The 566,444-nt window shown below is 48.7% G+C and overlaps 7 protein-coding genes, 3 long non-coding RNA genes and 2 pseudogenes across 17 annotated transcripts; 7 read left to right on the top strand and 5 right to left on the bottom strand.

Moving 5' to 3' along the window:
• The first annotated feature begins 52,097 nt into the window (after positions 1 to 52,097).
• SLC9A8 (solute carrier family 9 member A8) lies at positions 52,098 to 111,612 on the top strand. Its single transcript, XM_019726103.3, has 16 exons — positions 52,098 to 52,243; positions 54,110 to 54,288; positions 59,858 to 59,938; positions 67,762 to 67,820; positions 72,890 to 72,973; positions 76,651 to 76,752; positions 77,825 to 77,859; positions 83,021 to 83,164; positions 88,100 to 88,238; positions 89,689 to 89,794; positions 97,684 to 97,800; positions 100,038 to 100,120; positions 102,630 to 102,741; positions 106,107 to 106,327; positions 110,312 to 110,458; positions 111,363 to 111,612. The coding sequence occupies exons 1-16, from the start codon at positions 52,218 to 52,220 to the stop codon at positions 111,468 to 111,470; spliced, it is 1,743 nt and encodes a 580-aa protein (XP_019581662.1). The 5' UTR covers positions 52,098 to 52,217; the 3' UTR covers positions 111,471 to 111,612.
• A 9,859-nt stretch (positions 111,613 to 121,471) lies between these two features.
• On the top strand, positions 121,472 to 123,278 carry LOC141568061 (interferon lambda-1 pseudogene; annotated as a pseudogene).
• Positions 123,279 to 124,299: 1,021 nt separating this feature from the next.
• Positions 124,300 to 134,489, bottom strand: SPATA2 (spermatogenesis associated 2). Its single transcript, XM_019726102.3, has 3 exons — positions 134,335 to 134,489; positions 128,580 to 129,021; positions 124,300 to 127,645 (listed from the first exon to the last, which is right to left on the bottom strand). The coding sequence occupies exons 2-3, from the start codon at positions 128,913 to 128,915 to the stop codon at positions 126,419 to 126,421; spliced, it is 1,563 nt and encodes a 520-aa protein (XP_019581661.3). The 5' UTR covers positions 128,916 to 129,021; positions 134,335 to 134,489; the 3' UTR covers positions 124,300 to 126,418.
• Positions 134,490 to 146,516: 12,027 nt separating this feature from the next.
• RNF114 (ring finger protein 114) lies at positions 146,517 to 161,751 on the top strand. The gene is made up of 6 exons (XM_019726101.3): positions 146,517 to 146,695; positions 150,358 to 150,508; positions 152,515 to 152,621; positions 152,976 to 153,090; positions 158,616 to 158,723; positions 159,951 to 161,751. The coding sequence occupies exons 1-6, from the start codon at positions 146,556 to 146,558 to the stop codon at positions 160,014 to 160,016; spliced, it is 687 nt and encodes a 228-aa protein (XP_019581660.1). The 5' UTR covers positions 146,517 to 146,555; the 3' UTR covers positions 160,017 to 161,751.
• A 14,424-nt stretch (positions 161,752 to 176,175) lies between these two features.
• SNAI1 (snail family transcriptional repressor 1) lies at positions 176,176 to 182,280 on the top strand. Its single transcript, XM_019726100.3, has 3 exons — positions 176,176 to 176,345; positions 176,987 to 177,514; positions 181,266 to 182,280. The coding sequence occupies exons 1-3, from the start codon at positions 176,264 to 176,266 to the stop codon at positions 181,448 to 181,450; spliced, it is 795 nt and encodes a 264-aa protein (XP_019581659.1). The 5' UTR covers positions 176,176 to 176,263; the 3' UTR covers positions 181,451 to 182,280.
• Positions 182,281 to 238,470: 56,190 nt separating this feature from the next.
• On the bottom strand, positions 238,471 to 263,813 carry UBE2V1 (ubiquitin conjugating enzyme E2 V1). Of its 2 annotated transcripts, none has more exons than XM_019726097.3 (4): positions 263,689 to 263,813; positions 250,575 to 250,723; positions 241,245 to 241,370; positions 238,471 to 240,037 (listed from the first exon to the last, which is right to left on the bottom strand). In XM_019726097.3, the coding sequence occupies exons 1-4, from the start codon at positions 263,708 to 263,710 to the stop codon at positions 239,891 to 239,893; spliced, it is 444 nt and encodes a 147-aa protein (XP_019581656.1). In that variant the 5' UTR covers positions 263,711 to 263,813; the 3' UTR covers positions 238,471 to 239,890. The 2 variants fall into 2 exon arrangements, with proteins under 2 accessions (XP_019581656.1, XP_019581657.1); XM_019726098.3 differs by lacking the exon at positions 263,689 to 263,813 and adding an exon at positions 250,798 to 250,938.
• Positions 263,814 to 266,230: 2,417 nt separating this feature from the next.
• On the top strand, positions 266,231 to 275,128 carry LOC109444593 (uncharacterized). Of its 2 annotated transcripts, XR_002136899.3 has the most exons (4): positions 266,231 to 266,347; positions 267,027 to 267,255; positions 270,065 to 270,124; positions 275,017 to 275,128. It is a non-coding gene; the product is annotated as an uncharacterized LOC109444593 (long non-coding RNA). The 2 variants fall into 2 exon arrangements; XR_002136898.3 differs by lacking the exon at positions 275,017 to 275,128 and having other exon boundaries at positions 266,233 to 266,347; positions 270,065 to 271,531.
• On the bottom strand, positions 272,030 to 295,993 carry PEDS1 (plasmanylethanolamine desaturase 1). The gene is made up of 6 exons (XM_019726096.3): positions 295,751 to 295,993; positions 287,645 to 287,764; positions 278,067 to 278,158; positions 276,706 to 276,850; positions 275,123 to 275,335; positions 272,030 to 273,091 (listed from the first exon to the last, which is right to left on the bottom strand). Exons 1-6 carry the CDS (start codon positions 295,872 to 295,874, stop codon positions 272,970 to 272,972), a joined length of 816 nt encoding a protein of 271 aa, XP_019581655.3. The 5' UTR covers positions 295,875 to 295,993; the 3' UTR covers positions 272,030 to 272,969.
• Positions 295,994 to 296,130: 137 nt separating this feature from the next.
• On the top strand, positions 296,131 to 508,536 carry LOC109444591 (uncharacterized). Of its 6 annotated transcripts, XR_012491265.2 has the most exons (13): positions 296,131 to 296,605; positions 299,600 to 299,683; positions 355,346 to 355,979; positions 365,128 to 365,246; positions 441,930 to 442,012; positions 443,993 to 444,104; positions 494,784 to 494,985; positions 496,190 to 496,253; positions 499,692 to 500,335; positions 502,469 to 502,560; positions 504,861 to 504,926; positions 505,255 to 505,399; positions 506,810 to 508,536. It is a non-coding gene; the product is annotated as an uncharacterized LOC109444591 (long non-coding RNA). The 6 variants fall into 6 exon arrangements; XR_012491268.2 differs by lacking the exons at positions 296,131 to 296,605; positions 299,600 to 299,683; positions 355,346 to 355,979; ... (2 more) ...; positions 443,993 to 444,104; positions 505,255 to 505,399 and adding an exon at positions 453,066 to 456,339; XR_002136893.3 differs by lacking the exons at positions 296,131 to 296,605; positions 299,600 to 299,683; positions 355,346 to 355,979; ... (2 more) ...; positions 443,993 to 444,104; positions 505,255 to 505,399 and adding an exon at positions 493,628 to 493,949.
• CEBPB (CCAAT enhancer binding protein beta) lies at positions 318,993 to 321,140 on the top strand. Its single transcript, XM_019726095.3, has one exon. It carries the CDS (start codon positions 319,474 to 319,476, stop codon positions 320,515 to 320,517), a length of 1,044 nt encoding a protein of 347 aa, XP_019581654.1. The 5' UTR covers positions 318,993 to 319,473; the 3' UTR covers positions 320,518 to 321,140.
• Positions 357,131 to 357,224, bottom strand: LOC141568415 (U2 spliceosomal RNA; annotated as a pseudogene).
• On the bottom strand, positions 369,772 to 378,082 carry LOC141568218 (uncharacterized). Its single transcript, XR_012491270.2, has 3 exons — positions 377,786 to 378,082; positions 376,382 to 376,521; positions 369,772 to 370,968 (listed from the first exon to the last, which is right to left on the bottom strand). It is a non-coding gene; the product is annotated as an uncharacterized LOC141568218 (long non-coding RNA).
• Positions 508,537 to 566,444: the final 57,908 nt, after the last annotated feature.

Below are 566,444 nucleotides of genomic sequence, written 5' to 3'. Positions count from 1 at the left end.
AAAAAGATCTGGCCCCTCTGGTTGACACGACATGGGCTCCAGTTAGGAAGGGGGTGGTGGCGATCTAGTCAACTCAAAACAACAAATGTCCTCTACAATTGGATTCCCTCCCCATCCACCTCTCCCCTCGCCTAGGTGGGCAAGGAATTCCTCTGTTCCCCTGTGAAAAGAGATGGGGAGGCCTTCCCACATCTGGACTATATACCGATCGCCAATCTCTACTCATGTCCCGTCTAGAATAACAAGGAATTGAAAAAGATCAGTTATTATTACTATTATTATTATTATTATTTAGGTTGGTGCAAAAGTAATTGCAGTTTAAAAGGTTTAAAGTATTGCAAAAACCGCAATTACTTTTGCACCAAACTATTATTATTATTTTAAAGTTTTAATTAATTTATTTATGTAAAGTGTTTGTTTTTGATCGGTTATTATTTTAATGGAGGAAAATAAAGATGCCAGGGGTCCCTACCTCAAATTCCTCCCGCCAAACCCCCTTTTCATCTCCAAGTTAGGTTCCCAACTCACTCGAGCCTGTATTCATTCATTCTTTCATTTAATCATTTGCTCTTCAGTTCCTCAGTTGAACAAGCTCACTACACTCTGATCTCTGCTCAAAGGGTATCCCTTCTAAGAGACCTCTCCTCTGAAATATCTTCTTTTTTCCCACCCCACAACTCTCTATCCTTTTACCCAGGTTTACGTTTCTTCAGAGCACTTTTCGTCCTGATATATTATACATGTACGTGTTTCTTTGTCCATTTTCTGTCTCCCACATCAGAATTTAAGTTCATGAGGTCAGGGATTTTGTTGCATTCTCTGCTGTGTCTTTGCATCTCGCACCGTGCCTGGTACCCCGCAGATGCTCAATAATTGTTAAAGGAATGCCAAAACAATAGCAGGTGTGCACTGAACACATGCGGTGTATCGGCGAGTACACAGTTGACAAAGTGGAGGTTCTCACAGCCCATTGACAGGTCTGATGGGAAAGTGAGTAATCTGGTACAATGCGATGAGGGCAGGACTCGTGTGGCAGATAGTCAGGGAAGGCATCCAGTGAGATTCTAAATGGCCTTTGAAGGGGAGGTGAGACAGGCTTGCTCAAGGGCAGCACGAGGAGGCCAGCCTGGCTGGAGCAGCAGGTCCCTCCAAGAAAGAGGAAAAGGGGGTGGGGGGTGAAACCAGAGGGGCCTAACCCTGTGGTTCAGTAATGGCCCTGGTATCAGAAAGATCTGGTGAGTAATCAGTCCTGCCTCTTCCTTGCCCTCACTCTGTAATCTTGGCAAGGCATTTCATCTCTCTGAGCCTCCATTTCCACATCTGTAAAATGGGGCTACTACAGTTCCTTCTTCCTAGAGTTGCTGTGAGGACATGAGATAGTGTCCATAATGTCTGCCATGTAACAAGCACTCAATCAATGGGAGCTGTCACTCTTCTTACACTTGTTCCTATGAGACGTAGGGAGCCCTTAAAGATTTTAGAGGAAGGAGTAGCCTAAAGAAAGGGAGGTCCCTGGAGAAATGCCATGAGAGCACAAGTTGAGCCTTGTATATTTGTCAACACCCAATTACAAGCTTGCCCAAGTCAAACATAAAGAAAAAGATCCATAGCCTAAAGTAAAAAGTCACAGTGACACTGTGTCATCCCCACCCATTCAAACTCTACTGGAGAAGGTTCCAAGCACCCACCCTAAGGAAGCCATTGCACAATTCACAAACACTAATCACCGGTACAGTGATAATGTCACAGAGCAATGACTATCTCAGTTCAAACTCCCAGAGGCAGTGAGATTGTTAACAGGTGCATAACTACCCTCCTGGTCCCACGAGCCTTGGCATGGAGTGCTTCTAGTGCCAGGAATGCCAGCTGACTGAGCACTGGCAGTGAGGTTGACCCCGTAACCTCCAGCCCGGCAGTGGTCAATCTACCCCTTTCAGAGGAAAGTGTGACTCGGAGCAGAAGTAACAAGCATCACTTCTATCCAGTAGTTTCAACAGCCAGCACATTCTTTTCCACTCTTTTTTCTACCACAATAACCATTAATTTTCCGCAGAGCAGCTGCCCCACCTCTGGATGGATGCCAGAGTCAAGAGGAAACTCCCCCAACGCCATCTGATGAACATTTGTATGAGCAAGAACTGAAACTGTATTTTAAGCCTCTGAGATATAGGGGCTGTTTGTTACTATAGCATAACCTGTTTTTTCCCAACTGATCATGAACATACTCTTCTGCAACTTGCTTTCTCTTGACATTGTTTTTATAAGATGCATCCACAATGAAACACATAGCTTGAATTTATTCATTTTTCACTGCTGTGTAGTATTTCATCATATAATTAGGCCACACTTTTTAAATTCCTTTTTCCTGATGATGTCTATTTTGGTTATAGCCAATATTTTGCTATTACTGGTCCATAGAGCCTTAGCCACAATTCAAAATCTAAAAAATCTGAAATCTACACGTCTTTTCATAATTTATTTGACAGCGACCCTTGACCTGACTTGACCTGAACTTCTTTAGTGGCAAAACTGGACCTCAGGAGACAGAAAGCTATCTGTAATCTTTATCACATTTAATATGCATATGCTCCACTGAGGAAATATTTAGATTTTTGCTTACAAGACAATCCATCCCTCTCGAGGAGTAGTATATAAATATTCAATATATGTACCATATTACCTTTCAAAATTCTGAGATTTTCTAAAGTTCAAAACACATCTGGCCCCTAGGGGTTTGGATAAAGGGATGGCGGCCCAGTACAAACACTGCTGCAATAAACATGTTTTCCCAAGATGGCCTCAACAATATTTCCCATCTTCATGGTCTTCTAGAAGTTTCTTTAATTCCCCTCCCTTTAAATCTGTGTGATACAGTGAATCACTCGTAACCAATAAAAAGAAGCCGAAATGACACTGCACAACTTCTGAGGTAATGCAGCTTCTGCCGTGTTGGTTGACTTTTAGCCACCGTGCTGTGAGGAAGCTCCAGCAGAGGTCAAGGGTCCCAGCAGAGGTCCCAGCTGACAGCCAGCATCAATATCCAGACGTGTGAGAGAACAAACCTTTAGCTATTCCAGCCTCCAACTGTGAAGTCATCCTCAACCTTCAAGCCTCCCCAGCTAAAGCTCCAGAGAAGCTGTCCCCATTGTGACCTTTCCAAATCCAGGAGCTTAAGGAAATGTTATTATTTATACCACCAAGTTTGGGGTGCTTTGTGACACAGCAATAGCAACTGTAACAGCACCCCTCTGTCTGTGCCCTCTGCATCAGAGCAAAAGTTTCTCCAGAGCACAGACATGCAAGAATGGATTTGATGAGCAGTAAAATATGCACATCTCCTGCTTAACTATTGACAAGTTGTTCTCCAAAATGGGTGTATCAATTTACACTCCCTGCTGCAGTCAATGAGGGCGCCCATGACTTCCTGCCTCACCCATGGTTGCTATGACCAGACTTTTCCAGGGCTCTGTCCCTCAGCCCCTCTGAAGAGAGAGTAAAATACGAGGAACTGGTATAAAAGAGCAAGACTTGGCCCACGGGTTGTACTTTGCTCACCCTGCACTAAAGAACGAGTCTTTATTTTATCAAGTATTTCCTACAGATTATTGAGCTTAGTAAAATCAATCAGTACCTTGATTTTTGCTTTGTTTGGAAAAATTAGTATTACAAGCCACCAACCCTTCAGTTCGTTCTATTTACTGCCTGCACTATATTAAGCGTCCTAGAACATAATTTTCATCGTTCCTCTTCTACTTCCAAAAAATTGGGTGACTCCCTACAGCTTATAGAACAAAACCTACCTTCATTTGAGCTTTAAGACCTTCCACGACCTGGCCATGATCCGTCGCAGCTCTTACTTCTCTCCAACATGTAAATAGGGATGTAGAATAAACATTTCAAGTTGTATAGTGGTTAGTGACATTCCATGATTCTACAGAGAAGAAGGGGGTTCAGCTAACACTCCTGGAATCTGTACAGATGATGAAGCTCTGTAGACATTCCATAATGATAAACAAAGAGGCTCTGCAAACATTTAATGATTCTGAATACCTGAGAATGTTCCTAGAAAACAGTTCATAATTCTATATACAGGAAAAAATGGTTGCTCAAACACCTCAAAATTCTATACACAGGGAGTGCCCTGTAAATGTTTTATGATTTTATACCTAGGAGGAGACATTACAAATAGTACAGAATTCTGTCTATCTATAGATAGAAAAGGCTGTGTAGCTCTCCCTTGATTTCCCAATGTGCTGTGCGAACAGTTGGTGGTCGTTCAGAGGGCTCTGCAAACAATTAATGAGTCCACTCAGAGGAGGGTTCATTTCCCTGATTCCATCTAAAACAGGGTGCTCTGTAAAGAGTCTGTGGTACTAAACATAGGAAACTCTGCATGCAGTTAATGAGGCTAGAGATAGGGAGTTCTGTAAATATTCCTTGATTTACACAGAGGAGGGGGCAGAGCAAACAGGCCATGACAGTAGACACAAGGTGGTATTCCACAAATAGCTCCTGAGTTTATATGTAGGAGAGAATTCAGAACACATTCCAAGATTTTACACAGATGAAGGGGGTCTAGCAAATACTCCTTGACTCTGCCAAGAAGACAAAGAATCTCTACAAATATCCCTCACTGGTACATACAGGAGGAGGATTTGGAAGCAGTTCATGATTTAATACCCAGGAAGGTACTCGGCAAGTGCTTGGATATTCTGTGGGGTGTAGGGGGGTTGGCAAAGCTGGTCTTATGAAGGTAAGCTGGGGATGGAGTGGCAGTATTATCAATGGACTCCACACGCCAGAGCCAAGAGCCTCCAAATATTTCAAGTGCACATAGAGATGTTTGAGACCTAAAAAAAATATTCACTCCAAAATATAAAATGTAACCTGCAAAAAGTGAAAGTAATCAACGTTTAATTAAAACGACTACAAATATAATATTAGGTCAACTGCCCCTGAACTCACATGATTATATTGAATTGTATTTACTAGGCCAAGGGGGTAGATTTTGTTATGCTTGATAGGATGTGGATTGGGCCTTTAAAAAAAAGGAACAATGCCAGAGGTCCAGGAAGATCCTAAAATGGCCTTAGATGGGGAAGTTGCTGGACAGTTTCCCTGGGGAGGTCAGAGGACTCCTGTTTCCAAGCCACCTGCTGCTCCTGTTCAGCCAGCTCCTGAACGGAACGTTGACATTAGGAAGCTGAGCTCAGTTCATTCACTGCAGGGATGAGAAAACATTCCAATTCCCAAGAGACGGACAGGGCTCCAAATATCATCCACAGATTGGAGGGAAGGCCGCCCATGTCGGCAACAGGGAAAGCCAATTAGCCAAGCACATTAGTTGCAGCAGGTGTCTGGAGGAATCAGATATTGTCATGGTCTCAGGAAGGAAAAACAGCTGTTTCTGCTTCTCCCCCTCTCTCCCTCTATGCGTCCCCTGACTCCCAGGGGAGGGCTTTGAGCCAGCAGCATTACTTTGAGCAGAGTAATGGGGCCCAGAGACAGGAGCTGTGGCCACAGCTAAGCCCCAGGGCCACTGGCAGGAATGAGGAGTGTTGATCAAAGGCAGTGAGAGAAACTCTGAGTCTAGGGTCTTCACATCCAGGAACCCAGCCATAATCCATCAACCCACATACAGCAAATGTAAGATTGCTCTGAGCTAGAGGCCACAGGATGACAGAGGTTATAACTATGTTTCTCAATTTTCTTAACCCATACCCCATTTCAATGAACATAAAAGCATCTGCATCTTCTTTGGCACCATTTCAGATTTCAAAACGTTTGTTTTCTTCAGAAACTCTAAAATGATTAAAGAAACATATAGAAGAATATCTTGATGACCTTGGAGAGAAAGGAATTTCCTAAACCAGGCACAAAAAGCACAAACTATAAAGGAAAAGATTAACACATTGGACTGCATCTAAATTTAATATTCCTGTCTGACAAAAGACCCCACAAAAGGAAAAAACAAGTGACAAGCCAGGAGAAGATATTCACACCAATATCACAAAGGAATTATATCCAGAATTTATAAAGAACTCTCATAGATTAATAAGAAAAAACAATGACAATCATCCCTATGAAAAAGGACTGAAGGATTTGAAAAGGCATTTCCATGAGAAGAGAAAACCCAAAGGGTCCATAAACACATGAAAAGAAGCCCAGTCTCAGGATTAATTAGGGAAACACAAATTAAGACCAGAATCAGATGCTGTTTTACATCCAGACATTGACAGAAATCCTGCTTCTAGATGTGTGCTCCAAAAAAATTCTGGCAAGGGAGCATAAAGAATTGTTCACAGGGGTGTTCACTGCAGCATTGAGTATAACAGTGAAAAATTACAAGCCACCTAAATGTCATTATTAGGGGAGCAGGCTAATAAACTGTGGTTTCATCAGTCACATGATGTCATACTATGCAGCAGTTAAAATGAATGAATGATCGCTTCTTTTGTATCAATAGTAATGTGAGAAAGCAGCTGCAGCATGAGACACACAGGAGGCTAATATTTGGCTGTATCATGCAACATGAACAATGAAACTGTAAGAAAATATAAAAGAAGACTTTCTAACGATGATTCAAAGTCCAGAAGCCATGAAAGAAAAGATGGATAAATTAGACTACATTTCAAAATACTTTATAGCAAAGAGAGAACTACCATGTGCAAAGTCAAAACATAAATGACAAACTAGGGAAAAATTCTTGTAACTCATGCCACAAAGAACTACTCTCCCTCATTGTAAGAGCTCTTAGACACAGATAAGAAAAATGGACAACAACCCAATAGAAAAATGAACAAAGGATGTAAACAAACAGTTCATAGAGAAGGAAATTCAAAGGGCTGTTAAACATATGAAAAGCTGCTCAGCCTCTCTCATTCTAAGAAGCGCAAGTGAAAACTACAGGAACCAACATGTTCCATCCATCTATCATATTGACAAAGTTCCAGAAGCTTGAGAACACGCTGGGTGATAAGAGTTTGAGGCAATAGACACCTCCATGATTCCTGGAGGGGTATAAATTGCCCCAACCTCTCTGGAAGCAATTTGGCAAAATCTATCAGAATGACATACATATACCTTTTTGATCCATTTCTGGGAATTTGTCCTACAAATAACCTTGCATATGTGTGAGGTGACATTTGTATGAAATTATTTATTGAAAGCATGGGTCATAAGAGCAAAAAAAAATTTTAACTAAGGAAATAAATTATGACCCATCAAATGGCAGAATACTACGCAGCAATAAAACAAGTGGTGAAACTCATACCTATGGACGTAGAAAAGTCGCTAAGACACATTGTTATGTGAAAAAGCAAATGGTAGTACCCTGTTTCCCCCGAAATAAGACCTAGCTGGACAATCAGCTCTAATGCGTCTTTTGGAGCAAAAATTAATTTAAGACCCAGTATTATAACATAATTTATAATATAACATATTATATTATAAAGACCTTATATTAATTTTTGCTCCAAAAGATGCATTAGAGCTGATGGTCCAGGTAGGTCTTATTTTTGGGGAAACATGGTATCTGTTTTGTACAAAAACAGTCAGAGAACAGGAATGTGTATTTGTATTTGCTTATGTATGCAAAAACAAACTCTAAATGAACACACATGGAAATAAAACAGTAGTTACCTGTTACAGGGGGACGGAACCACGTGAATGATTACTCATTTAGGGATTAAATGTGAAAAAAATGAAAAAGCACACATATACATACACATACAAATCAGTTCATGCTTCTTCATACTTTAAAAGTCCGAGAGCTGCCCTCTGAAATCACAATAAAACTCAGTACTTCACTGAGGTCTAAAGTCTGGCATGATTAGGTACTAGCCTTCCTTTGCAACCCCATCTTGGTACACTATGCTTACCTTTCTTCACCTCTCTGTCTATATATAGATACATGCTCATAGAGTTGAGTGACTCAAAAAACAAAAGGTATCAAAAAATTGGAACCTTCATACACTGCTGGTGGGATTGTAAAATGGGGCCGCCACTTGGGAAAACAGTCTGGCAGTTCCTCAAACAGTTAAATATAGAGCAACCATGTGACCCAGAAGTTTCACTCCTAGGTATATATATACTCAAGAGAATTGAAAATATGTGTACACACAAAAATTTGTACGTGACTGATCATAGCAGCATCAGTCATGAGAGCCAAAGAGTGACAACCTTAAATGAATATTACTAAGTGAAAGAAGCCTATCTGAAGGGGCTGCATGCTGTTTCATTCCATTTATGTGAAATTCTGGAAAAGACAAAACCATGGTGACAATATAAAGATCAGTGGTTGCCAGGTGTGGGGGTGGAAGGAAAGATGAACAGGCAGAGCTCAGAGGATTTTTAGCGAAACACTCTGAAATATATTATAATGATGGATACATGTCATTATACTTCTGTTCAAGCCCGTAGAATGCAGGTACAACCCTGAGGTACACTATAGATTTTGGGTAATAATGATGTAGTCATATAGGTTCATCCTTGGTAAAAAATGTACCCTTCTGGTGAGTGACGTTGATAACAGAAGAGGTTGTGCATGTGTGGAGGCGAGGACTAGGGGGGAAATTGCTATATTTCTCTCTCAATTTTGTTGTAAACCTAACATTTCTCTAAATACACACACAAGAAGGAAAGAAGTCATTTTTTTAGAAATCACTGGATGAGTTAGAGATAGAGTTGAGACTGAAGGTCACCCGTGGCCAAACGAGATAGCCAGCTGTGACCAGCAAAGCATCCCCTGGAAAGACGGAGTGGGCTGGGAAAAGCAAATCCAGATGTGTCCTTCTTTTGCTCAGAACTCTTCCATAACTCCCTATTGCCCTCAAGAGAAAAATCCAGATATCCTCACAGGTGTGCTGGGTCTACACAAACTGGTCTCTGTCCAGCTCGCTCACATCTCACCATTTTCCACTCAGTTTCTTTTCTCAGGAACATGACCTCACTGGTTTTCTTTACGTCCCTTGAATGAGCCATTCGCATTCTCTCTCTCTCTCTCTCTCTCTCTCTCTCTCTCTCTCTCTCTCTCTCTCTCTCTCTCCTTTTCTCTGAAACCTTCCCCTCCCTTCCCTGCTCTCTGAGGCTAACACACATACACACACCCTGCTTGGCTCAGCTCTGACCTCACCTCCACCAGGAAGCTTCAGTTCATGAGGTGACAGCTCACATAGGCACCGAGAGGAGGTGCCAAGTTGGAGCAGCTGGGAGAGGGGCTGTGGCTGGAGGGGAGGGAGAGGGAGCAGGAGGAGTGAGATCAGAGATAAAGGGGGCGGTGACCATCACAGAAGGCCCTGTGGAGGAGAGTCAGGGTTTTACAATGAATGAGCTGGGAGCCACGGGAGGTTTTTGGTCTGACTGGAGATTCTTTTGGTTTCTGGGGAGTGGCTGGCTAGGGCAGAAGCAAGACGACAGATCAGAATTAATTCCCACTTAGTCTACGCACCCGGAACACATGCATGGACGGCTTTAAATAAGCAAAAAGCCTTTATTTCTTGTGTTTATGGTATAGTTGACTGTGAACAGCAGGCGCTGAGGCATGGTGGTGAGACTGATGGCCCTGGAGGTTGGCCTCTGGGTTGACGCCCAGCCTCTCCACCTCGTAATCTGATGGCATTTAGTTTGTTGGAACCTCAGTTTTTTTCATCTGTAAAATGGGACTGACAAATGTACAGAACTCCATAGAATTGTCATAAGGATTAAATGAATTAATCCTGAAACAACGTCAGTGCTCAATAAATATTAGCTATTATTACACAATGTCTGTCTGTACTACTATAACGGGAATTCCTCAGAAATTCTGTGTTGGTTTAACCTGGGTGCACAGAGAGCCCTCAGGCAAAGTTGGCTGGAAATTCAAGCTTCTGCTGACTATGGGAGGTCTCTCCACCTCCTCTCCTCCCCCTGCTCACCCCTTCCTCTTGGTTTGTTGTGATTCTCGCAACAGGTTCCTGTAGAGTCTCTTTACATGTTGACACCTCGAAAGGGCCCCAATGATCTGTGGTCTTCCTGGACAGGTGGAGAGACTCATGGAAGCATCCAACCCCAGGATGGAGGGTCCCATGGGGCCTCAGAGACCTTGTCTAATGCACACCGAAATAAAGAAATGGGGGGCCAGAAAGGTTAAGGCACAGGGCACACGAGTTAGGGACAGAACCAAGGCAAGAATCCAGGTTTCCTCTCTCCAGGGCTGAGGTACTTCTGTTTCCTTCTATGAAAGTTTAATGACACAAGTAAGGCAGTCTCCTCATTAAAAAAAAAAATTCAGGTAAATGTAAAAAATGTCTTTCATGATCACCTTGTGCCATCTACCAACATGCTTTATCCACGTCCTCTGCTCTGTTTTTCACCAAAGCACCCATGTCCACTTCACATATAACCCACTGGGAGGAAAGCTCCAAAAGGGCAGAGATTGGAGTCTATTGTGGTCCCAGGGTAAGGACAGTGCCTGGAACAGAGTAAGAGCTCAGTACATATCTGTTAAAAGAACAAATGATATCCTGCGATCCTCTCCCCCCTCCATGCAAAGGTCATTGCTTTTATCGATTTGGTTTTTTTACCCATCTGGACCAGCACCATTCAATAGAAAGTTCTGCAGTGATGGAGATATGCTGTACCTGCTTTGTCCAATCCACTCCCTACTAGGACACTTGAAGAGTGGCTGATGTCACTGAGGAGCTGAATTTTAAATTTTATCTCATTTAATTAATTTACATTTAAATGTGGCTAGGAACAACCTTATCAGATGGTGCTGTTCTAGACTTTTTTCCTGTGTATTTACATATGTATATTACTCATAGACAGTTTTGTATTTTTGTTTTACATAAATTTTCATGTTCTGTATATATTTCAGCTTCTTCCTTTTCTTTTCACCGAAGAGTATATTTTGGAAATCTTTTTACATCAGGCCAGAGAGATCTGCCTCGTTCTTTATAACTGCTGTGCGGAATTCCATAGTGTGTGTATACCATAATTTGGTTAGCCATTCCCTGTTGAGAAATATTTAGGTGGTTTTCAATCTGCTAGTATTAAAAATCATGCTGCAATGAATACCACTGTTCATATTTCCTTGGGCACTTATACAACCTGTTCTCTTTGGTGATTATCAATAGTAATATTTATAATTATAATCATAATTACTTGCACTTATTGAAGCTTTATTATGTGCCAGGCATTATACTAAGCCCTTTATGTGTATTAAATGATTTAATTGCCATTACAGTCTAATAAGGGTGGTCTTATTAATATGTCCATTGTGTGGATGCAGAAACTGAGGCACAGAGAGATTCAGTAATTTGCCTAAAGTCGCGCAGCCAGTAAGTGGCAGAATCAGGATTTGAACTCAGGCAGTTGTCTTCAGAGTCACGAGTCCAATTTCAGTTTTCCTAGGGTCAAGGGATTGTGCCAGTGTACACACAGACGTGGGTCCTTCATCCACAGGGCTGAACTGCCACCCTCGGGATCTCTTTTCAGGGCTGAGATCCAGGGTGCCTCGATCTAGGGTAAGACACCCATCCCTGGAAACTTTGGGGCTGGGCCAAGCTGCCATTTGGGTCTACGTTGGCAGCAGCAAACTCCTACTGACATGCCCTCTATCTTGCCCTCCCCCTTATAGGTCCCATGTCTTCCTCCCTGGCTGGGGGTGCGCTCAGAGCGGTGTGGAGATGACAGCAAGAGAGGGAGAGGGAGAGCAGCAGGCAGACTTATGCAACCCAATGGAAAGTGATACAGGTGGACTCGCTGATTGGAAACAAACCGAAAAGGAGTCAGGCGGAGCTTCCTGGAATCCAGGTCTAGGAGCTGCCAAAAATGGGCCTCCTCTCTTAGGAACAATTGAATGTCACTGGGGTAACCGAACACTGCTGGCGAGAGAGGCCTCCTGCCCACAGCCTCACAGAGTGGCCTGTGTGAGTTAGGCTGAGCTCCAGAGGAAAAAAGGGCCTGGCAAGGTGCCGTGTGAGGCCATCTGAGGAGACACTGCAGTCTCTCACGTTGGACCAACCTCTGCCGTAACAGGGCTGATGGGCCATAGGCTGGGGGATTCCCAGGCGCAGAGACAGCTAGTGAAGAGGACTCTTGCCCAACGGCCAGGCCCCGCACTCAGGAGTCAGGATACCTGGGTTCCAAGACAAGCTTTTCCTGCTGTGTGACCCTGGGTGTGGCGTAACTTCTCAGTCTTCTCATTAGAAAGAGAATAAAAATGGAATTAGTACAAAAACATTATAGGGCCGGCCCCCCCGGTGGCTCAGGCGGTTAGAGCTCCGTGCTCCTAACTCCGAAGGCTGCTGGTTCGATTCCCACATGGGCCAGTGGGCTCTCAACCACAAGGTTGCCAGTTCAATTCCTCGAGTCCCGCAAGAGATGGTGGGCTCTGCCCCCTGCAACTAAGATTGAACACGGCACCTTGAGCTGAGCTGCCTCCCGGATGGCTCAGTTGATGGTTGGAGCGCGGGCTCTCAACCACAAGGTTGCCAGTTCAATTCCTCGACTCCCGTAAGGGATGGTGGGCAGCGCCCCCTGCAACTAAAATTGAACACGGCACCTTGAGCTGAGCTGCCGCTGAGCTCCTGGATGGCTCAGATGGTTGGAGCCTGTCCTCTCAACCACAAGGTTGCCGGTTCGACTCCCGCAAGGGATGGTGGGCTGTGCCCCCTGCAACTAGCAACGGCAACTGGACCTAGAGCTGAGCTGCGCCCTCCACAACTAAGACTGAAAGAACAACAACTTGAAGCTGAACAGAACCCTCCACAACTAAGACTGAAAGGACAACAATTTGACCATTGTTCCCCAATAAAGTCCTGTTCCCCTTCCCCCAATAAAAATCTTAAAAAAAAAAAAACAAACAAACAAAAAAAAACATTATAAGAATCAAAAAAGACAGGAGTCCACAAACCTTTCAGGTAAAGAGCCACTTAGTAACTATCTTAGGCTTTGTGAGCCATATGGTCTCTGTCACAATGACTTCACTCTGCCATTGTGGGCCAAAGCAGCCACAGGCAATAAGAAAACAAATCGACGTGGCTGTGTGCCAATAAAACGTTATTTTTGTATACTGAAATCTGAATTTCATATAATTTTCACGTATCACCAAAAATTGTTCTTCGATTTTTTGAAAACCATTTACAAACGTAAAAAACAATCTTAGCTCAAAGGCCATACAAAAAACGTGCTGTCCACCCAAAGGACCCAGCGTTGGTGTGCAAGCAGCCCTTCAATTTATATTCAATTGTAAATATGTCACTGGAGAAATAAAATATAAATCTCCCATTAAAAACAAAAACAAAACAAAGAGGCAGTGGGCTTAGTACAGTTTAGCACAGCATCTGCTGCCTATATGAACTCTAAAACACTAGCAATTATCGTATTGAAAGGAACTCACAGAATTTATAAAAGGTAGGTACGAGTGAGCCTATAAGACTTCAGCCGGTAAAATAATAATAGCTAACATTTACTAAGTCCTTGCTTTGGGCCAGGTCCCATCCGAAGCACTTTATTTGTATATATGTGTTAATTGATCACAATAATCCCATTCGCAAGCTCATTTTATAGATGAGGAAAGAAAAGGCAAACCAAGGTTAAATAAACAGCAAGGCTAGGACCCTCACCCAGAGGACCTAGTTCCAGAGCCCACATTTACTACCACTCATGTGATAGTTGTAAGAACTTTATGTTTTAACTCATTTAATTTTCCCAAGAATTCTGTGTGGTGAGGACTATTATTATACCCATTTTACAGAAGAGGAAAGTGAAGCTCACAGCAGTCAAGTAAATTGACTAAGAGCATATAGTTAGTAAATGTCAGAGTCAGGACTTGAACTCAAGACAGTCTGATTCCAGAGCCTATGACCTTCACCATTACCCTGTTTTATATGTATAAATAGATAGATATAGACATAGACATAGAGATAAATATATAGAGATCTATATCTGTATAGATAAATAGAGAGTTATATATATAGCATTTCCTGGCACAATTTATCATATCATACTTTATCTAATCTCCAATTCAGGGGCATTTAGGTTGTCTGCAGTTTTTCACTCTCCATGTTGCAAAGCACGTCTTCAGTTTCTTAGGATAAACACCTAGACCTGGAATTTGCAGGTCAAAGAGCATAAACTTGGGCACTTTGGATGCACCTCATTTAGGCAGATGAGTGTGTTCTTATTGCTGAGCAGAGCAGGTGGTGGTTAAAGGCCAGGCTTTGAAGTCATAGAGATCAGGCTTCCAATCCCAGCTCAACTATTTACTAGGTGGATAATTTGGGGCAAGTCACTTCACCAGTTTGGGCCTCAGTTTCCACATCTGTACAGCCCTGCTGTCATTGACCCTCAGCTCACTTCTGGCTGATTATAATACCTTCTTCCTAGGACAGCTGTGATGATTAAAATTGTAATCACCTGATGAGTGGGACGTCCCACTTCCCATTTTCCTCAGACAAGTTCTCAGAAGAGAAAGTCAGGAAAAGGAAGTAAGAGCAAAAACCTACAGACTTATTGGGAACTAAGCAGAAACGTGGTCATCAGAATAGAGAGGCTCAATCCTTAATCCTAGTCCAAGATCTTTAGATCGTAAGTGACAAAACCCATTCAAACTACGTCAAGTGAAAAGGGGGATCTCACTGTGAGGAGTATTAGTGAGGAGCATAATTAATAGAAACCCAATTAAAATTAATTTAAACAAAAAAAGAAGTCAATTGGCTCTCTTATTGAGAAGATGAGCTTCAAGTGTCAGCTTCAAGCACAGCTGGATACAAGGGTTAAAATGATGCCCCAGGGACATTCCCTCCATTTCAACAGTGAGCATCTCCTGGGGATGAAATGGCGCCAGTGGTTCCAGCCCTCTCAGCAACTACAGGGCCAAGAGATTCTGTCTTCTCACTGCTATCAATGAAACATCCCAGAATGGAGTCCCATTGGTTCTAACTGGGCCACTTATCCATTTCTAACCCAATCACTTACCACCCTCAGGGGATAAAATGCTGTGATTGGGCCAGCGTAGAACCAAGTGGAGATGGAATCAGCTTCGCTGAACACCAGAAACCGAAAGTAGGAGAGAGGTAATTCCCCTAGGAAATCAAGGTGCTATTTCTGGAAGAAGGGGGAATCGAGACCTGAAAAGCAAAACCAATAGGTGTCCACTGTACCACCCAGCTATCTTTACATGAGAACTGCTGTTATGTCAAACATGAGGGCAGAAAGTGCAGTGGCTTCAGGCATTTCTGGAATTAGCACCTGAAAAGCCACCAGGACTTGTGGCATCCATATTCTGTGTCCCTTTTTCACTCTGTTCACAGATTCCTTCATCTCTGCTTTCTCTCTCTCTCTCTCTCTCTCTCTCTCTCTCTCTCTCTCTCTCTCTCTCTCTCTCTTTCTCTCTCTCTCTCCTTCCCCAAGCCCATGACCAAACATGGCCATCTTCCAGCACCTGAAAGCACCAACCATTCCTTTAAGCAACAGGCCACAGAAATCAGTACGTCATCATAATCCCAAATTCTCAGCAGAAATGATCTGATTGGCTCATTCAGTCAGGTGCCCATCTTTATCCAATCAACTTTGGGTGGAGGGCAGGGTCATGTAGTTGTAAGCATAACTTCCTGGGACGCCCACACCTGTTTCACATACAGGACAGACACCACATAATGGGTCCATGACGCTCTCCAGATGTATGATGTTATCTGCAAAGTGACTGACATCAAGTCACGGAAACTGTGTAGGCAGCCAAGAATATGTTTCTTGAGGATAGGACCGATCCTTGCCTTTGGGGAAGGGCTGAGGCTGCTTGGATGGGCCAGGGGACCCAGTTGGATGGGCCAGGGGACCCAGGAGCAAGAGAGCCTGTTTCTGCATGGGAGCTACAAGAGCACCTACAGGAAAGAATAATCACGATAATAATATAAAGTGGTGCTAATAGTAATCCTTACTCAGTGCTATTACAAGGCATCACTCTAGATATTTTAACTGCATAATGCTTTTAATCCTCACAGTGATACAATGAGGTAGGTACTTATTATCTTCACTTACAGAATATTTGTGGAACAAATGAGCATTAACTGATCATTTACTTCATTTATTCATTCATTTCGCACTCACTCTCTGAACAAATATTTAATGAACACTGACTGTATGCCAGATGTGTGTGTCTGGATGTTGGAATCACAGTGGAGAGCAAAAATGGTCCTTCCCTCGTGAAGGCTATAGTCATATGTTGAAGGATTTTAAGGACAGATAGCCATTAATTAGGCAAAGGGGGGAGGGAAAAGCATTCCAGGCAGAGGGAACAGCACGTGCTAAGGCCTGTAGGGGGAGGGAGTGTGCGAAGCAGTAGCGATGCAGGTAGACTCAGGGTGAGCCAGGTAGACAGAACCCAGTATTTACATCTACTGACTCACTGAACCCTTATGACAATCTTGTGAGATAGTTACTGGTTTTAATGTCATTTGGCAGATGAGGTAACTGAGGCACAAAGAAGGTAAGTAACTTGCCCAAGAACACATAGGTACATCAGCAGTGGTGGAACTGGGGTTATAACCCAGGCGTCTCTGACCGGAATCTCAAGCAGCTCTAATAACCCTTAAGGAAGAAAAGGTAGGAAAATTCATCCATTTTGGGCCGGTGTGTCATCTGGGGGCATTCTGGGACTATTTTCACTTGTAACTGCAGCCATAGGCTTTGTGGTTTCCATAACAGAGGGAAGAAGAATGCACACACCCTTTCCCAGCCACAGACAGGAATGGCTTCAGGCAGTTATTGATATTCAGCCACAGAAGATGCCACAATGAGACATACGGAGCAGCCAGACCAGGGAGAGGCAGGCGGGAAGACGAGCACTTATCCTGGAAGAACTCATTTCCCTTTCCAGCTCCATTAAGAGTCTGTTAGAATAGAAGGAGCTTGGACCCTGAGGCCCGGCCAATCTCATTTCAAAGGGCGGCTCTCTCACCCACTCGCCGTGTGACCTTAGGCAAGTTACATCTGAGCCTTGATTTCCTTGTGCAAGCAGAGTACACGTACCCAGAAAAAGTAAGTCTCTCAGTATCTGTCCCACCCCCATCCCACTACTCCCCGTCTCTCCATCCTCGGAACACATGCCCGATAGATAGATGGATGGATGGATGGATGGATGGATGGATGGATGGATGGATGGATGGATAGAGATTGATGTACACCTATATATAAAATATATATGTATATATTGTATCTGTTGGAATGCTTATGGCTACAAATACCAAAGAAACAGAAACAAAAAACCCCACAACCTGCAAATGTATGATTTACTTAAGAAGTCTGAAGGTAATAAATGCCTGTCTCATGTGTCCAACTGTTACTTACTGATGACAAATAGACATCTCAAACTTAACATGATTAAAACTGAACTTTTGATTCCTGACCCCCAGAACCTATCTCTCCCTTACTGAACACTTTGTTGCTCAAGCCCAAAAGCTCATTAGAATCACTCTCGATTTCTCTCTTAAACTCACTTTTTACATCCACTCCATCACCCAGTCCTGTCCTGCTTTCTTTAAATCTAGAAGTAGCTCTACTGTGAAGAGAATGAAGCAAGAGTTCGGGGGCCCTCCATGGCCCATGTCCACCAAGTCATGTGATAACATGACTATAACAGCCAAAGTGAGGTATTTTAACTGCAATCACCACAATCATCAACTCCCTTGTACTCCCTGCCCTGGCTGGCATCAGGTGGCATTGAGCCAGGGGCATTTCTGGGGAACAGCTAAGGAGAATCTGGATTGAGGAATCCGTTCAATTTGGGTTTAGCGGATATGATCATGGCGCTTACAATCTCTTCTCTGCACAGTGAAGGTACTGCTTGCTGTCCTGGCATGGGAGTGGCTTCCAGGATACTCACTGCCCTCACTACTGACTCTCTCAATCCTGAGACACAAAGGTGCAGGGCCAGAGGTCATAGAGCCATGGAGGCCAGAGCAGACAGAGGGAAAGAACCTGGATTCTTGATAATATCATCACTTCCTTCCATGAACCAACGTTGAAACTGTTCTTCATCGAGACGCCTTCTAAGTAAATCATACATTTGTACATTGGGTATTGTTTTTTACTTGCAGCCCAAAGCATCTCAACAGATACAACAGATGCTTATATACTATGTCTAAGTTCACCTGGATGGAGATATGCAGCATGGTCATGGTGAAGGTCTCTGGGGAGGCAAACGAGGCAGTGGGAAGGGGATGAGAGGGAGACTTTGTCTGGACATTTTTCTTTTGCTTGAATTTTGTTTACCTTGGATTGGCTTTCACCATTTCAAAAACTAGGGAGCAAAACTTCAAAAGTCAGTGGAACAATTGAGTTTTACATTTCTTCAAAGTGCATGAAATTAATAAATTTAATCTGGCCAGCCTGGAGAAGGCTGCATTTTATAACACCCCTCCTGGAGATTTACGGAGCACCATGGAAGATTAAAGGCTCTGAAAAGTCCTGCAGTAAAGGAAATTATTATTATTTTTTAAATTTCCGTCCAAAATGCCTAACCACTGCACTGTACATCTGAAACTAAAATAAAACAATATTGACTTGCAACTATAAATATATAGTCACGGGATATAAAGTACAGCACAGAGAATGTAGTCAGTTTTTTCATAGCTAGGTAAAGTGTCAGATGGTTGGCAGACTTGTTGGGGTGATCACTTTTTGAAGTGTGTAAATGTCTAATCAGTATGTTGTTTTGTACACTTGAAACTAATAAAAGAAAAATTTCCCCCCAAACAGAAGCTCTGGAATCAGTTTGTCTGGGTTCACATCTTTCTTCCACCTCTAAGCGAGGTGGCCCTGGGCAAAGTGTATAATGATTCTAAACCTCGGTTACCTCTTCAATACAATGTCGGCGCCCTGGGCACAGCCAGGCTAGACACTGGGCAGCCCTGGAGGGGCACAGCTTTAAGGAAGAACTTGCCGTTCTCCTGTGAAGAGTGCAGTTGGCTGACAGCCTCCATCTATCGTATCTTTGGGCTCTGTCTCAAATTTTAAGCCAAGGTCATGGTCTTACTGAGTAGCCCCCAGCCAATGACTGAGTCCAGTGGAGACCTAGGGGCTGGCTATTTCTGCCCAAGTTGGGGCTCCTGTCACCAACAGTCTTTGCTCTGGAGCTCCCCACTGAGTTGATCAAGACTTTGTCAGATCTGCACTCCAGCCTGAGGCTCCCTTGATCAATTTGGCTTCCTCCAATATTAGTCACAAGTATAACACTCTTCCCACCCCTTATGCACCTCCACACTTCTAACTCAGTTTTATCTTCTGCTTCCCGGAAGATCTGAAACTGCCTTTTGCTACCCACAGCCATTCCCACCCCACCTCCACATCTCCCCAGCCCAAAGGACTTTGATTTTGAGCTCAGCTAAGGGGTAGAAATCCCTTGAGCTTTGGAAGGTGGGTTGCTCTCCAGCCCCAGCAGATAAATCATGATCCATCTTAAGTGAGAGCAGTCATTCCATTTCCCTTCAGCAATGATTGGTCTGGGCTGGGCACATGATCCAGCTCTTAGCCAGCGAAAGCTCAGGGGAAATCCAGGGATTCACTTTATTAATAAGACAGAGCTTCAGGAGGTGAAGCCTTTTGCTCCTGCCCTTCCTTCCTGCTTTGATCAATGTCCTGTGATCACAGGAGGAGGGGCACTGCAGCAGCTGTTGCACGTCATGAGTCTGAAGCCAAAACCCAGTGGCTGGAGATGACAGAGCAGAAAGATGAGAAGAGCCCGGGTCCTTGAACGCCATCAAACCACTGCAACAACTTCGGAGCTGCCAACTTCCAGACTTTTTTTGTTCCCATGGACGTATGTGGCCTTTTCCTGGAAGGGAGACATTTAGAAAATTCTCCCATCTCCAAATTGCCAACACCTAAGTATGACACCTCTCCCTTGCTTCAAATCCTTCCATGGCTCCCCATTGCTCTTAGGACAGAGTTCAAACTCCTTGTTATAATGACCTGCAATCTGGCCCCTTGGCATCACCCCAGCCAGATGGAACTACTTTTAGTTCTTTAGTACCCTATCTCACCTCCAGACTTTCGCATGTGCTGCTTCCTCTCCTCTCCTCGTCCCTCATTTCATCTGCCTCTTTCTTCCTTCTTCAGGTCTCAGCTCAAATGTTGTCTCCTCCAGGAAGCTTTCCTTGATTTCTAGACTGGATTCAGTAAACCCTTGGGTCTTCCATTGTACCTATTCTTCCCTCTATTAAAACACCTATCAAACTAGATTATAATTGTCTGTTTTCATGACTGGCAGACTTGTCCTTGCTCTCCACTATTCCACTTCCCGCTCTTTTTTTATAACCACTGGCCCAGCTGACTAAAAGCCGCCTTGGGCCCCTGACCAGTTGTTTGTTTATAGCCTCACAGAGGCCACTGTTTCCTATAGATCTCTCTATGAACTCCCTTTTGCAGTTTAATTTCTGTAGCTGGACACAGTTTTTCTCAATCTGACCTGTTATTCTTCTCTGATCTTCCAAGTCCTCTTCCATGCCTCCATATCCCCTCTTCTCCAATAATAAATCCCTTACCATATAGGATAGTCACTCATAGTGACGCTGCTCCCCTGACTGAGACTCAGTCCAGGGACAGACATCAGCTTTGGGGATAGAATCTGATCCAGGACTCCATCCAGAGAATTCAACCCTCCGGTCCCCAGTGATTTGGGTCAAGCACAGGCACGTGACCCAGTCCTAGCCAATGAGAGCCCGCCCCAGGATTTTTGCTGGAACAATTGGAAAGCAGAAGCAATCTTTCCACTGGTGCTGCTGAGCTGGTTGTTTGGAAGCCTGAAGCAGCTGGCTATCTATCACAAAGTGGAATGGGCCTGCCTGAGAATGAAGCCAACAGAGAGGAAAGCAGGGTGAAGAAAGGGAGAGGCACAGACTTCATGGGACATCAACTGAGCGCCTCCTTCCAGCAGAGCCTAAAGCTAAACCTATCTCTGAACTTTTTATTTTTGTACTTCAAGTCAGTACGAGTTGGGTTTCTGGACTTTCTAGTTGAAAGTATCCTGGCTACTGTAGGTGAACAATAAATATCTGTTGAATGAATGAATGAATCCCAAACTGGCAGTGGCTGTTTACTTCTATTATTACTTCCTTTTATTTATTATTTTTTTCTTTTAGAATTAACAAAAAAAGGGAAAGAATTTAAAGGGTTGATGTCACACCATTCTTTGTATTGTGATAAAATCTCACACCCTCCATAAAGTGCTTCCTTTAAGTGAAAAACTGTGTTTATATAGGAAAAAAACATAGTATATATAGGGTTTGGTATTATGTGAGGTTTCAGGCATTCACTGGGGGTCTTGGAACATATCCCCCGTGGATAAGGGGAGACTACACTACCTGGCAGGGTGCAGGCAGGGAGCTACTGGTTGCCATCTTGTCAAGTGGAGACTGAGAACGGAGCCAACTCCCTGAAGAGCAAAGCCAAGAGATGGAAAGAGACTGCCTGGCAACCTCATTTGGATTCATGGATCTAGTCAGGCCTATAGCCTGAACTCTTCAATGATTTAAGTCAGTTTGCTTATTTTTTCAAATACTTAAGTCAATAAATTTCCTTTTTTGCATAAGCCAGTTTCAAATGGGTTTTCTGTCATTTACAAATAAAAGAATCCTAAGTTTCTCAACCTTTAAAGAAGCTGGTTTGAAAGGCAAATCCCCAGGTCTGGTACCCAAAGATTGTGACTGAGTCACCTGGGCTCCTCCAGGAACTTGTTTCTCCAGGTCCATCAGTATAAGTGGTCTTGCCCACCCCAATCTGAGGCTCTATGACCTTGGGAAAGGAGTGCCTGTTAATTCTGTCTCGGGATGAAAGAAGCCCTAGACCTTGCCATCACAAAGTCACCTGCTTGGCAAAGACTAAGGGAAATACCTTTCATTCTTTCTTAATGACTAGGGAGTTGAGGAAATGAAAGCAGTTCATTTTTCAATTGGATTGTTCCTCCACATTATACTTTGGTAACTCTCCTTACCCCACAGTGTTGCCAAAGCAACTTGAAACACTCTGGTAAGAACTGTTTCCTAGCCAAACCCAGGGATTGCAAACCTTGTGGCCTTCAGGGGCCAGGTCGGGAGGCCATAGGGGGTAGTCCTGCCTGTAGGAAACAGGAGAGCTCAGGGCGTCCCAGCCTAATAAATGACATTTAAAATTATTTATACACTGTCCTGGAACCAGGGATGCACAGAAAGCCATCAGGATCTGATTTTTTTTTTCCAATCTCAGCACTGCTGTCCTCTGAGGTGGCTTCATTCTCAGAGATTGTAAGCCCCAAGCCAACATACTAAGAGCTTAGGAACCATAGCAGAAAAAGACTCTCTTTCTCAATTGTTCCAGCGGAAATCCAGGAAGAAGCTGTCATTGGCCTGACTTGGGGTCACATGATAGTTCCTGAACCAGTCACTGTAGCTAAAAAGGTATTGTGATGTAATTGGTCAGACCTGAGTCATGTGCCCATCCCTGGAATTGGGGGGCAGGTCTGTCCCACTTTAACCATATAGAAAGAGACCCAGGAATGGGAAAGATAGTTTCATCTGTTAGCTTGGGCTCCCCCAGAAACAGACCCCAAGACAAGGACTTGAGGTGCAAGTAGAATATTTGGGAGGTGATCCCAGGTAGCCCCATTAGAAGATTGACAGAATGAGACATGAAAAGGAAGGCAGTGAATGAGGATGTATAATCGAGCAAGTTATCACTGCGGGCAATTGGAACTTAATCTCATGGGGGAACTCTGGGAGCCAGTGAAAAACACGCACCTTAGTTATCCCATCTGAGGGTTGGGCGCACTGTGGGAGTTATTTACCAACTCCTGTCAGTTGTTGTCTGAGAGCTGCTCTGAGAATTGTTAGTTGCCTAGAACTTCCATCATGCAAGAGTTAATTGGTCCCTGGTAACCTAAGAAAGTCCTCAGACAAAGAGATAAGTTGGGCCAGCATGCACTGGAGGTTAGGACAATGGCCGGGGCAGTAATAGCATATGCTACATTCTCCAAAGGAAAATTGGAGTGCTGTAATCAGAAGAAGGCACTGATATTAGGCAGACCAAAAATCAGATGTTCATCTAAGGAGCCAACTGGTTGGCCCACTCAATCTCTGAGTCCATCAACCAAGCATTGGCAGAGTAGCATACAGAGACCTGAGCTGGAATTTTGTGTGGACATTTCTAGCTTTCTAACTTTGGGCTAGTCGCTTGTCCTCTCCAAGCTTTGGTTTCCTCACCTGTAGGATGGGGATACTAACTCTCCTCTGCCGTGGGTGTTGTGAGGATTAAATGGACAAAGGGTGTCATGCATCTGGTACACAGTAGGAGCTCAATAAACAGTAGCTGATTGTGGCAGACACTGCCAGTTACCCCACCCCACCCCAATCCATTTTCTTCTTCTTCATGGGTAATAGAAAGCCCAAGCTTAGTTGGGCAAACGGGCACCTGGAATAAAGACTATATTTCCCAGCCTCTATTGACATTAAGTGTGACCATGTGACTATGGTCTGACCAATGGGATTGCTGGGCCCAGCCAGTTCGCTTCTCCCAGTGGGTCACACACAAAGATTCTGGCACCACTGCCACTCTCCCCACCACCCTTGCACAGAACAGTGGAGCTCTTTCTAGCCCTCCAACCTTCTACACACACAAAACACATACACACACACACACACACACACACACACACACACACACACGTTTTCCTGGACTGGGGAAGGCATTTATGTCATGGGCAACTTTGTGCTCAAGGCAATAGAAAAGTCTCCTAGACCTCCACCCTCCTTAGAGCCCATGACCCGTTAATACCTTTAACCTAAATGTTTCAATCTCAGCACAGATAATTCTCTGTAGGGGAGCCCATCCTGTGCACTGTAGGATATTTAGCAGCATCCCTGGCCTCTACTCATAAGATAACAGTAACACCCCCCCTTTCACCCCCACCCCCACCCCCAGTTACAACAACTGAAAATGTCTCTAGACATTGCCACATGTCCTCTGGGGAACAAAAATCATCCCCTGTTGGGAACCATTGTTAAGCCATACTACAAACCACCAAGGTTGGTAATATCGTTTCTCAGATGAGGAAACGTGGGCTTATGGACATTGGAGGACTTGCCCAGATGGTAAAGGGCAAAATCAGAGATCAGAAGTAATCTCCCAAACCAGTGACTCCCAAATTCTCCAGCTGATAAAATCCAATAGGGCCCTTGTTAAGCCTCATCCCAGACCCACTGCATCTGAACCTTTAAGGAAGGGACCAGCGGTTCTGTATTTCCCACAAGAGAACTTCCCACACCCCAGCAATTCTCAGTATTTCACAGCCCACATCCTCTGTCCTTACTGGTTTTCCCCTCTTATGTAATAATTCATAGCTATTCCAAACGGGATGAAATGGGTGAGCAAATTGAGTTAATAAAGTAATTCTCCCTCACTGAGCGCTTATGAAAAGAACAAGGGTATCCTCACACTGACAGTTAAGTCAGCAGTATTCATCTAAGAATTGTTACTCTAACTCCTGCTAGATATTGGGCCCTTTAGCTGGGTTATTTTTAAGGCCCTTAGCAAACATTGGAATGTAAGAATGATTCCCATTTTAAAGAAGAAACTGTGGCACAAAGAGAATAAATGACTTGCCCAAACCACATAGAAAGTGAGAAGAGTGTTGTTCCACACCTAAACCCATTACTGACTGGCAAGTAGATGTTTTAGACTATATAAGGGGTGTGTATGTGCGTGTGTATGTGCGTGTGTGTGTGTGTATACTCATTTGGACATAGAAACACTGGGGTTGGGGAGAGGCCCAGCCTTTCCCTTAAACACATGGCCATCAAATGCACACCAGCACCCCTCTTAGTTGAGGTTCTGTAAGCAAGAAAGAGGAGGCAGGCCACTTATTAGATAGACAATGACTAGTGTTTGCTACATACCTCCCTCATGTAATAGATGGGAGAGGTCCTACAGCAAGTTAATTGGCAGGACTGGACCTTGAGCCCACGGTCTGGGCTAGTAGACTCTCCACACTGTCTGTTACAACTGGGGACTGTGTGTTTGTTGGAGGCTGTTTCTTGAGAGACAGTAAACAGCCACCGGCCACACACCCACACAGGAGCTTCCCCCATGACTCACCAACCTACTCCCTGGGGAGTCTACACAGAACCCCCCTGCTTGAAGAACAGGAGGTGACACTGGTCACCAGCGGACTCATTGTCCAAGCAAAACCCTGTAAGTCATTCTCCGAGGCTCTAGGGAAAAAGGAGTCACAGAGAGGGACTCATCCCAGAAGGAAATAAAACCATGGCCCAAGGCCCAGGCTTTCAGGGAAGCCAGCTGGCTCTCTGAGGGGAATGGGAGATGGGGGGAGGGGGTCCCCTTGAACTCAGGTCTCTCTGGATGAAATTGTTTTCTTATTCAATCATTCATTCAATTATTTATAGTTATGACTTTTATTTCTTCATTTAACAAATATTTACTGGGAGGGACAAAGCAACTCACTTTCAACTATATACTTTTGAATTGTTAACATTCATTATTACAAAGAGTATGTGCTGCTTTAGTTAAGCTTTGTTTTAAATTAATGTTTTATAATGACTGATCTATAAGCACTTTTTTCCTGTAACCACCATGATGTGAAGTAACTTACACCATGCTTGCATGGGTGATATCTTTCCAGACTTTTTTGGTGCATTTCTATATAGACCCATAGAAGAGTTATACAATGGTTTTGTGTGTATTTGCATACTTGTCATCATGAACTCATTTGTAAGTTTTTTAAAAGCAGTTAAAATTTGAATTTATTGAGGTTATTATGTTCCAGGGATGGCTAGGTGCTAGAGATACAGCAGTACACACAATACCATTGCTCCTTGAGTTTAATGAGAGATGTGACCAAACAAAGAGATCATTACAATACAGTCTAATAACTGCAATGAAAATAGAGGAAAAGGGGCTGTGTGAGAGCCCACAAAGAGTACCCACCCCAGCCCAGTGTGTGAGTGGGGTTGGGAAGTATTAGTCAGGAATATTTAGGTTGTAAGTGACAGAATACCCACCAAACTAGTCAAATAAACAAAGAAGGGTAGGGGGATTATTTGGTTTATCAGAAAGCAGGATGGAAAACTGCCTCCAGACACGACTGAATCCAGGGGCTCAAATAATGTAAAAAAATCTATATCTCTGTCTCCTCTTTTTCTTTTTTCTTTTTGTCTCTATATGAAGTACTATGACTCTTCTGTAAAACTTATGTATCTCAGTCTATAATTCAGATATGCTGGAAATTAAAATTTTAATTTCCATATCTCAAATTATTTTCTGACTCCAAGCCCTCATTCCACCAGGCTGACAGCACATGAAATCTTAAACTTCCAGGAACCCACCTCCTGTTGGAATAGTGTGACGGGGTGTTTGCTTGTGCCAATGCATTGGGGAGGTAGGGAGAGGACCCAGCTCTTGAACATTGGTCCTCACAGTTTTCCACTGGGATATCTGTCACTCCTTTCTGCTTGATCCTTAAGAGGCTGCTGTCCCGGTGTCATACTTTGGGGCAAGGAAATCCTTTCTGGGGCTACCTCTGGCCCCAATTCCCCTACCTACTATGTAGTCTCTCTTCTTGGGGAAACACTTCTCCAACTGGAGAGTCAGGCCCAGGTTCCCCCTCCTCTTAGAACCCATCCGTCCTACAGAATCCTCCTGTCTCCTCTTTTTCATCTCTCTCTTTCTCTCTATCTTTCAGCTCTGCTTTCCTCTGTTTTGGAATTACTTTCAGGCACGCTCTTTGCATTTTGTGGCAAAGATGGCCAGCAGCAACTCCAAACTCGCTTTGTTCTTGTAACTGACAACTCCAGTGGAAAGGGAGATCTCCTTTCCCAACAATTCCAACAAAAATCCCAGGAACGAGTCTCATTGGTCTCTCTGGAATGACATTCCTATCCAGGAACCAATTACTATGGCCAAGGGGATGGAATATGCTGATTTGCTAGGCTCAGCCTTGGCGCCAGGGGCCCATCTTTGAACCCCATTGACAAGAGTGGGAGGGAGTGGTTCCCCAAAGAAAAACAGATGCTGTTTTCTGGTCCAGAGGAAATAAATGTTGCACAGGCAAGATAAAAGATCCCCACTGCAGAAAGCTTCCTGGAGAAGTCGATCTCTAAGCTGAAAACTCAAGGATGAACTGGACTAAGCCAGATGACAAGGAGAAAAGGAGTAGAAAGGGTGCTCCTGGCAGAGGGAATAGCATGTACAAAGGTCTGGAAAGCATTGTTTGTTCCAGAAAATGCAAGTGATTTACTCAGATTGAGGGAAACTGGAGGAGGAGGGAGAAGAAGCGATGAGGTCAGAAAGACCAGATGCCTTTAAGGAACTGCGATTATATCCAGCCCCTCCCACTCCTCTCCCTACCTCCCCACCCCCCTCCCATTCCCTGGGGACCATGGCGCATCATGGGGTTTTCACACTCTCCTGCTTTAAGCTTGGCACAGCTTCTCTATCTCAGCGAATGTGTCATTCATCAGCAGATCATTCATCAGTCACACCACGGATCCACACCGTGGGTTCCCAAATGTCAACTAATCATCACAGGTTTGACCACCAATCTCCCAGTGTTTCATAAGGCAAAAGAATTCCAGCTTGAAAATCCAGGGAACATTAATCTATGGGATGCAGCCGGGTGTATACCACACTAACGTTCAGGCAAGTTTTTTTCGATTGGAAAGAGGAGAATCACAGTATAACTAGAGGACACCTTTTGTTGAGCGTGTCCTCTCTCTAGGAGCTAAGTCTCCTTTCATCCTCAGAAGAATCCTATGAGGGAAATGCTTTTCCTATATCCCCATTTCACAGAGGAGACCCAGAACTCGAGAATTGCCCCAAATCTCACAAGCATGATCTCTCTTTTTCTTTTCTTTAAATATTTCTGTGGGAGAGGGGATACCTCTAGTCAATTAAGAGATCTATGTAACAGTACAGAGGTCTTTTATTTTTTTTTTACACCTATCCTGCCATGAATTCATAGGGAATTTGGGTTCCAGTAGCTCAGGCTTATTTCCATTGGTCTCACAAAATGTGCTTCTCTGGTTGGAGCAGATGGGCACTTCAGTTGAACCCAGGCAACTTTCTCTGTGGCTTCCTTCCTTTTTTGATCGCTTTCCTTCATGCATTTCAGGAAGTTATCTCGGCTCTTCAAGTGCTTCATATTCTCATACAAACATTCATTCTCTTGACAAGAATCTTGCCCTTAACAAGTTTGTTTACGATAATGCCAGCCACACGCTGGGTAACACTGTATAGACTCTTCCCGTTTTGCCATGGTGACATTGGTGGGGCATTCCTTTTTGAACAGTGCCATTCCCTTCATGTCTACAATATCCCCGATGCATGCTCTCTTTTTAATCCTCACAAGAGTGCATCCCAATTTCAGATATGGGAAAACTAAGGTCCAGAGAGTTAAAATAACTTGCCAGAGTCATGCAACAAAAACAAGATTGGGGGAGTCTCATACATGGCTGGTGGAATTGTAGAGGTGCATCCGCTTTAGAAAACAGTTGGGCAGTTCCTCAAAAAGTTAAACATAGTTACCATATCACCCAGCAATTCCACTCCCAGGTATATACCCCCAAATGGAAAACATATGTCCACACAAAAATCCGCACACTACATTTACCTCAGCGTTATTGATTATAGCCAAACATGGAAACAACCCAAATGTTCAACAACTGCTGGATGGATAAATTAAATGTGGTCTATCCATACAATGAAATCTTATTCAGCAATAAAAAGGAATGAATTAGTGATACATGTTACAACATGGATGAACCCTGAAAACATGCTAAGTGAAAGGAAGACCCAAAGGAAAACACATTATATGATCATATTTATACGAAGCATCTGGAATAGGCAAATCTATAGAGATGGAAAGTAGATTAGTGGTTGCCTAGGGATGAGAGGAAGGGGGTTTTGGGGTACGTGGATAGTGGATAATAATGGATATGAGGCTTCTTTTAAGGGTGATAAAAATGTTCTAAAATTGATCGTAGAGATGGCCCACGACTCTGGATATATGAAAAAACATTAAATTGAATACCTTAAATGGGTGAATTATATGATACGTGTATTATATCTCAATAGAGCTGTTAAAGAAAAAAGTTTTTTAAAAAAGTAAGGGGATGGTCTGTGACCGTGACCTAAACTACAACCAGTGTTTGAACATCTACTCTTTGTATGTGCTTAACTGATCTGAGCCAAAAAAAAAAAAAAGGGAGGAGGGGGCAGAATATATTAGCTCATATAAAGGAAAAGCCTACCGGCGTTGCAGGCATGGCTGGATCCAGGAGCTCAGTCGTGCTTGGTCTCTCAGCTCACATTTGCTTATGCTGACTTCTCTCTTAAGCAGATGACAAAGATGGCCTCAGTAGCTCTTACCATCCAGCCACTCTAAAGAGTACTTTCTTCTGCATGATTTTAGTAGAGGTTTGAGGGAGGGTTCTCATTGACCTGGCTGGGGTCATCTTTGAATTAATCACTGTAGCCAGGACAACCTGTGGCTCTGATGGGCCAGGACTGGGTAACATGACCCACCCTAGAGCCAGCGAGGGAGGTCAGCGCCACCCAAAGCACGTGTTCTGAAGTGGGGGCAGGTGGCTCTATCTCCAAAGGAAAATTGGGCTTCTGGGCAGGTTCGAGCCACAGGTGCAGATAGTATTGGGGATCATGAACCCATTGCCCAGGTTTGACTCCTGCTTCCTCCAGGTGCCAACTCTGAGGCCTTGGCAAAGTACTTAACCTTTCCATGCCTCAATGTCTTCACCTATAAAACGGAGATGGTAATAGTGTGTCCCTCATAGGATTATTTTAAGGCTTAAATGAGATAGCTTTAGTGAAAGACTTAGAAAGACAGAAGAAGCATTCATTATATTACCTAATATCACACAGGTGCTATATAGAGCCATCGCTAGTTACCCTTGTCACTTTTGGGATGGCAGGAAAACAGACAACAAACATTAGCGATTGCTGGTCAAAAGGGAGTTTTGGAGGCAACTGCGAGGCAAGGGGTAAAGAAAGCCCTGGGACTTCTTGAGTGACTGGATCAGGCCCACCCAAGGTGCCTCTATTTCCCCAGCGGGGCGTCTGGCCTGTGTTTTAACTGCTCAGCCCCATCAGACTTGGAGCTCCCTCTTTGACTCTGAGTGGTCACAAGCTCTGATGTTCATGCACTTTTAGGAAAAGAATACTGAACTATAAATGTGAAATAGGTAAGCAAATGAGTGTTTGTTGACAAAGAAAATAATAACTCATCTCAAATTATTGGACACTTAGAGAGTCAGGATTCTTTCTTCTGAGACCTCTTTAGGCAATTTACATGGAAATCGCTTCCGGATTGTAACCTGGCTGCCCCTCACTCATCCTGGAACATTCTAGAACTCCTAACATGTGCCAATACTGGTAAGTCATGGCAAATCTGCTGTTGGGCCCAATAAAGATTTTCAATAAACATCTGTTGGATGACTGTTTGGTCAAATAGTTACACCCCAGATTAGTCTTCACAATGGATGACCCACACCGACACAGCTAAGAGCCTGAGGCTTTTTGGTTTTTCCTTTAGATAATGAAGAAGGTTTTGAGAAATCTCCTCTCTTTAAGGGCAAAGATCTTTCCCAGCTGACTTTGAGGCCTCTGAAGTGAGACTGACCTGGGTTAATTGCTGGTTCTGGGTTCTGCCTTGGGCAAGTCACCTCCCTTCTCCAAGCCTCAGTTTCCTCCTCCATGCTGTGGGCGTAGAGAGAAATAAATGAGAATCGTCTCAAACACGTAAGTGGCTTCACACAGTGCCTACGATATGTGTCTAATAAATTAACTTTTGTTGTTTTTCAGTGTTTACTTATTTATTTGACTTCCAAAAAGAACAAGCGTGAAAAGGTTAATCTCCCTCCCTCTTTCTTTCCTCACCCACTTCCCCTCCCCAGATGTAACCACAGTTTGCAAAATAGTTTCAAATTTGTAGAAACATTGCAAGAATAATTCCGAGAATTCCAGAATACCCTTTACCCAGATTCACCAATTTTTAATATTTTGCCATGTTTGTTTTATCATCCTCTCTTTCATGTGAATATATTTATTCATTATTATTAATATTTATGTTTCTGAATCATTTGAGAATAAGTTGCATACATCACTTGTCCCTTGATATTTCAGCATGTATTTCCTAAGAACAGGATATTTGGTGTAACGATACCACAGTTACCAGATTCAGGAGATTTACCTTGATACACTAATTTACCATCTATATCCTAATTTTGTAAATTGTTGCTGTAATGTCCTTTACAACACTTTCTCCCTCGTACAGGGTACAACTCAAGGCCATGTTTTTCATTTAGTTATTATGTCTCTTTAGTTGTCTTTCATCTGGAATGATTCCTCAGCTTTTCTTTGTCTTTTATGACACTAACATTTTTGAAAAATACACGTCAGTTATTTCACAGAATGTTCTTTATTTGGGGTTTGTCTGTTTAACATTGCTGTGTAACAAGTTATTCCGAATCCCAATAGGACAGGAATTCAGAAAGGGCCTACTGGAGAAGACATACCCACTTACATCTGGGGCATCAGCTATGACATAAAACTCAAAGGCTATGGTTGAAGTCATCTGAAGGCCCATTCACTCATGTATCTGGTAGTTGATCCTGGCTACTGGATGGGACTTGGCTAGGAGTGTTGGTCTGCAGGCACACACAGGACCTCTTCACATATCTTCACAATACGGTAGCTGGTATGGAAGGGTGAGAGAGAGAGAGAGACAGAGAGAGAGAGAGAGAGAGGAGGAAGCCATATTGCCTTTTATGACCTAGCCTTGGAGGTCATGCTGTGGCACGTCCATTGCATTCTATGAGTTGAGGAAGTTATAATGTTCTGCCCAGTTTCAAGGACAGGGGACTCTACCTCTGGGCAAGGCATGTCAATGTCACTTCATAAGAAAAGCATTTACAGTGGGATACATACTGGTCTGACCATCTTTGGAAGATACCATCTGCCCCATTTGGATTTAGGTTCTGCATCCCTGGCTGAAATATGACTTCAGTAATGTATATTTCTCAGGGTATGATATTTGGAGAAAGAAGACGTTCGTCTGCGCTGCCTTGGTGATGCCGATTTTGACCTCATGGTGAAGGTATAGTTCTCCTTGAAAGAAACAAGTACTCTGCTGGGGGCATATGAAGACCAATGAAATATTTTGTTCCTTCTAAATTTCTTTGAGCCCTTAAATTTAGCATTCATCGATGATTTTTGCCAGAACCAATCTATGATGTTTTTAAAATATTATGTATATTTTTATTTACATAAATATACACATTTCTGCACTTTGGATTTGTTTGGCTTGTTTTTTAGTAAAAATTTATCTTGGCACGCATTCTACTTCCGTGCAATCTTTTCCAAGGGTAGCTATTATTTTAATGATGGTGGGTCAATATTATTTTAATGATGGTTGCTCCTGCTCAGTCTCCTTTGTTGTTTTCTCTTCATCTCTCTGACCTTGACCGTGTTGGATGTGCCTCGCTGCTCTTTCCTCAGACATCTTTACCCATCCAGTTTCCTGGCTTGAAATACCATTTAAACACTGACATCCCAGATGTATACTTTAGCCCAGATCTCTGTCCTGAACTTGAGGATCAGATCTCCACCTGCCTCTTCCACATCTACACTTAGATACCTAACAGCCATCTCAAAACAAACATGCCCAGAATCCAACTCCGGACCTTCTCACCCAGCCTGGCCTATTGCAGCCCTCCCCACCTTAGGTAATGTCTCCTTCATCCTTCTATTTGCACGGGCCTAAAATCTGAGCACGCTCCTGGATTCTGCTCTGCCTCTCAACCCTATGCCCCCATCCAATCTATCGGCAATCTTTTAGACACCACCTTTAAAATTCATGCAGAACAGACACTTCACTGACACCATCCTGGGCCATGCCATTATCATCTCTCATCTGGATTATTGCAGCAGCCTCCTCACTGGTCTTCTGGCTTCCATCTTTTTTCTCAACAACTTGTTCTCAAACCAGCCGCCTAAGTTAAGACAGAACCAGAGCACGTCCCTTCTGGGAGGCCGGATGGCTCAGTTGGTTAGAGCGTGAGCTCTCAGCAGCTAGGTTGCCGGTTCGATTCCCACATGGGACGGTGGGCTGCACCCTGCAACTAAAGATTGAAAATGGTGACTGGACTTGGAGCTGGGCTGTGCCCTTCACAGCTAGATTGAAGGACAACAACTTGGAGTTGATGGGCCCTGGAGAGGCATGCTGTTCTCCGATATTCCCTGGTGGATCACATCACTTCTTTGCTTCGAATCCCTCCAGTGGCTCCCATCTTACTAGGAGTAGAAGCCAAACTCCGCACCCTGGCCCACAGGACCTGCAGGGTCTTGTTCCCTGCAACTTCTCCGACCTCAGCTCCTCACTCTCCTCTGGTTGGAACGTTCTTGCCTCACATGGCCCACTCCCTGTTCTTCTTCAAGTCTTTACTTAAATAAATGTCACCTTCTCAGGGAGGCATTGTCTGAACACTGTTAACATGTTCAGACTCCAGAAAAGTCTTATGCTCCATATTCCCATCTCTGCTTAATTTTTCTCCATAGCACTCCTCACCATCTAACATACAGTATATTTGCTATATTTCCTTGTTTATTTACTGTCCATCTCCCTCCACTAATAAGTCAGCTCCAGGAGAGCAGGGACCATGTCTGTGTTCTATATAGAAGCATCTCCAGTACCTAGCACAGTGTCTGGTAGATGCTCAATTAATATTTATTGCATACATGAAGGAATGAATGAACGAATGAATGAATGAATGAATGAATGAAGTATCTTTGTATTAACCAGGAACCTCACCTAGAACTACATCCCATAGTGGGTGTCAAAAAATGTTTGAATTGACGAAATAAAGAATGAACAACACCAACCCCACTCGTGAGATCAATGATATCAGGCCTCTGTTCTTGGTGACTTATTGACATTTCCCTGCCTAAACCAGTCTCTCCCACAGTCCAGGAGCTGATTACATGGGCAGTCAGGCTGGCTGGCACCAGACTGGACCCGGATATGGTAATCAGGTCACATCACAGGGGGAAGGAAAATTCTGTGGGCACCACACTGTACCCTGATGTGGTAATCAGACCATATCACAGTGGGAAGGGGAATTTTGTGGGTGCCAAGTCCAACATTTAGAGGGGAAGCAGCCCTCTATACCCTGAGCTGAAACAGGAACTGTGGTGGCTGGCAAGGAAGGATGCCTTCATTTATGTCCCTCAGGCCCTTAGCCCCTACTTGTTTCCAATAAACCACAGATAGTTTTTGGAGGAAACTTTCTATTGAAGTATAGCATACATGCAGAAAAATGCACACACAAGTGACAGCTCGGTACATTTTCACAAAGGCCCCTTCTAGTCTCTGTTACCGCCTTCAATGGTAACCATTACCTTGATTCCCCTACCAATGATTATTTTTCTCTGGTTTTGAACTTGATGTAATGGCATCATACAGTACTAATTCTTTCATGTATGACTTCTTTCCCCAAAATTATGTTTGCAGCAACAGCCTTTTGACCCTGCCTCTTCCTCCACAAGTTCAAAGTGGGAACAGGAACTTAAAAATAACTTACTTTGCTTGGCTGGTTTCAACGTGTCAGCCATTTCTTGGAGTCTCAAAACTGCTTAGTGGGCTGGAGCTGTTATTACTCGCATTTCACAGATGAGGGGACTTCAGGCACAGAGAGGTTAAGTAAATTGCCCAGCTAGGAAGTAGAAGATTTTTTATTTGAACCCAGGTCTGTCTGTGCCCTGAGCTCATGTTCTTACCCACCATGCACATTTCTTATCAATAAAATGACCATTTATTAAGCTCCCCTTTGGGCTGGACATTGTTCTTGAGCTTTATGTTTATTGTTCTATTTGTTTTTCCCAGTCCATGCATGAATAATATACCTTTATCCCTGCTTGACAGATGACTCAGAGAGGTTAAGTAATTTATACGAGGTCACACAGCCTAGGAAGGCATGAAATAAAGATTTATTGATTCCAAAGTCTAGTGTAGGGTGGTATCAGTACCCAGCATTTATGTGTATTTTTCAAATATACCTACAGGGTTTTTCAAAGAAAAGGCAACAACAATATCAGTCATCTTTTGTAGAGCTACTTTGAGTCAGATGCTTTGGGCAAAGATTACAAATGATCCCCCCAATATCTGTCCCTGCCTCCTCTCTCCTAGTAAGAAAACACCTGATTTTTAGCTGGATACACAGTTTCCCACAGCTTTACCGCATATCCCAGGATCCTTTGCAGCACGCTGGAGCCACGTGACTAAGTTATAGGCAGTGGAAAGCTCTTCTCCAACATATCCCCAGGCCCCACTTCTGGGTCCTACCCTTCACAAAGAATCGGCAATGCTCTTCCCTTCACTGTTCCCTTCCTGCTGGCTGAAATAACAGACATGGCATTGTTGGGGAGCTATCCTGGAACATGCAGACAAGGATGCTTCTCTAGGGATAGAGGAGCCAGCATGGCATGGCTCCACAGGCTGGAGTCCTGGGCTCTTTCCACCTTGCTATTCCTCTATTCCTAGACAATGGAGTGTGGGGGGGTATACCCTCCCCTAGGAACAGCCCTTAACCAGTGACTCACAGGAGTTGATGGATAAATATCCCTACTCTCTTGTCCCTTGGGTGGACAATTCTAATGTGTGTTTTACCCTGTGTACTGGAGTTCCATGATGGATTTGAGCCTCAGTTTCCCAAAGTGATGACCTACTCAGTAACTCACCTTCTATTGGCTTCTTTCCCTTCCCTGTCTCACTTCCAGCTTCCCCCTTCAGTGCTTCCTGGGAAGCATTCTTTGAAAACATTTGCCTCATAAGTGTATTTTCCCAACCTCTTTTTCAGCTGACAAGCAGTGCGGACACTGACCTACTGGTGTGCATAGCAGAAAGGGCCCCCATAAGAGAAACCCCCCTGGCTGGCCCTGCGACGGCTCAGGGATCCACCCTACCTGCTCCCTCTTTCTCACACATCAACCTTTCCCTGAACCCATTCATTCCAAGGCTCCAGCCAGCTCCCCTGCTTGCCCCATGAGATAACCCTACTTCCTGCCTCAGACTCTTTTATCTGCAAGGCCTCCGCGTTCTGTCCTGCCAGTGATAAGACATTCCACGTCATCTTCCTGTCCTTGACATTTGAAAGAACAGTACCCATCCAGGTCCTATAACGTTACTTCTTGAGTATAAAAACAGTGGGAATAGGAAAGTTACTAAGAGAGCACCATTCATTCATTCATTCATTCATTCAACAAACATTCATTAAGTGCTTGGGCAAGGCATTCTAAATTGCAGACAATAGAATCAACTAAAGCCAGATCAAGAAGAAAGGGATTTATTAAAGGTATTAGGCAGTACTCCAGATTGCTAAACAATCACAAACAGTGCCGGCAGGAGCATCAAAGACAGGACAAATATCCACTTTCAATGTTAAACTGTTCCAACAGAAACATCTCTGCTGCTTCTGCCCCTGCTGCTCAGACTTAGAAAGCTAAGGACTGGCTGTAGAATTCCCCTGCTATTCCTTAGAAGGACCACATACCTTCACCACTGTGTTTGCCAGAAGATGCCACCACTTGGAATCCCACAGCTTGTTTTTGCCTCCAAGGCTTACCAGGGAAACCTAGGCCACGTGTCACTCTTGCTGCACAGATGTCTCGGAAATGTGTGTTTTTACACTTTCTAGACTTTATAGTACTGGAAGCCACATTAGAGGGGTTGGGGACAGGGTAGGTTTGTCTGCAATGCCTGCCATAGGCCCACAACAATGATAAAGTCAGAAAAATTCCCTGCTTTCCAAGAGCTAACAATTGAGAGGGGGAGACCAATACTAAAGAAGTATTTCCGAAGGTCCCATATTCTTATGGAGCTCCTGTAAGTACATACGTAATAAATTTGGTTATTTTCTCCTGTAATCTATTAAAGCAGGAGGAGGGAAGGAGAAGAAGCAATTTCAGGAGGGATAACCATTACTTACGGGAAATTTTAGAAAGCCATAGAACATAGATCTGGAAGACTTGACTCATTCCAACAGGGCCTCCTGTAAGAAATGTCATTGTACATGATTTGTGAAGGTGTTTAGAGGCTAACCAGGTAAAAGAAGAGCAAGGGGGAGCAGCATTTCAGGGAAAATATCATGTGCAAAGGCCCAGTGGCAGGGAAAATGAGGGTTGTGGGAAGAATTAAAAGAAAGCCTATTGACTAGAGGACAGAGAACAAGGGGAAATGGGAAGGAGAATGGGGGAAGGGAAGGAAAAAGACCATGACCTTGTAGTCCATGTTGAGCAGTTCAAACTGTCTCCCAAGGGCAATGGTAAGCCACCAAAGATTTATGAACAGGGCAGTGACATAATAACAACTGCTGATATTTATTGAGCACTTATTCAGTGCCAGACCTTTTTCTAAGCCTTTTAACATGTATCATTTAGTATATATTTGCAACAATCCTATAAGTTAGGTTCTATAGACCATGAGCAATTTTCTCAGATTCTCTCTGCTTCAGTGTCCACATACACACAATGGACCATAACGGAGCCTACCACAAAGGGTTATTATGAGGATTATAAGGAGTGTTTGACACATGGGAAACTCTATGCATGTGTTAGCTTTTGCAAGAATTATTCCCATCTTACAAATGAAAAGGTTGAATCCCAGAGAGATTAATCAACTTGCCTGACGTCACACAGCTAATAAGCAATAGAATAGATAAAAGAGGGATGAGGAGAGGAGGCGGGTTGGTGAGCAGGGAGAAGCCACATCTTTATCCTAGAAGCAATGGGCAACATGAACTACCTGTTGGGACATATATGGTCAGCCTCTGTTCTTTTTGGTCAGTGCCTGGGTTATGCCAGTTGCTAAATATTTCAATATTTTCCCTGTCATTAATATATACCAGGGGTGCCCCAAAAATGTATACACATGACTTGTGTTCATCTTTTGTTATGGGTATATATTGAGTAGTACAATTTTAATACAGTTTTTTCCTTTCTTAAAATGTGTATACATTTTTTGGGCACCCTCTGTGTATATCATTTTTTTATGGTTTTAACATTTACACAAATGATGTCATGCTAAGAATTTACTTCTGAAAGTTTCTCTCCTCACACAACATTATATTTTTAAGACTTATTTACATCTAGTTTATTCATTTTTACTGCTCACTGGTATTCCTTTATGGGAACATGTCACAGTTTATTTACCCATTCTCCTGCTGATGCTGAGTAGGTTTCACTTTTGGCCCATTATGGGCGAAGCAACCACACCCATCCTTGCACATGCGAACTGGGGTTGCTGGTCACAGGGTGGTTGCATTTCAATTGCCAACAGCGGTGTATGAGAGTTCCCATTTCCCCACTTCCTCACCAATAATAATACCACCATTACATATGGAATTAATTATGTGCCAGGCACCTTCCTCAATGTTTAACGTGAAATAACTCACATTACCCTCCAAGATACTTTGAGGTAAAGACAATTATCATCCCCATTTGACAGGTAGACAAATGGAGGCACAGAGAGGTGAAGCAACTGGCCCCAAATCACTCAGCTAGGAATACTAGAGCATGGTATTAACCTAGAGAGGCTGCTTCCAGAGCCCGAGGTATTAACCCCTCTTCTATACTTTTGCATTTTCTGATTATCACATTGTTGTCAGTCCATGGCTGCAAAACTTCTCTAAGTGTTTGAACTCGCATTGCCTGCTTTGGAGGGACCTTATGGAACTTTCCATCCATTTGTTGGCCAGTCAGGTGTACTTTTTGGAAGAATGCTTTTTTACTGCCTTCACTGCCCCTGAATTTCTGATCTCCAAAGCAAATGTTCCTGGAGGCCAGAACTCTGGGCAGGGCCTGGCACAAGGTGGGCACTTGGTGAAAATGTACTGACCTGAATTGGAAAGTGTCCCTCACCTTCCCTCCCTTCCAGAAACCTGATGTCGATTAATGAAACTTCTGCTTATATTACTGGCCCATCACCTGTGCGCTGGGCACAGGAGCAGCTCTCTGGCCCCAAACCCATTTCCTCCGATGTGGAAATCTAACTCTATCTCACTGACCTCCTCTCCCTCAAATCCCGCACCCCCCCTTGTTTCTCGTGAACCCCATTGGCCATCCTTCTGTCCCTTTAGTCAGCCAACCTCACTCCCTGCTCAGGGCCTTTGAATGTGCTGTTCCCACTGCCTGGAACACTCTTCCCATGGCAGCTCCATCTCATCCTTCAGGCCTCAGCTCAAATGCCACCTCCTCCGAGACGCTTTCCTGACTACCTTATTCAGATGAAGCAGGCACGAAGAGTTGAGTATAATTGCCAATACAGCTGGAGTATTGGTAATATTTTTGAATCATGTTATCTTATTATATGCCTATATTTCCATTTTGTTCTAAAACGGTGATGTATTTCCTTCATGACTTTTTTTTTATTGAAATTTAAAATTAATTAAGAGCCAATCCTAAGAGAGAACAAATGGGTTTCTGGGGCTCTATTTCCCAATCCTCCTGGCTCAACACTTCAGCAGCGTTGAAATAAGGTTCTGATATTTTGCAACCTCCAGGAATTCTTTGCTCCCCATCTTTACTCCCCCCGTCTCCTTCCACCTGGCCATTGTCTGTCCTTGGCTATGAATCATAAACCTGAAAGCAGTCCTCAGATCCAAAAGCTTCTCTGCTAAACAGCCTCCCCTCCCCTATGGGTATTTGTGGTCTGCAAAATGGGCATAATAAAAGCACTTACTTCGCAGGGTAATTATAAGGATTCAATGTCATGGTACTTAAAAAGCATCAAGCAGAAGGAAGGTTACTACTGTGTGGGAACCATATAGTGTGATGAGTTTGGAATCAGACAAACGCTGGATCGAACCCCTGCTCACAGTGTGACCTTAGGCAACTCACTTGATATCTCTGAGCCTATTTCCCCATCTGTGACATAAAGATTTTATAAATCCATACTGAGTCCATTAGAATGCCTTTTGCTAGAAAGAAGCAGCTAATAAAACTCAAACTGGCTTAACTGGAACAGGCTATCCTGCCTCCCCTAACAGGACAGTGGTAGATCTAGCAGCCTAATGATATCTTCAAGGACCCTGCCTGGTTCTTTCCATTTCTGTTCTGCAGTCTACAGTGTTGGTTTCATCCTGAGGCTGGTTCTCCTCGTGATGGTGGAATGACTGCCAAGAGCTATCAGGGCTAGAGGTATCCTCTTTCATGTCCAAGAGGAAAATAGGGTTGCTTTCATACCCTCTCCTGGAAGAGTGAGGAGGAACTTTCCTGGCAAAAGTCTCCTCACTTCTCATTGGCCAGATTTGTGTCACATGTGCTTTCCTGAACCAATCTCTGGCAAGGGGATGCAATTCCTATGACTGGCTTAGACCAATTTGGTCCCAGGCCAATGGTTGTGCTGGAATGGATGTCAAGGAATCAACTACACAGTAAACTTGCCTTGAAGGGTGGCAGGGGGAATGAAATGAGATCATGCTTGCAACGTTTAGCAATAGTAGGTGCTCAACAAATAGTAGTTCTTATTACTGTAATTTTCAACATCATCACCGTTATTTGCGGGTTTTAGCATCAGACAGACGTCTGGTCTTACAAAAGTTCCTGACCTTCAATTCTACTCTATACAATGGAAATAAGTGTACCTATCCTGTGTCATTGTTGGGTGTCAAATAGTTAATGTTCAACCTGTGCTTATCATGTTTTTGTTTTTGTTGTTGTTTTGCCTTGTAGCAGCAATTTAGTGACCTCTCCCTCTCCTCAGTAGATGTGGTTCAAGTGAGGGAGACTCTCCCTTCTGGACCCAGGAGAGGATGCATTATCCTCACCTCAATTTCCGTGTCACTCAGAACAATGTGATTGGTTCCTGGAAAGCCTGTGATCTGAACTGGATCAATGACAGGCATCTCTAGAACTTTACTGGTCTTCCCAGGGAAAGGGGTACTCTCTGCTCTCTAAGATTGCTGAGCTGGAAGGACAGAAGCTGGGAGCTGCGGGAGACCATGTTGGTCACCTTGGGAAGAGCCTATCTGAGTGAGAAGCCAACAGAAGGGAAAGCAGAAATGGGAGCTGGAGAGAGGCAGAGACCTTTGACACTGTTGAGTTCTTGGATCCAGCCACGCCTGATCCAGTTGTACCACTGGACTTTTCCTTATGTGACTCAATTCTCCTTTAGACTCGTTTGAGTTTCTGTTACTTCCAGTGATGAGTTTGGAGTCCAGCCTAGTCTGACTGAGGTGGGGAATCAGAAAAGGATATCAGGTCCATGCCTGCCCAAATCAGCTTGGTGATTCGAGAATTTTGCCCAGGTCAATGCATAGAATAGAACTCCAGAAGTATCTATAGCTAAAAGTGCGAATAGTCTGGTGATTATCCCTCCAGACTTTTTCTCCATGTTTATAATAAACAGACAGATACACACACATAATGGAAATTTTTACAAAAATGGAACCACACTGTCCATTTTCAGTTCAAATGTCACCTCCTCAGAGAGGCCTTTTATTGAGCACCGCAGCTATGTAGCTCTGCCTCCATCCCATCTGTTGCATCGTAACAGTTTTCATTATCTAGATTAACTTATTTTGTTTTCTTGTGTCTCTTCTTCCAGAATGTCCGCTCTCTGAAGGCAGGGGTTTTTCTCTGCTTTCCCATTGCTGTGTCCCCAGTTCCCTGAACAGAATGGCTAAGTATTCAACACCTATTGTTTTGAATAAATATTGTTCTGTAGTTGGTTTATTTTAACTGAGCGGTGTCATCACAAACATCTTTCCAGGGTAGTAGATATGAATCTGCCTCTATCTTTGAGATGAATGCATGGAATTCTATTGGTTGGATGGGCCATGTTTGCTTCCCAAACCCTGTTGAATGACTGTGGGTGAAATAAAGAGCCAAATGAGCCCCAGCCTGGGTGAGTCAGGACCTTACTTCCTGCACCATAGTGTAGGGCAGGGGGAGGAGAACCCACCCAGCCTTTAACAGGCTCTTCCTGATTCACAGGGAAAGGACTTGAGCAAACACGGCTGACGTTGTGTTCTAGCATGAATTTCCCAGGCAAAAACAGTCCTCAAACACACAAAGGTGAGGACAGGCAAACAATGCATTGAGCACAGAGAGTTATTTTACTAGAGTCCCACCCCCAAATGGACTTAACTTAATTTTTCTTTTTCTAATTACAAAAGGAGTATTGGCTTATTATTATAAATTTTTTTCAGACAATACAGAAAAGCATGAAGAGCGTGAAACAGTCATAATTTTAGAGCATTTTATAAATTATCTCATAGATTTTTCAATGCACAGACATTGATTTAAACCCTAACGTATATTTGTGCTATATTTTTTTAAGTTTACCTTTTTTTTTTAAATTGGAGAATATTGGGGAACAGTGTATTTTTCCAGGGCCCAACAGCTCCAAGTTGTTGTCCTTCAATCTAGTTGTGGAGGGCGCAGCTCACTGGCCCACGTGGGAATTGAACCGGCAACCTTGTTGTTCAGAGCTCACGCTCTAATATTTGTGCTATTATTTTATTTAACAGTAATAGCTAAGGTTTATTGAATACTTACAATGCATATGCTAGTTGCTCTCTGTGTATTAATTCATTTTATCTTCACAGTAGTTCTGTGTGATAAGCACTATTATTAACCTCCTTTTATAGACAGGGAACGTGAGACACAGAGAGGTTAAGTGATTTAGCCAAGATCACACAGCTATAGGTGGACAAGCTAGGATTCAGACACAAATAGACTGGCTTCAAGGCCCATGACCTTAACCACTACAGTACATTGCCAAGGCAGAGCACAGGCCTTTCCCTATCTCAATGTATATAGATATGAGTCATCATTTTCAATGTTTGCAGTTATTCTTGTATTAATGAATAACTGGGATTTTTCTAATTTTCCCCTATTCAGAAACAGAGAGGAACTTCCCTTTTGGTCTTTATGTGAGATGAGGAAACTGGTTAGATGCCACCATAACTAGTATTTCTTACCCAATCAATAAAGGGGCTCAGCACCACTGGGAACCAGTTACCCCATTATGCACCCATATATTGTCTGGGAGAGTTACTTTGAGAAACATCTGTACTTATCACAGCCTGTCATGGTTCTAAGACTTCATGAATACTATTTCATTTATCCAAAAATAATACTCTGAAATACATATTGAGAGGACTGAGGCACAGGGAAAGTAACTTGCCCGAAATGACAGAGCTAGTAAGTGGCAGTGCTGGGATTCAAACCCTGGCAATTTGGCTGCAGTGTCTAATTTCTTAACTCCTATTCTCATGAGCGTCTCTGTCTGCCCGTTGGCCCAAGTGAGCCAGCCAGCACTGGGGGTCTCAAAGCAAGCCTGCCTTCAGCTGACTGAAGGCAGCAAGGTGAATTATTTTTTTTTTCTTTTAAACTACTTCCAGCTCAGAGTTCTTAGGTCCTAAGTCCTTGCAGACTCTTCTGTGCGCTACGCTCCAGGTCTCACAGATTGAAGTCAAGATGGCAGCCTGTCTGCATCCTCCTCCGGAAGCTCTGGGAAGAATCCACTCTCAGGCTCATTCAGGTTGTTGTAGGGCTGAGGTCCTGACTGACTTCCTTGTTGGTGGTAGAGGCTATTCTCTCTGCAACTAGAGGCCTCCCACATTCCTTGTCCCATAGCCCCTTCCACTGTTTAAGGTGATTATCTTAACTGTCCCACAGATTTGTCTTGAATTTGTCCCAAATGAACAGGAAAACCCCTTAGAAACAGGTGCTCAATGGGGCTTTTCTTTTGTTTCAATTCTGGTGTAAGGTGTCCTTTTCTAGAGAAAGCTAGATCATGTCTGCTGGGCCAGGAAAGGGGAGACTTCCCTAAACCAGCCCACTAACCTTAGCCCATCACCCACTTAGGACTTGAAGATTACTGAGGAGAAGATGGAGGCTTGAAAGAGTTTCCTTGAAGGGGGTATTAGTGTTACTGTGTACCTAGCACATAATAAGTGCTTAATCCACATGTAATGACTTATATTGCACACTGTTATAGGTAGGAGAGCTCCTGAGAGTCTCAAGGGGATAATAGATATTAAGGAAGTAAATTTTTAAAAGAAACAGAATGTTACTGTGTTTCCCCGAAAATAAGACCTAGCCAGACAATCAGCTCTAATGCGTTTTTTGGAGCAAAAATTAATATAAGACCCGGTATTATATTACATAAGACTGGGTCTTATATTATAGTAAAATAAGACCGGGTCTTATATTAATTTTTGCTCCAAAAGACGCATTAGAGCTGATTGTCTGGTCTTATTTTCGGGGAAACATGGTATGCTAACTGAAAGAAGCCAGACACAAAATGCCAAACATATGATTCCATTTATATGAAATGTTCAGAATAGGCAAATCCATAGAGACAGAAAGTAGATAAGTGATTGCCAGGGGATGGGGGAGGGGAGAACCACTGCTAACAGGTACAGGGTTTCTTGTTGGGGTGATGGAAATGTTTGAGACTTAGATGGTGGTGATTGTTGTCCAACATAATAAATATTCTAAAAGCCATTGAATTGTACACTTTCAAATGGTAGAGTTTACGTTATATGAATTACATCTCAATAATAATTTAAAAAACATTTTAAAAGAGAAAAAAAACAGGAAAATTTCACATGGTGATATGTGCAATGAGGACAAAAAGTAAAATGTTGGAAGAGGTAGTAACTGATTGGGGCAAGTGAGCAGGGTGGTTCCTGATGGCTCCTCTGAGGAAGTGGACATTTGTGATGGGACCCAAATTATGGCTGGGAGGCAGCTATATAAACATCTAGGAAAAGGAAGATGAAGGATCAGTACCTGCAAAGGTCCTGAGGTGGGGCCATTTTCGGAGAGCTTCCGCACTGCGGGACCGGACCATTTCCATGTGCCACTGCGCCGGGCTCCAAGCTCCATAAAGACAGAGGACCTCATCCTCATGTGTCCCTTCATCTGGGTGTTGCCAATGAGAAGCTGTAAAGTGCTTCCTGTAAGCGAAAAGAACATTTAAAATGACATGTGTGGCTTGCTTTGCATTTCTATGGGATGGCCCTTCTAGGACCCCTCCAGGTATAAGTATCCAGGAAGAACTTATTTATGGAAAACAAAAGACACACCCCAGTACTGATGTCAGCATGCTTAGTCCATTTCTCATTATACCTGGTACATGGTGCCTCTCTGGACACTTGGCATGTGACATGACGTCTATACTGTCCAAAGGACGTGCTGGGAGATGGAGGGCTCAGTGCTCATATCTATGATTTTCAAGCATCCACGGATCCATGTAAGGATTTGTTCAATGAAATTATTGACTAAAATGTGGGAGAGAATAAAAAGATCCTAAGGTGGGGACAACCTTGACATGTTTACAGAGCAGATAAGGGAGTGGAACTGGAGCCCAGGGAATTCGGGTACAGTGGAAAAGGTACAAGAGAAGGTCAGAGACCCCTGCCGGGACAGGCAGCAAACCCAAGTGGGCCCTGCAGAGCACTCTGAGGAGTTGAGGATTCGTTCACGTTCAAATGAGGAGCCACGGGATGCTTTTGAGCAAGAGAGTAACATGAGCTGATGAATGCTTAAAAAGGACGGCTTGGACGGCCATGCAAAGTAAACAGCAAGTAAGAGTAGAAGCAGGAAACGTAAGTAAAGCCCTTTCACACTCTGCCTATCATGAGGGACACTCAGTAACTGCCAGTCACCTTTCATCAACTAAAAATATGCCAGCTTGTCATACTTATTTAAAAACAGGAGGTCAAGGCCATGGCTATTTGATATTTCTATCTTTGACAGTGCCTCACCTTCCTATTCTATGAGTCACTAAGCTGTCAAGTCTTCCTTCCCCTCCCCACCCTTCCCGTCCCTTCACCTTTGTATCCTTCCCACTGTCCCCATGTGGAGACCTGGTAACAGACGGAAACACGAGTTTCCAGGGGGCCCCTGGACATATCTTTTTTCTTTTTCCCTTTAAAAAATATCATATTTTTTCTCATTCCTTGTCGTATATTATTTTCAGGGGGAAAAAATAAAATATAACAAATTAAAAAAAAATACCTGTGATCCACAATCCAGAGAGCTATTATCAAAACAACATTTTAATATGTTTTTCCTGTCCTTTTCTTTTCTTTTCTTTTCTTTTTGGTTTTAGATTTTATTTATATCAAAGTTATGCATGCACATAAATTGAAAAGTCAAATTTCCTAAAAACAGAAATTCCCCACTTCACTCCCTTCTCCCATTTCCTCCTCCCCAAAACAACTTTAACTTTTTAGCTGATTTCTTAAATATATATATTTATTTCCATGTCTCTAAATAACATGCTTCTATTTCCATGTTTAAAATTTCCAGTTTTCAGTGTAATCTGCTTTCCCACTGTAAGATATTTAGGGTTCTTCTCACTTTGTTTCCCTACGCTTGGCCCCAGCTCATATACACACCCTTCCCATCCCTCCAACCTCTCAATATAATTTTGGTTAGATCAATATTTACTATTTACATAATTGGGACTATGTAAATGCCATTCAAAGCTCAGCTCCGTGGTAAACTATGTTGTCCTTTGCTTTCCTGCACAGCTTTTTAGTTTTCCTTGAGTTAATAATAATTGTCTTGTTGTCTTCCTCCGCCCTAAGCAGACCTAATTTTGCTATCAATATTTGTTATCAGTTCAACTCCAAACTTTTTGCCCGTGGTCCAAGTGGCCTCTCAACAACTTTCAATGTAAGCAAAATTGTATTCATTTGCCATTTTGAAGAAATCCCCCTGGAGTCTTCAGACTGGCTGGAATCTTGACTGGTTACCCCCTCTGGTGCACAGCTGTCATCTGGATTTCCCGTCACCATCATCTGGGGATTCCATTTGCTCCTATCGTGTACTGGGTTCTGTTTCCTGTATGTGGTGTAAAGCAGGTCACCATTGTGGGCCGCTGGAGCTTAATCCCACTGGGGAGCTCTGGGAAACTTTTTAGAACATGCCCCTCAGAGTTGTCCCAACCAAGGGGCGAGGCAATGGGGGTATTTATCCTCCAACTCCTGTCAGTCATTGGTTGAGGGTTGTTCTGGGAGCATGAGCTCCCCAGCACAGCTGGTTCATTCTGTGCTGAGAGAAAGCACTTAGGCCGCAGTAGGACCCTCCAAGAGGTTATGAACAGACACCAACAGAGTCTGCTATGGGAGTGGAGAGCCAAAGAGAAATTCAGATTCTCAGGCCCCAGCCCGAGAGCCAGCGGGTCTGTGATAAGATTGCAATCTATTTTTTCATAAACTCTCTCTGATGGACCTGTTGCATCTGACTCCACTGAATTCTACAAACCCAGAGTTTTCGATTCTGTCTTGTGATTTTAGTGTCTGTTACATGCTAAGTAACCAGGACCAGATGAAAACATTTACATCCATAGGCATTAAAAAAAAAATTTAAGCCCAACTCTCCCCCTACATGTAAATCCGTATGAAACAATACTAAATGGTAAAAATAAATGACGGGGAGGCCAACACAGAACTTATGTTTCCCATGATGGGGTAGGCAGAAAAATGGCCCCCAAAGATGTCTATGTGCTAATCCCTAAACCCTGTGAATATGTTCTATCACATGACAAGGGGGAATTAAGGTTGCTAATCAGTTAACCTTGAGATGGGGACATCATTCTAGAATATCCAGGTAGGCTCAATGTAATCACGATGCTCCTTATTAAGGAAAGAAGAAAGCAGGAGTGTCATAGACAAGATGTGATGACCAAAACAGAGGTTGAAGTCGGCCTTGAAGAGAAGATGGGACCACACGCCATGGAATGTGGGTGCCTCTAGAAGCTGAAAAAGGCACGAAAACAGATTTTTCCCTAGAGCTTTCAGGAGGAACAGATGCAACCCTACTGACACCTTGATTTTAGCGCCATGACTCTTCTAACTTATAGACCTGTAAGATAAAAATCTGCATTGTTTTAGGCCAATGCTTTGCAATAAACATTGTAATATATTTCTCCTGTTTGTTCTGCTTCTCTGATTGAACCCTGACTGGTATACCTGGTGACCACTTTGATTCCCTTTAAAAACATATATGAAATATCCGATCCGTTAAAAAAAGCTGTTTTGTTGACAGCGTCAGCATTTTCTAAGCGCTGAGAAAAGAGTGATGAATAAGACATCAAGTTTCCACAGCTGTAAAATTGGGCTACTCAGAGTGCCTTATGGGGTTTTTATAAATAATTAAGTAAATGACAGAGCGTAATGTGGTTGGAATAATGCCTGGTAAAGAGTAAGTGTTCAAGAAACGTTAGAAGAGATAAAGGACGGAATAAAGACAGGAAAGAGACAAGCGCTCTGCTTTCAGGGAGCTTATATCCTACTGGGGAAAATGGATGATAAACTTAGGAAGGAAGGAAAGGAGCATAGGACGGAAGGAAGAAGGAAAAAGTATCTGATAATGATAAGTACTTCAGAAACACTTATTTTAAGACTTTAGACTAGAGGTCAGCTCCCCATGGTGGGCCAAACCCAGCCTGCCACCTGCTTTTATATGGCCCCTAGCTAGGAATGGTTTCCACATTTTTAAATGGTTGAGGGGAAAAATCAAAAGAATATTTCGTGACATGTGAAAATGATAAGAAATTCAAATTTCAATATCCATAAAGTTTTATTGCAACATAGCCGTGCCTATCTAAATCATCTCTGGTGGCTTTCGCACTGTAACAGCAGAGTGGAGTTGTTGCGACAGCAACCAGACTAAAATATTTACTGGCTCTTTACAGAAAAGTTTGCCAACCTCTGCTTTAGGCTGAGCGGTCAGGGAGTGCCTCTCTGAGGAGGTGACATTTAAGCTGAGACCTGAATGGCAAGATTGGGGGTAGGAGGGCAGAGAGAACAGAGAACAAAGGCAGAGCTTTCTCGTTAATCCTATAACAGCCTTCCAAAGGCTTCTGTCAAAACTATGATGGGGCACTGAGACTCTGAAGGTGCTGTGGGGGTCTCAGAGTCACAGCGCCCACAGGTCCTGAGTTGGGGTAGGGAGCCAGGACTGCCTGGCAGCAGAGCCTGCTGTGCCCTGTGCCAGTCCCTTCTCAGCTTGACAGGGCACAGGAGCCCAGGAACTGCATGTCAAACAGCTTTATTTGTCTTCCTGGGGGCAATGACCATGGACTTTACATTCATTCCCAAGAATAGGTGAGAAGGACTTGGTATTTACCAGTTGACCTGACAGCAGGTGTTCTGCAGCCTCCTGGTTGGCAGTAGGCTCATGATTGCCACAAAGCATGGATCTGGACCTGATAACAGGCAAGGGCAGTGAGTGGGACGGGAGATAAAATGCAGCAGCCATCGCTGAATTCAGGGCCCTGCTTTCATCCTGACTGGCCCACAGCCTGCACCCTGATGCAAGGGGCCTTCCCCCAGCCCATGAGGGCCCTGACTCCAGCTCGGTGGGGTTTTCTGGGGCTGCAAGAAAAGAGGCAGCCTCGAGCCCTCAGTCAATAAGTGTGGCTCAGACAGAGCCCAGCTCTCAATCCTCCTGGGCCAGTTCATTTTCGCCAGGCTGTCTGTACTAAGGGAGAAGAGGCTGTTGGTCCTATTTTAGAGCCAGAGAAATTAAGGCAGTGGAGAGCAAAAGGGGGTACGAGTTAAAAACACAGACTCTGTGCCTGAATCCCAGCCTCAACATGTGCCGGCTGCGTGACTTCAGGCAAGTGGTTGACTTCTCTGGGCTTCAGTTTATGGATTAGGATAGTTATCTGCCTCAAAGAAATGTAAGGAATTCAGGCAACAATAGCCCAGCACCACACCCACAGAAGGACTCGATAAACCCTGGCTGATCTTAAGCACATCCTCTGTTAGCTTTGACAACGGTCCTGAGAGGTCTTGCAGTGGCAGAGGACACTGGGTTTGAGCCAGACAGAGCTCTTCTCTGCCCAGGGCCAAAAGCTTGACGTCATCCTTCATTCCTCTCTTTTACATGCCACAGTCCAACAGCAAACCCTGCCTTCAACATGCACCCAGAGTTCAACCATGCCTGCTGTCTCCATGGTATCACCTTAATCCAAACGGCCATCAGTTTTTATTGGACAGGCTTCCCAGCTGGTCTGTGGGCTTCTCTCCTTGCCCCCCCCCTCCCCGCCCCACCCCAACGCTCCACAAGCAGCCAAAAGAGTCCTAATGAAAGTCAGGTCGTAGCACTTTTCAAAACCCTTCTGTTTCCTAACATATCTAGAGTTAACTAACGTCTTTATTTATTCAGTGATCATTTATTAGTGAGTACCTACTATGTGCCAGGTGCTGTTCTAGGCAATGGAGGTAAAACAGACAAAAATTTCTACATTCTGCAAGTTTACAGTCTCTTGGAGGGAGAACAATAAACAAATATGTAAGTAAAACATACTCATACAATACATTAGATATTACAAAGAAAAATAACTCAGGGAAAGGGAGGGAACATAGATTTTAAACAAGGAAGGGAAGGTGTCATGTAGGGTGTCATGCGGGGTCTCTAGTCCCGCTCCCCGCACAAGAACGCAGGATATGGTGAGGTCAAAAGGGACACCCACGGAGCCATAGATAGGGGAGTCATACCATTATATTCTCACTGGCGGCTGGGTAGGAGACACAGGAAGAAAGAGCCACACGATCCGCAATTCGCCGTCTGCTTCTCTGCCAACCAACCCCACTTACTAACTGCAATTCACGTTTGCTAGCTTAGCCATGGCAGTTACATCAGTGGCTAATGGCTAACCGGTAACAGCTGATGGCCAACTAGTCACAGCTGATGGCCATCTACTACCCGAGCCAGCACCTTTCCACGTGAGGCCGAGAGCCTGGAAACTGCTCTGTGGGACTCTGTCCCCACAGAAGGTGTAATGGCAGAGGTAAGGGTTAAACAAAAAGCCCGAAAGTGGGAAAGCTGGGAGCCAAAGAGCAGCCTAAGAGCTGAGTAAGTCATGCGCTGCTTATTGACTGAAATACAGTTTGAGAAATGCATCCTTAGGCGATTTCATCACTGTTCAAACATCACAGAGTGGGCTTACACGAGCCGAAATGGTATAGCGTGTTACACACCTAGGCTACATGGTATGTATACCACTGTCATACGTGAGGTCTATCATTGACTGAAATGTCATTACGCAGCACATGACTATATTCTAGACAAAAGGATCAGCAAGCGCAGAGGTGGCAGCGTTCTCAGTGTGTTTCAGGCACACCGAGAAAGCCCCTGTGACCATAGTGGAAAGGGTGAGAGGGAACCCACCTCGGAGAGGTGAAGGGGGAAGGCCTAAGTCCTGTAGGTTCTCCAAGTTTTTTTCCTCTGATCAAGTTTGGAAGCCAACGGAGATTTTCAGCAGAGGAGTGACCAGAGTTTTAAAGGATCATGGGGGCCGCTGTGTGGAAGACCATAGGAACAATGGCAGGGTCACAGAGACCGTTTAGACAGCTTTATAGCTGTTATGAGATATGATGACTTGGACCAGGAAGGAGGTAGCAGCAGAGGTAGTGTCAAATCCAACGGCCCTACAATAGGGTGCCAACCCTCCTGACGGGGTCCCTACTGCTTCAACCTCACCTTGTTCCTTCCTGTAACCCCAACTCCACAGACCACTGCAAGGCACATATAGGCATCTAATGAGTATTTCTTGACTCAATGAACAAATTCATCAATGACACATCACTACAGTATCAGCACCTATTTTAACGATAGGCACATAATCAGAACTCAGTAAATGTTTACAGCTAGAATACCGCAGAGTCCTGCCAAGCCCAGGTGGTCAGTCCTCTTTACAGCTGAGGAAAATGGAGGCTCAGACTTGGGAAGTGTACCCATGGGGTCCTTCTGCTCATTGAAGCTTGAAACTTCCTTCCCAGCGCTCAGCATGGTGAAGTACTGGGCACTGGGTGGAGAGCACTTGCTCTCAGGGTGACTCTCAGGGACCTCACAGAGCTTCCCTCAAAACATCCCCGCCCTATCGTGGGGAAAAGCCGAAACCTCGTGGGGCCAGAGGGTAAAGAGGCCCTGGATCGACTCTTGTCTTTAAATGCCTGGGAAGGTCATGCCGTGGGCCTCCTGGCCCCCCCCTCAGGCTATAGAGTCGAAGGGACAGAAGGGCCATCCGCGAGGCCGAGGCCCCGCCCCCTCTCGTAGACCGACTCGCGCCTCCAGCGGAAGCCGGAAGCAAGAACGGGCGGGCCCTGCTAGCCCCGCGGCTCCCAGCTCGGTGGTCTTGGAGGCTCCGCAGGATGGGGGAGAAGATGGCGGAAGAGGAGTGAGTGGGCTTTTCCAGGGCTGCGGAGGCGGCAGGGCTGGGCCCCGGCGGGTGACAGCTAGCGCCTCAGGCCGCCCTCGGCCCAGGAAGGCGGAGCTCCGTGTGCCGGTTGGCCAGGACTGACCGTGCCGGCGCCTGCGAGGAGGGCGGGAGGGACGGGCCTGGGCGCATCCCCGCGCTGCGGCTTTCTTGAGGTCGGACCCTCGGGCTCGCGATCGGCCGCCCGGCGCAGGCCTAGAAAGCAGTCTTGCGGAAACCGCAACCCAAATTTCACTTTCCTGGTTTTCGGTCATCTGATGATTACGGGGCGTTCCAACGCCTCCTCCAGGAAGCCCCCCACCCCTACTTAGCCAGTCGCTTCCTCCACTGTAACGATCATTTTTCGCATCTGTCTCCTCCACTGAGTTTCATTCATTCATCAGCTATTGGGCATCTACTCTATTTTAGACCCTGGGCACATAGTAGTGAAGGAGGCAGGTGAGGAGCAGCCCCCTGGGAACTTCCATTCTAGGGGGAAAAGTAGACCATAAATAGACAAGGTGATGTCAGTGTTCGCAAGGAAATGAAACAGTGTTAGAGGGTGGGGGGAGGGGTGTCTACTCAGAAGAAATGATGTGCGGGCTGCAACTTTAGGGTTAAGAGAGGCAATAGCAAGTGCAAGAGATCAGAAGCAAGAAGGGGCTTAATGCGTTTGAGGGACGGAAGGGCAGGATGGCTGGAGTGTAGAGAGCAAGGGAGCTGGGCGTAGGAGATGAGATGAGGTGGGGTGTCTGTATCCCCCAGGTACTTCTGGGGAAGCATCTCTCTTAGTCTATTTCCATACCGACTGGCCATAGTCTGTTGCATGTTATAGATGCCCTATCTGTATTTGTGGAATGAGTATGTAAAAATTAACAAGGAAGGTGGTTGAAATTTGACTCCCTCACCTAACAACTTTTCAGATACCTCTCTTGGCGAGGTGGTCATTTCATTCAGTCACCTTATTTATTGAGCATCTGCTCTGTCCCACACGCTAAACTGGGCCTCACAGCACAAAGCAAAAGAGGTGGTAGGGGACCAGTGATTTCAAGTTTGGTCTCAAAGCTCGATTCTGCCAGATTCACTGAGACATTGGCCAAGTTTTGCAACGTGTCTGAGTTTCTGTTGTTCATGGGTATAAAAGGGAAAGTAAGAGTGTCCACCTCAGACATGTTATGCCTATTAAGCAAGAGGTTTTATGTGCCCTGGCCCCTGGAATGAAGCAGTTCTCAATAAACATTAGCTGTTACAGTCAATTACAATGATTATTACATCAATATTGCACTAGTGTTCAATCCCAACACAATGTGAGGAACATAAGCGGTGGGGTGGAGTCGGGCACTGCAGAGGAGGTTACCCTTGAGCCTTCTGAAATCAGAAGGATTTTGTAGAGTAGGGCATTCCAACCAGATCAATAATTGGGCAAAGTCGGGTGGTTTCTTCAACATGTGGATGTAATCCAAGGCAAAGAATGTAAACTGGAGAAATAAAGGCGCCGGGAATGTTGGACATTGGAAGTGATGAGACTCCAGTTTGTCTCCATTTAAACCCCCCACGACACGCCAAAGAGCAGGCATCATTGGTTTCTACAGTGGCCCTGATTCCCCCCCCCCCCCCCCCCCCCCCCGTTCCGTCCTCTTAAATGGCTGTGTTCAGAACACCTGAGGGCACTGGTACCACCCTGCGGCAGCAGGCAGAAAGGTTTTACATCCGTTTCTCTCCAAGGCCTGCCTGTTGGTTGCAAGACCTGTAACTTCCATAAAGCCAGGTTCTCTTTCTGACTTTGTGTGTTGATACTTAGGGGCCCTTTTTCCTGTATTTAATTCTGCTTTTTATGTCCCCCAACAGGTTCCCCAACACAACTCACGAAGGTTTCAATGTCACCCTCCACACTACCCTGGTTGTCACTACAAAACTGGTGCTCCCGACCCCTGCCAAGCCCATCCTCCCTGTGCAGACAGGGGAGCAGGCTCAGCAGGAAGAACAGTCAAGTGGCATGACCATTTTCTTCAGCCTCCTCGTCCTAGGTGAATGCAGAAACGCCATCGTCTGCCATCTTGAGTGTCTGTGTGCTGTGTGCTTATCCCCGTGTAAACGACCATTCACTTTGTCAAGTCCTCCATTTGGGGTTTCACTTCAGACACTGAGGGACAGTGATCAGTTCATAACATTATATAACAGGGTACTCCTTTTTCTTCATAAAATCATAGAGCTTAGGAATTCTGAAGAGTCCTTTATATCATATCTTAGATGTCCTTTGAAAGAGAGAATTAAAGAACTTTTGACCTAGAAAGAAACTCAAACATCTAATTTAGTGGATTTCAAACTCTGTGCGTGTGCGTGTGTGTGTTGGTAGCAGACGGGAGGGGGAGTCAAATGGGAGGACATCTGACTGACTAGAGCAGCATTTTGTCTCATCTATTAAGCTTCCATATAAATTTTTATTGAAATGTTTTTGCAGCTCAGCAAAAGATCAGACACCCTTGCCCTAGCACACTGCTGTTTACCTCTGTCATTCCATTAATGATGGTCATGACTTTTGCCAAGTCTGTATACCACCAGTGCTGATATTTACTTATGTAATATTTTCCTTTAAACAGATTCACTCTCTCAAACTTACAATCTCATTTGGTTCAACCTGTAGCAGGGGAGGAAATTTAGGCCCCAAGAAGTTAAGCGATTGATATACCTGGGATTTGGGAGCCTAATATCCAGTTTACCAGACATCAATCAAGAAGTTTAGATAAAAGGCAATAACTTCAGTGCCTCCCAGACACTGTAGACAGTAGACAACTGTGTTAAACAATTAAGTCCAGTTGAAACTGCACAAGCACTTTGGATTAACTGCACTTTGGAGTAAGTGCGCACAAGCACTTTTGATTACGGGAGAAGTAGCTCAGAATTTGACTCAAGTCCAAACTCTTGTTTGAAAAGTGAATTTGGCACGTTTATCTTTAATGATACTCTTCTTTAATGATACTCAGTCATATTTCAAGTTAAGTCTTAGAAGAGTGGATGGTGCAACTGGATTGAAAGATGCAGAGTATTTCTCTATTAGGACTGTTTTTGGAGGGAAAGTGTCACTTTCACATTTATATTCAGACTCTGTTAAATAGTCAAATAATTGTAATAATGTAATTTTATTTAAAGCCCTAGAACTCATCCTTGTTTCATAGATTTTAAAAAAAATACAAACTACTATGTCTGGCTTCTTTCACTTAACATCATATGTTCTGAGTTCATCCACTTTGTAGCATGTTAGAATCGTATTCCTTTGTGTGGCTGAATATTCCATTGGACATACCACATATTTATCCATTCATCAGTTGATGGACATTTGTGTTGTTTCCACCTTTTGGCTATTGTAAGTAGCGTAGCTATGAACATTTGTGTACACGTTTTTGTGTAGATGTGTTTTTATTTCTCCTGGATATATATGTAGGCGTACAATTGCTGGGTTAAATGGGTACCCTGTGTAACTATCTCAGGAACTGCCAAACTTTTCCACAGAGGCTGCACCATTTTACATTCCCACCAGCCTTGCTCAAGTGTACAATGTCCCATATAGATTTAATATGCCCAGGTAATTTTTTACCCTGTAAATGTAGTTAAAAATCTATTTCTAGGGGATTACTTCAACAATCAAGGATTCTTGTTTTCTTTTGTTATAGTAGTTGAATAAAAGGAAGAAAAGCAGTTCTTTTTTTGATCAAGAAATTTTTAGTTCTTTAATCCTAAAGGAGTACTATTAGTCTGTTTACATTGTCGTCAGCTTCATATGTTAGAGAATATAAAAGGCAGGCCTGGAAAAAACTTTTGTAATCACTCTTTTCATGGGAGGGTAAAAAGCATAAATAAGACTTTCAAAGTAATTTTCAGGGTGTGGAGCACTTAAGATTGTTTTGTGCCAGAGACCACAAAACAGGTTTTTATAATGTGCTTTTCCATCCAGGCCAAATCCTGCCTAGTGTTAATACATGTTTGGGGCCAGAAAGGACTGAACTGTATTTAATAGTGCTGTATATTTCTCTTGGATTGTCTTCTCTTCAAACAGATCATAAACCTAGACTCTAGGGTCCCACTAATGTCAGATGGGTTCCATTTTCACCCAATCAGACTCTTGGCAGTTTATGAGTTGGTATCTCTACTTTTTAGGTGTAGGTCAAACGTGTTAGCATAATGGAATGCTTCTTTTTAAGTAAATTTGAAGGCATTTTCTCCTCTTGTATGTCATCAAGATACTATATTTCTTGTATATTTAGTCCTGATTAGATGTAAATCTGATGAAGTACTGTTACCTATGACTCATAGGTAACTTGCTAACTCACTAAGTACATGAACTCTAGTGAACTGAGGGAAATGAGTCCAGAGTTTATTCTAGACTTCAGAAACTACCAACGTGGAACACCTTTGCCACTTTTGTCACTTTTGTGTCCCATAAGCCTACGGAAGGATTACATTGTGTTCCTCCTTGTTGCGAAGGGAGACCAAAACTCTTACCTTTGATTTTTAGAGGCTTGAAAACAGTTGACTTTACTTAACCCTTGCTGATCTGACTGCAGAAACAATAGTGAGTCACTGTTATTAACTTGCACTAGAGTCAGCAATTAGCATCATTTGGCACATACATTTTATGGGTCATTAACTTTATTGGAGTTATTTAAAGTTGGCATGTCTGTTTTAATATAGTTTCCATAATTATTACTTTAGGCATGAAAAACTGGAAGCACGTTACCTTGTGGTATGCATACCCTCCATACCACATAAAAGTTTTTGTCCCTTCTTGCTCTGTTTTTTTCCAAGTGTACTTGAAAACATGTACTTGTGTTTGTATGTATACATTTGTACATTCATAAGCACATGTGCATGTACAGGCACATGTAGTTTGGAGGTTGTTTGTTGTAAAATACATGGGGACATATAGCTTACTTTTTCATCTCACCGAATGTCTTGGAGATCTTTCCATATTAGTGTTTTTTATCTACCTCATCCTTTTTTTTTTCGTTTTACAGGATGTATGTGTGGTGAAATAATCATAACATAAAATTTACCACTTTAAAGTGTACAATTCATTGGCATTTAGTACATTCACAGTGTTGTGCAACCATCACCATTATCTCGTCCCCAAACATTTTCATCTGCAGAAGGAAACCCAGTACCCCTTCAAAGCAGTCACTCCCCACCAGTCTCTGCTAAACACAGTTCTTTCTGTCTCTAGGAATTTGCCTACTCAGAATATGTCATACAAATAGAGTCATACAGTATATGATCTTTATGTCAGCTTCTTTCACTTAGCGTCGTGTCTTCAGGGTTCATCCATGCTATAGCATGTGTTAGAATTCTATTCCTTTGGATGACTGAATAATGTTCCATTGTGTGGATAGACCACATTATGTTTATCCACTCATCAGGTGAAGGACATTTGTGTTGTTTCGGCCTTTTGACTATTGTTAAGTTGTGTTGCTATGAACATTTGTGTACATGTTTTTGTGTGGCTATGTTTTTAGTTCTCCTGGATGTATACATAGGAGTGCAGTTGCTGGGTTAAATGAGTACTTTGTGTAACTTTCTCAAGAACTGCCAAACTTGTCTACGGAGGCTGTACCATTTTACATTCCCACCAGCCATGCCCAAGGGTTGCAGTATCTTTACATCCTTACCAACACTTCCTTTCCATTTTGTTTTGTTTTTTAATTATAGCCATCGTATGGGTGTGAAGTTATATCTCATTGTAATTTTGATTTGCATTTTTCTAATGACTAATGATGTTGAGCATCTTTTCATGTGCTTATTAGTCATTTATATATCTTTGGAGAAATGCCTATTCAGGTCTTTTGCTCATTTTTAAATTGTGTTGTTTTTCTTCTTGTTGTTGAGTTATAAGAGTTCTTTACATATTCTGGACACTAGACCCTTATCAGATACATGACTTTCAAATATTTTCTCCTATTCTGTCGGCTGTTTTTTTTCTGTCCTGATTCTTTTTAATGGCAGAAGACCATTCCCTGAGCCCTATATTTAGCTCTCTCTGTTGCTAGACAGTTTTCCCCTTTACTCTAAAAGGTGCAAATAGTTGTTTGATTTATGAGAATGAAGTTTTTAAATTAATTCTTTCATCCAGCTTGGTGCAAAGAAAGAGCAGAAACTGATTCCACTCCCTAATCTATCATCTATCTACTTACGTGCTTGTGTGCCTGCCTTTTTAGACAGTGGGCATGCTCGTTGGTCAAGCAGTGGAACGTTTTTCTTGCTCTTAGCATTTAATATAGGATTTCTCTTGCTAGGTTAAATATTTATAATAAAATAACACCACAGATTGATAGTTTAAGCACAGAATGAAAGGAGGACAAAATGTCTATAACTGTTTCCTTTCTCTGGACACCTGGTTCTTTTTGGTGGGACTAAAGATATCTAATTTGTCAATGCAGGCTCCGAGGGTGGCCAGTTAACAGCGATGCAGATTGTTTAAACATTTCTTTTTATAAAAAAAAAAAAAAAAATCAAAATTATTTTTAGTATTATTGAGATAATGCTGTGATTGATGAGATGGTATACCTCGTAGGTGCCTAATAAAAGAAAGAGACATGCACAGTAACACTTGGGCCATGAAATTAGATTTTGGAATTAATGTGAAAGTATATTTATATATTTTTTTTCGGTTCAGAAATACTCCTTTCAAATAGTTTGACATCCCTTTGTTTCCAGTCTTTCATGACAACACCTCTGTGGGGAAAGTCAGATGTTATTTCGGTGACTGAGGCATGAAGGCAGCCGGGAGGGAGGTCCGGGGGGAGGGGGAGGCCTGCTTAAGGGCACAGGATTGGAATCTGGCTCCATCCTCACAGTACCTACCAGTGATGTGACTTCTAAGCTTCAGTTTTCTCATCTAGAATCAGAGGACATAATGGTAATAGCTAGTTAAGAAGGGTGTTGGGGGTCAGATGAGACAGCATTTGGAAGTGCTGGCTGCCGTGGCTGGCTCCTGGGGAGCCCTCAGCCAGTGGGAGCTCAGTACCCAGCTGGAAAATAGTTCTTTAGGGGTCTGACGTTCGTGGTCATACCAAACCAAAGTATTTACTTTGTTCTGTTCATAGAAGACCCTCACTTTCTTCAATGCTAAAAGAGAGCCAGTTGCATGGTGGCACAATACTTTGTGTCAACATATTCTGTTGCAGTTATACATACAAGCAAGTGATTGATTTCACTGACTCTCCTCACCGTTGATTTAGTTTTCCAGTTGATGATTACTTAAAAAAAAAGTCGAGGACCATTTCTCAGCATCAGGGAAATTTGAATAATTTTAAATGGTTGTATAAGGTTTAACAACTTAGAAAAAAATTAGATATCTGATGCTCTTTCAGCAACCACTGAAAAATGAAGTAGTTCAGGCATGTAAGGAAGTGTGGAGAAAATGTTATAAACACTGTGGGTCTACCTCCACGTTAAGAAATAAGAGATTGAAAATACCACTGAAGCTTACTGTGTCATTGACAGTTGTCCATTTCCTTGGCAGCCCTCCAGAAGTCACCATTGCCTTCCACTAGTGTTTATCATTTTAAAATGTGCTGTTTTAACAATGTCTTCTTTTTCCCACAGCTATCTGCATCATATTGGTGCATTTACTGATCCGCTACAGATTACATTTCTTGCCAGAGAGCGTTGCTGTTGTTTCTCTAGGTAAGTGCTTAATGGTGACTCTATGATAAAAGCAGTAGCACTAACAGCAATAACTTTTTTTTTTTCAGTGCCTCCCTATTGCCAGGAACCACAAGAAATGTGGTACATACCTGATCTCATTTAACCCTCACTGCAACCTGCCATGAGGGTGTTATGATCCCATTTTACAGATGAGGGCACTGACTCAGAGAGGGGTGATGACCTCATAAAGGTCACATAGAAGCCACTCTATGCAGCTCAAAGGCCTTTTCTACTTCTAGAACTACCCTCGGGGCAAACTGACCTGTGATACTGGGCTATGCTGACATCCAGCTGAACTAAGTCAAGCAACTGACACTTTATTCATAAAGTCACTGAATTTTACAGCCAAAAGGGGCTCTCACTTCAGTGTCAGAGTCAGATCTGAAGTCTTCACGGAGCTTTCTATTCCACCTCATACTTCTCTTGTTTCCTGTGGCAATTAACTCTTAAGATAATTAGCCTCTATTTAGAGGGAATGAATCAGTGTAATAACAGGTGTGAACTCACATTGCAAGTTCCTTGAAGTGGTTAGTGAAGGAAGAAGCAGAGGCCTTATTTTTTAGTTAAGTGTTAAGATCAAGACGAAAATATGGGTGGGGATGCTTAAGGCAGAGTAAATAAGGTTTTCCCAAGGTCAGCGAAAGCTTTCATCAGCTCATTATATTGCACTTTCTTTTACGAGTTTCCATTTGCCTACCAATGATGTCTCATTTTTCCTTATCACCATCGATGCTGCATAAGTTAATTTTCTTTGCCTTGTAGCTCCTGTTTAGTATATTTGGTAATTCTTTTACAATATAGCTGTGGTTTAGGTTAGCTTTGGAAATGACTGCTCAGGCTCAGTTCATTCTCCTTCCCCTGTCACCACCTGCGTCCCTTCTACTCTGGTTCAGCCCCTCGCATGTGGTCCCTGGACAGCACAGTACTCCTGTGTGCCAGGCTCTGGCCTATGAGCTTTCACATTGAAGCCTCATGACCCCTGGGTGACACTGTATTTTAAGGAAGACACACCACTAGATAGCACTGATCTTCAGTTAAGAGTGGGAAACCAGTTTCACCCAAAGGGTTCCTGTTCTTTATCTAGCAGGCTCTTCAGCTGCGCGTAGGGGCAGATTCTGATAACCTTAAACTAACAAGATAGGCTTAGAGCTCTGAAAATGGAAGGGCCATTCATTAACATTCCTTTCCTGATATTAAGCCTGTTGAAAATAACCTACATAGCTAATACCTGTTATCCTGGGGCATTCATAAAAGACTTTAAAAAAATCATTCTAAGGAATTTACAGTTTTCCAGTCAGTTTTCATAGTGTCGTAAGAATAAGAACAATAGTTAGTGTATATTTAGGTATTGTGCACATGGAAATTAAAATGATGGTACTGTCACTTGGTTTGGAATGTCAGGTTCTTCCCTGTCTCTTGAATATATAGGTAACTGAGGTGAATGACCACCAGTGCTTGTATTAAGACTTCACCACAGACATTGTTGGTTACCTACCCAAGAGCCATTTCCTCCCATGTTCTTAGAAAATAGAACCCTTATTTTGCCACAGTGTGCTCTAGGAAGTTGGGCCCTTCCAAGTCAAGACTGGTTCTTCACCGTCATGATAATTCCATTCTCCTTTGCCAAAGATTGGTTGAGAGGAGTCGAGGCAGCAAGGCAGTGCAAAATCCAGTTCTGTCCAGGGAGACCAAAGGGAAGTATGCTTGGCGGTGAGTTTGGGAACATTTTTTCCTCTCTGATAAAAAGAGTAATTTTCCCTTCCTTTGATGCTGTTGTATGGAGGATGTGATGCCTGGAGCACTGGCAGCCATCTTGTGATAGTGGCTCAAAGACAAAAGCCAGAATGCTAAGAATTGCCAAAGGGATATAGATGGGAAAGCCAAGATTCTTGACTACATTTTTGTTTCCTTGAATTGAAAGCTCTGAAGCTACCTATCTCAGAGCTGCCTGTTATATGAGATAATAAACATCTGTTGTTTATGCCATTTTTAGTCAGATGTTCTTTTACTTGCAACTAAAAACATCTGAACTGATACAGGGCTTTTTCTATTCAAGGGACAAAATCAATTGAAATTGACGCACAGAAAATGAATTGGTGGAGGTGGACTTGCACACCCATTGGCTCAGAGAACCAAAAACACTGCGGGTGGTGCTTGCTTCACACTTTGCTGGAGGGCGTCTCCTGGACTCAGTTTTTCTCCATTTCTCAACAGTGCTTCTCTTTGTTTTGGCTTCGCTCTCAGGCAGGCTTTCTTCATGAGTAAGCCTTGATAGCTCCAGGCTTCCTATCTTTACAGTAGCAATCTGTACTACTTGGGATTGGGAGAGGTGGCCTCTTCTCCCTGGTTCCACCGGAACTTGTAGGCTAACTCTGACTATGTGGCCACCCCAGAACGGGGCATGGGTGGAATGGTGTTGGGGGTCAGCCAATGCTCTCCATCCACAAGGTTCATTGCTTCACTGACGCTGCAGAAATGACTGTGGCCTATACAACCAGGTCTTGGGAGGGGGGATGGAAAGTAAGTCTTGCTTTCAATAATTATTTGCTAACTCAGGTGATTGGAACACTAAGAGCATTTCCAGGGAGAATGCGGGGGTCCAGAAAGTAGTTTTTATTATATTAGAGGACATTTGGTTGGAATTTAGAAAAGCTGACAAAGCTATCAAAATAGTTCAGTATTCCATAAAGCTATGTAAATTGAAGGAGAACTTTTCTCCTCCTGGAGCAAAGTGTAACAAAATATTGAGATATCCATTATTTCAAGAATTTCTAACTTTTGTGCCAAATAAAAAAGAATCCAGATGAACCTGCCAGAGAAAATGGGGTTTTCATTCTTTCAGGGATAAATTTTCCTAGCCTACCTCTTCCAGCCAGAAGTTACTTTTTAGTCTGCAGTCATTTAGAAACATTATTGGCCTTTTGTGTGATAGTTAAGCAGAATTCCTAAGAAATTGTTGGTACAGAAAAGGACTATGCACTGTAAAGCACATTTTCTGCCTTCTATTTTATTGTATTTTCAAATGAATCTTGAGACTTTTTTCATTCTTTATAAAAACATAACTGTCAATATAAAGTTCTAAAGATATTTCCTTGGCCCTTGTTCAGAGCTTTCCATACTTTGTGAAATTCTGTAGTTTGAATCCTTTTTAAATAATAAATGTTTTGCACAGTTAAACAGCTATGTATAAAACGAAAAATCCTTTTCACTGACAGCTTCAACTATTTTTATCATGCTTCATTCTCTTCCAAACCATTTGTAGACATATACAGATTAGATGACTTGGTTTCAGTTTATATCATTTTTGTGTTCTTTCCATGTATTAAATTTACCTATTTATTTTCATTGGCCATATAGTGCTGATTCACACTGTTTATATATTTTAGGCTGAAATTTATAAGAAAAGAAAATGAAGTGATTGTATTGCCCACTATCCTCTGTTGTATCTAACAAAAAACAGGAGTAGATTTTTTTTTCCCCCCACAATCGTACTTTATTTTAGAGCAAGGAAAGACCAGAATGGGGTTAAGTAAGGGCTGGAAATTTGACTTTCCAAATGCTAAGGTTTAGCCTGAATATTTCTGATAGTTAAAAAAACCGCATTTTAACTTACAACTAGATTTGATTGGATCATTGAGTAAATAGGATACACAAAAGTGCCCCCTCTGCCATAACCTTCTTAACTACGTTTGAGCTTTTGGTTATATTAATTCATTCTTGTTTTGACTAAAGGATATATATATTTTTTTGTATAGTGCTTTTTTTGTCAATGGGGGTTTTGAGTGGAAACTGATGACAAATCACTCAGTTCCTGAGTTATTATTGACTAAAGATAATTCTGGAAAAAGAAGATACAGTAATTATATTCTAATTGTACTTAAGTTCTAAAAAAAATTTTACAGAAAGCTTCAAGGAAGACTCCTAACTTTAACTGTAACAGCTTTCATTATGTGTTAGACTATTAGAGTCTAACGCTGATGCGGCTTAAAATGTCCCATGGGTAACTCTCCCTGAATCTTCGGTGTTTTGATTTATTAGAGAAGAAGCAGGCATACACATGTTGGTATTAGAGTAGCTGTCTTGGAGACCGGGCCAAAAGTGGTTGTCAAATTGACAAAATGATTGCATTAGACTCTAAGGATTTTCCAGGCTGTCACATTTCAAGGAAGAGTGCTAGCACAGACTTTTAGCCTCCACGTTTCTGGAAATACGGATCAGAGGTGACAATTTATTCTTGGAGCGTCTTGTTGCTGTTTTGCTGCCGTTAGCTCACTGTGCTCTGTGTGTAATAGCTTCCTGCTTTTCCCTGGAGTCTTGCTTTGACTTGCCTAGTTTTATGGTCACCTTCTCTTGGCTCAGCATTTTGTTATCTTTAAGCTGTATTTTATCCTTAAATCCTCCAGATATGCCAGAATAGTGAGGTAGTCTAAATTTTAAAAGATAAAAGGTTGTTAAAGAATTGCATTCTGAAGCTTACTGCATTTGGGCTGATTCCTATAAATTTCCCCTTTCACCACATAAATGTTCTCTGCGGAGTCCTGGGGAATATCATTCCTCTGAAAAAGTAACTACTTTAAAAACAAAACATATATACAGCCTTTCCCCCAGAAAAACAAACAGACAACCCTGAGGTACTGATTCAACCTTACTGGCAGGTCTTCTTTTAGTCTCTTTGGAGTAGTATCTACTTTAAGTGTACAAGTAGCAGAAACCAAGGACTGGATTTTCAAAATTACCTTATTATAGTATAACTTGATTCTATAATTACAGCTGACAAAACACGCTAACAATATTTTAAATAATTTTCAAAAAAATCATTTGGGTCTGCCGGGTGGCTCAGGCAGTTGGAGCGCCGAGCTCCTAACGCGGAGGTCTTCTGTTCGATTCCCATATGGGCCAGTGAGCTGCACCCTCTACAGCTAAGATTGTGAACAATGGCTCTCCCTGGAGCTGGGCTACCGTGGGCCACTGTGTGCTTGCCAGAGCACCATCGTGAGCGACCGTGGGGCACAAGGCTCATAATACAGGCATGTCTAGTCCTACACAACTAGACCAAGAAACAGCAGCTTGAACTGGAGTGGGGGGGAGGCAGAAAAAGGGGGGAGAAATCATTTTTTTAAATTTTACTATAAGACCGGGTATAATATAATATAATACCAGCTCTTATATTAATTTTTGCTCCAAAAGACACATTAGAGCTGATTGTCTGACTAGGTCTTATTTTCAGGGAAACAGGGTAGTAAAATGTATATATCAATTTAATTTTAATCTCACTTTTTTACAATCTCTGTTTTTTGTGTGTATTTAAAAATGTATTAATACGGTAGCACTTTTTTATAAGAAGAAAAATACATTTGTATCTTGAAGGGTCATGCTCAAATTCTTTTTACTGATAGGCATATGCAAAATTGTATCGAGGGCATTATTTCAGTCTGGTGGCCAGTTGTGTAGTGTAAATTAATTTCTCCTAATGTTGAACCTCAATCTCACAGGTATAGAAGGGGGGCGGCCCGTTAGCTCAGTTAGTTAGAGCGCGGTGCTCTTAACAAGGTTTCCGGTTCAATTCCCACATAGGCCACTGTGAGCTGCGCCCTCCACAACTAGATTGAAATAACTGCTTGACTTGGAGCTGATGGGTCCTGGAAAAACACACTTAAATAAATAAAAGTTTAAAAAAAAAAAAAAAGGTATAAGAGTAGTTTGCCAATTTAATGCTGCACCATAGTTTACTCCTAGGACATCTCAAAAGGATTACTCAAATAATAATAGTAATAGTAGTAATAATAATGTCACATCATATTTTACAAAGCTTTCTAGGGCCTCATAAATAATAATTACTGATTTTCAAATGTAGCTGCTTCATATGTAATTATCAGTGTTAATCATGGTGTTAAAGTCTGGTATACATTTACAAGGGGAAAGAGTTGAGGTTTTAGTAGAGCAGAAAACCACTAGCTCTAAAAACGAAACACGAAACCATGCAAAGAACTTCAACTTTCCTTGTAAATCAGGAATAATTACTAAATGCAGATCGACTACAAAGTATAATTTCTTGCCCACCCTATTGGCAGAAATGTCAAAGTCCAGTGATTATCAGGGTTGGTGAGGATGTGGGGATTGCTTTGGGGTAAAGTGGTAGAGCCACTTTGGAGGACCGTTTGGCAACATTTTCAGGGATAAAAATGCTCATACCATTCACTGTCTCTGGATCTGCCTTCGGGAAACACAAAGAGGCATGCACAGGCTTGTTCATTGCAGCGCGACTGTTAACAGCAACCAGTTGGAGACAGCCGTCATTGAGGGGATAGTGAACAGAACTGTGACTGTAAAAAAATTAAAATATAATTCTCATACCATAAACTTCACAATTCAAAGTATACAATTCTCTGCTTTTCATTTATATTCACAGGGTTGTGCACCTACCACCACTATCTAATTTCAGAACATTTTCATCACTCCAAAAAGAAACCCCATACCTGCTAGCTATCACCCCCAAAGCCCTACTTCTCAGCCCTGGGCAACTATTTCTCTATAGATTTGGGTCTCTGTACATTTGCCCGGCCTGGGTATTTCATATAAATGGATCATAAACGATGTCTGGCTTCTTTCACTTGGCATGTTTTCAAGAATTATCCACATTGCAGCATGTATCAGTGTTTCATTTCTTTATATTTCCGGATAATATTCCATTGTGTGGATACACCACATTTTGTTCATCCATCAGTTGATGCACGTTTGGGTTGTTCCCACTTTTGGGCTATTATGAACATCCATGTACAATAATCTATAACAGTTGAAATAGTATAGAGGTTTATAAAGTTTAAATTACCTCCTCTCTTCACCTCAAGCCCTTCCTTCCCCATGGCAGTTAGGGTTATGCTGATAAACTTCTATGTTCTAGTATTGTCTCATCGCCCTGCCCGAGAAGATGTGTTTCTTCAGCGTTCTATTGTGGGGGGTGGGGGGACAAAGCTCCTTCCTCTGCAGGGGAAAAGGGCATCTTGTCCTATGTGTCTGTGATCGTGGTCTTCAGGCTAGCTTTGTGTTACCCCTACCAGAGACTCTGATTTAGTAGGTCTGGAGTTCTGCTCTGGTGTCTTTATTTTATATAAAGCTCCCCTGACAATTCTGATGAGCCACGGGGTTCAGAATCATTTATCTAGTAAGTAACAGAGCAATCATAAATTGTCCCCATGATGCTTCTTTGAGAATTATTTTTGGTAGGTTCTTTATGAGAGAGTAATGAGCCTGTCAGCTTTATGGAAACATGCCTGAACTTAGATGGTCTGTTTTGTTCCAGGAATTTCATAGCATTTTTATTTTAGGTTATTTTCAGCAGTGGGGTTTTAATCTCTAACTAAATACTCTGCATAGAGCTGCCATCTGAGTCTAAGAAAGTGATCTTGGATTCTTTTTGAAAATGGGAGGAATAAGGGGCAAACTCAGCTTGTTAGCTTTCACCCGTTTTTCACCTTGAAAATGGGTAGATGGAGCAAAAATGGCAGGTGTTAAATCTTCTGTGTCAGGCAGACTATCCTCGGGCCTTATTTTGAAGAGCTTTTTCTTCCCCCCAGATTTTTGTAGACTTCATTATAGTATGTTCACCTGAGATGCAAGTGAGAAACCTTTGTGACTCAAAACTTCATACTAATTTCCATTCTTATGTTTTCAGACATAAAACTTACAGAAATCCTTAAAAACTATTTAGAGACACAATAATATTCAGTTTCTCTAGAATTATAAGCCTGCATAATCTTTCTCATACCTTAAATTTATGTTAAACTTTAAATTTTCTCTTCTAGGTATTCTCATGGGAGCAGTTATAAAAATTATAGAGTTTAAAAAACTGGCAAATTGGAAGGTAGGTTTACCCAACGCTTTATTTTTTAACATAATTACAATTGTTATTGGTTATTCTTAATTTTAGTAACACTGATAGTTACGGTGGCTTTCTTATCAGTGAAGTTTATATTATACCAGTAAATTTTTTAGCATTCTATTAGATTAGCGTTGATATCTTTATATCTGAGTTGTTAAAAACATAAATCTCACACTGTTTCTAATTAACATGGGAGCAGCACTCAATGTTATAGTTTGTTATTTATGCACATTTTTATAATCTTAGGGAAAGGCTCTAATTAGCATTAAACAGTAAACAATGTTTATTGCTTCCAATTCCGTTCTGACAGCTGAGAATAATAAAACATGTTTGTCCAGCACTGTAGAGCTTACAGAATGCTTTGTAAACTATTGTTCCTAGTGTCCTCCTGATATCTATGGGAGGTAAATTGGGCACTATTATCATCATTCCAGTTTTACAGATGAAGAGACTGATGCTCAGAGAAGTAGGGGCATGTCCAATGTCACAGAACGAGAAAGTGGCTTAGTTGAGTCATGTGTTCAGACCCTCTGGCCCTGTGTGTTCTGTGTTTCCTCTGCCGCACCATGCTGTCCTCAGTTTGTGGATGTCCATACCTTGTGTCTGCACAATGGTCATTAGACATGAGCATCGTCCTGTGGTATAAGGACTAACGGAAACTTGAATTTCAACTTAAACGTGAGCATCCATGTGGAGTAGCGAGATTAACAAGTATGTTATAAAATTGACTTCGTGGGGGAAATAAGGTCCATTTCAAAATACAAAAGAATTATATGCTTAAAATTGATCACATTTGAACCCCTCCTACTTTGATGCAGCTTCTAGATGCTAGGATTAATTTACCTGTTAAACTATAGAGTGTAAAATTTGCAAAACAAGCCTTATACTCTGACCTAAAATACAATTTGAAACTGTTATAAATAGTATTCAGGAAATATTGTATGTACTAAAATTCTCAAATGTATGCTCGGCTCCTAATATTATAGAATCCCCTCAGCTGGGGCTGGGCTCATTGTGAATGGCGACTCGGCCTTCCTGCAACTTGTTAAATGTAACCATCCTCACTGTGACACATCCTAGGGTGTGGGTACAGACTGGATCCCTTTCTCGACTCCTAGGCTGGTTATAGCTTGATGGGTAGACAGTGCACCTAACGTATTTTGTTTGATTTGATTTAAAATAATGATCAAAATTGGACTCGATTTAAAAACACTTCAAACTATTAGTTTGATTTTAAAATATTATTAGGAGAACTGACTCTGGGTGGTGAACACACAATGGGATTTATAGATGATGTAATACAAAATTATACACCTGAAATCTATGTAATTTTACTAACAATTGTCACCCCAATAAATTTAAATAAATAAATAAATAATATAAAATTCTGGAAATTGTATATAAAAGTCTGATCATCTAGCTTCTCTTAAAAAAAAACAGACGCTCTCAACACCAGGCCCTCATTCTGCCCAGCAGAGATCAGAAGGGCTGAGCAGCAGCTGCTCCCCTGGTAACGCTGTTCCAGGAATTGCACAGCTTTTGAGTTGGTGACCTTTGCCCTGAATAATAAGAGTGGGGGGGAAGGAGGAGGGGACGGACAGGTTATCTCTCTCACTTTTAGCTTTACATGCTTCAGTATTACTGAATCTGTTTTTCAACACGTTTCTTTTCAAGTTAAAATGGTAATACATTTAATAGTACAGACAAGTGAACCAAAGTTGGATGATGTAGGTGCCTGAAGAACCTTCCAGGTAACCAGTGCTTGATCTCAGAAGGGCCAGTTTTCTAGGCGGGGATAGTGGGGGCACGCCTCTGGGAGGAACAGGTGTGTGTGGGAAACGGAAGTGAGAAGCAGGACACCTGTTTGGAAACCAGGTACCGCTGGGAGCAACTAGAGATAAGAAAAACAAGGAGCTTGGGTTTTCTCTCCATGGTGTTCTCTTTTCAGATTGTCTCACTGGGCCTGCCTTCTACCTGTATTGTCATATGCTTAATATATTTCTTTCAGTCAACTTGCTTTTTTATTTACATACATTTTTGTAGCAATTTTTTAAAAACAGCTTTTATTGTGGTAAAATATGCAACAAAATTTACCATTTTAGCCATTTGGAAGTGTATAATTCAGTGGCATTAAATACATTTGCAATGGTGCATAATCATCCCCACTATCTAGTCCAGAATTTTTTCATCATCCCAAATAGAAACTCTACCCATTAAACCACTCCCCATCCCCCTCTCCCTACTTTCTATTCTTGTAGTATTTTCTATTTTTTTAGTGGCCCTGTTCTACTTTCTGTCTTTATGAATTTACCTATTCTAGGTACCTCATATAAGTGAAATCGTATAGTATTTGGCCTTTTGTGTCTGGCTCTCTTTACTTAGCTTGTTGATTTTTAAGGTTCATCCATGTTGTGGCATGTATCAGAATTTCCTTTCTTTTTATGGCTGAATAATATTCCATTGCAGTTCTGTACCACGCTTTGTTTATCATTCATCTGTCCATAGGCTGTTGGGTTGTTTCCACCTTTTGGCTGTTGCTATGAACATTGTTATACTATATATACATTTATTTTAAAGGAAACACCATAATACGGTTTTAAGTGGGAAACCAGTATTGTTTTTATAAATAAATACGACAAAAACAAAGTAATACCTGTTAAGACAGAGGGATTATAATGGTGGCACGAAATCTTCTATTTTGAGGTTTGACTCTGGTACAATTTGATTTAACAAGTGTAATTTAGCTTGGGACTTTTTGAAAGCTTTTTTTCTTTCTTTCCTTTGCTTTCTTTCCGCGGCCTCCTGCCCACCAACTGTTAATGATTCTGCTTCCTACACATTTACTCTGCAGACCAGTTTTAAGGTTTCTATTTACTTCAGCCCAGTGCTGGCCCTGTGACTTGCGAAAGGCTTTGCATCTGTGTGGGATCCACTCCTGACTCCAACTTAAAATTACATACCATGTGCACCTCCCCCCACCCCAAATGACAAAGCCGAACTCACTAGAAAATTCCACTACAGGCTTAAGAAATTTACATCCTGACTAGAAAATATAAAACTCAAGATGAAACAAAGACTCGGGAGCAGTCGTTTCCAGCAGACTCTGCCCAGCCCACTCTCCCCTTACTTTAATAAATCTTCTGTGTTTCTATCTGACTCGTGAATTCCTTCACGTCTGGCAAGCAAACAGCCACAACAGTACCTATGCCTGCTGAAGCCTCTGAGGTCAAGCCTGTTCTCTGTCAAAAAGGGAGATCAGCACATTGGAGAGAGGCTGTGCCCACGGTGGCACCAACCTGAGGTGTCTTTGACTTAATTGGGATTGAAAAAGAATCAAAAGGGGCTGACTTTCTCGATCTGCAGGGTCAGCGGTACTGGACGCACCCTGCTCAAGTACCACCTAAAATCCTTCAGACTGTTTTGGGGGAGATGTTGCCAAAAGGAACCAGGCTTTTCTCTAACGCTATTCACTGTAAGGTGTTGTATGCATTTCCTGTGGCTGCTATAACAAGTTAACCACAAACTGAGTGGCTTAAAACAACAGAGGTTTATTCTCTCATAGTTCCAGAGGCTAGAAATCTGAAATCAAGGTGTTGGCAGAGCCACAATCCCTCTAAGGAGTGAATCCAGGCTCTCTTCCAGCTTCTGGTGGTCCCAGGCCTGCCTTGGCTGTGGCAGCGTGAGTCCTATCTCTGCCTCAGTCCATCTTCACGTGGCCCACTTCTGTGTCTGTGTGTCCTTTTTTCTCTTATAAGGACACAGTGATTGGGTTTGTGACCCACCCTAATCCAGTATGATCTCATCTGGATTCTTCCCTTAATTACACCTGCAAATACCCAATTTCCAAATGAAGTCACATTCTGTGGTGCCAGGTGGACATGAAGTGGGGCTGGAGGACATGGCCACCCACTGCAGATGGGCTCTCCTCTTTCCCAGGGGATGTTTGGTTTCTGAAACTCCCAAGGACTTGATGCAGTGGCTCCACTGCACAGATCCTGAGACTTGGTTGTCCCTCGAAACACAAGGGATCGGCCCATTTCTTTTCACATGGTCCCAATCTGAGTCATGAGCTGGTTGTACAGGCAGTTATTTTAAGACTTAATAAGGCATTTTCAGAAGTCATCATTTGCTTCTATTTTGAGCCTTTTTTGAACGTTATTTTAGGCTTTATGGTTAACAGCTGTACATTTGTAAGAATACATTTAGTCATTCTTTTGAATAGGGATTTTGACAAGAAATCAGACTGTCAAGATTGTGGCATGGAAATTTTCATATGAAAAAAGGGCCTGATTTTGCAGTATTTAATAGACTGTGTATTACATGTAGTCATTTTGAGCTTGAAGACCAATATGTATTCTTCCCAATCCACCAACAATTATAGAGATATGTTAATATAGAAAATGAATATATTATTTCATCCTCCAAAAAATGGCCATATTCTAGAAATACCTCTCATAATCATACTTAATATTTGAATCTGAAAGCATGCCAAGGGGTTCACTTTATAGTCATGTCCCCAGTTGTAAGGGCATCAGGTGGGGACTCGTTTATCACAGATTTAAGAAAATGGCAGAGTTATCTGACAGGCAAAGCAAAGGCAGGACTGTTTTAAACGTGTAGGGTTTACTCTTCCTCTAAGTGGCTTGTTTTAGGGCTTCCTGTTACATTTATCCTGCAGGATTCCAATTTGTGCACTTGCTTTTGAAAGTGTTTTATTTGAATTAAAATGCTTTCTTTTAAGATTACTTTTCTTTCCTTAGTAAAGAATAAAAAGCATACTACTGTGTGTTTGGAAGCAGTTCCTTCTGCTATTTCTTTTGCTTGTCACCTTTTAAAATTACTTGTCCTACATCCACGTTTTGTTTTTTTGGGCGTTTTTGTTTGTTATATCTCTCCTCCTTCTTGGTTTTATTATCAGGTAGTTATTTACACATCGTATGTTTCCCTGGGCCAGGCCCTAAGAGAAGAATTATTTTGGCTCTTCATTGATGGATTTATTTCTTAATTACACAAACTCCATGTCTCTTGAAATACCCATTTTATATTTACAGGAAGAAGAAATGTTTCGTCCGAATATGTTTTTCCTCCTGTTGCTCCCGCCTATTATATTTGAGTCGGGATATTCATTACACAAGGTAAGACTCAGGCACACGTGAGTGCTTTTGGTCTGGCTGGCTTCCCATGTTGGTAAGGTGAGTTCCTTAAAAGCTGGATGTTAGCTTTGCAGTGGTGGCTGTGTGAGAATGGCCATCCTGGGCGTGCAGGGTAGAGGCTGGACCGGACTGCCTGACTTGTGGAGGGGAGCAAACATGGGCTGCTTTCTGGTTCCAGGCAGAGCGGTTTATTAAGTTCGTGTTTTCCATAGAAGTATACTTTGCCTAGGAAGATGGCCAAAGTGATTTTAAGTGGTACACAGACAACGTATGGTCACTTTTCTTGTTGGACACAGGCTTGGACACAGGCTGACACATGTTAAGAGGACAGACTGTGTCCTGGTTTGACAAGGACACGTGCCCCAGGCCTTTTGATTTCTCTCAGCTCACCCTGTGGGGCCTTTCTCCATCCTTAGGGGTCTCCCCTCTCAGGGCCCTGCCCTCGGCCTCCGCTCCCAGCTGATATTCCCCTTTCCCCCCAGTCTCCCTCTCTTTCCACACTTTCCCTGGCTCAGCTTCACCTTACCAAGCGGGGGCCCCACCCATGCACCCAGTTTTCCAGTTCCTTCTGGCCCATTCACCTAGTCCCACAATTGTTCCACCCATTCTTGGCTCCCCGGCTCCACCCAGAAGAGCGACACCACAGGCTCCTGCCCAGTTCCCTGCTTTGCCTTGTCATTTCTGATGTGTCCTCCAGCTTCCAGCGGGACTCTTTCTGCCTGAGCGGGAGCCACTTTTGTCTGTGTGCATGTGAGTTCCTTGCCTGTTAGCTTTCTTTAAATATAAAGGTACTTAAGTTTTCAAATACAAAGATGATTCAACTTACATTAAAATGTTAGTAATACAAAAGTTATTTTGTGAATGTGATTAAAAAATTGTGATGTTGGGAGGGACTAAGGTTTGGCCTACTCTTGGAGAGAGGAGAGCCTGGACTTCGGAGCTGGAGACCTACATCTAATCATGTGCTGCCCCCTACGGTTCCTTTTAGGTAGAGTAGAAATTAAAAACAACAAAAAAACCCAAAAACCCTACCTCTCAGGTTGCCTTGACATTTACACCAGATGAAAGAATATATGAAAAGCACTACCCACCACATTAAATGAATGGTAGGGCTTCTTGTTATTAATAATATCTATTATTAGTAAGATTAATATGACTCGTAGTATTATGAACAATAACATTAAACTTGAGAGTTAAATTTGTCAAGAGAGTTTTCGTTGGAACATACAAATTAAATCTTTAATTTTTCACCTGTGTTCTGAAACAAAAATATTCTAAGAAGTTCAGTCCAGGTTTTTTAAAAAGTTGTTATTTTATTGTGCATCTATCCAAAGAAAATGTGAAAAAGAAGTTTAATGTAAAAAAAGAAAGAAAGAAAATTCCCAAGTTTTATAAACCATTACTGACATCAGGTAATTGTTTAAAAGAAAACAAGCAAGAAGGAATTGAAGGTCAGTGTCTTTCACTGTTTCATTTCTTTCATTTTGTAAATAAATCTTAAAAGGACTATAAGCAGATTACAAAAGTATTTCAAAACAATGATTTGATTTGACTTAAAAATCACACACTTTGCTTATTATGTTAGAGCATTATTTCTAATTTTTTGAAGGGAGGAGAAATAAATTTGTTCAAAATTTGGGAAAAATAATAGTTTCATAGAAAAACATTTTTTTTGAAGATGGCTTTCCAGCAGAAAACATGACAATTTATATGAAAGGGACGAATGTGAATTGGAAATGCGAATTCAGAGACGGTTTCCACTTCCTACCCTCCCCCAAAGAAGATAGGAAGTCACTCTTTGAATGTTTTATTTTAATATTGCGGTATTTGCTAACATAAATTTAGACTTGAAATAAAAATTTCAGTTGATATGCATTAGGTAGGCAGGTACTGGCTCATCTCATACAAAGAATAAAACATTAATTACGTCCAAGAGAAAGAGATAAATTTGTTTTATGTAGCAAAGGGAAGTCTTTATGGTATGTGGTAACGTGAATTGGGGTAAATTTTCAATATCCAGATTACTATTAACCAACTACGTACATACATTTCACCAGAATTAGCACCCTACAAACAAGCCAAGACTTAGTTTAATCTGTTCTTAAATAACAAAATAAAGCAGCTTTTTGCAAAGAAAAACTCATAGATGAAAGCCTTTTGTTTAGGAAAAACAAATCATTGTGTTTACCTTTAGTTCTTTTAAAGTTCTTCCGAGCACAAGATTGATGTGTCAAACAAAGTAATTGGATGTCAGATTATGGGCAGCCAAGTCAAAATTGCAGTGAAGGAAGCAAAGAAACTTCCTGAAGGAGGTAGGATTAAGGGGGCTGTCAGAGTGGAGCTGAGGACACCCTTTTGAAGTGAGCTTTAAAGTGACAGTTCCTGGTGTCCATGGATTGACAATTTTTGAGTGAAATGATGGGATTCTTTGTCCACACTCACAGTCAAGGGTCAAGTTTCCCTGGTGTTATTGCTAAGTGGAGTCCACAGGATTCTAATAAATAGCCCATTTTCTTAATGTTATGGAAATTTGAAAAATGTTACCCTGCTACTTGGACTCAAATATTTTCTCTTAAATGCTGTAGAGTGTAGATGGAAATATATTTTATCTGTCATATTTATATTTGATGATGATACAAATAGAGTGAAATAAAATTGTTTAAAAGGCCTGGACAGCAAAAAGGAGTTTCTGATAACATAACCTACTGTCTTGACACTCTATGTAGTAATGCATCTTTTCTTAATTAAATGAAAGATTGTAATGTACAAACCTTGGATTTTGATCAGACATGAAACACAGTTAGTTCCTTTGGTAACTATTCATTGGCCATCTTGCGTCTGAGAGACACTATGTCAGCAACATTGTACAAAAAAGCAGATGTGGCCATTGCCTGCATTGAGCCTGCAGCCTAGTGAGAAAGAGACATCAGTTACATAAGTAAATGTAAAATTTCAGCCATGTCAGGTGCTACCGTGAGAGGGTCATTGTGCATTGAGAGAACAGAATAGGATCTGACCTGGCTAAGGGATCAAAGAAGGCTTCCCTTAGGAAGAGGCAAAATGTCCTGAAATCTGAAGATGATTAGAGATAAACAAGCAAAGAGGAAGGAAGAGTGGTCCAGGGAGCACGACGTGTTTGAAGAACAAAAAGCCACCAGTGTGACCGGCATCCAGAGAACAATGGGGAGGTTAGAGGACTTCACAGGAGTCAAACTATGCAGGCTTTGGCTGGGTTTTAGCTATATTTTGAGGAGAAGTGGAGTCAGAGTGAAAGCAGCACAATGAGATTTGACTTTTGCAAAGATCATTCTGGAAGCCCTTGAAGAGTGGAAGTCAAGGGGCCAGGAATGGCTGAGACTTGTTAGAAGCCATTGCAGTGGTCCTGAGCCGAGATGGTGGCAGCTTGGGCAGGGGCGCTGGAGACGGTGATAGAGAGTAAGGAGACGGGAGTGACATGGGAAAGGTAAAAGCACAGGACCAGGCTCAGTATTAGGTGTGGGGTGAGGAAAGACTCCCCAATTTTCCAGCTTGCAAGCAGGGTGGGCGATGGTGCCCCTCACAGAATCAAGCATGTGAGGTGGGCCAGGTTGGGGGTCTGCGCCTTCACCGACTGGACCAGCTTTTCTAATCATTTCTCTCATTTCTGCTCTTTCAAACAGGGTAACTTCTTTCAAAATATTGGTTCCATCACCTTGTTTGCTGTTTTTGGTACAGCAATTTCCGCTTTTGTAGTAGGTGGAGGAATTTATTTTCTGGGTCAGGTAAGAAAAACATCTTGGAAAAACTTTGAAAATTTACATTTTAGAGTTAGTACAGGGAAGTGGGGTAGTGACATCTCATGGGGAAATCCAGACTCATAGGAGGCACAACGGAGTCATGCTGAAACCGCTGCTAAGTGTCCTCAAAGAACTTTAATGTCTGGAATTGAGTGAATCTTTTCCATAATCCCCAAAGGTAACTGTTCTTATTTGCAAACCAATATTGTCTTAAGTTTGAATATTTGAAAATAAAGCAGAATAAATACCATAAAGATCTTCAAATTATAGCAATATCAATTGTATTGTCAGATAGACTGAATCAGGATTAAATGCTGTTTTTTAAATAAAAATTTGCATTTTAAAAATCAAAGATGATTCTGAATGTGTTCACTCAATTCTAACTCGTCCACCTGTAGACTTATGTATTATACTCTGGATTTTCCACCATTGCTAAACCAACTCCCAGTGTCATCATTTGGGTGTTCTGTACTTTGGGTTCAAATTATTTGAATTCATTGAAAGCAGACCCTCCTAAGAAGATAATACCTGTAGTTTTGCACTATACACAGCTATGCATGTCACAGTTCTTTTCCTTTCGGTCAGTAGCAGAAAGTTTGCCTGCCCCAGTTCTGTAAAGTTTGAGGTTCAGGCATCTGGGTGATGGGTGGATTTCTTATGTGTGTCAGATGTGTTTGCTTCTTTTGATGGCTGTAGGCTAAAGCCCATTCCATCTGATTTTCACCTTTACTGCTATTTTATGGCACCAGAATAAATCTGTCTGTCATCCAACTTTCTTCATTGCTCAACTTCTAGTACCAAATGAGGATAACCTGTAGAGAAGAAAACTGTAGTCAATTTGGCTTGAAAAATGTAGCATTCTTTCCCCTACTTTTGTTGGATGACGGTCGAATGCATGTTTAATCTTAGGAGTTTCGTTTATTTTTCAAGTGGTTTGAAGAGTGAAGATTAATGTCCTTATTAGTTTGTGATAAAGCACTAATGGACATTTTAATCTTCTTGGCTGTTCTCCAGGGGGTTTTTTTGTGTCTGTGTGTTTGTGTGTTTTATTTTACAGGCTGATGTAATCTCTAAACTCAACATGACAGACAGGTAAATCTTTCATATTGTAACACCCATGTGACCTTTTTGAGACCGGGGAAAGTATTCTCCACATTAATTCCTGGGTGTGGTGCTTCTCTATTCTTCCTCTCTTTTTGTTTTACTGATGATTTCTGCTGTAGAATCTATTCTGAATTAATTTATGTCTCTGAAGTGAATCAAAAGTAGACTGAGGAGTTTTGAAGCTCTCTAGTCAGAGCATTGCTGATTGAAACGATTAATTTAGTTTAAGCTTTGGAGGGAGTAACTCTGGAGAGTTAACTGCCCCCTGTACACAAGACACTGCACTATTGTTCTTTTCTTATGAAAAATCATCTTCAACTGATTTCTAAGTCTTTTCAGTGGCCACAATGAAAAGTTGTCTTGATAGGCTAGGGATGGAGGGGGGAGTGAGGTGTGAATCTTTACTCTGGAATTCACATGGCGGGGGAGTGGGGGGGGGCGGGCAGACAGGGCCAAGGGCTCTACTGCCGGTGTCCTCCTCAGTCTAAAGCTACTCCAGTGAGCTCTGAGCTGCTGCCTCGGCGCCCAGTCCAGGAATATCTGTGATCTGCTTAGCAAGAAGCACCCTGAGCAGCTGTCTCTCAGAAGGTACCAGATGGAGTGCTGAGAAAGTGCACTAGCAGTGTGCAGCTGGTTTCCCCTCTCTGAGGAGTCCAGCGAGGATGCAGCCCTGCCCTGAGTTTCTTCACCCACAGTCGGCGCTGTCCTGTGATAGGGCTGGGAAGTGGGGCCCCTCCACGCCGGCCCGCCAGAGCTTTCAGCCTTTACAGCCACTTGGGGACCAGAATCTCGGAGTCCTGTTCATGGGAAATGTGCCTGCGATAACATTAAGTCCCATCTCATTTTTCTCCCAGGGACATCAATTTCAGAGCTTTCGTTATAAGATAGTTTGGATATATGAACAAGTCACAAAAGTCACATTCCTATTCCATAAGGTGCTGGAAATAAAACAGAACTGATGCCCTGCATTTTGTAGGTATTTTGCAAGTGAAGAGAAGTGCCCAAAACTCGTTCGAAGTAAAGGAAGATATCACAGCATTCAGCTCTTCATCCTATTTTGGGGCAACTGGGTAGAGATACAGAAAGTGCATGATACATTGGGAAATTGAACTGAACTGGTGGTTGGGATGTTCGGAGGGAGGGGTAAGAAAACTGTCCCAGACAAGCAGAATAAGAGCCGGTAGAGTTTCTTTCTCCATGTGCAGACACTTCCTTTCCTGTTGGAAATTGACTGTCCCACAAATGGGGAGTGCTCTGGGGAAACTTAGCCAGCAGTCCCCAACCCACACAGCTGCAGGGCCTGGCAGGGCACTTCCCAGAGGGACGCTGGCCAGATGTGTGTGTAGAGGTGGTGACGGGCAAATGGGAGAGCACACCCCACTTCTCAGCTCCACCTACTGATTACCATTGTGGGCCCAGAATTACCAGATATTTAAACAAATTTTTTTCAAAAGATGCCAGGTTTCTAGATTTTCAATAGGGGATTTTCCGGTTTTCAAATGTTGGCAATTTATTCAGTTTTTCAAAACACCATGCAGGTCGAACGTGAGACCCACAGACCTCAGCACTATAGAAAACATGAGAAAATAACTTCATGGCACAGAAGAGTTTATCGTAGTGATGTTTCTGCTGGAGGGATATTTTACTCATAGATACACCCTGAAGTTTTTCACCGTCCTATGCTGTTTCCTTGTTTTCTTGATGTTGCTATCCTTTGAGATGATGAAAGAAAGAAAACACATTTTTAAGTTAAACATCTAGCTTCTGGCCTTTTTAAAAACTAGGTCATGAAGTTGTGAAGTGGAGCGATTGAGGGACCGGTGAAATGACCCCTTAGCTTCACACCTCTTGAGGACTCAGGAAGTTCGTATTCTAGCTTTTTCATTGTCACTATCCGAAATGCTTTGCCCCAATTTAGATTCGTAACCAAAGCTAAATGTGTGCTATGATTTATGCAAAGCATTTCCCCCACCTTTTTATTATGAAAATTTCAGACGCACAGAAAAGGTGAAGAAGCACTGTCCAGTGGGCACCCGTGTGACCCCCACCTAGAGTCTACAAGCACCATTGCACTCGATTTGCTTTAAAACATGTCTTTCCATTTGTCCATCCTCTAACCACTCATCAGTCCATCTTCCGGTTCCTGCTCTCTCATTTCCAGTTCCGGATGCCACAGGCACTATGACAAACAATATCAGCCAGCCCTCTTTCAGTGCAACTGAAACCCAGTGCAAACTAGCTTTGAGAAGAAAGATGTTTGTTGGTTCATAGAGCAAAAGTGTCCCCAGAGTGATGGCATCTGTCATGACATCCTCCGGCGCCCACAGCGTCTTGAATCGCTCCTCTCCTCTCGGTCTCAGCTCTTCCCTGGGTGACTTCATCCTAGAGCACACTTGCCCCATGTGGGCTCATGTCACCCTCACTTCAGCCGTCCCCGTCTAAAGGTGCCAACCTAATTCCCCCACCTGGTAAAATGCCTAGTAATGGCCCTCAATGACCAAGCTTGGGTCCCCTGCCCACTCCTAGAGAGCTCCATGCAACCGCATGGATGGAGAGTAGGGGGGTGGCTCCCCAAAGGAAAATTGGGGTGCTGTTACCAAAACCAGGGCCCATGGATGTTGAGCAGGGAAGACGGTGGCTGTCCGCTCTGCTGCACTGTACTGGGCAGTGGAGGTGGGGACCAGCTGAGCCCAACAAACACACAACCACCAGAGGCTCCCAAGTCTGTGCCCCACCCACCCCCCTCCTTCCCTCTCCCTCCCCCTTTTAGACATTCTTCTTCCTTCAAGGCCCCTGTGATGTTGCTGTGGGTGATGAGAGTGGCAGTAAAAGAAGAGAAGGAGAGGCAGGAAACTCTGGGTCTGAGTTGCAGCGCAAGGGCCCCAAGGTCATCTGCCAACAAAACAGGGCCTCCCAGGTTGGCGTTGTTTGGTGGCATTACCTTTCCCTCCCTCCCTCCTTCCTTCCTTCCTTCCGTCCCTCCTACCTGCCTTCCACAGATATCTCTGGGCCATGCTCAGTACAGGTCCTGGGAATATACCCATGACCACGACACAGTGCCCACCTGCCCCAGGCACCCACAGTGAGGATGAGAGGCAAGTAAAGTCACAGCTCATAATGCATGTGACAACCTCTGTGAGGACAGGGAAAGTCTGGGGATTGGAGTCTGAGCTGAGATCTTCTTGTGGGTCTGGTCCTCAGCTTGGAATCTGGAGACTCTCCTTGAGGCAAGCAGGCTGTCCTGCATGAACTCATATTAATCAAACTCGCAGGGAGCTGTCATGGAAACCAGAAAGCCAGACTATTGATTTCCGAAGAGAACTGACCACTGGCAAGGCAGCCAAGCCTCTCCTCCTGCCAGCACTTCTCTCCTGAGCCCGGAGTCCAGTGACCATCAGGCTGCTGGTGACAGTGGAGTGGACAGAGCACACCTGTCCCCAGGCTGAGCTCTCCCTCTTCCCTCTCAGACTGCAAACTGGTGAGGGTGGGAAGCAGAGGTGGAGAGTCTCTGGCTTATGTCTCTTCTGTAGGGCTGTCCCCTCACTCAGGGCTGTCCCGTTGGTGCTCCGTGTTTTGTATTGTGTTGTAGAAGGGGGCAGACCTAACCATTCTGCTGATGTGGAAAGAAGGCAGTGCCAGGCATAGCTTTGTGGAGGAATAGAAGGCTTGCAAGAACACTGAGGTAAAAGAAAGACAAACAGGCTGAGAGCCCAAATCGTCCTGACTCCTCAGGCCCACAGAACCCCCAGGGTGATCTGGTGCCACCTCCCTCACCAACTCTGCCATCTCCGTCCACTCACCCTCACTGCGCAACTGCCATGCTCACCTTTTACTCTCAGGCAACCAGGCTGGTTCCCACCTCAGAGAGAGCTTGCTGTTCCCACAGCCCCCAGATCTTGGCTGGCCACCTGCTTCTTATCATGTAGTTCCTTGTTCAGATGAGTGCCATCTCTGCAGAGAGCTTTCCTGACCTCCCAATCGAAGTGCTTCCCCGCCCCGACCCCCGACAGGTTACTCTTTCTGTCATCACCCTGGTTTCCGATGTAGCATGTCCCATTTTCTGACTTTGTCTCAGTCTCTGGATAGTGCTATATCCAGTGTCATGGTTAGGAGCACCGACTCTGAACCAGAAGGCCTGGGTTTGAATCCTGGCTCTGCCACTTGTTAGCTGTCTGACCTTGGACAAGTCATTTAACCTCACGGTCCCTCAGTTTTCTCCTATGTAATCGGGGCAATAATAATGCCATCTCATACCATTTCTGTGTGGGTTATTGAGTTATTGTGTGTAAAGTACTTAGAATAGTGCCTGGGATATGCAAAGTGCCTCATAAATGTTTGCTGTTATCATTAACCTCAGTGCCTGGAACATATTTGGCCATTAATACCCTGTTTCCCCGAAAATAAGACCTAGCCAGACCATCAGCTCTAATGGGTATTTTGGAGCAAAAATTAATATAAGACCCAGTCTTATATTATGTTAGATAAGACCGGGTTTTATATTAATTTTTGCTCCAAAAGACGCATTAGAACTGATGGTCCAGCTAGGTCTTATTTTCGGGGAAACACGGTACATATTTGTTGGCGGTCATTAGACCTTCATGGTCACTGTCGGTGAGAGTCAGTGGCCTCGTGGGAGGCAGCACTGGGGTTGGTGTCTGCCAACCAAATCGCCCATCCCCTGAGCACACTGGAGCTGCTGCTGGCTTTGGCACTTTCTTAGATGTTACAAATCTGAGTGGAGGCTGGGGTTGGTCACAGATGGTGGCAAGGGGCAAAGCGGAGGTCAGACCCAGGAGCCCATGAGTCATTTGGGGGCGGCCCTGAGCCATCATGGTTCCAACTGCTTTAACCAAAAGGCTGGGAAGTCCAGTGCATTTAAGCAAAAGTCTTGCATCCCTCACTGGTCCAAGTCTTGATACTAACTGGAAACCAGGCCATTCCTAACAAACCCTTTTAGAGTGGGCCCTTCACGGTTCCACCCAGTGTCAATTCGCAGCTATTGTAAGTGGAAAAAACACACCATTTCCTGTAGTTACTTCAGCTACAGTGTGTACTGTTATATCAACTGCAGTTGTGGGCTTTAATGTTTTAAATGTGGACCAAGTGACAGGCATTACAGACCTTCCCCTTCCTCTTCCCTTCTTTACAGTTTTGCATTTGGCTCCCTAATTTCCGCTGTTGATCCAGTTGCGACTATTGCTATTTTCAATGCCCTTCATGTGGACCCCGTGCTCAACATGCTGGTTTTTGGAGAGAGTATTCTTAATGATGCAGTCTCCATTGTCCTGACCAAGTAAGTGCCCTTTCTGCAAGGCATGGAGCTAAAGGCCCTTGGAACGAAGGGACTGGTATTGCCATGCAGCTGTGTGTACGGTTGCCTGTCCTCTGGGTGATGGTTCAGCCACTTCTCCATCTTTCTGTTCTCAACAAGTGTTGACGTGCACAGGCCCGGTGTGGTTAGGAGAGGAGAGCTCACCTTTTATGACGTCCCTTTCAGCAGTGGTTTTGAGCCCAGCTTCTCATCAGCATCACTGGGGGTGCTTATTAAATGTAGCGTTCCCAGGCCCACCCCCCCCCAGAGCTTCTGACTCAGTTGGTCTGGGGTGAGTCCCAAGAACTTCGCTGTTTAATAAGTTCCTCAGATGGTGATAGAGCAGCCCGTTAAGGGATCAGTGTTTGGCCGCATTGCCACAGACACTCAGGCCCTACTCTCCCACTTAGGAGCTGTTACATGTCACCTCCCTTTTCACAGCTGTAAAGGGCGGTAATGATACTAATAGGGATCCCATCTAAGGATGCTGTTGGGTGAAAACTACGTCAGGACTGCTCATCGTTTTCAAATGCTCATTGGTATGACTGCCCTTGTTGATAGGATCTGAGAAATTAAAGATGAATCATAAAATGTCAAGAAGTGTTTGGGAAAAGGAAATGAATTTGAGATAATCTCAAATGTGTTTATCTGATGCAGGGCTGTTTCTTTGAACTCTGCATTTTGTGGTCTTCATTCCATGTATGCGCAGGAAACCCAAACAGTTTCGTAAAAAAAAAAAAAAAAACAGAGAAGGCACCAACAGTCAAAGCAATTAGACAAAGGAGCCCTGGACAGTGTATCAGACATGAGCCAAGAGACTTTTAGGGGCCAGTCAGTGTTCTGTTAGAGAAGAGAATTTCCATGATCTGAATACTGACTTGTTTCCTTTGTCGAAGGGTTCCTTACTAAGCATGATACTGTGGCAGGTAATATTTTTTTTAAAGCTTTATAATAGACTACATTTGGAATTCTTACATTGGACTAAAACGATGTTTTATAGTACAAACAGCCCAAGTTTGGGAGTCAAGCTGACCTGGTGATGCCACTCGTAGCTGCGTGACCCTGGTGAGCTTCTCTCTCTGAGCCCCAGGTTTCTCAACAGTTGAGTGAGAGTGAGAGTGCCTCAGCCTAGGATTGGATTTGAGATTGAATAGTTAGGTATGGTACGATGTGAAAAACATCGAACATCAAATAATGTGAGACCCTTTCCTCTTCTCCTGCCCCCAGTATGGTTTCGCTGTTTGCCCGGTTTTTATCCTACTTTTGCAGGAAGAACTAAACCAAAGGTTGCCTAATTGCAGTAGGTACTCGGCCGACCTGAACAAAACAAACTTTAAAATATTTTTGTTATCCTAAAAGTAATACATATATTCTTTATAGGAATTTAGAAAATATACAAGCAAAAATGAAAGAAAAATTACATGCATTGTTACTACCCAAAGATTATTACAGTTAACAATTGGTAAGAGTATACATACATTTTATTTAGATAGGCTTATATCCCATATACTGTATTGTAGTTTTTCCATTGAACCGAGTTGATAAAATAATCTTCTATAACATCATTTTACTGGTTACAGATTATTTCTTTCTATGGATTTACTACGACCTATTTAACCCATCCCCTGTTACTAGCCTTTTCACATTTCTCTTTGCAAAAATTTTGATAGCTTTTTAGGAAATTATCATACATCATGCTATACGATCTTTAAAAAAATCTGGTGGCGATATTTATTTTTAAATTTAAGATCTACTCTGAAAGCTTCTTAGCTTTCTGGTTTTGACTTTTATCTCATATACTGGCTGCGTGTATTAAACATTTGTGATAAAGAATTTTGCCCAAATAGGAGGTGACATCATGAGTTATTTTTATACATTAGGAGCTAAACTCAATTACTTTGTCTCTAATTTATTTTGTTTTTAAAAATCTGTCAGAAGTAGGACTTTGAGCTTTTCCAGGTCTTTTTGCCACAAAAAAGGCCAAAGATTAGGAGATATTTTCTTTTTAAAATGAAAAATGATGGAAACATTATAAGTAGCCAAGGTTCTTCCTGGAAAAGTGCTCTCGAAGGCCAAGATCGTCTCTGATGACAGTTTCCAAACCTGGATCTGTGGACCACATGCGTATATAGTTTCCAGCCTCCACCTCCTCCACGACTGGGACACAGGCTGGGCTAGGAGTCACCGACCGAAGCCATGTCCAGCCTCACTGACTTTCCAGACCCTCTCTGGGCTAGTCATCCACCATCAGCATGTGATGAGGGCCCTCTTTGTGCCAGACACTGCTCTGGGGCCAACTGGCCTTGACAAACTCAATCCAAGGTGGGAAAAAGAGAGACAGAGGTGAACACTGGTGCTAGGGGGAAGCAGTCCCTCTGAAGGATTCAAGTGAGGCTTCTTGGATGAGCTGTCTTGGGAGCATGGTAGGCATTTTCAGGTAAAAGAGACGGAGCAAGGGGTCACGGTAGACCTGCCTATTCATTTATTTATTTATTTTTGCATTGCAGGAGGGAGCTGTTGTCAGTTTTCCTTGGTTACAAGGGAGAATCACGTCTTGTTTTTAAGGGTGTACTTCATAAATGAGCGTTTTCAAAGTGATCTGACACATTTATCTTTGCAGTTGAATATAGGAATAAATTACCCCTTTTTTAATGTGTTCACTTTCATAAGTGCCAGAAAGCTAAGTATCTTCTGTTTCTTCATTAACTTTAAATTATTTTTAGCTTTGATTTGTTACTATGACAATTTATTCTTAAGATAATTGCTGTAGAGGCGACCTTTTGTTCTCTCCAGCTATAGCTCACGCTCATGAAATGGATCCTGAAACAGCATCGTCTTCTATTCTTTAAGGTGTGAGAAACATGACCTGAAAAAATAAAATATAGAAAGTCACCAGGCCAGAAAGAATCCAGATTCTACTTTCATTTATCTTGAATTCAAAAACTATTGGCCTCAGCCTTCTCTGCATAAAAGAAAGCAGTGACACCAGCCAGTGAACCAGCCAAGGGAGCAGTACGGGGTGGGGTCATGGACACCATGCACCTGGTCCATAGATCCATTTGGGAACTGTAGGTGAGCTTAGCCTTCAAAAGCACTTTCCCAGGAAGAACCCTTGATGGATCCCAGCATTCCCTGAGGTGGGATGTTAACCTGTGATCTAGGAAAGAAAGGGAATGGGGGAGATTGCACATTCAGGTGAGTTTGGAAAGCAGTTGTGTGCCAAAAGTTAGATTGCTTTTTTGCAGGACTTCTCCGAACCTTTGCTGTGTGACATGGAGCCGTGACTCACCATGAAAGGCTTCCTGGGGTTATTGGAAATGCTGATTACTGAAGCTGAATATTACTACTGACAATTCTTTGTTTAGTTTACTGATTCAGCAAAAATGTATTGAGCATCTTTTGTGTGCTAGGCTCTGCCTCAGGCCCTGGACATATGGCCGTGAACAGGATGGACTCAGGCTTGCTCCTCGTGAAATGATTCATTAGTTTTCACATGCTGTGTAGGAGAAGTCAGGCACCAGGAGAGCCTGTAAAAGGGCTGTGTGAGGGGTCACAGCAGGTATCCCTGAGGAAATGACACTGACCCTGGATTCTGAGAAACAAACCCAGAAGTTAGCTGGGGCCAGGGAGGAGGTGCCAGTGATAATGGGGCCCACCCCAATGTGGAGGAGACGGGATGGAGAGGAATGGCAGGAGAGTAGTTAGGTCATGCTAAGAAGACTGGGCTTCTTCCTACAAAGCAGGAAACTTGATGGGTTCTGAACAGGCCAGTAACCTGGTCAGATGTGTATTATAACGGGATCATTCAGGCCACTGAGTGGAGAACAGGTTGGTCCCTAGGAAGACGAGGATGTACGTAGAGAGAGCAGTGCGACTTAAGCCATGGGACAGAGGAGCTAGGGGAAGGAGGGAAAGAAGCGGACCGATTTGAGAGAGCGTCTGAAGGGAGAATCTGCAGAAGGATAAATAATGAGAATAACTCCATTTTAATGGTATAATGGTTTTCCCTTGGGGGATAAAACTAGCAATTGAATTTAATGGCTTCTGATGTTTCACTTTGTTCTGTAGCAGTGGAAGGAAAGTTCTTTCAAGTACTTCCTTCTAATGCCTCCGAAGTCCACCCTCTCAGCCTGCACCTAATGGCCTTTCTTCTTTAGGTGGCTCCATTCTAATCTGACTTCATGCCATAGCCTCACTTTCAAGTTGTATCACAGGATCTCCCCATCCTGGAAACACTCCCTATGCCCCCCCAGGGCCTTCAGGATGCAATACCAACTTTTTAACAGTGGGCTCATCAAAAGCCTTTCACAGGTCCCGCCCTACTGCCTGCTGCTCTGGCCTACCTCCTCCCCACAGCCCCTCCCGCCACGTTCCTGTGTTTTGTCCATACTAACCTGTGTAGTTGAATGCTTCCAGAATGTACTCGTATTCTTGGGCTCCCTGCCTCTGCACATGCTGTTCCCTCTGCACATGCCGTTCCCTCTGCACATGCCGTTCCCTCTGCACATGCCGTTCCCTCTGCACATGCTGTTCCCTCTGCACATGCTGTTCCCTCTGCTTTCCCTCATTTCTTCACCTGCTTAATTCTTCTTCATCTTACATCTAAACCCAGCCCTTATGTCATGGAGAACCTCCTTGAGCCCCACCTCAGATTAAGAGGTCCACGCTGTGTTTCCACAGCCCTCTGCCCTTACCCCAGGTGGTCATTCGTGCCCATCTCATCTCTGAACCCCCAGAAATGAACACAGTGCCTACAACAAAGTAGGTGAACAATAAATGTTTGACTCGATGAATGATGGAATGAACAAATGAATGAATGAGAGGATAAGCAAGACATAAGTTTTGAGTTCTAAGTTAATTTCTAATAACTTTGTCTATAACATTTTCACTTCTTTCTGTTTTTCTTTTATTTCCTAGCACAGCTGAAGGTTTAACAAGAAAAAATATGTCAGATGTCAGTGGGTGGCAAACATTTTTACAAGCCCTTGGCTACTTCCTCAAAATGTTCTTTGGCTCAGCAGCGCTCGGCACTCTCACTGGCTTAATCTCTGCATTAATATCCTTTTCATATGATGAACACACATGGCTGAGAAGATTGTTCTTAATTCCATCCATCTCTAGCCATTTTCTCCAGTTCCTTAAGGGGGCCAATTTTAATCTAAGATTGTGTTTGATGGAGAATTTTTATGCTTAGTTTTGGTTTGAGGAGCACTTTAATTTAAACTCAAGGATTTTAAAATTTAACGTGAAATTTAGGATGTCACTTTTCAAAATTTTAAAAAACACGGTTGGATATCAGATCTGATTTGGGGGCTTTTTAGTTCCCAAAGTATGATAACTGCATTCAGATGATTTTCATTTTCCGCTGTCTCACTTTTCACATTCAAAATTGGAAATTAATTTCCTTTGAAAAATGTCAAATTGAGAAAATCTGAAAGTGTTTATCTGCAAGGACCAGAAAAGAGCCTTTCAGAGTGAGCTCCATCTAAGTAATTTGCACTGATTTTCTTACTTAACAACCCATAAGCTTTCCCAGCCAGAAAAGGAAAGAGGCTTGTTAAGGCCGATGACACTTTCATTGCTGTAGAAAATTCGTCACGTTCATAACAGAAATAGGCACCAGGCCATTTCTGTGTGAGCCTAAGCCTGCGTCTCAGGGAGATGGCCACCTGGCCCTCCTCCACGAGCAGTGTGTTTAACAGATGGCCAGAAAAGCCTCTTTTGCTTGTGACAAGCATGTTTGTCCACCATGCTGTTGAATTCTCCCTTCAGTTCCTTTGTCCAGAAGTCTAAAGGCTCTGCTGAGTTGGTTGACAGCTTCTCATATTGTACCAATAAACAGAATGGAAAAGAAGAGAAAACTTTTCCCAGTTCAGTATTTTCCTCCATATTTATCTTTCTCTTAAAAGGGGCAGTGGGAGCATCTGCTGTGATGAAGCCAAGTACAAGGGTGCCATGAGCTCCAGCACAGGTGTGTAGACAACACTGGAATATCTAGAAGGCTCTCCTCTTCCAGGGGCATCAATTTAGAAATCTCCAGGAATAGGAAAGAAGGCCTTTAAGTGGGGCATTGGACCCCAGAGTTCTGGAAAGCCCATTGGTTAATCTCGTCGGATGTTGCAGGGGGAGGTAAACAAGTGACAAGGCCTGGAAGGGACCTGGCAACGTGGGCTGGCCGCAGCTTTGCCCTCCACCGCCCTGGCACACGCCCAGCCCTCCACGTCAGCATTTTTGTGAGTTGACTTAGGTTGATTTTAATTTTCCCCACCATTTGTCTCAGGAATTGACATTTCTTCATTTTGTCAGATTTCCTTTCTTCAAACAACAGTCTCCCTGCAAAGAAGAAAAATGCACGATGACAGATTTTCACTTGCTACTTTGGGAGGTTCCAAAATCTTTTGTACCCATCGTTTACCGTACATATTTACAAGGCAGCGGTTTTGTGACTTCTCTAGATCTTCCATCAACTGTCCCTTGATTCTTTTTCCTTGACAACTGCCATTTACGTGCTCAAGCACGTCGACCTGAGGAAGACGCCTTCCTTGGAGTTCGGCATGATGATCATCTTTGCGTATCTGCCTTATGGGCTCGCAGAAGGAATCTCACTCTCTGGTAAGTGAAGCAGAGCATTGAAATGCGGGGGTGATGGCACGTTGTCCTGCCCGTCATGTGAGAGAGCTCATGGCAGTGAGTCACTGTCAATCACAAGAGGCAGTCACAGCTCAGAAGAGCTTAAACAAGAAAGGTTATCTGCTGGTTCCCTACGGGAACATCTGGATTTAGACCTGGCCCGATCCCGGGGCTCGGTGTTGTCACGGTCACATTTTCTCTTTGCCGCCCAGCCTGTAGCAGAGATCACTTCCAGGATTGCCTCTTTCCCAGAACAAGGCCTCTGAAGGGCCTTCCCTCAAAGGACTGGGTCAGACTGCCAAGGACAGTTAATCCTCTGCCTCGTCTCTGGGCCCTGGAACCCATGGAGCTGTGCTCTGTCACTGTCATTTTCCTTTTCTAGAACGTCACATAACTGAAATCATGTAGTACGTATGTAGTCTTATGTGTCTCCTTTCTGTCAGCGCTCATAACGTTCTTGAGAGACATCCGTTTTTTGCAGGTATCCGTAGTTTATACATTCTTACTGTGCCACTTTTTTTTCCATTCACCATTTGAGGACATTAGGGGTTTTGCAGATTTGGGCTATGAATATTTGCACATATTTTCATTGATCTCAGATAAATACCTAGGAGTGAGGTTGCTGGGTCACATGGTAAGTATATATTTTACTTTATTAGAAACTGCCAAATGTTTTCCAAAGTGACTAGACCATTTTGGGTCCCCACCAGAATGTGTGAGGGAATTCTGGCCGCTTCACATCCTCACCAACACTTACTTTAATTTTAAAAAGTGAAACCATTTTGATAGGTGTGTGGCAATTGGATTTTCATGTGCCTTGCTGTGGTTCTCTTTATATTCTGCTTGGGGTTTGTCAAGCTTCTTGGGTTTATATAATATTATAGTTTATGTGAGTTTATAGTTTTCATCAAGTTCGGGAAATTTCTACCCGTTTCTTTAAATATTTTTTTCTGTTGTCCCTTCTCTTCTTCAGTTGGGACTCCAGTTACTTATGACAGACAACATGCTGTCATCCCATGATACACTTTGCCTTTTCTTTTTCCAATCTTTTTATTTTTTTTCTCTATGCTTTATTTTGGCTGGTTTCTATTGTTGTGTCTTCACGTTCACTGATCTTTTCTTCTGCCGTGCTCCACTGTTAATCCCATCCAGTATGTTTTTCATTTTAGATATTGTATTATTCATCTACAGAAGTTCCCTTTGGGTTATTTTTATATCTTCCATGTCCCTCCTTATCATGTTCGTGGTTGTCTTTACCTTCTTAAGCATATGGAGCATCTTTCTAACAGTTGTTTTAATGTCCTTTGTTTGCTAATTCCATCATCTCTGTCAATTCTACGTCCGTTTCTGTCAATTAATTTTCTTCTGTTTAGAAGTCATAACTTCCTGCTCTTTGCTTGCCTATTAATTTTTTATTGGATGCCAGTCATTGTGAACTTAATTATGTTGTTGAGTATTAGATTTTATTACATTCTTCATAGAGTTCTGGATTTTCTTTTGCCACATATCTAAGTTTCCTAGAACCAGTTTAATTCTTTGGAGGTTTCCCTTTATGCTTTGTCAGGGCAAGTCCAGAGTAGCACTAGGAACTAATGCACTGGCCTTCTGAGGGCTCTACCTCATGTCGCATGTATTACAAGGTCACTCCATTCTGGCCGGCAGGAATGCAGACTATTCCCAGCCTTGTGTCCGCTTTGGAAATTGCTCAGCCTGTTCCTTTTCTCTCCCCAGCCTCTTGGAATCTCCCCCAGGTGTGTGTAGATCAATATCAGTCCAAGATTCAAGGGGACTCGATAGTAGCTCTCCGAAGCTCTCTTTCTGTGCAGCTCCTTTCCGGTGTTCTAACTGCTTTGGCCTCCCCCAGCTCTCATCTGTCTCTTCTTCTCAGCAAGACTGAGACTGCTGGGCTCAGTTTGGGGTTCCCTTCCCTGAACCTCAGCCTCAGCCTGAAAACTGCATCCAGGCAGTAAGGTGGGCCAGGGTCTGGAGCAAGAGGGGTCACCTTATTTGTTTCCCTTCTATCAGGAATCATAGTTCTATCCTGCCTGGCTCCCAACATCAGATGACAGTTTTGTTTCATATCTTTTATCAGGTTCTCTAGTTGTTTTTGGCAGGACAGCAATTTGTGTAGCAATTGTTTCTTTATGGGCAAATGGAAGTCCCCGGTGGTTTTGTTTTGTTTTTCCCTTTCTTGTGCCTCCCCCCCAACACATACACACTCCAGTTCAAGCCGTTGTTTCTCAGTCTAGTTGTGTAGGACACAGCTCCCTGGCCCGTGCTGGTATTATGAGTCTTGTGCTCCCCTCCCCCGGCTGAGGCAGTCGGTCACCAGTCGTGGGTCAGCCTCTCACAGCAGCTCTCGCCGGCTGCCGGCCACTCACACTGGCTGCCGGCCACTCATGCTGCTTGCCGGCCGCTCATGGCAGCACACGGTAGCCCACGGCAGCACTCAGCAGCTAACGGCAGCTCACACCAACCTCCAGCTGCTGACGGCAGCCCACACCAACCTCCGGCTGCTGACGGCAGCCCAGCTCCAGGGAGAGCTATTGTTCACAATCTTAGCTGTAGAGGGCACAGCTCTCTGGCCCATGTGGGAATCGAACCTGCAACCTCAGCATTAGGAGCACGGCACGCCAACCACCTGAGCCACCAGGCCAGCCCCCTGGTGGTTTTTAATGACTCTGTTGAACAGAATTCTTCCCACAGATCACTTTCTGGAATGACATGTGGGTACTCCGTAAACAGATCTTGCCAAAGAGGAAGTGGAGAGGGCTCTGGCCATTTTCACTGGAGAAGTCTTTGTAAACATCAGGGTTTTGTTTGTTTTTAATCCCTAGCCAGTTCTCTTGGATAATTTCATCCCGGTATCTGCCATCAAGTTCCCTCTCTTATCTTGCTTGAATTTTGGCACTTCCATAAACATTACCTGTGAGTCATTTGGCTCTAGCCTAGCTATTTTTACCTCTGTTTTTCTAAATTGTTCCCCACCAATTTGAGCTGAACACTGAGTACCTGGTGGCAGAGATAGATGTTGTACATCCATTTGGAGCTTGTGGTTAAAACGTGGGAGTATTTTACTCGTCTTTTCTTCAGAGGCAATGTTTCCTGTTTGTAAGGGTTTCGTTTCCTGAGGGACCTCAGCCGTTCGTGCCAGTGAGGCCAAAACCAGCCCATGCCAGCCAGGAACACACGATCCAGCTCTGGTTGATGGGCTCAGCCCTGCCCACACTTTACCTTTGGGGTAGCTGTCACTCAGTGATTTCAGACAAGGGTAGGGTGGCCCTAGTGTGTTGTGAGGACCCTCCAAATCCTACCGTAAGAATATAAACGGGAACGGGAATACTCTCCTCTTTCCCTCTGTGCTCTGCTTTTCCTGACTGTCACAAGGACTGATAGTGAGAGGCACCTGTGACCAGCAAGCAGGACACTCTCTCCCTGTGAATCATCGACCTAACTCATGTGTTTAGAACACGGTGGCTAAGGACACCGGACAGACCTGGATTTCAGTGCCCGCTGCACCTCTCATTAGCTGAGTAACCTCGGACAGTGGACTTAACCCCTCTGAGCATCTACTTCCTCGTGTGATGAAAGCGCCACCCTAAGGCAAGGATGAAAGGGGGCAGCTCAAGTAAGAGTCCTGACAGAGGCGTCAGGGTGTCATTACTGGGGTGACCATACGTTTCCCCTTTCTGTCCCAACGTGGTAAATTAAGAACACCCCCTTTCACTCACAGAAGTGTCCTGGTTTCAACAGCAGATTAAATAGTCTCCCTAATTATTACTCAGAAGCGTTAGCTATTCTCAGAAACTTTGTCCTAATTCTATCAGTGTTAACTTTTTCTGTTGTTCATTCAGTGAGCCAGTTTTGAGGGCTCTTTTTGCCCTCTGACTCTAGAGTCAAAGATGGATGGACCCTCTCCGCCTGGCCAGCTGAGCCAACTCTGGGCTGAGGGAGGGGCATTGGGGCAGAGTGACACTCTGTCAAGATGGGTCACAGAGCATGGAACTTCTGGGGTTGAAGGATAAATTTGCAAAATTGATGAGGACATAATACCTTCTGTAAAATGTTGAGAACAGGTGGCCAAAGATAGAATGTATTGTGCAGCGCTGCCCGTGAGAGAAAAACTGGCAGCGTCTAAATGTTCATCAGTCATGGGGAAAGATGAAGGAAGTTTGGGTCCATTCTCACTGTGGGACACTATGCAGCCCCTTGAAAAATGAATTTGACCCATTTGTACTGCCATGGGAAGAACTCCCAAGATACATTGTTAAATTTTAAGAAAGTTGAAAACCCACTCATGCATCCATTCGGTAAATATTTATTAAATGCCCACCCTGTGCTGAGAACTGTCCTTGGTATCGGGGCTATAGGAGTAAACAAGACAAGGTCAGGTTCCTGACTGCAGAAGAAAGACAATAAGCAAGTAGGGAAACACATACCAGAATCTCAGGTAGTGAGAAGTGACATGAAGAAAAGAAATCAGAGTAACATGGTAGAGAGTGGCATAGGGGCAGAAGCATCACGAGATGGGGTGTCAGAAGGTCTCTTGGAAGAGGTAGCACTTAGCCAAGACCTTGGTGGTGAGCAGGAGCCAGTGTGGGAGGATCGGGGGTGGGGTATCTGGCAGTGGGAACAGCAGGTCCCAGGGAGGCATGAGGGAGCTTGGCACGCTCCAGGGAGACCCTGCAGGGGGCAGGGGTAGATGTGCAAGCATCCCGTCCCACAGGCCTCTAGGTCCAGAAGGAGTTGGAATTCTGTGATGCGTGCAAAGGCAAGTGTTGGAGGCCTTTTGAAAAATCGCTGTGCTGGTATGATATGCCATAGATCTAATATGATCCTGTTTATTACTTTTTCAAAATAGCTGAACTTCATAATGGCATGGGAACAGAACTGACAATCTGCACATCGAGCTGTTAATGGTCAATAGTAGTTACCTCTGGGCAGGCAGCGGGAATGGAGACTCTCCGGTTTTACTCTAGACCTGTGAGTCTGGATGCTTAGCAAAATGTGTTTACTATTGGATAATTGGCAAAGAAAACTGACGATGGTTTGACTCAGCCTTCAAGAAGTGCATTTGACCCCCAGTAAGATACGGAAGTTGTACTGGGAGTCCCTTTACACATCTGCCTTCCGGACCTGAATCCCTCACTCCTTTATTACGTTGAAAACCATGGATTTAGCGGAGACTAGAAATGGATTCTCTCCTTCCTCCCTTTCTTCTCTTCTTCTTTCCTCCCTTCCTTCCTTCTCTTCTCTCCTTCCTTCTTCCTTTCTTTCCTTCCTCCCTTCCAAGAGGCTGACCGTTTTGGTGCACTCTTATCTGCTTCCTTAAATGACTTTTCCTTCTGAAAGAGGTAAATGTGTCAGAAGTTCTTCCTTACAGGGCACTTTTATCTCTAGCAGTGAGCCTGTTTGCACTGTTTATCCTGTTAGTGTTTTTACAGCCTGTGTGGGTGGCAGCTGCTGTGGCTGAGGGTGGTCTGGGTGGTGGAGATGTCACCTTTGCTTAGGGAGGGCACATTGGGCAACACTTGAGCTGTCCCTCGGGCTCTGCACCCACTGCTGACCTTGACTCTTTCCTTTAGCACCAGAGCTCGAGCGATGCCCGGAACCCAGACTAGCCCAGGCGACAAGTGGTGGCTGGCTCCCCACACTTGCACTGGCCAGAGGCCCACTTTCATCGGGTCTGTTCAGTCCCCAGATTGGGCTTGTTTATCTGTACAAAAATTTTTGAATTAGTTGCCATTATTAAATTCAGCCCCAGATGGGATTTGTTTATACAGAAAATGTCTTAAACATTTGATTCAGTTGCCATCATTCAAAGTCAGGAGATTTCCCATAAGAAACAGATATCTGGCGTCTCTCAGAAAACCCGAAGGAAGCCTGGTCAGCACACGGCCCCATGCACAGGGCTGACGGCAGCCCTTTGTAGGTGGGCTTGTACCTTCTTCACCCACGTGCTGCTCACCGACTTCCTGTTTTCTGGTCCCTGAAGAGCTTGAGTTTCCTATCCCTGGCCAAGTGCACCAGACGAAACTGGCCAGCCAAACCCCCCACCCCACCCTGGGCCTGGCCCATTGGTGAAGAGCCTGAGGCAGGAAAGGTCCCTGGGGGCTGGCACTGGGTTCTATCTAATGTTCAGTCCTGAAGGAATTTCCGTATTCCACTGCCATCTGACTTCCCAGAGCCTGGCTTTCTGGAGCGGTTATTTAATGTCAGGACTCCCTGGACTGTGACAGCCGTCTCTGTGGGCAGGACAGCCATGTGGGTGGAAGGCCGTTCATGTCACAACTTAAGCCTGGCTCCAGCTCCTCTGGGGTACCATTTACTTCCAGCTAACAACTCCAGAGTCTCAGCCTTCCAGTGAATTGATAACTCTTCTCAACGCAGGCTAGTGAAACAAAGTCCTGTGAAAGCCCAGAAGCCAGCAACTTTCAGCCTGTGTGCTAAAGATCAACTCCATAAAAATGGAGGTGTCGTTCCGTGCCCTCCTCCTCCAGTCCCGATTGACTCCAGACCCAGGTTCTGGGGTCTCCCCTGCTGTTTCATTGCTTTGCCTTCTGATGGCTCAGTGCTCTGCCTGTTGTTGCAGGGTCAGGAAGGGTCAGTTCTCCAGGTGGTCACCTGCAGGAACAGACTGAGAAAAGCACCAGAGGTTTGAGTGTCATGTGTGTTTTGCATCTAGCGGAGCAGTGATGCTAAACCACGCTGGAGCGCCAGTCTTCTCAGTACTCCACAGGAGCAAGGAAACAAGTCTCCTGCCTGCTCCTTCCTTTCCCATCTTGTCGGGTGTGGCTTGTGGGCAGCATTCCTGGAACATCCCTGTCAAGCCTCCTTTGTAGGGCAAAAGGAAAGAGCAAAGGAATTTGCTATTTCCTAAGAGGGCTAGGAGCTAAAAGGTCCCAGCTACTGCTGTCACTCAGGCCAGGCAGGCAGCACAGAGGGTAGGATTTGCCTGTATCCTGTAGGGTATTATTTATACAGCAAGCTTAGCATTGAAATGTCTCCGATGCAATTCCATGATTTTCACCCTTTTATAAATGGAAAGTTGGCCAGTAATTCCTGTTTCTCCAAAGTGGCAGAAGCAAGTTAAAATTTCGCTTGTAAAGTTTGACTTGCAGTTCATATATTTTGGAAGCTTATTTGATGACTCTGTAAAAATCTCAGCTTCCTTACATGAAATAGAGACCCCAGACGGGGACACTGAGAGGAAACCCACGTAAAGTGCTTCAGGAGTGATTGGGGCAGTGGACAGACATTGAGACACAAATCTCAGTAAACAACAAGTTTCAGACTCTCATGGAGAGCTTTAAAAAAAGACATTACCTTTTTTTAATAACACATCTCTCTATATACGAGTAAGAGTAATTCGCAGTGATTATAGGGAAATTCAAAATTAAGGAAAAGTATAAAAAAAATCAAAATCCACCCAGATTCCCATACCCAGATTCTTACGCTCCCTCTCTGCCCCAGTTGTGTCTTAGCTGCCCCCCTGTAACCGTGGATGACAGTGGCAGCCCACAGCTGTCCTGTGATGGGTACTTCACATGGCATATCTTCATTGCCCTCCTAATAGTTCCATGAGTGGAACTATTAATTCCACTGTACAGATGACAAAACTGAGGCTTGAAGAGGGGAGGAAACTTGGCCCAAGGTCAGCCAGAGAGAAGGGGCCCTAAGCATCTCTCTGCAGCCTCCGGGAGGCCTCAGGTATTATTTTCTTCTCTGTTTTCTTTTCCTTTGTCCTAACACATCTCCTACTATAGGCCCCAAGCACTTGTCGGAAGTGGGCGATAGTATTTGTGTATCACGTGGCAGGTGCTTTTCTGCTCTGATCATGTCTGGGCGCGTTGCCCTTTGTCCCTCTCCAGGCATCATGGCCATCCTGTTCTCAGGCATCGTGATGTCCCACTACACACACCATAACCTGTCCCCGGTCACCCAGATCCTCATGCAACAGACCCTCCGGACTGTGGCCTTCTTGTGCGGTGAGTTGTGCCTCTGTGTGGTCCGCTGGGCTGATCGTTCTTCTTACCCTATTTGGGGAGGTGAAAGATTCCCTGGCTGAAGAGGCAGCAGAATTCCTCAGAGCCAGATACGGCGCTCCCTTATCTTTGTTTGTTTTCCAATTGGCTTTCCATAAAGTAAACCTCATCCCTAGCGAATGGAACATTTGACGCCTACAATTTAAGAACCAAAAATAATGAGAACTACTAATTATGAACATTTGAGACCCGTGCATTTTAATGTGACATTAAAGTGACATTTCCAAAACTGTGTTCTTTGGAACTGAGACTGATGGGGGTTAGATGAAACAAAGACTCCAGAGTCAAAAAAGAGTTTGGGAAATCCTGGGTAAAGAACGCTTAGCAAGTTTCTGAACTGCGAGACTTTTCAGTTAATGTACACTGTGAATTTCTGAGAGAGGAATATAGTTACAGAATTTCCGCAACTCGTCCACAAGGAGCACCTTTGTTCACATAACTGGGGGACGTTCTGCATTAGAGGTGTTATTGTTGGACTGGGGTACACCAGGATCACTGTTTCTGAGCCCTTGTTCCTGCCACACGCGGATGTATTCACATACCTCCTCCCTAGTTTCTCCCTGGAGTGAAGGAACCACCCTCACCCTGTCCGTTTGCACTGGTCCCCCAAGTGGCCGTGCCTGAGCTGTCATCCTCAGCACCTCCCTGGCATTTCGGTGGGGCTTGTCTCATTCTGAAGCCCGAGTCCCACACGGTCATGTCCTAGGAGGCAGGGGCAGGCCGTGCAGAGATTTCGTTCCTCGGATAAGGAGGCTCAGGTGCCGAGACGTCAAATGACTCACCCAGAGTTTCATGGCCCAGAAGTGAGTCTGGAAGCCAGGTCGGTCTGCTTCTGGTCCAGGGGATATTTTTTTTCTCAGCTCCCCTCTCCAAAAGTCATAGCTAAAGACTCTGACCCTGACTCTCGCAATTAAATAAATGTAAAGCAAAGTATCCATCAAATTCTAGTTTGTACCCATCAAATTGGTAAATCTTAAGTCTGACATCACCCACTTGTGGCATGGGTGTGTAGAAAACAGGTCCTGCTGATGGGCGTGTACGTTGATGCCACCTTTTTTGGAGAGACATTTGCAGCATCTGTCTGAATTTTAAAAGCACGTGCTCTTTGACCCACAATTCTACCATCAAGAATGTTGCCTATACGCAGGAACTTTTGTTCTGGTTTGCAGTGTCAGAAATAGAAACAGTCAAATAACCATTGACAGAGGATTCATTAAATTAACCATGACATACCCATATAATAGAATTTATGCTGCCAGAGAAAAGCATAACATAGATCTGAATGTGCTCTGAACAAGCTGATTTGGAAAGATCACAAAAATATTTATTGGGTCAGAAAAAAATTCAAGGGGGAGAAGGGTGCGTCTACTGTCCAGCTTGTGGACTGGTTTTAAAAATCATATACATTTGAAGAAAAAGCATTGCTGAAATGTTTTAAAACAGCCTCAGTTTTATGATGTTCAACTATTTTAAAATCCAGTCTTTGTCTCCATGGTTGTAGACTATTCAGGGGGGAGGGGGAAACATCAGAGTTGAAGCAAGGAGGCTAGTGCTAGAAATGTATAAGGTACTTCTCCTTGGGATACACAAACGACTGCCTGTACAGTGAGTGCAAATGTCAGACTCTCTGACTTGTGGAGTGGAGCTCAAAGCTGAAAATCTCTCTCTTCCTGTAAATCCTGCAGGGTGTAAGCCGTCTTCTAAACCTGAGGCGGCGTTTAATATGTGAAGTCAATCATTTGGCTTTGTCCGCTCCAGCAAGGAAGTGAACAAAGGGCCCTTTCACACTAGTCATGTGGCGTCTGCAGTCATTTGCTCTGAGTTTTTGCCACTTTGCCACAGTGGGAATCCTTGCTAATCACGGTGTTCAGCAAATGGCCTGATTCATGTATTTATCATCTTCCCGGGGTGGGAGAGTATTTACTTGCATAAGTATTTGACAGTTGACTCATTAAATTAGGAGATTTTGAATAGCAAGCACATGTTGCTTGTGTGATAGAAAAGAATAAGAAAATCAAAGTATACAAGTTTCACCCAGGTATTAGTTGCAGAATTTTCCAGAAAATAAGCAAAATGTTATATTGGATTCTGACTTATTTATGAATGTTTGCTTAATATTTTCGTACCGTATTGGAAGAAAATAGTTGGAGCTGAATAATCCATTCTTTGGTTTGTTTCAGAAACATGTGTGTTTGCATTTCTTGGCCTGTCCATTTTTAGTTTCCCTCACAAGTTTGAAATTTCCTTTGTCATCTGGTGCATAGTAAGTATTTTCCTTGTTTTTTATTTAATTACTTATTTGTAGAGCAATAACCACATGTTCTGGATTCAACTTTTTCAGAGTCAACAGCTACATAGACACTATTCTGTTTAAAGTTTCTTTTGTTAAAAAATCACAAACATACAATAAAGTTAAAAGAGATGGAATTAAGTAAATGAATATTCCGAAAAGAATTTGTGCAAGATTTTTAAATGGCCTTGAATGTTATGGTCTTCTTTTAAAAGTACAAGTTTTTTTTGTGAGGTGGTAAAAGCAGATTTCAGACTTAAATATGTAATTGAGCATAACCATGTGAAAACATTATGCGTGGAAAAAAGAAAATACGTAAAGAAAACACAGTCAAATATTGCTGGTGCGTTTAGAACTGGAGATAATTTCTGTTTTCTGGGTAATTTATAAGGCATTTGCTTACTTCGTACTGCTTTTGCTTCAGATATGTCCATTCATAAGCATGACCCTTATACACTTGTTTAAAGTAAAGATGTCCAGGCCCCTAACTCCCCTGGAGGTTGATCCAGGGAGTCAGCCCAGGTGGTTCTTACCAGCAAGAAGGTTTGGGAAACTGTTATAACTGGACTGCTGGTGGCAGTAGGAGACAAATTAAAATATACCTCTAAAAAAGGAAAATAAAAGAAAATCATTTGCAGTAGAATCAGATCCTCTTGGAAAATGGAGGGGGGTGGGGAAATGTTTATTTAAGAGAAAGGTCCAGCTCCTTCAGATACCTGATCAAAGTGACAGTTTAGGCATTTAGCCTGGTGTTCCCAGGTGACGCGTCTGTATTCCTCCCTATGCCCCTATTCCCTCAGTCGGAGCTCAGCTCCCATAGGCCCTCCTACTGGTTCATACTCCCCTAATTTGATCTTTTTGTTGCCCTTTTAGACTTGAAGACACTTCAGAAGTACACCTTATTGCTGTTGAAATCATAATTCACTGTCAGTTAACAGTTATTGCCAGCCCCACTTAGTAAAGCACAGCTATCGAGTGAGAGGCAACCTTTTTTTTTTGGCAGTCATCGACCATGTGCAAACCAGTGAGGCCTGCTGTTTGGCATATGGGGAAACTGAGGCCCAGAGACGCTAAGGAACCCTAAGGAAAAAGATGTTTCTCCTTGCAATCTCGGTGCTTCCACCTCTCAGTCAGCAAGAGCACGGTGCTTCTGTCACTGTTCTCTGTGTTCCAGACTCAGGTTTCAGGACAAGAGGGCAGCAGCAAGTCTTTTCAGAAAGTACAATAATCTTTAGTGTGGTCTCTGGGTAAAAGGGGCCACATTTGTTCACACCTGAAACACAAGTGTAGGAATGAAGATTGGATTCCAGTGGGCTGGGAAGAAAGGGAAAATAAGAAGACACCCTGGAGTGGTGCCTCGGTTTCCCCTGAGCAGGCTGGCCTGCTGTTCTTCAGATGGACTACCTTAGACTAGCTCAGTGGTCGAGGGCATGGTCTTTGGGGACTTAACCAGGTTTGAGACTTGGTTCCAGCACTTCCTGCCTGGGTCAACTGGACCAGTTGACCAGTCTCCTTTTCCTTGTCTCCAAAATGGAGACAGGAATACCTACTTCATAAGACCTGTGTAGGGCTCTAATTTTAACAAGATAATGCATATAAAATGCTTAGCACACAGTCTGGCATATAAATGTTAGATGATTGGGAGCCGTTATTAAGTTGGCATCCAAGGCACATCGTGCAAAGCTCACTCAATTCGTGCTGGTTCAAAGGATATACTTAGAGCCTACACAACGTACGTGTGTATATAACCTTTTCAAGTTAGTTATGGTGAGAATCAAGATGAAAAAAAAATGAAAGTAAATTAATAAGTAGCTCTAAGTATCCACTTAGATAAGATTTAAACTTTACGTAAAGCTGTATTCTGTTAAGAGCAACACGCCTGTGGAGCAGGTTAGGAACCAATAGTCACAGGAAGCGACTGGCCAGGCAGATACGTATGACCTGCTCTTAGACCCGACCTTCGCATTCCGTCTGCTCCAGGAGCAGCATTTCCGTGCACGGGCCGGCCCTCCTCAGACTTCCCTCCTTTCCCTGAGTGGGGCCCCCAAGGACAGGCAGGAACGCCTTGTCTGTCCCTCCAGGACTGTGGGAACGACGGTGCGGGTCTGTCCCACCGTGGAGCACCTCTGGAGGCGTTCGAGTGCCCTTAAATTAATCTCTGGGAACTTCTGCACAGCCTCTTGGCATTCAGTTTGTTCTGCTGTCATCACTAAAGCCATTGTTGATACCTTGTTAATCCTCTCTTCCTGACTACTGAGATGTCAGGTACAAAGCTTTGTCCTTTCCCAGACATAGAAAGCAGGCAGCGAGGGCACACACCCAGCCAGGTTTCTGACTAGCGTTGTGCTCTTCACACCCTTTATAACCAAGGGGAAAGCTGCAGGTATGATGGGTGTGTTGCCAAGTCTGTGTGAGCTTCCACAAGCTCCAACTTGAAGAACCAGAGGTTCCCGTCTAACACTGGGTTTGTTGCTATTAACAGGTGCTTGTACTGTTTGGCAGAGCGGTGAACATTTTCCCTCTTTCCTACCTCCTGAATTTCTTCCGTGATCATAAAATCACACCGAAGATGATGTTCATCATGTGGTTCAGTGGTAAGTCCAGTCTTGAATGAACAGTCGAGGGAAGATACCGCTTCCAAAGGCACGACACACCGTGTGGAGAGGGCATGTGGCAAGAGCCCTTGAAAACGAGCCTGCCTCCTCAGCCAAATAACACGGGCCCCATCTAACAGGCACCTGCTGTAATCCGGGCCCTGGGCGAGGCCATAACAGGCAGTCTCCCTCACCCCGGCACTGTGAAATGGGAAGTGCGTCTGCTCTACAGACAGGGCGCCCTGCTCAGGCTCACGGGCCAAGCTCTTGCTTGGGATCCCGTGACCACAGGAGGCAGAGCTAGGAGTTGCCTCCTTCCATCCCCTCTCTTCCTGATACACAGGGCAGCCCAGGGCAAGATGCCCATGTGCAGCTCTCACCTGTGTGCTTTCTAGGCTGGTGTAATTGGTACCATGGTTCCCCAAAAATAAGACCCAGCCGGATCGTCAGCTCTAATGCGTCTTTTGGAGCAAAAATTAATATAAGACCCGATCTTATGTTAGATAAGACCCGATATTATTATATTAAATTATATATCATATTATATTATACCTGGTCTTATATAAGATTCGGTATTATATTATAGTAAAATAAGACCGGGTCTTATATTAATTTTTGCTCCAAAAGAAGCATTAGAGCTGATGGCCCGGCTAGGTCTTATTTTCGGGAAAACACGGTAGGGGCTCAAAATAAAGAAGGTTAAACTCTAAACGTCTTTGTACTACAGGCTCGATTTGGATACTTTTTTTCATTCATTCACTACGTTCTGATAATTTATTGGAATATTTCACTTGCTAGTTAATCATCTTCCTCTACTTTTTAAAGGATGGAAATGATTTCATAAATCTTTGGCTCCTAAAGAACTGGATCCTTAGGCCTCTTTAAATTTATTTTTGAGCAATCCAGTTTTTTCTGCTTTCTTATTTAAATATTATAATTAAAATATTTTGTGTGTGGGTTGGACTTTAGCAACATGCTTTAATTTATAAGCTGTTTTCTATCCAATAGCATATCTGTCAATTTCTCAGATTTATTTTTCCAAAGACCTTGTTAAAAGATATACCTGTGTGTGAGAGAGATATGTATATATGTACGTATGTATATATAGTGATACAAACTTTTTTTCTCAATCTCTTTTTCCAGTGAGGAAAAAAAATTGTAAAGTAGTTGATCCAAGGTCTTGAAAATCTCAAGAAAATCTAAGAAACACATCAGATATTTTATACAGTTATATGAGATATTTGGGGAGGGGGGCCATGATAAGAAACCTCTATGGGGAAGTGGGGTGGTAGGAAGTGTTGGGGGAGTGAATTTTCACCAGTGAGGGCTGTTGGTCCCAGGCGTTCTCTCCCAGGCCATCCCGAGCCCTCTTTCCATTGATTTGCACCCTCTTTCCTAGGTCTTCAACCTCTGTCTCTACTGGCTCCTCCCATCATTATTTAAACAGTTGAAGAGTCTCCTCTTTCCCAAAAAAACCAACAATTTCAACCAAAGTCCAGCTTCCCCATCTCTTCCCGTCATCGCCAGACTTCTTTGAGTGGGCTGTCCTCACCCATTTTCTCCACTTCCCCAACTCATGTCCACGGGGCTGGATTTGGCCTTGCCCAGGTCACCAGTGACCTCCTGCAGCCAGACCTGGTGGGCACCAGTCAGGCCTTGTCCCACCCACCTCCTCAGCTTTCAGCTCCTTCCTCTCACCGACTGGCCTTCTGACTCAAACCTTCTTCCTCAATTCCTGGACCTCCAAATCATGCCGCTGGTTTGCCTCCTTTCCCTTCAGGGGCTCCTCAGGCTCACGTCCAGCTCCCCCTCCTTTTCTGACCCATAAATATTGGCTTCCTCAGGACTCGGCCCAGACCCACTTCTGCTCGTTTTCTCACCAGCTCACTCGTCATGTGGCCTCGCTCCCTCTAGTTCCCGAACTCCCAACACTGTTCCTCTGACCCAGGCCTTTCCTCTGAGAGCCAGACTCCTGTGTCTGAATCCTCCTTGGAGGTTGTGAAGACACTGCAGTCTCATTGTCTAGGACTGAACTTCCTTCCTGCTCACCCTGCTGCTTTGCCAGCGTGTGTATTATCACAGAGGTGTGACTCTTACTAAATGTTTGCTGTGTGCGCACGTTGTTCTGTGCCACGGTGTTTCATCCCTGGACCACCGACATGGCAAGCCTTGTTTCTCATCCCTCGTAACAGGTTGAGCGGTTGAGTTGAATCACTCACCCCAACCTGGGAGGCCCAGGGGAACGCAGGGGACCCCGAGGTGAACCCAGGAGCCAGACTGCAGGGCCCACATCAGACCATTGCACGGCACAGCCTCCTAGGACACCCCACCCACTGAAGGCCTGGGCATCCTGCATGCCCTGCTCTCCCCGGTCACCCCACTTTCTGCTGGCCCCTATGACCTGTTGCTGCCATTCCCCCATCTCTCTTAATTCTATGCTGCCCTCCTCCCCACTGTGTCCCCATCTTTGGTCAGGACTGCTGAGCAGCTGGACCCCATCGTGCTGTGAGGTCCCCACCTCCATGTCTGGGTCAGATCCAATGACTGTATGCTTTGCCCCACACTTCCTTCTTCCAGCACTTACCCCTCACAAATCCTTCTTGTTTGCTGTCCCCTCTTTACTGCTCTGGAAGCTCCTGTTCCCCATTATATGGCACCAGGCAAACCAGGAAGTGATTTAGAAGGAAAGTGCTGTTTCCAGCTCAGCCCATGACCCTCAGGACAGCATGACAAAGACCAAAACAGGAAGTAAGGGAGAGGCCAGGATGCCATTCCCAGCAGCCTCTGGCCACCACCAGAGCAGCCCTGAGCCTGTCAGCGCTGCCAGGAGCGCCACAGGGCGGGGCACTGGACAAACTGCATTCTGTGCTGTGTCCTGCAGAACCCTGTGGCGCTGGGAGGACACTTCATCCTCCCAATCTCGGTTCTGCATCTGTATGTTGTGGAGAGGGACAGGACCTGCTTTACAGGGTTTCCTGGGAGACCGAATGAGACTGTGCACACAGCACTAGCGCAGGGAGGGCTCGGCCTGCACTAGCTGTCAGATCTCTAAAATGTGAGCGCTGCGCTTCACACATCCTTGCGCGTCTACACACACATACACGCACGGCGCTTCTTCACAGCCTGGACAGGTCACCCCATTTGATCTGCTCAAACACCCCGTGAAGTGGGAACGGAGGTGAGCTGCTCTGCCGCCTGCTTTTCTCACACCCCAGGGCCTCACAGGGTGAGTTCACGCTCTCCAGTGGGGTCTAAGAATGTTCGACTGGCCATTATGCCGTCCCCAGGTCCCCAGAGAACCGGTCTGTGATGCCGCTGCCCCTCCCCCCTCCCTCCAGCTCTCACTCCCTTTGCTGTCCCCCCAGGCCTGCGGGGCGCCATCCCCTACGCCCTGAGCCTGCACCTGGACCTGGAGCCCATGGAGAAGCGGCAGCTCATAGGCACCACCACCATCGTCATCGTGCTGTTCACCATCCTGCTGCTGGGTGGCTGCACCATGCCCCTCATCCGCCTCATGGACATCGAGGACGCCAAGGCGCGGCGCCGGAACAAGAAGGACGTCAACCTCAGCAAGACAGAGAAGATGGTCAGTGCCCGTGGGCCCAGGGCTGGGCAGGGGGTTGTTCCCGCTGCCTGCCTGGAAATGGGGAAATGAGACGCGATGGGAGGCTGCTCAGCACCAACGCGCACACGCACGCACGCACAGGTCGTCCAGCCTGACGGAGGTTGAACCCAAGTTCTGAAACGTGGCTCTTTGGGGTGGGTTGTCTGACAGCTTCGTGGCCTGGTGAAGCCACAGAGGCCATGGAGGGGGACCTTGAACCTGTATCGAACGCACCCCGCAACGCTGCTCCCCTGCCAGTAACCAACCACCCCGTCAGGGCCTAGGACTGGAAGATTTCAAAGTCACATCATTCCCCGATGTTTACTGAAAGCCTCTCCTATTGGGGCCTGAGTGGGGGCAGGTGCTTATAGGGCTTTGAGGGCCATGAGACAGGTGCCCCCCACCAAGGATGGTGAGGGCATGGTTGGAGACTGGAGGTACCCAGGGCTCAGCTGCAGGGGCCTGAGGCCCCCATGTCTCTGCCTCCTCTGAGCCACCCTCCTGCCAGCAGTGCCCCTGCCAGTGGCCTGCCCCTCCCTGGTCCGCAGTGGTTTCCCTGCCCTGTGCCCTCTCCCAGGCCCCATGTGCTGAGCCAGACTCTCTGACAGGAGCAGAGGCTGCCCTGGTCTCTCATCCCACCTTCCTGCATCCCTCCCCCTCACAAACACACATTTCCAGAAATGCACATTTTTCTCGTTCCTTTATTCGAGACCGTCAGTAACTTTAATCAGTCATGGAAATCTTCAACCAGGGGACAGGGAAAGGGGTCGTGCCCACTCCTCACACTGGAAAGTCCAGGTCTGGGCAGACCTTGACCTCCAGGCCCTGTGCTGCTGGAAAGAGACCTTAGATGACCTCAGGCTGGGCTGGTTCAAATTTCCTCACTCAGGCAGCCCTTTTCCTTCTCCTCCCCACCCCCAACTTTGTCTGTTTTAATGAAAGCTCTAGTATAGATTCTCAAACCTTTCAGTGGGTGTTAGAATCGGTGAAGGGCTCCAGGATCCTACAGATCTGGGGTGGGACTAGAATTTGCATTGCTAACAAGTTGCCAGGTGCTCATCTGGCAGCCACGCTTGTCGAACCAACCACACTGGGCTCTCGTAGAACCAAGATGTTTGGTCAAAAGAAGAATAGCTGTGTCATGCGGGAGACCCTGCTCGCTGTGCCATGTGTCGTGCAGGGCAGCCGGCGGGGTCTCTGCTCCCGCTTCCCACATAAGAACGCAGGATATGGTGAGGCCAAAAAGGAACACCCACGGAGCCATAAGTAGGGGAGTCATATCACTATATTCTCTCTGGCAGCATCGCCTCTCTACAACCCGCTCTTGTTAGCTCAGCCGCCATCTTCTTGCTAGCCCCCATTTTCTTGCTAGCGTAGCCACAGCAGTTATATTAGTGGCCAATTGCTCACTGGTTACAGCTGACGGCCAACTAGCCACAGCTGATGGCCATCCAATCACAGTTGATGGCCATTTACTACCTGAGCCAGCACCTTTCCATGTGAGGCCGGGAGCCTGGAAACTGCTTTCTGGGGCTCTGCCCCCACACTCCACCCCTACAGGCTCTCGCCTCACAATCTACGCAACAAGTGTCTTCGTGAGGGGCCCTGTGCGAGGAGCCTGGAGGTGAATGCAATATCCTGGACATAGCCAGGCACTCTGGGCACAGCCAGGGTTTCTCAGGGCACCACCAGTACTTCTGGGCATAGCCAGACTTGGGCTTCTTAGGGTACCACCAGTCTCCCCGGGCACAGCCAGGGCCTCTCAGGGCACTGCCACTCTCTGGGCTCAGCCAGACTTCCTGGACACAGCCAGGGCTCTTAGGGCACCGCCACTCTCTCTGGGCACAGCCAGTCTTCCCGGACACAGCCAGTGTTCTTAGGGCACTGCCACTCTCTCTGGACATAGCCAGACTTCCTGGACTCAGCCAGGGCTCTCAGGGCACTGCCACTTTCTCTGGGCCTCTCAGGGTACCATGCTGGAACAGCGGCTCACAGTCAAGGTGCTTACATATTCTCTATGGTGGCCGGTCAAGACACAAAAGCAAACATCCGCCAGTTCCACTACATGGTGGTATGTTCCCAAGCAAACAGTCAAGCGGTCCATTAAATTAGGGATGGAAGGCAATTCCCCATAGTCCATAGTCATTCGCCAGGGTTGTCCTGGGGGTGAGGAATGACCTTGACCTCATCCTCATCTCCCACGGAGGACTCAGGAAGCGTTTCCTCCTGGGACTACAAGTCCTGCATCTGGGCTGCCTCAGCAAGCACTTCCCAGCCCACAGGGCCACAACGACCTTAGCTTTCTCCGGCCTTTGCTGGTTGGGGAACCCTCCACATCTTCCCACCCCTCCACATCTTCCCACCCCTCTATGGGGGTCCAGCTCTCCGACAGCTACTCCTCCTGGTCTTCCTGTGACTGAGTGTTCATACACACAAACTACTCCACCACCCTTCAGGGAGCTTTGGCCGGCACTGTACCCTGCTTACGAAACTGAGCTTTTATATGTGTAAACTGCTCTAGTACATTCCGGAGGGTTTCGGCCGACACCACACCCTGCTCGCTGCACCATGTGTCGTGCGGGGCAGCCGGCGGGGTCTCAGCTCCCGCTCCCCACATAAGAACGCAGGATATGGTGAGGCCAAAAAGGAACACCCACAGAGCCATAAGTAAGGGAGTCATATCACTATATTCTCTCTGGCGGCATCTGCCTCTCTGCAACCCGCGCTTGCCAGCCCAGCCGCCATCTTCTTGCCAGCCCCCATTTTCTGCTAGCGTAGCCACAGCAGTTATATTAGTGGCCAATGGCTCACTGGTTACAGCTGACGGCCAACTAGCCACAGCTGATGGCCATCCAATCACAGTTGATGGCCATTTACTACCTAAGCCAGCACCTTTCTATGTGAGGCCGAGAGCCTGGAAACTGCCTTCTGGGGCTCTGTCCCCACAAGCTGCTATTTAGGGAATGTTTGCTGTGACACAAGCACTGTACTTGCACCCTCCTTGGACTGTCTCAGGTCGCCCTGATAGTCTGCAGGAAGCAGAGGCTCTTGTTATCCTCGTTTTGCAGATGTGAGCACTGAGGCACAGAGAAGCCAAACCACACGGCTGAGGTCACACAGATTCCAGAGCCTGTGCTCTTAACTGCTAAAGTTTCCATAAATGGTCCCCAAGGTGGGGCTTTTGGACCAGTCGTATCTCGGGAACTTGTTAGAAATGCAAGTCATTGAGCCCCCTCCCAGACCTGAATCAGGAACTGTGTGAGTGGGCCCAGCATTTTGTAGATTCACAAACCCTCCAAACCTGCGCCGCCCACAGGGGCTCCCAGGTGCAGGCTGCAGGGGCTGCTCTAGCAGAGCAACAAATGCTGCATTCAAATCCCGTATGGCCCTCTGTGCAGAGGCCTGGAGCTGGGCTGAGCAGGTCCAGTGAACCTGAGACGTATTTGCCGTCCAGACCTGCCCTGCCATGTGCAGTCATTCTCATCGTTCCTCTGGAGTTCCCACTGGGATTGTGTCCCTGTGTTTGTCTCTACCCTCCCTTCCCCTGTCCCTGGCACTGACCTGCATAGAAATGCAGGCAAAAACAACAACAAAAGGAGCCTCCTCGTTCAGCTTGCTGATAATGAGATGGCCTGGAACCGAAGCTCCCAATCCTTCGCCACATTAAAATCTGGAAGCTTACAAAGCAAGACCCAGCCCCAGCCCAGAACGTCCGATTTATTCACAATTCTGATACATTCCTGGGTATCCATCATGTTTTTACAAACCTTCCCTCCTCCTTATGGGTTCCCAGGAAGCCCTTTGCTGCCCACAGACACACTGCACGATTCCAAAGTGCAGCTGAGGGGGGCGGAACACTGGTGGCCAGAAGCGAAGGGCTGCTAGGTAGGCTGGGTGGTGTGGGGCCTTCCAGGAAGATGCCAGCCCAGCAGATGGACGACCCTCCTCTGCCTTCCTTCCCCGCAGGGCAACACCGTGGAGTCGGAGCACTTGTCCGAGCTCACTGAGGAGGAGTATGAGGCCCACTACATCAGGCGGCAGGATCTCAAAGGCTTCCTGTGGCTGGACGCCAAGTACCTGAACCCCTTCTTCACACGGCGGCTGACCCAGGAGGTGGGACACGGGCCCGGCCCTGGCCAGGGGTCCCTTGCCTTCCTCCCTCGGGGCCTGCAGTGGCCAAGAGTGCGGTGGGCACAGGGAGGGCCCACGTGCTGTGTGGGGAGGGGCAGCCAGGCCTCCTGCTCCTGCTGGCTCTCCGCCTCCCAGTCCCACAGGCTGGCATCTGCTGTTTTTCCTTTGCTGCCAGATTTAGTGCTGGTTTAATAATAGACTTGTTAACAGTTTGCTTTTCCTGAATGATAGACTCGGGACATTGATCAACTACTGAATCTGAGCTGAGGACGTTCAGACAGGGCAGGGCCCCAGGCAGTGGCCCAAGGCTCGGGCTCTTGTTCGCCCCTCCAGGCACTGCTGGCCCCTGGGGGACAGTACGTGGGGCACCCTCAAGGCCACCAGCTTGGGCCTGCTTTTCTGAAGTCATCCTGCCCCATGCAGGCTTTCGGGGTGGGGGTGGGTTCTGCCGGCTGCTGCCACCCCCCGCCCCTTGTTTCCAAGCCCAGTCCCTCCGTTGGCCGTCACCATGCTGTCAGTATGCGAGCTCTTACTATGAGCCAGACGCTGCACCAAATGTTTTTCATAATTGCTTCGGTTCATTCTCCCAACAATCCTGGCAGCAGATGCAGCTGTTACCGCATTTGACAGCTGGGGAGGCTGAGGCCCAGAGAGGTGAAGTGGCCTCCTGCCCCCTCTCCCCATTTCTGAGTAACACCTGTTAGCCCCACCCCCACAAAGAAGAATCCCAGCCCAGTCAGTCATTTACCGGCTTAAAGTTGCCTGTGGCCATGCCACCTGCCTCCCATCCCCCCACAAGGTACAAAGCAGCTCCCCATCGTGCCTCTCCCTGACGCTGACCCTGAGCCTGACCCACTGACAGGCCTTGGTTGTGTCTTTGTCCCAGGACCTCCACCACGGACGCATCCAGATGAAAACCCTCACCAACAAGTGGTATGAGGAGGTGCGCCAGGGCCCCTCTGGCTCTGAGGACGATGAGCAGGAGCTGCTGTGACCCAGCAGGGCCCTGCCATCGGCCCCCCCAGGGCTCCCAGGACGACACCCGCAAGGGCCCCCAGGGCGTGTGCATTTGGCTGCTCTTCAGGGAAGAAGAAAGCGGGGTGAAGCCAAGGCAGTCTTCTTAACCTGGAACTTCCTGGCCCGGGGCCAGCTGGCGTCTTCTGAAACATGTCCCTCCCCCTCCTCCTGGCCAGACCTCTGCAGACCGGAGGGACCACCTGTCCAGGTAAATGTTCCCTTACGATTCTGCAGTCCAGGCAAAGTCACCTGTCCAGCCGCTGTGCCTAACAGGAGAGCTCCTGCTGTGGAAGCTGTCGCGACTGGGTGTCCTGGGCGCTGCCTTCATAGCGACCCCAGGAGCGACACGCCGAGGCCAGGCCCTTCCCTACTGGAATGAGTGTCGACCAGCAGAGCGAGGAGCCAGCTGCCATTTTCCTCGTCATCAAGGTGCCTCCAGCCTCAGCAGCAGCCATTCTGACCTGAGTGGCAGGCCCAGAAATCTGGAAAACCTCACACTTACCCCCCTTTGTGATGTTGCTTGCACACCCTGAGAAAGAAAAACTGAGTGACTTTTCTCTTCTTTACCTCTGATTGGCACCTCGCAGGCTGTCCCACTGGGTGGCAGGCAGCTACTGCCCTTCTCTGGGAATACTGTGAATGTTTACACTGGTACTGACATGCGGACACAGGCCCTTCTTTCCAGCCCCACTGGAAGCTGCATCCCTGGGTCTTTTGGAGTAAATGAGCCTATTCTGCAGAGTCAGAGCGCCCTCTGGAGGGAAAAGCTAGAGGTACAGGGCTTATGCAGGCCAGCAACTGCTGTCTGAATTGTTTCAATTCATGCACTTGAACAAGTGGTGAGAGCCTAGCAGTCGCCTCCCTCTTCTTGATTCCCTACTCTCTGCCCTTGTTTGTCCAGATGCCCCTTTTCCTGGGCTCCGCGGGGGTCTGCCCACCATTTACGACTGATCTTTCCTCTTTCCCAGTACTCTACTGTTTTGGGTCCCATTTGTCCCCCATGTCAGGGTCCCAGCTCACCCAAACACTAAGGCAGGGGCCAGAGACTGCCCTCTCCCCAGGTCTCTCTCTCTCTCTCTCTCTCTCTCTCTCTCTCTCTCTCTCTCTCTCTCTCTCTCTCTCTCTCACACACACACACACACACACACACACACACACACCCTGCCCCTTCCCTGTGGGCCCAGCCCCTGGGCCATCTCAGGCTGAGGAGCTGCCAATCATGTCCAGATGGAAGGAGTTACTGCCTCACATCCACCCCCACCCCACCTTTAACAAGCCTTGTACCTGCTTGCCTTTGCCCATCTGTAGGCTGTTGGCAATTCCCACATGTGGCTCAGGGTCCCAGCTGGAGCTGGGGCTTGGCACTCTCTGGGTGGTTTCATTCATCGTGTGCATGTCCTCGGTTCTCAGTGGGGACCCTGGGCTGGCAGCAAGTACGAGTCCATCTCTTCTGCCTAGAGCAGCGTGGCTCTGGATGTTGGGACCTTCCGGGCCCCTGCCCTAATCCCTTCCCTTCCCCAGAAGTGTACGTGTAAGGCAGGCAGGCAGGAAGCACGTGCTTTCTTTTGTATGCATGAAAGTAAATTTGTACTTGATAGAACTAAAATATGATCATTTTTCTTTTTGTAATTTCCCACCCTAACTCCAAAATTTGAGCCAAACAGGATTCTTTCATTCCACCTGATATCCCCACTGGATGCATAATTCTGGTCTCTGTCATTTCCTATTTCCTTTTAGTGGAGAAGTAATAGATGTGGTCAAAGGCAGAGGGACCTTTGTCCACAGAAGGGGGCCAGGGGCGGGAAACTGAGACCAGATTGTTCTCTCATTCCCCAACTCACAAGTAATTTATTTTCTCTTCTAAAATTCAGGGTCTGATCTCAGAGGTGGAAGTTGCATTGCGAACTTAAGAGCTTACCAGAAAAAAAATTTTTTTGGCTATGAGTTCATAGAGTAAGCAATGAAAACAGGATCTTCTTGATTCAGACTGCCCCTTGTCACCAGGTTCCTCCTAACCACATTGAGCTGAGACCTGAAAATGACACTGTAATAGAGAAGCACGGGGAGGGTTTACTTACTAGAAGTTCCCCAAGGCTGGGCTATGGGGTGAGGGGACACCTTTCCTGGCCCCGGGCCTGGATCTCCCGAGGCTCTTCTGCCCCCTGCTGGCTGAGTGAGGGTTTAGCCTGGGAGAGCGTTCCCACAGAAATGGGGGTGACCCATGATCCTCAACCCTATTGCAAAAGGCAAACGCCCATACAGATCTACTTTGCTGGTGGTTTTTTTCAAATGTACCGTGTTTCCCGAAAAATAAGACCTAGCCGGACAATCAGCTCTAATGCATCTTTTGGAGCAAACATTAATATAAGACCCGGTCTTATTTTACTATAAGACCGGATCTCATCTAACATTATATAACATAAGACCGGGTCTTATATTAATGTTTGCTGATTGTCCAGCTAGGTCTTATTTTCGGGGAAACACGGTATTTGCCTGAGAATCAAAAATTGCTGCTATCTACCTTTACCGTACCTAATAATTCTATTATTTAGGGCAATAAATGTCTCGATTTTTGTAAATCCAGCGTAACTGTAACTTCTCACCTATTTACTGTCTGTTAGGTCTAGACCACAGGACAGGAGAGCTGTAGCAGGTAAAGAAGGTACTTTAGAGGTGAAGTCCGAACTCAGTGAGCCCCTGCAGAAGCTGGCCGGTTAGCCAGTGAATTCAGAAGATATACCTGTCTCGGGGAGCTGGGTGGCAGCAAGCCCCACACCCCAAGACTCCTGTAGCCCCTCCACAGTAGGCCCTACGATTCTGAACGTCTTAGAAGAAATCTCGTGCTTTCTGCAGCCCTGTCGTAGGATCCCTGGGAATAACCATACCCTGGGCTTGGGGTGTGAGGCCACACAGGGAAAGAAGCTGGCTTTTCCTAGGTCCCCAGGGATCAGGTTTGGGCTGGCCTGGGCCAGGGCCAGGCAGAAGGTCGTGGGGAACTCATTCAGCCCAGGGGCAGAACCGAACCCCTCCCACCCCCAGGCCAGCCACCTCTTTTCACAGTGGGAATGGCAGCCAGGCCCTGGTGGTAGTGAGGCCCAGGGGCAGCCCTCAAGTCGCCCGCGTCAGCCCAGGGAGGCGGATTGGCCTGCTGGTGCCTTGTGGGCAGTGGAATGCAGAAACATTGGTGAGTGGGGCTCGTCCTCTCCTTAGCACTCACGGCCAAGGTGCCATCAGCAAGCAGCCTGAGGTCTCAGTTCCACGTTCCCACGGTGCCCTCACATTTGGCACTGTCCTCAGCGGGGTGGCCACAGCCAGGATCCCACTTCTGCCTTGGTGGGAAGAGCGAGGGTGGGGCAGGGTGGTGGCCGGCTTCTCCTCAGCCAAGTCATGGCAGTCAGAGGTGCATGTGGCCTTAGAACTGGTCCCTCATTCAAGTACCGGAGGAATTTTAGCAGCAATGATCTGCCATTGATTAGAACTTCAAATGCAACGAGAGGTGCTCTGATCCTTCCCCCATCCCCTCCAGAATGCAGGCGTGCTTGTCCTGCTGGTTGGTGAGTAGGAAACCACATCTGAAACGCTCCTGATACAGCAGCCAGAATCATTAAGAAGCTCTTCTACCAGGAACCCACTCTCCAAAGCCCCAGGCCATGTGTCTGAAATGAAAACACCACAGTAAAGGCTTAAAGGGAATTAGTAGCCACACTCCCTTCCATTTAGGCTCCTGCCATTTCTCACCCAGATGGAGTTAGATATTCAGGGACTTCCACTGTCACTGGCCATATGACAAAAGAAGGAAGACTTTCTAACTTACCCTCGTCCACCCCTGTCCAGGCTGCTCGCATGAGCTGCCTGACGTCAGGCTGAGAAAGCTGAGTGCAGCCGCGGGGACCTCGTGGCCCTGTGATTAATCGCATGGGGATATGCGGGACCCCTGTGGGCCCGTCAGGCCGTGGAAGAGCCCAGGAATAGCTCACTTCTCACAGCCCCAGCCCTGCTCTGAGGAGCTGCGAGGTTCGTGACTGAACCAAAGGCTTTCATGTTTTCTCCAAATACAGCTGTGCAAAGCTTGATTCGTTCTCAAGGTGAATCAGAATCGTGTATTCTTTTAAGCAATTTTCTTTGTCAGAATGAAGGAATCTTTTTTTAAGTACTGCTTTTTTATTTGTTTTATGGACCATTCGGAAGGCCAGGCTTATTTTGTCCTCCCCCGAGTAAGCTGTGAGAGGCATTTGGCAGGGCTTGGTTCCTAAGAAATGATTTTCTGCTCTTGATGGGGCTTCAGATTGTGGAGGGGAAGATGGGTCAGAGATGGGGGACCCTCGGGGTTTTGGCATCAGCCTGGTCCTGGGGACAGAAGGGACTAAGAGCCCTCTGCACACACAGGCAGCTGTCAGATGATGCTCTGATGCAAATGGGGAAGAAAACAGGTCTTTGCTTACTGAAAAAGGGCCACAAGAATATAGTGGTTTATACTGTGGCAAAGTGAGCTGTACACGGCTACCTGCTGGCGGGAGGGCCAGCTGGTTCAAGCTTTTTGGAGGCCAACATGGGGACACCTATCAGAAGCCTGGAAATGGCCCACGTTTTGACACAGCAATTCTCCTCAAAGGACAAAACAAATGTGCACAAAAATTTGGCTCCAAAAATAGTCATCTTGACAATATCTGTAATGAGGAAAAATTGAAAATAATTTCTTTGCCCATCTCTAGTGGATTGGTAAGAAAAACAGAATATTTACCAGCAATTAAAGATTTAAGGATATGGAGATAAGTGTATTAGGCAGGCCTGCCTCTTGCCACCTTTAGAGAAAAAAAATTCTTATCCTCTCAAATGTTTGAGATTTCAAAATGACAAAAAGATGAATCAGAGTAGAAATCTTGTTTTTTGCATGCAGATAGCATTCCTCAAACACCCATAATCCCTGACGTGGCAGGCTGTGGGCTGCCCATCCAACCACCATTTCTACCCTGGGCCCTGGTGTCGTTGCTAAGGGTAACCACACGCATCGCATCACGGGGACAGGGGACCCACTCCCAGTCTGAGCCGCACCTGGTCATTCCACTCCCCTGGCCTGAGAATGACTGACAAATGGGCCTTTGACCCAGGTCTGGCAGGAGAACGGAGCAACGTCTTGAGGAATGTCTAGAACTGTTGCCTCACTCTCAGAAAGACACTGAAGGAAGGAAGCACCCCCTTCCATTGTCTGGCCTCTGCACCCATTATGTGAGGCTGTCCTAGTACCTGGACCTGCTGAAGCCTTCTTGAGATGAGGGAAGACCTCACCACATGCTAAGGATGGCAGAACAGAAGGGCAGAAGACCTGGAAGCTTTTTATGACACCGTCGCGCCGATGAATTAATCAGTCCTGGAACTGACCTCCCTCCAGATCTCATTACGTGACACAATATGTGTTCTTATTGTTTATGCCACTTCTGGTTGGGTTTTATGTTACTCACCACAAAAATAATCCTGATACAACTTCATGAAGTGAGACAAGCAGATTCCAAAACAACACATATAGCATTAGCCTGTAAAAATTAAAGCTGTGTTTACATATAAGAAAAAATCTGGAAGGCCAGGTGCCAAATTTTAACTTTGGTTTTGAGTGGAAGGATTATGGGTAACTTTAAAAATCTTGTTTGTGTATATTTATTTCTTTCATAAGAACATGTTATCTCTTTTCAAAATGTGATTACAAATGACACCAGAACTTGAGGAGCAACACATTAAATGGGGAGGTTTGAGGTGATGTTAAGAGCACTAGGGAAACGGCAAGTCTCATCATCCTCAGGTGAGAATCCAAACTGAAAGAATGACTTTGAAGAGCATCTGGCAATACCTAGTGGAGGTAAAGATGCCTGCCACCCTTCGACCCAGCAATTCCTCTCCTGGGCTTATGCCCTAGAGAGCAAGGCTGGCAGCCCCACCCTGCCCCCTGTTGTTGTGCTACCAGAGAGCTAAGAATGGTTTTGAACATTTTCAGATGATTGAGAAAAATTCAAAAGAAGACTTATGTTTCATGACGTGAAAATTACATGATATTCAACTGTCAATGTCCATAAATAAAGTTCTGAATTTTTAAATTAAAAAATTATGGAAATTTGTTTTCTCTCTTGTTATATAAGTACGTACTTTTTTTTTTTTTAATTCACTATCTAGCCATTTGCAGAAAAACTGGCCTGCCCTAGAGAAATTCTTACCCACTCATGCACCAGGCAGGAGACTCATACAAGATTATTTGTAATGACAAGGTGTTGAAAACAAGCTAAATAAATGATTGTAACTAGAATGGATAAACTGACCCAGTAACGCAGTGGAATACTATACAGCAGTGAGAATGGACGGATGAATTAATGAAACTGGAATGAACACATCAATGTGGCTAAATCTCAGATGTTGGGGGACGTGGGAAGAACAAGCTGCCGAAGAGTCCCGCATAGGAAGTACATAGAAAACCATGCAGAACAATGGGAAACTGGTGCTTAGGGATGCAGACAAATGGAATGAGTGTGAAGCAAGGCTGGAAAGGTCAACACCAGGACCACGGGCCCCTCTGGGGTAGGGGAGGGAAGGTGAGGAACTGCATGTGGACACACTCCACCCACCCACCCCGCTTCCCCAGTAGCCCTGATGTTTCATTTCCTAACGGAGCCACGGGCAGCCAGGAGTTCATCATATCTGCCAACTTGCAGCTGCTCCTTACGCGCTCGTAGCCTCGGCCTTCTCCCCGGCTCTGTGCTGAATAACAGACGCTCTCCAAGGACCATCCCAGGCCCATGACACCCTCATCTCAGGATTAGCTCTAGTCATGGGTGACAAAAGCAAAATTAGCAGTGGCTGCCCTGGAGTCCTTGAGAACCAGGAGTCTTAGCACGCGGGGGGGGGGGGGGGGGATAAATGAGGTTCAATGAAAATCCTGTGGTCCTGAATTTTAGTTTGAGGTATAAAGATGAATTTGTGATGTATTTTGTCTTGTTTTAAAATGTCAATCTGTTTTGCTTTGCCCATTGGAAACAGTGACCAACCTGGGGGCAGTGAGCTCCCTGAGCGCTCAGACGGTGGTGTCCAGGTGCCATTTCGCAGTGAAAGGACCCAGGTCTCTGGCTAAACATCTGATTCCGGACTTGGGCAGAACACATACAAACAAACCCGGAGCACCGTGTCATCCCAGAGAGTGAGGAAGCAAAGAGTTCAGGGTTATGTCAGAGATCTCAGGAGCCAGCTTGAAGAGGTTCCGACTGGCCAAAGACGGGACTTTGAACATCAGTAACAAGACTAATGCAATGGACTGAAACACGAAATATACGGAAATCAATGAGTTCAGAATGACACTTTTAAAAAATGAGTCATTCTTGGGGGAGTCTAAGATCGACTCATTATTCTAAATAAAAATAAAGGGAAAGAATTAAGCATTTATCCCGCCTTTCTTATACCACTGGTAGTCAAACAGTAGATGAGGGAAGTTTCTTTTTCTTTAACTTAAAAAATAATAATCATGGATTTATAGGAAGTTGCAAAAAATAGTACAGAAAGGTCCCATATACCTCGCACCCAGTTTCCCCAGGGGTAACACCTTGCACAATTACAGAACAGTATCACAACTAGGAAACTGACATGGGCACAATCCACCAACCTTGTTCTGACTGCACCAGTTTTACACACACTGTGTGTGTGTGTAAAACGCACGCATGCTTGTGTGCAGTTCTATGCAATTTTATCATACACCATCCCAGGAAAGTTTCTTTTTTTTCTAATTTTATTGGGGAGCAGTATGTTTCTCCAGAGCCCATCAGCTCCAAGTTGTTGTCCTTCAATCTAGTTGTGGAGGGCGCAGCTCAGCTCCAAGTCCAGTTGCCATTTTCCATCTTTAGTTGCAGGGGGCGCAGCCCACCACCCCATGGTGGGCTGAACCATCAACCTTGTTGTTAAGAACTCCTGCTCTAACCAACTGAGCCATCCGACTGCCCCACCGGCAGCTCAGCGGCAGCTCGTTGTCTTCAATGTAGTTGTGGAGGGCGCAGCTCACTGGCCCATGTGGGAATCGAATCGGCAACTCTGTTGTTCAAAGATGGCGCTCTAACCAACTGAGCCATCTGGCCGCCCCCAGGGAAGTTTCTTTTTATGGAAGTATTCCAGTTGCCAGAGAAGGAACACTAGAATTGGAATATCTCCATTTTGCAACTTCCAATGAAATAATGGAGCTAAGGACTCATAACAGCCTTAATGGCTGTTAATATCTCAAAGGGAGAGGATGCGATGAAGGAATACATCTGTGAAGTATTCTTACCCAAAAGACCAACCCCACATCCGAGCACACCTCAGAAGGCAACCACAAGTGACACACGTTAATAGACTGAAAGGCAGAAACCACGTGATCATCTCAATCAATTTAGAAAAAGCATTTAACAAAATTCAACACAGTTTCTTGATAAAAACACTCAACAAACTAGGAATAGAAAGAAATTAATACAATAAAGGCCACATGTGAAAATTTATGTGCCACAGCTCACATCATACTCAATGATGAAAGACAGAAAGCTTTTCCTAAGATCAGGAACAAGGCAAGGATGCCCACTCACCACTTCTATTCAACATGGGATTGGAAATCCTCGCCAGAGCAGTTAGGCAAGAAAAAGAAATAAAAGGCATCCAAATTGGAAAGAAAGAAAATTGTATCTGTTCCCAGATGGTATGATCTTATATGTAGAAAAGCCTAAAGATTACACACACACACACACACACACACACACACACACCCGTTAGAACTAAAAAATAAATTCAGCCAAGTTGCAGGATACTAAATCAATACACAAATATCATTTGCTTACTATACATGAACAATGAACAATCTGAAAAAATTATAAAAAATTCCATTTACAGGGTGGTGAACACTCAATGGGATTTATAGATGATGTAATACAGAACTGTACACCTGAAATCTATGTAATTTTACTAACAATTGTCACCCCAATAAAATTAAAAAATAAATTTAAAAAAAAATTCCATTTACAATAGCATCAAAAAGAATAAAATCCTAAGGAATAAACTTAACCAAGGAGGTGAGGCTTGTACACTGAAAACTACAAAACATTGCTAAAAGAAATTAAAGAAAAAAAACCAGAAAGACATCCCGTGTTCATGGGTTGGAAGACTTACTATTATTAAAATGCCCACACTACCCAAAGCAATCTATTGATTCAGTGCAATCCCTATCAAAATCCCATTGGCATTTATGCTGAATAGGAAAAAAAAATCCTAAAACTTACATAGGATCTCAAGGGACCCTGAACAGCCAAGACAATTTTGAAAAAGAAGAAAATGTTGGGGGCCTCACACTTTCTGATTTCAAAACACATTACATACAAAGCTACAGTAATCAAAATAGTGTGATATTGGCATAAAGACAGACATACAGACCAATGGAACACAACAGAGAGTCCAGAAATAAACCTTCGCATATATAGTCAAATGATCTTCAACGAGGGTGCCAAGGACAGACAGTGGGAAAAGGACAATCTCAACAAATGGTGTTGCGACAACTAGACATCCAAATGCAGAAGAATAAAGTCAGATTCTTACTTTACAGCAAATACAGTACTTAAAAGGGATTAAAGGCCTAAAACTATAAAACTCTAGAGGAAAACATAGGGAAAAGTTTCATGACATTGGACTTTGCAATAATTTCTTGGATATGACACCAGATGCACAAGTAACAAAAGCAAAAATAGACAAGTGGGACCACAACAAATTTAAAATCATTTGCACATCAGAGGGCAGCACCCCTGCCACTCAGGTAGCCCCACTGTGAGGGTCCTCCAGCCAGTTTCCCATGTCTCCAGCTGCCGCAGCCTCAGCCAGGAGGTCCCCACAGCCAGTGCAGGGGCTTCTCAGAAAGCAGGCCCTCCCATGAGGACTTTGGGTTTCTCATTCTTGGCACAGGTCCAAACTCACCTGGCCCCACCCATGCACGCCTTATCAGTCCCAGTGGAGATTCCAATTTCCATTCGCCTTTTGACTTCACACACATCTGTTGGGACTGAGCCACGTGGCCAGGGAAGCAGTTGAGCTTCGGCCATGGCTGCGCTTGGGTCCATGGTGCTGGGCTTGGCCAGAGCAGGTCCTATCCCCACTTCCAAGCCCACCATGACCAGGAGGGGCTGCCACTTCAGCAGGTACCAATCTCCTTCGCCACGGGAGCTGGAAGCCTTCAAGGCCAAGGTCACCTTGGAAGAGTGGCTGCCGCTGAAGAGCTGGAGCCGCAGCTCTCGCCTCTTCCTCAGAACCAGGGACCTGAGGCAGCTGCAGGTGTTGGGAGCGCCCTGGGGCGTTGGAGGCTGAGCTAGACGTGGCGGACTCGCCCCGGGGGTCGTCCTGAACTAGCCTTCACAGGCTGCTGCACCACCTCCCCTCCAAGCTCCAGGCCTGTGTCACGGCTCAGCCTGCAGCAGGCCCCGCCCCAGAGCCACCTCGGCCGCTGGCTGTGCCATCTCCAGCGGCCCCAAAGAAGGAGTCTCAAGGCCTCTGTCACTTTCAACCTCTCCCCCCTCCTCACATGGGACCTGAAATGTCTTGCCTGTGGAGACCTGCGCACCTGGACCCGCCCCCAGCCCAGCTGGGACCAGGACCTTATTTATGCACAGCCCCATCCCGGCCTGATTTCCTTTCACCCCTTATTTATACGAAGCTGCTGCCCTGACTCATACCAAAGAGATGCTTATTTTTCTACTTTTGTAAACAGTCAGGAATTGGAAAAAAAAAAAAGAAGAGCCAACTACCAATTTTCAGGAGGTTCAGAGAACAGAGAAATATGTTAAACAGCAGCAGGGCTGCAATAAGCAAAACGCAGGCTCTGGCAAACTGAAGGACAATCCAGTTTTTTCAACACATACATTCAAGGAAAGAGGAAGATGGGGCCCCTATACTCCCTAGGGACAGTCTACAGAGGAAGCCTGGCTTAAACACCTCCACAATTGCCATGTGGAGACCATATTAGGGCCCTGATGCAAACAAACTTTTTAAAATATGGATTTATAAGACAAATGGACATGGGGACCTTGACTGGATATTGGTCGCTAGAAAGGAATTGTTATGAAAATTTAGATGTGATAGTGGTATTGCGTTTTAAAAGTCCTTATCTTTTAGATACACGTACTGAAATAATCCCAAATGAAATAGATGTCTGGAGTTTCGCTTCAGAGGAATTTAGGAGTGGGGAAGTGGACGGATAGGCAGGAGGAAACCAGGCTGGTAACTGTCGAACCACTGGAGCTGGGTTCCATGTACGGGAAAGTCCGTTATATTCCTTTTGTAAATGCAAAGGCTTTAAAAAGGAGCAAATGGGAAAAACGTGGTTTAAGGAAGATAATAGCATCAGGGACCCAGCCCCTTCCAGCTACTGCCCCAGCCTCTTCTTCACTTGGTGTCTACCTCAGTGTCACATGGCTGCTCCATTCCAGCCAGCACAGCCACTCCAGCCAGGAGGATGGGGTGGGAAGAAGGGAAGGACTCGTCTTAGAAGCCACACAAAGCACTTTTTCCATCCCAGAGACCAGACATAGTCACATGACCACGCCTGGCTGCAGGAGAGGCTGAGAAAGGCAGTTTTTATTCAGGCTGTCTAAAAATCAGGGTTCCCATTACCCAGGGAGAAAGGGTAAGTGGAGATCGGGGTTCAATCCGGTGTCTACCACAACTCTCATCCCTCTGAGACTGGTACAGGCATGTGGGTGCCACAGATCGGCGCTTGGAGCTGGCAGCAGAGCTAATGGTCTACAGCTGGTAGGCCTGATGATGTTTAAATATGCTTGTCATTTACATATACAAATTAAGCAATCTGCTCCAAGTCTCCGCTCCGCTTTGGATGCAGAAGTGTCTGACTTCCTTTGATCTCCCAGGTGGGGTGTTCTCTAGGAAGCTGCTGTTCCCGGCAGCCAAGATGGCGGGTACCATTTCTTATGCTGTAGCTAAAACCAAACCCAGCATCTGGTCCTTGGTCTGGCCCGAGGCCTGGACATTTGTTCAGCCAGTGCATGAAATGGAGAAACCTGTTTTCAGTCTCTTCCCCAACAGCTAAGCCGCCTCGTGGGGGCCAGCCCAGCAGTGGTCAGCATCGTGGCCAGAGAGGCCCTGCTGGTCCATAAAGCGAGAATGTCCCAAACCACAGCTGCTCTTATGGGACCCTTACAATTTTTGCCATATGTTCTGCTGACTCAACCCTCATTTTAAAAAACACTTTAAATTGATTTTTAAAGAAATCTATCATTGCTGTAAACAGAAAAGCAGTATGGCCTGCCCTAAAAAGAAGGTAACTGAAAACCTAGCTAAGATTCTGCCAAAGCTGCTGAGCCTGACACCTGCTTTCTCTTTGTTAAAGACAAACTAGCTTTCAACTGACTTCCTTGGGGCATTGAAATGGATTGCAAGAATTGAAAATGCAATTAATTGTTTTCGTAACATCCTTCAATGTTATTTAATGCCTGTCAGTCACTACCAACAGCCATTTCTCCTGGAATGTGCAGTCCCACTGCTGGGACACAGGCTGAACTCTGTCTACCTGCTTCTCCAGCTGTACAATGGGGACCATAACCGTACCACCTTACAGGAGCACTGAGACTGTTACCTGAGCTTGTGCATGTCAAATTTCAGCATATAAAGTGCCTGGCTCACAGTGGAAGCACTCAAATGCTGGCTATTGTCAGTTTCATTGAGAAAATGTCATTAAGGAACTAAATATGACTTCAGGAAAAAAAAGTTTGAGCAAATCAAACTTCAAAGCAGGAAGGTGGACATAAAACCACAAACACTTTATTTAATAATGGAAGACACTTTATTATAATTTTTTAAATCATCTCTCAACATTTCAACTCTTGGTAGAAATCAAATGCAAAACATCTTCACTTTTAAATTAGCATATATTTATCTCAGTCACAGCAACCTCATACAGTACGATACACACCGAGGAGGAGCATGGTCAGAGCACTTCCTTTGCAGCCCATGACACGGTACTTCCTTGATGATACATACATTGGACTTTCTCTCCTAGGACGAGTCAGTCGTTCCTGCTTTCGTCCACTATGTATAGGTTACGTGGCATCACAGTTGGTTAAAAGGGTTACAATAGTGCTGGAGCGATCTGGAAACGGAAAGCTAGAAAACTAGAGCTCTCAGGAGGGACAGGCATTGACACTTCTGAAATGTGAAAAGGAAGAACATCAAAGATGAATGCCCAGAATGGGGTGGTCTCAGTAATAAAGTCAGTTGAAATTTAGCTTTACATACACGTTGGATATCTACAGGGATCTACTTGATATATAAAAAAAGAGCCATAGAAGATTTGAAAAACCTTAAAATCACTCAACTGAGTTGGAAGAACATCAGCAAACTCACAGTGGCCTCAGGATTCAGCTAGATTTCAGTTTGTTCAAGAGCTGAATACTTCCTTCCACCGACCAGAAAACCTGCCGCATGTAAATTCTTGTAACATTCTGTACATCACAAACACTTATGGCTAAAATATATTATTAGTTCACAAGGAAGCGGTTTTATTTTCAAACTCTTGCCCCACTCCTGCTCTGCACCCCAAAAGGAAAATCCAGGGCTCAGTCATTCACATGAGGAGTCATGAGGGCCTTCGGGTTTGGAAGCGCTTAGGCTCAGCTGAGAATCTCAGGCGACATCTGTCTGATGGGCACACGCCAACTCCTGCCCACCTTTAGTGCAAAAAGATCGCAAATGTTGCAGAGTCCCAGAAACAGGCGAAGAGAAGAGGACTGAGATGGGAATCCCGAACGAGTTTCCTTCTGAAACGAGACTCAAGAAGTTTGGAGTGCAAGGTTCACACTCGGCAAGTGGCAAAGACCGGGCTGTGGATCCACAGCTGAGGTTCCTGACTCGTCACGAGGTTTTCACAGTCTGCGGGTGCACAGACCTCTCGGGCCGCACTAACCCCCGAAGTGCACACTGGAGGTAGGTGTATATTTATTGTAGGGAAGACAGTGGCTCTCCACCAACGCAGATCCTCTGCCCCCACACTCTCCGCTCTACCCTCGGGCTGGGGCGAGTGGAGGCCATGACATGGGAGGGCACGAGCCCCTCCCCTGGAAGACTAAAGGACCCGGGGCATTTTTATAAATAGCTACATAATGTCTTTAACCACTTTGAAACACACAGCAAGTTGAATATTTATTTAAAAATAAATCTCAAAAATATCTATTTACAGTACAGTAAGAGGGGCGTGTGCAAACAACAGAAAGGGGGAAGTCAGACCTGCTGTGGAAGGTCCACACTTCAATGCACTGGGGCAAAGTTCACAAACAACATGGGCTGAACTGAGCTGTGGTGGCAACGGGATGACCTTCAGCTCATATTGGACTCAGTTCACCTGTGAAACCTAGAGAGCGGGGAACTCAGGGGCAGGGAGTCCAGGAAGGGGTCCTTGTATTTGGGGCGCGGGCAGCGAAGGGCTGAGCCACTGGAAGAGGCCCAGTGTGGCAGGAGGGCTCATTTCACAAGCCAACAGGCCTCAAGCTCGCCACCCCAGGTGGGCATGTGGAGGTGACCTGGAGGGCCCTTCCTAGTCCAAGGTGGCTTGGCGGTGGGAGGGGGACATGTCGCAAGAGTCCCAGAGCTGGAAATCCTCTTTTAAAATAACAAAAACCAACGGAAGAGGGAGTGGAGAGATTAGCAAAAATGAATCTGAACGGAAGTGCCACCGTCTCCCTTCTCAGGTGACAAAGCAGCCATCGGTTGAAATAACTGAGTCACTAAGTGAACTCCCACGTGGTGTGGCCGACCCACAATCCCCGGCAGCTACATGGTCAAGTGCAGGTTTCTGCTTCCCGGATGAACGCATGAACACTCTTCCCCGTGACACCAGCAAGGTCAGTGGTGTAGCCCTTGTAGCAGGGAGGTGCGAGGTCCGGTCTATCTGTACACCAGGTGGGGGTACTGGGCGGACTTGTAGTTCAGCTGGGTGTTGGGCATGAACTTGTGCAGCTCACTCTTTTTGCAGCAGGGGTCGTAATGATAGGCCATGAGGCAGGCATCGCAGGAAACTTTTGAACACTGGGTGCAGGTGTTGGTGGCACCTGGGCGATTACAGAAGCCACAGCGGGAGCTGGCTGTGCCGGAGGGCTTGGATTTTGAGTGGAGGTGCGCCAGCCGGTCGAGGCCCTGAGCGTGGCCTGCATACTTCTCCCTCAGAGCCGATCCTTGGGCCAGGCTGTCATGGGCGGGGGCCTTGCTGGGGAAGGCGCTGGCCTTGGAGGCCGGGGAACAGGCGAGCAGGCTGTCGCAGCGCTGGCAGATGGAGGAACTGCAGGACAGGCCGCAGTTTTGGCACTTGGATACGGCGGACTCTTTGGCGGGGGGTGAGCGCTTATGGTAGAGGGGGTGGGAATCGTTTCTGACCACCCACACATCCGGCCGCAGGGCATCCTGCCTCCGGTACGTGGCCCTGGGTTCCGAGTCTGTGTACAGATCCACGTCATCCTGAGTGGAGAAGTACGTGCCGCGCAGCAGGCCAAGGCCATTGCTGGGGGAGGAGGATGGAAGATCATCCGGGCTGCCATGGGGGGAGCTGGACATGGTCAGGAGCGAGGCGGACGGGCGGATGATCTCGTCCTTGAGGTCGTCCCCCACGTCTGCAGCCACAGGCTCCTTCCGCAGGCTCAACGAGGTCTTCAGGGGTGGCTTCCGGCTCTCCCAGTAGCTGTCGTAGGCGTCCACGGACCTCGAGGGCTTGGTCACGCGCGGCTTGTAGTAGTCCTTGGCTGCCCGCTCGCTGGCCGACTTCTGGAGAGCCACGCGGGCCATCGAGGCTGTGAGATGCTCGCGGCCCTCAGCCCGCCGCCGCAGGGCGTCCGAGCAGCCGCGCACGTCCTCGGCGCTGCTCTTGCGCTCGTTCACCACGTCCAGCTCAGAATAGCCCTTGTCCTTGACTTGTGAGTGGATTTCCAGCATCTGCTCACACTCCACCTTGGCCAGAAAGAGTTCAAAGGAGACCATCTTCACCTGGAGGGTCTCCACGAACTCTTTGAGCTTGTACGCAGTCCCCAACTCGGGCACGTAGCCCATGTAATTCAGGATGGTTCGGATGTCCTCTTCCAGTAACGTGGACTTGACGTAATAAACGAAGGGGCCCGTGTAGGTCTAGAAGGGGGAGGGGGGAGGGTCAGAAGAAGAGGCGGGACTGTCTGAGACACAAGAAAGGCTGCCTCAAAGCCCCGTACATCCAAGTCTGAGCGCGAGCGCGGGGAACCGCAGAAAGGGAACGGAATGATCTCAACAGCTTCTCACTACAGAAGGCAATAGCTCAGCTACTGGTGTGAGGGAAATGACACATCACTCCTCTCTTAAGCACAGGGAACAAAGCCATTAGCTTCCTATGTGGGGCGCAGCAGCTCTGCTCCCTACGGGGAGGAGGAGGGCAAACTCGATAAAGAAGGGATCGGATCAGAGGCTGGTGCCTGATGAGCACTGAGAATATTCCTTTCTGGTATTTCTACGAAGGTCTGAAGAAATATGTCAGACTTAAGAGCCTGGCTCGATGCGAACCCTCCTGAGCGATCACTGCCTTCAGAATGGTTCAGAATTCTCTCTCAAATCCAGCCTCCTCACTCCTCCTCTGTCTTATGCCCAGACATCTGTGGCAGCCTCCTAACTGCTCTCCCGCCCTACTCTTGTCCCTCTACAGTCTACCGCCTAAAGCAGCCAGAAGGATTCTCTTCACATGTGAATGGATCCCGGCACTGCCTCGCTTCCAGCCCACTTAGCACAAATCCATGTCCTCTAACCCGTTGCCAGGCCCTGCACCACCGGGGGGCTGCCTGCCTTTCCACCCTCCCAGTTGCAGATGTGAGCTGCCAGGGGCAGGGACCCAGCAAAGAGACGACATGGACAGGCAGGCAAGGTGGGGAGCCCTGGGGGTAACTGTGGTCATTATCCCACAGGCGGTGGGGAGCATGGGCGGGTGTGCGGGCAGGGAACGGATGAGATCAGACTCGCACGAGCCTTCCCGAGAGGGACCGGAAGGGGCAAGAAAGCAGAAGGGAGACCAATGTGGAGGCGCCTGCTTGGACCTTACCTTGATGCTTCTGAATTCCTTCTTCCATGGGTAGAGGAAGAGGTTGACGCCCACCGTCTCCAGCATGCTGAAGGCGCAGTGCAGAGCCCGCAGGCTGGAGGCGCTCAGCGTGCGCAGGGAGCTCTCCACCACCTCGTAGAACTGGAGCAGCCGGAAGCGGTAGAAGGGGTCCACCCTGTGCAGGCTGAGCAAGGTGGCGGCCGCCTCCCGCAGGTGCTCGTCACTGCCAGGCCGCTGCTTGCTGGGGGTGGTGTCCACTTTGCCCTCATGGAACTGCACATACTTCCGAAATAAGTCATCCTTGTATTTCGTATCCATTGAACTGGGCTTCCCCATCCAATCCAGGGACGGGGCTACCTTATCTCCTCCATGGCTTGTGGGTCAGAAGCAGGGCCATTGCTAAAAGCGCTGACATAATGCCCAGCTGGACCAGCGGAGTGCTCTGGAAGGGGGAGAGCAAGAAGCACATCATCCCTGGAAATGGTCCACACACCAGCTGTGGCTGCGAGGCCGAGCAGAACCCAGAACTGGCCTGAGGTGCGCGGGCACCTCCAGCCCGGGGCCCCGTTCTGCTCATTCATTCAACACATTTACTGAACGTGTACTACGTGCAAGGTCATGGTGGACACGAGACGGGTAAGGTCCCTGATGTTGTTGAGCTCGCAAGTGAAAAATATGGCTGGGGCACCTAACCTGCTTTTGTGGGGAGAAGCCCCGAGGCAGTGACGGTTACACCTGAAGGATGAGGAGTGTGCCAGGCGAAGAGGTGGGGCAAGGCTGTAACACGAGAGGCCTCAGCGGGGAGATAAGCACCGAGTGCTTACTACGCGCCAGGTGCTAACCGGACTAAAGCCTTCCTTCCTCTCGAACCCTAGGAGATAGGGACTGCTGTTATCCCCTCCTACAGATGTACAACTGAGACACAGAGACGGTAAGAAACTTGCCGAAGGTTACAGAATTCTTAAGAAGCTGAGATCAGAGCCCTGGCAGTCTGGCTCCAAAGTCCATGCCCTTCCCCACCACACCCTGCCTTCTGAAGGCAGGAAGGAGCTTGGCTGTGAACACAAAGCAGCCTGCGGGGTGGCTGAAGCCACGAGAGGAGGGGAGCGAGCAGAGATGAAGCGCAGTCGTGGCAGCATCCCGCCCCCAAGGCCTCAGAGAGCATGTTCACAAGGGTGAGGCACCTGCCTGAGGAATGCAAAGCCCGGGAAGAGGGACATGATGTACTTGTGGTTGGAAAGAGAGACCACGCTGGCTGCTGGCCCCTGGAGAGTGCTTTTATCCACCTCTGATGGGCTGCATTCCCCTTCGCCTTAAGAGCAGTTTACAGTTCCGTTGGGAGAAGATAGCAGGTTCCGAGCTGGGACACACAGGATTTATATACTCGCTGTCTGCTTGGCCACCCGTTACTAGGACATGTACAGATCCAGCGATATTCTGATGCCACGGTGCGGGCAGCGGGAGCCAACGGGATTCACGGAAGGACGTTACCAGGAGGGCAGGCAACAAAGCACAGGGGCGACACACCGATTGCGAAGCCAGGCTGCCTGCATCTCTGGGTTATTGGGGATAACTCACCTCTCTGGGCTTCAGTTTTCTCATCAGAAAATGGGGGTTAATAATAATAGTACCTAGTTGGTGGAAGATGGTATGCTATCAGCATGCAAAGCTCTTCACAGAGCGCTGGCTCAAAGGAAGCCCTTGATAGACAAGCAGCCATTCCTGGTGTCTGAAGATGCTACACCCACACCCACCATGCACTCTCAAGAAGGGAAGAAGAGAGCGGGACAAACATCTCTGACTGCACTTTCACTCGCCTGTCCTGACCACAGCTGCATGGCTGCAGGGACCCTGACCCCATTACTCAGTAAGGTAACCACAGCACGGGGACAGGGTATGTGCTTCCTAAGTGCCTGCTAACTGAGTGAAGCAGGCTCCTGCTGGCAGTGGGGGATGGCAAGGGACCGACACAGAAGCTGCAGAGGGATGGGATGGACCTGCGTGGTCCTTGAGCAGATGTGAGTTCAGCTCAGGAAGTCCTAAAGGCCTACAAGCCTGGCAACTATCATGAGGTCAATAAAACCATCCACATTTCAATGAGGCACGAAGGCTCGACATGGTCAGACCGCTGCTCACCTCATAGCAGTCTGTCCCTTCCCTCTAAGCGCCACCCACATGGACCCTTCTTTCTGTCTGCTCCTCAGACACGCCAAGCTCATTTCCATCTCAGGACCTTCGCACACGTTGTTCCTTTTGCATGTTCTTCCTCTGATTCTTCCCACTGCTGGCTCACCCCCCTTCAGGCCTCAGCCCAAATGCCAACCCTCAGCAGCCCTCCCTGACAGCCCCAGCCCAATAACTCCCACCTCCCCAGTCCCTCCCTAGCCAGTGATCCTGGGGTAATCACCATCTGAAACTATCACCATTATTAATTTACTGGCTTCCTCTCTTAGTCTGCCCCCCATTACGCAGTGAGCTCCACAAAGGCAAGGCTACATCTGTTTCGTTCACCATGATGCCTACCTACCACAGAGCCTGGCCCTTAGTAGGCACTTGATACAAGTGAAATGAATGATGCAAAGGATGTAAGCTTCACGACGCCACTCCTTTAGTTTCTCATTTAGCTCCCCCAAGAATCCTGGGCGATGTGTGTGTGTGTGTGTGTGTGTGTGAGAGAGAGAGAGAGAGAGAGAGAGAGAGAGAGAGAGAGAGAGAGAGAACAGAGGCTCCATGACATGACATGCTCTAAGTAGCTCAGGGTTAGTAAAAGGGGGATTCCAAGCCTGGCCTTGTGACTTGGCACCTGTGTTCCTCCCACCGCCCCACGATTCCCAGGTTCACAAGCATTTATGCACCACCTACCTTGTGCCAGGCCCCGGACAGGGTGCACCGGGGGGCATGGGGTGGGTAAGAGCGGTCGGGGACAGTTGAGAAGACATAACCCTTCCCTCAATTCTAGTTGAAAGAGCTTACTGTCTAGCATCAAAGGACATATGTTCTCTTAAAAAATAAAACCGTATTGCAGCCTGGGAGAAGACATCACTGTCCTTGCTAAGAAAAACCTAAATGCATTTACCACTTTGTATTTCTCTAAGCGAGGCTTCCATCCTGCCTCTGGCCCGCAAGGACTATTTTTTGATACACGTGAAAACAATTGACACAGAATGCCATCAAGCCTCCTAAACACTGCTGTGAGTTTGCTCCAAGGAAATCAGCCTCGAGCCCATGGAGGCTGACTTTTTTTTTTTTTTTTTAACAGAGTCAGCCACCCTCCAGCTCAGCGGCTGCCGCTCTGTAATCACACCACACTCCACATCCTTGTTTGTTGCTGGCAAACAATAAACAAGGGGAAGGGATCCAAACAGCCCCATTGGTGTCCAAAATCCTAAAGTCAAGGATGGGAAACCTATCCAAAAAGAATCTTAAGTCAATCTAGATAGGTGAGGAAAACGGTGAAAGAAAATGAATGCTAAAAAATAATTAAGGAAAGGAAAGAGAAGGAAACTAACAATTATTGAGGTCCTATGTGCTAAGCATTGGGCTTTCCATTTCAACTCCATCATCCCATTTAATCCTCACAACACTAAGAGAAAACCAAGGCTCGGTCGTTAACCTGCCCAACAGAGCTTCAAAGGGTCAGAACTGCAATTTGAACTTGGGTTGGCCGGCCCTGAGGCCTGTGCTTTTTCCCATTTATCTCACTCATTTATTGTTACAGTTACTACCATTCACAGAGGGATTAGTACTTTAGTACAGGGCCCTCCTTCTGCTGAGGCTCGATGAAAATCAATGAAATCAACACAACAGCCTCAAGGTTACAGAGGAAACTGAGGCTCAGACAAGTCCAAAGTCACAAGGTCAGGAAAAAGTGGATCTGAGATCTGAACCTTGGTCTGATGCCAAAACCCTGACTCAAGCTCTGGGCTGCGCTGCTTTTAAGCAAAGCTGCCCTGCTGTATCTGCTGGACAGCTCTACTCGAAAGGGCTCAGCTAAGCTAGGAGGCCTGGTGGCCCTGTGAGCAGAGTTAAGTTCCAGAAATTCCTGTAGTAGCAAAATTCACATTTTCCCACACAGAATGGGGCTGGAAGAGCCACAAAGCTCTATGATGTAAGCTCGAGGGCCAAGGAAAGAAGCTGGCCAGAGACCGGCCAGTGGTGAAGCAGCTGACATCATCCGTCCTGAATACATTTTCTGAGAATACAGGCTGCATTATAGCTGGTCATAGCTGGTGTCTTTTCGGAGCACAGAACCAGCAATTTATTCCCAGTACTCTGCAAGAATCCAAACACCCTCACTGCAAAAAAAAGCGTGCTTACAGGAGACCAGACAGCTCAGTGACAGAGCTGTTAATTTCTCCAAGCAGCCCAAGGACTGGGAAGCCAAGACGTGCCAGTCGGGCAGGAAAAAAATGGCACTGTGAACATTCCTAACGGAGTCAGGCAGGTGCCCAGAGCCAACAGGCCTGGTCAGCACTTCCTGCACCCACAATCTGGGCCCCCTTTCCAAAGCAAATCGATGAAGAGATAGATATTGCAGTCAGGGAGGGGGTGGCTTTTTAATAATTTTTTAAACACCTCAGAGGAAAGCTGTATCTGTTTAAAACCCCACTGAATGGAACTGAAATGATTCTGGGTAGCAAAGCATTGGCTTGGCTTTACCTCAGCTGGCCCATTCAAGCAGAAATGTTCCCCAAGCAGCATTTGAAGGCGCCCCCTCCCTGCACAGGCAGGAGCTATTTTGGTCCCAGCACTGCCCCAGTCCACAGGTTTACAGATCCCTGGTCTAGCTTCAGCGGGCTCCGAGTTCCTTCAGCCCCCAAACAGCAGCGGGGGGGGGGGGGGGGGGGGGAGCAATTCAGCCCCCTCCACCTCCGCTCCCCACTCCTTTGCACTCATTCCAAGCCCCAAGCTCCGGAGACACAATCAAGGCACCTTTCACTGACTGTGAAACACCAGAGGGTCCCCACACCCCAACCAGATTCCGGAGAAATTCAGAGATAGGCCTTCCAAACCTCTGAAAATAACCTCGGCGGTGCTGCAATTGGGCTTCCCTGGTGGCAGCTGCCTCTCCGAGGGGCTCTGAAGAAAGCAGTTTTCCCTCCCTGCGGGGGACAGGAGCTGGCGGCTATTCCCAGCCTGGTAATTCCTACAGCCTCCGAGGGCCACGTCAGTTGTGAAAAACACCCGAGACCCAAACTCGGGCACTCCCCACGGGTCTGTGAATGAATTAACAGAAGCTATCATTTACTGGACGTCTGCTGTAGGCCAGAGCTTGTACTTCACACGCATTCTCTCACTTCATCCCCACTACGGTCCTAGCAGCAGGTTCACTCCATGTAACTAATTAATTAGACAACTGAGGCTCAGACGATGAAATGACTTGTCCAAGGTCACACAGTGAGTACAAACCCAGGTCTGCCGCCAAAAGCTGGACTGGGGACCACTATGTGGTACCTGCCTCTCAATGGAATCGGGGTGCCCTCCTGCTTGGTTAGTCTCCGAAAAGGGGGTGTTCCTCCTGAGCTGCCCTGAACCACCTATAGCCGGTCCTAGATGTCTGCGAGGCAGTCCTTGGGGGAGTAGGGATCCAGAGGACAAGCTGGGACCCCGGGGCGCCGAAAATGCGAGCCCGCCAGTCCTCCCGGACGGCCGCGAGGAGACCCCGCTCCCCAGCCGCCGAGCCCCGCCGAGTCGGGTGCCCCCTCCACCCGGGGAAGCCCCAGAGGCCGTTTCGCCAGCGGCTGCCCACACTCACCTCGGCACTGCAGCGGAAGACGCCCCGGCTGAGGGTAGCAAGAAGGAGCCGAGCCGCGGCAGCCCCCAAAGCCGAGCCCGGCTGGGCTCCCCTGCTCCAGCCGGCTGTAGGGGACCGAGACCAGTACTCCCGAGCCAGCGGCGACCCGGAAACATTCGGACCGGAAGTGACGTCCGTCGGAGGCGGGCCCAAAAGGAGGCCGGGCCGCGGCTGCGCGCTGGGCCGAGAAAAAGCCGAGACCCAAGGGCAGCGGAGGAAGAAGCAGGAGGCCGAACAAACACAGAAGCCGCAGAATCCCACTTTGAGCATTAAAGGGACGCTGTCCGGGCTGGGGCTAGGACCCGGAAATAAAAGGGCCGGAAGTGACGCACGCCAACAGCCCCGGAATGGCAGCTAGCCGGGTTGTCATGGGAACCTGTCAGGAGTTGGGCGGTGGAGTCTCAGAACTGCTAGCACAGGTTGAGACACTCTGGGTCTCGAACTCCCGAACTTGGCCATCGTGGGGATGATCCCCGAGCTGCGCTTCCGACTGCGCCTGGGCAGGAGCTAACATTGAATCCCTCGCTACTTTTTTACAGGCGGAAATACCGAGGCTTAAAGAGAGCAAGAGATGCTCAGTATCTCAAGATTGAATCCAGCCTTGGGAGTACTGTTGATGTTACAGTTACAGGCTGTTGTTAAGAGTGGGGTCCCAGCTTGGCCTTTGCCACTTATTAGCTGCGTGACCTTGGGCAAGTTACTTAACTTCTCTGAGCCTCAGTTTTTTTCACCTGTAAAATGGAATAATAATGGTACCGCCTCCTGGGATTCGTATAAGAATTAAGTGAGTTTATATATGGATACCGCTTATTACAATAGTTGGCATATAGTAAAGATCTAAATACATTTTGCTTTTTAAATCTGGTTAAGTCCAAGGAAATGACCTCTCTGCCCTCAACTTCCTTAAATGGAAGTCGTGTTGCGGAAGACCAAGCCAAAATATTGCCTCTTCGCTTTGTGACTTTTCACATTGGCATCAATACTGGTGGCTTGTCACTTCACTTGGCTTTGTCTATACTCCCACCTATCGCGTTGCCCGTGAGCTCCCCGAGGCCTCGGTTTTTGTGGATCACCACTTACTGAATCCCTAATGCTTGCAAAGTCGACTGCTGAACATATTTGCTGTTTAACCATTCAGTCTATCTCTCTAACCTACCCCAGACATTTATTAAAGACTCAGAGCCCACTCCATGCCAAGTTCTCTTCCTCCAACATACTCTTGGCTCCCTAGACTTACCATACTTTTCTACCCTTCAAGCCTCTGTGCATTTGTATACTGTACCCTCGGTGTGAACGTCCTTCCCGCACCTCGTCCCTTCCTCGCTTTCTTGGTTTCCAGCCCCAGCTCAGCCCTCACATTCCTTTCGGAAGCTTTCTCTCATTTTTCCAGGCAAAGACCTGCCTTCCTCTGATTCCCCACAACACTGTCTTTCATAGTTTTATCTCAGCTCTTATTACAGTGGATTCTATATATATTTTTAAACCTGACACGCTGCCCACCGCCCCCCGAAGACCTGGAGCTCCTTATACATGTGTTTTCCCAGAGCTTTGAACCTATCTGTTCATGAGGTGCCTAATAGGTATTCTTTGATTATAGGATTGTCTCTCTCAGCCTTGGTGTCCCCAGCTAACGCTGGTGGGTCTTGTCTCAGGAGTCAATAACATAATACAAGAAGAAGTATTTGGGCAACCAGCAACCTGCTATTCAAACAGCAGCAATTGCTACAGTTATCTGTTGCTATCTGAGCATCCCTTAAGGTCTTTGTGTACATCAGCCTTTATCAGCTCACGTTTAAACTTCTCTCTTAATCACCTGCAAGGTGATGGTGTTTACAGGAATTCCAGCTAAGAAAACTGTCCCACCCAAACTCTCTGCCTTGGCAACAACTCAAAACTGTCCTTTGGAAACTGTTGCAAGACTGCATGAGACTGCTAATAAATCCCTCCAGCTCTGGGTCTGTGACAGACAAAAGGGAAACAGATTTTTAAAAGGCTTTACCAGTAGATAACCCTGGTCATTGAGACTTGGCAACATTTCATATCAGAAAAGACCCAAAGGCTCTGAAGAGAGCCATGTTTTTCATCTTTTAGACAGAGTTAGTGATGTGGAATCACAGGAGCATCCTTTTCAGATTTTATTACATAATGATTAACAGATTATATAACAGTCATGTGACAATGATTAGCTACCTCTACTTCCTAAGAGCTAACAACACAAACCATCTACCTACTTCTTTCTATTTTTTTAGGTTTTCCCTTTTTTTCTCAAATCACAAAAGTAACATGAATCCCAATAATACAGACATGAGTAGGACCAAAAAAAAAAAAGAAAAGAAAGGAAATAAAAAAAGAAAAGCAATCCTATGACCCAGCAATTTGATTTCTTGGAATCTACCAGAGAAACAAGCATAAGTGCACAGGAGATGCTGTTTATAATTCAAAACAAAAACCAGAAACTCTGTAAATGTCCATCAACAGGAGAAGGTGTATCCATACTAATGTATCACTTTAAAGGATTAAGTAAACCTATTTCACTCTTCAAGACATATGGTGAAATGAAACAAACAAAAAAGATATAACCTGAGGTGGAAAACAAAATGTCAACCAATACTATGTATTTTCTAAGGTTATGTATATAAAGTCAAGTGGGGACAATAATATACATACAGATCATTTGTTTTTTAAATCATTCCACAAATAAATATTATGTGATTTTTATTAATTTCTTTCCGTCTCTCCCAGAAGTCAGTAAGCTCCATAAGGATATAGCTGTATCTGTTTTGCTCACAATTATATCACTACTATCTGCCATGTATACACTACCCCACACACAACAGGAGGTTCAACAGTATTTGTTTCTGATGGACACTTTCACTGAATGCTAAATTTGATGTTAAATTTAAAGGGCATAACTGTGAGCAAGACAGACAGCCCTTGCCCTCAAGGAGTGTACAGACTCTTTATCAGAAAGAGAATATTAATAAAATAGGAGTAGAATGAACTAAAAACACTTAATTCAGAATAGAAGGTGGCAAATGTTATGAGAGGGGTATAGAGCGTAGAAAATGGAGAAGTGACCTCTGGCAGGGCAAACAGGGGACAGCCTCAAGTAGGAGGTTGCATTTGATCTGGGCTTTGAGAGAGTTGGACGTGTGCAGACCTCCAGCTTTCCTTCCAGCTAGAGGAAAGAAAGCCATCAAAAGCAAGGACTGGAAATTGAAACGCAACTGCCTCCAAGCATATGAAGTGGGCCTAACTAGGTACTAGAGTACTGCAGTCTATACTAGGTAGTACTTGTAGTAGTAATGTAGTCTAACATACTACCTGGCTTACAGTAGGCATTCAATAAATACTCTAGTGAGAAAACAAATATTGTTGAATCCCCCACCACGCTCCTGCTGATTGCTTTTAATTTCCCCACTGATTGTGATCAAATATCCAGGTTTCTGAAGAGGAGCTAGAAGTCCCGATTTTTAAGTGAGACTTCTTAATTATAAACACAATGGGTAAACATACTTCCTAGTTCCATCTGCTGAGAGAGCCTGGAAGAAATGACACCCTTCTAGCAACCAGCACCCAGCACCCAGATCTTGCTTTCTAAATACCATTCTCCACTAAAAAGAACCAAGTTTCTTTGGAGATATGACTGATTCTCAGGGCTCAGGCAGAGAAATGACAACGTGAGCCTGGAACATCTTCTCGAGCCAGAAAGTAAGGAAATGCCAAAAGAATGATGGGACATGTCAAGAGGACATAAAAGCCAGGTCGGAGGGGTTCCTATTGGCCGATCTGGGACAATTTGAATATCAAAATAAATAATGATAGTAACCGATTATAATACCTTCGTTGGGGGTGGGGGGAAAACCATGATCTCATACTTATACCGAACATAAAATAAAAACATAAAATCCTGTGTTTGCCAGAGGAAAGTGTCCAAGGGCTACCTGGTCTTGGGTGCCAGGTCTGACCCCTGCACTGAGGGTGAAATAGAAACCAGTAGTTCATCTGGTTAGAGATCTGAGTGCACGAGACGAGCTGGGAAATCAGGGTGATGGGCGATCAGCCCAGTCTCTGAGGCCCTGGAATGTCAGGCCAAGACTCTATTTGACCCTGTGAGAACCTGGCAGCTACTGAAGATATGTGAACAGGAAAGATGGTGATCACGGCCCGTGCTCTCCAAACCAGGTGTTTGGTCCTGTGCGATAACAAGGGATGCTGGGTAAGAAATCAGCTTTTAAGGTCCCTAGAAACATGGCACAGTGGAACAGAAACGATCCCGCAGCCAGTAAGCCTGGGTTCAAGTACCTGGTACAGCATTTAGTAGCCCTGGGAGTTGGGCAAGGCCCTCTAAGAGGCTGGGCTCTGGACTACCCAGAATGCCTGGGTTCAGCTCGGCTGAGGACTATTTATGACGTTGGGCAAAATGACCTAACCTCTCTGTGCTCCAGTTTCTTTATCTGTGAGATGAGAAAGATAACAGTAGCACCGACTTCCATGCAGGTAGTGAGATAGCCCCTGTGAGCATTCAGCATAGTAAGTACCCCTTAAGCCTTAGCTATTATTGTCCATCCTTTTTGATGGAATGCAATAGTACTAGAAAGAATGTTACCCAAGGCCTGGAAGGGAGTAAGCCGGCAACTAATGTTATCCTTGATTAGGATCATTGTTGTGCAACATGAATTTGCTGGGGGCTAAGAATTCTATCTGGTTCTCAAAGCTCAGCATTCATTCTGACCTCCCACTGGCGGAGGCAGGGCTGGGGGCAGTTAGTAACCCCAAAGAAGGCTAGTTTTCAAATGAAAACTGGCAGTCAGCCTTCTTCACAAAGCAGTAAGAAAGGCTTTTCCCCCTTAGTCTCTCAATATAAACACAACTGCCACTCCAAAGTGTTCCTGTCTGCCCTGGAAGCCACCCACAAGTCCAAAGGTAATCCGGCTAAGGGCTGTTTATCAGTAGAATCCACCCAGCCCAGCCCAGCTCCAAGGAGACACAGCTCATGGGGTTGGATGTTGAGATTCAGCCAGCGCCTCATCTGGATAATTCTAAATGGCTCCTGAAAACAGTAACCCGGGGGTTAGGAGCTCCTGGTGTGTATTGTACTGGTCTCTTAAAATATTGGTTTTTAAAGGACTGTTTGCTGGAACCCACCGTCTTTGTCCTTCCCTTGAAGCAGGCCAGGGAAAGCCACAAACAGGTTGTCTTTGTTACATAGCAATGTTATTTCAATGCAGGAAGGCAAAGTATGCTCTGAAGCCAAAAGGCCTGAGTTCAGATCCCACCTCTGCCACTTCCCAGCTGTGTGACTTTGGACAAGCTATCTAACTTCTCTGGGCCTCTGCTTCCTTATCAGTAAAGGATTAATAGGAGTAACTACCCCCAAGGATGATTGAGAGATTAAATGAGCTAATACATGGTGCCAGCGTAAAGTGAGTGTTCAACACAAGCCAGCTATGATTATTCTTGACTCAGACATGGGGCTTACCAGGCTGGGGTGTACAGTAGGCCTCAGATGGAGGGGGACATGATTGGGCTTGAGGTCGTTCTGGTCATTCCTGGGCACCTGGCATTTAGGTTGCTCAGAGTTGAATTTTATAACATTCAGAATATATATACAGCTTAACAATGAAAAGATAACTCAATTTAAAAATGGGCAAAGGACTTGAACAGACATTTCTCCAAAAAAGATAAACAAATGGCCAATAAGCACATGAAAAAATGCTGAACATCATGAGTCATTAAGGAAATGCATATCAAAAACACAAGGAGATACAACTTTATACCTACTAAGATGGCTACAATTTTTACAAAGGGAAAATTATAAGTGTTGACAAGGATGTAGAGAAATCAGAAACCATGTACATTGCTGGTGGGAATGTAAAATGGTACAACTGCTGTGGAGAAGAGTTTGGTGACTCCTTAAAAAGTTAAACATAGAATTACCATAGGAACTAGCAATTCTACACCTAGGTATCTACCCAAATAATTTTTAAAAAGGGGACCTAAACAGAACTTTGTATAGGAATGGTCATAGCAGCATTATTCACAATAGCCAAAAGGTGGAAACACCCAACTGCCCATCAACAGATGAATGGATACACAAAATGTGGTTTATCCATACAATGGAATATTAGTCATCCATAAAAAAGAGTGAAGTTTTCACACATGCTACAACATGGATGAACCTTGAAACCATTATGCTATGTGAAAGAAGCCAGACACAATAGGACAAATATTGTATGACTCTACTTACATGAAATGTCTATAATAGGCAAATTCAAAGAGACAGAAAGTAGATTAGAGGTTACCAGGACTGAGAAAGGGGAAAATGGAGAGTTATTGCTTAATAGGTACAGAGTTTCTGTTCAGGGTGATTAAAAAATCTGTTTGGAAACAGCGGTGATAATTGTACAACATTGTTAATGTAATTAATGCCACTGACACATATTTTTAAATGGTTAAAATGGCAAATTTTATGATTTTATATATATGTATATATCATAATAAATTTTTTTAAAGAAAACATATTATCCCTATATTATTTAATATTAAATATATTAAAATACATTTCAAAGAAAGAAAGACAAAAAGAAGGAAGGAAAGAAGGAAGGAAGGAAGGAAGGAAGGAAGGAAGGAAGGAAGGAAGGAAGGAATAAATTTGCTCGAGAATGAAATTTCACTGGGATGTTTAGTCTATCCACTTGAAGGCTGAGCTTCTCAACAAACTACTTAATTTATCATTGATTGATTGATTCATTTGCTCATTCAGTATTTATTGACATGTATGTGTCAGACACTGGAGCTGGGCAGCAATAAGATAAGATCCAAGCTCTGGGCATGCTTATGTGCTAAGGGCAAGAAGACAGTAAACAAGTGGACAAAAAAATGAACAAAATCACTGCAGATTTTGATACCAGCTGGGAAGGAAATAAGTCAGGTCATGCGATACAGCATGCTTGGAAGGTGATTTCAGATAGGTGCTTCAGGAAGTCCCCTCTAAAGAGGTGGCTAGTTACCTGAGACTTATAAAAAGCCGTGCAGATAACTAGGGGAGGCCAGGGAGAGGAAACAGTAGGTGCAAAGTCCCTGAGGCAGGAATGAACTTGGTGTGCTTGGGAAAGAGAAAAAAGGCCAGTGTGGCTGGTGTGGCTGGAGAACGGCATCAGAGGGGAGCAGGCATTATATCAAGGAGGGCCTGTAGAAGGATGAGGACAGAAGTAGGGAGGCCAGTGAGGAGGCTGCTGCAACAATCCAGGTGGCCACGAGGGTGGCTTGGAGTAGACCCTGGGCCTTGGTCCAGCAGCTGTGGCCTGGCCACTTGAACCACGTGGTGTGAGCCTGGGGCTCCACCTTCTCAGAATGAGCTGCAGACATGGAAGCCTTAATGGAGTTTCCCAAACGCAATCCACCAGCAGTGAACGTAGATCATTTGTGGACAGCCAATCTCCGTCCCCCTTCCTCTGATAATAGCATCTCAATTTGGCTTTGGGAAGCCACCACTGCCCATAGCTCCGTTGGCGATATCTCTGTAGTTTCTGTCAATCAAGACTCCCTAGTCCAAGGAATGGCCATATGGTTCAAGCTGAGCCAATCAGATACTTCTCTGGGAGTCTGAATATAGACCAGATTATTCAGAGACTGAAAAGAGTTAAAGCTAATTCCTCCAGTTAAGAATGCCCTGGTACCAGTCCCTCCCAAATCTAGAATTTTAGCTTTTTTTTTCCATTTTGCTAAAGTTTGCTGGGATCAGTTTCTGTCCTCTGCAAGTAAAGTATGCTGCTGGAAACAAAGATTGCAGCTATAGGCAATTAGAATAACTCCATGTTTTCCCAACATTACACTGCAAATAACTTATAGTTTTCCAAATAGGAAAATGTACATGCCAGCATATTATAAAACAGTGGTCTCCAGATTTTTTCAGTCAGTACAAAATCTGAATATTCACCTACAATATACATAATAATCACAGTGCTCATTTTTAATAGACCTTAAGAAACATGCACACACACCCAAAGATAAAAAGTATGGCCTATTGTACCCTTCAAAAATATTAAAGTCTTGAAAGATAAAGGGAGAGTAATGAATGGTTCCAGACTAAGAGTTTGAAGAGGCTTGATAACCAAATGCAATGTGCTGTCCTAGATGAGATCTTGAACTAGAAAAGAATGAATAATGAAAAATAAAGGCATTTATTTTTATTTAAATAAATATTATTGAGACAATTGGTAAAATATGAATAAAGTCTATAGATTAGGTAATACTGTTGTATCAATATTAACTTCTTTTTGGTAATTGTACAATGGTTTTGTAAGAGAATGTTTTTATTCTTAGGAGTACACACTGAAAGCAAAAGGCATGTCTACAACTTACTCTCAAATGTTTCAGGAAAAAAGCACATATATACATAAATATATGTGTATTTATACATAAATATACATCAATACATGTATTAATGCATATGTATTATGTGTGTGTGTGTATACATAGAGAGAGATGGAACAATAAAGCAAATGTGATAAATTGGGGTATCCAGTTGAGGGGGTCTCTGGGAGTTTTTAAAAATACTTTTGTAACTTTTCTGTAAATCTAAAATTATTTCAAAATAAATACTTACAAAAAGTATGTGCTAAGTATGAAATAATATTTTTTACTTCCTACAACTAAAAAATAAAGACAACCCAATAAAAAAATGAACAAAAGATTTGAACAGACACTTTCCAAAGGAAGGCATACAAATGGCCAATAAGCAAATGAACAAGTGTTCAACATCATTCATCATTATGAAAATGAAAACCACAAGATCCCACTACAAACCCCACAGAATGGCTAAAATCAAGATGGCTGACAACCAAACATTGGTAGGATGTGGAGCAACTCAGACCTGGTTAGAGGCAGTGGAAAATATTTGGAAAATGGTTTGGTTTAGCAGTTTCTAATAAATTTAAATATACACTTACCAAATGACCCAGCAATTCCACTTCTAAATGGATGCTTAGTTTTTAATATTGTGACGACTTCATTCTCATTAGCCAATGTCTCAAGTCACAAATACACATGCAGGGCAGCTTGTAGCTGATGATGGTGGATTTAAATGCCTATTTCAATCAGCCTTGATAATATTCATTTGGTTCTTGTTCTTGTCAGAATTTACTAGATCATCATTGTTTTTACCTCATTATGTGGCTGATTCTTGATATAATATAAACTGTAAAATGCTGTGTGAAAACAGTGAGCTGGTGGAGAAACTGATAAACTGAAATTTTCTGGAGGCAGCATTTTTATGCAGTCATCCTCCTATGTCTTGCCTGTTTACGTCCAGATCATGCACTGCCATATCCCCAACACCTATTAGTAGGATGCCTGGTACGTAGAAGTAACTGGTTGAATGAAAATTTACGTGCCAGTGTTACTCATGTTAAAACTCCTTGAAATCTGAGACTATGTCCTTTTTGATTTTTACTTCCAGACCCAGTAAGCCATAATGGGCAGGAGCTGTAAGCACTTAAGGAACTAAAAAGAATAAGAGAGGTGTTTGGTGTTTACCTTGGTGGGCCCCAGGAGTCTGTGAGATACTCGTTTGCCCCCTAGTGGTATAGATGGGAAGTCCTCCTGGCTCTTACCAGTTTGGCACCAGTTTGAAATCAAGATGAAATTATCTGCCCATAGATTAATAAGAGTAGTAATACATAATGTTGTAGTCTGCCTATTTTAGATAAGTGTAGTAATAATTTTCACATGTGACCTGTGGCTGAGAGATAGGACTCTGAGGATTATATGATTTGAGGCCTGTCTAATTCATCTCAACTGTTCTCCCACACTGTATCCCCCCACCCTGCAGAGGCCTGCCACATAGTAGGCCCACAGGGACTCTTTGTTGCCTGAATGAATGAGTCTCCCTTAACAGTAAAATTCAAGTTTGTGAAGACTTTGAACAGGACCAATTCCCCATTCCAGCCTCATATCAGAACCTCAAGAGGATCTTAGATGACGTGGGCAACCTGGGAGAGGCCGCCAAAAACTAAAGGAGAGGAAGAAACTATTGTGGGAAATATTTTCCACAAGAACATTAAGGGAAACCGAGAAGAAGAAAGGTTCATTCATTTGACACACATTATTAGGTTGATTGTTGAAAAACAGCAAGTATGAGTATGGGGAGAAGAGACGACTGACAATATATTTGCAAGCAAAGAAAGGTATAGTGGGGACACTGTCACTGGGAATGCCTCGGAAAGACAGAAAGGGATGGAGCACATTCAGTCTAGTCTCAGCACTGACGTGGGGAGGCATGGGTTGTGTAGCTAGTGGTTCTCAAAATATGCTTACCTGGTTCTACAACATCAGCCTCACCTAAAACCGGTTGGAAATTGGAATCCTCGGGCCACAGCCCAGTCCTACTGACATGCTGTATCAGGATGTGTGGGGGGCGGGGGGAGGCTCCAGCAGCCTTCCAGGCGACTTTCACGCACAGGCACCCTTAAGGGCACAGGTGCGAAAGCCAAACTGCATGTGGTGTTCAAATCCTGACTCTCATGTCCATCCACGTTAAAAGGTAATTTAACTTCTTTGTATTTCAAATTTGCACAGCTGTAAAATGGGGATAATAATAGATCCTAAGGCATAGGTTACTGCGAGGATTTATTCATGTAAAGGGCTTAGAATACTAAGCACCAAAAAACCCACATTCATTATGAATTATGTCAATCCTGTTCTCTTATCTCTGACAAAGTGTAAGCTCGTGGAAAGTTCCTTTCAAGAGCTCAAACTGGAGGCCCTCCGTGGATTTGAAGCCCAGGTCTGAGGCTCTCTTCCCACCACCACCCCTCACCCACATCCCCACCCCCACCTCCCCAGGGTCTGGCAGCAGCTACAGGGTCAACACAAAGGCTTATAAATACCGACAGCTACCTCTGCCCTCTGTCTGCCCTGGAAGGGAGAGAGGAGAGAGATCAGATGAATGGGTTCCTGGCATAGGAACAGGAAAAAGAAACAGTAAAGCGTAAGTAATCATAGGCCTCTTGGGCTGCTGCCTACCTGCCAAATTATTTTTTGGTGAAAAGATGCCCACGTGGATAGCTGAAAATAATCCTCCCGATGGCACCAGGTCAAGCAAAATCAATCCAGATGATTGGGAATAGGACAAAGAAGGCACAAATTTGCATTCAATTAACCTGGTTTAACACACGAGGTTTATTTGTCCCGTGTAGACTCCTTACTGTGAAGCCTTTGTGGCCTTTCAGGTGGAGGATTAATTGATCGGTAATTTTCCTGGTTAAGAAAACCACGCAGGGTTGTTAGCACAGCCTGCCTTCTAAAAAGATGTATTTTTTGTTAAATGGGCTGCATACAAGAGCTAACTGGGTGCAGTGGAAAGTGGAGGAAGTTAGGATTCAAAACATATGAGGTCTAGGCCTGCTCCTTTCCTGTGAGATTGAGGTTTAGTCTATCTCCTTAAGCCCCAGCTTCCTTGTTTACACAGAGCAGGAGCTGGATTCCATTGCCAGGAGACAGGCGAACACAATCTTAATGTTGACTCACGGAGGGAGACAGGCTTCCCATTACTTCTGCTTTCGTTAGCAAGTCTCAGTGTGGTGATAGCCTGTCTTCAACACCTGTCTAATAATGGCTAATTTCTCTTTTCAGCGTCAGCAGTATCCAGCATGAATGAATGATATTGTTTTCTTTCCATTGTATGTTTACAATTCCCTAATAGAAATAAGTGAAACTGATTTTCTATTTGTGGCTCAGGAGTGATATCAAATCTCCCTTTAAAATTTGTTTGCTTAAGTTTGAAGGAAGCCACTCGGTTTGAAGAGAAATATTAAGCAATAGTGCATAAGTAATATTAAGTAATAGTAATAATTTAAATTTAGAAAAGAGGCTGAAGCACAAAGCCCGTTCCAAATACTACCAGTCTCTGGATCTGGTTTCCACATTTTCCAGATTTCCGTCGGCCTCTTCCTCCCTCCCTCCTGTCAGAGGGGCCGAGAAGGCGTGACCCATCCACTAGCCCCGCCCCAGCCAGGCGTACGTTCCTTAATCCATGCCCCTAGCGGCCCGTGCTGCCTGTAAGCCCCGCCCTCTCTCCGCCCCGCGCCCCACCCCTCGCGTGCACCAGCGCGCCTCCTCGGCCCCGCCCCGTTGGGCTCCTCCTCGGCCGCCGTTGCGGGGCGCTCCGCGGCAGCAAGATGGCGGCGCAACAGCAGGACCGTGAGGGTGGTGCGCAGCTGGCAGGGCCCGCGGCTGAGGCGGACCCGCTGGGCCGCTATACGTGTCCCGTGTGTTTAGAGGTGTACGAGAAGCCGGTTCGGGTGCTCTGCGGACACGTGTAAGCGGCGAGCGGGGGCCTGGTTGGGGGGCGCCTGACTGGGAAGGGGAAGGGATCCGAGGGGCGAGGCCCCGTCAGGGAGCGTCTCGGGCGGGAGCTAGAGGACCGGCCTAACGGGGCTTCTCCAGGGGGCCCTCCCGGGCTCCTGAAGGCTCGTGAAAGTTGGCAGGGCGCTCTTGTCTCCCGTCCTGCTCTCTCCCAAGTATCCCGCCCTTCTGATGAGCGCCCACTGTGTTCCGGCCGCCTGTCAGCACCTTCCCACGAGCGATAGTGGAGTCGCACCGTGCTTGGGGTTAGGTAGGCTCTCCAGTCCGCTGTCCTCGAGAGCCCCAATTTCCCTTGAGTGGTGCGTACACCTCCCCTGAAGTAGATACATAAGGAGCCGTGTGTCCAACTCTGCCGAGTAATTCTAACGTGCACGAAAGTTGGAGAAACGCTGAACTAGACTAAAGGAACAAAAGGGAAGTCTTGACATAGATCGGAGCGGTCCGCCCTTAACTGTGACAGGGACTGAGAGTTGGCAGACAGGGATTGTCCGCGTTTCTCCTTCCGTGGGTACGAAGTGTGTTTCATGGTATTTGAAATCACGCCTTCATGGCCCGCGTGTTACTAATGGACGTTGTGAGGACAAAAGGAGTTGGGTGTCAGAATGTCAGTGTGGGTCCTGGGCTGGGAAAGGTGCTTGGAGGTGTTTTAGCTCCGTCAGACACAACACACCTACGTTGAAAGAACTGTAGAAAATGTGACCACCCGCTTCCTGCCGCTGAGAGTTGGCATTTCCTCCATGGCCTCCCTCAATGCTTGTCGAGGGCATCACCTTGGCATTGGTCTTAGGATCCCTTTACTGGTCAGTCTGCACACTAGGCACCGACTGGGCCTCCCAGGCATTCTTATTTCTACAGCAATCCTGCAGGGGAAGCGGGTGGGCAGCCATATTGCAGGTGAGAGTGCTGAGGCTCACCATGGTGTCTGACTCTTCCCAGATGGACTGCAGGCATCTGTTTGCCAGCCCAGCGAACAGCTGGCACCTGGCAAGGGCCCCCCAGCCACACTGAGTGCTTTTTGCTTCTTCAAGTACATGAAGCTCTTTCTCCCTGGCTGTTCTCCTTTGCAGTTCAGTTAGCCTGGAGCTCTTCCTGCCCATCTGCACCGCCCCCACCGCTACCCCACATCCTTTTCAGACTTCAAGTCCCAGTGTGTTACCTCCTCTATCACCGTCCTCATGTAAGTCACCTCCAGTTTCTTGCACGGAGCAAAACTGAAGGCTCATGAGGGCAGTGACCATGTCTGCTTTGCCCCTCTCCGTATCCCCAGGGCCCTGCACAGTGACCATCCATCTTCTTATATTACACAGACTGAAATATTTGTATACTCACTATGTGCCAGATTCTTGGGACATAGTAAGAAAGGTCATGCTGCCCTCAGTTCACGATGCATTGACTCGATGATAAGTACAGAGGGTGCCAAAAAAAATGTACACATGTTTTAAGAAAGGAAAAAGCTGTATTAAAATTGTAATACTCAACATATACTGATAACAAAAGATAGATAGACAAGTCATGTGTATACATTTTTTTGGCACCCCCGTAAGTACCAACAAATGTTTAGACTATTGAGAAAATTCATTGTGCAATTACTGTAAGGATCAAACCTGTGTGTGTTGAGGGGGGTGGTGATGGATGAATAAAGAGACTTGACCCAGTACAATTTACCAGCTGAACAGCGGCAAAATTTGAGATTTCCCTGAGCCAGGTGAACCTTTCCTGGATCAGAGGTCAAGGGGCAGTACTGGGATTCAAACTTTTCTATACTCATCATACTAGTTCCACATGTTTATCAGTTCAGTGTTGATTGACGACAGATGGATGCGCCTCACTGAGGGCAGCGCAAGTCTCCCTTAGCTCCAGCCACCTGCTTTTTGTCTGGGTGGGATGTTAGGTTTTTATAAAACTTTACTCCAAGCCCTGAATGACTATATCCTCCAGTCTGGTGGAATACAGCAGGAGAAGGGACTTTCCACATAGCGCTGTAACAAAGGTTAGAGCGTGTAGAAGGCTGAACTAGATAAAGGCCGATAAATAGGAAAGGGAAACTGAAAGCAGGCTATTTTGTTGGCCATCACTCAGGGCCCCAGAAGTCTTCCTTTCTGCCTTTCAGATCCCCCTCTGCTCTTGGTGTCATCTCAGTGTGAAACTCTGCAGCCAGCTCTGTGTGGCTCTCTCATAATTTTACGTCTCAGTTCAAAGGTTACTTGTTTAAAGAAATTTCCTGTGATCCACCACCCCAGCTGATCTCATTGCTTTGTTGTATTGCCTTCATATACTTAATCACTATCTGAAACTGACTGTGTTTTTCTCCACTCTGGAACATATGCATTATGAGGACAGGGACTTAGTTCCCTGTGCCCTCAGGTGAATAAGTAGACCCCTCACCTTCTTCCAGCCTGGTACAGAATTTTGCCTAGCAGCAGTCACACCTAGCTTAATGACAAAGGGGAAGAATATTCTCAGAGACAGTAAAAAGTTGTCACATGCACAGATTACATTTGATTATTTATATCCTGAGTTTTTCCTGGCTGATTCTGTTATCCTGCCTTAAATCTATCAGGTTGAGTGTGTAGCCAGGGTATTTTCATGCCTTATTACCCATTCTCTCTGTGTACTGTATCTCAGCATCACCACCTGCCTAGGCTTCAGGACAAAAACTTGGCCATCTTTGACTTTCCTTCTTGTCTTCAATAAGTTACCAGTCCTACTGATTCCACCTCTGAATCGTTTCCTGAATTCATTCTCTATTGCCTCATTCAGGCCTTTAGCCATCTGTGTGGTTTCTACTGCAATTCTCCTCTCATCTTTCCTCACCTGAAAAAAATGTACATGTTAGCTATATTTTAATAAAAATATTTTTAAAAAATTTAAAAACCAGCAACTCTCATCTGTGATAACCTCAGAATTATTTTTCTAAAACTTGGATTTGTTCTTGTTGATTGATGCTGTGCTTTAAACATCTGGGTCCCTACTGCTTATGAGGGAAAGTGTTAGGCTTTTATTTCCTCAGATTCATCATGAATGTTTAAGTCAAAGGGTCTGAAATATTCTTCTTTTGCCAGCTGAACTCTTTCTTTTAAGGCGCTTTCATAGGTACTGCCTCTGAAGTCTTCCCAGCCTGTCCTCGGGTCACAACTAGTTGCTCTTGTCTTTGTATTCCCATAGTGCTTTGCAATCACCTCTAATGATAGCAGCTCCTGTTTGTGGTGCATTTCATATGGCTAGACACTACTAAGGGTCTACTATACGTATTTCATGATTTCAACGCTCAGATGTGTGAGTACCGCTATCTCCACAGGAAAAACCGAGGTTCAGGGAACCCGACCAGGATCCCTCAGTGCTGGGGGCTGTTTGAAGACTGCGTCATAACACCTTTCACCATATATCATGGTAGTTTGCATTTGTTTCTGTTGTTGGACCTGTGTGTTCTTTGCAGGGTCCGTTCCCTCTCACCACCACCCCATCTTTCTGGTATAGGAGGACTCAATATCTGAATCAGGAGTAGGGAGCAAATTGTTTTGAATCCATTGTTCATTGATGTCTTTTTAAAACGATCCATTCCTGTTGTCTTGTCTCCACGATGCATGACTCGGTTCTCTGTATGTCTTGTTCTAGCTTTTGCTCTGCATGCCTGCAGGAATGTCTGAAGCCGAAGAAGCCTGTCTGTGGGGTGTGTCGTAGCCCTCTGGCACCTGGCGACCGAGCTGTGGAGCTCGAGCGGCAGATTGAGAACACAGAGACTTCTTGCCATGGCTGCCGTAAAAATGTATGTGGAAGTAAAACGAAAGCGAGACTTTGAGATGGGGTAAAACGTAGAGCTGTTGCCATGTTGTTTCGGAAGTTAGAGCATGACTAGGTGACTAATAGCACGTGTGCATGCTGGTTACCCGTGGCAATGGCTGGGCTGCTGCTTCATTTTGGTAACCTTGTTGAGTTTTTTTCCCAAGAGTTGGCGTAGTATATTACATATTTGAGCTTTGAAAGCCATAGGAATCATTTAGCCCAGTTTTTTCATATAAAAGACCCATTTTTCCAAAGCATGATGCACAATTTTAATTAGAATGTGATGACAGAATATTTTTTTATTTTGTAAAAAATATAAAATGGAATCAGTGACTTAAAAAAAATTACCTGCTGCAATGAGTTTGAGAGGAATTTTTAAAACCTATATCATTACAGATGTAAAATGTAATCAACTTTTTAGCACTTAACAGGGAGGACTCATATAAATGTCAATATGAAATCATTTGATTATAATAGCAATATCTAACACTTAAAATGCACCCATGCTCTTTTGTGTAGTTCAAATCAAGTATATGTATCTTAACATCTGTTATAACTGCAAAAGAAAAATACTATTGACTTATTTTCCAAGAGATATGTACACAGGCTTACTGATTTTTAAATCATTGTAATTTCGTTAGCTCCAGACAGGACAAAAATAAAAGGTAACGTAGGCTCGTTCTCCACTCCAGAGATTACCTCCCTAAAGTGGTTTAATTTAGAAAACTGCGAGACATTTTCTGCCCTTTGACAAACATGTAGGGTTTTTACAAAATAGGATCATACTGTAATATACATTATAACTTCTTTTCATTTAAAAAAAAGTTCTCCCTTAACAGCTTATTAGACAGCTTTGCTCATCAGTTTCATTGCTCACACCTCCGTGTGGATAGCCACAGAAGGGATATACCTGGCCGTGTCCTTCCTCTCAGAGTGACTTAGCACGGTGGTACACTGTGGGTACAGTTCTGAATGGGGCTGTTTCCCGTCCCTTTTCATTGGGAGCTCCCTGGTTGGCGGCTTGAAGTCAAGTTCTTTATCTGGAGGTTCAAACAGAAGTATCATGGTAAGCTGCAGCTCAAATAGTGAAGCTCTTTTTTTTCTTGCAGTTTCCTTTAACTTAGAAACTCAAGATACTGAAATAAAATTTCCTGTTAACCTTCATCATCTTCATGCATGCATGTGGATTTTTTTTTCTCTTTGCTTTTTTTTGTTTTGTTTTTTAATTTATTGGGGTGACAATTGCTAGTAAAATTACGTAGATTTCAGGTGTACAATTCTGTATTACATCATCTGTAAATCCCATTGTGTGTTCACTCTCTTTGCTTTTGATTTTCTCCATTTTAAAGATGAGTGATTGTATTGTATTATACCTCCAAAAATGTTTATCTTCCCTTTTCTTCTTCATTCCTAACATGCTCTTTTTTTTTTTTTTTTTTTTTAAAGAGCACCTGTCATGAAGCACTCTTCTCTGGGTTTTCTTTTCTCTTTCTATATTGCAAAGACTAGATTTTATAGGGCTAGTATTCAGATTTGGGGTGTTTTTTTTTTTTTTTAAAGATTTATCACAATCAAGTGATTCGTACTTTATCCCTTTTACTTAAATGATCACCTTTCTCTGCTGCACATAATAGAATGTGGTTCTTGACTTGCTATAAGGAGACGAATTTAAATGCTAGTGTGGAAAACTTTAAAAACGTCACTGGGTTTAGAGGCATCTGTGAGCAGAGAGCATATGGGGAATAAAGCAAACCTCTGGACAGTTAGTTTAGAGTGGAAGCAGATGTCCTGATTTGGTCAGGTAAAACATCAGCCTTGTTGCAGAAACCCTGCAACAAAGCAGGGGTTCAGCCCCAGCAACACAGCCAGGAGTCTAGTACGATGGTTTGCCGGGGTGGCAGAGGTCTAGTTGTCGTGTTGCCCTTGCTTTGGGACTATGTTGGTCCTGGACAAGGTCCTGACTCACTTGTGGCCTCTGATTCTTCCAAGTTCTTCCTATCCAAGATCCGGGCCCATGTGGCTACCTGTTCCAAATACCAGAATTACATCATGGAAGGTGTGAAAGCCACCACCAAGGATGCATCCCTTCAGCCAAGGTAAATGATTCAGTCACTCCCTGAGGTGGAGGTCATCTTTTACCACAAAGACACTGGACACTGCATGTTCGAGGATTTAGTGGGAAGAGTTTTGGAAAGTGGAAATATAATTGTCATGCTGGCTAAAGCTGATATAAGTATTTGTATGGGGGGAGGGGTGTGGAGGACTGTCTTTCAATATCAGCTGTGCTATTATTTTCACAACACTTGACCTGATTCAGAAGTGATCACCTCGGTCCCTGTCATAACACATTCAGTGAACTTTGCTCCTTTTTAGAGGATACAGTAGTTGAAGTTCTCTGGAAATGGACCCACAGAAGTTTTTTTTCTTTTTTCCTGCCTTTCATCTTCCAGGAATGTCCCAAACCGTTACACCTTTCCTTGCCCTTACTGTCCTGAGAAGAACTTTGATCAAGAAGGACTTGTGGAACACTGCAAGTTAGCCCATAGCACGGACACCAAATCTGTGGTAAGAGGAACTTTCTTTTTCCTACTTTTTGTGGGAAAAAAGTCAAAATTACAGGAGTAATACAGTGCACTCTTATATACCCTTCACCTAGACTCACAGATGAATAACATTTTACTTAATCATACTTTATATATACAAATTTTTCGTTGACCATTCGAGAATAAGTTATAGGTATTGTGACCCTTTGCCCCTAAATACTTTAGCATACATTGCCTACGAACAAGAATATTTTCTTACAAAACCGCATTTTTTTGTGTAATTATTTGTCATACTTAGGAACTGTAACACTGATACAAACTAATACCTAATGGGGAGTTCATGTTTAAATTTTGACAATTGTAATGTTCTTCATAGCAATCTTCCCCTGCCCTCAAATCCTGGATCTGTGTGCTAGATTTAGTTGTCATGTCTTTTTAGTCTCATCCTTTCTTTGTCTTTCATGACCTTGACATTTTGAAAGAGGACAGGCAAGTTGTTTTATAGAATGTCCTTCAATTTGGGCTCGTCTGCATCTTCATGATTGGATGCAGGGATGCTCCGTAAGTGATGTGTCCTCCAGGTGCCACAGGAGAGGTGATGTGATGTCTGTTGGTCCCACTGTTGGTGACATTAACTGTGAGCCCTTGGTGTCCACCGAGTTTTTCCTCCATAAGCTGCCATTTTCCTTTTGAGAGTAGCTTCATAGTTGTGGGGAAAGAGAATTGAAGATGAAATTATCAGGAAAGTGGTTATCAGTCCTTAGACATTTAAATATCACAGATTGACTCACCCAGGTAAGGGAATGGGTACTCACGATCTGCGCCTGGCATGGGTGGACCTGGAGGGTATTGTGCTGAGTGGATTGTCAGGCAGAGAAAGACAGATGCAATGTGATTTTGCTTATATGTGGAATCTGAACAACAAAACAAACAAAACAAACAAATTCATAGATACAGACTACATTTTGATGGTTGCCACGTGGAAGGGGGTTGAGGGTTGGGTGAAAAAGGGGAAAGGATTAAGAAGGACAAATTGATTGTTACAAAGTAGTTATGGGGATGTAGACTGTAGCATAAGGAATATAGTCAGTAATACTGTAATAGCTGTGGCATTAGATGGGTACTAGGTTTATCAGGGTGATAGATGGGAGGGGGTTGGGGGCAGGGTGGAAAAGGTGAAGGGATTAAGTAGTACACATTGGTAGTTACAAAATGGTCATGGGGATGTATAGTAAAGCATAGGGAATATAGTTAATAATATGGTAATAACAGTGTATAGTGCCAGGTGAGTACTAGACTAGTCAGGGGGATCACTTCTTATACAAATGTCTAACCACTATGCTGTACACCTGAAATTAATATAAAATAATATTGAATGTCAGCTGTAATTGAAAATTTTAAAAAGGGAGGAAAGGTGAAGGAGAATAAGAGGTTCAAATCTCCAGGTATAAAACAAGTGAGTCATGGGGATATAATGTACAGCACAGAGAATAACATAGTCAGTAATATGGTGATAGCTTGGTACGGTGTCAGATGGTTACTGGACTTCTCATGGTGATCACTTCTTTAGGTATATTGTGTACCCCTGAAACTAGTATAATATTGTATGTTAGCTATATTTTAATAAAAGTCTTTAAAAATACAAAAATATAAAAATATCACAGACTGACATGTAGTTTCTTTTTTTGAAAAAAGTTTAAATTTGGTCCATCTCAGCAGTGTTACCCTTCCCTCTTAATGTGATTGACAGACTAGGTCTTAATACAGCTTCCTCGATTGTTCTTTTTCAGTTTTCCCTTCTATCTCAGACTGCTTCTGTTGAACTATGTACCTGGTTTTATGGGCAGTCTTCAGCTCCATTGCTGTCAAAGGTGGTGCACGAACTGGAATATGTGAGCTTTTGCTGATTGATAGGATTCGGCCCCACAGCCTTCTTTTTTTCTCGATCGTAAATCTTAAGATCCAGCTGGCCTTTTCAAGAATATGTTAAATCTCCTCTTGACTTTATTGAACTCCTGGCCATGTCCAAATTCTGGTCAGTACATCCACTGTTGACACCGGGCTCCCTAGGCTCTTAGCGCTGTGCTGCAACAGATTCCACAGATGAACCCCCTCCATCTGCTTATCCCAGCTCCCCAAGCTAGGGAACTAGGCTGGCTTGGCCCATTGTGCACCCCATTTTCAGGCAGGCCTGGTTGTCGCGAGGCACACACCCTCTCTAGTGGCTCTTCTGGGCACTCCATATTAAGTTGCTGGCATGAACTGTCCCCATCCTTTCCACGGATAACACTGAATCCTGCTTTAACCAAGTTCAAAATACCAAGTCTGCGTTCCTTCCTTCTCTCTTTCTTCTTCTATCTCAGGAGCTCTCTAATCTCTCTCTCAGCTCACAGACTGGCAGCCTGTGGGATGTGTGTGGCCCGTACACATTTTGTTTTTCCTAATCTTTAAAATCAGGTTTCTCGATCTTGATACTCTGTATTTGAGAAATTAGAAGTCTGGCAAGAGTGGGCTGGCTTTGAGCAGTTGCTGCTCCTTCTAGGTAAGCTGGGCTTCTGCCCATCCTGCTTTGCCTACAAGCCTAGTTTCTGGGAGCACTTGAGTTTCCAACCCTTGTCCCTTGTAATTATCATTCCCTCTTGTGTTGAGGAAAAAGCTCCTTTCCAAGTCTGACTCTTCTCTACCTGTGTCCTCAGATCCAGGCAAAGGACCGAGACGAGGGGCTGGCACAGAGAAAGACTCCCTGCTCCTGAGGCTTCCCTGTCATGTTCTTCTGTCCCCTTGAGCTTTTCTATCTGCTCCTTACACTTATTTTCTTTCAGACATACCCAAGTCTTCCTGTCTAAATGGCGGGAGGGATATTTGATGCAGAGCTTTCTCTAGATTGCATTCAGTTTCTCTTTCTCCAGCCTGTGGGTTTTCAGCTGCTGCTGTCTCTTTCACACCTCTCTTTTACTTCCTCTAGAGTCTGGCTTCCACCCCTGCAAGCATCACATTCTCTGTGGTCCCAGCTGGCTTTGAGTCCTTGTTTTCTGTCAACTCTTTGCAATTTTAAAAATTCATTTCTTTGTATGTAGTCAATTCATTGTATAAAAAGTGATCTGTCAAATGTGTCTCTCCGGCCCCTTTCCTTAGCCCCTGGTTCCCTTCTACACCATCAGTTGCTCCCAGTACTTTTTTATATTCTTGTAATTCTATGTTTGCGTGTGATAGACACATTGTATTGCCACTTGCCATTTTAGTATAAGAGAAGTAAACCCAATATGAAAGTAAAACACCACACCATGGTGGCCTGCCAGCCTTTCAGGAGATTATTCTCAAATAAACGGCTTCATCATTTGACACTAATAGTCATGTTTCTAATGTTTTTATTCCATAGAGAACTGCAGAAGTTTTATAGGCAGATGCCAATCTGGAATAGTCATTGCACCTGCTGTTTTCCTTGCCTGTAATTCCTAAATAGCTGCTCAGTGCATATTCTTTGGCTGCACTACGCAAGATAAAACTCCCCAAAGCCAGGTTTTCAGCTTCTTCAAGACATTTTAGTTACGGTTCTTAATAACTAAGTACTAATTGAAAGAGCAAGTGTACACACACACACACACACCACCCACTTGCCCCACTACCCATTTTCCATTCTAAAATCAACCAAAGAAGCACAGCTAGTTTTGGTAATTATGAAAATTAAAACAGATGCTAAGTAAAATGACAGAGATACTTTACTTCATTTCCAGCCACTGTCTCCCCAGCACTCATTTTTAGAAGTGAATAAGTAAAGAAACCAGTGCGCCACCCAAGTTAGGTGGATTGCCCATGTCGTAGAGCTGCTTAGTGACAGAACCAGTATTGGCACCCTTGTTCTGGCCCTAGACCTTCACCACGTCAGAAAATGCCTCCTTAGAGTGCTCTTTGGCCTCAGCGTAGTCTGCGTATGTGGCAAAGCAAAACCCAGTGACGCAAAGGCGTTTCTGGCTTTTGAATGTCCTTATGAGATTCATGTACATACCCTTCTTTTGTCCCTCTTTTTATACAAATGACAGCACGTTGTATAGGCTGTAACCAATGTTTATGGCATCTGTTCCCTGTCAGTACGTGTAGATCTGTTCCTTTTATAATGAGCTTCACAGTTTTCTATTACTTGTCTGTACATTTAACTGGTCCCTTATAGGTGAATGTCAAGGTTAGTCCCAGACAATCAGGAAATTCTGATTAAGAATGGAATATTAAATGCTACTAAAGCATTATTGATTGATAAGTGGGAGAATGGTATTGTATTTATATAGGGAAATACCTATTTTGAGGACTGTACTGAAAATTAAGGGTAAAATGTTGTGTCTTATTTGAAAATGCTTCCTTTTTGTTGAATTAACTATGTGCCAAACTTAAATCTAGGTATTGGGGATAAGAGATGGTTCATCAAACTATTATCTACTTGTAGGTTTGAACTTCCTCATAATAAATTTTAAAAGGCTGCCATAAATTTTAACATATCTTTGCCATTGTTCATGTATGTCTGTAAAATAAAGTCTTAGGTATGGGTTGATTTTATTGAAGGTTAAGTACACTCATAATTTTGATCGATATTACTCTGTGGTTTCTGATACTGCAACCTAATGTCTCTCTTTTTCCCCTCCTTTGGCTTCCTCACATCCCTCTGATCATTTCTTCTCAGTTGAAGCCTCTCTTTCTGCAGCCCTCTGTTCTGTCTCCCTCTACAGAGCTCCTTAAGTGTCAGTACTTCAGCACTTCCCTTTGGAAGCCACTTCCTCCTCTGTCTCTAGTCCTAACCGTGCTCCAGCTCCAGCTGCCTGCCTAGCTCTTCCACTCAAGGAATCTTCCACCACTTCAGATTTCACCTCTTGCCAACCCCCTTTGTCACCGTTTCTTCCTTGTGCCTGGTAGCATTCCATCTCCAAGCCAGACCACTTAGGCCTGTGTCTCCCCCCACCCCAGCGTGTCTCTGCCCTTCTCTGAATTTTCCATTCTGACCACACTGATTGTCTGGCTCTGTGCCTGTTATGCTGCCTCTTGGCCCTTTCTCCTCGCTACTACTGCCCCTCTTCTGGAAATCCCTTCCATGTTCTCTTTGTCTTTCCAAATACTTTCTAATCTTCAAAGCCCAAATCAGCCTCTGTATGAGGGTGTTTCGACCTGAACCCCCTCTTCTGAGCATTTACTTTGTAAACATAGCACATAAGGCTTGGGCACATTGCTCGTCTGTCATTTCCTTGGTTTTCTTTGTGCCTTGGATCATTTCATGTGCTGGTTGGATGGCCATAGTCTAGGCCCCCACTGGGCTTATACATTGTTCTAGCCATAGTAGGAGGCAATAAACGGGTGGTATCACGGCTGAAGCCCTTACCCATTGCCACATGTCATTTGACTTGAGTATTTTCTGGGATGTGAATGGGCACATGAAGGAGTGGCCGGGCCTTGCATGGGGTGTCGGGAAAGCTATCCTAGAAGCAGGGAGGCCAGACACAGGCCCCACAGGACTGGCATCAGCTCAGACATCAGGTGCCTAAGACCATGCTTCTCTGTTGAAAGGTCTGTCCGATATGTGCCTCGATGCCCTGGGGAGACCCCAACTACCGCAGCGCCAACTTCATCGAGCACATCCAGCGCCGGCACCAGTTTTCTTACGACACTTTTGTGGTGAGTCTGAAGCCCGTGTTCTGATCCTGCCCCTGGGGGAACAACACTGCTACTTGCTTCTCTTACCCAGGGAACCATGGGCCTTATGTTGTTTTGTCACTGCCATGATGGGTTCCCTGGAACGGCAACTGTGCGGTCCGTACTCGTGAGCCAGGTGGCCAGAGCCTGCCTTGTGTGGCATTTAAGGAGATTACTGGCCAGTCACCTAGATGGTAACACTGACAGCTTGCTCCTGTTTTTTGTTTGTTGCCCATAGGAGCAAGCTGTCAGTGTCACCATCTAGGTGACTGGCCAGTAATCTCCTTAAAAAATGTTGCCCACTTTCTTTTTGTACGTGTAGTTTCCACCTATTACAGAATCTGGTTTGGGATTCTTAAGCTCAGATACCCGCGGGGACCTGGCGGGTAATGGAAATGGCCCTCTCAGGGGTGTGCAAGCTGGACAGTGTGGCTCCTGCTGATGGCTGTGGAAACACAGGCACAGCATGGCCCCCTCGTCTGCCCCAGCCCGAGGAGCTGGACATGCAGAGTCCCATATGCAGTGTTACTTACTTATAAAGTACGTCAGGTCAAGCAGAACACAGCCCCTGGCCACGCGTGGTCACTAGGTTGTGCCCTTCCCCGAGAGCTGAGTGCTTCTGCAGGGCACACTGTTACCTCAGCATCACAGTGACAGATACATTTGGCCATGTGCTTGGAATAAACCTTTCATTTACATGTAAGTGTCAGGTTAGAATTTTAGAGTAGCATTCAGTCTTAATGGCTGAATTCAGGACCTGACTCTTTCCTAAGTCGTCATGAAGAGTATTTATTCGTGGTCTAATAGCGTCTGAATCTCAGACTTGAAAATAAATGTCCTTTTTATTAATGCTGTAAAGATGAATCTAATGCCCAAGTAGAAAACTTGGCCTCATTGAATTAGAAATAGAAAGGCTGGTTTGACGTTTGAGCACGTGGTCTGTGCCAGGGCTGCTGGGTGCTCTCGTCCTCACAGTCCCCGTGTCAGGGAGCCATCGTTGTCATTATCAGGACGAGGCAGCCGAGGCACAGAGAGATTGAGCACTTTGCCCAGAGCTGCACAGCTGGCGTTGCCAACCGTGGAGCTGGGCTCTGGCCCCTGCAGCCCTGTCCAGATCTCGAGCCGTGGCAGGCTCTCCCGCTGCTCCTCCCGACAGCGAGGCTTTGCAGCTGTGCGCAGGTGCTGAGGCCGTGTCTGTGTCGCCCGCAGGACTACGACGTCGATGAAGAGGACATGATAAACCAAGTGCTGCAGCGCTCCATCCTTGACCAGTGAGCAGGGCCGCCCTGTCCGCCTCACGTTCCAGCGCTTCCTCCACAGGTTCCGTGTGAAACTTGTGACTCATACACCTTAATATACAACAGACCTGGAAGTGAGCCGTGGGATCCGGACAGGGTCACTTCGGATAGGGAAACAAGTCCCCAGAGCCCTCCTTTCCTTTGGGCTCTTCCCCTGCTGTCCACTCTGTTTGTCACCTGTTTTGTCCTTTATTGTTTCTCAGCCACTTTCTGAAGCATCTGCTTCCTCTTCTGGACGAGAACCCAGCTTCTCCACCTGTCCTGTGTCACACCTGTTCCTCCATCCCAGTGTTCGTCTCTCAGGTCCTCTGAGCCAGCCAGGACCTTTTGGGTCATGAATAGCACAAATGAGACCAGCGTCTCCTGTCCTTGTCCCTGAGGTGTGTGCGCTCCGGCAGAAGTGCCTCCGATCAGTGGCTGGGCTCCGCCTGTGCTGTGGGAGTTCTGTCAGCTGGTCCTTGGCAGCGGCGGCCAGAAACTGGTTACCTCCCCGGCAACCTTCCCAAAGCCCTGTTGGGCTGGCTCTCCTGGGTATAGTGTGGTCTGATGCCGGAAGATTGGATGAGCGATATTTTCCTGTCCCTCCTGCACACCCTTAGAAAACTGATGCGGTCTTAACTGCCTGCACGGTGCCTTTTGAAGATAAGGTGTAACCATATTTTTTAGTGGAAATAGTGTTTCTAGATTAGAAAAGTTAAACTGCATTTCTCCATAAGTCGGGAAGAGGGCCAGCTAAGAAAGACGGGACGGCCATAGTTTTTTGCTTCTGATTTTCAAACTAGTGAGGTATTTTCAGATGACTGGGTCAAGTTTACCCCTCTGTGTGGGAGGCTGCTTACATTCTTGTCCTTGAGGCACGAAAAGGAATCCTCAAGAAGGAAGCGGTTTGGGGGCCCCAGTGGATACCAGTCTGTTTATCCTTTATTTTGTTACTTAGATCAAACTGAGCATTGCTTTTCTATCAGAGAGAGAGGTGATAGGCAACCTAGTATCTCAGCCTGCTGCCTCTTCTGACAAGACACTGTTCAAAAGGCACGACACATCTATGAGCAGTTGTTAATGGGAACTACTGGAAACTTGCTTTGATAGCAGCTCAAGAAGCTTGAGGTTCAACATGTTTCACGATATTAATATTAACACAAGGCTAAGAGCTGGCAGTCTGATATGTAGGAGCAGAACCTGTGACCGACCAATGGGCACCTGGATTTAGGTTTGCTCTTTCGTGTCAAACTTCTCTCGTCTGAATATGGAAATATTTTCTGGCCGGTGACCGAAGTTGCAATTGACAGGGCTTTGGGTCTGTGCACTGCTGCTGTGGGCCTCTCCCGACCAGCCAGGGAGAACTGCAGAGCCCTCGTAACCAGCAAAGACAGGGCTCTTTGGGGCAAAATAATTTTTTTGAACGTGCTGTTGCTTGGGAGGGCCCCGATGTTAAGGTCAGCTTCTTCACTGTAATTTTTGGAAAAAAGTTCACTCAGACCTCCCTGAATTGAGATCATCTCGGCCTAAGTTTAAAGGGAAATCGAACAGAAACTTCATTTGCGGGAACTGACGAGAGCGTGCCCGTCTCACTGGTGGTATACCGAGAAACCAATTTCCTCATATTAAGTGCACTTCATGTATTTCTAATAAGATGACTTTCCAGAAAGTGAAATTTGTTATGTTCTGGCTTTTAAAAGGCAAAATATGAATAAATTTCATAATTTATCCAACTGGTAAGCTGCAGTGCCTGTTTCCATTAACCCCATTTGCTGAAGTCTGGGCCTAGGGAGCCTCTAGAAGCGCACGCGTGGCTTTTCTCAGTTCTTGTCTGTCACAGGTGAGTTGTACCTGGCTCTGATCTCAGCTCTGACACTTCACTAGCTGAGCCTCCCGGGGCCGGTCCTCTTTGGAAAGTGAACACAAGCCCCACTTCTCCCAGTTGGGGGAGCCGGTCAGGTGAGAGGTGACCATGCTTCATGAAGACACGTCTTCAGCTCCGTTCAGATGACTGAGCAGTAGCCCCAAGACATCAGAGTAGGGAGGTCTGCAAGTTCCGAGCTGAGGTCCTGGGTGTGTTTTAAGTTCGGCACTCTGCTGCTGGTTGTCTGACACCTGGCAAACACTTTCCCTTTCTGAACCTGTTTCCCTACAATAAAATGGCAATAATTTTCTGGCTTCTAGTTTCTTTATGAAGTAGGTATGTACTATTTATTAAATAGCTACCATTTATTAATCCCTTGTCAGTTTGTGATTATATATTGGATTAATGTGTGAATCCCCAGTGCCTAGCACAGTGCTGGCACATAATAGGTGCTTAGTAAACATATGCCAGAATATAAGGGAATCATCTTTCCAAGAAGGAAATAAGTTTTTTGGCCAAATTGAATGTAAGAGCTTTTACTATTACAGATGAAATACTCAAATGTTTCCTGATTTTTAATTACATATTTAGAACAAATGTAGAAACAGCTGGGTTAGCTGTCACTAAACCCAGCAGCACATGAGTCTTCCAGCTCCGTCTTCAAGGTATTTAGTGCCCTTGACCCTTCCCCCCTTTTAGAAACAGCTGTTTCTGTTGGCTTTCCTGTTGGAACACCATCCTGGTTTTTCTTCCTGTTTCTCCACCATATTCCTTTTCTATCCTTGGCAGCCGCCTCCTGGTTCCCTTCCCTTAGCTGTTGGAATTCTACTCTGTGTCTCTGGCAGACAACCACACACTCAGTGACCTGCTTTCATTACCACCCGTGTGCTGATGGGTCCACGCTCACAGTTACAGACCAGACACCTTTGTGGAGCTCCAGGCCCAGAGAGCCAGCTTCCTCACACACCTGTCTACTGCATGACGTCAAGGCATGTTAGATTCTGGTGACTCATGCTGAACTCATCCTCTGCCCTCTCACTACCCACCCCTCATGCTAGCTGAGGCTTTTTCCCCACAGGTAGTATCACCACCCTTCCATTTGCTCAAGAATTAACCTGAGCATCGTCTTGAACTCCTTTGTCCACCTCAACACCTCGTGTTACCAAATTGTATTGATCTTAGTTCCCATATAACACATTTGTGTTTTTTCACCATCCCAGTGCCACAGCATCTCAAAACCACCATAATCTCACCTGAATTACTGCCACAACTTTTCCTTTTGGTCTTTCTCCAGTGCTCTCTAGCTGACTTCCAATCCATCCTCCACCAAGCAGCCAGAAGGATTGGATCTTTTAAAACACTTCAGAGACTCTAGTTGCCTTCAGATGAAGTCCTAACCCCTCGCGTGGCCCTCCAGGCCGTGTGTGCCCTGTCCCCCATCTACCTCTCCAACCTTAACTCCTGACACTTCCACTGGAACCACCCAGGCTTTCCTGCACCTGGAGTGGGTCACCTCCCCACCTTTCCTCTGAAATGTTTGGTGGCTCCCCCCCATTTTTGCCCCCCAACTGCAGTTTGGATGTCTAATTCAGCATTTCACGTATGATGTTCCTGTAGAAGATTCCATCTACTTCTTGTATTAATCAGGACATGTATTAAACTCGTGTATAAATACCCCTGCTAGACTCTAAGTTCCCCGAGGTTAGGATGCTTGTTTACCTTTGTAACCCTATGCTCAATATTCAGGTTGCCAGATAAAATACATTCTCCCAGCTACATGTGAATTCAGACTGTGACTGACTTTTTAATATAAATATGGACCAAAAATTGTGTGGGAGTATAATTTGCCCAAGTCAGGAAGTGAAGGCCAGGAATATGCATACTAAAAAATCATTTGTTGTTTGTTTGAAAGTCACATTTAACTGGTCATCCTATATTTTTATTGGTTAGGTCTGGAAACTACTCCATGTCAATTAGCAGCTTAAGTGTTCTGAATATCTGTAGGTGCCAGACAACACACCTGATGAAATTATTTGTGCAGTTGTTTTAATGGCCGTCTCCCCCACTAAGAAGTTTACCTTCTGAGGACAAAGGCTATGTGTCTATCTGTGCACCACTGCCTTCCACACTTGGCCCCGAGTACACTCAATAAATACTCCTAGAACCGAAAGGGAACGAAAACGGGGACCTTGAACAATGGTACTTCCTTTCCGTGAGGAGCCCGGAATTAGGAGTCGATGCGGTGGTAAGGAGAGCCTGAAGTGGGCAGTGTCTACCCGAGGCTCTGGCTGGCCCCGCTGCCCGTCCCCGCGGGGAGGCGGCTTCTAAACCTGTAGTGCAGAAGCTGGGACTTGCTCGGCAGAGGGAGCAAGACTCAGGTGGGCCGGCAAGATGGCCGCTGCCAGGTGGCGACCTGACCTGCCCTGGTCCATCCTGGCCCCTGGATGCTCTTTTACTTCTATTCCTCTCTTATCCCCTGGCTTTCCGCAGTGTCTGCTGAATGTCCCATTTGAGGCTCAGCCGGGTGCTATGAATACAGGATTAACGACAATGCTGCTAATCCTTCTCATCCCTGGTTCCTGACTCACTGCCTGCCCTCAAATAATTTTAATTTAATCCTCCCTCCTTTAGCTTCTGAAGGTGATCAAAGCCAGGCAGGCAGTCAGATCACTCCGGAAAAGTCAATCTCATTGAATCCTCTTAACTAGCCCCGCAACTGGGACACTAATAGCATTCCCACTGCACAGATGAGGGAGTGGAGGCCAGAGATAGTAAGTAATTTGCCCAAGTGTTACAAGGTAGAGGTGTGATTAGACAGGCGTGTGGTCTCGGGCACGCAGCACAGTCCCCTATTCCCAGCATCCACACTGCTAGCTTGGACAAGTTACAAATGTTGTGCCTTGGTTTCCTCATTTGTAAAATGGGGTTAAGAAAAGTGTCTTCCTCATAGAGTTGTGGAAACCTAGTGAAATAATCCACGTAAAGCATTAGAACGTGGCCTGGCACAGAATAAGTGTTTAATAACTGTGAGCTACCAATGTCACTACTGTTTTTCTGTCTGTTCCTGAGACCCAAGGAGCTAGCCGCTGTCAATGTTTGGTGACTAAACACTACTATTAGGTGAAGTGTGTCCAAATTCATCCTGAAGACATGAATCTCCTGGGAGGCACTTGTTAAAAAACAGATTTTCAGACCCACCCTCACCCCTTGGAGATTCTGCTTGGTAGTTGCGGGTGGAGCCTAGGAATCTGTGTCTTTTAATAGAGACTCAGGTAAAACACATCCTTAGGCTAGTTCAGGAAATCCTTATATATGTAAGACAAGGTGTGTTACAACAAACCTGTTGTAGCTGGGGTGGGGCAGTGACACTGTGATGGTTAAAATCAGGTGGACAAGCTCAGGCCTTACAGGTTGCAAGACTTCAGTGATACCTTTCCCGATTCTAAAAATCATCTAGCACATGTATTTGGTCTCAAATGAGCTCCCTACCAATTATTTACAAAGCAACTTTGTAGTGGAGAAACCCAGCAGACACCTTCCCCACCAAGTGGTCCAAGGTAGCATCACGGGTAACGGGGCAAACCATGGGTGACTTGATGGGACTCGCTGAGGACGCAGCACCACTTCGCAGTTCCCAGCAGAAAGATGTCTACCGTGAGTCTAATCATAAGGAAACATCAGGCAAGTCATCCAAATCGAGGGACATCCCCAAAACAGCCCAACTCTTCCAAAAGGTCAAGGTCATATAAAAGGAGACAAGAGACATGGCAACTCCCTGCAATGCTGCAGGGTCCTGGATGGGGTCCCTGCTGGGTGGGTTTGCCATAAAGGAGGTTATCGAGACTGTTGCTGACATTTGAATGTGGACTGTGGAATAAGCAATAGCATTTTATCAATATTAGGTCTCCTGATTTTGACAATTATACCACAGATACATAAGAGAATATCCTCGTTCTTAAGAGATAATATGCATGGAAGAGTTTAAAAGGAAACGACGTGATGTCTCCAATTTACTCTTAAACGGTTCAGAAAAAAATAGTGTATGCCTATATAGAGAGAGATGTAGCTAGGAATAGGATAAAGAAAATACATACAATGTTAAACATTATAATGCTTATTGTTTTTTACAAAAATCACAAAAGGCAGTTAGGGCAGAAAACTATAAACAAGTGGAAACTGCTGCTCATCCCGCCCTACAGACAACCAGATGACCACTTCCGTCAATAGCAGGATACTTACATGTCCTTGGGTCACCGTAGTTTTGGTTGAAACTTAAAATGGGCGAATGAATGCTTTACTTCCTGCCTATAACCTGTGTTGTTCACTGTGGTATGTCCGTCAGCATCTGTCGTGTCAATGTGGTGTTATTTCTAATGGCTGCACGATTAGAAATGGCTGCTCCCGGTGAGGATGCATCAGTGGGTATTTAGGTTGTTTCCAGTTGGTTAGTGAGCATCTTTACAAATATATCTTTGCCCACTTATGTGAGTATTTTATATGGAGGGCTGTAGTCACATGGAGACAGAAATAGGGAGAGAGACAGAGACAGAGTCAGGCAGTGTCTGTGGAAACAGACATACCCAAGGAGAGATGGGGGGGGGGACGGGAGGGAGGGGGAGAAAGAAAGAGAGAGAGAGACAAGAGCAAGGCGGAGAGAGACTGGGAGAGAGAAGGCTTACTTCTATTCAGGGAGACTGAGAGGCAACTTGTCTGAGGCAGAGGCCCCAACCAACAGTCGGGACACAAAAATCCAGGCAAAGAAGTGACTAAGCGACTTAGGCTCACACCCTACAGATACAAGTGGAGATGAGGTCAGAGTCCTTTGTGTAAGGATTTTTGTGGGACTATTGTTCCTGAAAAGCAAAAGATGAGAAGTAACCTAATTACCCATCCATGGGGGACTGGTTATACATTGCGCTGGAAGAGCTGACAGAAGCCAGTCTCCAAGTAGGGCTGCCAGATTTAACAAATAAAATATAGCAGGCCCCGTTAAACTTGAATTTCAGATAATACGTCTGTCCCATGCAGCCTTATACTAAAAGCTTACTTGTTGTTTATCTGCAATTCTAATGTAATTGGGCATCTGTATTTTATCTGGCAATTCTACCACCAAGGTCAGTGAGGACAGCAATGTGAAGTCAGAATAGAGGCGCGTGTGTGCGTACGTGCCTGCGAGGAGGACTTCTGAGGTGGGTCTCCAGGTTCTAGCGGAGGGGAAGGGACTTATCCAGGGTCACACAACCACAGGTGGTAAGGCGAGGCTGGACCCCAGCTTTGTGCTCTGTAGTAATTTGTATATGCGTCTTAAAAGTGTTCATATATTCAATACAAATATGAAAAACAGACCACAAATTTCTAAACTCCATTTGAACGTTTCTGTTTCTAACACATACCAGCAGTCTCAAAAAGTCTAAAAGGTTTGGAGTTCTCTTGGTGACAGAGTGTCTGCCTTCCTGAAGGACTTTTACATCCCAGAACACTCCTCATGCCTGGGCTCCTTCGTCATGGTGGTTACCGGATACTGCTGCCTGGAAGGTCCTCTGATTTCCTTCCCCTCTCACCTTCCCATCCCTGTGACTTCAGCCTGGAGTCAGTCTGGATCTCAGGTCTCTGCCTCACCTTGTGCCCCTCACCTGTGAGCTCCACGGGAGTGGGGACCTGGCTGATTTATCACTATGGCCAGGGACGCTCCGCCACTTGCTCACTGTGACTTGGCATGTTAGCTCCTCACCTCTCTGGGCCTCAGAGATCAGTTTCCTTATCTGTAAAATGGGGCTGATAATCTGGCCTGCCATGCAGGGCTTGCTCTGGGGATCAAATGCGCCGATGTGACAGAGATGGGAAAGGGAGACAGTATCAGCATCTCTGATGTTTGAACTGAAACCAGCTCTGGAAATATCTGGGGAAGGTGGTCCTGGGCAGAGGGAACAGCAAGGATGAATGCACTGCTGTGGGAAAGAACCTGTGAGCAAGGGGAAGAGTAGAGGACATGAGCCCCAGGTGATGTGGTGTCCCGTGGGCCATGAGCAGACTTTGGATTTTATTTTGAGTCCGAAACTAAGAGCAAATTTGACTTAAGAAAACAGTTTGTTGACACTTTCCGCCTCTTGCTGTTGGCGCCCACACTCAGTGCTTCAGAGATGCACGGAAGGCTAGCGGTGTGGAAGGTGGGTGCGGGTGGGGGAGAGAGGAGGCCTCTGGGGCTTTTCCTGGAGACAGGTTCAGCCATCTGCCAGGAAGGTGGAGATAACAGGGTGCTATCAGTCCAGGCCCAGGGAGAGGCTGCCAAGGCCCAATTAGTGTGCAAGATAGTCTGAGAGATACTGTGTGTGAGCCCCTGGGGTAGATGCATGGAGATTAGCTGGGGAAGATGCACTCTGCGTCTTGGAGAGAACCCAGCGACCTGCCTCAGGCCTGGAGTGCCAGGGTGGACCTCCCAGTGTGATGCCGGGCGGCAGGTGCGGAGAGCCTGGCTTCAGGACCCCCTCAGCCCACACACATCCATCTACCACCCTCTAGGCCTTGGGCAACTTCCCTTTAACCAGGGTGATCACCCTGTCCTGGTTCCCAGAACCCCCTCAGTCCTGGGCAAACTGGGACCATTGGTCATGCCGCTTATTACCCAGTGGCTGGATGAAGAAACCGATTCTCAGCCGCCGCAGTGTCCTGGTTGACTTTTTTCATGAAAATGTATTGTACTTGAAATGACGACATATGCATCTGAAATAAAACAATCATACCCTTCAAAAAAGGTTTGGAGAAAAAGAAGTGTCCTTCCCACCCCTGTCTGCTGCCTTCCTCAGAAGGAACCAGATCCTTTCACAGTCTGGCCCTATACGGTGGATATTATCTTATTTATTTGCTTGTGTGCAAAATGCAGACTACTAGATATTTTGTTCCCTTGAAGTTTTTCACTTAAAAGTCTATCGGCTCATTCATCCATTCAGCTAATATTTATTGAGCACCTACTATAAACCAGTCCTGTTCTGGGAGCTTAGGTCACAGCAGTAAATGACACGGACACGTCCTGCCGAGGTGGAGCTGTCTAGAGCAGGGAGTGGGTATTTAGGTTTTGCAGGCCTCAATAGGGAGGAGAGTATATAGGTACATATGTAACAAGAAAAAAAAATTTCCACAATTTTCTGTTGACAAACTTCAAAATATAATAACATTTAAATGCAACTTTTTTTGGTAACAGGTCTACAAATGAAAAGAATGGAATCCTCTTTTGAAGATTAACATTTTGCTTTATTAGCGTTCCAAGTTAGTGTGTCCTAACCTCAAATCAATTGCAAACGTTCATCTGTAAAAGCCATTCCTTTGCTTGAGGGCCATGCAAAAACCTTAGGTCGGATTTGGCCTGCACGCTCTACTTTGGCAAACTCTGACCTGAAGAGCAATCAGCAAAATAGGTAAAACATACACTGTGTTAGACTGTGGTGAGTGCTGGAGAGAAAAATTAAACAGGGAGGGGTGATAAGGGATGAGCTGTGGGGTCATTTGGGGCAAGAGCATTTGGGAAAGGAAACATCAGACAGAATCCAAAGCTACTAAAGATGGATCATGCTCGGTGGGGTCCATTGTGGTTGGAGCCTCAGGGGCAAGGTAAGCCCAGAGGGGGCACAGGGGGCCAGATCCTGCAGGAGCCTTGTGGCCGTGGTGAAGACTGGCTTTTCCTGTGAGAGATGGGAGCGGTGGAGGATTTATGTGCACACAGACAGGATGCAACATTTTAACTGCAGCATAATATTCCATTGATTGGACTGTTATGTATTTCACAAGTCTTCCATGGTGGACAACTTTGCTACCCTATTAAAATTAGTAAGGTCAATACTTGCAAATAATATTTAAAAACATTTTAAGACACAGGAAAGGGCATATAGTGAAGATTCTCCCTCCCACCCCTGCCCAGTGGCCCCCAGATCCCCTCCTCAGAGACAACCGGTTTCTAATGTCTCCCTCCAGAAGTAGTTTCTATGTATCCCTCTTTCTGTGCCAGTGGTGTCACACTGTACACGCTGTTCTGCAATTTGCCTTTACCACCTGGTGTCATCATAGGATTCCACATCCATTACATACAGAGGGTGCCAAAAATATGTAGACACATTTTAAGAAAGGAAAACTGTATTAAAATTGTAACACTCAATATATACCGATAACAAAAGATGAATACAAGTCACGTTTGATTTCTGCAATCACAAGAGGTGCTCAGAGTGGTTCCCATCAGCATCCAAACACTTTTTTTTTAAACTTTTGTTTCTTTTCTTTTTTTAAATTTTTATTGGGGAATATTGGGGAACAGTGTGTTTCTCCAGGGCCCATCAGCTCCAAGTCGTCCTTCAATCTAGTTGTGGAGGGCGCAGGTCACTGGACCATGTGGGAATCGAACCAACAACCCTGTTATTCAGAACTTGTGCTCTAACCAACTGAGCCATCCAGCCACCCCAAACACTTCTGATTACAGCGAACTACTGCTTGAGCAACGTCGACCAAAGTGTCTACTTGTATACATTTTTTTGGGCACCTCTGGTATAGAGCTTTCTCATTTTTGACAGGTGGATAATATGACTGCACTGTAATGTCTTAACTGGTCCCCATGTTGACTTTGAGCCTGGCACGCAGCAAGTGCTCAGCAACTGGGAATGAAAGGGTTTGTACATCTTTTCTTGGAGCCCCCAGCTCTGGGCCACACCCAACAGACTTGGACCCCAAACTTCCCCTGAAAGCCATTGGTATCTTGGGATGGTGATTTTGCTTCACCAGGGGCCTGTTAGGTCAGGCCCAACGCTGAATCACTGTTTGTTTTCAGGCAAGCCTGAGACACTCAAAAGGTTTTGTTTTTTTAAAACAAGGATAAGAGAGGTGGTTGAGCCTTGACTCATTCAGTGAACGTCCCAAAGACAATGTCTTCTTCCCAGTCAGGATTAACTCTCTGACTCTGACTGATTCACTCAGCGATTGATGATCTAATCAGCAGGGGCCATTTAGCCTAATCTGCAAAGAGCTTTTAGCAATTAAGAAGTTCCTCAATTCAGCGACCAAAGGACACAAAAGGATAGTTCCGAACATGGAGAAACAAATGACTTTGGAGTATGTAAAAACTGCTCCACCCCTCTCATGTGAAATGCAAATTGTAACTAGGAGATCTCACTTTCCCTTATCAGATGGGCAAAGATAAAACAGTTAAGACAATACCCTGCCTCCACCATGTTTCAAGAAGGGGCCCTCACCTTCCCTCGGATGGAAATATAATGTAGCTTAACCTTTTCGGAGGACATTTCGCCAAATCTGTCAACATTTTATATAACATACCTTTGGCCTGGAGTGCAAAGATGTGTGTACAAGACATTCATTGAAATTGCCACCTTGTGGTAGTGAAAAATGGTAACCTAACCTAAATGCCCATCGTCAGTCCCCTTTGTTGGATAAATTCTGTGACTATGGTATAATCCACACAAGGAAAGTCTGCGGTCCTGCAAAAGATTAAGGGGGCTGTGTGTAATGATACGGAACAATTTTCAAGACATTGAATACTGTTACTTGGGAGGAAAACAAGAATTCTCCCATTTGTGTTATATAAAGAAGGGATGTACATACTAATACACAGATCTGGATGGAGGGAGACTTTGTTTTTTGGTTGGTTGGCTGTAAATTACATTTTTTAGTTAATGTTTTTACTTTTAGTTGGGTGTGGACACCTGTAGAAGATGCAGGGCTCTATTCAAATTTATCTTCCTCTCAGAGGCCTTTTCTGGTCACATTAGATATTACCAAACCTGCCCCCAGACAGTGTACCAGTTCTCACCCCCATTGAAGGCGTGTGTGCCCAGCCCTACGCAACAGCCCAGGGCGGTCGCAGGGAGCGCCTCCGCCAGCAGAGGGCTCCGGAGGACCGCGCCCGCGGGCCAGGGGCAGGGAGTGAGTCCCAGGGCGGCGGATCCACTGCAGCCCCGCGACAGAGGCCACCCATTTCCGGGACGACCTGTCGCCAAAGTATCACAGGTGTAGTCTCACCTTTCCCTGCCAGGCGGCCCAGAGAAGCGCCCCCGGGAACTGGTCCGCGATCCCTGGGCCTCGCCCAAAGCGGAAGGAGGGAGGGGGGTAAGGACCGGCCAGGAGGAGGGACGGCAATTCAATGAGAAAGGAGGGGACAGCCCAGATCCGTGAAGGCCCCTCCCTTGCCTCACACCCTCCGCTCCAGGGCCCAGGTGCCCGAAGACTGAAGGAAAACCGAAAGGCGGAGGCCCAGGCAATGGTGTTTTGAGCGCTAGCGGCCTCTGGACTCTACCTACCTATTCCGGCATCTCCAGGAGATAGGAGCCACCCGCCCTTTACGGTTCAGGAAACAGGCTCAGAGAGGCTGGGTAACTCACCCAAGGTGACCCAGGAGGAGGTAGAGCCGGTAATCGGTCATTCACCAAATACTGGATTGAGCCCCTGCTAAGTGCTTTTAAGAAAACGGAATACGGTAATGGGAGGGGGAAAAATGGTGTTGGGGGCAACGGGGCCCCTACTTTGGCTAGGGTGATCAGGTAGGTTCCCTTCAGGAGATGACTTAAATTTTGTTTTTTGTTAAATATATCATTCATACCCAAAGGTTTTAAATAGATTATGTGCAGTTTAAAGACCAATTATAAGGGTCTTTCTGTGCTTAAGAAATAACACGTCCCAGAACCCCAGAAGCTCCTCCTCCCCCAGCTAACCACGCTCCAAGAATTTTGTGTTAAACATTTTCTTGCTTTTCTTTATAGTTTTGCCACCTCCATATACCTCCCTAAACAATATAGGGTTTAGTTTGCCTGCTTTTAAACCTTGTGTAAATCCAACTAATCATATGCATTTGTCTGACTTGATTTCTTTGCTCAACATTTTTTTTTCTTTTAACTTTATTGAGGTATAATTGACAAATGCAACCGTGACATATTTAAAATGTACAATGTGATGGGTTTTTCTTTTGTTCTGCCACTAGTGCTTTCTTTTTTCTTTCTTTTTCTTAAATTTATTTTTTAGTTATAGTTGACATACAATATACCAGTTTCAGGTGTACAACATAGTGATCAGACATTTATATACCTTGCAAAGTGATCACCATACGTTGCTATTACATTGTTGACTATATTCCCTCTGCTGTACTATATTATATCATTGATTATATTTCCTGTGATGTAAGTCTCCCTGACTGTGTTTATAACTGGCAATTTGTACTTCTTAATCCCTTTCACCTTTCTCGCCCATTCTCCCACCCCCTCCTATCTGCAACCATCAGTTTGTTTTCTGTATCTGTGAGTTTGTTTCTGTTTTATTTTGTTTTTTCAGATTCCACATATAAGCGAAACCATATGGTATTTGTGTTTCTCTGTCTGACTTACTTCACTTAGCATAATACCGTCTAGGTTCATCCATGTTGTCACAAATGGCAAGATTTCGTTCTTTTTTATGGCTGAGTAATAGTCCATTGTACATAACTACCACATCTTCTCTATCTATTCGTCTATTGATGGACACCTAAGTTGCTTCCAGATGTTGGCTATTGTAAACATGATTATAGGTGTGCATATATCTTTCTGAATTAGTGTCTTCAATTTCTTTGCATAAGTACCCAGAAGTAGAATCGCTAGGTCATTGGTAGTTCTAGTTTTAATTTTTTGAGGCACCTCCATACTGTTTTCCATAGTGGCTACACCAATTTACGTTCCCATCAACAGTGTATGAAGGTTCCCTTTACTCCACATCCTCATCAACACTTGTTTGTAAGATTCTATTTTTGAGATTAATCATTGTTACTGCATGGAGTTGTGGTTCATTTTTATTGCGGTGTAGTGTTCCATGATTTGGATTGTACCAGTTTATTAATTCATTCTGTTGATAAGCATTCAGGTTGTTTCCAGTTTTTTGCTGTTAGGAACAAGGGTGCAATGAATATTCTCTCATTTCCTTGGGGTTTGGGGCTGGGCATCAGTTCTCAACTTTGGCTGCTCATTAGAATCTCCTGGGGAGTTTTAAAAAATGCTCATACTAGAACTTCCTCCCCCCCACACACACACACACATTAGACTGATTAAATCAGAACATCTGTGGGGATGGGGCCCAGGATTGGGCAGTCCAGGGCTGAGACCCCTGGGCTGCACATGGCCTGGGAATAGAATTGCTGGAAAGAGGAAAGTCACCTGTCATTAGCAGCTGATGCCAAACGTTTGCAAATTGGCTGTGTCCAGTGACTCCCACCAGCATGGGAAGACGGTCCTGCTGCCCTCACACCCTCATCGACACTTGATATTGACCACATTTTAACTTCCTGTCCTTCCGATGGGTGTCCAATGGTATCTCACTGTGGTTTTAATTTGCATTCCTCTTATTACTAATGAGACTGAGCATTGGTGAAGTCAGTGCTGAAATAAAAACTGCAAAGAGTCAGCCAGGTGAAGATGGGGGGAGGGGAGAGATTTAGGGGGCAGGGGAGAGATTTAGGGGGCAGGGAGGTGAACACCAGGTGCCACGGTCCTGTGCTAGGCCAGGGCTGGGATGTGAGGAACAGAAAGACTTGTGTGTGTGGTGGTGGTGGTGGGGGTGGGGGGGGATTACTGTGCATGGGAGGGGGGAGAGCGGCTTGAGACAAGGTCAGTAGAGGTGACACCAGGGCAGAAGGCTGTGGTGAGGACTTTGGCTTTTGCTCTGGGTGAGAAAAGAACATGGGAGGGTCTGAGCATTCTGGCTGCATGTGGAAAATCAGGATGGGAGCTACGTAGACATGGGAGGGGGTGTATTCTTCATAATGACTGCTTGTGGCCTGTCTCCCCTCCCCTCCCCTCTACTCATCAACTAAAACCTTACCCCGAAGGATGATTGTTTTGTTTACAGCTATTATCCCCAGCACCTAGTGACACAAACAAGCAATTAATTGTCCTTGCCCTCCTTATTCTAGGTGGCGAATGCAGGGACTTACAGGTCCCTTCACAGGTGGGTCCTTGCTTCACAGGTGGAACCAAGTTGCGTCCCCACCCCTCCCCCAGGCCTGGTAGGGCCCCTTCTGGAGTCAGTGGGCTCACAGAAGAGCTGGGGATGAGGGTACAGCTGTCCCTCCCCTGGGCCCACACCACATTGGATCAGTCAGTGCCCCGCGTGGAGCCCAGTGTTAGGTCCCTTAGACACAGGATTGATGACCCCCAGACAGGTGAGGACACCCGCGTCAGCCCCACCCTTCCCTACTACTTTCTCCCACCTGCCCAGAGTGATCTTTCTCAACAAAACCCTAAACAGAGCCCTCCACAGCAGAAAATCCTTCCTTAGCTCCCCAGTGTCCTTAGGGCAAAGTCCAAACTCCTCCAGGCCCTGGAGGCCCAGCAGATCTGAACCCTCCCAGACTGCCTACCCCACCCCCATCCCTGGGAGCTGCTCTCAGTGGCTCTGATGTAGGTACTGATTCTTACCTCGGGCCTTTCCCCTCAGTATTTCTTCACTTCCTCTGGGAAGCCGCCCTCGAGCCCCTGTCAGGTGAAACGCCTCTTGACTGTCACATCGTCCTGTGGCCTCAAAGCACACTTCCCTTTGCTTTATAATTTTCTACTTACTTCGTCTCCCCCACCAGACAGGGACCTAGTCTTCGGTAGAGACCCCGAGTGTTTTGTTCAGGGATGAATCCCCAGCTCCGGTAACAGTGTGTGGCACATAGTGGGCGCTCAGTAAACATTTGCTAAGTGAAGGAATGAATGCATTTTGCTAGATGATGCCAGATTGCTTTGCAAACAGGTTCTGGCATTTCATACTGCCAGCAGCCACGTAAGGTGTCCATTTCCTCGCATCCACCCCCGAAATGTGTATTGTCCCCTCGTCGATGCCACGCTCTTTGGGAGGCGGCAGCCCAGTGGAGGAGATTGCCGCCCTCTCCTCAGGCCTGAGGCGGAGGCGGAGGAGGTTTCGGAACGCCAGGTGCCCAGACCCGCAGCGCGTGGCGCCAGGGGGCGCCAGAGGCAGGCGACCCGGCAGCGCTGAGCTGGCGGGCGCGCAGGGTCCCGAATGGGGACCCGCCTCGCCTGGGGTTCCCTCCGCCCGGCGCCCCACCCCCGGTAGCTCAACGCCGGGCGGTCAGTGCAGCGCCCAGGGCCAGGCCTCCGAGCAACCCCCGCCGGGCATCCAGCGCCACGCGGCGCGAGCCCCGCCAGCCCCCGGAGCACCTGCTCAGGGCGTGGCCTCCGTCGAAGGCGCTCCTCGATTGGCACGGAGGTGACAAGGGGCGGGGCATCATTTGCCCACGCCCCTCACAGGGCTGGAGTATTTAAAGGAGTTGGCAGAGCGCCTCCACTCACAGCGCAGCGGCGCGGCCTCGCGGGTGAAGGACTTTGCGACCCCAACACGACTTGGCGACCCCGGCTGCTTCGGCCACCATGCCGCGCTCTTTCCTCGTTAGGAAGTCTGCCTGCTCCCGCCGGAGGCCCAACTACAGCGAGCTGCACGACTCTTCTCCAGGTGAGTAGACCGGTTGCAGGACCCCGGAGGGGATTGGGGGGACATGCGAAGGGGACACTTTAGGGAGAGGGACTTGGGGCAAAAAGCGAGTCAAAGGTGTGGGGAAATGTGAGGAGGGGTGTGAGGAGCCCGGGGCAGGTGGATCCGGGCGGTTGGGGGAGGGCTTTTAGAGGTTGGTGGTCTCGGTTTGAGGGCACTTCTTAGCCGCCGAGAGGCGGAGGAGCCCCGCAAGTGAGAAGTGAGAGAGGAAGGGCCCTTTTTGGGAGAGACGCCGGTCAGGGGCTGGAAAGAATCCGGAGTCAGCGGATTTGGGGAAGAGAGTGGTGCCTCTGAGCTGGTGTGATTGGGGACTTGGGGTGCTGGGGTATTAAACTGGAGACTTGGGGAATTCGGGAGAAATAACCCCCTTGGGTTGGCTGGAAAGGGGGGAGATCCTTCCTGTAAGATCTGGAGGCTGAGATAGGAGAACCAGGTGACCTAGGTGAGGAGAGGGCTCTTCAAGAGCAAAAACCTATTTGTTCGAGTCGTAATTATTTGATAATTGAGTGCCGGCTCCACTCAGCCCCTATCCCGCTTCAGGCTAATGTTTGTTGACTGACTGATCTAGTGCTTGATCCGCCCTTTTCTCTCTCTCCCGTCAGAGTTCACCTTCCAGCAGCCCTACGACCAGGCCCACCTGCTGGCGGCCATCCCACCTCCTGAGGTCCTCAACCCTACGGCCTCACTGCCCACACTCATCTGGGACTCTCTCCTGGCACCCCAAGCCCAGCCAATTGGCTGGGCCTCCCTTCTGTCCCAGGAGATCCCCAAGGCTGTGGAGCTGACCTCCCTGTCAGATGAGGACAGTGGGAAAGGTTCCCAGCCCCCCAGCCCACCCTCACCGGCTCCTTCGTCCTTCTCTTCCACCTCAGCCTCTTCCCTGGAGGCTGAGGGTTATGCTGCCTTCCCAGGCTTGGGCCCATTGCCCAAGCAGCTGGTTGGGCTCTCCGGGGCCAAGGACCCCCAGTCCCGCAAGGCCTTCAACTGCAAGTACTGCAACAAGGAATATATCAGCCTGGGTGCCCTCAAGATGCACATCCGAAGCCACACGCTGCCCTGCGTTTGTGGCACCTGTGGGAAGGCGTTCTCCAGGCCCTGGCTGCTACAGGGCCATGTCCGGACCCACACTGGTGAGTGTCCCTACAGGCTGGCTGCCCTTCTCACTGTCCCTACTGCCTTCTTTACCAGCTCTTGTGAGACTGAGCTTGCTGTTATTTTCAGATTATAGAAACTGAGTCTCCTGACTTTCAGCTCAAGAGTTCGGGGGCCTGGCTCCCTGAAATGTTTGGCAAAAACATTCATTCATCAGCTAAGCAGATGGGCTAAGTAGATAAACTTTACACGTCCCTCTGCAGTCTGTTTCTCAGCCAAATGGGTTGGAGCTGGATATGGGAAAGGTGCAACCAACACCTTGCTGTTGGAGCCAGGTGTGAAGGCCCTCCCTGCTCCACCCTCCCCCAGCCCACCCCCATTTCCATCCCAGCCAGACAGGATGTTGTTAGACCCCCCACCTGAATCCTGCTTTGAGAACTTCCTCAAACCTTGGGCTGATGATTCACTCTGAGCCTCAGTTTCCTCATCTGTAAATTGAGCATAAGAATACCTTGGGGGGTTTCTGTGTGGATTAATGAAAGAAAGCGTAGGGAATGCACCTGGGGTGGTGCTTGGTACATGATAAGTAAGCATGCGCAAAAATGGTAGTTGGTATTTGTCCTGCTTCCATTCTGTATAGCTTTTAGCAAGTGATTTAACCTCTTTGAGCCTCGAGATTATGACTGCATAATCATATAGGCCAGATTATGATAATGTTTTATGGGGTGGCTATCAAGATTTGGTGGCTTCTTAATCACTTTTTAATAAGTTACTATCGTGAGGGTTCTCGGATCTGCTCTCCCCACCCCCACTGTGGAGCACACAAACTCGATCCTATCATGCAGACCTGGGAACACCTTTGCTGGCAGAAAATACGATTATGTCTTGGTGTTTCAAAAACATGATACTAAATGTGTAGAAAATTGTGAAATGGAGCCGCCTCTGTCCTTTAACTTTCTGGAAATGGGTGAAAGGTAGTCACTTTTCAGAACTTGAATGGTAGAGCCTACCCGTATTTGGGGCTGCTTTTTGGAGAGACTGTTGTGGTCTCAAAGGTTCAAGGGTCATACTATCTGCTTTGGGGTCAATCTGGCGGGTTGGAGACTCAGTTCCGGCACTTCCTGGCCCAGTGGCTGACCTGAGCCATGAGGGTCAGTGGGGTGGTTTGGGAGTAATGCATTTTGCCAGCATTATTTGTGTCATTAATATTCCTACAAAGCGCATCCTCCCCAGCTTGCAGACCGCCATCCATTTCTCTTACTTTATACACAAATGGCCCTGATTTTAACATATAAAAAGTCCTACTGCCTGCTCTCTGTCCTGGGTGCCTACCCAGCTGATGAGGGCTGTATCTGCGGGGAGTTAGCCCTAGGGTGCCCCACTGGGCCCCCTTCTCTCCCCTTCAGGGGACATTATTTTAATGTAAAGGCATGGCTCAGACACAAAAAGCTTGTTGAAATGCACCATCACCATCCTCATTGACACCCATTGTGTCCCTTAATGGTGGCCCCAGTGGGTGGGGGCTGGCGGGTGGAGCAGGTGCACGGGGCAGCGGTGCCCAGCACCTGTTCTGGGGCGCAGCTGCTGGCCCACATCGTGTCAGGCCCCTTTAATCCGGGCAGTATCGCATGTACAGTGCCCCCCTTAGCGGCCTTTGTCCCCGCCGGCCTGGTGCCGATTTCACACTCGCCAGGAACACCATAAAGGCGTCTGGGGGGTGGGGGTTCCGTCGGGTGGAGGTCTGCGCCTCTGGCTTGCGCACAAACCTCCACCTCATCACATCTTACAAGGCCTCCTTCCCCCTTTGTTCAGGCTTCTGTCTAGTCATACGTAGCATGAAGGTGATGGTTCTTTGAGCACTTGCTGTGTGAAGTCAGTGTTCAGGGCTTCCTTCACCTGTGTAAGGCAGTAACTCCATCAACTACTTTAGGAGGGAGGTGCCATAATCCCCCCTTACAGATGAGGAAACTGAGGCACAGAGAAGGAAGTTACTTTCCCAAGTCACCGCTTATAAGGCTGGAGTCAGAACTTTACTTTGTTGGTCAAGGAAGGGAGGGAAGTGGCTTTCAGTGCCCCAGGGAATATAGGACTCCCTCCCATTTACCCCATCTGCTTACAGTAGCCTTTAGTTCACAAGGAAGGGAGTGTGGAAGAACTTCACTTAGACCTTGTAGAATGCAATAGTCAAACCCTTCAGGCCTGGTATGCAGAGGGAAGTCAATAATGGCGAGCAAACGACAGCCCTTCCCCAGTCCTCCAGCCAGGTAGCCCCCTCTCTGCCTCAGGAGACTGAGCCCTTGAATGGATGGGTCTGCCGTCAGCCTCAGGCATCTGGACTGCTGGACTCCTCCCTCAGTGCCCCAGGCACCCAAGAGACTGATGGGATTCATTCATTCCCTGCTATTCTTGAATTCCAACCCTGGGATTTAACCAGTGGGCCCTGGCCTCGGGCCGATCAGGGTGGCAGTGGGAGGAGAGAAGAATTGTATTTTTTGGAAGAGAATACTCAGGATTATAGACTAGTGCCTGGCACATAGTGGGAACTTGGTAAGTATTTGTTTAATGAGTTACTATTCTGAATTTTTTGGGGGGAAATACTGCACCCCCAAGAAAAAAACAAAACATGGCATTGTCCATGTTTTTGAACCGTGAACTATATCCTTGATTGGGGCAAGAATTGTGAAAAGTTGGTGAATGGGGTTATCTGGTGGTGATTAAAGGGTCAGGCTTCTCTGAGACCTTAAAAACAAAAAAACAAAACAGTCTTACAGACTTATTCATGGGACAAGCACTTATTGAGCACTTACTGTGTACCCAGCCCTGTGTGTAAGACTTCCCAAAACAGTCTTGGCCAGGCAGGTGGCGTGAGGGTCACAAGTGGGAAGGGGTTTTAAACAAGTCCTAAGGTAAAAGGTTTCTATGGCCTCTTGCGGGGTGTCCCAGGCCCTGGGCTGGAGGCTTGGAATGGATTCAGGGGAGGCCGCTGCCCTCATGGGACTCAGCCTGATTCAGGGGCAGACAAGGAGACTTGAAATTACCCTTAGTGTGATCAGTGTCGGTGGGGAAGCAGCCCAGAGCAGTGGCCAAACCTGCTGGGGTGGGGGGTAAGGGGTGGGGCCCAAGGAGGCCTTTAGGGCTGACTCTTAAGCTTTGACCCCAGATGAGATGAATCCAGGAGCGATAATAGGGAACACCCACCCCCAAAGTCCCCCTAACTTAGGCAGTCTGTGTAGTGGTTAAAATCAAGGACTCGAATCAGGCTGTTTGGTTCCTGCTGGGTGACCCTGCATATGCTGCTTAATTTCTCTGTGCCTCAGTTTCATTATATCTAAAGTGAGGCAAGTGTAGGATGAAACGAGGTAAGTGTACACCGCTTCTCACTGTCCCTGGCAGAAAGTAAGTGGTCAATAAATGAAGTCACCGTCAGTGTTGAGCACTTCCTGCCCGCACAGTGTAGGTGGTGAAGTGCTTTATTCTACCCTCTCTCAATTACCAACCCCTATGAGTGGGGGGAAGGACAGCCCCATTTTACAGAGGAGCAGATGGAGGCTCAGAGAAGGCAGATGATTTGTTCAAGGTCATGGTGACAAGTGGCAGAGCTCCCTAGTCAAATCCAGGCCTTTGGACACTGGATACGGCCTGGATTTTCTGTCATGGGACTCCTTCAGGGTTGAGGGTGAGCTGGGCTCTAAAAGGCTGGGGTAGGTGAGTAGGGACTTCAATAAATGTCAGCTGTTGTCCCAAGCGACTTAGCAGTCTCACTGACTCCCTCCTGCTTTCTCTCCCCAGGGGAGAAGCCCTTCTCCTGCTCCCACTGCAGCCGGGCCTTCGCAGACCGCTCCAACCTGCGGGCCCACCTCCAGACCCACTCAGACGTCAAGAAGTACCAGTGCAAAACGTGCTCCCGGACCTTCTCCCGCATGTCCCTGCTCCACAAACACCAAGAGTCAGGCTGCTCTGGGGGCCCCCGCTGACCCTCGGGGCTCCTACTGCTTCTCCAGACCCCCTGGAGTGGCCTCCCCTAACTCCAGAAAGAAGGACCCCCCACATCCTTCTCACCACCATGGAATTCCTTTCTGAGCTCCCCTTCTGACTGCGTTGGCCCCACAGGACTCTGAGGACCGTTTTCCAGTTCTCTCTGATCTGGGGACCTCGGTCGTCTCTGAAAGAGGCCTTTCGGTGGACATTTCTATGGACGGCTGATGGGAGGGTGGCTTGCAGTGGAGATCCCTTCTGGCAGCCACTGCTCCGAGCATTCTGGAGTTGGCCTTTCTGTGTGGGTTTGTGTATCCAAAGCTATTTGGATACAGCTGCTTTGAGCTACAGGACAAAGCTGACAGACTAATAGGAGGCTCCCACCCCACTCAGGGGACCCCACTCCTCCTCCCCAGAAACCCTCAGGCTGCCCCTCCAGGAGGTATAACTAACTGCAATAATCCACCCCCAGGGGCACCCACGGGGCCTGCAGGGGTCATCACTTGACGTGTCTAGACCCCAGCTATTTCAGCCTCCTGTTTGTCACGGTGGCACCTGTTTCATGGGCAATTTAACGTTTGAAAAGGGAATGTGAGTAATTGCTGTCACTTGTCCTGGGCCCAAGTAGGGTGCTTTGGCCCAACCAATGTGTCTCCCAGAACTATTTTCGGGGCCCGACAGGTGGGCCCAGGAAGAAGATGTTTACATTTTTTAAAGGTACACTGGTATTTATATTGCAAGCAACATTTTGTACTAAGGAAACGTTTTGTATAGTTATATGTACAGTTTATTGATATTCAATAAAGTGGTTAATTTATATATAAGAAAAGTCTCCTTGGTTTCCTAGAGGAGTGGGTATTTATTTCAAAGAGCCTTTAGGTGGGGGAGGGAGCAGGGATTCGTGGAGCTCAGATATTCCTGACACAGCCTTGAATCATGTCCTCTCGCCTGTGTGACTTTGGACTCCTGGATTTGACAGTCAGGGACCTTGTTTGTGCAAATGGGTTTTCCTCTGAGCCTCGTGTCCTGTGTGATGTGGAGGTTGGGAAACACCTGTGACCCGGGGGAACAGTCGGGTATGTGTGCAGGTTCCTTAACTCTCTCTGTGGCGGCCCTTGTTTATTCTCTCATTTTGAAGCTCACCAGACCCACAGGGTGAGAAGCTGGCTCCCTGGGTCTTATCAACTAGACAGGCTGGGGGCTTTGCCCAGCACTGCAAGACTTTTGGAGAAGGACTGGCTGCTGCTCCCAGATGAGGGAGTGGAATGCAATGAGCCAGAAGGGGACAGAGGATGTCCTTCCTGTTTCTAAGGGCACTGGGCCCCGCTCGGCCTCCCTGTCAGACCCACACCTCCGACTGGCCGCTGGGTACCAAATGGCCTTTGATGCAAGGAAATTGGCTGGCTGGAGCCAGGAGGGTGAGAAGCCAGGCCAAAGGGTAGGGGTCATTCAGCTTCCTGCTCCGAGGACAGGACAGGACGGGGAAGACAGTCGGCTTGCATCCCCGGCTGGGATAATTCACTCCTGGCTGGCTGGCTGTCATGGTGACCTCACCTCTGGGGCCCTCCTGGGGCCAGGAGAAAATGAGTGTCCTTTTCGAGCACAAAAGGTGCTGAAGGTGCCAGTTTCCTGCGGGGGAGCTGAGCAGGCGTGCAGGCGTCCCAGAGCTCCCAGAGCCCCGGAGTCAGGCTGGGGGTGGGGGGAGCTTCATGTTCCAAAGGAGAGATGATTCTTTCTTCTAAACAGGAAATGGTGACCCGCAGGCCGGGAGCAGCCCTTAATGACTTGCAGCTTTCCTCCCAAAAGGAAAAAAAAAAAAAAAGTTCTCTAACAATCGCCAAATTGTAGCGGGCCTCCCTGAAGGGAAGTTAGAGTTGTGGGGGATGCAGGGCTGAGCACCAATTTTCTGAAGGCCTACTGTGTCCCTCATCCCTGGGCTGCCACAGTAGGTGCTGCCATTGATGGCGAATGAATAAATGACTTCACCCCGAGGCGCTGGGCCTGGTGGAAACCCCCAGCTGGCATTTGAAATTGGGTCCACCAGGCTCTGATCATCTTGGAGCCAGGTATGCCTGGCTCCTGTCCCCAACTCAGGGTGCATGGAGCAAGGCTCTTCCCCGCTCGAACCCCAAGTTTCTGCCTCTCTAAAATGGGGTAACGATAGTGCCTTCCTCCCCACACTGTAAAGGGGCGTTCGTTCCACAGGTTTTGATGAGCTTGGTGTGTGCCAGGTCCTGTTCTAGGCCCTGGGGGCTACGGCAGTGGACAGACGGACAGCCCCACACTTACAGAACTTATGTTCTAGCTGGGGAGACAGAAAACAAACAAGTGATTAAATAAACAAGCCGCTTTCCTACAGTGAGGGTGCCAAGATGGAATTAAAGAAAGCACGTGCTGGAGAACCATGGGGTGGGGCTCCCTCAGATAAGGCCGGTGGAGAGCCGGAGAGCTCTCCGGGAAGGCTGACATTCCAGTGGAAACCTGAAGGAGGAGAAAGTTCCAGACCGAGGAGAGAGCAGCAAGTGCAAAGGCTTAGAGGCTGGGAAGAGCTGCCCCTCCCCACACCCCAAGAAAGACCAGGGGTGCTGGGGGCTGCAGAGGTAGGGTGGGATCGGTGAGCCCACCCGGATCCTGTAGAGCCTGTGAGGGTGGCAAGGAGGCAGGACTGTAGCCCAGCCCAGAGGGCAGCCACTGGGTAAGTGGGGGGCATAACGAGGCCTGCTTCCCTCTTATACAGATTCCCTGACTCCTGGAAGGTGGAATTAGAGGGTCAAGGGAGGAGAGAGCAGGACTGGAAGCCCAGCGGGCCCGGCCCAGGGTAGGGGAGGCCTTGGGGAAGACTGGATTTAAGAGGCACTGTGGCAGTTGTGCCAGCAGCTGTGCTGGGCACACCTGAGGGCTAGTGGGTCACAGTTATTTGATGTCATTAAAAGGGAACGTTGGACCCGGTGGGTCGGGTCGGTGTGGGGTAGAGGTGGCGTTACTAAGAATGAGGGCAGAACAGCCCCACCTGACATGGAAAAGCCACACTGTCAAGTGAAAAAAATAACATGCAGAACATACATGCCCCCTTTTGTGGGAAAAAGAGGGGCACAAATGAGTAATGTTATTCCTTCTCATTCTTGTTTATATTTGCCTATGGAAGCTGTAGAGGGCTTTACAAAATCTAATAAAAGCATTCTCTTTGGGGGGGGTTGTGTCTCGGAGGTGGAATGGGATGGATGGAGATGAGAAGGAGGGAACAGGGAGACCGTTTCTTATACTTTTTAAAAAAGCTTTTTTATTTTGAAATAATTTCAACCGGGCAAAAAAGTACAACAAACGGGAAACTTTCATTATTCAGATTCTTCAGAATGTTAACATTTTATCATGTTTGCATTTTCTCTCTCACACAGACTCATACGTATTATGTTTTTCAGAACCATTTGAGAGCAAGTTGTAGACATGATGCCCCTTTACCGCTAGATATTTGAGCTTGCCATGTTTAAGGACAGACATTCTCTCCTATAACCGTAGTTCATGGTCAAAACTAGGAAATGTAGCTCTAGTGCAATGTTATTGTCTACTCCACAGTCACAGTCAAGTTTCTCCAACTGTCCCAGTTACATCGGCCATAGCCTTTTAGGGAGTGGGGGAGGGGAGAGATCCAGGACCACAGGCTGCATTTACCTGTCCTGTCTCTTTACTTTTTCGTCCTGAGACAGCTTCTTTTTTTGGTCTTTTGTGACTTTGACATTTTGGAAGAGTTCCCCAAATTGGATTTTCCTGATGCTTCCTCATGATGAATTCGGGTTGTACGCTTTTGGCAGAACCTCAGAAATGTCACTGTGTCTTTCTTAGTACAAACTGTCAGGAGGCACAAGGAGGTCAGCTTGCCATTACTGGTGACGTCAACTTTGACCACTTGGTTAAGGTGATGTCTGCCAGCTTTCATGCGGATAAATTTCCTCTTTTTCCCCTTTTGTACTAAATCCATTATCTTGCGGGGAGACATTCCGAGACCATGTGAATATCCTGTTACTCCTCAAACTTCCACCCACGAGTTTTAGCCCTCACTGGTGATTTTTGCCTAAATCAATTATTACTATGGTGGTTGCCAAACGGTGATTTTCTAGCTCCATCAGTCCTTCTATTTTTACTGCTTGGCTTTCTGCTGTAGGGAAGAACTTCCCCTTCTCTGTCCTGGCAGAGCTGTGGGACGGGGAGCAGCAGGGTCTGGTGGGGCCATTATTATCTTCCCCTGGGCTTTTCTTTAAAATGAGTCCAGGAAATAAAGTGGCTGTAAAGCTGATCGCCATGCAAGTGTCCAGGCAGGCAGGTCTGGGGCCAGGGCCACCTCTGGGCACATCTGGGCCCCATTAGTGACTTGGCAGCTACTCCTGGGTGTCCCTTGAGCCGGGATGGGGGGGTACTCTGGCGGGCAGGGATCTGAGTTTTCCTTGCTCCTCTTTGCTTTCAAATGGTCAATTTCACACATATTAGGGGAATATTTTTTTCATTAAAAAATTAAAATATTAGATGTAAGGCTCAAGTAATGTGTGATCAGCACACTCTGTCTCAATGCCTTTACTGTCCCCAGTGTGATGTTGTGAAGAACTTAGTTTGTGTCTTTCTTTCTAGATTAAAGAAAGTAAATAGGGGTGGCCGGTTAGCTCAGGTGGTTAGAGCGTGGTGTTGGTAACACCAAGGTTTCTAGTTCGATCCCCGCATGCGCCACTGTGAGCTGTGCCCTCCTTAAAAAACAAAAACAAAGAAACAAAGAAAGTAAACATATATTTACATACACACATGGATCCAATTTTATTCCCAGGAAAAGCCAGAGTCCTCACCTCGGCCCACAGGCTTCTGTAGATCTGGCCCCATCACCTCTACCTCTTCCCCTCCTTCACATCTCTCACCCACACCAGCCACAGGGGGCCTTCTGCCGCCTCAGGGCCTTTGCACTTACAGCTCTCCTGCCAGGAAGACTCAGCCCCCAAAGAGCCACTTGGCCGGCTTCCCCATCATCCTTCTCCCCTTTGCATTCCAGTGCCCTCCCTCATGGTTTTTCTCCATAGCACTTGTCACACTCCGACAAACCATATATTTCACTGTTCACGGTTTCTCTGTTGACCGTCTCCCCCACCAGAACGTCAGCTTCATGCGGGTGGAAATTGTGTCTGCTTTATTCACTGCCTGGTCCCTGGTGCCTCATGTCTCGAATGTAGGAGGCGCACACTCCGTAAAACGCTGCTGAATGAATGATGAATGCATATATCTGTGCCCCTAGGAAACACAGCGTGCTCGCCACTTTTATGGAGCACTTTCTAGGAGGCGCTCAGCACTTTCGGGCATTGTGCTGAGCGGCTCATAGATTAACTCATTAAACCGTTACAACCGAGTCCAGAAAGAGCAAACCAAGACAAAAAGAGGTTAACTAACCTGTCCAGGGTCACACGGCAAGGAAGTGGCTGAGTTGGAATTTGAACCCTGGGTTCTTTTATTATTGTTGTCATTTTCTTCTTTCTACCTTTGGGGTGGATTTAATTAAAACTTTTAAAATTGAAGTAGAACAGTGTCTGTGTCTTTAACGACCGACTACACTCGCTCGCCTAGAATCTCACACATAGAGGGGCCCATTAACCAGTCTTCTAGAAATTCCACACATCCTTCTCCAGCCAGGTAGGTAGCCAAAGGTGTGTGTAGATACGGGGGTGGGGGATAGACCAAGCTGGTGCCTGGGTGAGGTGGGGATATCCTGTGTGGTCCCTGCAGGACAAGAGAGGCTTCCAGACCAGGAGCCCCATGAGGGCAGGACCACCCACCTGGCAAGACTCCCCTCCACACCCTTGGACCCACACGGGGCGCCCACAGTTGGTTGATATATTAGTTTCCTAGGGTTGCCATAAAAAATGACCACAAAATTGGGTGGCTTAAAACAACAGAAACTTACTCTCCCACAGTCTGAAATCTCGTGTTAGCAGGGCTGTGTTCTCTCCAAGGGCTCTTGGGGAGAGTCCTTCCTTGCTTCTTCCAGCTTCTGGTGGCTCCTGAGAATCCTGGCGTTCCTTGGTTTGTAGCCGCATGACTTCAATTTCTGCCTCCGTTTTCACAGGGCCTTCCTCCTGTCCTTATTTCTCGGTGTTCTTTCTTCTTATAAGGATACCAGTGATTGGATTAGGGCCCATCCTGACCCAATACGACCTCATCTTAATATCTACAAAGATCCCATTTCCAAGGAAGGTCACCTCAGCGGTGCTGGGGGTTGGGACTTGAACTTATCTTTCTGGGGGACACAATTCAATCCACTATAGGTGGCTACAGCCAAGGGTGTGGCAAGTCTTTCTCAGGCCCCAATGGATCCCAAACCCTGAGGGAGAGTCTGGAAGCCGGCCTGCAGGCTTAAGAAGAGCCCTGGGGAGTTGGATTTTGCCTCTGTGGTTCCTAGAGAGAGATGGCCAAAGGCTTCCCTGACCCCTGAACTCAGAACGTATAGCGTGAGTAGGTGCCAATGGGATGGACAAGAGCCAGCCAAGGTGGGAGAGGTCAGCTGGGATTGGGGCCAGGGCCATGCAAGTCTGGGCGGAAATTCTGGATTTATCTTGAGCACCCTGGGGAGCCATGGGAACGTTTGAGTGGAGGGAGGACATGAATGGATTTGTCCCTTGGGAAGATCCCTTGGGCAGCTGTGTGGGGAGCACCACCAGCAGCAGGGAGGCCCCTACCCTCTTGGTGGCAGATGAAGCAAAGGGAAGGGTAGAGTCAGAGATATTTGGGAATTTTAGCGACTCATGGATACTAGGAGTGAGGGAGGGGGAAAAACAATGCCTTGGCTGGATTTTTCAGCAACTGAGGGAGGTAAAGACCAGTGAGGTAAAGAACCATCAGACAGACAAATAATAATAAGAATATAACAGTTGACGTTTCATGAGGGTTTACTACCTGTTCTGCACAGATTGTCTGATTTAATCTTCACAACAATCCTAGGCAATGTAAGTATAAAAGGTTGTCCTACGATGGTGAAGAGCTCGGTTCTGGAGCCAGACTGCTCAGGCTTACATCTCTCCTCCACTGCCTACCTGCTGGGTAACCTACAGCAAAGTGGCTCAACCTTTCTGGGTCCATTTCCTCATCTGAAGAACAGCCCCTCCTTCCTGGGGTTGTTGTGAAGAGCAAACGAGTGAATACTTACCAATTGCTTGGCCTCAGGCCTTGCACAAAGTAAAGCCTCAGTAAATACTGGCTATTATTACACCCATTTCACAGATAGAGGAATCCAGGCTCCAGAAGGGTAGAGAACTTTCCCAAGGCCACACAGAGCGTAATCCTAATGTTTCTGGCTCTTTTTGTCTCCTTGCCCTTAGTGAAGTGTGGGGGACAGGGCCGGCCTGCTGACTACCAGGATGTAGTATCCTGTGTGCCCCCAGCCTTGCGTGGCCAGGTGACCAGGGCTCAGGGGAGCTGGAAGATTCTCCATGAAGGTGTCCACAACCTCTCTGTGGATATAAGCTGGAAAGGCCTCAGGTGTGGATAACCTGTGTTCCCAAACCCAAGTCTATTCAGCTGGTGCTATGGCCTGAAATAAACACTTCAGTGGAGGTTGAAAAGGCAGGAGCGAGGAAAAAGGAAGCCCACGTGTTACTCAGGGGAGTGCTTGGGGTGGGGATCACCCAAGGAAACCCATTTTTCCCCCAGGGAAATGACCTAGAGCTGGTCAAGGGCCTTTCCTAAGAAACTCCATCCTTTCTTTGTGGGTCCGAGTGCCACCAGTGCCTCACTCGCGACCCTGGATGAGTCCCTGCCCTCTCTCGGCCTCACTTTACACGTCAGTAAAACGTGTTCAACCTTTGACCCAATAATAAAATAAAAAGCACATAAACACATTCCCCCCAGCACTTCTCAGAAGAGCAGGACACCGTAAACTAACTCACGAGAAGACTGGATACGTTCCTTGGAGCCCTTGAGTATTCTGAGAACTTTGTAGCTATTATACGCGTAAATGTCCATCCATACAGTCTCGCAAAAACATATTGCGTATGTAGCACATGAGCAGAGAAAGAAAAAGATCTGGCACGTGACAAGCACGCCAAATATTTCTTGAATGAATGAATGAGTAATCAATGAACATCTGTTCGCAGGGAAGAAGAAGGGAGAAGAAAAGAAAAAAAGAAGGAGCTTATAAGATACTACGTCCCCACTGTTCACAGTGATTTTTTCTCCAGGGGCAGGATGAAGCACTGGTGAGGAGAGAGGCATTTTTCTATCATTTTTACCGTTCTGCTTCTGTATCATTGCTGCTTCCCCTCAGCGAGCCACTCTTGGTTTACAATCAATCAATAAATATTTTCAAAGATAAGCAAGATGTTCACGTGTTTACTTCTAAAGGTGCCCACATGTGCTGACTGGTGAAGGAAGCAGCTGGTAGAGCAGCCTGAGAAAGTCATATGGACCCATTTAGGTAAATTGTTACCTTCATTTTTATCCAGCTTTGCCCTCCCAGAGAGGAAAATGTGTGTCCCAGGGGTCTATGGTAGTTCTGTCTGGATGGCGGGGTAGCTGGGGTTTGATTTCTCTTCTTCATAAATCTCTGAATTTTCTATGATGAGCATGTATTTTTCTTTCTAAACACACACACACACAAAATGTGCAAGACTTGGCAATGATCCAGGGTGAGAAGTTACCTTTGGTAATCATGGTCACCCTGTCACTTCCTCGAAGGCTTCAAAGTGATGTCTGGGTGTCATTTGGTGCCCATCCTGGGCACTGCCCATGGGCTGAATTCATCCCTGGCTTCTGTGTCTATGGGCAGTGCATCCTCCAGCCCCAGTGGGTCTGCTATTCCCCGAGAGCGTGGATATTTGCCACACGGGGCTGTTTACTGCCTGTGAGCAGGTCAATCCGGTGAGTGAGTGAGGCAGAGGCTGAGCTCAGGAAGCGCAGGGGACTTTCCCAAGGACATGCAGCTATGAGGTAATTGGTGGCACCAACATTTTTTAACGTCTTTATTGAGATATAATTCACATACCGTACAATTCATCCATTTAAAGGGTACAATTCAGTGGTTTTTGGTATACGCACAAGGTTGTGCAACCATCCCTACTATCTAATTCCAGAACATGTCATCACTGGAAAAAAGAAACCCCGTGTCCAATAGCAGCCACTCCCCATTTCCTCCTCCCCTCACCCCTGGCAACCAGTAATCTGCTGTCTCTATGGATTGGCCTGTTCCGGACATTTCATACAAATATGGCATTATAGAAGTGGATCATACAAATCACCACGTGTCCTTTTTGTCTGGTTTCTTTCACTTAGCATACATTTTGAGGTTCATCCATGTCGGAGCATGTGTCGCACTTCATTCTTTTTCTGGCCCAGTAATATTCCATTGGTGGCTAGGCCACGTTTTGTGTATCCACTCATTGGCTGGTGGACCTTTGGGTTGTTCCCACTCTTGGGCTCTAATGCAGAGTGCCGGTGTGAGCATTCCTGGCCAGCTTTCATGTGGACCACACCGATGGATGCAAGAGTTCAATCTGCACTAATGCCATCCTTGCCAGCGTTTTGTTATTATTGGTTTTTATTTTCACTTTCAGCCAATGTAGTAGGTACGTGTGTAACAGTTTTTTCAAGATGTAATTGACATACAATAAACTGCCATAGATAAAATATAACTTTGATACGTTCTTACTTCTCTTGGGAAATAAAAGTGAAATGTTTGGGTCTCTGCTTAGGCACCAGGATATGAACCAGGCTCTGCCCTGCCCCGGGCCAGGCTGATTTCTGCTGGTGGAGCCGCTGTGAACAGAGGCTGGTGTGCCCCTGATGGGCCTCTGACTCTCCCATCCGGGTCTTTCTGGGCAGAGGGCAGGTCTGCGGCTCCACCTGTGAGCCCCTGCGACCGTAGCTCAGTCCTGTCTGCGTCCAGCACACGTGCTCCCAGCCTCTACTGCATTCCGGGCCTTGTTCCAGGCACTAGTGATGGGGCAGCAAACAGATAGCAGGTCCTTGTTCTCAGGGAGCTGACAGCCCAGCGAGGGGCGCCGTATTGCCTGGAAAGACTGCAGCAGGAGGGCATGCGCTTCGTCTGGGGTGTGGGCGGCATTCGGAGGATCCTTCCCAGAGACAGTGACGGAGCAGCAATTAGCCAGGCACAAAGAACTTGAGTGGGAGGAAGAAGTTGTAGGCAGAGGGAACAGCAAGTGCAAAGGCCCTGAGGTGGGAATATTCAAGGTGTGTTCAAGGAGTGGTGAGGGGTCAGTGTAGTTGGAGGGAGAGAGGTGGGATAGAGATGGGAGACGGGGTGGGAGAGGTGGGTAGATGCCAGGTGTTTGGATTTTATTCTCGCCATGGGAAGCCGCCAGGGGATTTAATGCGGAGGAGTGACTTCCCTCTGGCCGTGTGTGGGAAATAGACTAAGGGAACTGAAAGGAAGTGGGAGACAAGAGAGGAGGCACCTGCAGGCTGTGGCTTCCGCTGGAGAGTGGGTGAGAGGAGGATGGGTGGGAGAGGTCTCTGTGCCTGGGCTGGGAGGGGGGAGAGTGAACGAGGGAGGGGGAATGAGGCAGAGGAAGGATTCCAGCGCTCCTGGATGTGGGCTTGAGCCATGGAATGGTGGATGGTGGTAGCAGTGGAAAAAACTGGTTTTCGGGACAGGAGACAGCGAGGAAAATGAAGAAACATATTTCTTATAATTCTGTTCTCTCTGGACCCTCCCCCAGTCATCTCTACCAGCAACACCACCACCACTCCTTGCCCTGACCCACGTCTGTGTTGACCCCGGGCCTGGGACCTAACCTCTGACCCCTGGCCCCTAGCAACCAAACAGACAGACCCCTGGACTTTGCATACCCCTCCCTTCCACTCCCGCCCTGGCCCCACCACCTTCCCCACCAGAGCCTCCTCCACCAGACGATGGTGATCTCTGAGAGAGCGGGCACAGCACCTCATACAGCGCCTGGCGCATAGCAAGCACTCAATAAGTATTTGTTGAATTAATTAAAGAAAATTGTGGATGATCTTGATGGAGAATATGGTACTGGGGATCCATAGAGGAGCTTGGAGGAAGGGAAGGCCGAGTTCTCTCACTCACTCTGTCCCTCTTCACCCTGCCCTGTAGAAGGGCAGAGGCTCTCTGGGATCTTGGCTGAGGTGAAGCATCCAGCTCTAGAGCCCAAGAACGAAGGTTAGCACAACACCCTCGGGAGATGCTTCCGCTGTTACTATCACATGCCCAGTTTACAGACGAGACTGGAATCCCAGCAGGAGGAGGCATTTGCCCAAGGTGCCCCCACCCCAGGTGATAATAATGGCCAAGTGGAGACCTGAACCCAGACCTGCCTGACTGCATGGTCCTTATCTAAACTTTTGTCCTCAAAGAGCCTCTTCAGAAAAGTGAAAATAGAAATGTAGGGACCCAAAGGCTGGGGAAGAATTTCTCTAGGTAGAGGCAGGCCCTTCTAGAACATTTCAAGGGTAAATACAGACATATTAGCATCTGGGTTTGGTGGCTTCTGTGGAGGAGGCCTGAGGGGCTGGAGGGCAGGAGGAAGACAGATACCACATTTGTCTTTCAGAACTCTGGATTTTTTTTTTTCCTTTACCTTTTAATGAAAGTCTAACAACTGTACAGAGATGCATGCATCAGAAGTGTTCAGTTCGATGCCTGTTTTCTAAGTGAACCCATCCGTGGCACCAGCAGTCAGATGTAGAAACAGGAAATAGAACATTCCAGTCCCTCAGAAGCCAGCTTCTTTTGCTGAGAGGTGGGATTTACCCACATTGCTGAGCATACCGATACTGTGTTCCTTTTCAGTGCTGACTAATATTCCACTGGATGCAAACCCCACAGTTTATTCATTCAGCAGCTGATGGCTACTTGAGTCATTTCCAGTTTTTCTGCAATTATGAATAAAGCGGCTATAAGCATTCACAGGGTGATTTTTGTGTGAACGGAAGTTTTCATATCTTTTGGGTAAATACCTAAGGTGAGATTGTTGGGTTGTATAGTAAGTGTGTAAGTTGATAAAGAGAAAAAAAAAAAAACTGCCTAAGGTTTGTTTTTTAGAGCTGGGTGTGTGTTGCATCCCCACCAGAAATGTCTGACAGCGTTCCAGCTGCTCCATATCTTGAGCTTGGCATCCTTGGTGTTTATCGTAGCCATCCTAAGAGGTGAGTAGTGGTACTTCATTCTGTGTGTGTGTGTATGTGTGTGCACGTGTGTGGTTAACAGCTTTCTCAAGATGTAATTGACATACAATAAACTTCCATACGTGAAAGTCGAAAGTTGATAAGTTTTGACACATGTCTACACCTGTGACACTAGCACAATTATGATAGTGAAAATATTCATCAAAAGTTTCCTGTGCCTCTTCTATGTAATTCCCTCCCTCCTTCCTCTCTCCCCGTCTACCCATTTCCAGGCAACCAATGACCTGTTTTCTGTCGCAATTGACCAGTTTCCATTTTCTACAAATTATATCAGTGAAATCACATGGTCTGTTCTCTTTTTTGGTCTGGCTCCTTTCCCTCAGCATAATTATTTTGAGATGCATGCATTTTGCAGTGTGTATCAACAGTCCGTTCCTGCATGTGTTTTCATTTCTCTTGGGTAAATGTATAGGAGTGCAATTGCTGGATTGTATGATAAATTCACGCTTAACTTTTTAAGAAACTGTCAAAATTGTTTTCCAAAGTGGCTGCACCATTTTGCCTTCCCACAAGAGTGCACGCGAGTTCCAGTTCCTCCACGTTCTCACCAGCACTTGATGTGGCCAGTCTTTTAGATTTTAGCCATTCTATCGGACTTCAGTGGTATCTAATTGTGGTTTTCATTTCATTTCCCTAACAATGATGTTGAACATTTACAGTCCATGCACTTATTTACAGTCCATATATTTCCCCCCCCCATCTTCTGCCTGCTCCCCTGCCCCCACCCCACTCAGGTTCAAGTTGTTTCTCAGTCTAGTTGTGTGGGAAACAGCTCCCTGGCCCATGCTGGTATTATGAGCCTTGTGATCCCCCGGGGCTGAGGCAGTGCTCCTGGCAGCTCACACCCACCTCCGCTGCTCACGGCAGCCCAGCTCCAGGGAGAGCCATTGTTAACGGTCTTAACTGTAGAGGGCGCAGCTCACTGGCCCATGTGGGAATCGAACCAGCAACCTTGGTGTTAGGATCACAGCGCTCCAACCACCTGAGCCACCAGGCCAGGGCCAAACCCCAGTCCATATATCTTAATTAGTGAAGATATACAATATTCGAATCTTTTGTCCATTTTTAATTGACTTCTTATTATTGAACTTTGAGAGTTCTTTGTATGCTCTGTATACAAGTTCTTTATGAGCTATGTCTTTTGCAGATAGTTTCTCCCAGCCTGTGAGGATTTCTTTTCTGATCATCTCCTTTGCCCACTTGTCTACTGGGCTAGCCAGTGCTCTTTCCAATGTTTGAGGGGGCTTTGTGATTCTTCTGATCTTTAGTTTCTAGCTTCAGACCCTGCCTGTCCCAGCTCAGGAGGCTGAAGCTGAGGGTATGGAGCGAATGACATTGAGAATTCTTTTTCTGCCCTTTGCTGCCCCTCCCACAGCCTCAGTTTCCTCATTCATCTAATGGGGATAAGTAGGACCTCCCAGGCTGAAGAGACTTTTTACATGTAATACGCTGGAAACATTGGCTAGCAGTTTTATTACTACCATTTTCATCACTGTATGGGGTTTAGAGCGCAAGTGTTAGTGTCCAGAATCTCAGCTGCCTTGGGCAAGGGACTTTAATCTATGTCCCAGTTTCCCCATTCATAAAGTGGTTGATATGATGGTTGAATACATGAATGCATGTAAAACACTCCACACAGAGTAAAGGATGAAAGAAAGTTAGGCATTATTTCGATCGCATGCATCTTCACAGAGATGAGCCACCAGGAGGAATCCCACCACTAATGAGTGGGATGTGGGCATTGATCTGAAATTCTTCTTCCCTTCTGTCCCTGCCCTGCTGCCCTGGCCAGTCCCTGTGCTAAAAGATGGGAAATCAGACCTGGCCTTGCCCAAGTCAAAGGATCACGTCATTATGAATGCAAGAGGCCCTGGTTTAAATCCCAGCCTGACTGGCTACTGACCTGCTGAGGGACCATGGATAGGCCTCTTAACCTCTCTGATCCTTAATTTCGTCAGCTGGAAAAGGGGAATTATAGATTCCTGGACTGGCAGAGTGGTTGAAAGGAATGGAAAAAAATAATGCATGAAAGATTCCTGTAATAAATTATTAAGAAATGCTAGCTAAATATGCTTCTGCCTCAGGGCCTTTGCACATGCTGATTCTTCTGCCTGGAACCCCCTTCCTTTAGATGTCCGTATGACTCCAACCTTCAAAGAGACTATTCCTGACCATCCTATGGACCATTTCACACCCTCTTCACCCCTCTCACAGAGCCCCTCCCAACACCTTCACTACCCAGCCACCTCCTCTGCTTTATTTTTCCCCACAGCACTCACCACCCTCTGACACTTTATTTCAGGTGTTTATTTGCTCATGTCTGGCTCCCCCACTGGACTGCCAGGCCCAAGAGGCTAGAAAGTTTTGTGTTTTGTTCACTGACATATCCCAATCTCTAGAACAGTGCCTAGCACATAGTTGGTACTCCTTAGAGAAGCCTGAGCGTGCTTAGTCTTATTATATGACCCCACCCCCTCCTGTGTGACCGTGGACAATTTATTTCAACTCCCTGAGGCTGGTTTTCTCTCCTGCAGAACAGGGCTCAGAGAAGCCTTTCCCACACTGAGTTTGCAAGGAGGGAGGGTCTCATGGGACGAGCCATTCCGAAGCTCTCTTGGCACTTTTAGAAGGGCTCAATAAATGCCGGCTGGTGTTTTTGTTTTGTTTTTTTTTAAATGTATGTTTATGAATGTGGAATTCTCCAGGCTGCATCCCGGGAAGGGGGCCCTGTCTGCAAGGAGCAGGCCAGGCCCCGGCGGGTGCAGCCCCCCCCCTCGCAGGCCGGGCGCCCCTCCAGGCCGCCGGCCCCTCCCCCGCCGGCCCCCAGCGAGACGAATGCAGCACACGGCGGCCTTTATGGGGCCCGCAGACAGCGCGTCGCCAGGCTAACCCTGCGTGGAAAATTCGGAGGTGGAAGGCAAGGCGCCTTAATGAGGGGGCCGCCAGCAGCGGCGGCGGCCAGGGGCGGAGGGGGCTGCCGGAAACGTGAGCCCGGCTCTCGGGCTTCCACCCCCGCGCATTCCCAGCCCCTCCCCCCGCACCACCCGGCAGGTGGAAGCGCCCTGCAGCTCCGCCCTACTCTTTACTACCCCAGTTGTTACTCCCTTCCAGGAGCCTTGCTTCTCGTGCCTCCGCTTCCTCCTCTGTAAAATGGGCCCAACCTTCTTCGAGTGGGCAGGAGGATTAAATGGGTTGCTATGTTGCACTGGTGGCCAGCACGTGGGAAGCCGTGGACAAAGCGTCACCACAAGTTGAGGCTGAGATATTCAGGAGAGGTGGCACGTTCGGATTTCTGCGCTGTTTCCTACCACCTGTGGTGAGACCTGAGCCAGCATTCAAATCAGGGGTTCTGGAAAAGGTGGCCATCAGGTCAAGGTAATGGGCCCAGGACCTGGAGTCGACAGAGCTGAGTGACCCTAGGGCTGCCATGGTGAGGCTGCAGTCAGCCTAGGCGTCTCTCTGAACCCCAGTTCTCATGTGTCAAGTGGGCATGGGCCAGGCGCTGTGCCAAGTGCCAGGGGAAGAGCAGGAGCAAGACCACCAGCCTGTGGACTCCGGGGCTTCCACTCCAGAAGGGGCAACAGAGCGGTTCCCTTGAAAAAGGGAAACAAATAGTTACACAGGTGCTTATAAGCATATAATGAACACCCTGGGCCCCTGGGCTGGAAGGAGGGAGTGGGAGAGAGGAATAGGGAAGATGAACAGAGGAAGGGAGGCAGGTGACCCTGGAATAGGGTAGTTGGAGAGAGGGCAAGGTCCGGAAGGCCTGATTTCAGTCGGAGTCTAGGAAGGCAGAAAGCAGAGCTCAGGCAGCCAGACCTCAGACTTTGCTTTTTGCTCCATGTGGAACACTATTCCTTACTCCTGTGTCCCCACAGCTTTTTCCCTCATTTCCTCCAGCCTTCCTTCAAAGATCCCCTCCTTAGAGAGGCCTTCCCAGACCACCATCTAAATACACCCCCATCCTAGGCCTTTCTCTTGGCCTTCCGGCCCTGATTTATTTCTCTTTATTGTATTATATACCTTTTTGTTCCCTTGTTTCTCCTCGGCGTCCTCCACTTGCGTGTGAGCTGGATGAGGGTGAGGACTTTGCTCACAGCTGTAGCCTCTGCCCCCCCCTCCCCACCTGGCATACAGTAGGTGCTCAATAAATGCCTGAGGAATGAATGGACAGAGCCAAGCAGACGGGGGCAAAGAAAGTCTCCCCTTTCTTCATGGTGATTCCATTTCTGGGGGTGACTCGATTGTAGGGGACAGGTTTCTTCTCCTAAAGACAGGTAGATGAGGGTCAGGTGAAGAGAGACAGGACAGAGGGTTGGTTCCAGGACCCTGCAGAGGTAAGCTTGCTGTTATCCAGCTGCAGCAGCCCCAGCAGGGCAGGCAGACCTGGGACCTGGGATCTGGGAGCGTGCCCTACCTGTAACTGCCACTGGTGAGAAAACTCTCACATTGTAAATGCAGCTTGGCCCCCTTCTGGCTGGGACCACAGGCTGGATCCTCTCTGGGCTAGCCAGGGGGTTCCCAGGGTCCCCAGGCTGGGTGGTACGTATGGCGGGGCCTCCTAGACCTTGGGATCCTTTTCCTGGGGACAGGGCATGGGCCCTGGGTTTCCACAGACAGGTAGCATAAAGCTCAAGGATGAACTAGCCTGCCTGGGTTCAAATCCCAGCTCAGCCATTGAGAGCTGTGTGATCTTGGCCAAACTACCCAGCCTCACTGTGATCCTTACCACAAAAAGGCATAAAAATAGTAAAAGTGTGAAATAATGCAGTACCTGGGTTAGATCGGGGCTCATCTGCTTTTCTGCCATGGACGCCTCTTACGTTTATAAATGAAGATTAAAATTTATAAATTAAAGTGTATAAGATTAAAAGAAAAGCAATTAGATTGAACTAGATTTATTAAAATATTTAATAGCCAGATGTTTGATATGGTGACAGCTGTGCCTCTTTATTAACGCATTTAATGGCAAGATTTGGCAGTGGGCCTAATAACCAGGGTAGTTTTGAAGTTGAGAAGAGGATAAATGCATTTCTGTGACACTGTAGAGGAACCTGGAAATGCCTGTGATTTCTGAGTGGCAAAGCCACAGTCCAGCTACTGCTGCTGTGGTTCGTTTCCCACATCTGCCCGTAAGGGAAGGAAATGCCAAATTTCAGTTGGAGGTTAGTGAAATCAAGATGTACCTTTCTTTCCCAGTCCAAGTTCATGGGTCCCTGAATTCCACCAAGGGGCCCTGGGGGTAGTGGTGAGTGACGAGGTGTCTCTAGGGGTTGTCCAGGCACCCAGGAGCTCAGGTGAGTCCGTTGGAGACACCTCAGTGTTCTAGAGAGAACTTTGGAGGCAGAATCCCCCGGATCTGGGTCTGAATTCAGTAGGCTCTGAGTGACCTCAGGCTGTGGCTGCCTGTCTCCTGGGCCTCCTGGGCCTCCTGCTCTTAGACCCTAGGAGGCAATGAGGATGGGGCAGGACAGCAAGTGCCAGACTCTGATCATAAGGGGGCTGGGACCTGGAGAGCAGCTCCCAGGTTTGGGGGATGGAGGAGATGCAGGGATGGGAATGGGATTCTGAGAGAGGGGGCAACAATTTTGTGCCTGGTGGTCTCTCTGGGACCTGGGGCCATGTGTAGGTCACTGTTTTGTGTTTGTGTCATCTGGATGAGCACGTGTGTATCAGAGTGTCGGGGCTGAGGTGTGTGTGTGTATTTATGGGGGCACATGTTGGGAGGATATAAGTGTGTGTGTCAGTGGGTGGGCCAGTCCAGTGTGATTGTATGTGAATCTGTATTTGTGAGTGGGTATATTGGGGTTGTCCATCCTGAGAGTGGATTGGTGTGTGTATGTGTGTGTGTGTGTGTGTATGTGTCAGTGTTTGGTGGGGAGGGGTGCTCTGGTGTATGTTTGTGTGGGAGTTGGAGGTCTCTGGGGTGTGTCAATGAGTGAGGAGGGTCTCTGGTGTGAGTGTGAGAATGTGGGTGCATTTGGGGGCAGATGGGAGGGTGGATATTGTGTGTGTGCATGAGTGTGCGCACACATCAGTGTTGGTGGGGGTGTCCGGTGTGTGTCAGTGTGAGCGTGTGTGGCCCTGTCACCGCCAGCTCCAGGCCCAGCCACATAAACTTCACACCCCTGCGGGCGGGCTTGGGCGGCCCCGCGTCAGGCAATGGGAAGCAGATGGGGCCGGGATGGAGGCCATATGGGGTTGGGGGCGGGGGCGCATTCCTCCCTTAGAGCCGCCAGGAAGCCCCCTGCTTGCTGGCCCCCCATCAGGGTGGGAGCTGGAACTGACACAGTAACAAATGTCCCTCAGCCAGCGTGGAGCCAGGGGAGGCGGGGAGGCAGCCCCTGCCCCACAGGGGAGTGTGTGTGTGTGTGTGTGTGTGTGTGTGTGTGTGTGTGTGTGTGTATGTGATGGTGGGGGTGGTCCAGGAGATGCTGGCTGGGTGATGATGCTGCCCTGAGAAGCATAGATGACCCCAGGTCTGTGCAATCTTGGGCACCATACACACCCACTCTGTGCCTCAGTTTCCCCAGCAGGGTCACAGCAGGGTGGCTGTTCGGGATGGGATACTGGGAAGTTTGGGCCTACCCTATTTCCCAACTCGGGGTAGGACTCTAACTCCAGAAAGCCAGGCAGATACCAACAGCAAGAGCGAGAATAACAGTAATAGCCGCTCGCCTAGGTCGTGAGCAAGGCGTTGGATAGTGGTTAAGAGGTGGGCTCGGGAGCCACTGGCCCGGGTTCAAACCTCCTGCTCTGCCCCTTCCTGGCTGTGTGACTCCAGGCAAGTCACTTTTCTCTTTGCCTCAGTTTTTCTTCTGTAAAATGGTACTGATAACAGCACCTCCTTCCCGTCAGACGGTCACGAAGATTGACTTAATGTGGTTTAAGGGCTCACCACACAGCCAGTCCCAGACTGCAGGCCCAGCTTGGGGCCCCAGAGTTGTGTGGCACAGCTGTTCAGTAAGTGTTAGTTGTGAGCATTAGCTCAACGGGAACTTCTCAACAAACCCAGGGGGCAGCTCCTGGGCTTAGGGCCATTTTGCAAGTGAGACCCAGATAGCCAAAGCATTCAGCCCCCCCTGTGGTCAACAGGCTTCAGGGACAGAGCTAGGTTCAAACTCAAGCCTCCTGTCCCTAAAGCCCACTCTCCTGACGCTGTTTCAGAGGGCCTGGCTACCCACACCCTTGCCCCCTTGTCCTGGCCCCACTGGTGAGAGCCAGCCCTGCCTCTAAGACCCAAGTAGACTTAGGCAGCGCCAGATCCAGACCCTGGGTCCCCTCTCCCTGCTCTGTGACCTTAGGCAAGTGCCTGGACCTCTCAAAGCTTCAAGAGGTGTGGGGAGGGATAAGTGGAAATAGGTTTTGAGATGAGGGAGTGGATGCAACTGTTCTTCTCAGGGCAATTATCCTATAAACGGTCCCTATTACGTTTTTTCTACTGGAAGTTAATATCAGAAAGGGTCAGGGGTGGAGGGAGGGGCTCAGGAGCCGAGGCGGGCTCTGGGTGGCCTTTACTGGGTTGGTTCGCCCCCTCTAAACCTTCACAAAGGGATATTTTCCAAAGGGGAGTGTCAGGAAGCATAATAGGATCACGTAAATAAAGCAGCACATGCTAGGTGTTTCACATGTGTTAAGTCCAGCCTCTCTTGAAATTGCATCCCTTTAGGCCCCTATAGAAGACATTTGCTGGTTCCTACCTATTACCCACTCCCCTCCTCTGATCCTCAGTCCCAGGGGTTTGGGTGGAGCCAACTCCATCACTGGGGTGGAGCATGTGACCCAGGACTGACCAATGGGAGCACTACCTCCTCTCAGCCAGTCAGAGGCAGGCCCGGGATTTTGGCTGGACCAGGGAGAAATGAGGCACTTTCTTTCTGTTGCGGTTGCTGTTTGAGTGGAAGCCTGGATGTTGGGGTTCATCTTGCCTTAATGAGGAGGAGAACTTAAATGGGAGTGGAGCTAGCAAAAATAGAGAGAAAGTGATTCCTGATGATGAAATTTGAATACCTACGTGCAGTAATGCCTGGTACCATTATAGTTCCCACTCTGTGGGTGAGAAACTGAGGCCAAATCCATGGTCACACAGCTAGGAAGGGGCAGAGTGGGGATTTGAACCCAGGCCGACTGGCGCCAGTGGCTGTGCCCTGAACCTCTAGACTCCACAGCATCCTTTGGTGTAAATCCCTCCTTCTAGCCTGGAATCCTCTCACCCAGCCTGGTTTTTGAACTCAGCTATTTCTGAGCGTCCCAAGGGAGAATGTTTCCTGCCTTTGGCAGAAAAATCAGGGGAGAAATGAGAGCCCTGTGGTTTGGCCCTGAACTTAGTTTGGGCAAGCTTGAGACAGATGGGAATTTTTTTCTTTCTTTTTCTTTTAATTTTAAAATAAGCTTTATTTAGTTCTTTTTATATTTTATCTTTTTCTTTCTTTCTTTTCTTCTTCCCTCCCTCCCATCCTTCCTTCCTCCATCCCTCCCACCACCTTCCCTCCCTTCCTTCCTACCTTCCTTTTCCTCCCTTCTTCCCCTTCCTTCCTTCCTTCCTTCCTTCCTTCCTTCCTTCCTTCCTTCCTTCCTTCCTTCCTTCCTTCCTTCCTTCCTTCCTTCCTTCCTTCCTTCCTTCCTTCCTTCCTTCCCCCTCCCTCCTGTCTGAATAAAACATCGCTCCAGCTCACCTCACGCTGGGTTGTGGTCTCTCCTCTGCCTGGGTGACTCTATCTCAGCCCTGCTCCAGGCCTAGTTGGCTGCATTAGGCCCCAGTGCAGCCACCACTAGGGACATTTATTAAAGTGCAGACCCCAGGGCCCTGAGTAGACAGAGGCATATTTGCCCATCTGAGGTGGGGCTGGTGGAATGAACACCCATGGAGAGTCGGATGCAAGTGGTCCATGGGACACTGCATGAAGGTGTCCTTGTAGGGTCTTAAAGACCAAGGTTAAAAGTTGTTCTGGGAAGGGAGGCAGGGGCTGGGAGCTGGACCCCTCTAAGCTGGAATGGACTGAGGATGGGCCCCTCTCAGTCCTTTGGACATTTAGATTCAAGTTCCAAATCAACTAGCTTTTCACACTGAGCAGGTGCCATAACTTTTCCGAGACTCAGTTTACTCATCTGAGAAATGGAGATTAAAAAGAAAACTCCTCAATATATGTTGAGCTGTTAGTGTATACCAGGCTCTGTGCTTAGCACTTGACATAGAGAAATGTATTAAATCCTCACAACCTCAAGAAGTGGGTACTCGTATGATTAATTTTTCAGAAGCTAAAATTGAGGCTCAGAATGGTCGAGTTACTTGCCCAAGGTCAAACAGCTAGTGGGTGTCAGAGCTGGGACTTGAACCCAGGTGTGTAGCTCTAGCCCCTGTATAGAGTTTTAGCTTTGGTTCTTTCATTAACTGCTCTGTATCCAGTGCCAGGTCCATGGTAGGTCTCAATAAATACTAGTTGAATGAATAAATGGATTGATCGCTCATTCAAGGGAGTTGACTCAAATAGTAGGTGCTCTGTAATTGCTCATTCTCCTGAAATGTGGGCGATATCCTGTGGTAGACGGAGTCTTGGTCCTCTCTCCCTGCTTGGTATAGCAGGGATAGTAACAGTCTCACTGCAATAACGCGGGGACAGCACCTAGCACCACAGTACACACCCCATGGGCATTAGCCAGTTTGATAACTTCCTAGTCTCTTCTTCACTCTGGTTTTCTGGCGTGATCCTGTCTCCCTCACAGGCCAGACAGGGTGATGCCTGGTGCCAAGCGCACAATTGGTGCTCAGAGGAGAGGGCTAGATTCATGAACACCTCCTGTGTGGGGGGCTGTTTAAACACACATCATCTGACCCACTTTCCCTTACAGCCAACACACAGAAGGGCCTAGTGATTGGCCCTAATCAGACCCTCCATAGATGTTTGTTGAATGACTGAACGAAATACAGAACTGGCTGCACTGGCGGGGTGTGTCTGGCACATGCCGTGCCTGCCACCCACTGTCTGCCAGCTCTGAGCCAAGCCTGGGTTTCCACATCTGCTGGCACTGGCCGGAGGTAATCGGGCTTTGGGGGAGGCAGTTCCCGGCTGTCGAGCTGGGGACTTGTGGGAAGGCTGCCAGGAGGAGGAATTTCCTTCATGAAGTTAAACCCGGGCTGAGTAATTCCTCGTCGGGTCCTTGTCCAGCAGTGGCTAGGAGGGCAGGCGTGGGGCCGTGGGACTCACCAATTTTAGCTGAGTCTGGCGCTCTGCCAGCTTGTAGCTCTTAGGCCCCAGACTCTGCCCTGGGATGCGGGCAGTGTCCAGGAGATGCTACCATCAGCTTGGACAAGTCATATCGCCCTTCTGAGACTCAGTTTCCTCATTAGCACTTCATTGGCAGCTGTCCCAGCCTGGTGGGGCTGTTCTGAGATTCAGAGGGGTCATGTATGCCAAGTTGGGGCAGGTTTTATCGTGTGGAGGACAGAAGCTGCCTGGGGGTGCAGCTGGCTGGCTGGCCTCAGAAGCGACAGGCCCAGCGGGCCTCCGGTGAGTCACTTTCCTCTTCAATCCCCAGCTTTCCCCCAATGGCCGGAGCCTGAGATAGGAGTAAGGAAGTTCTCAGGGGCAGGAACTTTTGAACCACAGTGAGAAAACGATGATGATGATGATGATAATAATAATACCTTTACAAAGGGGCTTTCGATCACTCATTCATTTGTTCCTTCAGCTGATATATTTTAGCTCCAGTAACTCATTCAGTGAACATTACTGAACACTGATTTCATGCCAGGCTAAGGTTGCCAGCTTTAGCAAAAACAAAACCCCAAAACAAAACCCCAGTTTAACAAAATCAGTTAAACTGATTTCCAGATAAACAACAAATAGTTTTGTAATATAAGTATGTCCTGTGCAATATCTATTAGAGGAAGTATATCACGTGCAACCCCATGGCAGGTCCCTTTGCTCACACTGCCCCATTCCTTTCTCACACAGCCCTGTGAGGTGAGAATTATCATCCTTGTTTACCCGGGAGGAAACGGAGACTCAGAGAAGGGCATCCACCTGCCCAGAGCCTCAAGTGCCAGGTGGGGCCAGTAATGTGGGCAGTCTGAACCCCTGTTCACTTCCTGGATGGCAATTTTAGGAACACAGGGCTAGTTTGGCAGCTGCCTAAGCACTTGCCCCGCTGCCCCAGCTCTAACCTGTTGGGGGAAGTAGGTATGGGTCATCCAGGGCTGGAGGCTGGCACAGCCAGGACGTGGGCTGGGAAGCTGGGTGGGCATCGAGAGAGGGAGTCAGTTGGGGCTGTGGTCCCCAGAGCTCCCTTGGCCACATGGCTTCCCTGCCTGCCTCACGGTCCTTCGTCATCAAGCAAGGCCTAACTGACACCCCGGGTGAGGCCTGGGATGAGAGGGGCCCCTGGAGTCACCCCTCTCCCTCTTGCGTGTCCTTGGGGGAGTCTTGGCTTTCCTCTCTACAGAGAGACAGTCATTCATTCACTCATTTATTTATTTGTGCTTTACTTCCACAGATTTTTCTTGAACATCTACTATGTGCCAGGCACTGTTTGAGGCATGGAGCACAGGGGCAATACACTAGTACACAAGACAGACAAAAAGCCCTGCTCTCAAGCTAGTGGTCTAACGGGGAGACAGATGATAGACACATAAAGAAGATTTCAAGTGAGAAAAGTACGAGGATGGAAATAAAGCAGGGGTAGTGATGGAAAGTGACTGTGGGGGCCCCTGGAGATAGGGCAGTCTGGGAGGGCCTCCCTGAGGAGGTGATGTATGAGAAAAGACCCAAATGGTGAGAAGCAGCTGCTCCAGGACACATCTAGGGAAAGTGCTCCTTGCAAAGTGAACAGCAAGTGCAAAGGCCCCGGGGACAGAGCAAACTAGGTGACTGTGAGAGAAGGTGTGCTGGAACTCAGTTAAGGAAGGGAAACCTGGGGGTGCTGAGGTGGGGAGAGTGGATTATACAAGTCTCTGCAGATCACAGTTAGAGATCCTCTTGGCTCCACCCTTGCTTCATTCAGCCTTCTGCTCCCTGACTCACCGCCTCTGAACAGCCTTCTCTGGTGACTCCGGTTAAATTAGCACGTTTCATTCTTCCTCAAAACACTCATCGTTACATGGGATCATAATCTCTGTTTATTGGGTATATGGGGATGTACGGTTTTTCTTTCCCCACTATTACAATGTCAGCCAGGCAGAGTTACCCAGAGGTACCTGTTAGCTGTTATGTGCCACAGAAAATGGGGCCACAAGGAGCCGAGCATAGGTGCCACTGATGGATGGCAGGGGAAATATGTCCTGTGTTTTGTGGACTGTAGTTTTGACTCCACTTAAGCCACACAAGCCAAGTCTGGAAACCAAGCGCTGAGTACGATGAGAGTCTCCAGAAGTAATGATGATAATCAGGGCTAACTTTCACTGGATCCTTGCTGTACACCAGACACTGTGCTAAGCACTTTTTTTTCCCCTGTGGTAAATTACACATAGAATTTAACATTTTAACCATTTTAAAGTGTGCAATTCAGTGACATTTGGTGCATTCACAATGTTGCGCAACCATCACCACTACTATCGACTTCCAGAACATTTCCATCACGCCAAAAGGAAACTCTGCACTCACTGAACAGTCACTCCCCATCCCCCCTTCCCTCTAGCCTCTGGAAACCACTAACCTACTTTCTGTCTCTATGGATTTGCCTTCTCTGGACATTTCATACTAATGGAATCATACAATATGCGGCCTTTTGTGTCTGGCTTCTTTCACACGTTCCTCCATGTCATAGCATGTGTCAGGACTTCACTGCTTTTTATTGCCGAATAATAGTCTATTGTATGGATGTACCACATTTTGTTCATTCATTCATCAGGGGATGGACATTTGTTTCCACATTTTGTCTATTATGAATGGTGCTACTATGAACATTTGTGTACAAGTTTTTGTTCGAACATCTGTTTTCAATTCTTTTGAGTATATACCTCAGAGTGGAGTTGCTAGGTCATATGGTAATTCTATGTTTAATTTTTTGAGGAACTGCCAGCACTTTTTAAAGTGTCCATGATCTTGGGGAATTCTCCCAACAAGCTAATGAGGGAGGCTCTGCATTGCCCCCATTCAACAGATGAGGAAACTGAGGCTCAGAAAGTGAGACGATGTCACACTGGTAAGAAGTGATGAAATTGGGTCCATTGGATTCCAAACCTCCTTGAACCTAAGCTGAAATGGGAGAGAGGGGGCAGTGAGCACTAGGCTGCCTTCAGTCCATTCTTAGCCTCTCGACTTGCCGTCTATAGAGGAAGCTGAGGAAAGAGGTAAAAGCCAGTGTTTCTCTATTAGACTTGCTTGGAGTCTAATCTCCCTTGCTCCTTCATGGCTGTGTGACTTTGGGCAAACTGGTTCACCTCTCTGGGCCTCTAGTTCCACATGAAATGATGCTAAGGAGAGAATTCCATGAGATCCCATGCTCTAGGTTTGGGTGGGGCTGGGGCAGAAGGGAGTCACGGACTCCCAGAATCTCCTCTCCAGAAGGTCGTGGGGGGCAACAGAGCCCAGGGCTGGAAGGGGTGGACAGCCCAGCGGTGGAAGTGGCATCCGCCTCGAAGTCCCATGTCCACGCTGACACTGAATGTTTCAGATGGGAAAACAGCACAGAGTTTTCCAGAAATGCCTGGACACCACCTCATCAAAAAATGTAAGTAGCCTGGGTCCATTAATTCCCCAGAACCACACTGCATTTTAGGCCAGACGTAATAATAACTATGGCTTGTTAAGTGGGCTGGCTCCAGAGAATAAAATCTAACCTGGTCATGTAACTCTACCGGGAGGAACAGGGGGTGGGGGTGGGGGACTGGGGACTTTCACAGGTGAGCTTTCAGTGTGTGCACAGGGGTGGGGGGCCCCAAGCCTCTTTGCTGAACTCAGTACAAACTCAGGCTGGCAAAGTCGGAGAAGCACAGGAACATTTACTGAGCACTTGCTGTATGCACTGATTTATTCAACACGCAGAACAACCCTGGAAGGCAGTACTGTTACAAGCCGCGCAGTACAGATGGGGAGACTGAGTCTCAGAGCTGTGAAGACTCTTGCCCAGGGTTGAACAGCTAAGAAGTGGCTGAGCTGGGGTTTGAACCCAGGCAGTCAGGATCTGGATGGAGCCCATGCTCTGAGCCACCATGAGCCTTCCTCAGGGAAGGGTGGGAAAAATGTCCTTTCATGTTCTGCAAAATGAGGTGATGGTGTCCGGCTGAGGTCACTGGCTGGGGGCGGTTGCTGATGGAGGAAATGGGAGGCGGTAATGGCACCCCAGGAAGCACCCTGTGTCCCGTTTACTGGGTATGTTCCTTCCTGGACTCCTGTTTCTTGGTGAGTATGTGTGGCTTGAAGGGTTAGTTAGCTCTGGAGCTGCAGGGGGTGTTGGGATCTGAGGCCAGGTCGGCAGCCCAGTGTCCCTCCCTCCTACCTAGGAGGTGCCTGGGAAAACATGTGGTCTGTCTACACTGGTGAAGCCTCGGCTCCACCCAGCCTGCTGTCCTGGGCTTGCCAACGGGGCACAGCCACTGCCAGCACTGCATCCCCAGGGTTCCAGTGCTGCTCTGTTGACCTGAGCAAGTGTAACAGCCTCTCTGTGCCTCAGTTTCCTCCTCTGGAAAGTGAGGAGAACCGCCACACACGATTGGGAGTGTTATATGTTTGAAGTGGCTGCTCTTATTCCTGCGGCTGCCGCCAATAAGCATCCACGTGGAGTGTCTGCCCTGCCGAGGGGAGGACACCCCTGGCCCAAGCCCCTTGGACGTCAGGTGGGAGGGCCCTTGGTGTCCGCCAAGGCTGGCTCCTGCCTGGCCGCCCGGATGTGGTGGGAGGGAGGCCCTTAGCCAGCCAGACTCCTGAGTCACAGTTTCCCGTTGCTGCCAACACCAGGCGGGAAAAGGGGACGTGGGTGGAGGCGGGGGAGGGGAGGGAGCCTGGCGGGCGGAGTGGGTGGGGAGCTGAGATCCCAGTTGTGGCTGCTGTTGGTTGGGACAGACAGAAAACCATCTGTCAGATAGAGAGGGGGTCCTGGGGTATCAGAGTAGGGTCCTTGTACCTCCCGAGGTACAGGCAACAAGCTCAGTCCCCCCAGTTTCCTAATCCCTTCCTGCCTGCCCCTCGCATTCACACATACTGCACTCAGTTTCATGACCTTCTTTCTGTTTCTTGAGTTTGTGGATCAGGTTCCAGCCTCAGGGCCTTTGCACTTGCTATTCCTTCCGCCTCAAACATTTCAAGGGACTAGCTCTTTCTTCAACCTCAGGCTTCAGCTTACATGTCACCTCCTCAGAGGCTCTCCCTGAGCACCTGAGCTTTTAAAGTATCCTCTTCCCACTCCCCTCCCGATTCCTATAGCTCATCCATTCATCCATTTATCTGCCCAAAATATATTGAGAACCTACTGTGTGCCAGGCCTTGCTCTGGGCATGGGGGATAAAACAGTGACAAGGCAGACAACCTTCCTGCCCTCATGGAGCTGTCATTCTACCAAGGGAAACAGACAAGCACCAATGAGTATGTAGTACAGTGTTGTGATAATGAATTGAACACAGCTGAAGGAGTCAGGATGCTAGACGGGGTGGTCTCCATGACAGATGGGGGCTGAAGGAAGGTGTCTTTCAGGAAGTGATGCCAGACATCACTTGAAGGCAGTAGGGGAGGGGGCCATGTGAGTATCTGGGAAAAGAGGTTCAGGCAGAGGGAACAGTAAGTGTAAAGGTCCTGGGGCAGGAACATGGGTGGCCTATCAAGGAGCAGCAAGGAGGCCAGTGCGGCTGGAACAGAGTAAGTGAAGTGGGAAGAGTTCAGCGAGGGATGGGGGTAAGCAGATCAAGCCATGGTGAGGGTGAGGCTTTAGCTTTTGCTCTGAGTGAGGTAGGAGCTCCTCTAGGATCCTGAGCAGAGGGGTAACAGAGGTGGTGCGACGTGGTCAGATTCCAGGTATATTTAGGGGGAGAACCGACCCATCTAAGCAATGGATTGGGCTGAGGGCTGGGGAGAGGGAGGTGCCAGGGTGTCATGCGGGAGACCCTGCTCGCTGCACCATTTGTCATGCGAGGCGGCCTGCGGGGTCTCTGCTCCTGCTCCCCACATAATGCAGGACATGGTGAGGCCAAACAGGAACACCCACGGAGCCATAGATAGGGGGATCATACCACTATATTCTCCTGGCACTGGGTGGGAGACACACACCCAGTAGCAACCACATGATCCACAGTCCTCCATTCACTCCTCTACCTGCCAACCAACCAACCAATCAACGCAGCCCTGAAGTTACATCAGTAGCCAATTGGCTAACCGGTCACAGCTGATGGCCAACTAATCACAGCTGATGGTCATTCACTACCTGAGAGCACCTCTGCACACGAGGCTGAGATCCTGGAAACTGCTCTCTGGGACTCTGTCCCCACACAGGGTAATGCTCGGATTGGAATCAGGACCTCCCAACCTTCGAAGCAGACAAGTAGGGTCCCTCTACCTTGCCACTGCCTTGACATGAGGCCACAAGTGAATTGGGGCTCCCCAAATCAGGCTGGAATCTGTGTTCGGCAGGGGACAGCGTCTCATGGGTCCACCTTCTCTGGAGGCCCCTTGGTGGGGAAGACACCTTAGGTCTTTTCCTCCTGCATGACCAGGAGGCTAGCCAGGACCTCAGCCAGGGCCTCAGCCAGGGCCTCAGCCAGGGCCTCAGCCAGGGCCTCAGTCAGGGCCTCAGCCAGGTCTGGGAGGTAGCTGTTGGGGAGGGGGCTGGGCCCTGTCAGAGCCACGCTGGGGGCAGAGGAGAGGTGAAGTAGAAACCACTAGTGAGTAGAAGAAGCAGCCTGTGGCCAGCCCAGCATCTCCCCCTCCGTGTAGACTTACTGTCTCATCCTTCTGGCATGGTCCACCCCCCACCCCCACTAACATGATCAGGCCCATGGGATCCTCTCCAGAGCCATGACCAGTGACTCAGCAGGAATCGTCCCAGACAGGAGCCAGTACCCCGGTGCCCAGATCAGAAAACACCCCTGACCTGTTGGCCTGCACAGGAACAGGCACTAAGTGGGCGGAAGAGCCCTCTGACCAGGAGAGCTGGGCGGAGGCGGGATGGGAGGACCCCTAGTGCAAATGCATTCTCTCAGCCACCTGCCCCTGACGGTGCCTGTGGAGGCCTGGATCATAATTTTAGGAGGGCGTTCTTGGCTGTTCTGGCCAGTTCTGTTGACGGCTTGAGGGTCAGCCTGACTTAGCTGGGAGTTGGTTGTCATGGTGTATTATGTCCATTCCATTGTATTGTTTCCGGTATGTTGTGTGTTCCAGTCTGTTCTAGGGCCTTCCATTCCTTTCTATTCTGTTGTGTTTATTCATTCGACAGATATTTATTGAGCACCTACTATGTGCTAGACAGTGTTCTGGGTGCTGGAGTTACAACCTTGAATAAAGCGAGATCTCTGCCCCAGGAGTTCAGTGGAAAACTAGCAAGAAACAACAGCACAACACCAGGTAGTGGTGAGAGCTGTGAGAACAGTGGCAGCAGAAAACATCACAGACTGGAACTGAACCAGGAGGGGGCGGGCTATTTTCAGCCGTGGGATGGACTGGGGTCAGGCATGGCCTCGCTGGGAAGGTGACATTTGAACTGAGACCTGAAGGAGGTAAGGGAGGGAGCCACGCCGCTCTTTGAGTATCAGGAAGAGCAGTCCAGGCACGGAACAGTTAGTGCAAAGGCTCTGAGGCTGGAATGTGCCTGGTGTGTTTAAGGAACAACCAGGAGGGCAGTGTGGCTAGAGCAGGTAGCCAAGGGGCATAGCAGGAAAGATGGGGTGGCAGGACAAGTCCTTTATGCATTTTGAGGAATTTGAGGATTTCTGAGAATATTTTTGTCTTTTTCATCAGATTTAGCAGCAAAGCCCACCACCTGGGATACGTATGTGGCATTCTGGTCCAAACCTTCACTGAGTAGGGCCTGATCTTGCCAAACGCTCTTCCTGCTGTCTTCTTGAACTGAGCCAGCTGCAACGGGACCTGGGACTAGTGCATTCATTCCTTCATTCTTTCATTTGTGCATTCATTCATTCCACCAGCATTTACTGAGTTGGAATAGTGAGGAGCAAGACAGACACAGTCTCTGCCCACAGGGAGCACAGAAGTTAACAAGGGAAACCCAGATGGAGCAGCCCAGAAAGGACGGCACCGTTGCTGGGAATACTGACTGTCCTGGGGAGGGAGTTGACACCCGTTCCAACACAGTAGCACGTACCAAGGGTCCATTCCTTTTCTGAGCCTTTCCAGGAATTATGTCATTCATCCTCAACCACTGTTATTGAACCCATTTCACAGATGGGGAAATGGAAGCACAGGGAGGTAAAGGGCAGAACAGGCTTTGCTCCAGGGGGGCTGGTTCTGGCCCTGCCCTCTGGACCCATGGCACTGGGGCTGGTCATCAGGAGTGGAGAGATTGTCCTGTTCATCCTATTGTTAGGTGTGAACAATTTTTAATTGGTACATCATCACCTGGGCCAGGTGCTTCACTTCTCTGTGCCTCGGTCTCCTATCCCTGGCTGAGGACCATAGGTGTTAACAGATACCAAGCCCTTGGCTTTGCATCAAATAGTAAAAGTCACTCCGCTCCCTTTCTGGTGCCAGCCCTAGGCTCATTTTACAGATGAGAAAACTGGACCCAGAGAGGGTGAGGCCCTTGCCTGGGACCACGCAGCCAGCAAATGGCAGAGCCAAGATTTGAGTCCCCCGAAAGTCCTCTGTGCCCACAAACACACTCATGTACGTCTGCAAAATGTATGTGCCGGGCCCACAAATCCACCTGGGAGAAGCGCAGTGCTATGCACGCACTCACATACAGGGCCCTGGTTGGAGAACAGCTCAGGAGTCAGCAGAGCCTGGAAAAGTCAGAGGGGATGTCCCCTCCCAGCCAGGGGTTGCAAATTCTAGTGCCTCCTTGGACTGGTTTTGGGAGCCCCAAAATCCTTCCTCCCCTCACCCCTGCCTGCAGTTCCACCATTTGTTCTTCTTTCCCTGGGTTTAAGCAAAGGTCCAATGCCCCCAGTTCCTACAGATGCTAGGCAGGTACTTAAATGAGCAGAGTGTGGGGCAATAGGGCTTGGTGGGGACTGTGGTGGATGGGATTCATTGTTGTGCAGGAAATAGGCCCATTGCCATGGGAAAACGGGAAGTCTGGATGTGGATGGAAATCTGTGGGTACGGGATTCCAGTTGTCTCAAACCCTGTGGAGGCCAAAATGACTCTGTCCCTCTGGATGTGGCTTGGTCCGAGGGCCCCCCATTTGTGGTCTCTGCCTGACAGCTGAGGCCAGAGGCTGGGAATTTGCTGTGTGCCCTAGAGAAGTCCCAGGCCTCTGTGCATTCAGTTTCCCTATGGCCAGGCCTGGCGGAGGACAGCCAGGGTAAAGAGCTGGGACAGCCCTGGGGAGAGCCCGGACAGCAGGGGAGCCACTGTCCCGCCTGCAGAAGTCATTTCTCACTCCCACCTCCACCCCACCCATCTCCTGGCGTCTGCCAGGACCTTAATGGATAAAACATCCTGCCAGTGCCTAAGCCCTCCCCTCCGTTCTGAGACGGGTGCCAGCTCCAGAGGAGTGGCTCTGGACACACGTGGGTGGAGGGGCCCGTGTCAGAGTCGGCCCATGGAGTCCTAGAGTGAGGCAGGTCCTAGCAGGCCAGGGTCCTTATGGAAGGCTTCCTGGAGGCAGGGAGGGATGGAGCTGGAAGCAGCTCTGTGGCTGCTGGCCTGGGAGTCAGGACACTTGGGCTCAATCGAGAAGACCCCAAGGGCAGGGACTATGTCATCTTGGTCACTCTGTGCCCCGAGCTCCTAGATCAGAGCCTGGTACACAGTAGGCACCCAATAAATTTTTGTAAAACAAGAGTGCCTGCCATGCCTCACAAACACCAGGCAGTCTCACACCACGGGGGCTTTGCTCCCTCCGAGGCCCTTCCCCCGCTTCATGGCAGCTCCGCCTCCCTCCTCAGAGCACCCTGCCCGCAGCCCAAACTCACTCTCTAAATTTCCCTCTGTCTCATCACCCTTATCACACTGAGTTCCTTTTGCTTGTTTATTTTCTGTCTCCCCATTGGAAGGTCAGCCCCCCACCCCACCCCAGAGGGCCAGGGCGTCTGTCTCATTCTGCTCTATCCCCAGACCCAGGGATGGCAAATCCCTATCTGCTGATGGCGTGTTTTGAATGAATTGAGACCTGGTTAAATACCCGATGCATAGTATGTTTTTAGCTATAGTGACACTGATGGCCCAAGGAGGGACAAGTTAGAGGAATAGGAAAAACACACAAACTTGGGTTCCAGTCCTGCTTGCTGTGTGACCTTGGGCAAGTGCCCTGCCCTCTCTGTTTATGGGCCTCCATAGCCTCAGCTAAAATAAGACCACGGAGTGCCTCCAGGTTTGTTGGAAAGCCTAGCAAATTCTGTGAAGACAGGAACCAGCCCGCCTCCAGCAGGTGCTTGCATGCCCCCTGCCCCTGAGACCTGAGGTTCCCCAGCAGCTGGTGGGGGTGGGTGGGGAGGCTGCCGCCAATGGTGTCTGTGCAGATGGATGGAAAACTGCCGCCTGCTGCTCCCTCCCCAGGCCAGAGCAGGGTGCACCTGCCCCAGGTCACAGCACAGGCGGAGCCCAAGGAGTGGGGAGCGGGCATCCTGGGGTCTCTGAGAACAAACCATCCATTGTGGCCTTGTGGGTGCTGGGGGACTTTCAAGGCCTGAATGAGGGTGAGGAGGCAGGGGCAGGTGTGGGAGCAGGTGTCCACTGTCATCCTTCAGCATTGCCCCAGGGTGGAGGGAGTGCCCCCCACACATGCCCCAGAACTGGCCTGGCTGGTCGGACACCTGTCCCTTGCTGCTTCTTGTCAGGAGCCATCACAGGCATGAGCCAGGCCTGGGGTGAGAGGGATAGAGGGGGCTGGGAGTGTGGGGAGGTGGAGGTGGGAGGGGTCTAAGGGGGAGACGGGAAGTGGAGCAGAAAACGTGGGGTCTGGTGCAGTAGAACCTGGGATTGAATCTCCGCCCTGCTCCTTCAGGCTGGGGACACTGAGCAAGTCACCTCACTTCTCTGAGCCTCAGTTTCCTCATCCATAAAACGGGACTGAAATACCACTATGCATGTAGTATCTGTGCCTGTGAATTTTCCAGGCACATTTGAGGGGTGGAGGATGTGGGGGAGGGCTCTGAGAAATGCTTTGGGGCCTCAGGCTGCTCACAGCTCACTCCCCAAAACATTTTATCATTCTTTCACTCAAGAAACTTTTTTTTGGCTCTTATCATGTGCGAAAACCATGCTAGGCAGCTGGGGACACAGGAGTCAGTGGGACAGATGTGGGAAGAGGCAGAAAAGCCACAGGAGACAGAATGAAAAAGACAATTCCAGACAGTGATACGGGCAATGAAGAATTCAATTAAGGCTGTGCTAGAGGGTGACAAGTTGGGGGCTGTTTCAGGCAGGAAGGTCAGGGAGCCCTCTCTGAGGAGGTGACATGGAGTGACCTGGAGAAGCAGCAGCAGCAGCATGGTAGGAGCTGGGGCAGTGGGCGCCAGGCAGCAAGGTGGGACCAACATGCTCTGCATTTGTAGACAAGCAGCAAGGAGGCCCCTCCATGAGGGGATCTGGCACGAGGGGACCCTCTCACCCTGTTCCCAGGGGTGGAAGCAGAGGGCCAGGGCTTGGGCCAGGCTGGAGGAAATGGGGCCAAGACCCCGGCCGGCAGACTCTCCTGGGACTGCTAATATCCCGAGTGCCGGTGACGAGACACAGTCCTGGTAGCAGGGGGTGGGGCCCCGGACTCCATAAACAGCCATGGCTCGTAAAGCTGATCAAAGCTGAAGGCCTGTCCTAGCGCTGGCCACTTCCTGCAGGGCCCAGAGCCCCCCAGCCTGTGGGAAGGGGCCTCTCAGCCTCTTGGACTTGCTTTGGCGTCTCTCTGTGGCTAGGGGCAGGTCCCTGAGCCTGTCCAGGCCTCAGTTTCCCCACTTGTCTTGAAAGGGGAGGCTGACTGGAACCTTTGGACAGCCTGTTTCATTCTATGTCACTGAGAAAAGCATGGCCCCTGGAACCTCAGGTCTGGGGGTTCAAATCCCAGTGCTGCTCCTGTGAGACCTTAAGCAGTGACCACCCCCAGACTCTGTCCTCAGCTCTAAAATGGGGCTAATGATAGCATCTCTTCAACATCCTTAGACCATGGAGTTTTATTTCTATAACTTATAATTATAGCTTATTACTTATCTAATAATAACAGTAATGGTCCTCAGGCATCCTGGTAAGAAGCCATGTCCCAGGCAGCAGGATTGGCAGAGGTTTGTCGGGCCAAAGGCCAGGACTGGGGAGAGGGTCTGGGCCCCCTCACCTGCTCCTTCTGGGCGGGTCTGGGCAAGGAAAGGCCCCAGAGGTGAGGATTTCCAGGCCATGTGGAGGCTTACCTGGGCCACAACCCAAGTCCCCAGTAAAGCATTACTTCCCAGGCTTTGGGACCTCCTCGGGCCCTGCCTGGCTCCAGGACACTGAGGGTCCCATCGGCTCTCTCAGGCTCCATTTCTTCAGCTGCCGACAGGGATAAAAATCCAACTGAGGAAGATGTGAGGATGGAAACAGACCCAGGATCGTATCATGTCTCCCCACTTCCCTTGCCACCCTCCTAGTCCGTCTCCATCTTCTCTCATCTGGACCATGGCAGCACTTTCCTCCCCAGCTCCCTTCCTTTCGTCTCATTCCCCTACAGTCCACATTCAGCCAGAGAACTTAAGTCAGAACATGGCCCTCTTGCGTAGAACCCTCCGGGATTCCCACCTCACACAGAAAGCCCCCCTCACCCCACCCCCACCCACTGGCCCAACATGGCTTCCCCCATCTCCACCCTCCCCATCACTCTCACATCCGGCCTCACCACATAAAACTAGTACAGCCTGTGCTCGACTGCCTTTCCCAGCTCTGTCACCTTCCAACATACTGTATGAAACACCAATTCATCTTGTCTGTCTCCCCCCCCGACCGTGTCAGTTCCATGAGGGCAGAGTTTTTTTTCTTCTGTTTTGTTCCCAGCTGCATCCCCAGTTCCTAAAACAGTAGGTGCTTAATAAGTATTTGTGGACTGCATAAAAGGATCCTGAACCAGCTCCAGAGGCATGCACTATTGTTATTTTGATTTTATGAAGGAGGAAAGTGAAGTTGAATACGGTGCAAAGTTGATAAGTTGCCCAAGATCTCAGATAGCTGGGGAATAATAATAATAATAAATAGCTAAGACATATACAGCTCCTACTATGTGCCAGGCACTGTGCTGGGTGTTGAAATAGAAGAAGAAGAAAAAAGCCAGATACATAATAAATGCTTTGCATGGGATAACTCTTAGAATCCTCAGTGGGATTCTCTGTAGAGGGGACTGTCACGCCCATTTTACAGATGAGGAAACAAAGGCTCAGAGGGATTAAGGAACAGGTCTCTAACAATAACAGCAATAGCAACAGCCTCAGTTGCCTCAGCTGTGCTCTGGGCATCCGTACCACTCCTTTTATTACACTTCACAGCAACTTAGCGCCTGTTGTAAGGTGGAATAAGGGAGGTTGAGCTCATTTCCCAGGTCTTTCTACCCCAGGACATGCCTAGCACAGGGAGGTGGACAGGCTCATACAGAAGCCCATTGCACACTTGGTGGCTCAAAGCCAGAGGGCTCTCCCTGGTGCTTAGTTTCCTTAAGTCTCTTTAGGGTCTGGGGCCCATGCTGCCGACCAGCATGGAACTGGCAGGTGGCTTCCTTCCCATTCATACTTGGGATCCTGCTGTCTCTAGGGAGGGTCCAGAGAACTGGTGGCAACTCTGCTGTGTGACCTTGGGCAAGATGCTATGCCTCTCTGAGCTGCCAGGCACAATGGACTCCATGGAGTCATGCTGCTGAGAGGCTCTGGGCTGGGATCTGAAGCTGGGGTCTGGGGAGGGGCGAGGACTATGCATGGAAGGCCTGGCACCTGGGAGCACCTGCTTCCTGCCTGGAAGGACCAGGAGGAGGGAACAAAGCCACCTTCACCCCTGCCCCAGGTCTGTTTCTCCTTCTCACCCTGCCCCCCATTAGCACTGTGCAAGAGATGGGGTCCAGTCCACCTGGCCCACCCAACCCTATTCTGGCCGCCTTTCTCACTAAGAGACATGAATAACCAGGAGGCCACATTCTTCAGGCCTCACGTCATTTCACCTTCTGCTGCCACCTGCCCTGTGAGCCCTTCTCCTGTCACTCAGTCCTGCAATTTAGCCTGTGTCACAACTCTGCCTCTTTTACAGACTGGGACACTGAGGTATAGACAGGTAACTGGAGTGGTCCTGAATCCAAGGAAGCCAGGACGTCCTTCCCAGAGGGCCACAGGGATCTTTGTAAAGACCAGCCTTGCCCATCACGCCCTTGCTTGGAGTAATAATGGCCCAGTTGATGGAGCACAAATGGCGTGCACTGTCCCCATTTTACAGAAGGCAGAGCTGGGCTTCAGAGAGGGAGAGCCACCTGCCTGAGGTCACACAGCCAGGAGGGGACAGAGCTCTATTGGACCCAGAGCCTGTGCCTACAGAGGGGGAGCCTGAAGCCCCAAGAGTGGAAAGGCCTTGCCCAAGGTCACGTGGGTCCTGTTAGGGCCCAGATGCCCACCTAGGCTGGGCTAGTGCTGGAATCACTAGAATCCCAGGGGGAGCCTTCCCACGCTCTGGGGTGGGGAGTGGGGGCACTGCCTGGCATTTCCTGTTTGTTTGGGCAGGACCCAGGGCATGACCTCAGTTGAGAGATGAGGGGTGTGGGGGCAGAGCCCCAGAAAGCAGTTTCCAGGCTCTCGGCCTCACATAGAAAGGTGTTGGCTCAGGTAGTAAATGGCCATCAACTGTGATTAGATGGTCATCAGCTGTGGCTAGTTGGCCGTCAGCTGTAACCAGTGAGCCATTGGCCACTAATATAACTGCTGTGGCTACGCCAGCAGGAAAAAAATGGGGGCTAGCAAGAAGATGGTGGCTGGGCTGGCAAGCGCAGATTGCAGTTAGGATGGCTGGTTGCGGACAGTGTGGATCCAGCCTCCAGTGAGAGTATAGTGCCGCCAGCGAGAATATACTAGTATGACTCCCCTATCTATGGCTCCATGGGTGTTCCTTTTTGGCCTCACCATATCCTGCGTTCTTATGTGGGGAGCAGGAGCAGAGACCCCGCAGGCTGCCCTGCCTGAAAAATGGCGCTGCGAGCAGGGTCTCCCGCATGACAAGGGGACACTTCTCATGGCCCCTCCCTGCTCTCAGGAAATAACCCAGACCAAGGACCAGCACCCCCACCCCCACCCCAGGCTGGGAGTCAGCGTCCGAGGGTCCAGGCCTGCTCTCCCTTATTGTCTTCATCCTCGCTCTTGTCCCCCCACCCTATCCTAAAGTCTCTGCATCCTGGGGTGTCCCTATTCTTACCAGCCAACGATCGATTGGACTCAGTGGAAGTCCTAGGCCCTCAAGAGAGACTGAAGCCATGACCTTGGGCAATCACTTCCCCTTCTGAGTCTCAGTTCATTGTGAAGGTGAAATGAGAAATGACCGCTCAGGACTTGGGAACTCCACTGCCCTGAGGGAGGGAGTCGTCAAAGTCCTGCCACTGACCTGATGTGCAATTTCCCAGATGGGGAACTGAGGTGGTAGAGGTCAGGACACAGCCATTTCCTAGGAGGCAGCTAGGCAGGGCCAAGAAGGCACATTATTGTCCAGGACCCCGAGTTCAAATCCCAGCCCTGCCAGTCACTAGCTTGTGGCCTCAGGCAGGTCACTTTAGCTCTCTGAGGCTCACTTTTCTCTTGCAAAATGGGGAGAAAACTAAATTGATGGCAGGGCTTAATGAGCGAATTAAACATGTAAATCACTGATGGTGGAGCCTGGCACCCAGTAGGCCTTCAATTCATGGTAGGTCTTCTTCTCAGAGGGGGAGGCTATACTTGGCCATTTTGGCTTTTTCAGGGGATAAGGGCCTCCAGCTGGGAGGGTCAAATATCCAGCTGGGGTTGCTGGGAGAGTGAGGAGTGGTGGCTGACCCCACAGGTCTACGTAAACAAGACCCAGATCTCCTGCATCTTGACCCTCCTTGGGGCTGGCGTGATGGCCTCAGCTTCGTCCTGTGTATGATCTCGGGTACCTAGTCCTGAGGCCTTTCCTGCCTCCCCCCACCATGCTCACTCACGAGGGCTGTTTTCGAGCCATGCCAGCCCCCTTTCTGCTCCTCTGTTCTCCAAGCTCATTCCAGGCTCGCAGCCTTTGCATCTACAGGTTTCTCTCCCCAGATCACCGTTTCCTCGTATTTTTCCTTCTTGAACAGATATTTAGTTTCTATCATTAGAATCTAAAATAGGACCTAGAATATCTTAGGCATTTAATAAATATCTGTCCCATGAATACATGAATGGGTTTTGATTTTTGATCTAATATCTTTGTTTTTTAATAGAAACATCAACCCATTTACATTTATTGTTTAAATGGATATGTTTGCTCTCCGGTCATCCTGTATTCTGTTTCCTGTTGATTGACTGACTGACTGACAGAATGAATGAATGAATGAATGAATGAATGAATGAATGAATGAATGAAGCAGAGTAAATTCTAGGTTGCTGGGATGGGGCTTTTCCAAGCTGCTCTGAGCCACCCAAAGTAGGAAGAACATGAAATTGACCCCCGACCCCTCACTCCTACAATTCTTTGTTCCATAGACCTTGGTCTGCCAGGTGAGGATTTATCTCCGGTTTTTCTCAGGTGATTTTCATCCCTTCCCTCCCACCTCCACCTCCCCACAGGAAGGCCAGGTTTAAGATTCTGGTTCTGAAGCCAGACCTGCATTCCCATCCAGCTCTTGCGTTAACGGGCAGCGTGGCCTTGACTTACCTCCTCACCTTTATTTCCTCACTTGTAAAACGGGGGTCAGAGTATTGGCTTCCTACAGCAATGATTGTTGAAAAGATTAAATGAAATAACTTGGGTCGAAGGGCTTAGCACGTTGCCCGGCTCGGAGTAAGTGCTCAGTAAGCATTAGATTTTTATTGTTGTTGTATATCAGTTTCCCTCCATTGTAAATGAGGCTGCCTGTCATTTCCTTCTAGGTACCCCAGGATGCTACCTTAAAGTCTGGAGCTGTTCAATCTACCCTCTCGTCTCTCTCTCTCTCCCTGCTCCCCAGCCTCCAGGACGGCTCATTATTGAGGACTCAGAAGTCAGAGAAGCTCGACCTACGACTAAGAGGTGGAGAGAAGAGACAACACAAAAGTGTATGGAGCATTTCATTCCTTCCCTGTGGCCACAGCGGCCTTATTCCCACCACACAGATGAAGAAACTGAGACTCACTGACTATTTAATCCCTGAGCACTTACTATGTGCAGGCTGTGCTGGGCCCTCTCCCATAGGGCTTACAGCCTAGCAGGGGAGACGGTAAAAAGCCTCCCTAAAAGGCTCCCAGGGGCTCCCAGACAATTTTCCAGCATCCATGCATGGTGAAGGGGGGGAATCGCTCCCTTGTCACAAAGGGGAAACCAAGGCCAGAGCCGTGCATCCTGTGGGGAGCCAGAAGCTTCCGAGGGGTGTGGCAGCCTTCCTGTCTTTGCATCGGCTGCTGTCCTTGCCTGGAATATTCTTCCTCGGCCACTCAGTTCTTGTGCTGTGTTCCGGGCAATGCATGGGCGTCACTTCCTCAGGGACGCTTCCGGGCTGGAGGGCAAGGTCAGGCCCTGACACTCTTGCTCAGTGACCAAGGGTTTCCTCTTTATAATGTGTGTCCTCTCACTCCCATTGCTCTCCAAGTTTCCCGAGGAGATGCAGGCTTTGCCACCTTACCTGGCACGGAGGAGGCGCCCAGTCAATGAGACTGCTGGGCAGTGTGAAGGAGCTGCCCCTGAGTCACTTCCTGGGGGAAACACCCCCACCTCCCTGGAGGTCAGTCCCCTGCTGTAGGTGCACATAGCCCAGGAACCACTCTGCCCACCCTTTCTTCCGGAGCTTTGCATTGTGTGTGCTGACTGTTTTGTTGACCAGTGTCCTTTCTAGAACGTCAGTTCTGTGAGGACAGGGATCCTGTGTCGTTCCCAGCGCCTAGTTCAGTACCTGGCACAACAATAGCTGCCTAATAACTAAGTGTCTCTGGAAAGAAGAAAGGGAGGGATTGCAATTCATTTATCCAGTTTTTCATTTATTCATTCGGCAAATGCTTACTGAGTGCCAACTGTATGCTAGTTCCTGGATAGAGTAATGATGAACTCAGACATGGTTCTTGCCCTCAAGGTGCTGACTTTCTGGTCACTGCAAACAATTGTGACATTAGGCCATGCAAAGTACTATAAGGAAAGGTGTAGCTGGAGGGCTGGAGAAAGGACATCTGGACATCTCAGCTGGGCTGCCAGAAGGAGGGGTCAACGAGCAGAAGCAGGGGCAGGCCCTGGGATCCCCGCCTCCCCCCACCTCCAGCTGGCAGAGGCAGGGGCTGTCGTAACTGTGGGCAGCCCGGGTTGCCAAACGCCACCACAGCTGCGTCACTGAGAGCCAGGAGGGCTGGGAGGCTGGGGTGGGGGTAGGGGTGGGGGGGATGGGGAGGAGCCCCGAGTCAGACAGAGCTGGCTCAAAGGCCTGCCCACTGTTAGTCACTCTATGTAATGTGGCCACATGGCTACTTGCTGTGATAGACTATTTCTTACTTGCAAAAACAGTTGAGAACTGGTGCCTGAGTGTCCATGCTCCCATCTCTAAAAGAGAAGTAAAACATGGCAGAGACCCCTGTGCATCCCCCCTCCCTCTAGAGATGACTTCATCCTGAATTTGGCATCCATGACTCTTTTTTTCCTCCCCCCTTCTTCCGCCTCCCAACCCCCCACTCGGTTCAAGCCGTTGTTTCTCTGTCTAGTTGTGTAGGACACAGCTCCCTGGCCCAGGCTGGTATTATGAGACTTGCGCTTCCCCTGGGCTAAGGCAGTCGGTCACCAGTCGTCGGTCGGCCTCTCGCCGCTCACAGCAGCTCATCCGGTGCTCATGGTGGCACATGGCAGCCCCCGCCAACCTCTGGCTGCTCACGGCAGTCCAGCTCCAGGGAGAGCCATTGTTCACCATCTTAGCTGTAGAGGGCACAGCTCACTGGCCCATATGGGAATCGAACTTGGTGTTAGGAGCACGGCGCTCCAACCACCTGAGCCACGGGGCAGGCCCAGCATCCATGACTGTAATTTCATGTTACTTTCCTGGGTCTACCTTAGTGTGTCCCTCGGCAAGTCACATACCCTCTCTGGGCCTCAGTTTCCTCATCTGTAAGTTGGGGATGAAAACAGCCTCCCACCCCTAGAAGACTGATGAGAATTAAACGAGCTCATTTGTTAAAGTGCTTAGATGAGGGGCTGGTGCATAGTGAGGTTATTACTGTCATTGAAGACCCAGAACAGGGGGCAGACAGACATCATTTGTGTCAAGAATACAACTTTTTAAACAAGCTGTCATGGTCGTGCCAAGATTCACACCAGCAACTGGCTGGGAGTGGTGTCACTGACATGCCAAGGTGCTAATTCTGGTTCATTCCATTCCACTTCCTGTTGGGTTTACTTCTCCTGTCCGCTCCGAAAAACCAGGATCCAGCCTGGCTTGTGTTCTGCTGTCACCCCAGTTCCCAGCCCAGGGCCTAGAGATTCAGGATAGGTTTGTGGAGTGAATTAAGGGGGCTCCTCATCTGTGTGATGGGTCATGCAAGCCATAGGAATGAGAAAGGCCTGACACACACTAGGTACTTTATAGACTCTGTTTCCTCCTCTTTCAGCTCTACCTCCTTCCCCTTCTCCCTGCTGGGCTAGGCCTGGACCCCAGTGCCCTGAGTGGCTCCCCACTGACTCATTCATTCATTCATTCATTCATTCATTCATTCATTCATACATACATTCATGCATTCATTCCTACATGCATGCATTCAACACATTTTCTTGAGCACCTTCTGTGCTTCAGAGTCTGCTCTAGGCTCCAGAGATCCCAAAATGAATAAAACAGGAAAAATCTCTATCTTCCTGGAGCTGACATTCTATCAGGGGAAACAGCCATCTGACAACAGTGTGACCAAGCAAAGGCTCACTGGGGCCTGGGCAGGGGGGACCAGGAAGGCATCTGTCTAACCCAGTCTGGGGATTGGGGGAGACTGTGAGCTCAGACAGGAAGGATGAGAAGTGTCCCAGAGGGAGGGTGTCCCAGAGGGAGGAACCGGCCTGTGCAAAGGCCTGGGGGTGAGGTGAGCATGGCAATTTGGGGACCTACCTGTGGTTTGGCCTGGATGGAGGGCAGTGGTGGGGAGGGGTAAAACCTGGTCGTGAGGGCGATGTGGGTAAGCTGGGAGAGGCCTGGCTTGATTTAAATTTTACAAAGTTTGTTCCGGCTGCCACAAGGAGCCTGAACTGGAGGGGTAAGGCTGGAGGTGGGGAGACCAGAGGGAAGTTTGGAGTTCTGTCCACCCATCAGAGGAGAATGGCGGACAGGTGAGTGCAGACCAAGGAACTAAAAACTGGATGTGTGGGCTGAGCCTGGGTTTCCCTGGAAAAAGGCCCAGGGTGTGGTTGCTAAGGAGGCTTCCTCCCTCCTCCCAGGGGACTGGATCAGGCGTCAGCAGCACCTGTGCCACAGGACAGTGGTGTAGTGGCCCTTGGCCCTTGGAATGCTCACCCCTGTGAATGGCCAGGTCCTTCTGGGAATGGACACCCCTCTACCGTCTCAACCCTATGTGGTGTTACGTCCCATCAGGGTGTTCATGGCACGACTGGCTCAAGCCCAAGATGGAAACAACCCAATGGTGCATCTCTGAGGCCTCATCTGGGTCCACCCAGACAGCAGAATATTCTGGAGCCTGGGAGAGGCAGGAGGTACAGAGGTTCAGAGCAGAGACCTGAGAGCTTGGCGGCCTGGGCCTGAATATTCTGGCCCAGAATATTCTGCTGACTGGCTCTGCCAGTCACTGCTGTGTGGCAAGTGCCTCATTGCTCCATGCCTCAATTTTCCCATCTACAAAATGGGGATGATGAGACTAATAGTACCCCCTAATAGAATCACTTCACCCCATGATTAATGAATTAATCCATGTAAAGCACCTGGAACTGTGCTTTACACATAGTACATAGCACATAGTAAGACCTAGAGAAAACTTTGCTGCTGCTGCTATTACCATTATTAATATTATGATTATTAGCAGTAGTAGCAGAAATAGAGAGTAATCAACGGAGGAAAAAGGAAGGGGCAGGACGGAAGGTAAAGTGGCAGCCACCAGTAGAAAGAGGCGAGGAGAATCAGTAGATGCTGTGTGTGTAGGCTCATACCATCTCAGAAGGCGATCCAGGAAGCTGGCGACATGGGGTTCCCCTGGTGCGGGGAGCAGGCACCCCGGGGACATGTGGAGGGACACTGACTTTCACTCTAGACCCTTTCCACCCGTGCGCTGTCTCAGTTGTGTGGTGGGACGTGTTTCCCCTGTGCACTTGTATGTCTGTTCAAAACCAAACCTGCTAGAAAGCAACTCGGCAAGAAGTTTCCTTCGGGAAGGCCCCTGATCTCCGCCTCCGCCATCCCCTCCACCCCCGCATCCTGGCCTGTGTGTGGCCCAGTCTCGCCGCTGCTGCTGGTTTTTGGAGCTCTAGGCCTTGGAGCAGGTCCGAGCTGGAGTGCCCTGTAAGAAAGGGGGCTCCTTGGAGACCCCCACAGCGGCCTCGGCTCCGGGTGGCGCGGGGTGTGGGGGCTGTGGGGGTCCCAACCGACTGATGAGAACTCCAAATGCTCCCCAGCCTGGGCTGCTAATCGCTTCCAGATTGGCCGGGTCAGGGCCAGGGCCGCCGCCGCCTGGCTCCATAAACAGCCCGTCGCTCCAGATGGCGGCTGGCTCCAGCCTGGCGAGCAGGTTCACGGGGGACTGGGGGGGATGGCAGCAGGTGGAGGACCCCCACCCCGCCTCATTCAGGCAGGGAGGCCCTTGCTGCCGCTCATCCATGCCTCTCTGTCAGGGATACTAGGCCTGAAGGGGTTGTAGAGGTTGAACCCATTGCTCAGAGGAGAGAAACTGAGGCCCAGAAGGGGCAAGGGATGGTTCAAGGTTGGTGGTAGACAGAGATGTGAAGAGGGGGCTCCTGAGGGTTGACACTGGGTTTGCTTCAACTCTGTAGTCCAGCACACAGTGGGGCACAATAAGGACCCAAGGAAGGAAGGGAGGGAAGAAGGGAGACATTATTGCTTCTGGAGTTCAAATTTCAGCTCGGCTTTTACTCCTGGAGGGAATAAATTATTTTCACCCCTGAGCCTCAGTTTCTTCAGCTGTGAAATGGGGATGGCCGGAGTACAGACCCCCTAGGCTTGCTGGAAGAGTCAGCGATTTGGTTCCAGTGAACTGCTTGGGTGGCAGGCTGCGTGTGCTGCAGGTGCTCAGTTCTCTCTGTCCCTGCTGCTCCTTTGATTTCTTCTTGTCCTCCCCCCTTAGAGCACAGTGGCCTCCTCCAGGAAGCTGCCCTGACTTTGGCTCGAACCCCTCCCTTGTGCCCGGCACTGCGCCTTCCTGTGGCCTCTGTCATGGAGTCTCCCCAACACCACTGCACAACTGATACCTGTGCTATTGCCCTTCCGGCCAGTGAGGAAATGGAGGGTTAGGAGGTACCTGTGCCATTGCTCCCACCCCCTCACCCTTGCAAATGAAGAGACGGGGCGGGGGGGGGTCATGGAGGCAGCAGAATGTGCTGAGGTCTCACCACCAGGAAAAGGCAGAGCTGGTGTACACGAGAGCTGTGGCTCCTGGTCACACAGCACCTGGTCAGAAGGCAGGAGACCTGGCTGCTTCTCCAGCCCCCACCCACCAACCCGAGAGTCCACATCGTGGAACAGCAGGTGAAGATCCAGGCCTGCTGCTCCCAGGCTGGCCCTGGGTCATGATCCCCAGGGAAAGGGATGTAGAGCCTTGGCCTGACCACCTGCTCTGGTCCAGGCTGGACCTCATCTGCTCTCAGGGGTCCCGGCTGATCATCTCTTCCTGTTCAGCAGAGCAAGGATGCAGATTCTCAATGGCTGAGCCCGATTTTTCACCATCTTAACCTCCATGCCCAGCACAGGACACTCGTAGGACAGCTTTGTTGAGTGAGGGACTGAGTAGTCATAGTTTCAAGCCCTTATGGGCCAGGCACTGTTCTGAACAATTAATTTATGGTAACATCTTTACTATTCATATAACCTGCTGGGGAGCGACTATTATTATTCCAATTTTACAGATGAGGAAATAGAGGCTCACAGAGGTTGATTACCTTGCTCAAGGTCACACAGCTGGAGCTGGAATTTGAACCCAGGTCTTCTAGCTCCAGAGCTCACACTCTTAACCACATGTACCCACTCCCAGGGCAGCAGTGAGCCTGAAATGAATTTGGCAGCTGGTACATAGTAAGTGCTTTTCCACGGCCCCCCTCCACATCGCCCAGCGCCTGGATTCAGATTTAGGCCCAGCCTCGAGGTCAGCGGCCCGTTCTGCCCTGTGCTGAGAGGAATGTTCGTGGTGGCCTCGGCCTGGGTCCGAGAAGAAAGGCAGCCTTGTGGGCGAAAGGTGAGCCGCTGGGTGGGCGCGGGCGTGTTTACCCAGGGCCGGGCGTGTGGCTCGGGGTGGCGCCGCTGTCAGCCGCGCCGGCTGCCCCGGGCTTGTGCTGGCCTCCAGATGTGAGCTGGCTCCAGCCGGCCGGGCCCCCCCACCCCGTGCACAGAGGGGCTTTATCAAAAGCGGCTGTGAAGAGGCCCGGGAGGCCGCCTGGCTCCAGCCTGCTGGCTCCGAGCCCTGGGCCTGCAGAAGCCAGTGAGCCGCACTCGGGCTTTTGTGCCCAGGTCTTCATCTGCTCCACAGCCCAGCTCCTCTGTTCTCCTCAGGTCCTTTGGGGGCCCAGTCAAGGGGTACAGCCCCCTTTCCAGGAAACCGAAGCTCCAGGAGCAATCTGGGGGGGGTGACAGTGCAAAAAAAAGTCTTTTTAATTTATTTTTCTACATCCCTGATTGGGAAAGGTAACCCACGCAGGCAAAAAAGAGCAAAACGCAATAAAATTCCATGGGTGCTGAGTAGCCAAAGTGAAGACACTTGCACGAAGGGTAAATTGCAGATTCAGAATGGCGGTTCCTTTGAGCAGGGTAGAAAGTTAACTGGGAGGGTTCAAAGGGGCTCACTTCTCTCCATAACGATTTTCTTTGTTGGGTTGGAAGGTGGGGGTGTTATTCTTTATATTTTCTTTGTTGGTCTGAACTATTTTGTGTCAATAAGGCATAATAACTGGAGAAAATTTTTTAAAAAACTAAGACTTCCTCCTGCCGCTGACTCAGCCCTGCCTGTTAAAGAGTGTCTTCTGATACTTTCTAGGGACTATCTGAGCAGCCAAACACAAATCCACACCATTCTCTTTCCTATTTTGTTTTGTTTTACAAATAGTATCAAAATAATACACTTTTCAGCACCCGGCTGTTTTCACTTAACAATGCGGCCTCCTTCTTTTTCACAGCTGCATAGTATTCCACGGCATGAAGCCACCATGGCTTTTTATCCAGGCTCCCATTGGTGGACGTTTAGGTTGCTGCCTCTGTTCACTCCCACACACCACACTGAGGTGAACCCCCTTTGTATGTCTTCGGGGACTCAGGCAAGTGTTTTCTAGATGATTAACTCTTAGAAGTAGAACCACACGGTAGGCACATCAGCTTTTCTGAGAGCTATTGCTGATCTGTTCTCCCTGAATTTTGTGTCCTGTACTGTCCCAACCGCAAGGCAGCCATGCACAGGGAAACTAAGGCACAGAGAGAGTTGGCTGTTCTTACGGGTGAGTGAGAACAGCTTCACATGAGTCTCCTAAAAAATCAAGCCCCCAAACTCTCTTCTTTCTGATTGCAAAAGAGAACCATGTTCACTGCAGTCACTTGAGAGAAATTGCAGATTTAGAGAATAAAGCTTCCCCACTGCTCACTGCCCCCCCCCCACTACTAGCCTCTGTGTCTGGACTATCACAGTCCCCTTCTCACTGGTCTCCCCACTTCCAGACTCATTCCCTGACAGCCTCTCCTTATAGGCTCAAAGGGCAATTTTGCCCCCCAACCGCATTCCTGGGGACATGTGGCAATGTCTGGGGACATTTTAGGTTGTCACAACTGGCAGAGGGGTGTGCTCCTGCCATCTGGTGGGTGGGGTGCTGCTGTGCCCAGGATGGTCCCAACATCAATATTGCTGAGGCTGAGAACCTGATGTTAGTGTAGATGGCCAGTTAGTTCCGTTGGTTAGAGCCTGGTGCTGGTAGCACCAAGGTTGCCGGTTCGATCCCCGCATGGGTCACTGTGAGCTGCGCCCTCCTTAAAAAAAAAAAAAAAAAAAAATCTGAGGAGAACCTGATGTTAGACTCGAGTCGCGTCACAGCCGTTCCTGTGCTCAGACTTTCCACGGCTCCCACCGCATCCAGAGAACAGCCGACGTCCTCACATGGCCACAAGGCCCTGTAGGATGGGCTCCATTGCCTGCCCTCCCCCTGCCTCCAGCTCCAGCTACACCAGCTCCTCCCTTTCTTGGATGTGAAGGCAACCTCCCACCTCAGGCCTTTCCTCTGCTTTTCCCAAACATCTAACACTCCCTCCTCCTGTCCTGACCCTTTGTCAAATATTACCTCCTCCGGGAGGCCTCCCTGACCTCCCCCTATTGAATATCCACCACTCCCCGAGCACTGCTGCCTTCTTTCTCCCTGACATCTTACTGATCTGCCTGTCAGCCGACCCACCCAGAGCACAAGCTCCACGAGGGAGGGACAGGGCTGGCCTTATTCATGCTGTGCATATAACACAGCCCCTGGCACACAGTAGATGCTCAATTAATGCTAACCGATTGACCAGTGTCCCATCACCCCATCCCCATCCCAAGATTCTGATGTGTGGGCAGCAGCCAGGGACAGAAGACACAAGCCCATGGGCTGGCATTTCCCACATCAGGCAGTCTGCCTGGACCTCTCCCAGTGGCTATCTCAACACCCTTTTGGGACCACCTCACCCAGGTCCCGCCCTGACTATACAAGGGTTCCACTCACCAGGCACAGTAGCAAAGACTGAGGGACCCCATGGGCATCTTCCCAACTACTGCCAGCATTTATGGAGCACCGACTGTATGCCCCACTCTGAACTAGGCAGCATAGAGATTGTACCTCAGTGAATTCCTGGGGGCCAGGGGTAGTGACTTAATCTACTCCCTGCCCCAGGGCCTAGCACCAGCCAGGCATGTTGTGGGGATAGAGCCCCAGAAAGCAGTTTCCAGGCTCCCAGCCTCACATGGAAAGGTGCTGGCTTAGGTAGTAAATGGCCATCAACTGTGATTGGATGGCCATCAGCTGTGGCTAGTTGGCTGTCAGCTGTAACCAGTGAGCCATTGGCCGCTAATATAACTGCCGTGGCTACACTAGCAGAAAACGGGGGCTGGCAAGAAGATGGCGGCTGGGCTGGCAAGCGCGGGTTGTAGTTAGGATGGTGGGTTGCGGACAGTATGGATCCAGCCTCCAGTGAGACTATAGTGCTGCCAGCGAGACTATAGTAGTATGACTCCCCTACCTATGGCTCCGTGGGTGTTCCTCTTTGGCCTAGCCACATCCTGCGTTCTTATGTGGGGAGAGGGAGCAGAGACCCCGCAGGCTGCCCCGCATGACAAATGGCGCAGCGAGCAGGGTCTCCCGCACGATACATGTGTTCAAACATTTATGGAGTACCTACTGTGTACCAGTGACTCTACTGAGTGCATCTACCTGCCGAGAGAAGGAATTTCCAGACAAGGGGTTGTGGGAGAGGAGAAAGTCAGTGCACTCTTCTATCAATGTTTTTAATTGTTTTCTACAGAAAGTACTCTTTGTGTAAATTAATAGACATGAAGAATTCCCAAGTATGAAAAAATACAACTCTACCACCTACTGATGCTGGGAGGAAGCTCGGGGTGCTTGGGAACCCAGAGGGGGTGACTTTGGGCTCAGGGAGGCTTCCAGGTGGAGTTGCGTTCTGAGCTGAGGCCCAGGAGGCATGGGAGGGGACTCAGGGTAGGAGGAAGGGCCCAAGGAAGCCACCGAGCAGACCTGGGAAGGTGGCCAGGTGGGTGGGACGCTGATGCTCTGGCCTCCAGCCCAGCTGTGGTCCAGGTTTCTTGTGGTGTGTGTCCCCGAGTCTGGTGTTTCTTGATGGCACTTATTGTAGCATCGTTTCTGTAGGGACCCTTTTCTGTCTTTCCAGAACACCCCAGTCTTGTTCCCCACTCTGTCCCCGGAGCCTGGAACACACAGTAGGCACTTGTAGGAAGTGGAATAGTGTTCCCCCACATTCTTGTTCACCTGGAAGCTCAAAATGTGACCGTATTTGGCAATAGGGTCTTTGCAGATGTCACTAGTTAAGGATCTTGAGATGAGATCATACTGGATTGGGATGATCGGTCTCCTTATAAGGAGAGGACACAGAGACACACAGAGGGCCATGTGAAGACGGTGGGAGAGGCTGGGGTGCATGTACAAGCCAAGGGACACCGGAAACCCAGGAGCTGGAACAGGCAGGAAGGTTCTTTCTTTCCTAGAGTGTTCAGAGGGATAAGGCCCTGCTGACACCTTGCTTTCGGAATTCTCCAGAACTGTGGGAGACTACATTTCTCTTGTTTCAAACCACCAAGTGTTTGGCAATTAGTTACAGCCGCCACAGGAATCTCCTACAGATTTCGCTCATATCGACGAAGAAGTGAGCAAAGGAATAAGCCAAGAGCAGCTCAGCCTCAGTGGCCATGCAGGGCCGGTGGTCTGTGGCGAGGTGACTCCCTTCATCCTTTACGACTAGGTTTGCATTCTGGGGCACCTGTGGGGTCGGGGGAGCTGGAGGCGGTCCAGCCAGAGAGTGTGTGGGTATGAGGAGCTGTTGAGGTCTTTCGGCTGAGGTGACAAGGAAATCAAGTTCTGGAGACGGCACCCCTTCCTGTCCCCAGAAGCCCATGTCCACACCCAGGGCTGAGGTTCTGGGGACCTCACCCTCCCTGATACTGATGCCTTTCAGATATGCTGGAGCCAGTGCTTGTCCCCAAATCCTGATGCTCCTCAGAATGTCCACCCAAGTGATTCTCACTCTCCTCGGTTAGAGCCCAGAGCCGGGGCTGATGGGAGCGAAGTCCTTCACCTGTCTGCCCTTAGCCCTCTCACCGTGGCCTCTAGCGATCAAGAGGTGGCGGGACATGGGACAGAGCCAGAAACCTGTCTCTGTGCTGAGTGACTGGTGAGTGGCTGCTCCTCTCGGAGCCTCAGTTTCCCCATCTGTAATTAGAGGAAAGTCACCCGGCTTCACAGAAGCTGTTGTGGAGAGGGGATGAGATGAAGTTGGTCCCAGGCTGGTGGAGCCCGGGGCCCGTAGGTGTTCGCTAAGAAGAGTGGGCGCGGGGCCCTGCTCTCCTGGGACACAGCCCCGGACCCTAAAGTGGGGATCAGACTTTCCTGGCCTCAGATCCTGTCTAAGCCCCAACCCTGTCCTGTGGTGGCCTGTCCAGTGGCCCCATAACGCCACCCCACCTCCAAGGAGCTTGATATCTTCAGAAGGACCAATGCTTGGATTTCATGCCCATAAAATGCCTGAAATCAAAGCAGGCTTGCGACACAGACGGTTTTGAAGTTGGTCAGGGCAGGAGGGGGCGTGAAATTCCCAGTGGTCTTGGCCCCTCTCTGGGAAGCACCATAAAGCAGGGTGTCTGCGGCCCGGGCAGGAGGGCAATGGCCAGGTACAGGGCACCTGTCTTTTTAGCGATGATCTGAATCCCAACAAAGACTTAATTATGTCAAGTGTTAGAGAAGACAGTTGGGAAAACTCAACTGAAAACCCCCTTTACCTGATGTTAAAGGCAGTGAGGGGCCCAGTGGTGGGAGGGTGGGGACTTGGGCCCTCGAGCGAGGGTAGCAATCCCTGCTCTGCCATTTACTTACTGTGTGACATTGGGCAAGTTGTTCAACCTCTCTGTGCCTCATTTCCTCATCTGCCAAAGGGATGATAACAATTTCTCCCTCAAAGGGTTGCAGAGGTGACCAGAGTGACTTTATGTGACATGTTGCCCAGCCCCTGGGCATGGCTGGTGCTCAGCCACTGACACTGTTACTATTTTTCCTCAGGACACTCATTACATACTTGTCAAGTGAAAGACTCTGGAAGTGTGGATGCTGCTGTGACCCTGGGATTACTGGGGAACTCTAGAGATCACCCTGTAAACTGTAGAGTGCAGTATTCACTGGATGCCATAGCTGGGTCAGCATGTTCTCAGTTGGAGTTTGTGGGAAAGGGGCAGCGAGGGTTCTGGGTGTTTACAGACAGATTCCCAGAGCTGAGTGCTGATCAGGGGCCAGGGCAAGGGGGCTTTTGGGTCTGGCTTTAGGCCTCTGACCACAGTGTCAAGTTTGTGGAGCAAAAGGTCAAGAAGGCAGTGAGGACAGCAAGGCCGGAAGTGGCTGGCCCAGTCTTCTGGCCTGAATTATCTGGGAAGAAAAATAATCGCATTCCAAGGAACCCACGGCTTGGGCGTCAGAGCCACTGTGTGGGGGAAGGAGGTCAACGGGCAGGGGGCAGGGGGAGGGCTGGCCCAGGCAGGTGGTGGCCCCACCTGAGGTTCATCACCCACCAGATGCTCCCAAATTGTGATGGTTGGGGCAGCCAGGGTACAGCTCCTGAGGAGGGAGGACCACTGCTCTAGGCTGGGGTGCAGCTCAGGGACCCCCGGAGCTGGCTGAGTTTCCACCTCATGCCAGGCAGTGTCCATTGCCATCCCCCAGACCCTGGTGGGGGCAACCAGCCAACAGAGGGGGCTGCTGATACTACAAGCCATAGATTGAACCAGAAAGAGCTAGGATGGCCCCTCTAAGGATGCTCCTGAGGTGTGTCCTCTCTGTGCCACTTCTGACTAGATGTGCCAACTAGGCCACCTTTCAGGAGTTTCATTTCCTCCAGACTGGACTCCAGACCAGGACGAGGGTCGGGTGGGGGCTTCTGTAGCCCCCAGCTCACTACTCTCTTCTGAGGAAAAGCCTGATTTTCCTGGAACCTCCTGCCCAACCTGGCCCAGGGAAATCAGGTAGCATCAGCTCAGCTTCCCTTCCTCATCCCACGCCCTTGCACAAGCCACTTGGACCCTCAGCCAGTTTAGTTTCTAGGCCACAGACCAGGGGGCTCAGGCCAGATTGGGGGGATGTCTGGGACTGTGCAGGGACCTTGCCAGCCACAGGTGGGACTGGAAAGTCATTCCCAGCTGGGCTGGGGATGAGGCCAGAATGTGTGGGAGAGGCCTGGGATCAAGTTGATGAAATCAGGACAGCAGCAGCTGGACTCTAACAAATCCTGGGTTCATTTATTCATTCATTCAGTCTTCAGGTGTTGCCCTCCCTACCTTGTACCCAGCGCAGGGCCTGGCACAGCACATCCCTGTTCATTTATCCATCTGGTCACAGAATGCCTACTATGCATCATGCACTGTGGGCTTATAATGTGACATGTATCTTCCTACCCCAGGGCCTTTGCTCTTGCCATGCCCTTCACCTGGAACTGTCTACTTTGCCAGGTTCTGGGCATGGCAGAGCCTCCACACACTTGAAGTCACCTCCTCAGCGAGACGCGCCCCTGCCCAGCACTGCCCTCCCATCCTGTTCCCTTACTTGGGTATGTGCTTAATTCTTCAAACATGACTAGTCTATTCACCTTGACTATAGCCCATCTTCCTCATTCAAAGGTGAATTCCACGAAGGCAGGGTTTTTTGTTGGTTTTGTTCCTAGCACAGGTGTTAGCACGCAGCACTCAGTAAATGCTTGTTGAATGAGTGAATGACAAACCCAGGGATGGAAACTCCACTGGGAAACCTCAAGGATGGGGTTTGGCTCCTAACCCACCTGGAGGTGACCTGTAAACTGAGGCCTGAAGGAGGGAGACTGGGTGGGCAGGTGAAGAAAGGGTGTGGGGGGGCATGGTTTTGTCTCCAAATGCCTTCCTCAAGTGAGCATTAAAAGTAGATCAGGGCTGGCAACTGGTGATTTTAAAAAAGCCTGTACTCCATTGCCATTGTGAAAACAGATATTTTACTAAATCCCAATGTCTGGCTTCTCTCTTACAAAATCGAAAAATGGATGCGGACACTTAAAGTACAGCATAGGAAATATAGTCAATAATAATATTGTAATAACGATGAATGGTGTCAGATGGTCCTATCATACACTTTGTAAGGTATAGAAATGTCTGATCACAATGTTGTACACCTGAATCTAATATAATATTGTATGTCAAACTGTAATTAAAAAATAAATCTTAAAACAAGATCTGGCCATCCCTAGCTGGCATTTCAGAGGCAGATATGGTCAGTTCTACAGTTCACAGCAGCCCCCATCAGGCCCTTAAGACTGAGTTTTCCACCCCTGCAGGCAGAGGCCCCATGGAGTCGCTGTAGGCCCTCCCCCCGCCCACCTGAGCTGGCAACTTTGGCCACGCCCTTTCTGGGCCCCCGTAGGGAGGGCTGGTAGTGCGGGTGCACTAGGGGTAGAGCTCCTTCAGGTGTGTGTGGGGGGTTGCGCTTCCCCCTCCCAGGGTCTCCTGCAGGGTCCTCCTGCGCCAAATGCACACACCCAGATGCCTGAGAGCCCAGCTCAGAGCTGGTGCCTCCCAGCCTCGAGGCCACATCTGTTCCTTCATCCACACCCAGCCCTGGGAGCCTACTGGGGCCAGAGCAGTCGTCGCACCCGCCCGCAGCGCGCGGGCGCCCTCCGCTGGCCCATAGCGGACGCGCAGGCCCTGGCCAGAACCGGGAACCCCAACGCTGGGAGACCCGGGGAGTTGCACTTTCCTCTTCCTGGAACGGGGTAATAACAGTAGCTCACTAACGTTTACTGAGGGTCTGTATGTACCGAGGACTGTGAGAATCCCACTACACGTAAAACCTCAAGTTATCCTTACAATCCTGTGAAGTAGATACTGAAAGGCGCAGAGGAGTTAAGGACGTGCCCAACCAGCTGCGCTGGGAACCTGCGAAGTTGAGAGATAACCTCAAGATGTTACTTGTACTCACTCACTCGTGTATGTTTGTCTTTCCATCCACCAACCCACTCACAAACGTCACCTAGAATCGCCTCACTTCTTAGCCTGTCCACCTGTTTGTCCCTCCACCAACCAATGGCCCTCATGTCCACTCATCATTTAGGGTGTACATGGTGGAGGCAGCAGGAGGCCTCACAGGCCATTGGACGCTCCTCTTGTCACTGCTGATGGCCCGACAGGCCCCTGTGACCTGGGGAGGCAGGCCCAGTACCAGATCAGGGGAATAATTCCTTCGCTCATTTAACACATTCTGACTTTGTGCCAGACAGGGCTTTCGGCATTGGCACTGCAGGCACAGCAGTGAAAATGCCAGACAAGGCACCCACCTGCATGAGGCCCAATTCAGTGAGAGAAAAAGTAATAACTAAACCAATAAATCAGTTAGATATTAGGAACTGCCATGAACAAATCACAATCAGGTGATGGGGCCACGAAGGCTTCTTGGGAGGATAACGTGAGCTGCTCTCCGGTGGGTCATGGGGAGCCAGCCATACAGAGGGGAGGGTAGAGCATTCTAGGCCAAGGACAGTGCGGGGTGAGCTTCCCTTTGGCTATGTGTGGGGAATGGCTGCCCTCCTTCAGAATTTCCTCCTCTGCTGAATGAGGGGGAAACCCCCAATGCCACGTCCTGAGTCCTTCACAGGGTTCTGTGATGATGTAGTAATGTGGAGCAGGCACACCAATCAAAGGGGACATGATGTGACTGTCCACTTGCTCCCCAGGGGGAAGGCAAAAGGTCAAGGAGCCAAGCAGCGCTGCAGGCAGCCTACACTCAGCAAGCAGGGTCTGTGGTTTGACCCCCTATGTTGCTACATCGCAACTACAGGTAACAGTGCATCAGGGGTGCCCTCCCCCCACCTAAAGGGCCCAGGAACTTTCTCAGCAGAGACAACAGCTCAAGGGACCTGCCCTCACCCCAAGATCATGGTCAGAGATCGTGGGGTAGCGGAGACCTATCACTGGTTTGCTGTTGGTCAGAACGGGTGCCTTACCCCTTTGTCAGGTCACTATGGAGACCTCCCTGCATCCTTGCACCCCAAAGTTCTACACAGTGAAAGATAACAGTGGAAGTATTTTGTCAGGAGCAGACCTGCAGGAGCTGGGGACTGGGGTGGGAGCCAGGGAGGCCAGCTGGCAAAAGCAGCTCCTCGCACTGCTTCTTCTCTGCCGTTTATGCCTCAGTCCAGCCGTCAAGTCCACCAGCAACAATGAAGAGCAAAGCACACAACTGTGGGACACAACCAGATCACAGGTTCGAACGGTCGTCGAGAAAGCTCTGGCTGTTTCTGAAGCTCTAAACCCAGTTCCATGTAGTCCGCTAAGAATGTAAAAGGTCCACACTAGGATTTTAGACATAACTCCTTTCCTCTCTGCAGGTCACTCAGCAAAGAGCTGCCATGTTTAGATTTAGCCCTGAATTTGCTTTGGGGTTTTCCAGCAGAATTTTGAAATACTTTGAGCCTGCCTGTCCATTCTCCCTTGGGAGAGTTCACTGAGGGTGAAGAACCCACAAATTCCTGGCTCAATCACCTTTCAGGGGAGCTGAAAGGCTGCGATTCAGTCCGGAGGACACAGAGAGAGGACCGTTGGGCAAATTTCGGGCAGTGCTTTCTGGAGGGTGGCCTGTTAGGAACAACCTGGCCCTTTCCAGACAGCCAGGTTCTGACATCTGAGCTGGCCCCAACAGCCACAAGGGAATGACCTGGCTCCTGCCACAGGACACCAAGGGCGTTCCTGTTGGCGGTTGGGACCACAGCAGGAAGTTCAAATCCTGGTTAAAAACAACCAGACGTTTCCACCCCTCACAGTGGATGGTAGACAATTTGTCAAACATCAGATCAAGTCCTTTTCTGAGACGAGAAATACTTGTGAAAATCCCCCACCCCCTCTACTAAATCCAGCCAATAGCTTTTAGTGGAGACTTAATAGCTGGAGTCCCACAAAGCTACTTAAATTGAAGGATGCGCACCCCCAACCCCTCCACTACAATCTTTTAGGACAGGAATTGGCAAACTATGGGCCATGGGCCAAGTCTGCCCCACTGCCCATTTCTGTATGACCCCTCAGATGAAATATAATTTACAGATGAACATTTGCGATGGATTTAATAGGGAATACTAACTTTGTATCCCAATTAAGCAAAATGTTCTCCCCTAAAAAGAATTCCATCTTCTCATTGGTAGGCCTGTAACATTACCAAAAAATTGTACTCAATTATTATATTTTGAATTTCATCAGTAAAAAAATTTGTGGAAATTTGTTTTCTCGTTATATAAATACTTACATAGCATCTTCAGTTTTGCCTCTTGGCCCGCAGAGCCTAAATATTTACTAACTTAGACCCTTTGTGGAAAATGTTTGCCAAGCCCGGCATGTGGATTGTCAATTGGAATCCCAAAGCATCTAAAACATTAAATCCTGTTCCTAAGTTACATGCCAAGAGGAAGAAGAGCACAGCTTCTTAAATATTAACGCACACTTTTTATTATATTAAAATCAGGCAATGGTCTGACAATAAAAAGGCTGCTTATGGAATACTGTCATGTTAAATTTTACTTACAGGATGTTAAATCCTTAGAACTAAGGTTTTCCCCAGAAAAAGATTAATGGAAACATGAATAGCTTTTCAGACTTGATAGTTGCTGCTTCCAAAGGTGGTTTTACACAAACACTAAATTAGAACAAAACAAAACCAAAAACCAAAAAAAAAAAAAAAAAAAAACCTTTTGGAACACAATGAATTGCTTTTATTTCGGTATGCATCCACGTCTCAGCATTTAGTGGTCCTGAACAGAAAAGTGGAAAAACGCAGCCATTTGCCAGGAAGTCAAAGCCCGCCACTTTCGGGGATCTGCCGTGCACACCGCGCTCTTTCTTAATCCCTGCTGAGAACCGTGAGGAGCAGCAGCATCAAAACCAAAGTGTGCACCGAATTCAAGGTTCTTTTTGTTCCAGTTGTCAGATTCCAAACTAGACCCAAATGGATTGCAAAGGTGACCAAATGAGAGCCCTGTTTAAAACTTCAATTTTAAAAAGCAAAAGCAATTACAGGAAAAGAAAACAACTCATTCAGAGGGATCATGTGTGCTTACAAGTGTCTTCTGCGGCCTTTCTCCAAGCTTAACTACCAAGGACTTTGAGAGCTGGCAGGTCTGAGTAACCCTGCTGACTGTTCTTTTCACCTTATCAAAACCTGAGCTAAAAAAATGCCTCAGCTGATGATGACAGCAGAGGATGGCAGGGCTGAGGACCCAGTATTCATTTCCTAGGCTGGCGGAGAGCAAATGAATGTGGTTCCAAAACTAAACAAGAGAGGTCAGAGACTCTTTCCAACCTTACCTGATGGTGATGGCTTCTGGCCAAAGCAAGGGAGTGTCATAGGAAGTGTCGGGTGGTAACGGTGCAAAAAGGGACTTGAGGAGGCAGAGGAAGGAGAAAGCAGCACCCCTCGATATAAAGGTGGGGGGGAGAAGATATGGGGAAAGCCCTGAATTCCTCACCAAAGGCCAATTTCAGAGGGGAGCAGAAGGGGTTACAATCTATGCTTTGGCCAAGGGTGGTGGTAGAGATTGGGGAGAAGACGATGGCTTGGAGGGGAGGGCATCATTTAAGACTTAAAAAAAGAAACCACGGGTGCACACGAAGCATCCCCACACCCAGTAGTCCCACAGGCTGTGACCTGAAACCTTCACAGCTACTCTAACAAGCCACCCCAAGCGGGAGGGCTGCTGCAGGCAGGGAGGGAGGCAGGGGGAGGGGAAGGCGGAGAAGGCAGAGACCCTAGGCCATGTCATGAGCAGCAAGGTGATTGTGTGATGTGTCTTTTCACAGTTGAGTTAGACGTGCCCCACCGGTTACGATGGGAATCAATGTAAATATACTTTCTTGATCCCAGAAGTTCAACTATGTGGACAGTGGTTACACTTGACAGGATGATTCGTTATAGCACAACTTATATATTTCAAATGAACAAAAATTAGTATCATTTACAGTATCTTAAGATAAACAACTGCCTTTCAATGGGAGCTTCCTTTCCAGTACTTTGAGGTCTACAAGACGTAGCTAGAAAATTTACTACTGTGGAAAATGAAGACTGCTTAAATTGAATGGGGGCAGGGGGAGGGCCTGTGGTTTTTCTTTTTGATTAATTGCTGTAACACTGTCCTTCAGGTGGCTGAGGGAGTTTCATATTTTCTTTAGACATCATTAGGCGCCGAAGCTCTTGCAGGACAACTTTGATGCTATATGAATTCTGCCATTTTGCTAGCACTGATATGGCTCTTGGGTCCACCTATAAAAAGGCAAAAGAAAACCAGTTACTGTCAGGCTCTCAAACAAAAGAATAGCTGTACGCTGGAGTTAAGCTACACTCCACACTTGAGTACATTGCATTTTTCAAGTTGAACACGCTGATCACACAATATCTGCCGTGCAGAACACCTGCAAGATTCCCTCCCACCAGTTTTTCCCTTTTTGTGTTCCAAACCCTCACTGTTTGGGAGAAGGATATTATTGATAAATAAAGGCCCATTTAGAGAAATGGCCCCGACACTTGGTGAGAATAAACCCAACGGGCTCTAAAACAATGACCTGCTCCTGGGCCGGGGGCTGCCGCTGCTCACTGCCTGTCCTTTCTCGACTCTACACCCAGGTGGTGGATGATAAAGGGCAGTGGGAAGAGCAAGGTCCAGTGACAAGGACCTGCCTCAGAGTCATACTGTCCCCGGTGAGCGCAGCGTTCCCTAGAAGACATTTCCCAAAGCGTGGGCTGAGCTCTGGGTTCAGGGCTTGAGCTGGGACTCGGACATAACATTCAACACTGAACGCAGAGTCACGAGGCCCACCTCTTTTCAATGTTTTCCGAGTCTTCTGAATCTCTCAAAATAAAGGCTTAGCTCCCGTGATGCTAACATGTGTAACGTCCCTGTACATCTGCTGATCTCCCTTGGAACGCGAGAGCAGGCCTCAGAGGCTAAAGCCTTTGGCAAGCGACACGTGGAGGCAGACTCGATGCCCTTTGCTTTACTTTCATAGTATTTATTGTTGCCATCACTGCCTTCTAATGACAAGGGAGACTGGTTGCTGTTTATGGTAGTAAAAATAAGGTAACAAAGCAAGGCCGGTAAAGGAAACAAATATGAACCACTGGTCCACAAATAAGGGCCACGAGATAAAAGCGTGAGCCTGGAGAGATCTTTCACCTCTGTGCCTCAGTGTCCCCATTTCTACCTCCGGGGGGAATGTCATGAGGACTAGTGAACTCACACCTCAAAGTGACCAGCGCAGCGCTGGCCCAGAGTAAGTGCCGCATGTGTGATGGGTAAGTACGACTGGGAAACAGCCCTTCCCCCCAACTGCACATGTTCGTACTGCAAAATGTTTTACCATCCAATAACCAAGGAACAGATGGAATTAGGCCCAAAGTGACCCTAATGTTAAAGTACAAAGCACAAAGCGTTTCTGAACCCCAAGGAACAAGAGCAGAGAAAACAACTTACCACTCCATTAGAACTATTAACTCCATTCATATTAATTTTTGTTACAAATCTTACAAAGGGGGGTGCTTCTGGGTATTTAGGTCCACATTCTATTTTAAGGCTGTATATTCGGTTTTCATAAATTGTCTGGGGAAAAAAAGGTACAGAGATGACAGGCAATTAGAAACAAAGAGTTAAAATCAGCAGACCTTCCGAAACCCCATTACCCCTGACTGCAGAACTGGTCCATCTGCTTCCATTACACAAATCTACCTGTTATTTGGCAAGTCAGCCGTAACCAGTGCCTACACTAATGTCTGTGAATTCTGGCCTTGGGGGGAATGAAAAGAAGACAGACAATTTAGAATCACTGAAGTCTTAAGTTAGTAAGTCCAAACAGATGGACTTGGTTTATGTTAATTGCTCTACTTTGCAGCCCTGTCCTATGCTCTGGGGAATAGTGTATAAGAGAATGCCTTCTCTATTCTGGGAAGCCACACTAAATGTCTATTCATGCCAGCATCATTGGCCGATGCATTAAATGCCACTACATCCAAAGCACAGAACAGGCAACTCTTTAGAGAACTTCAAACTTAAGCAGAAGGTAGGGGTGGGGCGCAGACACACAGCTGCCTTCCTACGTCATCATCACTTTGGGGCCATGCAGGAGATCTCAACGGGCAGGTACTGACCCCCCAGCTGTCTTCAGGATGACCTGAGAGATTACTGGCACTTAGCATGTGAAGCAGGGGTCCCAGGAAGCCAGGCCTGCATAAAAATGGTCTTCTTCAAACACCAACTGTGCCTATGTCAGGAAACACTGGAAAAGTCCCATCGTCCAGGCCAAAGAACTTCTCACTGTAACTTCTACCCAACGAACAGCAAAATGTGCTGCCCTTGGCAGGCCGTTCCTTCTGCCTAGAGTGCCCTTCCCCACTTGAACTACTACTGTACAACCTTTAAGACCCCATTGAGACATCACCTAGTCAAACACCCCCCAGTTCAAATATCACACAGGGCAGAAGGCTAATCCACAGCTTTCTGGGCTGTATGAAATCACATCATTATCATTTGTGTCTGAAGACCACACCGTGGTGAAGTCTCCTTGTCAGACTGGCACCCTCGAATGCAGGGGCCACCCTCCTGTGGGTCCCTCTCCTAGGCACCGTGCCCCTTCCTCTGCATGCTGCGCAAGTAACTGCTCCATATGAACAGCGACATCTAGCGGTGTTTGGGGAAAATAAATTACAGAGAATGTGATTGAAACACTTGAAAACACTGTGTCTGAATAGTGGCCTGTCCCTAATAAAAAAAAACGGGAACGTACCTTAAGATTCAGAAGGCATCCATAATATACCCAGAGAAACCTTCCACATCCATTTAACAGAGACCCCAAACTATATGACAAAACCAAAACTCAGCTCTGGATTTTCACCTACCCTCAACCTGCTCCTCCTCCTTTTGGCTTCCCTTGTAAATATGGCACCATAACTAGCAGTTAAAAAGCAAAAACCTAGCAGCCAGCCACGATTCCCTTACCCCCTATCTTCCAATCATCAAAAAATCTCGGCTTCTACCTCCAAGAGATCCCACACCCATCCACTTTCCTCCACCACTGCACCCCATCTGACTCACCCAAGTCTGCTTTCTCTCTTGCTCCCCTACAATCTGTTCTCCACACAGCATCCTAACTGATGTTTTAAATGAGGAAACTGTCCCTGGTGGCTTAACCCCTCCAATGGCCTCCTAGTGACCTGAGAAAGAAGTCCAAGTTCCTGGATTGGACCCTGTGCACCTCTGCTTTCCTCTTCTTTTATTCTTCTCCCTCCCCATCCCAGCCCTCTGGCTTCCTTACTACTCTCTCCATCTTGGAGGTCCCTTCACCAGCTGGTTCTGCTGCATCCTGCAGCTCTTTGGCTCAAGTGAACTTTCCTTTCACAAGTCCCCCTGATTCCCCCACCCTCATCTGAACACTGACACCCAGTCTCCTGTCAGGCCTCCCTCACCAAACACAGAACAAGGAGGGCAGGGGCCTCAACAGAATTGGTCCTCAACTGTTTGTTGAATGAATGAATGCTGCCCTTCATGCTTCTATAAAACGAACACCTTGCTGCCATTCGGGTGATTCCTCAGAGAAAAAAAAATTCACTCACTAAACGTAACAAGCAGGAAGCAAACAGAGACGTGACTTCCATACAGATTTATGGAAAATATTATCAAAGTTCTATCCTTAGTGCCTGGCAGTCTCCATCAGCAGCTACACACTAAGCATCTGTTGACTGCATGGATCCCAAATTCATCTCTGGGTGTGTCTTGCATTCATGCTCAATCGTTTAGTCACAATTCAGACAGAATGTCTTACATAAAAAGCCCTTGGGGGCATGGGCTCAAGCTAAAATCACAGTCTTTTAAAATACTTGATACCACATTTTGGAGGCTCTGATGCACCAATAAATCCATCGGCCGGTATGTTTTGTGGCTTATCAGTATTGGTAAGTTTCACTGATGTCTATTAACAAAGCGTCAAAATGGTTAAGAAAGTGGGCAGCGTATTAATAGGATTCTGACTGTAACAGAGATTCAGCCTTAACATTGCTCTTGACACCATAAAGTCTAATTTAAAAACATCCGTGCTATGACTAACTTCCCAAAATGAAAAGAAAAAAGAAATACTGAATTCTGACCACTGATGTGGAACTGGCCATTCACTGGAACACAGTGAAAAATGCTTCAGTCAAGTGAACACAGAGACCCCTGAAGGGTCGTGAAAAAGCCCAAAGCAAGGCTTCTGTGGAAAACAGGGTTCTGGTTTCGCCTTTTGTTTGCAAGTGTGGCAGGGACCTGCTAATAAGGTTTCTTGGAAGAAAGGAAATGTGTCTGAAGGAGAATTGCTAGAACATGCTGTCTCTGTAAGGAACACAGCTCTTAAGATTCATTATTTGATCACGAAACAAACACTTTCCACACTGTTGATGTGGCAATATGATTGGCAGTGCCTATCAAAACGCGAGGCAGGCATGCTCAGACCAGCAAGACCATTTCGAGGAATCTCCTACAGACAGACTCACACTTGTGCACAAAAAGGTGAAGCATTGTCTGCAACAGCAAAAATAACTGTAAACAATCTAAATGTCTACCTGCAAGGGACTGATTCAATAAATATGGCATATTCATAAAATCAGATACTTTGTAGCCTTTTCAAAGGCTGAGGCCCAGATGTACACACACACACACAGACAGACACAGACACAACTAAGACATAGCCTGGTGGTATAGCCAGCAAGTTGCAAAATATGTACAACCTATAAAAGCAGACAGATGCCTCCCTCCATTTCTGGGTATATTTAAGTGCACACAGGCTGGTTCTCCATGAGACACCATAGGCTCAGAGCCTAGAGATTAGAAACTTTTCCTGGACCTAAAAATATATATAGACAATCCCAGCCTAATCCTGAGGGAAAACATCGGGCCAATTCCAACAGAGAGAATTCTATAAAATACCTGACCAGTACTCCTCAAAACTGTCAAGGGCAAAAAAACAAGAAAAACCTGAAATTGTCACAGCCACAAGGAGCCCAGGATATGACGACAAAATATAATGTAGTATCTTGGGTATTCTGGAACAGAAAATAGACATAAGGTAAAAACTAAGAACACCTGAGTAAGTTATGGACTTTAGTTTAGTTAATAATAATATATCAATATTGGTTCACTGGTTTTTACAAATGTCCTTAACTAATAGAAGATGTTACCAGTAAGGGGAAGAGGGGGGTGCGTACGGCAACTTTCTATACTAATGTTGTAACTTTTCTGTAAAACTGAAAGTTTTATAAATTAAAATCTCTTTTTAAAATGTATGAGATATAAGGAAAAAGCTATTGGCTGCAAAAATATACAAAGAAAATTACAAAATCTAAATTAATGTATAAAACAGTGACATTAGGTCAACTAGCCAACTGCTACTTCATTCAAATCTTACGCAGTTATAGAAAACTTGTGTTTAATGTATATGTGGGCACATGGTGTTAGTATGGAGGGTGGGCGGGCTAACGTGAGACTGTGTAGCGCCTGAGACCTTCATGACTCAGGATGCTGACAGGTAGGTAGATGCAGAGAAAGAAGTGTGAGCCGGACATACTGAACTGCTACCCATGTGACTGGGGGGAAAGCGGGGATGCGGCCAAGGGATAAGCCAGGAAAAAGGGCACCATACTAGGCATTTTAACAGAGACTTGAATACGGGGAAGCGGTTACATCAGTGTCACTAGACTGAGCTAACACGGAGGTAATAACGGAGGGAACAGGTGGTGCCCCTTAAGGCTGGGGGAACCAAGGGAACAGGCCACAGTTTATCAGAGCTAGAAGCTCAGAGGAGAGGCCTTCGGAGCTGAACAAAGACCTCGGAGTGGGGGGGCTGCGAGGCTGGTGCTGGGAGTGCCCCCCAAAGGTTGGAGGCTGGAACCCACAGGCGATGCCAGAATGAAGGGTTCTTAACCAGAACAGTAAGCAAACAGGAAGGAGCGAGTCCCTTCGCCCTGCCTTTCAGGCTCTCTCCTGTGTCCTACGTGGAGGAACCTAACAGGAAGCCAGCGTACACAGGAGAACGGGATGCAGTCTGCAGGCCAGCCCAGTACCCAAAGGGCAGAGCAAGGCGGCTGGGGCTTACTGGCCAGCACCTGCACACCCCTTTAGACAGTGACAAGACACCACCGCTCAGGGTATCCTTCTGAGTGAGCCACAGGACCCATCTCGAGGCCATATTAGTTATTCATTTCCCTTATTCAATCCTAGGGCCTCTGGAATATTCTATAATCTAAAGACTAAACTATCAAGTTAACCACACAATCCTAACATAAAATAAGAAGGAGAAAGAAAGGAGGCACTTGCTCCTTCCCATTTGCTTTGTTTCTGTCCGTGTCACCCCAGTAGGAGCCCCGCATCTTGGCAGCAAGAGCTGCCTCCGGTCTCGTTTCTGGTCCCAGCGCTCATCCAACCAGTCCCTCCAGCCTCTGCAGGGACCAGCCGCCGAGGGTGCTTCTCCTCCAGTGCTAGGTTCCGCTATCCCTAGCCACCTCCTGTCCTTCCAGCCCCGGGGGGGGGGGGGGGGGGCGCCTACTGTTTTCTGTAGTTACCTTTTTTACTTTTTCAGTCCAACGCCTACCTGATCAACCTCCTATATTAAATTATCGCTGTTGAAATACCTAGTATGGTTTCTTTTTTCCTGAATGATGCAAAGAGTTAAAGGGAACAACGTGAACGTCTTAATCTCCATACTCTGCATTGTTTGAAAATTTTTGAGAATATATTCATACATCAGACATGGAACTTGAAGCTTTTTAAAAAGAGAGGTCAACATGCACTGATACGGGAAGATGTCCATCATTTAAGTGAAGAAATAAAGCTGCACCATGTTATGCAGAGCCAGGTCTCTCATCTGGATCAAGAAGGACATGGATTTACGTTTGTGTCCCCACGGCAAGAGCCAGCAGACACGCCACACTCCACCTGACCAGTTTTCATTCTGGGGGGAGTACAATGAAACAGGGCAAGGATCGTTTTCCTTTTTACTTCACACACGCTTGTAATTACCTTTTGTTCTTATGCGTGTACACAGTCCTTTTGGACAAGTATGTGTATAAACACACACCCAGGCTCTCACCCACACAGAAAACACTCTTGGAGAAACCCAGAGGCATAACAGTGCTTCTCAACCAGGACGATTTCTGCCACCCGCTTCCCAGGGCGTGACAGGAATCAGGCACCATCTGGAGACATTTATGGTTGTCACAACTGGGGAAGGCAAGTAGAGACTAGGGACACTGATAAACATCCCACAATGCACAGGACAACTCAACAACAAAGAATGATCCAGTCCAGTATGTCAGCAGTGCTGAGGCTGAGAAACCCAGCTCTATCTCTTGGCTATTGTCAGCACCTCTGCGGTTAGAATACTCCACATCTAATGCTGTGGACAGTCTGACACTTGCCAGGATTTTGCAAGGGCCATTTGGGTGAGAAGCTTTGCTTTTAGGTTTGGAGGATTTTCGTAAAGTAAAATAAAATAAAATAAAAAATAAAATAAGCACTCAAATAGCTAACACACACACACACACACACACACACACACACACACACACACACACAATTCATATATAATTAAAGCATACTCAAAGAGTACAAAAAGATATATGGTCTCCTTTCCACCCTGGTCCCAGCTAGCCAGATCCCTTTTGAAGAAGGCAATCACCGTCGCCAATTTCTTTTATGTTCTGAGCACACAAAAGCACAAGTACACATGTGACCTCTTCCTCTTCCTTCCCTCCCGTGTGGCAGAATATTCTGTACACTGCTTTGCACCTCTCTTTTGTCACTTAGATATCATAGAGATCATTCCATTTCAGCACAAATAAATTTGTCTCATTCATTTCAACGGCTTGACAGGACATATAACATGGTTGATTGAAAGACACTGAGGTGGTTTCCAATATTTTGCTACTATTGAAAACTCTGCATGAAGTACTTTTGTACATATAGGCTTTTGGGCAATATAGTCAAGAAAAGCTAAGTAAATTGGAGCAGAACTGCTAGATCATATGGTATTATACCTTTTAAATGTTGATAAATTTTCTTTTGAATAATACAATAACAAAAATCTAATAGGGAGATGAGTTACTCAAGTGCTCTATTGAGATGATGCTTTAATATTATAATTACGTGGCTCTCCCAAAGGCATGGCACACACCTTGTGTGCTCATCTTCAAACAGACGGTCACAGGAAACACCTTGAAGCACAAAGTTCTTTCCATGACTTTGCTTCTGACCTTGGGGAGCCAAGGCAATCAGAACCATCGGGGTAAAAGGCAGCAACAAGTATTGGTGAGGGCGCAGGAACATCGCAACCCTGATCTGATGCGTTGCTGCTGGTGGGAACGTAAAACGGAGCAGCTGCTTTGGAAAGCAGTTTGGGTAGTTCTTTAAAATGGTACACATAGAGTTACCCTACGATCCAACAATTCTACTCCTAGGTGGATACCTAAGAGAACTGAAAACTTATGTCCATACAAAAACCTGTACATAGCATTCATAGCAGCATTCTTCATAATAGGCAAAAAGTGGAAAAACATCCAAATGTCCATCAACCAATTAATGGATAAACAAAAAATGGTATATCCATATAATGGCATATTAGTCAGCCATAAAAATGTAAGTTCTATAACATGGACAAACCTTGAAAACATGCTAATTAAAAGCCAATCACAAAAGACCACATATTGAATGGTTCTATTTATATGAAATGTACAGAACGGGCAAATTCATAGAGATGGAAAGTGAATTAGTGAGAGTCAGGGGTGAGGAGTGGGGGGCAGATTGGGAGTGACCGCCAAAGGGGACGGGCTTTCTTTCTGTGGTTTATTTCTGTTTTGAAATTAGTGATAGTTGTATAGTTCTGAGTATAATAAAACCACTGAACTGTACATTTTAAAAGTACATTCTACGGTAAGTGAATTGTACCTCAATAAAGGTGTAACTTTAAAAAGTATGTATGAAAAGCACCTCGCATACTGAAGTTACTCATTAAAACTCAGCCCCTTTTGGAAAAAGAGAAACTGAAACTCAGGGTAATCTAATGTGTTTTAGGTAGAATAGAATATTTTCAACAGAACTTAGTGGTTCCTTTTATTGGTTCATTTGTGTGTTTAAGTGTGTAATTCGGTGGTATTTAGTGTATTTCCAACGTTGTGCACTGTTAATTTGTTAGAACCCAAAAACCAGTCTGTTGATGAACAAATCTACTGAACAAGAACTACCTCGTTCTGCATCATTTCCAGGTGTTCTGGAGAGTAAGGAGGAGGGAAGAATAGTTCCCATCCTCCAGAAACACTCTTAGAAAGAGATGAAATGCAGTGAAAGAAGCCATCACCACACAATGGACTTTCGGAGACAGCAAGAAAAATAATCTCCATGAAGAAATGAGCTTTCTAGATCAGGTTTCCCCCAGTATTTAACAGATTCAGAAAATCCTGGTTTTCATAGATTAAAAAAAAGAAGAAGAAAAAAAATCAAGAAACGAGTAAAAACGGATTGAATATTTTTTTAAGAACCCAAAAAACAAAACTACAGGGTCACAAAAATCACTCAAAAAGTAACATTAAATGGCGAAGCCAATCATTTACCCTAAGCGTTTATGACAGTCTAAGATGAACAGCAGACTGTCCTAACACTTTCAATGAGCATGACATTCTTCCTTGTTTCAGCCGGGGCCACGCTCCACGTGACTTTCCATCTCCCAGAGCTGGAGCAGAGCCTTGCGTGCAGTAAAAAGAATGAATGAACACCAGCATCCTTACGCACAAGCAGACACAGGAAAGGTCCAGCTACACTCAGGCGAACTCTCTTACTGCTGGTCTGGACAAAGTGACACATTATAGGAATCTATTTCTTCATTCCTACATCAAATTACTACTTAATACTCTGGATAGTTCTATAATGAGAACAGAGGAAAACTCAAAGTATAAACAGGAGGGAGACTGCAGCCTTCCTGGAGCATAGTGGTTAAGAGCACAGGCTCTGGAGTCAGACCTGGTTTGGGAATTATCAGCCACGTGACTTTGGGCAAGTAACTTTACTTCTGAGTCTGTTTCCCCATCTGTAAAATGGACTGCAACTACACAATAGTAGCACCTAATAGAAGGTTCTTGTGAGAATTAAATGACATTTCTGGGAGTTTACTATGTGCCATAAAAAAAGGTTAGCTGGCATTGTGAAGACTGGGAACTCTCCCAAATCACGAAGCTCTCAAAGAGAGATCACTTTCCCTATCTCCACTGTCTTGGTGTTCACTGCAAAGGCTTCTGGGCCTCACCGTGCCTGGAGCAGACCAGAGCAGACCAGGCCGGCAATCACTGTTTATTGAATGGCCCAATGAATTAGGGTACAGATACATGGCAGAAGTGGGAACCACTGAATAAAAACCACAACCAGGAAGGTTTTCTGAAGTTCATTTGGACACTGTCTTCAGGAACGTTGGATATATCTGGAGCCTTGTTATTTGATAAGCCCAGGAGTTTGTTCTTAACTGCATCTGACGGTACAATTACCTCAAACCTCACTGTCTACATTGTCATGTAAATTCACACTATGAGTCTAAACAGGTTTTTGCTTACCATTTAGAGGGATTAAACAGCATCAGAGGAGGCTCAAATATATAAACTGAAACTGGTCAAAAAAGAATAGCCACATTTCAGAAACTATACCATTGGTGAGCTTTTCCGTGATAAGGCTACTACTTTGTAAAAAGGAGGCACAGTGAATTTAAGACAGTGACATTTATAGCCGTAGCTCGACGCTTACTCTTGGAGGCCCAATTATCATCCCTGTCCATCTTGTAAGTGTCATGTCTTCGTCATCTTCTAGACCCCAGCTAACTGTGCCATCTCCTACTCCTTTTTGGCCTTCTTCGAGTTCTTCCAACAGTCGGAAATTGCGAGGGACTTTTACTCCTAAAATAAATGGAAAGAAATTCAAGATACTAGCAACTGCAGGGGAACTCGTAAGCCTAGAGCGAGCTGCCCACCTGGGGATAAAGACGCCAACATGCAGGTAAGAGCTGGAAGCTGCTGTACCTCCGACTCGCGGCTTTCCAAGGTATCAGTACTGACCAGCACAACCAGAAGGAAGGGGCACACGGTTTTGTTACAGGTGACGTGACGACTGAACCAGAGCTAGATGACCAAACCTAGAAAGACACCCCACCCCATCCCCGCGGCTTTGACAAACTTCATAAAGGGTATGCACGGAGAAATGTTGATTAATTGGGGTCCACTAGTGTGAGATGAAAGCCATCACTATCGAGTGCTGACAAAAGGGAAGAAGGTATTTCTTTTGTTTTGGTCTCAGTACACATTTCTGAGGCGAAGAGTGTGCTCATTTGCTGGAATGACTCTCAAACTACCTCAGGAGGAAGCGTCACCCTGGCACATCAAATGACAACAATGTCCCCTTGATCAACAAAGAGTCAACTGAAGGTGCAAGGATCACGTTTTCAATTATTTAAGCCATAGTTTCTCTGTCAACCTGTGAAAAAGAGGGTGGAGCCAGTTCTCTGGTTTACTTGTTCCCAAAAGTCCCAAAGCCTGACAAGCAGCTCTCGGAAGCAAGTACACGAACATATGTCAAGGTTCCGGCCATTATCCCCTCAGCAGAGTTCAGGCTGAGGCTTGAGCCGCTCCTGGGTGTCTTCCAGAACAGAGCCCAGGTACTGAGGCCAGACAGGGAAGAGGCTGTGGGAGGGTGCAGAGCGATGTCCTCGGGTGGCTCTCCCAACCAGTCCTGCTCACCTCTCCCGCCTCCCCACACCCCCTGGCATTTGGACTATTTCCTCTGGATAAAACTCAGGATCCAGGCAAGTTACGAGCTTTCTGTGCCTTAAATGCTGAGCCCCCCACTGGCTAGATTCTCAGAGGCAAGTAGCTCGTAACACATGACTGCGAAGAAAGACCCATTGGAGGGGCTCAGGACCGCAGAAGGTGTTCCCAGCATAACTTAGTACTTCCCAAAGTGTGGGACACACGCTACTATTCAATTTAAATAAATATCTGAGTATCTACTATATACAGGCACTGTTCTAGGCACTGGGGAACAAGCAGTAAACAAAACAAAAATGCCTGCCCTCATGGAGCTTACATTCTAGTGGAGCACATATATTAATAATTGACCACATAAATACGCAAAGCATGTAGGATGACAGATGGTGGTGTGCTGGAGCACGCAGTAATGGGGGGAGGAGTTACATTCTAAACAGGGTGATCAAGGAAAGCCTTAGTGCCATCAGGTGTCATGACTCAAGACCCAAAGATGGGGGAGCATGGCTTACGGATAGCTGAGGGGAAAGGCTTCCAGGCAGAGGAAACAGCAAGTGCAAAAGCCCTGAAGTAGGACCTCGCCCCACAGTGTCAAAGAACAGCAGAGATGTCCATTTAGCTGAGTAGCAAATTAAGGCCGCCAACTGTTATTGAGCCACACAAAAAGGCACTGGAGTCCTAAACAGAGGACCGACAGGCTCTAACTTGCTTTTAACAGGATCCCTCTGACTGCAGTGGAAGAACACAGTGAAGGGAGCCAGGGCAGAAACAGTTAGGAGGCTACTGCAATAATCCTAGCAAAAGACAATACTGGTGTGGACCAGGGTGATGGCAGTGAGTGGGTGAGAAGTAGCACAATTCCAGATATTTAGAGATCTGACCTGGTAAGATTTGCTGTCAGGCTGCCTAAGAAGCGTGAGAGAAAGAAGAGTCAACTATGGCTCCCAGGCTTTTGGTCTAAGCAGCCAGAAGGACAGAGTTGCTAGTGGTGCGTTAGGTGATTTTAGCTGGTCCATGAGTGAATGCTGATTTTACAGTCACATATTTACTTTTAGGAATAACTTATTTAAGGCAAAGTAAAGGTACTAACTTCCCAGTTATGATGATATTAAAATTTTCCTTTTAAAATAAATAGTAAGCAAGAGAGTCAGTTGATTGAAGAAAAACATCAAACAGCACAGTGAAAAACCAGAAAGCGTACTTGAATGGCTTGTGCGGGAAACACTGACATTTTTCATCCATAGAACAGCCAACTGGAGTATTCACCTATCCTGGATTAAGCCTCCTCCAGCAAACACAAAAGTGAAGGATGTCTGTGACATCATAAGCAAAAGGCCAGACAATACATCTTTTGTTCAGAAAGAGTTAAATCTAAATCTTTAATAATCTGAATGAACTTGATTTAGGGGGGAAGAAATCACTGCATTTCTATTGCTATTACTAATAAAAATGAAGAGCACAGAATCATACTGATAGGAAGAAAGATAAATATCTGGGGTACTTGTTCACAGATGGTGTAATGGGCTGCATTGTGTCCCCTCAAATTCCTGTTGAAGCCCTAACTCCCAGGACCCCAGTATATGGAAACGGTGCCTTTAGAGGGGTGATTAAGTTAGTGAGGCCGTTAGGATGGGTCCCTATCCAATTTGACTGATGTTTTCACAAGAAGTGGATGTTTATACGCCCAGAGACAACAGGGACGCACACTTGCATGGAGTAACGACCAGGTGAGAACAATGAGAAGGCCACTACCACCGTGTTTCCCCGAAAATAAGCCCTAGCCGGACAATCGGCTCTAATGCATTTTTTGGAGCTAAAATTAATATAAGATCCTGTCTTATTTTACTAGAATATAAGAACGGGTCTTATATAATAGACTATAAGACCGGGTCTTATATTAAGTTTTGCTCCAAAAGATGCATTAGAGCTGATTGTCCGGCTAGGTCTTATTTTCGGGGAAACACGGTAACACCGCAGGCTACAAAGCCAGAGGCATTTGCTTAGAGCAAATACTGTGACAGAACAGGTGACCAAACTTCTTATAGGCCTGGATAGGTAGGAAACAGAAGGAATGTTAAGGGATTTAAGGCAGCATGTATTAATTTGAATGACTGTGGTGGCAGCTGCCATTTTTACAATGTGACATAAAAACACCTGGCTTTCACAAGGCAGGCTTCAGATAAATATTTGCTGAAAAATAAAACAAAACTGAGCAAAGGATAAAAAGGTATGCACACTCCATTTTATAAAAGATGGAGTCTTTTATACAGTCAACCCATGCTTCTGTGTATGTGTATGCTCACATAAATGACATCTATACCTTTTATATCACGAAGAAGACAGCTGGTCTACTACTCCATTTTAAAAAGGCTGGTCAGGGTAACGGCTAAGTTAGCGTCCACAAATAAGAATTAGAGTATAGCCTACTTTAGAGGAAATTCTTTACTCTCTCAGCACAGGGATAAGAGCAGACTTGGCATCGAGTCCCAGCTCCACAACTTTCTAGCAATTTACTTGTGGGCTATGCAAGTTACCTTGAGCCTCAGCAAAGCAGGGATCCCAGGACTCCCTGCCTCTGCAGGTGGCGGGAAGAATGAATGAGGTAAAACCTGTCAAGCGCCTGGTATAATTGCCTGGCACAGAGTACTGAATCGCCTTCATCAGCACATTGTATAATATTATCCATCACAGAATAAGAACAAAAACACCCTCACTTGACCCCATGTCCTCTCTAGCTACCATCTCGTTTCTTTGTTCCTTCTTAGCAAAAAACCTCAAAAGGGCTGTCTAGACTCCCTGTCTGCAATTCACCTTACCTGCCCCTACTCCAATTAGGCATTTCCACCTAGTCACTCAACAAAACTGTTGTCAGGGCACCAAGCGGCACCCTCTAGCCAAATCCTGGGGGCAATTATCAGCCCCCACCCCGAGTGCCTGGAACTCTCAGCAGGACCTGCTTTACTCCCTCCTTTAATTCTTTCTTCCCTTGGCCTCAGGTTCTCCTCTGGGCCTCACCTCCCTGACCTCCCGACACTGGCTGCTGGTCCTAAGGGCATAGCCCAGCGGCCTCCGATGTTCTGTCTACTCTACTCCCCAAGTGGTTTTATCCAGACCAAGGAAGCTGTCCAACTGACATTTACCCACTCACTCCTCAATCTCAGTATCGGGCTCATGTACCAGATTGCTCTGGTCAAACATCTTGGAGTCATAATAAGTCTTTCCCTTACATCCCATATCCAAACCATTTCCAAATACAGCCCACATATGATCCTCTTCACCATCCCCACTGTGATCCTGTAGTCTCTGCCACCTCAGCGTCCTACCTGGTTTCTTAGCCTACCCGGTCTCTATCTAGTCTATTCTCCACAGTGAGCCTTTTAGAGACCAGTTAGATCCATCACTCTCCTGCTTAAAGCCTCGCCACTGGCCTCCCCTGGCAATGAGCATATATCCAAACCCTTTACCTTGCCTACAGAGACACACCTGCTTCTGGAACATTTCCTGCCACCCTTTCCCTTGCTCCCTCACCCTCTTTCAGCCATGCCATCCTTCTTGAAGTTCCTGAGTAGGTAACCTGACTTTTGGCCTTCGTGCTTGCAGTTCCCTCACACCAGAATTCTGTCCGGAGCTGCAAATGGCTGGCTGGCTCCCTTATCTTGCTTTACTTTTCTTCACAATACTCATCACCACTTGATATTTTAAACATATTTATTTTCACTTCATTTGTTTTTCCTCTTCTGTCTCTCCCATCTGACCATAAACTCCATGAGGGTAAAACTTTTTTTTTGTTCTCTGCTGAACTTTCAGCATCTCAAAGCGTGCATTCCCAGAGCAAGCATTCAAATGCTTGTTGAATGAATGAATGGGTGGCTAGGTGTTAGCTGGGGATATTATTTCAGAATGAATATTGCGCAATGTCATAAAATTCTAAACTCTGGTTTATTTCTGAAAATATAGCAGGGAAACATTCATAGTCCTATTAAAATGAAATCTGATATTATAAAGATCATCAAAGGGGCTTAGAATAGGCTTTATATAGCCCAAGGAAAGTTATACATGAAAATTTGAATATAATGATCCTAAGACGCAGAAACCTTAAACTAGAAGCCAGGCAGTCTGCAGAGTTTCTCTCAGAACCCTCCCGCCCCCACGTACCTTTCCCCTCACACAATGTCTGTACTGCACTTTTTTCTTTAAGTTTTATTTTCTTCCCTTTTCATTGTCTGACTCACTCTCTGAGCTTCTCAAGTTCGAGCTGTGACTCATTCAATCCTGTAAGCCCAGAATCTGGTATGTTGCCTGGCATATAATGGTCCTCAATACTCAATTACTGTTTCCTGATTGAACAGAATCTCTTCCGTTCCTACTGTAAACTCTAATATGGTCTACTGTGGCCAAAAGGTTGGACACTGACCATGTAATCGAGATACCGAAGGCTTTCTATTTTGAGATAACTACAATTTGATAACTAGTTTATTTTTATTTTTAAATGAAGTGTGATTGAGACTTTTAGGGTAAGTTTTTTTTTTTTTTTTTTAATGAGGGAAAAATGGGTCTTTTAATGAGGGAAAAACCATACAAGTCAAACGATTTTCACTACAAAAGGAACTTGGTTTCATAAAATACATACGAAAGCATGCTACTGATATTCCAAACCATTTAGAAACTGCATACATGGTGAATACATCAATATTTTCTAAACACCCAACCACGTTCTAGTTCTAGAACTTTAGGGGCTACTCCAAGGGACAGAAATCCAAATATTGGTGGAGTTCAGAGATCCTGTAGACCTTGTGAGTGCTATGTCAAAAGTGAGGACTTCATCCCATCCCAAATAGAGAGTATAAGCTTAGTTATGATATATTAGCTTAACAAGAGATGTCAGTGAATATATTAGAAAATTAAATCCATATATGCCCCAAATACAGAAGCACAGAAGATCAAACAAAACAAAACAAAACAAAAAACCACTCAAGAATACGCTAACATATTTTTCTTCCTACATCGCTTTGATCCACTGAATCAACCTAAGTTTTAAGATTCCTAATATTCCTGTGCGAATCTGACTCCTAAAAGGCAGCTGGAGAAACGGCTTCAAGTGACAATACTGAGGCACTAAAAATGGACTCTGATTGATCTTAATAGACTGAAACCACTAAAAAGTTAACTATGAAAATATTAAGATAACTTCACAAAGGTGCTAAAATATCACAGTAATCCAAGATTTCTTTTTCTCCAAAAGAAAACATTTGTTCCTGTTACTTTAGAATTCTTTCCAGAAGGATTTTTCCTGGATCTCTGTCAGTATCAAAAGTCAACCAGTTATTCTCTTGGCTAAATATAAACTGAAAAGCCAGCAGCTGCAGGATATTACAAAGAAAATATGACAAGGAGGTTGAAAAAGCACAAATATTTGATAGGGTTTTACACCAGGTCATAGTAAAACGTTTAATGCAGTCATCTGAAACACAGCAACAGATTAAGATATTGGGGTACAAAAAGGACTCTGAAGCCCTTTAAAACATCTTTTGGGAAAATCATGACCACAAAACAGCAGCTATTACAGTATGCCCATCTTTGGAAAACCCTAGCGTGGCCTGGGTTTTGACTGAAAATGGCAGAGCCTCACACGTTTCTCCTGAAAAGCCACTACTTAAAACTGGTCTGGTTGCCCATTCAGGGAAGAAAGTGAATTGAGCTAGGATGGTCTGGTTGGAAAGTAAGGAGTCCTGGAAGGTGATGTACCTGGATTCAGTGTTTCTGAAGAGTGGATATAAAGTCAGGAGAAAGCGGCTTATTTCTGAGCAACTGGCAAGTGCAGTCTGGCTGCCTAGTTAATGCCCACCCAGGAGCACATTTTTTCTCTCCTTCTCTACAAGTAAGGTTCTCCAAGGAAGGTCCCCAGACCTGCAGTCTACACAGCACCTGGGGACTTGCTAGAAATGCAAATTCTCAGTTAGCACCACGGAACTACTGAATCTGCTCCTCTGAGGGTGGGTCCCAGCAAGCTGACACTTTCCAGGTGACTCTCCTGAGGCACACTAGTTTGAGAACCCCTGACCTAGGGGAAGAAACACTGGTAATCTATCATTCTTTTCAGTCCAGACAATGTGACAACAAACAGCTGGTGACAAAATGCAAGACCGTGTTTCTTGCTGCTAAGGAGATCAGGGCCAAAGGACAGATTTTTCTCTGACGGGTGGAGACAAAGAACAACATATGGGAAGTGTGTCAGGACAGTCAGGGACGAAAAGCCCAGAGTTCACTCTATGCCAAAGTCCCTTTATAAAGACCAACTCATCAGGACAAGAGCTTTCCTTTTTGAAAGGCTGAACAGCCTCTTTTGTTTCTCCAAAATATGTCAAATTTATATATTTGGCTACATCAAGGTGAGACATGGATTAATTCACTGCAACTTCAATTATTTATTGAGCACCTACTACATGTTGGGGGTGATGCTGGGGGCCAGGGACACAGCAGAGAACAAGGCCGAATCCTGCCCCAGAGGAAAGGCACAGGAAATATGCAAGAAAACAAACAAAACTTCAGATGACGTTGAGCGCTTTAGAGAACAGAACAGAGTTGTGACAATGACTGAGGAGACTATTGAATGGGGGGTCGGGCCAGGCCTTCCTGGAGAGCTGACACGTGAAGAGCAAGAAGCAGACAGTCATGTGAAGATACGGGGCCAGAGCACTCACTTCCCAGAAAAGGGAGAGCCAGGGCAGAGGTTGTGTGTAAATGTCACTTGAGGGCAGGGAACAGGCCAGACCAAGACAACAGAAGGCCCAGGGGGCCACGGAAAAGAGACTGATTTTATTCTAAGTACAATGGGAAGGGCTTTCCCAGGTGTGGCAGTGTCTGTTTTATGTCTGTCAGAGACCATTCTGCCTTCTCTATGGAGAAGGGACTGGAAAAGGGCAAGACTGGAAGGAGGCTTTTGCAGTCTTCTAGACAAGAGAAAGATGGCTCTGGTTGGACCAGAATGACGATACTGGAGATGGAGAAGGGGAGCTTTTGCCTGTTTTGCAGTTACACCTACTGGACTCGTGATGGGGTGAATGTGAGGATGAGGAGAGAATCCTCACCATGAAAGAACTGATCAGCCGAGGCAGACGTGTCGACAGACCTGCCAGTGGCTGAAGGAACCTGAGCTGCCGAGCTGAAGAACAGGCAGTGGGGGCTGGAAGAATGACAGTACGGCCAAGACTGTGTGTCCCGGAGCAGAAGGGTCCTGGTTCTGAGCCCGGGCTCTGGGCCTTAGGCGAGTCATTTCTTCTCTCGGGCCTCAGTTTCCTCACCTTCATAATAGGTACCTGCTTGCTTCAAAGGGTTGCTCTGAGAAATGAGATAATGCATTTACTACAGCGTCTAGCACATAGTAAGCCATAGGAAGTGCAGCTTAAAAAGAAGTCTAAAGGGCTTGTGTGTGAATGAAGACAAGCACCTACTCTGTACATGGCATGAGGGGGTCCCAAGCCCACTGAGTATGAGTTGCTGAGTGTAAGGGAGAAACAAGCAAGAGCTTTCTTAAAAATGGACTTCACATTACTCGGAAGGGGAGACAAAGGGGCCAGGGACACCATAAACAGGGTTCCTGCTACAGAAGGCAGGAACCTTTCTCTCATCAAGCCCTTTCTCTCATCAAGAATAAACTGCTCCTTGGGCGGCCGGATGGCTCAGCTGGTTAGAGCACGAGCTCTCAACAACAAGGTTGCCGGTTCAATTCCCGCATGGGATGGTGGGCTGCGCCCCCTGCAACTAAAGACTGAAAACAGCGACTAGACTTGGAGCTGAGCTGTGGCCTCCACAACTAGATCGAAGGACAACGACTTGGAGCTGATGGGCCCTGGAGAAACATACTGTTCCCCAATATTCCCCAATAAAATTAAAAAAAAAAAAAAAAAAAAGCAAAATTACACACTTAAAAAAAAAAAAATAACCGCTCCAAGGCCTAGGAAGAACATATGCCAAGAGCCATGCCTTTCCATTCCCTTCCTAAGGTACCTAAGGTACTAGAGCAGGTTGGGGAGGGAATTGGAGTCCAAACCCCTGGGTGCTAGTCTGAGTGCCCCCACTTCTCAACCAGCCACAGTAATCCCGTGGGGCCAATCCTTCCATGGTTAGCTCACTGGGTTGTGGAGAGGTGGATGAGATGACGTTAACGGGTAAGTCAATGACATGGTATAAATCACTATATATAATAAAGTAATAGTGTTAAAATATTTACTTCACCAACGTACTGCACTGGGGTCTTTCAGAATTAAACAGGATTCCATTTTGTATTCCACTTTCATCGAATTACCGTAGCGCTACATTTCAGGTGAAAGAGAGAGGGAGGAAGAAAGAGAATGTGGTGGGGGGAAGAGGGTGGTTTTAAAATGATCGTGAAGGGGCAAATCATGATCACCAACATTAACCCTGGCAATCCCTACAGAGAGCAATAGGCTGTAGGCGCCCCACAAAGCACCTCGCCTCCATCACTGGGCAGGTGGCTGTTTCGTCAGCTGAGCACTGTCTGAAGCAGTTCTCCTGAATGCAAGGCTCACGTCGTACAAAAGGCACTCAGCTACAACCGGTACAACAAGATGCTCACAGTGACACACGCGGGAATGAGACCAAGTACAAGACTCCAGGTTCTCATCTCCCATCTCCACCTCTCTCTGGGGAACACCCTTGAGTGGAATGGAAGACTACGTAACCTCCACTGCCCATATGGCTAAATTTGCCTAAGCTGAGTGTGTGTATGAGGCCACTCCAATGCATGCAAATTTAAAACCATGCCCAACCAGGGCTTACCCTGCTGGCACTTGGTTTCTGGTTCTCTGTTAGGGAAATCTGTGGGATGCTGGGTGAGAAGAAGGACCTGGCAGCCAAGAGCCACTGTGTGAGGTCCTACAATCCTGGACAAGGCAGGAGAAAGTCAACTGTCACAGCATGGGCATCTGGGGGGATTCTAGTGGGCTCTTCCCATTTCAACCCTCTCGGATCTATGCAGAAATCACACCTTGCAGAACCAAGAGAGGTAGAAAGGTGCTGAAGCCAAGTGTGAAAGCAGTGACCATAAAATACTAAGTTCAGCCTTTATAGGAACTCAAAGGCTTCACAGCTGTTTCCTGGCAACCAGGGGCAGATTAATGGAGAGGGTGGTTCTAAACCTGACTAAGAAAGGCCTCGGGGCCGACCACATCGCAAAGACTTCTCAGGGTTAGAAAGCAGGGGCCTGTACACTCATTTCAGTTGAACCCAATTAAGATCTTTCTGCTTCCACTCTTAGCACTCTACACTCTTTTCACTGCCTGGGGGTACAGGCCAGATCTTGTCATTCCCCTCTGTTTAAGACCATTCATTCATTCATTCAACAAATATTTACTGAATGCTTACTTCAAACCAGACATTTGCTTAATGGTTTCCCCTTACATTGAATAAAATCCAAAGCCCTGTCTCCAACTCATCATCCTTAACGGCCTCCCTTGCACACTAAGGCCTTTCTTTTGTTCATTCAATATGCTAAGCTTGGCCCTGCCAGTGCCTTTGCATTCACTGTCTCCCCCTCTCCTGCCTGTGACACAGGCTTGGCTCCTTCCGTCAGTTCAAAGCCCCATGTCAGACAGACAAGGCGTCCCTGACCACCTCTCCAGATCATTGATCACATCAGTTTCCTTCATAGCATTTACTGCTATCTGAAATTCTCTTCTTTACTCCTTTCACAGGCTTCTCCCTGACCAGACGCTCAAGGACAGGGCTTTGTCCATCTTGTTCACTGGTCACCATGGGACATAGCAGGCCCTCAATAAATATCAGTTGAATAAACAAAGCAGTTTGGGGAAGCACATTTTAGGGCACCTCAAAGCCTGTTCCATGTTATCTAAACCAGCCAAGTGCTCTTGTATTCCACTAGCCAGGAGCTGACATTGCTTTATCTGACCACCATTGCATTTATGAAGCACTCTCCAGTTGGCAGGGCCTCAGGAAGTTAGAATTCAGTAGCAGTTAAACCGGATGGTAGGTAGCCAATCTCAAGTGACTGACAACAGGGCTTAGTTGCAATACCACCGTAAGGCTGGCTGCTATGGGTACACTGTGGTCCCCCAACCCCCCACCCCCACCCCAGGTCATAGCAACCTGGCAGAGGTGTTACTCTGGTGAGAAATTCCCCACAGCAGTCTGGCCTGACTCAGCCTCTCTCTTCTGAGTGTCTATGGCAGTATCTTGGTAAATGAATTGACTCGGCACTGTTCCAACTGAAACCAAAGTCTAGGAAAAGCACGTGTGGTCTCCTCTATCCTCCAGGAAGATCCTGCTGCTTTCAGTGTAAAAGGCAGCGGTGGTAGGTCACTTCTGTTAGATCCCCTACATCCATTTCCTTCTATTCCCACCCAATTATCAGGCAAGAATGGCTCCTTGGGATACTGGAGGAGCAACATCCTGGAAAGACAAGGATTTTCTCACCCTGTTCACTTTATGTCAACAGCCTTCGATGGCCAGAGGACTTCAGTACCCAGGCTAGTAGCCCTGTTACTTCCTCCACCAGAGCTCAGCCATTATCACCCCATCTGGGGGGACCTTTTTGACCAACTTTACTGCCAAAGGCCTCAGGGTACAGCTTCGTCACCAAAGGGGGAAACTGTCACCCCCAAATGCTGCACTTCCAGAATCTGACTCTCTCACCTCTTCAGCCCCTCTGGAGGACCTTCCCCAGCCAACCTTCCCCTGCCTCCTCAAGAAGGCCACCTGAGTCTGTCCCCTCATGTCCAGCTGCAGGATAAGCTTGAAACAGACCTTTCAGGATTTGATCCTCAGGCCCATCTTGAGTATAGAGCAGGGAATCCAGTCTCAAAATAAGTGCTGCTTCCCTTAACCTACTAGGGACTGGACGAACGCCCCCTCCCCCAAGGTGTAGCTGCTTCATTGCCCATCCTGGAGAAGTGGGGCTTTACTCAGCGTTCCTCCCCCAAGCAGTCACCCAAGAATTCCCACTGCATTTGTTCCTCTCCCCATACCCATCCAGCCAATGGGGAACTTCTGAGCTGAACCCACATATCACATTAACAATATCCAAAGGACTGGAAGGGAGTGCCAGTTTCCATAAAACAGACACTGCTAGGGTATGCTTCCCTCACCCAATAAAGGAGATTTTTCTTCTTTAAAGGAAACCTCTCTGAAACCCAACCTTTTCCCCCTCTCATCCACTGCATGGGGCTTCCCTCACTTGACTCCCCTCTCCCCCACCAAACACCTCCAGGGCTCCCAATTCACCTGTTCTTCACCCAATATCGCAAGTTTCCACCAATTGCACCATCGGAGCCTGCCTCCTAAAGCCTAACGTCTGTGTCCTCAAATAGGGACTGGTAATGACGGCATCATTTCACCATCGGCTGCCCCAACCAGCACCCTCGGGAACCTGAGAGATCCTTTCCCCCTTCTCACTTATTGTGTGGCGATGCCCTTACTCCCCGCAGACGTAGCCACCCAAGACTCCCCTTTTCTAATCAACACAGAGATTTCCTCAGCTAAACTCATCCCCAAAACTAACGCAGGAGCCGTCCCCTTAGCCAATGGGGGATCCTCTCAGTCATTCCTCAGGATCCCGTTTCCTCCTCCCATCCGTCCTGACGGGCTTCTCTGAAGCCCCGCCAAACGAACATCCCAAGGCTTCCCCCCGCCACCCGGACGAACAGCATCCAGAAAAGGATTTCCATAAGCCTTAGGGCGCCTCCTCCTCCTCTACGGAACCCCTCGATCTCCACCAAAGAGCCGCCAGCCCCGATCTCCTCAGGAGTGCCTCTGGGCGCTCCCCTCGCCCGCTCCCGCCGCTCAGCAGCGCCGCGGGGCCCGTCCCTTCCTCCCTGCGGGGCCCTCACGCCGCCCGGGGGAGCTTCTGGGCCTCGCCGCGCCGCCCACAGGCCCCTCAGGCCCCCGCCCGTGCTTCCGGCCGCCGCCTGCTCCTCCTCCCACTCAGGCCGGCCGGGTAGCCGCCGCGGAGCCTGGCGGACAGAGGCAGCGCTGAGGCCCTAGTCCCGCTGCAAGGGCCTTTGCGGGTCCCCGACCCCCGGCCCGAGCCCGCGTTCCTTCGGCCGGCAGGGCCCGGCGCCCCCGCTCACCCGAGCCCGTGGTGGCTGCCATCTTGCGTCGCTGTCGCTCGAAGGCCGGCCCCTTCTTCACCCCCCACCCGTCCTTGGGCCCTTCTGCGCAAGCGTGCGCGCAGGCGCAGACGTCATCGCTGACGCCTGCCGCGGACCACGCGATCCGATGCTGGGAAGGTTTTTTTTCTGCCTTTATAGAGAGAGGAAATATTTGCTTGCGCCAGGGCCCGGCTATCTGCAAGTCCCTCCGGGCTTGGGTGCGAAGGAGGTATTGAGATGCTTGGTGAGAAGGGCAGGGGTGATCAGACTTGGGAGGGCGAGATTGTGAGAGAAAGAGAAGAAAAGACAGTTGTAAACAAGCGCCTATTTCGTTTCGAGCATTTTCCTATCTAGTTGGACCCTCACCACATCCCTACCAGGTCGAGATTAATATGAAAATCGAAGCTGAGCCGGGTTAAGCCATTTATCTAAATTCAGCTGTTAAGTGGCTAAGGCCGAATCTGAACCCAGGCCTGATCGTCTTGCTTCCAGGGTTGATGCTCCTGGGCCAGAGGAGGCTTGTAACCGGGCAACTAAATAATTTGGGGCATTAGAGTGGCAGGAAAAGCATTCACTCATTTACACATCGATCAATTTGTTCCTCCAAACACTTAACTAAGCATCTACTATGGGCCAGGTGCTGTACTAGGTGCTGGGGACGGATATACATCCCTGAAGAAGCAAGTCCCTCCTCTTACGGGCTTACATTCTAGCCGGAGACAGAGAGCAAGTAAACTAATAGGAAAGAACATAATTATGATAGGATAGAGAGTAAGCCAGGGAAGGCACAGCAGAGGGTGGTCAGGGAGAGACTCCTAAGGTGGTCACATTTTAATGGAGACCTGAAGGATGTGAAAGAGGTAGAGGAAACTGTTTATAGGTCCTAGGGACATATATTTGCAGATACATGTTCAATGCAAGAAGCAACTCCCCCTTTACCACAGATGGTCTGAGAAGCCCTTATATGGATGTGGAAACAGGCTGTGAGACGTAAAGGAACTGCTTCAAGGTCACACAGCTAAACGCTGGCAGAGGAAGGACCAGAACTTCAGTACCGAGGAACAAGAAAGCCGGAAGCCCTTACTCAGCACATCCAAGTCATCACCTTGTTCTGACAGCCATGCTTCCTGAGCATTTCTCAACTCCATCCACTGTTCTTCCTTGGGATAGGCTGTCCTTGTCTCCTCCCACTGGATGACCCCAGCAGCCTTCATTCTTGACCCCATGATCCCTGCTCCACATGACAGCCAGAGTCTGCTCCAAAACCCATCAGGGAAAACTTCTCAGTAGCTTCCCACTACCTTGGGATAAGAATACAGACTACAAACTGAGTGGCCACAGAATGATCATCCAACACGGACACTCGTCAGACTGAACGTGGGCCTAGTATAATCTTGTCAGGGAAGCAAGCAGAAATGAGGACTCTCCAGGGCAAACCAGGAGGGATGGCCACCCTACCACAAGGCCCTGCACCTCGGGCTGGGACTAGGATGGGGCCAGGAAGGAGTCTAAGGAACCAAATTTAAGGAGGCTTTCACCCTGTGCCTCCCTAAAAGGTATACCCTCAACTTTCACTCCTCCATGGCACTACCTGCGCTTCAGACTTGCTGTATCTCTCCAGTTACACTGGCCCTTTTCAAGGCCTCTGGAACACAAGTCCTCTCCCTCCTCAGGGCCTTTGACTGGACTGTTCTGCTCCTCTGTGCTCACATCCAGCATCACCCTCTTAGGGAAGCTTTTCCTGATTTTGCCATCCAGATCAAATTCAGCCGTAATCGATTTGCAAAGTGTCAAGTGTGTCTCCTTCCCAGCACTGGCCACAGGCAAGCATCTTGACATTCCATATATCACATCATTCCAGTTTACCTTGAAGACAATGGAAAATATTTGCCCTGATCTTTGGGTCACTGTAAAGCATCAGGTAGCAGGTGGGAAGCGTTTGGGCTCCTAAGGTGGACTCACCTCTACAGTGAAATTTTCTGGGTTTGAATCCTCCACCACTCACTTTGCTGTGTGACTTCAGGCAAGAGACTTGAACCCCTCCTGGCATTAGTTTCCCCTTCTGAAAAAAGGATAGTATCAACCTCATAGGGTTGTTGTGGAAATAAAATGCTTTGATAAAACCGTTGGGCACAGAGGGAGGAGGGTCACTAGAAGAAATGACATTTACCAAGACATATCCAGGTTTTAATCCTCACAACAACTCAATGCGGCATCTCCTAGGTATATCCCCATTTTAGAGATGAGAAAACTGACTTGTTCAGCTAACAGTGAGGATTGAAACAAGCCTCTTATCCACGATGATCATAAATATTTACTTGCGTAGATTCCTTGGTAGTCACAGGGAATTTCTTGCAAGCGAAAAATATTTACCGACAATAAAGCAAATTCCTATACAAAAAACAGTAGGAGGAATAGGTTAAGCCGGAAGTCTCCGGGCATGCTGGTTATTATAGTCCAACTGTGTCGCAGAGCCTTCTGGGAGTTGTAGTCCTCCCCTTGCTCACACTCTCTCGGAGAAACTCCGCCCCTTCCCCAGAGGTCACAGCCAGTCCCCAGTGCGGGATTTCTCTGGCGTGTTTGGGCCCGGTCCCCGCTCTGCTTGAGCCGGTAGCTTCAGCTGATGCAGATAAGAGAGGTCTGTTTTATGAGATTGTTGGGAAGATTAAAATGGTTAATAGAACTAAAGAATTTAAAAAGGGGTTTGGCACAGAGTGCTATATAAGTATTAGCTACCATTATTATTATTATTATTATTATTATTATTATTTAATCCTCATTGACTCTTGCAAAGTAGTTATTATCATCTTTTCTTGTCAGATGAGGGAACTGAGGCTCGAAGGAGTTAGATGGCTTTCCCGGGGTCATACAACACAAAGGAGTAAAATCCAGTTTTGGAATTGGGTTCACTTAACCCTGGGGCACCTGCTGTTTCCTCTGTGGTGAGGATGGTGGAGCCTGGGAGGTTTGAAGCAAAATGTGAGCGTATTTGCATTTTTACAAACGCAACCTGGCTGCCTTGAGGAGATTGAATTGGGCGGCCGCAAGACAGGAGGTGTGGGGTCCAGAGAGGAACTGCGTTGGGCTCTCCGTCCAGTCTCCATGGCCCTTCGCGCCAGAAGGTCCAGTGTTTAGGTGTGAATCCAAGCCGGTCATGGGCACTGCCATTTCCTTTTGCCAGTGATTGATCCAGTGGCGTGCCTGTGACCTAGTTCTTTCTGGCCAATGAGTTGTGGAGGGGGCATGTTTGGAAAGTTTTTGTCCCTTCATAACAGCCGAAGAGAAAACCTTTTTTTGTCTCCTTTCCTCCTTCCTAGAGGTGAAATTGTGATGGATGGAGCGGTGGCAATCGTAATGAAACCGTGAGACACAAGCCTGAGGCCAAAAAGCCTACCGACTCACCAAAGAGGCCAGCACAGAAAGATAGCATGAGCTAGGACCTGGCTGATGTAGTTGAGCTGCTGGATATATCCAGGGACTGCGTACCTACAGGCTTCTTAAGACAGGATCAAATGATTGTCCTTATTACTTAAGCTGCTCTTAAAGGTAAGTGTATGTTGTCTACAGCCCAAAGTATACATAGTAGATACAGGAAGCTGACACAATGCTCCAATCAAGAGATACATAGATGTGGACGGTTCCACAGTGTTCATTGAAAAACACTGTTCTCAAAAGATGGGGAAACATCTGGGCAGTTTTGGAATCTCTGGATGTGAAAGGCATGAATAGTTTGCAATAGTATATTCGAAATCTAAAAACTGCAATATGCTTTACAAACTCTACAATATTATTTTTTGGAGCAATACACACTTCTCAAACTCTACTGTGTGACACAAATCACTAGGAATCTTTTTAAAATGCAGATTCTGGTTCCATGGGGGTGAGGAGTGCTGAGATTCCGCATTTCTAACGAGCTCCAAGGGGTACCAATGCTAACCCACAGACTACACTTTGAGTAGCAAGGTTGTGGATAACATTATATAATTTTGTTTGTATTTCCCATTTAGAGTTAAGGAAAAACCCCAACCTCCGTGCTATAGCTTTTATAATACAAACTACAGAAAGTAAAGCTGACGAACTGTTGCTAGGAAGTGTCACGGGAATCCAGAAGACAGAGGATATAATTCCTAGGGAGGTGTCTGTGGTTGAGGGTGTGTGTGACACATTTGCTAGTGGCATCTCATGGCACATTCATGGAGTTCTGTTCACTAGGTGTGTCTGAAGTATAGCATTGAATGTTTGGTATTGTTGCTAAAATATACAACCAGAAAGGGAAGGCAGTGGGTGGGTAGGGGGTTCTGGTACAATTCATTCACTCACTCTTCTACTGATGGACATCTGAGTTCTTTCCATTGGCTTCTTCCTATACAATTTATTTCTGTAATGTCAGAATTTTATATTATCTGTTAACTTCTGTGGTCAGGGAAAAAGGAATAAAAACCAGGAGTCTGGAATTGGGGGAAAACCAAAAGGATGAATTTCCTTAATTTATAAAGAGCCCTTGCGACTCATTAAGAAAAAAAGATAACCCCAGAGAAAGATGGTAATCAATAGCAAACATTTATGGAGCATTTAGCATGTTCCAGGAACGTAGTATTTTACTTATATTCCTTTAATTTTCACAGTTACCCTGTGAGGTAGATACCATTATTATTCCACTTTACAGATTAGGAAACTGAGACACAGAAAGGTTACGTAATTTACCCAAAGTCACAAGCTTGTAAGTGGCAGAGCTGGGATTTTGAACCCAATGCTCTTAATCACTACTATCCTGCCTCCCAAGAAAAATAGGAAAAGGACACGTACAGAGTAAGGAAATGCACTAAGGAAATGGGATAAAACACCCAATCTCATTCAACATATTGTATTTCAATGATTCTAAAATGCGTATCTTCACATTCAAACATCTGTGAAATCAGGATGCATCTTACAATGATATCTTAGATTCAATGAAATACAGTAAGAGAAATGCAAATTAAAACCACCTATCAGATTGGCAAAGAGCAAAACACTTGATAACGCACCGTGTTGGCAAGGGTGTGGGGAAACTGGTCCTCTTAAAAGTTGGGAGAGTTTAAATGGGCACCGCGTCGGTGGAAGGCAGTGTGGGAGGAGCCATCAAAATGCAACAAACCCAACCATTCCTTGAGATTGACCCCTCAGGTCTGTGCACCCTTATGAGCAAAGACTTCCTTCAGTTCTCTGACGCACAGCAGTGGTCTGCATTACCCAAGACTGAAAATGACCCAATATTCGATGAGAGATAAGTTAAAAAAAGGAAGGCCCATCTTGAACTTGGAATGCTACACGGAATGAAGCAGCATTGATATAACAATGTCTCCAAAATACATTGAGTGAAAAAAGCCACGGTGCAGAACTGTGCACCTATCCTCCCTGTTTTGTGAAAAGGATGGCAGACATGCTTCTATGCCTGTATAAGGGACTTGCAAGGAAGGGTCTTGTGGAAATGAGGGCCTCTGGGGAGGGGAACTGAGGGCTTGGGGGAACATGAGTGGGGAGCAATTTACTCTTCAGTCAAGACCAAGAGTTGGTTAAGGTTTTTTTCTGTAAAGGACCATAAATAGTAAATATTTTAGGCTTTGCAGGCCATTTGGTCCCTCTACTCTGCTGCTGTATTGAACAAACAGCCATAGACGATATGCAAATGAGTGGGTGTGGTTATGTGCCAATAAAGCTTTACAATCGAGACTAACATTTGTACGTCATGTGTTGGGAAATATCTTTTCCCCCAAACATGTAAAAAAAATGCTCATGGGATCATGGAAACACGGGTTGGCCTGATTTGGCCTACTGGCTGCAGTCAGCTGCCCTCTGCTCTCGACCCTTTTGTATTGTTTGAGTCTAATTCTTTACCTTATGCATGCATTATTATTACAAAATAATGTTTAAAAGGGGAACTTGAAATTGTAGGTTTATCAAAACGGGGAGGGGGGGCATTAGAGTTGGGGCAGGCGCCCTGCCCAGACCTCTTTAAGAAGTGAGCACGGAGGCCGAGGGTGGTGCACGACATTCCCAGTTGAGCTGGAAATCCGTCGGCCCTGCACTGCCACCTGCCCCACTCCACCACCAGATAGCAGCACAAATCCACCTAAAACCGGGCCCTCCCTGCAACAGCTGGGAAGCCAAGGGCAGAAGGTGGCCCATACGCCTGTTCTAATCTGCTGTAGTATGTTTAAAAAAAATGGAGCCAGCATTTAAAAATCTGACTTCTGGCATCCCTTTAATCAGCTGATGTGAGTAGCAGCTGCTCTTTGGGGCCTGATGTCTCCAGGGCATCCCGGTCCTCAGTGTCAGCTGCTATTTCTCATTCTGCTGTGTTGCTCTTTTTTCATAGGGGACCCATGTCTCACTGGCCACCTGCCTCCTCACCTCCCTCCCTCCACTGGAGCTGCAGGTGGGTGTTAAAGCACAATGGCTTGGGTTGTACTTTAATGGATCAGGGCTCAGAGACCAGGCCTGCCACGTATCCAGCTATGTGACCTTGGGCCTGTTACGTGACCTTCATGCCTCAGTTTCCCATCTGCAGATGGGGCTAAGTGTACTCCCCTTGCAGAGCTGCAGGGACTGTTTGATGGGACCCGAAGTTCAGAGTTCTCCACAGTCTGGCACGTGGAAGTGCTCCATAGATATTAGCATTTCTCCTTGCCCTGCTGTCATAGGCACTTGTTTGCAACACCCCACATCTCACAAATGACCCCCATCCTCCCAGACCTGACGTAAAGTGTACCTCCTTCTGGTTTTGAGAAGTATTTTCCCAGCCCCTGCGATTCAGGAGTCGGGAGATGGTCTGAGTCTGAGGCCTGGCTCTGCCTTACTAGCTGTGGGCAAGTCGCGTCACCTCTCTGGACTTAGGCTGTTTTTTTGCTGGCTCAAGGGAACTGACACAGGTTGGTAGGTCCTGGTTCCCACCCCTGCAGGTAAACATGTTTCAGCCCTGGACAATCAGAATACTTCACCGGTACCCCCCCCACCCCCACCAAAGTGATTGGTCCAGGGGTAGGCACGTGACCCAATCTAGGCCACTGAGAGCCTGCCCTGGGGCTTTTGCTGCAACTGTTGGTAAGACTTGCCCCACTGAAATTGTTGAGCTGGTCCAATGTCAAGTCTCAATCCAGAGAAAAATAGAGAGACCAAGTTCTGATGAATCATGTGAGCCCCTGGGTCCTACCAAACCCAAAGTCAGAATCACCTCTAAAATTTTCAGTTATGAGCTAATAAAATTATTTTAGGTATTATTTTTCTTAAATTATATAGTTTTCTGTCACTTATAAGTTGATGAATTCTAGTATCCCTTCCTTTTGTGGTCCCAAGACAGTCACAAATCAAGTCTAGTGGTGGGAAAACTTTACGGAAAATGAAGTTATGGGTCACAGTTTTAAAAAAATGCTTTATCACTGCTCCAAGTCTTTTATCACTTCTATCCCCAACAGGCTTTTTTTTTTTTTTCCCTGGTTAACATTGTAGAATCTAGCCCAGACTAGATATTGATTATAATGCCTGTACTGTTCACTACTGAATCCCAGTGCCTAGCACAGAGGCGGTACCTACCTTATTTGTCCAATGAATAAATGAACAAGATGCTCATTTGTCTAAAATGTCCAGTGTCTCCCCACTTACCTCAGCTGGTGAGATTCCATATAACTAATCCCTATTTTTTCAACCTCATCTTCCATTTTTCCCTTGCTCACTCCAGTTCAATCACATTGTCTCTTAAAAACCCCAAACTCGTTCCTGCCCTCAGGGACATTGCACTTGCTGTCCAGTCAGGAAGCCCCTTTCCCCAACTGGCTCCATCTTCTCCAGGTCTCAGCTCAAATGTCACCTCCTCAGAGAGGCCTTCCTGGACTACCCTGCCAAATACCACCACCCTGCTTTTCCAGTGTGGTTCCATGCTTTTTGATTTTCTTTACAAATCAACATCTGAATGCCCATGTGCATTTATTTGTTTATTGTCCCTCTCCCCAGGAGGTCAACTCCACTAGGGTCCGTCTTTGTCTGTTTACTCTATGCCCCAATGTCCAGATCACAGCCTGGTACACACCAGGTGCCAATAAACATTTGCTGAAGGAATTCACGAATAGGGATCAGACTTCATTACTCTATCATGATGCTTTCCTGCGTGAAGACCATTCCTCACCAAATCGTGGGTCCCCTCTAAAAGTGTTTGGAGCGGATGTCAACATTAATTCACTGTCTCAGGTTGGGGGCGGAGCTGGGAATGGGCTAGGGGTGGGGCCTCACCCTCCAGGCTCCTTTACCCGCCTTCCCCAGCCAACCAGGAAACACGAGGCAGCCAAGGTTAGGTAGACTCTTGCTGCTTTGTTATAAATATATTATGTACATCCAAAACATGACATTAAAATATTACTCCGTTACAGAAAAGATATTAAGGCTTTCTATTATTTACATTAAATAAGCAAGCACCTTTAAAAAAAAACCAAAACAAAAAAGCCCCATTCTTTCTTCTCTGACATACCCCTGGCCAGAGGGACACTGTCCCCTTCCAAATGACCAAAACCCATTGCAGAGGCTGCACCCTGCGATGACTTCCTTCAGTTAGAAAATAGCTCTGGCTGGAATCACATGGGCAGAGAGGGGAGGGCTGGGGGAAAAGTGGGGGTCCAGACTTGGGCAGGGGATTCTGGCCTCTTCTGGCCAGCGGCCCTCATAGCCTTGCTGCACTTTGCCATCCTTGGGTGGAAAGGCTAGGCTGAAGGTGGTGGCTGGGGATGCCTACTCACCCAGACCTCTGGGGTCAGTCTGCCGGGCTATGGCAGGGCAATGCTCCAGGCACACTTAGGTATGCCTGAGGGCTCCTAGATCACTGGGGGGCAGATGAGGAGGGACAGATAAGATGACTCAGTGGCTCCAATGCCAGCCATGCTGAAGGGCTGCCCATCGGGGCCGGAGGCGGTAGGAGTAAGGAGGAGTGGGTGAGCTTCCCCTCTACCCAAGGGATGGCTGGCAGGGCGGGGCTCCTTTTTCTGCAGTCAGACTTGGCAGACAGAGCAGCTCAGGTGGTTGGGGAGGGGCCAAGGAAAGAAAACGAAAAAAAGGAAATGAAAAATCAGTGGCTCAAGTATTCTGTGTCACGTAGGGTGGGCTGGGGGTACCCGGGCCCAGCCCAGGAGGTGTCCTCTCCACTTGGAGGGGCCAGTGCGAGGAAGGCTGGAATTTGGCAGATGGCTTCGGTTTGAGGGTCTGGGGAAGGTTGGCAACGAGGTGGCAGGCTGGAGGAGTTATTTGATCTTCTGGGCCCATTTCATGTCATCTGCCCGAGGCTTCTCGCCTGTCAGGCTCTGGATGATGTCCTCCAGGCGTCGCCAGAAGCCCATCTTCTCCAGAGGGTAGTTGAGCCAGCCTGCAGTGGAAAACAGGGCACCGGAGGGTGGGGGTTGAGTGGGAGAGCAGCAGTTGAGGGGATGTAGGGAGAGAGCTGGCCCTGCCTGGGGCAAGAGCAACCGGTAGTGGGTGTGCAGAGGGGAGGGGACAGGACTGACCAAGGAATCTCAGGACGAGGACAATGGGCTTAGGGGCTGCTCAGACATGCCTTCATCCCCATTCACTTTCTTACTATATGCTAGGCATGGTAGCGTTTCTTATCACTTGGCTCAAATGCCACCTCTTCTAGGAAGCCTTCCGTGACTACCACTTAAACAGCACTCCAGGCCCGTCACGTCACTCTCTTTTATTTATTTATAGGCTTTATGATAATGTAACCATTCTCATTAATTCACCACGCCCCCATTTTGTGCTGGGTTTTCTCCCCATCCCTCAACTAGAATGTCAGCTTCGGAGAGCAGAAAGAACCCCATGTTCTTTCACTGTTGATCTCCAATGCCAAGAATGATGCCTAGCATATAGTAGGTACTCAGTAAATATTGATCACAATGTTATTTAATCTGGATTAGTCTCCGACCCAAACCATGAGGTACATACTATTATTAGTCCCATTTTCCACATAAGAAGACTGAGGCTTGGAGGGGCGTTTCTCAATTAGTAGGTGGCCAAACCAAGGTAGATCCCAACCCTAGCTGAGAAGTTAACAGATCTCCTAAACAGCCTAATCCCTCTACCTTCTCTCAAAGAGCATGATTTTAGGATGAGCAAGAACTATTTTTTGTGGCTCTCAGTTTTACCTCCAGAAAGAAACAAAACAACACCCCCCCAAAAAATAAAAACCCAGTCACTGTAACTTATTGAGTACCCACCTACATGCCAAGCACTTTGTATCTGCCATTTTGCCATTCACACCAGCCCTGTGAAGGTGCTATGTGAAGGAGGTGGCAGCCCCATTTTGTGGATGAGACATGATACCCAGGGAGGCTTGAGTCTTCTAAAGGCACACATGGAGGGGCTGATAGTTGAACCTAAGTTGGCCTGACCTGACATCACCTCTGATATACTTAACCTTGAAAGACACCCAGCTGGCCCCGGAAAACCTGCTTGCCTACCTCACCTCACCTCACCTCACCTCACCTCACCGGCACTGGCCCATTAACTACCAATGGCGTGTGGGCCTCCTTACTGTTCCTCAGTCACCCCAGGATGTTCCGCCTTAAGACATTTGTACTTGCTGTTCCCTTTGCTTGGACTAATCCGTCCCTATTAATCTGTAGGTCCCCGCCCATACTTTTTCAGCTTTCTGAAAATGCCCCCCATCTCTCTGCCCTTCACTCTGCTTTGTTCTTCCCCATGGCGTTCCCCACACCTGGACTTTGTCATCTCTCCTATCATTCTGCCCCTCATGTCCTCCACTCCAGCCACACTAGCCTCCTTGCTGCGCCTCAAATATGCAGGCTCCTGCCCCAGGGCCTTTGCACCTACTGTTCCCACTGCCTGCAGTGTTCTTCCTCCAGATCTGTGTGACTTTCTCCCTCAGTTCAAATGTCACTTTCTCAGTGAGGCCTTCCCTGATCACCCTGTTTAAAGGATGAAGTCCTCCCATTTCGTTTTCCTACTCCCTGCTTTGTTTTCCTCCAGAGCAGTTAGCACCATCAGATGCAGTACTTATTTATTGTCTGGAATGTCCCCTATTAGAATGTGAATGCCACAAAGTCAGGATTTTTGCCTATTTTGTTCAGTGCTGTGTCCCAAGCCCAGAGCTGTGCTTGGCACATAGTAGGTGCTCAGTAAATACTCGCTGGATGGATGAGTGGTTGGAATCTACTCCGTGAGGTGTGGGGGGGTGTCTGTCTTGTTTACTGCTGTGTCCTTAGCGCCGAGAAGAGTGCCTGGCACATAGGAGGTACTCAATAAATGTGTTTTGAGAGAACATTCCCACAGGGCAAGGACTGCATGACCTCCCACTGTGACCTCTGTCCTTCTGCCCTGAGGATGGAGCTGCAGCCTGAGCAGGGGTGGCCCATTCCATGCCACCCTCCAGCCGCACCTGTAGTGATGCAGAAGTAGGTCTCATGGGGAGAAACGTGGTGGATGCGATGGTGTTTACGCGGCAGGATGATATGCCAGTCCTGCAGGAGGATGACCCAGCGAGGAAGCCCAAAGTACGTGTGTGACCACTTGTGGATCTGGTTGGTGAAGGTGCCGAAGATGATGAGACAGAAGATGAAGCACTCCCAGGGGTACAGCTGCTCCAGGGCTTCTGCAGGGTGGGGAGAGGGTGGGTGGCCACAGGGCCAACACAGCCGTCACACGGGGTGTGACCAGCCTGGCCCTCACCACTCACCCTGGCCAACTCCCATCCCAGGCTCCTTCAACCTCCCACATGGGCTCAGGCAAGCTCAGGCTCCCCTGCTGCTCCGTGGGTAGCCAGTGAGTCATCACATGGAATAGTGAAGAATGTGGGCTCTGGGGTCATGTGGCGCTGGCTCCAGATCCCAGCTGTGATACTTCTTGTGTGTATGAGCTTGGGTCAGTGACTTTCCCTCTTTGAGTCTTAACTTCCTCATCAATCAAACGGGAATAGGATTTTGTCCCGGTTCCCCAGAAGCACAGCCTGAGACCAGGATCCAGGTGCACGTGATTTACCTGGGGGCGGGGCAGGGAGTCCTCTCTTCTGGAAAAACATCCGAGGGAGGGAAGCAGGACAGGGGAAGAGCTAAGCAAAGATGGGGTGTGGGGATAGTCTTGCCTCAGCCTGATCCTGGGGGTGGGCGGTGGATCTCTGAAGTGTTAATGGCTCTATAGTTGGTCCCACTTAGAAATGAGGGGGCTGGTCTTTTGTAGGCATTTTGGTCACTGGCTTCAGGCTCATCCCCAGGGGAGAGGGAGGACCTGCCCTGGCAGTTCTCAGAAGGGGCTGCTGGTAGCTGTTAGCAGCCACAACTCACAGCAGCCATGGGACGGTTACACCCCTTGGGAGGAGGATGTGGGTGGGGCACCACAGCACCCTCCCCCAGAGACACTCATCACATCTACTCTCAGGAAAGCTGCTCTAAGGATCAGTGAGGTGTCAAGTTGTCAGAACAAGACCTGGCAGATAAGGCAAGTGAGGCTCAGAGAGGAGAAGCGACTGCTTTGGAGTGACAAGTTCCCTCCCTAAAATAGGCAGGACAGAGATCTGAACACAAGACTGTTTTGAGATCACTGCTCTTACTCTTTCTACTAAGCCAGGGCAGCAAAATCAAAAGCTCTCAGGGCCAGGTAGGTAGTGCAAATGACAGGGCAGGGGAGGGGAGGCCGGGTGTAGGACAGCAGGGAGTAGTGGGGACTGTGGCAAATTGGAGAGTATGCGTCCTGTCTAACGGGGGCAGCCGCAGCTCGGTTCTGATCCAGTGAAGCCAAGTGGGAACAAGGACCCCTGGCCAAATCAGATTGTTTAAGAGAAGCTAGAAACAGAACTGTATGTCACATATCCCAGGTTCCCAGGTTTACCAGAAGATAACGAAAATTGTTTTATAACACTGTGAGGGGTCACACACATACACACAAACCACAGCAGGCTCTGGGGGGTTGAAGGGAGTGTCTGTCCCCGATGGCCCCCTGGAGGTCACCACCAGCTGGCATGCTCACCAGGGCTCTGGGTATGGAACTTGTAGGCCATGTTCAGCAGAGGCAGCAGTGTCACCATGCAGTTGTCCCCATTGGTCTCGATAAAGTCATGACGCGTAATGGCTGTCGGGTCGATGTGATGCTCCCGGAATGGTCGAATGAAAGCCTGTGGTGGGGCAGGAGTTGTGAGTGGGGATACATCTGAGCAGTCAGCCTGTGGTGGTCAGCCGCTCCCCACAACCTCCTACACACACTCGATTCGAGCTCACCACCTTGCCCTTGGGGCGCCAGAACATTCCACCACGCCACTAATACAGATTCCCCTAGCCTTCAGGGTCTAGCTTGAGCAGCTCTAGCAGAGGACAGGTCCCAATGACCTGGCGGGGACTTTAGGCTGGTACTGCCCTCCTTTGGGCCTCAGTCTCCCCACCTGGACTGAGAAGGGGCTTGGAGATGATCTCCACCCTTCTTTCCCACCTTACGACAATTGAGGAGGTCCTCACAGTGACAGGTAGCACCCTCTATTTCTTCCCAGCATCTAAGCCCTTCCTTCTGGTAACAGCTTCCCCCTCTTCTCTTAGTAGGGGCTGAGCCCACCATTCCCTAGTTTAGAGTGAGCATGTCACCCTGGCTTGGCCAATCAGAGCATTCTGTCCCTCCAGCAATAGGGACTGGCTGAGGGATGGGCATGTCACCCAAGCTGGGCCAATGGAGGTGAGCCAAGGAACTTTGGCTATAACTATGGGAAAGGAGAGTTCTCTTTCCATTGGGGGTGGGTGCTGAGCTAGGAGGATGGAAGTCTAGGCAGCTGGGAGCCATCTTGGCCACCTTACCAGGGGAAAGTCTACATGAGAGTGAAACCAACAGAAAGGAAAGCAGAGACAGACATGGAGAGAGACTGGACTGAAGAATATGGTCGGTCTGTCCTACTGGACCCAGCCACGCGTTAATTTGGTTCCACTCCTGAAATTTTCAGTACACAAATCACTGCCTTCACTTGGTTAAGCTAGTTTGTACTGGATTTTCTGGAACTTACAATCAAAAAGGTCTGATTGATATGAGATAAAGTTCAATGAAAACAAACAAACAGTGAGGCAGGGCAGGCAAGGAGAACAAGATGTGGCCCCCAAGTCAAGGGTTCTGGTGAGGCAGACACGTATCAAAGCTTCGGACTGTCCCATGCCTGATGCTTTTGCTTCCAGAAAAACCCAGGGGATTCCTGTTCTAGTCCTAGAGGAGGGGCATACAGGTCAGGCTGGAAGGATAGTTCCCATCTTTCAGATAGGGAAACAGAGGCTCAGACAGGAAAAGGGGCTCACCCAAGGTCAGAGAGCACATCCTCTTTCCAGAGGTTACAGGCTGGGCTGGGTCAATACACGTACCTTCCCCACGATGGGCAGCTCCACAGAACCCCAAGTGTCGGCTCCCCAGTGCACCAGGCCCGACAAGAAGTCAGCAATGAGAGCCCCTGCAACTGTGGACAAGAACAGGGTGAGCCTGGGCAGCAGGACACACAGAGGGACATCTCCCCACCTGCTCACCCCCAATTAGGGAGCCATGCATTCACTTGCTTGCTTGCTCATTCACTCATTGGTTAGGGTAGAGGCTGTCCCTTCTCTACTTGGAACGCTTTGTTCCCTGTGAATGGAGCCTCAGGAATACCACTCTTGGCTTCAATCTGGATCTGTCCCTTTACTTGCTCTGCCCCATGAGAGATGTGGGAACTCATTTGCCTGGTGAGTCTGGAGAGAATAAACTGGGCATGCTCAGATCAGCCCAACCTTTCCCTGTTAGGAGCTGACTGTCCCCTTGTCTCTGACCCCCAATCATCCCACACAGGGAAGCCCACTCTGCTCTACTACTGCCAGTGACTAGATGGAAACGTCCTACCTTAGGTTCAGGGAGACGTCATGCCCCCCCCACTCCATCTATAATAGCTTTTATCAACAATAAACATGATAATTTGGCCTCTAGCAGCCTTTTCCTTGTCTTTGTTCTCAACTGATTCAGAACTGGAGTAGGGTCCCCTCAGAGACCCCAACACCATTCAGTCACTTGAGGGTTCAGTGTGGTACAGAAGAGCTATTACATCTGGACTCAAATTCCAGCTGTCACTCACTAGCCATGTGACACTGGGCATATTACTTAACCTCTCTGTGCCCCAGTTTCCTCTAGGTAGATAGATGGGAATGATGATTAAAAAAAAACATAGCAGCTACCATTAATTGAGGATTTCAATGAATTTTCATGATCTGTTCGAAGTTGGTAGTTTTTATTCTCACTTTACGGAGGTGGAAACGGAGGCTTGGAGAACAGAAGTAACTAGACCAAGGTGGCATAAATGGCAAGTGCCAGAGGTGGGCTCTTAACCTGCCTCAAAGGTCCAAATCTAATACAGCAGGATGCACCAGCACCATTGTACACATGGAGAAACTGAGGCCAAGTGGCCAGCACCTGCCCTAGGTAACACCTCAGTGCCATCTCCCATCATGCTCCCCTCTCCTGTATGTCGGCCATCTAGGCTCTAGGCGTGTCCCGTCCTCTGAATGCCTTTACACGCCTCTGGGTTTTTGCATTTGCTGTTCCCTCGGCCTGGAACATTCTTTCCCAAGATGTATCACAGCTCACTCCTTCACTTCCTTCAGGCCTTCCCTCAAATCCTCTAGGGACACCTGATCTAAAATTGTAAACACTCTCGCCTTCCAGCGTTTCCCATCTCCTATTGTTCCTTTTCTCCAAGCACCTGTTACCTTGGACTTCATTGTTCTTTGTTTATTGTCTCCCCCACAAGAATGTCAGCCCCACAAAGGTAGGGATTATAATCTTTTGTTTACAGCTGTATTCCGGTTTCTGGCACTTACCAGGGGTTCAGTAAACATTCACTGAATTAATCAATGTAGACACTAGGTACGGTACTTGGCACACAGTAAGCCCTCCATGTCTACTATTACTGTTGTTGTTATTCAGTTATTTAGTCTGAATATCAGGCAACCTTGTGCGAGGACCTGTGCTGTGCATCAGGCTCTAGAGCTAGAGATGCATCACACACTGAGCTCACGTCTCCGGGGCAGAGACGGGAGGAGGGAAAAGCTGTCAAACGTGGCGGGAACAAGGGCAGTTTTCAGTGATGAGTGCAGGCCACTGGGTCACGTGACCTCAGGCAAACCCTATCCCTCCGCGTCCCTCGACTCATTTTCTCCGTGTGAACTCGTCCAAGGCCCAGCGGTGTCATTTAAGGGATCTTTGAGTTCTGCTAGAGCCCTCAGCCCTTTGGTGACGGGAGACCAGGGCTTTGGGGTACTGGAGGCTGCAGAAAAGCCCCTGGAGGCCTCCCTGGAGAACGGGAGTCATAAGTGAGGGGGCATGAGTGGGCGCGCAGATCACTGTGGACATGCCCTTCTGATGCCTGGGCCAGAAGTAAGGGGTGGCCGTGAATGAACACTTCACAAAGGCCCTACAGCCTCCACCCCATGGATGCCAAACACGGGTGAGATGGCGGGGGCAGGGGAGACACAGCTACATGCAGGCACCTGCAAGTTCCTGGTGATAAGGACACGTGGCACCACCTCCTGGCAGGCGGAAGCCAGAGGATAGGCCACAGGGTGACACTGCACAGTTGTCTGGGTTGGGGATGGCACAGGGCTCAGCAGGGCCCGCTGGGCCTGTGGACTGAGGACCCCACCCGGGCTGGGTAGTCCTGCTCCTCAGTGACAATGCTGGGAGGGTGGACGTGGGCAAGGGTGTCAGGGAGACGGAAGCCAAGGGCTTCTGGCTTGCTCTCCCTCGACCTGGCACTGCACCCCTCCCTATGATCCCCGAATAGCTGGCTCCTCCTCAGCCTCCTAGCTCCGGGCAATCATCACCCAACCCCCTTTGCTAAAGCCAACCTCTTGGGCAGGTGCTCTTCGTCACATCTCCCTGCTTTATTTCTATCACGGCCCTTGTCACCACCTGAGATTGCTTCATTTATTATCCCCACTTCTTGGATGCAAAAATGGGCCTCAGAAGTTAACAACCCTCGCCCCTCCCCCAAGTCCCATGGCGTGCAAGTGGCAGCCATGGGATGGACAGAGGCGGGTTTACCTGCCAGCACCCTTTCATGTCCTGAAGCTGTACCTCAGGAGGTCCAGGGGCATTAACAGAGCTCCTACTGCATCCTGTAGGATGCTGTACACACACTGCCTTGTGCCTAGCGGGAGGGACAAGAGGCCATGTGGGCAAGAGCTAAGGTGAATAGAGATCCAGAATCGGGGGCCTCATCTCTTGCTACCATATTGCTGGGTGACCCTGGGCAAGTCCCTTGATCCTCTGGGTCTCAGCATTTTCCATTGCACAGTGAGGGGTCAGCTGAGGTACGTCGAGGCCCTACACCGACAGCTCTAACACCTTTAAATGCTGCCTTCGGGGAGGCCGGTTGGCTCAGTGGTTAGAGCGCGGTGCTCATAACACCACATGGGCCAATGAGCTGCACCTTCCACAACTACATTGAAAACAACGACTTGACATGGAGCTGATGGGTCCTGGAAAAACTCACTGTTCCCCAATATTCCCCAATAAAAATAAAAAATAAAATGCTGCCTTCCTGGGAAGGTGGCTCCTCAGCGGATAACTTTGCTCCCCCTAATTTCCTTCCCACCTTTATTCTATGCAACCTCTGATCTGCTTCCCATCATTACAGACTGGTTTTGCCTGTTTTAGAACTTCATATGGATTCATGTAGCATGTGCTCTTTTGGGTTGAGCTTCTTTCACTAGCATACTTCTAGAATAATCTCAGTAGTTGATGGATCTGTAGTTCATCCTTTTCATTGCTGAAGAGTATTCCCTTGTCTGGATGTCCCATAGCGGGTGTATCCATTTCGCTGCTGGACGTCTGGGTTGTTTCTAGGTAGGGACTGTTACGACTCCCACTTCAGTGAAAACATTTACATACAAACCTGTGTGGAGACATATGCCCTCATTTCCTTTTGGATCTAGCAATTTAGGTACTAGATCCTATGTCAGCATCTTAAATGTTTTATCTCTTTTAATCCCTAAACTGTATCCTGGCCGTTCCTAAACCGGTTACACATCTTACCTCCTTAATCGTCATTAGCATTTAATCCTTACAGATGACAAGAATAATGGCAAAAACAATACAGGTGGTCCAGACTTACAATGGTTCAACTTACGATTTTTTGACATTATGATGGTGTGAAAGTGAGACACATAATAAATTACATATATTTAATACTTTATTATACAATAGGCTGTGTATTAGATGATTTTGCCCAACTGTAGGTTAACAAAAGTGTTCTAAGCACGTTTAAAATTAAGAAATGGTTTCTAATTTCCTGCTCAGCTATGATGTTTGGTAGGTTAGGTATATTAAATGCATTTTTGACTTAATGATATTTTATCAGGATGTAACCTGATCGTAAATTGAGCAGCATTTGTATTAGAAAAAACAATGTCTGTGATAAACGGTCAACATTGGAGGACTTCCCATGTGCCCAGTGCTATGTCAAAGGTATTAAAAAGTGCATTATTGGGGAGTACAGCTCCCCCCACCTTAAAAACGGGCTGTGCACAGTGACTTCCTTCCAGAGACGACAGTATGGAAGGGGGTGAGGAGAGTAACTTTCCAGTGGGGAAACCTTACGATCACTAACTGGGCCAGGGATCAAGGGTAACATAGTCCTGTGTGGATGGTACATCCCCTTGCTACAATGTGATGAAAATGACACTTTACCTCTGAGCTCTTCCTCTCTGAAACACATAACTCAGGCCAAGAAAAATACCAAATTCCAGCAGAAGGGCAGGCTACGAAGTACCAGTCCTCAAACTGTCAAGATCACGGAAAACAAGAAGAATCGGAGAAACTGCCATAGCCAAGAAGAGCCTAAAGGGACAGGATAACTAAATGTGATGTGAAATCCTGAATGGGATTCTGGATCAGAAAGTGGACATTAAGTAAAAACTAAGGGAATCTGAATAAACTACAGACTTTAGTTCATAATAATGTATCCATAAGGAAGCGGTAACTGTAACAAATCTATGATACTAATATCAGGTACAAGATGTTAAGAATAATGGGAAACTGGGGGCAGGGGAATATGGGAACTCTGTACTAGCTGCTCATTTTCTGTAAATCTAAAACTGTTCTAAAAATAAAGTCTATTTTTAAAAAGTGTATTATCTCGGGGCAGCGGGATGGCTCAGTTGGTTAGAGCGTGAGCTCTGAACAACAGGGTTGCTGGTTCGATTCCCACATGGGCCAGTGAGCTGCACCCTCCACTAGATTGAAAGACAACAACTTGGAGCGGATGGGCCCTGGAGAAACATACTGTTCCCCAATATTCCCTAATAAAATTAAATATATATATGTAAATAATTCTTTAAAAAAAAAAAGTGTATTATCCCACTTCATGTCCACTCCACGTCCCGACTTCCAGAGGAAGAAATGAGACTCCACCCATGGTCACATGGCAGCTGGGCAGTCAGGGCCGCTGGAGCGTGGCCGGGGACCATTACAAGGGGCACGATGATGCTGAGCTGTCATGTCCAAGGCCCGGAAGCGAGGGTATTAATAGTACTCACCTAAGTACAATCAGTTAACAAAGGGCTGATGCAGGTCAAGTGCTTAGCACAGTGCCTGGGACACAGTAAGCGCTCACCAAAGGCAGCTATAGTCAGTAGTTTAACTATTCCTCCCCTCTCCGAGCCTCAGTTTTGTCATCTGGTAAATGACCAGCACCGGGCCTTTGCAGGCTTCCCAGCAGAGGGGGAACGTACGCTTTGGACAGAGGTCAGACATTACTTTGGGAGAGGAGGAGCTCGCCCCTCCTTTTGGGAGGAAATGGCTCTTTGTTCCCTGGGCCTCTTTGGTTGGCTGTTTCTAGGCTCCAGGCCTGCTGCCTGAGGCTGCTTTAATCGGGGCAGGGGTGGCAGAGGCGGGCACACAGAAGCTTCTTTGTCCCAGCCAGTGGCCGTGGCTGGTGGCTGGCTCACCCTGGGGACGGCTTCGGCCTGGCTGCCTCCCTGTCTGCAGGACACTGGGATGGCGAATGACTCACTCCAGGCTATCTTGACTCATTGGGTGACCTTGAGACAGTTCCTGGGCCTCTTGGTGGGGCCCCACTTCCCCACAGGTGACCTAGCTAGGATTTCTTTGCCTTTGCTCAACTCAAAGGCTAGTGTGGAGACAGGGTGGCTGAGACAGAGGACTGGTCCACACAGTCCTGGAGCCAAATCCTATCTCTCAGCTCAGAATCAAATGGAGAAGCCCCACCTGACCTGCCAGGCCAGCCATAACCTGAGGCCACGTGACCTCTGACCTTACTGCCCACCCTGCTCTCACTCACTGTGCCCCTGACCTGTGACGCCCTCTCCTCTGTTTGTCTTCCAGGAAACTCCCAGCCTCTTCTTCAAAGACCAATTCATAAGCGCCCACACTCTCCATCCACTTTCCCCAAGTGCAGCAAACAGCTCAGGGCTCTCAGGGCTGTCATTTGTTCACTCTTTCATTCATGCCAAGAGTCCTGGTCAAGGTTGCCAATGACCCCGATGTGGCCAAATCCAGTGGCCCCCTCGCTGCCCCCCAAGTCTTCTGGAAACACATTCTTTTTTTGCGATGCACCCCCACCTGTTGGCTGGCTCTTCTTCCTCTCCCCAACCTGGAAGCACCAGCAGCCTTGCGTCTCCTCTCTGCTCCCACGCAGCCCCTGGGGGGCACACTACCAGTACCTGAGCCTCACACACCACCTCTTCCAACAGCAAGGCCTCCCAGATTTTGATCTCTAGCTGCCTTCCCTGACTCCAGTGTGGGCTTCCGGATTTCTAATTTCCTGCTTGATACTTCTCCTTGGCTCTCAGGCAAGTATCTCAAGCATGTCCCCTCAAGCCTGCTCTTCCAGCTTCATCCGTTCCGTCACTCAGGCCAAAACCCTGGAGTTGCCGCTGACCTCTCTTTCTCTCACCTCCATAGCCAACCTGGCAGCATTCTGGTGGCTCACCGTTCACAGCTTCTCACCACCTCCACCACCCTACCCAGGTCTGGGTTACCACCTCTGCCTCCTCTCTGGCCCTCCCTGCAGCATCAGCTGATGTCAGCTCCCTACGGGAAACTCACCAATGGCTGTTCATGGCCTGTGGAATAAACCCCCTGGCCTCCTTCTATCCCCCAGTGCAATGGGCATACACCAGCCTCAGGGCGTTTGCACTTGCTGTTCCCTCTGCCTGGAATGCTCCTCCCAGAAATATCTGCTGGCCCCCTTCCTCACCTCCTTCAGGTCTCTACACAAGTGTCACTCTTACAGAGAGGACTTCCCCGACCTCTCGCCTCTTCTGTGCCTACTACCTTATCTTGATTTTGTTCCCAGCATTGCGCCATCTGTTTGCATTTATTAACTAGGCACCTTTTCATGCTTCTGCTTCTCCTGGTTTCAAAGGCCTGCTAGAGGCACCGGAACTCTGGGGAGATAATGTTGGGCCGGGGGCGGGCTCTGTAGGCTGGCACAGTGCCCTCCCTTCCTGCGTGTTTACACACAAATCCAAGCAGCTACTTAAATTGATTAGCGTCTGTGCAAACATTGCTATCAGGGGATTGTCTGCTCTTATCAGCCCAGAGACAAAGGTACGAGATTGGGAAGCTGGAGTCAGATGCATTGGCTGGACAGGCAGCGATCTCCTGGGCTCAGGAGTGGAAGCTCTAGTCCCAACCAGGGGAGGGGGTAGGTCACCAACTGTCCTGGCTCATGCAACACACACCTGGGCTCTGACGCTGCCGATTCTTTGCCCAAGCTGGGACTGCTGCCGAGAATACCCCCTCCTCCCGGTGCTAACTGGAGGCTGTCTAGTCCGTGGTTCAGGAGCCGGGCAGGTTCTGGATATGTGATCCCAGACTGTTGCTGCCTGGGTGAGGGCCAAAGGGCAAGTCTCCTGGCCTCTCGGAGGATGGTGATCAGAACCTCCTCACTAGATTTCCACCAAGAGTTATTAGGTTGGTGTAAAAGTAATTGCGGTTTTTGCAATTATTTTTAACATTTTAATCTACAATTACTTTTGCACCAACCTAATAAAAGTGCCCAGCCTGCGGCCTGGGGCATAGTAGGCACTTGGGAAATATCCATTTGTTAAACTGACCATTGAGGCAGAAGGCCCAAGCCCTTGTGAGTGGTATGTTGGGCGGTGTCCTCTCCCTACCTCTATTCCATCACTGGCCCTCTCAGCAGTTATACACAAATGCATTTTGCCCTCACAATAGCCCTAGGAGGCAGGTATTGTGAGCGGCTTCACTTACAAGATGTGGAAAACGAGGCTCAGCGATGCAACGACACTTGCCCAAGGCCACACAGCTAGGAAGTGGTGGAGCTGGGACCTGCTTGTAACCACCCCAGCTGGGGCTTCAGGGCTCACACTGTATACATTCCTGCCCTTGAATGTGGAGCTCTGAGGCAGAGGTGGGGGTGCAGGTCCCTCGCATTCCTGGGCAGAGGGGCCCATCTGGCTCCCGTGGATGGGGCCCAGGCTCCCCAGCACTGGATGGATTCAGGCCCCCTTCCTCCAGCTGGCCGGGTCCCTGAGCACATGCCGATCCCATCCCAGACTCAGACGGCTCCATCCGCTGGCCCCGCACTACTGGCTTAGGTAGCCAGAATACTGTTAATGAGCCTGCAGGAGCTGAACGCTTACGGACAGTCAGATGGGCCAAGGGCACAGCTGCCCCCTCAGCCTAGGAGCCCAGGACGGGGGAGGGGATGAGTGTGTGCGTTAGAGGGAAGAGGGCGGGGCGGGGAGTGGGGAGGAAGGAAACTAGTCATCCAGGACCCGGGAGACAGTGAATTAAGCCCTTTGTTGTGCTTTTGGCTTGAGGTGTGACTCTGGGCCAGTCCCTTCGCTGAGCCTCAGCTCAGTTTCCTTATCTGAAAAATGATGACAGGCGTAGCATCTACCTGTCAGGCTGTAGATGGGTGACGACTGACCAAAGGAGAACACTCAGTGTACTAATAAGCTGCAGCTTGCTCACTCATTCATTCACTGATCTAATAAATATTTATCGAGCACCTACTGTGGTCCAAGCTTTGTGTTCGGGGCCGGGGACACAGCAGTTAATAGACGAAAAACTCTACTTTCAGGGAGCTGACACTTGAGTAGGGGGAAGACAGATAATAAAGAAAGAAATATATTGTATAACAGTAGGGTGAGGGGACAGCATATGACAGGGCCGCTATTTCTGAGGGATAATCAGAGGGGCCTCCTGAGGAGGTGACCTCTGAGCAGAGACCTGGATGAGGGAGTGAACCACGTAGGTGTCTGCAGGAAGAGTTCCTGCAGGGAACAGCATATGCAAAGGCCCTGAGGTAGGAGTGTGTCCAGTGCATGGTAGAGGCACAGTGACGAGGCCAGTGAGGGGGCAGCAGGGTGAGCCAGAGCAGAGCGGAGGGAGATGAAGGCCGAGGAGGAGCTGTGGCCAGGCTGTGTTGAGGAGTTGGTGTTTTATTCCAAGTATACAGGGGGGGCCAGGGGAGTGGCCTGACCTGCCTGGGGTTCTAACAGTATCCCTTTTGCTGTGTGAGGCAAGGAGACCAGGGAAGAGGCTCCCATGATAGTCCAGGTGGGAGAGGATGGTGGCTGGACCAGGGTGGGGACAGTGTAGGTGCAGAGTAATGGTTAGATCTGGATGCATGCTGAGAGTGGAGTCAAGAACATTTGCTGATGGTTTGGATGTGGAACGTGAGAGAGGAAGGAACAGAGGAGGATGCCCAGGTTTTTGGCCCAACTGACAGGAAGGACACAGGTGCCACCGACAGAGATGGGAGGCAGGGTTCCCCCAGCACGTACTGCATTCGTGAGCACACACACACGAGCATCACACCCACACACGCACACACGTGCAAGTCACCGTTAGAGTGGTGCAGACACTAGGTAGGTCTCTGGCCCCTGTGGAAACCAAGGAAGCCAGCCAAGCCGTAGGCACTCACCGACACCCAGCATTATGAGGGGCGTGTGCTCCCAGCAGGCGAGCAGCAGGAGGTGGGTCAAGTTGTGGGCAATGAGGCTGAAGCACAGGACCACACAGCACCACTCCTGGAAGCGCTTGCCTGCAGGGAGAGAGGTGAGAAGTGAGCTGGCAGGGCAGGTGGTCCAGAGGATGGAGGAGCACAGCCAGGCAGAGCTGGGACCCAAGGGGGGGGGGGGGCTCTTCAACTGTACTCCATGAGTCTACAGTGCTAACCACGGCTGAACTTAGGGACAACCACGAAGGAAAGGCCCCAATCTACCCATTTCACAGATGATGTCACTGAGGTCCTGAGAGGGGAAAGGGCCTGCCCAAGGTCATACACTCAGGGATGGCTGCAGTAAATCAAGTGTGGGGCCCTTCTGAACGCAGGCCCCTGTGCATAGGTCATAGAACCATGAAGCCAGCCTCGTATGTGCCAAGTCTTTGGCAGACAGAACCAGAACGCTGATCTCCTGGGCCCCTTTGGGCTCTCTCTGGAGACACCAGAGGAATCTTTAATAAGCTTTTTTTAACCAGCACCATGGTTTTCATTTATGCCCTTTTGTAGGTAATTACTTGGAGGTAGAAGCTACAAACAGCTTTTAATCCCAGAGATTCAGACCCCAAACTCCATCAAGCAGGGCTCCAGGCAGTGAGTCAGAAATTCAGGAGAAACGGGGCCTTGGTTACCACTCCTAGGGCCCCTGCCAGGAGCAGGGGGTCTGGGAGTAAGCCACAGGGAAGAAGAGGCAGTGTGAAGATGAGGGGTCACAAACGCTCAAAGTCTCCGGGTGCCAGCAGGTGACGTACAGGAGTGAGGTGGGCCGCATATGGACAGGGGGACACTGCAGCACACATGCGTTTTCTAAAGAGTGGCCACCAACTGGCCACCAACAGCCAGGTGGGAGTATGGGCCCAGGGAGGCTGGAGCTTCTCAAGAGAAGCCAAAAATTAGGATGTGGGTATGAAATCTTCTCTTTAAATATGTGGCCACACATGTTTAAGAGGCATGTGAGCTCAGACAAGCTGATTCACTTCCCTGCAGCTTCTCTGTAGCTAGGAAAAAGCTGGGTGGCTGTTCATGTGTGGATGTGGAGGGATATCCAGGACACGCTGGTAAGTGCAAACAGCAGCCATTTATGTAAACAAAACAAAACAAAAGAAAAAACTATGTCGACAAGGCTGGCTTTCACTTACTCCCTTTTGAATTTAAAATTTGTGAATGTACTAACTCTATCAAAAATCTTTTCTCATAATTTTAAATTAAATTTAGAAAAAAGGGGGACAAAAACATCATGTCGGTGATACAGAACGTGTGACAGGGCCCCTGGGAATATTGTTCTCCCAGGCAGCTGGTCCCAAGGGAATGAAAGACTTTCAATGATAATAATTTTCTTATCATTAGTGCTTAACATCTACTGAGCAGTTACCATGTGCCAGATACCTGCTGAGGTGATACCACTTTACAGATGAGAAATCTGAGGGTCAGAGTGGTCCCAAGGAAGTAGCCCAAGGCCACCCAGCAACTAAGCTACAGACCAGGATACTGTGGCCAGAGGGTCTGGCTCCTGAGACCTTGCTCTTACCCAACCCTGTCCTGCTGTCCCTGGTCCCTCCCTCCATGCCCTATCACCTTTATGGCCCTAACCACATTCTGGGTCAGGCCCACCTTAAATAATAGGGCCAGGCAGGCCCCTGTGAGTGATTTACAACCAAAGGGGCCAGGGCACATAAGGAAGGTCCTTCATCTGTCCTCTCGCCTCTTCAGTGCTTTGTGTGTGCTGTTCCCTTCACCCCCTCTGCACCGGGCTGACTTTGGTGCAGAGGGGGGAGATTTGCTCTTACAAATCTCAACCTGGAATCTCTGCCTGCAGGAAGCCAACCATGATTCCTCCTCTGACCCCTGGGCTCCCCCAACATGAAGTCCACCATACGGGACTGTCACTGCCTATATAACATCTGTCTTCTGCTACCGAAATGTGAAGTCAGGAGGCCTGGGACTGTGTCTGGTTTGCTCACCAGGGTCCTGGCACACAGTTGGTGCTCAGTAAATGCTCATGGAATGAACAAATTCCCAACCATGATCCTAAAGGAAAAACTGCCAGGCTTTACCTCTGGGTACCCCTCCCCAAAAAACCCTGGGAAGGAAACAGTAGGCATTTCACTGTTCCTGGCAGGAAAACAGGCTCAGAGAGACACAGAGAGAGAAAGGGCCTTGTCCAGGTTGCACAACAGCATGTTGCGCCCTGAGCCAGAATCAGAACAGTGGCCTTCCCCTTGCTCTGCAAAAAAAATCAAGGCTCTGAGTGGGGAAGGGACACGCCCAGAATCACATCCCCTTGATTCCTCTCTTAGGGATAAGGACACTGAGGCTCAGAAAGGGCAAGGACCCCAATAGGGGTCACACAGCAGCAGCGGAGGGCCTAGAACCCCTTGCTTCCTGCTTCTTGGGCAGGAGCTGTTTCCCTTCAGCCACGGTGGCCCTGCCACCCCAGCAGCCCCCAGCTAGAGTCACCACAATCTGGCCCAGCATGGCCTTCCCCGTTCTGGTTCCTCTTTGCGGCCAAGGCCTGGGGTTCAGAAGCAGGAAGCCTGGTGTGTGTGTGGGGGAGGGGCAGCTAGAGGTAAGGGACAGGTGATTCCTTAATGCCAACCTGCCTGCCTGCCCCCCCCAGATTGCAGGGATAGCAACCCGATCAAATAACAGTAACAGTAACAAGGGCTGACACCCACTGAGGCTTCTCACAGCTGGGGTGCCAGGTTTAACCTACATCAGAGGTGCCACGACCCACTCCCTCTGGCATATTTTGCTCTGTTTAAAAAAAAATTAGCTACACTTAAAAAAAGGAAATCACATAAAATTCCTATTTCCTGCTTCTCTTCAGAACCTAGGAATCTGGCCACCCCGGGCTTGAGCAGCAGTGGCTGCCCCATCAGAAGGGGGCAAGAGCTCCGAGTTCACTCTAGTGCCCAGCTCACTCCCTATGTGATGGAGAACATCTCTGAAATTGGAATATTTTCCCATCTAAACTCTCTCTTTGGCCTCTGGATCCTTCTGCAGATCAAATGCCTCAACTTTGATCCATACAAAATACGCCTCCAGTAATAAGCGGCCTTCACTGAGCACTTCCTACATGCCAGGTATAGTGCCAGGGGTGACCTCAGCCAGCCTTCACCATATGCCATGGGCTGGGACCTTTGCTTGGTCTTTCAGAGGGAGAAACCACGCCTGGAGAGAGGAAGTGACTTGTCCAGAGTCATCTGAGGGTCACCAAAGTCACACCACGGACAGTCCAGCCCGGTAGGGCCTGCACGGTCAGGTGACCTGACAGGTGTCACTTTACTGATGGGCAGACTAAGGCCCACAGAGGGGAACTAAGAGCTCAGGCTGCCTCTGGCTTAGTGCTAGGGCCTTGTTTCCTTGAGCCATCCCCCGCCTGGCCAGGGTCCACAATCTGGGCCGAATTAGAGCAGTGACTGTCTGTTGGCCCGAGGCAGGAGCCAGGCTTGTGTGTGGTGGTTGTGGAGGGCAGGGAGGTACAAGGGAAGTCAGGCGCCAGGCCTCAGCCATCACTGCTTTCCGGGGGGCGGGGAGGGCACAGCCAGAGGCTTGGCATCAGGCCCGACTCTTCCAGTTCAGTCAGACAAGCCCTGAAGAACCTGTATTTCTGATGGCGTTTGGCTACTAGGAGACCCTCGGCCTCAGGAAAGTGGGGACAGTAGGTAAGGAGAAGGCAGGGACCAGAGAGAGAAAGAGGAAGAGAGACAGGGAGATAGATGAGAGAGAACAAGAACCAAGAGACACAGAGAAATGAGAAACAGAGAGACAGGAGAAAACAGACAGGGAAAAATTATAGGGAGACAGAGGAAAAAAAAGAGAAACAGCAGGCCAGAGCGTGAGAGACAAAAAAGAGGGAAAAGACAAGACTGAGAGAGGCAGAGAGAAAGCTTGACCCAGAGTGTGGGAAAGACGAGGCCTGGCCAGGAAAGGGGCCCCAAGCCTCTGTCCTCTGGCTTCAGTCACATCCACCTGGGTGAGTGAAGCTGGGCTCAGCTCTGGGACTACAGGCCAGGACCTCCGCCCAGCACTTCCTACACCCACTACCTTTCCCCACCCCTACACTAAGAGCCCCAGGGTAGGGGGCATCTGTAGTTAGGGGCAGGGTGAACAGGTGTCTCTAGAGACCTTTCAGAATCTACCTACCCCTGAAGCCCAGGGCACCTAAGAAGTGGTGCACACACAGGCAGGCTTCAGCTGGCACCTGCCTCACCTGCCGGCTTGCCCATGAGGCCACTTCACAAACCCTGGCACCTGACACAGGGTGGCTGCTGTTGTGAAACCCAAACCCAGAGCCGAGTGAGCTGTGGGACCCTCGGGCTCCTGGGACCCACAGGACCAGGCTGTCACTCCTTGGCCAGACCCTTGGGGCCCAAGGGATTGGGCTGAGGCTGCCCCACCCGTGCCAGTCCATCTCATGCAGCCCTGCTCAGGCGACTCACAGATCCCCGGACACCAGGCCCACTCTCTCTGCTCTGCTGACCTGAAACATTGGTCCCTCTCCGGCACAGCCACCCTGGGCTGGCTCCCCCCCAGGGAAGACTAAGAACACGGAACCTAGAACGCCCCCACCAGTGTTCTCGTCCTGGCCCTGCTGCTATCTGGCTGTGGGACCATGGCAGGTCACTACTGTTTGCTAAGTCTCAGGAAACGTGCGCATGAAGTGCCAGGCAAACCAAACAGATGCTGTCCTTGGCCCTGCCAACGTCCCGTCTGGTGGGGGAAGGTGCAAGCTCTATCCAGGCAGGACAAGCATTAGAAAGAACACCTGGGGGCTCGGCTGTGAAGAGGCCACCGGGTTTCAGTTTCCGCTCCTGTAAATGGAGTTAATACCAAGGTGCACCTCAGACAACTGTAGTGAGATGACATGAGACCATGTGAGCAAAATGCCCAGTACACAGTCAGGGCTCAATAAATGCCAACTGCCTTATTATTGCTGCCAACTGTCATGGTGCCAACCTGCTTCTGGCCCAGGAATCTTAAGAATCCAGTCCTGGGACCCAGAAACATCTCCTACTCCCCCTTTGCTTACTCTGCTCCAGCCCACAGGCCTCCTTGCTGTTGTGCAGACGCTCCAGGCACACTCCCACCTCAGGGCCTTTGCACTGGCTGTGTCCCTTGTCTGGACCAATCCTTCCTGAAGTATCTTCATGCCTTCCACTCTTCAGGTCTTTGTTCAAATGTCACCTGCTCAGTGAGCCTTAACTGCCACTTTCTCTAAAAGGTCTCTAAAAGGTCTTTGACCCCAACATTTCACTTCCCCCTTTTCTGCTACTGTGTTTCCCCAAAAATAAGACCTAGCTGGACCATCAGCTCTAATGTGTCTTTTGGAGCAAAACTTAATATAAGACCGGTCTTATTTTATTATAAGACCTGCTAACATAATATATTACTGGGTCTTATATTAACTTTTGCTTCAAAAGACGCATTAGAGCTGATGGTCTGGCTAGGTCTTATTTTCGGGGAAACATGATATATACAGAGGGTGCAAAAAAAATGTATACACATTTTAAGAAAGGAAAAAATTGTATTAAAATTGTAATGCAATGAAGGACACTAGCATTCATTTGATTAATGCCATCTTTTGAGCGAACGTCATACCACACATTGCTACATGATTCAATTCAACTCCGAAAAGTAAATACATAGATACCATTGCTTAAAATGTGTATACATTTTTTTGGCACCCCTGGTATTCGTTCCACAGGGATTGCCATCACCAGGCAAGTAAGGTATTTCCCTTCTATATTGGGCTTAGTAAAATGCCAGCCCCATTTTTCCTGTCTTGTTCACTGCTTTGCCTCCAGGATCTAGAAGAGGAACTGGGACAAAGATGCTCAATACGTTATTGAGCCCAGTCGCTCATTTTATAGGTCAGGCCCAGAGAGGTCAAGGTACTTCTTCAAGGCCACACAGGAAAGGGACAGAGGTAGGCAGAGGGAGACCTATAGAATATGGAGAAACCAGTCTGGCCAGTCCCCCCACCCTCCCTGATCCTCACCCCTGGACCCCAAACTCTATGTCAGGAGGAGATAAGGCCTTGACTGCAGGCTTGGGGCTGCAAAAAGCTATCTGCAGCCTCAGATCCCTGCATGTCTATTTTTCAGAGTGAGGGGCACTTGGGGAAACCAGAATTAGACGAAGAAGCATCATAGTGGAATGTGGAGATGGAAGTCCCTTGGGGAGGCTTGGAATGCCCAGGTATGACTTGGTTGAAAGTGGGTAGGGTTTATTCAAGTGGGCAGAGCTGGATATCAAAGGAGGAGGCCTTTGAATTCCTACCCTCGATTTCCAGGTGGTGAGTCTGAGGACCAGAGAAGTGAGGCAGCTTATTCCAAGACTCACAGGAAAGGTCCTACTATTGGGTTAACAATAGGGAGCGCCTACTATATGCCAGGCCTTGTGCCTTCCAAAGTGGATGATTTCATTTCCTCTTCCTAAAGACAGTAAGGAATAAATAAACTTTACCTTGTACCCATTCAGAGGTGAGGAAACAGACTTAAGAGAGGGAAAGTGGCTTGGCCCAGGTCACACAACTAGGTAGCCGAGTCAGGATGCTAAACCCAGCCTGCCCTTGGAAGTGCAGGAGTTAGTCTACAGGCTGGGTGTTTTGGGAAAAGATTGAAGAAACCATGACAGCATGGGCCAGGTGCCCAAGCCAGGTCAGGAAAAAAAATCACACCCAGAGCATGGAATTGCAAGTCCAGAAAGGTCTCTGGTGACCCAGGACTCAATGAGAAAGCAAACGGTCCAGGGTCTTGTAGCCAGTTATGGCAGAATTGGTATGCAAACCCAGGTGGGTCAGGGCTGGAAGTCAAAGGTGGTAGTGGACCCATCCCATGCCCTCCCCAGGCGAGGGCATGCATGGTGGTTGCCCCCTGGTAAATGGAAAGATGTCAGAATGCTTGACAAACAAAGCTCAGTGTGATGGCCATGTCCAGCAGACTGGTCTCTGGCAGCTCACAGTCACCTGACTCTGGAGTTCTGAAAGGCACTTCCTTAACCACTAGGGACACTTGGCCTTCTTGGGGCCAGGCAATGAGATTCCTGCAGCTCACCAGTAAGAGAAGGGGGTGGGGGCTGGTGCTTGCTGGTGCATAAATGATAGGCACAGCGGGGGGAAAAAACTAGGGGCCTGAGGGCAAGGGTTTCTAAGTTGTTGTCTGGTCTGAGGACTATGGGAGCTCCACACTGGAGTCCTAAGGGGGGAGGGTTAATATATGTACATGGGGGAGGGGCAAGAGATATAGTTGGGGCTTCTGTATGGGAAGAGCTTAAACTAGAGGATTTGCAATGCTCTCACCATCTGTAATTTCGGAATACCTGGAGAAGGGCTGATGCTCCTTACTGGGTAGGTGGGTGGGTGGGTGGGGGTGTGAAGGGAGGAAGGAGATGGTGGTCCGAAGCCACTGAAACTAAAAGTAGGATGGGGCTTTGGGGGAAGGGTGTGGCTGGGGTCTCCTAAGTTGAGGTTCCCAGAGTGGAGCGGGGTGGGCTGAGGTGCCCAGATTTGGGGGGTGAGGTCATTGTTTCCATCCCACTGTCCTGGCTGGGGCGTAGATGGGGTCCTAGGGTGTGAATTCCGGATCTGGGGAACCTGGGATGGTGTGTGACTTTTAGGTAGCCCGGGGCGATGCATGTAGCTGAAGAGCTGCTTCAGCTTGTACCGGGGCGGGGGTCCCTAAATCCAGGGGCGCTCTTTGCAGCTGCGGGTGCGCCGGGGCTAGGATCCAGATTTGGGGATGCGATGGGAGCTCTGTCTGTAGCTCCAGGAGCTGATATTACAGTCCCTTGATGGGACTGTCTTTGCATCCAGAAAGCCTCGAGCCTGGGGTTCTGGCTTGGGCTTGGAAGTGGCGCTGGGATGGGGTCCCCAGACTTGGGGCCACTATTTGCAAGCAGAAGCCGAGGCTGGAGTTCTGGCATCGGGGCCTGAGTCTGGGGTTCTGATCAGGTGACCCCGGGGTCGCTGTCGGCAGCCCGGGCTGGTGACTGCAGGCCTGGGGTGGGGGGGGCCAAAAGTCCTACCTGGTGAGTAGAGCGCGGCCAGCTCACGGGCCCCGGCGTGCTGCGCGCCCCAGCGCCGGCAATACGCTGCTTCGTCTTCATCGAGCTCCGGCTGCTGGCCCGGCCCGTCCTCGGGGCCCGCCATGGCCACTCGCCCGACCCGCCCGGTGCGCTCTGCGAGCAGCAGCGGCGGCTGCAGCGGCAGGGCCGCGGAACCGCGGCGAGATCACGCCGCCCAATGACTGCCCAGTGCCGGGGGCGGCGGCGGCGCCGGCGGGGGCCTCGCCCGGCCGCGCGTCACAACCAATCAGGACCCGCGCCTGGCTGCCAGGCCAATCAGCGGTCGCCGAGCCGCAGCCAACCGCGGAGCACCAGGGGCAGGGTCGCAGCTGGACGCAGCTGGGCGCGGAAGCGAAGGGCGGCGGTGCGTTCCAGCCTGTCCGGCTCCGCCCCTGGCCTGGTCCCTGGCTCCCGCCTCCTGGAAACGCGGCCCGTGTCGCCTCCCACCTCAGGCTCGGTTTACTGTCCCGTGCCATGGGCGAGGTCCTGCGCCCCTGGACCCAGAAGTGGGCATTTCTTTAGCACGCACGGCCAAGCGCTTACTGTGACCAAGGAACGCGAGTGAGGACGCCGAGCCGGGGCCAGGGAGCCAACGTCCGGTGGACCCTTCGAACAGTGCCCCCTCCTTGGGGCCGGTTTACACCGGGCCGGCTTATCGAGCCCTCCCTGGTGCCCAGGTTCTGAGGACCGTGCGTACAGCTGCTGTGTGCCAGCTCTTGCCGTGCGCCCGGGGAGGAGAAACACTGAGCTCCTGTTCTCCTGAGGGAGAGGACAGTAACCTGATGAGAATGACTCAGAGTCACGTTGTAAGATTTGGTGAGCACTTAATATCTGTTAGGCGCCGGGCCAGGAGCTAGGTGCAGCATTTCCTTTACTCTTAATCCATGATGTTGTCTTCTCAGAGGTCCCTCCTGAGCACCCCCGCTCAGAGTTGCCCCCTCCCCCAGTCACTGTGACATCACCCTGTTTTGTGTGCACGGTGCCGGTCATGGGCGATGAACTTGCAGTCTGCGTCTCCCCCACCAAAAGACAAGCTCCTGAGGCCCAGACTTGCTTTGTTCACAGTAGACATAGTAGACGCTCGTTTACTGAGTTAATGCTTGTTGAGGAAATTAAGCTCCGTTACAGGCTTTTACTTACCTCCGCAGGTAAAGGACAGGGGCAGGGTTTTACCCAGGTCTAGCTGGCTACAAAGTATACAATAATCGTTCACATAAATGCCATACAATGTCACCCAATGGGAGCCGCCCTAGAGGCCACGGAAGGACCCAAGAGGGGTGCCTGAGGGGAGCGGGGAGGGGCTCTAAGATCCCTTCGAGATGTCTTTCAGAGGCAATATCCTACCCTGGTTGTCTGAAAGTTGAAGCCCTGAACTCCTCAGCGGTTTGTCATCCCGTCATCTCAGGTCTGTTTCCCGAATGTTCCTGCTACAGGCAGTCACGGTCCCCAGCCGGGCCCAGGCTCCTTCCCTGCTTCCTTCTTCACCTGCTCCCAGGAAAAACAAGCGCTTTGATGGCAGGGACAGGTTGTAGCCCAAGTCCTGGTGAATTCTGGAGAAACTGGCTGGACTTGCGTCATTGATTAATTTACACGTTTGGATTTTCAACCCAGGAGCTTAATTAAGGCCACTTGCCTTGGTGGGGGCTGGGTCTCATATTTCAGGGAAACCCCCTCCAAAGCTCTGGGTGTCCCAGACCTCCAAGCAGTCTGGATGCCTGGTTACCGCTGGTGGCTGGTGTCTGGAGACCCCCTAGTGGCCAGCACAATGGTAACATACAAACAGTGCCTGAGATCATTCATTCGTTTACTCAGCACGTTTATTAAGCACCAACCTGGCTCAGGTAGTGCTTTAGGGAAATAGCAGGGGACATGACAGAGTCTACTGGGGGGTGGGGTCGGGGGTCGGGGAAGGCCTGTTCAAGAAGGGGACATTGGGGGCCAGCCCTGCGGCTCAGGCGGTTAGAACTCCGTGCTCCTAACTCTGAAGGCTGCTGGTTCGATTCCCACATGGGCCAGTGGGCTCTCAACCACAAGGTGGCCAGTTCGATTCCTCAAGTCCCACAAGGGATGGTGGGCAGCACCCCCTGAAACTAAGATTGAACACAGCACCTTGAGCTGAGCTGCTGCTGAGCTCCCTGATGACTCGGTTGGAGCGCGTCCTCTCAACCACGAGGTTGCTGGTTTGAGTCACGCAAGGGATGGTGGGCTGTGCCCCCTGCAACTAAAAAAACGGCCACTGGACCTGGAGCTGAGCTGCATCCTCCACAACTAAGACTGAAAGGACAACCACTTGACTCGGAAAAAAGGCCTGGAAGTACACACTGTTCCCCAATAAAGTCCTGTTCTCCTCCCGCAATAAAATCTTAAAAAAAAAAAAAAAAAAAAAAAAAAAAGAAGAAGAAGAAGAAGGTGACATTGGAGCCAAGACCTAAAGGGGGTGAGGGAGCCAGCTGTGCAAATATCTGGTAACATATTGTTCCAAGCTAAGGGAACAGCAAGGACAAAGGTCCTGAGGCAGGAACGTGCTTGCCATGTTCAGGAACAGCAAGAAGGCTAGGGAGACAGGAATTAGGTCAGAGAGGGGGAGATGGGAGGAAGTGAGGTCAGAGAGGGAGCCCACGGGGCAGGGCCTTGAAAGGGATTAGAGAGTCTTTGGTTTTTATTTAAAATGAACTGGGAAGTTTCTTCCCTCTAGGGTTTTGAATAGAGGAATTACATGACCTAATTTATATTTGAAAAAAATTTATTTTTAATATGTAGGACATTCACATGCTTTGAAAATCAAAATTATATTATTTCATATAATGGAATCATTTTTTGTCTAGCTTCTGTCACTTGATACAATGTTTTCAAGATTCATCCATATTGTAGTACTTCATTTCTTTCTTTATTTAAAAAGTTGCATATGCAGTGAGGTTACTTTGTCACAGAGTATATGGAGGCTTAGCTCTTTTTTTTTAAAAGATTTTATTGGGGAAGGGGAACAGGACTTTATTGGGGAACAGTGTGTACTTCCAGGCCTTTTTTTCAAGTCAAGTTGTTGTCCTTTCAGTCTTAGTTGTGGAGGGCGCAGCTCAGCTCCAGGTCCAGTTGCCGTTACTAGTTGCAGGGGGCGCAGCCCACCATCCCTTGCGGGACTCGAACCGGCAACCTTGTGGTTGAGAGCTCACGCTCTAACCAACTAAGCCATCTGGCTGCCCCGAAAATGTTTTTACTTTTGATGAAGTCCAATTTATCTATTTTTTCTTGGTTTGTGCTTTAGGTGTCCTATGTCCTCATTCTTTTTTACAACTTTATTGTAGTCTACGGTGTGGCTGGACCATAATAATTCATTTAACTACTTGCCTATTGATGGACAGACACTTGGATTGTTTCCTATTTTGTGATGTTATAAACCTTTTACATAATGTCATTCTGCATGTAAAGGTAGATCAATAGGACACACTCTTGAGTGGGGTTGCTGTGACAAATGTCAAATGCCTTTGTCCTTTTGGTAGATATAGACAAACCTATCAGTAGGTAAGTAGATATTGTGATTGGAATCGTACACTAATTTATACTCCTACCAGCTGTGTTCAAGAGTGCTTGTTTCCCATAGCCTTGCCCTCAGAGTGCGGCTACTAAAGAAAGAAAGATGAAAAATTCAGTCCTTTAGTTATACTGTTTACATGTCAAGTGCTCACTAGTCACTTGTGTCTGGTGGATAATGAGTTGGACAGTGCAGAGAGAGAACGTTTGCACCTTGAGAAAGTTCTATTGGGCAGTTCTGATAAAGAATTGTACAGTGACCTTGACTTTACATTTTAATAGGATCCCCCTGGCTGCTTGTGGGGAATGGATTCAGGGACCGAAGGAGGCAGGAGACCAGGGAGGAGATGACGGCAGTAGGTCCAGGTAAGAGGAAATGGAGGGTCAGCCCAGGGTGACCATGGAGGTGGGAGAAGTAGTCGATTCTGGATGTGTTTTGAAGATGGAGTGGCCGGGATTTTCTGGTTGATGGGATGTAGGGGTGAGGGGAAGAGAGGCTGAGGATGCCTTCCAGGTTTCTGGCCTGAGCTACCGGAAGGGTGGAGGTGCTATTGACCAAGCTGGGGAAGAACAAGGTGGGAGCAGGTTTGGGGAGGAAGAATGTGTTCTGTTTTCAGCATATTATGTGTGACATGCATGTTGGACGTCCCGAGTAATGTTGAGTGGGCATCAAGTTTTTTGCTGGCCTAGAAACTGACATAAATGATTTTGGTCACCAAGATGGGGCAAAGCCAGAAAGGAAGGAAGAGGCAGAATCAAATGCCTAAGATGGGGGCAAAGTTCAAGGGCGGTGATGGGCAGAAAAGTTGTAAGAATAATACCATAAACTTTAATATCTTCTTCACTTTGATCCCCTAGTTGTCAGCATTTTGCTACACTTGATTTGTCATTCTTTTCTCTTTGTGTGCATAATTTCTCTGAACCATTTAAGAGTCAGTTACAGACATGATATCCTTTTATCCCTAAATACTTCAGTGCGCTCTTCCTAAGAACATTCTCTTAGGTGATTACTGTATAGTTTTCAAAATCAGGAAATGTAACATTGATACAATGTTATAATATAATATCTATTGTTCATTTTATTCATTCATTCATTCAGTGGTTAGGCATATATATAATCTATGAAGTAATCCCCCCATAAGCCCAGTACCCATCTGACACCCTACATAATCTTTACATTTTTATTATATTCCCTATACTGTATTTCACATCCCCGTGACTATTTTGTGCTACCAGTTTGTACTTTCTGATCCCTTCACCTTCTCCCCCATCCCTCAACCCTCTTCCCATCTAGCAACTATCAGTTTTTTTCTCTGTATCTATGAGTCTATTTCTGTTTTGTTTATTCATTTATTCTGTTCTTTAGATTCCACATATAAGTGAGGTCGTATGGTATTTGTCTTTCTCAGTCTGACTTATTTCACTTAGTATAATATCCTTTAGGTCCATCCATGTTGCAAATGGTAAGATTTCATTTTTTGGTGGTAGAGTAATACTCCATTGTATAAATGTACCACAATTTCTTTATTCAATTGTCTATTCTTGGACATTTCTGTTGTTTCCATATCTTCACTATTGTGAATAGTGCTGCAGTAAACATAGGGGTGCACATATTTTTTCAAATTAGTGTTTTGGATTTCTTCAGATAAATACCTAGGAGTGGAATTGCTGGATCATAAGGTGATTCTATTTTTAATTTTTTGAGGAAACTCCATACTCTTCCATAGTGGCTGCACCAATCTGCAATCCCACCAACAATGCACGAGGGATCCCTTTTCTCCACATCCTCGCCAACACTTGTTGTTTGTTGATTTACTGATGATGGCCATTCTGACAGGAGTGAAGTGATATCTCATTGTGGTTTTGATTTGCATGTCTCTGATGATTAGTGACTGAGCATCTTTTCATGTCTATTGGCCATTGGTATGTCTACTTTGGAGAAATGTCTATTCATATCCTCTGCCTATTTTTAAGTTGGATTGTTTCTTTTTTTAGTGTTGAGCTGTATGAATATTTTTAAAAATAAATTTTGGATATTAACCCCTTATCAGATGTATCATTAGCAAATATCTTCTCCCATTCAGTAGGATTTATTTTTGGTTTTGTTGATGGTTTCCTTTGCTGTGAAAAAACTTTAGTTTCATAAACGTTAGTAGTCCCATTTGTTTATTTTTTCTTTTGTTTCCCTTGCCTGAGGAGATATATCAGTAAAATATTACTAAGGGTAATGTCTAAGAGCTTACTTCCTGTATTTTCTTCTAGGAGTTTTATGGTTTTGGGTCTTACATTTAAGTCTTTATCCATTTTGAGTTTATTCTTGTATATGGTGTAAGAAGGTAGTCCAGTTTCATTTTCTTTGCTTGTATCTGTCCAGTTTTCCCAGCACCATTTATTAAATAGACTGTCTTTACCCCCAATGTAAATTCTTGGTTCCTTTACATAGATTAAATGACCATATAGACATGGATTTATTTCTGGGCTCTCTGTTCTGTTCCATTGATATATGTGTCTTTTTATGCCAGTACCATACTGTTTTGATTATCATGGACTTTTAGTATAATTTAATATCAGGTAGCATGATACCTCCAACTTTGTTCTTATTTCTCAGGATTGCCATGGCTATTTGGCATCTTTTATGGTTCCATATCAATTTTAGGATTATTTGTTCTAGTTCTGTGAAAAATGCCATTTTGATAGGGATTGCATTGAATCTATATATTGCTTTGGGTAGTATGGACGTTTTAACTATATTCATTCTTCCTCTCCATGAGCATGTTATATGTTTCTATTTATATGTATCTCCTTTAATTTCTCTCTTCAATGTCGTATAATTTTCTGACTACAGGTCTTTTACTTCCTTGGTTAAATTTATACCTAAGTATTTTAGTTTTTTGATGCAATTGCAAATGGGATTGCTTTCTTAATTTCTCTTTCTGATAATTCATTATTAGTGTTTAAAAATGCAACTGATTTCTGAATATTAGTTTTGTTTCCTGCTACTTCATTAAATTCATTTATCAGTTCTAATAGTTTTTTGGTGGAATCTTTGGCGTTCTCTCTATATAGTATCATGTCATCTGCAAATAATGACAATTTTACTTCCTCCTTACCGATTTGGATGCCTTTTATTTCTTTTTTCTTGTCTGATTGCTGTGGCTAGAACTTCCAGCACTATGTTGAATAGAAGTGGAGAAAGTGGGCAACCTTGCCTTGTTCCTGATCTTAAGGGGAGTGGTTTTCCCCATTGAGTATATTAGCTGTGGGTTTTCAATTGTCCTTTTTAAAAGCCCACTAATTGTCCCAATAATGACCTGAAATCCTTACTCTTAAACTAGTTACTACCAAGGTCATTGTACAGCTTCCAAAGAGAAAACATGTACCTACCTAGAGAGAAGAAAATCAATAATATCCACAAATCTGCCTGAAAGAATCTGGGCTTAGAAATCCTATTCACAGACTCTGTACACCTACAGCAGTTGTTCTCAGCTGGGGATGATTTTGGTCCCAGGGGGCATTTGGCAATGTCTGGAGACATTTATGGTTGCCACACTGGGGGTGGTGATATGCTACTGGCATCTTGCGGGTAGAGGCTAGGAATGCTGCTAAACATCCCACTATGCACAGGACAGCCCCCACAACGGGGAATTCTGCGGCCCCAAATGTCAAGAGTGCCGAGTTTGAGAAACTCTGATCTATAAGTGAATTGGGAGAGACCCCTCCCTCTGTTGCCATTGGCACACCCTGTGGACCCACAATTCACCCCAGCAATGCCGTTTCCCCTTAGCTACCCTGGAAAACCCCACTCCTAGAGGAATAGGGTGGTCCAGCCAAGTTTGTTTCTGATCACTCCAAACTGGAACCACCCACATGCCCCATTAGGAGGAGACGGATAAAATAAAACAATGTCATCACACTGTGCCCATTGCTCTTCCCCAGGCTTCGGTGCTTCTCTGTGAAATGGGGCTGGAAAGGTGAGATTGGAAGGGTGCCAGTTATCTTGGGCCGAGCAGCGACTCTATGACTTACGGTCATAACTGCTTCTGACTCATGTGTAATTGACGCATTGGGGTTATGTGCTGACACGTCTCCGGCCTTCTATCAACAGGAGGCTGCCCAGGAATGTCTCCCCATTGGAATCCAGGGTAGGGCCTCTGCTGAGTCACCTCTGGCTCAGGGTCGGGCTCATTTTAAAAACAGCTTCCATTTCTTTCGTGCCAGCTGTACAGTAGGCTCACTGCTAAGTCTACATTGTAACTCACAACTTCCACATGGATGAGCACACTTACTTTCTTGTTTGCATCTTATAAATGAGGAAACCGAGGCTCACAGAGTCATGACACATAGCTGGGAAAGGCAGAATTCAAACCTGACGGGTCAAATTCCAAGCAGATGCTATTTCCAGTCTGCTGCACCTTCTCCCACATGTGGTCTGCGTTCAGAAAATGTATGCGTGGCAGAGAATGGACAATATATTAATTGATACTAGAACCCTAAATTTTAGCAGGAAACATGTTAGCTGTGTTAGCTAATGTCTACTGTTCCCAGCCTCCCTCGCAGCAGTATGGGACATAAAACTAATTCCAGCCAACAGAATGAGAGGGGAAGTGGCACAAGAGATTCTGGTGTGTGCCCTTAAAGAGGTTGAATTCTACTTCCTCTTCTCTACTTCCCACTGGCAGGAACGTAGATACGATGGCAGTGCTAGCGCAGCCACTTCGGAACATGCGATGGAAACTGCTGGTTGAAGATGGAAGCGCTAGAAGACAGAAAGAGTCTGGGTCCTTGACACCTCGGGCCACCATCCAAACCCAGACAGCTTTCATTCAGATGGATGTGAGAGAGGAACGTTAATCATTTTCTTGTCTTGAAGACGCTTGTTATTTGAGCCAGTCTTACATCATTGAACCTATATCCCACTAATGCATTTATTAAATGAATGAATGGATGATTGAATGACAAAGGGCACAGTCAGATCTAGACCCCCACACATATAAAAATATTTGCACAAAGATGAAACTCGAGCCTAGATTGGAAGCATAGTCCAAGTGCAGTGGAAAACTTCATGGCCAGAGAAGCCAGCTCCAAACCTGGTGCTTCTGCTATCTTGCTGTATTTCCCTGGATAACCCACCTGCTCCCTCTGGTCCCAGCACTCCTCGGTTGTAAACCAAGCTTAGCAAGTTCATGCAATCTATGCAGTTTGAAGATGTTCATTGTTCTCTACGATTCCACTTCTAGGAATCCATTCCCAGAGAAATTCTCACCTCATAGTCTATGAACACAGGTGCAACGATATAGCTTGGTTTGCGGAGCGAAAACTTGGAAATATCCTTAAAAGTGATTAAATAAACTATGGAACATTCATGCTCCGAAGCGCTACACTGCTGACTGTGGCCACGAGGAATTCTCTGGTGCCACCTGCCGGCACAAAATGATACTGCAGCCCAGCCCCGCGGCATTGGGAATTTCCAGGCTGAGAGAGGTTCCGGGCAGCTGGGAGGATAGTTTGGGAAGTCACAGAGCAGGGAGAGATTTGGAAGGAAGGTTAAGGCAAGGAGGCTGGCCTGGGTGTGGAGGCTGAGAGCAATGACCTGGGTTTGAATTCCAGCTGCACTACTTCCTAGCTGGGTGAACTTGGGACGTCCTCTAAGCCTCTGTTTCTTCTTCTATAAAATGAGAATCCTGGGGTCCAATTCATAGTTGTCTGGAGAGCATTCCATGAGAGAATTCACTCATTTGATTATTTGCTGAACCAACATGGAGCACCTATGAAGCTGCTGATTGATTGGGAATCTCATCTAGGCACCGAGGATATATCAGGACCCGGGTGCTGCCCTCAGGGAGCTTCCAGCGGAGGGGGGAAGACAATCAAGAAGTAAAACTGCATATAAGATAATTTCAGGTGTTGATGGCAGTGGAAGGGAAAATAAAGCGGGAGCTGGATCTGTGCGTGTGGAGGCGCGGTGATAAACTGGTGCTTGCGGGAGGCATCGCTAGGAGGCTGGAGCAGAGGCCTGAAGGAGCTGTGTCGTGTGTGTATAGCGTGCACGTAACATGCTAGCAGAAGAATCTGGCTCATAGTAAATGCACAATGAATGATGGATCAGCCTCACCACACGAGGAAAGGAAGTAAAGGAGTGATTGGACCCTATTTCCCTCCCAGGGTCTGATGCAGTCGCAAGAGAAGATTCCTTGCAGCCTGGTGGGTGGAGAAGCAGCTGCTCGACCTGAGCAGACGCAGCTCTGGGAGGTCTTGGGCAAAGGACTGTCTGGCCTCCCTTTCCTCATTTGGAAAACAGGGTGAGAATGCTCGCCTTGTGAGAGTGGGGGATGTTATGGGCTGACTATGTTCCCCCCACAATTCACATATTGAAGTCCTGACCCCCAGTGTCTCAGAATGTGAATGTATTTGGAGACAGGATCTTTAAGGAAGTAGTTAAGTTAGAACGAGGTCATTAGAGTAAACCCTAAACCCACATGACCGGTGTCCTTAGAAGATGAGGAGAGTAGGACACAGACACACACAGAGGGACAACCATGTGAAGACACAGAGAGAAGACAGCCATCTGCAAGCCAAGGAGGGAGGCCTCAGAGGAAATCAGCCCTATGGACACACTGATCTGAGACTTCCAGCCTCTAGATCTGTGAGAAAACAAATTTCTGTTGTTTAAGCCACCCCGTCTGTGGTGCGGTGTGACGGCAGCCCGAGCAAACCAATACAGGCTGGTGAGTGAATACAGACAAGCACATAGGAGGCCCTCTATAGAGCCTGCTTCCTTGGCCCAGAGCCACACGGGGCCTCTCAGCTGAGGCTGGGGCCTGGCTCGTGAATCCCAGCATCCCTGCCGACTCCGCGTCAGTTTTGAGATCACTGAGGTGACTCGGTGCGGCCCACGTGGTACCTCGGGATTGGCCCTGCCTTGGGGGACCCAGATCACTTAATCTCTGCTCTCCTCTCTGGTTCATAACTCAGTCATTCCAGAACTTCACTGTGGCCATTCTGTGAATTACGGGGTGGCTGGTATGTCAGCTAGGGACTAGTCGGGAGAACGGAGACCACGTTAGGAATTTCAAACAGAAGGAATGGAATACAGGGAATTGCGTGCACAAATAATGGAAGAGCTGAGAGGCCAAAGGGCAAGAGGAGGCACCCCAGGGTGAGCTACGGCCGAAGGCTAAAGGGACAGAAGGAGGCTGTTGTATCAGAGACCCTAGAAGCCGGGGCTAGAATCCCAGTGGGGTCTACCTGGTGGGAACCGGGGCCAGGAAGAAAGGGCCTGTCAGGCAGGGCTGGTCCTCTTTGCCCTCACATCAATTTCCTGCCGTCCCCTGCTCTGCTCTGAGTTATAGAGGGGCTGACCTCTGCAAGCTGCATTTCCCAGGCTTCAGGTCAGCTGACTTCCCAGTGGCCAATGGGAGGTCCTGGTGGGAGACTGGAGGCCAGGAGGGGAGAAGCCAGAGTATTTCTCCCTCTCTTTACACCTTGTGCTGCATCTCCATCAATGACTGAGTCTCCTCCATGGATCCAGCCCCGCGAGATAGTCCACTGTGCTTCTATCTTTGTTGAGTGACCACAGGCCCCCCGCTGCTGTAACCTTCCCTCTTCCCTCAGTCCCTCCAGCTTAGAGATGGCGACTGCTTTCTGTTGCTGCACGTCTTTGAGCGTCTTTGCAGTCTCTTGCTTGGCTTCTGGGTGCCTCCATCACCTCTGCAACCACTTCCCTGTTGGAAAGTCTCTCTGTTTAAATGCTCAGTGGTTTCCTGGTTAAATGGTAATTGATATGAGAAAAGGATATGAGAGCAAACTGGCAAGTGGCCAGCCCAGCCGGCCTCTCCAGCTCCTTCCCCCTTCTTATACATAACAGCTAGCAGCCTGCAGGTGGGGAGAGGCAGCTGGGTGCTGGGGAGCAAGAGGTGGCCCTAGAACCAGACAGTCCTCATTTTGTTCTCTCTCTGCAACTTGTCAGCTCTGTAAACTTCATCAAGTTACTTCCCCTCTGAGGCCTCAGTTTCCTTACCTGTCATGTGGGGATAAGGATCATACCTATTGATACAGTGCTGTTCTGAGGATTTGATGAGATGTGGCAGGGAAAGAACCTAGCCACCACCTTAAAAAAGAATAGGGAAGAGGAGACTTCCCCTATCAGTAGTTAAAAGGCATACACCATTATAATAAAAGCAGCGGGGTGCCAGCGCAAGGAGAAACAGACCAGTGAGGCAGAGCAGTGGTGTCGGAGCAGCCCATGTGGGTAAGAGAACTAAATACACAAAGGCTTCCCCACAGCCCACCTGGGAAAGGAGAGATTGTTCAGAAGGTGGTGTTGGGAATCTGGCCCAAATCAAACTGGGTCTTTACTTCACACTGCAAACAAAGGTGGACTCTAGATGGATTAAGATTTAACATGAAATGCAAACCTATAAAACTAGTAGAAGTTATATATACACACTGGAATACTACTCAGCCATAAAAAGGAATGAAATTCTGAGGTGACCAGATGGCTCAGTTGGTTAGAGCGCAAGCTTTGAACAATAGGGTTGCCGGTTTGATTCCCACATGGGCCAGTGAGCTGCGCCCTCCACAACTAGATTGAAGACAATGAGCTGCTGCTGAGCTTCTGGAGGGGCGGCTGGATGGCTCAGTTGGTTAGAGTGTGAGCTCTCAACAACAAGGTTGCCAGTTCAATTCCTGCATGGGATGGTGGGCTGCGCCCCCTGTGACTAAAAATTGAAAATGGCGACTGGACTTGGAGCTGAGCTGCGCTCTTCACTAGATTGAAGGACAACAAGTTGGAGCTGATGGGCCCTGGAAAAACACACTGTTCCCCAATATTCCCCAATAAAAAAAAAAAAAAAAAAAGGAATGAAATTCTGACACATGCTACAACATGGATGGACCTTGAAAACATTATGCTGCGTGAGGTGACATGTCAGTCACAGAAATACAAATAGTGTATAATTCATTTATATGCAGTATCTAGAGTAGTCAAATTCGTACAGACAGAGAGTAGATTAAAGGTTTCCAGGGGCTGGGGAGGGGAAGAGAGCAAGGGTTATTGTTTAAAGGGTACAGAGTTACCTGTTTGGGATGATGAAAAAGTTTTGGAAATGAATGATGGTGGCTTGCACAGCACTGTGAATATATTCAATGCCACTGAATTGTACCTTTCAAATGGTTAAATGGTAAATTTCATGTTATTTATATTTTACCATAATACAAAAGCACTAATGTATGAAAGGCAAAAAATTATTTAAAAAATTGTGTTTTTTTTTAAAAATTTATTTTGATTACATCAAAATGAAGGATTCCAGCCAAAGGATATCATGGACAAAGTTAATAAACCTAGATGTCAGAATCTGAAGACACTGCAGTGCCTAAAATCTCAGTGCTTAGACTATACAAGAAACTTGCAAATAAACCACAGAAAAGACAGCAGACCCAATGGAAAAAGGGCAACGGACGTGGAGAGCAATTTACAGAAGAGGAAAACCACAAGCACGTGAAGAAAGCTCAAACTCCTTAGTAATAGGAAATGCAAATGTAAACAACCAGGAGATTTCACTTTACACCCAGGAGATTGGTAAAAATTAAAAAGTTGAACAGCACCCAGATTTTGGTTTCAAAATCTCCGTTCTCCACTAAAATGAACCAGGGCAGGGGTAAGAAAAGTAGAAATTGAGCCTGGAACATCTTGTGCCAGAAAATAGGGAAATGCTCAAAGAATACTGGGGACATGGTGTAAGGCCACAGAAGCCCTCAGAAAGGAGCTAACACTGGCCAATCTGGGTCAATTTCAGCATCAAATAATGGTCGTGATGGATTTAGAACCCATGGAAAAAAATAAAATCCATAGGTCCATAGTGATATATATGAATAAGCAGATATATGGGGGTGTGGTAATTTTAAGATATGTCCACAAATTCTTTGACAGCCTTCTCTCCAAGAGGTGGAATCAAATTCACTTCCTCTTGAGTGGGCGCCTAACTTAGTGATTCCATTCTAGTGAGTAGAATATGGCAGAATTGAGGCTGTGTAGGAAAACTAGGTCATAAAAGGCATGTGCTTCCTTCTTGCTCTCTCTGGTCCCTCTCTCGGGGGAAGACAGCTTCCGTGTCGTGAGGACACTCAAGAAGCCCTAAGAAGAGACCCACACGTTGAGCACCCAATACAATAGCCACTAGCCACGTAACGTTAGGCGCTTGCAATATGGCTGGGCCCAGCTGGAATATGCTGTGTTAAATACACACTCCATTTCAAAGACAGCATGAAAAAAAGATGTCAAATACTCGTTAGCATTGTTTTGTTAATATTAAGAACATGTTGAAATGAGATTTTAGATATATTGGGTTAAATAAAATAGATTACTAAAATGAATTTCACCTGTATTTTTTTTTCTACTTTTCAAACTGGGGCTACCAGAAAATTTAAAATTAGACATGTGGTTCCCATTTATGGCTCACATTGTGTTTCTACTGGATAGTGATGTTCCAGCCCCAGCAGAGCTTTCAGATGACGGTAGCCCCGCTGACACCTTCACTGCAATTTCTGCAAGACTGAAAGCCAGAACCTTCCGGCTAAACCACTCTTGAATTCCTGACCTGCAAAAACAGGGAGAAAATTATTATTTTAAGCTGCTAAGGTTTGGGGTTATTTATTACATAGCAATAGATTGATTGAGGCAAACATATAAATGGATGGTAAAATCAGTGGGTGAAAGTTAGAGGAAGAACAGGATATTTAAATAGTTTTAAAATATCTTCTCACAAGGTTCTTACTCATTACCAAGAGAAAAACAGTAACTTGACAGTGGTGAAACCTGGCAGATGTCACCTTGGCTACCTGATCAATAGCATCACCAGTTAACAGGACAAACAGTTCTTAGGTGCCTCCGGAGGGGAAGCAGCGAGGACACCTCATCACTTGGGTCATACCTGACAAAGGGGCAGAACCTGAGCGCAAACATGAGGAAACTTTGGACAGACCCATGGGAGGGACATTCTACAAAGTAACTGGCCTGAACTTTTTAAAAATGTTAAGGTTATGAATGAGCAAGGAAGACTGAAGAACTGCTGCCAATTAAAGGAGACCAAAGAGACCCGGCAACTGAGTGCAGAGTGAGTGGCAGACACCCGCCCACCTCGTCCCTAACCTCTTCAGCATGCATATCATAAGCTAGAGGTGAGTATTACATTCAGTGAAATGCACACCTTAGGTGTAATTTAGATTATTTTTGACAAGTGCATCTACCTGTGTTATCCCAACTCTTTCCAAGATACAGAACACGAGGTGGGCTGAATTATGTCCCTGAAAAAGATATATTCAAGTCCTAACCCTTGTTACTTGTGGATGCGACCTTCTTTGGAAATAGGGTCTTTGCCGATGTAACTGATTAAGATGAAATTATACTGCGTGAGGTGGGCCCTAAATCCAATGAGTGGTGTCTTTATAAGAGAAAGGAGAAGACACACAGAGGGGGAAGAGGGCCATGCAAAGACAGAGGCAGAGATTGGAATGATGGACCTATTAGCCAAGGAACAGCCAGGACTGCTGGAAGCCACCAGTCGCTGGAAGAGGCAAGGAAGGACCCTCCCCGAGCCTTCAAAGGGAGCATGGCCCTGATTTCAGACCCCTGGCATCCAGAACTGTGAGAGAATAAGTGGGTGTTGTTTTAAGCTGCCTAGTTTGTAGCACTTCAGTATCGCAGCCCTGGGAAAGTAATACTGAACATTTACCACCACCCCAAAAGGTACCCCTGTACCCCTGCCCCGTCAATCCTGCTCATCCCTCAGCTTGAGGCAATCACCGTTCTGGTATTTTCCATCATAGATTAATTTTGCTTATTCTAGAGCTTCATATAAATGGAATCATGTAGCAGGTATTCTTTCATTTAGTACAAGATTTTGGAGAACCACCTAGATTGTTGCATCTCTCAGTGGTTGGCACGCCTATAATTAAAGTCAATTTGCTGGAGGAGGAAGCAAATTTCAAAGTTGAGGAGAGGAATGGACAATGAGGCTGGAAAATTTCTCTTGAAAGCTGGGCTTGGAGCCCCCTGCCCTGCGGTCTCAGACCTCTCAGGTAGCAGGAGGCTGGGCTCCACCGCCACCTGGTCACGGGTGTTAGAGGCAGAGGGAGCGGCATGAGCAAAGGTGTGGGGGTAGGACCATGCAATGTACTCGTATGGCTTTCTACACTCAGACAAATAAGGTAATCCCTGTCCATGGGGACTGTTTTAAAGTTAGAAAAGGATGTAGGTCTTCCTTCCACCTCCCACCCAAGGCCCCCAACCCCCATCCTGGGGTAGACTTACTTTAGGGGCTCCCAGTGAACCAGCCACTTGGTGTGCATGCCTTGTGCAGTGCCCTGCTCTTGCATCTGGATTCAGCAAGACTGTGACAGACATGCTGGGGTACCAGTTTGGGGCGCAAGCCCTAAAGAAGGCCTAGCAGCTTTCACTGCCACGCTCTTGGGGAAGCCAGCCACTACGTAAGAAGTATGGCTTCTGCGCTGGGGAGACCACGTGGAAAGACCACGTGGCGTGGCAGCTTGGACCACGTGCAGGGGCCATGTATAAAGCCACATGAAGATACCATGTGAAGAGGTTACCTGTGCAGAGGCCACTTGGAGAGGCCATGTGGGGAGGGAGCCACTCTAATGGAGATCCAACCGAGGAGCTGAGAACTAAGCTGGGCCATCCTCATGAAGGGGCCACACATGGGAATGAAAAAGTCACCTTTTTCATTCCAGCCAGCAGCCAGTACTGGAGCAGAGACGACTGTTGCCTTGTGTCCTATCCACATTCCTGACCCACAGGATGGTGGTTTTGTTAAGCCCCTAAGTTTTGGGGTACGTTGTTACACAACAATATTCAGCAAAGCCCAGGCCCTAGCCTGCCACTGTTGCCAGTTTCTTACGACCCTTCCAGCGAGAGACTACCTCCTCCACCAAACATATGATACACTCCCGAATTCCCCTCATTTATGTGGGGTTTGCACACCACACCTCCTGGCCTGCACTTGGCTTTTTTTCGTTTAACACTAGATCTTGGAGATGGTTCTAGATGTGTGCTGTTCAATACAGTAGTAGGTAGCCACATTTAATTGTGATTTAAATGTAATTAAAATCAAACAAAATAAAAAGATTAGTTCCTCAGTCACACGGGCCACGTCTTGCGTGCTCAGTGGCCACATGTGGCTGATGGCTCCCATATGGCAGCACAGCTGTAGCATATTTCCAGCCTCCCAGAAAGTGGCATGGGACACTGCTGGTCTGGATCCTCTCCGGCAGTTACCTCTGTCTTTCTAGAAGCGGCATCGTATTTCCTGGTAACGGTAGCCACTGATGTGATCTCACAAGTTTCTGCTATTACACATGTCCATCGGTCTTTCTGGAGGTCTTTGTAATGTAAATACGCAGCATTGCTGGGCCCTATGATAGTTTCCGTTTTGATATCTATGGCAGAAGTACTTAAAACTGGAGGTCGTACCACTTTGCACAACCACTAAAAGTTTCCCCACACTTTCAATACCGTGTTATTCACATTAAAAAAACTTTTAGCTAATGGTGAAGGTTTTCAAGATAAACAATACCGGGACACTGCCCTGCCGTGCCTTCTTTCATGTCCCGGTGCCACTGGGCATCTTTCCATGTTGGCATATGAAGATGTATCTACCTTGACTTTTTAAAAAATGGTGGTAAAATTCACAATTTTAAGTGGACAGTTCAGTGGCATTAAGTACACTCACATTGTTGTGCAACCATCTCCACCATTCATCTCTAGGACGTTTTCCTCTTCCCAAACTGAAACTCGGTCCCCATTAAACACTGACTCCCCATTCCTCCCTTCCCCCAGCGCCTGGCAACCACCTTTCTACCTTCTGTCTCTGTGAGTTTGCTCTAGGCACTTCATATGAGTGGAAACACACAGCATTTGCCCTTTTGTGCCTGGCTGCTTTCGCTCAGCATACGGACTTCAAGGTTTACCCACGTCGGAGCACGTCTCAGAACGTCCTTTTTAAAGACTGAATTACATTCCCTCGTATGTCTAGACCCCGTTTTGTTTATCCACTCATGCCTTGATGGATACGTGGCTTGCACCTGCCTTTTGGTTATTGTGAATAATGCTGCTATGAACATCGACGTACAAATATCTGGTCAAGATCCTGCTTTCAATTCTTTTGTGTATATACTTAGACGTGGAATTGCTGGATTTTTCATTTTTTTGAGGAACAGCCATACTGTTTCCCACAGTAGCTGTACCATTTTACATTCCCACCAAGGGTGCACAAGACTTGCAATTTTTCCATAGCAATTTCTCTACTTATTTTCTGGTTTTCTTGATAATACCCAACCTAGTGGGTGTGAGGTGGTCTCTGATTGTGGTTTTGATATGCATTTGCTTAGTGATTAGTGAAGTGGAGCATCTTTTCATGTGTTTATTGGCCATCCATAGATCTTCTTTGGAGAAATGTCCATTTTGCGTCCTTTGCCCATTTGTAATTGGGTTTTCTATTGTCAGGTTGTAGAGTTCTTTACATATCTGGATAGTAACCTCTCATCAGATACATGATTTGCAAATATTTTCTCCCATCCGACACTGCCTTACCACTCTGTTGATTTTGTCCTTTGCTACACAGAAGTTTTTAATTTTGATGTCCAGTTTATCTGCTTTTTCCTTTTGGTTGCCAGTGCTTTTGGTATCCCTTGTCCCTTTAAATGGCTATGGCGTGGTCCATTGTGTGGTGGTTCTGCAATGGGATCTATCAGCAAATTCTGAAGGTTCTACTTTCAAAATAGATCCAGATTTCGACCATACCTCCCCCCCCCCCCCCCGGCCACCATCATGACGGAGTCCAGCCACCGTCGCCTGCCTGCACGACCCATTACCTCCCCACTGGGCTCCCTCCTTCTGCCCTAACCTAACCTCCAGTACAGCCCACCGCCTACATGCAGCCAGAGGGATTCTGTTCGAACCTAAGTCAGATCCTGTCCCTCCTTTGCTCAGAATCCTCAGTGACTCCTGCTAACCCAGAGTAAGAGCCAAAGTTTTTACAGACCATATCACCCACAAGGCCCTGAGTGACACGGTCCCCACAGTTTCTATGAGCGCATTTCCTGCTACTCTCCCTGTACTCCACCCACAGCAACTGCATGGGCCAGGCAGGTTTCTGCCTCAGGGCCTTTGCACTTGCTGTTCCCCTGCCTGGCAACTCTCCCCACAGCTACCTTTATGGCCCACTTTCTCACCACATTCATATTTTTGCTCAAATATCACCTCAAGGAATCCTCCCCTGACCACTCTAATTTAAAGTTAAAACACACTCCCTCCCTCACATTCCCATCTTCCTCCTCTGCTGTATTTTTCTCCATGGTGCTTACCAGAAAGTAACACAATGTCTACTTTTTTTCTTTATCTTGTTTATTGTTTGTCTTCCCCAAGGGGAATGTCAACTCCACGAGAACAGGAATCGTTTCTGTCAGGAGTGTCTCTAGGGCATGAGCCGCAGTAGGTGCCAAAAAATATTTGCTGAATGACTAAGTACAAGTGAGCACCTTCTGTCTGTTTGTTGGACAGTTTTTATTTCTTTCAACGGCCTGCTTGTGTCATGTGAGCAGCTGTCATATCCAGAGTGCTGACCTGTGTATCCCAAAGCAAGGGCCCAATGGGTCCTCATTGCCAAGGATTATTTAAATCCCTCTTGCATTCCTAGAGCCTGCCACATGGTGGCAGCATATGCCCAGGCAAGTTTTGCAGGCAGCCCTGAGCGTCTCCCAGAACGCCCAAATTCCAGATCCCAGGACATTGGGCCTGGCAGCCCTTAGGCATCTAATCTCAGCCCCATTAGGCAGAGGGGGAAAGGGAGGCCTTGAAGAGGAGGCGTGGTGGGGAAAATCTCAGACATTGTGGTCAGGGTGTGTGTCTTTAAGTCTGGCTCTTTTACCAGTTCACTGTAATCTTGGGGGACATCTTAACCTTCTCTGGGCGTTTCCCACCTGCCTCCTTTGTGAGGTTTTTGTGACCTGCCTTTGTGAGGCTAAGCGGAGGTCTGATTCACTCCCATGTGCTGCTGGGGCCAGTGTGGGAACAGCAGGCCCAGAACACCCACGAGAGTGGGGACATCACCCCCATTTTCTAGATCAGGGACTGAGGTATAGAGGGGACCCCGGAGTGTTGCAGCCAGGGTACAGGCAGCAAGAACAAAAGTCCGATCCTTGCTGCAGTGCCACTGCTCCAAACCCACTAGAGACAACCTCCATGGACCGTCTCTGATGGGTCCCCTTTCTGCCTTCTTTTTTACACACTGGGTGATCTCTAAGCCCCTCTCAAACACCTTGATCACTCTCATCAAAGCAGCAACAACGGGGCTTCCTTTGGGCAAGTCCCCTCAGTTTCCTCCTCCAAAAAATGGGGCCAAGGAAAAGCTGCAGACTGGAAGAGATTCTGAAAGCAGTTTGCGGGCAGAGGAGGGCGTGTATCTGGGGAGGACAGGGCCTGTTCCCTCCACGGCCCCCACCTGACTCCTGCCCACGACTCCTAGCCATGTGGGTGGGCCCAGCCCCGTGCTTTCGGTGTAAAAGAGAAGTTGGAAATTTGAATTTTGACGTGAAGTCTCCCAATTTTAAAATGTTGGCAATAAATTCATTGAGAACAACAACAACAAAACAAAGAAAACACCATGGGGTCAAACTGCACACGTCTGTGGGTTGGATTTGGCTGCTGGTGGTCGGTTTGAGACCCTGCACAGTCCAGCTTCCTACAAACACCTACGCAGGACGTAGCTGGGAGTGATCGCTGTGGGTGGTGTCAGGTGAATCACGGTTTCTGGGCTCTCGCTGCCTGCAGGGCCACTGGGTGTGCTCTGGCCCTCTGGGCCATAGAGGTTCAGCTCCCATCAGCCCCCTTCTCGGGAAAGGCTGAGCGTGCGTGGTGAGGCAGCAGGCTGAGCCTGTTGAGCAACAGCCTTGTGAAAACAAGGGCTGACGTCACCCGTCACCCGAGCAGGCATGCAGCCTCCCTGCAGGACACCTAGGGTGGCACCGAGGTGGGAACTGCCACTGATTTTACTTTCAGGCCAGAAGGGGGAATCTTGGGCAGGGAAGGGAGGAAAGCGAAAGGCTCAGTATTTGGTGGGCACACCTCCATTCCAGAGGCCAGAGGGCCAAGACCTGACGGGACTGAGTCTCATCCTTCAGGGCCAGTCCCAGCCGTCTGGGTTCCTTTTTGACTCACGGTGTGATCCCAGGCCACTGTTCTCTGGTCCTTATTTTTTCCATTCAGAAAATGGGGTTCACATCGCCAGACTTGTTATGATTTATTACAAACCCAAAGGGGAAGATCAGGCTGGAGAGACTTTAATCCTTCCCACCCCTTTAATGGGAACTTGAGCAGGCACACTTAGCTCTGCTGGGCCTCAGTTTCCTCATTTGTAAAGTGGACATTAATAACAGGATCCCATTCCTCTAAATAATCAGGATTAAATGAGTTAAAACATGCAAAGAGCTTAAAATGTGGTTCAGAGAAAGTGGAAGATTGGCTTGAGGATACACAGCAAATCCTCCAATTAGCTTCAGACCCCACCAAGTCTCACTGCTTCTCCAGTTTGGGAGGCAGGTGCTGAGGCTCAGAGACGGGAGCCATCCTGCCTGAGGTCACACAGCCCAGCTACTGGAAGACCTCATCTTCTTCTCAGCCTCCCTCATCTGTTGAGCGCCTTCTGTGTGCCAGGCACTGTTTTAGGCAATGGGGAACAGCAGTGGACAAAACAAAAATCCCTGCCCTGGTGGGGCTGACATGGGGAGGAGGCAGCAGGGAAGGAAGCAAGATGAGTGGTTGGAATGATTTTTATAGTAATGAGAACAGTCAAGGGAATAAAGCAGGGGTGTGAAAGGAGCAACTAAGGGCCTGGGGCATTTGATGGGGGGGTCAGGAAGGGCTCCTTCGAGGTGCTAACCTTTGGGCTGAGCCTTGGGCAGAGCTGGGGGGACAGTCTTCTTGGTCCCGAGGGAACAGCAAGTACACTCATTCACCGGTACATTTTGGGCATGCCCAGCCCAGGAGCTCCAGTACTGAAGGGACAGTCTTCACGTGCAGTCAGTCTGGGGTGGGGGCAGACAACTAGGATAATGGAGCTGGAGATAAGGGCCAGGAAGGAAGTTCACTAGCAAATGGAGCAGGGAGGGCATCTCGGAGGTGGTGGGCCTCAAGCTCAGACCTGAGTGTCCCACTTTGCATCTGGGAAGGCCTGGCTGGGGGGCCCTGGGGCCTTGGATCCCTCCCTGGTGCTGGGAAGGCCCGGAAAGCTAGGAGGCCGGGCCAGCGTTTCATCCTGCCCCGCCCTGCCCCCCACCCCTCAAGGGCGCTCTTGGAGATGTCATTTCTCCAGCTCTCCAGGGCAGAGGTCACCCCAGCTCAGCAGATAACGTTGAAGATTGAGCAATGCCTGCTTGCCCGCCAGGGCTGGGGTCAGTGGGCCGGGGGTCAGCCCCACGCAGGCTGGGAGCTCCTGCCTGGGCCTGAGTGACAGAGGGGTAGGCCCAAGGAGCTGCCCAAATGGCCTAGGAATGGGGCCGGAGAGGGCAAGGGGCTGCTTGAGCCCACTCACCAGGGAGGGCCTCAGGTGTACGTTCAAATCCAGGATGGGACATGGCCCATTTGCCCAGCTTTGAACCAGGGGCAGCAAAAGCCTCCTTCTGGCAGGGCGGAAAAGTGAACCCCGGGTCCAGGTTCACCCACAGTGCACAACGGGGACTTGGTAAAAATGGAGGAAGTCCCTTCTCTCTCCTACATGGCCCCCAGTGGGGCCTGGTTTGACCCCCCCACTTCCCCAGCCTCAGAAACAGGTTTTGTGGCTTTGAGTTGGCAGATAGGTCTTAGTGCGCCTGGAAAAGGGGTTTGCTTTTGAGACTAATGGGGGACATGAAGCCATGTGGCCTTAGGTATGCCAGGCCCCCTCTGGTCCTCTTTGCGCCCTCTGGGGGAGGTCCTTCTTTCTGATGTGCCTCCCAGAGTAGACTTAAAACTAAGACTTATGTTTGGTCGTCTGTGGTGGAGACAGTAATACAACTAAAAGGAACAGTAAGGATACCTTCATGGAACTCAGGGAAGTGACTCGCCCACGTTACACAGCGTGGCAGAGCCGAGCACCCTGCCCCTTCCACCCTCCTGACAGCCCAGGTCAGGGTGGGGTGGGGCTGGAGAAGACCCAGGTGTGGTCTAAGGGGGCGGGCAGGTGCGGTGGGTGGGGCTGGGGGCGCGGCCAACCCGGGCAGAGGCTCCCGTGGAGCGCGCCCCGGACCTGCCCGTCCCCCCTCCAAAGTCCTCCTATTGAAAGTGGCTTTAAGAGAAGAGTCGCCATAGGCGCGTAATGTCCTAAGAGCGGGGGATAGGGGCAAGTTTAGGGGCGGGGCCACATCCGGGAGATGGGTTACCTCCCCAGAAGCCAGAACTGGGGCTTGAGGTCTCCAGGATCCCGCCTGGGGAGCACCCTCTCTTTGGGGCGTCGGGGCTGGACGCCGCGGATCCTGAAGCCACCGCCTCCTCCAGCAGGGGGCGGGCCGCCGCCGTGTTTCGGGTGGGGGAAGGCGATCGCGTTGCCCCGTCCCGGGTTCCACCCCCCTTTCAGTACAGCCGACAGCCCAGAGGGGGCGGTCTGGGGGCGGGGTCGCACCTCCCCTTCTCGCTCCCAATCCCGGGGCCGTCTGGTGGGAGTGGGCAGGGGGCGTGAAGCTGCCCCCCCAGAGCCCCAGGACCCCCGAGGGCGCGCCCCTGATCTCCTGTTAGACTGCCGACCTCCCGGGGGTCTCTGGCGGCCCCGGTGTGGCTGTGTCCCGGCGGCGGCGGGAGGGGCCGGGGAGGCCGCCAGGCCGTGACGCAGCCGTTGCCATGGGCCGCCTTATAAATAACCGGGCTCAGGAGAAACTTTAGCGAGTCAGAGCCGCGCACGGGACCGGGAAAGGGACCCACCCGAGGGTCCAGCCGCCAGCCTCCGCACTAGTAGCGGCCACCCCGGCACCACCAGCAGCAACAGAAGCAGCAGCAGCAGCAGCGACAGCAGCAGCAGCAGCGACACAGCGGCGACAGTTCGCAGCCAGGAGGCCGCGCCACCTGCGGGCCGGCCGGAGCGGGCAGCGCCAAGCCCCCTCCCTGGGCACCCGCGTTCATGCAACGCCTGGTGGCCTGGGACCCAGCATGTCTCCCCCTGCCGCCGCCGCCCGCCTTTAAATCCATGGAAGTGGCCAACTTCTACTACGAGGCGGACTGCTTGGCTGCTGCGTACGGCGGCAAGGCGGCCCCCGCGGCGCCCCCCGCGGCCAGACCTGGGCCGCGCCCCCCCGCCGGCGAGCTGGGTAGCATAGGCGACCACGAGCGCGCCATCGACTTCAGCCCGTACCTGGAGCCGCTGGGCGCGCCGCAGGCCCCGGCGCCGGCCACGGCCACGGACACCTTCGAGGCGGCTCCGCCCGCGCCCGCCTCCGCGCCCGCCTCCTCCGGGCAGCACCACGACTTCCTTTCCGACCTCTTCTCCGACGACTACGGGGGCAAGAACTGCAAGAAGGCGGGAGAGTATAGCTACGTGAGCCTGGGGCGCCTGGGGGCCGCCAAGGGTGCGCTGCACCCGGCTTGCTTTGCGCCCCTGCACCCGCCGCCGCCGCCGCCGCCACCGCAGCCCTCCGAGCTCAAGGCGGAGCCGGGCTTCGAGCCCGCGGACTGCAAGCGGAAGGAGGAGGCTGGAGCGCCGGGCGGCGGCGGCGGCGCAGGCATGGCGGCCGGCTTCCCGTATGCGCTGCGCGCCTACCTCGGCTACCAGGCGGTGCCGAGCGGCAGCAGCGGGAGCCTGTCCACGTCCTCGTCGTCCAGCCCGCCCGGCACGCCGAGCCCCGCCGACGCCAAGGCGCCCCCGGCCGCCTGTTACGGGGGGGCGGTGCCGGCGCCCTCACAGGTCAAGAGCAAGGCCAAGAAGACCGTGGACAAGCACAGCGACGAGTACAAGATCCGGCGGGAGCGCAACAACATCGCCGTGCGCAAGAGCCGCGACAAGGCCAAGATGCGCAACCTGGAGACGCAGCACAAGGTCCTGGAGCTCACGGCTGAGAACGAGCGGCTCCAGAAGAAGGTGGAGCAGCTGTCGCGCGAGCTCAGCACCCTGCGGAACTTGTTCAAGCAGCTGCCGGAGCCCTTGCTCGCCTCCTCCGGCCACTGCTAGCGCGACCCCCGCGCGCGTCCCCCTGCCGGCCGGCCTCCGCGCTGCCGGGCGCGCCGCGGCCGCGAGACTCCGGGAAGCGCCCGCGCTCCCGCCCCCGCCCCCGGTGGCGCCGGCAAAACTTTGGCACTGGGGCACTTGGCAGCGCGGGGAGCTCGTCGGTAATTTTAATATTTTATTATATATATATCTATATTTTTGTCCACATCAACAGCACAAGCGGATGGGGCGCCCGCCCGTGGTATTTAAAGAAGAAATGTCTGTGTACAGATGAATGATAAACTCTGGCTCTCCCGCTGCCCCTTCTCCAGGCGCCGGCGGGCGGGCCGGTTTCGAAGTTGATGCAATCGGCTTAAACATGGCTGAACGCGTGTGTACACGGGACTGACGCAACCCACGTGTAACTGTCAGCCGTGCCCTGAGTAATAGCTTAAAGATGTTTCTCCCGGCTCGTTGCTGTTGATGTTGTTGTTTTTGGTCTTTTTTTGTATTATAAAAAATAATCTATTTCTATGAGAAAAGACGCGTCTGTATATTTGGGAATCTTTTCCGTTTCAAGCATTAAGAACACTTTTAATAAACTTTTTTTTTTTTGAGAATGGTTAACAAGCCTTTTGGGGGCAGTAGTTGGCTTTTGATTTTTTTCTTTATTTTGGATTTCTATGATTTTATTTTTGCTTTTCTGGTGTGGGGGTTTGTTGTGCGTGGGGGGGCTGCTAATATTTTTGGCTTTTTTGGTGGTTGGGAGGGGGTGTTGCAGCTGTTTTTCCTCCTCTTCTGCTACACTCCCCCCAGAGCCTGTGCTTGGAGAAGGGGATACGGGCCTTGGGGGGAGGGGCAGAAAAGTGCTGGGTCAGGCTTTCAGGGTGACTCAGGGTCCCTGGGTGCTAGGGAGGAGTGACTGGGAACCCCGCTTGGGGAGGGGGCCCAGGGCCTCTGGCAGATCTTGAGTGGCAGGCTTGGGTTTGGAGGGGCCTGGAGGTCTGTGACCCCTGCACAGTATTTAGGGCCTGTGACTGCTCTGGAGAAGTGAGTACAGGTTTTGGTCCCGTTGAGCCTAAGTTGGGGCAGATTCTTTTGGTAAGTGTAGTGGTGGGGTGGGCTGTTTAAAAAATATTTTGTGTGTATATATATTTTAAGAGAGGAGCCTGGGTGTGTGGGCGAGCTTGTGTTTGTGTGTCCCTGGCCTGTTTGGGTGTCTCTGGCCGGCTGGCAGGAGGGGAGAAGCCGTCCAGATGGAGGGAGGTGGGGGGAAGTGTTCTTGCACTTCCACTCCCTTTCCTGGCGATAGGAGATTTACCACTTGCCCTCTTTGCCCAGATGTGGACACGGAGGCCCAGCCTTACCTGCTTGTTCAAGGTGGCTGAACCTAGGTTTGAACTTGGGGCCCCTGTTCCTGATTCCCTTGGACAGAAATGGCCCCTGGCAAGGCTTCTGCGTCCCTGCCCCCTAACCTCCCGCCCCTCCGCCTTGCACCCACACCCCCATTCCAGCCCTGGACGGCATTCCTGAGAGTTGAGGATGTAGACAGAGGGGTTAGTGGATACACGCACAGCGTCCCGCGGTGCCTGGCACGCAGAAGGTGTTATATAAGCCTTTGCTCTTGTTATTTTTCGCTGGGAGGCTCCTGGCACTTGGCACCCCGGTCTGTAGTGCAGTAAGAGTGTGTCGAGTGCTTGCCAGGGGCCAGGCGGCCGGTAAACCCTGGACCTGCCCCATCTCATTTCAACGTCACAACCACCTTTGGAGAGGTGGGTACTGTTATAAGGCCTGTTTTTAGAGCAGTTTTTTGGCTGTCAGATTCCCATGGACAAGAAACTGGTTTGGGGTCCCCTTGCCCTAAGAGTGGGGGCCTCATCGATTAGTTTGCCAAGGGCCTTGGGGCAGCCTGGGATCTTGGGAGCAGCTGTTGATCTTGTGGTTTGAGAGTGGGAAATGCTTTTTCTCTTCCTTTCTCTGTGGGAGCCTGGTTGTACTTTCCCTGTGGGAGCCTGCGGTGTGGGGGACAGAGACACTCAGCCCCCACCGTGGTGGAGCTGTGGATCAAGGCAAATCCATGTCCCTAATGCTGGCCTCTCTTGTGGTGGCACGAGGGCTGTGCGGAGCGCTGGGCAGAGAGAACCTCCCTCTGGCTCTGGGCCTCCCGGGTGGCCCTGTACCCGTCTCCTTCTGTGCTGGGTGGCCGGGTGACCGCCTGGGACCCAGGAGCCTCCAATCAGTCGAGTACCAGCGACACTTCTGCTCAATTGCCTCTAGGATTTACCTGCTGAACGGCCAAGGCTGCGGGTATGGACCTGGGGAAGGAGGTAGCTCAGTATTTGGGGTGGGGGAGGGTCACAATTGAGGAATGAATCTCTCCAATCCCTGTTCTTCCCTTTGTCACCAAGAGTTGGCTGGTGGTTGCTGCTCACCCATTTTTCAGAGGATACAAAGGAGGTGAGAGAGGAGCAGCCTGGCCAAACAGTGGCGCCCAGCTGCCCTTTGCTGAGAGCTCTCTCAACCAGCATGGAGCACAGCTCCTTACACACATGTCCTGCTTTTCATCTACATAAGCACTCCACGGAAGGTATTATATCCATTTTATAAAAGTAAACTGAGGCCCACAGAAGTAGGGTTAGTGCTCAAGGTAGAACGGGAGGAGCCGGTTGTAAGATTCCAGGTCTCAGGAAAGCTTGGGGCGGAGAGCCTGGCTTGTAATCTCAGCCCCTGCCTCAAATCCTGAGCCTGTCCGGCTCCAAGTCCAGGTACCTCAAACGTCATAGATAAGTGACCTGCACATGGTCTCATAGTTTGGAATCAACAGAAAGGGGATTTGAACCTGAGTCCCTCTGACTGCCCCTGAAGAGTGCTGGGAAACAGTTAACAGGTCGAAGGCGCTGATGGCCTGGGTGGCCTGTGATGGGAGCATTGGGGACACAGCTTTGCCCAAAGGACGTGGAGAAATGCCTTAGATTGGGGGACACCCACCCTATGGATCACTAAGCTAGGAGGGCTAAAGCCTTGCAGGGTGATGGGACCAGTCCATTCAAAGGCTGGGAAACGAGAGTAGGATGGGGTGAAGCACTCGGGGAGCCCAGGAGGCCAGGGACATGCCTCAAGGAACGGGAACAATAGTGGATGCGAGTTCAGTGCGTGCAGTGTGCAAAGCACCACTCCACGGCCTCAGTGCGGAGGGGTTGGCTGCATCCTTCCCTTTGCCTGAGAGGGCTTCTCATGTCAACCACAGACCCACTGAGGCCAGTGGGAATCCCAACGAGTGTTTGTGCAGGACAGGAGAGTTGACAAAACACATTCATACCTCATAATCTTATGCAATATCCCATGGCCTGGTGATCTTACCAAGGAGAAAAGTGAGTGTCAGAAAGGAAAGTTCTGGAGACACTGCTGGGTGCCGAGCCCTGTGCTCAGGGCATGTTGGCCAGTTTAATCAGCTCATCAGCCTCTTGGAGGCCTCAGCTTTGTTATTGGCATTTTCCTGCGAGCGAACAGGCTCAGAGGGGAAAGTGACCTGTCCAAGGTCGTATAGCTAAGAACGGTGGAAGTAGGAAAGGGCAGGGGGACTTCAGATGGAGTTTTGACTCCATGTAAACACTTAAAGAATGTTTCCTCCTCCCCTGAAGTCCTGTCCAGACCTCCTGGGGACTGTTTTGTCCTCATCTCTGAGACATTTATTTGTCCAGTTCCTTTTAAAATGTATTCAACAAGCATTTATTTAGCACCTGCTGTGTACAGGACCTACGCTGCATGCTGGGAACATGTGGTGACCCAGGTGGAGGTGACAGCTTATAGGGAGAGACAGACAGTATCCAGTAACTGGAACAAGATAATGGCAGGTGGGGGTGGGGGTGGGGACAAGGGCTCTGAAGGAAGGAAAGGGGAACAGGGAGGGGAGGGGAGGTCCAGGAAGGCCTCTCCTAGGAGCTGGGCGTTTGAGCAGATGCCTGAGCGAGGTGAGGTGTGGGGGGACGAGCTTGCTTTACGGAGCGCTCACTCCTCACCAGCCTTGTGCATGCTTTCTGTCCATTAGCCTCACAATAACCTAGTGACGTGGGAATTGTTTATCATTCCCCTTCCTGGGGTGGGGAAGCTGAGGCACAGACAGCCAAAGTCACTGGACCAGCAGCTGGTGAGCGACTGAAGTTAAAATTTGAATTCAGGCATGACGTTTGAACCCAAGACGCCTTGCCTCCCGCCTCCCCTCGACCCCCATGGTCCTCTCATTTGCTCGGTTTTTCTGCCCTCCCACTTTAGTCCTGTCTTGTCCTGGCTGACCTCCTGGATGACCGGTGGTGGAGTCCCAGCTGCCCCAGCTGGCTGGCTGCCCCTCGCTGGGGGTTTTCAGCCTCGCATTGGCTGTGGCCATGTGCAGGGGAGTGAGGGAGGCCAGGGTGAGCTGGGGAGTTGGGGGGCTTCTGGGGCTCCAGCCTGTTGCAGTTTGAGCCCCTCCTGGGTGTCCTCCGAGGACAAAAAGTAGGAGTCCCCTTTCAAAGAGCAGGGACCTGAGGCGTCGAGAAGGGATGTCTCTTGCCCACAAAGCAGAAAAGGTGGAGTTCCAGTCGAGGTCCGTTTGAGCCCCAGGCTGAGCCACTTTCCTGTCTGCCAGTCACTGCCCTGTGGGGAGCCAGGTGGGCAAACCACAATTTGAATACCCTTTGAGGGGTAAGATGGAGTGGGGAGCTCCAAGCTTTGTTCCTTCCTTGCTGGTTGACCTCGGGCGAGATGCTTGGCCAATCTGGGCCTGGGCTTCCTAACCTGTGGACACAGAGCAGCCAGGTTCCATCCACATACTCAGCCAGGATCAAGGGAGACAGTCCCTGTGCCCCTGGAGCTGACACTGGTGGAAAGATGACAATAAACAATTAGTAAACGAGCAAGCTAATTTCCGGTGGTGACAAGGGCCTTGGGGGAAGTGGTAGAGGGTGACTGGGAAAGGCATTGAGAGAGCATTTCAGGCTGCAGGAGCAGCAGGTGCAAAGGCCCTGAGACAGGCCAGAGCTCAGCATGTTAGGGAAAGAGCGCAGGGCCAGTCTGGATAGAGTAGAGGCAGCCCGGGGTAGAGAGGGGCGAGGACAGAGGGATGGCAGTGTCGTGTCCTTCATGCGGGGGCAGTGGAGGCCAGGGTGAGGCTTTGAGGATGAATGACTAGGTGTCCCTGCCAAGGCCTGGCATCTGGAAAGCCCTTGACAAGTTTGTTGATGGGACAAAACAGGCCACTTGGCCTCTGGAGGAGGCAAAGTGCAGTGGGTGAAGGGCGCGGGGAGGTCCGCTGCCTGGGCCCAGGAGGCCCTTGTGGGTGAGGAGCCTCTGACCCAGGGCCTGGAGCCACGGGGAGCTGTTCACAGGCAGGAATGAGGGGAAGGGCATGGCAGGAGGCGGGTACCAGAGGAGCAAAGGCTGGGAGCCAAGAGAGGGAGAGTTCTTTGGGAAGCCTCCACTGCAGGGGAGAGGGCGCCGAGGAGGGGAGAGGCGAGGCTGGAGTGGGAGGCAGGGCCAGGCTTCCCTGAGACCTGGGGGGGGGGGGGAATGGTAGGGAGTTGGGGGGTCGGTAGGAGGCTGTTTTCTTTTTCTTTTTTATTTGCTTTCCCAAGTAATGCATGATTATGGTGGGAGGGTTGGAGAATGCAGAGTATCAATAAAAGGACGACGGCAAAAGCACCCACAATTCCACTACCCAGAGCTAAACCCTGGTAACACTTGCTGTGTGGCCTTGGGCAAGGCACTTCACCTCTCTGTGCCTCAGTTCCTCATTTATAAAATGGAATAATAGTACCTGCCTCATAAGGTTGCTGTGAAGATGAAGTGAGTTGATCCATGTAACGCGTTGAGAGCAGGGCCAGCACACTGTGTTAGTCATCGCCATCGTTACCGACAACGTCCTTACCATTTTGGTGGGTCAGGAGCCCAGATGCTAGAATTTGGCTGCCTGCATTCTAGTTCTGAAGCCACCATCGCCTGGCTGTGATTTGGGACAAGTGACTGCATCTCGCTGTGCCTCAGTTTCCCCATCTGTAACAAGAAGATAATAAAATTCCTCACAGAGTTTTGTAAAGATTTGACAGGTTAATGCACACAAAGTGATTGTAGAGAGAGTGCTCTGTAGGTGGCAGCTGTTATTGCCTTCCAGAATTTTCATTCCATGTGTGTTTTTAATTCATTATAGCGAATGTTGTCTATTTGGTATTTACACCTACCTTCTTCTTCCTTAGCAATGAAAGCCCCTCTATTATTGGGGCAAGTACCCTAGTAAGGATACATCTCCCAGCTTCTCTTGCAGCTAGGGATGACGAATGAGATATAAATAGAAGTTGTAGGTGAGGTTTCCAGGAAAGCGCTTTAAACGGGGCTGACTCAGTTATGAGAGACATTCCCTTTTGCCTCCCTCCTCTGCAACCCTTCCCCCCACCCCCATTACTTTTTTTCTACTTCCTGCCTGGAACTCGGATGTGATGGCTGGAGCTTCAGGGACCATCTTGAACCATGAGGCAAACATTGAAGCATGGAAGCCACATGGTGAGGGTGGTGAAACCAGAAGATAAAAGGTTCTTGGATTCTTGGTGGTGGTGGAACAGCCACACAGGTCCTTGCCTGCCTTGCTCTGGACTTGTTTACACGATAGAAAAATAAATCTCTGCTCATTGAGGTCTCTGTCATTTTACCTTCGTGTTACTGGCAGCTGAATCTATTTCTGATACATTTGCCAAAACGGAATCAACCTGTATGAGCCGTTGTGACCTGCATTTCTTAGTGGTGCCCCAGTGCTTCTTTGTCGGAGAATGTTCTACTGACACTATTGCACATAAATGCAGAACGAAGGGCTTGCTCTTCACTTAGGAAGAATAATTTGCATCAGATGTGGTGGAAGGATTTCTTTTAATTCATTTTAATTGCAGAAGTGATGCATGAAGACATTTTGCCATGAAGATGTTCTGCCTGTCCTCAGATATCTCCCCTGACACTCTGAAATCTCGGTGTGCATCAGGGCAGGCGTGAGTCAGGACTTGCAGTGGCTAGACTGTCTTTTGCTAACTCCAGGGAGCTCAAACTGGGCTCCCCACCCTCCATATGTGATGCACCAAGGAGGCCCTCAGTTTGGAGACAGAGAGGGTCAGTCCCTGCTGCAGCTCACAGAGCATGATGGCAGTTGCGCTGGGACCAGATACCCCACCACCCCAAATAACCCCTCTGCCCCCTGCTGCCACCACCACCACCTGCTCCACTGAGCCTTTTGCCAGGCAGCCTGGGGCCAGCCCAGCTGGGATCTCTGCGAGGTGAGTCTGGAAGCCAGGGAGCTGGGCAGGCGCGCTTTTATTTTTATAGCTGTTACCAGATCCCTGCATCACAGGCTCCAGCCCTGGAGCCCTGAAGGGGACGGAGGTGGCTAGGGAGGAGGAAGGCTCCTCAGAGAAACGGGTGGGTGGGGGTTAGCAGGCGGTAGAGGAGAGAGAACTGGGGCACAGTTAGCTTCCTGGGCGGCCAGACGCGAGCCAGGCCTCTGTCCTCTCCGGCCAAATGGAGCTGGTCGTCCAGGTTGCCTCGCTGACTCTCGTGGGTGTTGGTGGGGACATGCGGATGGATAATGGGGATCCTTTCATTCCTGTGGTCTTGAAACTCAGGTACAGAGCGTGTAGTGAATCCTGCTCCCCAGTTCTTAGGATGCAATTGCCTTTTGTTCTGTTTCCCCCCTTCAGCTGGCTCCCCACATCCATCCCACCCAGTTCTCACACCCCCACCCCAATGTGGTTGGTATCTGTCCTTATATGTGCATCAGCGCCTCACTTTATGTCCTTTCTTCTTAGCGAAATATACACACACAGGAAAGTGCACACAACCCAGGGGCATAGCTCAGAGAATTTTCCCTGCGGGGACCCACGCGTGTAGCCAGCATCCAGATCAAGAAACAGACCATCCCAGCACCTCAGGAGCCCCTCATGCCCCTTTTAGACACCCCCACCCCAAGGGTCATCATTATCCCGATTTCTAACAGCAAACAATTGTATCATTTCTGCGCTTTATTTAAAAGGAATCACACGATATGCAATCTTTAGTGTCTGACTTCTTTTATTCAATATTGTAACTAACATTCATCCAAGTTGTTGAGTGTACATATTAGGGTTTGTTCCTTTTTGTTCCTGAATAGATTTCCATTGCTTGGATATACACCATGTATCTCCCCACTTTATTGCTAAGGGACATTTCGGTTGTTTCCAGTCTTTAGCTCTTTAGAATTGGGCTGTGATGAACATTCTAGAATACATGTCTTTTGTTGAACATATGTGCATATTTCAGTTGGGCATATACCCAGGAGCGCCTTTGCTGACTCATAGGAAATGCTATGAGTATGTGTTTTAATTCCCGTTCATGGTATCCAACCCTAGATCTTATTCTATTTCTTACTTTTTTTTCTGTTTTAAAAGAACTCTCTGTCTTAGTCAGTTTGGTCTGCTCTAACAGAATACCATAGGCTGGGCGGCTTACATAAACAACAGAAATTTCTCTCTCACCCTTCTGGATTCTGAGAAGCTCAAGATCAACTTGCCAGCAGATTTGGTGTCTTGTGAGGACCTGCTTCCTGATTGGTAGACACTGTGTCCTCATATGTCAGAAGGGGCGGGGGAGCTCTCTGGGGCCTCTTCTTACAAGGGCACTAATGCCATTCATGAGGGTCCAGCCTCACGACCTAATCACCTCCCAAAGGCCCCACCTCCCAATACCATCACCTTGGGTTATTTCAATACATGGATTTTGGTCAATACAAACATTCCGACTGTAGCACTTTTTATTTTGAAGTAGATTTCAAATTTGTAGAAGAGTTACAGAAGCAGTACAGAGACCATGTTGGTTTTTTTTTCCTGAATGGAGAATAAATTGCTGACCTGTTGCTTTATCACCCTCTAATACTTTGATGTATAGTTCCTACAAACAAGGACATTTTCTATGTAACCATAATATAACCGGCAAATTAACACGGTACATTACTACCATCTACTCAGACCCATTCGAGTTTCACAGTTGTCCTAATAATGTCCAGTAAAAGGATCCAGTTCAGAATCACATGTTACATTTAGTTGCCACGTCTCTTTACTCCCCTGTAACCTAGAACAGCTTCTTAGTCTCTCCTTGGTCATGACCTTGACATTTGAGGATGACAGGCCGGCTGTTTTGTAACCTGTCCCTCATTTTGGGTTTTTCTGTTGTTTTCTCGTGGTTAGATTCAGGTTGTTCATCATTGGAAGATAAATCACAGAAGTGATGCTGTGTTCTTCTCTTTGTCCAACTGTTGACGAAGTTCATTTTTCCTCTTAGTTTTATTGAGATATAATTGACATGTAACATCATATAAGTTGAACGTGTACAACATAATGATTTGATATATGCATACGAGCATATGCCATTAAATGATTACTATAATAAGTTTAGTCAACATCCCTGACCTCACATATTTACAATCTTTTTTCTTGTGATGAGAATTATGGTGTTACTTTGATCCCTTGATTGAAGAGCTATCTGCCAGGCTTTACATCTGAAAGTTACTTTTTTCCCCTTTGTAATGATAAGTATTTGAGGGGAGGTACTTTGAAACTGTATAAATATCCTGTTCCTCATCAAACTTTCAATGGTTCATTTATTTTTATCAGTATAGACTCATGGTTTTTTTAAATTTTATTCAATAGGTTTTAGTACATTATTGTTATTAATTATTTGTATGTTCAATTTTTCCCATATATGGCCACTGGGAGCTCCTTCTGGCTGGCTTCTGTGCCCTTTTGACATGTCACCATCATTCTGGCATGAGGTGCTTCAGGCACATCTAGTGCTTTCCCTGCTTCAACCCTGAAATCAGCCATTTCTCTAAGGAGTGCTGACCCCTTTTAGTGCAGAATGGTGATTAGAAACCAAGGTCTCAGCACAAAGTGTGCTCATTGCTTCTGGGCCGTCACTACTCCTGGGCCCTCTCAGTGGACAGAGGTAAGGACTATATGTGTGTACACAGATACGCATTTATATCGGCATTATTTCTGTATCGAATGACTGTCTATCATCTATCTATCTTCTATCTATGTATGTGTCAGTCATTTATCTCTCTATTATCTATATCTATCTATCTCTATCTATTATCTATCTATCTCTATCATCTATCTAATCTATGTATCTATTATCTATCTATCAATCTATTATCTGTATCTATCTATCTATCTATCTATCTATCTATCTATCTATCTATCTATCTACCTATCTATCTGAAAACTATGAGTTTACACTGATAACTCCAATTCCAGTCCAGCACTGTAGAGTTTGTTCTAATTATGTCTCTTTCTATATTTGGAGATATTCTGGTTATATCTCTTTCTATATGTTCTGACAGTGAGAAAATCGGCTTCTGGTATTCTTAACATACTTACCTGACCTATCCCCTAGACGTAACCAATGTCCAGTCTCTGCATACGCCTGCTCCCTCCTTCCCCAATTGGATGCCCTCTTCACCCTACTTTGGGCCCCAGCATTCTTGTGGATGATTTCAGTTCAACTCCCCTGTGGCCTATGTGCATTTTTCTTCCTAATTTTTTATTTAATTTGCATGTATACCATATACTCAGTGTTCAAAATTCAAAGGGTATGAAAGGCTTTATAGTGAAAAGTTGGTCTGCTTCCCGCTTCTGTCCTCGCACACACAGTTCCCTTCCCCAGAGATCACCACAGTTCCCAGCAGTTTTTCTTGTTTCAGATGATCTGTGTGAGCACGTGCGCGCACACACACACACACACACACACGATATTTATACACATCACACATCGTAGCTCTTTCCACGCTGGTCTGTACTTTGCTTTTTTCATTCAATAATATATTTTGCAGCTGGCTCATATTAATAGTGTGGAACTGCCTCATTCTTTTTAACGACCACACAATATTCCATTGCATGGATGTACCATCATGATTTAACCAGCCCTCTTTTGATGGACAGTTATCTTGTTTCCAACCTTTTTGTAGCTCACACAGAGCCATGCTGGACAGCCATATGAAATAGGTCACAGGTGGACAAGGGCAGCAGACCTGCCTGGAAAACTGTGTTTTAGAGATGTGTCCACACTGCTCTGTGTCCCTCCAACTCCCTGCCTTTTCCTCCGATGCAGTGTTCCTCTCTGTGGACCTGCCACGTTTCCATGAACTGTTCCCTGTGTGATGGACACTCATGTTGTCTCCGAGTCCCCAGAGCTACAAACACGGTTATGATGAACGTCAGTGAATGCGCCTATCACAGGCTGGGATGTCTGGATACCGAGATGGACTTTGGGGAGAGTGCGACTGATGGATGGACTGAGGGTGACTGTCCATGGCCCCCCTGCCAATACCAGGCAGTTTGTCCTCGTTGCTTTTTGCTCCTTTACTATGTCCCTGTCAGGCTCATGAGTCAGATGGATGTGAGGTCACATCCCACTTTTTTCACTTAGATGTTTGACCTGGAATAAATGACCACCCCCTTCTGAGCCTCAGTTTCCTCATCTGTGTAGTGGGTCTCATCACATCCTTGATTGTTGTATAATGTGGGGCGTGGTGGAAAGTGAGCCCTTTATAAACAAAAGGGTCCCATTATACTAGAGTCCCCAGGCGTTTGTGGCTTAAGTCTCTAGCTTGGGCTTAGGTTTGGGGACAGAGTCCCCCTAAGGCAGTAAGAGGAAGAGGAACTGACCTGGAGAGGACCAGGGAAGTCAGGGGACATGGGTTGCGGTTGTTATGCCACAAGGAGAGTTGTAACCAGACTTCTGATTCAGTAATTTGAAGGAAAAATGCTAATCTAGATGGGGACTGGTAATTCATTCATTCGTGTTCCTCTTCATAGCTTGTGACTTTGGGCAAGTGACTTAACCTTTCTATGCCTCAGTTTCCTCGTCGACAAAATGGGGATGACAATAATAGTATCTATCTTATAGGGTGTGGTGAGATTAAATGAGATGATATATACATAGTGCTTAGAACAGTGCCTGACACATAGTAAACGCTCAGTAAATATCAATTACTATCACAATTCATTTTTTCAACATATTATTTACTGAGAATCTGCTACATGCCAAGGTTAGCTGTCTCTCTCTGCCTGGAACTAGAACCACCTGGAACCTCAGATACTATAAAATCAGCGCCCAGAAAAGATGACAGGATCTCAGGAGCCCCCACCTAGTAATCTGGCTGCCAGGGGTGGTTTAAGATCCCCCGGCCCCTCCATTTCCAGGCCAGGGCTCCTGACATCCCTGTGAATCCCTACCCCCCAGCTCTTCAGAGGCTGTGACACCCTCAAACCTTCTCCAACAGCGCTGATTTGAACCACTGTGGACTCAGAATAAAACAGGCTCAGGCAGCAAAACCCTATCTGTGCAATGGGGGCTCCTGCACTAGATGCTGCTGAAGGATTTGAACTGCCTTTTCGTTGGGGCCAGTTGGACCCTGGGAGAAAGTGGGCAGCATAAGTTGGACAGATTCTCACCTGTTTGTCGCTGTCATTACTCAGTGTGGACCAGGGCTTCTCACCTCAGCACTGCTGGCATTGGGGACAGGATCATTCTTTGCTGTGGGACACTGCCTTGTTCATCGCAGCAGCCCTGGCCTGCACCCACTAGATGCCAACAGCACCTCCACCCCCAACTATGACAACCAAAAATATCTCCTGAGATCCTGGGGGCCAGAATCACTATCAGTTGAAAACCCTTGTGTGGAGGGTACAGCAGCCTGGCTGAGCCCCACAGGCTGCGTGGCTCTCTGTGGGACGCTGGGGAAGCTGCCTGCATTTGCAGGGCCTCAGGTCGCCACCACTCAGGGGATGAGGCTGAGCCAGCATCAAGGGCTCTCCAGCCTGGTCTGGCTAGAAGTCTGGCTGCTGTGTGTTTCTGTCTCTCTCCGCATCCTGGGCCCAGGAGACAGGTCTGGGTGGGGACGGCCTGTACTTGTTCTTCCATCTCATGACTGGCCCTCCCTCCAAATGCAGGAGAGACAATAATGACACAAGCAGGCTTTGGGCTGTGTCTCATGTAATCCTTGTAACAGCTCTGTGAGGTGGGAGCTTTTATTATCCCCATTTTCCAGCAATGGGACAAATCATAATTGTGTGCCACCTGACAGGACACACAAGAAGAACACAGCATCACACTTCTGTTATATCCCTGCAAAGATGCATGACCTGAATGTAACCGTGAGGAAACATCAGACAAATCCCAAGGGAGGGACATACGTCAAAATAGCTGGCCTGTCCTCAAAAGTGTCAAGGACAAGAAGGTTAAGGACAGACTGAGGAGCTGTTGAAAGAGCCTGAATACAACTGAAGGAAGCGAGGTGTGATCCTACCAGGAAAACTGAGTCGGACCTTGATGGGGACAATTATGGAATATTGAATATGATGTATGGATACGATTGTAGTGCTTATCGGTGACACATGTTCTGAATTTGATAACAGTAGTGTGTGTGTGTGTGTGTGTGTGTGTGTGTGTGCGAGAGAGAGAGAGAGAGAGAGAGAGAGAGAGAGAGAGAGAGAGAGAGAGAGAGAGAGAGAATGAGACAGGAGATCCCGGTTGCAGCATTCAGGGATTGGAGGACATCATGTCTACAACTAACTCTCAAATAACCAGGACAAGAGAGAATATAAATAGAAGGGAAATGATGAAGTAAGTGGGACAAAATATAACAATCTGAAGGATATCTTATAAGTCTTGTAATTTTTCTGTAAGTTCAAAAGTTATACCAAAACAAATTAAAAAACAAATGGAAACACCTGACCTTAAATCTACCAAAGAGAAATGAAAATATATGCCCACAGAAAGACCTATAAGCATATTCGCAGCCATTTTATTTCTAATAGCCCTAACCTGGAAACAAGTCAAACATCTTTCTGCAAGTGAGAAGATCAATGCGTTATCATACATCTGTGAACGGAATACTATTCAGCAATAACATGCAGGAAGCTATTGATTCATACACGCTATGGATGCAGCTTCAATGTGACGTGCCGAGGGAAAGAAGCCGGACACAGAAGACCACACACTGTGTGATTCCTCTGATACGGACTTCAGGAACAGGGCAGACATGTCTGGAAGTCAGCATAGCGGTTCCCTTTGTGGGTAGAGTTACTGCCTAGAAAGGGGCACGGGAGAGCGTTCAGGGCTGCTGCAGAAGCTCTGTCTTGACCTGGGTGGTGATCACATGGATTTACCCATGTATGAACATTCTTTGCGAGAAAAATTCACTAAGTAAGGTCCTTTTCTGCACTTTACATAAGTTACATGCAAAGTCAAAGTAAAAAAATTAACTGAAGATGCGTGTCAAACATAGGAGGTGGGCAGGGAGTGGGCAGTGGGGTTGAAGAGAAGAAATAAATGCAGCCAGAGAGGAGCCAGCCCTGCGTGACTATGATGGCGACGTGTGGACTGAAGAGTCGGGTACCTCAGCCCTTCGCACCGGAGGTTCAGAGGAGAAACCGAAAAAGACACACCAGCTGGTGGGTGGCAGAGGCGGGATTTGGACGGGGTCTGGGTGACCTCGGAGTGCGCTCCTTACCCAGTGTGCTGGCTTCCCCTCATAGGCTGGCCAGCCCTATTGGGCTCCCAGAGGCTCCCCAGGGCTTGGCGGGGGTGGCGAAACCACTGCCTGGCAGAGACCATTCCAGCTCAGAGCTGGCGCTCCAAGTGGGAGGGGAGGCAGTGGGACAGAGGGCAGCCCAGCCGGCAGCTCCCACACACGGGGGCCCTGCCCACCTTGCTTGCCTCCTGTTGACCTTTGCCTTCCTTCCTGGGCCAGCGTGTGGGCTCTGGGGCCCTGCAGGCTTGGGTGCGAATCCCAGCTCTGCCCCCATCTGGCTATGTGGTGTGGGGCAGGTGGCTCCCCTCTCCCTGCCTCAGTGTCCACTTCCAGAACGTGCCCCCGAGAGCATCTATCTAACATCATTGGTGGGCAGAGTCGAGGAGTTAAATGTGGGCCAAGCTCTACATAATGCCCGCGCGTACTAAGGATGCAGTAACGGTAGCTGCTATTGTCGTTATTATTGCTGCTTGTGGGAAGGGGGGAGCCCTGTTGCCCTGAGGCCTCACAAACATGGGCATGTTAAAGCAGCTGGCATGGAAGGAAAAGTTCTAGAGAAAGGACCCCTAAGCTGCCTGACGGTTACTCAGAAAACTCTCTTCATTTCCACTCTGGGGTCTGAGAAAGTTCTTGGCAAGCTAAATTTTATGATTTCGGTGTACGAACTTCCAACCTTTGTCTATGCATTACTTGCCCTGTGTGCCAGTGTGTCTTTTCCTTCCATCCTTCCTTTTTTTGTTGTTTTTTTCTGGTATACTTTTAAAAATGTAAACCTGTTACGAATGTATAACCTGGGTCCAGAAGAGCTGGTACATTTTCACCAATCCCAGCCCCCCCATGCCCACTCCGTGTGCGTGTCTTCTCGTGTCCTCACCCTCCCTCCGCATTTCCCGGCCTGTCTCTCCTTGTTTCTGAGTCCCCGTGTACCAGTCCTGAATGTAATGGGTATTCGTGATACTCTACAAGTTCACGTGCTTGGGGCCCAGGAAATAAATGGCTGGTACATGAACTAATGGAACCATAAGGAACAAACAAACAACAACACCAACAACAAAACCCAGTTCTGGGTAATTGAGGGCTCTGTGTGGTTTGGTCAGTGGAGTTCCTTGTGAAACCTGTGCAAGCAAAGACCCTATGGTATCGATAATAACTGAGCCCAGCGTTTTCCGGAGACAAATTGTGGTACTGCGGGTGTCACCGGGTCCTTGCGAGGAGCCAGTGGGATGGCAGCAGGGAGCGCTGGTCTGTCAGCTACCCCTCGGGCCTCCTCTGTTCTTCTGAGGTCCCACAGCTGGGAAGTGGCTGCATGAGGTCTTGGACCCCGGGCCTCGGATGCTGCTCTCCACCATGTTTTCATTTTGTGCTCTGCTGTATCTGAGACCCCAAGCCAGGCAGGCAGAAGAGACTTAAAGATGTGCTCCAGGAAGGACGTCACTGAGCACTTCTCACGTGCCAGGCACTGTGCTAAGCTTGGGATACAGCAGAAAATAAGCCCCAAACTGTCTTCATGAAGTTTACGTTCTCATGGTGGGGGATACAGTCAGGCAGAAGAAGTTAAGTGCTGTGGAGAAAAATAAAGAAGAGGAAGAAGAGGAGTGCTGGTGTGTGTGTGTGTGTGTGTGTGTGTGTGTGTGTGTGTGTGTGTTGTTTCATTTAACTACAGAGGTCAGGGAAAGCCTCACTGAGAGAAAGCGATACCTAAAGCCCTGAAAGAGGTAAAGGAGAGAGCCATGGGAGATATCTGGGGCAGGGGGACAGCATGTGCAAAGGCCCTGAGGTGGGGCCGTGCTTTCTCTGTGTAGGGAGCAGCAGGAGGCCAGCGTGTGGGGACGGTGTGAGTGAGTGGGGCGTGGTGTGTGTGTCGTCGTGGTATGTGGGACTCAGCAGATGAGGGAGATGGTTTGCCTTCTTCCTCCCAGGGTTATGGGGGAGGTGTGGCATTCAGGCAGAGGAGAGAGCAAAATGAAAGAAATGGTGGAAAGTGCTGAGCCCAGGGTCTGCTACACACTAGGCATTCCACTAACAGCGTCATGTTACTGCAGAGGGTGTGTGGAGGCTTTGGATGGAATAACCTCATCTTTAATGGGGTGGGCGATGGGTGGGCTAGGTGATGCCTGAGAGGACCCATCCATCCTAGCCTCCCCCTACAGAAGGCTTGGTGCCCCCATGAGCTGGGGTGGGGGGGAAGGACCCCTGCGGTGGGTGGGATCAGCAGGTGAGTGGGAGGAGGAAGCCTGGCCAGGGCTGGTGGGGAGCTGGGAGCTGGCGGGGGGCCAGGGAGACAGTGTTCTGACTGGGAGGGCAGGTTGGGGCTGGTTCTCTTGGGGAGAGAGGCAGGAGCCTGGACGGTGCGAGTAGAGCTTCCCACCTGTCCCTTCTCTCTGACTTTTCCCCATTCCTCCAACTTGCTGTCCCTCCTTTCACTGTTGGCCCATGCTGCTCTCTCCTCAGTGAATGCTGTTCCCTTCCCTTTTTACCAGGTTCATGCCTACTCCTTGCTTGATTCTCCAAGGACTGCGTCTGCACCCAAGGAGGCCTTCCCCGACTCTCCCTTGCTCCCCTCCGTTCCTGTGCGTGGTCCTCACAGCCAGGACCCCTGTTTGGGGGGTCTGTATGTGTGTGATTATCCATCTATGGTCAGTCCCATAGGTGCTAAACTCTGGGGTGGGAAGAGGTCTGTCGTATTGATGCTGTGTTCCCAGCACTTGGAATGGCACCTGGCACATAGTCGGTGCTCTGAGTCCTGGATGGAGGATGGAGGATGGGTGGGTGGATGAGTGCTTGTATCCTGGACAGAGAGTTGGATGGATGGCTGGACCTGGACGGCTAAGGGTGGGCTGGGTGATGGTGTGAGCAGTGAACAGGTAGGTGGAGGAGGGTTGGGTGGGAGGGCACATTATTGGGGGGAGGGTGTGTGGTTAAGCAATGGCTAGCTGATGGGAGACTGGACCAGGGTGGGGTGGGATGCAATAGAAAACTCCTGGCCTGAGAATTAGAAGACTAAGAGTTCAGCCTTGCTACATATGAACACCGAGGCCTGTGGAGTCTTGGGTTTGCCATATCACCCCTCTTTGCCTCTGTTTACCCATCTATTGGTTTTTCAGCTTCATTATTGCTTTTATTTCGCTGCATAGAACACTTTCCTCCCCCCACCTCCCAATTTTTCTGGAGTCTCTCCACATGAACAAAACAAAAGGAAGCTGCTGAGATGGGGGGCATGGTATCCCCCAGGAACCTCTTGAGCTGGGAAAACAGCTCGAAAACCCAGCTGAACAGTCCCCAATTTTGTTATCTCCCCTACCCCTCTCTGAGTTCCTCCTCTCTGGGGTGTTTGCTAAAAAATGCAGATTCAAGGGTTCTTCTGCCTAAGTTTCCCCTCTAGGTGCTTTGGAGCAGGCCCAGAAATCTGCAGTTTTAACAAGCTCCATTCCAGGATTCTGAGCTCATCTCTGGGGACTCGTTGCCCCTTCCAGAGACTGGATCCTACAGGTCAGCAGCCTGGCGTGTGGATGCAGCTGCCTGTGTGCTGAGGGCATGGGGTTGCTGTGACATTCTCTCTCTATATACACATGTTTTAAAAAGACCGCAGGCTGGGATGTCCTGCAGTGGGGCTGGTTAAGTACCTTGGGTCTGGTCCACTCCCTAGAGGGCCCAGCAGGTGTTAGAAAGAAGGAAGTAGGTTCTGATAAGACGATCGCCAGGATACGGTTAAGTGAAAAAGTAGGTGCAGGACAGGGCCCATCGTTTCACCACGTGTTAAAACATTCCTGAAAGAAGAGAAATGTGGATATTCACAGGCAAGTCTGGAAGAACACACAAGAAACTGGGACCAGGGTGGCTTCTGGGGAAGGAAACTGAGGGACCAGGAACGGAAGGGACACCCTTGGTTATGCCTGAATCCCTTCCTGAGTCTTGGGTTTGAATTCTGATCTAAACCCTCTCTGAGCCTCAGTTTCCTCATGTGTAAATGAGGCCATAATTGCCATCTTGAGCCTGGACTGGAGTGGAGGGCACAGGCAACTTGATCCTGCTTTGGCTTTTGTTTCCCAGGATGCTTCTGGTCAGGTCTCACCTTCCAGCAGCCCCACTTGGCCCAGGGAGGGTGGGTCCCCGGGCAGGGGGCGGCCCGGTTTGGGGTGGGGCTGAGCTGGAAAAACCGGCAGGGTTGGAGTAGTGTGTGCAGGTACCATCTTTACTACTTTACCTGGAGGCTGTTTAGGGACACTCACCCCCACCCTGGGCCCCTGTGGAATTGGGACCAGAAGAGCATCTGCCTGCACCCATGCTTCAGGCTGGAGACCAGGGGGAAGGGGAGACTGACTGGGCATTGAGGCTGTGTTGAGGGGCAAGGAGACAGAGAGATGGTGGGAGGGAGAGAGAGAGAGAGAGAGAGAGAGAGAGAGAGGGGAGGGGAGGGGAGGGGAGGGGAGGGGAGGGGAGGGGAGGGGAGGGGAGGAGAGGAGAGGAGAGGAGAGGAGAGGAGAGGAGAGGAGAGGAGAGGAGAGAAAGACATATATACACAGACAGCTAGATTTAGGCTTAGAGAGGCAAAGAGTCCGAGTGAGGAGGAGGAGACAGCAGAGCTCTCTGGGTGCTGGTGGGGGCTGGGTTCGCTCTGGCAAGGTGCCTGGGGCTGGCCAAGGTGCAGAAATGCTGGGGGAGGGAGGGTGGAGGGTGCTGGAGGCATCTCCAGAAGGGCGTTTTCCACACCTCTGGGTTGTAGCTGCAGGTCTGAGTGGTCCTTGGAACCAACTCAGGGCCCCTTACTTCTGGTCCCTTCAGTTCTCCCTTGGGACCTTGTACCTGGAGGCTGCCTCCCCAGGGTCCCTCTCAGAGCAGAGCTGGGAAGGCCCGAGGTGAAACTGGGCTAATTAGTGCTCAGAACTGAGATAATCGTTGCCTGGAATGTTCCCTAGGAGGTCCAGCTGGGGGCAGGCAGCCAGGAGCCCATGGGGTACCTGGGATTGGCCCAGCCGGGCCTCTTCCTGCTGGCTACTAGAAGCCTGAATATTAGAAGTGGGGGGACCCAGGAGGCCTGGATCCCTAGGTCTTAGAACCTATAGGCCATCCTGTATAGCAGATCCACTGGACTCCAGTCTGATCGTGTCTACCCCAACCCCTGCGGAAAGCCTTCCATGGCTGGCCATGGCTCATAGCTAAAATCTGAGCCCCTTCCCTCTGTCAAGGGGTGCCTGCGGATCTGTTCTCGCGCCTGGCTTATCGTTCTGGCCCTCCCTTTCCATCTTCTTACCCTGAAACACTCCACACTTGGCCCACCTCAGGACCTTTGCATATGCTGTATCCCCTCCTAGCGTGCTCTCCCTCCATCTCCTCCCAGAGCGCTCCCTCACTCAGCCTGCAGGCCTAAGCTCAGCCACCTCACTTAGGTAGTGCCCTGTACTTCTCCTTCCCAGCACTTGGCCCTCTCCACTCTCTTCATGGGATTCCTTGTTTGATGCCTGCTTTCTCCCTGCAAGTGTCAGCTCCCTGAAGACAGACACCAAGGTCTGCTTGGTCACCACTGTCCCACAGGCCCTGACACACAGCAGGCGCTCCATGAGCGAGCCAGTGGCCGTCAAGAAGTGGCCTGGACATTTTTTGATGTGTAGATTCCTCCTAGGAAGGGACCCTGTGGACCCCCGCGTCTCCCCACACCGTCCCTGCCTCTCCTGCATCCTGGCCTGAGGTGATCCTGCCTCGGGGATGTCAGACTCCACAGGGCGGCCTTGGCTGTGATGTTGTAATGAATCACTGGCCGGAATCCGGTCTCGATTATCTCCAGGCTGGGCACGGTCCTCTTGTCCTCATGGGGCTGGGACCACAGGCTACCGTATCAGACGCACCAGGTGTCCCACGGGGCCTCTTGCCTCTGGCCACAGATAACAGCTAACAGCACCCTCCCCCCCCACCCGGCACCTGCATCAGGGACATGCTGGCGGCCTCGGCAAGTTTTTACGGCAAGTTTTTACGTCTCTCTTGATTGCTGGGTCACACAGGGTGAGGTCCCACCCCATAGGAGAGAGCGAGGAACTGGGTGGAAATGGGGTTTGTGGCTGGGAGACCTTAGATGTAATAATAACACCAACTTCTCAAGGTGGGTGAAATGAGAAAGTGGGCCACATGACGGGTTTCCCACGTGCCCCCGGGGGACTGACGTGTCCCAGGGTACCTTGGATGCCTGAGGTTGACAAGTGTTTTGGGGCCTACAAGTGAGGTGGGGCAGAAAGTGTTGGCAAGGGAGGGTTTGAGCCATTTCTAGGGCACTGATCCTACTCTGCCTCCATTTCCTCCTGGTGAAGCGGGGATGGTAAGGAAGAGCTTGTACTTCAAAGCGACGTACTTAAATGAGACGCTTTCTGGAGCAGCACCTCGCGGGGAGTGATCAATAATGACCATTATTATCACCTCCTAAGGTCTGGCCTCACCCTGTCCCTACCTCTTCATGCTTCCTGCCCCTACCACCATTCAGGCTCCGGTGATTCACCTGAATGGTTACAACAGCCTCCAAATGGTCTCCAGCTCCCAGTTTCAGTCTCGTCTCCACGTGCTGCCAGACGGAGCCTTAGAAAATGTAAACTGCATTACCATTCTCCGTTGCTCAACAGTCTCCCATGATTCCCACTGCCCTCAGAATAAAGATTAAGGTCCTAATCATTGCCTGCACGCGCTGCATGATGGCTGACCTCTCTCGCCTAATCTCTTGCCTCTCTTCCTCTCATTCACTCTGCCAGAGCCACCTTGGTTTCTTTCAGTGACTCTGGCTCCTGATTGCCTCAGGGCCTTTGCACATGCGGCTTCCTCTACTGGACTGCTTTCCTCTGTCCTTTTCACTTAGTAGCCAGGTCTCAGATCAGGGGGACCTCTTATAGAGGGTGCTGCGGTGACACCCACATTCCCTTCCATTGGGCCCGGCATCTATCTATTAGCCGCCATGCAATGGTGGCAGCTATGGGCTCCTAGCTGGATCTCCTTTCTGGAGATTTGTCTCATCAAACAGGAGCTGCCTCATCCGGGAGGTCCTCTCAACCCCAAACATCAGAGGCAGACACAGCCAGTGACTGATTAGATAAGGGAACAAAGCTTAGCCCTCTTCTGTCAAGGTGGGATCAACTCTGTGGTACAGTTCATGTTCCAGAGCTTCTCGTGGAATCAGGTTGAAGCTAGACTTCAGCTGAGAACACATGCTAGCTTAGCTCTTTCCCAGGCCCTGTCCTGCTTCTTCTCTCCTTTTCTCCCCAAAGCATTCCTCAGTGAATCACATGCATTCCAATCTCCGTTTCGGGCTCTGTTTCTGGGCAACCTGACCTAAGACAAATCACCAGGGAAGGCTTCCTGGATCCCCCTTTCTGGCCTTATCTCCATGGACCTCTCCTTCCAGCCCTCCTTCTGGCTATATTTTCACTTGCTCAGATGATTATTTGATTGAGGGCTGTCCCCTGTCCCAGAATGGAAGGCAAAGATCATGTCGACTGTTTCCAGCTGCATCCCCAGCGCCCATCACAGGGCTTGGCACATAGTAGGTGCTCATAAATATTTGTTGAACAACTGAATGAATAGTGGCTGAGTGAGTTGGAGGTTGAGGGGGGACTGAGCATCCTTAAGACCCCAGGTTCTTCCCATCTCGTGGTTCTGCCATCTCCTCCCAGCCCCGCTCCTCATAGCTCCATGACGGTGCCAAAGCTCCGGCCATCTCTTCCTCACATAGCTGTGGCCAAGGCAGGAAAAGGCCCTCGTATGTCCTCTGAGGAATGAAGAAACTGTTCCCAGAAGTCCCTTGGCAGACTTCCCCATCTCACTGGCCACAGATGCATTCCATGTCTAGCCTGAGCCAATCACTGCAAGGGGAGGGAGAGGGCCATGTTTGACTTGGGCCAATCAGCATTCACCCCTGGAGTGCCCTGGGCAGAGTCGGCCCTTGCCCAATAAGAGGGAATCTAGCTGGGGCCAGGTCTGGCCCGAGCTGTGGACCCCTGAGCTGGGGGGCATTTTTGGGGGTTTCTGAGGCTGTGGATACTCCACCTGCCCTCCCTCCCTGGGGAGCACTTGGGTGCTAGCAGTGAGAGGGGTGGTGGGGCTGGGTGAGGGTTTCAAGCAAATTAGGCAGCCAGACACCTTCACCTCAGTAAATATTTATAGAGCCTGGAATGGAGAGGAGGTGGGCGGGGCCAGAGGGTGAGAGTGCGGGGAAGAGGTGGCCTGGGTCAGAGGTACCAGGGAGAGACAGAGAGACACGATGAAGAGATGGAGAGGCACTGAGGGCGAGACAGAGACACAGGGAAGAGCTAGAGAGACACAGGGAAGAGACGCACTTCGAGAGCGGGTCTGAGAGATGGAGCGAAAGAGCGCGGCAGGGAGGGACACACACAGAGAGACTTGGCCAGGACGGCTTTTGCATCAACACCTGGAGCAGTCAGAGGTCATGTCACGTGTCACGGTGGGAGCCACGTCCCCATCCCCTTCTCTTGGGCTTGATGTCCCGGGCAAGTCCCATTTCCACCCTGAGCCTGGGTGTCCTCCTCTGCCAGGTGGGGTTAATGACCCTCTTTCACAGGACTGGCCTGAGGCGCCCTATACACTGGGGTTGTCAGTGACCCAGTAGCCTCCTTTGGCCTGTAAATGACCTGGAGTGGAGGTGGGAATTGTCACCTCAGTGGACAAGGGAAACATGCCCAGGGTTACAGTAGGGAGGCAGAGGCATGGAGGCCGTGGGGGTGTGATTCTAAAGCCTGTGTCCGGTCTGAGCCCCACAGGGCCAGGTGGGGCCTGGAGGGGGGAGGTGGGTATCTTAGGCTGACGAGTAACAACAATTCTGGTGGTAATAATAATAATAATAATTAATAATAATAATAGCCACTATGCTCTGAGTGTTCCCCAAGTGCCAGATACCGACCCTGGGGGAGGAGCTGCTTAATTCCGTTTAGCTTGTAATTCCCATTTTACAGATGAGGAAGGTGCCTCAGAGAGTCACAGTGACTCCTAAGCACAGAGCTGGGTTTGCAGTCAGACAAGCCCGGCTTTGTATCCCTGCTCCACACCTGACAGGCTGGGAGACCTGGGCGATCACTTCCTCTCTCCGAACCTCAGTTTTCCCATTTGGAGAATGGGAAAATAACAGTTTCAAGGTTGACAAGAGGAGTAAATGAGATGACGTACAGAGAGCACTCAGCACAGGGCCAAGTACCCGTAAGTGCTGACTACACATTCAGTAGTGTATTGGTAACAGTTAAAGTAGTTTACAAATAATTCCTTTAATTGCTCCCCTTTCTTCAGAGGAAGAATCAAGGTCTAGAGAGGGGAAGTGATTTGCCCAAGGTCACCAGCCAAGGGGAGGCGCTGAAATTGGAACCCAGTGGGCTCTGAGTCTAGTGCTCACTCCCAGCCGCCGTGCCACCGCGACAGCTCAGCCTTGGATGGATGGCCTGTTTGGGACTCAATCCTTGTGGGTCAAGAAAATGCCCATGGCCTGACCTAATATGCCTCTGGCCTGGCATCAGCCACAATCACCCGTTGAGGTGGTTGCAAAATCTCACCCCCTTCACCAGTCGATAAAGGGTACCCATTGCAACACTCAGTGGAGAAATTATTAAGTGTTGTGTCATCCTGCGGCCAGGCCCTGGGTGCCCCTTCCTGCTCCGAGGCCTGGGTGGGGCTGACTCCTCACGCTTTCCCTCCATCACCCTGACCTGTGCGAAGCTGGGATGGGGGTACGCTGGGGGCTTTCGGGGCACGGACAGAGAACAGACCCTTAGTCCTGCGCTCTCAGGAAATGGCAACTCCATCCTTCCAGGTGCTCAGGCCCAAACCGTGGGATTACTCGATGCTTTTCTTGCCTACATCCAATAATCGGTCAGGAAATCCTGTCAGCCCTACCTTTGAAATATATCTAGAATCCAACCAGGTTTCCCTCTCAACTTCCACCTCTGGAGTCAAAACACCACCCCGCTTGTCTCGCTGCTCCCACCTTCACTCCTCAGTTCATTCTCCACACATAGCCAAAGGGATCCTGTGAGATCCAGGTGGATCGTAGATCAGGTCTTGTCCCTCTGCTGAGAATCCTCCATGGCTCCCGCCTCAGTGCAGAGGTCAAAGTCCTTGTAAGGACCACAGGGCTTTGCCTCGTCCGGCCCCGTTGTCCTTCTGAGCTCATCTCCACCAGCCTCTCTCCCGTGCTCGCTCAGCTCTGGCCTCCTTGCTATTCCTCCAGTACACCAGGCATGATTCAACCCCAGGGCCTTTGCACTTGCTGTTCCCTCTGCCTGGAAGGCTCTTCCCCTAGTTCTTTCACACGGTTGGCTCCCTCACTTTATTCAGATCTCATCTCAAAGTCACTGCCTCAGGGAACCCTTCCCTGGCTACACTAAGGTGTCACCTCCACTGTCACCCCCAATCCTTTAATCTTTCCTCCTGACTTACCATCCTGTAATACATTTGTTTGTTGATTTGTTTAATGTCTGTCTCATTCCTTAGAATGTCTTCTTCTTCAGGGAAGGCACGGTTGTCTGTTTTGTTCATGATTCTCCCTTGGTACTCAGCCCAGGCCTGGCACACAGTAGGTACTCCACAGAGATCTGCTGAAGCAGAGAATGGGTGGGCAGGAGGGGTCACATGGCCTAGGTCATGCCTCGGCCCACCTCACGAGCCCCCCATCTCTGGCCAATAGCTTGAGAATGGTGCCCACAGCACACTTCGCCTTCCTTCAGGCTTCCCGGTGACCACCCAGTGCCCACCCAGGCCCTCTACCCAGCTCCCTGGCGGCACTTGCCGTGAAACTGTCTTGTGTTGTTTGTTTCTGTATTTATTATCAGCTGGCTCCCTCCATCCTCGGAGCTCTCTGAGGATGGGATCTTGTCTGTCTTGGTTCCAAGGCTGTTCCAGGGACCTGGCAGCCTGTAAGATGTGTCAGTGGCTGGCTGATCAGGTTTGTGTCACATGCCCCATTGGCAGGGCCAGTCACGGGCAGGAGAGGGTTAAGAGGAGATGGCTGTGCCTGGACCTGCAAAGTCAGGGAGAGAAGGGGGCCCCGCTTGGGCCTTAATTATAACACATCCCGTAATGACACGGTGTTATAATAGGCACACAAAGTGTACTAATCTGATATTATATCTGGGCTTTTTACAATAGATACAATCAACCGGCCGCAGTTTGCTAACTCATTGTCGACCTATCTCCATGCTCCACCTAGATTATTATCAGCTTCCTTAATTAAGTGGAAGGCAGAGCTCTGCAGGCGATGCCCACAGTCCCAGCACGGATGAGTCCAGCCCAGCCCTCCCATAAGCTGGGATAATAGCTACTCCCACACGGGGTGAGGCTTGCGCTGCCTTCCCCATCCCGAGCGCCTGTCCCAGGCTTGGGCGTGACAGGCCTGGTGAAGGCCTCGTGAGCCACAAACATGAACCACCAAGGACTCCAACTGGAGGCCCGTGGGCTGGGTCAGCCTCGAGGTGCATCGGCTTTGGTCTGTGTGGGGCTTTTGCTTAAAGTCTAAACAAGTTGCCGACACTAACCAATTAGGACGTTGGGCACAAACATCCAGATGTCTGGCTTCTCTTGAGAAATGGGAAGATCCGGGCACTCTGGGCTGTGCCGGAGCTGAGAAGTGGCTGTCCCCACAGACAGGGCACAGCCACAGTGGCCTCCCCCACCCGTTTCGTTTGTGTGTCCCTGCCTGGCTCTGTAGGAGTTGAGTTTGCAGCCCCTACTCTAGGGTCAGAGGGTCGGTTACCCATTTGCAAGATGGGACCCTGGGCCTCAGAAAAGGCAAGTAACTTAACTGATCCTGCACCGTGACCTGGAGTTCAGGGCGTGACGAGTCTTTCCTGAGCACCCGCTGTACGCCAAGCACTGGAACACAGGCAGACCTCGATGGACACCGGTCCGCCTTCTGGGGGTGACACTTCTGTTCCACAGCCATGTTGTCCCCTTTATTGCTTGGCAGCAGTATCTATTAGTGACACCTCCTTTCTTATCCCCTTGAGGTGGAGTCCCCATAACTGCCGGGCCCCATCTCAGGACAGGGACTGGAAGTGGCCGTGTTGAAAGGAAGCCCCTGGCAAGAGTTCCCACAAGGCTGCCCTTACCCTCCAACCTGGGCTCTCAGAGTAGGAGGGGTGAGCAAGGTTGGCCGACAGGGGTGGTGGGGACTTAGGAGTGTGGGAGTGGGTGGAGGACGGGGAACGGAGCCGAGAAGGCGCAGTGGGCTAGACGGGGCCTGAGGACTTTCCCGTCCTGCTGAACCGAAGGTGAATCAGTTACGCTTTCCCACCACTCTTCTAAAGGCAAGAAGTGGAGTGACAGGTCACTGAAATACCCCAATTCCCCGCTTCTAGTGCAGGAAAAGGTATTCGCTCAGCCAGCTTGGGAGAAATTGCTCCCCCGTCCCTACAGCACTGCCCCTGGTCAGGAGGAGAAACTGCAGCCTGGAACCTCTATCCGCAGTCCCTTAGCATGGGACCCAGCTTGGGTCCCACTGACCCCAGTGCCATCAGGGCCACTGCAAACCCGCTGGCCTCCCAGGAGCCACATCTGAAGAGCATGAAGCAGCTTGAACACTCTGTGGTGGCTCCTCGCTGATGCGAGGTGATTGGGGGGAAAGAGGTGAATAACAGTCCCAGCCGTCATGTGCGTTTGCTAAAAATAAACTTGACATACTTTTGCGTTGGGAAACAATGTGGATTCCAAACATTCTCAAAGGGCAGAGAGGGGAAAAAAGGAAGAATGGAAATCAAGTTTTTGAGCTTAGTAATTAATTAGTCTGTAAACAAATGACTCAGGCTTTTTCCTGGCTATTTTTCTTTCCATTTTGCGTGGATTTTTGTATCGGCCAGGGAAGGAGGCCAAGTGAGCCAAGTTCATCGGCAAGACGGGGCCTAGATGTGTCCCCCTGGGGTAGGGGATGGCAGCTCTCTGGAAGAGGACTTGGGCAGTTGGAGGGTGAGAGGAAGAGCTTCAAGTGGAGGGAAGAGCATGTGTGGCGATTCTGAGAACTGAAAGAGCTTGGTCTGTTCGAGGAACAGTGAGGAGGCGTGTGACTGGAGCAGAGTGGGCAAGAGTGGGAAAGCAGAGAGGTGGGCAGGGGCCGGAGTGGGAGCCCTGTGGCCGTGTTACGGCATCTAGACTTGATCCTGAAGACACAGGCGGGCTCTGAGCCAAGAAGGAACAGCACCTGATTTCTACAATACGGTCGTTTAAAAAATGAAGGATCAGAAAAAGAAATTCTAAATGTCCTCTGTCGTTTGGATGCTTGTTTTATTTAGATTCCCCAAATAAATGATTCTCTCGTGGTTGTATTTCTTTAGGGTTTGTCTGCTTAGTGCCTATCTCCTCGCCATTGAGTGTCAGCCCCCTGCTATCAGAGACTTTGCTGTTTATACCTGTGTCCCCACTGCTGGGACCAATGCTTGGTACACAGTAGGAGCTCAGTAAATGTTTTTCAAGTGATTGAGTCCTGTCCGCAAGGTCGGCGGCCTCCTTCCATTTTACAGAGGATGAGTGGTGGGCAAGAAGGTCTCCGTGACCAGCCTGGGATGGTCTCATGAAAGGCAGGTTTAATTTAGTTCAAAATAAGGAGAAGTTTTATGGCTGGAAAATCTATTCTGTGAGGGACTGAGCTCCCCAGCAATGGGGCATTCAAATAGGGCTCACACTACCAGCCCCACAATGCCCTTCTCTGATTTGAGCCAGACTTGTGCTGGCTCATAGATGCTACCTGACAATCTATTAGGTTGGCAGGGTTTTATGTCCATTGTGCAGATAGAGAAACAAAGTCCCCAAGAGGAGCTATGACATGCCCAAGGCCACGTGGGTACAAGTGAGGGAGCTCAGATGGTAATCCAGGTCTGACTACAAAGACTGTGCTTTTAACTCCCTGTTTTGAGCCATAGATACTGGTTTGAATCCCAGCTCCACCACCTAAATGCTGTGTGACCTGGGACAAGTCACTTTGCTTTTCTCTGTCTTGATACATGACATGGATATGTGATACGTGCTTTTCAAGGCTGCTGGGTGGAGTCAGGCAGGTCTGGGTGGGTAACAGAGGGCACACAGGTGCTCCAAACATGTGCACCTCTTCTTCTTTGCTGAGGCCCTTCTGCTTCTCGCCTTCCTCCTGGGCCGGTGCCACCTTCCTAGGCCAGTGGCTCCATGGCCTCTCCTCTCCGGCCCCCACCCGCCCACTGGCTATTGATTCACTCCTGCCATGAACTACTTGCTCTTTGCCTGAGTTTTCTTTCTCCTTTTCTTGGTAAACCCACTGTCTTCTCTGATTGCCACAGCTCCTCTCAGCGAGCAGGCGGGCAGTGGGGGTGACCCTGTCCTCCCACGGAATGTCTCCACTGCTTCCCCATTCCTCCCACCCTCACCACGCCTGGCTGAGGTCACCAGGCGCGAGGCCTGGACCAAGGACGCAGGTCACAGTTGGGGGTGTCATTAATCATCGTGGGGCAGGTGGGGCTTTGGCGGGTCTAGTGTCCCCCGTGTGCGGAGCCAGGCTGGTGGGAAGAACAGGAAGGGGTGGGTGTCAAAGGAAAAATTCTAGGAAAGATGGCGCTTACAGTCCATGGAAAGCAAATATGTAGAAAAGCCCAACTGAGTGCTAAGGGGTGTGCACTAATGGGGCGGGGGTGGCAGAGGTGGCAGTGGTCTTGGAGACGACTCGTGGAGTAGGTATGTTTTAAGCCAGGTATGCATGGGAGGGGTGCAGGACATGGCACTGGGGCCAGCTCACCTGGGCTTGAATCTCAGCTCTGCCTCTTTGGCATTGTGTCCACGTGGTCACGTTCCACCACAGCTGCCTCGGAGCTTTAGTTTCCCCATTTGGAAAATGAGAGAATAATAATAGCATGCCCCTCATAGGATGTGGTGAGGACTGAGGGAGATGATGCAGAGAAAGTGTCTGAGCAGGGCCAGGCGTACAGCTAATGCTCACCACATGGCAGCTCTTCTTTGCATTCCACGATCACCATGGTGCAATGTACCAGAGTCTCAGCTTCCGGTGGGCCTGGGTGCAAATCTCAGCTCTGCACATCTCTGTGTCCTCCAGCACACCCTTTCTTTCACCCCTCTGAGCCTCTGTCTCTTAACCTGGAGAAGGAGAGGGTTTGACTTCACGGGGTTCATCGTGAGGACGAGGCACGGGAGTCACGTGCCTGGCGCACAGTAGGTACTCAGTAAGCGGTGGTCAGCATACCCTGGCCTACAGCCAGGTCAGGCAGCCCTGGGTCTAAGGCCGGCTCTGCCTTCCTGGCTTGCTGTGGGGATTAGGACCGTAGGTGTAAGGTGCCAGGCACGTAGTAGGTGTGTGGTCAGTGGGAAAAAAAATCAGGATCTTTGTGTCCCTGTGACTCGTGTGAGGCCACCCTGACATCAAGGCGGGAGGTCACTCCCTCCCCTTGTGAGGTGGGGATGGTGAGGAAATGGGTTCAGCGAAGTAAAGTTACTAGCCAGAGGTGGGACCCTTGGTTTACTTGGCTTAGGGTCTGTCTTTCTGTAAGGGTGGGGGGGGTCACTGGGTGTGTGCATTGCTGAGGGTATGTCTTACTGGGACCCTTAGGACTACCATGGATATTGATGGAATGGCCATTTCGTGATTAAAGAAAGCAGAGAAAGCAGGAATTCTTGGCACGAGCTTCTCAGATCCAGCAGCATGTCCCCAGGTCCCTGTCTCAGGCTGGGGACCAGAGAGTGGCTTTGCATATATGGGGGCTGGCTTGGGATCTTGGGACAGAGGGCAGCCCCTACCAGGCCTAGCCTGGGCCTTTCTCCTTCTACCTACCAACCCCAGAGCACTTTGTCTATTTCTCTTCTTGTTACTATGGTAATGGGCACTTTATTAGCTAATTCAGTTCTCACAACAATCTCATGAGGTAGAGATTACTATTAATCCTGTTTTATCGATGAGGAAACTGAGGCTCAGAGAGACCAAGATGTTTGCCCAAAGCACACAGCTCCGAAGGGGCAGAGCTGGGATCTGAACTCAGGTATCGGCGCCCCAGAGCCCTTAGCAGCTGGGTGTCCCCTTCCTAATTCTCCATGGCAGACGCTTCTTGCAGGGCTCTGTTCCACATAGTAGGTGCTCAGGAAATTCTTGCTCTGTGAGTTTATGGGAATTTAAATCATCATCACCATTTGAGTTGTGAGTGCTCTCCCCCTTTCAAAGGCAGGACGGGTTATCTTTGTCATGTCACAGGAGAGGAAACTGAGGCCCAAGGTCACATGACCAGGAAGTGGGAGGTCCAGGATTTGAACCTCAAGTAGGAAAGTGTTGTACAAACAGGAAGGGTGGTCATCGTGAGGATCTTCAGGCATTTGAATTTGAATTTCACCTGCCCGTGTGCATGGAGTAGGCTGCATAGTCCCTCCCTGCTCAGAGTTCTCCGTGGCTGCCTGCTGTTCTGAGGAGGCTTGCAGTCTAGGCTCATCGGGCATCAGGCCCTGCCCAACCCACTGCCACCCCACCTGCCTCTCTGACCTCCCCTTCCACAACTCTCCCCTTCTGGCTCCCTGCTCCAGTCTCTTCTAACACATGAGTTTCTCGCCCCAGGGCCTTTGTATGCGCAGTTCCCTCTGCTTGGAATACTTTTCCCCTGGCGGCTCCAACTCATCCTTTGGCTCTCAGTTCTAATGCCACCTCCTCAGGGAAGCCCTCCCTGAGCACTCGACCGCGAGTCTCCCCCAACTTTTCCCCATCACGTCACCTTTAAAAAAAATATCCTGCTGCTTCGATGGAATTTTCTTATTTGTTTATCATCTACCTCCTCTAACTGGACTGAGCTCTCATGGGCAGGGGCTGTGTCTGTTTTGTTGTCTGCTGTACTGCCTGGCATATAGTAGGTGCTCAGTAAACATTTATGTACTGAATGAGTGAAGGAGGAATGGATAGAAATAGTTCACGTATCTAGGTGCCGAGAGGAACAATAGAAGGTTCAGGGCCCAGGCTGGGGTCGAAGGCGCCCTTTCCCTGGGTCCCCTGCCCTGGGGAGGTGCCCCTACTAGGGCAGGAGGGTGGGCGTGGGGGGCAGTGGGCAGGGTTGGGCGAGGCCTCCTTGTTCCTTACTGTTTTCATCCTCTCGTAATTATGGGCTCAGACACTCCTCGATGCCTTCCCAGAATAATAGCCGGGCCTGTTATCAGCAGCATCTCTGGGACCTTTTCACAAACAGTCATTAATCAAGTCTCGCCACCACCCTGCCCTCCCTCCTGCTAGAAACAGAGAAGTGAGGCCACTTTCCCAGCATCACACAGCCTATGCCGGGAGGATGGGCTCTTTCATCCCAGTGCTCTGGTGTGGGATGGGGGCTCCTTCCCCATTCTACTTGGGGGGGAGCCTCTGAGCCTGCCATGGCTGGGGGGCCGTGCCCCCAGTTCCTGGCCCCCAGCCTTCCTTGAAGCCCTGGGGGCCTTCCAAGGTGGCCTCTTAATCACTGCCGGTTAATTAAGGAGCTGAAACAACTCAGCGGGGCCCATGCAGGCCTGCCTAGGGAGAAGGTAGCAGGGCCCTCGCGGTAAGGCCCCTGCTCCCCGGGCTTGGCTGGGCACTGTGCCTCCTCTGCCCTCCGCGGGGCCTGGGGGTCTCTGGGGAGGGAGCCATAGAGCTCCATTGTTGGTGTGTGCCCCCTCCCCTTTTTTGGGTGGTGTGTGGGAGGTGCTGGCATCAGTTAATGAGGCCTCCACCGCTGCCAAGAACTGGAGCAGTTGAAACAGGTTCTGGGTGAGGTGAGTTTCGTGGGCTGGGCAGAATCCATGGCTCTTTGCCATGTGGGCGCTCCCTGGGGCAGTGGGGGGCAGGCGTGGGACCCCTGCCTCCTCCCTGTCCTCCCTCTGCCCCTATGGGGTGGGAGCTTGGGAGAAGACAGCGGGAACGGCGAAGGATAGTGGTCAAGACTGGAGACTCACGTCCCCGCTTGCCGTGCCCCTTACCACAAGCCGTGGGAGCCACACTAAAGAGAACCACCACAGCAGGGTCTGGTGTGGCCGAGATGTTGATAATCTGACACGGATTTGGGCCTTGGTCTTCTGATCTGAGAAATGGGGGTGCTTGGATGGCTTTAGTTTAGGATTGATCCATTTCAGACAGAGCTGCCTGACTTGCTGTGTGACTTTGGGCAAGTTGCTTCCCTCCTCTGGGCCTTGGAAGCTCTGGCTGCACACAGTGGTGGTGGGGTGGACTGAATGATAGCAAGTGGCCATTCCTGCTGACCCCCTGTCGCTTTTGAAGCTGAGAGCGCCTTGTGAGGGGCACCCAGGGAACACAGGAAGTTATTTTGTGTGTCTCTCCTGGCCCCGGGTAAACTGAGGCCTGGGACTTAGGCCAAGGAGGCTCGAGAGGAAGCTCCTGGCTGGTGCCTAGTGCTTCCCAAGGCCAGGCTGGGGGTCAGGCCCTGGAGGGCCAGCCCCACTGTGCTGCGGGACAGTCTGAGGCCAGGCTGGCTCAAGGCACGGCCCACTGTGTTCCCAGAGCCCCCTGAGTTGGGGCCCTATTGGCTCTGTCTCCCCAACTTTTCTTTTTTAAAGTCACCTTTTTGGAAGTATACCTTACATACAGCACAACTCACCCTGTTTGGTGTACAGACAGTGCGGTGAATTTTGACAGACTTACACAGTTGCATAACCACCACCATGATCAAGACACAGAATATTTCCATCACTCCGGAAAGTTCCCTGGTGCCCCTTTGTAGTCAACTCCTTTTTCCACCACCAGCTGTTCACCACCACCGATCTCCCCAGCTTTGTATTTTGAAAAATTTCAAACTTATAGAAAAGTGCAGAAACCTCATAACGAACCGCCCTAGTCCCTTCACCCAGATCCCCAACTGTCAACACTTGGCCCCGGGTGCATTCTTGGTCTCTCCCCCTTTCTCTCTCTGCATGGTTTTTACTGAGCTGTTTGTGAATAAGTTGCAGACATCCTGACCCTTCACCCTAAATACTCCAGTGAGCGTCTCCAAAGAACAAGGGCTTTCTCCGACACGACCGCAATTCATTATCGCATCTGAGAAACTGAGCACCGATTTGGTGCTGTTAGGGGACATCCAGTCCGCAGCCAAGTTACTGAGACTGCTCCAAAGTGTCCTCGAGAGCTGCTTGCCCCCTGCTCTGATCAAGGGTCAGGCCCTGCATTTGATGGCAAATCTCTTTGGTGTCCTTTTATCTGGAACGTTCTCTCTGCCCTTGTTTGATATGTAATGCACTCTTTTTCAAACTGCCCATGTAGCTCTCCATACCTGGAGCTCAAGGGCAAATTCTAGCGGTTTGTGAGTGCCCGGGAAGGGGGCTGCTGGCCTGGGGACGTGCCATGTCTGTCCTGAAGGTCTTTTCCTAAAAGCTTTGTTTAAGACGGGGAGGGGAGAGAGAGAGAGAGAGACAGAGACAGAGATGGAGACACTTTGGCTTCATTGTTCCGACTTCCAACAATGCTAAAAAATTCAAAGTAAAAATCACCCCATTGGAATCGAGTGGGTTCTGTAGCTGATGGCTGTGGTTCAGATACCAGCTCTGCCTCTGCCTCTCGCTGGCTGTGACACCTATGGCAGGAGACTTTACCTCCTGGGCCTCAATTTCCCCATCTGCAAAGTGACAATACCGCTCCCTCCACCCCACCCCGCACTGTGGTGAGGATTAGGTGAATTAACGTAAAAATTGCATAAATCAGCAACTCTGGCTGTTAACAAATTGTTGACAGTCTGCCCAGACCTTTCTCTCTATACCTACATGCTTGGATATATGGGAATATTATCACGCAAACTGCGTCACCTCCTTTTTCCCTCAATAATTTATCATGAGCGTTTTCCTACATCCAAAAATGTAGTACTCCTCCATCATTTAAAAATTTTTAACTTTTATTAATTTTTGTCAATAGATAATACATTCCTAGGGCACCAAATACCAACGGTACAAAAAGTGTACAGTAAAATAAATGTCTGTCTCCTCCCTGCTGCTTCTGTTCCCTCAGTTTCTCGCCGAGACATTTACTTTTTTTACTTTCTAGAAGGGTTCCATGCTTATACAAATAAAAACGTACCCTGGGGGTGCCAAAAAAATGTATACAACTGGACACTTTGGTCAGCGTTGCTCAAGCAGTAGTTCTCCGTCATCAGAAGTGTCTGGACGCTGATGGGAGCACCTCTTGTCACTGCAGAAGTCACACGTGACTTGTATTCATCTTTTGTTATTGGTATATATTGAGTGTTACAATTTTAATACAGTTTTCCTTTCTTAAAAATGTGTCTACATTTTTTTGGCACCCTCTGTATTTACTTTCTTTTTGCTTTCCTACAGATGTGAGAAGACGATCCACTCCGTGTCTGTGCCTTGCTGTTTTCACCTAGCAGTAATCTTGGAGATGGTCCACACCGGGGCATAAGGAGCACCCTCCTTTTTTCTCTAAATATTATTTTATATTCATTTCGGGTGTGGTTAGCCATGTCTATAACTTAGCGCCCTCCTTTTTCTTGAGGCCGTGTGGTAGTCCCTTGGGAGCGTGGACCCTGATTTAATGGACCAGTTCCTCATTGATGGATGCTGAGGTGCTTGCAATGTCCCCACTACACATTGCAACAGAATGCCTTGTGCAAACACCTCCGTGCCCATGTGCAAATCTGTAGGATATATTCCTAGAAGTGGACTTGCCGGGTCAGATGTCATGTGTAGGCTTTGAGCTTTGCTCCACCATCATTTTTTATGGCTGTGCTGATCTCAGCGTATTTAACAGCCCCCCACCGGTGGACATTTAGGTGCTCCCAAGTTGTCTTTCCTGTAAACAAGGCCACAAGGAACACCACTGTGCAGCTGTCTTTGTGTGGAGGAGCCGTCAGCTTACAGGGAATCCCCAGGAATCTGAGGACAGTTCAACAGGAAGTGCTGAGAAGAGAAAATTGAACCAAAGGGGCCAGCGTGGCCCCGGGTCCTGTGGGTATGGATGGTGATGGGGGTGGCTGCTGCTAGGACCCTCGGAGTAACGGGCTCCGCTCAACCCTCGCTGCTAGCGACCCATTGGGACCCACAGCCTCGGCCACCGGGGAGGCTGTTAGAAACAGCCCTGCCCTAGCCCTGTGGAGCAGGACCTGCCTTTGGCTGGCTCAGCCAGTTTTGAGAGGTGCTGCCCCCAAAACAAATCCAGAGACCCCAAGACCTGTTCCTGGACGAAATGGTTCAGCCTTGGGTCTGGAGCAGATCTGAGGCCCAATCTGGCCTCACCACCTGCTGGCTGTATGACTGGGGGTTAGCTAGGTGGTAGCTCTGTGCCTCAGTTTCCTCATCTTTAAAAAAGGAATGAGAGTAGCACTTACCTCATAGGGTGGCTGTGAGAACCAAACATGACCATTCCCATAAAAGCGTTTAGCATGTGCTTGCACACTTTAAGTGCTCAATAAATATTGTTCTTAAGGTGCCTATGTAAGGAGAGGTGGAAGGCAGCTCTCTCTCTCTCTCTCTCTCTCTCTCTCTCTCTCTCTCTCTCTCTCTCTGTCATCACCATTCGCTCTGTCCCTCTCGGTCCCCATCTGTCTCTCCATGTCCAACTGTTTCTCTCTGTTCTGTCTTAGTGTCTTTCCTTCTGTTTTCCTATCTTTTTCTCTGTCTCTCTCTGACTCTCTCTGTTTTTATCTCTACCCTGTGGGGCCATATGAACTTTATAAGCATCTATGAAAATGCTAGAAACCTGGAAAAATGGAGCTAAGAATACAAAGGGCAAAATCGTTCCATTACACACACTCAGAAATATTAACAGCAAAACGTTTGTTTTCAGTGGGGCGCGGGGCCCTTTCAACCTGTTTGGAGGGTTGGGGCCCACCAGGCCACACAGCGCAGACCGTTCTTGCCTCGTTCTGTTTCTTTGGACCCTTGGGCCTGGGTAAAGCTGAACAACGAAGAACAAAGATTCAAGCCCCAGCTGACCACTAAGTCCCTTCTCTGTCACATCGTCACTGTGTGACCCTGGGTAGGCCCAATCAGTTAGTGATGAGTGTTCTTCCAGCTTGTTTACTGAGCACCTGCTACGCCAGGCGCTGTGTGATGCAACAGTGAAGACAGACAAAAGCCCTGTCTTGGGGTGCTTATATCTTAGGGGGGTGTGCGTATGACAGATAATATAGAAGCGAATGAGTAAATACACAGAACAATTCTACACTTGATCTTAGCCAAAAGGCCGAGAAGCGATATACGCAGAACAATTTTAGATAGTGCTGTTATCTGACGAGTAAAACATTGTTATGTGATAGAGAAAGGGGGTGGGGCTGCTTTACATTAGAGTTAGGGGGTTGGGAAGTTTGCTCCGACCTGAATTCAGGGGCCAGAATGATGAAAAGGAACTGGGCATAGAAAATTCTGGGAGAAGGGCATTCCAGAAAAGGAAAGAGCAAGTGCCAAGGCCCTGAGGCAGGAAAAGCTTGGGGGCCTTTCATGATTGGAAACTTTCAGAGGAGGAAAAGATCTCTGGAGCAAGACAACCTTTGCTGAGTGTTTTGAGCAAGTCACTTGCCCTCTCTGAGCAATCCTTTCTGGATTTAATTTCCCGCTACGTAGAATGAGAGCGATAAAGACCCAACCCTTAGTGATGAGTGAAGATTCAGTCCGTGCTGGGCCAGAATTTCTATATCAGAGGGACTCAGGGAATGGTTGGGGTCTGAGAGCGTTTGTCTTGAAGCCGTAGGCACAGGAAGACCACTCCGTACTTGGATTGTTTGGGAGGTGACAGTGGAGATTATTTGCAGCTAAAAGTGATGCCCCAATCTCCCCATTGGCTCTGCCCCCGATTTCAGGAGTTAATAGCCTAAGGCACTCCGCATAATGCCTGGCACAGAGCAGTAGACAGGAATGGGGAGGGCATTCCAGGTGGGAGGAAAGGCGTGGAGATGGGAATGTTTGAGGCGTGTTAGGGGAAGAGTGAGGAGACCAGCCTGGCTGGCGGGGAGGGGCGAGGAGGCTGGAAAGACAGGTTGAGGCCGAGGCTGAGACCTGGAGTGGCACACAGAGGAGGGTGGGCCGCAGCTCACAGGCAGCGGGGACCGTGTGCGTTCTGGAGCAGCCGCCGCATAATGGTTTCGGTTTTCAATGAAATAGTTTAGATATTCAGAAAAGTTGAAAGGATAACAATATCACCTTCCATGCAGCTATCACTCAGCTTAAGAAAACACCCCAATATGGGTGACACCCCCATTTGCCCCTCCCCAACTGTATCTCTCCGACCTAGGATGTGTTATGCATTATTGCATGCATGTCTTTGTCCTTCTGTGGTGTGTTTGATGGAGGTTTAAAGTACACACAGTAAAACACATGAGTCTGAATTGTACAATTTGAAAGCCCATGGGATCCCCACCCAGCTCAAGTTAGAGACCATTCCTAGCCGTGGGTTTTGCTCTTCTTGAACTTTGTGTACATAGAGTCATTCCAAGTGTGTGCTCTTTTGTGCCCGACACTTCCATTCAACATTATGCCCTTGAAATCTAACTACGAGTATGTGTTGTGTCAGTGGTTCATTCCTTTTCACAGCTGTGTAGTACTCCACGGTTTAAATAGACCACAATTGGTTTCATCACCTTACTGTTACGGAGATGTATATTATTTCCCGTTTCTAGGATTGTCAGTAGTGCCGCTATAACATTCTTGTACATATCTTTTGGTGGACAGAAGAACAGATTTCTTTAGCGTATATTCAAGAGTCGCATTGCTAGATGGTGGCGTATGCACATATTTGGTTTTTGTAGCTAAGGCCCATTTCCCAGTTCTGCCTCCTCTTTATACTTTAACACACGCACATGCACACACACTTACACACACACACACGCACACCCATTCCTGAAGGATTTGGGTCACTGCTTTGGTTGTGGGTGTGATTGTACAGATGGCATCGCTTCTGCAACTTGCTTCTTTCCACTCAGTGCTCTGTTCTGGGATCCCTCTCTGCGGGAACAGCTGCTTGTGCTGTTTCTTCTCCATGTGGGATCTGTGGTGTGAGCAGAGTGCAGCTTCCGGGCATGGATGTTTAGCTTCTTCCCGACTGGGCTTCTCTTTCTGGCGTTTCATGATTATCTGTTCCGTGTTACGCAGGGCCAGCAAGGATGGGGTCGGGGGCTGTTGCATCCATCCAAGTGGGAGACGAGGGTGAGGGGCTGCTGCTGCGGATGGATTCGAGGGACATTTAGGGAACTTGGTGGGGGATGAGGGAGGAAACAAGCCTGGCACTCTGGGGGCCAGAAGCCCAGGGTTGAATCCCTCTTCCCACTTTCTGGCTGTTGTGACCTTGGGCATTTGACTTTGTTGCTAAGAACCTCAGTTTCCTCACCTGTAATTTGAATCATTCACCTTGCCTGGCCAGGGGGTTGTGAGGGTTGAGTGAGTGAGGCATTCAGTGGACTCAGCAGGGTTTAAATTCATTTATTAGCTGATTGACTTTAGGCAAGTTACCTCATCTGAGCCTCAGTTTCCTCAGCTGTAAAATGGGGATGATAATAATACCTGCCTCTCAGGGGTTTTGTGACAGTGAAATGAGAGTCTTTACATATAGCACTTATTCAATGCTCAGTTACTGATAGCCACTTGTTACTGTTACTATTGCTGGTATCGACTTCTCTGTCTGCCAGGGTGGAGGGTGGGGTGTGGGGTGGCAGGGCCTGCTCTTTCCCCCTCTCTTCTTCCCAGGGGTCATTGGAAATCTTTGGAGCCCAACTACGCATAACAGCTGAGTCCCTGGTGGGTGACCTTGGGCAAGCCCAGCCCCCTCTCAGAGCGGCAGCTTTTTCTTATAAAATAGGATTTGTGGTAGTGCCTACCTGACCAGGTGGTTTCCTGCAGAGCACATGATCTTGAAAGAGGAAAGCTCTAGAGCAGGTCAGTTGGGGCCTGTGAGGGGGCGACATTTTCCTAGCAATGCTATGGGGCCTCCCAGAGACTGAGGTGGGGGTAATGGGGCTGAGCCCATTTGGAAAGGTGACATAGGGTGATGAGAAGAGAGAGGAAGGGGGATTCTGACCCTGCTGACCCTCTGAGGGCAGGTTTCAGCAGCAGGGAGTTCTGACCCCTGGCTGCAGGGTGGGGACCCTCAGGCCACAGCAAAAAGGAAACTGGTGTCCCAGGTTCCCGACCTGCCTCTGATGTCCCTATGCTGTGTGGCCTTGGGTGCCTGGTGCACCTTCTCTGTGCCTCAGTTTCCTTTGCTGTGACGGTGTCAGGGAGGCCTCGCTCCCTCGGCTGCTGCATTTCCGGGTCCCCACAGCCCCCCTGGCCCGGCCCCCTTGCCCTCATGGAGGCCGAGGCCAGGGCCCAGGGCCAGGCTCCGCACCTTGACAACACGCCCACGCCGGGCACAAAGGCCCATTGTTCGGGCCCACGTTGGCGGGGAAGCGGGCGGGGAGCAGCCGCCTTTCACCCAACTCGCTTGTGGTCGGCGGGGACTAAGGAACGATTCACAGAGGCCCTCGCCCCCTGACTGGGCACCTAGCCAGGCTGCCTCCCGGGCAGGCACCCTCACCAAGCTGGGCCAGCTCCTACCCTGAGCTGGGCCTCAGTTTCCCTGGCTGAGGAAAGGGAAGCAGAACAGCTCTGGTAAGAAGGGCAGAGCTTGCCAGCTGCTCTGAGATCCATGGGACTGTAGCTTCTCCTGGCACAGAGAAGCCACCCTACTATACCTGAGGGGGTACCAGGGCTTTGGGGCCCAACAGGCCTGGGTTTGAATTCTGGGTGATTTTGGGAGTGAGTCTGTTCACCTCCATGAGCCTCAGTTTCTCCATCTGTTAAAGGAGACTTGGAGTCCACGACTCTCAGGGTGAAATTAGAGAAGTGCTGTCACAAGGTGGCATTCACTTGGTCATTTATTCATTCAGCAACACATACTGGGTGTCAGCTATGTTCAGCACTAATTAGAGAATTTGGGGGGCCCAGTACAAAATGCAGTGCGCCTTTGTTCAAAATTAAGACTTTCAAAATGGTGCCAGCATTAAACCAAGCATGGGAACTTCTGAGAGCGGGGCCCTGTGTGACGGCCTGGGTCACATGCCCGGGACGCCAACCCTGACAGTGCGCCAGCCATATTTTGGGTACAGGACACAGCTAACGAAAAGGAAAGCCTGTGCCCTCATGGAGCTGACAGTCTGTCTGAGGACCCAGGACTCGCTCAAGGCTGTAGATGTTTCTGGAGCCAGGTGCCCCTGGAGGCCTCCTCCTCCTGGGCCTGCTGACCGGGCCCTGCAGGGTGAGCTGGGCGCTCAGACTTCCCTGTCAGACCCCAGTGTCAGTGACCCCACGTCCCGCTGGGCACCCACAGCCGTAACGGCTGACATGTACTGAGTGCAGACTGCTGGGGCTGACCCGGACACTTTACCTGATTAGCTCAGAGCAGTTCTGTAAGCCCTGCAGAAGGCAGGGCAATACCACTACCCACTGTGCAGATGGAGAAACTGAGGCTCAGGCCTGTGAACAGCAGAGGCAGGATTTACACCCACGTGGTCTGGCACCAGAGCCTGAATCTCCGATCCTGCCCTCTGCCAAGGGGGGCAGTGGTGAGCCAGGGGGTACGTGGCTCAGGGCAAAATTAGGGGTAGAGGTCCTGCTGGGGTTCAAGGCTGGGAAGGGCCTAGATGTGCTGGTGGCCTGCCAGCTGCCACCTGGGTTGGCCCACTGTGTGGCCCTGAGTCACAGCCTTGTGTCCTGGGAAGCTGGCTGTGCCTCGGGCACCCGTGGGGACTGAGTCACAGCGGAGCACACCCTGCCATCCTACCTACTTCCCACCTGGGCCCTGGGACAGGCAGGCCCTCAGAGCAGGTCCGTAGACAGGAACGCACATTTCTGCTTACTTTTGGGAGCAAGAGAGAGGCACCCGTTTGCAGCCCCCAAAGCACTTTTCTACATCCTCTCATTGAGCCCCAGCCCACCTTTCCAAACTCCCCTGGGATGGATTAGCTGGCTGGTGAGTTCCTGAGCTTCCCATCGCTGGGAGCATTCAAGGCAGGCTAGCCTGTCAGGGTTCTGGGAAATGTTTCTGCATCAGGTGGGGCCCAGTGCTGGAGTATGTGACTTCCAAAACCCCAAACTTTATTCACGTGCTTATTTGTGAATAGCTACTGTGAGCAAATGGTACAAAACCCAAAAGTACAAAAGCATATGGAATAAAAAGTCTTTGCCCTCCCTGACCCCCAGTCTCCAGCTTTCCTTACCCAGAAACAGCCTCCACTAATTGATTTTTCTCCCAGAGCTAATTTATGTGCATATAAATAAATATTTAGATTGCCCTTTCTTCCTTCCCTCCTTCCCACACAAATGGTAGCCAACACTTTTTATGCCCCATTCTGCCCCTTTTTATGCCCCATTTTATTTTTGTTTTATTTGATAACTTATCTTGGAGACTGTTCCAGATCAATACACGCAGAGCTGCTCCATTCTTCTTACCTTGCCACGTGGTATTCCTTTGGTTTTTGAAAACAATCTATAACACATTTGATTCAAGGGCTTTTAAATTCTGAGTTCTGTTTTCTGGGGATCTGTGCTGTCTTTCATTCTGGTGGTGGCCTGAGAAAATTTTCAAAGTTCGATTGGAATTCGAAGCTTTTCCTACGTCTGTGGGGATTTTGGTTGATATTATCCAAGGAAGGAAAGGAAGAGAGTGAGAGAGCACCTTTCACCCACATCCCTCCCTGCCAGGCACTGGTGATCTAATGGTGAATCCCATAGGCACCGGCTTGTCTACCTGTAGTGTGGCCAGGCTGTGGAAGGAGATACCCATGCGTGGTGCTAGGGAGCCCAGCAGTGAGGACTTCGTGTGTGTGTGTGTGTGTGTGTGTGTGTGTGTGTGTGTGTAAGGGCTCAGGGATGGCTCCTCTGAGGAGGGACTATGTAAGGGGTTTTAAGGGATGCATAGGAGTTCGTAGTGGAGATGAGCCGACTAGGTAAGGGGGAGAGTGTGAAGAGTGAAATACTTGGCAGATACAGCAACAACTACCAGCTTCCATTTATTGAATACCTACTATGTGCCAAGTATTATGCTCTGTGCTTTACAAATCATTGCTGCATTTAAACTCCCCACAATGCTAGGTTATCACCCCCATTTTACAGAAGGAAACTGAGGTATAGAAAAGCGCAGTAGGGAGGCCGGATGACTCAGTTGGTTGGAGCGGGAGCGCTCAACAACAAGGTTGCCAGTTCAATTCCCGCATGGGATGGTGGGCTGCGAAGGACAATGACTTGGAGCTGATGGGCCCTGGAGAAGCGCACTGTTCCCCAATACTCCCCAATTAAAAAAAAAAAAGCACAGTAACTTGCTCATGGCCACATAGCTTCAAGTACTGGAGCATGGGTTTGAACCAAGCAGTTGAGATCTTGGCCGTTTTAATATTCCACAAAGGTAAAGGGATAGCTGGTAAGGCCCTGAATGGGAGACTGAAGCTTCTGACCTTCCCAGCTCAGGTCCTGCCCTGCTCAGAGGCCCTCAAGTTCCCCATAGCCCCAGGATTCCCTGGCTTGAGCCGCCCCGGCCGGGGTGGACGCCGTGGGCAGCACCAGGCCTCTCTTGGTATGGCCAGGGGGGCAGTAGGTGCGACCTAACTGTCAGTAATTAGGGAGCAAGGGAGTAATGGGGGGGGCACATACCATGGTCTGTCCCCACTGGTGGGTTTGGGATATGGCTAGAAATGGGACATGACCTTGAGGTCTTGGCACCTCCAGGCCTCAGGGCTTTGTCTCAGGTGCAGCTCTGGTTGGCACTTTGGTGCAGCCCCTCTAGGCTCCCGGGAGAAAAGAGCGTGGGCAGACCCTGAGCCCAGAGACTGTCCCCCATTGTGGGCACTGGGCCTGGGGCTTTTAAAATTCCACTGACCCTGCAATGTGAGAATTCCATTACCCCATTTTGTAGATGAGAAAAATGGAGGCTCAGAGAGGTGAAGTGACTTGTCTAAGACCACACAGCAAATAAAGGGCAGAGCCAGGACATGAATCCAGACCCTGTGTTTAACCACCCCACGCTCCTGCCCCCACCCACCCCATTCAAGAGCGTTTCCCAGTCTGTCCCTTGGCACGCGCTGAATCTCTTTCTCTCTCACCTGGTCTTCAGGGAAGGGGCGATGAGCCCATTTCCCTGGGGAGCTTGAATGCTGCACCCAGGGACTCAGTATTCAGGGGAGACCTGTAGATGGCCTGTGCTGCTCCCCACCCCACGCCGCCCCTCCACAACATTAAGACGCAGGGCCCAGGTTCCCTTCTCGCTGCTCCCAGAAGTGAGAGAATAATAGTCGGTTCAAATGTCAGGCCTGCTATGCTGCCTGTGGGGAGACTGGTTGAGCAGGTCTGGGGGAGGGACGGAGGGAGGAAATTATTAATAATTACAACGCGACCAGCCCTGCTGCAGGCCTTGAGACGTGTCTTTGTGTGTCTTTGGAGGTGTGGGGTTGGGGATGCTAATCCAGGGGCACTGCCCTGGAGTGGGGAGCAGCCTGGGGACAGCGGCAGCTTCCCGGGGCCTGTGTATGTGGGGGCGGCCACGGGGAGCAGTCAGCCTCCCTGAGCCGAGGCACAGTTTGGCCTCCTTGCCTCCCATCAATCCAGATAAGGAGGGATCTGCCAACATCAAGAGGAGGAAGCAAAGAGCTCACTGTGTACCTTCAGAAGGCGTCTCACTATGTGCCAGGTTTCATTCTCACAACAACCACAAGGGGTTGGCATTGTTATTATCACCAGTTGTCAGCCGGGAAAACTGAGGCACAGAGGGGTTAAGTCAGGATTTGAACGCAAGATGTTTGATTGCAGCCAGACTACCTTCCTTGGCATCTGCACACTGTGCTGGGGGTGGAGGGATCCCCTTTCCCTGAAAGGGCCCTCACCCACGGCCCCAATATCAGCACCATGCCCCATGCCACACGCCAGAGGATGGGAGTTGGTCTGAAGCTTCCCTGAACCTCAGTCTCTTCATCTGGAGAATGGGAACCAGAGTTCCTTCCTCCAGGGTCAGGGGTGGCCAGTGAGGGGAGGAGGTAAGGAGGTGAAGGGTGGGTTTGCCACCTGCCCACCATCGCTTCCATTTCAGACGGGTCCCTGGGCCTGTCCCTCCACCAACATCCTGTCTTTCCTTCCGTCTCCAGCACCCACTGCAAGGTGTGCCTGACAAGCAGCTCTCCACTGAGTCTTCCTTGACCCCTGGGATGCCGAACAGAGCTGGTTCCCCAGCGGGGCTTTGGAAAAATCCACTCGGAAACATCTGGTGAGTGATCAGTTTATGCTTTAGCAGGAAAGGGGCTCGAACGGTGGAACTGGAGGCAGAGTTTCGGGGAAAGGATAGTGGGAATTCTGGGAGCCGAAAGAGAACCTCTGGGATTCGAGCAGCTGCCACCTATGGCAGAGGCACGCCCGGATCGCGTGCCACCAGCCCCAGGCCTGGCTGCGTCTGTGGGGGACCTCTGGGGCGTCCCCCTCCTTAGCCTGCTCCCATGGGCCGATAAGACCCAGCCTCGCAGGAGGCGGCGGCCGTAATTACAGTCCTTGGTGGTGGAGGGCAGGCGAGTCATGAGGTGGGGGTGACTCAGAGGATTGCTCCACGAGGAGGGCGGGGGTGGGGGCCGCCTGTCTGCCCCTCACTGGGCTGGCCTGAGGAGGGCTTGGGCACCATGCGGTGCGGCCAGGCCAGGGTCTCCCCCCTGGGCCCGTGTCCCAGGCCCCTGTGTCACTTGGCATCCTTGGGGATTGGCATTACGTAGGGAGCTGACCTGGGCTGGGTTTTCCCCTTGCTCAGTCCCAGACACCGGCTTCTGGGAAGCGGGAATCAGGGCTCAGAGGCACTAGTCATTGGGCTGGATTGGAAGCAGCAAGCTCACAGCCTTGCAGGAGAGAGAGAGAGAGAGAGAGGGAGGAAGGGAGGGAGGGAGGGAGGGAGGGAGGGAGGGAGGGAGGGAGGGAGGGAGGGAGGGAGAGAGAGAGAGAGAGAGAGAGAGAGAGAGAGAGAGAGAGAGAGAGAGACCTCAGTCAAGTGTGGACTCAGAGACCAGCAGATGGCGATTTCTAGAACCAAGTATTTCCAGGTTCAAGGATTCAGGGGTTAGCGGATTTGTAGAATTACACTTATAAGATCAGGGGCTCCGTTACAATTGGTTCCAGAGAATTCAGACATCCAAGGAGTGAGAGATTTTAAAAATAACCACAGCAGCTGAAGAGTTTAGGGGTAAATTACCTTGGTGTCTTCAACTTGCTCCCCATGGGTTAGAAAGAAAACACGAGACAAGAAAATGAAAGTATAAATATTCATCTCTCTCATCTGTCCAGCGAGAGGGAAAACACACGGACGGAAAAATCAGGAACTGGTGAATTGAGGCGTTCGTTATACTTGGTTTTTTCTTGCCTTTCTATGGGTTTGAGATTGTCACAATAAAAAGTCAGGAAAAAATAAACTAGAAAGTGAAATATAAATATAAATCACAGCATACTAGATTATACAATTTGGTGATCTACAAAATCATGACTTTCTAATCTCTGCCTCTCTAATTCTCTTAATGTGTTTATCGTATTTTTTATTTACACACCAGTCAGAGCGCGTACTACCAGCCAGGGTCTGTTCTAAGGCTCTACAAACATCAACTCATTTAATTCGTACGACAGCCCTCTTAGGTGGGTGCTGCCAGGACTCGCATTTCACAGATGAGGAAACTGAGGCACAGATGGGGGAGTAACTTGTTCAAATCGTGCTCACTGTGTACTGCGCTAGACTCTGGGACAGAGCCATGAACAGGACAGACATTGTCCCTGCCCTGGGGGAACTTGGTAGGGGAGACAAATAATAAACAGATGAGTAAGGTTGTGAGAAGTGCAAGGAGCAAAATAAGCCACCTTGGTGGAGGGCAGGGAGCGAGCAGGAGGCCCCTCCGAAGAGGTGCTATTTGAGCTGCGACCTCAGGGGGAGAAGGAGGCGCCCTGGGCAGAATGCCCACTGCTCGCCAGGCCCGTGCCTTCTGTCCGGACCGCCCGTCTCTCTGCTTCTCTGTGCTCAATTCCCACTCGCCGTTCCAGGCCCAGCTGGGCAGGCAACTTCTCGGGGTTTCCTGACTCAGGGGGGAACTTGTCCTGCTTCCCACCATCTTCTCTTTCCTCCCTGTCCCCAGACTGACTTTGAATTAGCAGCACCACCCACCTGTCAGAGATGGAGGTCCAGAGATGTTAAGAGACTTGCCCAAGGACACACAGCTAGCAAGTGTCCAGGGAGGGATCTGCACTAGGAGCTCATAGTCTGCCTTTTGGCTCTTGTTCACCCGTCCACCTCCCTGCCCACCATGGGGGCCCATAAGGGCGGGCTCAAGGTTACTTCTATGGCAGGCACCACGCAGCGCTGGGCCTAAGCAGCTTGGAGAGGGCTTGTGGAAGGATTTTACCTTTGCCAGGCTGACAGCATGAAACTGAGTGAGGGGCTAGGCCAGTCCCCAAAAGTTAGCTGTACCCCTAGGGGTAGGTAGGTGGGGGCCCGAACCCCTGGCCTCCCAGAGGCACGCTGTCCACTGCCACCCTCCATGCCCCAGTGAACATCAGGAGCCCACTGGGGCAGCTGGCCCTTATCACCTTTCCCTGAACTGGTCCAGACTCTGCTCCCCAAACTGGTTCCTGGCACCGACTGGCACAAGACCAGGCTGCCTGCACACCCGGCTCCGATCTTGGCCCCAGGGGCTCCACCAGGCGGTGGGGACAGGGAGTTGCTGAGGAGGGGTGCTGCTTTAGACAAGGGGTGCGTGTGTGTGCGGGGAGCAGGGCTCGGCCCCTCCCTGTGTCTCTCTCACTGCGGAACCTGGTGGGTGGAAGAAGCCCAAACACTGGATTCCCCCAACTGTGTTCAACATGGAGACCTGCCTCGGGGATGAAATAGTAGCACAGTAGCTGGCACAGAGCAGCTGCTCAATAAAAGCCAGCTGTTCCAGCTGCGTACTAGGCCACTGCTCAGGGTTTCTATGAGTCTAGTTTACCTTCACCAGGATTTACCGAGCCCTTACTATGTGTCTGGCTGGGGGCAGAATGTAGGGGTCACATCACAGAACAAAACAGACAAAATCCCTGCCCTTGGACAGACAGAGAGTGAACAAGTAAGCAGACAGCATCATTTCAGACCATGGTAAAGGCTCCGAAGGAAATAAGCAGGGAGGTGTGATGGAGAGTGACCAGGGGCTTCTTTAAATAGGGTGGCTGGAGAGGGTCCCCCTGAGAAGCAGGGGTGTTGAAGGTGAAGGGAGCAGCAAAGGCAGAGGCTGTAAAGTAGGAACAAGTTAGGTGGCTTCAAGGAACAGCGGGGCAGCCACTGTGGCTGGAACAGAGTAAGCGCCAGGGAGAGGATCGGAGAGAGGGGGCGGATCTACAGGGCCTGGAAATGGAAGCGGGATGAGGAATTCGAATTTCATTCCAATGATGATGATTATAAACAAAGACCAGAGTTATGAGTGACTACAATATGCAAAGTGCAAACTCATGGTGATTCACTTTCCACCCAGAGCTTGGGCACTTGGGATCGGCATCTTAAAGAAGAGCACCTCCTCCCCCCAATCCCCCAATCCCCCAACCCCCCAACCCCCCAGCCTTTCTTTTATAAAGAAATACAAAGGTAACAGGTCATTGCCATCTGTTAGATATAAAGGCAGCGTTTGTTAGTTGCGAATGTGGCCATGTCTCCGGACTTCAGGGCCTGTTGGAAGGGTGATGTGGGCTGGGGAGGGGGCATCGTACCGCCTGCTCTGGTTTCAGCAGCATCGTGTCAGTGGGGGAAGGGTTGGGTGATCAGCTGGTCCAAACCCCTGACTCTCAGATGAGGAACCTGAGGTCCAGACAAGGGGAAGTGAATGGCCAAAGGTGACACTATGAGTCAGAGGCAGATGCAGCACTTGAACCCAAGCCCCCTGACTTTCAACCCAGACTTTCTGAGAAATGGGTGTCTTGTTATGTGCTTCCCCTTTGTTCTTTCCTCCCAGACAGAGTCAGCTGCCCTCTGGGGCAGCGGGGAGACCTGGGGCAGGGGTCGAGAGGTTTGGGGCCCGGGCCCACCCCTTACTCGACTATCATTGGGAACCAGTAGAGTTCAAAGTGGCAGTCGAGTAAGGGATGGGTCCCCAAAAAGTTCTCTGTTGTGGGGCCTGTCTTGGTGGAGCCTTCAGACCACTGCTCTGATGGACCCCCGCCTCTCGAGGTCGTAGAATTCAAAAAAAGGGAAGAAAGACGTTTCACCCAGAGTTAGTAATGACTCCTGAGGGTTCAACCCCACGATGGCAATTGCTGGGGGTCGAGGTAAACAACAGGCTTCTAAACAGATTGAATTAACCAAAGGACGACTCCCATGTCAGACGAATGGGTCCTTTGGCTCCAGACCCTGTTTGCACACAGAAAGGGTTTCACAAGGGCCACTTCCCATCGACCCAGCGGTGACCGTGCCGTGATCTGGAAACCTGAGGTCCAGAACCCACAGAATGGATCGCAGAACCATAAAGATTCTGATGTCCAAGGTGGGTCAGCCAGGTTCAGAAAAAGTCGTTCCAGAGCGTGGAAAAAAGTACATTGGAAGAAGAATCTAGTTTTTAAAAACTGACTTCATTTTTTAGAACAGTTTTAGATTTGCTGAAAAATGGAAAAGATAGTCCCTGACACCCAGTTTCTCCTGTGATTCACGCCTTAACATTCGCACGGTGCATTTGTTACAATGTTCATGCATTTTTATGAACTAAAGTCCGTGGTTGACTCAGATTGCCTTAGTTTTTACTGAATGTCCTCTGTCTCTTCCAGGATCCCATTCAGGATTCCACTTCGCATTTCGTTGAAATGCCCCTTTCGGCGCCTCTTGTCTGTGACAGTTTCTCAGACTTTCCTTGTTTTCAGTGACCTTGACAGTTATGAGACAGACTGGGCAGGTGTTTGTTTCCTAGGCTTCGCCTCTATTGGACGACTTTGATGTTTCTTTCCTGGTTCCACTGACGTTATGGGCGTTGGGGAGGCCGCTCTCCGGAGTGAAGTGGCGTTTGTGTCGCAGCACATCAAGGGGATGCACTAGCAGTAAGACCACACTGTGGTGTTGGCCTCGATCACCTGCCGCAGGGAGTGTTTGTCAGGTTTCCCCACTGGGAGGTTCCTCTTTTATCCCCTCTCCATACTGTCCTCTCCGGAAGGAAGTCAGTCTGTGGAGCCCCAACCTGAGGAGCAGGGAATGATGCTCCCGGGCACGATGATTTAGAGTTCTGCGTGGGGAACGGTCTGTTCTTCCCTACGTATGCATGTGTGCGTTCGTTTATTTATTTGTTCAGTCTTTTACATATATCATATGGACTCAGCGATGTTTATTTTACTTCTACTTGGGGCTATAATTCAGTACAACTTAGTTTTATTGCTCAAATTGTTCCAACTTTGACCATTGGGAGTTCTTTCAGTTGGTCCCCTTGCCTCTTGACATACCTCTATCAATATAGGTTTCCTTCCTGCCTTCCTGCCTTTCTCTCTTCCTTTCTTTCTTTCTTTTTCTCTTCCTTCATTTCTTTCCTTCCTTCCTTCTTTCCTTCCTTCCTTCCTTCCTTCCTTCCTTCCTTCCTTCCTTCCTTCCTTCCTTCCTTCTTGCTTTCTCTTCCCTTTTCTCTCTCTCTCCCTCCTTTCCTCTCTCTCTCTCTCTCTCTCTCTCATCTTCCTCCCTCCCTCCCTTCATTCTTCTCTTTCTTTCTCTCTTTCCCTCCCTCCTCTCTTCCCTCCCTCCATTTTTTCCTTTCCTTTTTCTTTTTCTCTCTCCCATCCCCCCCTCCGCCTTCTACTTTCTTACCTCATCACTACAAGATACGTCAGGCTCATCTTGTACATTTCCTGCCCCAGCCTCAGAATCTGTCATCCTCCACGGAGCCCTGGTTCCTTTTACTGAGAATGGTATTAGAAGATCTGGGTGTCAGGTATGTCCACTGCTCATGGGTGGCATTTCTCGTAGGCCTTCTCAGCTGACAGAGCAAAGAAATATATGTGTGTGTATATGTGTCTATATCAACCCATGTATATGCTCATGTCTATAAATATATATGTAACCACCCATATCTATGTTTAACTAAACTTGAGTTCGTATTGATGTCTCCAGAATCCATTATTTTTATCACGCGGTTTGAAATAGTGTTGTATCTCTGTATCGATAACTGTAATGATCGCTACCACTTAACTGTTTATTAAGTGCTCAGTGCTCTCTAAGTGTTTAAGTGCATTATCTCCTTTAAGCTGCGTGATAGCCCCAGACCCTGCTTACTCCCCTTCACCCCATTTTACAGATGAGAAAATGTCAGCACAGAGAAGTGAAGTGTCTTGCCCAAAGTCTCCCAGCTAGTAACTGGTGACGTAGGTTTCAAACCTAGGCTCAATCATGTCAAACATTAAAATGCATCTACACCTTGCATTAAATAGATTTTATATACAACTAAAAGCAAAACAAAACAAAACAACTTTGCCTTATAGTCGAATGGTTGATATAGTATTACGAGTATATTTCAAAGACATTTAACTTAAGTGCCATGGTTTCCTTTGAAGCCAATACATTTGGGTTTTAGATCTCAGACATTTTCCGTTTTAGACTCTGTTGTCTCTAATGACCAGTGGATGGCAGAGCTCAGGCATATGGTGGTGCCAGTCCATCCAGCCACCGTGTGGGGTCATTCCCATACCCGCCTCCAGCTGGCCCCTTGAGAAATTTGCGGGGACACAGAGAATTCTGGGAAACATGTCTGAGGCAGCTCAGATCCCAGGGGGATGGTAAGGAAGCAGGTGGAGGGAGGGGACAGGCAGCGTGGTGCTCTGACTGCCCCAGGTGTTCCTGGGTCAGTCCCACCTGAAATATTGGGCTTCTTCAGTGGGGAGTCTGGGAGGAGCCTGCCCTGATCCCCAGGTGGCAGCGGAGGGCAGCCCAAGGCCCTGCCCACTTTTCCTCACATAGGGCTTCCTCCTCTCAGGCTGGCTACACCCTCCTCAGGCCCAAGGCCAGCCTCATTCACCTCCTCCAGGAAGCCTTCTCTGCCTGCCCGCCCTCAGTGATGTCCATGTTCCCAGAAATCCCAATCCTAGGCCAAAGGTCTCTAACTAGCGACCCTCAGATGTACTTTTTTTAACTGCAGTGTTTTCTAAAATTTTGATTTGGTAGTAAACATTGAAGAACAAGAGATTTCACATAAAAATGTGGATACCCAATCTCTCTTACAAACGTTGAAAGCCTGACATCCCTAAGCTCACATTCCACTAGTTGGTTCATAGTAGGTGCTTGGCTTCTGTTGGCAGCATGAGTGGGCCGGATACTCCCAGCTTGGAGCCCTGGCTTTGGAGGCACTTGCGCCTGATTTTCAGTGCAGCGCTGCCCCTTCCTGGCTGTGGGACCTGGGAAAAATAGTTTCTCCTCACTCAGCCTCAGTTTCCTCATCTGGAAAATGGGCTTAAAACAAAACCTCCCTAATGGGGTTGTTGTGAGGATGAAATGTACTAATGCCTGGGGTGGGCTTAGGACAGGAGAGGCACTCCGGAAATTTCGATAAATATTTCCTGCTCTTTCTTGTTTTCTTTGCTTTGCCACCTCTCATTTTATAATGACCCCACTATCCATCTAGTCATTCCACAAATGCCTGCTGTGTACCAGACACATGTGAGACCCAGTGCTGCCCTTAGAGAACTCCTCCTCCTGGTCTAGCTGAGAAGAGAGGTATTTCATTCACTTATTTATCATTCAGCTGTACAGGTGTTTATTGAACACCTACTGTGTACCAGGAGTTATCAGAACACAGGCTTTAGCAGTGAACAAAACAGACGAAAGTCCCGGCCATAACGGAGCTGACGCTCTAGTGGTGGCTGGCAGACTACATAATGTCAGGTGGCACTAAGTTCTGTGAAGAAGAGTTGTAGATATGTCAGAGGGGCTGCTGCTTGGTCTGGAAAGGCTTCTTTGTGAGCAGGGAGGGAATGAGCCACGTGGCTGGCTCCCTGAGGTAAGAACATTCCAGACAGAGGGAACAGCAAGTGCAAAGGCCCTGAGGCAGGCACAGGCCTGGGCCTGGAGTGTTTGAGGGGCTGTGAAAAGGCCAGTGTGACTAGAGGAGAGTGAGTTATTTATTTCCAGAATGTTAGAATTCCTCTCCTCCCTCTCATCATCGTCATTATTATTTTTTTACAATGAGTCTCTTAATTTTTAACCCAACGACACAATGACAACTTATAAAAATAGAAATAATATCTGGGAAGCTCTTGGCATGTTGTTGGTACGCAAGAGCAGTGACTGCTCTTATTATGTGTTTTTCTCATTTCTGGTAGGAATGAATCACTTATTTCTAGTGTTTCCTAAAGAGGCAATGGCCCTTGGGCCTTGTCCCACTGTGGAGTGCCTTTCTTCTTCTTCTTCTTCTTCTTTCCCAGCTTCACTGAGATCTGATTGGCACGTCACACTGTAAATTTAAGGTGGACAACGTGTGGAACTGATACACTTCCGCACTGTAAAATGATCACCACCGTAGCGTTAGCTAACACCTCCGTGGGAGACCTTTCTGATACCCCGTCATTCTGAGGGTTCTGGGAGGTGAGTGTGTGGGTGGGTGTTTGTGTGTCCTCCTCCCCCCTCTGCCCTCCTCTCCTCTTTCCTTTTCCATCTGCAAACTCTTCAGCAGAAGGAAGTGCCCAGACTGGGGCCATTGAGAATGTGTGGGTTCTCTGTAGTTTGCAATGCGTGGAGGCCAGGGTTCAGCTCCTTGAGTCTGAAGGGGGGTGCATGAAGTGCTTGAGAATGAGAACCTTAAAATAGGGCCCGTCCCACCTGCAGTCCTCTCCCTGTCTCCAGAGCAGAGCGTCAGGGCCCCCCCTTCTGTCTCCCCACCTCCCCAGATGCTGTCTGATCCACTCCCTCGTCTCCCGCCCTGACCACTGCAGTTCCTCCTCCCTGGGCTCCCTGCTTCCACCCGGGTCGGGCTGTCAGTTCTCCACACACAACCAGAGCCCTTTAGAATGAAGTCAGCCCATGTCCCTCTCCTGCTCAAGAGCCTTTCTGGGCCCCGCCTTGCTCAGAGGCCCTTCGAGGTTCTCCAAGGCCTGGCACGATGGGACCCCCATCACAGCTCTGAGCTCACTCCCCCCGTCCACCCCCACCCCCCATCCCTGGCTCTGTGACCCCTATACCCACCGCATATACACAGCTGTTTCTCCCCTCCTCTCTGAGGCTCAGCCCAGCTCCCAGCAGCCTGCCCTGCGCACCCTTTGGGAGGGGAATCGTCTGTGATGTCTGTTCACAGTTCCCTCTCTCCACCCTCCAAGCCCCTATCACTGGAGAAACATTCGTGGGTCTGCTCCCTCGAGAACACCTGTGTGCCCTCCGGGGGGTCAGCCCCAGGAAGGAGGGCTGGGCCCGGGTGCTGGGTCCCAGCCTGGGACGGTGTTGACATGCGGTGTGCAGTAAGTGCTCAATGTGTGCTTGGCAAATGAATGAGCATTGGTGATTTAAAATCAGACCTTGGAATCTCTGCAATGTTTTTAAAATTCCAGCAAATGGAGAGTTTGAGACTCGGACGGAGGCACTGAGATTCAGTTGTCTCCGCCCTACCTGCCCACCCAGAGGCGTTTCTCTCTCTCTCTCTCTCTCTCTCTCTCTCTCTCTCTCTCTCTCTCTCTCCCTCTCTCCCTCCCTCCCTCCCTCCTTCTGTCTCTCTGCATGTTCATTTTTATCACTGTCTTATTGCGTTTTGGTCCCTGTCTTTCTCTGTATCTTTCTGTCTTCCGCCTGCCTTTTTCCCCTTTTCCCTCACCTTCCCTCCTCTTTTCTCTGCTCTTTCTCTCCCGTCCTCGCTTTGTCACAGTCTTGTTGTCACTCTCTCTTTCCGTGTCTCTCCTTGTCTCTCCTCTATTTGTCTCTCCTCTCTGTCATCCCCTCCTCTAGCCTCTACGGGCCGTGGGCCAGCTTCTGCTATAGAACACTTTTCTGCCTCTCCAACTGCCCTACAAAGGGGCCCCCTCCAAGTGTGACAAAGTCAGTCCTGCGAGGAGCAGGCCGGGAGCCAGGGAGGCTGGCGCTGGGCGTGCAGACGCTCAGCAACCTTCCTGTGGCGTGATAACCTCTCTGCTCTCCGGGCCCCACTTTGCTTGTCTCTCCAAAGAGAATAACAGTTTCTGGGACTTCTTTATTTCTCTTCCAAATATGCTTATTATTTTATTGGCTCGTGGTGAAGCTCAGAGAACTTTATGGGTGGGGGAACTTCACCAACGCAATGTCCACAGCAGCAGAAGCAACCCTTGCCAGGAGCTGACCATGTGTGGGGCCAGGCTGGGGGTGTTGCCTGGCTTAGGCCACTATCTGCCCTGGGCTCTGCATGCAGGGCTCTTTCTGCCCAACCAAGCCTCCTTTTAGAAACTTGAACTCACTAAGCTGCTTCTAGTCTCAGGGCCTTGGCACGTGCTGTTCCCTCTGTTTGGGATGCTCTTCCTTCTATCCTTGGCCTAATTAAACTGCTTATTCTGATTCTGGCTCAAACTCCACCTCCTCCAGGAAGCCCTCCCTGATGATACCTCCACAAGTCCGGTGACACTGTTAAACACTTTCTATCACTTACCACAGTTGTAATTACTTTATTAATTTGCTCTCAGCCCCCACAGGGCTCCCTACCCCATCATCTGAGCTTAGGTCTCCCTCAGAGGGAAGTTGGGAGGCCCAGGCCCGTGAGTCAGCAAAGTTCTTCTTCCTTTCTTGACACTTTCTCTGGGGAGGTTGGGAGCTGGCTTCCTCCAAGGGTGATTAAATTCAAGGGTGCCTAAATGGAGGGGAGGTGGGCAGGTCCTGTCCCCATCCCCCAGAATAGCCATCGGAGTACCAGGCAGCTTCTCTTCATCTCCATGACAACCCCTCCCTGCCTGACCCCCCACTGACATGCTCTCCTGCTCCCTCTCCCCCACTTGAAGAGGCCAGAGGAAGCTTTTCGAAACCCAGATTTAACCTCCAATCTGCCTTGTCCCAAATCCTTCCATGACCCCCTGTTATTCTCAGGATGAAGCCCCAGCACCTCAGCTGGGCTGTAAGCCCTCTGTGTCCTGACCTTGCCTCAGCAACACCTGGCTCCTGCAGCTGCCTGCCTCCAGGTCTTTGATCTTGCTGTTCCCTCCACTCTGAATGCTGTCCCCGCAAATGGATGAAAGCTGCAGCTCGTGTCTCCCTCCTTCAGGTCTCTGCCCAAATATCACCTTCCTGGCGAGGACTGTCTTGATTGCCCTGTTCTATCTGTAACCTCCTCTCCACTTCTGCTCTCCTTCACTTCTGCGTATGACCTTGACATCTGGGAATAGGCCACAGAGGTCACTGATCTTGTTTCTGGTCTGTCTCTCCCACTGGAATGCCAGCTCCCCAAGGGCTGGTACCTGGGTCATTATGTTCCCTGCTGTACTCCCCGCAAGGAGTGGGCCCAGGGCTGTGTGGCTTTGATGGCAGACAGGCCTGACTTGGAGTTCTGGCTCCGTCACTTCCTGGCTTTCTCCTTTCTGGGCCTCAGTTTCCGCATCTGAAAAATGGGAGAAAACATGGGATGGGAATAAGGATGAAATAAAATACTGTGTGTTAAGTGCCTACATGCGCCTAGAAACCAAAAGGAAAGGAAATTCAAAAAAAGAACCAAAATGAAAACTCAGCATTCATCATTTTGGGGCAAAGGGTGACTCCAATTTGGTCTGTCCACACTTTGGACTATTACGCGGCTGTTAAAAAGAATGGCTCACAGTTTTCCCAGGTACCTGGCATGGTTAATCTTTTTTGTTTGTTTATTAAACATTCTTAATTACACATGCTACATGAACTTTGAAAATATTACACCAATTGAAAGACACTAGACACAAAAGACCATATCTTATATGATTCCATTTACATGAAATATCCAGAATGGATAAACCCATAGGGACTGAAGCAGATAGTGGTTGCCAGGGGTTGGGGGAAGGCGGGGATGAGAAGGGAGTCGTTTAATGGGTAGCATGTGTCAGCACCTCCTTCCTTTTTATGGCCAAATAATGTTCTATTGTGGAGCTAGACCACATTATGTGCCTCCATTCATCTGCTGGTGGAAATTGAGGTTGTTTCCACCTTTTGGCGATTGTGAATAATGCTGCTATGAACATTTGAGTACAAGTTCTTGTCTTGTGTGGCTATTCTTGAATGAGAAAAGCGGATGCTGAAAAGGGTGTACAGTGTGATCCTGATTTGTAAAAGGAATGACAGATAAAGCAACCCCTTGTCCAGGCAGAATCTATAGAGGATTTTCACGCTTACAGAAAGATATGTAAGAATCCATTCTCAACTGTCAGCAGTTGGAGAGAGAAGGCTTTTGCAGAAAAGGAAAAGCGAAAAAAGAAGGCCAGACGCCAAATCAAAAGCGTGCACACACAATGATTCCGATTAGGCATGTGTGACAAGCTGCAGATTGAGTCCTTGTGTATGTAGATGTAAAAGCAAAACAACCCCAAACACACCAAAACGAACCCCCCGGAACTGTGCTGTGCAACAAGGTCTGGACAAGGGCCTGGTCAGATGGAGAAACTGAGGTTGGAAGAGAAGAGGGACGCCCAAGAATGCGTGTTCTCTAGTGCCCCATCCCCAGCTATGAGGTGGGTCCCTTTGGGCCCGTCTACCATGATCCCCCACGTGGTTCTCATTTCCTGCAGGGAGGTGTGAGCCAAGGGGTAAGGTGGGAAGGGGCCCCGGAGGAGGGAGGGGTGTGTGAGTGGACCGAAGGCTGGGGGTGGACCACATGACCTGCGCGATTTCAGGGTGCTCACCCAGGATTCCCGATGGGCCGGGCCTCCGCTGCTGAGAGTGCTTTCTTTCTGCCGTGTCCTTCTTCCTTTAGGAAACATTTCAACCCCCCGGAACGTCAGAAGAGATAGTCTCATGAGCCCAGGTCCCCGTCACCCGGCTTTGTCAAATCTTAAAATTTTGCCATAGTTGTTTCAGATATAAAGCAGTCAGGGTGTGGCGGGAATCCGACTCCTCTCAAACAAGGGTGCTTTGGTGACCTCACGGAGAACTTACAAAAGGGACTCTTTTGAAGGAGTAGGCAGGGCTAAGGGAACCGATGAGGGAAGGCGCAGAGAGGGCTGCTGTCAGCGGGCGCAGACGTGTGCAGGGATGGGGTGTGTGGAGAGGGCCCTGGCAGGAGCTGAGACCCTCCGGAGGGACATCTCCAGCCTGGGGGGCACAGCAGGGAGGGGGCTGTCCCACTTTCCTTCTACGCTCCCATCTTTGGCTGCACTCAATTCTGGGACCCTCACAGGAAGCTGAGAGCAGAGTTGGTGGTCTCTACACAGGTCAGCTTCCCAGGCACAGACCAGGGCAGGGCAGGTAGAGATTTGCAGGGGACAGGGCGGTCATGCCACCAATTTACAGCCAGCTGGAGTGGCGGGGGAGCGACACTGTGGTCACCCTGGTGTTGCTCTATTTTCAGTTCTGGCCCCGTGGACGTGGGTGGCATGGCGGTGTGTGTGTGTGTGTGTGTGTGTGTGTGTGTGTGTGTGTGTGAGAGAGAGAGAGAGAGAGAGAGAGAGAGAGAGAGAGAGAGAGAGAGAGAGAGCGGCGCTGTCGCCGTTCCTCTTTCCTAGATGCTATGTGCATGCTGGGAAACGTTGCCATTTTCAAGCTCTGGATTTTAAGCTCCTGTTCATCGGGCACTTGCTACCTGCTAAGTGGTTCCCATAGCTGATGGCGTGACTCCTCTCTCCAGCTAATTTTATAGTTCAGGAAAGCAAGGCACAGAGAGGAGCAGGGCTTTGTGCAAAACAGGGGCCAGAGCTGGACTTGGACGTGGAGCAGTTGTGGGGGAAATCTGAGCCTTGGCTGTGATGTGCTCTGCCCCCTGGTTCAGGTTGCCTCCATCTCTATTCTGTGGAGTTCCCAGAAGGAGCCTCCTGCTGATAGGACATCACTCCCCCTGATGCTTGGCTCCAGCTGAGGGCCCAGGTATCCAGGCCCCCTCCTGGGAAAAGGTCCGGATTCATCCTGACCTGGGCTCTGTCAATTCCACCTGAATCAACTTGGACAATGATTTGACTCCCTAAGCCTCAGTGTCTCCATCAGGAAAATGGGCACAACGTGAGCCCCTCCATGCAGTGAAGCTGTAAGGGCTTGATGAGGTGACCTGCAAGAAGCCTAGGACCCAGGGCGCAGGCGGCTGCCCTGCTGGGTTTCTGATTTCCCCTGAGTCGCCTCCTGGGGGCCGGATCCCCAGTTGGAGGAAGGATGAGGCAGCGCTAGGGGCCCTGGGGGGCCTGGTCCTAGGACAATGCCGAGCATTGAGTTCATGCCAGCCCTAGTCTGAGGTTGGAAAAATAGGAGGGTAATCTGGGCAGGACTCAGACAAAGACCTGGGGGATGGGTTGGCCAAGGGGGCGTCAGGTTACCCCCCCACGGGCTGCAGCCGCACTGGTGGCCCCCCCAGCAGCTCAGCTCGTGGGGGTATTTCCCTTTCTCCAAAGATTATAATTAAACAAGTGGTCAGGGCCCCTTGCTGAGGCTTTGGCAGGCGGGTTTCATTACAGGAAGAACTGTAGGTACAGGGGCTCGCAGGTCTGGGGGGCGTGTCACTGTGATAGCAGTAATAATAGGAGTAAGAGTAACAGCCAGCCTGCAGGAGTGTTCTCAGTGGGCCAGGCTTCAGGCAACCAAGTATGCGTCTCCCTCCTCCTCACAGCCCTGACGGGCAGGTGTGTGTCATGCCTGTTTTGTAGATGCGCTCCAAGGCTGTTCCCTGCATCCCCTCAGCAGAGCGGGGGTGCAGTGGTTCAGGGTCTAGAATCACACAGACCTTCTCGCTTCCTTGCCTCCGTTTTCTCCTCTGGAAATGGGGACCTCACTGAGTTGTGAGATCAGGTGAGTGGGCGCACAGTGAGGAGTCAAAAAATGTCCGTTTCCCTCCTTCCTTTTCTACTGAATGAATAAAGGGCCAGGTTCTGCCTTGAAGGAGTTGGCACTATTGATGCCCCATCCCCCACCCACCACCTCTTTCTCAATGTGGTGCAAGGGAGGTGGGGGGATGATTCAGAGGCCTCAGACTGTAACAACACACCTACCCCTACCTGAAAGGAAAGTGCTGCTACTGTACCCATTTTGCAGATGAGGAAAGTGAGGTTCTGAGAGGCAGGTACCCATGCTTCGATACAGAGACCGTGGCTGAGGAGGAGATGCCTGAGGGAAGGCCCCAGCCTCCCAGGCTAGCACCCTGAGGGAGGGGTAGGGGACCCCCCAGTTGTCCCCTGCCTGTCAGTGTCCCTGGCCAGTACCCCAGCCTCTGTTTACCCAGCCTAACACCCCAGAGGCTGTCTCTTCCGCTTGCCCGGGAGTCTCTGGCGCCTTCACAATAGAATTCTCTGTCCCTGCAGCTGGTTTTCATTCAAGCCCTTTGTGCTGAAAATAAAATAATAAAAAGAAAACTTGGCTCCACCCCTCTCCCTTGCTTCCTGGGGAGAGAGGAGGATCCCAGCTTCTTTCCCTTACTTGGGACCCAGAGATGTCCACAGCCTGCCTGAGGTCACACAGGACGGTTGGAGCCAGGACCCTGGCCTTGGACTCCTCATTCAGTGCCCTGCTCATACCCCCACCCCGCCCCGACCCTGCATTTGTTCTTCCTGGCTCTGTCCTTGAGCAGAGGAAATGGGACTAACGTTCCCTAAAGCTTACTGCATGCCGGGCACCCTGCCATCCTCAAACGCACAGGATCCTCATGCAGCCTGTGGGGTCGTGACACCCCATTGAACAAATGAGGAGACTGAGGCTCCGCGGGAAGTGCCTAAGGTCAGAAAGCTGCGAAGTGGTAGAGCTGGGATTCGAACTTATGTTCTCACGGCTGGGTTGCTGCCACGTCTGGCACCCTCTTCAGGGCCCTGTAGGGAAGCCTGAGCCCCAGAGGTGGCGGGGGATCCTGGAGGGAAGTAGGAGCCTGCGCAGGGCCAGGACCCTGGAGCTGAGCCAGCCAGGAACAATGGGTCCTCAGAGGTGGTGGTGGCCCGGGGTGGGGGGTGGGGTGAGCTGGAGCTGGGAGCCACAGAGCCAGGTGGCCTGGAGATGCAGTGCTCCCCACACCCCGCCTCCTCTTCCGGGACACTCCAGACACCTCAGCTTCCGAACCCGACAGATCCAGGGTTCCAGCAAGAGACATGTAACAATAATGGCTACTAACTATACTTCATGCTGATCCAGCACTAACTACAGGCCAGGCATTGTGCCAAGGGCCTTCCTGGGTGCTCGCAGCCAGCCTCGGAGGTGGGACTGTGATTACTACCCTTTTATAGATGTGCAGAGTGAGGCCCAAGGAGGCGCGTAGGGACAAAGAACTGGGAAAGTGTGGCCCTCAGAGAGTGAGCTGCCTGTCCCAGGAGGTATGCAAGCAGAGGTGGAGGGAATACAGTGGGGTCAGAGTAGGGCCACGGTAGAGAGAGGGTGATTCACTGAACATGATTCACAGGAAGCAGGAGTTGGGAAGCAGATGAGGCCTCCTGGGTGTTGTGGGGATGAAACACATTAAGGGATACCCAGGATTGGACATGTTCCTGGCCGATGAGAGCTGGTGCTCCGTGAATGAGAACCCCTCTCGTGGAGCACCTACAGTTCGCAGAAACAGTAACTCACACTGTGGAGCCTGCCAGGCACCCATCCCAGGCCCGGATGCTTGTGAGTGCGCAGGACGTCTCAGCCCCTTTGCTGAGTGCTCGTGGGTCCTTGACACTCACGATACCTGCTGTTCTTTTTTTTTTTTTTTTTTTTTTTTTTAATATTTTATTGGGGAAGGGGAACAGGACTTTATTGGGGAACAGTGTACTTCCAGGACTTTTTTCCAAGTCAAGTTGTTGTCCTTTCAGTCTTAGTTGTGGAGGGTGCCATTCAGCTTCAAGTTGTTGTCCTTTCAGTTTTAGTTGTGGAGGGCGCAGCTCAGCTCCAGGTCCAGTTGCCGTTGCTAGTTGCAGGGGGCGCAGCCACACCATCCCTTGCGGGACTTGAGGAATTGAACTGGCAACCTTGTGGTTGAGAGCCCACTGGCCCATGTGGGAATCGAACCGGCAGCCTTTGGAGTTGGGAGCATGGAGCTCTAACTGCCTGAGCCACCGGGCCGGCCCCGATACCTGCTGTTCTTACTCCTCCTGGCAGACGAAGAAGTTGAGGCCCAGCGAAGCCCCAGTGCCTGTGTGGGAGGTAATCAGCGTAGCTGTAGGCCCGAGCTGTCCTGCTCCGCTCTGTGGCCTGGGGCAGCTGCTCACTTCCCTGAGCCTCCTTTTCCTCACCTGTCGCATTAGGTGTGTTTATCCGAGGCACCCGGGACTTCCAGGTGAGGGTTGAAGTGTCTGCAAAGTGATGCTTTTTTCTCCCAGGAGCTAGCTACCCCCAATGCAATTCTCTCTAAAAGACCCCTTTCCAGCCTTCTCACCCCTCCCCCTCTCTACCTTCTCCCTGTCTCAGGGTTCATTCCTATTTTCTTCTTGTCCCAATGAGGCTATCTTTCATGCCTGAAACAGTAAAGACATTGAATCAAATCTTAGAACAAGAAAGTGCCATGCGGGGCTGTTCCAGGATTGGTTAGCTGGGTTTTCGGTTGGCTTCTCTTCACATTTCTTTTCCTCATGGGTCCCAGTGGCTGCTGTGGCACCAGACATCAATTCCCACATGACCACATCCTAACCAGAAAGGGAAGGGGGTGGCCAGAAAAAGGGACCTTTCTGGTCCAAATCTTATTCTCTTATCAGGAAGGCAAACATTTCCCAAATGTGCCAGTAGAGGGGCTGACCCCGTGGCTCAGGTGGTTGGAGCTCCATGCTCCTAACTCCGAAGGCTGCCGGTTCGATTCCCACATGGGCCAGTGGGCTCTCAACCACAAGGTTGCCAGGTCGATTCCTTGACTCCCACAAGGGACGGTGGGCAGCGCCCCCTGCAACTAAGATTGAACACAGCACCTTGAGCTGAGCTGCTGCTGAGCTCCTGGATGTCTCAGTTGGTTGGAGCGCGTCCTCTCAACCACAAGGTTGCCGGTTCGACTCCCACAAGGGATGGTGGGCTGTGCCCTGTGCAACTAGCAATGGCAACTGGACCTGGAGCTGAGCTGCGCCCTCCACAACTGAGACTGAAAGGACAACTTGAAGCTGAACGGCACCCTCCACAACTAAAATTGAAAAGACACGACTTGGCAAAAAGGCCTGGAAGTACACACTGTTCCCCAATAAAATCCTTAAAAAAAAAAAAAATCCCAGTAGACTGCTTCTGGTGTCCCATGTGACAACGGAGGAGTTACATGTCCACTTTTAAACCCAAAAGGGAATTCCCAGGACTGACTTAGACCAATCAGGCCTCAGCCTTTCTATGCTCCCAAAGAAAGAATGGCTCTGAGGGGACACAGCTGGGCCAGCCACCAGTTCCGTTCTCACTGACACCCCACCTGCAGGTCCCATGCTCAGGCCTCCCCTCCGCAAGCACCTTCCTCCCAAACCTCAGATGCCGGGTCTCTGGGTCTCCTCCCTGCTCTTCCTCCTCCAGCTTCACCATTGGCCCTGAGGTGGGTGAAGCCTGCATGTCCCTTATGTGACCTCATGCCCGGTGAGCTCAGCTGCACTGGGTCCCTCATGCCTTTATGAGAGCTCTCCAGACCCTGTCCGTGTCCCCTGTGTCCCCCAGGCCATGCGGACTGCCAGAGCCCAGCCTCTTCCTTCTCCCAGGTCTCCCTCTTGCTCAGTTGCCCAAATCAGAGACACTAGTGTCCCTGAATCCCTCCCCACTGTGCCTTCCCCAGCTCAGAAAGTGGCACTGCCCCCATCCGGTGGATCAGGCCTCAGACCCCAGACTCGTTCTCCACTCTGCTCTCTCTCCCTCCACATCCAATCCATCAGCAAACCCCGGGCTCTAGCTCAGAATCCGACACACCCCGTCCTCTGCCATCACTTGGTCCCTCTTCATGCCCGCCTCCCTGCCTTAGGCTTCCCTGCAGCCGCTGGAGGAATCCTGTTAGAGCAGCAGTCAGTTCATGCCCCCACCCTGCTCAGAGCTGTCCTGTGGCTCCCACCTCCCTCTGAGAAGAGCAAAGTCCTCCCTACCCCACAGGCCTCAGGGGATTGGCCCCTGCACACCCTGCCTCCTCTCCCTTCCCGTCCTCTCCCCTCCGGCCACCCTGACCTGCCTTTCCTTAAACAACACACCGAGCTGCCCTTCCCTGCCAACTCCCCACTTTTGCCCTGGTCCCTCTGCCTGGAGCGCTGCTCTGGATCTTTCTGTGACCTGCGCCCTCTCCTTACTCAGGGCTGTGCTCCTCAGACCGACCTGCAAGACCACACCCTGCAGGCACCCCTCCATCATTCTCTGTCCCGACCCTGATCTATGTCCTGCTGAGCACTTGTCATCCTTTCTTTCATTTATTGGTTCATTTATTCGATGTCTTGTGCACACGCGGATCCCATTCTGAGGTGAGGTCCAGCAAGCGGGACCGTCCTATTCAGCACACAGTAGGCACACCAAACACTGTGCTGTTCAGCACACAGTAGGCACACCAAACATTGTGCTTGGCGATACTGTTGGCAGTTCCTGCAGTGCTGCAGCCCATGGTGACAGAACCCGGCCAAGGGCTGACGGTCCCCCCATTGCAGGGGTGCTGCCTGGACGTTGGGCTGGGAGTCGGGGGACAGCCCCAGGCAGGGGGGAGAGGATCTCTGAGCCTCCACCTGCCAGGAGCGAAAGGCCCCGGAGCCTGGACCCTCATCCCTGGAGTCTGGGAAGTGACACTGGGCAGGAAAGGAATTTAGGAATTTCAGTCCGTCCTCGGTGCTCCCTTTGGGAACATCTTGTCCGATGGTTTCTGTTTGTTTTGTCATTTCTGAGCTGTGGTACCCACTGTTCAGCAGCGGTCCCACTGCGGTGGCCCACAGCACCCCAGGCAAGCTCTGCAGCCGGCCCGTAAGGTGGAAATCGACCACGGCCAAGTTCCTCTTGGGGATTCCACAGGAAGGACACAACCCTTTCCAACCAAGGCGGATGTTCGCTCTCCGTAAATTCAGTCCCCCAATCCCCCCAGCGTTGGGTCCCACCCAGGGGGAGGCCTGGCTTGTATTTGTGGGACACAGTGTGGGAATGGGGCTGACGCCGACTGGGGGGGAACCGCGAACCCACATCTCCCCCTCCTGGCGTTCCACCAGGCAATGGGCTCTTCTCTCAGAGACATTTTTCCTTTTTGCTGAGCATGTGTAGTTGAATTCCTGTCCAAGTGCCTAAGTTGTACAGCCCAGACTATAACAGATAAGGAGGGAGGGCTGTTCTGCTTGATCTCTGGGGCGGAGGCCTCCTGGCCGGCACCTCGTCACCTCTTCTCTAGGGCGACCCCAAGGCCCGGCCTTAGAACACCAGGCCCAGGGGAACCCCGTCTGAAAGCCACGATTTAGGTTCATCGCTTTGGTTTCCATCCAGGAAAGGTAGGCTGTGAGAGGTGAGGGAGGTAGCGCTTTGGGGACCAGGAGTCGTCTGGCTGAAGCAGCCATCCTGGAGGAGGGGGTCTGGGCAGGATGGGGCTGGGACCCAGCCCACGGCCACAGCAGGATGTGGGAGAGGAGAGGGCGTGACTTGCGTGGGGCTCCATTCATTCTGCGTGTACTCTTCATTCACTCAAAAATATTCATGCAGCACCTACTCTGCTGGGTGCTGGGGAGACAAGGACCCCTGCCCACAAGGACCTCACAGCCCCGTCACCTAATCACCCTCGGAAATGTCAGTTTGGGACTGACAAGTCCAAGGTGATTTAAGGGCCTGGAACAGGAGGAGGGTTGAGGTGGTTGGGGAGCTCAGGAATGACTCCTGGAAGAAGCCGAGCTGAGAACTGAAGGGGAAGCAGAGGCCAAGTAGATAAGGAGGGAGGAACCAATTTCCCAGCATGTGGGACAGCATGTGCAAAGGCCGTGTGGTGGCACAGAGCAGAGTGTGTCGGTGACTCGAAAGCACCCATATGGTTGGAGCTGGGAGGTGAGGGGTGAGTGGGGAGCAAGGAAGGCTGAGGGCTGTGCTCAACAGGCTCCTGGGGGCAGCAGCCTGGTATTATGCTGAGGCCAGTGGGGAACCTTGGGAGGGTCTGAGTAGGAGATCGGGTTACCAGGCATTTCTGCCCGCCTCTGCCTTCCCACCTGACTACTTGTCACACCCTGGCTTGGTATCTTTCACGATCTCCACCACTCCTGAAGACTAACTCCTAAAAGTGCCAAGGGTTGAACCCACTTGTCAGATGAGGAAACTGAGCCTGGATCTTCCCATGACTCCACCCGCTTCCTCCTGCCCAGAGAAAAGAGGAACGAGGAACTGACAGCCCTGTGGTCAGCTGGGAAGAGTGGGCTGGGAATGGGGAGGGTGGGGCCCTCAGGGGCCTGCACCCTGGGACGGGCAGGGGCCCTGCTTCCGTTTAACCACAGCCCTGTGACATGCCCCAAAAGGGAAGCAAAGGCCGCCTGTCCTCATCCCTACACCCTAGGGAGGGGACGAGGAATGCCCTGGGGCGGGCAGGAGCCTGGGGAGGCCTCACTCTCCCCCCTCAGGATGCAAGACTCGGTTCTTGGAGAACTTTGGGGTCACCTGAACCCAGCTGGGCGACCTCAATCAAGTCCCACCACTTTGGCTTCCTCCTCTGTAAGTAGAGGATCAGAACCTCTCGCCAGGTTATTCTCAGGATTAGCACACAGTGGGGCCTCACTGAATGGCTGGCTAATGGTTGCTGGTTGAATGAGCTAAAGGTGTTTGTCTTCCTAAAAGGAGTAGCCACTTAGATAAACAAAACAAAACAAAACAAAACACCTGTGTATTGGACATTCAACAAATATTTATTGAGCACCTAATGTGTTCCAGGCATTTTCCTATGTGTTGTGGAGACAATAGTGAACAAACCAGACACAGGTGCCGGCAAACGCCCCCCCGCCACCCTGCCTGGTCTGTGGCAGACATCACTAATCAATCATTTTCCCCTCTGGAATCACGATTTTCCCTAGTACTGCACCAGCTGGCGGCTGGCTCATGAGGGAGCCCCACCTATCATTCCCAGGGTGGCTGGGTGAATGGGGACTCCGAAGATCCCAGCAAGAGCCCCCTTGGTGATTTAAGCTGTTTCCTCTCAGTCACTTTTCAACAAGTATCTGTTGAGCTTCTACCATATGCCAGGTTGGGGGAACATAACAGTGACCAGGGTGGTCCCAGTGCTTGCCCTCAGGAAGCTGTCATCCTGGTGAGGGAGGGGGACAGACAAGTCAACAAATAAGTAGATACTTCCAGACACAGATCAAAGGTGAACCCAGAGGGGTGGGGTGGAGCGCAGCAGGAGAGGTGGCTGGGGTGGTCCCGGGGACATTCATTGAGGCCTGACCGATGAGACGCAGCCACCAAAGAAAAATACAGGGGAACAGTGTTAAAGGTGGAGGGAAGAGCGAGGACAAAAGCCTGGAGGTGGGAATCAGGTTGACTTATTGCAGGAACTGAAAGAAGCTGGTCTTCCCGGGGAGGCCTGAGTGCCGGAGCAAGAAGTAGAGGCGGCGTCGGAGGCTGGGAGCCAGGGTCGGGCATTGGATTTTATCCTGAACATGATGGGCAGTCACTGGAGGGTCCCAGCAGGGGGATGGCTGGGTCGGGGTGACATTTTTGGTCTCTCCAGCTGCCACATGGAAAGACTGTCGGGGACAAGGGTTAAGCAGGGAACCCAGCTGGAAACGACAGTAGATGTCCCGGTGAGCAACGATGATGAGCAGGGTGGTGGCAGTGATACAGGGATGGGTGGTAAGTGCTGGCAGAGGCCCAGGGCTCTGCATTCGGTTTCGTTGTTGCTTTTACACAATCCACCCCGGGGCTCTGGGTCACTGGACTTTCCCTGGCACCGCTGGTGGAGCCCACAGCATGCTGGTGATCTGGCTTTTCCTCTCCCTGGCCCCCTCCCTGCCCTGCCCGGGACCCCCCCCTTCTGCAAGGGCACACCCAGCCCCAGGTACTGTTACTGTCTCCCTACTAGCCCAGGCTTTGCCCAGGTCCCCCACCAAATGCTGCTGCTGCAGTGTTCCCCTCCTCCAGCCCTTTGCCAAACCACTGGGGGCAGATGTTTACTACCTTCCCCAGATCAGGTTTGTCTCCTGAGAGGGCCTTGAGAGTCCAGTGGCAGGGGTAGGTATGTTTCAGGGTCCCTGATGACACAAGTAGCTTGCCAGAGGGCAGTCCCTTTGTTGGGAGGGAGCAGGCAGACATACTCTCCTTACTTACTCAGGCCTCAGGTGCTCAGATTGGCGGTGGCTGGAGAGCTGTGTTGAGCAGGGTTCTGGGGCTGCATCTGGGCTCCCAGGAGGGAGACTGTAATTGATTAGTAATGTCTGCTGTGGGCCCAGAATTAAGAATATGGGGCATGATGGCCTCATCTTTGTGTCTCTAGCACGCAGTTGGTCCTCAGACCTGTCCTCTCCCATTGCGCTCCTAAGTCTTCAAGTATAATAGATGCTGTTTGAAAACACTCAGTGGCCTTGGTTTCCTCGTTCGTGAAATAGGGATGATGACGACGCTGCCCCAAAGTGGCTGGGAGGCTTGGAGGAGAGGCTCCCCAGCAGCAGCTGGAAACAGGCCCTGAAAGCTGCGTTGTCCAAAGTCATGCAGCTGGGAGATGACAGAGGTGGGATTTGAACTCAGGGCCCCCGACTCAGAAAGGGCAGGCGGAACAGTTGGGCTGGGTAGGGGAAGGTGCTGCCCAGATCTCCCTGTGACCATGGACCCCACTTCTCCTTTCTGCCCAGTGCACTCAGCACACAGGAAGCCTGGCTGGGGCCTCCCTTGCCCATCCTGTCTGCAGCCGCGTGGACATGGGGTCCTGGCGTCACTCGCCTCTGCCACCCCGGGCCTCCCCCTTCCTGTCTTGTGCAAGACGAGGCGTCCCCTGTGTGGAATGGCCGGTGGGTGGATGGGTGAATGGGTTCTCAGGCGAGGTCACTGCCTGCAGTTACCGCTAGCTGGCCTGGCCCAGGACCCTGCCCTTCCTCCCCCTCCTCTGTTTCCCCAAAGTTCAGACAGCCTTGAGCAAGAAGCTGGGGGTCCCAGGAAATCAGGCAGGTGCCCAGCCAACTTCTTGTCCCCAAAGAGCAGGCCTGGGCTCAGGCTGTTATGGAGAGGCTCCTAAACAACAACGACGGCTCTAATAATAATAATGGCTCCTATTTTTTGAGTGGCTTCTATAGGCCAGTGGCTTCTATCTCATTTAAACATGTTTATATGATTACCTACTATGTGACACGTGCTATTCTAAACCCTTTATATCTAGTGTCCCATTAAATCTCCATAAAACCCTTGTGGGGTAGGATAGTTTTTTAAAAAAATTTTAAAAATTTTGTGATCCCTTCCTTCAGATGAGGAAACTGAGGCTCTGAGAGGTGGAGGGACTTGCCCAAGGTCATGCATCTCAGTGGCTTCCCAGGGCCAGAACTGATCTGCAATGGAGGCCCAGAAAGGAGGTGCGTGTGGCACTCTCTGGCTGGGCGGCCCATAGCATGTGGATGGCCCCTCTGGGCCTCAATTTTCCTAGTATTTGTGCCAGTTCTGAATTCTCAGGCTTGTGTGTTTAGGTCACAAGGTTTGGGGCAGGGCCAGGGTAGGCAGCGGAAGACGCCTCTGGGATGGCCATGGTACCAGGTACTGGCATCGTCCACCTGGGAGCTCGCACCTGTGGCCACTGCTCAAGGGCTTCCTCTGGCTGCAGGAGTGGGGGGCAGAAGTGAGAGACCCTTGGCAACAGAGGTGGGAACTGCTGCATAAATACCCCACTTTCCTTGCCCCTGAGGTGGGGCAATGCTAGGCCTGTTCTGCTCCTTCTCCCAGAGGCCCCGGGGGCTGAGCACATAGAAGCAACCTGTTCACTCCCCTTCCTGGTCTCACTTCTTCACTCCCTAACTGGTGCTTCTAGGAATCACTTCCCAAACAAACTACTTGTACTCCAATCCTCGTCTCAGATCTGCTTTGCCCACCTAAGACAGCAGATGTGCCCCTCGGAGGTTCAGAGTTTTGGAATCACAGAGACGTGAGTCTGAATCCTGGCACTGCCATTGACCTGGTCTGTGACCTTGGGAACCTGCCCCCTTTCCCAGAACATCAGTTCCTTCATCTGTGAAGTGGGAACTTAGAACCAGAGAACCAAGTGATGACGAGATGATTAGGGGAGTGTGAGGTGACAGGGACCAGAGCAGAGCTCCCAGTCGTGGAGCCCACAAGTGGTGCTGGGTGCCACGTCTGAGGCTTCTGGGGTGGCAGGGTAGGTGGTGGAGAGGCCGATGGGAGCAGCCTGGACAGAGGCGTGGAGAAAGGGCTGTGGTCCTCCTCAGCCGTTTGACTGGCGGGGCAGGCAGATGGGTGGGAAGGACACACAGCCAGCCCTCTCCCCCCCCCGCCCCCACCCCCCACTCTGGGATTCCAGGGTCCCCAGTGCAATGCTCAGGGCAGAGCAAACAGTGAGTTCTCTCACTCGGGGGTGACCTGGGAAGGTCAAGGGTGTCTGCAGACAGAACCTCATCCCGCGGGGAGATTCCAGGGCTACCTGTGCATGGGCTCCTTCAGGGGTGTGGGCACTAGGTGCTCCCCTTTACCCTGGGTGAGCCTCAGGCCCGAAAGAGCCCGCTGCTCCCTCCGCAAAGCTGGGGACCTTCCTGTTGCAGGGATGGCAGCCCCAGCCCCCCAGCTGCCCAGGCTCTCAAATCAAGTTTCCATCTCCTGCCCCCATGGCTGCTGTTCATTCTGTGTCTTGTCTGTCTCCTGCCACCGGGATGTCACCATCCCCCAGGCGGGGAGTTCGGTCTGTTTTGTTCACTGCTGTGCCCCCGGAGTAGGTGCCCAGTAAACAGTTGTGAGGAATGAATGAATGAATAAAAGCTCTGCGGCAGGTGAGGAGGCTGAGGCCCCAGAAGGGCCGGCACAGGGCGCTCACCATCCAGGGCTCCTTGTCACTCACCCCAGTCTCTGGAGCAGTTTGTTGCCAGTGTGTGCCAAGTGTGGGTCCTAGTGCGAATCTCAGCTCGTGCATGTCTGGGCTCGTGCCACGCGCCTCTGGCAAGCTTCCCCATCTGCGACGGGTCACCTGGAGGTCCCACGGGCACAGAGCGAGGTGCCAGCGGATGGGATGGTGTGTGGTGAGGGCTGGGCACACAATTGGTGCTGAGTAAAGGGGAGTGGGGCTTGGCTGTGGGGGAGGCTCTGGCTTGCGGTCCCCTCCCCCTCTCTCCAGGGCCTGTAATTACCACTTACCCTGGTCAGTGGGCCCAAGAAATTCCATGTGTGGGCAGGGCTGCGGCCAGGGTGCTCGCCCAGCCCCCAGAAGGTCTCACGGGCACTGTCCGGTGGGCCTCATGGCTGACATTCCAGGCACGTTTCCCAGCCCTGGGGCTGCCACAGGCCCGCACAGGGTGGGGGTGGGGGTCAGAGCCTTCAGGCTGGACAAACCAGTCAGCCTCCCAGGCTGGGCTGCCTGGCCACCAACTTCCTGCTGGGCCCCCTGAGGCCCAGCGGGGCCTCCAAGTCCCTCCTTCTGCCTCCACTGCCACCATCAGTGCTCATTCACACTGGCACAAACGTCTCCATCCAGGCCCTGCAGAAATTCCCTCGGCATCCTCAGCCATAGGGGTCCTTTACACCCAGAGGTTAGCTGTGTCACTCCCCATCTGAGTGGGATCCCAGGCCTCTGAGAAGCAGCTGTCAAGTTCTTCCCTTGGCTCACGAGGCCCTACAGCATCTGACCTCCTCTCCCACCCCCTCCTCACCACCCTTCCAGCCATGCTGGCCTCCTCCGTGTCCTGAAACAGCCTGAGCTCATGCTGCCGCAGGGCCTTTGCACTGGCTGTTCCTTCTGTCTGGAATACTCTTCCCTCAGGTGTCGACTGGGTCCCCTCCCTCGTTCCTTAGGTGTCACCTGCATGTGACTTCTTCTCTGAGCCCCCCCACCTCCACCCCCTACTCAGTCGTCCACGTTCCTTTTCCTGCTTTGTGTTCCCCTGGGCGCTCATCACCTTCTGAAACACTGTAGATTTCACTTACCCACAAGGGCCGGGGTTTTTGTCTGTTTTGTTCTCTGTTGTATCCTTATGCCCAGCACTGTGCCCAGAACATAACAGGTGCCCAACAAACATTTGTTGATCGACTGAACGAACAACTCTACGAGTTGTTGGTAGATAAGGACGCTGAGGTCACTCTACGTAGGTGACCAGCCCAAGGCCAGACAGCAAGTTTGAGTTTGAGCCGGGAGAGGAGTTAGGGTTCATCAGATCCTGGAGCCAGCATTTTGGAAATGGCTTCCAGAGATGAACAGACAGGACCCAGGCCCGAGCAGGCGATTGTGCTGATTCTGCTACCTTGCCGTCCCCAGGGCTGGGTAGTACTCGGGCTGGTCCGGCAGTCCAGCCTGCCTGCCCGGGCATTCCAGGCGCCAACCCAGGTCCCGAGCTTTCTATTTTGAGCCTCCTAGTCCCGAGGACTCTGTGTTCCCAGCAGGCGGCGTGGGCCAGCGGCTGAGCCTGGGTGTGGCTGGCACCCCATCTGGGGCCCTGTGGTGGTGGGAGCCAGTGGGGGCCCTGACATGGAACCCAAGAGCCCAGGTCCTTAACCTGTGGGCTGCTGAGCCTTTGGCGCAAGTCTTGCTCTCTGTCTAACTGTCCCCCATTCAAGCCCCTGCCTTGGTATCTGGCAGGGGTGGTCTCAACTCGTCCCGTCTTGGACTATACCTTTCTGTTTGTCCTCAGGACTCCGGGACCCATTTGAATACTGGCTCTGTTCTGTTACAGCTGTGTGACCTTGAGCAAGTCACTTCACCTCTCTAAACGTATTTCCTCATCTGGGAAAGGGGGCAAGAAGAGTACCCAGCTTTTGGGATTGCTGAGGGGATTCAGTGTGATAAAAGTGATGGAAGTGCCTGCCCTCAGAAGTGCTCAGTAATGAGCCCCCCATGGGGCGCATTTCTCCCCAGTGTCCCAATTTATTTTCCCTGCTGTCCTTACCGCTGGGTGCATTTGTGTGAATTTGCCTGTGGGTCGTCTCTCTATCTACCTTTTAAAATGTCAGCTCCACTGAGGCAGGGACTTCCGTCTGCCTCGTTCATTGCGGTGTTCCTTGTGCCCAGCCCAGCACCTGGCACACAGTAGGTGCTCGATAAATTTTTGTCAAAAGAATGAATAAGTGAATAACGACCCCTTGAAGAACACAGGCCTAGAGCTCGGAAAGTGTGTCCTCCTTCTCTTCCCTGGCACAGGGATGGGGGCACCTAGGGTTCTTGGGTGCCTATTGGTATCAGAATCCCCTGCTTCCCCTCATCCAGCAGGCAATGAGGCTGTCCAAGTTAGCATCACCCTCGTTTCACAGATGGGGAGAAGGGGGCTCAGAGAGGGAGAGTCACCTGTCTGGTGTCACACAGCGGTCAGCGCCTGAACCAGGGTTCTAAGCCAGTACTGCGTGGGGGATGGATCATTCTTTCCCTGGAGGGAGTCGGTGGTGATGGAGAGCTTGGTGGGACCGATGAGGAAGTCGCAGGGAGGGAGGAAGGACAGCGACATGAGTCATTCCTCTCGATTTCCATTTCTCTTCGTAGCTCTGTTTCCCTCTTTTCGTCTTCCTGGACTCCTCTGTCCCCCTCTTTGTCCTGTCTCTCTGTCCCTGTCTCTCTTCCTCCCTTGTGTATTTGACCCACTGTGCAGGCCAGGATGCAGGCAGCAGACTCCTGGCTTGGGGGCTGGAGCGAGGAATGAACTCAGTCTGGAGCCAGACCCTGCCGCCAGGCCCAGGATGGGCCCCCGGGTCCCGCTCTCAGTATCCACACTTCGGGGACACGCTTGGAGCCGTAGGCAGTGTAGAGAGCCCCGGGCCTGGTTTCAGAAGACATGGGCTCCAGTCACATGTCACATCCTGGGTTCGTCACATCCCAGGCAGTGGCCTGAACCCTTAGCCTTAGTTCCCATAAAATGGAACCATCGAGGGCCCTGTCTCAGGCTTTTATAAGTGAGGCGCCATTCCTGGGGCACTCGAAAACACTCGATAAATAGCTAATTATAGTGATGTCTTTTTAGCAGGTGGAAAAAGTGAGACTCCGAATCATTGAGCACCTACTATGTACCAGGTGCTTTGTTTGGCATTCATTAACCCAGGGGTTGGCAGACGAAGCCCTCCGGCCAAATCTGGCCCATAGCCTGTGTTTGTACCTCAAGTTTTATTGACACACATCATGCTAATTTACATATCATCTATAACTGCCCTCACCCTACAACTGCAGTGTGGAGTAGTTGTGAGAGAGACCATAAAAACCCAAAAGGTGAAAATATTTACTATCTGGCTCTTTACAGAAAAAGGGTGCCAATCCCTGGATTAACCCATCACAACTGGGAGGAAGGAGAGATCTTCACCCTGATTTTAAAACCAGATTCTTTGCCCAGTGTCTCTCACAGGGTTAGGTCTTGATACACAGTATCTGGGTCTTACTCCTCCTCCCCCGCCCCTGGGAACCCTCCCAACTCTTGTTCCTATCTTTCATGGGTGCCGCAGTGGGCAAGTCAAACCCCACAATGGAAAGAATCCTGTGTGAGGGTCGGGTCAATCTGAGTTTAAATCTTGCCTCAGCCACTCCCTTGCTAGTGACCTTAGGTGAGAGGTCTGGCACATAGTAGGTGCTCAGTCAACATCCCCCCTTCACCCCCCGTGAGCCTCAGCTTTCTTTCAGGTGACGATGGAGAACGTTTTACAAAGTGCGGGTAGCGGCCAGCTGGGTGTTGTGGCTGCAATCAATGGTGGACCATGAGGCATCCGTGGGAGGGTCCTTTGGATTTCAGAGAGACTTTCTAGAGCTCCATGTTTGTGGTGGGGGATCTCACTGTCCCCCAAGCCTGCCCCGAAGTCTTAGTGTCTGTCCCCTGCCTGGAGGCCCCAGCCAGGTCCTCGACTGCACCCCCCTACCCCTCCCAAGCTCCTTCCCCAGCTCCTTCCTGCTGGCCTTGGGGAGGTTCAGGTTTGCCCTCAGCCCTTTTCCGTGGTCCCAGAATCACTGAGAGGCAATCTGTTCCACTGCCTGGAGGAGGCAGCGCCGGTGACTCGGGAACCTCTGGCTTCTCCCAGCCCGTGTCTGGCGTCATGAGCTGGGGCTGCTGAGAATGGAGGTGAGGCTCCCCCGCCGGACCTGTCTCTGTGCCTCTATTAGAGCAGCCTTCCTGAATTAATCAGGTCACTCCTTTATTTCCCCGATGTTGGATGACACCTTGGGCAAATTCCTTCACGCTCAGCTCTGTAAATGGAGCTCTGGCGGTACCTGCCCCTTCAGGATGCTGTGAGAATGGAATGAGGCAGAGAAGACACGCTTCGCGTGGCCCTGATCACAGTGGGTACTTGATACACATGCTCATGGATTCATTCGAGAGTCCGCTGGACGCTCCCCGAGGCCTCCCCAGGGCCAGCCTGGTGCTGGGTGAGGGGACAGAGGTGCCAAAGACACAGTTCTTGTCCTCATTTAAATGCTGCTGACTTCCAACGTATTCCTCCAACCTGGCACTTCCCCCAACTCCAGGGCTGAGGCCCCACCCAGCCCTCCCCGTTGCCACTGGGGTGACAATCTCAGCATGGCCACAGCCTAACTCTTGGTCTTCCCCCAAAACCATACCTGTCTCAGTTAACGGCTCCCCCATCCACTAGGGGCTCCCCCAAAGCCCAGCGTCCTTCTCTGCCCTTTGTTCTCACCCACACCCACCTCTGATTGCTCACCACATCCTGTGGACTCCACCTTTGAAATGTAACCAGAATCTGCCTGTGTCTCCCCCCCCCCCACTGCCCCACCCTGGTTTATGCCCCAGCATCACCCACCGGGAGACCTCACCCCCTACAGTCTGTTTTCCACACACAGCAGGACGGATCCCCTTAGAACCTAAGTCAGATCCTATTTCTCCCCTCCTTAGAGCCCTCCCAGGACTCCCACCTCACTCAGAGTGAAAGCCAAAATCCGCCCTGTGGGACCCCTCCCTCAGCAAACCCTCCACCTCACTGAGGACCTTGTCTCCGCCCACTTTCCCCCTCGATGACTGCTTTCCAGCCCAATGGCCTCATTGCTATTCCTCTAATAAGTCCTGGATCTTTCTACCTCAAGGCCTTTGCCCATGCTGTTCCCTTGGCCCAGAACCCTCATCCAACAGCTATTCGCATGACTCCCTACCTCACCTCCTTAGGTGTCAGCTCAGATGTCACCCCTCAAAGTCGCCTTCTCTGAGCCCCCTCCATGCTTTATTTTTCCTTTATGGGTGGAGCTGGCACAGGGAAAAGATACTTCCAAGAAAGGGACAGCAGGTACAAAGGCCTGGAAGTGAGAACCCTGGAAGGCGTGCAGGGCGGCTGGGGGTGGGACTGGTGAACAGCAAGGCAGGGTAGGGGCCCAGGCAGCTGAGCTCGAGGGTAAGGCATCGTCCAGGCAGGAGGCAGAAGAGCTCTGGGCCAGCAGTCAGCAGGCTGGGGCCACCTGACTCTGTCCCTCCCTGGCTGTGTGACCTCGGGAAGCCATGCTTCTCTCTGGATCCAAGAATCCTCAATTACCATCGGAAACCACCTAAGGGGACTCATTATTTGACAAATGGGGAAACTGAGGCTGTAGAACTGCTTCTATGATCTCGTTAAATGTCGGCCCAGGGATAGGGTAAGGTGGGGACTGCTGGCTGTCACTCACCCCTTGGCTTGAATGAGCAACCTGGGTTCTTGGCTCCCCAGTGACCCCTAGAGCCTGGAGGGCCTGGGAGGCAGGGTGAGGGTGGGCCTGAGGCTCGCTGCACGGCTCCATTCACAATCACAGCAGCCATGGCTGTGACCAAGGCAGGTGACACATGCTCTCTGGGAGTCACCCTGGGGCCAAGCAGCCTTGTTGCACGTCCTCCCCACTTTCTGCACAGCCTAACTGACACTCTGCTCCCTGTGCTACCACTTCCTGGCTGTGTGATCCTGGACAAGTCACTTCCCCTCTCTGAGTCTTAATTTCCTCAGTAAGAGGAGATAATAGCACCACTGGCTATTGGGAGTATTTATTCTGCTCCTGCTACACTTGCCCTCTTACTGTTCCTCAAGTATGGCAGGCATGCTCCTACCTCAGGGCCTTTGCACTTGCTGTTCCCTCTGCCTGGAACGTCTTTCCCAAAGATGGCTGCTCTCACTCTTTCAGGTCTCTGCTCAAAGGTCACAGCTCAGTGAGGCCTTCACTGAGCCCTGACACTCCTTCCTTGCTTAATTTGTCTGTGTAGCTCTTACCACTTCCTGGCGCGGCCTGGATTTTGCTTATTTGTCTGTCTACCCCCTCTCGGACGGCAGCTCCATTTTTGTCTCTGTTCATCGTCGTTATGTTCCTAGCCCCCAAGCTGGCACTGCACAAGAAGGTGCTCAATAAAGACCTGCAGAATGGATGGATGAATGAATGAATGAATGAATGAATGAATGTACCTGCTTTGCCCATGATAAGGGCTCGCTACTCAGTGCACTGAATGAAGTTACTCTGGCAGCTGCTTTCCTGCCCCTTTACTCCTGCCCTGCCCCCCCCATCCTTCCCTCACCAGCCCGGCCTCCTGCTTTCTCTGCCCAGACCAGAACCCAGACCCAGCACCCTGCTGCCCACGCAGCCTCGTCCCTGGGTCCTGGGTCCTGGGTCCTGGGTCAGGGTGACCTCTGGGGAATCAGGCCTTTGGGGCGGGCATCCTCAGGCTCTGCCTTTGGCTCCCCTTTGAAGCTCCCTGTGTCAGACCCACAGAGCTCTTGGGCCTTCCTTTGGCACTGCCTGATGGGACCCGATTATTGTAAAAGTGGGGACAGTGAGACTAGAGACGGGCAGCCGTGTGGGGTGTCTGGCCTGTGGGGCAGCTTCCAGGATGCTGGCTTCTTTGCTGCTCCTGGAATAGGGCTGGGGCTCAGGCGCCTGTTTTCTGGGTGGCAAGACTGAATCTCATATAGGCTTAGGGACCAATTTGAATCACATCCTTCCACACCCTGCCATGTGACCTGAGGCTTGTCACGTGGTACGGCCGAGCCTCTTGCTGCCTTGTCTGTAGGATGGCACGCCAGTGGTACCCAGCCCATGGGGGTGTTTGGGAGGGCAAGACTAGCCATCCCACCGGCACCTAGGGTCTCCAGCCACCCCCCCCCGCCTCCCCTACCCCTCCTCCCCTCCTCCCTGGTCCTGAGTCCCCGGGCCCTGGCTGTGCTGGGCCTGGCATCAGTTGCCTCATTGTTGGGGTAATTGACAATCCCAGGAGGTTGTTGCTGCTGCTTTATTTTATCCCTTCTCTGACTTTTCCCCTCCTCACGCTGGCCTGCCTTCTCCAAAACCAGCTTGTTTTTTTTTTGTTGTTTGTTTTTACGGCTCCATAAATGAGTCACAGGCTTGATTTGATTTAATTTCGTTGTAATTGTTATCTTTTCAAGCTTGTTTTTTTCCACTCGGTTACTCACGAGACCACAAAACCTAAACAGGACGGGTCCTTCCCGGCCACTACCCGGCACTCACGGCCCCACCTCCCGGTCCTCTGGGGCTGAGGGACAGGGTCAGCGGCTCCTGCAGGACTGAGGTGGCGGTTGTGGGGCTCCTGGGGGGAGGTGTCCCGAGCAGGACTGCGTGTCGAGTCCCGGATTGTCACCCTGGTCTGCGTGCTGTGCCATCCTAGGAGAGTCGTTTAAGCTCCCTGGGCCTGGTCCCCCAGCTTTAGAACAGGGAGGTAAAAACTCAGACATTTTGGGGCCAGGAGGCGACATGAGGAGTGAGGTGGGCCGGTGGTGAGTACGGTGAACTGGACAGAACAGGCCCTTCTCAGGGGACGGCCGCCTCTTAGCCGGCACACGGCCCAGATCTTTCCATGTATCCAGAGAAGCCAGAAATCCCAGGGCATATGTGAAAAGTCCTAATTCTTAAATGTTGTCCAACGAATCGCATTACAAACAACAAACAAAACTCAACTCTGTGCACACCTCTGGTTTAGAAGGTTCGAGAAGAGCTATTCCAGCTCGGGCTGGCGTTCTCCTTCCCTCCACACCTTTGCCCGAGTCGTTCCCTCTGCCTGGAACACTCTCCCTCTTCCTCACCTCGTCATTCCCATCATTCCTTGAACGTGAGTGTGTCCCTGCCCTCATACAGCCCCTGGGTCACAGCTGCACAAGGGATCACCCTTCCAGTCGATTCTCCCGTTGACAATGCGCTCAGGATGACACCAGCCTCATCTACTTTTGTATTCCCAGTATCAGGCCCCTGGGGTGGGGGGTGGGGACGGGGGGGTGATACCCAATCTACTTATGCTTTTGTGTTATTTTCTTCATGGAGTGTTTGTTGTGTTTATTTGAAACCACCTTTGCAACGGGAAAATTAGTCCCTTAATTGTTAAAAATAACATCAATATGTTTCCTGGTTTATTACTTGTTTCTAAAATGGGGCACAATAATTCTTCTGTCATTCAAAAACTGGAGGTGCTGGCTGGCCCCTCCTGGGGTGAGGAATGGCTGTAGGAGCCAGTGAGAGGCTGAGGAGTGGGGGCTGTCAGGGAGGAAGGTAGGACCCCAGGTGGGAGAAGGGGGCCTGAGAGCCGCTCCTCCGAAACTTGGGGCTGGCCATGTGACCAGTGTCCCCACCAGTGCCATCTTTATGATCTGAAATTGGAAATGATGGGGAATGGGGGTGAGGGAGTCCATTCTGGGGTGGCGGGCCCACAGTTTTGTCTACTTTTCCAGAGGCTGCAGGGGCAGGCCAGTTCTGGGGACAGTGACCAGGGCCCAGAGGTGGCCACAGTGCAGACTGAATTAATTTGCAGAAACGACTCTTCATGTTCATGCTGGGTTGGTTACATGCCATGAAAAGGACGTGACACGGGGACACCCTGCAATGTTGTTTAAACATATTTAAATATATTGATACTTGCTTTACTTTGTCCATCCTAAGAATTTGCATAATTATATGATAAATGTGTTAGGTCAAAGAGAACATCAATTTATTTTCACTTTAGTTTTCTTTTTTCATCCCTTTGTAAGGCAGGGTCCTAGTCAAGTTTCTCTAAGGTCAATCTTTTCTGATGTTTTGCCCTTGGTTCTTGGTGAATTCACTTTATGTGGCTTATTCCGAGGCCAAACTGTCTACCTGTATTTTCTGAGCATCCACCTGAGATCTCCAGAAGTCCCCTCCCTGCGCCCCCAAGCACAGCTCTTGTTCTGTGAGGGGTACCAGAGCCTCCGAAACTAGGACCTGTCACCTACCACCGCCACCTGTGGCCTTAGCCTCCCCACCTTCTGGCCCAGTCCCTGCCTGCCCTTCTGTCTTCCCTCTGGTCTTTCTCTCTACAAGCCAGGACCTGGGTGACCCTTCAGGAGCACTCCGGCCTGGAATGGAAGCTCGGTGGGTGCTTGAGACCGTGGAGCCCTGGAACTGTAGAATTGCGCCCCCCCAGGACAAAGGAATCACCGGCTCGCAGAACCCATCAGGCCCCTGCAATTCTCAAATTCTAGCGCTGGAGTCCTGCTGGACCAAGTCACATGGTCAGTCAGTAAATATTTATTGAGCATCTATTATGTGCCAAGCACTGGGGAGACAGCAGTGAACAACGTGGACAAACTCCCTGCGTTCATGGCACTTACATTTTATCGAGAAGACAGTCAAGGAACAAATGGGTAGAAGATAGGATATGTCCAGTAGTAAAGGGGGCTGAAGAGTGTGGGGGCTTCAGTGTAATATGGGCTGTCTCAGAAGGTGCAGCAGGCCAGAGAAAAGGGGGGGGGTGACCCTGAATATGTCTGGGGCGGGATGTTCCAGATGAGGGGAACAGAGATGCAAATGCGCTGAGGTGGGAAGGACTGTTGGGGAAAGATGGGAGCTGACTGGCTGAGTAAGCAGGGGGAGCGTGGGGGGGCCGAGGTCAGGGGGGCCAGCAGGCCCAGATTGTCCATTGCCCTGAGGACCGCAGGGGGAGGAGTCTGGATTTTATTGCAAGTGAGGCGGAACCCCTGAGTTCCGAGCACAGGAGGAACAGGGCCTGACTTAGGTTCAAATCCAAGGTTTCTGGCCTGGGCGCTATTGACATTTGGGCTGGATCATTCTCTGTTGCGGGCCCTTCCGTCCCTTAGAGAGTATAGAGGACAGCATCCCTGCCTCTCCCCACTGGGGGCCACTAGCACCCACCTCCCACCCAGTTATGACAACTAAAAATACTTCCAGACATTGCCAACTGTGCCCTGGGGTACCAAGTCACCCCAAGCTGGGAACTACTGGTTTAGCAGGCTCTCTCGGCTGTGTACGGGGAGAGGGGACTATAGGGATTCCCGAATGGGCAAAGGAGTGGGGGTGGGGCAAGTGGTTAGATTCTGGATCTGTTCTGAAGGTGAACTCAGCAGGATGGGCTGGATTGGACCTGGAGAGGGAGAAAGAGAGAGAGACAAGTTGAGTATGACTCCAGGATGGTGAAGGTGCTATCTTTTACTGGAGGGAGCTGGTTTGGGGGCCACTCAGAAGGTTTCTCCTTCCTGATGTCAATTTAGTAGGTTCCGGGGCAGAGCCCAGAACCTGGCGTTGTCACAGCCTGGACCCAGGTGGTGCTGAGTTTTTCAAACTGTGCTTCAAAGAATTTAAATGTTCAGAGGATGTACCTTGACTACAAGGGTAGGGGGTGTCTCTTCCGGGGTGGGGATAGGGACACGTGGGCAGAGGGTCCCTCACTTCAACCAGATCAGGAGATTCTGCCTAAGATATTTCAAGAAGGCTCTGAGATGGAGGGCAACCTGGGGACCTCCACCCCAGTGTAAGGATGGCAAACCCAGGTGCCTCCAGGACCAGGCGAGCAGCACACGTGGTCACGTGGCTGTAGAGAGGGGCAGGCCCGTCCAAGGGGTGGACACGACTCAGTTTCGGCCCAATGTCACATGCGGGAAGGACAGGGCTTCCAGTTTTTCATAAGAAGCTGTAAATCTGGATTGGATTTTAAACATGGGGGCAAATCTATAACTATACAGGCCAGACTTGGCTCGAAGACCATGGGTTTGACACCACTGTTCCACTCCAGCCCTCTGCAGGTGGGGAGGGTCCTGGCGAGTCAGAAGTATAGCTGCCCCAGACACCGATGCCTTCTCCTGGGTCCAGGGATGGGGTGGGGCGGGGGCAGGGCACTGTGAGGGAGGTGGAGCTTGGACTCAGCTCTGAAGAAGGGTCAGATTTTGTCAAAAAAAAAAGAAAAGAGGGCATTCCAGGTGGTGGGGGAGTGAGCAAGGGTGTGCCTGTGGGAATATGGAAGACAGTTTTAGAAGTGGAAGGAGAGGATGAGAGATGGAACCGGAGAGCAGAGAAGGAGACATGATAATGGGAGCAGGGGACGGAGGTGCTGGGAAATAAATGAAGAGGCTGACCGAAAGCAGAGTTGGAAAAAAGCACAAAAGGACCTTCATAATATTAACTATCCTACCTCCGAAATTGTTTGACAACACGAGCTCATTTATTGGACCCCTGACTCTGGGTTCTTGGCAATCCCCATGTATACCAGGGAGTATTTGCTCAATAAGAAACATTTTCGTTTGCAGATTGTTTTCCAACGATGTGAAAGTTGTCATAAATACTGCATTAGACATTTAATACTGAATCGTGAAGTCACAATGGATTAATGAAAGATTGATTCATTTCAATTTAGCAGGTTTCTTGTATTTTAGAGGCAATACAATGTTTTTCCTCCCAAATCTCCCTTACAAATTTTCCACCTCACAGCAGCCAAAATTTGAGGTGACATGTGCAAAAATAGCTGATGTGTAATGATAGAAAGGGATAGAAGGGTTTAGGGAGAGTCTGGGAGAGCTCACTTTCAGGGGAGAATCAGGGCGGGCACCCTGGAGGAAGTGGTTTGACTTTGACTGACAAAGGGTGGGTGAGACATGGACCAGGCAGATGGCTTAGGGTAAATGAGGGCATGCCGGGTGGAGGGCCCCGTGCGTGCGTGTGAAAGGATGAAGGTGGGAAGAATGAGATGCGAGTTTGATCAGACAGGGCTGGGGCTGGGCTAGTGATGGTGCGGGGCACGGCAAGAACTAAAGAGCAAAGATGACGTCTGCCAGGCACGCAGCCAGGCTCGAGAGTAAGCAGTGTGAAGAGTGAGGAGCCGACCTCTCTGTTCAGATTGCTGGTGGGTGCGGAAGGGCAGCAAAGCATGTGGAGCCTCGGCCTTCTGCCCATGGCCGAGGCCCTTCCCCTCATCCCAGTGAAGCCATCTTAGGTGAAACCTAAGAACAAGTCACCTGTGTGAGCGCCTGCAGAATGCCCAGCCCTGCATGGAGGGCTTCTGGGATGTCAGCTCGTTCGTTCCTCTCGTCATTTGCATGAGGGAGGTGTTATTAGAATGTCCATTTTACAAAGGACATGGGGGCCCAGAGCGGGGAAGCCATGTACTTCTCATCACAGCCAGGAAGCGGCAGTGAGATTAGAACCCACACCTGCCCGAGCACAAAGCCCATGCTCTAGACCCTGCTCTGTAATGATACTCATGTGCACCCACAAGGTCTGGCTTCCCATGACCTGAGTACTGTAATCACCCCATTTACCAGAGGGGGCAAACTGAGGCTCTGAGAGGGTGAGTCACTTGTGTGAGTCATACAGCTGGAAGGGGCAAAGCCAAGGTTTGAACACCCTCATTCTACCAAATGACACAGGTGCTTGCCTTCCCAGCCCTCTATTTCCTCATCTGTAAATGGGGGTGAGGGCAGTGCCCCCCGATGGGGTCCGTGTGAGGATCAGAGGTAGTGCATCTTAATCACCCTGCTTTTAGTAGGTGCTTTAAAAACTGATGGCTGTGATTATTTTTATGACAGCTGCATACTAAATGAGTGAACTAACGTAAGGCACTTAGAACAGTGCCTAAGTAGCATTTATTCTGCCAAAAGGCACGTAGTAGGTGCTCAAGAAATGCTAGAAGGCGTTATTATTATTATAAGACCTACCACAGGACAGCTCAATATTCAACTAAACTTGTGTCCTTCCCAAATTGCCTTCCACTTGCTCTCCTTTCATCCAACAGACAGACTTTAGAGTCTGGGTTGGGATTTGGGGGTTAGGAGGATGCAGCCTCTTGCCCATCAGCCAGAGATGCTGCGAGTGCTGGATGATGAGTCCAGAATTCTGGGTTTGCACCCTGAACCCATTGTGTGACCTCTGGCAAGCGTCTTGCCCTCTCTGTGCCTCAGTTTCCCCTTTCATCTGCAGCGCCTGGGTCAGGCTGCCCTGGGAGGTGCCAGTCCCGCACAGGGATGGGGGCGGTTCCTGTGTCCCCTTTGGCCACCAGTTCCCACCTCCTGCCTCTTGAGCTGCAGGCCCGCCCGGCTCAGCTGTGACGACCAACCAGCCAATCTGTTTACTGAACTGGCTGACCCCTTCCGGGAACTCGGCCCAAGCTTCCCAGAACTCGGGTATTAATGACCCGGAGCCACATGACAGAGCATGACACAGCAATTTTGGGCACAAGGCAGGGCCCAGAGGGGCGCGTGGGGGGCCTCAGCCCAGCCCCTCAGCCTGGCTGGCCAGTGAGTCACCCCGGCCTCCTGTAGCTTCCTGCTCCCGGCCACTCCGCCACCCTCCCCCACCCCAGAATTTCCTCACCCTGCCAGGGCTGCCCCAGGACCCCCGGACCTTTGCCCCAGTGACCTAGAAGAGGTTTGGAGTGATCAGGGCTGCCTTCTGGGGTTAGAGACGGGAAAGGAAGGCCCAGAGGACGGGAGTGAATAACAGTGAGCACTTATTAGGCATTTAGTGCATACCAGGTGCTGGGCAAATATCCTAGTTTCGCAACAACCCTACGAAGTGACCTATGCCAGATGGGGAAACTGAGGCTCAGAGAGGGGGAACAGGGCATCCAACAGTGCGGGGCAGCATTGAATCCATGTAGCGCTATTCAGCCTCAGATGATCTCCTTTCTTTCCCTCAACAACCTGACAAGGTGGGGGCCGTGTGGCCTATTTCAGAGCTGGGAAACTGAGGCTTGGCGGGACTGAGTGCCCTGCTTAAGGTCTCAGGACTAGTCTGCCTCCAGGATCCATGCTCTGAACCAGCGCCTGGCACATAACTAGCGCGTGCATAATATCTGTGGACTGACGAGCACACGCAGGCTTTGGTGTCAGGCAGCGCTGAGTTCGAATTCCGACTGTGTCTTTCTCTGGCTGCTCAGCCTGAGGCCCAGGGTTGTAGTCCACTGTGCCTCAGTTTCCTCACTGGTAAAGGAGGTCTGTGATGATCCTGACCTTGCAGAGAGGTTGTGAGGGCTGCGTGTGTGGTGTTTACCAGACAGGGGACCGTGAGCACTGACTTTTGGAGTCTGCACCTTCTCCCAGCCCAGGTCTCTGAGGCCAGGTTGGGGTCAGGGTCTGGGCCCCACGCCTGCCTCCTTCACCCTTTACCGCCCAAGGGCAAAGTGAGGGCGGTGGTTTTTATGGGGCTGGGAACCAGACAATCTCTGGGGTTCAGAGGGGACCCTGATGGCAGCGGGAGTCAGGCCTCCTGGTTCCCAGTCCCTAAACTTTGGGCTGGGGGCTGGTGTGGGCAAGGGAGGGGCCGGACTTTGATGATCTCCCCTTCATTCCTCAACCATTGCTTGAGCACCTACTGTATACCAGACTCCAGGGGACACAGCAGCAAAAAAGTTTTCTGCCTTGTGGAGGAGGCAGGAGATCAGTGAGCGAACGAACACGTGAATTGAGAAGACAATTGCAGCCAAGGAGAAGCATCATGGCAGGAAGAAACAGGGGGGTTTGGGAGCTGCATGGGTCAGAGAGGGCTTTTCGGAGTAGGTGACATGGACACATCTGCAGGAGGAGAAGGAACGGACCCTGGGGAAAGGGATTTCTAGTACTGGGGGAACAGAAAGGGCAAAGGCCCTGGGGTGGGTTTACACTTGAAATGTTCCAGGAAATGCAAGGAGGCCTGATGGCTGGAGGTGGGTGAGGAAGGGGAAAGTGACAGGAGATAACGTTGGAGCGGTCAGATGGGGTCAGATCAGGTAGGGACTGGGGGCCGGGGGCCACTGTAGGCTTTGAGTAGGGAGGGGACTGATGTGACTCAGTTTGATGGACAAGCCTTCACTTACTATGACATTCTAATTTTCTACCCATCTGCAGATGAGCTAACTATAGCCCAGGCCAAGTTCACTCAGAAGGTCAGTGGCAGGGTGGGATGAAACAGTGGTGGTTGAACAGCCAGTTCAGGACAACTGCCCCTAAGCAGAGGGAAGTAGGAACTGGGCTGCGGAGCGGATGGCCCGTGGTGAGCAGAATTTCCTGGCAGAGGAAGTGCCTTCTAAGCTGAGGTTGGGGCAGAGGTGCTGGAAGAGTGCTCCTGATAGAGGGAACAGCATGTAGGGAGGCCCTGAGGTACGTGAGAGTAGGGTGTATTTGGAAAGTTTATCATCATTCCTCAGGATTCAGGAGGGTGAGAGGGTGATGTTCCCAGATCCTGATCCGGGGAGGCCTTGGAGCCAAGGGGAGAAGCTGCAATTTCATTCTGAAGATCTACTGTGTTCCAGGCCCAGGCTGGACCCTGGGGATACCAAGACAGGCACATGTTTGCCGTCCTGGGTTCCATGATCCAGAGGTGAGGGCAGCCTGGGGAAGGGTCAGGGCCACGAGGGGGCAGGAGGGCGGGAGGGGGCAAGAGCTCCCAGCCTGCCTTTTAGAGAAGACACCCAGGGTTCAAATTTTAGTGCTGTGACAGCGTCTCTGTGTGACCTGGGGCAAGTCATTTCACCTCTCTGCGCCTCAATTTTCTCATCTGTAAATGCCACAAGGAAAGATATTGTCAGAACTCAATGAGATCATTCTTTCATTCACTCATTCTTTCATTCACTATGTTTTGAGTACCTACTGTGTTTCCCCGAAAATAAGACCTAGATAGACAATCAGCTCTGATGCATCTTTTGGAGCAAAACTTAGTATAAGACCCGGTATTATATTATATTATATTACCCAGTCTTATTGTACTATAAGTTAACCGGTCTTATATTAATTTTTGCTCCAAAAGATGCATTAGAGCTGATTGTCTGGTTAGGTCTTGTCTTCAGGGAAACACGGTACTATGGGCTAGGCACTAGCCTGGGTGCTGGGTCACAGCAGTGACAAAAACTCTTGCTCTGACGGAAGAGGTGGTGTGAAGTAGTGAGCAGTTAAGAACATGGACTGTGGAGCCAGATGGCCTGGGTGTGCTCCTGGCCTACCACTTAAATCGACTGTGTGACTTTGGGCGAGTTGCTTTACCTCTCTGAGCCTTACCTGTAAAATGGAATAATTATAGTCCCTACTTCATAGGGTTGTTGTAAGGACATATGAATTAATACATGTAATGTGTCTAGCACAGAGTCAGGTACACAGTAGGTGCTCCATAAATGTTTTCTATGCTTGTGCTCAAATGGGGGAGATAGGTGATAAGCAATCAGATGACGGGTGATTGGACGCGATGGCGTCTGAAATGGGGAGTGACAACACCAGCTCTTTGCACCAGTGGGTATACAGTAGGTACTCAGTACGTGTTTCTTCTTCTGCGCTGCTGAGCCCAGCTTGGACAATGATAGGGGGCTGAAGTTTGGGGGTCTGTGTGGATGGGAGGCTGTCTCTGCTGATCCAGAAACCCAGGGCTGAGCTGTGAGGCCAGGGAGAGCAGAGACGTCCCCGCTACCCCCTTAACTCCCGTGCTCCCTGCACCCCATCCCCAGCATGGTTCACAGCCTGGGTGGTTGGGGCGAGCTAGGGCCTGCCTGGCAGGTCCCCAGTAATGACACTCATTACACAGGTGTCTGGCAGCGCAGGGGGAGGTGAGGGCCCCGGGCCGTGTTCACATGGCACGCAGCCAGCTCACCCCAGGCCCTTCCTCGTCCTTTATGAGTCTGGTGCCCAGGGCAGGCCGGCGGGCCGGGGGAGAGGAGCTGGCACTGGGCCAGCTGGCGACTGGTGAAAGGAGGGAAAGTTGAGAAGTTTGGGTGCCCAGGGCTGGTGTGGAGGACGGGGTGCTGGGGTGGTGGTGGTGTGTGTACACGTGTACAGGTCTATACAGGGACGCAGTGAATACACATACCAGTCTGCGTGTCTTTTCAGCCTGCCCATGGGGAGATAAGAGGGTTTCCTTAGATGAAGCATTGACGGCCTCCAGGGTGGGCTCCAAATCTTCAACATCTATTTGAACGTGTTCATTTCACCTACAGTAATAGGTGGGCACCAGGCTGTGCCCGGCCTGGGCCTGGTGATGCCCCAGTCATCACTGGGCCAGTCCCAGTTTCTTCTATCTGAAGTTCCAAATCCAGGGAGGGACAGACGACAAAGCAATGGGACGAGACATCCCAAGGAAGCCTTTGGTGAAGGAAGATAAGGCAGGATGATGAGAGAGAGAGCGCAACAGGATGGGGTCGGGAGAGTCTCTCTGAGAAGGTGAGGGATGAGCCGCCATGGCAAGATCTGGAGGAAGAGAATTCTGGTCAGGAGGAACAGCAGGTGCAAAGGCCCTGAGGCAGCACCAGCCTGAGATGTTTGTGGGGCATCAGGGAAGCTCTGGGTACAGGAGTGAATGACAAGGTGAACAGGAGGTGAGGTCAGATATGGGCAGGGCAGACCCCATGGACCAGAGTTAGGAGTGTGGACCTTTTTCTGAGTACAATGAGAAACTTGGCACATGGCAGGCACACAGATGCTCCGCCCCCTCCCCACAACCAAGGGTGAATGGGTTTGAAGAGAGTGGGGGCCAGGCCTGCTGGGTGTGGGAACCCTTGGCTTTCAGAGCTACAGACAGGAACGTGGGCTGCTCAATTTGTGTTTGAACCTATTCTCTCGGGTTCAAACCCCCTGGATCCCCGAGCCTGTTATTAAGCTGGCTGCACCCTGGGGCACCTGCCTTTATCCCTAGACAGGGTCTGGCCCGCCTGCCCGGAGGTCAACCCAGGTCCCCTGGGTTGAGAGTGGATAGATGGGACTGCTGAAGCCCTGTGCCCATCCCAGCCCCCACCAGGCCAAATGTGCTTCTTGGAGCTGGAAGGAGACTGTGGAGCAATGAGCATCTCATTTACAGACCAGGAAACTGAAGCCCAGAGGAGGAAAGGGTATGTCTCGTGGCAGGGAGCTGGTGGCAGCACCTAGGAAATCTGTCATAACTTATACCTCTTCCCACTTCCTCCCCTGTCCACTGGGCTTCTCTCAATGTGACTCTGGCAAGGAGTAGTTGGGGTCTGGGCAGGACCAGAGGGAAGAGCTGGGGCCAATCTGGGAGGTCTCTTTTAATTGGGCCCTCTAGGAAGAACTGCCTAACAGTTGAGGTAGTGAATTCCCCATCATTGGAGGCATACAAGCAGTCCCAGGTAACAGCCCTTCATCCGTTTACAGGGTTGCAGCAGGGTTTGGATGAAGAGAGACCGTTTCCCTTTAAGCTCTGTGATTCCTCTGGAACTTGGCCTGATCCTTCCCTGTTTAAGTCTCAGTTTCCCAACTGTAAATCATCATCATCATCATCGTCGTTGTCCTCGTCGTCATCAGGGTGACCTCCATAAAAGGGCAGTCTTGATGCAAGTCCCCTACTTCCAGCCCTTCCTTGGCTCCCTAGTTCTCAGGAGACACCACGGCCCAGGTAGCCTGCGGCCCTGACCCTGATGTTTCTCCCTCCCTCTCTCTGATGATGTCACTCAGACGGCCTCACCATTGTTCAGATCACTGTCCCTTCTTGCTTCAGTGTTTTTGTAGATGCTGTGACCATTGGATGCCAGGGCAAGTGCTTTCTATAATTTAAATCTCCCACCAGCCCTATGAGATAAGTACTGTTATGGGATCCATTTTACAGGCGAGGAAACAATATCAGAGAGGTCGAGTTTCTTGCCCAAAGCCACACAGCCCATAAGCAGAGGAGTCAGGATTTGAATTCAGCCATCTGCACCTTAACATCGCTCTCCTTTTTTCTTTCATTTTGTAGTTCATCTTCATCTTCAAAACTTTGCTCAATAGTCTCCTTCTCCAGGAAGCCTTCCCTGACTACCCTACCAATCCTTCTCCCATGCCTCTTCCCCCTTCCTGGGTTTCCCCATTGCTGCACTGATCCCACTGCCTTGCAATTATCTTTTTCTTTCTCTTAACAACTTTATTGAGATATGACAGATCTGCAATAATAGGCCCAGATTCTAGTGTGCACTTCGGTGAGTTTTGACATATGTCTGCCCTCAAGAAGCCACCAGCACAATCATGACAGTAAACATATCCATCTCCGCCAGAAGTTTCCTTGTGTCCTTTTGTCATTCATCCCTCCTGCCCCCACCTCCGCACTCCCATCAGCAACCAACTAACTGCCCATCACCGTTCTGTCGCTGTAGATTAGTCTGCGTTCTCTAGAATTTTCTGTAAGTGGAATCACAGAGCATACTCTTCTTTGTTGGGCTTCTCTCCCTCCGCACAATGATTCTGAGGTTCATCCACGTTATTGTGACCATTGTCTTTGCACGTATCTGCCCCCCTTCCCGTCAGACAGGGCGCTCTATGGGGCGAGGGCTTTGTCTGATTTATCTGTGTGTCCCCAGCACCCAGCACAGGGCTGGGCACACAGGAAGTGCCTAATAAGTGTTGACTGACTCACTGACTGGAAGGAAGATGAGAAGGTGTCCGTGTGGGGGAAGGGCAGGCACAGTTGCGTGGCAGAGAGGAGCCCAAAGACTAATTAAGAAAACAGCCTGTGGAATGATCTGGAAGCCTCGTGGCCCCATCAGATAAGCACATCCGTTCCTCCCTGTGGCTGTCTCCCTGGAACAAAGATCTGCCTTGCAAAGGACTGGGCTTGGGCCGAGGAGGTGCTTCGTGCCCCTTTACCTGGCGTGGGCATCGGCTGCGTGTCTGAGAGCGGCACAGCCCACACCTCCCGGCAGGCTGCACGGCCGGGCTCTGGCGGGCGGGCAGGTGGGTGGTGGGAAGGGGAAGTGGCTCCCAAACCAGCCCTCCCCAAACCAGTCGGACTTCTTTGCAGAAGTTTCTGGAGGCGTGGAACTGAGTTAGGGAGAGCTGGAGGCCCCATAAAAGGAGGATGAGGAGGGAGGAATCATTTAATTAGCAGATATTATAGGGAATTTCCACTTTATGCCCCATTGGGCTGGGCAGGGAAGCCATGAGGATTACTCAGGCGGTTTCCAGGTACCAGCCTTAGCCCAGAAGGCTCAGTGAGGTCTCCATCACTGGCTGGAAACTCATCTAGCTGGGGTGAGAAGGTGGCCGGAGTGGGCAGAGCTGCATCCCAATACAGAGCCTGCAACAAAAACAGAGCGGAAGCGTGTGCTCCCTGCATAGGTCCTGCTGAGATAGCTTATTGTCCATTTCCTAGACTAAGAAATGCAGGCTGGGAGCTGTGGAGCTGGCCAAGGTCACATAGGAGGGCACAGGAATGGGGAGAGCTTCAGAACCAGAGGTCATTTGGGAGTGACCCCTTCAACAATAACAACATTCTTTTGACAAATGCTTATTGAACACCTACTGTGTGCCAGGCACGGCGCTCAGCTCTGGGGATCAAACAAGAAAGAGTCCTTGGCATATAGTGTGTGTTGCATCTTACTTCCTGAGGGAAACATTTGTGAGGACAGAGACTGTTTTGTGGAATTTTGTTTTCTTGTTGGTGGAAACAAGGAGCTCGGACCAGGCTAGCATTTTCCAAACGGGGTTCTAAAGGACACGTGTTCTCTGGGGTGGTAATAGGAGGGATGTGGGGAAAAAGTTTCCATGGTCCATGAGTTGGGGAATTACTCTGTTTAACGGTGTTAACATTTGTGCAGGACTTCTCAGAGCCTTTAATGTCTTAACAAGCTCAGTGAGCATCTGGGTGGATGGATGGTCTGTGAGTTACCCTCTGAGATATCTCAGGCAATTGGTCCACTGTCTTCCTGTCTTTGTGAATCCAAACCACCATCCAGTCCTGGTTTGGATGCCACCTCCTCCAGGGAGCCTGTCTGAATCCCCTGGTGGACCTGCGTCCCTCCTATGAAGGCATCTGCCTGGAGCTCCCTTTGAACTCTTTCTTCATATTGTCCACTTTGAATTGTAACTATCTGTTCCTGTCACTAGACTGTGATCTTCTCAAGGGAGCGACCAGCTGTAATTCATCTCTTGGTTTTGGTACAGGGAACACAATGAGTGGATGGAAGGATGAGTGATGATTTGATGGATGGGGGGATGGTCAAATGGATGATTTAATGGGTGGGTACATGGGTGGGTGGAGGAAGGAACTGTTTGTGGATGGATGAAATGGATGAAGAAATAGATAAGTGAAAAAATAGATGAACCAATGAATGAAATGGTGAAGACTGGAATGAATGGGGGGATGGGTAGATGAGTAAAAAGTAGTGAATACGAGTGGATACATGGCTAATGGATAGATGATTGAATAAATAAATGGATGATGGATAATAAATTATGAGATGGGTGGTGTGGATGATTTCATGGTTGAATACTGTGAATTACTGATGGGTGGATAAATAGATAACCATGCAACTAAATGAGTAAATACATAAATAATAGATGAATGAATAGTTGACTAGATGAATAAATACATAAAGGGATAAATGGATAGATAGATAGATTGGTGATTCCATAAATGAGTGGATGTGCAGATTAATGGATGGTCGGTTGGTGGGTGGATGGGTGGATGGGTGGATGGATGGGTGGATGGATGGATGGGTGGATGGGTGGGTGGATGGATGGATGGGTGGATGGGTGGGTGGATGGGTGGATGGGTGGATGGGTGGATGGGTGGGTGGGTGGGTGGATGGGTGGATGGATGGATGGATGGATGGATGGATGCATGGATGATGGCTGGCTGGCTGGCTGGCTGGGAAAATGGAAGGATGCACAGGTGAATGGGTGGATGGGAGAGGGGATGGGTGAGCAGGTGAATGGAAGGATGCACGAGTGAAGGCATGCAATGTCAGAAGGTCTGACCTGAGGTTCAGAAAGATCCCTGCATCCCTTTGTGTTACAGCAGTTTATCAAGTTTTTGGAGTTTGACAGCAATGAACCATAGCTCCAGAAATTGCGCATAGACACCAATTTTAAGAGAGTGGTGGCCATCGACCCTAGGTGAGGGGTCCCACTGCAGCACAATTCGTTTCTTTCCATTCCTCAAGCCCTGACTTTGGGGACAAACTTAGGCCCAGAGGCATGAAGGCAGCTGACATGGGGACAGAGAGTGTCCCAACGGAGGGGGCACTTGTGTAGTCAATTGTTCACCGGACAGCATTTCTGTGACTTTTCTGGATACCAGTGAGGAGATCCCTGTGAGAAGACAAAGCTGCTTCTCATAGTGGCAAGTGTTTGGAGCTTGAAGTCAAACAGATTTCCTGTTTAAAATCTTGTCTCTAACGACTTACTGGCTGTGTGACCTTAGGAAAATTATTTCACCTTTCTGGACCTCCTCTTCACGTACGAGTATAAAATAAGGACAGCAATAATCTGTCCCCTGTTGGGTTCTAAGTATGTAAACAAGTGTGTAAAGCACGTAGCCCAGTGCTCAGTGCACAGCAAGTGCTCAATAAATGCTGGTGAGCCAGGGTTATCTAGGCACCATCCTGTTCCTTAAAGTGCTCACAGTCTGGTAGGAAAGATAGACAAGCAAGCAGAGGATTCAATCAACACAGGCTGGTTGGGGCTGTGGCGGGAATCCTGAGACAGCGCATTTAGTGTCCGGGGGCACTTGGCATCCATTTACATTAGTATCTCCTTCTGGTTGGAGGCTGCAGCCTGGAAAGCCTCAAGTCACATTTCCCAGACTCTTTTGCATCTAGGGTTCCAGGTTCCTCAGGTCCTGCCAATCAGATGCCCTTGCATGAGATTCAGGAAGTGGAGGCCATCTGGGTTTTGCCTTGGCTCCCTTTCTGCTGATGAACATGGTCATGGCCTGTGTTTTCTTGCAGCGACATACCACGTGTGGTTACAAGTTTGGGAGGTGGGGGTGTCGAGAGGGGTGGTGGCGGCCTCCTTGTCTCCGGTCGCTGCTGTGGTAGTGTGTTCTCAAAGCTGACAGTTCCCCAGCATCCTGACTGGCTGAGGTGGCAGCCCCTGAGCAGCAGTCCTGCTATATTGTTCTGGAGCCGCTCCGGCCCTCCTAGTGATTTTGGGAGCGCCCAAATCCCTGCATTCCATCTTTTCTGTGTAAAATTCCTGGAGGGGTTGCTGGTTCCTGCAGCTATAGCCTGCTTCACACACAGGGGGCGGTGATACCCCAGAGGCACCTCAACCAGACTTAGGGGACCAGGGAAGGTGGGTGAAGCCCATGACACTGAGGTCAAGTCCTGAAGGGCATCTGTGCAATAGTCAGAGATTGGGGGGGGGGGGGGGGCAGGGAAGAACACTCCAGGCGGAAGGAATGCTGTGCAAAGGCTCAGAGGTGAGAGAGAAATCGCGAATTGGAGAAGTGAGAGTAGTTCAGGCTGGCTGGAATGTACGGGGTGCGAGAGAGAGGTCACTGGACCACTCGGGGTTTGGAGGCTGGCCAAGGTGTTTGGGCTTCCTTCTGAAGGTGATGGAGAGCTACTACATCTGATAGCTGCAGGAAATCGTAAATGTCACCCGGCTGCTTTGGGAAGCTGGGTCGGGGATGAGGGAGCGCTAATGCAGGGCGACCAGTGAGGAGGCAAGTGCAGCACCTGGGGGAAGAGGTGAGAGGCGGAGGATTTGAAGGACATTGCGGACGAGACTCCCTGGCCTTGGTGGGGACTTCGAAGGGAAGGGAAATGGAGGCAGAGGAGCAGATCCGGTGGGGAGCTGCTGAGTTCACTTCAGGTGCATCGACTTGGAGAATACCTGGGGCCCATCCAAGAGGAGGCATCTGGGAAGCATGCAGACACGTGGTCAGAGAAATGAGATGCTGGGGCTGAGACAATCGGATCGGATGTGATTGGGGGCCCACAACTTTGGGAAAAAGATTCCCAGGAGTGGGTGAAATATTCATTCAACAAACACTGTGGGGGAGCCTGAGCCAAACCCTAGCTGTTCATTTCTGAGCACCCAGCACCTGGCCGAGGGCCTGACTGCTTGTTAAATACACCAGGGGAAGCAATGGGGCCGAGTCGTGCAGGATGGGTTAGGTTCTAGCAAGAACGGATGGGCTGAGGTCTCTGTGGTCAAGCATGAGGGTCCACATCCCATGTGCCGGTTGTAGGGCCCTGGGCCAGTCGTTTCTCCTCCCTGAGCTTCAGTTCGCTCCTTTGAAAACTGGTCGTGAAGGGACTTGGTAAGATTCAAAGTGATGCTTGTGGAAGCATGCGGCTTGGAGCCTGTGGGGTGGGGCAGGGATGTGAACAGACAGCTGAGAACAGGGCTTGGGGAGATGACCCCGGGCACAGAAAGTCACCTCCTTCCTGGGGTTACGGGACATGGCGGGCGGGAGAGAGAAATTGCCTGGCAAACACATCCACAGCTGGGTCCCATGTGGGAAAGGAGACCTCAGGCCCCGCCCAGGCTCCCTTCCACCCCACAGCCAGCTGGAGCATGCAGGCGGGAGGGGGAGGCTGGGGTGAAGGAGGCGGGGGACCAGCTGACAGGCCCGCTGAGCTGCAGGAGCTGGGTCTGGGCCATCACCCCCACCCTCAGATCCTGACTCAGGAGGCGACTGCTCCCTCCTGCCAGGAAGAGGGTGCAAGCGGGAGGCCCAGGGGATTGAACCCGGCCCTTGGGTGGGCTTCGTTCGGCCCACGTGGAATCTTTTAATGAATGGAATCAACATTTAAAAATATGTAGATATTATATTAAAAACCTGTGTTTCTGGCTCCCCATAGAAAATCAGAGGATCTCACCATATGGTGGCCCTGGGTCCCCATTCCTAAGAGGCCACACTCATCTTCGGACAGGGCACATGTGCCAGTCCCCACCAATCCCTTTTGTCTCTCTGAAACGGAGGCTAAAGAACTATGGTAACTATTTATCAGCTTACCCTGGCCCACTTCACTCATTGAAAATCGCTGCCTGGCCCCAGTGGTGTTGAGTTTTCAACCCTGGAGACAGTTTCTTTTTCCGCCGTAACCACCAAGGCCACGGCTCTGGTTTCAGCCCTGAGCACCCTAATATAAACTACTCACCTCTCCCCTTGCCCTACAAGTCCCAGCACCACGCCCTGGGGTGGGGGATGGGTTGAGACTTGGCTGGGCCAACTGGACCCATGGGAGGCAGACCCACATCTGCTCTGAGATGTGTCAGCTGGGCCTGGTCACACTCTTCGTAGCTCATCTCTGAGGCATGTGGGACCAGGCTCTGTGCTCTCCTCCCAGCCAGGGTGGTGGGTGGGGCCAGGCCCAGGGATGGGGTGTATGTCAAGGCCACACGCAGCAGGCTTGATATTTCAGCTGCAAACACATTGGTTGAAAAGAGGAAGGAGGAGGGGAGAGAGATAGAGCCGCATTAGCAGAAAATACCCAAAACACAGAGGTGGAAAGGCCTGAATTCATACCTTCAGTTGCTGCATGACCTTGGGCAAGTCATTTTACCTCTCTGAGCCTCCAACTTAAGGTGGAGCCAAGGAGAGGCCCCAGTTGGGGTAATGTGGCTGATTTTGGACTTAAACCCCAGAGGGGCAGCCTGGACTAGAGAAAAAAACAATCACAGACTTTTTGGGGCCCTATTAACCTGTCACTTGGGACCTGGATAATCCTGAGCAGGTTGCTTCTCTGTCTGGACCCTCGAGCGCACGTCATAAGCTCTGTTCCAGTTAAGCCCTCACCACATTATTCTGAGGGAGAAAAGAATGTATTCATTCAACAAATATTTATTGAGCACTTCCTGTGTGTCAGGCGTTGTGGACATAGTGGGACACGAGACAGTCAAAGGTCCCTGCCCCCATGGAGTTCACACTTTTGTGGGGTGAGAGACAGTAAACAAGACAAACAAGTCGTATATTATATTTGAAAAGCTCAGTACTACAGAGAGAAATAAGGCAGGCAAAGGAGATGGGGTATGCTGGGGGCTTGAATAGGTAGGTCAGGGACAGTCTAACTAAGCAGGTGACACTGTAGGAGGTGAGGGAGGAAGCCACCGGGAGGAAGAGGCTTCCAGGCAGTGGGAACAGCCAGTGCAAAGGCCCTGAGGTGGGATGCAGCGAGAACGTGTGGCTGGAGCAGAGTGAGGGAGGGAGGGAGGGAGAGGGAGGAGGTGAGAGCAGGGAGGAGATGGGGGCAGAACCTGTAGGGCCTTGTGGGTCATTGTAAGGACTTGGGCTCTTTCTCTGCGTGAGGTGGGAGCCATGGAGGGTTCTGAGCAAAGGAGGGACGTGGTGTGACTTGGGTTTTCACAGGCTCCCTCTGCCTGCAAGTGGAGAATGGACTGTAGAGGCCAGGACGGAAGCAGGGAAAATAGAGCCGAGGTGACCACAATACCCTGTTTCCCCGAAAATAAGACCTAGCCGGACCATCAGCTCTAGTACGTCTTTTTGAGCAAAAATTAATATAAGACCCAGTATTATTTTACTATAATATAAGACCGGGTCTTATCTAACGTAAGACCAGGTCTTATACTAATTTTTGCTCCAAAAGACGCATTAGAGCTGATGGTCCTGCTAGGTCTTATTTTCAGAGAAACACAGTAGTTGGCAGCCTGGGGCATCTCCAGCTTGGTTGCCTTTGAGTTACCTAAGCACCTACTGTGTGTCCATCCCTGGCTGTGTGCCTGAGCAGGGACAGAGGCCATATGGCCTGGGCTCAAATCCCCAGGCTGTCACTTAGTAGCGGTGCTATCCAGGCAAGTTACTTAACCCTTCTGAGCCTCAGTTGCCTCATCTGTGCAATGGGGAGAATAATAGTCTTTATCTCCTAGGGTGATTAGTGAAGCCAGTGAGATGATGTGAATATATACTTAGCGTATAAAGTAAGCACCTTATCAATACCAGCTATTGTTATTATTATTATTACTGATATTTACCAGTTGTGTGGCCTCAGGTGTCACTTACCTCCCTGTGCCTCAGTTTCCTCCTCTGGGAAATGGAGTAATACAATTGCCCTCACATGTAGTGTCTGTGAGGTTTAGGTGAGACTAATATCTATAAATGGTGCCTGGAACAGGGTATGTACTCAGTGACTTTTTTTTTAAAGATTTCAAATGCAGAACTTATTTAATGTGATAAGTTGTCACTGATCTGTGAAGAGTCTCTGTGAAATTCTTTTGTTGTCCCTTTAGTCAAACAAATGCTCATTTGATTTAATCGAATTTAAAAGGAGATGAGGAAGAAAATTCCCAGCCTCCGGACATTCACTGTAACCCAACAGGGCAACGAGAGGTACCCGTGCTTCTAAGGGAAAGCTGAGGAGATCAAGGCGATCGTATCAACCATTCAAGTAATTATGACTGTGCAGCTGTGTGACCTTGGGCAGCTCCCTTCCCTTCTCAGACCCTCGGTCTCTTCTTTCCTACCATGGGTGTGACAGCTTCCTACTGTCCCTGTGTAGCTCATAGGATTCTGGCGTGGCGCAAACCCATCACAGCTCTGCTTTGTTAAGTACCTCCTGTATGCAAAGCAGTCTATTATCTTCTCGCCCTGCCTACCCCCTCCCTCCCAGGAGAGGAGTTTGGACGTCCCCTGTTGCTCAGGAGAGGACAGTGAGGCTGGGTTGTGGTGGGGGAGGCAGGCTGAGGGAGGGAAGGAAGTGGGGGCTGGGGCAGGCTGGGCTGACGCAGCTGTGATGTCAGAGGCAGGCCCCAGGCGGTGGCGGCCTGGTGCTAACGGTGCGCTCTCTCTTATGGCCTGGCCCCAGTGCCTCCGCCTCCGGGGAGGGGGGGCATTGCCCCCCTTAACCCCTTCCCGGCCTCTCTTTCCCAGACAGCCATCCCTCGGGCCTGGCCTTGCCCATAAGATTCCCAGATTTCACAACTGGGGCTGGCGCTGAATCATGTACAGTAAGTCCGGAGAGAAACTCCTGACTGCTCAGCGGCCGCGGGACAGGACAGCCGCCAAGCCTGCCCTCCCTCTTGACGGGCTGAGCTGCGGCCAGGGAGACAGGGCTCATCCCTCCGGGCTGCTGACCAGCGGGGGGGGGGGGGGGGGGGGGTGTCAGGAAGGACACACAACCTCTCTGGACTCCGCCAGGAATCAAGGGGTTGGGTTGTCTCCAGAGGACCTTGCCCTCCTTAGAGCCGGGGGTGGGGTGTGGTGGTCGCTGGTGGCCTGGAGCAAGACCCTGCACCTCTCTAAGCTAAAGTTGTCTTATCTGGACAAGGAAGATAATCACAGGACTGACCTCACGGGGTCAGTGTGAGGATTAAGTGAGAGGATCTGTGCACAGCGCTTAGCACAGTAAGTGCCCGATAAATATTGTTATTGTGGTTGTGATGCCGCGGGCCTGACGACACTCCTGAAGACTGGAGAAATTATTCAGCCCTTCGGGTGACATTTCCCCTGGAACATTCACTCCGGCCCTCGTGATACGAATTAGTCTTATCTTTTAAAAACTTCTTCATTACATCAACAAACACTTATTGAGCGCCACTGTGTTCTAGGCGCTCTGCCAGGTCCTGAAGATGCGACTGTGAACAGAACAGAAAAAATGAAACCGAGCTTCTGTTCGCACGGAGTCTTGTATTCTAGTTGACGGAATCAAAAGTTTGAGGTCATTTCAGTAAATGAGCAGGGCTCCGAAGGAAATAAAGCAGACGGTGTGATGGACAGAGGCTGGGGGTGCCCTCTAAGGAGGTGACATTTGAACAGAGCCCCGAGAACAAAGGGAAGTGAGGGTGCAAAGGTGTGTGGGGGGCAATGCTCCAGGCAGAGGGAACCGCAGGTACGCAGGCTAGGCGGTGGGAATCTGGGCACGTTTGAGTATTAGCTGGAGCAGAGGAAGTGACAGTGAGAGGGGTACAGGGTAAGCTTGTTAGGGTGGGCACGGGCCCCCAGCCCTTGGTCGGCTGTCTGAACCCCAGGCTCTTCCAGAAAGTGGTGCTGCCTGGTGAACACTTCACCAGGTCCTGGCCTCTTCCCACTGCGGGGCCCCAGGCCTGGGAGCTGCCCACTCATAGTGAAAAGCTTCATCCCCTGGATCACCACGGAGGGCCAGGCCCCTGTGCTGAGGCGGCAGCTGGGACTTTGATTCCCTCCCCAGGCATGGGTGGGCCCAGAGGGCTTTGGGTCAGGTGGCCACGGGCACGCGAGACCTGAGTGTGGACCTCCCTGCCTCTTACTAGCTCAGGCCTTCGGCATCCACATCTCAGAGCCTCAGTGTCCCCACCTGTGAAATGGGCATGATGCTGCCTCATGGAGGGATTAAAAGGAGGAAGAGAGGCTCTGGCTTTAGTTTCTGTCTCTGTTCCCCCTGTTCCAGCCTGGGACTGAGCCCTGGAAGAGGTGAAACATCCAGGGGTCACCAGGCTGTATGTTCACAGCTAGACCAAGGGATAGGATGTGTGTGTGTGTGTAGTAGATCAAGACCCAGGAGTCACGAGAGAGGGAAGAGAGAAGGGTGTGCTTCCAGGGGCAGGGGATAGCTGGAGCCTGCTTTGGGGGCCCGCGGGGGGGGCAACATGAGGCCTAATCAATATCCCCAAGGGTGTTTTAAAAATCATCTATTGGGGTGGCCGGTTAGCTCAGTTGGTTAGAGCATGGCGCTAATAACACCAAGGTTGCTGGTTCAATCCCCGCATGGGCCATTGTGAGTTGTGCCCTCCTTAAAATAACAAACAAACAAATAAAAACAAACAATAAATAAATAAATAAAAATAAAAATCATTGATTTATTTCTGGAAAAGTCCTTCACTATTTCCCATCAGGTCATGGGGCCAGGATAGCTGGTGGCACCGATGGCTGTGGCCTGACGTGTCACTTTCGCACTTAAACTGAGGCAGCTGGGAAATGAAATGGTTGAATTACACAGGGACTGTATATGTGTGAGAAATAACCAGTCCCTGTGGGTAGGCCAGCTTCTTATCCCCATTGTACTGACGAAGAAAGAAGGCCTGAGAGGGGAGGAACGTTACCCAGGTCTCCCTGCTAGGGGAGTGGCAGAGACAGGATTTGAACCCCAGCCTGTGTGGTTTGGACCGCTCACAGCCCCAGTCCCATCTGGTGCTGGGGGTCTTGGTTGCAGGATGGTGGTCAAAGCCAGATGTTTATGGCATGTTGGGCTCCTACACATCTGGAAATGAGCTGGCCTGGGGTTGAACAGAACCAGCTGCGGCCCCTCTCCATCCTCCCCCAGGCTGGGAGTAATTACCTGCCCCGGTTAATAGTGCCCACTTCCCACCGCCTTTCATCAAGGCTCCCGGAATTGCCAGGCAGTAATTAACCCTCGTAGCACCCTCTGAAGTTGGCACTGGAAGCAGACGTGTTATTAAACCCATTTTTTAAGGTGGGTAAACTGAGGCAGAGCCCATTGTGGCCTGGGAGCCTGTCGTATCCTCATGAATGAGAATCTAAATCGGTCTGCACTTTCTTCCCACAGGAAGCAGCGGGCTTGCCCCCAGATACCCCTTAGCCTGAAGGCCAAGCGAGAGGCCAGGCAGGTCCTGACATTCCTCGTTCCTTCCCTGTCACCTCAGAAGCACAGGAGCAGGTGGAAGGGGCTGGGATTTGGCTCTGCTGTATGACCCTGGGCAAGTCACTGCTCTTGCCTGGGCCTCAGTTTCCCCCTTGGTAAAGTGGGGATGATCCTGCCCCCCTCGTGGGTTTGTCCTGAATGAAAAGCACAGAACCTACCTCTGTTCCATCTCTACTCTCTCCTTTGGCTCCCGCCACCAGGGCAGGGATTTTTGTTTCATTCACAATGTGTCCCCAGAGCTCAGCTCTGTGTCAGGCACAAGTAGGTGCTTAAGAAATGATTGCTTCTCCACCTCTTTCCTTGTTGGCTCCAAGGTCAACTACTAACTGGCTGTGTGACCCTGGGAACTGCTTTCCCCGACCCCGCCTTGTCAACCAAGGGTGGACTGGGCACCATTCTCTGGAAGAACTCAGGTAGCTTTGAAATTCTCAGGACCTCAAGCTCCTATCTCCCTGGTAATGGGGGTTGAGAGCAAGAAGTGGGGTGAGGGGACACCAGCGCCCTCAGCTGGTGCAGACACCCTCTTTTCTGCTGTTCATCCCCTCCCCCATTGCCTCGGGTTTGTGGAGTCACTCTGAGTAGATTCCCCCCACCAGCCACGCCCTCCCTTGGCATGTCTGTCAGTGCCCTTGGGGGAAAGAATTTGGAAAGGGGAGGAAGAGAAAGAAAAGAAAGCAGGGTACGAGGGGACGGTTCCCACACCTGTGTAAATAATTTGTCATCTTAAAACTTGTCAAATATGCTCACCTTTAATGCCCAGTTCTTGGGCTTGTTTTCCTTGGCAAGGCCCCCACGAGAGTGGAATTTCGGCTGAAGGGAGCCCAATTGTCGTCTTCTAAACATGTTCCCAGCCGGGGCCTGGGGAGGACTCTGGCTGACGCTTCACTTCCGTCCCCAGAAGTACCGGAACGTTCCTGGGATTTAGGGAGCAGCCACCAGTTCTGGAAGCTGTCCCAGATTTCTGGAATGTTGGAATTCAAAAGGTCTCTTGCCCATTTTGCAGAGAAGGAACATGAGGCCCAGAGAGGGGAAGGGGTTGGTCTGAGGTCACACAGCATGCTTGATGAGCTAGAGTTTGTCAGAAGGAGGTGGGAATTTTATGAACAGGTCAGTATCCATTTCCCATTTTCAGGTTATAGAACCACAGTTTCCCACTGGAGAACCTCCTCTTTCCCATCTCAGTCTGCGAGGTTTGGGTGGGGTGCCCCAGGACCCTATCTCCAGGGGTGGCCATATGACCAGGTCTGGCTCCAGTGATTGGTCCAGGGGTAGGCACATGCCTGAGCCTGCCCAATGAAATGTGGTCCTGGGACCTTGGTTGCTGGGAATTACGTAATAGGATGCATAGTGACCCCAAAGCAGCAATGCCAAGGAATGTTCAGGCAACAGGGAGAAGAAGGTGGTTCCCCCGCCCTCCAACCCAGGTGAATTTAGGAGTTGGTCAGGTAGTTAAGGTGGGAAAAGGGAAGGACCCCTCCTGCAGAGGGAACAAGCTTGGAGGGAGGACCAATTAGTGAAGGCTACCATGTGCTAGGCTGGTGTTGGGTGCCCAAGGACGGAGGTGGAAAGGCCAAGGTGAATCGAGCTCCTCCTGAACTATTCCAGCCAAATGAGGCTCGTCTGCTTTGGAGCTGAGCCGCCACTCCTCCATGCCCTGCCGTGCCCTGCTGCCAGCGTGCCCTCTCAGACACTCAAGCGTTCTACCTGGGCACAGGCACCGTTGGGGCCACACAACACCACTTTGTAGGGTGCACAGAGCGTCAAATCACACTGGGTCACAGTGAAAGTTCTTCCCTTTGGGAATCTTTTCTAGTCCTTTCTTTATATCTAGGAGTCTTCGTTTGGTGCTAATCTGTCTATAACACTGCATACTTGCTAATCTCCCTTCATGAGGAAAAAGGGCAGGTCTTAGGCTCCATGCCTTTGGCACACAGTTGTATCTAGCTAGGCTTTTGAAAACTTTGTATTGAACTGCGGCACACATGAGAGAGGTGCTCAGCTTGGTAAATCTTCACAGCTCTGTAATTGGCACCCCAAAGAACAGATAGAACGTTCCACTCAGAGCCCCTCTCTGTCCCCTCCAGGTACTTCCACTCCTAGGGGCTCCACTCGCCTAACTTCCATCACCATAGATCTGTTTCGTTGGGTGTTGAACTTTGTACCTGATCTGTCTTCTGTTCTTATAAATTTGCCTTTTCCAGAATGTCATCTGAGTGGGATCCTACCGTGCGTTGCCTTTTGAGTCTGGCTTTTTTTTTTCACTCAGCTGAACGCTTTTGAGACGCATTGATTTCATTGTGTGTTATCAGTACATTGTTCCTTTTTGTTGCTGAATAGTATTCCGTTGTATGGATGTGCTACAGCTTATTGGCCCATTCACCATTTGAGCGCTATGGGTGCTGTTTCCACTTTTTAGTGATTATAAGTCAAGCCACTAGAAACATGTGCAGATAGGGTTTTGTGTGAACATAAATTTTTATTTGTCTTGGGGAAATCTTGAGGAGTGGAATTGCTGGGTCATGTGGTAGGTGCATATTTGACTTAATCAGAAACTGCTGAATTGTTTCCAATGTGCCTGGCCGTTTTGCATTCCCACCAGCAATGTATGAAAGTTACAGTTGCTTCCCATTCTTGTCAGCACTTGGTATTTTCAGGGTTTTTTTTTATTTTAATTTTAGCCTTTCTAGCAGGTGTATATTGGTATGTCATTGGTCATTGCGGTGTTAATTTGTGTTTCCCTTATGACTAATGATATCGAGCATCGTTTTTACATGCTTATTTGTTATCTGTACATTTTCTTTGGTGTAGTGTCTGTTCAAACTTTTTGTTTGTTTAAAACGTTGGATTGTTTCCTCATTATGGGTTTGGAGAGTTCGTTATGTATTCTAGATATAAGTCAGTTCTTTGTCAGATATGTGATTTGCAAATATTTTCTCCCAGTCTGCGGTTTGTCTCTTTTGTTGTCTTAGACTTTAATAACATTGTTTTGTTTTTATTGTGATGATTTTTCTGGTTATCTGTGATTTGTGGCAAGCGTTCTTTGCTCTTTGTTTTCAAATCTAGGGACAATATCAAATGTTTCCTTTTAAAATAAAATGTTTAAATAAAAAGGTAAGTTGACTTGAAGAAAAATATTAAGTAGTAGTAGAATTGGAAAGCAGACTAAACAAAAATCATGAAAGAGGTTACTTGAATAACCAGTGTGGGCAGCCTTGACTTATTCCATCAACAAATATTGATTGAGCGCCCACTATGTGCCAGGCTTGGTCTCAGGTGCTGGGACATAGTGACGAACAAGAGGAACAGTTTCTGTCTTTTGGGTGATGGTTTCTCACCAGCAAGCTCCTCTTCATCCTTCAAAACCCAACGTGAATGACCCTTCCTCCATCCAGCCTTCCCTAGAATACTCAGCACACCATGTATTTTCTGTTTCTGTGAGAATCTTCCTGGGATATGTCTGGCAACTTTCAATTGGGTAGCACAGAGCCTGGTGCATAGTTTCTCAGTAAATAATGCCTCACAAAGTAGTAGCTATTCTGAGGTGCCAGAGAAGTTTGCTGATATCACTGGTTGGAGTCAGCCAGGTCCGCCCTGGTGAAGTGGTCCAAAGCCCCTCTTCACTGCAGTCAGGGTTGGCCCCATGCAAACCAAGGTCACCCTCCTTGGCCACCCCTCCCACTGACAAAGACACCAAGAGAAACAGCCTCCCAAACCCAACGCCTTCAGCTCCCCTCTTTGCTCCCCATCCAGTGCCCCAGGATGCCTTCCCTAAGTGACTCCCTGATCCTGCAAACATTTACCGGCATCTCTCCACTCTGACCTGGCCCCCGTGTCTGCTTTGCTGGCCTGGCCTCCCACCACCCTTCCTCCTGCTTCTTCATTCCAGCCACGAGCCTGCTTCTGTTCCTCTAACACACCAAGCCCATTCCTACCCCCGGGACTTTACACTTGCTCTTCCCTCCATCTGGAACACTCTTCTCCATGTTCAATGCTGAGCTTAAATGACCTCTCCTCAGAGGCCCTCCCAGGCCACGCTATCAAAAGCCCCTTCTACTTTTTATCCCATCATGCTGTTTATTCTCGTTTTAGACCACTGACTCTCATTTCAGAGTTTATTTGTATGTTCACTTGTTTCTTATCTGTATACAAATCAGTAGCGTGAGGGATGTCAGTACCATGAGAGATTTTGGTCTGGCCTTCTCTGTCTCTCCAGGGCCCGGCACAGTACCCAGCACATAGTAGGTGCTCAATAAACATTTGGTGAATGAATGAGTGAATAAATGAGTGTATGAGCTCCCGCTTCTCAAGATTCACTCCACGCAGAGTTGAGCCCATCAGCCCGTGTCAGACTAATGGCCCTCTGAGCTCCTTCAGGGTGGGAGCACATGACTTCTTCCTGGGCCCCCAGCCCAGTGCCGAATGCTGCCCCCTGGGTCCACCAGGCTGTGTCCTGCAAGCTGCCCAGCCTGGTGGTGGGGCACTCCACCACCCTTGGAGCTGGCCTGTCAGAAGTTTTTCTCAGAACCTCACAAGCCGTGGGCCATAGACAGGCTTAGAGGTTTCTGTGTGGGGTCCGGGGACCCTGCATAGGATCCTGGGAACTCACATCATAACAGAGTCATTTCAGCTCTCTTTCATCCTCCTGGTTATGCTACAGGAAGGAAAGGCTCCACTTGGGGCTTGTGTGTCTTTACCAGCTTCCTACCGTCTGTTCTTTCTAGAAACACAGCGCGGGCCCTGTCAAGCCATCAGTGGCAGCGCTATCTGACTTTGTTTCACTTCTTTGTATAATTTGCTGAATATCTTCAATTTACAGCAAGTATCTGAGGTCGGGTTTCCCTAGAAGCAGATCCCTAAGAGATCTGAAAATTTGAAAGCAAGCCGTTTATTTGGGAGGTGACCCCAGAAAACACTGGTAGGGAGGCAGGGAAGTGAGAGTAGGAAGGGAGGGCAGCCAATGCTGAGAGTTATCAGGCAAGTAACCCCTGTGGACCCCTGGGGGCCAATCTGCGGACCTCTGGTGTAGACTGTGTACCACTGGGGTATCCACGTGGGGGTAGGGGTGGAGATGGGGGTGGCGAGGGAGCCACGGACTGTACACGCCCACTCCTGTCGTCTTGGTTGAGGGCGCTCCCTGGGGTGTTCATTCCCAGCCCTTTTAGCTCCTGCAGGTGGGCAGAGTCCACAGGTAAAGGGCAGGTGGAGGCAGCTGGAATTTGGTCTGTGGGAGGGAGACGGGCAGGGCACCTCCTGCGAATGCCTCACCCTTAATACTGGTTTCTCATTTAAAGCAGGGATTAAATGTTTCCTTTAAAACTAAGTCTAAAGAGCAGTCTAAAAACTAAATTTAAAGAGCAAGTTAACTTAAAGAAAAAGTATGTAAATCATATATAAGGGAAATGGGACTGTGGCAAACACTGCTATTTTTAAGGGTGTTTAAAAGCTTTTGACAAGCAGACATGTCTCCTTGGTGACCCACCAGGAGGGTGGGTGTGTTTGGGGGTCGTGGAAAGACCACCCGCCTCCTCCCAGCAAGGCTGCCTCACATCCACCCCAACACTGCCCTGGGTTCCTCGGAGTCTTGGAAACGGGCCATGAAGCTTGAAGCCCTTTGTGACTTGGAGTCTGTCGCTTCACATCTCCAGGCCTGTTAAAAGGGTATGTTCTAACATCACACGAAAGAGTCGACATGCAAAAACAGCCAAGACAATTCTGAAATAGGAGACCTAAGAGGGAGGACTGCTTCATGCAGACGTTAGAATATATGATAGAGGTATAGGAAATAAAACAGCATGGTATAGGCCTAGAAACGGGCAAATACATCAAGAGAATAGAATAGAGAATACAGAAATTAACCCAGGTGTCATCTGTCCTGCCTACTGGATGCAAAAGGGTTTGGAAAAGGGGAGACATCAATGAGCATGGAATTCTTTGAATTATGTCCGGGCTGGGGCAGTGGCTTCTCAGCAGGCCCCCCATCTTTGGCCCTTCCCTCTGATCAACCTACCAAGACACCAGGGAGACTCACCCTCCTGGGCCACATGCACCCCACATCTCCCCTGGACATCTCAGAAGCCTGCAACACACAATGAGTTTGATAACAGCTGGCAGTCCCTCCCTCTAAATTCCCTTTGATTCTTCTGATTAGCCCATGGAGAAAGCCTCACGTGGGTGCTGGCAGGCTCCAAAACTTGGTCCTCTCCCTTTACGAGGCAGAGCAGGCCTCAGGCCAGAGCCCTCCGCGGGCCGCAGAGTCCAGCCAGAATTTAATAATGTTGTTTTGCAATCAGTGTTTTTAAGGTAACTTCCCATCTGTAGAACTGAACACTTGTTTTCTCTTTCTGGTAATAATACGAATTTTCCTTAAAGGAAAATTTTACTGACACATGCTACCACCAAAATTAACCTCCAAAACATGATGCTAAGTGAAAGAATTCAGACACGGAAAGTCACCTATTGTATAATTCTGTTTCTGTGAAATATTCAGAATAGATAAATCCATAGAGACAGAAAGCAGAAGAATGGTGGCTGCCAGGGGCTGGGAGGGGCTGGGGGAACAACAAGCAACTTCTCATTGGGTATGGGGTCTCCTTTTGCAATGATGCAGATGTTTTCCAACTAGTTAGAGGTGGCGATTGCACAACACCGTGAATGTACCAAATGCCAGTGAATTGTTCACTTTAAAATGGTTAATTTGATGGTATGTGAATTTCACCTCAGTAAATTATTAAAAAAAACCAAACCAACCAAGCATGCAACCATATGGAAAACAGTATGGAGGTTCCTCAAAAAATTAAAAGTAGAACTACCATATGATACAGCAATTCCACTTCTGGGTATCTATTCTTAACGCTAATTTGAAAAGATACACTGTGTTTCCCCGAAAATAAGACCAGCTCTTATTTTAATTTTTGCTCCAAAAGACGCATTAGGGTGTATTTTCAGGAAATGCCTTATTTTTTCATGTACAACAATCTACATTTATTCAAATACAGGCATGTCATCTTCTTCTGGAACATCGTCATAACGTACTAAATGCATCCGTCTGGCTGACGATCATAACTGGGGCTTATTTTCGGAGTAGGTCTTATTTTCGGGGAAACACAGTATGTATCCCCTATGTTCACTGCAGCGTCATTTACAATAGCCAAGATCTGGAAGCAATCTAGGTGTCCATCAATAGACGAATAGAGAAGATGTGGTACATATATACAACGGAATATTATTCAGCCATAAAAAGGGAAATCTTGCCATTTGTGACAACATGGATGGACCTAGAGGGTATTATGCTCAGTGAAATAAGTCAGAGAAGGAGAAATGCGGTAGTATCTCACTTATATGTGGAATCTAAAAAACAAAATAAAGGAACAAATAAAACAAAACAGAAACAAACTCAGATACATAGAAAAAACTGATGGTTGCCAGAGGGGAGGAAGGGAGGGGGATGGGAGAGACAGGGAAAGGGAAATAAGAGGCACAAGCTACGAGCTATAAAACAAGTAAGTCCCGGGGATGTGATGTACAGCAGAGGGAACCCCGTCAGTAATACTGTAACAACACTGTCGTGATCACTTCATTAGGGACGTAAATATGGAATCACTGTTTTGTACACCTGAAAGTAACATAATACTGTACGTCAACTATACTTTCATAAAAAAACAAACAAAACAAAAACCAACCAAGCAAATGAAAGCATCCATTTGCTTAATAAAAAGTATGAATGGATTTAAAGACAACTTATAAGTGAGGTTTGGGAGACACTGGCTAAGAGGCTGGGTCTCGCCTCCAGGCCTTGGCTCTTTCCTTGCCCAGGCCTGGGATGCCCTCTCTGCGCATGGCAGACTCCTGCCCAGCCTTGGGAACCCAGGCTAAGCCTCCCCTCTGCAGGAAGCCCCCCTGGGTTACATACGAGTAGGCCCATCAGACGACTAGAGCAGTCAGGTGGGCCCAGTCCTGTCGCCCTCCAGCCCCGGGTGTGAAACCCAGCCCCACTGCTTACTGGGCTCCGAACTCGGGGCCCGTTGCTTAACCTCTGATGAGGGCCTCGGTTTCCTCCCCTGTAACACGGTTGGTTCGTCATAGTTCCTATGTCACAAGGTTGAGTCACCACGTAGAAAGTCTGTGGACAGGGCCTGTGCACAGTAGGTGTCCTTGATTTGCACTTTGCATTGAGCACCAGTCACACCAACATTGCATCTATTTGCCTACCATTTCCTGGACTGTAATCAAAGGCTCAAACTTCATGGTCTCTGTATCCACAGTTCCCGCGCAGGGCTCACACATAGTAGGTCCCCAAGAAGGGCATGTGGATTGACACCCAAAGGAGTTCCCAGAATCCCCCCTGTTCTCTCCCACCTCCACTGCTCCTGCCCCTGGTCCCGCCCTCTTCATCACTTATCTGGACAATTACAATAGTCCCTGGTCTGCTGGCTTCTGTCCTGTACCTGCCACCCAATCCATTCTTCACATGCAGCCAGATGGCTCTCATTGGAACGTGTCAGTCCTGTCCCTCCCCTGCTCAGAACCTTCCCAGGGCTCCCACCTTGCTCAGAGGAAGAGTGGCAGTCCTCCCTGTGACCCCCAAGGCTGCACAATATGACCCTCTCCCTGCCCTCCACCAGCACCCTCTCCTCATCTCCCCCGCTATCCCCCTCTTAGCTTTGTCCATGACAGTCTCCAACTGTTGCTCTAAAACTGCATGCCTGCACTTCCGGGCCTTTGCACCTGCTAGTCCCTTTCCCCAGGTATCACCCACTGCTCGCTTCTTCACCCCCTTGAGGCCTTGGTTCAAATAGCCCCTGTTCAGGACTCTAAAGCTCTCTTCCTCCCCTCGGAATGGTCCTTGGCCGGGGTCTTGGACCCTGCCCATGTCTCAGGGGCCCAGAGACAGTCGTGGAAGCAGGCGGTACCCAGTCTACAGCTGGTGCAGAGGCCTCTGCCCTACTCACATGGGCTTCCGGGTGCAGGTGGGAAAGCCCCACATCCTCCTCCACTTACCTGACTCAGACCCTCCCTCCTGGCCAGAAGGAGCCGCAACAGCCCCGCCCGGCTCCTTGATGGGAAACAGGCTGCGAGGGCCTGGCTGAGCCAAACACTGACTCACCGCCCCCGCTGGAAGTCACGCCTCTCTCTGATGGAGAAGCTCCAGCCCTTTGCTCCCATGGGACCTATCCCACTCTGTGCCTTTGCCCAGGCTGTGCCCAGGCCAGCAGTGCCCTTCTGCCTGGAGCCTTCTGGTTCTTCCAGTCAGGCCAAGGGACATCTCCTGCTAGGACACATCAGCGTCCTCTGGCCAGAAGGCTAAAGGGGTGGTGGGAGAGAAAATAATAATAATAGGAACAATAATAATAAAAGTAAATAATAATAATGCAATAGTAATGGTAACTAGCCATGCGTAGCGTGTGCCGGGCACTGTACTAAACCCTTTATTGTATTAACTTAGTCAACCTGCACAGGAACCTTCTGAGGCAGGGACGTGCATTTTCCCAAAGCACAGAGTGGTTAGTAACTAATGCAAGGGTGGCAGCTGGTAAGTGGGAGAGGGCGATGGGAATCTGTGCAGTCTGGATGTCAAGCCTCCATTCTCACCCCCGGATCTGAAGAACTGAGCGGAGGCCCTGAGGCTGGGACCCAGGGAGCTGGCCAGGGAGGGGGTCCACGTCCTGGAGTCCGTGTCAGTGGGGCCTCCCCACAGTGGGAGCCAGCGCCTCTCTTTGGGCTACAGCTTCCCGGCGGGAGCACCCTGCCACCAGCACTGGCTGGTCCTCAGCCCTTCTATCGGGGTGAATCCTCAGAGCACAGGGTCTGGGCAATCCACCAACAGCTGCTGAAAGGGAATTTACACTTATGAAGCGGGGAACATGGTCTGGACACTTAACCCATTCACCTCCCAGCAGCCCTGTGAAATGAGAAGAGTTACTAACATTCGTTCTACAGAGGAGCCGAAGGCCCAGGAGTAACAGGATGTGCTCAAGGTCACAGAACTAGGATGTGGCAGAGGCTGAATTCAAACCCAGGATTATTCGAACACCACAAGTCTAGGGTCCCTTCTACTGTGGGGTGGGGTGACATAGCATCTCAGTGAAGAACAGGACAGGACCCAAATGTCAGAAAGACCTGGAACTTGAGTTCACACCACCCTCTCCCTCCAGCATTCCAGTAACCCCCACCCACCCATCCACTATTCCTGACATCCTTCCATCCATCCATCATCCAGATGTCTGTCTATCCATCCTTCTGTTATTCTGTCTAGCCCTTCCATTCACTCCTCCATCCATCCCTCCACACTTCCATTCACCTATCCTTCTATTCATTTACCCACCCATTTTTCTATCCTTCCCACCTTCTATTCTCTATCTTTCCATCCTTTCATTCATCTATGTAGCCATCACTTTAAACATCACCTATCTGTTCATCCATCCATCCATGCATCCATCCATGCATCCATCCATGCATCCATCCATGCATCCATCCATCCATCCATCCATCCATCCATCCATCCATCCACCCATCCATCCACCCACCCACCCACCCATCCATCCATCCATCCATCCACCCACCCATCCATCCATCCATCCACCCACTCATCTATCCATCCACCCACCCATCCATCCATCCATCCACCTACCCATCCATCCATCCATCCACCCACCCATCCATCCATCCACCCACTCATCTATCCATCCACCCACCCATCCATCCATCCATCCACCCACCCATCCATCCATCCATCCACCCATCCATCCATCCATCCATCCATCCACCCACCCATCCATCCATCCATCCACCCGTCCCCCCCCATTCATCCACACATCCATCTATCCCCTTTACACATCCATTCATCTATGCATCCCCAAAACATTTATTTAACTGATGGCTACTGTGCCTAAGTCTTCAGATCTCTGTGCCTTGAGCCAGGAGAAACACGCCTAATTAGGTTTACATTTATTTGTTGTTCCAGGAAGGCTAATTGTGGGGTTTGTAAACAGCCCTTTGATGGCTGGGGAGTTTCTTAAGAGGACAGTTAAGTAAACAATGTCCGGGTGGAAACAGTCAGTGCTGGTACACAGCGGGTCCAGAGTCATGACCTGCCTTTCACAGCGGGAGGAGGGCTGAGTTCCAGACAATGCAGAGGCTTCGGGGTCAGAAAGGAAGTCAGAATAAAGGAAGCAGTGGCAAGAACAGCTAACATGTGTCTAATGCCTACTGTGTGCCGGATGCTATGCTACGCACGGCCCTTACTGCGATTTCTAGGTGGTGGAGCCATTGCGATGTCATTTCTGGATGGGAAGACTGAGGTTCAGGGAAAGGAAGTCACGTGCTTGTGGTCCCATAGCTGGGAAGTAGCACAGTCACGACACCAATCCAGACCTGTCTGTGTGCTGCAATGATGATAATAATAGCAAATAATTATATAGCACTCACTATGGACCAGGTACTGTTTTAAGAGTCATCTACTCACTTAATACTCACACAGCCCTATGGGGGCAGCACTCACATCACTCGCGTGTCACAGAGGAGAAAATGGAGGTGAGAGGCATAAAGTAACTTGCTAAGATTACTGAGCTGGGCAGCAGCAGACTTTTTTTTTTTTTTTTTTGAATTAAATGTCTGGACCCAACTCCTACTGTTAACCCTGTTATGCAACGGAACACACCTAATATACATTAAGCTTAGAAAGTTTCAGCCAGACATGGCTAGCCAAATATTTTTAAAATCATTTTTTCATCTCTTTGTATATCTGAAAATACTGAAAAAGGTTAACTTTGTTACGTCTTTTTTGTTACTTAATGCAGGGGTCAGTAGATGTTTTCTGTAAAAGACCAGATAATAAATATTTTGGTTTTTGTGGGTCATACGCTCTCTGTCACTGTGAGTCAACTCAGCTATGATAGCTGGAAAGCAACCACAGATGATATGAAACTAATAGGTGTGGCTGTGTGCTAATAAAACTTTATTGACAAAAGCAGCTGGAGTACCGGACCTGGCCCAAAGGCTATAGTTTGCCGATCCCTGACCTTGTGCATTATGCATGTATTTGCATTCACCTCACCATCTTCTCTTGCCCTTTTGTGAGTGACATAAAGGACTTTCAAGGAGAATTTCAACCATTGCTGAGTTTCACCTCCAGGCCATTTGTTCACCACATGCCCTTTACACCATTTCCCCATTTCCCCACTATGGCAGCATCTGAAAGAATTTGCAAAGTCCTGGATTAATCTAATTTCTTTATTCACACGGTTAATTAATGAATGACACCCGTGAGGGGTGCTCAGCCTGCCTGACTCCCCACCGGGGACCCTGAGAGTGCTAAGGGCGCTGGGAATTACTCTTCTCCACACCAAGTTCTGTAAATTTCTTACTTGAGACAAAAATTGTAAAGTGAAAGCTAAGAAGTCCTATGGCTGGGGCGCTAATACTGTTTCCTATTGGTGACCAGAAGAAGGAAATGAAAAGATGCCTGGGAGAGCTATTACAAAATGTACTCAGGGCTAGTGGGAACAAAATGGGGTAAGGTCAGAAAGATCCCCTTTTCTCTGTGTCCCCACCCCCTTCCCCTAAACGTCTACTTCCCAGTCTCAGAAAAGTCGTGAGCCTGGGGAAGAGCATGTGGTCACTCTAAAGTTAAAAGACACATGACAACATGAGTAAAAACATTTGCAATATAAATGGAGTGCAATGATTTATTTCCATAATAGATAAAAATCCCTGCAGAACAATAAGAATAAAACCCCAAGCCACCAGAATAATGGGGTAGTGGGTGGGAACAGGCAATTTACAGAAAATGCTATAGCATACATATAGCAGATAAACATGCAAGATGTCCAATTTTGATGGTAACCAGGCAAATGCAAATTTAAAAAATGAGGAGATAACATCGTCGACTCCTCAGCTTGACAAAAATAAAAGATTGGTAATGTAAAGTGTTCAGGAGACTGGGGGGGAAATGGCCACACTTGTATACTACTAGTGGGAGTGTAAATTGGATCAGCCTCTCAGGAAGACAATTTTGCAGTATCCAGTAAAACTGCCAATTCATATTTTCTAGAGCTCAGCAATTCCATTGTTTGGTGTCTCTCTTAGAGAAACATCAGGCACAAGGAGTATGTGCCAAGACGGTCATTGGAAACAACCTAAATATCCATCGATTGGGGAAGGGTAAAACACCTTGTAGTGGTCTGAGGTCTCCCTATCTTTTTGAGGCAGAACCTGCGCACCTCCACCATTGACTTTGAACCTGCTAGATGCTCACTCTTTCCAGTTTCCCCTGCAGCTAGGTGGTGGTCACATGACCCAGGCTCCACCAATCAGACATGCCTACCCAGACTTGGAAGCAGGGACAATTCAGTGGCAGCAGAGATATCTTACCTGACCCAGTCCTGCGGTGGGATTTGGGCCACTATCCCTGCTGACCTTGAAACCTGGTTCTCCAACCCTCCTGGGCCCCCCAAACCCCTATTTTTGTTTCAACTTTTCACTCAAATGTGGCATACATACAGAGAAATGCACAGGTCATAGGCGGTAACTTGACGAATCTTTCATAAGGGAGCACACTGTGTAACCAGCCCCACATCAAGAAATGGAGCATTCCACTCCCCCAGAAGCTTCCCTTGTGCCCTCTTCCAGTCATGACGTCCCCAACGGTAACCAAGGGTAGTGTGTCTATTTCTAGTACTTTACAGAAATGGAATCAAACAGTATGGGTTTGTTTCTGGTCACTTTCTCTGAATATTAATGTCATCAAGATCCATCCATGTGGTTGCAAGTCATTCATCCTTATCGCTGGGCCGTATTCCACCGTCGGAATGTGACTGGGTTCATTCATCTCCTCTCCTGCTGATGGGTCTGTGGGTACTTCCTAGTTAGGGGCTATTTATGAGTCGGGCTCCTGTGAACGTTCTTGCCCATGTCTTTTGGTGAACGTCTGTCTGTATAACTGTTGTGTATATACCCCTATTGCTGGGTCACACAGGAAGTGCATGTCTCACGATTAGGAATCGCCATCTTCCCAAAGGGCTTGCACAGGTTGCGTTCCTACCGGCCCCGGGTTCGAGTTCCCTCCGGATGCTCCGCTTCTCATCAGTTCTTGGTATTTTCCATCTTTTTCATTTCATTTCATTTGGGAAACAAAATCAGTAAGATACATATACATGTATTTATATATTTACATATTTTTAGGAATTGACTCATGCCATTGTGGAGGCTTGGCAAGTCTGAAATTCGTAGGGCAGGCCAGCAGGCTGCAAACTCAGGCAGGATTTCTGTTACACTCTTGAGGCAGAATTACTTCTTCTCCAGGAAGCCTCAGTTTTTCCTCTCAAGGCCTTCACCTGATTGAATGAGTCCCATGCACATTATCGAGAGTAATTTCCTTCCCTTAAAGTCAACTGAGCGTAGATGTTAATCACATCTACAGAATCCTTCACAGCAACATTTAGTGTTTGACCACACAACTGGGCACCGTAGCCTAGCTAAGTGGACAATGTAATTATCCCAATTATTCAGAGTCGTTTATGTCACTTACAGGTCTGAGTCCTATCTGATCCACCATTTATATAAACACACACACACACACACACACACACACAATCAACAACAATGGTACACATATGCATTTCTATGTGTTTAAGCGAACAGAAATAACTCTGGAAGGATACAAGCCAAACCTGAGACATGACACCTCCGGAAGTATCCAGGATGGAGGTCGAAGGGAATTTTAAGTATAAGCTGTAACAGTAAAGAAAATTGTAAAGAGTATAATAATGTGTTAATGACATCATTAAAATTAATTTTTAAGTGGGAAAACTTTTAAAAGAAGAATAAAGGAATCACTAAGTCCCCATTATTCCTTCATCAAATATTTACTGGGCAGCTAGGTGCTGGAGATATAGTGGATAAAATAAGCAGTCTCTAGCTTTGTGAAGCTGACATCACCGTGCAGAAGTCAGACAATCAAGAAGTAAACAGAGATGAGCAGATAATTTAGAGTGTTAAGGAGTGTTCTGAAGATAAGTAAAGGTACGTGGAGATAAAGAATGAACGGGCACATAGAGTTATATTGGATTGAGTGGTCAGAGATGGCCTCTCTGAAGTGATATTTGAGCTGAGTCCTAAAGGAGTTGCCTTTGGAAAGACCATACGAGGTGTGGCCAACTCAGCAAGTGCAAAGGCTCTGAGGTAGGACTGGATCTGATGAGGTCAGCTGAGAACCCAAACAATGCTTCTGACTTGGAAACTGAGGCCCATGGTGGGGAAAGGGCAGCCCAAGGCCAGAGCACTGGACATGGTGGAGCCAGGTGGGAACCTCTGCTGTCTGCCCCACGAGGAGCTTTTGTGCTGGTGCTGAGCTGTCTGTCCAGGTTGGAGGCCTCTGAGCTGCTCAAAGGGCTCTAGCTATGCGCCTTTCCAGAAATCCCCTCATGATGGGAACTGAGCACTGGAAACCCAGCCTCCAGGCTTCTGCCAGCCAAGGCCAGCAGTACCACAGGGGTGCATCTGACGGCTTTACACTCTTTACCTCTCAGTCGGAGGGTCAGCAGAATCTACAGTTTTACCTAATTATAACATAACAGTGGCCAAGGAAGGTGCCCGGAATAGACACTTTCCCTGCAGCCTCCAATCAATTCTTGGTACGAGCCCTGTGAGGGGGTATTATGATTCCCATTTTATGGCTGAGAACACTGAGGCTCATAGAGATTAAATACCTTGACTCCAGAACCTATGTTTTTCACCCTTGCAGTCTAGACCCTGCTCTTCTAGATCCCAAGGCAAGAGCAAAGCCATCTTTTTTAAATGCCAGAGACCCAGATGGGAAAGGACATTCCCACCTAGGCCTTCATTATATAAAAGAAAAATCCGAGGTCTGGAGAAGGAAAGACACCATCCCCTGACTATACAGAACCAGAACTGGAGCTGGGGCTCCCTGTGCCCAGGGCCCTTCCAGCTTTACCCTCGGATTCTCCTCCTCCCTTTTCCCTCCCTTCATGATGGCTTGACTGGTCTCTAGGCTGTTGCTCCAACATGCCAATCTCAGTCCTGCCCCAGGGCCTTTGCACTTCCTCTTCCCCCACCAGATCTGGCCCATCACTTATTTCTTCCCTTCCTTGACCCGTCCATTGACAGACAGTAGCCCTGCATTCACTCTTCCTATCTTGATTTATTTTTCTACCCAGCACTTCACAGTCTGTCATTATATTAAATATTCATATAGTTGTTTGTTTTCCATCTCCCTGCCTAGAATACTAGCTCCTTGAGGGCGGGGACTTTATTCACAGCTGTTTCCCCATGTCCAATTCAGGGCCTGGCCCCCCATAATGCTGAGTATGTGCTTGTGGAATGGATGGATGGGTGATGGATGGATAAATGGGTGATGAACGGATTGATGGGTGGATGGGTGATGGGTAGATGGATGGATGGGTGATAGATGGATGAGTGGATGGGTGGATGGATAGACGTTTCTCTCAGCATCACTTCCCACCCCTGGGCTCTGGGTCTCCCACCTGGCTGTTCTGACTTGCCTCCTCTGGCTTTAAGCCTGAGAAGACAGCTCTGGGTGCTTCCACAGGATTGGGCAGGAGTCACTGTTTCTCACCCTCATCTGAGGCTGGGCAAACAAAAGCCTTTGTTTTCTCTCCTTTGCTTGGCCCCTCTATAGCCCAGGGTAGGGAGTCGCTGGCAAGTCAGCAACTTAACTTTGCTACAACTTAACTTTGAAGCTTAACCTGTCAAGCTGGGCTTGGAGGCTCCTGTGGCCCACAGTGGAGCTGGCATGATGGGGTGCGATGCAGGGCATGGTGGCCAAGGCACAGAAGTCCCTACCTGGGTGGGTTCCAGAGCTTCTGGAGAGAGTGCTTTTTCGGAGACGTTAGCTTCAAAGAGGTGGTAGGTACTGTTATGATCCCCATTTCATAGATGGGTAAACTGAGGCAAGAGTGACAAAGTTAGTGGCTGGGGACTCGCAGCTGTTAGTGGCAAAACAGGCTTGCCCTGGGGTCTCTGAGTCTGACACCGGGACCCTTGGCCACTGCCCTCCTCCCTCCTCCAAAGTTGCTTTTTCTGATGCCTTTTGACCCACTCAGTTCAGCAACCACAAAGAATTGACCCACTCAGTTCCACAAGGAATTATTGTTGTTGATGTTATTTTTCGCCATAAATCCCTCCTAGTCTTTTTTTCCTTTAACCTCAGCACACAGACAAACCCCACATCATAAAGGCTGAGTGGCTTCTGGAGATGAGAACTTCATTCCATGGGCTACAGCTGCATGAGCCACGTTTATTAGGCTTATTTTAAATGGTTTCCCCACCCCCCATGAAAGGCGGGAAGTCTTAAAATTACTTCTCTCCAAAAACAGCGCTCAGAGGCGCCACCCTGCCCCGGAAGCTCTCTGACCTGCCTCATAGGGAATTATTAATTATGATTTGTCTTTATAATCATGCACTTGGAGTCTTGGGTGACACACGCTCAGACTTGTCCATCCTTTAAAAGAAGGAATCAAAGGTTCATGAAGCTAAGTTATATTTAACTAGTGGAATTACTTGGGTTCAGCCCTGGATTTAATGTGTGACCTTGGGCAAATCCCTTCCCTCTCTGGGCCTCTGTTTTTCTAGTTATAGAAGGAGGAGGGTGGACTAACATCTAACACAGTGTTTAGCCTATATATTTCCCAAATTGTGAATAATACCAGGGGTATATGAAATGGTTTCAGTTGTACATGGATAGGTATTTTATAAATTATATTTTGTGTTTTAACTTTTAAAATTTAATAGTGTTAGAACATGTCATTGATAAATGCAGACATTTTTGGTCATTGGGACGCCACAGGGAGAAAGAGCTTTGCTTCATGTAGTCAGTCAGGTATCCTGACTAGTCAGATGGGGGCTCTGCCATCTCCACCTGGTAGCTCCCAAGGTCACCTTGGGACTCAACATCCAGCCAGAGAGAGGAGAGATGGCGGAGAAGGAACCCATCCGCCCAGATTGATAACACCTGTATACATTTCCCCTCACTTTCCATTGGCCCACACTAGTCATATGGTACCACCCAGATGCAAAGGCATTTGGGAAATGTAGTCACCTGGCTGGGCAGCTACTGATCTTCAACTTGACGCTTTAGAGGAGAAGCATGACTTTGTGACGGCCCCTTCACCTTCTCTGCCTCAGTGTTCTCTTTTTAAACGAATACGTTGGGGAACAGAGCTTTGCCACTCGTTTGTTAATGAATTAAAATATGATGAACAATTTTCTACAAACTGGGAAGACTCATTCTACCAATATTAAGGTTACTTGGTTAAGGTTAATCAACTATTGGCAGAAAGATAGACATAGAATCAATGGACTAGAATAGAGAACCCAGAAAGAGACCCACACAAACATGCCCAGCTGATTTTTGACAAGGTGTAAAGAAATTCAATGGAAGAAGGATAATGTTTTCAGTAAACCATCCTGGGGCAATCAGACATCCATAGGCGAAAAAAATCAACAACAACAACAAAAAACCTTGACTGAAACCTCACATCTTATATAAAAATTAACTCAAAATGAATCATAGACTTAAATGTAACACAGAAAATTATAAAACATTTATGGATTATGGAAATGTTTTATATTTAAAGGAAAATCAATCTTTGGGATCTAAGGCTAGGCAAAGAACTATTAGACTTGAACACCAAAAGTATGATTCATAAAAGAAAAAAATTGATAAATTGTGCCTCATCAAAATTAAAATTTGCTTTGTGAAAGGTGCTTTAAGAGAATGAAAAGACAAGCCACACACTGGGAGAAAAGATCTGCAAACAACATATCTGACAAAGGGCTGGTGTGTAGAATGTATCAAGAATTCTCAAAACTCAGCAAAAAAAAAAAAAAAAAAAAAAAAAAAATCCAATTAGGAAATGAGCAAAAGGCAAGAGCAGATGTTTCACTGAAGAGGATGCACAGATGCTAATAAGCACGTGAAAAGCGATTCAGTGTCATTAGCATTAGGGAAAAGCAAATTAAAACCACAATGAGCTATTACTGTATACCTATCAGAATGACTAAAACAAAACAATGACGAGAACACGAAATGCTGGCAAGGACTGCAGAAGCTGGATCACTCATACATTCCTAGTGGGAATGTAAAATGGTACAGGGTTCTGGAAAACAGTTAGGCAATTCCTTAAAAACTCCCATATGACCCAGAAATTACACTCCTGGACATAGACATGGAAACTTATGTGCACTCAAGAACCTGTACACAAGCGTGCATAGGAGTTTGATTCGTAACAGGCAAAAGCTGGAAGCACCCGCGATTCCATAGCGAATAAGGAACCTGTGGCCGGCCATGCCGTAGAATATTACGCAGCAATGCAAAGGAACCAGATATTGATACACACAACAATTTGGATGAATCTTTAGGGAATTGTGCTGAGTAAAACAAGTCAATCCCAAAGGGTTCCATGCCGTACAATTGCATGTGTGTAACATTCCTGAGCTCACACAATGATAGAAATGGAGAATAGATTAGTGGTTGCTGGGGGCAGGGACAGAGTTGGGGGTGGGAAAGGGCAACCTAAGGGGTCCTGGTGGTGACAGAAATGTCCTGTATCTTGGCTGTATCCATGTCATTGTGACATCCCGGTTGAGACATTGTACGATAGTTTTGCAAGATGGTTGTCAGCTAGGGTAAACTGGGGAGAGGGTGCATGGGATCGCTCTGTTTATTTCTTCCAACTTTGTGAATCTACAATGATCTCAAAATCAACAATTTAATAAGGAACACAAATACAATTTTTGTTTTTATACCCAGACATGTCTGAATATAATTGTACCTTTGGTGCCATGGAGGCACCACCAGAATCTCAACCATCAGACATAGCGCGGTGGTTACGTGTGTGGCTTGACAACGGGGCAGCCTGGGTTCACATCTCAGCTACCAGCCCTCTCACCTCCCCGAGCCTCAGTTTCCACACCTGCAAGTGGCTGAGCAATGAGACGACCGACCTAGAGGTTGCCGTGGAGACTCACTGAGATGATCCCTGAGACACATGGTGCTCACTCGTGGAATTGTTGCTTCTCAGTGGCAGGTGGAGCAAGGGACCTCAGGGTGTCCTCTGAGGGCTCTAGGCTGGGATCGTGGCCGGCCATCCTGTGGTTTGAGGCCTGTCTCACTGGGGAGTGTGTCCCGAAGGGGTTGCATTGAGGTTGGCCTGGTGGGTCTGGTCTGCCCTCTGGACTCCGGCTGTGCTGTCATGGAAGTTTCTCAGTGAGGGAAGAGCACAGCCATTGCCTGGGGGCTGGGTTGCTCAGGTGGACCAACAGCCCAGGCGCCAGCCTCTCTAAGGCGAGAAAGAGCGGGAATGGAGCTCATGCTTGCTACATACCTACTGTGTGCCTGGTGACTTACATGCTCCAACAGTCACACCATAGCTGTCATTATTCTCCATGCTTTCTACAGGAGAAAACTCAGGCCCAGAGAACTGAATGGACTTGTCCAATGTCATGCAACGAGCGGATGGCGGAGCTGAGATCTGAGTCCTGGTCTGTCTGATTCAAATCCAGTGTCATTTTCACTATTAATAATAACCTTACCATTTATGAAGCATGTACTATGGCCAATTACTAGGCTTAGCTCTTTACATTGGGGTATCATTATCCCCCCTCCCATTTTAGAGAAGAGCAAACAGGGATTAAGAGAGATGCGTTGCCTAAATAGACAACAGTTCTTGAAAACACAGTCCACTGACAGCTCTGCCTTGTGCCCCGGCCCCACCCTCAGCTCCAGCTTGGCCCAGCCAAGACCACTCAAGCTTGGAGACCCAAATGCTCACTCAGCAGACAGCAGGTACCGTGAGATACGGTGCCTAGGCAGGCTGTGGGCACCAACTGCAGCTTCAGCGGGCCAGGGGCAGCAGAGACAGCCAGAGCTTCCCCCAGGGGTTTGGTGGGATCATGGGGAGCCACAGAGAGGACCCCCTCCCACCTTGGGCCTGACAGACAATGTGACAGTTGAAAGAGGCTTGAGGTGGCAGTGGTGGTGACAACTTCCTTTTGAGTAATCACATTTACTGAAAAGCAATTCTGCTTTTAGCACCAGAAGTTCACCACCCTGCAAACAGGCGCCTATGAATGCCTTCATTCAGCCACAGTTCAGAGACTGACACCGATTCCCTTCTGCGTTACCTCCAGGAGAGTTTCACATTTGGTGTCAAAGGGAAACCAAATACCGCAATTATTGGAGGAGGCGGGAGGGGTGTGGAGAGGGTGGTGGTGCTAGGGGGGGGCCAGGTGGCATAAACCACAGTCCCCAGTGCCTCCACATTTGGCCACATGCTGTGGCCCACCCCTCGTCTTCAGTTACTGGAAAGACATTGACAAGCTCAGAGTGAAACCGAAGGACTGACAATTTCTCTTCCTTTTACAAGAAAAAGAAAGTTATTATCCTTGAAGCAAGCATGGCTTTAGAGATCAGGGACTTGCCCTGGCCATTCTGCGTATTAGAGGCAGAGCCACAGCTGCCCCAGAGGCTCCAGGCCCTTGCCTGTCACCTTCCATCAGTGCGGGGGGGCCTTTTGAATAACCCCTCCCTTTTGTCCATCACTGCAAATCCAATACACATGGGAGCAGAGGGTCTTAAACGTTAGGTGCTCACCCAGGCCCTCGGCAGCTGTAGGATGGCTGAGGGCGAGGGAGAAGGCATGAGTGGGGAAAAGATGTAATGTGTCAGGCAGAGGCAGGAGGCTGCAAAGGGCAGCTCTGAGAGGTCCCCTCTCTCTGCACCTAATCCGGCCTCCTGACTCATGCCAGAACCAGAGGCAGCCGAGGGATTAAAAAGATTCTGGCCTTGGGAGTCCCACAGATACGGGTTCAAATTCCACCTCTACCGTTCAATGGCTGTGTGACTTTGGGCAAGTGACTTCACCTCTCTGATCCTCAGTTTTCTCATCTCTAAGATGGGGATAGTAATAGGAAATCAGGTCATGACCCTCTTCTACTCAAAATCCTCACATGGCTCCACCTCACTTGGCAGAAAAACCAGATCACCTACCAGGCCGTAGGTGATCTGTCCTCTGTTCCCCTTATAACCTCACCTTCTTCTATTCTCTCCTCTGCCTCGGGACCTTTGCACTTGCTCTTTCCTCTGCCTGCAACATTCTTCCCCCAGATACCCCTCCTTCACCCTATTCAGCTCTCTGTTTAAATTCCCCTGCTCTGACCTCCTCTTTTAAATTGCTCCTACTATTCTTTGTCCCTGCATTCGTTTTTCCCTCACCACTTGACATGATAATTTTGGGAGTTTTTTACTCCCCACCCTCTAGACTATAAGCTCCAATGGGGCATAGTTCAGTTCCGTGTTGTGCTCCATGAAATCTTCAGAGCCTGGCACATAGTAGGTACTCACCAAATGTTTGTTGAGTGACCAAGTGCAGGATTATACGGTGAGGATGAAGAGCGCAGATTGTTCAGTATCAGCACCGAGTACTTGCTCACTGGATGTTACTATCTTTTCTCCCTTTCCAGCGCCAACCACGTGCCACATGCTCATTGACTCCCCACCATAGAAGGCTGCCTTCAACGGGTGCAGAACCCAGGCTGGAGAGCCCAGGGGACCTGCCTCTGCTCACACAGCAAGGTGAGGTCTGCGGGACTCTGCCTCCTGGATGATGGCAGCGGCGCCTGGCTGGTTTAGGGTCTGGCTGAGGGAAATGGCTGGTGGGGCCCTGGAGAGGGCCCTGGGCCACGGGGGACCTGGCTCTGGCTTCAAGGGTCTCCAGCCAGCGTCGAACCTTGGGACCAGGGTTCACACCCCTGTCTTGCAGTCCCACGGTGCTCATCAAGGGGGCCGTGGGTTCCCAGAGAGGGGCTTTTTCAACTTCAGTTTCTGCAAAGTTCTGTCCCAGGAAGGGCAGGGGCTTGAAGAGCTGCTGGATGTGGCTGGAGCCTCAGAGGCTGGGAGACCCTGGTGTCCGCTTTCCCTGGCGCCCAACCCGCTCTGAAGAGGGACTTTCCAGAGGAGTCTGCCTCCTGGCTCCTCTGAGCCTGCCCAAGGGACCACGAGGCCCAGCCCTGCCTTGGTTTCCCTGTTTTTACTTCTTAAAGAGGCCAAGCCGTCTGGGGGTAAACAGCCCTGGCCTGAGGGTTGGTCTCCCCTGGGCCTGACGTGGGAATTTTGGAGCCACAAATGCCTTTCACAGTCTAGGGATGAGACCTCCACCCTGTCTCTGGCCTGAGCTGGGCCTACAGCCAGTGTCGGGTGGGCTGGGCAGTTGCCTGTGGCCTTACCTAGAGCTGGGGGGCTTGCCTCTGCCCATCAGAGCTGCCTCAGCTATATGAGGACCGTCCCACACTGCTACAGAGGACGGGATGCAAGTGAGACCCCAGGAAGAACTGTCTTCTCACACTTTATCATACTCAAAGGTGACCGTACCCAGCAAAGCCCCTAGAGCAGGCCTGGCCAAACGGCCGCCCGTAGGCCGGATCCAGGCCAGGGATTTGTTTGGTTTGGCCCTTGATGTATTTTTAAAAAATGTGAATCAGTTGCCAATATTTGAAATACCAGATCTCACATAAAATTCACTTCTCTGGCTCCTCTTGAAAAATGGGAAGATCTGGCTATCCTGACCCACATTCCTGCAGGACATAGGAGGCTGGGGCGGGTCATGGGTGCCCTTTCAGAGGGACACGCAGTAGGTACTCTCTCTTCACCTCCATCTCTGCTCATCCCCTTTCCTCTCCCACGTTGCCAACCAAGGTCTTGAAGCATGGGTAGGAGTTCACCAGACAAAGGGATGGAAGGGCATGCTGGGAAAGGGAAACCGCGTGTGTCCTGGGATTCATCTGTTCAAGATTCATTTGACAAGTATGCCCTGAATCCCTGTTGTATACACTGGGGCCCACAGCAGGAAACCGAGCAGATAGAAACCCCTATTCCCCTTGAGCTCATTATCTCTGCCAGCTGTTCCCAGCTGCGTACTATTTTGTCCCCCAGGGACACTTGGCAATGTGTGGAGGCATTTGTGGTGTCACAGCTGGGAGGGGGAGGGGATGCTACTGTCATCCAGTGGCCAGAGGCCAGGACTGCCGCTAACCTCATCCTACAGTGCGTAGGGCAGTGGTTCTTCATAACAGAGCATGACCCGGCCCTGAGTGTCGGTAGAGCCAAGATGGAGAAAGCCTGGTTTTGGGGGAGATAATCCACTGGACCAGCCACTGACTGCATCATCTGAAGTCAGGTGGGGCGGAGAGTTTTCTGATGCGAGTAATCAGTGTGTGGCAGTGGGGGTTAGGAGGGGGTGCCGCTGCCCGGGGGGGGGGGGGGTTCCGTTTGAGCAGAGACCTGAGGAGGAGGAGGAGCGGGTCCTAGAAAGCTCGGGCTGCCCCTGGCAGGGTGGCCCTGTGTCGTTATTGCTCACTGAGTCGCACCCTCCCTCTTTCCCTCTTTCCCTCTTTCTGCCCTGCTCTGTCCTCACCACAGCTTTGCTAATGGAGCAGGGATCAGCGGCCCGTTGCCACTTTACAGACAAAAGGCCCTGGGGGGATGTCACAAGCTCCTAAGAGACTGGCCCAGGCCACCTGACCACTCCTAGCTGATGTCCTTGGGGTACTCGGAAGTGATGATGTCACTGAATCCTCTTCTCTCGTTGAGTCTGTCAACAAACATCAATCAGGGGCCCACTGTGGCCTTGGGGGACAGGGCAACTTCAGAGTGAGATGCTCAACACCAGTCACAGCACGTAGTGGGTACACAGAAAACATTGGTCAGGTGAATGCAAAGGAGGGATAAATGAATAAACAAGCCCCAGTCTGCGTAAGATTACGGTCATGGACAGCATTGATGGCCTACTGTGTGCCTGACCCACCCTGAGCTGTGTGTAAGGGTTTCACAGAATGGACACCTCTCAGAGGGAGGGACAAGGGTCATCCCCACTTGCACAGTGAGAAGACCAAGGTACAAAGCGGGGATATCACTGCCCAAGGCCTTGTGGCAAGGAAGCAGCACGGCTGGCATTAGAGCCCAGGCCTTCTGGATCTCAGGGTTGCACCTACTGCCTCGGCATTTTGTATGCTCTGACTACCAATCATCCTACCAACCCTGTGAGATAGCTGGTAGCATGAGCCCATTTTACAGATGTGGTCATTGAGGCTCAGAGAGGTAAAATGACTTGCCCAAGGTCACACAGCATGTGTGTCTGGATCTATGTTCCACGTTTCTCACCACCAAGCCCTGCCCCTTGTAATCCTAACTGCCCCTTTAGGAGAGTTAATCAGCCCTGAGGGGTTAGGGAAGGAAGGTGGGCCAGGGAGTTAAGCCCCCTCGGGGTCTACAGGACCAGGCAGGAGGCTGTGGAGGAGGGAGGGTCCTGGGATGGGGGGTGGGAGCAGGTGGGCCTGGGGAGCCGCCAGCCTTCCGCCCCCACATGCTTGCATAGCCGCCAGGAGTGCCTGTTGAGAAGCTGCCCTGTGGCGAGTGCCAAGCTGACAATGGCTCCTTGTGTCTGCGCAGGTGGTGGGGAGGGGAGGCATTGTTCTCCAGGACACTTCCCGCCTTGGCTGGCTGCGGGCGTCCCTGTCCCAGGACACTTGGCGCAGGGCTGTTCCGGGTGCCTGAGGGAGGTGTGTGTGTGTGTGTGTGTGTGTGTGTGTGTGTGTGATGCTGGAGTGTGTGTGTGTGTGTGATGCTGAAGTGTATGTGTGTCTGTGTGTGTGCGTGTGCAGGTGTGTGAGATGCTGCAGGGGTGTGTGTGGTGTCTCCGTGGCTGTGTGTCTGCTCCGCGTGTTTCTCCGACTCCGTGTACCTTGGGTTGCGTGCTCCAGTGTGTGCAGTGAATCTGCCCTCCTCTGCATGTATCTCTGTCCCCATCTGGGTCTGCCTATGGAGCATCTCGACACCAAGGGGATAGCAGGGGGTGAGGAGCGGGTCCCATGTGTTGCCCATATAAGAGGAAAGGGGATTTCAGGCAGAAGCGACTGCAAACACAACAGCTGGAGGCAGGACTGAGCTGGCGGATGGATGCGCAGGGATAGCCAGGAGGCCAGGGTGACTGAGTACAGTGAGCGTGGGCAGAAGGTTTCAGGGGCCACCCACAGGCCAGGTGTGGAGTTGGAACTTTGTACACAGTGAGATGGAGTCGTTGGAGGGTTTGTATCGGGGAGCGTCAAGGTCTGGCTGTGTTTTATGGAGATGTCTCTGGCTGCTGGTGGAGAGTGGATTGCAGGGCAAACATGACAGCTGTTGGGGGGTGACCATGAAGCAGTTCGACAGCCAGACCTCAGGACGCCCCCACTCCAGGCAGGAATTGATTGCAGCTCTCCATTTTGCAGAGGTGGAAACTGAGGCCTGGGGAGGAGAAAAGATTTCCAAGGCTGGAATTTGGGGAGCTGGTCCAGGGCCAAATCCATCTCTCATCCTCCTCAACTTGGCTGTCTGCTGCTCCCCAAGTCCCTTGCTATCCCACAGCTGTGGCGGACTGGAGGCTGTGCTAAAGGCAGGGGACCTGCCATCCTCTTCCTCTCAGGAATCAGGACTCTGGAACCAGAGGGCTTGGGTTCAAGCCCCGTCTCTGCCACTTCACAGCTGTGTGACCTTGAGCAAGCCATATAGCCTCTCTGTGCCCCGGTTTCTTCATCTGCAAAATGGGCATAATAATGATACTCACCTCTAAATTATGTTATGTCACTGATAATTCTTCCCATGATAGGATGCCCCCTCTTCTTTATCTTTCTCCAAAACACCACCTTCTAGCACACTACGGTATAGCTATTTGCTGTAGCACTAGCGTGTCACATACATGAAGGCAGGATGTTTGGGGCGTTTTCTCACTACTAATGTTTTCTCACATGTGCGGCATGTGGTCAGTGCTCAGTGAATTGTCGTTGAATGAATGAAACCAGGTAACACATATAAAATGGGAGAACACGGCCTGACACGTAGTAAGTGGGCCTGAGTGTTAGCTGCATTGGTACCTGGGACAAGGACCTGGAGCTGGACAACTGGACGCACTAAAGCCCAGTCCGCCAGGAGGAAAGAGGGCTCCCGGGACCATTCCCTTTTCTGCACGCTGTTCTCCACTTCCGGATCTGCTTAGCCTTCGCTGGGCCAATGTCTCCTGTTCTCAGTCTCCATGGTGAAAGGCAAGTTGGCTCTGGCAGGCGCTATGTGTTGGCAGTTTCATGGCCCTATGAGGGATCAGTGACTCAGTTTCCCCACCTGGCCATGACTTATCCAGAGGCTTTAGCAGTCTCTGCTCTCAGGACATTCCCCAGTTGTGGGGCCTGACCACCCCCACTGTCAACAGCAAACAGAACCCTCTGGTGGGGGACAAGTCCCATTGGCAGCTCTGACAGAAATGTCCCCCCAATGGCATAAGGAGCTATTGGGCAAATACTGGTCAAATGTAACATGCTTATCAAGAAGGCAGCTTTGTGATCTTTCAGTCTTTCTAAGAAAGACTGAAAGGAGAGGCTTAGGTCTCAGAGGTGCCCTCCCATGGTCCTTGTGCCACCTGGGCGTCAGCTCTGGGCTCCCCTCGGCATCCTATGTCCCTGACTTCCCAAGGCGGGCCAGGAGCTGAGATGGGGATTGCGCCCAGGCGAAGAACAAGCCTCCTCTGTGCTCACACTTCCTTCCTCCTTTGCTCCTGACTCCCAGTTCTGGCTGGGGACAGGCTGCAGGCGCCAGGGCTGCTCAGCTGGTGTCGGGGGTGGGACTGGGGTGGCCATGGGCACTTCCTCGGGGACTCGCAGGGGCTGGGGGCTTTGTTCAGCATAACTGGGTAACCTTGGTATCCGCCCACAGGCCCCCACGCTCTCTTCACGCTGCTGCCAGGGTTCGGGCCTCTGTCTCCTAGGCCGCCATTCAACCCGCATTTATTGAGCACCTGTGTTCCTTGTGCCCCAGGAACAATGCAAAGGCCTTGTGTAGAGAATGGCTTGGCCTGTTCGGAGCCGGCAGAGACCAGTGTGGCTGGAGCTGAGTGAGCGATGGGAGAGTAGGGGAGCAGAGGACAGCAGGTCCAGATCTGCAGGGCTCCAGCCCAGGATTGCGGACTTCCTTCTAGATGTGGTGAAGACCCACGAGGGCTCTGAGCAGCACATGCAGGAATTGCCTTTTAAATTCATGGCACAAAAGAGACATTAGCTTTTTAGAGGCTCCTGCTGGCTGCTCTGGGGAGAATATGCCGGGATGCGGAGAGTGAGGGTGGACATAGGGGACCAGGGAGGGGTGACCTGGCTCAGAGTGGTGGGCATGGCGGTGGTGAGAAGTGGCACTCAGGGTGTATTTGGAAAGTGGGAGCTAGTGTTGTCTGCTGAGTGTGCAATGGAGGTCGTGGGGAAAGACAGGAGTCTAGGACACTTCTGGGGTTTCTGGTTGAATCACTGGGAGACTGGTGGGGCCACTTTTTGGAATGGGGACATGGGGGAAGGAGCAGATCTGGGGGGCAGATGCTGTGCTCAGCTCAGGGTGCACTAAGTTAAGGTGTTTTGGAGGCAGGTGAACAAGGAAAGCTGCCACCTGCCACCTCCCCACCGCTTTGTCCTGGTTCAGATGCCTAGTACCTGCCCAGGACAATCGTGACAGCTGCCTAATAGCCCTCCCAGCCTCTCCCTGTCCCAGCCATTCTTCTTCCACACCCGTCGAGTTCATCTTCAGAAAGCACAACCAGATCCTATCTGTGCTCTAGAACCATCGGTGACCCCTTGGCTGGGTTAGCCCGGCCCTGCACCATTTACCTGAGCCCTGCAGCCAACCAAGCAGATGACCCTCCGTTCCTCAGCCACACCCTGTCCCTTCCCACCTCCTTAGCCTGGCACAAGCCGTTCCTGGCAGTGGAGTGCCCTTTCTCACCCCACCTTAGGGATGAGTTTAAAGGCCTTGCCTCTAATGTCTGTAGCCTTTTGTTTGTTTCTTTTTCCCAGGACATATCACACAGAGCTTTGAATTACACTTATTTTTATCTTCCCCTCCTCCCTGAGGGTAGAAAGGTGCCAGATTCTTTCCTGGGCTTGACGCCAGGCTCAAAACAGGTCCTTGTTAGATCCAGTGGGTGAACTGTGGAAGATGCTGCATTTGCAGTGCTCTGGAACCACCCAGTGCCTGTTCCACTTCTTCTAGAGAATAGACCCTGATTTTCCCCAGGGGGTCACCACCCCCTTGGTCCACGTCCATCGATCGTGTGAGCTGACCCCACCCCCATGTGTAGACTCCCAGGCCAGGCCTGGCCGTTCAGACTTCCCAGGTTCCTGGCTGCATTGACTGGGGATGTGCATGTGATCCAGTCAATGCCAACAGAACTCCATTCTGCAGAGCAGCAGGGAAGATGTTACTGCCTTGGGGTGGCTGAGTGAGTGGGATGTCAGCCTGGAGAAGCCGTGGCCAGTGTGTCACCATGAGAGCAAAGACTGCCTGCGAATACCGCCACCATGGGGCAAAGCAGAGCTGAGAGGTGGAGGCAGCCCCAGTCCTACAAACATCACGGGTGCTCCTGGATCCAGCCGTGTCTGAAGCTGACATAGCCCTGTACGTCTTCGTTACATAAGCCAATACATTTTTCTCTCTTTCTGTCTTTCAAAACTCACTTTGGGTTGGGTTTCCATTGCTTGCAGTGACTAGAATTCCTCTGGCATATACCTCTGCCTTCCCACTGCCCTTACCTCATGGCCCCACGTGAGTTTCCTTGTGAGGAACGACTTTGAATACCTACCCATAGAGCTGTGTGTTTGTTTCTTTTCTCACTCGTGGATAGATAATACGAGTCATGAGCGCTGGTTCTAGCTGCCTCAAGCAACTTTTGGAAAAAGGCAGGAGGCAAATAGAATAACGTAAAGAAGTGAAATGGGCTCCATCCAGCTCCTGAGGGCTAGGGCTGGGCCTGCAGCCCTACGGAGGCTCCGCATGGGCCTTGCCACACAGAGGCTGCTTCTCGGTCATTCTCTGCTTGAGAGTGGAAGGCAAGGGTTTTCAACCTGGACGCGGAGGGCATTCTGGACCGGAATCAGGAATCGCCCCTCCAGACTTGGTTGGGAGGGTTTCTCAACCTCCGACCTACTGGCATGGGGTCCAGATCATTGTCTGTTGCTGGAGCCATCCGTGCATTGCAGGAGGGTTTAGCAGCAGCCCTCTCTTCTTTACCCACTGGATGCAACAGACACCGTTGCCCAGGACATTGACAACCACAGATGGCTTCAGGCATTGCCAAATGTACCCTGCGGGGCAAATCACCCTGGTTGAGATCCTCTGGTGTAGGCAAAGGGCTTTGCACAGGGGCGCCTGGTACATAGCAAGTGCCTACTAAATGCCAGCAGTGATAACGCGGTGATCACGGAGCTGAGGACGGTCATTTAGGAAACTCGAGTGTCTCCGTGAGCGTCACGCTAACTTAGGGAGGGAGGGAATTGATGGGAGGAACATGGTGAGCTTGCAGAATTTATGAGGAAGAGGGGAGAATCAGGTCCAAAGCATAGAGTTAGTTCAGAGGGTCCAGATAGGACGAGATAGACGTGCTGACAGCAGCAATGGGTTATGCTTTGTTTCAGCCATTCCTCCCACTTTCTCCTTCCTAACAGACCCCATTTTGCTCAGGCACTACCTCCCCCCCCCACCATCATACACCCAGGGAAAATGGTGTTCAGCGGAGCTCCAAGGGGTGGGTCCCAATTGTTTTAAACCAATCCCAGTGGCCCCTTTCCCTTTGCCAGTGATTTGTTGAGGTTGCACGTGGAATGCAATTCTGACCAATAATACCTGCTGGGAATTCTGGGAACGGTTCCCCACCACTTCAAAACTGACAGGGGCTTAACCCGATGCGGGATTTTCTTCCTTTGTAAGGTTGGATGATATTCCACTGTATGTAAGTACCACATTTTCTTTATCCATTCATCTGTTGATGGACATTTAGGTTGTTTCCACATCTTGGCTGTTGTAAATAATGCTGCAGTGAACGTGGGGGTGCAAATAACTCTTTGAGATCCTGATTTCAATTCTTTGGGATAAAGACCCAAAAGTGGGATTGCTGGGTCATTATGCTAAGTGAACTAAGCCAGTCATAGAAGGACAAACGCTGTATGATTCTACTTATATGAGGGGTCTAAAATTAATAAAACTCAGAGAAGCAGAGATAGAATGGTGGCTGTCAGTGGGAAATGGGGAGTTGCTATGCAACAGGTATAGTATAAAGTTTTAGTTATGTGAGATGAGTTAAGTTCTAGAGACCTGCTATGCGCCGTGGCTATAGTAAACAATATTGTATTGTTGTGGGGACAGAGTCCCAGAGAGCAATTTCCAGGCTCTCGGCCTCATGTGGAAAGGTGCTGGCTCAGGTAGTAGATGGTCATCAGCTGTGACTGGTAGGCCGTCAGCTGTAACCAGTTAGCCAGTTAGCCACTGATGTAACTGCCGTGACTGCGTTGGTTGGTTGGTTGGTTGGTTGGTTGGCAGGTTGGCAGGTTGGCAGGTTGGCAGGTTGGCAGGCAGAGAAGTGGACGGCGATTGTGGATTGTGTGGATCCTACTTCATGTGTCTCGCTCGGGCCACCAGTGAGAATGTAGTGGTATGACTCCCCTACTGATGACTCTGTGGGTGTTCCTTTTTGACCTCACCATGTCCTGAGTTCTTATGTGGGGAGCGGGACCAGAGACCCTGCGTGACATTCTGCACGACAATTGTATATTTTAAACATTTGTTAAAAGGATAGAGCTCACGTTCAATGCTCTCACTACAATAAAAAAGAGCATTGATAAAACAACATATTGTGGACTTCGCAATGATACCAACCTTTAAAACACTTTATCTATGAAAGTTCTTAAAGGGAAAAAAATAAACCGGCTCTTCTCTCTCCAGTGTTGTTGGGGAGAGGTCACGATGTCTGGAGAAGTGGCAGCCACCTTGAGTCAAGGAGGAGAGCCAGGTGCTGGGCAAAGCCAGAGTCCCAGGACCTGGGTGCTCGCCGATGTCATCTAGCTGCTGAATCAACTAGTCCCTGATTCCCCATCACTTTTGACAGCGTACACGCTAAGTATCCTTATATTTAAAGTGTCTGTAAGTTGGGTTTTTATTGCTCACAGCTGAGAGCACTGGCCACCATGCCAAAGCCCATAGAGGAGTTGTTGTTCCAACTTGCGCTTGACATTTCCCACCTGCCTTCTGTGTAATGCAGAGGGACTCACGCTGCCCGCCAGGGAGGGCGGACACCTGGGTCCTCATCTGGCTGCCAGACTTATTTTGTGGCCTGCGGATGTACTCAGGGCTTAGTCAGGAGGATTTCCGGAAGGTCCCCTGTCAGCTCTCCATAAAGTTCAGACTTTGCCTCTCTGGGCCTCAGTTTCCCCATCTGTGAACTGGGGGTGGGAATGGAGCCACCTGTTTCACAGGGTGTTTTGAGGATTACATTAGTTATTTCCTGTAAAGTAACAGGCACAATCCCAGGCACATGGTAAGTGCTCAACAAACAGGCTATTAGTGTTATTGCCATTGTTGTTATTACTTGAGGAAGGGGATGAAGGAACTCGGGCTGACCTGACGTGAGTGGCAGGTGTGGAATGAGACTGGCAGCCTCAGGAGGTGAGACTGGGGTGGAAATAAAGGATTCCACCGAAGCAGGTAAAGGAGCTGCAAGGACAAGCATGAAGCCCTGAGACTCGCCTGAGGTAGAAAAGGCATCAGGGTCCCTATCTTGCAAGGAATGTGTCCTTCCTCTTGAAAATGAAAGAAGAAGAGTCCAAGGCAGGCAGGAGGCTGAGGGACACCCCATGTTAACCAGAAACATCCCAGGCAGCGTTCACTTCCTCCTTGCAAAGATCCTGCTGTGTCACAGGCTCTGGGGCCAACTCAGGGCCATGGAGATCTTCCCATGCCCTCCAGCGCGTCCAGTGTTCAGACCGGGGCCTGGGGCTTCCAGCCTCACCCAGCCAGACCTCTCCTCTGTGAACCTGAGCACCTTCCCGGCCCCCAAAACCCATACCTGCCTCTTCCAGGGTACTGGAGGACCTCGCTGTCACCGGATGTATTGAGCAACTCAAGCGAACGTGCACTTTCCAGCTCATGCTAACCACCATTCATTCACTTCCCCTCGTGCTCATCGACCAATTGCTTCCTTGTCACTTCTCAGGGGACACTGTGACCCTTCCTGTAAAGCCTCCATGATGCAGCCCGGAACCTGAGTTACCGTGAGATAGCATCTCCATTCACGTTGGTCCTGAAAGCCCCTGGCCTGCTTCACAGATGGAAACAGAAATGATGATGACGATGGTGATGACAGCAGCTACCGGTTCTAACAGGGTCCCGAACGCGCTCATGTACTAACTTTGAGATGGGTTCTGTGCTTATCCCCATAGTTTAGATGAGGAAAATGAAGAGCAGAGAGGTTGAGTAACTTATTAAGGGAAGGACCCACAATTTGAACCCAAGCCATTTGGTATAGAAATTCAGTCATGTTTAGTTAAACATGTAACAAAACACCTTTGTAGAAAAAAAAAGTTAGGAAGAAAAACATTGGAAATTCTATTTTAAAATGTATTGTCCATTCATTCATCAGCTATTTCTATAGTAGATATTGTGTGTCAGCAGGTGCTTTTCACGAGGTACATGGAAGTGAACAAACCGATAAGGTCCCTGCCCCCTGGAGCCCGAGGTCCAGCACATATAGCCCATCACTCGAGGATGTAAAATGTGACATTGAGACTGCCCACATCTCTAAGAGCAGAACTGTATGAGACTCGCAGGTGGAAGCACTGTGGCCTTTCTGGTTTTTTTACTCCAATACAGTTCTTTCCAGAAAAATACCTTAACCCAGGGCCGCCCCCCGCAACATTACGGTGTTAGGATGTGGGAAGAAAGAGCCGAGGACCACGAGGGGCCTCGTGACATCACGAGAGATACAGGGCTCTGGGGTCAGACCGCTAGCCCTGGATCCCAGCCCGGCCCTCAGCAGTATGTGACGCAGTGGTGGTCGTGTCACCTCCTCTAGAAACCTGTTTCCTCATCCAGAAGTAGGGACAATACGTCCTTCCACAGCCATCATGAGGATGCAGTGCATCGTGTGGAATGAGTTAAAACGCATTTGTAGTTCACTTCCTGGTCAGCACGGGGATTCCAGAAAGTCCAAAGGATGACGATTCATTGTGTTTGCAAACCTCAGCTGGGCTCACGTGAGTGTTACTGGCAGAGGATCCCAGTCCTTTCAACAAGGGAGGTGACGAGATGAAGGCTGTGGGGACCTGGAGGGATGGTCGTGACTCAGTTTCCACTGTGAACACACCCCGCCGTGCCAGAAAGCCGCTGTCCTCCAGAGAAGCCAGCAATCCAGATCTTTCCATCAACCCTCTCAATTTTTAAATGTTTCTGACTAATTAGGAAAAAGCTTCGGCCTGCCACCCCATACCTTCTGGGGTGGCTGTGATAAAAAAGACAGACAGTAGCAAGTGTTGGGAGGATGTGGAACAGTTGGAACCCTGCACTGCTGGCGGGATTGTAAAGTGGTGCATCCACTTTGGAAAAGTCGGCAGTTACCCCCAAAGGTTAGACACAGTTACCATGTGACCCAGCAATTCCACTCCTAGGCAGATGCCAAAGAGAACTGAAAACCTATGTGCACACAAAACCTTGCACGTGAATGTTCGTGCCAGCTTTCTTCATGACAGCCAACAAGTGGAAACACCCGAAGTGTCCATCAGCTGATGAACGGATAAACAAAATGAGGTGTATTCAGACTATTTGGCAACAAAAAGAGTGAAGTACTGGCACGGTCTACGACGTGGATGAGCCTTGAAAACATTATGCACGGGAAAGAAACCAGACACAAAAAGCCCTATCATGCCGGATTCCCTTTATATGAAATGTCCAGAAGAGGCAACGCTATAGACACGGAAAGTAGGTGAGTAGTTAGTTGCCAGGGGTTGGGGTGAGCGGGACTGGGAAGTGACTCCTCCTGGGCATAGGGTATCTGGGGGGCGGTTCAATGGACGGTGGTGGTGGTTGCACAACCCTGTAAATGTGCTTTAAAAAGCCACTGAACTGTACACTTCAAGTGGGTGAATTGTGTGGTAGGTGGATTAGATCTCAATAAAGCTGTTGAAATAAGAGAAATCGAGCTCTTCGGTTGGCCAGAGTCAACCGCAGGCCAGGCTTTTCCGTTTGTTCCCTGGCCGAGGAAGTCACCCTCCGTTATCCAGGCCTTCAGCTACTCGGAACAGCCTGTTCTCGCAGAGCGGGTGGGACTGCCCCAGAGGCAGAATTTCCTCCTGGGGCTCAGCAGAGATCGAGAAACGCCCTGGAGTGGGGGATGGCTCTGGACACTTCCCTTTTTGCTCCTTTTAAAAATAAACGATGAAATGCCAACAGAGAAAGGTTCTGTTTGTTCACTTGAGCCCCAAATGAAGAGGAAATAGAGCAGGATGACCCTGTGGTTGAGGTCAGCTCCGGAGTCCGCAACGCAGGGCCGGTATCTTCCATTGTGTCCATCTGGGAAGATTCTGGAATTTGGTGCATGTGCATGGCAGGGTGGGGGCTGCTTTCCTGCCCCCTTCCCTCTCGCAGCCTCACCTTTGTGGCTAAAGGGAAGAAGAGGCAGAAACCTGTGAGCATAAGAGAGATGGCAGTGATCCTAGAGCAGGAGGTTCGGCCTGGAGGCTGGGTGAGAAGTTGCTCTCTGACCCTGTGGACCTGAGGGAACGCAACCACTGTCAGGCCAGGACCAAGGAGTTAGGAGAGACACCGAGAGCCCTCGGGAGGAAGGTTGAGCCTTTTCTGGGGGTGAGGTGAGGGAGGGGGCTATGGAGAAAAGACCCGGTGAGGCCTTGCCAATCCTGTGTGGCCAAGAGGAGATTCGATAAGGCAAAGGCTGACCTGAATCCTGGCTGCGTTTGTGATTGGCTAATATTCCTTTACTCGTCGACCACAGCTGAGCACCTACTGTGTGCCAAGCACTGTGCTGGGTAGTGGGGGATGCATGGTCTCTGCACTCGTGGAGTTGAAGTTCTAGTGGGAGAGGCAGGCAGTGGACCCGTGAGCAACGCACCCAGCACAGAACGCCGTACAGGAGGCTCCTGAGGACCGAGAGGCAGGAGGGGAAGCTAGAGGGAACCAGGCTGCTGTTTTAGACAGGGTGGTCGGATGGCCGCTCTGGGGAGGTGAGATTTCAGCGGAGTCTTGAGTGAAGTCCTGTCTGAGGCAGAGGAACTGCAAGTGCAAAGGCCCAGAGGCTGGAGAGTGTCTGGTATGACAGAGTCCCTGTGGCTGGGCAGAAGGCGGGAGGTGGATGAGGTCGGGGACGCCACGAGGGGCACCCCAGGCAGGGCCATGCTGGTTGTTCTGAGGATTTGAGCTTGACCCTGAGTGAGGTGGGAGCTGTGGAGGCTTCTGGGCAGAGGAGGCCCTGATCTGATCTGGGTTCTAACAGGATCCTCTGGCCCCAGGCAGAGAACGGACTGAGGGCCAAAGCAGGAAACCAGGGAGGAGGTGACGGCCATAGTCAGAGGGGAGGTGATGGCGGCTGGCCCAGGGCAGGAGCGATGGAGGTGGGAAGAAATGGTCACTGTTTTCTCTCATTGCACAACCTTCCTGCTGCTCAGAGGAACAGGACAGGTGACACCAAGGAGCTCCTACACCCATATGACACCTACACACACACTCACACTCTACATGCATATAGATCCTACACATGTTATACGCACATATATATCCTACGTACATATGGGCCCTACACACATATTATTAGGTTGGTACAAAAGTCATTGCGGTTTTTGTAACTTTTTAACCTTTTAAACCACAATTACTTTTGCACCAACTTAATATATTCACCTATATATTCTATATACATGTAGACCCTACACATATGTTCTATACACATATATTCTATATACAGATAGAACCTACACACACATATATTCTACATCTATATAGTTCTACATATCTATACACACATAGAGTCTCCACCCATATTACACGCATTCTACACACAAAGATTTCACACCTGTAGAAGACCTACATGTATGTATTCTCCATACATACAGATTCAACACGTGTATTATAAACCAAGTGGACAGTGAAGACCACTGCTTGGGGTCAGGGGGCCTCGTGCGCGTCCTGGAAGGGGCACAGCTCTGCCATTTGGGAGTGCGGACGCTGCCGCTCGGGAGCTGTGTGACTCAGGCGTTTTCTTCATCTGTACAATGGGCATGACAATGCCTGCTTCACTGGGCTGTCAGGAGGACTGGATGAGATCACTGTGCATGCAAAGCAGCTGGCCTGGCACGGGAGCTGGCACTGTTCCACAGTCATCACCCTAATAATAAGGTCTGTGCTGGGGCCAAGCAATCCCCACGAGTACCTTCCTGGAACAAGGGACGCGTGGGAAAGGAGGCAGGCCCGCGGCCTCAGTATGCGCAGGAGGGACCCAGAACTACGGCAGAAAGCTGTGAGTCAGTGACAGGCCTAAGACAGTTAATGGGTGTGCCCCCATGGCTACAGCAACGATGGAGCGATGGAAGCCTAGATAATGTCCGGAAGGCAGGTGGATTAGTCAGGCCTCTCTTGCTTCCAAGGGACAGAAACCCAATGCAAACCGGTTTAAGCACAAGAGATTTATTGGGTCACGTAAAAAAAAAAAAGAAAGAAAGAAAGAAAATTCCAGGGGTGTTCTTGCTTCAGGCATAGCTGGATCCAGGTACTTGAATGATATCATCAGTTTTTTCCATGTCTCGCTGGAATATTAATTGAGTTAATTAATATACGTGAACCACTAAGCAGCACTGAACACACCTAATGCTCTATGATATTAGCTATTATTTTATTACTACTATCCCTGCCACGACTATCACTATTAGCTTATTAGTCCAGCAATCCAGAAAAGGTGAGTGCTTTTTCTTAACTGTTCCTATAGAAGTCCCAGGATTGGTTCTCATTGGCGTAGGTTGGGTTGTGCGGCCATCTCAGAACCAAACCCCGTGGGCCATGGCCAGGTTCTGTGACCATCAGTTTCTGTGATAAGGTTCTTGTGATCGTCCTTGAGGCCGGGGTGGGGTCAGCTCTACTCAAACCACATGAACTGAGAATTGTGGGGAATGGTGGTGCAGCAGGCAGTGGGGTTGGCCCAGCACAGCCATCCCCAGGGGGCCGTAATGGGGTCATTTCCCATTCTGCCTCCCCCCCACCCCCACCGAGGAGACACCCTAGACTCCAGTAGTCATTGGTCTTCCATCACCTGGGAGTCCTGAGGCCTAGATTTTTTGCCAGCATGACCTTCTTTGCATAAAGGTGGCCTTTAGAGTTGGACAGACATGGGCTCGATACCCAATTCCTCTGCTTAAGTAGCTTCACTTCAGTTTCCCCATCTGAAATGGGACAATTATCGCACCTCTTTTATCCAACAAATGTCTCATGGAACACTGTATCCACCATTTATTGGGTCCTGCTAGTCTCAGCACTTTCTATGTATTAACTCATTTGACCCTCACAACAGTAGCCCTGGGAGTTAAGTATAACCGTTCCATTTTTACAGATGAGGAAACCGAGGCATGGAGAAGTGCAGTCACTTGTCTAAGGTCACCCAGAATGTCAGAGCTGAGATTTGAACCTAAGTAGCCTAACTTTAGAGCCCCATGACTGTGGCTGAGGCATAAAGCTCAGCGGCTGTCATGTAGTAGGCACTTTATATGTGGAAGCTGTCCCTGAAAAGGTATGTCCCCTCTCCCTGCCTCAGTTTTTCTCATCTGTAAAATGGCCTCGCAGCTTTGGAACCAAGAGAGACTAAAGGGGACAAAGTGACACAGGAGCCTTCGTTTATTTAACAAATATTTATTGAGCACCTACTGAGTGCTAGGCACTGAGCTAGGTGCTGTGAACACAGCGGTGTCTATGACAAACTCCCTGTCTTCTGGGAACTGACATTCCAGTGCTAGGACGGGCAACAGATGAGTCAACAGAGAGATAAACAAGATGATTTCGGATGGTGAGTGCTAGGGAGAAAATAGAACAGGGTGACAAGACAATGGCAAAGTGGTTGAGAGGCCTCTGGAAGAAGAGGCATCTGAGTTGTGTCTTGGAGGAGAAGGGGCCTCCCCGGAAAGCTCTGGTCTCAGGAAGCACTTTCCAGGCAGGGAAAGCCACAAGTGCAAAGGCCCTGAGGTGGGAACTGGAGAGACAAAATTGGGCCAAACCCTGTTCTTGCCGCTGGTTGCAAAACCAAGGCACAGAGAGAGGAGGGGACAGACCCGGGGCCACACAGCTGGCCGAGGCTGGAGCTAGGGATTTGTGATGAAGGCAGTCAGGAGCCGGGACCTCTGCATGCTTCGCGTCCCCGCACCCCAGCCAGAATCTTCCAGGCTGCTAAAGGGGCAGCCTTCTCTTCCCGAGCTATCCCAGCCACTGCAGGGACCCCGGCTGCCCTGTTCCCTTGTTTAATTACAAACAATGTATTTCGCCCTCAATTATGCATCAGACACCCTTGGATCTGCCACCATCTGGTCTGGTCTCACTTCCTGGCGTGGGATGATGAGGCCCAGTGACTGTCCCCAGGGGCTGAGAGGGGCACCTTGGCTGGGAGGGTGCCAAGTTTGGCCTGGCCTTGGTGCTGTGACTGCATCCATCCTCATCTGCAGTGGGTAGGACAATGAAGTGAGGGTCGAGGAGATGATGACGGCATGTGCCTGGCACGGAGTAGCCCTCAACTCCGAAAGGGGCTGGGATGACGTCCCCCAGAAGGCAGGCAGGTCATCCTGTGTCTCAACAGTGTAGCACACAGGGTCCAATCCCACTTCGCTGCAACCTGTGCAGAGTCCTAGAGAGTTCCCGTTTGGCAGATGGGGACACTGAGCCTCTGAGAGGCTTGGGGACTTGCCCAAGGTCCCACAGCATGCGAATGAGGGAGGTGGTTCAGTGCTCGCCTCCAGCAGCTGCAGGCTCGCCCCTTTGCACGCCAGCACCTCGCAAACCACAGTTTTTGACAAGCTGTCGGTTGTGACGGGAATATCCCTATGGTTTACCCGCTGCGAGCTTCGCGCTGGGTTCTCCGTGTGGGCCTGCGGCAGCTGTCATGTCCCGAGGGATTTGAAGTCCTTCCAGCCGAGGAAGGCAGCTCAAGTGAATTATTTTCTGCGTCCGAGTAATCATCATAATAGATGTTAAGTGACAATTATTGAACACTATAGCTATGTACCAGGGACTTTTCACACATCTTATTTTAAAACTCACACACCCTTTTGAGGGAGTGTCTGGTATGCCTACTCGACAGAGGAGGAGCCCAAGGCCACCCAGCGGGGTGGTGGGAGAGGCAGGATTCGAACCCGAGCCCGCCAGACGGCAGAAAGCCAGGCTTCGGAGAACTGGCTTTGGAATGTGGAACTTTTCCAGTGTCATCCTCTTCTGACCTTTATTTAAGAAGCTAGTGCAAGTGGCTGGATTTCTCTTTTAGAAGCAAGGTATCCTGGGGAGGGAGCATTGGGAAAACCCCAATAGCAAGTGTCCTAGGCCAGCTCCTGGCAGGTGCTTGGGTGCCATGGAGAGGGTGGGAGGTGAGGACGGCAGGGCCCTGAGCCCTCAGGAGCCATAACATGACAAGAAACGTCCTTGGGGACCTGTGTCCAGGCCTCTTAGCAAGCCGGAGGCTTCTGAGCAGCTCTCCATTACTCTGCCTCTCACCCCCCTCAAACATGGCACCGCACCTTCTGAATCACAGGCTCCATCTCCCTGCCTCCACCCCGCCAGCCCATCATGCTCACCTGGGCCACTGCATTGCCTCCCTCTTGGTTTGCCTGATTCTTCCCTCGCCCCTGTGACCCATTTAAAGGGGTCCCGTTAGAACCTAAGGCAAATCATGTCCCTCCCCTGGTGAAAAACCCTCCAAATGGTCCCCTTTACTCTTAGAATGAACTCCAAGTCCTGTCCTAGCCCCGAGGCCTCACGTGGCATCTCCCAGTAATCTCCACACTTCGGTCGCTCTGGCCTCCCCTTTATTCCCAGAACCCACTCAGCTACTTTCCACTTCTGGGCCTTGGCACTTGCTATGCCCTTTGCCCAGCTTTCTTACCCCACCCCCCCCCAGGTCACATACCACCTCATTCTTGGCTCAAATGTCAGCACCTCAGGAAGGCCCTCCTGACCCTCTAGAGCTAAGGTACAACCTGTTTTTCCCACATTCCTCCCTGGCTTCCCGAGAGTCCGGTCCACACTGTGACCGACCAGAGGTGACTTTCTGAACCCTGAGCCAAGCAAGGTCCTCCCCTGCCTCAATCCTCTCTTTGGCTGGACACCCCTCCCCCCAGCCCCTGCTGCAAAGCCCTGGATGAGGCAGCTGCTGCCTGAACCTCTTCGCAGCCTCTCTCTTACTGAGCTGTCCTAGGCCAGGCTCACTCAGCCTGGGGCTGGAACAGTCTGTTGTGGGGGCCATGGGGGCGTCCTGTGCACTGCAGGGCGTTCAGCCGCACGCTCGGCCTCCGCCGCTACGCTCCTTCCCGGTTGTGACAACCCAAAATGCCTCCAGACGTTGCTGAATTTCCCTGGATGTGAGCCAGCCGGCTCAGCTTTGTCTGTGCTGTTCCCTGTTTCGGGGACATCCCCTGCCAGCCCTCTACCGTCATCCTGTTCACTCTGGTCTGTACTTCAGGTCCCTTTCGACACCACCCACGAGGAGCCTTCCAAGCCTCAGGCAGGGTCAGGAGTTTTCCAGATGCTCCCACCATCTGCCATCAGAGACCTGATGATACTGTCTTGTAATTGGTGGGTGGCTTGTCTCACACACACACACACACACACACACACACACACACACACACACACACACAGCCCCAGGACGTCAGCTCCACAAGGACAGGCACAGTGTCTGCTCTGTTCCTGGTGTAGGGGCTCAGTCCACATTTCACACTGCCTCACCCCTTCTCTGCTTCTCTGTCCCCATTCATCCTGACAGTCGGTTAGTCGTTCAACAACCACATCCCACGTCCACATAATGTGCAGGTGCCAGAGATACTGGAAAGAATCAGATATGATTCTGGGCAGAGCCCGGGCCTTAAGAGACTGCAGGATTGTTTCATCTGGCTGGAATCAGAGGTGGGAGCGGGCAGGTGTTGGGGGACAACAGTGGCCATGAGACGGGAGTGCTGGGCAGGGCCTGGGCCACAGGGAGGAGTTTGTATTTTCCCTGAGTGAGTTGAGAGCCATGGAAACTTGTAGGCGGAGGAAGGACAGGCTGTGACTTGGGTTCTGTCAGGATCTCTCTGGCTGCGTGTGGAGAAGAGACAGTTGGCAGGCGATGGTGGAGTAGAGAGGGAGAGTAGAGAGAAGGCAACTGCCACGGTTTATGTGGGAGAGGATGGTGGCCTGGCCTGGGGGATGGCTGTGGAAAAGGGGAGACGTGGTCCGATTTGAGAGAGATTTAGGGCATACAGTTATGATGGTTATGATGGTTTGGATATGGGGGTGTGAGGGGGACACCAAGGAGCCTAGGTCGGGAACCATCTGGAACTTGGCCCCTCACCGCCCCCCTTGCCCCCTGAGCCCTCTACAGGGGCAGACACGGACCCAGCTCTGTACCCCAGGGCCTCTGCTTCCCCTCCAGGCTCTCTCAGGTGTGGCTATGGCTCTCCCACAAACCCTGTGTGACCCCGAGCCAATTTCTTGGCCTTTTCTGGGCCCATTTCTGCCGCATCTATGCATCCTCCTCTCCAGGAAGAGCATGAGGGTGTGGGCAGCACCAGCCCAGGCAGAGAACCTGGCAGAACCTGTCCTGCCAGCCTCACCGCTCCACCCGACTACTCGGCAGGCAGCGGGGGCACGTGGGGCAAGGCCCGGGCAAGAGGACCTGGGTCAGCACCGCGCGTCCTTCACTGACAAGCAGCCTCTGCCCACCCGAGGGCCTTGTGTCCGTCTCCAAGCCCAGGGGCTAAGCCCCAGGCCCAGCTTCACACTCTGAGCCCCACACTCTGGCAGACGCTACCCAGGCCTTGGGGACGAGCAACCCCACCACCGTGTTTCCCCCAAAATAAGACCCAGTCGGACCATCAGCTCTAATGCGTCTTTTGGAGCAAAAATTAATATAAGACCCGGTCTTATTTTACTATAATATAAAACCAGGTCTTATAAAATTATAATATAATATAATATAATATAATATATAAAATAATATAATAATAATATAATATGATATGATATGATATCATATAATATGATAATACCGGGTCTTATATTAATTTTTGCTCCAAGAGACGCAGTAGAGCTGATGGTCCGGCTGGGTCTTATTTTCGGGGAAACACGGTAGCATAGCCTGATGGTGAAGGGCATGGGTGCTGGAGTCAGGGCCTGAGGCACACCCCAGCTCTGCCCCTTCCTCTGTGTGACCTTGGGCCAGAGGACTGGCAGGAGGTCACGCCCCACACAAGTAAGGCTTTTACATGCAGTGGGTATGAGTCCCAATTCACAAATGGAGCTACATTGTCTTTTGGTTTTTGTGTTATTTCAAACTGAACGTAATTTTCATGTTGTGCCATCATTCTGCCAGGCTGGTGGAAACTTCTCTGGTGGTTGATTTCCATTTCTCCCCAGACCCCTTCCCCACTTCGGGGCTCCCAGCCTTTTGTGAGGCTGAGGTATTGGGGACAGGAGTGAGAGCAGGGGCATGCATCCCACCTACAGTGCCCCAAATGGTGCTGGGGCTGCCCCTTCCCATTGCCTGTGTCCTGGGGTCCTTTGGCTGTTTCCTGGCCACTCCTAGGGGCCAGCTGGAGGCGGCCTTTCCAGGATCCCAGATGCGCCTTTCCTACCTGCAGTTCCAGCCTCTTTGGTCTCAGGCCCGGGAGCACACATGCCACTCCTCTCCCTGCCCCCACCCTGGAACCCTGTCTCTGCTTCTGAGTGGGAGAGCCTTGTTCTCTGCAGGACACTTTTTCACAAATATGAGTTCTTCCTGCTCTCCTCGGCTTTTGAAACTCCAAAGCCCGGAAGCTTCCTAGGATGGCTGGACTTGGTATCCCATCCCTTCCTCATCCCTTCCTGGAGGCACCGAACACAGACTGGCCCAGGGCTGCCTTATGTGGGGGAAGGACCAAGGGGAGAAAGGAAGAAAAGCAGGGGTCCCGTGGTGGGGGGTGAGGGGAGTGGGGAAGAGGGGTGGGTAGCAGGCATGGTGAAGAGGGAGGAAATACCTGTTAATGCAGCATTTGCAAACATTTTTGGTCTCAGCATTCCTTTACATTGAAAAAAAATTATTGAAGACCCCAAAGAGCTTTTGTTGGAGTGGATTGTATCAATCAATATTCATATTAGAAATTAAAACAAAGAAATTTATAAAATATTTTTTATTCACTTCAAAATAATAAATGCAGTAGATGTCAATAGAATTGGCATATTTTTGTAATAAATAATTATATATGTCAAAACAAAAGAATGTACTGAGAAAAGTGGCATGAGTGGCACTGTTTGCACTTGTGCAAGTCTCTCAGTGGCTGGCCTAACAGATGACATGGGTCCTCCTGTCTGCTTCTGCATTCGGTCCGTTGTGATATTTTGTTTTGGTTGAAGTAGCTGAAGAAAACTCAGCTTTACGAAGGCACATAGTTGGAAAGGGGGAAATATTGTGGATATTTTTTAATGTGACACCCAAACTGGCCCATGGTAATTTCTTAAACTTGAGTTGCCATGCGGAGTCTAAATACCTATCAATGAACTTTTCAAACTCTTGACACTCATGTAGAATGAGACTGAAAAAGGCAAGCAATCTTGTGAATCCCCCTGAAAGGGTCTTGGGGACCTGCCCAGGGATCCTAGGACCACACTTTGAGAAATACTGAGTTCTCAAAGAAGAAAAATATCCCATCAGGCAGAAAGCTGCTGGTTGACTCGCAGGAGAGACACGCCAGGGTAGAATGAGGAACGTGAGTTCAAGTCCCATTTCACTGCTTCCTGGCTGTGTCCTTTTTCAGGTCACTTTCCTGCTCTGTGCCTCAGTTTCCTCATTTGCAAAATGGAGATAACAGGACCTACCTGGCAGCATGAAAATGATGCACACTTGCTCCCAGGACCCGTGAAAACACAGGGTAAAGGCAAAGGACTTGTTCATATCCGTCTTTCTTCCTCACACACTTCTTCCTGCCACAGGACCTTTGTACAAGCTGTTCCGGCTGCCTAAAACCCCTTCCTTCCTGCCTTTGCCAAAGGAACGCCTTCTCACTCTTCAGTTCTCAGCTCAAGTGCTACCTCCTCCAAGAAGCCTTCCCTGACTTCCCGCAGATGTCAAACACCTCTAACAGAGGACCCCAGAGCATGGTTGAAGTTTATATATTTTTTAAAGTCATTAGGTGATACCTGTCTCCCACCAAGCTGTGAGCCCAGGTTGATCTTTGCCGTCTGCCATAGTAGTGCTTGGGTGGAATGAATGTTATTGCAAGAATATTAGTCATGAAGCATCTTCTTTGCTGGTACCTTAGTCTTTCCATCATTGGGATGGAAAAGTTGGGCTTCGACAAGTGCCCTCTCCCAACCCCCCACCTTCTCTGCTAACAGCTGGATTGTAGCAAGAGACAGGGGAGGCAAGGGTTTATCTCTGGGGACCCAGCCTCTGCTTGGGTCCCTGTTATGCAGGGTCACCTGAATTCCTCTGGGGTCATGCCCAACCCCCAACAGCTCTTCTCTTTCCTCAGAGCTTCCCTGCCCCAAGCCCACAGCGATCTCTCCAGCGTCCGGGGCTGCTCCCTCTGTCCAAACATCCTGCTCCCTCTTTGCATTCTCCCTTCAAGACTGGCTCAGTCGGGGTTTCCCCTCCCCATGTCCATGCTTGGACCATGTCCCTGTGTCCCTGTCATCAAAACACAAGTCACATTGCCTATTTGTTGTCCTCTTCCATCCCCCACCCCTAACCAGGCAGCACACTCGTCAGGGAAGGGATTGTTCATCTTTTCCCCTTCAGGATCAGGCAATGAGCCTGGTATACAGGAAGTGTCCAATACGTATTTGCTGAAATGACATGGAAGCAGAGGTTTGGGAGGAATTTCTGTCACCAAAGAAGGTTGCGTCTGTTAGTTTGGGGCTGCAAGTCATAGAAACAGAGCTCAAACGGACTTGACTGTAGAGTTCCTGGCTCCCATAAACAAGAAGCCTAGGAGAATGTGGGCTTCAGGCTTGGTTCGATCAGAGCGCCAATGCTTTTCCTCTGTGTTTCACCCAGCTCTGTGATTCTGTGTGCTGATGTTTTTCCCCCTCTGGCTGGCTTTCTTCATGGGGCTAAAATGGGTACAGCAGTTGCAGGCCTCACTCTCTTCAGACACAGATCTCTCTGAGTGGCTTCTGAGGAGTACCTGAAATGTATGTTTTCTGGAAACTCACAACCCTGAGTCCCCTCTAGACTCAATGGACCAGACTTATTACATGTCCATCCTTGAACCAGTAGCCATGGCCAGAGGATGAGATTTAGAAAATTAGCTTAGATTTGAATCCAGGAAGACAGTCCGCTCTCCTCAAAAGGACGGTACAGCCTGAGGAAGGTGTGGCTACTCCCCAAATTGGAGCAGTTACCCCGAGAAGAGAGAGGGGCAAGAGAGTCAAAGCATACACCCCCGGGGTTTAATTATATTAAAATCTGGAGGGGAAAATAAGAAGTTTTCTTTGAGCAAAGACCAATCCAGGAATATCTTTGCCGATGTCTAGGTATTTCACCAGAGCCTTGTAGCAAAGGCGAGAAGATAACAGATTTCTCTGCTCTCTGATTGAATTCCACTGACTAAACCCCACAGCCAATTCACAAAGCAACAAATGATTTTACCGAGTATTTTTTAATGTGTTTGTTTTTCGATTATGATAACAATACATGCTTGTGTTCAAATATTTAAATAATGCAGAAAAGTATTTAAAACAGTGGTTCCCAACGGAGGGTGGTTTTTGTCCCCCGGGAGACATGTGGCCAAGTCTGGAGACGATTTGGGTTTGCATGACAGAGGGGGTAGATGTGCTACTGGCATCTGGTGGGTAGAGGTCAGAGATGCTGCTAAACATCCTCCAATGCCCAGAACATTCCCTCAAAACTAAAAATTACCTGATCTCAAATGTCACTAGTGCTCAGGTGGAGAAACTCTGACTTAAAGGAAAGTAAAAACTACTGAAAATCCCACCCCCCAGACATAAACACTGCTGACGTTTTGGTAAACCTCCTTTGGAATACTCTTTAATATACATGCGTGGGCACACACAACTTAGTACAAACTAGATCATGCATGTGAAACTATTGTTCTCTACAGTATGTCGGTGACATCTCTCTCTATTGTCATTTTTAATTTGTGTTTTAAATTAAATACAAATTTTTATATTTAATTTTTAATACGGTATTTCATTATGTAAGTTTACCATTGTTTACTTAATGAATCCTTTTGGGTTTTTTCCCTCCGTTTTTCGCTATTATTTTTCAATGCTGTAATGAGCACCATTGCCCATAGAGAATTCTTGGCCTATTACTATATCCTTAGGATAAATGCCCCAAAGTTACATTTCTGAGTTGCTTTACAATTGCTGCCTATTGAGCGTCATGGCGCACACTGCCATTCTATGCCAATCTGATAGGTGCAAAACGACAAAATCGTTGTAGGTTTTATTTGCATTTCCTGGATTACTGGCAGGGTGGATCTTGCCTCCCTATGCCTCCCTACCTTGTGTACTTCTTCCTTTGTGAGTAGTCAATTTATAATATGGTGTTTGCTTTTTCCTATTGTTTTGCAAGAACTCTTTGTATATTAAGGATATTAACCTTTTCTAAGAGTTCCATAATTGATTTCAGAAACCTCTTTTTTCTTTTCTCTCTCTCTTTTTTTTTCAGTTCCCTTGTGCTTTCGAAGGATGTGCCTAATGTTTTGGCAAGCGTTTCATGAATTACATTAGGAAATAACTTTTGTAACAAACCTATTTAACAACCATTCTTTGTTCCCGCCTCCCGATAATGCTGAGAGCCACAGCGGCAGCCTTTGCCCAACTCCCTGTCATTAACCCTTGATCTTTTCCTGCTGAACAGCAGATTGCTTTCCGGAGTTGGGAACGCAGTTTCATTTTCACCTTCCCACTGATGGAACTGCTGCTGACCCGGTGCCAGACGGCTGTTTACATAAGAAACGATTTGATTATATTGTACAACCAATGGCAGCCTTTCTCAGAAAGAAGAAGCCAGAAGCATATAATCAAAGCCATTAACTGTGTACAAAGAAATGCAGCCCACTCTAAATCTCCCACCAACCATAATAAGAGTTTTCCAGGGAAAAATAAGGACTATGGTTTCCTACTAAAAACGTGTTAAGGGAAAGACGTAAAAGGAGAGCGTGGCTTTAGCTCAGTTGTGCGCTCCAGTCAGACCAGCCTTGATCAGATCCCAGCTCTGTAGCTTACGATCTTTGCGACATTGGGAAAGTCACCTACCTGACCTAAGCCTCTGTTTCTTCATTTGTAAAATGGCTATAATAATGTCAATGTCAGAGGGTTATTGAGAGTGTTAAAAGAGACAATGCAAATGAGCTCTTTCTTAGAATGTGTTCACCCACAAGGAATAGAACAGTTGACAAAAGGTAGCAGAAAAAAAGCGGGGGATAGGGGTGCATATTTCATTGTCTTTTTTCTTTATGTCGAGAGAATAGATATTCAGAGATGCTAAACAAACCTTTGGAGATAAATTAGCAGCATGACGAATTCAGCCATTATGTCAATCACCTTCAGACAAGTAAAAAGAAAAAAAATGGGGAGGGGGAATTCATAATTTCATCTAATAAGGTTGTTTAAGTCAAAGGCATGAAGATGCAAACAAAAGCTCACGTTCTTTCCATTTTCCTCTTCTGCTGTTCTCAGCAGTTTATGGATACCTCTCCTCATGGTTTCAAGGTGGCTGCTGCAGCTCCAGGCATCACAACACAGATATGATACAATCAAGTCAAGAAACCCAGGTCACAGCCTAGGGTGGAGAGAAAATGCTCCTCTTACCCCCCACCCTAAGGGCTGTAACCTGGGATGGAGGGGTATCTCCTCCCATGTGTTTCCTTTTATGAGCGAGAATATTATCCCCAGAAGCCCTCTTGCAGACTTCCTATTGGTCAAGATTGCATCACATGCCAAATTCCAAACCAACCACTGGCGAAGAAAATGAGAATTACCACAGTTGGCTTAGACCCACTGTACTTCACTCTGTGGCTGGAGAGGGGAGTGGCCACTGTCCCTGAGCACCTGGGTAGATGCACATCCAACAAAACTGGAGTCCGATAGCAAAGATGTGAGTGGGCAACCAGCGTGTCTACCATAAGCAGAGTTCCTGGCATACATTAGGTCCCCTAAAGGCCAGCATTTGGTGAGCTCTGGCCTGGGAGTCCATGCATAGAAGCACTACAATTGGCCAGGGGACCCCTGTGCATGACAAACCCCCAGATCCAACCACCCGCTCACCGCGTCCATTGGGGTGGCTCGTAGGAACTCAAATCCAACACACCGTCTTTGAACGCAGGGTCTTCTTTTCAAATTACCTCCCATCCCCAGCCCCTTCTGTTATTGCTCACCTTGTTCAAGCCAGAAGCTGGCTGGTCTTTGAGATTCCCAGCGTTCCCTCCCCATCTAGGGCGGCGTTTCTCCATCTCGACCATCATCTTCCACCCGACCCTTCTTGTTCTCCTTGCTGTTATCTGGGCTCCTCCGCCTGTACTGTTCCCTCTGCCCGGAACTCTTCCCACTGCTGCTCCCCCATCACCCTTCTCAGGGAAACTCCCCCAAGTCAACCCCCACTTTACATCCCCTCACAGCCCTGCCTGCCTCCCAGCATCGCCCTTATCACACTTCACGTTTATTTGTGTGACTAGTTGGCTCATGTCTCACCCCACTGGGCTGCAAATTCTCTAAGGGTAGGAACCAAGTCTGTTTTGTTCACTGATAATCCTTAGTGCCTGGCACATACCAGAACCTCGACTTTTTTCAAATAAATGGAAAAAAAAAAAAAATCCACTGCTTGCCCTGTAGCCAGAGAGATCTGAGAAGCAAATCTAATCACCCCACTCTCCTGCTCAAACCTCCCATGGCTCCCCTTTACCCTCAGGGTATTGAATCCAAAGGGTTCAACATGGCTTTTCCAGGCGCTTGGAGGTGGATCTGTCCCCCATCAGTCTCTACACTCCAACCACCCTCAGCTTCTTTAGGTCCTGCGAAAGCCCCATGCCTCTCTTGCCTCTAGATTTCCATAGGATTCTGTGCACTATGCCCCTGCCCAGGACCTTTGTCTGGAAAAAATCCTCCTTCTCATTGTCAAACCCCCATTTAAAAGTTGCCTCCTCTGGGGATCCCTCCACACCTATCCCCACCAGGCCAAGTTAAACACCTCTGAGGCTCTCCAAACACATGTTTACTCCTCTGTGTAAGTCAGGCTGCCATCTGAGCTGCTATAACAGAGACCCACAGTGGCTCAATGCGGCAGAATTTTATTTCCAGCATGGGGATGGAAAGTTCAAGGTTGACTGGTTGCTTTAGTTCTGTGGGATCATGCTAGAAACCCAGGTTCCTTCTAGCTAGTTGCTCTGCCATCCTCATTTCACAGCTTCTAGTGAAGTCCAAAATGGCTGCTCGAGTGCCTGCATCACATCAACATTCCGGTCAGAAGGAAGAGAGGAAGGGTCACTTCTTTTAAAGGCATGACCCAGACATGGTTTCACATCATTTCTACTGACTTGTCCAATTGGCTAGAACTTAGTCATATGACCACAGCTAATTGCAAAGGAAGCTGGGAAATATCATCACTATCTGGGCAGCTAATATTCCAGAATTCTCACATGAGGAGGAAAAAGGTGATGGAGGTTGGTGGACAGTAGTGGTCCCCACCAGCTCACCCTCAGCGTTGAGCACAGTGTTACCTGGTTACTCATGCATCAGCTCAGCCAGACTGAGCTCCCTGAGAACAGGGACCATGGATGGTGGGCATTGTTGCATCCCCAGCAACTAGCAGTGTGCCTGGCACATGGCAAGTGAGAGTGCATGGCAGAGGCCGGAAGTGCAACCTGGAGAAACTGAGGCAGGACCCAATTCAGTTCCACACACGTTTTCTGGGTACCTATTACAGGTCAAATCCTGGGGTTCACAGCCTGGTCCAGGTGGTGGGGGCAGCACAGCTGGCCTGGCCCAGCAGGACCCCAACAGATACTGAGTCTGGGGCTGCAAGATCTTGCCTGCTAGGGGAGCTGAGGAGTCTGGGGCACTGGTCCAGAAACAGGGCAGAGTCCACAGCCAGCAGGAGGAAGGCCCAGGAGTGCCCACAGGTGGGGCAAATCCCGAATCCTGACCCCACCTACCTTGGGCCCACCGTACTTCCTGCCCTACCCCAACTTTATCTGGCCTTGGGCCTAGGGCTGGGCCTCCTGGACCCTTAGCTGCTCTCCTGAGAGGAGTGGGGGCGGGGCCCTCCTCCCGTGAGCAGCCCAGGAGCCTTGCCGTGGGAAAGGCCTGAGAGGAGCTCTGCAGATTCCACTCCCAGGTCCAAGGGTGTCTTAGGAAGGGAGGGAAAATGTTCCCCTCTCCCTCTACCCTCGGGCTGTTACCAGGGATCGAGGGGAAGCAGGTTTAGCTGAAAGAACCCGGGGTTCAAGTCCCAGCCAGATGCTTTCCACCCGTGTGTCTTCACCACGGTATCCCTATGTGTGAAATGGGTTTCTGCAGCCCAGGTTGGCTTCTCAGGTTGGTGTCAGACTCAGATGAAGGGGCCTTGAGGCCTTGGGTCCTATAGAGAAAAGTTGGTTATTAGTGTCATTAATAGGCTATTGCCAGGCCGAGGCCCAGAGAGCGGACAACCCACAGCCCGAGCACTGTCTGAGGCTTAGGTGCAGAGCGAGACCTCAGAGCTTGGTGAGTGGCTTCTCACTGAACATTAGAAAAGAAGACAACTCGGTCTAGGTGGCCAAGGGCCTGCATGGTCTGCTCCCCATCTTTACCTCCCTGACCTTGACTCTCACCTCTATTCTCCTCATCGCCCCCCCCCCCATTGCTGTGTCCCAGCCAGCCTCACTCCTTACTGTCCCTCAAAGTGTCCCTTGCCTTCGTGCTCGCTGTTCCCGCTGCCTGGATCCCCCTTTCCTGCTGCTCCCGCTTCTACTGTCCACCTAGAGGTCACCGCCTTACTCTCTCCAAAGAGCCACCGCCGTCCCAGGGGGCTGCCATACTGCACTAGCTGATTGACTTCCCAGCCCTGATCAGCGTCATGATAAGGACACTTTAAGAATCCTGTTCCTGTTCATTCCCTTTTTTTGCTCCTTTACTCTCTGTCTCCTCCCAGTGAGGGCCTGGACCTTGTCTGTCCTGTTCCCCACTGTACCCAGAGCCTCGCATGAGGCCTGGTACATGGTAGGTGCTCAGTAAGTATGTGCTGACTAAGTGGTACGTACATATAGGAAGGGTCAGGGAGCTGGCATTATTGAGCACCTACTACGTGTTGGCCACATTAATTATTTCCTTCCAGTCTCACAACATCACTACCTGGTCAGAAATATTACCCCCACGTCCCAGCTGGGGAAACTGAGGTTTAGAGTCATGAAGTGACTCTACTGATGGCACTCCCACAGGAAGGGGCAGGTCTTGGAACTGAAGCCACGCTTCAGACTGAGGGAAATATTTACCACCCAAATACAAGAATCTTGAAGGTCATAGGAGGTTTGGGTGCCCACATCTATCTAAGCTCAGTAGTTGTACACTTTAAATTAGAGGTTCTCAACCGGGGTGATTTTGGCCCCAGGAGACATTCGCCAGTGTCCTGAGACATTTCTGGTTGTCACGACTAACATCTGGGGTGGAGGCCAGGGAAGCTGCTAAACATCCTACTATGCACTAGACGGGCCCCAAATACAATGTCAACAGCACCGAGACTGAGAAACCCTCCTTAAATGTATGCAGTCTATTGTACATGAATTAGATCTCAACAGAACTGATTTAAAAAAAAAAAAAAGATATTTATACCCTGAATAGAAAAGAGCACATACCAATCAGCAAGGAAGAAGCAATTAAGTCGAAAATGATGGTGAGATCCTTTAAAAAGGCAAATTAACACATCAGAAAATACCAATTGACAATACATACATGACAAAGGCCTTTGCCTCCATACTAATCAGGGAAATGCAAATTATAACAAAAATAATGATTTCCCCCCTCAATTACTATGGGAAAAAAGCCCATTTAAGTGACAATATCCTGGCCGGTGAGTGTGGGAAGCAGGCCCTCCCGTACACAGTGGGAGGGCCTGAGTAAACAGGCAAAGCCCTAGTGTTGATATGGCAACACTTCCAGACCGTTAGAGTAGACACATGTGTCTGTCCGAGGTTCCAGCTTTGTGGAAGTACGCATGAGCATAGAGGGTGCGTGAGCATGTCCACTGCGGCATCGTTTAGCAGACTGAACATTTTGGGGGGAAGGCGAAACTAACTGTGGGGCTGCTATAGTATCCCATGGAATACCGTGCAGTAGATCACATTATGAGAAGGCAAATCTCTAAATGCAGAGTGTCAGCTGAATAAAAAAAAGCAAGGTGCAAAAGCACATTTATAGCCCATTTCCATCCAGGTAACACAAAACAAATCCGAGGCAGATCCACTAGTGTTTGCCCATCATCCGCCACCTTTTTTCCTCACTAATAGGACCCCGATTTTGAATGGGATGGCAATGGGGCCAAAGAAAATAATCATCCTCCCAGCCCCCCTTGCAGGTATGTAGGTACAATGGGGTGGTCATGTGACCCGATTCTGGTCAATGAGATGTAAATAGAACTCTACCACGTGTCCTTGATCTAAGGGGGGATGTGGCCCACCCCTGGCCCCTTCCTGCCCTCCTGCCGGGGCTGAGCAAACCGTGGCAGGCTGTGAAGCAGCCTTCTACTGCCATGAGTCTGAAAGTCACACAGCAACGTGGGAGACCAGGAAGCTGGCCATTGGTGACGCTCCTGAACGAGTTCACCTCTGGACTTTCTTTTCACGAGAAAAATGGAGCCTCCCACAGGCAAAGCCCCTGGAGTTACTTGTTACCGTGTTTCCCTGAAAGTAAGACCTAGCCAGACCATCAGCTCTAATGCATCTTTTGGAGCAAAAATTAATATAAGACCCGGTATTATATTTATATTTACATTTATATTATATTATATTGTATTGTATTATATAATTATATAAGACCTGGTATTACATTACATTACATTACATTACATTACATTACATTACACCCAGTCTTATAGTTAAATAAGACCGGGTCTTATATTAATTTTTGCTCCAAAAGACTCATTAGAGCTGATGGTCTGACTAGGTCTTATTTTCAAGGAAACACGGTCTGTGCAGCTAAATGCAATCCTAGAGATGTAATAAACTCACAGTAGGGAGTGCGTTGATAGAGCCTTTTGCAACAGAACAGTATTCAGCTATTATTTGTATAGTTGGATATTTTTTAAATTAAAATAGAACTCAAATATAGCTCAGCTGGCGAGGGTCTGTGGCCTTGATGTTCCCTTTCAAACAGTGTTTGCCGATGGACTCAGGTTCTGACCCACGTAAACATGCCCGGGAAACTGGAGGGGCACCGAGAGGCTGGCTGCTCCGTTTTCCTGATAAGAGGACTCGGGCTGCATCTCTGACTCCAGAAGGGACACTCAGGGGTCAGCCCAATCTTGGCTGCCCCCACTTCCTGACCGGACCTTGGGGCTCTCCAGCCCAGACATGCAACCCCCCAGGCAGTGGCCTGGCCACCTCTCCCACTGGTTTGTCCTCCTCTTCCCAGAAGCAGGGCACTCCCTTTATCTCGGGCCAAAGTCCCCCAGGGAAGGGGATGGAATGTCACCTGTCATCACGGGGTTGATGAGTCACCTCCTCCTGGCTGAGGGCCACAGCAGGCCTGATTTCTTTTTGCCCCCTGCCCCAGCCTTCCCTTTCAGGTGGAGACGGATGGGTATCTCACCCTTAAAATCGTGACAGTGACAGCCACCATCTCGGGGTGCTGAGCTGGAAGCAGGCCCTGGGAGGTTGAGGACACAGCTTGGGACTCAACCCCCTAGGTTCAAATCCTGGCTCCAACATGTCCTAACCTGGTGGCCTAGGGAAGTCAACTAACCCCTTCCAGGGCTCCACTCATGCATTCAAGAAACCTGTATCAAGCAAACACTGACACACGACAGTGAGCTGCTGAGTATGCTGCCATGGGCACCCCAGAAACAGTCCTGCCCTGTGGGCACAGTGGTGGGAGACATTCAAAATCAATGCTGGTAATAATGTCTATAAAATGTAAAATGTACAATTCCACGTGTCCATTGGTGACGATGCCACAGAGAGAAGGAGGGCAAAGAATGCTAACGAAGGGGCTTGTTCATTTTAACATGGTGGTCACGGGAGCCTCTGGATAATTCCCATCTGAGCATGGACCTGAGGGAGGGGAGAGAGGAGCCAGGTGGTTCTCTCTGGGAAGAGAGTCCAGGCTGAGGGAACAGCAGGTGAAAAGGTCCTGGGGCTGGAGGGGAACGGCCAGGGAGGCAAGGCGGGGGCAACCGCGCAGGACCTGTGGACCACTGTCAGGACCTCGTCTTTTACTCTGGGTATCATGGGAGCCACAGGAGGGTGTGAGCAGAGGAAAGACGTGATCTGACTTCCTTTGGGTAGGGAGAAATGGCAGAATGGGGCATAGTTTGGAGGACACGACAGTCATCCAGGCAAACATTTGGTGACTCACCCCCAGGATGGGGTTTTGGCGGTGGGGGCGAAGCAGAGGGAGGGAAGTGCTAGGATCGGATGGCTTTTAAAGGCTTATGGGTGAGAAAGAGAGGAGTCAGTGAGGACAGTAAGGCTTTTGGCCTGAGGCTCTGGAAAGAAGAGGTGGCATTTTCCGAAGGGAAGACTGCAGGAGGTGGGGGTCATGCGGGGAGGATGAGAAGTTCAGCTTCCTACCTGGAGGTCTGGAGTGCCGGTTACGCACGTCGCGTCGCAGAGGGATATTCAAGTCTGGGTTCAGGTGAGACTCCTGGCAGGAGATGTATGTTTGGAGATTTTGAGCATGGAGCTGGTAGTTAGAGACTCAGTTTCTTTGTCTTTAAAATGGGATTAAACAGCATCTGCTTTGCAGGGTTGCTGTGAGGCTGAGTTAAGCATTGAGAGGCCCCAGGCAGGTAGCAAAATGCAGGTAAATGTCAGCTCTAACAATTACATACCCAAATCATCATCATTGGTTTTACAGATAAGGAAATGGGAGCTCAGAGAGGTTGAGTGACTGATCTAGGGTCACACAGCCAGCAAATGGCACAGCCGAGATTCAAAGGCTGAATTTGGTCTTGCTCTTGACCTTCCACCCTGCTGCATGCACTCCTAGCACCAGGCCCTTAGATCCTGACTGACCAGACTGGGGGAGCTCCCAGTCGGGTGCGGAGATGACCCCCAGTAGAAATGCCTCCAGGGCAAAATAGTACTTGAGCCTGCCCCACTAGGGGCACCAACTAAACAGAAGGAGTGCTAATGAGGCAGTAGAGCCTTGTGGTTAAGAGACACACTTAGTGCTAGAACGCCGAGTCCAAATTCAGCTCTGCCCTTCACTATCTGTGTGACTCTGGATATATCACTCATCCTCAGTTTCCCCGTTGTGAAATGGGATAAAAGAGGTTGTTTGGAGGACCGCATGGGTTGATCCACGCAGAGTGCTTAGAACTGGGCCAGGAACTTAATAGGTGCCTCATAAATGCAGGCCGCTGCTATGCCGTTGCTCCAGCTCAATTTTCAGTAAACATACACTCCCAGGGCCAGAGGCCACCTGCCATCACTGTGTCTCCATCTGCCCCTTGCTTGGTGTTCCTACCCTGCCTGTGCCTCTGTGAGTGCTGTGTCTTTGGGTCCTTCCCCCTGAGTCTGCATTTCCTCCGGCCCCACAGTGGATACGTGATTGACAGACATAGTATGTGCAAAGGACACTGGGTTGTAACTGCAGTTGGCCCAAAGTAGGTGATCAGTGTGAATGAGTGTTCGCAACAGCTGGAAACAGACCCCATCCCCTGCAGGCTGGATGAACAAGCTGTGGAACATTCTTACAGGGGACCACGACTCAGCAATAAAAGGAACCAACTACTGATACTTGCTTGAAACAGTACAGTGGGTTTTGCAGGTTTTATGTTGAGCGAAAGAAACCAGAAGCAAAAGAACACATGCTGTGTGGTTCCCTCTATTTGAAGCTCTAGAGCAGGGGTGTCCAAACTGCAGCCCGCGGGCCAACTGCGGTCCACAATCCATTGTTAATTGGCCCGCAGCAAATTCCAAAAATATGTTTAGTTTACTTAAAAAAACCAGGTGAGGCAATACGTACTTTACCTTGAGTGAGTGGACCGGCTGTTTGTGTATTTTACCGCATACGGCCCTTGGTAAAAAAACGTTGAAAAAAATTTGGACACCCCTCCTCTAGACGAAACAAAACTCACCTCTGATGATGGCACAAGATCAGTGGTTACCTGGCTGTGGTCATGAACGGTTGTTTGAAAAGGAGCAGAGGGACCTGGGTCGTGGAAATGTTTGTATCTGATTTTAGGTGGTTGATTCTTAAGTGCATCTGTCAGAACTCATCAAACCAAACCCGTAAATATCTGTGTATTTTATTTTGTGTTCATTATCTCATACTTGTTTTAAAAAACAAAAAAAAATTTGTTGTTTTTGTTGACATGAATGTAGTTTTATTTCTCTGACTGTTCTACGGTCACCAAGACCTTTCCGGGCCCCCTTTTCCCCAACTCAAAACCTTTGGCGCATGAGGGAGCTGACCAGGCATTGGAGAAAGAACCCTCGGACCCAGGTACAAACCTGACTCTGCCTCTTCTTTGCTGTCTGCCCCAGGAGGGTCATTTAAACCTCAGTTTCCTCATCTGTGAAATGGGGCTAATACCAGTATCATGCTCATGAGCTTGTTGCCAGGATTCAGAGAGATAAAAGGTGCAGAGGCCTCGAATATTGGAAGCTTTCAAAAACAGACAATGAACAAACAACCTGGAGAGGTTGGGGGTGATGGAGAGTAGGCTCTGGAGCCAGATCACTGGGATCAAATCCTGCTCCTTGGACCCGTCCCCTAACCTCTCTGTGCGTCAGTTTCTTTATTTGTAAAACCAGGATGATGATGGTAACCACCCAGAGGAATGTTGAGGATTTAATGAGGTGCCATGGCAAGTTAGAGCAGTTCTTGGCACACAATAGGTGCTCAGCGAGCATCAGTCATTGTTGTCGTTCTCAGGTATGGAAGGGAAGGTGCTTGCAACCTAGGGGGCAATTCAGGGAACCCTGGACTGCAGACCCTGCCCCGGGCACAGTGCCCCACAGGTTTGGGTGCGGGCAGCCTAGCCACAGTGGACCTGAGTCACGGAGCCACCGGGCATGTCCCAGGCTGCTCAGATGGCCCCCACAGCTGGGACAGATTGCTTCCTTCCTCTGTTCTGGGTGCCAGGCAGGCCCAGAAACCGCCTGATGTCAGCAGAGCTGGCCTGCTCTCTGATGGGGAGGAAGTGGGTGGGTCCTCCGGGCACCATGAGCCAGGCAGACGTGCCCTGAGGCGGCAGACTCAGGGCTGTTGTGGACATCGTGCTCCCGCTGCTTACGGAGCTGGCCCTCCCTGGTTTGTCACTTCAGGCGGCTGGGAGGCTGCCTGGGGTCAGAGTGGAGATCCAGGGTGGGCTGGGATCACTCCTTAAAACACAGCCGAGGACCTGCTTGCTCCCTGGGGCCCGGCTACAGGAAGGGCGGGTGGTGTGCGTCCCAGGAGGCGTAGCTGGGGGTGCCTGTCGGGGGCTCCACCGTGTACGTGTACATATATATGGGAGTGATTGTGTTCTCAAGAATGTGTGAGCGAGTGAAAGTAGAGCTTTAAGAAGGCAAGGGAATGTGCGTATGTGTGTGCATGTTTGTGTGACTGCATGTGTGTGGGTGTGAGTGAGTAGGCATCTGTGTGCTGTATGTGTCAGCGTACCCAGGCGGGGGGTGGGGACAGTCTCTGTTGCTGAGTGTACAAACCAGTTTGAGCAGGTTAGCATGTGTCTGGGTGTGTGTGTGTGCGTGTGTTTGCCTGATTGTGTGAGTGTGTGTGTGCACTATTGTGAAAAATTCCGCAAGGAGCCCCTTTTGCATACAGAGCTTTGTTCCCTTGCATGAAAATGTTCGTGGGTGTGTGGGGTCCGTGGGTCGATGCCTTTCGAGTCGTAACTAAAGTGATGGAGGAGCTCCCAGGGAGGATCTTGAACCTGAGCACTGACCAATCAGAACAGGTGCCAGCTGCAAATAGCTGCTCAGCCGAACCGGCCCTGGTTACCCCAACTTCCAATACCAGCAACATCATCCAAGAAAGGCTTGACCCAGGGGCATTCTGGACATTCTTAGGCAGCCCCTAACAAACCAGCAAACAGCCAGCCTTTTTATCAGTCCATAATAATAGCAAACATTCATTCATTCATTCATTCATCAATATTTCCCGAGTGCCTATAGTGTTCCCGGTACAGTTCCTGGCACTGAAGATGCAGCAGAGAACAAGACGGACAAAAATTCCTTTGCTGGTGGCGTTAACAAATTGGTAGGACCAAGCAGACAATAAAATAAATGCTCAGCAGATGGAGAGGGTTGATTGGTGTAAGGTCTGCAGATCAAAATAAAGCAGGAGAGGTGGGTAGAGAGTACAAGATAGGTTTGCTGTTTTCAAAAGGTTGGCCAGCTAGGGCTTCCATGGGGAGGGGACATTTGAGTGAAGACCTAGAGGAGGTGAGGGGTAGGCCATGTGGATATTTAGGGGAAGAACATTATAGGCAGAGGGCACAGCAAGTGCAAAGGCCCTGGGGCAAGTGCATGCCTGGCTTGTTCAAGGAAGAGAAAAGGTGCCAATGCAGATTTAATGTTGTGTATGTGTGTTTTTAACTGATTATAAAAGCAAAGAGTGCTCATGGAAAGATTAAACCATAGAGAATGAATAAAGGAGAAACTGAAAATCCGTAGTAACTAGAATGGGGGGGATGGGAAATGGAATAAGGATCAAGGGTGTCTGTTGTACAGTTCACCAGATAATCAAAGCGATTTTCCATTTTGACAAGGCAGCATCAAGATGGTCCAGCTGTGACCAAATCTCCCAACTGTAGCAAAATGCCAGCTTTATGGCTCTCACCCCAGCCCTGGGCACATAGTAGGTGCTTGCTGAAGGGAGTCTCTGCCTTACATGTCCTCCTAGTTCCCTGAGGCCTGAGGGGGAGAGGAAAGATGGGTGTAACACCCACCAATATAGAGACTTAGCCCCCTTATCCCCCCGTGGGTTGCCTGCCCTGCCCCCCGTGGCCCCAGAATGACAGCGTCACCTCTTCCTCCTCCTGCTTTTATGAGCTGCGAAGGAGGCTTGTCCCACGTTGCACAATTGCCCCTTAATTGCTATTTCCTCTCAGTTATGAATTGTGTCATGGATACGGCCGCTCACGTTATTAAACTTCCACAGAGGCCTTATCGTCTGGACTCCAGCCAGCAACCCGGCCTGACCTACTTTCCCACCGGATTTCAAAACCGCCTCCCTCATCCTCTTGTTGGACTTTTCCTAAGGAGAGTCCGCTGTGCCCAAAAACTCACCGCTAAAAATAAAAACTAGAACGAGGGGGGCGGGCATAGCTGGCTCCACGAAGGCCTGAGGCAGAGAGCAGCCCCCGTGATTGTGGCCAAACTCCTCCCCCCACCCCGCCAGAAGTTTCCTCCATAGCCTGTCCTTGGTACACAGGGTTCCCATCAGGACAGGCTGACACAAGCCACAGCCAAGGGGGTCCCCGGCCGATTGATTTAAACCTTTCCGTTCTCAGTCACGGCTAGTAGGACTGACTTGGGAGTCAGGCAAACTTGGGTTCAAATCCTGGCTTTGCCACTGACCAGCTCATTCATTCATTCATTCATTCATTCATTCATTCATTCATTCATGCCATGGATATTTATTGAGTGTCGCCTGAATGCTGGCACTGTACTGGGGTCTGGGGAAATATCTGAGAACACAACAGGTAGAGTCCCTGCCCTCATAGAACTTGTAACCGTGTGGTCAGAGATGAGCACAAAACAAATACTTTGATAATAAGTAACAATGACCTTAAATGAAAGTAAGATAATGTGGTGGGTTAGCTAGTGACAGGGACACCATTAGCTATTAGGTTGGTGCAAAAGTAATGGCGGTTTAGGAAGTTAAAAAGAATTGCAAAAACCGCAATGACTTTTGCATCAACCTGATGAGGTGGTCGCGGTGGGGGTGGGGATCTCTCTGAAGAGAGAGTTGATTACGCTGAGACTCAAGGGAGGAGGAGAACTAAGTCTGGGGAGGGGAGGATAAGGGTGAGGCTACAAAATGTGAGAGGCCCCTTGGTCTTAGCCTCGCTTGAACGCAGCCTGGCCCTTGAGAGTGAGGGCCTCCTGAAAGTGTTCCGCCTGGCATCTCACTTGCCTCAACCTTGTCCTGGACCTGCTGGGAAGGAAAAGAATCTGAACAGGTAGGCAATGGCGAGTGCCAAGGCCCTGAGGTTGGGAGTGTGATGGGGCAGAGCCGGAAGGAGTGGGGGAGGGGAGAGGAGTTTGGGGGCGGGGCAGATCATGAAGGGCCCCGAAGGCTGTGCTGAGGGTTTGGTGAGAGACAGAGATTTATAATTGACCTCTGAACAACATGGGCTTGAACTACACGGGTCCACTTATATGTGGATTTTTTTCCAATAAATACGGACAGTACTATAAATGTGTTTTCTCTGCCTTGTGTTTTTCTTCACACCGTTTTTCCTCTAGCTTACATTATTGCTTGAATACAGTGTTTCATACATATAACAAAACACGTGTCCATCTGTTCATGTTGTCATTAAGGCTTCGGTCAGCAGTAAGCTCGTAACAGTTATGTTTTTGGGGAGTCACAAGTTATGCTCGGATTTTCGACTGCATGAGGGGACAGCATCCCAAATCCCCACATTGTTCAAGGGTCAACTGTATTTTGAAGGTGGACCCAATGGTATTTGGGGGTGAACTGATATTTGCAGGGGAGGTGGAAAGAACCAGGACCGACTCCTGGGCAGACAGTGGTTCCTTGACTGACCCAGAGGAGATTGGCAAGTGTTTCATCTCCCTGAGTCATTTTCCCTCATCTGAGAGTGGGTGTTAGAACACCAGCCGCCCCAGACACTGTATCGTATTTAGCTGAGAGCCTGGCACATAGTAAACGCTCATCCGATGGCCCAGCCAGGCTTAGTGATTTACCTGGAGTCACCTGGCAACTTAATGACACAGCGCGAACTGGAACCCAGGCCCTGCACTCCAGGACATGTCCCAGCAGGCAGGCCTGGGCCATGGCACATGACTCTCTAGAAATGCAGCCTCCCAGCCAAACAGGCCTCAGCAACAGAGGCTGGTTTTTTCTTTTTCTTTTTTTTTTTCTTTTCTGTGCTTATGCGTGGGGCTGTTTATCTAACTTGGCTGAAGTTTGAACATATCCTTTTAATTATTACACAAATGGGACATGTTCATGGAATAAAAATTTGAAAATGCAAATAGGCAAAAAAATAAAATAAAATAAAATAAGGCCAAAAAGCAGAGAGAGAGAGAAGGGGCGGGAGGGACAAAGCAAGCATGTAAATTAACACACGTACCAGGATGCGTACAGAAGGACCTAAGGACCTTCCCTGCAGGGTTTTCTGACAGCAAAAAGCAGGAAGCAACCTGAGTATCCAACAATAGGGACCTTTTTCACCCTGATTGGAATTAAATAGCATTCCGATATTGTGCAGCCACTGAAATGAATGAAGCAGATCTCTGAGTACTGACATAGAAAGAATGCCAAGAGGCAATGTCAGCCGAGAAAAACAAGATACAAAACAGTGATTGTAGAATCAATCTGCAGTGCGTGAGTGGTGTGTGTGTGTGGGTGTGTGTGAAGGAAAGAGGGGGCAGTATATGTACATATTTACTGGGAGACACTGACCATCTCTGGGGGAGACACAGGCCCTGGTGGCAGTGGCTATTTGATCGGGGGTGGGGGGTGGGGTGGGGTGGGAGTGGCGAGTCAGAGATGGGAGGGGGCTAACTTTTCACTCCTCATGCTTTTGTACTGTTGGAAATCTTTTGTTTGGGTTTGGTTTTGCCTGTCTTCTGCAAAACGTTTTAGCAATGTTTGAAAGATCAGAGACTCCCCTCTTGGTCTCAGAGATTTTCCCCGAAGCCCTGGGATAATCTAAGCTGGTGTTTCCGAAAAGCCTGCCCTCAGCCCAGAGTAGCAGCGAGGTGCCTGCAGTGAGGTGCAGTGAGGTGTTTGGGGAGGAAGCTGAAGGCCTCTCGACCCTCCTCTCCCAGCAGCTTCTCTTTTATCTTTTTATATACATTGGACAACAAGTGAAGGTTCCACTGTAAAAGGGATTTGCCTATTTTGAAATAAAATGTTTGAAAAGCTTTGATCTTGAATAATCTCACTCCACCGATGAGAAGATAGGAGCCCAGAAAGGAGGAAAAAAAGATTGTCCCAGAGTCAGGCAGACCTGGCTCTGGCTGAGTACCTTAGGTGGTAAATTTGCTTCCTTGAACCATCATAGCTTTCTCCTTCAAAAACAAACAAACAAACAAACAAACAACCCAATAATCTGAACCCTTCAGAGCTACCTAAAGTAGAAATCGACCCTGCGTTCTTAGTCCTTTCCGTCCTGACAGAAACATGCTCAGGAACTCAGACTGCTTCTCTGTCACCATCTGATCTTCCTAGAAGAGCAAGAATGAGCCCCTGTTCCCCATTTCACTCAAGTCCAAGACCAGGCATATGTCACTTTACCAGAAGTCAACTCATTGCAAAACTCAGGTGTTCAGTAGGGTGCATCCAAGGGCTGCGTGCAGCTCATAGTCTGTCTGGGAGCCAGGCTGGACGTAGGAAGCAGGGTTTCGCAGGCCTCATGACACTTCAGTAGGCAGGGGATTCAGGTATTTGAGTGACATTCTCAAAAAGCCCAGGAAAAGCGAACAGGATTTTTGGATTAACTCAGAATCTACCAGAAGATGGATGGTACCAGCATGCTCCATCCCCAAGCACCCCACTACACGTCTTCTCTGCAGCATCCTCAGGAGATGCTGGTGCCAGATGCTGGTGTTGGGGCCAGCTTGCCCCTGTGCCCACCATCTGGCTGATTTGGACAGCACTGGGGAAGGCGTGAGGGCTCAGCACACACAGTGTGGCCCGCGTGACCAGGGACCGAGCTCCCACCAAAGATGCTGACGACTTGGAACCCAAGAACAAACCCCAAGGCTCTATTTCTGCAAAACAAGCCTTGTGTCCTCACGCACGGTATCCCCAGCACCAAGCTTCCTTATCTCACTACACAATCCTTCAAAGAATAACACAGCGGTCTTTGTGTCTGCGGTTTGGGTTCCTAAAACCTGTGACATCAGATAAGTGTGATGTTCACAAAAATGAACAGCATCACAGAGAGGAGAAAAACAACCAGAAAGAAGCCTTTGGTTTCAGCCTCGACTTCCTCTCACGGGAAGGAGCCCGGTCTGCTTGAGGTTTCACGGTGCAGAGGCTGGGGGCCGGGGAATGACGCGGTGCCCTCTTCTGAGCTGGCTCACCTCTCAGCCTTAATATCTCCCCTGCAAAACGGAAACGGTAATCTCTACCTCTCAGACCTGCCATTGAAAAGTGATGCGATAAAGTTACCCATCCTGGCGAATCTTTGGCTCAATCGTGGCCCACAGGCTGTCTTCCTGGGACAGTCTTCACCCTCTCGAGTAGCTACAAGGATCATCTTTGGTTTCCAGATGGGGAAACTGAGGCTCTGAGTAGGAAAGTAGGTGGTTAGAAAACACTACAGGGCCACTTGGGTGTTTTAGAAAATGCAAACATGTAAAATAGAAATTAAATAAACATAAATATAAAAATAAAAATAGACTCCTATCTTCCACCACATTAAAAAAATGCAGAGCTTTTCACATAAAACATCTGGAATTCGGGCTGGCCTGAAAACTCTGGCAACACTGGACCCTCGCTTCCCAAGGCAGCCATGGGCTGGGGGTGAGCTGAATCTCAGGGGCGTACCAATCACCGCAGTCCCCACCGCTCCCTACTGCCTCCAACCTGGCCGCCTTCAGTCATCTGTGTGTCTTGCCTGGGCACTGAAGTCATTGGCGTTTGGAGCCCTTGAACTCAGGGAACTTGCAGTTGGATTTCTGCTGTTAGCCACCTTGCACTGATTTCATTTTTCTTGGTGGAAATATGAATCTGGACGAGGGGTGTGGCTGGCGTAAGGAATGGTTAAGAGCATGGACCTGGGCTTCAGAGAGCCCTGAGCGACCTCTGAAGAGTGACTTCCCCTCTCATACCGGTTTCCTCCTCTGCCAATGGGGATTACAAAAGCCAGCGGGGATAACTCATCACTTCAGGAATCTGTGTCACCATTCCCGTGAAATGCTCAGCCCAGGGCTTAGTGCATGCAGAGTCACGCCTGGGAAATGGTGGAAATGGCGGAAATGGCATGGGGATGACAAAAAAACCTTCCGTCTCAAATGTAGGGTTTTTAGTTGTCAGGCTTCTAAGGGAGAGAGGGAAAAGGGAAAGAAAAGGAGGGAAGAGGTGGGCAGAGCAGAGGCTTTGCTGTGACCTCCTTTTGCCAAAAAGGAGGAAAAAAGTAAACCAACAGCTTTGGACCCCTTTGATTCCACTGCCTGCCCAAAGAGCGCAGGACTAATGAGAATCAGCCAAACTCGAGTTGGGCAGCCCCACCCGCCCGACCAGCCTTTCCCTGGGCATGTGGAGTCCGGGGCCCCAGGGCCTGCACCCTGCCAGCAATGTCCACCCTTAATCCCCTTCTTGCCTTTACCTAAAGGATTCGATGGAGAGAAAGACGGGAAGACATCCCACCTGGAACCCCCCACCAGAGATGAGAGAAGGGGCTTGGAATGGGGCCTCTGACACATTAGCAACTCAGCCCCTGGTCCCAGGAAGGAGCCCCGAACTGGGGACGCAAAGGAAAATGAAACTCCCAGGCATTTGCCCTGGCAGTGAACTGGGCGGAAGGAGGTGGAGTGCTCGGTGAAGAACAGAAACATCTCCCCACCCAGCAGCTGGTGGCGAGAAGCCACATGGCACAGGGGTTCCCAGTGGCTCTGAATCCATCCCGTTTATGGTGGTGTGACTTTGGGCAACTGACTTCACCCCATCTAACCTCAGTTTTCCGCATCTGCCCTGGCAGCTGCCTCTTGGGGTTGTTAAGGGTTGGAGGAGCTAGTGCCCGTCAAGTACCTGGCACGTAGAAGGCCCAATGATGGGACATCAGGACTGTGAAACGGATTAGGGAGCCCCAGGACAGACGCAGGCAGAGAGACCGAAAAAGGCCTAGGCCTCGAGTCCTGAAAGACGAAGCAGGACAATTGTTTGGAATCTCTAAAAGCACCAAAGGCCATGCATTTGACAAGGTCAGGAGCTGGGGCCTGTTTGAAGTTGGGGAGAAGTAAATTCCAAACAAAGTTTTGCGCAAATAGAGGACATTTCCTCCATGTTAACCCTAAGGAGGCCCTGGCCGATGGCCTGAGAGCTTCGGGGGGTGGGGGCTGATAAATAGCTGACGGCTAAGGCAGAGGGGCTGAAGGGTGGCCTCTGGGGTCACAGGTTCCTTTCCAGCTCTGCTCATCTTCGTAGCCATGTGACCTCAGTGTACAGAGCATGGAGAAGCCCTGAGGGCCCCTGAGCGTGGCCTCAGACTTGGTGATCATGGCGTCCCCTCCACCCATCACCTGTCCCAGGTGCCATCCTGGATTCAAGGCTCTGAGGGTCCTGGCTCCTGGCATACCACTGTACCCATGGGTGTGTTTGCTCCACAAACAATTTCTGGCAGTGCCCACTCTGTGCTGGGCTCTGAGTCCAAGAGAAAATACGGATCCTTCCCCTGTCTCCAAGACCCTGAGGACAGACAAGTGCACAGCTGTCACAGCCCAGAAGAGACAGTAGGAGCTGGGTAGACGGAAGTCAGAGGTCAGGGGGTAGAGGAGGGGCGTGCCAGGACGGGCCTGAGGAAGTGTTGACAGTGACACAACAAACTGGACAGATGCCCCAAGTGAGGGGAGCAGGAGGAGCCTGTGGGCTGGGGGAGGTGTTTGTCTATTCCCTGTACGTGTGACCTTGGGCAGCCCACCCTACTTCTCTGGGCCTCAGTGTCTTCATCTGTAAAATGGGAATAATGATAGTACCCATGTCTTAGGCTTGTCCTGAGATTCAGTGCATTAACGCATGCAAAGACCAGGGCCAGGCACAGGGAAGGGCTGTAGGCAGGTGAATCAGTGTCGTTGCTAAGATTCTTACAGATCTGCAGCATTGAGTCGCCCAGCCTATTCACGTCTTCCCCGTGCAATCAGCTCCTTAGATGTGGAAGCCCTGGAGCGCCCCCACCCCAGCCCCCATTCACAGGGACGACCCAGGAGGTAGCAGGTGAGCAGCCACTGCCTGCCAGGATGTTAGCTAAGAGGCAGATGCTTCCAGCATTCTGCTCTGGGGACTCCAGGCATCCACTGTCCTCATGCTTCCCAGCTTCAGGCTCCCCAGGGCTCCCCACTTCCCAGCTTTGTCCCTGCAGACCCCTCCTGTCTTTTGTGTGTAACACTTGTCTTTCTTTCCCTTGACTCACTTTAACTTTCTCCTTCATGTGTGAGTCACATTTGATCCTTGAGTTTTTCTTTTTCAAATGCCCGTGAAGCTGATGAGAATTTCTAAGCGTTTCTGAGCATTTGCTATGTGCCTGGCCTTTTCATTCATCCATTCATTCATCTGTTTATTCATCCATTTACTCAGCAAATAGTCATTGAGCACCTCCCGTGTGCCCTGGAGAACTCAGTAAACCACAGACAGAGGTCCCTGCCCTGGTAGGGCTCACCTTATGTTGCTGTGTTAAGTAAGGGACGGAGAGGAGCAGATAATAAATAAACCTGCAAAGTCTACAAACTGTACTTTGGATATATAAACTCCCTGAATCAACAACCCTATGAAATATTTATCCCTGAGAAAACCAAGGCTCAGAGAGGGAAAGTGACTTGCCTAAAGTCACACAGCTAGGAAATGGCCGAGCTGGAATTTGAACCCACACTTGTCAGACTCCAGCGCCTAAGCTCTTAACCTCCTCGGGAGGCTGTCTACTAAGATAAAAGTCGTTGGCCCAGTTCCACCTGCCATCATCTTCTGTGCCAGAAGCATGTTCGGGAAACCCCACACTGTCCCAGGTTGGGGTGTTGGTGCCTGGGGCCCAGCTCATTCCTATGAGCCCTCATGCTGGATGAGCTCTGCCATTCCTCCCAGCAGCCTTCAATGGGGAAGGCCAATACACAGTCACTGTCTGGCCAGAGCCAGTGGGAACAGGACGTCCTGGTCCTGTTGCCCTGGACGGACTCAATGAGCTATTTTGGGGCACGTTTATTGATGGGACATGAGTGCCTGCTGAACTCCTAATTCAAGAGGAAGGCCCCAGGCTGGCCTAGGATGGCTCTGTTTCTCCAGGCTCTTTACTGCCCTGGAGCAGCCATTGTCTGTGTCCTGTCTACACCCCAGGCCAAGGGTATAGCCTGAGCTGACTGGCTCTGAGAAAGGCAGGTCTCCCCGCTGGTGTGGATAGATGCTGGGGGTCATGTGGACTGCTGTTTCCAAAAATTCTAGAACCGATTCGATTCACCCAGAATGAATACAAGAAGAGGTTTTGAGGTCAGATACAGCTGTGTGCCCTACTAGCAATCTGACCTTGGGCAAGACAGGTCAGTTCTCGGAGGCTCAGTTTTCCCGTCTGTAAAATGGAGTTGATCATGATAATCCTCACTCACAGAAAGGGCATGAGGTTTAAATGAGATAGTGCGTGCAGCTCAAAGCCTGGCATAGAGTAAGTGCTTGGTAATTAGTAATTTTGTAAGTACTACTGATTGACAGCTGACATTTATGGAGAGTTTAGCATGAGCTAGGCACTGAGCTACATGACGGATCTGTTTTATCTCATTTTATGCCATTATTGTCCCTTTGTACAGATAAGGAAATTGAGGCTCAGAAAGATACATGACTTGCCCAAGATCACACTGCAAGTATGTGGCATAAAAACCTGCCTTTGAACTCAGACCGCAAGAGGGAACAGGACTGGCCTCAAGACCCGGGACCAGATCCCACGTCCTCCACGCCTCTTCCTAGAGGATGGTGACATAGGTCCCGTAAACACCTTAGTACCCGCCATGCCGTGTTTACCTGGGTCATCCCTCAGTCCTGGTTAATGACCTCCTGGCCCTTCCGTGTGATGGGAATCCAGAAAACAAAGGTTCCAGAATATTCCTTTGACCTCTCCTCAGGTTATTTTGTTTCCCTGGTTCATCGGCAGAAAATCTCCAAGAAGGTATTTGGGTTGGCAAAGGCTCTAGGCTGACTTGGAGGGGCATTTTGCTGCATAAGCTGGGGATGGGTGCTGGGGGCCTGGTGAGGAGGGGTGGGCAGGGGCTTCTACACCTGTGCAACCTAAGGCCAGAGTGGATGCCATGTGTCCCTCCTCAGGTGCTCTTTGTGGCCTGCACCTGCTTGCGATTCACCCCAGTGCCCTGAGGTGAATCACGCCCGCCTCCTCTGGCTGAAAGCAGCAGCCCTCTGCAAGTTCTACCCTCTGCCTTTCTGGTCATCTCTCCCAGCCCTGGACCCCCTGCCACACCATCCTCCGAGAAGGTTATGCTTTTCCCTCCTTCCAGGCCTTTGCCCTGTTGTTCCCACCCCCTGGGATGCTGTGCCTCCGTTCTCCACCTGCCAGATGCTTCTTCTTACACTTGGGACTCTTTCACAGTGAGACCTTCCCAGAACACCCCCACCTTAGCCCGCCAATAGCATTTCCCCCTGGCTTGGGGTTGCCATAGCAATGGAGAGACACTGCTTCCAGAACTACCTTGTGCTCTAGACTCCAACGCCCATCTGGCGAGTTGACACCTCCACATGTGTGTCATACAGACCCCTCAAACGTCACAAAATGGGACTTCCCTTTTGTCCTCCTGAAATCCTGGCCCTGCCCACTAGTTTTCTCATCTCAGGAAGGGTGCCACCCATCACTGAGGGCTCAGGACCAAACCTAGGAGGCATATTTGAGGCCCTGTTTCCTCGCCCCACACATCCCGCCCATCAGAAATACTGTCGACTTGACTGCCAAATACATCCCAAATTCATATTCTTGTCACCACTTTTTCAGCCACCACCACAGTGAAGGTGGCCACCCTCCTCACCTGCCTGAACTGTGACAGTTGTCTCCTCCCTAGTTAGTCTCTTGGCTTCCAGCTTTGCTCCACTCCACCCATCAAGGTCGGAGAAAACTTGTTAAAAGATAAATTAAGTCATGTCACCGCCCTGCTCAAAACCCTCTAGGACTCCCCATCCATCTTAGAATCAAATTCCTCCTCCTCAAACATGGCCTTGTATGATCTGACCTTTGCCCACCTCCTTAACCTCATCCCTACCCCTTTCCCTCATTCACTCTGCTCCTGCCACACTTGCCTCCTCTCTGTTCCAGAACCAGTAAGCGTGTTCCTGTCCCCTAAGCATAAACTTGCTGTTCCCTTTTCCTGAACCTTGTTCTGTCAGATAACCTGTCTGGCTCACTCTCTCACTTCATTCAGGTCTCTGCTCAAATATCATCTCCTCAGAGAAGACGTCCATGACCTGCCCAGCTAAAATACTCCCCTCCGTCACCATGTATCCTTCTACCCACTTTATTTTCCTTCATTGCAGTGGTTACTGTCTGACATATTACACCTTATCAGTAATTTGTTGTAACCTAGTTTGTTGCTAAGTGTTTAACCACTGGCTTTCAGCAAGGAGGGAGCTCTGATGTTCACATTTGCCGATTCCTGTGGGTCACTCCTCCTGCCCCGGCCGATTTCCAGCTGCCAACATGACCACTGAACGTGGAGTTGAGAAGAGATGCACAGTTCTATACTATTTCCACCTGGCAATATGGTGCATGACACAATAGACGTCAATAACCTCAGGGACATAGAAAACAGGAAAATAATTAGAAAGTGATGAGTTTGGGGTCGTTGTTACCTTTATTGTTATTATAATTATTTAATTGTAAGTTCATATAATTTAATTCCGAATGACAGTTGTGTAGAACAACCAGCTTGCAGAATCCATGAGCCCCTACGAGCCGGCTCCAGCTCACCACTGGATTTAAGCCACATGAGGCCAGGAACATCATCCATCCTGTTCCTGCTTCTCTGGGGCCTCGCATAGTAGGAGGAGCCCATAGTAGGCGCTCAGCCCCTACAGGTTGAACATGTTCGAATGCATCTGTTTGCGTCAGAGAACACAAGGTGTTGGCCTCCATCACCTCGGCTCTGTGGGCTGAGTCCAGCCCACAAATGGGTTGTATTTGGCTCTCAAAATGTTTTTAACATTTTAAAAAAAATTCATTGCCAACATGTAAAAGTCAAGAGATTTTAGCATGAAATTCCACATAAACCTAGACTTCCAGCTTCTCCTAAAAAGTCAGAAGCTCTGGGTACACTGGACCTGATTCCCTCATGATGACAGAGGTCAGAGCTGAGGAATGGCCGCCCCCTTCAGAAGCTTGGCCGGTTCACTGCAGTCCCCAGCCCTCCTTGCCACCTCACGCGGGCCCTCTTCATCCATTTATATAACCCGCTGGGCCCCGTGGATATGTGAGTTGTCATTGCCGTCTTAGCCTCCATTCTAGCGCTTGTCATGGTGTCCCTGCCAGACTGAGACCAACTTGAGGACAGACTCTGTGAGTTAGGACCCCTGGGGCCTCCATTCCTGCTACAGGGCCTCGCACACAGTAGGCCCACAGATCCTTGAATGTGCTTAGATGTTTGTTGTTGAATGAATCCCAAGCCCCCAGCTACCCTAACTGGGGCGCGCACTAAATCAAAACCCGACCGGAATGTGGCAAAAAGGTTGGCCAAGGCCAGGGTTTAAAAATACCCCAGGGCTGGTCATCTGGGAGCACTCAGAGGTGTTGAAACAAGCGGGCAAAATCTGGCCAGAGGCCAGCCCCCCAACTTTGTTCTGTGTGAATGTGGGCCACCAACAGTTCCTGGTGGGGGTGAGGAGACTGGGCAGCCCCTCCCCCCCCACCCTGCTTGGGAAAGGTCAGCACTAAGTTTATAAACAGCATCGGGTGACATGACATAATTTTGCATAAGGGGTCACCAGGCAGAGCATGAACACAGGGCGGCCCCGCCCTGTGTTTCCACACCATGGTCTCCTGGCGTCTCAATACGGGATGTTGCTTACCCGGTGGTCTTCCTACGGCCTTCAGAGCCACTGCCCAGCCTGCCCGAGCCACGGTTAAAAATAACACTCTCAGCACAGTCCCCTGGGGGCCAGCCAACAGGGGGGCTGGCCAGGGGAGGAATGAGCTCTGCCTGAGTGCCCATTGGGTGCCAGGCGCTTCAGAGGCATTAGCTCATTGAACCTAGGGAGGGCGGGATCATCCTCCCATTTACAGGTGGGGAAACTGAGGCGGGGGAGTGCTACCACTCACTGGTTCAAAGTTGCCTGGTAAGTTCATGGCAGTGCTGGCGTTCAAATCCACGAGATGAAAGTGCCACGAAGTCAGGGGCTCAGCGTTTCACTCTGCTGGGTCCCAAGTCCCGGGAACAGTGTCTAGGTCTCAGCCAGCACTGAGGCCGCTGCCACTTGCCACGTCCAAACCCTGCTCTTCCCAATGGGAAGTCTGCATGGAGTTGACATTTTGGAGTTAGGGATGGAGAGGGGGATAAACATTAATAGGTAAATGAAATATATTGTGTTTTGGATGACACGTGCAAAGGAGTGAAATAAACCAGGGAAGGGAGATGGAGAGTCTCAGACAGGTACAGATCTCACTGCGGGAGCCGGGAGGCCTCCCCGAGCAAATATTGGAGGGCAGACTTGAAAAGGTGAGGGGTCGCTGGAGTAAGAGCATCCCCAGCAGGGGAAACAGCAATGCACAGGCCCTGAGGCTGCTTTGTGCCTGGCACGTGCGCGGTTGACGAGGAGGCCAGTGTGCTGGGCAGCAGGAGTGAGGGGCCGCCCGTGAGGCAGTGAAGGGAGAGACGTGGGGGTAGATCGTGCAGAGCCTGGCAAATCATAGGAAGGACCCGGGCTTTTCTCTGGGGTAGATGGGAGCCAGGGAGGGTCCTGAGCATGGTCTGACCTAGGTTCTGAAAGAACCCTTCTGGATGTGTGTGGAAAATGCATTGTCCAGGGCGAGGAGGGAAGGGGGACAGCGAGAGCAGAGGTGACTGCAATGGTCCAGGCAAAAGATAACGGTGACCGGGCCCAGGCGTGGCTGTGAAGGTGGGGAGGTGGGCAGAGGTCCCCATGGTCTCACGTCGTAGATGTGTTCTGCAGGTGGAGCTGACAGGACATACCGATGGACCACACGCGACAGAAACCATGGACGACTCCAGGTTCCGGGCTCAGCAACTGGGAGGATGGAGCTGCGGCCTCACACTGACACGCACGCACTCTGCTGGCTCCCACAAGAGGATGGACGTGGAGCAGCCCTTCTCTGGGGCCACGTGGGACCCGAGCAAAGCCCTCTGCCAATACAGTGGGTCTTGATCTCTCAAATCCCTCCTGGTTCAGATTGGGATTGTTCCCCAGCTCCCGCATTCCATCCCTGGCCCTGAGTCCCTTGTAAGTTGTGCGGAAGCTACCAGGTCCGTTCTCCCCCACAATTCCTGAAGGGCAGCAGACGCTTCTACAGAGCTCATTCTGTGCCTGGCAAGATCCCAGACTCTGCATTAGTGAACTCATTTGGTCATCACAACAATTCCCAAAGATGGGGACTATTATAATTACATCTATTTCGTGAATGGAAAACCTAAGGCCCGGAGAGGTTAATTCACTTGTCTGGGATCACACAGCTAGCAATTGGCAGAGGTAGGATTTGACCCTAGGCAGTCAAGCCCAGGACTCATGCCTTCAACCACTATACTGTCTCATGAGGAGCTCGCCATTGACCATGAGGGGCCAAACTGGGCTTGCGGGACCCGGGTAAGGGGAGGTGGCTCACATAGTAGGGACTATTGTCATCTTCTGAGCAGCTGCCCCATGCCTAGGGCTATATCCATTCCCTATCTATTCTGCATGTCTACTGAATGGGTGGATATTATGATAATTGCACCCATTTTACAGATGAGGAAACTGAGGCTCAGAGAGAGGAAGCATGTGTGTCCAAAGTCACACAGGCAGGCATGAGAACCCAGGGTTCTGGGGTTCCAGACTTCATTCCATCCCTTCCTCCTGTACTCGTCACCTGCTTCTTGCCTTGGTAGTGAGGGGAGTGCTTAGGGGTTTGGTGGCCAAGATGAATTTTCTTCGAGCTGGCTGGCACAGGACAAGGAAACACACTGAGGACGGGGACGGGTAATTCATTCAGGGACAGCACAGCTCTTTGGGCTTGTGGATTCTGTCTAGTACAACCACCATTTCCAAGGCCAGCTCTGAGGCAGGCACTAGGGGTACTCGGGCAGGAGCATGCCATCGAGCAGGTGAGAGAGGTGGAGGCTCTAGGCCTGTGATGTTCAGGAAGTGGTGGCATTGTCATCTGAGCTCAGATCAAGAGCAGCTCAAAGGAGCAGGTGCTCGGGAACCTTTTGCCCTGGGCAGCCTCTTTACCTCCTCAAACCTCAGTTTCTACCTCTGTAAAATGGGTTGATACTACATGCATCAGAAGGCTACATGTGGTCAGGACTAACGCTGGGCACCAACGGGGCTCCCTCCATCTTCAGCTGCTCGCTACTGTCTTGCAGGACAGGGAAAGGACAGGACCCAGCGCGTCGTAGGTGTTCTGAGGACCCAGAGCCGGCTGGACAGGTGAAAAAAATATTAATCGACTTTGGGACTTCTTTTCTTTACCTGTGAAGTCAGTGCTTTCCACCTACTTTGTACGCAGAACCTCTTGACCACCTGGGGAGGTGACACCTGAGATCATCTTCACTGAACAGTAAGAAATTGATGCTCAGAGACCTTGTGAGACTTAACCAAAGTCACAGAGCAAAGAAGTGATGAAGCAGGAATTTGAACTTGACTCCCTCTGCCTCCTTAGCATCAGCTCATTAAAAAAAAAATTTTTTTTTATTGGGGAATATTGGGGAACAGTGTGGTTTTCCAGGACCCATCAGCTCCAAGTCAAGTTGTTGTTTTCAATCTAGTTGTGGAGTGTGCAGCTCCCTGGCCCATGTGGGGATTGAACTGGCGACCTTGGTGTTATGAGCACTGCGCTCTAACCACTGAGCCAACCGGCCGCCCCCCTTAGCATTAGCTCTTGAATCACAAGGCTAAGATGATAATAGCTTGAATTTTGTTCAGCACTTATTGTGTGCGAGGCATTAGTCCAAGCCCTTGACATATGTGAACTAATATTAATCTTGGCTTCAAATGTATGAGACACATGCTATTTTCTTCCCATCTTATGCATGAAGAAAGAGAGTAAGTAACTTATACACGGTCACAAAGCTAGTAATTTACAAAACCAGGATTCAAACTCAGGCAGTCTGGCTCCAGAGTCCATGGTCTTAAACTTGGGAGGGTTAGCAGTGAATACACAGCGCCGGGCCTCACGCACAGTCTGTGCTTAATCAATTGTTAAACCTTTGAAAAACATGTAGAGAGATAAGCAGGGCTTTCCTATTCTAAACCACACCGGCAGCTTGCCTGAGAATTCACTGTTCCTTTATTTCCTTCCCTTCCTGTTGGTCCCACTTGCTAGGGGAGAAGTTGCCCATGGGCCATTTTTCCTCCGCTCCCCCTCCCTCTGGGAAAATTCTGTGTGGCATCCACGGGTCATGGGGCTGCTGGCCAGAGGGTTGGCAAGAGCAGAGTTTGGCCAGGTGATCAGGTTTCGTGGTCAGACACCTTTGCCCCTGACCAGAGCTGTCTTTCCAAAACAGAACATTTAGTCACCGCCTGTCCCTGTGCTCAGCTGTCCTTGTCCCCTGACCTCGCTTCCTGCCCACCCGCTCGGGGTTTTTCCTAGTGTCCTTGTCTCTTACTGACATCTCGTGAAGATGACCAGAATTGAGAGAGCCAGAGGAAGAGAAACTGAGAGGCCGAGAGAGACAGTGAGAGAATCTGAGAGACTGTCAGATTCTGACAAAGACAAAGAGAGACCGAAAGGGGAGCCAGCCAGCCAGAGAGAGATGAAGAGACAGAGGGAGCCCTGCAGGTACCCTCTACCCACTGAGATGCCTCTAAGGGCGGTGTCCACACCATTGGGTCTCCTTCCAATAGGTCTTGACCTTCTCCCAAAGCTGCAGCACCTTCTCCCACCACTTTCTCCTCAACCCAGCAGGTCACTAGAGGGAGTTCAGCAGGTCACTGGATATACCTCACCTGTATCACCCACTTCCATATATAATCCCTCACCGAACTCCTGCTAATTCCCCTTCCTCCAGGAAGCCCTCCCTGCTTCCACAGCCCCTCTACATACCCTACCTGCATTCACCTTACTGTACGGTTGTTGATTGCTTATAGGTTTGTGTCCTCCACTGGAATGTCAGTTCTTTGGGGGCAGGGACCGGGTCTGTCTTGCTCACCCTGCATCCTTGCATCCAGCACAGTGCCTGATGCATAGTAGGTGCTCAATAAATATTGACTGAATGAAGTATTAAACCAGACACTTATATATTACCTTAGAGAAGCCTTTCCTGAAAGCATTTATTGCTGTCTGTGTTTCATTATGTGATTATTTGACTTAGGGTCTGTGTCCCCTCTGGTCCCAGAAAGGCAGAATTTGTGTCTATTAAGTTCACCCCTGCTTCCCCAGTGCCTGGAACAGAGTAGGTGCTCAGATATTGGTTGAATGAATGAATGAGCAAATGAATTAATCACCAGCCATCTCGAGGTTTTGATCCATTGTTAAAACATAAAAATCTTATGTTTTAATCCATTTGAACCCAGCTCAAATGCTCCCCATTACCATTTGAATCAAACCTGAGTCCTTCCCAAGGCCTGTGAGCCCTGCATAATCTGGCCTTGCCACCATCTCTAGCCCAGCCCCTGCCCCTCTCTCCCACTCTCCTCCCACCTGCACCAGTGTCTCCATTCCTCAGGGCACCATGCATGGTAGACATTCTCAGCCACCCCTCTGCACCCCACCGTAAGTTATGTCAGCAGAGTTGTTTTTTTCTGTGAACAAGATGCCTAGGAAAATGGAGCACATTTGTACAAACAACCTCAATGTCACCAGTGGACCTTGGTCACTGTGGGACAGTCTCCAAGGTTCTGCCGGCCAGCTGCCCAGGGCCTTGCTCTGAGACAGGGTTTGAGTCCTAGCCTCAAAAGGGCTGGCTGGCTGGGAGGGGAAGGGTTTCCTGGGGGCCCCTGAGTCTGACCTTCAAGTTCTGGAAGGGAAGGAAGGCCAGAAGTCTGTGGGGGTCCTGGTGGGGTGTTGGGGGTTAACTGAGCAGACTGCACTCATCCTTCGGCTCAAACCAGGCCCTGCCCCCTCCAGAAAGCTCCCTCGGCCGCCTTCCTTGCTTTTCTATGGACCCCTGCTCTCCCCCGATTGCAGCTCATCACGTTGTGCTGAGACTCTCCCCTGGACTGTTTGCCACCCTGGACTGTGCTCCCAGTGCTGAAGGCCAGGTCTTTTTACATCTCGGTGCCCCCAGAGCCCAGGTCCAGCCCGGGGAGGGGGGGCATCAGCAAATGTGCTGAATGAACTAAATGATTGTTGAACGAGCAACAATCATCCTGCCTTGGTTCATATTTACTTCTGTCTCTCACTAGGATGGAAGCCCAAGGACCTTTATCTCCCCGGATCTAACAGTGTGCTTGGCACATAGGAGGCAGCAGGGAATATGTGTGGAATAAATGAATGAATGAGCCCTTTCTACCATCCATCATATCTGTCTCTCCCACTGTCCTGGGAATTCTGCGAGGTCAAAGACCAAGTCGAGTTTTTTCAAGTGCCTCTTAGTCCAGCGTAGGGCTTGGAACAAAGGAGATGCTCGGTAGGTGTTTATTAGGTGGATGGATGGATGGATGGATGGATGGATGGATGGATGGATGGATGGATGAGTAACTAGCCCAGCACTTCAGAATCAGTTAAAGAACTTACACACACACACACACACACACACACACACACACACACACACACACAGAGGCCCTGCTCCAACAATAAAATTCAAAGCTAATACTTAACGAGCACTTGCTGTACACTGGTTCCCATGCTCAGCCTGTGATGGGCCTTCACTAAATCCTCCTGGCAACCCCTTGGGGTAGTAACTAACGTTACCCTTTTTTCAGAGTTTCAGAGGACAAACAGAGGCAACGTCACTGACCTCGCCAGGAGGTGGAGGAGCCACGATTCAAGTCAAGATCTGTTTGATTCCAGAACCAAGCTTGACCTCACGGAGCCAGCAGAGCACCAAGGAATCTGGCTTTTGCAGAGCTCACTCGCCCAGGTGATTCTGCTGTGTAGCCGGGCTGAGGACCCCTAGGCCAGAGCAGTGAGGTGTGAGGAGAACAAGCGGGCCTGGGGCCCAGCTGCTCTGGCACTGGTATGACCTTGCAGCCTGTTTGCCCACCTCTGACATGCGGGTGATGGCAGTGCCTACGTTAGGGTTTCCAGGAGGAAGGACTGGGGGTAAGAAGCCCTGGGGGGATGTCGTATAAGTGATGCTGAACTGGGGGCCGGTGTCCATCCTGCTCCTTCTCACAGCTCCCCTGGGTACAGAGATGTTACCAACCTCCCAGGGAAGAGCTTGAGACAAGCTGAAGATGATCTGTCTGGGGCATTTCGAGGCGACAGCGTCTGCATGCAGAGCGGGGATGCTGCAGCGACTCTAGAAATCCATCCCGCAGAAGTACACGTGTCCCCAGACGTGTGACCAGCTGACCACCGCCGTGAAGTTCAGGACAGCAAAAGCCAGGAAACAAGCCTGATCATGGTAACAGCTGATGTTATTTAGAGCAGATTTTCTCAACTTAGAAGTATTGACATTTAGGGCCAGATCATTCTTCGTTGTGTATGTGGTTGTGTGTGTGTGTGTGTGTGGGGGGGTCCTCTGTTCTGCATTGTAGGATGTTTAGCAGCCTCTCTGGTCTCCACCCACTAGATGCCAGTAGCACTCCGCCCCCCCCACACATACACACCCAGCTGACAACCAAAAATGTTTTCAGACATTGCCACATGTCCCCTGGGGGACAAAATCACCCCGGCTGAGAAGCACTGGTTTAGAGTTTGCTCTGTGTGGGACACTTGTACACACATTTCACAGGAGCCACCTCCTTCCATCCCCCTCACACCTGGCAAGGATGCTGTCCGTTCTGCCGTTAGAGATGCAGGAACAGGGAGATGAGTGGTTTGTCCAAGGTCATGGAGTGGGCATTTCAGCAAAGCTGTGACTTGAACCCGTGATGAGTCCCAGGTCCCTCTCTTTCTAGTCACTTTTTGTGGGTTCCTTGGACTTCTCTCCATTCACAATCAAGTTATCTGTGACTAGAGATCATTCCGTTTCTTCTTTTCTGGATGCGTTGGCATATTCGAGGACAGAACTTGCACAGCGTGAATTCCAGCTCAGGGAGATTCTATAATCTGCACAGAGATTCTTTCTTTGGGGAAGTTAAGTTTACTCAATTATCAACCATTTGGGAAATATAGAATAAAAAGAAAAAAATGATATTTCTTATTGGACTGCCCACAAAAGCCACAAAATGTCCTAGCAGTTTTGCCCTCTGAGTAGCTTTCTCTGTTTTGAAATTTTGTTACACAGTGGCAATCACAGTGTGTATACAATTTCAAATCCTGCTTTTCCCAAACTGTACAAGATCCTCTCTTCATGTTATTACAGAATCCTCTTGGACATTATTTTAAATTATTGCCTTTTGTGATAGAGACCCCTGTTTCTCCCCCAATCCTCTGATCTCTCCCTCTTCTTTAGTAATAGAAATCCCATGCCCATTTGGCTGGGCATGTGTCTACCAGAAAAAACAAAAACAAAAAGACTACATTTCCCAGCTAGGTGTGCAACTAGGTGTGTCCATGTGACTAAGTTCTAGCCAATGGGATATAAATAACTTCCAAGTACCGTCCTCAGGGAAAGGGTGCCTGCTCTGCTTCCCATCCCCCTTGTTGGCTAGAACGCAGAGGTGATGGCCAGAATCTGAGTGGCTATCTTGGGCCGTGGTAGAGCAACAAGAGAAAAGGGACCTGAGTCCCTGATGAGTTTCTGAAGCCACCCCACGCGTCCTGGATGCCACCTCCACACTTGTTTTATATAAGAGAGAAACAAGCTTCTGTTTCATTGAAGCCCCTGTTACTTTGTGTTGTGGTTTTTTTCAGTCCCCAAAGATAAAACCTAACCCCTGAGTACTGCACTAATGTTTTGCTAGAGGAATCCTTGCCACCATTCTTTTAGGAATCAACACCTAATTAATGTAACCTTTCCCTGGTCACCGGACCTGGCGGTGGCTTCTGACTTCTCACTACACTAAATAAGTCTGTGGTGAACATCTGTGCGCATTTTCGCTATTTCTGATTATTTCCTCTGTCTAGAATTCCCGGAAAGAGACTAGGGGGGGTCAGAGAGCATGAGCGTTCTTACTGCCTGTTAATACCTGTGACCTAACTGTTTTCCAGAAGGGTTCAGCTGATATACATGTCCCCCCCACCCCGCCCCAAAGGACATGAGGTCCGTTGTGGAGCCAGGGTAACGATGCTAACATTCAAAATCACTGCCTCCAGTGGCCAAAAGTGAGTCATAGATAGTCACTTTGATAGTTCTCGAATAAAAGACAACAAGAAGAAATCATTAACCACAGAGCAGAGGAACCTAGAATGATCGGTTGTCACTCAAGGGGTCTGAGTCGCAAGCAATAGAATTTACCACTCTGGCTAGTTTACATGGAGGAGTTTATTCAAGATTACTGGGTGGTTCATAGAACGAGGCCCAGGTTTTCTGGAAGAGCTGCCCAGTGAGCCTGCTTTCTCCCCCAGGACTCCTCCCACCGCATCGCCTAACCAGCTCCGCTCTCCACGCCTCTTCTCCCGTGCTCCTCATCTAATTGCGTGTCTCTCGCAGGCATATCCGACTGGGGAAGCCCAAGTTCCAAGCCTGCACCGAGCTGCAAGGGAGGCCGGGAAAGCAAGTGTTCCTGCATCTCCCTCGGGAAGGTACAGTTACTAGGGTAGGAACTTCCCTGAAAGAAATATGGAAGGTGCAAGGCAGCCAGAAGTAGGGCAAAGCTTAGCTCCACAAGCAAAGACCCGCTGGGCTTGTGGGAGGAATGTGAAAATGTTTCTGGCCTCACTTTTGAAATTTCTCCTCCATGGATGGTGAAAGAACAGCAGGGAGAAGTAAAGATGCAAGGATATCCTTCCCGTTTGTGTCACCCTTGCAGCTTACCCGGCTCTGCAAGGGCTGAGTTAAAGCTGGGAACCCACGTCCCTCACTTGCCCCCTTCTCGCCCCACTACCCATGGCCAGCAAGCCAACCTGGATGTCATTACGTGAGGTAGATGTGTCTCCCTGACCACTGACCACACCCTTCAGGAGGAGGGTCTGTCTGCCTTACCCACTGTACTACCCCCAGCATCCAGAAGGGGGCTGGCACACAGTAGGTGCTCAAGAGATGAATCTTGAATGAATAAATGAATGATGGCAGTCAGCTCTCCGCCTTGGAAGGAATCTTGGAATCCTGGAACTAACATTTATTGATTCAATCAATACTTCCAAAGTATATACAACGTTCCAGGCTTTGTTTTAGGTGCTGGGGATACTATGGAGAGAAAAACAAAAACAAGTTCGTATCCTCCTAGTGGGGGAGATGGACAATCAATAGGAAAAACCCACAGTAGTAAAATAACGTAAATACTATGATAGCAGGTATTGGTCAATGTTTCATGAAGAAATGCAAAGCTGGGTAAGTGACTTAGAGATCTAACGTAGAAAAATGGTTGAGGAAGTCCTCTCTGAGAAAGTGACATTGGAGCAGAGACTGAAGCAGGTAAGCTGAGTGCGTGTCTGAGGGAAGCATATTCCAGGCACAGGGAACAGCCAGTGCAAAGGCCTTGAGGTAGGAATGAGCTTTCCGTTTTCCACAAAGCAGCCAGGGAGGCAAGGGTTACACCAACTTTCCCAACTTCTGCAAGTCTGCAGAACCCTTGACTGGCGGAAACGGTGGGGTGGGGGTGGGATGAGTTCTTCACTCTCAAACTTCTCTGGAAAAACATGATGTCAGGGCCAGACAGTAAATCTTGACTTGTCCCCGAAGACAATGGGCCCAAGAAACCAGTGAAGTGTCATGCTGAAAGTAAATGGCCAAAGGGCTGGGGCATGGGCAGATCATATGGAATTTGTTAACAGATCTGGTTTGAAGAAGAATTTCCCAGTGAGGGGCAGAAGCTTCTGGCCAGCATCAAAAAGACGTTTATTGTGGTGCCTCCGTGCAGACAAGAAAAATGGAGATTTGCTGAAATGTGGGAAGATGGAGCTGAAACGTTCAGTGACAAAATAGGTCACAGGATAGTGCGATGTATTGTACCATCCCTTTTGGAAATTCACTCACTCACTCACTCATTCATTCATTCATTCATTCATTCATTTGGAAGCTATTCATTACAGGCCTACTGTGTGCTGGTGCTCTGCTGGGTGTGGGGAGCCCACTAGCAATGGCCGTCCCTTTCTCCTCGCACTCACTGCACGATGGGGAAGGCAGATAATGATCAGATCAGTACACAAACATCATCACAAACTTGGAAAGTCACTAAGAAGATATACCTGATGCTTCAAGAATGTGCACGGACATGAAGTGATGGAAAAAGCCTGCAAGGATATACTCCAAATTGTTAAAGGGGTAGTAAGATTTCAGGTGATTCTGCTTTCCTTATGTTCCCCTTTCTTTTTTGATTGTCTGTTCTCATGTTTTTATAATGTCAAACTTTATAACTGAGTGAATTATAAAAACACAAACAAAACCAAAATGAAGAGAAGCGTTGGAAATCATGTGTCCAAAGATGATTTGAACGCCAGGAAAGGAAGGAAGGACACGCAAGAAACTGCTAACTGTTTGTTTCTGGGAAGGGGAGCCCGAGGCAGGGGTGGGAGAAAGCCTCACTTCTCACTAGACACCCTTTAAACCTTTTGAGTGGCATGTATTCAAAAAAACAATAATAATATAATAAGCACAGGTATTTTTAAGTGGAACTTCAAGTTGGGTTTTATTTTTATGAAAAATGAAAAAGCAGGCAACAGGAGGATCACAATATAAATATGTTAATTGAGCTGAATTTCCACGAAAACCTTAGAGTGGGTCTCCCTGGATGACCTTGTTTTCTTCTCTGTACTTTTCTATATCACCTATATGAGAAGAATAAGAGACAAGAAAAAAGTCTACTGTGCTTTACAAACATTGTTTTCCTTAGTCCTCACAACAACCCTCTAAGGCATGTATGTTTATTATTCCCACTTGACAGATGAAGAAACTGAGGCTCAACAGGTGAAGCCACTGGCCCGAGGTCACACAACTGGATTTGACCCAGGTTTGTCTAACCCCAAAGTCTCTTTAAACCAGGATGCTCAGGTGCCCTTCAAAATGTCCTCAAGGAAATTGCATTGCTTTGAAAATGGGGGGTGGGGGGGGGGAGAAAAGCAAACAAACCAAACAAGAAATGTTACATTTTTTTAACCACTTATTCAAGCTCTGATGGGGACTGAGACCAACTGGGCTTGGGGAGGGTTTCTCGGCAGGGATATTGTTTGTATTTTGGGTGAGGTGCTCCTTTGTTGTACCTGTCCCCCTCCCCATGGCACATCCCTGCCCTCTAAACAACAGCTGTGCACCCCCCCTCCCAATCATGTGTCACCCAGACTCCCGCACCCCTCTCTGAGTCTTCCGCTGTTGAGAACTGCTGGATGGGACCCTGTGATAACACTGAGCTCCTGCTGTGGGCCAGGCACCCCTGTAAGAGCTGACCCTCCTGCAGGTTGGAGAGACAGGTGCCTCAATGGAGAGGTGAGGCTCAGAGAGGCTGGGTGACTTGCCCAAGGGCACACAGTCAGAACTCGGCTCTAGGTCTTGTCCCCTTTCTGTACTGTCTCCCCTCTGGGACCAGGCAACAGCTGTCTCTTGTAGGTGGGGGGCAGGGGGCAGGAGGCAAATGATCTGCAACCCCAGGCTCACAGGCCAGGCAGCCACCAAGTGCCCACCATTCTCAAGCCAGCTGAGGCCAGGCGGGAGAACTGAAGCCCCAAGCTGTTGCAAGGCTGGGCAGGCAGCCACCACAGTGGGGACCGGGAAGGCGTGCCCTCCCTCCGCCTGCCCGGCAGCGGCCCGTGGCCGCCGGCCAGGACTTGCCTGACGTCAGGGTCTGACCAGGGACATAATGTGCTGGCGTCAGGACAAGGGCTGGCTGCAGGGAGACAGGGCCGCGAGGCGGGGCGGTCAGAGGGAGATGGGGGGGGGGAGAAAAGGAGAGAGAGGGAGAGAGAGAGACAGACAGAGAGAGAGGGAGAGGAGAGGAGAGGAGAGGAGAGAGAGAGAGAGAGAGAGAGGAGAGAGGAACAACAGAGAAAGAGGTGGAGAGACAGTGGGTGGGACGGGGTAAAGTGCAAGCTCTGGAGACCCCAGTGATGGGTTGGGATTTGATCCTGCCCCTGTGGGCTGGTGCCTCACCACTCAGGTCCTCTGATTTCTTACCTGGGCAATGGGATCCTGACTCATTTGGGGAGGGGACACAGTGCCCCCTCCATGATGGAGTTGGCAGGAGTCAGTCTACACAACGTGCTTTGGCAGAGCCGTCAGGCAGTAAGTGCTCAGTAAACTGGAGGGGACTGTAAGAGGGCGTTGGGTAGAGAAGGGAAGAGAAACGGTGGACGTGGGCATTGATTCTGTGCAAAACAGCCTTCATTCCACAGCACCCCCTTCCATGCGGCTGCTGAGTGCCCCCCTTCCCACCCCCTGCAGGACTCGGGCCCGAGGCCACCAGCACAGACCTTGGCCTGGCCTTGCCTGTCTCGGGGCCCAACCCCCTGTTTATAGACCCAAGAAGGCCATGATCCCAGGGCCATCACGTCACCAGAGCCAAACAAGGCCGGGCTCTGGTCACTTCTGGCCTTCCAGCCTCATCGTCCCTTATCCAGCTTAATTATTAAATGGCCCCGCAGGGCTGAGGGGCTGAGCCAGCTGCCCTCCCACCTGGGCAGCTGTGCCAGCATGTCCCTCATTACTACAGGGGCCCACATTCTGGAGACTCCAACTAGCCCTTGCAAAGAGCCCCTTCTCTGGCTCCCACTTTTTCTAGGGGTCTTCCTCAGCCTCAGCCTCAGCCTCCCCATTTATTGAGCACTCACTGTGTCCAGGGGAAGGTCCCTCATCCTCCTGGCAGCCCCAAGAGAATGAGCGCTATTATTATTCCATTTACAGATGAGGAAACTGAGGCTCACAGACCTAGTCACTTGCACGAGGCCGCCTGCTAACAAGTGGCAGGGCCAGGAGTCGCACCTGGCGGCCCTCTGCACCAGACGGCAGCTCCCATCTCCGGAGCAGCTGCCAGGGGCCGAGCTCGGAGCCAGAAGCTTTGCCCACATCATGTCCTCCCATCCTCAGATGGTCCTCTGAGGCAGCGACGGGCGATTTTGTCCCCCAGGACACTTTAGGCCATATCTGGGGACAGCTTGGGTTGTCACACTGGGGAAATGCTACTGGCACCTAGTGGGTAGAGGCCGGGGGTGCTGCTCAGTGCAAGACTCAGGACAACCCCAGAGCAGACAGTCATCTGGCCCCAAATGGCACTGAGCGTGACAGTCCTGCTGTGAGGGAATTTGTTACGATCTCCATTTTACAGGGGTGGAAACTGAGGCACACACCGAGAGAGCACCCCTCTCCCAAGTGGCCCACTCCATGCCCCTGCTCTTCACCAGGAGACCCACTGCCAGTCCCGATGGCTCCTGTCCTTGGGAGACCCCTGCCTCTACTCCAGGCTCCTCTAAGTCCTTGTTTGCCTGGTCTAAATGCTGCCTCACCACCTTTTTACGTAAGAATACAATGTTTTAATCACTGAAAGTAGATCAAGCCAGAAAGTCACAAGGAAGGTGAGAATGCCTTGAAATGAATTTATATTTTATCCACAGTAGCATTGAGGACATTTTACGTTGATCACCCATGGATTCATTCAGCAAGTGTTGTCTGAGCGCCCACTATGTCCCAGGCGCTGTCCTTGGCGGGAGATACAGCCAACACCAGCTGGGTCTTTAAGAGCCAACAGTCTACTGGGGAAAGTGGACAAGACACAAGAAAACAAATAGACAAGATCGTTTCAGACTGTGCTAAATGTGACCATAGGGAGAGGGAAGGGCCGCTCCCAAGAAGGCGGTGTTCCAGAAGACCTTTCTGAGGAGGTAAGACCTAAAGGTTGGCAAGGAACCTTGGCCAGAGGCAGAGGGAACGGTGTGTGCAAAGGTCCTGAGGCAGGAGCTTCCAGGACTGTTGGGGCAGGAGGCCTGTGGCTGAAGCCAAGTGAGGAGGGAGGTGATGAGGTTGGAGTTACAAGTAAGAAGCGCACAGACGTGCAGGCTGTGTGGCCACTGCAATGTACTTGGCATGTACTGTGAGGAAGGTGGGAGTCGTGGGAGGATTTGAGCAGAAGAGGCCCAGCGCGGACTTAGGTTCTAAAAGGATCCCTTTGGATCCTGTGGTCAGCTGAACAGTGCCCCTCAAAGAGGTCCACATCTTAATCCCCCACACCTGTGCATGTCACTTGATATGGCGAAAGGAACTTTTCAGCTGTGTCGTTAGTTAAGGACCTTGAGGTGGGAAGATTATCCTGGAGGGTCCGAGGGTTCAGTGTGATCCTAGGAGTCCTTACAAGATGGAGGAAGAGGGAGGTGTGACGACAGAAAATGAGAAGGCAGAGAGAAGAAAGAAAAGGACAGAAATAGAGACGGGAGGATGGAGGAAGGGGCCACAAGCCAAGGAATGCAGGTGACTGACCACTAGGAGCTGAAAAAGGCAAGGAAATAACTTCTCGGGAGCCTTTAGCAGGAAGCAGCCCTGTCAACACCTTCACTTCAGCCCGGTGGGACTGACTTCGGAGAAGTCAGACTTCTGACTTCCGGAACTGCAAGAAAATAAATTTGTGTTATTTTAAGCCACTAAGTTTGTCGTCATTTGTTACAGCAGCCAGAGGAAACTCATGCAGGTGCTGTGAGGAAGACAGATTGTAGGAGAGTGAGGCAGGAACCGGGGAGGGGGCTACTGCAATCGTCCAGGCAGGAAACCAGTGTGGATGGAGGGAAGCGGGTGCATTCATGAGAGCCTTGTTTATAGGCGGGACACTGCAGGGGAGGAGGAGGAGGTAGCGGGGTCCCTGGCTCACTCATTCATTCCTGGGCTGCTGCCCGGGGACACAGAGCTGCCACCACGTGGTTCCTGCTCTGAGGAAGAATTCAGCTGGAGGAGGCCCAGAAATAGTTCCAGCGTGATGGGAGGGACCAGGCTTAGCTGTCCCAGGACCTCGCATCTCACGCCATTCACGTCTCTGTCCAAATATCCTCCCCTCAGGGAGGCCACCCTGATTACTCCGTCTCATGCCCTCGCCCTTCCCCAGCTTTCGTTTGCTTTGTGTGTCGTGTAGCCCTCCTGCAGGCTACACGTTTGTCTGTTGCTTTGCTGTCTGGCTCTCCCACGCCATCATCAGCCCCATGAGAAGAAGGACTTTGCCCAGTTTCTTTACGGCCAAATCCCCAGCACCCAGGAGCAGCCTGGCATGAGAGGTGCTCAGCACACAGGTGTGGATGCATGAATCCATATCCCCATTTTCCAATGAGGACACCAAGGAAAACTTATAGCAAGGGAATTGATTCACACAGGGTCACACCGTTACTAAGTGTGGTCCAGGATTTGAACCCAGAACTGATTCCACGGTTTGCACTAAAAAGCCCACTTTCTCTTAACACCAGTGACACTGCCAGCATGCCAGCAATTTCTCTTGGTGGGGTGTAGGGCTCTATCCTTTCTGAGATGCCAGTCATTCTAAATTCAGCACCTCAGAACCTGCAGAGCCCCTGACCTGCCTGAGGGGCTTCCTGGACAGGAAAATGGGGCTCAGAGAGGCTGGGATCCTCCCCAAGGTGCACAGCTTTCCACCCTCCTCCAGATCCCACAATTGAGGTCTTCTCTCACATTTCCAGCATGCTCTGAGCCCCTGAGAAAAAAGAAAGAGCTGCTTGGCCTGAAAGGCACAGTAGGTGTAGATCACACCGCCCATTGCCCTGGTTGAACCAGGCGACACCTTGAGCTGGGAGCTCCTGAGAAATGAGGGTTGGGGGTTAGGATCTGGGGCAGTGAAGTCCCAGCTGTGTGACCCGCTCCCCTGCTGTGTGAACTCAGGCAAGTGGCCTCCCCTCTCTGGCCCAGGGCTCTTCCCATCACTCCAACTAAAATTCTGGACAGCGGAGATAAAGTTCTATTGAGCACATTTTAAAATAAAAAGACCCGGAGCATATTCTAGCTGATATTTTATATTAGCTTGTACTTCTTAGGGCATACAAATGTAGTCATAATAAAATATTATGGACTTAATTTGAAAAAATCAACAATAAACAAAAGAGGAGTTTATTTTTCTCTTGTGTGAATGAAGTCCAGATGTAGGCAGTTCAGGCCTGGTTTGGCGACTCCCCAAAGCTCTCAGTGTCCCAGGCTTCTTCCTGTTCACCATTCTGCCATCCCTAGGCTATCGCCTTCCTTCTCACGATCCAAGATGGAGGTCACAGTGCCAGGCTCCTCATCTGCCTACCAGGTGACAGGAAAAACAAAAGATAATGAGTAAAGGGCGGGCAACAGCTGAATCTCCAGAAACTGCCACATACACTCCCAGTTATAACCCATTGGCCAGAATTTGGTTACATGGCCACACCTAGCATGTTACCCTGGAAATAAGACCTAACCAGAAAATAAGCCCTAGCATGATTTTTCAGGATGATATCCCCTGAACATAAGCCCTAATGCATCTTTTGGAGCAAAAATTAATATAAGATCTGGTCTTATTTTCAGGGAAACACGGTAGCTGCAAGGGAAGCTGGAAAAAGCTGTCTTTATTCTGCAAAGCCATGAACTCAGCTAGCAGTCCATCAGATATTTATAAATAAATGAGATAATTTCAGATAGTGATACATGTCATGAAGGAGCAAAACTGGGTGACCTGAGGGAGACTGTGTTGAGGGAGGGTCTCTCTGAGGTGACATGGCTGAGACATACAGATGAGAAGGCTGCGGGGTGCAAGCATTCCAGGCACACCGTGAGGCAGGAACAAGCCTGGCATGGTGAAGAAATAGAAAGGAGGTCCATTTGGCTGGAGCTGAGATAGAGCTGGGAGCATAACTGGGAGGAGCCAAGGTCAGAGAGGTCAGCCAGGCTAGATCCTGGGGGACACCATGAGGCCTGGAGCAGGGTTTGGGATTTTTTCCTAAGTACAATGGGGAGACATGGAGGGTTGAGCTGAGGAAGACTTGACCAGCTGTGATATCCCTTTGAGAGGATGCTGCGCTCCCTGGGCCTGCAAAATTTACCCGGAACTCTTCAGAGAGCCCATTCATTCATTCATTCATTCATTCATTCATTCAGTGAATGGGCTATAATAGCAGAAATGACCCTCAGGAGAAGAGCAGACAGACTGAGCAAACATACACACATATCAATACAGCTCACAGGTGGTGTGAGCACTTTGAAAAGAGGATCAGGGCCACGAGAGAGTCCAAGTTCATCTGGGGGACAGACCTTCCAATGGGAGGTGATATTTGAATTGAAATTTGAATCACAAGGAAGCATTATCTTGGTGAGGCCTAGAGAGGAGGGAAAGAGAACATTCCAGGTGGAGGGAACAGCTTGTGCAAAGGCCTGGAGGCAGAGAGAGAATTACGTGTTTGAGAAACTCATCAGACTCTGGCCTGGCAAGAGGGTGAGAGGGGAGGTAAGCAGAGGTCAGATCTCAGAAAGCTGGGAGGAGGGACTCAGGGTTTCCATGCTCAGGGCAGGATGATTTAGTAAGAACTTTGACCCCAAATCCCTGGGATGGGCCTGTGGCTGGATCGAAGACAAGCAGGGACCTAGATCTCCTCAGAGGGTATTTACAGGCTCGCTGATGACATGGCTGCTGCCTTCCTGTGGCTTGCTAGTCACTGGGCTATGTGCAGGTATGTTCCACCCTTGCTCCCAGCCAAGAGCACCCTCTGACTCAGCCTCCTGCCCCAGCCACCCCCTCCCATCACCACCAAGGCTGCTGTCCTCACCCTCATCCCTCCTTTCCAAGGCTCCACAGAATTGCATGACCCTGGCTCCCAGAAGAACATCTACATCTCCAATCAAACCTGCCCATTTCACAGAGGGAGCAACTGAGGCCCCATGAGGAAGAGGCCCTTCCCCCGAAGTCTCACTCAAATGTTGGAAAAGAGCCAAGGCCTGGTGCCAGGTCTCCTGATGCTTGGCCCTCAATGTTCATGTTGTTTAATTTAAAAAGAAGAAGAGAAGGAGGGAAAAAGGGAGGGAAAGAAGGAAGGAAAGAGGAGAGGGAGGGAGGGAAGGAGGGAGGAAGAGCTTGAGAAAGTCTAATTCAAATTGAAATTCTAAGTGTGAGCTCTTCCCAGCGGAGGGAAAGGAATTAGCGTATACTCCCTATGTGCCAAGCACCCTACCTATGTCACCTTGTTCCGTGGAATCCTCACAGCTCCACAGTGAGATGAATACGATCACATCCTCTAAATGGTTTGGAAAACAGAGAGGCTATCCAACCCACCCACCATCACACAGCAGTTACCTGGAAGAGAGGAGATCTGAATCTGGGTCAGGCCGTAATTCCTAGCCCCAAGCCCTCTCCACTTGCCAAAGCTGCCTCCAGCTCAGCCTCTCCTCTGCTTCCCTCCTTGTAGCAGTTGCAGCCTCCTCTTTCAAAGGTAAACAACTGAGGTTTTTTCTTGGCTGCCCACAAGGCTGCAGATCTGTTTCCTTTGGCCCATGTGGCATTTTAATAAAATGTGAGCCAATGTTCACAAATCAGGAGAATTTTACATAAAAACCCAGATTTCTACCTCTCTTAAAACGTTGGAAGATATGACTGCTGGGTCCACGTTCTGCCTGACAACAATCAACTGGAGCTGGGAGGGTTTGAAGGGGATGCTTCAGTTCCCCACAGTCCCCACCTCTCCCTACTGCCTCCCACCCCTAAACAAAATGGTTCTGCTTTTAAGAACGAGAGAATCAAATGGGGTCATAGTGTAAACTTTAGCTTCTTCTATAAATCTCACTAACACGGCAGTAAAGGGATGAAAACAGAAAAGGGCACAAATGTACAAGGATGGAGAATAAGCAAAAGAAGACAGAGGACTGATGCAACCCAGGTTTTAGAAACTGGAAGACAGTGTTTCGCCAGGGCTCCTCATCTTGGATCCTAGTCCTGGCTCTCTCTGGAGCCAGCTGTGTGGCCTTAGGAAAGTCCTTTCCCCTCTCTGGGCCTCAGGTTCCTTGCAGTTTAGGGGAATCTGGGTATGTATGGAAGCAGGGGCTATGGGTCCTTTGCTCCCCTTGAGAAATGATCCAGAAAACCTTTGGGTTACTTTGGATAAACTAAAGGGTATGGGTTTCAGGGGTCGAAGGAAACTCATAGGTCCTGGAGGTGCAGGTCAACTTCCAACATCCTCCACTAAAGGAGAGTCTCAAAACTGATAAATTGCAATGAGTGATAGTAAAATGATGTGTGGGAAAGAGGAACAAGGAAGAATGACGGCTTTGAGCTCCTATGGGATGCCTGACACTTTATATACATTTTCTTACTTTATTTTCTTATTCTCTGTGTGACCTTGGAGGAGTACTTAACCACACTGTACCTTAGTTTCCCTATCTACAAAATGGGATGTAGTTGAGACTGCTAGTTGTCCCTTGGTATCCTGCCCAACTTCCATAGTAGTAATGGACTTGAAGCTGAGCATGGGGCTGTTTCAATAAAGACTACATTTCCCAGCCTCCCTTGCAGTTAGATGTGGCCATGTGACCAAATTTTGACCAATAAGATGTGATCAAGCAATATAGCCAACTTCCAGGTTGTACATCAAAGGGAAGGGCTAAGCCTTTCCGGCTTTCCTTTTCCCACTCTCTGGAATGTGGAAATGAGGTGGAGGCATCTTGCACCATGAGACCAGCGCAACACCCTAAGGAGGGGAGAACAACAGTAGCAGCCTGAGTACAACAAAATGGAGCTGACACATCAGCCCCAACTAAGTTTGTTTTGAAGACTCAATGCATCGACACATGTAAATCAGTGAACACAGGGCTTGGAACAAAGTAAGCTCTTGTGTAAGTACTTGTGGGTCCAATGCAGTGCTTCTCAATCAGGTGTGATTCTCTACCCTAGGGGACATTCAGTAATGCCTGGAAACATTTTTGATTGTCATGACTGGGACAGGGGACCTGCCTCTGGCACATAGTGAGTAGAGGCCGGGGATGCTGCTAAACATCCCACAATGCCTCCACCACCGAGAATTAAATATCCACCCCCAAATGTCACTGGTGCCCCAGTGAAGGAACCTGATCTAATGGGGTGATGCCCACCACTTACTAGTGAGCGGTAGTGGGAGGCTTCACAGGTTCTAGAGAATGAGCAGGACTCTGATTTCTCCAGCTGAAAGTCATCTATTTGCCCCGCTGCGTCATTATATCGCTCACCCTCTCTGTCTGCACAGGCCCAGTCGTGGGATGAGGGGATTTGCATCAGGGGAAACTATAACCTCATCGTGTTTCTGCAGCTCAGTCCTTGCCGTCTCCCACCTCTCCCGAGGTGGCGAGGGACGTGTTCAAACAGCTCTGCCTTCCTCCCCATCCACCCTGTTGCCAGCCAGACCAGTTTCCGGGTGGTTGGCGGAGGGCATGGTGCCATCCAAATGTGGTCCAGTTTTCCCAAGTGGGGGAAGGAGGGCAGGGTTTTGCTCCTGGAATGCAGGCCTCACGCCCGAATAAGAGACGGCTGAACGCTGATAAAGGCTTGTGGACTGTTGAGGAAACTGCTTCCTAGAGAAAAATCCAAATTTCTTTTCCTCAAATTCCCAGGATGTGGTGAGCCCCAGCCTCCTGAGATGGCAGGGCAGGCTTCCAGAACTTTCCATCCTGGCCACACAAAAACCAAGAGACTGGAGCAAAAGCCACCCCCCTGGGGAATTCTGGGGATTTGCTGAACATTCAAGAGGAGGTGGTGCCCACGCTAACATGTTCAGAGGCATTTCTCTCGGCTATTCTACCGGTAAGCAGTCATTCATTTACTTAAATATAGACTGCACCCCCACTGTTCGCCGACCAATGGCTTCCAATTGCCAGTACCTGCATCTCTTTGCTGAGGATTCTCTCTGGCTACCAGGGTTCATTGAGCCCCTGCAGGACAAACCGGAAGTGATCAAGAGTTCATGCCCTGACAGCAGCCCTCACCCAGAGAATGATGGGAGGTGGTGGATAGAAACCCATTTCTTTGACCCTTGGGGGCATATTCTACACTGGTCCCAGGACTGAGCCCCAGTTGCCCGCAATAGTAACTTGCTCATAAATGTACGCGGTATGGCTGCCTTCCCTTCCCGTCTCCTGTCCCCACTCCCTTACTTCCTGGGACTACCTCCCAGACAAAGGACTTGAATCCTTGCCTTGGTTTCTGCTTTCCAGGGCACCCAACCTGAGACCTACATATTCTATGAGTTAGACACACAGATATTTGGAGATCAGAGAGGACACAGCTGCCCCCACTGGGAACTCACAATCAGGTGGAAAGCCGACACCACTCTAATAGTCACGCAAAAACAGAATTACAAATGGTGATGAAGGCTGGGCCTGTAAAGAAACATAAAACCTTGTTAAACCTTCCAAAGGCTGCCCTGTTCTCAGGTCAAAATCCAGTCTCATTGTAGCCTCAAGGCCCTGCACCACCTGCCACCACCTTACCCTGCTGAGCTCCTCTCTCCCTACTGTGCTTCAGCCACAGTGGCCTCCTGGCTGACTCTCAGTTGTGCTGGCCTGTTCCTACCACAGGGCCTTTGCACTTACTGTTCACTCTCCCTGGTATGCTTTCCCCAGATCTTCCCATGGCTTGCTTCTTCTTCTTGACGCAAATCTTGATTTGTATATCACCTTCTCAGGGAGGTCCCCACCGCTTCCCAACAGTGACTCTCTCATCACTCTGTTTATTTACTCCCTAGCACATATCAGTCTGAAATTATCCGTTTATTAGTTTATTGAATAATCCCCAAATATGAGCTTTATGAGGGCAGGGGCTGTGTCCCCAGTGCCTGGAACAAATCCTAGAGCAGAGTATGTGCTCTGTGGATATTTGTTGGATAAGTAGGTGAATATTTAAGTGTTGGGGGAAAAAATGAATAAATGAATGAATGATGTAAGGACAAAACAGGGGGACCAAATCTTGTCTGGAAAATCAAGGAAGGCTTCCCTGAGGAGGTGATGTTGAAACTGAGAAGTGAATGGGGAGGGGGTGTTAACAGGGCCAAAGGGGCAGGAAAAGCTATGCAGGCAGAGGAAACAGCATATGCAAGTGCTCAGAGGTAGATCCTAGAGGTCATACTAGAACTATGCAGGGGAACAAACCAACTATAAAAGACTTAATTTGATTTAATGCTTATTGAGGTATAATTGACGTATAACATTATATTAGTTTCAAGTGTCCAATGCAATGATTTGATATTTATACATATTGTGAAATGTCTAGTTAACATCCGTCACCATACATAGTTACAAAAAAGTGTTTTCCTTGCGATGAGAACTTTTAAGATCTACTCTCAGCAACTTTCCAGTATGTAATGCAGTATTATTAACTATAGCCACGGTGCTGTAGATTACATCCCCATAACTTGCATATTTTATAACTGAAAATCTATACCTTTTGACACCTTTCACCCACCACCCACCTCTGGCAACCACCAATCTGTTCTCTGTATCTATGAGCTCAGTTTTTTGTTTTTTCTGGATTCCACATGTAAGTGAGATTATGTGATATTTGTCTTTGTCTGACTTACTTCACTTAGCATAATGCCCGCAAGGTCCATCCATATTGTCACAAATGGCAAGATTTCATTTTTTTCAAGATTGAATAATACTTCATTGTGTGTGTGTGTGTGTGTGTGTGTGTGTGTGTGTTTGTGTGTGTCTGTGTATCACATTTTCTTTATCCATTCATCTGTCAGTGGGCACTTACATTGTTTCCACATCTTGGCTATTGTAAACAATGCTGCAATGAACATAGGGGTGCATACATCTTTTCGAATTTCTTTGGATAAATAGCCAGAAGTGGAATTGCTGGGTCATAGTTTTATTTTTAATATTTTGAGGACCCTCCATACTGTTTTCCATAGTGGCTGCACCAATTTGCAGTTCCACAAACAGTGCATGAGGGTTCCCTTTTCTCCGTATCCTCCGTTGTTTGTTGATTTTTCGGTAATGGCCATCCTAACAGGTAGTGAGATGGTATTTCATCGTGGTTTTGATTTGCGTTTCCCTGATGACTAATGAAGTTGAGCACCTTTTCCTTTACCTGTTGGCCATCTGATGTCTCCTTTGGGAAAATGTCTATTCAGATCTGCTGCCCACTTTGTAATCAGATTGTTTGATTTTTTGCTGTTGAGTTGTATGAGTTCTTTGTATATTTTGGGTATTAGTCTTTCTCAGATATACAATTTACAAATATTTCCTCCCATTCAGTAGGATGCCTTTTCATTTTGTTCGTGGTTTTCTTTGCTGTGCAGAAGTTTTTTCGTTTGATGCAGTCCCACTTGTTTATTTTTACTTCTGTTACCTGTGCTTTTTGTGTCAAATCCAAAAAATCATCGCCAAGACCAATGTCAAGGAGATTACTGCCTATGTATTTGTCTAGAAGTTTTATGGTTTCACGTCTTATATTCAAGTCTTTAATCCATTTGAAGTTAAGTTTTGTGTATGATATACCAAGACTTTTCTTAATACTTTTGCACCTACTATGTGTCAGGCTCCTGAGTAAAAGGGGAGCAAAACAGGCATGTTGCTGTCCCACTGCTGGTTCCAATCTGGTGGGGAAGACAGTGACCAAAGAGCTGGGAAGCTGTTTATTCCCAAAGACGGAGTTGCCCTGCAGAGCTTGATGTTACAACATACGGTAGACACTCCTTTTCTAAAATCCCCTGGCTGGATGCTCTGTAGAAATACGTGGGACACACACACACGCACACACACACACACACACACACCCCAAATGAAGAATTCCCTGAATTGCCCATCAAAAGGAAGCAAAAAGGACATTCAGTGTTATTGTTCCTTTTTGTTTTTAATAACTTAATTAATCATCCTCCACCAATGTGAGCACCATGAGCACAAGGTCGCAGAGCCCTTCGTTCAAGAAAGAATAAAGCTGGGCTCCACCATTTATATGACAACGGATGTGCCCATATAAATTCTTCCTACTTCCCCACCCCCTTCCGTTTGGCACGAGCCAAGGCCAGGCGCAGGTCCCTAATGGGTTCTATATTGAGTGCTGGGAAGGTGCCAGGTTTTATCTTCAGGCCTCTCAGTTCAGGGCCCATGTCTTGCCCCTCCCAGCAGTCAGAAAAATACTCCAGCTGGACGCTCACGCCTCCCCTGCCCTGTGCAGCCTCAGCAGTATTGCGCCCACTCCACGGCCCCATCTCATCCGTGTCCGTCACCAGCAACTCCACAAGGGCCTTTTCCTCCAGGGGAGTCTGCCGCTGGGCTCATGGCGATCAGAGGTGCTGTCCCTTCCCTGGGAAGCCCAGCAGCCGGGAGTGGCCAGAGGACCCTGAGACCATCCAGCCTGATGTTCTTGTATCTCCCAGAAAGGACAAGTCACTTGCTTTCAGGCACACACTTTGGTCCTTCAACAGAGGGAGTTTAACACAGGGACTGGTCAGTGTGGTGGCAAAGTCGCAGGAGAGCGAGACAATCCAGTGCCGGCCGCTGCCGCAATCCCTGGAGCTGGAGGGACAGGGGACAAGGTAGTCTCACCGAAGCCCAGAAGCCAGGTGGCTAACGAGGGCTAGAACCAGGGAGGGGCTGCAGCCACCGGGGAGCGTCTACTGCCCAAGGCACAGAGAGGGGAGAATACCCTGGCTTCTCTCTCCTCCTCTCCCACCCGCCAGTGTGTCCTCCCACAGGCCAGACACCAGAGGAAGGCAGAGGGCAGGCAAGTGGGGAAATGCAGCTCTGCATGGAGATACAGAGCAGAGCAACGGAAGCGCTGGGGCGGGGGCTGAGAGCCAACAGACTGGCACAGCCATACACATGCCCCTCAGGTCTCTGTGATCCTCCTGCCACCACACCCTGGGGATCAAAGCTCAAAAGCCTTTCAGGAGCCTAGCAGGAGTGAAGGGGGCTGGCCGTGAAGTAACCACGTGGTGCTGAAGGCAACTGACCCTGTCACCAGGTCAGGCAGACAGCAGGAAGGGGTGGACACTGAGGCAAACTGGTGAGTGTATGTCCCATTTAAAGGGGCAGCTCCATCTGATCCCTGCCAATGAGGAACGCTGGCCCAAGGCTGCCAGATTGTTCCCTTTTGTTCCCAAGAAGATAGAAGTTCAGATTTTTGAATTTCCCAATTTCTATCAGTTGCCAATCAATTTAATTTCTATATGTGTGTTATCAACTGTAAAGAACAACCAAAATACACATCCACAGTTGGGACTGGCACTTTGTGACATCTATATCACAAGGCCCTGGGAGGATGCTCAGCCATGGCCAGTGGTCCACATTATGCAATGACTAACGTTTGTTGACTGATTGAGTGACTGGCAGTAGGCTCATTGAAAATCTTCAAAACATGACCATCAACCTGACAATCCCTGTCTCTATTCCAATGCAATTGTATTTTTTCAATCATCCTGGCCTTTACATTTCCGTAAATACTCATGTTAACAAGTTTTTGAAGTCATGAAATGCCTGCTATGTGCAGGCTCTGGGAAACAAATCTTAAGTAAAGTTGAATTAGCCAGGTCCCTACCTCCAAGTTGCTCAGGGTGTGGTGAGGGACCATTCTCGTGAAGATGAGAGATGTGCTGGGGCCGTGTCTGCTCCCTTTACCACGTGTCCTCTGTGCCTAGAACAGGGCCTGGCACATAATAGCTGCTCAGTACACTTCGTTCAACTGAATGAATCCAGGACAATGCAAGTTATGTTAGCACGCAGCCTCAACAAGGGCAGAAAACTCTTAGACATTATGATGGTTTGTGGCCCTCCAAAGGGTCAGAGTATATATACAGTTTATTTGTGTGTTAATATTTCATTGGGGGAAGGGAATTGGCAATGACGAAAAAAGTATCTATAAAGGCTCCTGGGGTATGGTAGTTTGCAAAACTCTTTTTTTTTTTTTTTTAATTTTACAGGGAAACATGGGGTTATGAGTAGGAACCCTTAACCATCCTGGGAAATCACAGAATGCTTCCCAGAGGAAGGGGTCTTTCAACTCATTCTTAAGAGATATGGACAAGTCAGTAGATCAGGGGTCAGCAAACCTTCTCTGTAAAGGGCCACATAGTAAATATTTAGGCGCCACATGTCTCTGCTGCAACTGCTCAATTCTGCTGTTGTAGCTCAAAAGCAGCCATAGATGGCACTTAAACAAATAGAAGTGGCTGTGTTCCAATAAAACTTTATATACAAAAACAGATGATGGGCCAGATTTGGCCCCCAGGCTGTGGTTTACCAACCCCTGATCTAAATGATGGGAAAAGGAAGGCCACAGAGGGAACAGCTTAAGCATAGGTGTGGAGATGAGGGGGAACGTGGAGAATTAGGAAAGAGCCAACATTGTGGTTTTCCTTCTCCCTGGGGCACAGAAAGAGACTTCTATTTTTACACAAAGACGGTGTGCTCGGTCACACAGGCTGAGCACAGGATCCTTAATTCATTCCATCCACAAGTATTTATTGAGTGCCTACTACGTGCCAGACCCTGTACAAGCTCACTTCTGTGTCCTCGGGTCATAAAGCCCAGCCAGGCATATAGTTTTTATTAAATAAATGTGTTGAATGGATGGATGGGTAGATGATTGAATGGATGGATGAGTGGGGGAGACAAACACTAAATACTCAAATGAACACATGAATTAGCAATTAAATACAGCTTCCTCACTAGCTGTGTGGCCTTAAAGAAATTACTTAACCTCTCTGTGCCTCAGGAGGTTAATACAAGCACCGTGCAGGACCAGCACATAGCAGCTGCTCTGTAAATGTAGCTGCTGCTGTTCTTTGAAGTCTATATGCTGTTAAATAAATACACAATTTAAGAAGTTGGTAAGTGGTACACAGAAACAGAGCAAGTACAAGAGAGAGAGGAGAGACCTACTTAGGATCAGGTAGTCTGGGAGGGCCTCCAAGGAGGTGGTGGCCAAGGTTGTCCTGGCCACATCCTGTGAGTATATCCTAGAATTAGTCATGTTTGCATCCCCGTTGCCCTCCCGCCTCACAGAGGCTGTTAATTACAAATACCTGCCTCTCAGGAGTGCAGTGCGGGAAGGTGCTTTCTCTAATTAGAGTGTGTGTGTAAAGTGCTTTGAAATCTGAGGATTAAAGAGGAAGGGGTGAGGCTCTGGTCATGGCCAGGGCTCCCACTGGAACCTACCCGTGAACCCGGAAAACTAGCCCTACCCTCTTGCAGGTCTGCCTGGAGCTGATCCTCTCCCAGGGACAGTGGGAAATATCGCCTCTTAGGGCCGGGGTGGGGGAGCCAGACTGGAGATAATGTGCTTAAAGCAGCAGGTCCAGCATGGGGCAACTCGGGGTGTTCAGTCAGTATTAGATGTTTGCAACCCTGTTACATTGTTGCTTTTGTTGTTGTTGTTGTTGTTGTTAGTGGCCACTTACTAGCTGGGTGACCCTGGACAAGTGACTGACCCTCTCTGAGCCTCAGTTTTCTCTTCTTTACAATGGGGTGATTGCAGTAGTGCTAGATGCAGGTAAAGCACATGGCACAGAGCAGAGATAATAACCCTTCTCTTCGTGGCCACTTAGGAAGCCATCACCTTGGGCCAGGCACCGCTTCAAGCATGTGGTATGTGTTAACTCATTTTGCCCTCACAGAGAATTATCCTCATCTTTCAGGCTAGGACCTCAGGGCCACCAGGGGCAGCCACGCACGGCCCTGCTCAGGGGGCATCAGGCACACACACCACCACCCCTGACGTTCAGATGCACAGACAGGTGCACATCTGCATCCAGCCATTCCTGAAGCTCAACCCATTTCAAAACTTTCATTTATATAAACCAATGCATTCACACACACACACACACACACACACACACACACACACTTTTTTTCTTAAGCCAATTTGAGTTGGGTTGGTTTCTGTCACTTTCAATTGGAAGACCAAGACAATACAAGTGGGTGCATAGCTATTTCCGGGCTGGAAAACAAATAGCTGCAGCAAAAGCAGACCAGGAGAAATCCATGTAAAGTGCTCTGGGAGTTAAGAGGAGAGAAAACCAGACCTGGCTTCAGGGAAGAGGCAGCCTTTGGTTTTGATTCTATAAAAGCTCATTATTCATTCAGAGTTTTGATAACAATGACCATTTGCTGAATGAGCACTAGGTGTCGGGCCCAGTTCATCCTCACAACAGCACCATGAAGAAAATACTGTTGTCCTTCCTTTACATAAAACAAAACTGAGGCTCAGAGAGGTGAAGGGACTTGATCAAGGCCACACAGCAATTAGATGATGAAGCGTTGACTCCCAAACCCCAACTTTTCACCCGTCTGTTGCACAGCCTCATTTCCGCGTTGCTCACGTTCTAAAGTTTTGCCCCAAAATGTGTTACCAAGAGATGGTAATGACAAAAATAAAGTGGTAGACTGGGAGGTGTGCCACCTAGAGCCCCTTCCGGAAAGACCTTGCCGCTCAGCCATAGAGAGAGTGGTCAGCAGACAGCTTCCAGCAGCTTCAGGGGCTGCCTCAGCTACACGGAGCCACTTCAACCCAAATCATGCCCTCAGAGGTGACAGTAAGCTTGGAGCATTTGGGAGGAAAAGGGTGTCTCGCGGGAACTGAGCAAGGAGGAGAAAGAGGATGGCAGGAAATGAGGCAGAGAGGAGCAAGGAAGCGGGTCACACAGGGTTTGATAAAACATGCAGAACCCGCTAAGGATTAGTAGGCCCCAGTGTGAAATGAAAACGCAGGGCCCCTCGCTCCGAAATGATGGAGAATGTCAAGATGGCAATAGCAGAGCATTAAATCAAGTTCAGGGCCTTTCAGAGTGTGGGGTGCTGGTGATTACACAGGCTCCTCACCCGTGAAACTGGCCCTGAAGTCGCAGTTAGGAATTGGATTTTATTTTCTGTACAAGTGAGACATGAAGTCAGGGGAAAAGAAGTGACTCTCCTACAGTCCCACAGAGAACCAGTGTTTGAGGCAGGATCTGAACTCAGGTCTTGTTCTCACGACTTAAACTATAGCTGGGGGAGGGGCACAGGTGGACAGTAGTGGCTTCAGATGCCTAAGGTCATGGGGGCCCAGGATTCAGGGTTTGCTGCCCTGAGACCCTGTAGTTGGCAGATCCAACACCCCTTCCCTTCTCCCTTTCACCTTTCATAGTGGTGCCCGCAGCCTCACTTACTCAGCATCCCTTGCAGCTGAGACAGGCATGTGATCAGTCATGTGATCAGCTCTGCCCAATGAGATGTGAGGGGAGCTCTTCTGAGGGCTCTGGGAAAGCTTTTCCTTTGGGATAAGGGGGACAGATAAGGCTAGTGCTGCCCTTCTTTCTTCTTCCTACCTTAAGAAGGACGGTAACATCCATCCTGAAAACGTGAGGGAGGAGCCAAGAGGATTGCAGAGATACCAGCCAGAGCCCTGATTTTCTTGAGCCGCTAATTCAAGACTAACAACTGCCTCCCTTTGACCTTTGTATTATGTGGGGAAAATAAACCCTGGCTTGTTTGAGCCACAGTCAGTTGGATTTCCAGTTACTTGCAGCCAAATGCTGACAGACAGCATTTCTATCTGTCACAGTCAAAGGGCCATAGGTTGCCCTGGATCCCCACCATACACAGGGAGATACTGGGGTCTGAGATGGAGAGGACCTTCCCTGGGTGACAGAGTGGAGTCACGGGTTTAATGACTCACCGTGCAGTGGTCCTTCTGCTCATGCCATACCTCCCAGCCGATTTCCTTCCAGTCAGGCTGCTGTAGATTTGACCCACAGCTGCTTCATGAATTAAACATAAGGCAGTGATGACCTCGCTCTTGAATTCTTCCATTCTTTTACGTAAACAGCCCCTAGACCACTATTTCCATACTTTGGACCCAGGACAACTTCCCACATCCTTTAAAAAGATGAGTGGACCAAATGTAGAATCCATGCTCCTGGAAAGGTGTGAGTCATGAATTGTGGAGCAGAAGGTCCACAGCCAGGAGTCTGCCTATCGCACTCGTGGTCCAGTCCCCCAGACTTACATTGAGCTTATTTATTGAAGCACTGACTCATCTGCAGCTTGCGGTCTACTCTGACACTCAGGTCATTTTCTACTCTTCTTGTGCCCAGCTGGTGGCCTTTAATTAGGTGCTGTCAACTTCCTGTCTCTATCCATGTTGCCTTTTCCCCTATTTTTAGAGGATTATATAAATACTATAGGAATAATTAATAATAACAACAACAATAATAATAACAGTACTTTATTTTAAGTGCTTTAAATGAATTTAATTTTTTTTCTCAAAAATCACTGTCTGAGATAAGTAATATTACTACTTATATTTTAAGGACAAGAAAACTAATGCTTCGAAAAGTTAAGTCACTTGCCCAGGGTAACTTTGATGGAGCTGGAATATGCCCATGAGCGTGTTTGACCCTGAAGTTCAGCTCTAATGGACAAAACCAGTTGGATCCATTAGGAAAGTCTCAGAGGCTCCACTATGGAACTTCAGACTAGATTAACATTTGTTGTTTACTTAAAAGACATCTGTAGATTGGAGACCCTGGGGTGTATTTGGCATCTCAAAGTTGTCATAAAGGACCACGGTTCTTTGCACCCTCCTTCCCCACCATCATCAGTAGGTCACCAGCTTGTCCTCAGGCTGATCACCCAATGTCACAAGATGACTGCCATTGCTCACTCATCACCTCTTCACACAACAATGTCCAAGCAGGAAGGGAAGGAAAGGCGCAAATAAGTCTCTCTTCACGTGCCTCTTTCTTATCAGAGAGGAAATTCTTTCCCAGAGATCTCCAACAGAGTTTCCCTTTGGCCCGAACTGGGTCACATGACCACCCCCAGACCAATCACAGGTCCAAGAGGATAGAATGACTATGGTTGGCTTAAACCAAATATGATTTACTTCCCAGGGCTGGGCACGTGGCCAGCTGAAAAAAGTCAGGGTTCTCGTCAGCAGGAAGGAACGGGGAAATTGCAGTTGGTAAGGTAACCCCCAGTGTTTGACACCCAGCATTGTTAAATGTTTAGCACAGGCACCACTATTAGTTTGCAAGATTATTGTAGTAGGTAGTACATGGATGCAGTTGTGTATGTGTATATTTTAATTTTAGTATTTATTAAGTATTTATATGCATTTGAAAACAGACATATCTAGCCAACTCATCTGGATGTTACTTCTCCAGATGAAACAACTGTATTTAAGGTTTTTTTAAAAAACTGTATGAGTTGAGGAAAAATATTAGGTAAATAATAGTTCATTTACTTCGAGATTTGGCAATTTTAAGGGTAGGAAACACTGTTCTGTGTTATCCTGCTTGGCATTTTTTCCAGCTTCTCAGAGGCATTCTGCCTTCAACCTCCCTCTTGAGGAAAATAAACACCCACAAAGATTTTTGCATCATCTGCAAATATGATTCAAATACAGCCTCCAGCTCAAATTTAATCCAGGCTTCCTTGGCCGGGAAGGGCAGGCATCTTGACTCCAGTCCTTTCCTGGTATTTCACCTCTGTCTTAGTGGTTTTACAGTTTTATGGGGCCTGCCCCTCTTGTTGTAAGCTGCCGCAAATCCTATTTCTGAAAGAACAAGATATAAATAATAAACAGAGTGACCACTTCAGACTCTGTCCTTGCTGGGAATTTTCAAACTTTCCTAAGGCATGACCTCTTTTCATTTAATCTAGAATTCAGGCGTCCATCCTAAGAACCGGATAAATAAATGACAACCCAGCGATACCATGAGATATGCTAGAGCCTTTGTTAAAAAGAATGAAGTAGATCAATATATGCTGATATCAAAAAATCTCTAGGGTCTATGGTGATGTGCAAAAAGCAGAACAATATGTACAGTATAAACCAGGGATGGGCAAACTTTTTCTAGAAAGGGCCACTTAATAAATACATTGTGCTTTGTAGGCCATGCAGTCCCTGGTGCAACTATTCAAGTGTGCCATCATAGCACACAAGCAGCCACAGATGGCACTTAGGAACATGGACAGGACTGTGTTCCAATAAAACTTTATTGATGGACACGGAGATTTGAATTTCATATAAATTTCATGTGTCATAAAGTCTTACCCTTCTTTTGATTTTTTCCAACCATTTAAAAATGTGAGAAAATGTAAAAACCATTCTTAGTTGCAGGTTGTACAAAAACGGGCAACGGGATGGATTTTGCCTGAGGACTGCAGTTTGCTGATTCCTCATATAAATCATTGGTGCCAAAAGAAATAATAGAGAAACATAGGAAATAGAGAGAGTTTACTTACAGTTATGTATTGTGTGATATATATCTATACACATATATATGTGTGTATACACACACACACACACACGGAGAGAGAGTGAAAGAGAGATTTGTTTATATATTTAAAAGCACACGCAAGAAACTGGCAAGAGTGCGTGCTTCTGGAGAGGGGAACTGGGAAAGATCAGTCGGAGACAGAGAAGAGACATTTTCACCCTCTTGTACTGTTTGAATTTTTCTCCATGTGCGTGTGTTACTTTTACAAGACAGAAAACATTTGCCAAAGCCAAAAGGATTCCTGTATCCCAGTCCATGAAAATGGGATGATCTCAGTAAACGCATGTAGGCAACACGGTACACCGCCAGGGGGCGCCACTCATAGGGTCCTTTACAGAACAGAGCCCCGGGAGTGGTGCGAGGCCCACCCTGTTGGCAACAACACGAACGCCGAGAATTTGTATGAAGTGAAATTAATAAGTAAATATTGAGGGAGTTGAGTTGGGGTGGAAGTTGTGGGAGGAGCAATAAAATCTCGCTGTTTCCGTTTTATGCTGTTCCTTATCTGGGTCACGGTAAAACCAATGTTCTGCCAATATTTACTTTTGATCTTTGCTCCAGAGCTGGGGAAAGATGCCCAGGCTCAGCATAAATATGAGGGTGGAACTGAGAGTTAGGAGAAGAGAAAGGAACTCACCCTGAAATAAAATCGTCTCAAGAACCTAAATATGAAAATGCCACTCGTTTCACAGAAACACTTAAAGGCCGAGTCTGCTTGTTCACCACCCTCTCTTGGAACTCCAGTCAGCTTTCCCAGAAGTTTGGGGTTTTAGGAGACTCATTTGGAAGCATTTTGACCTAGGTTAGAGGTCATGGAAGGCGGCTTCCCATCGAGGTTAGCAGCAGGTGTGGATTTCTGATCACCAGTGGTATCAAAATCAAGACACTTCACATAAATATGGAAATTTTGGGCTTCCCTGAAACACTCATTGTTCAGCCACGTTGGGCTCACATTCCCACGTGGAAACTTTAGGCTTTAGGCAGGTGGTAGTTGCACCTTTCTGATGGGACAGGGGCTACCAGTTAGCCACAGTCTTCACCACTCCCTGTCACCCTCCATCAGGGCTGCTTCACTCACTTCTTTATTCATTTGTACCTCATTCACTCAACCAATATTTACTGAGCACTCACTGTGTGCCAGGCACTGGGATTATATCTGTGAACAAAGCAGACAAAAATTCCTCACTTGTGGGAGGGAAAGAGAGAGAGAGAGATGGAGAGAGGGGATGGGGGGAGGAGAGCAGGGTGGGGGGGGGAGAGAGATGATCTAAATAGCACTCGTGACTCCACCTGGCAGATTCTTTGTTCAGCATGTCCCCAAACACAAGACACCCCTCCATTCAGTGGCTATTTTGATTTAGTAAGAGTTCACAGTGCACTATGGTTGAAAGAAAATTTAATGTTTTCTAGGACCATTTGGACTCTACATGAAAAGAGAACCTTTCCCCCCCAAATGAGATTGATTTACATGTATTATTTTGTACCTTTCTTTTTCACGTAACCACATACTTAGAACCGCTTCCCGTGTAAGCTACTTTCTCCTGGCCTTCTTTGTAAGAGGGAAGCTTTTGCATGGTTCACACGATATCTTGGTCTGGCCTGTAACACAGTAAAAGTCTACTGAAATACTGTGAATCTTGCCGTCGTAATGTTAAGTGAAAGAAGCCAGACATGAAAGAACACATATTGTGTGATTCCATCTATATAAAGTTCAAAAGCAGTAAAATTAATCTATGGAGTTAGAATTTAGGACAGTGGTTAACCTTGAGGGGTTGGGATTTACTGGGATGGGACATGAAAGGGGCTTCTGGAATGTTCTGTTCATCTGGGTGCTGATTACAAGAGTTTGTTCACTTGGTGAGAATTCACTATATGATGTGTGCACTTTTCTGTGCAATTGGAAAAAAAACCCACAGTGTTCTCAGAACATGGGCTGTGCTGCATGGAAATACTTTTCATGTTTTCGCCACATACAGACATATGTGAATGTTTACAGGACTGGATATGAAGTTGGGAAACCCGAGTCTGAATCCTGACTTGGCCACTGTTAAATGTGTGACCTTGGACAAATTACTTAACCTCTCTGAGCCTCAATTTCTTCATCTGGACTCCTTACCAAGCCTGCAAGAACCACAGGGTCAGCCTCTGCTGACCTCTCCAACTGGATCTCCCAACCCTCTGCTCTTTCTCTAAGCTCCAGTCACACTGGCCACCATTCTGTTCCTCTCCCAAGCAAAGCTTAGTGTAGCCTCAGGGCCTTTGCACTGACTATTCCTGCTACCTGGGACTGTCCTCTCCCTGCTTTCCTTGTGATGGGTTCTTTTTTCCCCACTTATGTCTCAGTTTAAGTGTCACCTCCTTAGCCCCTCACTGACCGTTCCCCACACTAGCCCTTATCAATTGCATTCCCTGGTCTCATTTTCTTCCCAGTGCCTCTAAGTATCTGAAATTGTCATGTCTGTGTTGCTGTTGTTGTTTACTCCCTCTAGACCCATTGACACCATGAGATCAGCGATCTGGATTGTCTTGTTCACTGTTATATCCTCATCACCTAAAACAATAAATATTTGTGGCATTAACTAATCAAGCTAAACGGTGATCTGATTCTACTTTGTAGAATCTTTAAGAGGTTCAATGAGATGGTATTTCAAAGGTGCATTTTAAGCAGCCAGGTTTATAAAACACGAGAGAACTTTGAAAGCCTTGTTTGAATATGGTTAACTCTACTGAGAAGAATCTAAATTAGGTTTCCCCTTCTTGAGCTACACCTTTAATGATCTGATCTGTGCTAAAAGTCACTCTACTTTCTGCAGCCATTTCCCCCCTCATCTTTTGTGCTATTGGCCTTTTGCCTGGAAGACAATCGCTAATACTCTTAGTTTATTTATTTCTATAATATTACATTAACGTGGTATTAAGTAATTCAAAAGGTACAAGGAGTATACAGCGAGAAATCTGTCTTCCTCTGACTCTTGCCCCAGAGGCAGCTAACATTTCCAGATACCCGGTAAATGCTTCCAGAAATTTTCTATACGTAAACAGGCATGTAGAGAAATGTATCCCCACCTTTTCTGTTTACACATAAAGGATCGGATTATACACACTGCTTTAGATCTTTGCACTTTCTTGTTCCCACGTTATAATCTGTTTCCGTATCACTGCATATAAAGTGGTTTTGGTCTTTTTAGAGACCATGTGGCACGTCGTTAGGTATTTGTCCTTTGTGATGGACTGAGGGTAGCTGAGACTTTTGCTACTGCAAACGGTGTTCCAGTGACTCTCCTTGCACATACATCTCTGGGCCCAGAAAAGTCACCGGAATCCTTTTGAGCCTGTTAAAGGAACCTGAGAACTCACCCTTCCCCAACCTCATCTCCACCCCCCTCCAAATGCCCTCCCTGGTGTTTGTGTTTTGGCCTTTTAAAGACTTTTTCAAAATTGACTTTGGCTTCTTGGCCTGAACTCTGAAGTGTTTGAGCTGATAAGATAGCAGGCTTGGCTGAGGGGGACGGGAGTAAATAGTTACCTTGGAGGCCCTCAGCCCGAGCAGAGGAGGGGGTCAGGGTCCCCCAAGGCTCTCCCCACCTCCAGCGGTGGGCAGTGTGGACAGGAGGAGGCTGACTCCATGCTGGTCCCATGGAGTGGAGGAGGTGGGAAGGCAGCCTCATGCGGGCCCCAGGTCCTGTTCCTCACCGATTCCTTTCGAGCTTCCAGAACTGCACTGAGAGGGCCCAGAAGGGTTGGCTTATTTACAGGGGCCTCTCCTAAAGTAAACAAGACACTATGGGCGAGTTGGAGCAAAGTCTTGGCAATCCTTGACTCAGGCACATCCCAGATTGGCCTTGCACCCTCAGGGGCCTGAGGGGGCCCCAGGAGGGGCCCTGCCTCCATGGCTGTGGCAGACAACATTGGCAGTCTGGACACAGCATCGCCACACGCTGTTTACCATTGTTTCAGTCTGGGATGTTTACCGGCCCGGCACTGATCTAGGTCCCAGGCCACAGAAGTGAACCGATCAATCCAGATTCCCACCTTCCAGAACTTTCTTCAGTCTAGAATGGCAGATAAATGATGAACAGGCAAGAAGTACCCAGGGTGCTGGGTACTATAATGGGGGACAGGCTGTGGGGGCCAGAGTAGGGTCACTGCCTGGCCTATGGTGGGGGAAGGCCTCCCGTCCTGCCACATCCCAGCTTAATACCCCTCTGGGGTTCCCCAGAGCCCCAGCCATTGCGTGATCTGGCCCTGCCCATATCTCCAACCAGGATCAACGTCATCAGCTTGTCAACACTCCGTGCCTGTCCCTTCCCTGGGTCCTCATATCTCTGTTCCCTCTGCCTGCAGCGCCCTCCCCTCCCATCTCCTCAGCTGAGTTGGCACGTCCTCCTCCAGGAAGCCTTCCCTACTGCCTCTGGATGGGTCTGGAACCTCCTTGGGCCTGTGACATGCTTCTATACATTCCCTATTCCAGCTCTGATCACTCTAGATTGAGGTCACCTATTTGTGGGTTACGAAGCAGTCCAGCGTGCTCAGAGTCCAGGCCCTGTGACTGGCCCACCTGGATTCAAATGCTGGGTCCTCCTCTTTGCTGTGCAATCTTGGGCCACAGTTTTCTCATCTGGAAAATGGGCATTATGGTGATGCATACCTCATAGGATGGGTGTGAGGAAGGAGAGATTTAATGTAAGTGACTTTGCACTCAGTAAAGGTTGACTGTATTTCCTCTCTCTCTCTCCCCACCCTCCCCCACAGATTGTAGTAGTTGCTCACTTAACATTTGCTGGATAAATAAATGCAGACCTTCAAATATGAGCAGTTGGGGGGGGAAATGATCGTGATATAATGGAAAAGTTTCTAAAAACACAACACTAAATAGTTGAGCAGTATAATTTACAACTAGGCAACACACACACACACACACACACACACACACACACACCACCCCAACCAATACCTTGGCTTAGGAGAAAGGGCAAAAAAAACCCCAAAAACACAGAATGTTCAGTGTGGTTGCATTAGAAGGATGGGACAAAGAATAATTTTTCTTCTTTCTTGTTTGATGTGTTTTTTCCTCATCTTTAATAAGTATGGTTTCAATTTAAATGGGAAAAAATAACAACAAATCTAGAAAAGGAAGCCTGCAAGCCCTTTCTGTTCCATACAGTTTTCCCACAAACTGGGGCGGGGTGGGGCGGGTGGGAGGGCACTCCGCGAAAGAGCTGCCCTTTAGAAGTGAAGCAAGAGTGGGGAAACCAGAGAGGTACAGAGGGTGTCAGCGGGCCGGGGGGAAGTTGTGCGAATAATGACAAAGCAACCTTCCCAACACGGGACATGGAGGGTCATTCTGGATGTCGCCATCCCCCAGAGCCTCCTGGGATCCCCTCGACTGGGCTAGCCACCTGCCTAATGCCACAGCCCGGTGTTTCCTGGCAGCCGAACATGTATCACACCACTGTGTCTGTAAAGGGCCTGCTACGTGCCCCACTTCACATGCGTTACCTAACCCAACCTGGTCCTGACAGCCTGCCTGCAAGCAAGCCGAAGGCTACTCCTGTCAGCCCCACTTCACAGAAGGGGAAACAGGCTCTAAACGTTTAACCATTTGCCCACGGTTGCCCAGTTGGTAAATGGCAGAGTCTGAAACTAACGTCATTTGGTTCCATCCTTGTCTATGATTGGCCTCCTTCCTCTCATTCTACTAAACTAGATGATGAGTTTCTAGAAGAAAAGGATTGGGTCACAGTCTTCGCTATGTCCCCTGCCACGGCCTGGCCTAGAGTCTAGCGCACAATAAGGGCCTAATAATTATGGCTGAGTAGATGAACTAACAAATGGGTTATCTGTGGATGAGTGGATGGATGGATGACTGGATGGGTGAAATGCATGAATGAAAGAATGGATGATGGATAGGTGGGTGGGCGGGTGAATGGATGAATGAATGGATTACTAGATGGGTGGATACATGGATAGATGGATGGATAGGTGAATGGATAAGTGGGTGGGTGGGTAGATGGACAGATGGATGGATGAAATGCATGAATGAAAGGGTGGGTGGATGGATGGATGGATGGATGGATGGATGGATGGATGGATGGATGGATGAATGGATGGGTGGGTGTGTGGAATGCAAGCATGAAATGAATGCATGGCTGAATGTGTAAAATAATTAAATATATGATGACGAAAGACAGAAGGCACTAAGAGGATGAAAATGTGTGTACATTGTACCTTTCAGAAAGTTTGCAGACTGGAGGCTCTAAGGCCATATCGGGCTTCTGACATTTTGTTTGGTTGTCACAGGGTTTTTAACTTTTTAAAATTAATTGTTATTATTTAAAAATTATGAAATTTCACATTAAAACATCTAGATTTGTGACTTCTCTTGCAAAATTGAGCCAGCGCACGCACTGGGAAACAATGTGCCAGGACTGACAGGGCTGAGCCCTCTGGGACACCACAGGCCCCACCACTCCCCAATGCGTTCCTGATGTTGAGCTGGGGTGTGAGCTGCCATTTATCATGTCACTCGGCTTGTGTTTTTCTCATAGCACAGTTGTAAGGAAAATGAAAAATCTCTCGTCCCTGACTCTCCATCAAAAGTGGGGAAATAAAAATAGGTAAAAAGAAAGCTAGGAGAGAAAGTGTGTGTGTGTATGTGTGTGTGTGTGTGTAAGAGAATATCCCTGTGGTTTGGATACATGAAGAATACATAGTTTTTGGAGGCAATCGAGTTCAGTGGTTAAGGGCACAGATGCTAGAGCCTGACAACCCAAGTTCAAGCCCCAGCTCTGCTACATACAGGCTGTGTGGCCCTGGGCAAGTCATTGAACCTCTCTGGGTCTCAGTTTCCTCATCTGTAAAGCAGAGATGGTGTCAGTCCCACGTCCCAGGGTGTTAATGAATAACCTTATGCAGGACTGGCTTCGGTCAATTATGTGACCTGCGTGGTCCCTGTGGATCCACAGCAGGGGTTCTCAACCAAGGGCCGTTTAAGAATGTCTAGATTTGGGAATGTCTAGACATTTGGGGCTGTTACAACTTGAGGGGAGGTGTAACTGGCATTAATGGTAGAAGCCAGGGATGCTGTTAGACATCCTCCAGCACTCAGGGCAGACCCTCACCTGCAGTAAAGGATTGTGTGGCCCCAAGTGTCAATAGTGCGCCGTCTGGGAAACCCTGGTCTACAGGAGTCCAGGCTCCCAGAGGGTGGTGGTGGGGCCAGATATCTGGGGAGACCCTGACGGCAGCCAGAGGTGGTTCCCTCAAGGGAGATCATCACTGAAGAGGCTGCTTTGGGTGTTGCAGGAAACTTTCCCTAGGGCTCTGAGCGACCCATCCCCCGGGATGGTCAGGCCCCAAGGACTGTCCCATTTTAGAGTTCCTGGACCTCGCCTGGTCTCAGCACCACGCGCCAGAAAAGACCGACAAGGGATGTGTCCCTCGCGCCTCCTGGTGGCCTCATCCCTGAACTACATGACATTCCCCAGCCTGGGGTGGTGTGAGGGAGAATGGGGGTTTGCGGGAGTCTTTCTTCATTCAGACTAGTTGGGAATGTGGGGATTTAAGGTAATGGAAGGTGGCAGCAAAGCCTTGGGAGACAGATCAACATGGATTTGAATCCCCACTTGCCACAGTTCAGTAGGAGACCTTGGAAGTCCCATGACTCCTCTGGGCCTGTTTCCTCATCTGTAAAATGGGAGTGATGTTATTTACTTCACAGTGTTGTTGAGAGGAGTAGATTAAGTAACACACATAAATACAGGACAAATAAAAATGCTGAATGCTTCATAACCCTCTTCTCTGACACTTGTATTCACATAAATCCATAGCCATTTGTTTTTTATGAACTTCCAGGGAACCCAGCGTGGTTTTTCAATAAATACCAAATAAATCATTTTGTTGCAAAGGCATATTTAGTGATATGACAAGGGATCCACAATATATTATCAAATGATCACAGACCTCAAAAACACTGTACATAGTGGGATCCTATTTTTGTTTGCTATGTCTCTATTTTTAAATATGTACATTTATAACATATATGAGAAACAAAGACCTAATTTTCTTAGTATATAAAGAGTTCTTATAGATGAATATAAAATACAACTATTCAATAGAAAACTAGGCAAATGTCATGCATGCTTTGCTACTAGAAAAAAAATACAAATGGCCTTTAGATATATTTTTAAATTCTCAACCTGACTTGAAAAGGAAAGACTATGCAGATTAGAACTATGGTGAACAACTTTCCCCCCATCTGACAAGGCAAAGATGGAGAAATCTGACAATAGTTGACCTTTCCTAGGGTGTAGGGAGACCATTGCTCACGTAGGTGGTTGTTCTGAATGCCAGTGGGAGGTATGACCTGAGAGAGCATTTAGACAATTAGTGTCAAAATTTTAAAATACTTCTGCCCTATGACTGGGCAGGTCAGTTGCTAAGAATTCATCCTGTAGACGTGGATCCAAAGACTTCTGTGAAAGGGATACTAATTGCAGTATTGTTTGTCACAGTAACAGACTGGAGTCACCTACATGCCCATCAACAGGGGACTGGTTAAATCAATTACTATATTCAGACAATGGAATATGCAAAGAATGCTGTCCTGGTGCTGGTCTGGAAAGATCTCCAACGTACATTGTTAAGTTAAAAAAAAAAAAAAAAAAGAAGCAAAACCAAAACCAATGCAGAACAGGGTGTGTAGTAGGCTTCTACTTAGAGAAACAACTACAGGAATCCATGTAGATGTTTGCTTATCTGCATTCTGGATATCTCTGTAACCATCCCCAAGAAACAGTAACCAGGATGGCTTCCGGGGAGGGGAGCTCGGAGGTTTGGAGCAGGGGGGCAGGAGGTTAAGGATTGGAGAGACAATATCCATTGTAAATCTTTTGGTATACTCTCAATTATTTTTCATGTGAATATGTTTCCTTATTAATTTTTAAAAGTTTTTAGTGCATTGATAGATGAGGGAGAGAGAGAGAAATGCCTGGAAGGATGTGCTCCGAAGTGTCAGTGGTGCTTATCTCTGGGTGGCTGATGTGAATTAGGGGCGACTTTTAATTTCTTCTTTTTACGTAGATGGATTTTTTAATTTCACTAAATAACTATCAAGGAATATTTCGTAGTTCAAAAAATTCTTAAAAAGTAGACCTTCCGTGTTTTCTTAGTAGTCAGAGGAAAACTAGCTTCTACCATCAAACAAACCAAAATGTGCACTCCCCGAAACAGATTATTTTTATAACCAAGAATATTATAGAGTCTGAAATTGGATAAGTGGAAATACATTCTATGAAAAAGTGAAGATACCGTCCTCCCACCATGCGCTTCACTGGCTGGGCATCACAACTTCAAGCTCAGATCTGGGTTTGAATTCGGTTCAAATGGGCCACCTATTAGCTGAGCACGTCATTCCAACTTTCTTGGCCTCAGTTTCCTCATCTCTAGTGTGGAAAGACCATAGAGCCGCTAGGAGGCTTGTGTGAGGTAATGCCCATGGGCGCTTAGTTCAGGGTGTACACAGAGCAGGTCCCAGTTCTTATCCCACGCACGACGGGCAAACAGGGAACCAGTAGGAACTCTGCACATCCAAAGGCGGACGACAGGATGGGGGCCCTTTGCCTCCTTCCAGATCAGTTGGCAAATGCCTCTGCCAGTCCCCAATACCCGCCCAACTCGACTGGACAAGTTTTCCGACAGTTTGGAGAGGGTGACACCAAGTGGCCAATCCTGAAAGTACACGTTAAGGCCACAGGGTTAGCGCGAGCCTGGTAGCGTCCCCTTGCCCCCTCCAGAGGTGGTCTTGATCGAGCAAGGCACCGAATCTCTCTGGATCCGTTTTCTCAGCTGTAAAATGGACATAGTGCTGCCTAACTGGCAGAGCGGAGTTGAGGATTAAATGTGACCCGCAGAAATCATTTCCAGGGACACTCAGTTGCACAACGTCAGGGGGCGCCTTTCACGAAGCTGTGGAACCCCGCAAGCGCCTCGAAGCCAGTGCTCTCCTCATCAGCACTCCCTCAAACCTCTAGTTTCCTTCCGCCCTCCGCCAGGGTGATTCTAAAGCAGAGTGTCCCAACGCATATACTTGTAGGTGCTTGGTGGATAGATTTTCGTGGGCATAAGGCCACGCCATCAAATACTATACCGTTTTCTTGCATCGTTCTGATTACATGTAGGCAGTGGTCTCCGTTTGATACCAATCTGTCTTTCATGCCTTTCTGACGCTCACCCATCTCCCTCTTGAACAAAAAGAGAGCAGGCCTCAGATGTAGAGCCTTCAGAAGGCGAGGTTAATACAATTAAATGTTTTTACAGGATTTATTTTTGTGGTCACCTTCTCCTGAGGGCAAGTGGTGCTGGTTTTCCACTTACCATCGATTTGGTAGACTGTGTTATTGTCACTGTTTATCGGTCCTTCCTACTGGCCTTTCCCTGGTGACTCTCTCTACAGTTGTCAAGCTTGGTCGGGTGGCTTCCTTGGACCAATAGAATGTGAACGAGGCTTCCAAGCAGAAGCTTTGAGAGTCAGCCTATGGTTCTGCCATTTGCTCTTTTCTCTCTACTGGGAGAATGGTCTGCCCCAGGGATAGGCCATTTCTTCAACCTGAATCTCAGTGTAGGGAGGACGCATGGACCAGCCCAGCCGTCAACCCGCAACCAACATGACATAGGAATGAGAAACAAACCTTTGTTTTTAACAACCCACTGAGATTCTGGGGTTGTTTGTTATTGCTGTGAAACCTAGTCTGAGTTGACTAATACCATAGAGATAAAACATTTCCTTTAAAAATAAATACACTTAAGTAAATGTGTTTGTTTAAAGAAAAATATGAAGTAGATAATGGTGCAGGAAGTTGGAGACGTACGTAATGAAGGTCGTGGTTGGCTGACTGAAGTTTGGGAACCACTGGGGCAGAGTTTTCAATGTGAAAAATGTCACTTCAGGTTGCAGGTGGCTCATCTCAGACCCCCTAAAACACCGCTCAACTCACATTTCAAACTCTCCAGTCTGCCTCCCGCCATGTAACCAAACTGAGTTTTCTAAAGCACAAATCTGATCACATTCCTCTCCTGCTCTATCCTCTTTGATGGCTCCCTTCTGCCCTCAGGCTAAAATCCACACTCTTCATGGTGACCTAAGGCCTGTCCCTGTATTTCCATCTTCTCTCCCTCTCCAGGCTCTAGCCACACTGATTTCTTTTGTGATCTTTCCAACAGGACAAGCAGGCCCTTGCCTCAGGGTATTTCCTTTTGCTTTCATCTCCCCCAAGACAGGAACCTGGCAGTTCCCTCACTCCCTCAGGTCTCTGCTTAAGTATTCCTTCTTCAATGAGTTCTTCCCACACCATACTATGAAAAGCAGCCATCCCCCATCCTCCTGCCCTCCTTATTCTGGTTTTTCTTCCTATCGCCTATTACCTACCCCCTGACCATATTACATATGTGTTCATTGTCTGCATTCCCCATTAGAATGTTAGCTCCTTGAAGGTAAAGATTTTGTCTGTTTTCTTCACGGCTGTGGCCCCACTGCCGAGAACCCTGCCTAGAACATAGTAGGTGCTCAGTAAGTATTTGCTGAATGAAGGCATGAATAAATGATGGCAAAGATAGACACCAGCAGCTCTACGCTCCAGTTGTACTAGCATCAAGTCCAGCTGATAAAGAATGCCTTCCAACTGGCTCAAAATTGAGTCTCATTGGCTACTTCAGATCATATGTCTCTCCCTGAACCAATCACCGTGGCCGGGAAAATGGAATACACTGATTGGCCAGGCTTAAGTCACATGCCCATAGTTAAGTCCAGAAGTAGGCTCAGCCCCACCTAAGCCTTATGGACTGAGAGTGAGGCACGAGTGTTCGGTAAGAAAACTACCCCATATGATGCTATTATTGGAGAAAGAGAAAATGGATGCTAGGGAGGTAAAAACGATAGTCATCCACCACAAAAAGGTAAATTATTCACCTAGCTGAATACTAGGACTTAGTGTGGGTTCTATGAGTAAGGAGCCTTATTTGGAATCAAACTATATTCAAGTGAAAGGTAGGAGGCGCTCTACCAATACCACAGAAAGAGCTAGAATAAGGGGCAGGTGATTCCCGCAGGCCCTGGACACCAGTATATCCATGGCGTTAAAACATTGTTGAAAGAAAGTAAAGTTTGGAGCCAAAAGAAATCTTGGTTTTCTCCATGCAACTTCTTACATAATCAGCAAAATATTAATTAATCTCTTTTCTGACACTGAGTGCGACACTGTTGAGAAGAAATTTAAAATTAACCATTGCTGGCTGGAATCCATTACTGTTGATTAGTTTGAGGACCCACATGTGCTTATTGCATGATACAACCATAAGGCGGACCACAAACCCCACGTCCAGCCAAGTGGGGCCTCCTGAAATTGGCAGTCATGGTCAGCTGAAATTCTGAAACCATATGGCATAGTGCTGTTACTGGGACTGAGTAATTTATTTTGTTCCAGAATCAAAATTCTAAACTCTTCAATAATGCCTCCAGTTGGTAGAGTCTGAGAGTTGTCCTTCAATATCAGTGTTTCCCTTCCATAATGATAGAAGCTCCACAGAAGCACCGGCTGCCCAGAATAAAGACTGCATTCCCCAGCCTCCTTTGGAGCTGGAAGTGGCCATGTGACTGAGGTATGGCCAATGGGATGTGAGCAGCACAAGGGAAAACAAACATGGTGGCAAGCCATTTGGACTTTGGGATGGGGTCAACATGCTGAGGATGAGGCAGGGACAAGTTAGGGGCCTAAGTCCCTGATAACTTCATGGTGTAGCGCCACCACTTCAACTAGAAACTTTTATTGTATTTCAGTCTATGTCTCTAGACCCCACAGATGAAATTGTATTTTAAATAATAAACCTCTAAAGAAACTAGTCAGTCTTGGGAAATTACATATACATGGAATGGATCCTTTAAAAAAAAAAAAAAAAAAAAAACAGAAAAAAGTACACAATTTTGATTCAGTTTATTCAGTTCAACAAATACTTAAGACTATCTAAGGAAGACACCTGGCCCCTGGGGGCCCTATATATTGGCTGCTTTGACAAAACCACGCTTTGACACCTTTAACTTAAGTCATCTGGACGTGTCATTTCCAAAGCTGCCTATCGGTAGCATATGGGAAGTCTCTTTAAAGTACAGATTCCTAGGCCTTGGCCAGTTCATTTGAAAGAGTAGAATATTAGGAATTGGTCATTTCTAAAACACTCCCCGTCTTAAATGCGATGTGACCTTGGGTGAGTTATTTAATTTCCCAGTTCTGTGATTCCCTCATCCATACAATGGGGACAGTAACAGCACCTGTCACAATACAGCTGTTGTGAGGGTGAGTTTATTTCGTGTGTTTATTTCACCTAGCACAGTGCCTGGAACAGAGGGAGCTCTTGATGTGTTAGTTATTCTCATGCCTATTGGTAGAAGTAGAAATTACTGCAAACTTTCCAGAGGACAGTTTGCACTGTCTACCAAGAGGTTAAATATATACTCTTTGACCCAGCAATACGATGGCTGAAAATAGCCTGTGATTGGTCTCATTCATCCATTTACATGCCCAAGAAGGCTCCGTGCAGCTTATTCAACAAGCATTTATTGAGCCACTGCACCGTAGTCGGGAGAAAAGAGGCTATGCTGCAGTAACAAGCCCCCAAATAGCAGTGACTCTGTAAAGCCGAAGGTCATTCCTGGCTTTCACGTTATGATGCAGACTGAGTACCGCTCTCCATCTTGTTGTGCCATCTGGAACAGGTGGTCTTGGAGATGGACATGGCAGGCAAAGAGACAGCTAGAAAGTCATATGGGATTTTCTTAAGGGCTAGGCTGGGAGTGGCTTACATTCCTTTGGCATATTCCCTTGGTCAGAAATGAGCCACATAGTTGCAACCTAATTGCAAAGGAGGCTGGGAAAGGCAGAAGAGCGTATGGATATCGAGTGAGTATTGTCTCTGTGATATCTGCTACTATGTTCCAGGGACGGTACTAGCAGCTGGGGACCCAGAATTGAGCAAGATCAAGATCCCTGCCCTCGCAGAGCTTCCCTTGTAATAAACCTCTGTTGTAAACATGACCCTGGGCTATGTCATCTTAGACTTGAGCAAGAATATTTGAAGGATCCACTTTTAGAGTTTAGGGCTATTGCATCAAAGGGTATATGCATTTGTCAGTTTGACAGATATGGCCAAATTGCCCTCCAGTAGGATTGTGCCAATTTTCACTTCCACCAACAAAGTACAAGAGTGCTGCTTTCCCTGAAGCCTTGCCAATATGGGGTGTATCAGACTTTTGGATTTCTGCCAATCTGATAGGTGATAAATGATCTCTCTGTCTACTTTTAATTTGCATTTTTCTTATTGTAAAGGAGGTTGAACATCCTTTCATATGTTTATGAGCTATTTGTATTTCCTTTTCTGTGAACTGTGTGTTCATATCCCTTGTCCATTTTCCTACTGACATTATTAAATGAAAAAGTGATGGGGCAGAACAGAAGGCATATGATAATTATTTTTGTAAATTAAAAGCAAAAAGTATTTTGGCTGTATGGGTAAACATTCTTACAGATGCATAAAAGTTTTCTAGAAGCAACCACAGGCAACTTTTAATAGAGGGATAGACTTGGTGCCATTTTTTTGTCTGTGAGCTAAAAAAAAAAGTTATTATTTTAATCCCCTGAATTTGGGGGTGGTTTGTTATGCCTGAGTGCTATTTTTTGAGCCTTTCTGAATGACTTCACTTTTTAACCATGTGCAAGCATCACTTGTATTATTTTTTAAATGTCACTAAGGGTTATCTGGCTTTTTTAAAATTTGTCTTTATATTTTTTCTATTTTAAAAAAAACCTGTAATATATGTTATTTTAATTAAAAAAAATTTTTTTAGAACTGTGCCATATCTGCAAAAACATCATCGTCAGGAATTTAGGCCAGTCTTTAGAATTCAGGTCAAGTCTTACACTTTATAAAGTGCTCAAGAAATATTTGTTGGATTAAAAGAAATAGAAGCTTTGCTTTAACTGAATCACGGAAGACCCTGAGTGAAATTATAATATCCTTTTGTTTTCAAGACCAATGAGAGAGATCAAAGTTGCTCTCTTAGGATGTCTCTCTCTCTCTCTCTCTCTCTCTTTTTTTTTGTCCCATACAGTCAAGGCTGTTGCAGAAAACACCGGAAGGCTTTTTCCTCTGAGGATGCCTCGAAGAAATGCCTGTCAGTCCCAGGATTGTATCTCATTGGTCGAGTTTGGGTCATGTGCCCACCTCAGCCAATCAACGTTGCCAGGGGGTGGGCCCCTAATTGGTCACACCTCATTCCTGAAGCTGGGGGTGGGATGGACTCTACACCATCCAAATCAGGGGCACCTAGAGCAATGGAGGTGTGGTTTTGCCCAAAGGAAAAGTGGAGTGCCAATACCAGAAGGAGCAACAGAGCTAGAAGGCAAAAACAACATCACACGTCTACCGCAAACACCTACTATGTGCAGGGCACTGGGTAAGCTGATGATGGTGAACAAGATAGACATTGTCCCAGCCCTCAAGGAGCTGACATCTTAGTGGGAGAGTCCAAAAAACAAGTAAACTAACAAATGCCTCAAAAATTACAAGTTGTAATAAATTCTATGAAAGACACAGACAAAAGACTGAGGAAATATTTTGAATAGGGTGATCAGAGAGGAGGTGACATTTGAACAGAGACACAAAGGGATGAGAAGGAACAATGAGGTAGCAGTAGGGGGGGAAAAACAAGTTGGATTCCTACTTCACACCTAAACCAGGACAAATTCCAGTTAGATCATAGATTTAAATATATAAAGGGAAACCACGAATATAGTAAAATAAGACTGGTATAAGCCTGTCAGGCTGTAAAAGAACTTTTTAATAATGAAGCAAACCCCAAATGTCTTAAAATGAAAGATAAATTTGACAGCATAAAAAGGTTAAAAACAATCTTCATGGCTAAAAATAACCTTACTAAATCCAATGCCAAAAGACAAATTGGGCTAATTTGGGCTAATCACAAAGGGCTAATTTACCTAATATATAAAGTGTTCCAACAAATCAATAAGAAAAAGATCAACAACGCAGTGGGAAAATGGGCTAAAAATATCGTTTAGAAAGATGGAAAAACAAATGACTTTTAAGCATATAAGAAAATGCTCAATTTTACACATAATAAGAGAAATGAGATATCATGCCTCCCCATCAGATTAATAAAAATCCCAGTCAGACAATTCACTGTGTCGTTAAGGGTATCAGAAAATGAGCACTCCCATACATTGTTAGTATGAATATAAACTGATGCAATTCCACAGAAATACTTTGGTAATATTCATCAACTTTAATGAATAATTAATACTAAATGCTTGTAGGACTATACCCCACAGGCTTATTCATACATCTGCTAGATGACATATATACAGTTATTCATTATTACATTGTTTTTAATAAAAAGAAACAATGCCTATTGATAAAGGATAAATGACAGCCTATCCATACAGTGAAATACTATGCAGTGGTATAAAAGAAGGAGGCAGCTGTGTGTGACCTGGTAAGGAAAGCCCATGCCAGAACTTTCTAAGCAAAACAAAACAATGTGCAGAATCATGTGACTAGCAGGCACTCATTTGTAACATTGCAAGGGGGTGGAGAGGAAAAGAATACATATTAATATTTGCTTACATATGCAAAAAAATATCTTAGGAGGATATGCAAGGGACTAATAACCAGATGCTAGAGGGAGCAGCATATGCAAAGGACCCCAAGGTCAGAAAAAAAAAAAAAAAGTGGTAAATTCCAAGGACTAAGAGTGTGGCTGGGAAAGAAGACGTGACAGGTGGTGGCCAGATGCTACAGAGACTTGTAGACCACCATTTAGAAGTCTGGTCTTGAGTCCAAGTGCAGGGGGAACACATTCAAAAGATGAACATGATTCGATTCACATTTTAAGAGCATCTTGCTGCCACTTGGAGAAACTATTGAAGGAAAGAAAGCCAGATGGAAATGGAGACCAATTAGGAATCTGGACAGTTATCTAAGGGAGAGATAAGGTGGGTTGGACCTGGAGGTGGCAGTGGAGATGGTGAGGCGCAGACAGATTTAAAAGAGTTTGAAGTTGGAATGCCTGGCTTGGACGTGGCAGTGAAGCAGAGGGAAGACTGGAGGCTGACTTCTGGCTCGTACAGCCTGTGGGTGGTGACCGTGTTGACTGAGCTGGGAAGACGAGGGAAAGGGCCCCAGGCTTGGCTTGGGTGAGGGTGCTTTCCAGAGTAGGGCACGTCAACTTTGAGAGGGTGGTAACACACCTAAGTGGTAGCATCAAGTAGGCAGTTGGAGGCTTGAGCCTAAGATGGCGGAGTCAGTGAGAACTGAGACAACGTACACAGAGTAGGACAGGTCCTGTGTGGATCCCAAATCAGGGCCCCATGTCTACCCTGAGGAAGTGCAGACGCATACCCACCAAACGTCATGTTCAAGAATGTTCATAGCAGCTTTATCCATAATAGGCCAAAAGTAGAAATTGCCCAAGTGTTCTTCAACGGCAGAATGGAAAAATTGAGATAGATAGATAGACAGACAGACAGACAGACAGACAGACAGATAGATAGATAGATAGATGTAGATGGATGATAGATAATAGATAGATGGCATGAGCTAAAATAATGAAAAGGAATGAGCTGATATACACAACATGAATGAATCCCACAGACATTATATTGAGCAAAAGAAGCCAGACACCGAGGAATGCATACTGTGTTATTTAATTTATATAGGGTTCTAGAATTGGCAAAACCAACTGATGGTGATAAAAGTTGCAATAGGGATTACCTCAGGTGAGGGAGAGAGAGGGACTAAACTGGGAAGGAAATGGGGGAATCTTGGGGGGGAGGGAGGGTTGGAAATGTTCAACATGAAAGACAGAGACCAGCACCAACAAACAGTAAAAGGGACCCAAGAACAAAGCAAGATATTGTAGGGAGCAGATGAAAAGGCAACCAAATAGAAGACTGGAAACTAGGATTTGCATCCCAGCTTTGTCACTCCCAGCAGGGCTGCCCTATACAGTTGTGCAAGTTGTGGACTGCCCAACTCTAGAGGGCGCCCTTCACATTGAAGTCTGCATAGATGGTGCCCCTGAGGTTGTACAGTGTGTCACTGTATATGGGACTCTGGTCCACTGCCTGTCCCTGGAAAGTAATAATGACAGAACCTCACATTGTGAGCTCCTGAAAGGCAGACATCTTGGTAGTTTTCATAGCCCATAAGTCTATTAAGTTGGCGCTCAGTAAATGTTTGCTGATTAAATAAGTGAATTGCTAGTGAATGAGTGAGGGAGGGAGTGAATATGTGTCCAGTGCTTTACAGTGTTCATGGCATTTCCACGGCCCTCCCAAGATCACAATAAAGTAGGCAGCCTAATGTAGTGGCCGTGAGTTCAGGCTCTGCAGGCAGACCGCCTACTGCAAATCCCAGTCATTTGATCCTTTTGAGCCCGTGTTCTGCATTTGTAAAATAGAAATGATAATAATGATGTCTGTCTGAAAGGGTTGTTGTGAGCATTAATTGAGATGCATAAAAAGCACTTAACATGGGCCTGGCCAAGTCTTGGCAGTTGGAATTAGATTTGGCTATATAAAGCAGGAGACCCAAATAAGTGACTTAAGTAAGAAAGATCTATCTCTCTATCTCTCTATCTCTATCTCTATCTCTATCTCTCTCTCCCTCCCTATCCCTGTGCATATGCTTAAGAAATCAGAAGGTGTGGTATCTAGGGTTGGAATGACGAATACATAGTCAACAGGGTCCTAGATGTCTATCTTTTTGCTCCATAATCCTCCAGTATTGCCCCATCGACCAAAATAGCTGCCAGAGTGCCAACCATCACGTCCATGTTCCAGGCAGGAAGAAGGAGAACATGAGGAGGGGCAAAAGATATGTACCTGTCAGCTATCAGCCCCACTCAGCAACTTCTACTTGCTTCTCATTGGCCACCCCTAGCTGCATGAGACGCATACTGCTGCCCAGAACAAAATCAGGGTTCATTCATAAGGAATGGATATTGGGAGGGCAGTCAGCCATCTCTGCCACATGAGGGCTCAATAAAAATGAGCAGTTATTGTTGTCATTCTGCCCATTTTAGAGAGGAAAAAAGAAGCTCAGAGCAATTAGGTAACTTGCCCAAGATTTTCTTCAATTCATTCAATAAATGTGAACTAGATGCCTACTGTGTGCCCATCCCTTAGGATACAAATACTGAATAAGACGTGGGGTCTGCTCTCAAGGACATGAAATCAAGTCATTTCAAAGAGTGTGGCAAGAGCACTGAGAGAACATAGGTAAGGTGGCCCGATGGCTCAAAGCACAGAGAGTACTGAGCCTGGGGTGCGGGCGTGGGATTAGGGTCAGAGAGGGCTTCCTGAAAGAGGTGGAGAGCCTCCGCATCAGGACAATAACCTTCTGTACTTCATAGCGCCGTGAGGAGATTAAGTGAGGCACGCTAGTGACCTTACGCCGTGCATGACACACAGTGAGTGATCACACCAGTGGCAGCTCTGACATAACTATCACCATCATCATTGTTCTTAATTATTTATTATCTTGCTCACTTTGCAGAAATAAAAATGGCCACTTCTCAACTTGAGGATATTTTGCAAATGAAATTATTTTCAAAGGGTGCTGGCCTGCGATATGTGTTTAAAAAGCAGAACAACAGGAAACAAAAATTCCTCATTTTCTATTGACTCCAGGCCAGACGCTGATCTTGGAAATGATAAGTTCATACCCTCTCAGGAAGAACTGGATTTTAAAAGCTGGCATCTTAAGGGTTTTATCTCAAGCACTTAGCTGCCATCCTTTCTATTCAATAATAGGCAAAGAAAGACCAAGGGATTTTAAAAAACAACAAAAAAATTTTTTTTAACATCAAGAGAGTTTGGTTCTCCTGAAAAGGCCCAAAGAACTGAAACTAATTCACATTTTATGACCCCAAGAGAAACCAAGTTTCCTGGAAGAACAAGATCTGTTTAAAAGCAAATTCAGAGTGAAACCAGATTATGTGGGGGGCACATGGCAGCCTTGAAGCTGAACCTCAGAAATAGCATCTGTCCCCTAGATATTTTGGAAGTGCCCTCGGCAGAGCATGGCAGCAGCCAGGGGCCTGTTTTGACATCTCCTTCAAGTACACACCTAAAGAATGCATCACCCGGCCTTCCCTTGACCCCACCCGGGCCCCAGAGCTGTGTCAACAGCAGGATAAATGGTGCAGAGATAAAGGGAGATATTTAAACACCCAGAAATCCTACTCTAATTTAGGAACCGAGCTGCAAAATATCTTTCTCCCATGATGGTTTGAGTTGGAATTTGGGTTTTGAACTTCAGCTCTTGCCAGGCCACCAAAATGTCTTCATGTGTTCATGGAAGGCGAATATAAGGCTTCAGGGACAGGGTGGCTGTGGGTGGATCGTAGATTGTCTGGATCAGAAGAGTAAGACCATCAGAGCCCTTTCTGCGCCCATGTTTATTACTGTGCTTCCACTCGGGCTTATAACTGCCTCATTATAAGAATGCTTGCTATTGTTGCAGTGATTATTAGGCACTTTAATACTTGCACAAGGAACGTGCAATCCTTTAATTATGGTCCTCCCTGTGTCACTGTCAGAGGCAAGCTGGGATTGTTCTCCTTGTTTTGCACAGATGAAAATGAAGGCCTGGGTGAGTGAGCAAGTTCAGGGTCAAAAATTAGTCAGCATGAGGGAGATGGCCGGATGTGGGTGGGAACTGGGAAGGCACTGGTTCCAGCCCAGTTTTAAAGGCTTGCAGGTCTAAATTCAAGATGTGTGCTTTCTTCTTGAAGAAGTGGTTGAGGAGTGCGTGCGTCTGTGTGAGCGTGCGTGTGTGTGTCTGTGCTGGAATGTCGGCGGGTGGTGTTTTGTGAGTTGGTCTGTGTATGTTTGTGTGTGTTTGTGTGTCTGTGTGTATTTCTGTGCCTGTGCGTTTGCCTATGTGCTTCCATGTGTGTATCTATGTATGTGTCTGTGTGTCAGTCTATGTGTAAACGGAGGGACAGAGGTGGGAGAGGGAGAATGAGCAGGAGCCAAGGAGGAGAATCAGTTACTAAAGCTCAGAAGGACAAAGCTGGGAGCCCCCTTAAAAATCTGGTCCACAGAGGGGAAGGCGGGTGGGGTGGTGGCGAAAGGGGTAAAGGGGTCAATTGCATGGTGACAGATGGAAGCTAGACTTTTGGCAGTGACCATGATGCAGTATATAGAAATGTCACATGATATAATGTTGCACATGTGAAACTTACATAATGTTATAAACCAACGTTACCTTAATACAAAATAAAGGCTAATCATCATTTTAAAATCATCTGGTCCCTATTAAGATCTCACCGTTAACTTTGGTAGGTGTGATAATAGCGTGATGATTTCATTTTTTGAAAAAGTGATTATCAAGTATCTACTGGTGAAATCACAAGAGGCCTGCAGTTTGCTTTAAAACACTCTAGCAAAGAAAGAGCAAGTTGAGGGGAGAGAATAAAAATCAGATTGGCAAGATGTGGGTAATTACTGAAGACAGATACTCTAATTATATGTTAATTATATGATTCTATTTTTGTATATGTTTGAAATTTTCCATAACAAATTTTTTTTAAAAAATCGTATATACCAGTCACTGCAGACTGGCATCCTGTAGATCAAATATCACTCATAAAAAAACTTTATGAAAATTGAACTAATTGCCAATATTTAAAAATGAGAGGTTACATATAAAAATCTTAATTTCCAGATTTTCTTGGAAAATCAGAAGCTCTAGTGACTCTGGTACCACACTCTTCTTTGGTAACAGAGCTGGAAAGCACCCCCTTTGGTTGGGGCCTTTCCTCTGATTTTGCCACAGTCCATTCCCTGTTACTCCTGATACTAAAACTGTTTATCATCACACTTGGGTTACTGTTTCTCTTTTAATAGAAATAAGAGGAAAGTGAATGAGTTTTCTTGGGACGAAGACTGTTAATTTGCCACCTCAATGTCCAATCTCTATTCTTTCTTATTAATAAAAGCTTCTAGACTATTGGGGGTGGAAATATATTCAAAAATCACATTTCCAGCTTCTCTTGAATCTGAGTGCCCCAACATTTCTCAGACAGGGGCGATTTTGTCTCCCACAGGACATTTGGCTGTGTCTGGAGACAATTTTGGTTGTCCCAACTGGGGAGGGGGAGTGCTGCTGACATCTGGTGGGTAGAGGCACGGATGTTGCTAAACATCCTGCAGTAAACAGGACAGCCTCCCTCCACAAAGAATTTTTCAGTCCAGAATGCCAACAGTACTGAGGTTGAGTGGTCAATGCATTGTAAGTGGAAGTTCATAGTGGGGTTTCCAAAAAGCCCTTTGGTGCCTTGCCGTGCTCCTTCATTTTCCCAGCATTGCAAATGTGATGGCTGGAGCTCAAGTAGCCATTTTGTGACCTTGAGGAGGGAAATTCTGTGCTAAAGGTGAGGAACTGAGCCCCTCAGCAGGTTAATGATGACCTGGGGGCTCATCCACAACCTGGTCCTTCTGTTCTCATATTTCCAAGAAGCCAAGGCCCACGTGGTGGTAAATGATGTGGTTTCTGGAGCCAATCTGCCTTGGGTCAAACACTGGCGCCACCATTGACTAGCTCTGTGACTTTAGGTGGCTCACTTAAGCGCTCTGCCCCTCACTTTCTCACCTAGAAAATAGGGGTGATGATAAAGGCACCTGTTGCCCAGGCCTGTTAGGGGTATTCATCCAGGGTCCCAGCAGAAGGAGAGTTTTATGAATGGACTTTTTCTAAAGGTGTGGGCAGGGTGTAAGGAAGCCACAGATGCAACACCCTAGGGCTAGTAACAGTGGGTGCGTTATTACCACTAGGTAGTAACAAGGGGTCAGTCCAACTCCTAGGTAGTAATAGTGGAGATATTATCGCCCTAGGCCTGAAAGGGCAAAGGAGGAAGTAGTTGCCAGATCTGGAGAGAAGGAGCCCTATGGAGAGGCTGCCTGAAGGAGCTGTGACCTTCAGTCACGCAGCCCGTGGTGACCCAACGGGAGAACTGGGGGAATAAACACCCAGACCCACTCTGCTCCCTTCCTTTCATCTCCTGCCAGTATCTCTCACCAGTCAAACCCAATCAGAAGGCAGAGGCAAGGGAGCCCTTTGACACTGTCCATTCAGGTGAGAGTGGAGGAAGCTGGAGGAGGAAGAGGATGGAGACCAGGGTTTGCATCTCACCATTATTATTGATCATTTCTGGATTGTGTCATTGGGAGGAACAAAAGTGTCCCCAGATTTTGCTAAAAAATTCTGTTAAGGAAATTCAACATAATACAGTAGGGAGCAGTATCTGGTGAAAAAAAATTAACATTTAAAACTCCTCTGGAATTTGGAATTGAGGTGTTCAGTAAGCCAAGCTCACTTGTCAGCAGCCCAACGACGCTAAGATCACAACGGGCACGAGAGAGCTGCTTTCTGTAGGTACCAAACAAATCCTGAGATGAATTCTGATTGGACCAATTTGTACCACGTGCCCATCCCTGAGCCAATCATTGTGGTTATTGTACCTCAACTGCTCTGATTGGTTGGTGCTAAGTCACATGCTGTTTGTTGGGGGTAGGGAGGTCATTGGCACCTCAGAACTTCCAGACGGGGTGGTTCCCAATGGAAATGCAGGGTGTTTGGCCCGGAGGAGAATATAATAGTTGCAGGAGGGCCCTAAATCTGCAAACATCCTTCATACTCAACCAGCATGAAAAGAAGGAAAATTAGAAAACAGCAAACTGTCCTGGTCCCAGGGGTAGTTACTGTGGGATTTCCCATCAGCCACTTTGCAAAATTTCTTCTTGGCAAATGAAAGTATTGGGCCAGACTAAGTCTCCTTTGCCAACATTCAACATGTGTGACTATTCCCCGGAAAGTAACTAAATAAATAGGAGCCAGAGACGCCCCCGGCTGGAGACCCAAGGGACATTTCCAAAGTTACCAACAGAGCATCCTCTGTCAGTAATTTTCTGTGAAATACAACAAAGGAGTTCATGTGAAATAAAGGGGGCAATTATGTACCAAAGGGTGGGGTGTGAGGCTTGTTAATGCCATGGGAAAGATGAGGTCCTTCCACCCAGGGCTTCTGTTCCAAATGGCATTATTACAGGAGCGCTGTTTAATCAAAGAACAGCACATTCCACCCTGTTCTTTGGGGGAGATTTAAAGCGAGACTGTTTGCAACGGGATCTAATTGATATCTTAGTTTGGAAACCCCCAACGGCAGAGCTTGTATCTTAGTTTGGGTTTCCCCAGAGGCAGACCCTTAGACAAAGATTCAAGGACAAATCTTTTATTTGGAAGGCGAAAGACACACCAGTGGGAAAGAGGAAAGTGAAAAGGGAGAACCGCCAAAATTAAGCAAGTTGTCAAGACAGTTATTGCCATGGGTAACTGGCCCTTAATCCCACCAGTGTAGAACATGTCTCAGAGTTTTCCTACCTGAGGGACCAGGGGATTGAGGTATTTTATACACCACCTCCTCCGGTGCATCCCTGATAGCTGCTGCGGGGTGGGGGGGTGGGGGGTGGGGGGGTGGGGGGGTGGGGGGGTGGGGGGGCAGGGAGCATAAATTCTCCAGCACCTCTAGCCTGCTGGTTCCAACAGCCAGGAAAAAAACCAAACTCATGCGAAAAGATGCAGATGCCAGCAGCTAGGAGTAGGGCAGACGGTAAAAGCTGAGGGGCATAGACAGCAACTGCTACTTCCTGGGTGCAAGTCGCTTTTGTGGGAGCCGATTCCAGGAAGAACAATGAGGGAGTGGGAAAGGGAGGACTGCCAAGCAAAGGTGTGTCCACGAGCTGCTTACTTTATGGGCAAGTGGGGCTCCGTCCCAGTGGGGCCTCTGGGAGATGGTGTGGAGTGCACTTCAGAATTGTCTGGAGAAGGGGTGAGGAAGCTGGGACATTGATCCACAATGCCCATCTCTCAATGGTTGGAGGTTGTGCCATTAACTCCCAGGCACATCCCTGTGGTCCGCTGTGTGTACAGTGAGCAGTCAGGCCCTGGGCAGAGATGCGGGTGCTGAAAGCCAGAGCCATGTACAGAACTGTTCCCCAAGCTGCAGGCTGCCCTCTGGGGTGGCCTGAGGGGGACAACAGTGGGCACCAATGCTGGCCAGGAAGCTCAAGCGGAGGGGGAGAAAAAGAAGAAGGTACCAAGCCAACAAACCAACATTTGCAAAGTTCAGGGCACTTGACATCCATGAGCACATCTAATCTTGTTTTTATAATTCCCACTGTTCAGATGAGAAAACCAGGGTTCAGAGAAGGATTGTGGCTTGCTCTTGGTTAAGTGGCAGTTAAGTATCAGTGCTGGAATTCCAGCTCAGATTTAGTCTACACAGACAGTGTTCTCTCTCCACCCCCATTCTTTTCTTTCTTTCTCTCTTTCTGTTTCTCATCCATTGTTTTTGCCAAGTGATGTTTAGAAAATTATCTAGACAGAAGCTAAGAGAAGGCTTTTAAATTTGGTGTCCTCAAATTTAAAAGATGTTTTACAAAAGATTGTTTTCATTTGCGCTAACGTTCACTCAACACATTTATTAAGCACCTACTATGTGCAATAAATAGAGAACAAGACAGACAAAAATCCTTGCCTCTTAGGGTTTTTATTACGGCAGGGAACAGAGACATTAAACAATGAAATGCATATCTGAGCAGCAAGGGAAGCGTGGATCTTAGAGTGAGGAAGTGAGACGGGGCGGGAAGCTTCCAGTAAAGGGTGTTACATGATCACAGCTGTGATGCGGCGTCCTCAGTCCCAGGCCTGTTGACATTTGGGGCTGAATCTTTTTGTTGTGGGAACTGTCTTGTGCATTTTGGGATGTTTAGTCTTACAGAACTAGACACTAAATGGGGTAGATCTTACTGTAAGTAGATTATGTGTTAATGAAAATAGGAAGAAAAATTATTTCAGCAGACTCCACAGTATGACTATCAGTTGCACATTTGGGGGGAAGTGAAGCTTGGTTGAGAAGTCCAAAGCAAATCTTGTCTCCAATGGGAGACCCATGTGACAGGGAGTGAGAGTCCAGGACCATTTGGACCACACTTACCCGGAAGCAACTGGGGGAACTTTAGGAAATACAGACGTTTCCAGCCCATGAGAAAAGGATTATTCCAAACAGGTCTGGGGCAACACAATTGGACCTCACATGTGTCTGTGAGCTTAGCTACAGAAAGACCAACCTTGCTGAAAGAGGGGTGACTCAGCGGAGTAGAAAAGAATCCTGTTGGCTCCAACTCTTGGCCATCTTCAGACTACAGACGCATTTCATCTTGACTCCATTTCAGAAGCTTTGTAGATCTTCTCTAAATGTGTCTTTAAAACCTAGTTTCAAAAGGAGGAGATTGACCTAATTAACAGTCGAGATCCAGGCAGATCTTCAAAATCACGTCTGGCCCATCCAAACCCCAAAGCAAATTAGGATTTCAATGAGACGCTCTGGTGCCAATAGCAATAAAGTCTAGTGAGTCAGTGACCCTTGCAATTTCAAAACTGTGGTTTTTATCTTAGAGCTGGTGGGGACTTCCACAGAAGTCACAATATTAACACTGGAACAAACCATTTTGAAAAGATGGCAACATGCAAGAGGCATAGACCAACGTCTGTATGTTTACCCTAGTCCAAATAAATCCTATACTAGTGGGATTTGTAAGTATAACCCTAAATGGCAGGGCCAGCGTATGTCCCTGGCTCTGCCATTTAGTAGCCATGTGACCTGAGGAAGTCCCTTCATCCCTCTGAGCACCAGCTTTCTCATTTTTGCAACAGAAACGGTAATAGGACCTGCCTCGTAGTGTTGTTGTGAGAATTAAGTAAGATACTGTGTAAAATCCTCCGTAAGGTGATGTATTAGGTTCCTAGGGCTGCTGTAACAAATGGTCACAAACTTCATGTCTTAAAACAACACAAAGTTATTAACGTATAGTTCTGGAGGTCTAAAGCCCAAAAATGGGTCTTATGGAGCTGAAATCAAAGTGTTGGCAGAGCTGCGTTCCTTCTAGAGGCTTCAGGGGAGACGCTGTTCTCTTGCCTTTTCTAGTTTCCAGAGGCCAGCTGAATTCCTTGGCTCGAGACACGTCGTCCATCTTCAAAGCCAACAGTGGGACATCTTCTGATCTCTCTCTCTCTCCCTGACCTTGCTTCCTTACTCACTTCACCTTCTCTGTCTCTGACCCTCCTGCCTTTTATAAGGACCCAGTGGTTACATGGGGCTGCCCCAGGTAATACCGGATAATCTCCCCGTCTCAACACCCATAACCTAATCACAACCTCACTGTCCCTTTCGCCACATAAAGTAACCCATTTACAGGTTCAAAGCCATCTTTGGGGGAACCGTTATTCTGTCTACTATGAGTGGCTGTTAATAGCATTGTTAGTATAGTTTGCTGGTTACAAAAACTCTGTGGCAATGTAGACTGATGCTGATGACAGAATAGTAAAGGAAAATAAAAACGATGCCTTCCAACTGCTGTATGAAAAGCTTCATAGAAAAGAAGACTGAAGAATAGCACCACACTGCCAATGATAATTGTGATCGGGGTTAAATCCATGTAATTAGTGAGGAGTGGTGTTTCTTTTCTCCATTTTTAAATAACAGCTTTATAATAAAAAGATTTTAATAAAAATGTTAGCAAGTATGAAAATAGAAATATCTTCATTATCTATGTATATGTCATTCATATATTGTTCTGGCGATCAGTCGATGTGTGACAAACCACTCCAAACCTTAGTGGCTTAAAAACAACAAGTTGTTACTATCACTCACAGTTCTGTGGGCTGGCTGGGCTCAGCTGAGTGGCTCTCGCTTGGGGTCTCATGCAGTTGCAGCAGATGGCTACTGAGATGGATGCCATCTTGACTTGGGCTGGACGTCCAAGATGACACATTGCTCTCCCACTGGAGTAGCCTGTACGTCTTCTACAGTGGCTCAGGGCTACACGAGGCAGGAAGCCCAGAACTGACCTAGCATTCACTGCCACCATCTTCCATTGGTCAAAACAGGCACAAGGTGAAGGCCAATGCAGATTCAAGGGGGTGTAGGAGGAGACCCCGTATCTCAAGGGGGAGTGGCACACACATACACGGAGGGAAGGTATTGATAACAGACATCTTTTAAGTCAAGTTAATATGTATCTTCCTCTTCTTGTACCCACCCTCCCCCATATCACCCTAGGATATTACATGCTTTCCTCCTCTCCCATATCCTTCTGGGATGCCTCCCTCTTCTTCTCTGAGGTGAGTATCACTGAGGAAGTGCAGCGCAGCTTTGTGGGGTTTTGGTTAAGACATGAAACTCGTCCCCTCCAGCAACATCAAGCGTTTAAGCTTCTTAGAGAAGTCGAGGTAGGTTTTTTTGTTTTGCTTTGATTGTTTAACATCCCTTCCCGCTTCCTGTGCTAGGATCCCAAGCTCCCTGTGGGGGAACTACTGGTCAACCACGGAGCCTTGCGCTCCGTTAATTAGCCTGTGAGTGGGCAAGTGACCCAAGCCAAGCCAAACAAAGCCTTTCTGAAATTTGAATCTCAAACAGAGTGACAGAACAATTTCTGAAAAAAAGTTTTCAGTGGACACTGTAGGTGACTCCCCACCAGCTCGCACACCCCTGGTTCAGGGGAGGCCTGATTAGTCTAAGGTGGGGTTTCCTAACCTCTGCACTGTTGACATTTTGGAGCAGATAATGTTCTGTAGTGTGTGAAGATGATGGGGAGCTGTCCTGGGGGCTGTAGGATATTTAGCCGCATCCCTGACTTCTACCCATGAAATGCCACTAACACCCCCCGCCCTCTAGTTGTGATATCCAAAAATGTCTCCTGACATTGCCCAATATCCTCTGGGGGCCCAAACACCCCCGGTACCTCTTGCTGATGATTGGTTCAGGGGTGAACAGACCCAAGCCAGTTTGGCCAATGAGACACCAGGATAGATTTCCTGGGGGCTTCTGGCAACAGAACTTCCTTACTCTTGAGAGCTAGGGGAAGCCACTTTCTCTCTTCTCCACAGGTTGTTAATTCTGTAGCCTGGCGACCACTGTGCAGCCACAGAGGGAACCAGCTTTCAGATGAAGCCAACCTGGATGGCAGAGGGAAAGAAGAGAGAGAACCGGGGTTCTCAGTTTCATTCTTGACCATCTGAGCCAACCAACCTTGGAGCTGTCTTCCCTACCAACTCCCTTATTGCTTAAGGCCATTTGAGTTGAGTTTTCTGATACTTGCAGCCAAAGCATCCTAAGTGACACATCATCAGCGCTGAAGAGAACACTAGCTAGTTTATGCAACCAACATCCCCGAGGGCATCCTGTTTCCAGTCCTTTCCAAACTTGCTTCTGGAGCTTTCTCTCTCCAATCCTTGCACCCTTCTCACAAATTCTTCTTCTGTTCCTGTTGCCCAGAGGCAATGTTTTGACTTGCAGTGGGGGAATTCTGTTACCTCAGTTGACCACTTTTGGCTCCCCAAATCCAACATTCCCGGCCACCACACCACTACCACGGGACTTCCTTAAAACCTGTTTGCTGAGTACGACTGACTCACCTGGTATTTCACAAAGTGCCTATGAGACCTGCAAGGAAGATGGCCTCAGAGGAAGAGGTCAATGGGAAAAATCAACACAGAAAACATTCTGGTCAGTTCTAAAGGAAGCCCCACACAGGGCGGTCATGCCAAGCGCAGCCCAGTGAGGTCACCCAGGTGTCCTGAGGACTGCTAGACCCAGCAGGAGATGAGGATTAGGTAAAAGGGCAAAGAGAAGAACAGGATTCCACAGTCAGTGAGGTCCCAGCTCCACCACCAACTCGCTCTGGGACCCAGAGGAAGTTGCTTCTCCCTCTGAGCCTCAGTTACCTCATCTGTCAAATGAGCGTTAGCATATTAACTTCACAGGGTTGGTGTGCAGTTTAACTGAGATGACACATCTAACCGGTTTCGTGATCCGTCTCAACTCGTTGAGGTGTAACTATGAAAGTTTATTTTTATAGTAACTACTACCAAGTATTCTCTGTTGAAATCACCTTTTTCCCTCTGGGTAATAATAAAAAGAATAGAGTAGTGGCGGTATGAATAGTAGACGCAGGAGTAGTAGTAACAGCACGCTCTCACAAAGCGTGCCCTCCTTGTTCTAAACAGCTTGAATGTAGCCACTCACCGAATCCTCGCAATGACCTAATGAGGTGGGAAGTACTATTACCCCCCATTTTATAGAGAAGAGAAACAGGAAGCTAAGTAATTTGCCCAAAGCCATGCAGCTCTTAGGGGTGAGCTTCCTCAATCTCCCTCCCTCCAATTCTATCAAGTGGCAGCACTGAAAAGCTGTCCCATTTTCAGCTCTCACAACTCAAAACTCCTCACAGTAAAATGTCAGTCTCAACCAGTGAACCACAACCACGCCCAACACGGGTGAATCTCACGGGCATGATGTTGACCGAAAGAAGGCAGATGAGAAAGAGCATGTGCTACGTGATTCCACTGATGGGAAGTTCAAAAGCAAGCAGAACAATTCCAGGGTGTGAGGTGTCAGGATGGTGGTAGTTCATGAAGAGGGGAGTTGACCAGAAGAGATACAAGGTGGCTTTCTGGGGAGAGTTGTGTGTCTAGGTCTGGGTGCTGGTTACGTGAGCACGCTCAGTTTGTGGAAATTCTTTAAGCTGTGTACCGAAGTAAATATGTTACAGTTCAAAAAAATTTTACTTGGATAAAACTTCAATCTCAGATTCTGTTCAAAGCTCGTCTACACACCCTCCCGGCCCTCCATTACCCAGTTCTAGCTGAAACTCATGGCTGTCGGGGCTTGGAGCTGGGGGTGGGTGTAGGAGTGGGAGTGGGGTGCCATTCTGCTGAAATGGCTTCACAGCGAGCCCCGAAAAGAAGTGGCTGGCCCCCTGGACTTAGACTGAGTGATGCAGGGCACCAAAGGGGCCCTAGTGTCACTTTATTGGACATATATGTAGAGGGTCTGGCACAAAGCAGTGTAATAGGGGATCCCTAGGTGGAAACACAATCTTTTTGGTATCTTGAGAACTAGAGGTTGGGATGCAGAGCTCTATAAAAGATGCCAGAAAGTTGTGGGTTCATAGCTGTTCGAAGAAGACACTTCTATTTGAAGGTTTTAGTTAGACAAAGGGAAAAGCCAACGCTGTCTCATTTTCAGCTCTTACAACTCAAAACTCCTCAAAGTCAAGTGTCAGTCCTAGGCTGAGTTCCTCCATAAACCAACGCTGAGACAAGGATTTGAACGCTAGCACGTAACTTATTGGAGAGTAGATCTTGGGAGCATCACTTGGGGAGTGGGGAAGAGAAGAGGCATTCATGAGCAGGTTGCCACTGTGTGCAAGTAGGGCTCACTGCCTTAGGGGACCCCTCGGACACTGAAGACCACGCCTCTGAGTCGCCCTACTTGAGGAGCAAGGACTGAGGTTTTTAGCCACCGACTTCCATTTGCTATTGGTGGAGGGCTGCTTCTGAAGGCATCTACTCCTTGGCATTCCCGACCAGACCCTGAGGCGAGCTGAGGCCAGTCCTGTGGCTCCCAGCCAGAGAGGGGCAGGTGTGCACACTGCGGCTGAGGGGGACACGCTGAGTGAACACCTCTCCCCAGCCTTCTTGTTCTGTGGGGAAAATCAACTCTGACCTGCTTAAGAACTGATAGTCTGATAGGGTGTTCCTTGTAGCTGAAAGCATTCCTAAGTGATACGCGAAGACCGAGAAGGAGCTGGAGAGTAGACTGAGGCAGCAATTTAGAGCAAGAAGAGATAAAGGATCATCAGAGTTCAAGGAAAATATACTCTGGTTTTCTCAGAAAGTATCGCTGCCGAGGAGAGGGGACCTGGTTTCCTGCTGCTTTGTAAGGTGTGAATTAGACCACACTGATTGATTATTAAAGGGAGGGAGGACCCCCTCTGAAGGGTGAAGAACTTGGAGACATTCTAGTCTGATCGAGAGAGAAAGACACAAAGAGACAGATGGACAGAGTGAAAGAAAGGAGAGGGGCTGAGGGGAAGGGGGTGATGGAGACAGAGACGAAGAGACGAGAGAACTAAAGAAATGTGAAAATACACATACCGAAGTGTTAACAACGACCATCATAAGTGGAGAGACGCAAAAGTAAGTTTCCTCCCTTTATATGCACTCTTCAAGATTTCTTTATTACATGTGTATTATTTTTGTGATTAGGAAAAGAATTGAGGGGAAAAAATGCCCCACGTCCAATGCTAGAACTTAACACTTCTGAGGGGAGAGAACACCCACTTTGAATTGATTCTCACGTTCGTTCTTACATGTTTCTATTGAAATGATTTAAATACAAACACAGTTCCCTTCCTTCTTCCCTTCTTTTTTTTTTTTGGTTTTGAGACGGCAGAGCAGGCTCAGTGCTGAACCAGAGGTGAGGCCGACAGTGGGTGGATTAAAGGTAATTTAAGGAGAGAGGGCTTAGAAGTTGCTTTGGAACTGAGAATTGGAGTAACCTCATTTTCCTGGCTCTATCTCTGCAAGAACTGTCTTGTTCTAGAGCGGTGTAGAAGGGCAGTGGGGAGGGAAATTGGCTCTATTTACGGAGGGAGTCACATTGGGTTTAGATGATTCACTCTTTCATAGATTGATTTTATGAGCATTCAGGGAGCAGTTCTTGTTGCCCAGGTCCTGAGCTACCCTGGGGATATACCAAGATGAACACCACACAGTTCCATGCCCGTGAGGGGCTCCTAGTTTGCTGAGAGAGACACACATGTGGACTGATTAGACCAACACGAGTGGATGGGTCAGGCCAAAGGAGAGCTTTGCACAAAGGCTGAAGTTCTGCTTTCACCCAGCCCGATACAGATCTCACTCATGAAAAGAAGAAGTAAGGAGTGATCAGGGAGATTCTTATTTAGAAGGACAGTGGTGACAAGTTGATGCAGGTGGTTTCCAAAAGATCTTTCCAAAGTGGCTGGTACTCTGGGAAAGAAATGTGGCTAAACTTGAGACTTCTAGGGCTGGAGGAAGTCAGCAAGAGAGAGAAGACAGTGTATCAGTTAGCATGCTTTGGGCTGCAAGTAATAAAAAAGCCAACCCAAAACAGCTTCAGAAATAAAAATGCGTATGATATTTAGTAAGAATCCAGAGCTAAGTGGTTCCAGGGACTGGTCAATAACTCAACGTGGTTGCTTTCTGTCTCTATGAAGAAGAGGCATATTCCTCCCATGTGACTCTCTTACAGGAGGGAGAAACCTTTCCCAGAAGCTCCTAGGCAGACATTGCTCATGTCCCATTGGCTGGGATTGAGTCACAGGTCCATGCTCTAACTGGAAAAGGTGGCTTGGAAAAGGAGCAGGTCACTGTTTCAGCCTCTCTGTTACAATGGGTGGGCTCTGGCAGCCCAGAAGAAGAGGGAAGGGAATGATGGGTAGATAGGCAACCAACAGTATCTGCCTCAGAAGGGAATTAACATTGGCTGGGCACTGTTAGTAACCCAAGCTGTCCCCAAAATTTCCAGCTTCCCCTTTAATATCTAACGATAGGATACCATGACTTTAAGAAGATGCAACTTTTACCAGGTTCTTTCTGCAGGATATTACTCAGCGTCTCTGGGGGATGTTCACATGTCCCATGGACCATCCTTGTGGTTGCTTGGCAACCATAGCGAGCCATTTCTCCCAGGACTTTTACTGCCCTTGTCTACCATCTCTTAACTGCTTGCCCCAGGATGCTCCCCAACACCATTCTGACCTGGAGGTGGTACACAGTCCTCTTCCTTAACAGGCCCCCAAAACATGGCTGGGTTAATTAAAATGTAGGTTCAGCGGCTGTTACTGAGACTGCCATTAACAGTAGCTTAGACAAAGCAGAAGTTTATTTCTAACAGAATGATGCCTGGAAGAAACCAGGATGACTGGACCTGTGCAAATCTGCTGAATATCAGCCCTTTGTATGTCTGTGTCGTGTACATTCTGTGTCTGATCAGTCTGGGGATGATGACCACAGGTTCAGGATGTCATGCTCCGCCTACCTTGTTCTCTTCCATCCCTTGCATGTTGCCGTTGTCAGCACAGTTCATGTTGAAACCCACTATGTCCACATCCCAGGCAGCAGGATGGAGGAAAAGGTGAAAAAAAGAACTCCCCCTGTCCCATCCCCCCCCATGGTGCCCCCTAGGCGTTTAAAGGTGTGATTTTGAATGAACCACATCACTTCCACCCACATGCTATTGTCCTGCATATGGTTACATGGCACATCTAGCTGCAAGGGGCACTGGGAAATGTAGTCTGGGCAGCCATGAGCCCAGCTACAATCCTATTTCTATGAAAGAAGAGAATTGATATTGGGCACAATTAGTATCTGACCCAAAAAACTAAGATGATTCCATAGCAGGGAATGAAATTTGACTGAAGCCGTGGGGATAACAGGTGGGAATTACACAATGCAGAAAAGTAAAACCCGACATGAAATTGTAAGCAAATAGCTTGTAAAGCCAATGTGTCTGCATCGTACTTTCCCTCATGCTGGTCTTCACCCTCCTTTTTCTCTAGCTTGCCACCATGTTGTGGGAGCCAGTCTACCCTCCATGGATGGAGGCTTCTTAACCCTTTCTCACTAGAATATAGAGGCCTCCCACTCCCATTCCTTGCCTACCCCAGATGGAGGTAATAAAACTATCCAGATCTTTTGGAAGAAAGATTCCTCCCTCTTGTGGTTCCCCATGGCCCAGGTGAGGCCAGCAGGAGCGTTGTAAGCATATTCCCCCAAATCTGGGTCCCTCTGCTTTTAGTCACATGAAGTATGGGTCCTCGCCATGGGCCTCCCTCCAACACAAGAGGAAGAAAACTTCAGTCAGCCCCTCCCTCTTTGCACAATCGGGTCTCAAATGGAAGACCATTTCCATCTGTAAATACAAAATAACTAGAGCAAATACTTGATCAAAAAGACACACATCTCGAACACTTCTGTGTAAATGTAAACCTAGGAGTTAATTCTTTTTCTCTAAAAGGCTAGTCTTGCTACAGCCCACTCAACTTATAGACATTATCCCAACCCTACAGCCCACTCAACTTATAGACATTATCCTGACCCTGCTGTGCAGTGGTGAAGAAGTTACATAACCACTCTGTTTCCTCATCTGTGAAATGAGGTTAATGGCAGACCCTCTCACAGCGTTGCTGGGGAGATGTAGAGAGATGATAGAGATAAAATGCTAGCTTAGCACAGAGCCTGGCCCATAGTTGATACTCAATATATGTAGCTATAATTACTAGTACTAAACAATAGTAAACAACTCAACATGGAGAATCTATATCTGGATAATGTCACTGTTTTAGGGCTTCCCTCAAGAGCTGTGGTTCCTCCCAGAATAAAGGGGAAAGACCATTTCCATCTTCAAAGACAGAAACTGCTTCTAACCTACTTCAAGAAATTAAAACGCTAGAATTTTACCTCCAGAACTAGCTATGTAATTTACAGGGCCCAGTGCAAAATGATTATTCAGTGCCCCTTGTTCAAAAATTATTAAGAATTTCAAGACAGCAACGGCAGAGCATTAAACTGAGTGCAGGGCCCTGCGCGACCGCTCAGGTTGCACACAGGCCGCAAAGCTGGCCCTGCTCACCACCAGCAGGACAAACACCAGAGACGTGAAACAGCAGGTTGTGACACATACTATGAAAACGCCTGGAGACAGATGGTAGCCTGCTTTTTCACTCTGGCGACCGACACAGTCACAATCACAACAGCTACATTTATTGAGTCCTTGTTGTAAACTAGAGACCAGGCAGAGACACGATCTCATTCAACCATCACATCGTTGCTTTAAGTAACAGATGGAAAACCGAGGATCAGAGAGGATAAGGAACTGGTCCAAGGGCACAAAAGCCCGTATCAGCCAGATTCTAGAACCTATGGCCTGAAGCACTGTGTGTTGGACAAAAGTGTCCCCCCATCCCGACCCTCTAAGCTGGAGGGTGAGGGGAAGGTTCCGTGACCTCTGGAAATCCTCCCAGACTCCTCTTTTGCCGAAAGCATGGGGCCAGGTCTAGTTTTCATCCTTGGGTCTGACTTCCTTCTTGAACCTTCCCCCAGACCTCTGACCCTTCTTTCTCAGAACTCGTGTGATTCCCCTAGTTCCCCCTGAGCACCTTCTCCTCCCCCTCCCAGGCTAGTCACCCTTACAGGATTAGACGTATGTATTTATTTTTGTTTTATTTTTAATGGCTTAGAGTAAAGTCTAAAATACTTTGTGGGGGTGGAGGGGTGGGGGTAAGGGGTTCTTCATAAGAATGGGGAATTGCCCAGTGGGGATGTGAGTGAGGAGCTCTGGACAGCTCGCCTTCCTGTGAGTTCCGACACAGTGCAGAACTCACATATATTGATAGAATTTCAAAACTGGAAGCAGTTATCAAGAGCTAAACTGGGTTCAAATCCTGGTTTCACCATTTCTTAGCTGTGTGACCATGGACAAATTGCTTGACTTTTCTGTGCCATGTTTCAAACGTGGGATAATAATAGTGCCTGCTTCACCATGTTGTTGTGGTGATACTATCACTGTTATTAGCTCTTCATTGTTAATATGTTTAGAGCTTGTGGGACTTTTTGGAGAGACTGTAAATCATCATGGCTGAGAGCACAGATGCTGAAACCAGAATGCCTGCCCTTAAATTCCACTTCCCTACTTACAGCTGTGTGACCTTGATTAAGAAATTGACTTCTCTGGGCCTCAGTTTCTGTTTGCCAATATTTCCCTTGGCTCAGAGGTGGCATGAGATGCAATTGGACCAATGAGATTCAAGGCCAGGACTTGTGCTGGGACCACCAAGGAAAAGAAGCACTCTTTCCATCAGAGTTGCTGAACTGGCAGGCTAGGAGCGCGGAGCTGCTGGGTCCATTCTGGTTACCTCAGGAGGACAGCCTGCCTGAGAGTGAAGCTAACACAGGGGGAAGTAGATAAGAGCTGTCGAAAAGCAGAGTCATGCATGATGACATTGTCTGAGCCCCTGGATGTAGCTGTGCCTGAAGCAAGCCATGTTTGGACTTCCCAGTTTCTTGAGCCAGTAAATTCCCCGTTTTGTGAAAGCCACTTTCAGTTGGGTTTTTCTTACTGGAAAGCACTCAGGCAGACAGCAGGAGGTTAAGCAACTTGCCCAAGGCCTGAAAGCTGAGGAAGTAGCCAACAGAATTTAGAAGCTTCTAACCTTCGGTGCCTGTTGCTCCAACATCCAGGCCAGCATGCTGGGTATTCGTTAATTTCACCTCTCCAAGCAGCCATTGTCTCATCTGAAAAATGGAGTAACACCAGACTTGCAGGGCTGTTAGGAAATAGAAAATGCTAGCTAACATTGTTACCTAGCACTGTCTGTGGTTATAGGCGGAAGCTCTGTGCATCCAGTTTCCAGTGCTTTGGACCTTGACTTTGTCCCGGGTAGTTATTCCATCTCAGGGGTGGAGTAACTGACCACTAAATCAGCCAACCAGTCTAGGTGCCCAAACTATGTTAGGAGAGCATGTGTGAATCTCAGAAGGAAGGGCCATGTCCCTTCCTGGCTGTGTGTCCTCAGTGGCAGACAGAGGACCCTTAAACCCTGAGTCTCTGAAGAGGAAAGAAGCCCTGTCTTCTCGGTTTCTGGAAACTTCCAAGGACTCATGGGCTCATCTGAAAATGAACTGTATGTGGCTTAAGGAAGACAGCATTGAACCAAATCGACTTAGTTTCTTTTCTTCATGAAGTCTACATTTAGTGGTGGAGACGGACGATAAATACATAAAACAAACATATAATACCATGTAATAACACTGGGGGTAAACATGTCACCAAATGCCTGATAAGTGCTAAGAAGGAAAAGGGATAGAGTGACAGGGCACTGTTTATTAGGAGGCATCAGAGGGGCCTCTCTGAGGAAGTGACATTTCATCAGAGACCAGTCTGGTCTTGCTCTGGATCCCAAGCTCTTAACACTGAGCTATCTGCCAGGAAAAAGACCAGGACCGATTTTACCAGGTAACTTGCTGACCCTGCTAAGTCAGGAGTCAATGGTCCTTGGGAAACAGCCATCCTCCTCCATTGACAACTCTTTAGGACATTTAAAAAAGTTTAATAGGTCATTGATTTCCTCCATTAGCTAAATCCGTGAAAGAAAGGCCAGAGAAACCGTGTGAGACCATGCCTGCCAGGAAGAGGTTTCATCTATCATGACACATGGTCATTTATTTTTCAACCAGTCATCACTAAAAGATTCCCAGTCCCCACCATCACATCTCCGGGGGATACCTGGGTTTGGCTGGTTCTAGGCCAGGCCTTGGCAGGGAATCGGTGAGCCTTACAGATGAAAGCCAAGCTCAGATCGGCATGGAAAGCTCTGGCATCGTCGGTCCCACCTCCTGACCAAATATCAGGTGCTTGGAACACGGACAAGATGTCAAGGGAGATTAGACAGACAAGAGAGGAGAAGACACAGAGAAGAAAACCATGTAAAGATGGAGGCAGAGATTGGAGTGATGCTGCCAGAAGCCAAGGAACATGAACCTTCAAGAGCAGGGAGAGGCAAGGAAGGTTGTCTCCTAGAGCCTTCAGAGGGAGTGTGGCCTTGTCAATACCTTGATTTGAGACTTCCGACCTCTAGAACTGTTGGAAATACATTTCTGTTGTTTCAAGCCACCAAATGTGTAGTAATGTGCATGGCATCTCTAGGAAACTAACACAGCCACTAAACAGCCTAAACTTGGACCCTGCTTTAGCATGCTACAGCCCCCCCCCCCCCCATCCTCCATCAAGTGTTGGAGAGGCTGTGGAGAAAAAGGAACCCTCATACACTGTTGGTGAGAATACAGATTGGTGTAGCCACTATGGAAGGCAGTGTGGAGGTTCCTCAAAAAATTAAGGATAGAATTACCATATGAACCAGCAATCCCTCTCCTGGGTATCTACCCCCAAAATCTGAAAACATTTATCCATAAAGACATATGTGCTCCAGTGTTCATTGCAGCTTTATTTATGGTGGCCAAGGCACAGAAACAACCAAAATGGATAAAGAAGTTGTGGTATATATACACAATGGAATGCTATTCGGCGGTAAGAAAAGATGAAATAGGACCATTTGTGACAACACGGATAGATCTTGAGATTATAATGCTAAGCGACATAAGTCAGACAGAAAAAGTAGAGAACCATATGATTTCACTGATATGTGGTATATAAAACTGAAAACAACAAAAGGTCAAGACAAACATATAAAGGAACAAAAACTCACAGACATAGACAATAGTTCAGGGGTTACCAGAGGGTAAGAGGGGAGGGGGTCTCTAGAAGACGGTAAATGGGGTCTAATATATGGTGATGGAAAGTGAACTGACTGGGTGGTGAACACACAATGTGAGATATAGATGATGTATTACAGAATTGTACACCTGAAATTTATGTAACTTTACTAACAATTGTCACTCCAATAAACTTTAAAAAAAAGGATCCTGCACATAGCTTTGGCCCCACTCAAAGGCCGCTCCTGTCATTGGGTGGCACTCCCTACAGGCATGAGGGCCACTTGGGCTCAAGATGGGCATTTATTTACTTACTCAGCTTAGCCCAGGGATAGGAATGAACCAGCCCTGTTCTCTCTTCCCTCAAGGAGTTCTGTGAGTTCCAGACAAACTAGCCCTCAAATAAATAAGGTCAGGAAGAGTACATGAGAGCCTAGAGAGTCACTTAAATGGGCTAAGACTTAAATGAGGCAGCTTCCAAGGGCGGATTCCCAAACTTTTCACTGGAATGGGCATCTTTTGCTCATTTCCCCCTATGGAATACTCAGTTTCTAAAGATGTCGCCTATCAAACCAATTGCATTATTCAATAAGAATTCATTTACCTCCCCATTTGCTATTATTCGGAGGTATATAATAATGAGGGCTATTTATTGATCCACTCACTATACTAAGAGCAATATATATATTATATATATATATAAATAATATATATATACTCATTCAGTCTTCACACCACCCCATGAGGTGGGTGCTTTTATTATTTTCACTTTACAGAGAAGGGAACAAAGGCAAAGAAAGGTTAGGTATTTTGCCCAAGGTTGCACTCCTAGTATTTAGTAGAGCTGGAATTTGGACCTACGCAGCCTGGCTCCAAAGCAAGCATTCCCCTGGAGACTGGATGAGAATACTGGCTTCCATACCAATGTGCAATGCTACTCTGGACAAATGATTTTGCTTCTCTGCTCCTCAGTTTCTTCATCCATACAATGGGAATAATAAGAGTGCCTATATTGTAGGGTTGTTGTGGAG

The sequence above is a fragment of the Rhinolophus sinicus genome, chromosome 13, assembly GCF_057876585.1.
Source record: "Rhinolophus sinicus isolate RSI-liver-muscle chromosome 13, RSI-T2T, whole genome shotgun sequence".
Lineage (NCBI taxonomy): Eukaryota > Metazoa > Chordata > Mammalia > Chiroptera > Rhinolophidae > Rhinolophus > Rhinolophus sinicus.
This window is presented reverse-complemented; position numbering and strand designations above follow the sequence as displayed.

What these genes read in the sequence shown, in the direction of transcription:
- PEDS1 (XM_019726096.3), bottom strand. Translation starts at nt 295,874, where the DNA reads ATGGCGGGCCCCGAGGACGGGCCGGGCCAGCAGCCGGAGCTCGATGAA. An exon ending in AGCTGCCCATCGTGGGGAAG is followed by an intron (nt 276,851 to 278,066) that starts GTACGTGTATTG and finishes GCCCCACCACAG; the next exon opens with GCTTTCATTCGACCATTCCG. An exon ending in GTTCCATACCCAGAGCCCTG is followed by an intron (nt 275,336 to 276,705) that starts GTGAGCATGCCA and finishes CCCACCCTGCAG; the next exon opens with AAGCCCTGGAGCAGCTGTAC.
- RNF114 (XM_019726101.3), top strand. Translation starts at nt 146,556, where the DNA reads ATGGCGGCGCAACAGCAGGACCGTGAGGGTGGTGCGCAGCTGGCAGGG. An exon ending in GCCATGGCTGCCGTAAAAAT is followed by an intron (nt 150,509 to 152,514) that starts GTATGTGGAAGT and finishes GATTCTTCCAAG; the next exon opens with TTCTTCCTATCCAAGATCCG. An exon ending in TTTCTTACGACACTTTTGTG is followed by an intron (nt 158,724 to 159,950) that starts GTGAGTCTGAAG and finishes TGTCGCCCGCAG; the next exon opens with GACTACGACGTCGATGAAGA.
- SNAI1 (XM_019726100.3), top strand. Translation starts at nt 176,264, where the DNA reads ATGCCGCGCTCTTTCCTCGTTAGGAAGTCTGCCTGCTCCCGCCGGAGG. An exon ending in GCTGCACGACTCTTCTCCAG is followed by an intron (nt 176,346 to 176,986) that starts GTGAGTAGACCG and finishes CTCTCCCGTCAG; the next exon opens with AGTTCACCTTCCAGCAGCCC. An exon ending in CCATGTCCGGACCCACACTG is followed by an intron (nt 177,515 to 181,265) that starts GTGAGTGTCCCT and finishes TTCTCTCCCCAG; the next exon opens with GGGAGAAGCCCTTCTCCTGC.
- UBE2V1 (XM_019726097.3), bottom strand. Translation starts at nt 263,710, where the DNA reads ATGGCAGCCACCACGGGCTCGG. An exon ending in GGCAGCCACCACGGGCTCGG is followed by an intron (nt 250,724 to 263,688) that starts GTGAGCGGGGGC and finishes CATTTATTTTAG; the next exon opens with GAGTAAAAGTCCCTCGCAAT. An exon ending in TTAATAGTTCTAATGGAGTG is followed by an intron (nt 240,038 to 241,244) that starts GTAAGTTGTTTT and finishes GCCTTTTTATAG; the next exon opens with GTGGACCCAAGAGCCATATC.
- SPATA2 (XM_019726102.3), bottom strand. Translation starts at nt 128,915, where the DNA reads ATGGGGAAGCCCAGTTCAATGGATACGAAATACAAGGATGACTTATTT. An exon ending in AGGAATTCAGAAGCATCAAG is followed by an intron (nt 127,646 to 128,579) that starts GTAAGGTCCAAG and finishes TCCCCCTTCTAG; the next exon opens with ACCTACACGGGCCCCTTCGT.
- SLC9A8 (XM_019726103.3), top strand. Translation starts at nt 52,218, where the DNA reads ATGGGGGAGAAGATGGCGGAAGAGGA. An exon ending in AAAAACTGGCAAATTGGAAG is followed by an intron (nt 67,821 to 72,889) that starts GTAGGTTTACCC and finishes TTATATTTACAG; the next exon opens with GAAGAAGAAATGTTTCGTCC. An exon ending in GTCTCCATTGTCCTGACCAA is followed by an intron (nt 83,165 to 88,099) that starts GTAAGTGCCCTT and finishes TTTATTTCCTAG; the next exon opens with CACAGCTGAAGGTTTAACAA.
- CEBPB (XM_019726095.3), top strand. Translation starts at nt 319,474, where the DNA reads ATGCAACGCCTGGTGGCCTGGGACCCAGCATGTCTCCCCCTGCCGCCG.